Source organism: Pseudophryne corroboree, chromosome 10, assembly GCF_028390025.1.
Source record: "Pseudophryne corroboree isolate aPseCor3 chromosome 10, aPseCor3.hap2, whole genome shotgun sequence".
NCBI lineage: Eukaryota > Metazoa > Chordata > Amphibia > Anura > Myobatrachidae > Pseudophryne > Pseudophryne corroboree.
Window position 1 is genome coordinate 55,194,729 of NC_086453.1, and position 485,905 is coordinate 55,680,633.

The following is a 485,905-nucleotide window of genomic DNA, read 5'->3' on the forward strand; positions in this document are numbered from 1 at the left end:
AAACCTGATTACTATGGGCGCAATATGCATGATAACGGAGATAATTTTAGAAAGGAAATTGGGAGTGATATGTCATTTGAATCTCACCCATTTTGTCCCTCTATTGCAGGGCTGGCCAAACCGGTCCTTGAGATCTACCAACAGTTCATGTTTTCCAGGCCTCCTGGAGATCTGTAGAATTGTCAGTTTGGAATGAATCGAAAAAAGGAGAAAAGAAGACTCTATTTTGGGGGCACTCTTCAAAAAAAAATATATATATGGCCATATACATCCACAAATGTCATTAAAATATAACCTTTATTATTTAATTAATTAAAATGGGGAATAGGGAGGGGAACATTAACATACATTAAAGTATCAAATTGATTTCATAGAGCACTATTATGCTCACAAAATGAGATGCCTCACCATTGGAACAACCATCATCAGCTATTGTATTCCAAAACACTTATATAATTTGTAAATATTCTTATACAATATATGTGTATGTTCACCAAATAACCAATTGGTATTATTAGTGTTGGAAAATGCAGAATTGCCCGTCACGGATACCCAGTACCACTTGTTAATTAATTGCTTTTTCATAGATTCCTTTGTTTCAATTGTCAATTCCCCCTCTTTAACGTTCAATAAATTCAATATTCAATACATATTGTTTGAACCCAGACTGAAAATTAGCAACATCACCTTGGATTGCCTTCGTATGTATGTGAAGGCGAAATGAAAACAATCAGCACATAAATGAGTATATTGATTAAGTTGATTAATTTGTTGTTAAATCATATTGTACTTGGTATTCATAATCAAGAGAAGAGGATAAGAAAGTGGGTCAGTATGTCATAGAGGCTACCTCTGCTGTCTCACCGTCATGTATTCTCACCTAGTCACTGATACAGCGGCCGGCGGATGAGAGGGCAGCGACTAGTTAATTCTGACCAGAAGGAAGATAAGGGCCGTACTGCTTTCCCTGTTAGAGCAGATGAAATATCCTGATATCATAGGACATTGCAGGGTATTTCACCACAATCCGGGGATGAGTGTTAGCCGAAATTCTTACAGATACTGCTAAGTAGTGACCACAGGACGGCAGGGGAGCAACAATGTATCCCAGGTTTTATATTGTCCGCATATTGGTAACTATATAAAAAACTTGTCACACATAATCAGTTATCAAAGAGTCTGGAGAATTTTACAGCCACCCACAAACACGCCGCTGAGTTCGTTCTCCCGTCATGTATTCCGGTTATTGAGACCGGTACAGCGGACGCCAAGTCAGAAGACAGCAGCGCTTGGGGTATAGCTGACGGAAGGAAGAGAGTGGCTGTGCTGCTTTCCAAGTTAGAGCGGTTACAGCGCCTTGGTGTCTACAGACATAGCAAGGACGCTGCATCGCAATCCATGGATGAGAGCTAGTCGAAACAAGAGATTACCGTACTGGGTAGCAAAAGTGTTCCCGGGCGGGATGTTGAATGATGGTTGTAGAAACAGTGATTTCATATTAACAGGGCGACATTGCCGTGCTGATTCCAGCCATGCTGATAACGCGTTTCACCCGTAGGCTTGCTCACATCTGTGCATTCTCTGGCATCAATAGTGAGACTCACTACCACTCATTAAATAGCTAGTACAACCTATCCCTGAGCAGTGCAAATGAGTGACATCGGTATTAGCAAATAGAACAGGGTGGGAATTAAATTCTTCCAATTATACTCTGATTACCAGCTCCTGCAGTTAGCCAAGACATCAATTAACCCTTCGCAGAGCATACATTCTGAATTCTAACGCTGGTACAAGGAATTATATCTTTTATATGCCCCATATTGTGTATCATATATTTCCACAAAGATGAGTCTTACATTATCCTGCACAAATCAATTAACCTTCTACAGAGCATAAATTCCAATACTGACTTAAAAATTATGTTATTACTATGCCCCATACTGTGTATCATATATTCACACACAGGTGGGTAAATTTTGTATTATCCAACACAAATTGATTGCATAGATTCAAGGGAATTGATATTCCCATTTTAAACATCTCAATCCTGTGCTGCATAAACAAAAACAGAAACAAATGCACCAGCCATAATAAACTTTTTACTAACAGCTTAGGTAAATTTATAGTTTACTGTGAATTAATTTTTATAAATTGACAAAGTGGCGTTCTTTTGTTAAAATTATAAAAAAAAAAATTATCAAGAAAAGGGGGGGGGGGGGGGGGAAATAGGCATGGAGTAAAAATATTTTTCCAAAATGTAACCAGTTCATATACAAAGAGAGTACAAAAATTGTTAATCCTCTCATTTCACAGAGACCACATAGACAAAATTGCATCTTATTTTGAACACAAAATAAAAGAAAAAGAAAAGGAGAAAGAAGGAAAAACCGCAACGCAAACTACCTAACAAAATTATATTAGGATATTCCCTTCTACATATAGAGGACCATATTAATTCTTCAGTTATTCCGGATGAGGACGTTGAAGTGCAGAGAGATTTTTTTATTATCTTGTTAGAGAAGAGAAGGGAGTTATATACATGTTGTCAGTATTAAATGAAAAAAGAGAATACGAGATAGTAGAGATTAAATAAATAAATAAAAGCACTATAGTTAATATATTCATTTAAGCCATCTGGTGTCAGTGCACCCAGTCTAAAGGTCCTAAAACTTTCTTGTTTCAATAGTTCATTTGTCAAATCACCCCCCCTAATACCGAGATGTATTTTTTCCAAACCAAAAGCTCTGAAATTCCTAAGGTCACCTTTGTGTGCAAAATGGAAGTGCCTTGCCACCGTGGTTATTTGTTTCCCTCTACTAAGATCAAGGGCAGCATTTCTAATTGTACCCACGTGTTCTAGGATGCGCTGTTTCAGGGAAAAAAATCCCCAGGTTTCCTTTCTGTTAAATTTTATAATCTCTTTTCGATTGCGAGATGGGTTTAAAGTTGTTGTTTTTTTTTTTCTGTTATCAATGTTGCTATTCCAAGGCTTTTGGGTACACATTTTTGTCTTCCCACCTCCATTTCTGTCAGATGTTTTAGTTCATTGATTTATAGTTATTTCAGTCAGTTATTTCAGGACATTGAATTATGGTAATTTCTGTCAAATATTACTGTTCATTAAAGTTTTCATCAAAATCCATTCAGTGGAAGGCCCAGAACAGGCTTCCTGTGTCAAAGTTCTGCCCAGCGTACACCAACGGGATGTAGGCCCGGGACCCCAATAGCCTAGTATGTTATCTGGCATCCAATATTACCACTCTGCGTAGTCTTCCTCAAAATACATCCAGTGAAAAGCCCAGAAAAGGCTCCCCAGGTCAAAGTTCTGCCCAGCATACATTAATGGGAAGTCTGACTGGGACCTCAACCCCCTAGTATGTCTTCTGGGATACACTGTTTCCACTCTTTGACATTTTCTTTCAAATCCATCCAGTGGAAGGCCCAGAACAGGCTCTCTGGGTCAAAGTTCTGCCCAGCGTATTCCGCCGTGAGGGCCAACTGGGACCCAACCCCCCTAAAACCTGGCCAGGATCCAACTGGACCTCTTCGCATTGGTTTCATACCAATCAGTGCAGGGGTGTCCTGATGCATAACTAGACAGACAAACAAACAGACCAATGAATGTTATATATAATATATATGGCTCCGAAAGGGGTGGATTTTTTTTAGTTTAAACCCTGCCAGTATTTTAAGTTGGATAAGTAAGTGTAAGCATACCAAGTTTGGTTCAGATCCATCAAGCCTATGAAGAACAAATATACATATTTTCACTTTTATATGTACAGTATAGATCTAGCTAACTGAATCATTGCACCTGTGTAGAACAAATTTCCTGCTCTTGAACATGGCAGTGGCAGGTGGTGAGTTTCCCTGGGGCGGTACACCCCAGTGTATTCATAAACAGGGCACCTTACATGACATATTACTAAAAACTTAAATATCAGCCAACCATATAAATTGTAAAATAAATATTTATTATTCTTATTTCTTTAGTGAAGTGGACGCCATTTTCTTGTAGTTACTAGGGCACCACCATTTTGGAAGGGTTTATAAAATGAAAAATCCCTATATGCAAATAGTGGTTACATTTTCTGTCTGTAATTCATTAAAAAAATATTTAAAAAATTGAAACCGAGTTCTATATTAAATATATAAATAGATAATTACAAAATATGAAGTAGATCACGGTCCATGTTGCAAAGCAAAGCTCATTATAGGAAGCACCCACCTACACTCTCCCCACTCACAATTGCAGACAATGTAGTAACTGTGGTAGAATCCTTCAGATTACTGGGCTACACGATCTCCAAGGATCTGAGGTGGAAGTCTAATATCAAGGACATTGTGGGGAAAGCCAGGTGGCAGACGGTACAGCTCGCGGCTCGTGAGAACAGCTAGACACAGGAACAGTTTTTTCCTCAGGCAACCAAACTGGTCAACTCAACAATCGCTCAGGTAAGATTCTCATATTCCTTCAGTACTCAACTCATGTACTCAAGCTATCCGTCATGTGCTCTTCCGTCCTTAGTGCTTCTTGAGGTATGTCAGATACTGTCTGGGAGCTGTGGTTATCGGAAACAAGTTCCTTGTGTATTATGTACTGATATACTTGGCAATAAACGGATTCTGATCATAACAAGATCACATAACACATAGTTACAGAAAATGAGATGGGGTCAGCAATGCATCCCGACAGTGTAGATGCCGGCAGTCAGGTGACCGACACCAGCACCCCCGACAGCCAGCACCCCCCGAAGGTAAGTATTGGGGTGTGGGTTAGGCACTACGGGGGGGGGGGGGGGTGTTAGCCGTAGTCACCACCCCAACCCCCGAGTCTTAGCCTCAGCCACCACCCCTGTGATTAGCAATTTATACCCATAAGTGCATTCCATTAAATATTATCACATAAGCAGGTGGGCAGTTTAAAAATTCCTTGATTTTGATATGTTACAATTGTTACTATCAGAGAAACTTTTTGAGTCTTTGCGGACATATTTAAAAATATAGAAAAAAGAAAGAAAATGCAGATGCACACTCTATAGCACTAAGCACTCAAATCAGAACAATTACAGTACACTCCGTAATCTAACATAGAGCAAGACAGAGGTACTTGGCTTAATTTTTGGCCAAAAATACATGGGTCCACCAACTGCGACCTGGTCACCTCATAAGGTGGGTCATAATTTAATATTTTTCTCCAAATTTATCTAGAAAAAAAACTTTATTCTAGGGGTGCCGTGATAAAAATGCTGATACTGCAGGGCGTGGTGATTCAAGAAAGAGTGGGAAACACTGGATTAGGATTTAGTGGGCAGTAAATATACCTGGTATAAGGGACTGAAATAGTCCCGTGACTGCCTGTAAGATTCAGCACCTGAGACCTCTTACATCCTTAATATAAAGGCCAGTACTCACTGGCCGATGCGGGAGAGATGTGTGCTGAGCGAACCGCTCAAGCACACATCTCTCCTGCCGCTCAGCACAGCGCGATGTGTGCTGCACGACCTGCTAGATAGGCCTGCATGCAGGCCAATCTAGCACCAGCGATAGCGATGCGCGGGGCTGCGCATCGCTATCGCTGTGGAGGGTACACACGGAGAGATCATGCTTAAAATCTAAGCAATCTAGTCAGATTGCTTAGATTTTAAGAAGCGATTGCTCCGTGAGTACCCCCCTTAAGCCACAACATGCAAATCAGGTGAAGATAAGGGTGACAGACTGCAGCCTGTAATCAGGGCTGGTTCTAGACCCATTGGCGCCCCGGGCGGGAAATGGGGGCGTGGCTTCATACAGGGGGCGTGGTCAGTTACGCCCCCTGTACAGTGGAGTAGTGCCGCTGAAAGAAAAAAAAATACTTACTATCCCCGCTCCCGACCGCTGCAGATCTCCGTCGGCGCTGCTCCTTTCCTCGGATGACAGACACTAGAGGTCAATTATGACCCCTAGCGTCTGTCAGTCCCACAATGCTGTGCGGTGCGCGATGATGTCATCGCGCACCGCACAGCAAAAGTCCTCTACACGAAGGGAAACTAGACGCGTAGCGTCTAGTTTCCCTTCACAGCGGGGGACACAGCGGCCAGCGGGGGGCACAGAGTAGTGGATCTTGCCATGGTGCGGCGCCCTCCGGAAGGCGGCGCCCCGGGCAAAAATCCTGCTTGCCCGTGGCAAGATCCGCTACTGCCTGTAATGTGTTACTTCTTGGGGTATTTATGTATTAATATTTATTTATATAGCACTAGTATGCTCTGCAATACTGTACAGCGGAATACATATATCCTACACTTATGCTACTTATAGGATACAGTATGGCTGATGCAATATGCCCTTGAAAGATAATAGTGTTATGCTGTTGCTATGTGAATGTAATTGAATGTCCAATTGCAATTAGCACAGGCTGTTTGTTGCAAGCTTAGAACATTTGGTCACTGGTATTACAAAATACAAGTATTCTGCAACACATGTAAGACACATCCCTTCTAAAACAGCAGATAACATCTGCAAGGAAACAGATTAACTTTATCAGACACTTCATACGGAAGGAATGGCTCCACCCTCTCCAGGCCAAAGCTCTGTTGGTGGTACATGTAATGAAATCTAAATACCTTCTAAACAGTATATATATATTATATATAATATATATATATATATGTATATATATATAATAATTTGCTAGCACCCCTACAAAACAGACTGACGAAAATTATATAGCTGTATTGCTGTTTGGAAGGGAGACAAGCAATTTGCTGGCAGCTGGGTTCCCGGCCGTTAGGATACCGACGCCGGAATCCCGACAGCCGCCAATGCCTACAGATGGAATATCGGCTCACAGGGACTATTCCCACTCGCGGGAGTCCACGACATCCATAGAGTGGAAATAGATCCTGTGGTGAGCCCGCAAGGGGACTCGTAGCGCTGGCGGCACTGCCGGCATTCTGGCGGGCAGGATGCCGCTGTTGGGATACTGACAGCCGGCATCCCGTGTGATGGGAATACATATGTATTCCGTTTAGAACAATCAGCTGCATTAGTTATTTTTACCTTATTTTATATTTCAGCGACAACTCTTACCCCGTACCTGGAATCATGAAGACGTGAAGAAAAGGGACATGTGCCACTAGGCAAGAAAAATTAATTATTGGTTGCGAAATCCTGACCGTGGGGCAGATTTAACAACAAGTGATATTCTTGTTATCACTCATCATGAATGTTAACAGGTGCTCCATCCAATCAGCTCCTGTCATGTGTTTGAAAAAATGACAGGAGCGGATTGGCTGGATCACCATTTAACATTCATAACGAGTGATAACAAGAATATCACTAATTGGTAAATCTGCCCCTAAATCAGTAGAATAAAATCCAGCTCATTACCTGACACATGGGAAGATGTACTAAGCCATGGAGAGAGCTAAAGTGGATAGAGGCAAAGTACCAACCAATCAGCTCATAACTGTCATATTACAGGCTGTGCTTGAAAAATATAACTTATAATTTATAAGGGGCATTTTGTGTGTGGTATAATATGTAAGGCATTACGGTGTGTGGCATAATGTGTAATGGGTGTTAGTGTTGGCATAATGTGTAATAGGTGTTAAGGTGTGTGGCATAATGTGTATTAAGCATTACATTGTGTGCAGGGCCGGTTCCGGGGCTTCTGGCGCCCGGGCGGCATTAGGGGGCGTGGCTTCATACAAGGGGCGTGGTCAGTTACGCCCCCTGTACTGTTGTAGGATGTGCGGTGCGCGATGACGTCATCGCGCACCGCGCAGCAAAGGTCCTCTCCACGCTAAGCGTCTAGTTCCCTTCGTGGAGAGGACCTTTGCTGTGCGGTGCGCGATGATGTCAACGCGCACCGCACATCATTACAGTGAAGGTCCTCTCCAGGAAGGGAAATTAGACGCGTAGCATCTAGTTTCCCTTCACAGCGGGCAGCCCACGAAGGGAAACTAGACGCGTAGCGTCTAGTTTCCCTTCACAACGGACAACGGACAGCGGGCCGCGGCAGCGGGGGGCACCACAGCAGTAGCGGATCTTGCCATGGTGTGGCGCCCTCCGGAAGGCGGCGCCCCGGGCAAAAGTCCTGCTTGCCCGTGGCAAGATCCGCTACTGGTTGTGTGGCATAATGTGTAAGGGGCATTACGGTGTATGGCATAATGTGGCCATGCCCCTATTGGCATGTAGCCACTCCCCTAGTTTTGTGTGACCACACCCCCTCATGACATGTGACCCTGCCCTTTCTCCGGCTGGGTCCACAGGTTATCCACAGGATAACATTGGGATATGCTTGAGCGTCAGCGGATTGGCACCAAATCGATCATGAGCTTTGTGGCCTCCCAGGATGCACCGGGCTCGTCCATATAATCCCGCCCACCGACTCAGTCAAATCAGTTTTTTGTTTGGTGCGGCAGGAGTCGGACCATGGTCACAGGGCTGCTGTGTTGGGCAACCCTAAGAGTTTTTTTATTATTTATTTTCATAGTCTTACCTTTTTTTGAGTGAACTTTCCTAACAGCGTCTTACACGCATATTGGAAAGAGTCGCTCCAACAACTCTCCGCCAGGTCGCAACAATGCTTACCCACGGTACAAGTGCTGTCTCGACGGGCGTCTGTGTCGGATGTTGCTAGCAGGTCCAGCAGACATTACCAGGCTGTGGCCGGAGCACGGGGAGAAGGTAAGGCATCGGTTCCGCTTAGAAGGGGAATACGGGCACAGCCGCACTGATTTGGGAGGAGACTACCAAACAGTAGCTGGTGCGCCACCACCACAGGTGCTCTAGCGCTAGGCTTTAGGGATCAGAAGGCACCAGGAATAGTTTGAGGCTGCGATCCCTAGGGTTGATGCCAGCAGTGGGGAGTCAGACGCTTTCCTGGTCACCCCTCCCCCCAGTTCATGACCAGTTTCCGAGCGTCTCCTGCCATGAACTGATTACCTCACTTCCATCTCAGACGCTACCACGAGGGTACTCAGTCGCAGCGTGGCGCTGCGTCTGTATACACTAAAGTTGACCGCTAAGAGACTGGGTCGCAGACAGTGTGTCTGCATGCACCAACGTTCACTGAGCGTCTGTGTCCAATAAAAATACTGGAGCGGCAGTGTACACTAATAGCGTCTGGATCCACTCAGCGGTTTGCTAACGTATTGATCGATCCTGGAAGTAGGGTGAGTCTCCCTGTATCCCACTCTACAGAGTAAGGGTTATACAGCACTAAACTTCTATCTACTATGTTAGTATGAATAGTTAAGTTTAGTGCCTATCGCATATGAGTTTTTGTACACTGCTGTAGTTTTCTCCGCAATTGCGTCTGAATACATTAAAATAACTGTATAATGCAGAAAACAGTAAATGTACGCCTACATACTTGAAATGTGTTTGTAGTTGATAATATGCTCATATGACTAATAATATCATGTGGCTGACTGCTAGTGTGATTGCTGACTTTATATATGTTTGTCAGTGTTTTCTTTTTCTGAACCTCAATGCTGGTGCTTGGGTTGGGGATCAGATTGATATCACTTTTTATGCAATATAAAGTGTGTTCAGTCACAGATTGTGTAGTACTGTGGATGAGTTGATTATTTATCATGTCTAAGAGCGGCAAAGGTTACGAGGTTACTACAGTAGCACCCGCACTTAAAACATGTTTATCCTGCAAGGTTGGGTTAATAACTCAATCCTTGGGAAATAATGGGTTATGTGCAAATTGCTTTTCATTTCAGACTACTAGGCAGATCCCTGTTCAACAACACATAGATCCACCTTGGGCCATATTTGCACAGACTCTATCCAGTATAGCTGACAGGTTGGCCCCTGCAGCTCCTATCGCAGGACTAGGTTACACGATTAACCCTTACATGCAGCTCCCATCTTATGGTATAGACCCTACAGCTTCTACAAGTCAACAAGCTGATAAACCAAAGGTAAATATATCATCCAATTCGCAAGCTACACAGGAGGATACAACAGATGATGACTCCATATACTCTACTTCACCTTATGAAGAACAAATAGAGGGCTTCAGCTCAGAAGATATAGCTGAGTTAATTGGAGCAATGAAGGCTATTCTGTCTCTTGAAGATTCAGTTGAGCCAGTAGTAAAAACTAAAGCACCTGTGTTTAAACGTCCCAGAACAGTGGGTAGAATTTCCAGGGTAGGAGAACTGACGGAAATTATGGAGGAACCTTGGGCTACGCCCAATAAGAAATATAAAGTCCCAAGGAAATGGGATTCGTACTACCCTTTTTCAACTGGGGACTGTTTAAAAAGAGAAGTGCCTCCTAAAGTAGATACGCACGTAATTCGACTGGTGCGACAATCCATTTTACCCTTGCCTTCAACATCATTAAATGATGTCACAGACAGGAGAGTGGATGGTTTTTTTAAAAAAATAGGATTTTAATACCTACCGGTAAATCCTTTTCTCTTAGTCCGTAGAGGATGCTGGGGTCACCATTAGAACCATCGGGTATAGACGGGATCAGCAAGAGACATGGGCACTTTAAGACTTTCAAAGGGTGTGAACTGGCTCCTCCCTCTATGCCCCTCCTCCAGATTCCAGTTAATGGAACTGTGCCCAGGGAGACGGACATTTCGAGGAAAGGATTTATTGTTAAACTAAGGTGAGATACATACCAGCTCACACCTTAAACATGCCACACAATGTGGCATTCCATAGAACACAAGTCAATGGCATGAACAATGTCAGCAACAGACCGACTATAACCGTAACACAACATGTTTGTAGCCACAACTAATAACTGCAGATACAGTACGCACTGGGACGGGCACCCAGCATCCTCTACGGACTAAGAGAAAAGGATTTACCAGTAGGTATTAAAATCCTATTTTCTCATACGTCCTAGAGGATGCTGGGGTCACCATTAGAACCATGGGGTTATACCAAAGCTCTAGAACGGGCGGGAGAGTGCGGATGACTCTGCAGCACCGATTGACCAAACTTGAGGTCATCATCGGCCAAGGTATGAAACTTGTAAAACTTAGCAAAAGTGTTTGATCCCCACCAAGTAGCTGCTCGGCAAAGTTGCAACGCCGAGACCCCCTGGGCAGCCACCCAGGACGAGCCCACCTTTCTAGTAGAATGGACCTTCACCGATTTCGGTAACGGCAATCCAGCCGTGGAATGAGCCTGCTGAATCGTATGACAGATCCAGCGTGCAATGGTCTGCTTGGAAGCAGGACACCCAATCTTGTTGGGACCATAGAGGACAAACAGAGCCTCCGTTTTCCTAATCTGAGCCGTTCTGGCGACATAAATTTTCAAAGCTCTGACCACATCCAGAGACTTTGACTCAAATAAGGCGTTAGTAGCCACTAGCACCACAATAGGTTGGTTCATGTGGAAAGATGAAACCACTTTCGGCAGAAATTGTTGACGAGTTCTCAACTTTGCTCTATCTTCATGGAAGATCAAATAAGGGCTCTTGTGAGACAAGGCCGCTAGCTGAGACCCCCGCCTCGCGGGTGCCAAGGCCAACAGGATGACCACTTTCCAAGTGAGGAATTTTAATTCCACCTTTCGTAAAGGTTCAAACCAATGTGATTGAAGGAACTGCAACACCACATTAAGATCCCATGGTGCCACTGGGGGCACAAATGGAGGTTGGATGTGCAACACACCCTTCACGAAAGTCTGAACTTCTGGAAGGGAGGCCAATTGGTTTTGAAAGAAAACCGATAAGGCTGAAATCTGTACCTTAATTGAGCCCAGTTTTAGGCCCGCATCCACACCTGCTTGTAGAAAATGGAGAAAACGTCCTAGCTGAAATTCCTCCGTAGGAGCCTTCTTGGATTCACACCAAGAAACATATTTTCTCCAAAGACGGTGGTAATGTTTAGACGTTATTCCTTTCCTGGCCTGAATAAGTGTGGGAATGACTTCACTGGGAATACCCTTTCGGGCTCGGATTTGGCGTTCAACTGTCATGCCGTCAAACGTAGCCGTGGTAAGTCTTGATACACGCACGGCCCTTGCTGTAACAGGTCCTCGCGGAGAGGAAGAGGCCAGGAATCTCCTACGAGTAATTCCTGAAGATCTGGATACCAAGCCCTCCTTCGCCAGTCTGGGACAATGAGGATTGCTTGAATCTTTGTTTTTCTCATGATCTTTAGAACTTTTGGAATGAGAGGAAGTGGAGGGAATACATACACTGACTGACACACCCACGGTGTCACCAGTGCATCCACTGCCATTGCTTGAGGGTCCCTCGACCTGGAACAATATCTCTGAAGCTTCTTGTTAAGACGAGATGCCATCATGTCTATTTGAGGAACTCCCCAATGACTTGTCACTTCTGTGAAGACCTCTTGATGGAGACCCCACTCTCCTGGATGGAGATCGTATTTTAATTGGGGGAAAAGGGGAGTGGGAAAACTACTGCACTAGTATAAAGGTTTATATAGAATACCCCTTCATATATGGTACTGCCTTATGACTGGTCAGACTTGGGGGTTGCTGCCACACATTATATTGTTGCCAATATAAGAAACTAGTTTGGAAAGGAAAGGGAAGAATTGGACTTGGAGTGGCGCACTCAAAATAAATATACACAATTAAAATATAACTTTTATTTTCATCTTTATAAAAGAGCCAATAACTGTGAAATTATAAAATCAATAAAGACAAGTGAGACATGGTGTATTTCAGGTTCTATGACCTTTGTGAGAGTTAATTGGTGCTGTCAGAATGTGATATTAATATTTGATTAGGTGCAGGCTTGCCTAAAATATACACAGATATTGTGTGGGGTTCACTACGATATGCCGGCGTTCGGGCTCCCGGCGACCAGCATACCGGCGCCGGGAGCCCGACCGCCGGTTTACCGACAGTGTGGCGAGCGCAAATGAGCCCCTTGCGGGCTCGCCACGCTACGCGCGCCACACTATTTTATTCTCCCTCCAGGGGGGTCGTGGACCCCCACGAGGGAGAATAAGTGTCGGTATACCGGCTGTCGGGCTCCCGGCGCCGGTATGCTGGTCGCCGGGAGCCCGACCGCCGGCATACTGAAGACCACCCATTGTGTTAGCTATTAGTTTGTATTGAATAATTCCCTGTAACTGTTCAGCTGGTGTCTTCAATTTCTGCTATCAACACCACAAAATTGACATATACATTTGGTATGCACTTCTAAGGGATATGTACTGTATAACAGTATGTATGTCAAAGCATATCCTTTGATAAACCTTCATACAATAGTTCATGTGAAATAAAGTTCCGCGCTCTCAGTCTCAGCTGTCAGCGCACTCACGATCTGCCTCTATGAGCAGTGATTGTATTTGTATATCAGGGGCTAACTGACATCCTCAATACCACAATCAGCACCTTTGACTATTCATTGGCAAGGAATTAGCTTCTAATCATAGAGTACATGTGGGGGCAGATGTATTAACCTGGAGAAGGCATAAGGAAGTGATAAACCAGTGATATGTGCAAGGTGATAAAGACACCAGCCAATCAGCTCCAATATGTAAATTAACAGTTAGGATCTGATTGGCTGGTGCCTTTATCACCTTACACATGTCACTGGTTTATCACTTCCTTATGCCTTCTCCAGGTTAATACATCTGCCCCATGATTCGGTGCTGGATAAGATACCTATCTTTATTTATGATGTCAATCGGCGCTCTCAGACTCTGCTGTCAGCGCTTTTTAGAGGTATTCTACACATGTAAAGTTAATAAGCATAGCTTCCAAATGTCGGGTTTGATAAACTTTCCAATTAATAAGAGCCTGTTTAGCACAATATGAACTTCACGATAGTGCACAGAGACTTCCTTAATTAATATGTCTAATATCTCTGTCAATTGGTGCTCTCAGTCTATGCTGTCAGCACTCCTAATTATTCAATAGATGGAAGATTGTATACTGAAGGTGGCTTATACACTTTTAGAGAGACTTATTTATACCAAACGGATCCGTTCTAGGCATATTATTGTCTGTCTATGCTATTACACCTTTAATTTCTTATCACAATATTGTTACCATAGATATAATGTGTAATAGCGGTAAGTACTTATTGCCTATGTGAGCGGTATTAAGTGTGAGTGTTCATAATATAGCCTGCAAATAGGCATGATTGTTTGAACCATGAAATACGGTCACTGTTAGTATCTTGAACAGTTACAGATCTCTGGGACAGATGTATTAACCTGGAGAAGGCATAAGGAAGTGATAAACCAGTGATATGTGTAAGGTGATAAAGGCACCAGCCAATCAGCTCCTAACTGTTAATTTACATATTGGAGCTGATTGGCTGGTGCCTTTATCACCTTACACATATCACTGGTTTATCACTTCCTTATGCCTTCTCCAGGTTAATACATCTGCCCCAATATCTCTAATGATCAATGCTCTCAGTCTCTGCTGTCAGCGTGGGGGATTGATCTCTGAGTGAGGAATTACTATAATAACGGCAGTTATATGTATACCGTATCACATGCTTACTATTGGCAACAGCTTATATATTATTCACAGTGATCCACAGAGGCCTTCCAATGTATAATTAAAATATCAGCGTCACTGCATTCAGTTAGTGTTAATTACTGCCCGCTCTATTACACTTTTGGCTTTCTATTATTGCATGTTAATTCCGGGCACTGTGTGTAACATTCAGTAATACTTTCTCACTGTATGGGCCATATCAAACATAAATGAGCCCTGTGTTGCCTTCAAGTGGATACAATTACTGGACACTGTAACACATAGACACTGTTGCTCTTAAACTGCTACATTAAAGTTCTTTATCTGAACTTGGTAATTGCAATAGTATTTCATTGGCATGTGGAGATTAAATAGAATTCCTCTATGCACTATGCTGAGAGTAGATCAAACAATACTTTGTTGCTAAACTGTATCTGTCTGAATGTAAATAATAAGATTTTACTCACCGGTAAATCTATTTCTCGTAGTCCGTAGTGGATGCTGGGACTCCGTAAGGACCATGGGGATTAGCGGCTCCGCAGGAGACTGGGCACAACTAAAGAAAGCTTTAGGACTACCTGGTGTGCACTGGCTCCTCCCACTAAGACCCTCCTCCAGACCTCAGTAAGGATACTGTGCCCGGAAGAGCTGACACAATAAGGAAGGATTTTGAATCCCGGGTAAGACTCATACCAGCCACACCAATCACACCGTATAACTCGTGATACTATACCCAGTTAACAGTATGAAATATAACTGAGCCTCTCAACAGATAGCTCAACAATAACCCTTTAGTTAGGCAATAACTATAAACAAGTATTGCAGACAATCCGCACTTGGGATGGGCGCCCAGCATCCACTACGGACTACGAGAAATAGATTTACTGGTGAGTAAAATCTTATTTTCTCTGACGTCCTAAGTGGATGCTGGGACTCCGTAAGGACCATGGGGATTATACCAAAGCTCCCAAACGGGCGGGAGAGTGCGGATGACTCTGCAGCACCGAATGAGCAAACTCTAGGTCCTCCTCAGCCAGGGTATCAAACTTGTAGACTCTTACAAAAATGTTTTAACCCGACCAAGTAACAGCTCGGCAAAGTTGTAAAGCCGAGACCCCTCGGGCAGCCGCCCAAGAAGAGCCCACTTTCCTCGTGGAATGGGCTTTTACAGATTTAGGGTGCGGCAGTCCAGCCGCAGAATGTGCAAGTTGAATCGTGCTACAGATCCAGCGAGCAATCGCCTGCTTAGAAGCAGGAGCACCCAGCTTGTTGGGTGCATACAGGAGAAATAGCGAGTCAGTTTTCCTGACTCCAGCTGTCCTGGAAACATATACTTTTCAGGGCCCTGACTACATCCAGTAACTTGGAATCCTCCAAGTCCCAAGTAGCCGCAGGCAGCACAATAGGTTGGTTCACATGAAAAACTGATACCACCTTAGGAAGGAATTGGGAACGAGTCCTCAATTCCGCCTTATCCATATAAAATACAGATAAGGGCTTTTGTATGACAAAGCCGCCAATTCTGATACACGCCTGGCCGACGCCAAGGCCAACAGCATGACCACTTTCCACGTGAGGTATTGTAGCTCCACGGATTTAAGTGGCTCAACCCAATGCGACTTCAGGAAATCCAACACCACGTTGAGATCCCACGGTGCCACTGGAGGCACAAACGGGGGCTGACTATGCAGCACTCGCTTAACAAAAGTCTGAACTTCAGGCAGTGAAGCCAGTTCAATTTTGGAAGAAAATCGATAGAGCCGAAATCTGGACCTTAATGGAACCCAATTTTAGGCCCATAGTCACCTCTGACTGTAGGAAGTGCAGAAATCGACCTAGCTGAAATTTCTCCTTTGGGGCCTTCCTGGCCTCACAGTACGCAACATATTTCCGCCATATGCGGTGATAATGGTTTGCGTTCACTTCTTTCCTAGCTTTAAATAGCGTAGGGATAACTTCCTCCGGAATTCCCTTTTCCTTCAGGATCCGGCGTTCAACCGCCATGCCGTCAACGCAGCCGCGGTACGTCTTGGAACAGACAGGCCCCCTGCTGCAGCAGGTCCTGTCTGAGCGGCAGAGGCCATGGGTCCTCTGAGATAAATTCTTGGAGTTCTGGTTACCAAGATCTTCTTGGCCAACCCGGAACAATGAGTATAGTTCTTACTCCTCTCCTTCTTATTATTCTCATTACCCTGGGTAAGAGAGGCAGAGAAGGGAACACATACACCGACTGGTACACCCACGGTGTTACCAGAGCGTCCACAGTTATCGCCTGAGGGTCCTTGACCTGGCGCAATATCTTTGTAACTTTTAGTTGAGGTGTGATGCCATCATGTCCACCTGTGGCCTTTCCCAACGGTGTACAATCATTTGGAAGACTTCTGGATGAAGTCCCCACTCTCCCGGGTGGAGGTCGTGTCTTCTGAGAAAGTCTGCTTCTAAGTTGTCCACTCCGGGAATGAACACTGCTGACAGTGCTAACACATGATTTTCCGCCCATCGGAGAATCCTTGTGGCTTCTGCCATCGCCATCCTGCTTCTTGTGCCGCCCTGTCGATTTACATGAGCGACCGCCGTGATGTTGTCTGACTGGATCAGCACCGGCCGGTGTTGAAGCAGGGGTCTAGCCTGACTTAGGGCATTGTAAATGGCCCTCAGTTCCAGAATATTTATGTGTAGGCAGGCCCGGCGCTACCCGCTCAGCGAAGGGATGCAGTGCAGGGAGGCGCTGGGAGTAAGAGGCGCTCCCCCTGCTCTGCATTCCTTCCCTGCGCTGCGCCGTCCTGACACCCGTGCTGCTGCTGCTGCCAGCTGCTGTGCGGCGCTGGCAGCATGAAAAGCCCACTCCCCCCTCCCCTCACCTGTGTGTCAGTGGCTCGGTAAGTATCAAAGGAGGGGGCGGAGCTACACGGGTCGGAATGGGCGGAGCTAAACGGGACAGAAGGGGCGGAGCTACACGGACCAGGCTGCTGCAGTGCTGTACTGAGGGAGACAGTGGCTTAGGTAAGTGGAGGGTGACAGAGAAATGTGTGTGTGTGTGTGTGTGAATTGTGTGTGTGCGCACACGTTTTATGAACGCTACTACTGGGGGGTGCATTACGTGTAAGGACGCAACTACAGGGGGGGCATTACATATAATGACGCTACTACTACTACTGGGGGGCATTACGTATAACGACTCTACTACTACTGGGGGGCATCACATGTAAGGACGCTACTACTACTGGGGGGGCCATTACGTGTAAGGACGCTACTACTACTGGGGGGGCATTACGTATAAGGACGCTACTACAGGGGGGGCATTACGTATAACGCTACTACTACTGGCGGGCGTTACATGTAAGGACGCTACTACTACTAGTGGGGGGGCCATTACGTGTAAGGACGCTACTACTACTGGGGGGGCATTACGTATAAGGACGCTACTACAGGGGGGGCATTACGTATAACGCTACTACTACTGGCGGGCGTTACATGTAAGGTCGCTACTACTACTGGGGGGCATTATGTATGAGGATGTTACTACTACTGGGGGGGCATTACATATAAGGATGCTACTACTACTGGGGGTGCCATTACGTGTAAGGACGCTACTACTACTACTGGGGGGGGGCATTACATATAAGGACGCTACTACTACTGGGGGTGCACTATGTATAAGGACGCTACTACTACTTGGAGTGCACTACGTATAAGGACGCTACAACAACTGGGGGGGGGGCATTACGTATAAGGATGCTGCTACTACTGGGGGGGCCATTACGTGTAAGGACGCTACTACTACTACTGGGGGGGGGGGCATTACATATAAGGACGCTACTACTACTGGGGGTGCACTATGTATAAGGACGCTACTACTACTTGGAGTGCACTACGTATAAGGACGCTACAACAACTTGGGGGGGGGGGGCATTACGTATAAGGATGCTACTACTACTTGGGGGGCCATTACGTGTAAGGACGCTACTACTACTACTGGGGGGGGGGCATTACATATAAGGACGATACTACTACTGGGGGTGCACTACGTATAAGGATGCTACTACTACTTGGAGTGCACTACGTATAAGGACGCTACTACTACTGGGGGGGCATTACGTATAAGGACGCTACTACTACTGGGGGGGCCATTACGTGTAAGGACGCTACTACTACTGGAAGGGGCATTATGTATAAGGACGCTACTACTACTTGGAGTGCACTACGTATAAGGACGCTGCTACTACTACTGGGGGAGGCATTACGTATAAGGACGCTACTACTACTGGGGAGGCATTATGTATAAGGACGCTAATACTACTGGGGGGGGCATTATGCATAAGGACGCTACTACTACTGGGGAGGCATTATGTATAAGGACGCTAATACTACTGGGGGGGGCATTATGCATAAGGACGCTACTACTACGGGTGGGGCATTACGTATAAGATAAATAAGATTGTGCTACATTTTGGCGTAATTTTAAATGGGGGTACTATTGTGTTGCCATGCCCCTTACTTGTGAGACCACACCCCTTTTCCCGGCGCGCGCCAAAGGATTATGGGAGGGCGCAAATTTATAGTTTGCAGGGGGGCGCCGAACACCCTAGCACCGGCCCTGTGTGTAGGGAAGTCTCCTGACTTTTCCATAGCCTTGGAAGTTCCTCCCCTGTGTGACTGCCCCCCAGCCTCGAAGGCTGGCATCCGTGGTCACCAGGACCCAGTCCTGTATGCCGAATCTGCGGCCCCCTAGAAGATGAGCACTCTGCAGCCACCACAACAGCGACACCCTGACCCTTGGAGACAGGGTTATCCGCCGATGCATCTGAAGATGCGACCCGGACCACTTGTCCAACAGATCCCACTGGAAAATCCTTGCATGGGACCTGGCGAATGGAATTTCTTCGTAAGAAGCTACCATCTTTCCCAGGGCTCGCGTGCATTGATGCACCGACACCTGTATACGTATTAGGAGGTCTCTGTCTAGAGACAACAACTCCTTGGACTTCTCCTCCGGGAGAAAACCTTTTTTATCCTGTTCTGTGTCCAGAACCATACCTAGGAACAGTAGACGCGTCGTAGGAACCAGCTGCGACTTTGGAATATTCAGAATCCAGCCGTGTTGTTGTAGCACTTCCAGAGATAGTGCTACTCCGACGAACAACTGCTCCCTGGACCTCGCCTTTATAAGGAGATCGTCCAAGTACGGGATAATTAATTCGGCCATTACCTTGGTAAATACCTCGGTGCCGGGGACAGACCAACGGCAACGTCTGGAATTGGTAATGACAATCCTGTACCACAATATTGAGGTACTCCTGGTGAAGAGGGTAAATAGGGACATGCAGGTAATCATCCTTGATGTCCAGTGATACCATGAAATTCTCCAGGCTTGCAATAATCGCCCTGAGCGATTTCATTTTGAACTTGAACCTTCGTATATAAGTGTTCAAGAGGGTCTCACCGAACCGTCTGGTTTCGGTACCACAACATTTTGGAATAGTAACCCCGGCCTTGTTGAAGGAGGGGTACCTTGATTTCACCTGCTGGAAGTACAGCTTGTGAATTGCCGCCAGTACTACCTTTCTCCGAGGGCAGCAGGCAAGGCTGATGTGAGGTAACGGCGAGGGGGAGTCACCTCGAACTCCAGCCTGTATCCCTGTGATACTATTTGCAGAACCTAGAGATCCACCTGTGGGCAAGCCCACTGGTCCCTGAAGTTCCCGAGACGTGCCCCTCCCGCCCCTTTCTCCACCTGTGGAGCCCCAGCGTCATGCGGTGGACTAAGAGAAAGCGGGGGAAGATTTTTGATACTGGGAACTGGCTGCTGGTGCAGCTTTTTTCCTTCTTCCCTTGTCTCTGTGCAGAAAGGAAGCGCCTTTGACCCGCTTGCTTTTCTGAAGCCGAAAGGACTGTACCTGAAAATACGGTGCTTTCTTAGGCTGTGAGGAAACCTGAGGTAAAAAAAATTTCTTCCCAGCTGTTGCTGTGGATACGAGGTCCCAGAGACCATCCCCAAACAATTCCTCACCCTTATAAGGCAGAATCTCCATGTGCCTTTTACAGGCAGCATCACCTGTCCACTGCCGGGTTTCTAATACCCTCCTGGCAGAATGGACATTGCATTAATTCTGGATGCCAGCCGGCAAATATCCCTCTGTGCATCCTTTATATATAAGACAACGTCTTAAATATGCTCAATGTTAGCAAAATATTATCCCTGTCTTAGCGTATTAATATTATCTGACAGGGTATCAGACCACGCTGCAGCAGCACTATTTATGCTGAGGCAATTGCAGGTTTCAGTATATAACCTGAGTGTGTAAATACAGACTTCAGGATCGCCTCCTGCTTTTTATCAGCAGGTTCCTTCAAGGTGGCCGTATCCTAAGACGGCAGTGCCACCTTTTGACAAACGTGTGAGCGCCTTATCCACCCTAAGGGACATCTCCCCACGTGACCTATCCTCTGGCGGGAAAGGGTACGCCATCAGTAACTTTTTAGAAATTACCAGTTTCTTATCAGGGGAAACCACGCTTCTTTACACACTTCATTCATTCATCTGATGGGGGAACAAAACACTGTCTGCTTTTTCTCCCCAAAAATAAAACCCCTTTTATGTGGTACTTGGGTTCATGTCAGAAAATGCGTAACACATTTTTCATTGCCGAGATCATGTAACGGATGTTCCTAGTGGATTGTGTATATGTCTCAACCTCGTCGACACTGGAGTCAGACTCCGTGTCGACATCTGTGTCTGCCATCTGAGGTAACGGGCGTTTTTTGAGCCCCTGATGGCCTTTGAGACGCCTGGGCAGGCGCGGGCTGAGAAGCCGGCTGTCCCACAGCTGTTACGTCATCCAGCCTTTTATGTAAGGAGTTGACACTGTCGGTTAATACCTTCCACCTATCCATCCACTCTGGTGTCGGCCCCACAGGGGGCGACATCCCATTTATCGGCCTCTGCTCCGCCTCCACATAACCTTCCTCATCCAACATGTCGACACAGCCGTACCGACACACCGCACACACACAGGGAATGCTCTGACTGAGGACAGGACCCCACAAAGTCCTTTGGGGAGACCGAGAGAGAGTATGCCAGCACACACCAGAGCGCTATATAATGCAGGGATTAACACTATAACTAAGTGATTTTTCCCCAAATAGCTGCTTGTATACATATATTGCGCCTAAATTTAGTGCCCCCCCTCTCTTTTTAACCCTTTGAGCCTGAAAACTACAGGGGAGAGCCTGGGGAGCTGTCATCCAGCTGCACTGTGAAGAGAAAATGGCGCCAGTGTGCTGAGGGAGAAGCCCCGCCCCTTTTTCGGCAGACTTTCTCCCGCTTTTTCTGGAATACTGGCAGGGGTAATTTTACATCTATATAGCCTCTAGGACTATATATGATGTAGATTTGCCAGTCAAGGTGTCATATATTGCCCTCAGGGCGCCCCCCCCAGCGCCCTGCACCCATCAGTGACCGGAGTGTGAGGTGTACATGAGGAGCAATGGCGCACAGCTGCAGTGCTGTGCGCTACCTTGGTGAAGACCGAAGTCTTCTGCCGCCGATTTTCCAGACTCTTCATGCTTCTGGCTCTGTAAGGGGGACGGCGGCGCGGCTCCGGGAACGAACACCAAGGTCGGGTCCTGCGGTCGATCCCTCTGGAGCTAATGGTGTCCAGTAGCCTAAGAAGCCCAAACTACCACCTGTTAGGTAGGTTCGCTTCTTCTCCCCTTAGTCCCTCGCTGCAGTGAGTCTGTTGCCAGCAGATCTCACTGTAAAATAAAAAACCTAAATATACTTTCTTTCTAGGAGCTCAGGAGAGCCCCTAGTGTGCATCCAGCTCAGCCGGGCACAAGAATCTAACTGAGGTCTGGAGGAGGGTCTTAGTGGGAGGAGCCAGTGCGCACAAGGTAGTCCTAAAGCTTTCTTTAGTTGTGCCCAGTCTCCTGCAGAGCCGCTAATCCCCATGGTCCTTACGGAGTCCCAGCATCCACTTAGGACGTCAGAGAAAAAACTGTGAGAATAATTAGGAAGCCTGTACAACACATAGGATTCCAATACTGTCCCACATGATATTGACTAATCGATACACATTTTCCGACTAACACACCAACTATGACATGCACATTTGGTCAAACACATGGAAGGAGTGTGAATCGCCGACGCGCGTTTCACAGTTTAGTTTCGTCAGGGCTAACCAGAATGTCTCCCCTGTTTAGAATATCACTGTTAGGCCGCACCAATTGCGGAGCGGTATCTCGTTCACGTGACAAATCCGGCCTATCATGGTACGGCTCTCGTTACTCGGGATCTAGCGGTGCGGCTAGTCCGATCATGTGATTCAGACGGACCATTCGTGAACCTGCTATTGCAATCACTAGGGAGAAAGATAGATACTGACTACATGTATGCTATGACAGGCTACATTCTTCTGTCATAGAATCTAAGCATTATGATTATCCTGGTCACATATATGTGTGTAAATCCCGGAGTTCCATATTGATTAATCTCATACGAACAGATATATCATGATCGTGTCTATATATTAAGGGACCACGTATTAAACCATGAATCATTATGTGTAAATAAAAATAGTAATAAATAAAACCGTGAGCCAGAAACGAAAAAGTGAAAATAGTGCCAAACCAATGCAAATAAAAATAGTATAATTACACATAATACTATGTGATTCTATATGACAGTGTGTGAAAATATAGCAGAATGATAAGAATTTTAGAGACCGTGATCTGGTGTATATTTCATGGTCAAGATCAATTAGTTAGTGATTATATTAATAAAGAAATGTATATTGAGAATTAGACATTGTAAACATATAATACCACGACTAAGGTGAGATAAGTGCGCAGTGATAAGATAAATAACATTATCTGTGTGTGTGGTGTTGAATTGTGTGAAGTGCTTATAACTGTGTTATCATCACATAACTGTGATTTTGATTATGTTCATGTATGAACTCATAATTGTACCCAATAACCTATGATATGAATTATAAATGTGATGTGACGTGCTTATATAATATTCTGAACCTAATATTGATAATTCTTCCCATATGGATGTGTTGTGTAGCATTTCAGATTAATATCTTGACAAATGTCCTTGGTCCCTAAATAGACAGACTATATTGCCTGCTTTTATTCCAACGGGGTAAATTATAATTCCCATTGGTGATTGATGTGAAGACTATGTTTTATGTCAAACTGCACGTATAAAGAAAAAAATGACATATGTCATATGGATCCCCTAAGGGTCCATCAGTCTACAATTAAGGTTCTATTAATTCCTCCATGGAATATCAACTTATTACAGGTTGAGTATCCCATATCCAAATATTCCGAAATACGGACTTTTTTGAGTGAGAGCGTGAAACCTTTGTTTTTTGATGGCTCAATGTACACAAACTTTGTTTAATACACCAAGTTATTAAAAATATTGTATTAAATGACCTTCAGGCTGCGTGTATAAGGTGTATATGAAACATAAATGAATTGTGTGAATGTAGACACACTTTGTTTAATGCACAAAGTTATAAAAAAATAATGGCTAAAATTACCTTCAAGATGTGTGTATAAGGTGTATATGTAACATAAATGCATTCTGTGCTTAAATTAAGTCCCATCACCATGATATCTCATTATGGTATACAATTATTCCAAAATACGGAAAAATACGATATCCAAAATGCCTCCGGTCCCAAGCATTTTGGATAAGGGATACTCAACCTGTACTACCATTATAATAGCTTCCAAATATGTATAGTTATGTCCCTTACCCACAGGGTCATTTATAGGGACACAATTGACTTGCTTATTGATTCCTATATTTTATTATAAAATGTATTTTTAGTAACTTAATACTGTACTGCTGATCTATTTCTCTCTATTATTTCTATACAGGTTCATCCCGTCTAATCATCATGGTAAGTATCTAGCCATAAAGTAGGTTTCATGATCTAAATTAGATCTTGAAAGTTCAAAAAATTAATTGTCCACTCAGTTGGGGACTATCCCGGATTCCATGTGTTGTGTTCCCTTTTAATAAAGGTTGTTTTCTTAAACTATGATTTTCTTGAGTGGAAGAAGAAAATTGTGTACATGTTATTAGGTACATTGTACCTAATTTCAAGAGAGAGGAGAGGAATATCCCATTTTCTCTTTACTTAAAGGGATTTCTTCCTACAAGACTGGAAGATAATAATTGTATTCGTTTAATGGAAAGAAATACAACATTTTCTCTTTACATGGGGAGATTTCTTCCTACAGGAATGGGAGATAGCTGTTGTATTCATTCAGCCCCACTGGTTGCAAACTGCCCATCAGAAAGATGAGTTTAGTCTCCAGTTTCAACAGTTCATTATCAACGTTGCCGCCTCTGATACCTAACTGAATACGTTGCATGCCATATGCTTTCAGGCCTCCAGTCTCGCCTCCATGATATTGCAGGAAATGTTTGGCCACTGATGTAAACCTCTCTACATCTTTTCTCGCATTTTTTTATGTTGTTGGCATGTTCCAAGATACGGACCTTCAGTGGGCGGATGGTCTTACCGATGTAACTTTTGCCACATGGGCATTCAAGATGGTACACTACGCCCAATGTGGTACAGTTAATAAAATTCTGAATCTGCCATATTTTACCGAATTTATCTATAGATGACTGTTTTGGTGTCATATATTGGCAGGCTTTGCATTGACCACATTGATATGATCCTTTCTTGTTATATAATTGTCTGGAGGACACAGTGAAGTGGCTCTGTACAATTAGAGCTCTCAAATTTTTAGATCTCCAAACTAATAGCTAACACAATATCTGTGTATATTTTAGGCAAGCCTGCACCTAATCAAATATTAAGATCACATTCTGACAGTACCAATTAACTCTCAAAAAGGTCATAGAACCTGAAATACATTTATTATACATCTAAGACATTGTACAGCACAGTGGATTCAAAGAGTGTGGTTTTTTTAACACTATATGTTGCACCATGTCTCACTTGTCTTTATTGATTTTATAATTTCACAGTTATTGGCTCTTTTATAAAGATGAAAATAAAAGTTATATTTTAATTGTGTATATTTATTTTGAGTGCTCCACTCCAATTCTTCCCTTTCAAAACTGGATGGAGATCGTGTCTGCTGATGAAGTCTGCTTCCCAGTTGTCCACTCCTGGTATGAAGATCGCTGACAGAGCGCTTGTATGTTTTTCCGCCCAGCGGAGAATCTTTGTGGCTTCTGCCATTGCCGCTCTGCTTTTTGTTCCGCCCTGGCGGTTTATGTACGCTATTGCTGTTACATTGTCTGACTGGATCAGTACGGGCAGATTGCGAAGAAGATATTCCGCTTGTAGAAGGCCGTTGTAAATGGTAGTGATGAGCAGATTCGGTTTTACTCGGTTCTCAAAACGGTATCTTATTGGCTATCCAAAACACGTGACATCCGTGAGCCAATAAGATGCCGTTTTGAGAACCGAGTAAAACCGAATCCGCTCATCACTACCATTTACAATAAATAAATAAATTTACAGTAAATGGCCCTTAACTCCAGAACGTTTATGTGGAGACAAGTTTCTTGACTTGACCATCTTCCTTGGAAGTTTTCCCCCTGTGTGACTGCTCCCCAGCCTCGGAGACTTGCATCCGTGGTTACCAGGATCCAGTCCTGGATCCCGAACCTGCGCCCCTCTAGGAGGTGAGAGCTGTGCAGCCACCACAGGAGTGAGATTCTGGTCTTGGAAGACAGGATTATCCTTTGGTGCATGTGCAGGTGGGATCCGGACCACTTGTCCAACAGGTTCCACTGAAACACTCTGGCATGGAATTTGCCAAACTGAATGGCCTCGTAGGCCGCAACCATCTTCCCCAGCAAGCAAGTGTATTGATGGATTGACACTTGCTGGTTTCAGAATTTGTTTGACCAGACTCTGAAGTTCCAGAGCCTTTTCCACTGGAAGAAAAACTCTCTGTAGTTCTGTGTCCAGTATCACTCCCAAAAACGACAACCGTGTCGTCGGGATCAACTGAGATTTTGGCAAGTTTAGGAGCCAACCATGTTGTTGAAGAACTGTCAGGGAGAGTGCAATGTTTTGCACCAACTGGTCCCTGGATCCCGCTTTTATCAGGAGATCGTCCAAGTATGGGATAATCGTGACTCCTTGCTTGTGAAGGAGAACCATCATTTCCGCCATCACTTTGGTGAAAATCCTCGGAGCCGTGGCCAGACCAAACGGCAACGTCTGAATTGGTAATGACAATCCTGAATTGCAAACCTCAGGTAAGCCTGATGCGGAGAATAAATGGCAACATGTAGGTAGGTATCCTTTATGTCCAACGACACCATAAAATGCCCTTCCTCCAGACTGGAGATCACCACTCGGAGACTCCATCTCGAATTTGAATTTTTTTAGGTAGAAATTGAGAGATTTTAGGTTTAGGATTGGTCTGACCGAGCCGTCTGGCTTCGGGACCACGAACAGGCTTGAATAAAAGCCTTCTCCCTGTTGTGACGTGGAAACCGTTATAATGACCTGGTTTTGACACAACTTTTGTATTGCGTCGCATACTACCTCCCTGTCAGGAAGAGAAGCTGGTAAGGCCTTGGTCGTGGACCACCAACCCAGGGCACCCCTGCAAGTGTCCCGAGGCAACCCAGGGAGCCACGGCACACAGTTTGGGAACCATTGGGTTAGTGAGTATAAAGATTCTCAAATCAGGTGTGTCAGGGTGGGATCCCTGTGGACATAGGATAAATACCGTTATCAACGGTAAGTTCTTACCATAACGTATATTTCTCCGACAGGGTCCACAGGTTATCCACAGGATAACATTGGGACTTCCCAAAGCAATTTTTAGTGGTGGGGACGCTCCTGATTAGACAGGAGAACCTTTCGCCCGAATTCAGCATCATGAGCGGCAAAGGTATCCAAGGCATAATGTCTAATGAAAGTGTTAATGGAAGACCATGTGGCTGCCTTACATATCTGTTCTGCTGAAGCACCATGTTGTGCTGCCCATGAAGAACCTACCTTACGTGTAGAGTGAGCAGACATTGGGGGTAATTCCAAGTTGATCGCAGCAGGATTTTTGATAGCAATTGGGCAAAACCATGTGCACTGCAAGGGAGGCAGATGTAACATGTGCAGAGGGAGTTAGATTTGGGTGGGTTATTTTGTTTTTGTGCAGGGTAAATACTGGCTGCTTTATTTTTACACTGCAAATTAGATTGCAGATTGAACACACCCCACCCAAATCTATCTTTGCACATGTTATATCTGCCTCCCCTGCAGTGCATATGGTTTTGCCCAATTGCTAACAAAAGTCCTGCTGCGATCAACTTGGAATTTACCCCATTAGCCGGAACAGGGAGATCAGCTCGAAAGTATGCTTCTGAAATCATCATTCGAAGCCATCTTGCTAGCGTCTGTTTAGTAGCAGGCCATCCCCTCTTGTGAAATCTATAGAGAAAGAAGAGAGAATCTGTCTTTCGGATGGCACTGGCACGATCTACGTAGATTCTTAATGCCCGGACTACATCCAGTGACACTTCTCCCGCAGAAAGTCCCGATACCTGAAAAGCCGGGACTACAATTTCTTTATTAAGGTGAAACTTAGAGATCACCTTAGGAAGATAACCAGACCTAGTTCTGAGAACTGCTTTATCTGGATAAAAAAAATCAGAAAAGGAGACTTACATGACAGCGCTCCTAAATCGGATACTCTTCTAGCTGATGTCATAGTCAGTAGAAAGATCACTTTAGCGGTCAACCATTTAAGATCCACTTTCTTAAGTGGTTCAAACGAAGCCCCTTGAAGGGCTTTGAGGACCAGACTTAAATCCCAAGGTACTGCAGGAGGAACAAAAGGTGATCGAATGCGCAGCATTCCCTGGAAAAAAGTACACACATCCTGTAAAGTGGCAATTTTCTTTTGGAACCATACAGTCAATGCTGAAACTTGAACTCTCAAGGAAGCCACCTTCAAACCTTTATCCATTCCTGCCTGAAGGAAATCTAAGATTCTGGATACTCTGAAATATCTTGGATCCATATTTCTTTCACTGCACCAATGAATATAGGCTTGCCATATTCGGTGATAAATACGAGCTGAGGAGGGTTTCCTTGCTCTGAGCATTGTTTGAATTACCTATTGTGAAAAACCTCTTGACTTTAGGATAGAGGTTTCAACAGCCACACCGTCAAAGACAGCCGATCCAGATGCCTGTGATAACAAGGACCCTGCATTAGTATATCTGGACGTTGAGGGATCAGAATTGGAGCATCCATCAACATCCTCTGCAGATCTATGTACCAATGCCTTCTGGGCCATCACGGCACCCTTTGCGGGTGTAGAGCCCATTCGGTTGCGCGAATGGTGTGTCGACTGAGAAAGTCCGCTTCCCAGTTTTGGACTCCTGGAACGAACACTGCGGACAATGCTGGAAGATGGTGTTTTGCCCACTTTAGTATGCGTCTTACCTCCTTCATTGCTCTTTGGCTCTGATGGTTGAGGTACGCTACTGCTGTTGCATTGTCCGAGCGGATCTGGACTGGTTTTCCTTGCAAAATGTCCATTGCCTGAATCAGTGCCATGTATATCGCCCGGAGTTTTAACAGATTTATTGGCAGGCAACTTTCTTCTGTGGTCGATTTGTCCCTGGAACCACAATTTTCCGGACACTGCTCCCCAGCCCTGAAGACTGGCATCCGTTGATATCCAAAAGGGTCTTCCCTTGTCTAGATGGGATGTCTGTAGCCACCAGGCTAATGACCTTTTTACCTCTACTGGAAGTACCATCATTTGTTTCTTTATTGTCTGATGTACTCCATTCCATCTGGTCAGAATCAGATGTTGCAAAGGTCTTGAGTGGAACTGTGCATATTCCACCATGTCGAATGTTGACACCATCAACCCCATCACTCGCATTGCCGTGTGAACTGATACTGTTTTACTGTGCAACAATTCCCGAATCATTAACTGCACCTTGGAGAAAATATGTTTTAAAAAACCCCCACCAACTCTTCTGTCTGTGACATCATTTAATGACGCAGATGGCAAAGGCAAAATAGATTTTCGCACTAACCAAATGCCGTGCGTATCTACCTTAGGAGGCACTTCTCTTTTTAAACAGTCCCAGTTGGAAAAGGGTAGTAAGAATCCCATTTTTTTGGAATTCTATATTTCTTATTGGGCGTAGCCTAAGGTTCCTCCATAATATCTGTCAGTTGCTCTGACCCTGGAAACTCAACCCCAACTGTTTTGGGACGTTTAAACACAGGTGCCTTAGTTTTAATTATTGGCTCAGCTGAATCCTCTAGAGACAGAATAGCCTTCATTGCTCCAATTAACTCAGCTATGTCCTCTGAGCTGAAGCCCTCCATTTGTTCTTCATATGGTGAAGTAGAGTATATGGAGTCATCTGTTGTATCATCCTTTGTAGCCTGCGAATTTGATGATATATTTACCCTTGGTTTATCAGCTTGTTGATTAGTAGAAGCTGTAGGGACTATACCATAAGATGGGAGCTGCATGTATGGGTTAATAGTGTACCCTATTCCTGAGGTTGAAGCTGCAGGGCCCAACCTGTCAGCTATACTAGATAGTTTGTGCAAACACGGCCCAAGGTGGATCTACTTGTCGTTGAACAGGGATCTGCCTTGCAATCTGCTGAAATGCCAAACATTTGCACATAACCCATCGTGTGCCAGAGTTTGAGTTGATAACCCCACCTTGCAGGATAAACATGTTATGAGTGTTGGTGTTACTGTTAATGTAACCTCGTCACCTTTGCCGCTCTTAGACACGATAAACAATCAGCTTTTTCACAGTATTCTACACAATTTGTGACTGAAAACACTTTACATGTATAAAAGTGATATCAATCTGACCCCAACCCAAGCACTAGCATTGAGGTTCAGAAAAAGAAAACACTGACAAACATATATAAAGTCAGCAATCACACTAGCAGTCAGTCACATGTTATATATTAGCCATATATTTGTCATATGAGCATATTATCAACTACGAACACATTTAAAGTATGTAGGAGTACATCTACTGTATTCTGTTCTATAGTTATTTTAATGTATTCAGACGCAATGCTGCGAAAACCACAGTATTGTACATCAACTCATATGCAATAGGCACTAAACTATTCGTACTGACAAAAAGCAGATAGAAATTTAGTGCTGTATACCCCTTACTCTGTAGAGTGGGATACAGGGAGACTCACCCCACTTCCAGGATCAAGCAATACGTTAGCAAATGCTGAGGGGATCCAGACGCTACTAGTGTACACTGCCGCTCCGGTACTTTTAGTGGACACAGACGCTTAGTGAACGTCAGTGCATGCAGACGCTCATGTCTGCGACCTGGTCTCCTAGCGGTAAACTTTAGTGTATACAGACGCAGCGGCCTATGCTGCAACGAGTCCCCTCGTGGTAGGGTCTGAGACGGAAGTGAGGCAATCAGTTCATGGCGGGAGACACACGGAAACTGGTCATGAACTGGGGTGAGGGGGACCAGGAGAGCGTCCGACTCCCCACCGCTGACATCAACCCTAGGGATCGCAGCCTCAAACTAATCCTGGCACCTACTGATCCCCAAGGCCTAGCGCTGGAGCACCCGTAGTGGCGGCGCGTCAACTACTGTTTGGTAGTCTCCTCCCAAACAGTGCGGCTGCGTCCGTATTCCCCTTCTAAGCGGAACCGATGCCTTACCTTCTCCCCATGCTCCGGCCACAGCCTGGTAACGTCTGCTGGACCTGCTAGTTACAGCCAACATAGATGCCCATCGAGACAGCACCTGTACCGTGGGTAAGTGTTGTTGCGACCCGGCGGAGAGTTGTTGGAGCGACTCTTTCCAATATGCGTGTAAGACGCTGTTAGGAAAGATCACTCAGAAAACATAGTAAGACTATAAAAACAAATCAAATAACGTTTAGGGCTGCCAAAAACCAGCAGCCCTGTGACCATGGCCCGGCTCCTGCCGCACCAAACAAAAAACTGATTTGACTGAGTCGGTGGGCGGGATTATATAGACGAGCCCGTTGAATCCTGGGAGGCAAGAAAGCTTGTGATTGTTTGGTGCCAATCCGCTGTCGCTCCATCATATCCCAATGTTATCCTGTGGATAACATGTGGACCCTGCCGGAGAAAAGGTGGACGACAGGACAATGCGCCTAGGTCCGACACCCCTGTTGCAGAGGCAATAGCCAGCAAGAACAGGACCTTTGCTGTGAGACATTTAAGGTCCAACGACTCAAGAGGTTCAAATGGAGACTCTTGCAGGGCATTCAGTACAACAGACCGATCCCATGGAGCCACAAGAGAGATGTAGGGAGGCTGAATCCGAAGGTCACCCTGAGTGAAAGTATGAACGTCAGGTATAGACGCAATTTTTCTCTGAAACCATACTGACAAGGCAGATATGTGAACCTTGAGGGAGGACAGACGAAGACCTGTCAAGGCCTCACTGCAGAAAAGCCAGGATTCTGGACATTCTGAATCGATATGCATCATAATTCTTATCAGCACACCAGGTGAAGTAGGAACTCCAGACCCTGTAATAAATCCAGGCAGATGCAGATTTGCAGGTCTTCAACATACTGTAGTTTGGATAACGGCCTCAGAGAATCATTTGACCCTCAGGAGTGATGCTTCAAGAGCCACGCAGTCAGAGCCAGTTTGGCCAGGTCTGGGTAGACAAGGGCCCTGTACGAGGAGGTCCGGGTGCTGAGGAAGTAGAAGGGGATGCTCCGTCGATAGACCCTGCAGGTCTGAACCAATGCGGTCAAATAGCATAAAAGCCACTAACTTGTGAAACCTCTAGAGTCACGAAACATCATCCTTCAGCACTCAGGAGAGGAAAATCCTCCTGTGGAGGAAACCTCTGGAGAACCATAGCTACAGGATTGCCCTTCCCTCTGGGTATTAACCACTTGCCTGGCATGGTCACATCAAATGCAACCACAGCAGGCTGGGCTTTTCCTGACATGGTCGCATCTGATGCCACCTGTCAGAAAGTTTCCTGCATTTGGCGCTCTCAGAGGGACCTAATGAACATTAATATTAGTGAAAGTGAGTAAGGCCTTCAGTTGCTTAGAGGTTACCTTGGGTTCCTTTGTGACCTTGCGATCTATTGGACGCCTCGCTCTTTGCGTGATCTTTGTTGATCAACAAATAATGGCCCTCATTCCGAGTTGTTCGCTCGCAAGCTGCTTTTAGCAGCTTTGCACACGCTAAGCCGCCGCCTACTGGGAGTGAATCTTAGCTTATCAAAATTGCCAACGAAAGATTAGCAAAATTGCGAATAGACACTTCTTAGCAGTTTCTGAGTAGCTCCACACTTACTCGGCAGTCAGTTTCGTTCCTGGTTTGACGTCACAAACACACCCAGCGTTCGGCCAGACACTCCTCCGTTTCTCCAGCCACTCCCGCGTTTTTCCCAGAAACGGTAGGGTTTTTTCGCACACACCCATAAAACGGCCAGTTTCCGCCCAGAAACACCCACTTCCTGTCAATCACATTACGATCACCAGAACGAAGAAAAAACCTCGTAATGCCGTGAGTAAAATACCTAACTGCATAGCAAATTTACTTGGCGCAGTCGCACTGCGGACTTTGCGCATGCGCATTAGCGACTAATCGCTCCGTTGCGACAAATAAATAACGAGCAAACAACTCGGAATGATCACCAATGGTCTGGAATTTCCTACATTTGTACACGGTCTGACTGTTGATTGTTGAAGTCCAAACTCTCTAGATATGGTTTTTTAACCTTTTCCAGCCTGATGACCATCAACAACTCTTCTTCTGAGGTCCTCTGAAATCTCCTTTGATCGTGGCATGATACACTTCCACAAACATGTGTTGTGAACATCAGACTTTGATAGATCCCTGTTCTTTTAAAAAGACCACTCGCACCTGATTTTCATCCCATAGATTGAAAATACCTGACTAATCCTGTACACATCAGAATGATATAGCTAAGATGCGATATCGTCTGCGATGACAACAGACATCAGCAAGTGTATACACACTTGCCAATGTCAGGAGCGGTGGCAGCATGGCCCTCGCAGGTGATGTTGCTCTTCGGACCTGCATGCAGGTCCAAAGGACAATGTCGCAGACGTAGCGCGGGAGCACGCATCGTCAGCGACATTGTGCATATACACTGGACAATATCATGAACGATGTGTCCGAATCGGGCACATTGTGCAGATTTCGTTCTGGTGTGTACGCACCTTAATTTCACCTTCATAATATCTGCCAATCCTAAAGGTTCACATACTTTTGCCACTCACAGATATGTGATATTGGATTATTTTCCTCAATAAAAAAAAAAATGAGCAGGTCTCATTTGTTTGATTTGGTTCTCTTTATCTACTTTTAGGACTTGTGTGCAAATCTGAGGTGATTTTAGGCCAAATTTCAGCAGAAATGCAGAAAATTCTAAGGGTTCACAAACTTTCAAGCACCACTGTATTACTAAATTTAAAGACTCCACCTTGACTAAAACAGATTGGGATACAATTCCAACCCATTGTTTTTCAAAAACTGGCATCACCACTCCCAAGAATATGAAGAAGAGAATGGCACCCTTGACTGTCAATCTTTTCTCCTTGCCTCTTGGAAGACGAGTAGTGAAAAAAAAAATCTTGAGCGGAAATTTCAGGAGTTCTATGATGTACTGTATCCTTGCGCCATTATCCCTATCACCCAGGTGTCCGAAGTGCAGTAGGACCATTGATCTTATAAAACAAGGAGATATGCTCCCAACGCAGTAACTCCAGGTTGGGCCAAGAGCAAGTCATACGAACGGTTTATCAGATGGTCTGAGTGCTGACCAATCCTGTTTCCATCTATCTTGCACTCCAAAAGAGAAGGAAGAATGTCCTCTTGTATGGAAGCCCCTATAACTACTGAGGAGAAGAAATAGGATCTCTAGGTTTAAGAACATTAACAGAGACTAAGGCAGGCCTGGCCAACCTGTGGCTCTCCAGCTGTTGTGAAACTACAAGTCCCAGCATGCCCTGCCACAGTTTCAACAATCCCTAATAACAAAACTGTGACAGGGCATGCTGGGATTTGTAGTTTCACAACAGCTGGAGAGCCACAGGTTGGCCAGGCCTGGACTAAGGTTTCTTTTTCCCTACTGTGGCGTGACTGATTAAATTGTTTATCTACAGCTCCATTATGAAGTTATTTTCATTCACACTCTGCGGTATCATTACTTGGCAAAGAATAAAGAAAACCTGCAGACTTTGCAAAATCTGACATTCCCTGTCCGGTCTGAGAGAGGCTTTGTGATGTAACTCTCCCAATTGAGGAAAAGAAAGTAAATGTGCTGTGTATTTTTCCTATTTAACAAACAAACATATGGACACTCCGTTTCATCCTGTATGAAATGTCTCTTGCACAGCAAATACTAAATCACCATTCTGCCATCTTGAATGACCCCCTTTAAAAATAGAAGACTACTCAAAGTCAAGTGTCCCCCATCAGTTTGCGGGATGTACTTAAAATACCGCCATTATCCTGAACGACGGCATAAGGACCAGCGTCAAAATCCCGACGGAGCTTGGGATCCCGGCGTCAAAATACAGACGGCCGGAATACCGCTCATTTTTCCAAGGTGACGCATTTGCGTCCTGCTGCTGGGGAGGTGTTAGGTTTAGACATTAGAAGGGGGGGGGGGGGGGGGGGGGAGAGGGTGCAGAGATGGGAAGATTATGGCTAGGTACGGGGGAGGGGGGGGTTAGGCACAAGCAGGTAGGGCTAGGTTTAGGCAGCGGGGAAAAGAAGGTTAGCCACCACCGGGGAGGGTTAGGGTAGGGGACGGTAAAGGTGCATACACATGTTGAGATTTGTGCTTATCTTTTGTTATAGGCGATTTAGACCAGGCGATTTCCCTTGAACTTCCCGGTGTCTAGGTCGCCCATACATAGGTAGCGATGTGTGCTGAGCGTTGTTCTTTATGCAAATGCCAGGCGATCTAACTAGAGCTTGCCTGCATGTGCTAAAGATCTGAGCAGGCGATGGAGACGAGCGAGACTGCGCATTGCCAAGGGGTGTACACACGGAGCGACCTGTGATTAACTTCTAAGACAGATCGCTTAGAAAATAGGCAAAAATCGCCCGTGTGTATGCCCCATTAGGGTACTTTTGGAGGGGCTGTCGGGATTCAGATGGCCGGGATACTGCTGTCTGACTGCCGGCATCCCATCCATCAGGATATCATGCTGAATCCCAGTTTGCCTTCCTTCTGAAATACTCATGGTCAATATATTATATCACAGAACTGAACCTAGATGGAATTTAGGGCCTAACTAATATTTTTACACAACGGCAGATTATCGGCAGTCTCTGCATGTGCTGCCATCGCAACGCGCATGTGTTACGGTGCTGCTGCGATCCCGCTCGCCATGAGGATTTCATGGAGAAGTGATTGACAGAAGTGACCGTTTGGAGGCGTTTACGGGGAGTGGTTGGGAAAACACAGGCGTGTCATGGATGGTTTCTGGGGGTGTATCTGCTGATGGCTGCGAGCTCGGTACAGGTAAAAACATGGCTAGTGTCGCTATTGCCGTATCCAGCCTGCGTAGCCATAGATCAACCATTAGACCCAATGTTCCTAGTTTTTGCGCATAGGTTGCGAATGTGTATGCAATGGTGAATTAATTTACAATGGCTCTTTTCATTCCTGTGCGGCAGCTTCACTTACTAACATTAGCAGGTCCATAACCTGAAATTATTTCTGTCATTATATGAAAAGTTATTACAGTCATTTCCACCCACATATTGATTTAAAGGAGCGCCACATTTTGATTTCACTCACTTTGTCTTAAATTGTTATGTTTTTTGGGGGTGAGGGAGACGCCCCCATTGTGTGATTTTGATTGAGGCTGCACCTTTCCATTGCGCATCAGGTAGAAACCACTTCCTTTTTGCATCAGGTAGCCCACAAATGTTACACAGCTTTATTTTCAGATATTAGTTTGGACACACCCCAGCCAGGTCTAACTCTCTCCGCACATGTTACATCGGCCCCACCTGTAGTGCTGCATGGATTGGCCCAGTTGCTTGCTTTTTTGGTTTGCTTCACATCACATCTGAATAACCCTTTATATACCCTCCGGGCGTGTTCATTCCACACAATTTAGAAAGGATGTTACCCACTTGTGAAGGAATCCTTGGACCATTGAAGGGACAAATTACATTATGTTCACTTCTATGGCTGCCAATGACGTAACCATTATGATTCACACAAATACAATAACAGCAATGCAATTACCTTATCAAACGCATTAAAGATTAGCAAAAGCCTTTCTGGATACATTGCACGGCCTTAATCTACCCCGGGCATCGCTTGAGCCCAGCCCAGGGGGATGGCATACTGTACCAAGGGGTATTTGTTATCTGACACTCTGGACATGCCGCAGTAATTTGCACAGGGGACTCACCAGGTACCACATATAAACTAAACATTAATTTTCTTTATTTAATATTGGTACAAAAACATAAAAAAGTCTTCACATATTATATTCAGTGTCATAGTAACAGTCAGCACTGGCAGTTCATTGGCTGGCAAGGATGGGGTGCGACTTACTCCGATGTAGGTAAAACACCCCAAACTGAATTCAAAATCAATAGGTTCTGGCTGAAACCCGTAGGAGCATCCAGCAGTGTAATAGCCTTCTGACGCCATTTCCTTCACCTGAAATAAATTGGATTTCTCCTCATTTGGTAGAAAAGGTGGCGACTTTTGACCCAGCCAGCTATAGGTGTGCGTCCACTTTCTTGTTCCCCAGGGATGTGGTGACCATTACCAGGCAGGGGGTCCAAAGCGTAGGACCAGCTTCTCCTGGTCATCAAGGTCTTTCTGCACCTTCTTTCTCATGTAGAATATGGGGCAATCGCGGCTGGGAAACGAAGCAAACAGGTCTTAAAGTCAAACAACGTATTAGATATCAGTTTGCCCTCAAGTTTAAAACACATTATATATAACTGCAAGATGAACCAGAGAAAATGGCCGACTGGTTTGAGTTTGTTTTGGAACTCTCTCATATACATTCAGATGTGTCCTCATACACCCTATATACCCTATAACCCTATATCTGCAGATATACGCAACTAAGATCTCCGTATTATCTGACTATTATGTAGGAATATTTTTCACTCGGTGTGCATTAGGGAACACACAGTTTTTTCCTACACAGAATTACCCCTCCCTTTTAGCACCTGAGTGACATTACAATCTGATTGAACAGCTTTCCATTTTGTGTATTGTATTTAGAGAGGCATAGATGGGTCAGCATTAGGAGGGATTGCTGACTCCAGAGTGCCATAGGGGAAGCCAGGGGTATCCCCAGGTAAGCTGGCTCTCAGATGCTGTAGGAGCCATTACCATGTGGCCTTACACTGGGAATTTAACCCATACATATTTGTAATTATTTATGGGGTGCGGTGGCCCCTGTGTCGGTATGACTGGGCTGCTTCAGGTCGGCACACCCTACCACTTTATTAACACTTATGATTTTCCCTATCACTTTGTATATATTATTTTAATCACACCACTTACATAGCACTTCTGTGCTTCTTATTAACCCCTATTAATTCTCACCTGTGTGCTGACCTGGGGTGGCCGACCTGTGCCGACATCGTGGGGTCCTGCACCCCGGACCCATACCTAGAATTAGGGACCCCCAGTGACGGAGAAGCCTTGTCGATCGGCCTGGGGGCTTAACCCTATATCTGCAGATATACGCAACTAAGATCTCCGTATTATCTGACTATTATGTAGTAATATTTTTCACTCGGTGTGCATTAGGGAACACACAGTTTTTTCCTACACAGAATTACGCCTCCCTTTTAGCACCTGAGTAACATTACAATTTGATTGAGCAGCTTTCCATTTTGTGTATTGTGTCCTCATACATCCAGTCTCAATACTCCACGTAATGTGAGACACCTGGTGCGAGGGAGCAGCCAGGTCCTGTGCAACACTGCTAACATCAGGAGTCTTATTGCCGAAATGCACAATGCAACGTAACTAGGAGGCTCCAGGAAACTATACTTATTCTGATATGCGACACTTGTATATCTGTGTGCCTGTATATGAAGCACAACGGAACTTGTACTGGAAATAAACTGCGGCCGTTGCACTGTAGCACTCTGTATACAGATTGCGAGACTCATTCGCACACAGATATACAAGTGTCACATATGAAATTAATCAGCACTGGGGCGTTCCAGTGTCAGGGGACCTGGCGTGATGAGAGGGTCTGCTTGGCGCGACTGCAGAAACAATGTATGAGGACATATCTGTATGTTTCTACAGGTTTGGCTGAAAGTCTTATGTGTGCATTATATATGATACAATTCTGTAGGGAATCAATATGATATCCCGGCGGTCAGCAGACCGACGCCGGAATCCCGACAACCGGAATACGGGCGGCGAGTGCAGCGTGTCCCCTCGCAGGCACAGGGCGGGATGTACTAAAGGGAAAATGCGGTAAAACCCCCGTTTTACCGCATTTTCATATGTACTAACCCCCGACCACCGCTTTTTCGCCCCATAGGGTATCGCCATCTTTTTATGGCGATACCCTGTAGAAGCCTATGGGATTCTTACCGCCGCATCGCTCACGACGACCCTTCTCCCCCGGTCATACCTGTGTGTCACTGAGCTGCTGCGGCCCCCCTCCTCCTTCTCCCCCGCAGCACAGCCTTATCTCCTTCGGGCTGCAGGGGGGAGGAGGACGACCCCGGGGACTCCCTGCACACGTCACCTACCAGGTCTGGGAGGTGACGGCGACCCGTGCTGACCTCCGCCGACCCCTGCACACATCATCGCGGGGGCCTCCTATACCGCATTGCGATACTAATCGCATATGTTAGTACATATGCGATTAGTATCACTGCGGTAGGCGGCGAGGGGCGGTGATGACATATAGTACATCATATAGTACATCCCGCCCTCACTGATCTTGCCACACTTCAGGCCCCGTGGCAAACGACACTAATCTATTCCCCCTCAGGTAGTGGTGTGGACCACCACCCAATAACGCCGGCATTTTGCCGGGTTTCAGGATCCCGACAGCAGGCAATGTGATGGCCTTTCTTCTATAGCACTTGCAATGTTACATAAAGATAAAGTGCATGCATAGCTACAAAAACGCCAGATCAGAACACATGACATAACAGACAAAAACAATATTGTGCACTACATTAGGGACCTTAGTGGATTGCATCTTTAGAAATGTTCCGACAGCAAGCAATAGCCACAATACACAGTCTGCATTGTGAACACACAATAAACATTAAAAAATTAAAATGGTAATTTACAAAATTCTCTAACCATATATTACTAGCTATGGTGCACAGGCAAAAGTTTTCTGGGCGGAAAGTTTTACCCCTTTTCACCACCTTAGGAGTGGAATTTGGAAAAATCCCTGCTTAGTGGGTGGTTGCAAATAACGGTCACAGTTTCCAGACCACCCAGCAGTTCACATGTTCCAGGTCACCCAGCAGATGTGCAGGGAGAGTTTACAAACCGTCACATTTTCCAGAGTACAATGGTGATGCATTGTAAATGGCAGACGGACGTTTTGCCACATAAATAAATGATGCAACCAATTACGCCGCCATACGCTCTCGCCACCTGGGTATATAGGGTACTTTTCATGTGCCCACTTCGGTCTGTCACTGGGTTCGGACCGACAATAGCCGCTAGAATTGGCAACCTATATAGTGCCAACAAAACAGGCAGCGTTCATTACATCGCTGGACTAGGTATGCGGTTAATATACTGCCTGTCGGGAACCCGTCGTTTAGGATCCCGACGCCAGAATATTGACAGGGAGCAGCAAAATGCCGGCAGTCGGAATCCTGACCACAGCGCCGTATTCCCACTTGGGTGGTGAGTCCACCGCCACCACCCGAGTAGTAATATAACCTGTGGCAAGCAAAGCTCACCACCGGGCCTGATGCGTGGCTAGTGCAGCGAGGCCGCGAGGGGGCTTGTTGCTGGTATGCCGCTGTTGGGATACTGGCAGTCGGCATCCCGAAGGCCGTTATATTCCCTGGACTATTTTGGGGGAAGGCTAATTGTTAGTTAAATAATAGGGAGTTATCCATAATCTCTCTCTAAGGAAAGTCACGCTAAGAACTTATTGCATGGACTAGCAAGTGTGGACTAGAGTCCCTCCTATCTGTTGACGCAAATTAGGTCCAACTACAGCGTCCAGCATGGCCAGTAGTGTCCGTCATCAAACAGAAGATGGTGGGAACTGCAGTTTAATAACTACTGAAGAGTCACGTGCTGGACGCCTGTACTCTGATACAGCTGGCAGGCAACAATGTGGAGTCACTGACTGCAATTATCTTAAACTAATAAATCAGTACCAGCAGTGTGCAATATCCACATTATACTATGACATTTTTATTTATTTTTCTCTCAATCAAAAAGGAGTACAGTGTGTGTGTGTACACAGTGCGGCACTATCTAACGTACACCTGCACACACAAACCTAGTGGAATGCAATACATACTATATCCAAGGTATATATATCGCTCAGGAACATAAAAATCAGTGGACGTATATGACAATGTGTAAAGATGAGCACTGGATGCCAACTACAGCACCAACCGAAATTCCTGCGCTATCCACAGTAAACAGAATTAAAACCCAATACCCCCTCCTGCCCTCCCGATTTTATGAATGCTGTAAATTTAAAGACGTGCAGAAAGAAAACAAAAGCTGCTATAAAAGCATTATGGTCGTCAGTCTCTCTGCCATTTCTCATAGACCTTTGTACCCGAGCTGAACATGGGGTATCTCTCTACAACGGCTGTCTGCGTCCAGCACCTGCCTGCAGTGCCCAGGCACCGTGAGACAGAACTTTCTCTCCGTCTACCGCTCTCATCGTGCAATCAACTCAGCTGCAGTGATAAGAGATCTTTGGGAGCCATATTCTAAGCACACATGTGCAGAGGGACACATTTTACCCCACCCCTGGCAGCTGGTGAGCGGCTGAAGGAATCTGTAGCTGCATAAACTCCAGTTTGTTTTTCCCTTGGGAATTTGGAGTAGTCTCATGAGAGCAGACATTATGGGGGCAATGCTATATAAAAATGAGTATGCTCTCGTGCAGATTTTTATTTTTTTATTTTTTTTAGGTCAAATCAAAGTTGCACAAACCTGCCCTGGCTCTTCCGTTATCAACATGCAACAGGTGCGATATAGGCGAATGTGCAGTTACAAGGCCGACAGTTTATCAGTGTGATTTGTGGAGTTGTAATCATCGCGTCACAGTATGCTAGACTAAAACACATCTGCACGCAGGTGAATGGGTTGAGTTATTATACACCCTTTGTCACGCACCAAGGGTAGACCTCGTAATGCGAGGACAGTTTTTGCTTCTAATTACTAACCTAGAGGGTACTGTAAAAGCACTATACTAATGCATGTGGTTTCATCACAAAAGCTGGAAGCATTATATGGAATAGACCAGTTTAGTATGGAGCCTGTGTTATCAACCATTGTACTGTTACAGGTTTACATTTTATTTTACCAAAAAATAAGATTTTACTTACCGATAAATCTATTTCTCGTAGTCCGTAGTGGATGCTGGGGATTACGTCAGGACCATGGGGATTAGCGGCTCCGCAAGAGACAGGGCACAAAAATAAAGCTTTAGGATCAGGTGGTGTGCACTGGCTCCTCCCCCTATGACCCTCCTCCAAGCCTCAGTTAGGATACTGTGCCCGGACGAGCGTACACAATAAGGAAGGATATTGAATCCCGGGTAAGACTCATACCAGCCACACCAATCACACCGTACAACTTGTGATCTGAACCCAGTTAACAGTATGACAACGTAGGAGCCTCTGAACAGACGGCTCACAACAAGAACAACCCGATTTTTTTGTAACAATAACTATGTACAAGTATTGCAGACAATCCGCACTTGGGATGGGCGCCCAGCATCCACTACGGACTACGAGAAATAGATTTATCGGTAAGTAAAATCTTATTTTCTCTAACGTCCTAGTGGATGCTGGGGACTCCGTCAGGACCATGGGGATTATACCAAAGCTCCCAAACGGGCGGGAGAGTGCGGATGACTCTGCAGCACCGAATGAGAGAACTCCAGGTCCTCTTTAGCCAGGGTATCAAATTTGTAGAATTTTACAAACGTGTTCTCCCCCGACCACGTAGCTGCTCGGCAGAGTTGTAATGCCGAGACCCCTCGGGCAGCCGCCCAGGATGAGCCCACCTTCCTTGTGGAATGGGCCTTAACAGATTTAGGCTGTGGCAGGCCTGCCACAGAATGTGCAAGTTGAATTGTGCTACAAATCCAACGAGCAATCGTCTGCTTAAAAGCAGGAGCACCCAGCTTGTTGGGTGCATACAGTATAAACAGCGAGTCAGATTTTCTGACTCCAGCCGTCCTTGAAATATATATTTTCAATGCCCTGACCACGTCCAGCAACTTGGAATCCTCCAAATCGCTAGTAGCCGCAGGCACTACAATAGGCTGGTTCAGGTGAAACGCTGACACCACCTTAGGCAGAAATTGAGGACGCGTCCGCAGTTCTGCCCTGTCCGAATGGAAAATCAGATATGGGCTTTTATACGATAAAGCCGCCAATTCTGACACTCTCCTGGCTGAAGCCAGGGCCAGTAGCATGGTTACCTTCCATGTAAGATATTTCAAATCCGCCGATTTGAGTGGCTCAAACCAATGGGATTTGAGAAAATCCAAAACTACATTAAGGTCCCACGGAGCCACTGGGGGCACAACCGGGGGCTGTATATGTAGTACTCCTTTTACAAAAGTCTGGACTTCAGGAACTGAAGCCAATTCTTTTTGGAAGAAAATCGACAGGGCCGAAATTTGAACCTTAATGGACCCCAACTTGAGGCCCATAGACAATCCTGTTTGCAGGAAATGTAGGAATCGACCCAATTGAAATTCCTCCGTGGGGGCCTTCCTGGCCTCACACCACGCAACATATTTTCTCCAAATGCGGTGATAATGTTGTGCAGTCACCTCCTTCCTGGCTTTTACCAGTGTAGGAATGACCTCTTCCGGAATGCCTTTTTCCATTAGAATTTGGCGTTCAACCGCCATGCCGTCAAACGCAGCCGCGGTAAGTCTTGGAATAGACACGGTCCCTGCTGAAGCAGGTCCTGTCTTAGAGGTAGAGGCCACGGATCTTCCGTGAGCATCTCCTGAAGTTCCGGGTACCAAGTTCTTCTTGGCCAATCCGGAGCCACGAGTATCGTTCTTACTCCCCTTTGCCGTATGATTCTCAGTACTTTTGGTATGAGAGGCAGAGGAGGAAACACATACACTGACTGGAACACCCACGGCGTTACCAGAGCGTCCACAGCTATTGCCTGAGGGTCTCTTGACCTGGCGCAATACCTGTCCAGTTTTTTGTTGAGGCGAGACGCCATCATGTCCACCTTTGGTTTTTCCCAACGGTTCACAATCATGTGGAAGACTTCTGGATGAAGTCCCCACTCTCCCGGGTGTAGATCGTGTCTGCTGAGGAAGTCTGCTTCCCAGTTGTCCACTCCCGGAATGAACACTGCTGACAGTGCTATCACATGATCTTCCGCCCAGCGAAGAATCCTTGCAGCTTCTGCCATTGCTCTCCTGCTTCTTGTGCCGCCCTGTCTGTTTACGTGGGCGACTGCCGTGATGTTGTCCGACTGGATCAACACCGGCTGACCCTGAAGCAGGGGTTTTGCCAGGCTTAGAGCATTGTAAATCGCTCTTAGCTCCAGTATATTTATGTGAAGAGATATCTCCAGGTTTGACCATACTCCCTGGAAGTTTCTTCCCTGTGTGACCGCTCCCCAGCCTCTCAGACTGGCATCCGTGGTCACCAGGACCCAGTCCTGTATGCCGAATCTGCGGCCCTCTAACAGATGAGCACTCTGCAACCACCACAGAAGAGACACCCTTGTCCGTGGCGATAAGGTTATCCGCTGATGCATCTGCAGATGCGATCCGGACCATTTGTCCAGCAGATCCCACTGAAAAGTTCGTGCGTGGAATCTGCCGAATGGAATCGCTTCGTAAGAAGCCACCATCTTTCCCAGGACTCTTGTGCATTGATGCACAGACACTTTTCCTGGTTTTAGGAGGTTCCTGACAAGTTCGGATAACTCCTTGGCTTTCTCCTCCGGAAGAAACACCTTTTTCTGAACCGTGTCCAGAATCATTCCCAGGAACAGCAGACGTGTTGTCGGGGTCAACTGAGATTTTGGAAAATTCAGAATCCACCCGTGTTGTTGCAGCACTACTTGGGTTAGTGCTACTCCGTCCTCCAGCTGTTCTCTGGACCTTGCCCTTATCAGGAGATCGTCCAAGTAAGGGATAATTAATACGCCTCTTCTTCGCAGAAGAATCATCATTTCGGCCATTACCTTGGTAAAGACCCGAGGTGCCGTGGACAATCCAAACGGCAGCGTCTGAAACTGATAATGACAGTTTTGCACCACGAACCTGAGGTACCCTTGATGTGAAGGGCAAATTGGGACATGCAGATAAGCATCTTTTATGTCCAGGGACACCATAAAGTCCCCTTCTTCCAGATTCGCTGTCACTGCTCTGAGTGACTCCATCTTGAACTTGAATTTTTGTATGTACAGGTCCAAAGATTTCAGATTTAGAATAGGTCTTACCGAGCCGTCCGGCTTCGGTACCACAAATAGTGTGGAGTAATACCCCTTTTCCTGTTGTAGGAGGGGTACCTTGACTATCACCTGCTGAGAAAACAGCTTGTGAATGGCTTCCAATACCGTCGCCCTGTCTGAGGGAGACGTTGGCAAAGCAGACTTTAGGAACCGGCGAGGGGGAGACTTCTCGAATTCCAACCTGTAACCCTGAGATACTACCTGCAGGATCCAGGGGTCCACCTGTGAGCAAGCCCACTGCGCGCTGAAATTCTTGAGTCGACCCCCCACCGCTCCTGAGTCCGCTTGTAAAGCCCCAGCGTCATGCTGAGGGCTTTGCAGAACCCGGGGCGGGCTTCTGTTCCTGGGAAGGAGCTGCTTGCTGCCCTCTCTTACCCTTTCCTCTGCCTCGGGGCAGATATGACTGTCCTTTTGCCCGCTTGTTCTTATAGGACCGAAAGGACTGCGGCTGAAAAGACGGTGTCTTTTTCTGTTGGGAGGGGGTCTGAGGTAAAAAGGTGGATTTTCCGGCAGTTGCCGTGGCCACCAGATCCGATAGACCGACGCCAAATAATTCCTCCCCTTTATACGGCAATACTTCCATATGCCGTTTGGAATCCGCATCACCTGACCACTGTCGCGTCCATAAACTTCTTCTGGCAGATATGGACATCGCACTTACTCTCGATGCCAGAGTGCAAATATCCCTCTGAGCATCTCGCATATAAAGAAAAGCATCCTTTAATTGCTCTAAAGTCAATAAAATACTGTCCCTATCCAGGGTATCAATATTTTCAGTCAGGGAATCCGACCAGACCACCCCAGCACTGCACATCCAGGCTGAGGCGATGGCTGGTCGCAGTATAACACCAGTATGTGTGTATATACTTTTTAAGGTAGTTTCCAGCCTCCTATCAGCTGGATCCTTGAGGGCGGCCGTATCAGGAGACGGTAACGCCACTTGTTTTGATAAGCGTGTGAGCGCCTTATCCACCCTAGGGGGTGTTTCCCAGCGCGCCCTAACCTCTGGCGGGAAAGGGTATAATGCCAATAACTTTTTTGAAATTAGCACTTTTCTATCTGGGTTAACCCACGCTTCATCACATACATCATTCAATTCCTCTGATTCAGGAAAAACTACAGGTAGTTTTTTCACACCCCACATAATACCCCTTTTTGTGGTACTTGCAGTATCAGAGATATGTAAAGTCTCCTTCATTGCCGTGATCATAGAACGTGTGGCCCTACTGGAAAATACGTTTGTTTCTTCACCGTCGACACTAGATTCAGTGTCCGTGTCTGGGTCTGTGTCGACCGACTGAGGTAAAGGGCGTTTTACAGCCCCTGACGGTGTCTGAGACGCCTGGGCAGGTACTAACTGGTTTTCCGGCCGTCTCATGTCGTCAACTGATTTTTGTAATGTGCTGACATTATCACGTAATTCCATAAACAAAGCCATCCATTCCGGTGTCGACTCCCTGGGGGGTGACATCACCATTACCGGCAATTGCTCTGCCTCCACACCAACATCGTCCTCGTACATGTCGACACACACGTACCGACACACAGCAGACACACAGGGAATGCTCTATTGAAGACAGGACCCCACTAGCCCTTTGGGGAGACAGAGGGAGAGTTTGCCAGCACACACCCAAGCGCTATAATATATATGGGAACAACCCTATATAAGTGTTGTATCCTTATAGCAGCTTAAATATAGTAATATCGCCAAAAAAGTGCCCCCCCTCTCTGTTTTACCCTGTTTCTGTAGTGCAGTGCAGGGGAGAGTCCTGGGAGCCTTCCTCACAGCGGAGCTGAGCAGGAAAATGGCGCTGTGTGCTGAGGAGAATAAGCCCCGCCCCCTATTTCGGCGGGCTCTTCTCCCGGAGTTTGTGAGATCTGGCAGGGGTTAAATACATCCATATAGCCTCAAGGGCTATATGTGATGTATTTTTAGCCATAAAAAAGGTATTATACATTGCTGCCCAGGGCGCCCCCACCCCAGCGCCCTGCACCCTCAGTGACCGCTGTGTGAAGTGTGCTGACAACAATGGCGCACAGCTGCAGTGCTGTGCGCTACCTCATGAAGACTGAAACGTCTTCTGCCGCCTGTTTCTGGACCTCTTCAATCTTCGGCATCTGCAAGGGGGGTCGGCGGCGCAGCTCCGGGACCGGACTCCATGGCTGGGCCTGTGTTCGATCCCTCTGGAGCTAATGGTGTCCAGTAGCCTAAGAAGCCAATCCATCCTGCACGCAGGTGAGTTCACTTCTCTCCCCTAAGTCCCTCGAAGCAGTGAGCCTGTTGCCAGCAGGACTCACTGAAAATAAAAAACCTAATAACTTTTTCTAAGCAGCTCTTTAGGAGAGCCACCTAGATTGCACCCTGCTCGGACGGGCACAAAAACCTAACTGGGGCTTGGAGGAGGGTCATAGGGGGAGGAGCCAGTGCACACCACCTGATCCTAAAGCTTTATTTTTGTGCCCTGTCTCCTGCGGAGCCGCTAATCCCCATGGTCCTGACGGAGTCCCCAGCATCCACTAGGACGTTAGAGAAAAACTAAATACAAGCACAGTTCTCAGTATGTTATCAATCATCGCACCTTGGCCAGGTTGTTCTAGCCCGATCCGGGGAGGCCCCCTGCCTTGGGCCCTGACTTTAAGATCTGGCTATCCCTCGTTAATTCCAGTTTTCCATGAAAGAGACCTGTACTTTCCCCCGTAATACCGAAACGAAGTTTGATAACATTTGGAATAGATGGATTTAGTCAAGATACTACAAAACACCAATGTAACAGGATCGCTTTGATATATTTTGTTTGTCCTACAATACTTCGGGAATAGATATTTCATAGTTTTGTACGCTACCTATACTATAACTTCACATATTTCTTATCTGACTGTTAGGGGCTCTATCTATGGGGGTCAATCTGACCTGATCGCTCGCTGCAGTTTATCACATCGCAGTGATCAGGACAGAACTGTGCATGCGCCGGCGAATGGCTGACAGCCGACGGCTGTCGTTCCCTAGCGATCGCCTCTGCTTGATTGACAGACAGAGGCGGTCGCTGGGCGGGAGGGCGTGGCACGGCGGCGTTTGGCCGCCGTTTTGTGGGTGCAGTCCGGCAGGCGTGGCCGGACCGCGCGGGAGGCGGGCCGCTGCGGACGCATCACGTCACACACGCAGCCGCTGCGACCCAGGGCAGCGACGAGTAACTGCCGGCCAGGCGCAGGAGCTGCGCTGACATGCGGGGCGGAGTAGCCCTGTGCTGGGCGTCTCCCTGCATGTCAGTGTAAGTGATTGTATCTACAGTCGGAATGACCCCCTATGTACGATCTTGGTTCTATATTCTACACATTGACTGTTTTATTTGCTTTGTGGCTACTTTCAATGATGTCGCAGATACGGATTCCCCAGTGTACATTGTCATGATAGGTTATATAGGTATATGTTCATTTATCTCTTTTCCATGTTCTTATTATTTTAATATCTCTTATTGTAGGATTGTACGCTGGATTACACATGAGCTGACCTATTGTTACTTATACCCAGGTTTAAGGTTTGGTGGGAAAGGATCACAGAATTTTACCTTGGTCGTATTACCCGGCACGGACCTGGGTAATAGTTTGGTGTGAAGGGAACAAACTAAATCATCCGCCTCTGGTCATGCTAAAAGTATACAGAGAGCCGGATCATTGGCGCCTGGAGATGATGTCATCTGCAAGAGCTAGCAGGACAGACAGCACACGGGTGCCCTCTCAAAGTTGTCTACCCTCCAAAATGCCAGGCCCAGCCTGTGGTGTAAATGGGGTCTGGCAGTGTTCGACAACACGGGCGGACCGAACCTTTTGGTGGAAGAGGTATAACAGTACTGTGCTCACTCATGTGAAATGACGTGTTCTTTTTAAGTACATTTATCTTATGTATTGTTAGTTTCCTTATTTGTTTGTTTTGAAAATCAATAAACATAAATATTAAACACTTAAGGAGTAGTAAAAAAAAAAAGTAAAAAAAAAAAAAAAAAAAAAGAAGCCTAACAAAAATAAAAGCATCATAAAACAAATGTAATAAAAATGACCTATGCTTCATCAACAAGTTCTTCTAATTTAAAGACTCAACATAAGGCGACGACAGCTGGACTGTAACATGACATAATGGCCCTCAATAGTATAGGTCATACAGCTTCCGTATTGTATCCTGGTTACGGCCTGAGAACCCTATCTGGCAATCCTCACCTAGTACACAGGACATCCTCATGCAGACTTCCCTGACAGCGCTGGCACTGAGTCCACAGACGAGAGAACTTCTCCTCCAGGGAACCCAGATGAGAGATCTGCAAGAGAACATAAGGGGAAGGGTTGACGCTTTGCAGGCACCGAGTAGGTATAACCATTCTCTCTGGATGTGTCACTTTCAACTTACAACGCAAATACAGTGCTACTATAGTTATATAACTAATACTACGGAATTCAAGCTGACCTGACAATGTTCTGTACTCTGACACGTCAAACATCTGAGACAATATGGCCTCATACCAAGTAAAATGATGCTAAGGCGGCATTCCAATCACAGGCGATGGGAGGTCCCAATATTATATATATTATAATAATTACAGTAGCCCAGTGCTGCCGATTTCCCTGCACACCTCAATGATGCTGGTGCTTGCGAGGTCTGTATGCAGGAACCTCGCAGTCATCGCCGTTAATGAAATAATCCCGGCCCCCAATGGATCAACTGGGCAGGGATATTCAGAATACTGATCATGTGCTGCTCTGGTGCGTTTCGGTCTGTTCTGCATTCTACTGTGGAAAGTTTTTCAAATCACCACCGTGTAACCGGATGGTACCTAGAAAGCTCAATAGCGCAACAGGCAGTGATGGAGACACATATGGTGTGTGGGTGGTAGCTAAAGGCCCGGAGTTGATTCATGTATATCGAATAGTGCGAGCGTGTACAGAATGCTTTACGTCTGAAAGAAAAACCCTGCAAAGGGCAGGAAAGGGAATCAGTCGCACCTACTTTCTTTGTTTCACATCATGGGCGGGATTTCAGTGGCCACGCGGAATGCCGGCCAAACCGGGATCTTTTTTTTATTTATTTTTTAAACAAGGCATAGTTTAGTCTTGTACATGATTGCACCTTTATAAAAACGCCTGTGTTTGGCCGGCATTCCACACAGCCGCTGAATTCGGAGATCATTACATCCCTCCCCGTGTGCGTTGTAAAGTGATATCTTCCGCACTGCATGTCTCTATAGAGACACCGCCATCTATACTAATGCCCACTCAAGGATGCACCAAGCCAGGTGATCTCACCTCTTTCTGGTGCAGCTCCGACTCCCTCTTCTTGCAGTAGTTACAAACAGCACCTGTCGCAACAAACATAACAGAGTAACATATATTACAAATTAATATAAATGCTAATACGTCTGCAGAACATTATTCTGACTTCATACAATGAAAATGTATAGCGGGCATACAATTCCAGTACTAGGTATTACAGTATGTCACGGATATTCTAGAAGCATGCCGCGTAGAGTGGTTTATGTCTTTATGTAGACACATTTACCCATCACGGTACAGTAAGTCAGGATTAAGCAGCTTCCATGACACTGCAGCGCAGTCTGGGTCTATGTGACGCACAGGATCGTATTATGAATCCGTGATCTAAGTTTTCTGCCATACGAAGATCAAACATTTTCTAAGTGTGAATAAGGAACAAATTCAATGGACACGGTCATGGCTACTAAGCCCGTGCATTCAACCCCTGTGTTACACCTTATTCCCTATACATAAAATACGTAGGTGCTGAAAGACATATGGTTTTGATGGCTATAGCTTGTCACTTAAACGCAATACAGGAGGAACACACATTAACAGGCTTTAAAAACATTAAAACCATCCAATAAAAGTGCACACAAAGTGGAGTAATACTGCTGACCACATTGCTGCAATATAGATCATAATATATATGCAAAACTGTGTGTAAAGGCATGGGCCTGCCCACATTCGGTTGTGACCATGGTGGTCATTCCGAGTTGATCGCTCGCTAGCAGTTTTTAGCAGCCGTGCAAACGTTATGCCGCCTCCCACCGGGAGTGTATTTTAGCTTAGCAGAAGTGCAAACGAAAGGATCGCAGAGCGGCAACAAAGAATTTTTGTGCAGTTTTAGAGTAGCTCAATACCTACTCAGGCTTGCGATGACTTCAGACTGTTCAGTTCCAGTTTTGACGTCACAAACACGCCCTGCGTTCTCCCAGCCACGCCTGTGTTTTTCCTGGCACGCCTGTGTTTTTCCTGGCACGCCTGCGTTTTTCCGAACACTCCCTGAAAACGGTCAGTTGACACCCAGAAACGCCCACTTCATGTCAATCACTCTGCAGTGCGACTGAAAAATTAGCTAGACCTTGTGTGAAACTATATCGTTCGTTGTAATAGTACGAAGCGCATGCGCATTGCGCAGAAGTCCTGTTTTTTTGCCTCATCGCCGCACAGTGAACAAATGCAGCTAGCGATCAACTCGAAATGACACCCCATGTAGGATGGTAACAGGTGATGAAATGGCACCAAAGTTTGATAAGTGGGTAAGGCTAAACATTTAAAACCCACAATTGTAGATGTTTAAAAGTTTACCACAGAGCAGACACGGTGCTGTAGATTCTCTGCTCTTCTTACAAGCAGCTACCACACAGTTCTGCTTTGCTGCACGTCAGAAAACTACGGGTTAAATCACCCAAGATGAGACTCCGCAATTTTGCTGGATGCACAAGTTGCGTTCAGGATTCTCCGCTTCCTGCCAGCTCGCCAACGGCTTACTTTCAGCAGAACGCACGCCAAAGTTTTAATACTCAGAAATTATATTTAGTATTACTTACTTATTTAGAAGCCACAATAATCAGACCACCGGCTAATTTGCAACTTTTTCTTCCTAAATGACCCTAATATAGACTAAACAATTGTAACCTGTATCTCTTACATTTTTTTTTACCTTGTTACCCTCATGCAAAACAGACATTCATTTTCATATTGTCCTTTGGATTGGAAAACAAAGGAATCCCATATAAAACAATAAAGGCCTATTTATACCTGCACAGGACACGGTAAAATATTATAATATTATATTTGTTTAGGCCTCTTGAACCTGTCACCACCGGTAAGTCAGGACAGCTGACGGGGGCAGGTGTGTAACGATCAGGGACTGCACTGTACACATGGTAAACGGGGTCTAGGCCAATAGTGAATGTTCAAATATATTTAAATAATTAAAAAAATTATTATACTAAAAAGTAATTATGTGATACACACATGTATAATGTTTCGGAAAGTTTCAGTGCCCAGTCTGTGTCGGTGTGTACTGTGGGTGCTATTGGGGCAGGTGAATGATTCCATATTATAAGAAAGCTCGGCAAAGTAAGTAATAAAAGCGTACTGTACGCCGGGATATAATCCCTTATATCGTGGACACCAAAATGTCGACAGTTATGATGCAGACATTGTTGAAATGTCAACAATTTGAACACGTTGACATTTTGCAGGGACCGGAGGGTCAGAGTTAGGCTATGGTCAGGGGAGTGTTAGGCTACAGAAAGGAGGTTAGGCACTAGGGGGACGGGAGGATTAGGACTAGACTACAGGAGGAGAGGATTAGGGTTAGGCTAGTGAGCAGGCATGTCCAAACTGCGGCCCTCCAGCTGTTGTGAAACTACATATCACAGCATGCAGACACAGTTTTGCTGTCAGAGAATGCTGGGATGTGTAGTTTCTCAACAGCTGGAGGGCGCAGTTTGGACATGCCTGCACTAGAGGAAAGGTTCGGCTGCAGGAGGGTTGGGTTAGGGATAGGCTGCGGGAAGGGAGGGTTCGGCAATAGGGAGAGCCGTTCGGCAACCATTCCTTTGCTAGAAAGATCAGGTATATTGTAGAAGAAAGAGAGGGAAGAGACCATTTTAGAAGAATGAGAGGGAAGAGACGAGATATTCCGCAGATGCTCTGGAGGTTAAAAATAGTGACTTACAATTCTCTAGCACGCTGCATCTCATTATACAAATGTAGCATTAAGATTTTCTTTCACTGGAAATAAGGGTAGAAGGCAATACTATGCAAAAAAAGCTGCGGCCCATTATTTCTTCACAGTTGGCAGTGCACACTCGGGCAGGAAGTGTTTTCCTGGCATCCGCCAACCTCAAATTCGTCCATCAGATTGCCAGGAGATGATTCGTCACTTCACAGAACGGGTCTACACAGCTCCAATTTCCATTGGTGGTGTGCTTTTCACCAATCCATCTTGGCAAGTGCTTTTCACCAATCTCCATTCGCTTGGCAATGCAAATGGAGATCAGAGGCTTGTGTGCAGCTGCTTGGCCATGAAGCTCCTGACAAATTTTTTATTGCATTTGGCAGCCCTGTTCTGCGTCCGTGAGTGGCCTTACCTCAGCAGAACAGAGCGGTTTACGCTTCTAGGTGTTTTCACTTCACAACAGTGATTACAGTGACCGATACAGAATCGCCGTCAGAAATGTGACAAACTGACTTGGTGAACTGATGCTGTCCTATAACAGGGCAACATGGATGGCCACAAAGCTCTTCAGCGAGACCCATTCTACAGTTAATGTTCGGCTATAGAGATTGCTTGCCAGTATGCTTGAGTTCACATACCTGTTAGCGCAAAGGGCCTGTCTGAAAAGGTCAAACACTACCTAAAAGGGAGGCCAACGTACAGATGGGTCCACGGTTATCTTGACTAGTTTTCTGCGCCTAGGCACAACATGACTTATTAGCATAAACCCTTCATCTAGTGTTCTCAGCTGCAATACAAGACAAAGAACAATACAGCAGGGGATTAAGTCTGATTGGCCAGTCTCAGTTAATCCTATTAAAGGTCAAGATAAACGTGGACACATCTGTACTTTTGTCCATGTAGCGTTTATGGTAAATGGAGCCTGGGCTGAGACATAAACCGGACCTTCAATAAGCCCCAACATGCTGAAGTCTTATGTAAAACAATTTTAACGTTGTCAGTATGGATCTTTGTAGGTGACGGCAGCCAAGGCGATCAAACAAGAGACATCTACAGTATGCTGGGCCTTGCCTACTTGAAGAGCAAACTAACACCAGGGTCCTTATTCAGAGCCGCACAAATTGAGCAACTTTTTTTGCTACTGCACGTTTGTGAAAATCCCTAAGACCTGGTACGGTGCAGGCGTTACACTGTGTACACATAAACGCACAGTTGTGACTAAGATACATGGTATCAGAAAGGCCTTGGATGTTAGCGGGCGGTGACTAGGAGGTGGCTATTACAGTGTGCAAAACTGTCCCGGCTTATGTGCGTGTTATGGGAGGGTTTGCAGGCGTGTCTCCAGGCCCGGATTTCCCACAGGGCAACCTAGGCGCCCACAAAGAAATCTGACCTGTCCAAAACATTCGCAGAGTAGCACTGTGCGACTAATGCATGACGTCATGACATCACGCCTATCCCCAGAGTCCCTTTGTCTGTACGTTAGGTACTTGTAATATAAGGCAGTCTGTCCACTCCCTATCTGCCTTTATGCTTATACCAACATTGTGAATTGCAGGGTATTTTATTGGGTAGTCAGTTTCTAGCTTGTGAAATAACCCTGGCACCCCAGTAATGTCACTTGTATTAGGCAGTCAACCAGCGCTTGCCCTGTGCCACACAACCCGGGAGAAATAAGCCACCATAGTCTGCTGTGATAACTCATTACAATCGTTATATGTCATAGGCACTAAGCAGGGCACAGACACACACATTGCTGTGCATGTATCCTAACCCACCACACCACCAGCTCTCTGTGTCCACAGACCACACTGCAGATGGCACCTCGCAGTGACATTCTAATCCCTAGAACTCCGTCAGATCAGAAATGTGTGTTGTATGTAAGGAGCAATGGGGAGAGTGACGTCCACCTTTGTAGTACCAAGAGGGAAAAACTTAGGGTTAGGAGTAATTTAGGGGCTTGGGTTAGACCATTATGGATAGGGCATTAGAGTTGGTGTAGCAGTTTGGGTTAGGGTATTAGGGTTAGTTTAGGGGTTTAGGTTAGGAGTAGGGTATTAGGGCTTTGCAAGCTTTAGCGGATTGGGTTGGGGGGTCAGGGTATTAGGGGTTATGGTTAGGATGAGGTTTAGGGTTAGGGATTAGTTAGGGTCAGGATTAGGGTAGACATGATATGCGTACTGATTTTACAGATCTATATATCTTTCTGAAGATTCAGGCCCAGAATATATAGTTTTGAACTGCTGTGTATTGTGGCATTGCTATAGTTTCCTATACACCAAGATCCTGTCCAGTCCAAGAAATACAAGGTCCTGAACCAATAAACCTGAGAATGCAGCCTATTGACTCATAAGGACTTGTGACCTAGAGCCCCATTCAGATTTTTATGCAATGCTGATGTTCATGCAACTGGCAAATTATTGGTAAACTGCGCACGCGTGCCACACGCATTAATCAAGGTACTTTTGTGATGCTACTCGCAGGAATGAAAATATGGTGCTATGGATTGTTTGAAGGAAGGGTGGGCTCAAACTAGTATCTTGCCTAGGGCCCCACGAGGTCTAAATCCGGCTCTGCGTGTCTCTTACCTGTCTGCATACACAGACACTTTACTGTTCATACAGGAAGCAATACTCAGACACAGAATCTGCACCTGCCATAGGGCCAATGCAAGTTTTGATGATGCGACCAATGGTGGCGTCTAGAGACGCAGCAATAAGGTATAAGCAACTGCAGATGCTGACAGGGGGAGTCGGAGGCCTTGCAAACTCATACGCTCGGATGTACACCAGGGAACGGCCTATGTAGTGGCACCTGCATAAAGTCCTAGTCAGAATCAGGAACCAGCGTGCACTTGGAGGTAAGGCGATGAAGGAAATAACAGCAGAGGTGGCCACCAGACGGTTGCTACGTACAAGAACGTGGACAAAGATACTGAACAAATATATTTAAAGCAATGACTAAATGGCAGCCAGCCACCTACAGAACATGCTAAAACAGTTGTGCAGAGGCAGCCAGCCCTAAATGCAGCTGCTGCAAATTGTAGGGCCAGCTGCATATACTGTATACAATGGTAACCAGGGTGGAATATTCCTACTGCACCTTGTCTTTAGGCTGCCGCAATTGTTTTGAACAGTTATTTGTGTAGGTAAATAGAAGTGCATTGAAACTAATGTTAGGTGCATGTCAGCTACAAATTTAGATTGCTTCTGTAGCTCTTTGAGGTAGAGCCCTAGGTGTGCATTCTGCATAGATACCCGTGAGGATTTTTATGGCAAGTCTTATGGAGAAATTTTTCAATTACGACACACAATGGATTTTAGATTATATTTACTGATCCCTCCATGCTCTCTTCTTTCCCACTCTCCCTAAATGCTCTTAGCGTGTTGATAATAGCGCATACAAGCATAAGTGTCCCCGTCACTGAGAGAAAGGCAGATGAGGTAACAGCCTTGCAGCCTCAGCGACACAAGATGACCCAAATGTTTACCAAGATGCGTGTGAGGATCCGCTTGCTAGACTGAAGCTATTAAGGATGCCGCTTTATATTGAAAAAAGGCTTCCCAAGTGTATTTGTGAGAGGGGAACTAGACTGCTTTAACAACCTATATCTGGATTTCTTGGAAGGACTGAGAAAATATAAAAAGCCTTCTACACAAATTTTCATTGTATGCTAGAAATAGGAGACATACTGTATGATATACAAGCCATAGCATTTTGCATTACCCCTACTGGGCAGATCTGTCCTCAGATTAATACTCTGTACGGCTTACAAAAGAATACTCCTCCTCACAACCACCTCATGGATACTCATTTCCCTTCTCTTCCCTTAAAACCTATTCTGTTCCCCTGTATATATTTAAAATGTCATCTAGACAGTGTGGGCAGTCCTGAGGTAGGATGGCGGCAGCCATTTTGTGATCTGTAAATCCCACGTTTCCAGCCTGTGTAGACTACAGGCACAGTTTAAAATTAGAAATAGGAGAGAATAGAATAAAATTCAGGAAAAGCAAATTAAAACACCTACCAACCACCATATTATAAACCAATGGTTCTCAAACTGAGTCCTCAGGACCCCACACAGTTTTCCTTTTCCAGGACACCCAGCAGGAAAACATGAAACGTGTGGGGTCCTGAAGACAGGGTTTGAGAACCTGCGTTCTAAATCACGGGGATGCTGGACTCCATACATACGTAAACCCCACACTGCACCCATCATACAAGACGGGCCGCTAGTTTGTGCTTCCCACTGCTCACTGGTGCTAGCATGCTAGAAACAGAAGCCTGGGATTTCCTATTATTACCCCATTGCTGTTGCTTATTTTTTTCCTCTGGTCAGGGGAGAGGTTGAGTAAAAGCAGAAAAATATAAAAAACAAAAATGAGGAACTTTCTTTAGCACGCAGTAAGAATTGGAGGGCTGTTCTGGGAAGAGACACCCACGTTGCTAGATTATTATTTTTTTGTGTGTCAATGATGTTTAATTTTGCTTTCTGCAAAGTACTGCATTTTCTATATACATACATAAATAATAAAAGCAGCATGGCTCCACCAGCTCTTGTGGATTTAAATCTAAATACAGGGCCGGATTAATGGTCACGTGGGCCTTAGGCTATTGTGAGATGCACAGGATGTATGACAAGTGCTGTGTGGGTGTGTCCAGTGCTGGGTGGGTGTGGTCAGTACCGTGTAGATGTGACCAGCGCCATGTAGGCGTGGCCAGTGTGGTGTGGGTGTGGCCAGTGCCATGTAGGAGTGACCCGTGCTGCGTGGGAGTGGTCAGTGCCATGTACACCCTCTTACACTGCCAGTACCAAATCCCTCTAAATATGTAAAAGTAGAAAAACAGCATCATTCTGGGAGGAAAATGGAAAAACTAATTTTAAGATTTATGGCTGACCTTGGAATGCTGGGTGGCTGTAGTACCTATGCGCCACAATGTTACTCTGGTCCTGTCTAAATAGTAATCTCACAATCTGGGTTGGGCAAATATGGCCTAAAGTCAAGTTAGTTTCCCAGTGTCTCTCAGCAAACAAGTTTGAACTGAATTGCTCAAAAACTAAAGGAGACATTGAAAAGTCTGTGAGGCCCTCATAACGCACGTTAAGGAATAACTTATAAAAGAGAAGTAATAAAACAAATTAAAGCCGAAATGTGCTTGACGGCCAAGTGCTCTAATAACGCTTCATTAATTAACCAGAGAGTGCACCTTAGGTATTCCTCACTCCTGTGCCTCGATGCAGCCCACTGAGCAGAGGACGGTGGGGAAACGTACCGTCTGCGTCCCAGAACAGTTTGTCTGTGAAAGTCAGGTACGGTACAAGTCTGGATAATATGCACAACTTTAACAATAGGTCATTTAGTCCACATATTTCGGAAAGAGGAAACCATAGAGACTGTTGTGCAAGCAAAATCCTGAAATAATTTGCTAAATAAAAATGCCACAAAAATATAATGCATGCATGAGGATTGCACAATACCAAGCAGCAGAAGACACAAACCAAAAACTAATAACACGCGTTTCGTCTTGCAACGCCCTGGGGCCACTTACCGTCATGATTTAGTGCGGCTTTGCATCCAATGCAGGTGCTGCGCTTCTTGGCAAAAGCCATTAGACCCCCAACCTTGGAGGTCAGGACAGTCTTGCAGCGGGTGTGTTCTCCTTCTGCAAAGCAGAACAAACAGTCATGAGACCATCCTCTGTTACTGGGAATGTATTTATCATATAGCATCTTTCTCAGGTCTTTACCGCTAACACTATCCTTGGTTGGACAGCTACAGTATGTTATTCAGTATCACTAATGACCCCAGCAGTGTATGACCACTGGGAAACTACACTTAACAGTAACAAAAGACACAATTCAGGCACAAAAAAAAAATATTCTAGGAATGTTATCATATAACGGCTATATAATAAAGGTATGTTTTGTTTTTTTAGTTACATTTGTATGGGATGCAGCTAAATTCCCGAAGGACGGTATCCCGGCAGTCGATATACCGACGCCGGGATCCCGAAGGACACCGCAAGCCCGATGTCTAGATACGTCGCTTGGGATACAGGCGCCTAAATATACTGACAGCCGGAATCCCGAACTTCCTTCCAGCGGGACATGCTGGCGTCCTGTCGCGCGCAGAGAGGGGGGAGGTTGGGTTTAGGCATGAGACGGGGGGTTATGATGCAGGGTCGGGAAGGTTAGGTTTAGGCATGAGACAGGGGGGAGATGTTATGATGCCGGGTCGGGAAGGTTAGGTACTGGGGAGAGAGGGTTAAACACTTAGAAGGGAAGGTTAGCACCAAGCGGGGAGGCTTAGGTTTAGGCAGCGGGGAAGGTAGGCTTAAGTTTAGGCAGCGGGGAAGGGAGGGTTAGGTTTAGGCAGCGGGGAAGGGAGGTTTAGGTTTAGGCAGCGGGGAAGGGAGGGTTAGGTTTAGGCAGCGGGGGAAGGGAGGTTTAGGTTTAGGCAGCAGGGAAGGGAGGGTTAGGTTTTGGCAGCGGGGAAGGGAGGGTTAGGTTTAGGCAGCAGGGAAGGGAGGGTTAGGTTTAGGCAGCAGGGAGGGGAGGGTTAGGTTTAGGCAGCGGGGAAGGGAGGTTTAGGTTTAGGCAGCGGGGAAGGGAGGTTTAGGTTTAGGCAGCGGGGAAGGGAGGTTTAGGCTACTTTACAGGGGGCTGTCAGGATTCTGATGGCCGGGATGTCGCTGTCTGTATTCTGACCGTCGGCATCCCGTCCATCGGTAATTCATAATGAACCCATTAGTATTATGTTTATGTGATTAAATACACTACTTAACCCGAGGAAGTGACTCATTCATACATAAAAACCCTTTCTTTCTGTCCATACAAAAATAAGATCTCCTTTCAGAGGAACTGACAAAACAATAGAAACGTTTAAATTGAGAAATATTGGTATGTAATTGCATCGCTATAAAAAATATATTTTCTTTCCACCTAAAACTAAAATAAGTCAGATAAATGACTCAATCACACAATCTGTAGCCACACTCGTGTCTCACTCAGCTGGCCAGAGCAATATCAGTATTTGGCTAACACAGGGCTTGAGAAAATTTCCTAAAATACAGGAGCCAGGATGAAGGCGAAGGAGCCAGATCCCCTGCCCACCCCTCCCCCAAATAAATAACTGAAACCACTCCCCCCACAGCCATATTACTGAGCAGCTTTCCCACCCCCTCAAGCAAGCCAGCCCTTCACAGCCACACTGCTGTGCAGCTCCCCCCCCCTCCCCCCCCCCAAACCCCAAATAAATAACTGAAACCACTCCCTCCACAGCCATATTACTGAGCAGCTTTACCACCCCCTCAAGCAAGCCAGCCCTTCACAGCCACACTGCTGTGCAGCTACCCCCCCCCCCCCCCCCCCCCCCAGGGCAAACACTCCCCACCCCACAAGGTCATATTAATTTGCAGCTAAACCTTCCCCCACAGGCAACCAACCCCATGGCCACACAACTAAGGGGGTTCCCCCTAGGCAAACCATCGCTCCGCAGCCACCCCCAGGGCAAACAATCCCTCCTGGCCTGTGGCCTAATCACTACCCACTCTGAAGAAACAATCCATATGCCGCGCCTAGACTTATTGGAGAGCTCAGGCTAGGATGGACAGGCAAAGCAGTCAGCGCAGGCCAGGATGGACACTCAAGCATATGCATTCCTGTGCGTGACATGGGCACCGCAGTACAGACACGCCCACAAATCTTTGCTGAGGCTGCTGGAGCTGAAGAAGATCCGCTTCCTCCCGCCCTGCATAATCAGATTGCCAGTGGGCAAAATCTAGGGGCCATGGCGACCTGGCCCCCCTGGGACTGTCGTGATCCTGGTCGTTAGGAGCTATGGATAGATTTTAACTGACGAGCACCAGATCAGGTCCCACGATTCAGATTAATCTAATTTACTGCATATCTGAGGAGGTTGATAAAGGATCTGAAGAACAGTTTCCAGATCAGCAGATAGTTGCAATAAACCATCATTTTTGTGACGCTTACACCAAGGTCAACTTTCTCAAAAAACTACCTATGGCCTAACTAGCAAAACTGCAGCCATGTCTGGACCCCTGTGGTTCTGGGGAAACCTTCACAGCGTTTAAATAGATTGGTCAGGGGCAGGATAATAAGATTTTACTTATCGATAAATCTATTTCTCGTAGTCCGTAGTGGATGCTGGGACTCCGTCAGGACCATGGGGATTAGCGGCTCCGCAGGAGACAGGGCACAAAAATAAAAGCTTTAGGACTAGGTGGTGTGCACTGGCTCCTCCCCCTATGACCCTCCTCCAAGCCTCAGTTAGGATACTGTGCCCGGACGAGCGTACACAATAAGGAAGGATTATGAATCCCGGGTAAGACTCATACCAGCCACACCAATCACACCGTACAACTTGTGATCTGAACCCAGTTAACAGTATGACAAACGTAGGAGCCTCTGAACAGACGGCTCATAACAATAACAACCCGATTTTTATGTAACAATAACTATGTACAAGTATCGCAGACAATCCGCACTTGGGATGGGCGCCCAGCATCCACTACGGACTACGAGAAATAGATTTATCGGTAAGTAAAATCTTATTTTCTCTGACGTCCTAGTGGATGCTGGGACTCCGTCAGGACCATGGGGATTATACCAAAGCTCCCAAACGGGCGGGAGAGTGCGGATGACTCTGCAGCACCGAATGAGAGAACTCCAGGTCCTCTTTAGCCAGGGTATCAAATTTGTAGAATTTTACAAACGTGTTCTCCCCCGACCACGTAGCTGCTCGGCAGAGTTGTAATGCCGAGACCCCTCGGGCAGCCGCCCAAGATGAGCCCACCTTCCTTGTGGAATGGGCCTTGATAGATTTAGGCTGTGGCAGGCCTGCCACAGAATGTGCAAGTTGAATTGTGCTACAAATCCAACGAGCAATCGTCTGCTTAGAAGCAGGAGCACCCAGCTTGTTGGGTGCATACAGTATAAACAGCGAGTCAGATTTTCTGACTCCAGCTGTCCTTGAAATATATATTTTCAATGCCCTGACAACGTCCAGCAACTTGGAATCCTCCAAATCGCTAGTAGCCGCAGGCACCACAATAGGCTGGTTCAGGTGAAACGCTGAAACCACCTTAGGCAGAAACTGAGGACGCGTCCGCAGTTCTGCCCTGTCCGAATGGAAAATCAGATATGGGCTTTTATACGATAAAGCCGCGCCAATTCTGACACTCTCCTGGCTGAAGCCAGGGCCAGTAGCATGGTTACTTTCCATGTAAGATATTTCAAATCCACCGATTTGAGTGGCTCAAACCAATGGGATTTGAGAAAATCCAAAACTACATTAAGATCCCACGGAGCCACTGGGGGCACAACCGGGGGCTGTATATGTAGTACTCCTTTTACAAAAGTCTGGACTTCAGGAACTGAAGCCAATTCTTTCTGGAAGAAAATCGACAGGGCCGAAATTTGAACCTTAATGGACCCTAATTTGAGGCCCATAGACAATCCTGTTTGCAGGAAATGTAGGAATCGACCCAGTTGAAATTCCTCCGTCGGGGCCTTCCTGGCCTCACACCACACAACATATTTTTTCCAAATGCGGTGATAATGTTGTGCAGTCACCTCCTTCCTGGCTTTTACCAGGGTAGGGATGACATCTTCCGGAATGCCTTTTTCCCTTAGAATTCGGTGTTCAACCGCCATGCCGTCAAACGCAGCCGCGGTAAGTCTTGGAATAGACACGGTCCCTGCTGAAGCAGGTCCCGTCTTAGAGGTAGAGGCCACGGATCTTCCGTGAGCATCTCCTGAAGTTCCGGGTACCAAGTTCTTCTTGGCCAATCCGGAGCCACGAGTATCGTTCTTACTCCCCTGTGCCGTATAATTCTCAGTACTTTTGGTATGAGAGGCAGAGGAGGAAACACATACACTGACTGGAACACCCACGGTGTTACCAGAGCGTCCACAGCTATTGCCTGAGGGTCTCTTGACCTGGCGCAATACCTGTCCAGTTTTTTGTTGAGGCGGGACGCCATCATGTCCACCTTTGGTTTTTCCCAACGGTTCACAATCATGTGGAAGACTTCTGGATGAAGTCCCCACTCTCCCGGGTGTAGATCGTGTCTGCTGAGGAAGTCCGCTTCCCAGTTGTCCACTCCCGGAATGAACACTGCTGACAGTGCTATCACATGATCTTCCATCCAGCGAAGAATGCTTGCAGCTTCTGCCATTGCCCTCCTGCTTCTTGTGCCGCCCTGTCTGTTTACGTGGGCGACTGCCGTGATGTTGTCCGACTGGATCAACACCGGCTGACCCTGAAGCAGGGGTTTTGCCAGGCTTAGAGCATTGTAAATCGCTCTTAGCTCCAGTATATTTATGTGAAGAGACATCTCCAGGCTTGACCACACTCCCTGGAAGTTTCTTCCCTGTGTGACCGCTCCCCAGCCTCTCAGACTGGCATCCGTGGTCACCAGGACCCAGTCCTGTATGCCGAATCTGCGGCCCTCTAACAGATGAGCACTCTGCAACCACCACAGAAGAGACACCCTTGTCCGTGGAGACAAAGTTATCCGCTGATGCATCTGCAGATGCGATCCGGACCATTTGTCCAGCAGATCCCACTGAAAAGTTCGTGCGTGGAATCTGCCGAATGGAATCGCTTCGTAAGAAGCCACCATTTTTCCCAGGACTCTTGTGCATTGATGCACAGACACTTTTCCTGGTTTTAGGAGGTTCCTGACAAGTTCGGATAACTCCCTGGCTTTCTCCTCCGGAAGAAACACCTTTTTCTGAACCGTGTCCAGAATCATTCCCAGGAACAGCAGACGTGTCGTCGGGGTCAATTGAGATTTTGGAAAATTCAGAATCCACCCGTGCTGTTGCAGCACTACTTGGGTTAGTGCTACTACGTCCCCCAGCTGTTCTCTGGACCTTGCCCTTATCAGGAGATCGTCCAAGTAAGGGATAATTAATACGCCTTTTCTTCGCAGAAGAAACATCATTTCGGCCATTACCTTGGTAAAGACCCGAGGTGCCGTGGACAATCCAAACGGCAGCGTCTGAAACTGATAATGACAGTTTTGCACCACGAACCTGAGGTACCCTTGATGTGAAGGGCAAATTGGGACATGCAGGTCAGCATCCTTGATGTCCAGGGACACCATAAAGTCCCCTTCTTCCAGATTCGCTATCACTGCTCTGAGTGACTCCATCTTGAACTTGAATTTTTGTATGTACAGGTTCAAAGATTTCAGATTTAGAATAGGTCTTACCGAGCCGTCCGGCTTCGGTACCACAAATAGTGTGGAATAATACCCCTTTCCCTGTTGAAGCAGGGGTACCTTGACTATTACCTGCTGAGAATACAGCTTGTGAATGGCTTCCAATACCGTCGCCCTGTCTGAGGGAGACGTTGGCAGAGCAGACTTTAGGAACCGGCGAGGGGGAGACTTCTCGAATTCCAACCTGTAACCCTGAGATACTACCTGCAGGATCCAGGGGTCCACCTGTGAGTGAGCCCACTGTGCGCTGAAATTCTTGAGTCGACCCCCCACCGCCCCTGAGTCCGCTTGTAAAGCCCCAACATCATGCTGAGGGCTTTGCAGAAGCCGGGGAGGGCTTCTGCTCGTGGGAGGGAGCTGCTTGGTGCACTCTCTTACCCCTTCCTTTGCCTCGGGGCAGATATGACTGTCCTTTTGCCCGCTTGTTCTTATAGGAACGAAAGGACTGCGGCTGAAAAGACGGTGTCTTTTTCTGTTGGGAGGGGACCTGAGGTAAAAAGGTGGATTTCCCGGCTGTTGCCGTGGCCACCAAATCCGATAGACCGACCCCAAATAATTCCTCCCCTTTATACGGCAATACTTCCATATGCCGTTTGGAATCCGCATCACCTGACCACTGTCGCGTCCATAAACTTCTTCTGGCAGATATGGACATCGTACTTACTCTCGATGCCAGAGTGCAAATATCCCTCTGAGCATCTCGCATATAAAGAAAAGCATCCTTTAATTGCTCTATAGTCAATAAAATACTGTCCCTATCCAGGGTATCAATATTTTCAGTCAGGGAATCCGACCAAACCACCCCAGCACTGCACATCCATGCAGAGGCGATGGCTGGTCGCAGTATAACACCAGTATGAGTGTATATACTTTTCAGGGTAGTTTCCAGCCTCCTATCAGCTGGATCCTTGAGGGCGGCCGTTTCAGGAGACGGTAACGCCACTTGTTTTGATAAGCGTGTGAGTGCCTTATCCACCCTAGGGGGTGTTTCCCAGCGCGCCCTAACCTCTGGCGGGAAAGGATATAATGCCAATAATTTCTTTGAAATTAGCAGTTTTCTATCATTCAATTCCTCTGATTCAGGAAAAACTACAGGTAGTTTTTTCTGACCCCACATAATACCCCTTTTTGTGGTACTTGCAGTATCAGAGATATGCAAAGCCTCCTTCATTGCCGTGATCATATAACGTGTGGCCCTACTGGAAAATACGTTTGTTTCTTCACCGTCGACACTAGATTCGGTGTCCGTGTCTGGGTCTGTGTCGACCGACTGAGGTAAAGGGCGTTTTACAGCCCCTGACGGTGTCTGAGACGCCTGGACAGGTACTAACTGGTTTGCCGGCCGTCTCATGTCGTCAACTGATTTTTGTAACGTGCTGACATTATCACGTAATTCCATAAACAAAGCCATCCATTCCGGTGTCGACTCCCTAGGGGGTGACATCACCATTACCGGCAATTGCTCCGCCTCCACACCAACATCGTCCTCATACATGTCGACACACACGTACCGACACACAGCAGACACACAGGGAATGCTCTTATCGAAGACAGGACCCCACTAGCCCTTTGGGGAGACAGAGGGAGAGTTTGCCAGCACACACCCAAGCGCTATAAATATATAGGAACAACCCTACAGAAGTGTTGTTTCCTTTATAGCAGCTTAATATATCAATATCGCCCAAAAAGTGCCCCCCCCTCTCTGTTTTTTTACCCTGTTTCTGTAGTGCAGTGCAGGGGAGAGTCCTGGGAGCCTTCCTCGCAGCGGAGCTGTGCAGGAAAATGGCGCCGTGTGCTGAGGAGATAGGCCCCGCCCCCTATTTCGGCGGGTTCTTCTCCCGGTGTTTGTGAGACCTGGCAGGGGTTAAATACATCCATATAGCCCCAGGGGCTATATGTGATGTATTTTTAGCCAGAACAAGGTATTATCATTGCTGCCCAGGGCGCCCCCCCCCAGCGCCCTGCACCCTCAGTGACCGCTGGTGTGAAGTGTGCTGACAACAATGGCGCACAGCTGCAGTGCTGTGCGCTACCTCATGAAGACTGAAAAGTCTTCTGCCGCCGGTTTCTGGACCTCTTCACTTTTCGGCATCTGCAAGGGGGTCGGCGGCGCGGCTCCGGGACCGGACTCCATGGCTGGGCCTGTGTTCGATCCCTCTGGAGCTAATGGTGTCCAGTAGCCTAAGAAGCCAATCCATCCTGCACGCAGGTGAGTTCACTTCTTCTCCCCTAAGTCCCTCGTTGCAGTGAGCCTGTTGCCAGCAGGACTCACTGAAAATAAAAAACCTAATAACTTTTTCTAAGCAGCTCTTTAGGAGAGCCACCTAGATTGCACCCTGCTCGGACGGGCACAAAAACCTAACTAAGGCTTGGAGGAGGGTCATAGGGGGAGGAGCCAGTGCACACCACCTAGTCCTAAAGCTTTTATTTTTGTGCCCCGTCTCCTGCGGAGCCGCTAATCCCCATGGTCCTGACGGAGTCCCAGCATCCACTAGGACGTCAGAGAAATAGGGGCTGCCGGAAAAAGAAACTTAACTATTTGGTGACCAGACTCCAGCTCAGCCAACTATACCCAGTGAAGAAGCCTGTGTCCCCTATAGATGATCAAGAAAGTTTGTTGGACACACTACATTAAACACTGTACTGCCAGTCCTGATCCATATTTGCATACTAAAAATGGCGGCTCCTCTGCTACATCAACAACTTCCATTGCTCTAATTTTCTGCGCTAACACATCTCTCCTCCAATGTCACATACAAACTCTACCTAGGTACTATTATAATGTATACCATGGTGTGTGTGTGTGTGTGTGTGTGTGTGTGTGTGTGTGATAACTTTGTTAGAGGCTCCAATAAAATAACCAATAATTAAACATAGAATAGGAGCGCTTGTTGTAAAGTAAGATGTGAACGGTCATACCTGTAAAAATAAAAATAAAAATTATGATTAGTGTTTTTTAGAGAACTTTCTTTCCCTGCTATCCCTACCTTACATCTGCCTAAGCGGCTTCACTATGTTGTCCAGCTCTGGTTCCCAGTTGCGGCTGCGATGCCCGTCAGCGCCTGCCGATGACATCACACCCGCGTCTCTGCACTCCGTTCTGATCGCGTGCTTCGTTCAGCAGCTCTCTTCGCTGGGCGGATGTAAGGTAGGGATAGCAGGGAAAGAAAGCTCTTGCAACTACCACAAAAGGAATCTAATTGTCCGGATCATTCATTGGAACCCTATGCATTCTCTAAAAAAATACTCCATCCAAAAGTTCACTCAAAAGAGCTGTAAACATTAACACTAATTATAATTTCTTTGTACAGGTATGAGCATTCACATCTTATTTTACAATCATTGCTCCTATTCTATGTATAAACTCTACCTAGGGTCACTTTCATGTTACTCTGCACAAAGTGGTGTCTAATGACAGCTCTGCAAAGCAACAACAGTTATGTACGGAAAGAGTGACTGCAACGCTAGGGATGCGTTATCCAATCGGAAGCTGTACTGAAAGGGAAAGGCGGTACTGATGTTCCTTAAATGTGACAGCCGCAGCTTTGTCCTTTCAGAAAAGTTATTGGCCGCGATTAGCTGTGGGTGGAATTCAGACCTTTGTGCGTTAGACGCACTAGAGCTGAAAAGATAAAATGATTGTCTAATGTGGATGGAAGTTTACAGGTTCATGTAAAATGATGGCGAGCATTCTAACACACTTTACTATAGTGCAGAGCTCAAATAGCGTCCATGATACATACGCCCAACTCTCGGGTGCTACTATATTAGAGACCACCCAAATATCTGCTAGCTTTTAAGAATAGATCACAGAGCTATAGTTGGAGCAGAAAACCAACCCCCGTCTCGCTTGTAGCAACAGAGTACAGACACCAATACGTCCCCGTATCTCAGAGCGCAGGAGTGCTACAAGTGCCACATCAAACCAACATTCTGAAGTCTCCAATTCAGTGCAGTGGGCATCCTACACAAAGCTTGGCGCACAGTGCTGGGGGCACAGGGTTGCTTCCTACCACAAATGAAGCGGCTGTGGATGGAATAATACAACTCATTTGTACGCAGTTAGATGTCTGAGCTACATTTGGTATCAATTACAGAAGCTCATTCCCTATATGTGGTGTTAACAAATACGCAGTGCCAAATTGAAGAACAACAAAACAAATAAGTATACAGGCTCTATGAGGGCTCATCAGATGCGCTGATCGTCCCGAACCGGCTCTGTACATCAATCACTGCACATTGCAGGCAGAGACCGAACGCTATGGACCAATTATAATCATTCAGTGTCTTCCACGCTCTAAGCACACTTCTCACATCAGGAAACATCGCTATTGGCCAGGAGGGGGTTAGAGGGGTCAATAGATTAATGAACCTGCTTTGAGCCAACCATCTTCATAAGGAGGAACAGTGGGATAGGCTTACAGGTAGAATGGTGCCTCATTTCCACAACTTTGAGGGCTGATTGGGCACCTCTGGGTCATTAACTCCTTTGCTGCAGAAGCTTTTCTCACCCCGGTGCTGAAGCTATTTTGTCAGAGGTTTATTTTTTTCCAATCACATTCCAACATCAATATCAGTAATTTGTTTGCACAGTAACCACAATTACACCTTTTTTCAGAAGCCTTGGAATAGTTAGATTATTATTATCCTTTATTTATATGGTGCCACAAGGGTTCCGCAGCGCCCAATTACAGAGTACATAAACAAATAATCAAAACGGGAAAACAGCAACTTACAGTTGACGACAATATAGGACAAGTACAGGGAAAATAAACATAGTTACATCAGCAGATGAAACTGGAATAAGTATCAGGTGGCAGAAGACTGCTGGAGTTGATGCAGTTGAAGATTATTAAAGTAAGAAAAAGGATAAGCACATCAGGGAAGAGGACCCTGCTCGTGAAAGCTTACATTCTAAAGGGGAGGGGTAGACAGACAGTGGTGACACAGATGGGGTACATAGCAAGCGTGGAACAGAGGGTTAGGATGAGATTTGGCTGGGTTTGGTGAAGTGGGTTTTGAGAGCCCGTTTGAAGTTTTGTAGAGAGGTGGAGAGTCTGAGGGGGAGAGGTAGGGAATTCCAGAGAAGTGGTGCAGCACGTGAAAAATCTTGGAGGTAGGAGTGAGAGGAAGTAATCCGTAGGCAGGAGAGTCAGCGTGCATTAGCCGAGCGAAAAGGACGAGTGGGAATGTAAAGGGATATAAGGTCAAAGATGTAGATGGGAGAGGAGTGGGTGAGGGCTTTGTAAGTGAGTGTGAGAAGCTTGAAATGGATTCTGAAAGGGAAGGGGAGCCAGTGAAGGTCTTGTAAGAGAGGAGAGGTGGATGTAGTGCGTTTGATGAGGAAAATGAGCCGGGCAGCAGCATTGAGGATAGATTGGGGTGGAGAGAGGTATTTGTCAGGAATGCCAGTCAGGAGGAGATTACAGTAGTCCAGTCTTGAGATGACCAGTGAGTGGATAAGAGTCTTAGTAGCATCCCGGGTCAGAAAGGGTCTGATCCTGGAAATATTTTTTAGATGAAAACGGCAGGTTTGTGAGAGGTGCTGAATGTGTGGTTTGAAGGAGAGGGAGGAGTCAAGGATTACTCCAAGACAGCGCACTTGGGGGCTAGAGTAGATAGTAGTGCCATCAATAGATAATGAGATTGTAGGAGGTGAGGTTATGCGGGAGGGAGGTAAGATGATCAGCTCGGTCTTACACATGTTAAGTTTAAGAAAGTGCTGGGACATCCAAACAGAGATAGCAGAGAGACAGTTGGAGATACGAGTGAGGAGAGCAGGGGAGAGGTCTGGAGACGAAAGATAGATTTGAGTGTCATCAGCACAGAGATGATATTGGAAACCAAAAGAACTAATGAGCTTACCTAGTGAGGACGTATAGAGAGAGAAAAGAAGAGGACCAAGGACAGAACCTTGGGGTACACCTACAGTTAGTGGAAGTGAGGGGGAGGTGGAGTCATGAGAGGAGACAGAGAATGAACGATCAGAGAGGTAGGAAGACAGCCAAGAGAGGGCAGTATCACGCAGACCAATGGAGTGAAGGATTTGCAGTAGGAGAGGATGGTCCACAATGTCAAAAGCAGCAGAGAGATCAAGAAGAATAAGTAGAGAGTAGTGTCCCTTAGATTTAGCAGCATGGAGGTCATTGCACACTTTTGTAAGGGCAGTTTCAGTGGAGTGGAGAGGACGGAAGCCAGACTGGAATAGGCAGCGAGTGTGAGGAAAGAAAGAAAGTAAGGTGGTTGTCGACAATAAGCTCAAGGAGTTCGGAGGCAAAAGGGAGGAGATAGATGGGTCGGTAGTTGGAGAGTGTGTTTGGATCAAGGGTAGGTTTTTTAAGAATAGGAGAGATGAGTGCATGCTTGAAGGCAGAGGGGACAGTGCCTGATGAGAGGGAGAGATTGAGAAGGTGGAAAAGATGGGAACAGGCAGAAGGAGAGAGGTAGCAGAGGAGGCGGGAGGGGATAGGGTCAAGTGGGGAGGTGGTGAGGGGACAGGAACGAATGAGGGTCATGACTTCCTCTCCAGAAGCATGGGAGAAAGATGTCAGAGTTGGTGGGAGGGATGGGGAGGTGTGGTATGGGTTGGGAGGAGGCTGGTTACTGATGGTCTGGTGTGATGTGATATCCTGACGTATGGAGTCAATTTTGGATGTGAAGTAAGTGGCAAAGTCGAAGCGGAGACGAGGTGGAGGTGGGCAGAGGAGTGAGTTGAGAGTGGCAAAGAGGCGCTGGGGGTTGGAAGACTGGGAGGAGATGAGGTTCTTGAAGTATAACTGTTTAGCAAGAGAAAGGGCAGCACTGAAGGATGAGAGCATAAGTTTGAAATGGAGGAATCTGCCTGATTTCCTCAAGTGTCGCTCAGCAGTACGTGAGCATTTTTGCAGATATCTGGTGCATTTGGTGTGCCAGGGTTGAGGTGTTAATTTGCGAGGGTCAATAGTGGTTGGTGGAGCAACAGAGTCAAGAGCAGAAGTAAGGGATGTGGCTTGTACAGGGCATATGAGAGAGAGAAGTGAGTCAAACAGGGAGGAAAGGAATGTGGTGTCAATAGCCTCAATGTTACGCTTAGTGATAGTAGCCTTAGGAGGTAGATATGGGGAAGAAGAGAGAGATAGGTTAAAGGAGAGCAGGTGGTGGTCAGAGAGGGGAAATGGGGAGTTGGAACAATCAGAAATATCACAACGGTGAGTGAAGACCAGATCCAGTGAGCTCCCATTCACATGGGAGGATGAGGAGGTCCACTGGGAGAAACCAAGTGAAGAGGTGAGGTTAAGGAGTTTAGAGGCAGGGGATTGAGAGAGTTAGTTTGTTTATAACTCCCCACATGACAAAGAAATTCTACTCTAAATAACCAAAAGGTATTTTTTTTATGTAAATTGTGAGTGAACTAAAAGCAAATGTATATTTTTTTGAGATTTTTGCATTAATCCACTTTTCCAACACATCAATAATAAGAATTTACTTACCGATAATTCTATTTCTCGTAGTCCGTAGTGGATGCTGGGGACTCCGTCAGGACCATGGGGGGGGGGGGGGGGGGGTAGCGGCTCCGCAGGAGACAGGGCACAAAAATAAAGCTTTAGGATTAGGTGGTGTGTACCGGCTCCTCCCCCTATGACCCTCCTCCAAGCCTCAGTTAGGATACTGTGCCCGGACGAGCGTACACAATAAGGAAGGATATTGAATCCCGGGTAAGACTCATACCAGCCACACCAATCACACCGTATAACTTGTGATCTGAACCCAGTTAACAGTATGACAAACGTAGGAGCCTCTAAACAGACGGCTCACAACAATAACAACCCGAATTTGTTTGTAACAATAACTATGTACAAGTATTGCAGACAATCCGCACTTGGGATGGGCGCCCAGCATCCACTACGGACTACGAGAAATAGAATTATCGGTAAGTAAATTCTTATTTTCTCTAACGTCCTAAGTGGATGCTGGGGACTCCGTCAGGACCATGGGGATTATACCAAAGCTCCCAAACGGGCGGGAGAGTGCGGATGACTCTGCAGCACCGAATGAGAGAACTCAAGGTCCTCCTCAGCCAGGGTATCAAATTTGTAGAATTTTGCAAACGTGTTTGCCCCTGACCAAGTAGCAGCTCGGCAGAGTTGTAATGCCGAGACCCCCCGGGCAGCCGCCCAGGATGAGCCCACTTTCCTTGTGGAATGGGCCTTGACAGATTTAGGTTGTGGCAAGCCTGCCACAGAATGTGCAAGTTGAATTGTGCTACAAATCCAACGAGCAATCGTCTGCTTAGAAGCAGGAGCACCCATCTTGTTGGGTGCATACAATATAAACAGTGAGTCAGACTTTCTGACTCCCGCCGTTCTTGAAATATATATTTTCAATGCCCGGACCACGTCCAACAACTTGGAATCCTCCAAATCGTTAGTAGCCGCAGGCACCACAATAGGCTGGTTCAGGTGAAACGCTGACACCACCTTAGGCAGAAAATGAGGACGCGTCCGCAGTTCTGCCCTGTCCGTATGGAAAATCAGATATGGGCTCTTATATGATAAAGCCGCCAATTCTGATACTCTCCTGGCTGAAGCCAGGGCCAGTAGCATGGTTACTTTCCATGTAAGATACTTCAACTCCACCGATTTGAGCGGCTCAAACCAATGGGATTTGAGAAAATCCAAGACTACATTAAGATCCCACGGTGCCACTGGGGGCACAACCGGGGGCTGTATATGTAGTACTCCTTTTACAAAAGTCTGGACTTCAGGAACTGAAGCCAATTCTTTCTGGAAGAAAATCGACAGGGCCGAAATTTGAACCTTAATGGACCCCAATTTGAGGCCCATAGACAATCCTGTTTGCAGGAAATGTAGGAATCGACCCAGTTGAAATTCCTCTGTGGGGGCCTTCCTGGCCTCACACCACGCAACATATTTCCTCCAAATGCGGTGATAATGTTGTGCAGTCACCTCCTTCCTGGCTTTTACCAGTGTAGGAATGACCTCTTCCGGAATGCCTTTTTCCCTTAGAATTCGGCGTTCAACCGCCATGCCGTCAAACGCAGCCGCGGTAAGTCTTGGAATAGACACGGTCCCTGCTGAAGCAGGTCCCGTCTTAGAGGTAGAGGCCACGGATCCTCCGTGAGCATCTCTTGAAGTTCCGGGTACCAAGTTCTTCTTGGCCAATCCGGAGCCACTAGTATCGTTCTTACTCCCTTTTGCCGTATAATTCTCAGTACTTTTGGTATGAGAGGCAGAGGAGGGAACACATACACTGACTGGAACACCCACGGTGTTACCAGAGCGTCCACAGCTATTGCCTGAGGGTCTCTTGACCTGGCGCAATACCTGTCCAGTTTTTTGTTGAGGCGGGACGCCATCATATCCACCATTGGTTTTTCCCAACGGTTCACAATCATGTGGAAGACTTCTGGATGAAGTCCCCACTCTCCCGGGTGTAGATCGTGTCTGCTGAGGAAGTCTGCTTCCCAGTTGTCCACTCCCGGAATGAATACTGCTGACAGTGCTATCACATGATCTTCCGCCCAGCGAAGAATCCTTGCAGCTTCTGCCATTGCTGTCCTGCTTCTTGTGCCGCCCTGTCTGTTTACGTGGGCGACTGCCGTGATGTTGTCCGACTGGATCAACACCGGCTGACCCTGAAGCAGGGGTTTTGCCAGACTTAGAGCATTGTAAATCGCTCTTAGCTCCAGTATATTTATGTGAAGAGACATCTCCAGGCTTGACCATACTCCCTGGAAGTTTCTTCCCTGTGTGACCGCTCCCCAGCCTCTCAGACTGGCATCCGTGGTCACCAGGACCCAGTCCTGTATGCCGAATCTGCGGCCCTCTAACAGATGAGCACTCTGCAACCACCACAGAAGAGACACCCTTGTCCGTGGCGATAAGGTTATCCGCTGATGCATCTGCAGATGCGATCCGGACCATTTGTCCAGCAGATCCCACTGAAAAGTTCGTGCGTGGAATCTGCCGAATGGAATCGCTTCGTAAGAAGCCACCATCTCTCCCAGGACTCTTGTGCATTGATGCACAGACACTGTCCCTGGTTTTAGGAGGTTCCTGACAAGTTCGGATAACTCCCTGGCTTTCTCCTCCGGAAGAAACACCTTTTTCTGAACCGTGTCCAGAATCATTCCCAGGAACAGCAGACGTGTCGTCGGGGTCAACTGAGATTTTGGAAAATTCAGAATCCACCCGTGTTGTTGCAGCACTAGTTGGGTTAGTGCTACTCCGTCTTCCAGCTGTTCTCTGGACCTTGCCCTTATCAGGAGATCGTCCAAGTAAGGGATAATTAATACGCCTCTTCTTCGTAGAAGGATCATCATTTCGGCCATTACCTTGGTAAAGACCCGAGGTGCCGTGGACAATCCAAACGGCAGCGTCTGAAACTGATAATGACAGTTTTGCACCACGAACCTGAGGTACCCTTGATGTGAAGGGCAAATTGGGACATGCAGGTAAGCATCCTTTATGTCCAGGGACACCATAAAGTCCCCTTCTTCCAGATTCGCTATCACTGCTCTGAGTGACTCCATCTTGAACTTGAATTTTTGTATGTACAGGTTCAAAGATTTCAGATTTAGAATAGGTCTTACCGAACCGTCCGGCTTCGGTACCACAAATAGCGTGGAGTAATACCCCTTTCCCTGTTGTAGGAGGGGTACCTTGACTATCACCTGCTGAGAAAACAGCTTGTGAATGGCTTCCAATACCGTCGCCCTGTCTGAGGGAGACGTTGGCAAAGCAGACTTTAGGAACCGGCGAGGGGGAGACTTCTCGAATTCCAACCTGTAACCCTGAGATACTACCTGCAGAATCCAGGGGTCCACCTGTGAGCAAGCCCACTGTGCGCTGAAATTCTTGAGTCGACCCCCCACCGCTCCTGAGTCCGCTTGTAAGGCCCCAGCGTCATGCTGAGGGCTTTGCAGAACCCTGGGAGGGCTTCTGTTCCTGGGCAGGGGCTGCTTGCTGCCCTCTCTTACCCCTTCCTCTGCCCCGAGGCAGATATGACTGTCCTTTTGTCCGCTTGTTCTTATAGGACCGAAAGGACTGCGGCTGAAAAGACGGTGTCTTTTTCTGGGAGGGGGTCTGAGGTAAAAAAGTGGATTTTCCGGCAGTTGCCGTGGCCACCAGATCCGATAGACCGACGCCAAATAATTCCTCCCCTTTATACGGCAATACTTCCATATGTCGTTTGGAATCCGCATCACCTGACCACTGTCGCGTCCATAAACTCCTTCTGGCAGATATGGACATCGCATTTACTCTCGATGCCAGAGTGCAAATATCTCTCTGCGCATCTCGCATATAAAGGAAAGCATCCTTTAATTGCTCTATAGTCAATAAAATACTGTCCCTATCCAGGGTATCAATATTTTCAGTCAGGGAATCCAACCAGACGACCCCAGCACTGCACATCCAGGCTGAGGCGATGGCTGGTCGCAGTATAACACCAGTATGTGTGTATATACTTTTTAGGGTAGTTTCCAGTCTCCTATCCGCTGGATCCCTGAGGGCGGCCGTATCAGGAGACGGTAACGCCACTTGTTTTGATAAGCGTGTGAGCGCCTTATCCACCCTAGGGGGTGTTTCCCAGCGCGCCCTAACCTCTGGCGGGAAAGGGTATAATGCTAATAACTTTTTTGAAATTAGCATTTTTCTATCTGGGTTAACCCACGCTTCATCACATACATCATTTAATTCCTCTGATTCAGGAAAAACTACAGGTAGTTTTTTCACCCCCCACATAATACCCCTTTTTGTGGTACTTGCAGTATCAGAGATATGCAAAGCCTCCTTCATTGCCGTGATCATATAACGTGTGGCCCTACTTGAAAATACGTTTGTTTCATCACCGTCGACACTAGATTCAGTGTCTGTGTCGACCGACTGAGGTAAAGGGCGCTTTACAGCCCCTGACGGTGTCTGAGACGCCTGGGCAGGTACTAACTGGTTTGCCGGCCGTCTCATGTCGTCAACTGATTTTTGTAATGTGCTGACATTATCACGTAATTCCATAAACAAAGCCATCCATTCCGGTGTCGACTCCCTGGGGGGTGACATCACCATTATCGGCAATTGCTCTGCCTCCACGCCAACATCGTCCTCATACATGTCGACACACACGTACCGACACACAGCAGACACACAGGGAATGCTCTTATCGAAGACAGGACCCCACTAGCCCTTTGGGGAGACAGAGGGAGAGTTTGCCAGCACACACCCAAGCGCTATAATATATATGGGAACAACCTTATATAAGTGTTGTTCCTTATAGCAGCTTAAATATATCCAATATATCGCCAAAAAATGCCCCCCCCCTCTCTGTTTTACCCTGTTTCTGTAGTGCAGTGCAGGGGAGAGTCCTGGGAGCCTTCCTCACAGCGGAGCTGAGCAGGAAAATGGCGCTGTGTGCTGAGGAGAATAAGCCCCGCCCCCTATTTCGGCGGGCTTTCCTCCCGTAGTTTTAGATAACTGGCATGGGTTAAATACATACATATAGCCTCAATGGCTATATGTGATGTATTCTTTTGCCATAAGGTATTAAAATATTGCTGCCCAGGGCGCCCCCAGCAGCGCCCTGCACCCTCCGTGACCGCTTGGTGTGAAGTGTGTGACAACAATGGCGCACAGCTGCAGTGCTGTGCGCTACCTTCATGAAGACTGAAGAGCCTTCTGCCGCCTGTTTCCGGACCTTCAATCTTCAGCATCTGTAAGGGGGGTCGGCGGCGCGGCTCCGGGACGAACCCCAGGGTGAGACCTGTGTTCCGACTCCCTCTGGAGCTAATGGTGTCCAGTAGCCTAAGAATCCAATCCATCCTGCACGCAGGTGAGTTGAAATTCTCTCCCCTAAGTCCCTCGATGCAGTGAGCCTGTTGCCAGCAGGACTCACTGAAAATAAAAAACCTAAAAAACTTTTTCTAAGCAGCTCTTTAGGAGAGCCACCTAGATTGCACCCTGCTCGGACGGGCACAAAAACCTAACTGAGGCTTGGAGGAGGGTCATAGGGGGAGGAGCCAGTACACACCACCTAATCCTAAAGCTTTATTTTTGTGCCCTGTCTCCTGCGGAGCAGCTACCCCCCCCATGGTCCTGACGGAGTCCCCAGCATCCACTTAGGACGTTAGAGAAAATACTACATCTTTCAAACGAGGTTCCCTCTAAATTTACGGAAGCCACTATGGAGAGATCCTAACCTATCCCGGAGTACTGCAATGTTGGGGTTTGGTCTCTGGTGATCCTACATGATCAACAAAGAATAACATCTCAGATCATTTAATTGAGGGGATTACAGACTTCCGGGGGCAGAGCATCGTGTATGGCCGCTTCTTATCCCAGCTCCTGCAGGTCAAGGAGAATCTACCTCCATCCAGCCTCTAAATCTGCTTTAAAGTGACGCTATCTTGTCTCTATATATTCTTAGAGGCTTGGGATAGCAGACAAACTTTGAACGGAGCTTTCTTACTCCCCGGAATCCAGCCGTTACAGTGGCGTTGATGACCGCCGAACAATTTGGCGCGACTACCAGGCTTACCTTCTCTTGCAAGCCCAAGCAACTTTAGACTTATTTAATGCCTCTCCTGACCCACCCTTACCCTCCCTAACACCCTTTTCTGTGACCCGCTGTCTATCGGAGCGGCTGGCCTCCGGCGTTTGCAGTCGGGTGGAGTTTGGCACTACACGTGGAGACCTTGCTGGGGAACTACAGAGGAGCCGCGGGAGACCGCCGAACGCCTCAGCTTACCTTTCTGTAGCCTGCTGGGACATAGTCTTCGACCCGGTTGTCACCATCTGTTGAGCCAGTACTGTTTACCCTGAGCCAGTGCTGTTTACCCTCCGTCTGGATTGTAATCTTCTGCAGCTGCATCCTTGCAGACGGAGGTTAGAGGAGCGAAGCGGACCCTGGAGGACGGTGGCGGGAAGGCGGCTGGACACGTAGCCTAGCCTGCTAACGGAGTGCATCTCCGAGACCTATTTGCCCCTTCTGACTTTTCTGCACATCAGCGGAGCCTCTCGGCCGGACCTTGACTGGTGCCTCCCCGTTAGTTCCAATGCCGGGGCTTGGGGATACATACGCTACTTCTTTGCTGGATTTCCTGACGGTGGTTCCCGGAGGTGCTCTTTGTGCTTGAAATGGCTGCAAATCGTTGGTAGAGCTGAATGAAGTGTCTACTCCTTGGCTGCACCTGTTGAATCTGCGGCTGTCCCCTGTGTGCAATTTGGCAACTCATTTCAGCGGAGCGTTCACGTCACCCTATAACCCGGTATCTAAAGCTGTCTGAACCGAACGGCTATCTGCTTATACAGATTTATATTACAGTCAAAAACTGAGATAACGGAGTCCGAATATACAGTACTGACTGAATTCATCACTTGTCTTTCTATTAGCAATAGTAGATAACTTTACACACTGTTAGATATTCTGAAGAAGATAATTTACCAGTTTATTGTATTACCAGAAGTTACCTCTTGTGCTTATTCAGTCACTCTTGGAACGTTTCATATCTGCTACCTACTTACTATTCGTGCTTATTACAGAAAATAATTTACTGTTGCAAAGTTATTCATGTCTATATTGAGACACTGATTGAATTTGCTACCTTGATTATATTAGCAGTAGTTGATAATTTCACATGCGGTTGAACATTGTAGAAAATAAGATTTTAAACCTACCGGTAAATCTTTTTCTCGTAGTCCGTAGAGGATGCTGGGGACTCCGTAAGGACCATGGGGAGAGACGGGCTCCGCAGGAGACATAGGCACTTTAAGAAAGACTTTAGGTCTGGGTGTGCACTGGCTCCTCCCTCTATGCCCCTCCTCTAGACCTCAGTTAGAGAAACTGTGCCCAGAGGAGATGGACAGTACGAGGAAAGGATTTTTGTTTATCCAAGGGCAAGATTCATACCAGCCACACCAATCACATCGTATAACTTGTGTATCAATTAAACAGTTAACAGTATGAAAAATAACGTAGCATCAGTCCAACCTGATGTAACTATAACATAACCCTTATGTAATCAAAACTATATACAAGTCTCGCAGAAGTAGTGCGCACTTGGGACGTGCGCCCAGCATCCTCTACGGACTACGAGAAAAAGATTTACCGGTAGGTTTAAAATCTTTTTTTCTTTAACGTCCTAGAGGATGCTGGGGACTCCGTAAGGACCATGGGGATTGTACCAAAGCTCCCAAACGGGCGGGAGAGTGCGGATGACTCTGCAGCACCGAATGAGCAAACCTTAGGTCCTCGTCAGCCAGGGTATCAAACTTATAGAACTTTGCAAAGGTGTTTGAACCCGACCAAGTAGCAGCTCGGCACAGTTGTAGTGCCGAGACCCCTCGGGCAGCTGCCCAAGACGAGCCCACCTTCCTAGTGGAATGGGCCTTGACCGATTTTGGTAACGGCAATCCAGCCGTAGAATGCGCCTGCTGGATCGTATTACAGATCCAGCGAGCAATAGTCTGCTTCGAAGCAGGGGCGCCAACCTTGTTGGCTGCATATAGGACAAACAGTGCTTCCGTTTTCCTAACTCTAGCCGTTCTGGCCACATAAATTTTCAAAGCCCTGACTACATCAAGGGACTCAGAATCCTCCATATCTCGTGTAGCCACAGGCACCACAATAGGTTGGTTCATATGAAAAGATGACACCACCTTAGGCAAGAATTGAGGGCGAGTCCGCAATTCCGCCCTATCCATATGGAAAACCAGATAGGTGCTTTTATGAGACAACGCCGCCAATTCCGACACTCGCCTAGCCGAAGCCAAGGCTAATAACATGACCACCTTCCAAGTGAGATATTTTAACTCCACAGTTTGAAGTGGTTCAAACCAGTGCGACTTAAGGAAACTCAACACCACGTTAAGGTCCCAAGGCGCCACCGAAGGTATAAAAGGAGGCTGAATATGCAACACTCCCTTTACAAAAGTCTGTACTTCTGGGAGAGAAGCCAATTCTTTTTGAAAGAAAATGGATAAGGCCGAAATCTGAACCTTAATGGATCCTAACTTTAGGCCCAAATTCATTCCAGTCTGTAGGAAGTGAAGGAAACGGCCCAGATGGAATTCTTCCGTAGGAGCATTCCTGGCCTCACACCAAGAAACATTTTCGCCATATACGGTGATAATGTTAACTGTCACGTCCTTCCTAGCCTTTATCAGAGTAGGAATGACCTCATTCGGAATTCCCTTTTCCGCTAGGATCCGGCGTTAAACCGCCATGCCGTCAAACGCAGCCGCGGTAAGTCTTGGAACAGACATGGCCCCTGTTGTAACAGGTCCGGTCGTAGAGGAAGAAGCCACGGATCTTCTGTGAGCATTTCCAGCAGATACGGATGCCAGGTCCTTCGTGGCCAATCTGGAACAATGAGAATTGTTCTCACTCCTCTTTGTCTTATTATTCTCAATACCTTGGGTATGAGAGGAAGAGGAGGAAACACATAGACCGACTGGAACACCCACGGTGTCACTAGGGCGTCTACTGCTACCGCCTGAGGATCTTTTGATCTGGCGCAATACCTCTGTAGCTTTTTGTTGAGGCGGGATGCCATCATGTCTATATGGGGCAGTCCCCACTGACTTGCAATCTGTGCGAAGACTTCCCGATGAAGTCCCCACTCCCCTGGATGCAGGTCGTGTCTGCTGAGGAAGTCTGCTTCCCAGTTGTCCACTCCCGGAATGAACACTGCTGATAGTGCGCTTACATGATTTTCCGCCCAGCGAAGAATCTTGGTGGCTTCCGCCATTGCCACCCTGCTCCTTGTGCCGCCTTGGTGGTTTAAATGAGCCACTGCGGTGATGTTGTCTGACTGGATCAGAACTGGTTGGTCGCGAAGCAAGTTCTCCGCTTGACGTAGGGCGTTGTATATGGCCCTCAGTTCCAGGATGTTGATGTGAAGACAAGTCTCTTGACTTGTCCAAAGTCCTTGGAAGTTTCTTCCCAGTGTGACTGCTCCCCACCCTCTGAGGCTCGCGTCCGTGGTCACCAGGATCCAATCCTGAATGCCGAACCTGCGTCCTTCCAAAAGGTGAGCACTCTGCAGCCACCACAGGAGAGATACCCTGGCCCTGGGGTACAGGGTGATCCGCTGATGCTTCAATAGGTTCTTGACTAGAGTCATGAGTTCCTAAGCTTTTTCTATCCGGAGAAATACCTTTTTCTGGTCTGTGTCCAGAATCATGCCCAAGAAGGTCAGACGAGTCGTAGGAACCAGCTGTGACTTCGGGATATTGAGAATCCAGCCGTGTTGCTGTAACACCTTCAATGAAAGTGACACGCTGTTCAGTAACTTCTCTCGTGATCTCGCTTTTATGAGGAGATCGTCCAAGTACGGGATAATTGTGACACCCTGCTTGCGCAGGAGCACCATCATTTCCGCCATTAACTTGGTGAAAATCCTCGGGGCCGTGGAAAGCCCAAACGGCAACGTCTGAAATTGGTAATGACAATCCTGTACCGCAAATCTCAGGTACGCCTGATGAGGTGGATATATGGGAACATGAAGGTATGCATCCTTTATGTCCAGGGATACCATAAAATCCCCCCCTTCCAGGCTGGCGATGACCGCTCTGAGCGATTCCATCTTGAACTTGAACAGTTTTAAGTATAGGTTCAGGGATTTTAAATTCAATATGGGTCTGACCGAACCGTCCGGTTTTGGAACTACAAACAGGGTGGAGTAGTATCCCTTCCCTCTCTGAAGTAGGGGAACTTCGACTACCACTTGTTGAAGACACAATTTGTGAATAGCATTTAACACTATCTCCCTTTCTAGGGGAGAAGTCGGTAGAGCCGATTTGAAAAACCGGCGAGGAGGCACCTCTTCGAATTCCAGCTTGTATCCCTGAGAAACAATTTCTATTGCCCGGGGATCCACCTGTGAGTGAACCCAGATGTGGCTGAAAAGTCAAAGACGTGCTCCCACTGGGGCGGACTCCCTCAGCGGTGCCCCAGCGTCATGAGGTGGATTTTGCAGAGGCCGGGGAGGATTTTTGTTCCTGGGAACTAGCTGTGCAGCTTTTTACCTCTGCCCTTACCTCTGGCAAGAAAGGACGATCCACGCACTCTTTTGCTTTTATTTGAACGAAAGGACTGCATTTGAGAATGTGGCGCTTTCTTAGGTTGTGAGGGAACATAAGGCAAAAAATGTGATTTACCTGCCGTAGCTGTGGAGACCAGGTCCGAGAGACCTTCCCCAAACAATTCCTCACCCTTGTAAGGTAAAACCTCCATATGTCTTTTTGAGTCGGCATCACCTGTCCACTGCCGGGTCCAGAGGACTCGTCTAGCAGAGATTGACATAGCGTTTATTCTGGAACCCAGTAAACTAATGTCTCTTTGAGCATCTCTCATATATAAGACAGCATCCTTTATATGGCCTAGGGTCAATAAAATGGTATCCTTATCTAGGGTCTCAATCTCCGCCGATAAGGAATCTGTCCATGCTGCTACCGCGCTACAAACCCAGGCCGACGCAATAGCCGGTCTGAGTAAGGTACCAGAATGTGTGTAAATGGATTTCAAGGTAATCTCCTGCTCGCGGTCAGCAGGATCCTTGAGGGTAGCCGTATCTTGTGATGGCAGCGCTATCTTTTTTGACAAGCGTGTCAACGCTTTGTCCACCTTAGGGGAGGATTCCCACCGTATCCTGTCCGTTGGCGGGAAAGGATACGCCATAAGAATTCTTTTGGGAATCTGCAGTTTTTTGTCTGGAGATTCCCACGCTTTTTCACATAATTCGTTCAACTCATGTGAGGAGGGAAAAGTTACCTCAGCCTTCTTTCCCTTATACATGTGTACCCTCGTGTCAGGGACAGGGGGTTCCTCCACTTCTTTTATTGCAATAATCATATATCGAATACATTTAGCCACTTGAGCCTTGAAACTCACAGAAGTAGGTCTGCTTCTTTCCCCTCAGTCCCTCCATGCAGGGACTCTGTTGCCAGCTGGCTCCCTGAAAATAAAAAACCTAACAATTATACTTTCTGTCAAGAAGCTCAGGAGAGCTCCCTGAAGCGCACCCATCTCCTCTGGGCACAGTATCAAACTGAGGTCTAGAGGAGGGGCATAAAGGGAGGAGCCAGTGCACACCCAGACCTAAAGTCTTTCTTAAAGTGCCCAAGTCTCCTGCGGAGCCCGTCTCTCCTCATGGTCCTTACGGAGTCCCCAGCATCCTCTAGGACGTTAGAGAAAATACAGCTTGCTATATTCACCTTTACCTCACAATAAACAACTGCCGTGTCTTTGTTAGATAGAAAGCTACATAGCATCTGGATGTCTTTACAAATCGCATTGTCACGCCTTGATTCGTTTACTTCTCCAGTTGCTAGTTCCCAATACAGCCTCATTGATTGCACTAGCGTACCATTTACAATGTTGACTACAACTCAAACTTCTCAGGTCATTGCTTCTCCGCCCACCGTTTTGGCTAACTCGACTACTACTGATATTGGTCTCAAAGTTTCCTCTTTTGATCTACCTGAGAGCTATGAGGAATTTCATTTGTCCAAACCATCTTATTTTGGCCGTATGCCTGTGCTTAAAGAAGTACCTTTGACTACCTTGATTACACCTGGTCTTTGTCGTAAAGTTACACTTATTGACATAACCAAGACAATTGGGGAATCTCATTTGCCAGCATTGACCAATGAAAACCATTTTTTTTTACTCTCTCATTCTGGTCATTTGCCCATACTTATTGATACACAGAACCCATTAGGACTAGTTATGTGTCAGACAAGACCTGTGCTTACTGATGTAAAGAACCTCATGGTAGTCGTCATGTGGAACACAAGCCCCCCCTATTTACTCAAATTGTTATGCTCTCCCTAGACAGGGAGAAGGCCGATGCATAAATCGGCTTGCTTACTTATCGATATCCGGCCGGAAAATTTCTCTTTGGAAATCTTATTGATTTTCCTTAGACTGTTCCCATACACACAACTGAAGCCTCTCTCTTTAATGATTCAATGTATAAATATTTCTCCAGTTTCATACATATTTATTACATACCATGTGACACTTACTATCCAGTTCAGATACAGATGAGTCCACATTTATCATGACCTTTAATAGGATTAACTGAGACTGGCCATTCGGACTTAATCCCCTGCTGTATTTTTCTCTCTGTATTGTATTGCAGCTCAGAACAATAGATGAAGGGTTTATGCTAATAAGTCATGTTGTGCCTAGGTGCAGAAAACTAGTCAAGATAACCGTAGACCCATCTGTATGTGTAGCTTTGTGTTACCTGGTTACCTATATGGTGTACTGTTCCTTATATACTCAATAATTCCTTATTATTACTGAAATCATAGTGTTATCCTTTCATACTGGTTGGAAAGAGAGAAAATGTATGTCAAAATCTTTGCTTTGATATCGTAAGATAGACATTTGTGCTTGTGTATTTGATGATACCTAAAGACCGTGAAGATGGACATCATTACAGTTTGTTTTTTCTCACCTCTCAGCACTGTATGTCACAAAATAATTGTGTAACCCGACTTATATGTTGATGTTCTCTGTTTATTGTACTGTCACTTGCACTCGATTATGGCATGTCTATAATACCTTGTACTATCTTTTGCTTGACTTTAATAAAAACATTATTGAAAAAAAAAAAAGAAAAAAAAAAAGGAGGGGATTACTGGTCTTCCAAACGTCGGTATACCGGAGTCTGTTGGCGCCAGTATTGGGAGCTCAAGTATTTCAAGTACCCCATTGCTTTAATTTGTTAGTTGACTGTGAGCTGCGGGGCTTAATGAGCTCATTGCACTGAGGTGATGAAGTATTCGTTCGTACACCCCCCCTCCCCCACAAGAAGGCGGCGGTAAGTCATGGTAAATTTTAACTCCTGAAGATAAAAGTTGACTACCAAATCTGGTCATCAAGTATTAATTAAAAAAAAAAAAAAATCTAATTTTTTTTCAAAAACAGCAATTCAAAAACAGTGGCCAAAAAACCAGGACCAAATATGCACCATGGTCCACTACAGGGGGCAGAAATGTAAAACGTGCAGATATTTATAGTTGGGAATGAGGTGGTACCCTAGCTTATTTCCAAAAACCAAAGCTGCCCAGGATTTGTTAACTACATGAAAAAGAAGCTGGTATTTACCATGCATGCAAGAAAATAAATGTATTTACACCCCTTGTAGTGCAACATGGTTTGTTACAGCAATTTGCTCCTTTTTTTTTTTTGCTCTGAACTCTGACACAGACCTTGCATTTTCACACACAGCAGATGAAAATATCATCATAAAAAAATATAGTAACTTTAATTGAAGAATAATTTAAATGTCACATTCCAGACATCACATTGCAATCTTTTTCTATGTCCAAATATAATATTTATGTTACGTACAGTACTACTACATTCAGAAATAACACCAGATTCTTGAAATAGGATTTCAGCTTAAACTGTACAGGTCATTACATTGCACTCTTACTCCCCCCCCCCATTAAAATACTCATGAACTTCGAGTTTATGAAATAATGCTTGCTTGCCGATATATGAATTCTGCCTGAAATCATATATTGATAACTCAAAGATGCACCATTACTGAAATAAAATCGAACATGGTCTATGAATAGCTAACTTCCAACATCACTAGCAACATCTATAATCATCCATGATTATATATGTTGCTAAAAAAGGTTAGCTATCTCAACATGTGTTACATGGCAGTGAGAGTGTATGTTCGAGTTATCAACTTGAGATTTCAGGCAGAAGTCCTACTTGAAGAACTGACAGTCATTCCACTAATACAGATGTGTCCTCTTACAGCTCACATCCGAGTGCTACAAGTAGCTATACACAACTAGTGAGTGCCATGTGCATGGGTAGCGGCAAGCACCTTTCTTTGCATTCACCCCCCCCCCCAATATATGTGTCTTAGTCGCAAAGTAATGTAATAGGATGCACGAGCAGCTTCTGCTGATTAAAATTGTGTGTATATTATTGCAACTAAAACATTTTCGCAGGGAAACTCAAAAAAGACGATCGGCGCTACCAAGTCCAGCCACGGTGTGACTTGAAGGGCTTTATAGCGTGACTGCAGCAAGGATACGAGTACTGTAATCACTACCGGACTTCATAATGATTCATTTTGATTAGAGGTCCCCATTAAGCATTAATTGTTTTGTGACAAAACTACAGATGAGAGAAGTTTTCAAGACTGTTCTGTTAATGTCAACTTGTTACGCTGCTGGCCACAAAGTTTTGCATTTTCTTTTACTGGTGGAAATTGTCCTTAAATGAGCGTTCAAGTCAGACACGCATGTAGAATAAAAACCTACTTAATAACATGTTCCAATAGAACATACGTAATCTTCTGAAAGCAGTCCTTGATTTGCTATCATTGGTCTAAATTGCATTTGAACATTCGCGGTTCTTGCCTGATTGCTACGTATTTCAGCAGAAGCTGCACAACCAAAAGGCCTGTAAAACAATACTCACTCAGTAGCACACTCTCAGCCTTGGTCTCCCCTAGGATGGGTTCAAAGATTCTCAGCAGTGGTTTTGCCAGCTGCTGCTCCAAATAATACTGTGTGTCAATGGGAATGTTATTCTCTAGTACATAGATCGGGTCCTAAAGAAAAAGGAAGAAGAAAAAAAAAACCGAATGCACAAAAAGATTTTTGGGTTGTTTTTTTAAGGCACAAGTTCACCTTTAGTACTGTAAACATGCCCTAACTTTTCAAAAGGAAATTGCAGAATTACCAAATTATCATGGAATTGCACAGAAACGTGTTTGTTTGTATTAAAACAATAGGGGGGGGGGGGGGGGGGATAAAACACAACAAAAAATCTGCGCTTAAAGTGTACATGAAGGCTGTCCCAATATTTTTGCTTATGTAGCCTGCCCGCTGACTAGTGTCCAGTGACATAACGGAGGCCGTCCATAGCCAAAATATTCACAAGGTACGGGCTCCTAGTGAACGCCGATGGACTTCATTCTCACGCAGACCGGTTCGGCACCAGCCACTGAATCATTGCCACTGCTGTGCTCGTATGGGACAGGTGCACTTTAAGGGCCATATTTAAATTTCAAGGGGAATTTCATGACCCTTCTCTGGCCCTGTATCAAAAGCCTTATTGTTCACTACCTACTTATCTTTAAAACAACAGGAAGAGGGAGAGTCTTTCTAAAGATTGAAAACGTGCTGCTGTATTCCCTTTGTCCTTGCGTTCACCAAAAAATAAATACAAAATCTAATAATCAGTCATCTGATTCATAGAACGCATAATGCATTCTCAATTCACATTGTAATAGTTCCCCTATAAGAGCACAATAGGGGAACAGCACACACAATAGGGCTTGTAGCCGTCACTGACTAAGCTTAGTAAATAGATTACAGAAGTTGTCACAGCCTCTGGTCCCTGGTGAGAGGGAACCACTTTCTCTGCCAAACCAAGCTCTGCAGAGAAAAGACTGAAAAGAAAATATTAAAGCAGAAGTGCCACTCTCTCCTCAGCACACCTGAGGCCTCTTTCCCTACAATCCTTTCACTTCTAATCCAAACACACGTTTGCGCCACATCTACACAAGGAAATAGAACAAGTGCACTCCTGGATTGTCACGTTTTTTCCATTAAGTAGTGTAATACCCCATTTACTGATCACTTACAGCAGCTCGACTTGCTGCAAAATTGCTACTACAGACCACCCTAGGGACACGCATGCAAATAGCATCTAGCATCTGGAGAGTGGTTGATGTTGTGGTAAAGGTGAAAGTGTGTGTGTGTGTGTGTGTGTGTGTGTGTGTGTGTGTGTGTGTGGGGGGGGGGGGGGGTACACACGGCGTTTATATGTGATCATCGCTCTGTAATATTTGGGTGATTCCTGTTGTACATTCGGTTTGGATGGACACGTGGGGGTATATTTTTACTAAAATGGGAGTTCTATTTAAGATGGGATGTTGCCCATAGCAACCAATCAGATTCCAGGTAATCAGATTCCAGGTATTATTTTCTAGAAGGTGCTAAATAAATGAGAAGTAAAATCTGATTGGTTGCTATGGGCAACATCCCATCTTAAATAGAACTCCCATCTTAGTAAATTTACCCCGTGGATTCCCATAGGGTTACCATTAGGTTTGGTTATTAAACAAAACTAAAAAAAAAAAAAAAACCCACACAAAACTATTCAGGCAAATGCTAAATACGATGTCTGCTTATATTTTTAAAAAATGGAGTAGAATAAAACTAAAAACAAATGTAAACTTTTACAGTGTACTGACTGGGCAATAAGTATTGTACAGTAGTAAAAAGAAGAGGTAGGGCGGGATTGTAAGGAAGTCAGCGGCCATGCTGGATTGCCGGCTGAACTTGGATGTTTTTTTTAAAGGGGCAATCGTTTACAAGGCTAATCCACGACTTGTAAAGGACTGCCACTTTAGAAAACCGTCCGGCCGCTGAACTCGGACTATTACATCCCGGCCGTAGTGAGGAGAGCAGCAGCAGGACAGACAGGAATTATGCACACTGACACAGTGGCTGCGTACAGAGGGACGAGTTCTTGAACGCCAAGTAAAGGCAACTGGTGTGGGAATTACCCATGGACAGTACGGGTGTGGTTCATGGGGTCGACCACACTTAGGTCGACTGTGTCTAGGTCGACCACTATTGGTCGACAGTGACTAAGTCGACACACAAAACAGGTCTTTACAAGCATTATGTCGACATGAGCAAGATTAACATGACAAAAAGTCGACATGAGGGTTTTTTTAAAAATAAATTTTGGTGTCGTTTTCGTCGTAGAGTGACTGGGAACCCCAATTAGTGCACCGTGTCCCCTCGCAGCTTCGGGCAAGGTTACCATTCCCAATTGTAGTCCATGTGGATCGTAAAGTATGAAAGAGTTTAAAAAAAAAAAAAGTGAAAAACTCATGTTGACCTAGAAATCCTGTCGACCTAATGCATGTCAACCAATAATGGTCGACCTAGAGACCGGATACCAGACAGTACAAAGGACATTTATACCTTTGAAGAAACCGTTAAGAATTATTCTCCAAGATCTGCCATATTGTGGCCCCCCAGTTGGTCAGTTAATCAGCTCTTTAAGGGCCTCAACGATAAAAAAGATTTTATACTGTACTAAAGCAGGCCTGGCCAACCTGCGACTCTCCAGCTGTCGTGAAACTACAAGCCCCAGCATGCTCTGCCACAGTTTTAGCATTCTCCAATAGCAAAACTGTGGCAAGTCATGTTGGCCCTGTTAGTTTTACAACAGCTGGAGGACCACAGGCCAGGCCTGCACTCAAGACATAGAAGACTCACCTCAGACTTCATGTATGCAGCCACGCCTTTGGCAGCCCCAATGATCACATATGGCACTCTGTCTCCTAAATTGGGGGCACTACCTGCGTCTCTCTTTCGCATTCTGTAAAAGAAAAAAGAAAAGAAAAAAGAAAAGAAAAAAGAAAAAAGAAAAGAAAAAAGAAAACATGGTCAAACATAATAGCAGCCTCTTTCAACAAATCAGGCGGTCACAATGGGTTCTTATTCTGACATAGGTTCTCCATGTTCCTCTGCCACTCACTGATCACACATTAGTAATCAATAGCTGGACGCTTAAACTGGATACAAATGTTTTATTAGGGAACCATCTGTCCACAATTATAGATCTCTCTAGAACAGGACAACGGGCAGATGTTTACAGCCAGCACTACTCCACAAAAAACCTCCATCGTGTAAGTTTTTTTTGTTTTGTAATTAAAAGATATAGGGGCAGATGTATTAAGCCTGGAGAAGTGATAAAGTAGTGATAAGTGCAAGGTAATAATGCACCAGCCAATCTGCTCCAATATGTAAATCGACAGTTAGGAGCCGATTGGCTGGTGCGTTATCACCTTGGACTTATCACTGCTCTATCACTTCTCCAGGCTTAATACATCTGCCCCATAAGGAGCAAAATGAACTTAAGGGAACATTTACTAAGCAGTGATAAGAGCGGAGAAGTGAGCCAGTGGAGAAGTGCCCATGGCAACCAATCAGCACTGAAGCAACATCTATAATTTGCATACTATAAAATTATACAGAGCTGCTGATTGGTTGATGGGGCAACTTCTCCACTGGCTCACTTCTCCGCTCTTATCACTGCTTAGTAAATATCCCCTTTCGTTTTTAATATACTGTACAAAGCCATGGGGCAGATGTATTAAGCCTGGAGACGTGATAAAGCAGTGATAAGTGGAAAGTGATAACGCAGCAGCCAATCATTACGGGTTCGAAAAATGACAGTTAGGAGCCGATTGGCTACTGCGTTATCACCTTCCATTATCACTTCTCCAGGCTTAATAGTTACATATGCCCCCATGTACTTTATCATTGCTATCCAGTGATTAATCTAGAAAATCCTCTGTAAATTGCTGAGGAGGCAACTGATAAGTTGCTCGGTTGAAAGAGTAAATAAATAGGAGTAACGCTGTTTAACGCACTCATCTGCTTGAATGTAGATCCAAGCACTTCCTATGCACGCACAGTGCGACAGGATTTTGCGCAAACACAGTTTGCGATGGGCTGTGTCTGTGCGACTGCAAGTCACCGACGGTATTACTTGCGCTAGTGGGAGAGTGGAACAGATGCAAGAAGTGGAAACACTCAGCCCCTTATTACTTGCTTACGCTTATATAACTGTAGAGCTGCAGCCGGATGCCCAAGGGAACCCACCAATGTTACCAGTCAGCGAAGCACAAAGCATGATGGTTTAAATGGTCGCCACCCACACAGAAACAAGCAAGGTGGGTGTGGGAGGAAAGGTGCTCAAGGTACTTGCCATACCACAAAAGAGAGTGTGGAGGGAAGGGGGGGCGATAATAGGGGAGGGTGGGGGTAGAGACACCTGGTCAGTCTGAGCTTGTGCTCACCAATGTGTAAAGAGTGTCATGTACAGGAAGACAGAGGGGAGGCACCGTGTAACCGTAGGAGCTAAGCATTAGTAAAATGTGTCTCATATATTAGTGTGCTGAACATCAAGACCACATAATCTATAGCACAGGTTCTCAAACTCGGTCCTCAGGACCCCACACGGTCCATGTTTTGCAGGTCACCTGTAGATTTTTAAAATGTGACAGTTGGTGATACACAGTGCAGCTGCTGGGTGACATGGAAAACGTGAACCGTGTTGGGGTCCTGAGGACAGAGTTTGAGAACCACTGATCTATAGTATACTGTATTACAGGCAGTCATAGGATGGAACAAGAACTTGTACACAAAGTAGAGGTGACACCTTGTAATAGTGTTACCTGTTAATGTGTGCAGCAGGCAGACAGCACAGGGACACCCGGCAGTACGTTGCACTGACTGGATCGCCCCCTTTCAGTAACCATCACTAACTACACAACTGTGATCTTACCTTGCTGTCCAGTTTCAGGGCCTTAGCTCCTGCATTCTGGATTATGCTACGGGCCCCTTAGGCTGGCCATACTCAGCACAATAATGGCGCAAACCAGAAGCCCCAACGATGATGTATGGTGCTAGACGATGAACATTCACAGGAAGAAAGCAGCTGAAATACAGTCTGTCTGGTTTCCAAACCTGCCCAGTGCACCTGACAGCTGTTCAGCAAACTTCAGGCTGTGAATGGAAAACTCCTCAAAACATGGTATTGGAAGGCACTCTTATTATCAGGGGTAGCTCCGGCACTCTTTATTGATGCATGCAGCTTTACACTTCATATTGCGGAACCTCTGTAAAACTTATTCTTCAATTTACTTTACCCTTATTTCATCATTAATAAAATGTATTTTCTCTGTTTTCCAGCTATATTACAAAGCAATGGAATTGTAAAACGGTATGCAGCTTCAGTTAAAAGGAGTAATAATAATAATAATAAAATGTTCTCGCTTATTATCCATTTTCTTCAAAAACTGGCTTAAAGAGAAGGTTGCAGCACATTTTAGTGGTAGGAAATACTGCATCACCCCACTCCCAAGTATCTTCCATCATAAGGGGCTGGATTCCGCTTTGTACGGTATTCCACAGCTGCAAGGAAGCGGCTGCACAATACTGTACAAGTGAAACTCAAATGTAGCAGGAGCGTCTGTAGGAAACAGGCGCCCTCTGCCAGTATCTGCGATCCGAGTGATGCGAAGATGCAGCATCGTCTTACCATCGTAACCATCGAAGCTTCTGGGTCCAAGAACTCTGCAACAGAGTATGCAGACCCTTTGTTTTGCACGCCTACAAAATGGGGGGTCAGCACGCCCCGTGTTGTAGAACAGTCCCCGTCTCCACCCCCCAAATGCTGCAGCAGGTCAATCCATGCAGCGGCTAAGGGGTATGGGACTCATGGTCGACAGTGTCTAGGTAGACACCCATTAGGTCGACACGTATTGGTCAACATGAGTTTTTTTTTTTTGTGTCATTTTCTTCGTAAAGTGACTGGGAACCCCAATTAGTGCACCGTGTCACCTCGCATGGGCCGCCATGCTTCGGGCAAGATGCCTCGCTCCGCTACAGCTGCGCTCTGCACAAGTTACCGGTTCCCAATCATAGTCCATGTGGATCGTAAAGTATGAAAAAGAAAAAAAATGTGAAAAACTCATGTCTAACTAATGGTCATGTCGACCTATTCATCCCAATGGGTGTCGACCTAAGTGGTGTCAACCCAGAGTCCGGACACCGCGGCTAAGGGGGGATGGGGTAGTACTGCAAACGATCAAGCAGGACCTGTTTCGAGCATGTGCAGTTCCTCCACCATCGCTTAGTGCATAAAACATTGGGGCTTAGTGCAAAAAACATCGGGTTTTTGTGCAAATCTGAATCAGGCCCAAGGCCCTGCTATGTCTGATATATTTGGGAATGCTATTAGTAGCATTTATAAATAACAGAACTTGTATTAGATGCTCGGTGGTCCTAGATATCATATGACCGGTGGTCCTAGATATCATATGGGCAATTGCATGAAAATATGGACATAGAACCTAAAGCATAAAAGTCAACACAAACAAAAGATGTCGGCATTACTAATCCGATGAAGTGTCTATTTTGCCAACAGAGGAAACACGTCTTGATTTGTGACCTAGTACTTCATATTAGGGATCTTTGAACTATCAGTATTCAGTGAATAAAAACAATATTGTGGACAGGCTTTCATTAATTTGCATATAAAGCAATGACAATATATGACTGATACATTTTTACATAGAATTTCAATATCAGGGTTAATGTAATGGAAATAAGGCAATTTAACAGCCATACATTATTCTCTCTCCGTGATACGGTTAAATTAAAACGTATAACAAAGGTGATTCAGTTAGTGAAAAAGGTAAAAAGGTTTGATTTCTTTATACGGATTTTGAGATATAACATAAAAATTCAGTTTTACGTACGTTTCCCGTGCTCATTACACTTTTTATTATTATCCTTTATTTTTATGGCGCCACAAGGGTTCCGCAGCGCCCAATTACAGAGTACATAAGCACATAATCAAAACAAGAAAACAGTGACTTACAGTTGAAGACAATTTAGGACAAGTACAGGGTAACTAAGCATAACTACACCAGTAAATGACAGAGATAAGTTCCAGGTGGCCAAAAAACTGCGCGATTTGGGCAGTTGAGGATTATTAAAGTAAGAAAAGGATAAGCACATGAGGGAAGAGGGCCCTGCTCGTGAGAGCTTACATTCTAAGGATTCTCTTGGCATTTGTTACTTTATTAAAAAATGTGCCCAGGTTACACAAACTGTCATACTTTTACCAAATGTATGAAGATGCATCTCCAGGACGTCCCCGTCTTGCAATACAATTGTGAAAACCTGGAGTAAATTCTGGAAGCTGAATTTATCAACGTTGTGTTAAAACCTACAATTTAAAAATGTAAAACTTATGTACCATTTACAGCGATTTCAATTACTTGAAGGGGCCTGGCACTTGCTCCTTCTGTGCTTTCAGTCTACATAAATATACAGCAGATGTGTAGTTAGGTTATAGATTTCAGCAAATATATGTAACGCAGCATCGAAGGAGAGAGGAGCTCACTGAATAAATGCCTAGCGTGATGTAATCTCTATAACCACAATGGCATGCCTTTAAAAAGCAAACAGTTTGAATTGTAAATCACCATTTGTTGGATCAGAGGCGGTCATTCAGAGTTGTTCGCTAGCAGATTTCGGACGCAGCGATCTGGCAAAAAAAATCGGCACTTATTCGTATGCGGCGCAATGCGCACGTGCGTCGTACTATTACAACGAATGATGTAGTTTCACACAAGGTCTAGCGAAGCTTTTCAGTCGCACTGCTGACCGCAGAGTGATTGACAGGAAGTGGGTGTTTCTGGGTGTCAACAGACCGTTTTCAGGGAATGTGCGGAAAAACGCAGGCGTGCCAGATAAAAACGCAGGCGTGGCTGGTGAAACGTAGGCGTGGCTGGTCGAACGCAGGGCGTGCTCGTGATGTCAAAACAGGAACTAAACAGTCTGCAGTGATCGCAAGCTAGGAGTAGGTCTGGAGCTACTCTGAAGCTGCACAAAATTATTTTGTAGCCGCTGTGCGATCCTTTTGTTCGCACTTCTGCTAAGCTAGGATACACTCCAAGAGGGCGGCGGCTTAGCGTTTGCACGGCTGCTAAAAGCAGCTAGCGAGCGAACAACTCGGAATGAGGGCCAGAGTTCTGTCATTTGGAAAGTAGAATATGGGTGCGGAGTTCTCTATTGCCAGGTCCCCATATCTGTGTCCTGATGGGAGGCAGAGGGCAATCGTTATAAACTATGATGTATGAGAATAATAGATTGCAGCATTGCAGGAATGTCTGCAAGATCTTGCTCAATGCAGTCTATTTTGGTATAGTCCAATTGTGCCCCATCATACTGAAGTATTTCAGATACAGGTCAGAGGTCGTGGTCATTTTACTTATATCATTCACCAAATACCACTGTGTCTGGGCCTAATTCAGACCCGATCGCTGCAAAGGGCCTGAGATTCGGGACGGACTAGCCCTGTGCTGGGCGTCCCCCCGCATGTCGGAGAAACTGATCGTAGATGTCTAAATTTAGCACATCTACGATCAGCTCTGAATTACCCCCTCTGTATACTGAGGAGAGGCCTTGTAGTAGTCACTGAGTGTTAGCGGTGGCTGATTGATCCCTGTGGGAAGATAAGGGCTGAACTATCAGATCTAGCATATGCAGAGACAATGGAATTTAACAGCATCCACAATAGGGGCCTAGTGAGAGATGTATTTGGCACGCTGATTAAGAACTCACATCAACATCTGGAATAACACAGACTACATAACCCAGCGGCACCAATGTAGGTGGGCAGACGCTGGTTTCTGCAGCAGACCAGAAGCTTGAGTCACTATAGTCCTGGTATGGCCTCATTTAGTTGCAAGCAAGTAATAGTGATCTAGAATCCCCCCACTTTAGCTGGACTCACGCCAAACAACCCATAATGATACAATGGTGTTACTGCTGCCCTATGAGGACTGTACTGAAGGAGTGTCCATGGAAGCCTTGCTGGATACTGGAGCCTTGATACTAATCAAACCCTATCCTATGCCGCGGACAATTTTTGAACCTTTACACTCCGGTCAGGGAAAAATGAGCCTTACTGGGCTGTGATCTTACTGGGCATCGGATTGTAGTGGGTATAGGTCCTCATAATGGTGCCGGTTCCATGTTTTAGCCTACAGTACAAGCATAGAAGGGAATTACGCATTTTTGCCAATATCAGTCTGATTTGAATTGGCTGTATTAAGATTACTACATTTTATTTATAAGGAGCCACCAAGTGTTTCGCAGCGCCGTACAAAGTCCAGTACAGGGAGACAAAACTTAACATTACAGTAAATAAACAACAATAAGAGTGTACAGGTAACAAAGAGCACCACAATTCTCAAAACATAACACAGCTAAGATGTAAGTATCTTGGGGCTGGTGGCCATAGATAGAGATGAGCCTTTACCAGCAGGAGAAAAAGTGGGTAAAGATGGTCGCTGAGTAGGACAGAGCTGTGAGTGAAATGTGTCGAGGGCTTAGACAACAAGAGGAAAGAGGGCCCTGCTCTGAAGAGCTAACAATCTAGTGGGAAGGGGCGACAGTCAGATGACAGAGGTGCAAGCAAGCGGGAGGTAGCCTGATGGCAGTATGCAAGCAAAGCTGAGATGTTCAAGGCAAGGGGAAGGAGGAGCAGCCTCAGGCCTAGGTTATGCATCGGAAGGGTACGCTTTGATGAATAGGTGGGTTTTTAGTGATTGTTTGAAGCTTTGCAAGGTTGGGGAGAGTCTAAAGGAGTGGGGGAGAGTGTTTCACTGAAAGGGTGCAGCACGGGCAAAATCTTGAACTCGAGCATGGGAAGCAGTGACCAGGGCAGTGGAGAGGCAATAGTCATTGGTCGAACGTAGGGGGCGGGATGGAGTATGAAGGGAGAGGGGGTTGGAGATGTAGGGAGCAGTGGAATTAGAGATGGCCTTGTATGTGAGGGTGAGGAGTTTGAAGAGGATTCTGTAGGGGAATGGGAGCCAGTGTAGATTTTGTAAAAGGGGAGTGGCAGATGTGGAACGGCGGGATCTGTCTTTGCATGAAACGGGCAGCAGCATTAAGGGTGCACGGCACTGTACGGTTTGTGTGAGCGTGGCGGGCATGTAGCTGTAGTTTCAGGCTACTCAGAGTCATGAGTATGGAGAAGGGAAGCCAGCTGCATCTAGCCTGGTACTAGTCAGCTACAGATAGAACGGCTTAATGCTTGGAGTCACACAGTGATTCCCATTAGCTAAATGGAAACTCATATTAGCCCAGATAGTAAGTCTGGCTACAGTGCCATCATGCAAACACAGCTACTTTCCATCTGAATAAGCCCCAATGTCCACCTAACCTAATGAAGTGTTTTATTAAAAACATAAAAACACCTGTCTTTGGGTACATTAACAACTGGAAAGAGGAATAAAAAGATTGATTTTACCATTATTATGTACTCAATGTCCTTATATTACAAAAAACAAGATTTTAAACCTACCGGTAAATCTTTTTCTCCTAGTCCGTAGAGGATGCTGGGGACTCTGTAAGGACCATGGGGTATAGACGGCTCCGCAGTAGACATGAGCACTATAAAGAACTTTAGAATGGGTATGCACTGGCTCCTCCCTCTATGCCCCTCCTCCAGACCTCAGTTAGAGAAACTGTGCCCAGAGGAGATGGACAATACGAGGAAAGGATTTTGTTAATCTAAGGGCAAGATTCATACCAGCCCACACCATCCACACCGTATAACCTGGAATATACGCAACTAGTTAACAGTATGAACAAAAAACAGCATCAGCCAGAGACTGATCTCAACTGTCACATAACCCTTATGTAAGCAACAACTATATACAAGTCATTCAGAAATATGTCCGCACTGGGACAGGCGCCCAGCATCCTCTACGGACTAGGAGAAAAAGATTTACCGGTAGGTTTAAAATCTAATTTTCTCTTACGTCCTAGAGGATGCTGGGGACTCCGTAAGGACCATGGGGTTTATACCAAAGCTCCAGACCGGGCGGGAGAGTGCGGACGACTCTGCAGCACCGACTGAGCAAACGCAAGGTCCTCATCAGCCAGGGTATCAAACTTATAGAACTTTGCAAAAGCTGCTCGGCAAAGCTGTAAAGCCGAGACGCCTCGGGCAGCCGCCCAAGAAGAGGCCACCTTCCTAGTGGAATGGGCCTTTACTGAATTTGTTAACGGCAATCCTGCCGTAGAATGAGCCTGCTGAATCGTGTTACAGATCCAGCGAGCAATAGTCTGCTTCGAAGCAGGAGCGCCAACTTTGTTGGCTGCATACAGGACAAACAGTGCTTCTTTCTTCCTAACTCGAGCCGTCCTGGCTACATAGATTTTTAAGGCCCTGACTACATCCAGGGACTTGGAATCCTCCAAGTCACTCGTAGCCACAGGCACCACAATAGGTTGGTTCATATGAAATGAAGAAACCACCTTAGGCAAAAATTGAGGACGAGTCCTCAACTCTGCTCTATCCACATGGAAAGTCAAATAGGGGCTCTTGTGAGACAAGGCCGCCAATTCGGACACCCGCCTTGCAGATGCCAAGGCCAACAACATGACCACCTTCCAAGTGAGAAATTTAAATTCAACCGTTTGAAGAGGTTCAAACCAGTGAGACGTCAGGAACCGTAACACCACGTTAAGGTCCCAAGGTGCCACTGGGGGCACAAAAGGAGGCTGGATGTGCAGCACTCCCTTTACAAAAGTCTGGACTTCTGGGAAAGAAGCCAATTCCTTCTGAAAGAAAATAGATAGGGCCGAAATCTGTACCTTAATGGAGCCTAATTTTAGGCCCATATCCACTCCTGTCTGTAGAAAGTGGAGAAAACGGCCCAGATGGAAATCTTCCGTAGGAGCATTCTTGGCTTCACACCAAGAAACATACTTCCTCCAGATACGGTGATAATGTTTTGCAGTCACCTCCTTCCTAGCCTTTATCAGAGCAGGGATGACTTCCTCCGGAATACCTTTCCCAGCTAGGATTCGGCGTTCAACCGCCATGCCGTCAAACCTAACCGCGGTAAGTCTAGGAACATGCAGGGCCCCTGTTGTAACAGGTCCTCCCTGAGAGGAAGAGGCCATGGATCTTCTGTGAGCATCTCCTGAAGATCTGAATACCAGGCCCTTCGAGGCCAATCTGGAACAATGAGTATTGTTTTCACCCTTTTTTGTCTTATGATTCTCAATATTTTTGAGATGAGAGGACGAGGGGGGAACACATAGACCGACTGAAACACCCAGGGTGTCCACCGCTACTGCCTGAGGGTCCCTTGACCTGGCACAATACCTCTGAAGCTTCTTGTTGAGGCGTGACGCCATCATGTCTATGTGAGGAATTCCCAAAAGACTTGTTATCTCTGTAAAAACTTCTTGATGAATTCCCCACTCTCCTGGATGGAGATCGTGTCTGCTGAGGAAGTCTGCTTCCCAGTTGTCCACTCCCGGAATGAAGACCGCTGACAGAGCGCTTACGTGATTTTCCGCCCAGCGAAGAATCCTGGTGGCTTCCGCCATTGCCACTCTGCTCCTTGTCCCGCCTTGGCGGTTTACATGAGCCACGGCTGTGATGTTGTCTGATTGAATCAGAACCGGTAGGTAGCGAAGAAGATCCTCCGCTTGTCGTAGGCCGTTGTATATGGCCCTCAATTCCAGTACGTTGATGTGTAGATAAGCCTCCTGGCTTGAACATAGCCCCTGAAAATGTCTTCCTTGTGTGACTGCTCCCCATCCTCGGAGGCTCGCGTCCGTGGTCACCAGAACCCAATCCAGAATGCCGAACCTGCGACCCTCTAGAAGGTGAGCACTTTGCAGCCACCACAGGAGAGACACCCTGGCCCGGAGGGACAGGCTTATCTTCTGATGTATTAGTAGATGGGACCTGGACCACTTGTCCAGGAGGTCCCACTGAAACGTCCTTGCATGAAACCTGCCGAAGGGGATGGCCTCGTAGGCTGCCACCATTTTTCCCAGAACTCGAGTGCATTGATGAACAGACACTCTTTTTGGTTTTAGCAAGTCTCTGACCATGTTCTGGAGGTCCTGGGCTTTTTCCATCGGGAGAAAAACCCTCTTCTGTTCCGTGTCCAGAATCATGCCTAGGAATGATAGTCGAGTCGTTGGAATCAATTGTGACTTTGGCAGATTGAGAATCCAACCGTGTTGTTGTAGCACTCTCAGGGAGAGCGACACGCTCTTCTGCAATTGATCTCTCGATCTTGCTTTTATCAGGAGATCGTCCAAGTATGGGATAATTGTGACTCCCTGCCTGCGCAGGAGCACCATAATCTCCGCCATCACCTTGGTGAAAATCCTCGGGGCCGTGGAAAGCCCAAACGGCAACGTCTGAAACTGGCAATGACAGTCCTGTACAGCGAATCTCAGGTACGCCTGATGAGGAGGATATATGGGGACATGAAGGTATGCATCCTTTATGTCGAGTGACACCATAAAATTCCCCCCTTCCAGACTGGAGATCACAGTCCGCAGCGATTCCATCTTGAATTTGAACTTTCTCAAGTACAGGTTTAGGGATTTTAGATTTAAAATGGGTCTGACCGAACCATCCGGCTTCGGGACCACGAACAGGGTCGAATATTACCCTTTCCCCTGTTGAACTAGGGGAACCTTGACAATCACTTGCTATTGATACAGCTTTTGAATTGCAGCGAACACTACTTCCCTTTCTGGGGGAGAAGCTGGCAAGGCCGACTTGAAAAATCGGCGAGGGGGCACCCCTTCGAATTCCAGTTTGTAGCCTTGGGATACAATATCCATCGCCCAAGGATCCACGTCTGACAGAACCCAGACCTGGCTGAAGAGTCGAAGACGTGCCACCACCGGTGCGGACTCCCTCAGTGGAGCCCCAGCGTCATGCGGTGGATTTAGTAGAAGCCGGGGAGGACTTCTGCTCCTGGGAACTAGCCGTAGCAGGCATTCTTTTCCCTCTACCCTTACCTCTGGCGAGGAAAGATGAGCCCCGACCTCCTCTGGACTTACGCGACCGAAAGGACTGCATCTGATACTGTGGAGTTTTCTTTTGCTGTGGGGGAACAAAAGGCAAAAAGGTAGATTTACCCGCGGTAGCTGTGGCAACCAGGTCCGCGAGACCTTCCCCAAATAAAACTTCACCTTTGTATGGCAAAACCTCCATATGTTTCTTTGAGTCGGCATCACCCGTCCATTGGCGAGTCCACAGGGCTCGCCTAGCAGAAATCGCCATTGCGTTGGCTCTCGAACCCAGTAGCCCAACGTCTCTTTGAGCATCCCTCATATATAAGACTGCGTCTTTAATGTGGCCTAAGGTTAATAAAATGGTATCCCTATCTAGGGTATCAAGGTCAGCTGACAAGGTATTTGTCCAAGCTGCAACAGCACTACACACCCATGCCGATGCTATTGCCGGTCTGAGCAAAGCACCTGTATGCGCATAAATAGACTTTAAAGTAGTTTCCTGCCTGCGATCAGCAGGATCCTTGAGGGCGTGTTAAAGCCTTGTCCACCCTGGGTGAGGATTCCCAACGTACCCTGTCCCGTGCACGGAAAGGATATGCCATAAGAATCCTCTTGGGAATCTGCAGTTTTTTTTATCAGGAGTTTCCCAAGCTTTTTCAAATAACTCGTTAAGCTCATGGGATGGGGGAAAGGTTACCTCAGGTTTCTTTTCCTTATACATGCGCACCCTCGTGTCAGGGACCGAGGGGTCATCTGTGATATGCAAAACCTCTTTTATTCCAATAATCATATAATGAATACTTTTTGCCACCCTCGCTTCATCGTAGTCGACACTGGAGTCAGAGTCCGTGTCGGTATCAGTGTCTGCTATCTGGGATAGGGGACGTTTTTGAGACCCAGCCGAAGCCGTGGATTGACTCCCTGCTCTTTCCCTGGACTCTGCTTTGTCAAATCTCTTATGTAATAAGGTCACATTTGCATTTAAAACATTCCACATGTCCATCCAATCACGAGTCTGCGTCGCCGACGGTGACACCACAATCTGCTCCACCTCCTCCTCAGCTGAGCCTTCCGCATCAGACATGCCGACACACTCGTACCGACACCCCCACACACACAGGGATATAGTATAAGGAGACAGTTCCCCAATAAGGCCCTTTGGAGAGACAGAGAGAGAGAGTATGCCAGCACACACCCAGCGCCAACTGACACTGGAAAATAATGTCCCAGATAATAGCGCTTTTATATTAAATTACTGTGCAATACACTCACTGCGCCTTACAAGTGCCCCCCTCCTCTTTTCAGCCCTGTGTCACCGTGTTGAGCAAGGGAAATACCGGGGAGCCAGCTTCTCAGCAGATCTCTGTGGAGAAAATGGCACTGGTTAGTGCTGAGAGACCAAGCTCCGCCCCCTCCAGCGGCGGGCTTCGGTCCCACTCAAAATATCACAAACTGGCGGGGGATTGAAAGAAATACTGTCTCCGCAGTATCTATGCCAGATATAGAGGCTTTATTGCTGCCCAGGGCGCCCCTGCGCCCTGCACCCATCTGTGCCCGCTAGAGAGTGTGTGTGTGTGGGAGCAATGGCATACCTCATTGAAGATCTGAAGTCTTCTGCCGCCTTGAAGTCTTCTTTTCTTCTTATACTCACCCGGCTTCTATCTTACGGCTCTGCGAGGAGGACGGCGGCGCGGCTCCGGGACGAACAGCAAGGGGAGACCTGCGTTCCGACTCCCTCTGGAGCTAATGGTGTCCAATAGCCTAAGAAGCAGAGCCTATCACTTAAGTAGGTCTGCTTCTCTCTCCTCAGTCCCACGATGCAGGGAGCCTGTTGCCAGCAGGCTCCCTGAAAATAAAAAACCTAACAAAATTATTTTTCAGAGAAACTCAGGAGAGCTCCCCTGTAGTGCACCCAATCTCCTCTGGGCACAGGATCTAACTGAGGTCTGGAGGAGGGGTATAGAGGGAGGAGCCAGTGCACACCCATTCTAAAGTTCTTTATAGTGCCCATGTCTCCTGCGGAGCCCGTCTATACCCCATGGTCCTTACGGAGTCCCCAGCATCCTCTAGGACGTAAGAGAAATAAAAAACTATGCATATATACTTAGGGGTGTATTTAATTCAAGTCTGATTTCCCAATTTGTCGGATTAACAGTAGTTTAAGGTTGAATCCAGATTCGACCTATTCAATCATACTCCCGTTTATCTAACAAGTCAGAAAATCCGACTTGTCAGAAAGCACGTGGCTCAGCGGCCAAATCAGACAGGTTTTAGCCCCGTTTCCAACAATGTCAATCTGACTTTAAAAAAAGTCGGATTAGCATTGTAGGAAACGGCGAAATCCTGTCAGATTTGCCCGCTAATTGAATACTGCATTGTTGGATCCTTTCCGTCGCAGTGGGTAGATTTGGAGAGACGGTCCTCGGGTCTACAATTAGAGGCAGTACCCTGGCTTAGGACCATTGGCCGCTCCTCTCATCTGACGGTTGGAACCACCTTAGCTCTATGGAGAATGCTACGCTATAAATTGGGCCTTTCTTCGCCTGATTCCCTGCTTCTCCCATTTCTTGACAATCCCTTGTTTGTGCCGGGTACTGGAGGGGGTCTGGCCGTGGGCTTGACTAGGGTATCACATTTGCTCTCAGGGGGAAAAGGAAAATCTTTTGATGAACTCAGGGAGGGCACTGATATTCCTGCGATTGTCTTTTGGTTCTCCAGAACCGTCACTTTATTTTGTCACATAGGACAGCTGCTGCATTGACGGGAGGTGTCACACCTTTTGAAGCAATGTGTTCCCAACCCTCTGAACCCACCCATGTTATATCAGGTATATATAAGATATTGCTCCATGGTCTTTTCAAGGGTAATCCCGCTTTTTGTACGAAATGGGATGCTGACCTTATGCCTCGAGGTATACATATTAATTGGAAACAACACTGTGAAGTTATGTCTCGTTGCTCTACAAGTCTGGAGGTGATAGAAACACAGTATAAACTGCTTACTAGGTGGTATAGATGTCCTTCCCTTCTGCATCAGTTCTTTCCAGTGGTATCCCCCCTGTGTTGGAGGTGTGGAAGGGAACGAGGTACCCTCATCCATATATGGTGGGACTGCCCTCTGATTGCTACTTTTTGGGACGAGGTTATTCAAAATTTCCTCCGAAGTCCTGGGGTTTCGGGCTCCTACTGGACCTGGCTTCTTACTGCTCTCCCATACTGCCAGTGATCGCAAAATACGCGCTATGGCGCGTTTTTATGCGCTACGGGCAGTGAGGGACTCGGATTTTAAAAGTGAGTGGTTCCCGCAGGACGCGCTGTTTTTTGCTGATCGCCGCCTCACAGCCAATAGAAATCCCCAAGCCCTGCCACACCAGCCAATAGCCGCCGGCAGCTTCCCAACATCCAATCGCTGCTGGCAGCATCTCCCAATCCAAGCGCCACCTGAGACGTCGGTCCCTCCTCTCTACGCTGCCTCCAACCCACTGAATGTGCTGGTGGCAACCGTGCGGGGACATCACGATGACAGGGGTATGGAAGATGCAGGAGGGAGCCGAGAAGGAGAGGAGGGCCTTCACCACGGGCAGCCCGGTGGGTCTGCTGCAGAGAAGATGAGCTGGGGCCGAGCGGGACATGTCAGTGCGGTCGGGCACCACGACCGCAAAGTATCAAGAGGTCAGTGCGCTGCGACCTGGGGGAATGGCACGGATAAATCTTTAGTTTCACGAACGTGCGGGCAGGCCTTTCCTATATGCATTTAATAACATGCCAATACCTGCACATTATACCTGTGAGGGCGCAGGCGGCAAAATGAGATTTTACTTACCGGTAAATCTATTTCTCGTAGTCCGTAGTGGATGCTGGGGACTCCGTAAGGACCATGGGGAATAGACGGGCTCCGCAGGAGACATGGGCACTCTAAGAAAGAATTTGGATTCTGGTGTGCTCTGACTCCTCCCTCTATGCCCCTCCTCCAGACCTCAGTTAAAGAAACTGTGCCCGGAAGAGCTGACATTACAAGGAAAGGATTTTGGGAATCCAGGGCAAGACTCATACCAGCCACACCAATCACACCGTATAACTTATGATAACTTTACCCAGTTAACAGTATGAACAATAACAGAGCATCAGATAAACCCTGATGCAACTATAACATAACCCTTATGTAAGCAATAACTATATACAAGCATTGCAGAAGAAGTCTGCACTTGGGACGGGCGCCCAGCATCCACTACGGACTACGAGAAAAAGATTTACCGGTGAGTAAAATCTTATTTTCTCTAACGTCCTAGTGGATGCTGGGGACTCCGTAAGGACCATGGGGATTATACCAAAGCTCCCAAACTGGCGGGAGAGTGCGGATGACTCTGCAGCACCGATTGAGCAACCGATAGGTCCTCCCCTCAGCCAGGGTATCAAACTTGCAGAACTTTGCAAACGTGTTTGAACCTGACCAAGTAGCAGCTCGGCATAGTTGTAATGCCGAGACCCCTCGGGCAGCCGCCCAAGAAGAGCCCACCTTCCTAGTGGAATGGGCTTTCACTGATTTTGGTTGCGGCAATCCAGCCACAGAATGAGCTTGCTGAATCGTGTTACAGATCCAGCGAGCAATAGTCTGCTTTGAAGCAGGAGCACCAAGCTTGTTGGATGCATACAGGATAAACAGTGACTCCGTTTTCCTGACTCTAGCCGTTCTGGCTACATAAACTTTCAAAGCCCTGACTACATCTAGTAACTCGGAATCCTCCAAGTCACGAGTAGCTACAGGCACCACAATAGGTTGGTTCATATGAAAGGATGAGACCACTTTAGGCAGAAATTGTGGACGTGTCCTCAATTCCGCTCTATCCATATGGAAAACCAGATATGGGCTTTTATGAGACAAAGCCGCTAATTCTGACACGCGCTTAGCCGAAGCCAAGGCTAATAGCATGACCACCTTCCACGTGAGATATTTCAACTCCACTGTTTTAAGTGGTTCAAACCAGTGTGATTTCAGGAAAGCCAAGACCACGTTAAGATCCCAAGGTGCCACTGGAGGCACAAAAGGAGGCTGAATATGCAGCACTCCTTTCACAAACGTCTGAACTTCTGGCAGAGAAGCCAACTCCTTTTGAAAGAAAATGGAAAGGGCCGAAATCTGGACCTTAATTGAGCCTAACTTCAGGCCCAAATCCACTCCTGACTGAAGGAAGTGAAGGAAACGGCCCAGCTGAAACTCCTCTGTAGGAGCATTGCTGGCCTCACACCAAGAAACATTTTCGCCATATCCGGTGATAATGTTTAGCTGTTACGTCCTTCCTAGCCTTTATCAGCGTAGGAATGACCTCCTCCGGAATACCCTTTTCTGCTAGGATCCGGCGTTCAACCGCCATGCCGTCAAACGCAGCCGCGGTAAGTCTTGGAAGAGACAGGGTCCCTGTTGCAACAGGTCCTGTCTTAGAGGAAGAGGCCACGGATCCTCTGTGAGCAATTCTTGCAGATCTGGATACCAAGTCCTTCGTGGCCAATCTGGAACAATGAGAATTGTTCTTACTCCTCTTTCTTATTATCCTCAGTACCTTGGGTATGAGAGGAAGAGGAGGAAATACATAGACCGACTGGAACGAACACCCACAATGTCACCAGGGCGTCTACAGCTACCGCCTGAGGGTCCCTTGACCTGGCGCAGTAGCTCTGTAGCTTTTTGTTGAGGCGTGACGCCATCATGTCTATCTGTGGCAGTTCCCACCGACTTGTAATCTGTGTGAAGACTTCTTGATGAAGTCCCCACTCTCCCGGGTGTAGGTCGTGTCTGCTGAGGAAGTCTGCTTCCCAGTTGTCCACTCCCTGGATGAACACTGCTGACAGTGCACTTACGTGATTCTCCGTCCAGCGAAGAATCCTGGTGGCTTCCGCCATTGCCACTCTGCTCCTTGTGCCACCTTGGCGGTTTACATGAGTCACCGTGGTTATGTTGTCTGACTGAATCAGAACCGGTTGGTCGCGAAGTAGGGACTCCGCTTGACGTAGGGCGTTGTATATGGCCCTTAGTTCCAGGATGTTGATGTGAAGGCAAGTCTCCTAACTTGACCACACGCCTTGGAAATTTCTTCCCTGTGTGACTGCCCCCCACCCCCGGTGGCTTGCATCCGTGGTCACCAGGACCCAGTCCTGAATGCCGAATCTGCGGCCCTCTAGAAGGTGAGCACTCTGCAGCCACCACAGGAGAGACACCCTGGCCCTGGGGGATAGGGTGATTAACCGATGCATCTGAAGATGTGATCCGGACCATTTGTCCAGGAGATCCCATTGAAAGGTCCTCGCATGGAACCTGCTGAAGGGTATGGCCTCGTATGATGCCACCATCTTTCCCAGGACTCGTGTGCAGTGATGCACCGACACCTTTTTTGGTTTTAATAGGTCTCTGACCAGTGTCATGAGTTCCTGAGCCTTCTCCATCGGGAGATAAACCCTCTTCTGGTCTGTGTCCAGAATCATGCCCAGGAAAGGCAGACGAGTCGTAGGAATCAACTGCGACTTTGGAATATTTAGAATCCAGCCGTGCTGTCCTAACACTTCCAGAGAGCGTGCTACGCTGATCAGTAACTGCTCTCTTGACCTCGCTTTTATGAGGAGATCGTCCCAGTATGGGATAATTGTGACCCCTTGCTTCCGCAGGCGTACCATCATTTCCGCCATCACCTTGGTAAATATTCTCGGTGCCGTGGAGAGACCAAACGGCAACGTCTGAAATTGGTAATGACAATCCTGTACCACAAATCTGAGGTACGCCTGATGAGGTGGATAAATGGGGACATGAAGGTATGCATCCTTTATGTCCAGAGACACCATAAAATCCCCCTCTTCCAGGCTTGCAATGATCGCTCTGAGCGATTCCATCTTGAACTTGAACCTTTTCAGGTATATGTTCAGGGATTTTAAATTCAATATGGGTCTGACCGAACCGTCCGGTTTCGGTACTACAAACATGGTCGAATAATAACCCCTTCCTTGTTGAAGGAGGGGAACCTTGACCACCACCTGTTGAAGATACAATTTGTGAATTGCAGTTAACACTATCTCCCTCTCTAAGGGGGAAGCTGGTAGGGCCGATTTAAGGTATCGGTGAGGGGGCATCTCTTCGAATTCCAGCTTGTATCCCTGAGACACAATTTCTATTGCCCAGGGATCCAACTGGGAGTGAACCCACTTGTGGCTGAAATTTCGGAGACGCGCCCCCACCGGGCCTAGCTCCGCCTGTGGAGCCCCAGCGTCATGCGGTGGATTTAGTGGAAGCCGGGGAGGACTTCTGTTCTTGGGAACTAGCTGCGTTGTGCAGTTTTCTTCCTCTGCCCCTGGCAAGAAAGGACGCACCTCGGACTTTCTTGCCTCTTTGTGATCGAAAGGACTGCATTTGGTAATATGGTGCTTTCTTAGGTTGTGAGGAAACATATGGCAAAAAATTTGACTTTCCAGCAGTAGCTGTGGAGACCAGGTCCGAGAGACCCTCCCCAAACAATTCCTCACCCGTGTAAGGTAAAACCTCCATGTGCCTTTTTGAGTCGGCATCACCTGTCCATTGCCGAGTCCACAGGACCCTTCTGGCAGAAATCGACATAGCATTTATTCTAGAACCCAAGAGACTAATGTCCCTTTGAGCATCTCTCATATATAGGACAGTGTCTTTTATATGCCCCAGGGTCATTAATATAGCATCCTTGTCTAAGGTATCAATTTCCTCAGACAAGGTGTCAGTCCATGCTGCTACAGCACTACATACCCAGGCCGACGCTATCGCTGGCCTCAGTAAGGTACCTGAATGTGTATAAATGGACTTCAGGGTACCCTCCTGCTTTCTATCCGCAGCATCTTTGAGGGTGGCCGTATCCTGTGACGGCAGGGCTACCCTCTTGGATAAGCGTGTTAAAGCTTTGTCCACCCTAGGGACGGATTCCCAGCGTAACCTGTCCATTGGCGGGAAAGGATACGCCATAAGCATCCGTTTGGAAATCTGCAGTTTTTTATCTGGAGATTCCCAAGCCTTTTCACATAACTCATTTAGCTCATGTGAAGGGGGAAAGGTCACCACTTGCCTTTTTTCCCCGTACATATGAACCCTCTTGTCAGGGACTGGGGTTTCCATAATCATATAACGGATGGCTTTAGCCAATTTAGGCTGTAACTTTGCATCATCGTAATCGACACTGGAGTCAGAATCCATGTCGGTATCTGTGTCAACAATTTGGGATAGTGGGCGCTTTTGAGACCCTGACGGCCTCTGCGACATAGGATCAGGCACGGGTTGAGACCCTGACTGTCCTGAGGCTTCTGCTTTGTCTAACCTTTTATGCAAGGAATTAACATTATCATTTAAAACCTTCCACATATCCATCCAATCAGGTGTCGGCGCCGTCGGCGGAGACACCACATTCATTTGCTCCCGCTGTTTCCACATAGCCTTCCTCGTCAAACATGTCGACACAAGCGTACCGACACACCACACACACAGGGGATCCTCTTTTTGAAGACCGTTCCCCCACAAGGCCCTTCGGAGAGACAGAGAGAGAGTATGCCAGCACACACCCAAGCGCTATATAACCCAGGAATCACACAGTAACTTTGTGTTAACCCAATAGCCGCTGTAATAATGATTTTTGCGCCTAATTATGTGCCCCCCCTCTCTTTTTCACCCTCTTCTACCGTGTATCTGCAGGGGAGAGCCTGGGGAGCTTCCTCTCAGCGGAGCTGTGGAGAAAAAATGGCGCTGGTGAGTGCTGAGGAAGAAGCCCTGCCCCCTCAGCAGCGGGCGTCTGTCCCGCGTTTCTGTACAATATTATGGCGGGGGCACATACATATATACAGTGCCCAACTGTATATATGTCCAACTTTTGCCAAGAGGTCCTAATTGCTGCCCAGGGCGCCCCCCCCCCCTGCACCCTTACAGTGACCGGAGTATGTGGGTGTAGTGTAGGAGCAATGGCGCACAGCTGCAGTGCTGTGCGCTACCTCAGTGAAGACTGGAGTCTTCTGCCGCCGATTTCGAAGTCTTCTTGCTTCTTTCACCCGGCTTCTGTCTTCCAGCTCGGCGAGGGGGGGGGCGGCGCGGCTCCGGGATCGACGACAAAGGGTGAGATCCTGTGTACGAGCCCTCTGGAGCTAATGGTGTCCAGTAGCCTAAGAAGCAGGACCTATCTGCAGAGAGTAGGGCTGCTTCTCTCCCCTCTGTCCCACGATTCAGGGAGTCTGTTGCCAGCAGAGCTCCCTGAAAATAAAAAACCTAACAAAATACTTTCTTATAGCAAGCTCAGGAGAGCTCACTGAACAGCACCCAGCTCGTCCGGGCACAGATTCAAACTGAGGTCTGGAGGAGGGACATAGAGGGAGGAGCCGGAGCACAACAGAATCCAAATTCTTTCTTAAAGTGCCCATGTCTCCTGCGGAGCCCGTCTATTCCCCATGGTCCTTACGGAGTCCCCAGCATCCACTAGGACGTTAGAGAAAGTAGGTGCGCTTCCTGTTACGCTGCATCTTATTCCCCTAGCGTCCGTTCAACTCTCAACTACTAGTGCACACATCCTGCCCTCTGCTACCACTACTGCACCTATCCTACCACTACTGCACCCATCCTGCCCCCTGCTACCACCACTACTGCACCCATCCTGCCCTCTACAACTGCTGCACCTATCTTACCCCCTGCTACCACTACTGCACCTTTCCTACCCCCTACTGCACCCTGCAACCACCACTACTGCACCCATCCTGCCCCCTACCACTACTGCACCTATCTTACCCCCTTCCATTGCTGCAAGTCTTACCCCCTGCTACCACTACTGCACCCATCCTACCCCCTGCTAGCACTACTGCACCTATCTTACCCCCTACTACTACTGCACCCATCCTGCCCCCTGCTACCACCACTATTGCTCCCATCCTGCACCTATCCTATCCCCTACCACTGCTGCACCTATCTTACCCCCTGCTACCACTACTGCACCTATCATACCCCCCTACCACTACTGCACCCATCCTGCCCCCTACCACTGCTGCACCTATCTTACCCCCTGCTACCACTACTGCACCCATCCTGCCCCCTACCACTGCTGCACCTATCTTACCCCCTGCTACCACTACTGCACCCATCCTGCCCCCTGCTACCACTACTGCACCTATCCTGCCCCCTACTACTACTGCACCCATCCTGCCCCCTGCTACCTCTACTGCTCCCATCCTGTTACCAGTACTGCACCTATCCTACCCCCTTCCACCTCTACTGCACCCATTCTATCCCACATACCCACACAGTGCCCATTATAAACACCCCCATACCCACAGTGCTCAGTATATACAATGCCCAGTATACACACACCCATAGTGACCATCATACGCACACCCATACCACACAGCGCCCATCATACGCACACCCATACCACACAGCGCCCATCATACGCACACCCATACCACACAGCGCCCATCATACACACACCCATCATACGCACACCCATACCACACAGCGCCCATCATACGCACACCCACACCACACAGCGCCCATCATACGCACACCCATACCACACAGCGCCCATCATACGCACACCAATACCACACAGCGCCCATCATACGCACATCAATACCACACAGCGCCCATCATACGCACACCCATACCACACAGTGCCCATCATACGCACACCCATACCACACAGCGCCCATCATACATCCCCCCATACACAGTGAATAGCAAGCATAAACTCCCATATCCACACACAGTGCTCGGCATAGACAACTGCCACACCCACACAGTGCTCAGCATACACACAAACAGTCCCCAAACCAAAGCAGTGCCCAGCATACGCACACACACCGTGTTATAGCGGTAGGGCTTCAACAAGGACACAGAGAAGCTGATCTTAAAAGTTGACGGGGAGCAGGAAGCGCCGAATCCTGGGTACTGATGCCTCCGTACCCCTAACACTGCCTACAGCACTACCTGCACCTAACCCCCTATTTGCCCCGCAATACTGCCATAACTGCTATCTGCCATGTGGGGTGGTCTAATGCTATGTGGGGAGGCATAAGGGGAGCTCAAAAGCATACATTGCTATGGGACCCAGAAACTGTGAAGTAGGACCCCAATTTTTTAAAGTGAGGGGTCCCTGGGACCCACAACTTTTTCTGCTCAGCGCGATCACTGACTGCAATACCACTAGCGAAATACAAACATTCACTTCTCAAGCATCTTAATAACGCAGCGAGAGCTGTAGTTCCGGTTCATTGGAAGTCTTGATGAATCCGATTGCAGGAACTGCAGCACCACATTAAGATCCCAAGGTGCCATAGGAGGCACAAAGGGAGGTTGGATATGCAGAACCCCTTTCAAGAAAGTCTGAACCTCAGGGAGGGCAGCCAATTGTTTCTGGAAAAAAACAACAAGGCCGAAATCTGGACTTTAATGGAGCCCAAGCGTAGGCCCACATCCACACCAGCCTGCTGAAAGAGGAGAAACCATCCTAGTTGAACTCCACCGTTGGATACTTCTTGGATTCACATCAAGATACATACTTTTTCCAAATCCGATGGTAATGTTTAGACGTTACTCCCTTCCTAGCCTGTATCAGGGTAGGAATGACCTTTTCCGGCATGCCCTTCCGACCTAAGATCTGGCGTTCAACTTCCATGCCGTCAAATGTAGCCGCGGTAAGTCTTGATTGGCGAACGGCCCCTGATGAAGAAGGTCCTCGGATCCTCCAGGAGTAACTCCAGAAGATCCGCGTACCAAGCCCTCCTTGGCCAGTCTGGAGCAATGAGGATCGCCTGAACTCTTGTTCTTTTTATTAGTTTGAGAATTCTTGGTATGAGTGGAAGTGGAGGGAACACATACACTGAGTGGAACATCCACGGAGTTACCAGTGCGTCCACCGCCACTGCCTGTGGGTCTCTCGACCTGGAGCAGTACCTGCGAAGCTTCTTGTTGAGGCGAGAGGCCATCATGTCTACCTGAGGTACACCCCAACAGCTTGTCACCTCTGCGAACACCTCCAGGTGGAGGCCCCATTCTCCTGGATGGAGATCGTGTCTGCTTAGGAAGTCCGCTTCCGAGTTGTCCACTCCCAGAATGAAGATTGCTGATAGCGCCACCGCGTGCTTTTCTGCCCCGAGGAGGATTCTTGTTACCTCCGTAAATTGCCGCTCTGCTCTTCGTTCCGCTCTGTCGGTTTATGTAGGACACTGCCGTCACATTGTCCGACTGAACCTGAATGGCCTGATCTTGCAGAAGATGTGCTGCTTGTATACAGCCCTTAGTTCCAGAATGTTTATCGGAAGGATGGATTCCAGACGACCACTTTCCTTGGAAAGTTTTCCCTTGGGTGACTGCTCCCCAACCTGAGACTTGCATCCGTGGTTAGAAGGATCCAATTCTGAATCCCGAACCAGAGTTCCTCGAGTAGGTGAGAAGTTTGCAGCCAACAGAGGGGTGAAATTCTGGCTTTCGGCAACAGGCGTACCCGCTGGTGCATGTGAAGATGTGAGCCTGACCACTTGTCCAGGAGATCCAGTTGGAATGACCTCGCATGGACTCTTCCGTACTGAAGAGCCTCGTAGGAGGCTACCATCTGCCCCAGAAGGCGAATGATGAACAGATACCCGGTAGAAATACTCTCTGCACTTCCGTGTCAAGTATCATCCCCAGGAAGGGCAGTCTCCTTGTCGGTTCCAAATGTGACTTTGGGAGGTTCAGGATCCACCCATGATCCTGGAGTAGTTTAGCTGAGAGAGCAATACTCTGGAACAACCTCTCCCTGGAAGACGCTTTTATCAGGAGATCAGCCAGATATGGAATTATGTTCACTCCCTGCTTGCGGAGGAGTAGCATCATCTTTGCCATGACCTCTGAGATAAGCCTGGTGAGGTGGCCAGATCGGAATGTGAAGGTACGCATCCTTGATATCCAGGGATACTAGGAATACCCCTTCCTCCAGACCTGATATCACCGGTCTCAGAAATTCCATCTTGAATTTGAATTCCCTTAAGTAGGGGTTCAATGATTTTAGGTTTAAAATCAGCCTTACTGAACCATGCGGTTTTGGCACCACAAACAGGTTGAAATAATAACCCCTGTGGTGTAGAGTATGTGGAATTGGGACAACAACATCTGTTTTGACCAATTTTTGAATGGCTTCCTGTAGGATAGCACTTTCTGTCAGCAAAACTGGTAAGCCTGATTTGAAGAATCTGTGAGGTGGGAGTTCATGAAACTCCAGTCTGTAGCCCTGGGTAACAATTTCAGTCACCCAGGGGTCTAAGCCTGATGACGCCCAGATGTGACTGAAATTTTTTTAGTCTTGATTCCACCTGCCCGATCCCCAGGCTGAGAAGTCCACCGTCATGCTGACGATTTGGAGGAGACAGAACCTGGTTTCTGTTCCTGAGAACCTGTTGGTGCAAGTTTTCTGGATTTTCCTCGACCATCCCTAAAGAAGGTGGAGGGGGATTTGGATTTTTTACATTTTGCGGTCCGAAAGGACTGCAGTGTGGACGTAGGAAGAGATTTCTAGTCGGTGGAGCTGCTGAGGGTAAAAAGGTTGACTTACCCACAGTTGCCGTGGAAATCCACGCATCCAATGTATCCCTTAACAGAGCCTGACCTGTGAAGGGTAGGTTCTCCACACTTTTCTTGTATTCTCCATCCGCAGTCCATTGGCGTAGCCAGAGTCCTCCGCATGCTGATACCGCCATGGAAGTAGTACTTGCATTCAGCATTCCAAGGTCTTTCATGGCCTCCACCATGAACCCAGCAAAATCCTGTATGTGACGCAAAAATAAATCAATGTCACACCTATCCATAGTATCTAAGTCCTCTAGTAATGTGCCTGACCACTTTACTATGGCTTTAGAAATCCACGCACAAGCAATAGTGCGTCTTAAAGCCACGCCTGCAGCAGTGTATATAGATTTGAGCGTAGTTTCAATCTTGCGGTCAGCCGGCTCCTTGAGGGCGGTTGAACCAGGGACAGGTAAAACCACCTTTTTAGACAACCTAGATACAGAAGCATCTACTATAGGTGGTTTTTCCAATTTCTTCCTATCTTCCTCAGGGAAAGGAAAAGCAATGAGAATTCTTTTAGGGATCTGGAATTTTCTCTCTGGGTTTTCCCAGGATTTTTCAAATAAAAAGAAATCAGCTCTTCAGAAGCAGGGAAGGTGAGAGAGGATTTCTTATTTTCTGTAAAATAAGATTCCTCCTCCAGCTCAGATACCTTCTCAGTAATATGCAAAACATCCCTAATGGCTTTAATCATCAACTGCACCCCCTGCATATCCCAATCACCGTCCCCTGTATCAGAGTCGGTCAACTTGCATTATCTGGGCAAGTGTACGTTTCTTAGGGTATGTAGGTGGGGTATGGGAGGTAGTAGCAGCTGAATGCTGTAACCCCACTGCAGACTTCCTCAAAACTGAGTTTCTTTCTCATTATGTGACATCCTAGATGAAATCTGTGATAGCATTCCCCTTAAAGAATCCACCCATGGGGGCTCGGATTCGACAGGTTGGGAAAGCACATTGCAGTCCTGAGTACATGGGATAGACTCTACAGGAGAAGAAACACTCTGCAGCACAGGATACAGAGCCCTTAGACATGGTAATGTGGATAAATACACACACACACACACACACACACACACACACACACAGGAAAATGTCAGACACAGTTTCCCCAGAGTACCTTCAGAGAGTGACAGAGTAAAAGGAGCCAGTCACACAGCGCCCCAGTAGGCAGTTAATAGAATAAACGGCCGACGCTGACTGAATAACCTTAATAGGATAAACAGTGGTTATAACACTCTCCCACCCAGTCTATAACACCCTGGTACCGCAGAGGTATGCTGGAGTTTTGAGGAGGGCAGCTCTCCCTGTCAGCCTCTCATCTGTGTGATCTGCAGGGAGAAAATGGCGCTGGTGAGTGCTGGATCCGCTCTGAGAAGCCCCGCCCCCTGTAATGGCACGTCTTCCCGCACTTAATGGATTATACTGGCCTGAGGTTTTGTGCTGCTAACAGCGGGATTAGCCCCTGTTAGCATAGTTAACCAGTGTAGGGTATGTGCGCTGGCCCAGGACGCCCCTCACAGCGCCGTACACCAAGTGCCGCTGAGCCTTCCGGAGCGCAGCCTGTCAGAGCTGCGCTCCCACCCTTGTGCTGCCGTTCCTGCCGGCGACCCGCTTCCTGCGCCGCCGGCGTCATACTCACCACTCTTCTTTCTTATGGCTCTGTTAAGGGGTGGCGGCCATGCTGCGGGATTGAGTGGTCGCCTTGTGGGCTTGCGATCAGCACCCTCAGGAGCTCAGTGTCCTGTCAGCAAAGATAGAGAACCATTAACTTCTAGAGTTGGTTCCTACTCCCCACCCCTAAATCCCACGAAGCAGGAAGGCTGTTGCCAGCAGTCTCCCTGTACCTAACAACTCTTAGAAAAATAATAAAACTAGAAAAACTCCTAGGAGCTCCCCTAGCTGTGACCGGCTCCTCCGGGCACATTTTCTAAACTAAGTCTGGTAGGCGGGGCATAGAGGGAGGAGACAGCCCACACTATTAACCTCTTAAAGTGCCCATGGCTCCCAAAGGACCCGTCTATACCCCATGGTACTAAATGGAACCCCAGCATCCTCTAGGACGTAAGAGAAAAGACCCTATAGAGAGACTGGGGTCTAGTGCCAATGCCACATATATAATATTTGCTTATAATGTCTTACGGAACTATTGCCTTCGCTGCCCAATGGCGACACTTGCACTTTCTAGTGGCACACGAGCCGGAGATTAGCAGGACATAGAAAGTCTACACCACCTCTGAGGTGGCAGCAGGACACACACCAGCCTCCGGAACTTTCACATGCTGCGGTCTCCAGCACACACTCATCTTGAAATCAATTTTTTACTCAAGGGAAATTCTATTTATAAGCAGCATTTGTTGTGCTTACATGGACGAGAACGTATACCGACGTGACTATATTGCGTGCCCAGGACGTGGTCTGCTGCATGTTTAATGCAATCTACCAGTGGCAGCCATGTTGTCCCCACCTCAGAGCGGGGCCTGTCCTTCCAGATAGCATTTGTCCACAGTTGGCTTGAATTGCACTGTGGAATTTCACTATTTCCTGCTAAAGCTCTCCTGCAGAACGTTACCTCACCGGATGAGAACTACTGGTTGCTACTCACCGAGACCTAACAAAACATGGGACATTTCGTTTATACGGACATGCAAGGAAGGCCATCATTACTCATTTTGGGGTTCGTTATATTATATCGCCGCTCAAAATGTCAACATTCATAATGTCACCATGACAATGCCGACAATGACCATGTGGATATATTCATGTCGACACTGTTGTAATGCTGACTGCCATTTTACCATCCTTCTCCCTAACACCCGTCAATATTTTAACCATGTCGGTAGTATGGCGTCGACACGGTCACTGTCAATATGGTGCCTGCATCCCTCATTTCAGTGGAGGAAGCAAAACAAAACAAGAGCACGATGTGCCGACAGACACAAGCTCCCATTCCTCTGACCTCCGCTTGCTGGCAGGCTTACTCTCCCATTACTCCTAGCAGATATAGAGAGAAACCATAGAGGCCCAAGTGTCGGTCTGTCAGCAGGCTTGCTGCAGTACGAGCACCTAATCCAGCTGACATACTAAGACGTCCCTGACAGTCAGGGTTCTATATGTCTGCAATATGGATACAGTATTTTTCCTTTGTGGCACCATTACAAAGAGGCAGACTGTTCTCTCCAGCTGTAAAGGGACAAAGCTCAGTATTAAGAGAGACAATGCCGACACAAAACTGCTGGAAAAGCCCAAAAGTTCTACTCTAATCAATCTCTAAATAGCATCAAAAGAAACGAATATATAACTGTTTATAGTTGCTACTGGATTTGTCATCAGTTGCATAAAAAGCACACCTCTTGTGATATGAGCCAATATTCTAAGTAAATTAGTACATTGGTGAACTAGATACAATAGATGGGTGAATATCCGTCATACGGCAGCAGCGATTTCACAGCATCCTAGGGAGTTTAATAAGCTACAACAGCGTTTTCCAAACAGGGGGGCAGATGTATTAACCTGGAGAAGCCATAAGGAAGTGATAAACCAGTGATATGTGCAAGGTGATAAACACACCAGCCAATCAGCTCACATATGTAAATTAACAGTTAGAAGCTGATTGGCTGGTGCCATTATCAACTTGCACTTAACACTGGTTTATCACTTCCTTATGCCTTCTCCAGGTTAATACATCTACCCCTCTGTCCTCAGGGACCTCTCTCAGTGCATGTTTTCCAGAACTCCTGTATTCCTTTCACACTGCACAAATAACCCGGTATTGGGACGGTATATTGCCGAGTTGACGTGCGGCGTGAAAGGGTCAGTCCCAAATTCCCGGGTCGCCTGACCCAGTAATTCAACCTGGGAATAAAGAATGGTTATTCCCAGGCTATCATCGGGTCAGGTGCAGTGCGAGAGGGTTTCCTGGGTCGCTGTGACCTGGGTACCTGTTCACAGCATAGGGAAAGGTGGCACAGAGATGATCTCATCTCCTAGCGTCGCCTCTGAACCAGCCCCCAATGATGCTGCGGTCCACGCCCTCGATGACATCGCAGTATGCCGGGTCGGGCGGCCAGTTCTCAGGGTCCAAAGCCGGGTTGCTCCCGAGAAGGACCCGTTTCCAATTCCTGGGTGCGACCTAGCTTTAGCGATCTGAAAGCGGTACTAGTTGGTGCCCTGGTGTACTCATTACTAGCCGGCACATTTTAAAAGACCCACAGGGGTTGCTGCTTATTTTAACCGGGATCATGAGGAACTCTGCAAAACATGCACTGCTAGGGGGGTCCCTGTAGAACAGGTTTGGGAAACACTGGGCTACAGTCTCAGAAATATCTATTTATTTTTATATATATATATATATATATATATATATATATATATATATATATATATATATATATATATATATATATACATATACCGCTCTGTTGGGTCTGGCACTCCTCGTACCCGCTGGGAATATGCTCCGGTGCCCTCCTTGAGCAGGATGGCTCTATGTATGGTGCATGGAAGGCGGCACTCAGGAGACTTTCAAGAATGTAGAGAAACGTGCTTTAATATCAACGTTTCGGGAGAGGCACTCCCTTCCTCAAGACACAGCAAGACTTGTCTTGCTGTGTCTTGAGGAAGGGAGTGCGTCCCCCGAAACGTTGATATTAAAGCACATTTTTCTACATTCTTGAAAGTCTCCTGAGTGCCGCCTTCCATGCACCATATATATATATATATATATACTGTAAAAAACACCGCTAAACAGAAAACAGAAAGTCAGGTGTCAGCATCAGGAGTGATGACCAGTGGGCACAGAAGCAAAGGACGGATTGCAGTAAGCGGAGCGGTGCTCGGATTTCCTAATGAAGCAAGCGGTTGATATTCTAAGAAAAGCAGGTCCCTTAGTGGAAAACTGCTGAGTACAGGAGCCTGGAATTGGGCAATGACCGGCCAGCAACTAACGGGTTACAGGAAGTCCATGTAATTTTTATCTCATGCTCTGTAATGTTTCTTTCCACACACTTCGCCCCCCACCTCCTCCTTCCACAACAACAGACGGTTGCAGACACAGCTGCTGCCCTGGGTGGGACAAGCTATTTCTGCGTTTCCCCTCAGTCACGGATCAGTGCGCGCAGGCAGAGTTGCAGGCGGCCCTGCACTTCTGCGGGGTAACAGCGAGCAGATGCTGAGGGCTTTAGTTCGTACAGAGACGGCTGTTACACAGCACCAATCACAGGCGCACAGGCTGTGCAGAGAGCCACCCTCTGCTGGCCGGCTGCCTCCATTGTAAAGAGTCTGCTTTGCATGCAGCAGGTGGGCATTTACATAGGCACACAGAGGAATCTCTCGACACCAATTAACAAGTAACAGTGCAAACGCTAGATCCAGCAGACTTCATCCTACCTCTCTGCCAGCTCCACGTGCGCCTGTTTCCCTGCATACTCTTCCGCAGTGCGGGTCAGCTCCTTTGTAATCACCAGCTGGGAGATATCTATCCGATTACAGAGCAAATCCGATATCACGTCTTTGGCGTGTTCTACAGCTCCCAATGGATCTCTGAAAACAAATGCATGCAGTGAGAAATATATATTACACTTACACATCAACACTCAGTGCTTTCACCTGTGCTGCCAGTAAGTGCCATGGTTAGTGTAGCAGTAATGGAAAGCCCCAACATGTGAGAACAGACAGTTAAGAGCAACGTCTGTCTTGTTCTGAATGAGCCACGTAACTGTATGGCGTGTCCGTTCATACAGGTCTTTTTATGCAGTCACTGAAAATTACCAAGTAATGTGCTCGCCAATCTTTTTAATAGGTGAACATTTAAGGGCAACCATTTGGCTTTGGGTGGAACTGTGAGCTAAATTAATACTTTATCACTTGCAGGTTTGTTAACACCACTCCCCCCCAAAAAGCTTTTGCATTCATCTGATTGGAAAGAGGGTCCTTGACGTGACCACTAGGCGTTTGTAAAAATCCCCAGCCCTGAGCAGGAGGGGGCATCACATGCCCGATCAGATTAGAATATTGCATGCAATTAAAATGATGTTCTTTTTGGGCCTCCCACTTTTCTTCGTGTTTTGGGTAGCATTATCCTTAACTAAAAAGACAAAAACAAACAAAAAATATCCATGTGGGTTCATATCACAAATTGCCATGAAGAAACAAAAAACGTAGAGGAAAACATTCGTCCAAGCCATTATTTTCTTTCATCATTATAAACATACCTGTCAATCAGGATTTTCTGCAAGCAAGTGTTGATGAGATTGGCCACTAGAGGGCAGTTATCCCTCCTCACAGTTTCTATTCCCTTACAATCCATTTTATCATGGGTGTCTGCACTGGATGAGAAGTACAGGCCAGCATATCTCTTCTTATTGATCAGAAGGTAAGGAAAATATACCTGCAAGTTAGGAGCAACAATGAATCACTTTGAAGACTCAGATACAGTTATATAAAAGCATATTTAAAAAACAAAACAAATGAAGAAACAAATAAACCACGAATAACAGAAAAACATCTAAGGTCATTTAAAGACTCCACTGGGTTACGTTGTTCTGTATATCTGCAAAACACCAATTTCTATTCTGCCTAGAACTACTAAAGTAATGTAAGGACACACTGGGCGACACACTAGACAATATAATCGTTACAGTAGACATACCCTTGATAACTCTATTTCTCCTAAGTCCACAGGATCCACAGGATAACATTGGGATATGAGTTAGTGACAGCGGATTGACACCAAACGATCAAAGCTTTCGGCCTCCCAGAATGCAACGGACCCATCCCTATATCCCTGCCTCCTGGCTCAGGCAATTCAGTTGTTTTCCAAAGCTCAAGGCAGGAGCATCATAGAGAGCCCTAATCAGGCGAGAAGAACACACATGCACACACTTCCGAGAAGGAAGAGGTTAGTAAGGGAAAGGATCCTCAAATCAGGTGTGTAGGGGGGGATCCATGTGGATCCTGTGGACTTAGGAGAAATAGAGTTATCAACGGTAAGTCTACCATAACGATTATTTCTTCTGCAGAGTCCACAGGTTCGCTAGAATTCAGCATTCTATGACGCAAAGGTATCAAAGGCATAGTGTCTAATGAATGCGTTGATGGAAGACCATGTGGCTGCCTTACATATCTGTTCTGCTGAAGCACCACGTTGTGCTGCCCATGACAGACCTACCTTACGAGCAGAGCGAGCAGAGACATTAGCCGGAACGGGGAGATCAGCTTGAGAATATGCTACTGAAATTGTCATTCGAAGCCACCTCGCCAGTGTCTGCTTGTTAGCAGGCCATGCACTCTTGTGAAATCCGTAGAGAACGTAGAGTGTCTATTTTTCTGATGGCACTGGTAAGATCCACGTAGATCCTTAAAGCACGGACTACGTCCAACGATGCATGTCCCGTAGGAAGGTCCGGCCCTTGGAAGGCCAGGACTACAATTTCTTTGTTATGGTGGAATTCAGACACCACCTTAGGAAGATACCCAGATTTGGTTCTGAGAACCGCTCTATCTCAATAAAAAAAAAAAAAATCAGAAAAGGAGGGCAACATAACAATGCCCCTAAATCTGAAACTCTTCTAGCTGAAGCAATAGCCAGTAGAAAGAGAACTTTAGCTGTCAACAATTTAAAATCCACACGTTTTAGTGGTTCAAATGGGTCAACTTGAAGGGCCTTTAGAACTAAACTTAAGTCCCAAGGCACTGTAGGAGGAACAAAAGGAGGTTGAATGTGCAGCATTCCCTAAAAAAAAGTGCGCACATCCTGTAGGTTAGCAATTTTCTTTTGGAACCATACAGTCAATGCTGGCACTTGCACTCTCAAGGAAGCAACCATTATACCTTTGTCCTTTCCTAACTGAAGGAATGCTAGGACTCTGGAAACTCAAAGACCTAGGATCAAATTTCCGGTCACTGCACCACTGAATATAGGCCTGTCATATTCGGTTATAAATGCGAGCTGAGGAGGGTTTCCTTGCTCTGAGCATTGTTTGAATTACATGTTGTGAGAATCCTCTTGCTTTCAGGATGGAAGTCTCAAGAGCAACACCGTCAAAGTCAGTCGATCCAGGTGCTTGTGATAGCAAGGACCCCGAGACAGTAGATCTGGAAGTTGAGGGAGTAGGAATGGAGCATCCATCGACAACCTCTGCAGATCTGTGTACCAATATCTTCTGTGCCAAGCCAGAGCTATTAGTATAACAGCGACCCTTCCTTGTTTTGCCTTTCGCATCACCCTGGGTAACAGGGCGATGGGAAGAAACACATAGGCCAGAGGAAAGTCCCATCTCACTGACAGGACATCCACAAAGATCGCTTTGGGATCCTTTGTTCTTGACCCGTATGCGGGAAATTTGTTGTTCTGACAGGACGCCATGAGATCTATCTCCGGTAACCCCCACTTCTCTACCAGAATTTGGAAGACCTCGGGGTGTAAAGCACATTCTTTTGCTTGAGTGGCATGTCGACTGAGAAAATTCGCTGCCCAGTTTATGACCGCTGGAATGAACACTGCGGACAAGGCTAGATGATGAAGTTCTGCCCACTTTAAAGTGTGACTTACCTCCTTCATTGCGTTTTGGCTACAAATTCCTCCCTGATGGTTGAGGTACACTACTGCCGTTGCATTGTCTGAGCAGATTTGTACTGGTTTTCCCTGAAGGAAGTCCTGTTCCTGAATAAGTGCCATATATATGGCCCGAAGTTCCAATATATTTATTGGCAGGCAACTCTCTTCCTTGATTCACTGCCCCTGGAAGCAACTCCTTCCCGACACCGCTCCCCAGCCCTGAAGGCTGGCATCCGTTGTCAGAATTTCCCAATCTGATATCCAAAAGGGTCTCCTTTTGTCCAGATGGGATGGCTGCAGCCACCAGGTTAAGGACCTCCTTACTTCCAGAGGAAGGACCATAGTCTGCATTTTTATTGTCTGATGAAAACCATTCTATTTGGAAAGGATCAGACGTTGCAGAGGCCTCAAGTGGAACTGAGCATACGCCACCATGTCAAATGTCGACACCATCAACCCCATCACACGCAATGCTGCGTGAATGGATACCCTTTTGACTGTGTAGCAGCTCATGAATCCTTGACTGAATTTTGGATATTTTGTTCAGAGGTTAATTTACTCTCTGGAGACTCTAATCCAACACAGCCCCCAAGTGAGTCATCCGTTGTGACGGAACCAGGGACGATTTTGCCCAATTTATGAGCCAACCGTGTCTCTGCAAACAAGCTATTGTCTGCCGCAGATGACACTGAAGCAATTCCTGAGATTGTGCCAGGATTAATAAGTAGTCGAGGTATGGAAAAATCCTTATCCCCTGCTGACGGAGATAAGATGCCATTACCACCATAATTCTGGCGAACACTCTGGGAGCTGTGGCCAGTCCAAATGGTATGGCCTGAAACTGAAAATGTTTCTGGAGGATAGCAAACCTGAGACAACGCTGATGGGACAGTGCTATAGGAACATGAAGGTAAGCATCCTGGATATCCAGGGATACCATAAAATCCTCCGGCTTCATGGACAAAATAATGGAACGTGAAGTCTCCATATGAAACAGAGGCACCCGAGTGTACTTGTTCAGCACTTTGAGATTGAGTATGGGCCGGAACGACCCATTTGGCTTCTGGACTAGAAACAGGTTGGAACATAAACCTCGTTTGTGCAGGAGGAACTGGAATTATCACTCCTGACTATAGCAACTTCTGAACTGTCTCTTGCAAAGCCCTGGCCTTCGTTTCCACTGAAGACGGGCTGGTACAAAAAAACCTTTGAGGAGGGTGGTACCTGAAATCAAACACATAACCGTGAGATACCGCTTCTTGCACCCAGGCATCTGTGGTAGACCTCTGCCAGATCTGTGCAAACTGAAGAAGTCTGCCTTCCACCCTGAGATCCCCCTTCCCCCCGTGGATGGTTTATCTTTTGATTTGGAAGCCAGCACTCTGGTAGCCCAATGCTTTTTAGTCTTACCCGACTTGTCAGATTGAGACCGTTCGCCATAAACCTTTCCTTTTGCTTTTCCTTGAGTCCGAAAGGGCCGAAAAGCTGGAAATCTAGGCTTGGATTTATGTGTGGAAGGAAACTTCACTTTCTTGGAGTCTGCTTCGGACTCCAAAATACTGTTTAATTCTTTACCAAAAAGAATATCTCCAGTAAAAGGCTAAGACTCCAGAACCTTCTTAGATTCTGAGTCGGCATTCCATGTACGTAGCCAAACCGCTCTGCGAGCTGCTACTGCTGATGCCTCAGAGGCAATTGTACCCATATCCAAGGCTGCTTCTTTCATAAAGACAGCTGCTTGTTTAATATGTGCAATATGGGATATTTCAAGGGGGCGTCTTACTCCCCACTGCTGACATCAACCCTAGGGATAGCGACCTCATACTACCCCTGGAGCCTATGATCCCTCAGGCCTAACGCTGGTGCACCCGGGTGGCAGCCACCTCAGCAACTGTTTGGTAGTCTCCATCCCGAAACAGTGCGGCTGTGTCTCACGTTTCCCCTACTAAGCGGAACAGATGACTTACCTTCTCCCTGTGCTCCAGCCACAGCCTGGTAACGTCTGCTGGACTTGCTAGTACATCCTACACAGACGCCCACGGAAACAGCACTGTACACGTGGGTAAGCGTTGTCGCGGCGGGGAGTTGTTAGAGCAACTCTTTCTAAGGTACGTATAAGACGCTTTTTAGAAAGATCGCTCAAATAATATAGTAAGACTATAAAAAATAAGATTTTAAACCTGCCGGTAAATCTTTTTCTCCTTGTCCGTAGAGGATGCTGGGGACTCCGTAAGGACCATGGGGTATAGACGGGCTCTGCAGGAGACATGGGCACTATAAAGAACTTTAGAATGGGTGTGCACTGGCTCCTCCCTCTATGCCCCTCCTCCAGACCTCAGTTAGAGAAACTGTGCCCAGAGGAGACGGACAGTACGAGGAAAGGATTTTTGTTAATCTAAGGGCAAGATTCATACCAGCCCACACCATCCACACTGTATAACATGGAATATACGAACCAGTTAACAGTATGAAACAAAACAGCATCAGCCCGAGACTGATCAAAACTGTAACATAACCCTTAAGTAAGCAAAAACTATATACAAGTCTTGCAGAAGATAGTCCGCACTGGGACGGGCACCCAGCATCCTCTACGGACTAGGAGAAAAAGATTTACCGGTAGGTTTAAAATCTTATTTTCTCTTACGTCCTAGAGGATGCTGGGGACTCCGTAAGGACCATGGGGATTATACCAAAGCTCCAAACCGGGCGGGAGAGTGCGGATGACTCTGCAGCACCGATTGAGCAAACATGAGGTACTCATCAGCCAGGGTATCAAACTTGTAGAATTTTGCAAAAGTGTTTGAACCCGACCAAGTAGCTGCTCGGCAAAGCTGTAACGCCGAGACGCCTCGGGCAGCCGCCCAAGAAGAGCCCACCTTCCTAGTGGAATGGACCTTTACCGAATTTGGTAACGGTAATCCAGCCGTAGAATGAGCATGCTGAATCGTGTTACAGATCCAGCGAGCAATAGTCTGCTTAGAAGCAGGAGCGCCAACCTTGTTGGATGCATACAGGATAAACAGCAAGTCAGTTTTCCTGACTCTAGCCGTTCTGGCAACGTAAATCTTCAAAGCCCTGACTACATCTAGTAACCTGGAATCCTCCAAGTCACGAGTAGCCGCAGGCACCACAATAGGTTGGTTCAAATGAAAAGATGACACCACCTTCGGCAGAAATTGCGGACGAATCCGTAATCCTGCCCTGTCCATATGGAAAACCAGATAGGGGCTTTTACATAACAAAGCCGCCAATTCTGACACACGCCTAGCCGAAGCTAAGGCCAATAGCATGACCACTTTCCACGTGAGATATTTTAACTCCACGGTCTTAAGTGGCTCAAACCAGTGAGATTTCAGGAAACTCAACACCACGTTAAGATCCCAAGGTGCCACTGGTGGCACAAAAGGGGGTTGAATATGCAGCACTCCCTATACAACGTCTGGACTTCAGGAAGAGAAGTCAGTTCTTTTTGAAAGAAAATGGATAGGGCCGAAACCTGGACCCTAATGGAACCCAATTTCAGGCCCAATGTCACTCCCGACTGTAGGAAGTGAAGAAAACGGCCCAGCTGGAATTTTCGCCATATACGGTGATAATGTTTAGCCGTCACCTCCTTCCTAGCCTTTATCAGTGTAGGAATAACCTCATCTGGAATGCCTTTTTCTGCCAGGATCCGGCGTTCAACCGCCATGCCAACAAACGCAGCCGCGGTAAGTCTTGGAACAGACAGGGCCCCTGCTGCAACAAGTCCTGTCCTAGAGGCAGAGGCTATGGGTCCTCTGTGAGCATTTCTTGCAGATCTGGATACCAAGTCCTTCTTGGCCAATTCGGAACAATGAGTATTGTTCTCACTCCTCCTTTTCCTATGATTCTCATCACCTTGGGTATGAGAGGAAGAGGAGGAAACACATAAACCGACTGGAACATCCACCTTGTCACCAGTGCGTCTACAGCTATCGCCTGAGGGTCTCTTGACCTGGCGCAATACCTCTGTAGCTTTTTGTTGAGGCGGGATGCCATCATGTCCACCTGTGGCAGTTCCCACCGACCTACAATCTGCGCGAAGACTTCTTGATGAAGTCCCCACTCTCCCGGGTGGAGGTCGTGCCTGCTGAGGAAGTCTGCTTCCCAGTTGTCCACTCCCGGAATGAACACTGCTGACAGTGCTCGTACGTGATTCTCCGCCCATCGAAGAATTCTGGTGGCTTCCGCCATCGCCACCCTGCTCCTTGCGCCGCCTTGGCGGTTTACATGAGCCACTGCGGTGATGTTGTCTGATTGAATCAGCACCGATTGGTTGCGAAGCAGGGTCTCCGCTTGACTTAGGGCGTTGTATATGGCCCTTAATTTCAGGATATTGATGTCTCCTGACTTGACCACAGCCCTTGAAAATTTCTTCCCTATGTGACTGCCCCCCACCCTCGGAGGCTTGCATCCGTGGTCACCAGGACCCAGTCCTGAATGCCGAATCTGCGACCTTCGAGAAGGTGAGCACTCTGCAGCCACCACAGGAGAGACACCCTGGCCCAGGGGGATACGGTGATTAACCGATGCATCTGAAGATGTGATCCGGACCACTTGTCCAGTAAGTCCCATTGGAAGGTCCTCTCATGGAACCTGCCGAAGGGAATGGCCTCGTATGATGCCACCATCCTTCCCAGGACTCGAGTGCAGTGATGCACTGACACCTGTTTTGGTTTTAATAGGTTCCTGACCAGTGTCACGAGCTCCTGAGCTCTCTCTACCGGGAGATAAACCCTTTTCTGGTCTGTGTCTAGGATCATGCCTAGGAGAGGCAGATGAGCTGTAGGAACCAACTGCGACTTTGGAATATATAGAATCCAGCCGTGTTGCCGTTAAACTTCCAGAGAAAGTGATACGCTGTTCAGCCACTGCTCTCTTGATCTCGCTTTTATGAGGAGATCGTCCAAGTACGTGATAATAGTGACACCTTGCTTCCGCAGGAGCACCATCATTTCCGCCATTACCTTGGTGAATATTCTCGGGGCCGTGGAGAGACCAAACGGCAACGTCTGAAATTGGTAATGACAATCCCGTACCGCAATTCTGAGGTACGCCTGATGAGGTGGATGAATGGGGACATGAAGGTATGCCTCCTTTATGTCCCGAGTCACGATAAAATCTCCCCCTTTCAGGCTTGTAACGACCGCTCTTAGCGATTCCATCTTGAACTTGAACCTTTTCAGGTATATGTTAAGGGATTTTAAATTCAATATGGGTCTGACCGAACCATCTGGTTTCGGGACTACCACATGGTCGAATAATAACCCCCCTCCTTGTCGAAGGAGGGGAACCTTGACCACCACCTGTTGAAGATACAATTTGTGAATTGCAGTTAACCCTGTTTCCCTCTCGTGGGGGGAAGCCGGCAGGGCCGTCAGTGAGGAGGCATCTTCTCAAAGTCCAGCTTGTATCCCGGAGACACAATATCTATTGCCCAGGGATCTAACAGGGAGTGAACCCACTTGTTGCTGAACTTACGAAAGCGTGCCCCCACCGGGCCTAGCTCCGTCTGTGGAGCACCAGCGACATGCGGTGGATTTTCATTGAGGCCAGGGAGGACTTCTGTTCCTGGGAACTAGCTGTGTTGTGCAGCTTCTTTCCTCTGGCCCCGCCTCTGGCAAGAAAGGACGCACCTCGGACTTTCTTGTTTCTTTGTTCGAAAAGCTGCATTTGATAATGACGTGCTTTCCTAGGCTGTGCAGGAATATAAGGCAAAATATCAGAATTACCAGCTATAGCCGTGGAGACCAGGTCCGAGAACCCTTCTCCACACAATCCTCCGCCTTCCATATGCCACTTAAGTTGGCATCATCTGTCTATCGCATATTCTACAGGACACGTCAAGCAGAAATCGACATAGCTTTGACTCTAGGACCCAGTATACTCATGACTCTTTGGGCATGTTTGATTATATATATATCTTAAGACAGCATATTTAATATATATACATATCTCTCTCTCTATATATATATATATATATATATATATATATATACACACTAGGGTCTCAATTTCTGCTGATAAGGTACCTGTCCACGCCGCCACAGCGCTATAAACCCATGCCGACACAATCGCCGGTCTGAGTAGTGTACCAGAATGTGCACGCTATCTGCAGGATCCCTGAGAATAGCTAGGGCTACCTTCTGGGCAAACGTGACACCCTAGGGGAAGATTCCCATCACATCCTGGCCCTAGTGGGGAAAGGATACTGCCTGAGAATTCTTTGTGGGAAGCTGCAGTCTCTTGTCTGGAGATTCCCGCTCTTTTTCCTCATGAGAGGAGGGAAATTTACCTCAGCTTTCTTCCCCTTAAACATGTGTTCCCTTGTGTCAGGGACAAATGAGTCATCAGTGATATGCAAATCACCTTTTATTACAATAATCATATATTGAATACTTTTCTGCCATTTTGGCTGTAACTTTGCATTATCGTAGTCGACACTGGAGTCAAACTCAGTCTCGATATCAGTGTTTATTATTTTGGATAGTGAGCATTGTGAGACTCTGAAGGTCTCTGCGCCATAGGGAAAGACATGGGTAGATTTCCTGTCTGTTCTCTAATCTTTTGTGCAATAAATTCACCTTAGCACTTACACATATCCAAACAGGTGTCGGCGTTGTCGACGGAGACACCCTCTCACACACATTAGCTACATCTCCTCCTTAGGGGAGCCTTTTACCTCAGACATGTCGACACACACGTAACGACACACCACACACACAGGGGATGCTCTATTTGAAGACAGTTCCCCCACAAGGCCCTTTGGAGAGACAGAGAGAGAGCATGCCAGCACACACCCCAGCGCTATATGACCCAGGAATCACACAGTAACTTAGTGTTAACCAAGTAGCTGCTGTATATATTGGTTTTACACCAAATTTATGTGCCCCCCCTCTCTTTTTCACCCTCTTCTATCGTGCTTCTGCAGGGGAGAGCATGGGGAGCTTCCTCTCAGCGGAGCTGTGGAGAGAAAATGGCGCTGGTGAGTGCTGAGGAAGAAGCCCCGCCCCCACAGTGGCGGGCTTCTGTCCCGCGATTTTGTGTAAAAATAATGGCGGGGGCTCATGCATATATACAGTGCCCAGCTGTATATATGCCCTATTTTGCCAGGAGGTACTCAATTGCTGCCCAGGGCGCGCCCCCCCCCCTGCGCCCTACAGTGACCAGACTGTGTGGGTTAGTGTGGGAGCAATGGCGCACAGCTGCAGTGCTGTGCGCTACCTCATATGAAGACAGGAGTCTTCTGCCGCCGATTTTGACGTCTTCTTGCTTCACCCGCCGGCTTCTGTCTTCTGGCTCTGCGAGGGGGACGGCGGCGCGGCTCCGGGAACGGAGGACCAAGGTTAAGTTCCTGTGTTCGATCCCTCTGGAGCTAATGGTGTCCAGTAGCCTAAGAAGCGCAACCTAGCCGCAGTTAGTAGGTTTGCTTCTCTCCCCTCAGTCCCACGTAGCAGAGAGTCTGTTGCCAGCAGAAGCTCTCTGAAAATAAAAAACCTAATTAAAATACTTTCTTATTAGCAAGCTCAGGAGAGCTCAGTAAAATGCACCCAGCTCCGTCTGGGCACAGATTCTGGAGGAGAGGCATAGAGGGAGGAGCCAGTGCACACCAGTAGTCCTAATTCTTTCTTAGAGTGCCCAGTCTCCTGCGGAGCCAGTCTATTCCCCATGGTCCTTACGGAGTCCCCAGCATCCACTAGGACGTTAGAGAAAAATAAATTGCCTGAGCCATATATGGATGGGACGGTTGCATTCTGAGAGACCAAAAGCTTTGATCGTTTGGTGCCAAATCCGCTGTCGCTACCTCATAGTGATGATTGCTAACTAGGGAAAGTCACCAAGTGTGCACCTTACTTTAATATATCATGCATGATGGCCTTAGTTTTACAATTTAACTCTTTTGGCAGCATAAAGAATGAAGTAGTGAAAAAACAGTGAAGCAGTGAGCCAGTAGAGAAGTTGTCCATGGCAACCAAATCAGCCGCTACGTATATTTTTATAGAATGCACTTGATAAATGTTACTTCAATGCTGATTGGTTGCCATGGGCAACTTCTCCACTCTTTTCACTGCATCATGAATAGACCCCTAAATCTCAAATAAAGAATTAAAAGCAAACACACACACAACTATGACAGTTTCATTTCCTGCCACCGTGGATATTGCGCCACTGTGCCATACAACAGTGATGAAGATACAATTGCAAAGTAAAAATATGAAGAGAAAAAAAATGTAAAAATCAGTAAGACTGTAGTAGACCTATTGGAAAGTGTTTTGTCTCTTAACTTCAGAACCATATGTATCGTATACTCACTGTGAACAGGTCACATTACTTTTATATCTTTCACAGGTTAGTAAGCAGCAAACGGCAGCTGCCCGATTGAGTTTGCGTTTGTTGTGGATCTAAAGCGTAAGACTCCTGCACACAAGACAATAACGTGCTTGGAACGTAGTCTACGGGAGGAATTCAATTAGGTGCTTTTAAAAAAAACCCATATCAAGCGTACAGTTTTCGTGCCTATCACATGACAACTACAGGTTCCACTTTAATTTTTTATGTGCGGTTCAATTGCAAGGGAATTTCCAGGTTCTTCAACGAAGAGCAGCCAAATCCACGTAACGTGGGTGTTACATTTTCGCACTCCCGCCATTTTATTGCACTATTTAAGGTGCTTTAATGCAACCATTTTGATTCTGCCCAGTGTGGAGAGAGTGCTGGTGCAGTGCTTGGATCAATATGGATTCTGTTGTGGTGACACAGCACAGCCTTTACTACTTCACTGAGGAGAGACAGCGTGGGAGACATCACTCGAAAACATTTCTTATCCTTTTAAGTAATGTACTCCCCCCCCCCTTTTTTTTTTTTATGTTCCACATCTGCACCCCACCACCACTGCTTTCACTTGCACTCAGCCACATTTTGCAGCCAGGTTGCTCCTGTTCCAATTTTAAATGCCCATGCACCCACCCTTTGCATCCACATGCACTTTCCCACCCCTGCAGCCATGTAGGCACCCTTCCCCTACCCTTTTCATCCATATAGGCACCCCTGCACCCATACAGGGACCCCTTCCCCTACCCTTTTCATCCATATAGGCAACCCTGCTCACCGCTGCATCCATGTAGGCACCCCTCTCCCCACCCTTTGCATCCACATAGGCACCCCTGCACCCATGTAGGCACCCTTCCCTCTGCCCTTTACGTCCATATAGGCACTCCTCCTCCCATTCTTAGCGTCTACATAGGTGCCCCTCACCACATCGTTTGCATCCACATAGGCACTCCTACTAGCAGGTAGTAATGGAGTTATATTTGTAATTGCTTCCGCATCTCCGGTTGGGGATTGGCCTCCCTGTCCCTATCGGTTCCTCTGTCCCTATCGTTTCACCTGTCCCTATCGGTTCCCCTCTTTTTCAACATACAGGGGATCCTCATTTACAAATACAACTCCATTCCTACCTGTTACATTTAGTATATAAAGATCCACCTCCCTAAACCGGTACATTAGTTTGAGTTGTACATTTAATTATCAATAGGTGGATCAATACGATGGTGTACACCTGTTATGTGAACCTCATGATTATTCCGGAAGTTATATGTTCATTTTGACGGGTCAACTTATTTTAATACATTTATTTTTGTAACAAATGTTTTAGTATGGTGTGTGATTTCTGCCGCATTCACTCTCTCACATTATTAGCGCAGATTGAGTAGGTTTATATGTGTAACCACAAGCACATTTTATTCCCCTGCTGCTGAGTGGATAAATGTATGTACAGGAGATATTTAAGAAATCATTTTGCTATTAGCAGCGCCAGACTACCCTGTTTTTTTTACTACATTGTGTACCCCTGACATTGTGACAGATGCATACCTTCTCAAACTCCAGCTTAATGGGAGGGGTGAAGTGACTGGAGACCCATTCGGCAGCCTCTCGTCCTACCTCCATGCTTTCTGCCACGGTCTGTACCCCCAGTTTGCACATCACAGAGTCTGTATCACCATAGATGACCTTTGGGGGAATGACAGGAGCCTGTTAGAGGGGGAAATCCTACTTCTTCACCAGCATGGCGCGGGCACAGCTCTTACCTTGGCATCTGCCTTGTATCCATTGGCAAGCGTGTATTTAGATTCCACCAGCTGTTTTGTTTTCTCTATCATCTGCCTCCCGAAACCAGTCACACTCTACGGAACGGGCAGAGAGATAGGTTACCACACGTTATCAGCGGGTTCATTATAAGATCACAAGTTGTAATGGCCTATAATGAGCAGAATTCACCAGAACTACATAAAACCATATAGGATAGCAGCTTTAGGTGCCTGTCCAAATGCATGGAACAATACAAAGTTATGGTATACTTATTCCACAAACCAGTTATCCAGAAGGTTCTGATAACCAGAGAGAACAAAGAACATACATACTATAAGATTATCTGTCCAATCTATCTTATTGGAACGAAAATCTGGTAATGTCTGGGAGCAAATGACAATCAACCATTTGCTTCCAAAATCTGGAAAATGAGCTAAAACGTTTCTTTGGATAAATTAATTAAATCAAATGTATTTAACCAATTTGTCTGAATTACCATTTTTTTTCTGTTTTACAGTGTTTGGGAGCAAATGGTAACTTGTCATTTGCTCAGATGTGTTACCAGATTTTTGTTCCAACCAGAAAGATTGAACAGATAATCTTATAGTGTGTATCCAGTTTAAAGGGGGGTACACGTAGAAATTCGGGCTCAGTGCGAGGTGTGCTAGCCAGATCCTAACTAGACCGCAAGGCTCAATGAGAGCCTTGCGATCTTGCCAGATCTTGACTGCATGCAGTCAAGATCTGAGCCAGCCATAGCGACACGCTATCGCTATGGGGTATACACACGGAGCGATCTGTGCTTCACTTCTAAGCGATCTAGACAGATCACTTAGAAAATAGGGTAATATTGCTCCATGTGTACCCCCGTTAAGGGAGAGAAGTATTAAACCTTGGAGAGAGAAAGCACCAATCAACTATTGTCATTTTTCAAACACAGTCTGTAATATGACAGAAGTGGTACTTTATCTCTTTCTACACTTTCTCTCTCTCCAAGGTTTAATACACCTCTGCCCAAATCTGGTAATTGCTGATGTTTGGTATAATAGCAAACACTAATATCACCTCCCACTTACCACTGTGGGGAGCACTGACACACAAGGTAATGGCAGGTGGGAATGACATACACTACCACCACCAGGGCCGGTTCTAGACCTTCTGGCGCCCAGGGCGAAAGCTTCCTTTGGCGCTTGGTGCCCCCCCCCCCCCCCCCCGCAAAACAGGGTTAGTGCGTGCCGTAGGCGCGCGTAAAAAAAATAGGGGCGTAGCCTCACGGGGAAGGGGTGTGGTCACAGTTATGCCCACTGTAGCTGTGCCCCAGTGCTGTGCCCCTAGTAGCTGCCTGTGCCGCTTACCAAAAATAAATAAATACAATCCCCGCTCCTGCTTCCCGAACGCTGCTGCCCTCCGTCTCCGTCCGCCGGCGCTCCTCGGATCTATGGGAGAGACGTCATGACGTCTCTCTCATAGCACCGCACAGACACTAGAGGTCAATTATGACCTTTAGGTCTATGGCCGCTCACACAATGCCGTGCGCGATGACGTCATCACGCACCGCACAGCACCAGTAGCGGATCTTGCCACGGCGGCGGCGCCCTTGGGACAGCGGCGCCCCGGGCAAAAGTCCTGCTTGCCCGTGGCAAGATCCACTACTGAACACCACCACCAAGTAGTCACTGTGGGGAGCACTGACACACAAGGTAAAAGCAGGTGGGAATGTCATGCACTAACACCACCACCAAGTACTAACTTCTACAGTCAATTATTACTGCAATACCATTATGTAAAGCACAGGATGTGGCATTACAAGCCGGTGTAATGGTTAGCATTACCGTCTCACATCACTGAGGTCATGGGTTCGATTCCCACCATGACTGTGTGGAGTTTGTATATTCTCACCGTACTTGTGTGATTTTCCTCCGGGTACTCCGGTTTCCCACACAATCCAAAAATATACTGGTAGGTTAATTGGCTCCCAATAAAATTAACTCTAGCGTGAATGTGTGTGCGTACATGTGGTAGGGAATATAGGTTGTAAGCTCCACTGGGGGCAGGGACTGATGTGAATGGACAAATATTCTCTGTAAAGCGCTGCAGAATATGTGTGCGCTATATAAATAACTGGTAATAAATAATGTCCATAGGACAAAGTCTCCCCATTAGCAAATCCTCACATAGGAATTGCTGTAAGCCACAAAACTGAACCATACTGGTTTGTGAACGTTATTGGCTATATGATATAAAGCGATCAGTATATTGGGTTGTTCAGCATTAATGAGAATTGTGCACCATGAGGCAATTAGTCTAACACAGCTAGATGCAGCTTTATGCTGACAATACACCATGTTATAAGGGGTGACTATGCCTAAGTGACAAGCATTATGTCTTGTAAAGGTAACTCGCTGCCCCCAGTGACACATTCATATCCCAGCCTCCTTTGCACGCCCTGCCTAATGACCTCTGTTGGTGTTCCCCACCACAAATTTTGCAGAACTGGACAAATTCTTCAGACAACAGGAAGCCGCCATTTGAACAGGAAAACCTCTCTGGTATTCCACAGCTAGCCGGTTACATTTAAGTAAGGTGAAAACATGACGTACAGAATACACATGAAAAATATGTAAAAAGAAAATACAGTTAAACTAATGAGCGCAGTTCTCAAGAACTGTTGGATAAGCCAGTGGATAACTGTGGAAAAGAAAGGTAAGGAGACTGTTGAAGGGCTATATCTACAAACTGGAAAGTAATCTGTATAGTAACCAGTTTGCATGCAAGATCTACTGTACACCATTTAGCAAGACTTGGCTGGCCGGCGAGTTCCTGTTTTATTGGCCCACACTACTGTAACACAAATGCTTGCGGCAGATAAGCAGACTTCAACACAACCCCCGGTAGAGGCTGAAATGTGGAAAGACAGCTCAATCTCCTCTGTTGCAACCTCCCCCCGGAAGCATGTGTGTTCAATGTCTGGTTTTCCTCTCCACATTTTGAAACCGTGGTTTTACCTCTCCGCAAAACACAGCCATCTGCTGTGAGCAATGTGTCTGCGGACCACAATGTCAGAGGCTTCATTACATCTATCCCATGGCTTTCAAGTAGGAGATTTAAAATCTGTTCAGGTGTTCCAGAAATTGTGGGTTTAAAGGTTTGAGGCAGTAAAAAAAAAAAAAATCTTCATTTTACCATCTCCAAAGACAGTGGAACTGGAGCGTAAAAGCGTCCACAACGGTCCGGAGGCAGAAGCCATGTACAGTTGCAATGACTTAATGACATGGACTCAGGAGCCAGTGACAGAATTTGGGGGCAGCTACGTAAGATCTTACACATATCACAAGCAGACTAAAGGGGGGGGGGGGTACAAACGGAGCGAATTTTGCTTAATTACTAAGCAATCTGACTAGATTGATTAGAAAAGAAGCATACATCGCTCCATGTGTATGCCCCATAGCGAAGCGCGTCGCTATCGCTGACACTAGATTGACATGCATGCAGGCACAAACTAGTCAGGTCACTCACTTCACCGTTGTGTGCTGAGCGGGGGGAGAGATGTGTGCTGAGCGGTCTGTGATAGATCGCTCAGCACACGTCTTCCCGTGTGTACCCCCCTTAAGGGAGGATGGGCCTTAGCCAATCAAAAACAAAAAAACAACTTTAGCCAGCCACAAGTGAGAAAAGGTTGGAAAAGCACTGCCTCGCTCATGCCTGGTGTGGCACACTCGCTGCTCTGGTGCTTCTGGATTCCACAGGGAATACATTGGGGTGTACAGTTGATCTGAGGCACCGACAGGCTAAAGCTTTGACTGTTCCCAGGATGCATTGCACCGCCTCCGCTATAACCCCGCCTCCAGGCACTGGAGCTCAGTTTCGTTAACCAGTCCAATGCAGGAGCAGGTAAAAGAGACGGTAGATGTTAGTCACATAGAACCACGTTCTCACGACAGGAGAAGGGACCAGCGACTAATGCCATACAAATCCAAAGAAGATAAGTGCGTCAGGGTGGGCGCCCTGTGGAACCCAGTGTACCTTGCAGAAAGAGATTTAACCATGGTAAGTCTACCATAAATCTCCTTTTCTGCAGCGGGGTACACTGGGATTCTGCAGGGAATACATCGGGGATGTATGTCCTAAAGCAGTTCCTCATGGGAGGGGACACACTGCAGTGGGCACAAGAATCCGGCGTCCAAAGGAAGCATCCTGGAAGGCGGAAATATCAAAGGCACAGAACCTGATAAACGTGTTCACTGAGAACCACGTAGCCGCCTTGCACCATTGTTCAGCGGACACGCCTCGGCGGGCCGCCCAAGAAGGTCCAATAGACAGAGTAGAATAGGCCTTGATAGCAGCAGGAGCTGGAAGACCAGCCTGTGCATAGGCTTGTGCAAACACCATTCTAATCCATCTGGCCAAGGTTTGCTTATTCGCAGGCCAGCCACGTTTGTGAAAACCAAAAAGTACAAAAAGGGTATCTGAACTCCTGAGGAAGGAAGTCCTTTCTACGTAAATATGGAAAGCCCGAACCACATCCAAAGACCGCTCTTTGGAGGACAAACCAGAAGAGATAAAAGCAGGAACCACAATCTCCTGATTAAGGTGAAAAGATGACACTACCTTGGGTAGATAACAAGGGCGAGTTCGAATAACTGCCCGTTCCCGGTGAAAAATCAGAAAGGGTGAACGACAGGACAAAGCGCCCAAGTCCGACACCCTCCTAGCAGTGGCAATAGCCAGTAAAAATAAGATTTTACTCACCGGTAAATCTATTTCTCGCAGTCCGTAGTGGATGCTGGGGACTCCGTAAGGACCATGGGGAATAGACGGCTCCGCAGGAGACTGGGCACATCTAAGAAAGATTTAGGACTATCTGGTGTGCACTGGCTCCTCCCCCTATGACCCTCCTCCAAGCCTCAGTTAGGAACTGTGCCCGGAAGAGCTGACACAATAAGGAAGGATTTTTGAATCCCGGGTAAGACTCATACCAGCCACACCAATCACACCATATAACACGTGATAGGAACCCCGGTTAACAGTATGATAACAAAATGGAGCCTCTAAAGAGATGGCTCACAACAAAACCCGATTTTTGTAACAATAACTATGTACAGGTATTGCAGACAATCCGCACTTGGGATGGGCGCCCAGCATCCACTACGGACTACGAGAAATAGATTTACCGGTGAGTAAAATCTTATTTTCTCTGACGTCCTAGTGGATGCTGGGGACTCCGTAAGGACCATGGGGATTATACCAAAGCTCCCAAACGGGCGGGAGAGTGCGGATGACTCTGCAGCACCGAATGAGAGAATTCCAGGTCCTCCTCAGCCAGGGTATCAAATTTGTAGAATTTTGCAAACGTGTTTGCCCCCGACCAAGTAGCTGCTCGGCAAAGTTGTAAAGCCGAGACCCCTCGGGCAGCCGCCCAAGATGAGCCCACCTTCCGTGTGGAATGGGCTTTTACAGATTTAGGCTGCGGTAAGCCTACCGCAGAATGCGCCAGCTGAATAGTGCTACAAATCCAGCGCGCAATAGACTGCTTAGAAGCAGGAGCACCCAGCTTGGTGGGTGCATACAGGATAAACAGCGAGTCAGTCTTTCTGACTCCAGCCGTCCTGGAAATATAAATTTTTAGGGCCCTGACTACGTCCAGCAACTTGGAATCCTCCAAGTCCCTAGTAGCCGCAGGCACCACAATAGGTTGGTTAAAGTGAAAAGCTGAGACCACCTTTGGGAGAAACTGAGGACGAGTCCTCAATTCTGCCCTATCCATATGGAAAATCAGATAAGGGCTTTTACAAGACAAAGCCGCCAATTCTGAAACCCGCCTGGCCGACGCCAAGGCCAACAGCATGACCACTTTCCACGTGAGATATTTTAAATCCACAGTCTTAAGTGGTTCGAACCAATGTGATTTCAGGAATGCCAAAACCACATTGAGATCCCAAGGTGCCACTGGAGGCACAAAAGGAGGCTGAATATGCAGTACTCCTTTGACAAAAGTCTGAACTTCGTGCAGTGAAGCCAGTTCTTTTTGGAAGAAAATCGACAGAGCCGAAATCTGGACCTTTATGGACCCCAATTTGAGGCCCAACGTCACCCCTGCTTGCAGGAAGTGCAGGAATCGACCCAGTTGAAATTCCTCCGTCGGGGCCTTCATGGCCTCACACCAAGCAACATATTTTCGCCAAATGCGGTGATAATGTCTTGCGGTGACATCCTTCCTGGCTTTGATCAGGGTAGGGATGACTTCCTCCGGAATACCCTTTTCCTTCAGGATCCGGTGTTCAACCGCCATGCCGTCAAACGCAGCAGCGGTAAGTCTTGGAACAGACAGGGTCCCTGCTGCAGCAGGTCTAGTCTGAGCGGCAGAGGCCAAGGGTCCTCTGTAAGCATCTCTTGAAGTTCCGGGTACCAAGCTCTTCTTGGCCAATCCGGAACCACGAGTATGGTTTTCACTCCTCGCCTTCTTATTATTCTCAGTACCTTGGGTATGAGAGGTAGAGGAGGAAACACATAAACCGACTGGTACACCCATGGTGTCACTAGAGCGTCCACCGCTATCGCCTGAGGGTCTCTTGACCGGGCGCAATATCTTTTCAACTTCTTGTTGAGGCGGGACGCCATCATGTCTACCTGTGGTTTTTCCCACCGGTTGACCAGCATTTGGAAGACTTCTGGATGAAGTCCCCATTCTCCCGGGTGGAGGTCGTGCTTGCTGAGGAAGTCTGCTTCCCAGTTGTCCACTCCCGGAATGAACACTGCCGTCAGTGCTAACACATGATTCTCTGCCCATCTGAGAATCCTTGTGGCTTCTGCCATCGCCATCCTGCTTCTCGTGCCGCCCTGTCTGTTTACATGGGCGACCGCCGTGATGTTGTCTGACTGGATCAGTACCGGCTGGTTTTGAAGCAGGGGTCTTGCCTGGCTTAGGGCATTGTAAATGGCCCTTAGCTCCAGGATATTTATGTGAAGAGAAATCTCCTGATTTGACCACAGTCCTTGGAAATTTCTTCCCTTTGTGACTGCCCCCCCAGCCCCGAAGGCTGGCATCCGTGGTCACCAGGACCCAGTCCTGTATTCCGAATCTGCGGCCCTCTGCAGCCACCACAGCAGCGACACCCTAGTTCTGGCCGATAGGGTTATCCGCTGTTGCATCTGGAGATGGGACCCGGACCATTTGTCCAACAGGTCCCACTGGAACGTCCTTGCGTGGAACCTTCCGAATGGAATTGCTTCGTACGAAGCTACCATTTTTCCCAGGACTCGTGTGCATTGATGTACCGACACTTTTCCTGGTTTTAGAATGTCTCTGACCAGAGATGACAATTCCTCGGCTTTTTCCAGTGGAAGAAATACTCTTTTCTGGTCTGTGTCCAGAATCATTCCCAGGAACAGAAGACGTGTCGTCAGGACCAGCTGTGACTTTGGAATGTTTAGAATCCAGCCGTGCTGTTGTAGCACTTCCTGAGAAAGTGCCACCCCCACTATCAACTGTTCTTTGGACCTCGCCTTTATCAGGAGATCGTCCAAGTACGGGATAATTAAAACTCCCTTCTTGCGAAGGAGTATCATCATTTCGGCCATTACCTTGGTAAAGACCCTCGGTGCCGTGGATAACCCGAACGGCAGCGTCTGGAACTGATAGTGACAGTCCTGTACCACAAATCTGAGGTACTCCTGGTGCGGAGGGTAAATGGGGACATGCAGGTACGCATCCTTGATGTCCAGGGATACCATGTAATCCCCCTCCTCCAGGCTCGCAATAACCGCCCTGAGCGATTCCATCTTGAACTTGAACCTTTTGATATAAGTGTTCAAGGTTTTTAAATTTAAGATGGGTCTCACCGAACCGTCCGGTTTCGGTACCACAAACATTGTGGAGTAGTAACCCTTTACTTGCTGAAGGAGGGGTACCTTGACGATCACTTTCTGTGAATACAGTTTTTGAATAGCCACCAACACTGCCTCCCTGGCAGAGGGAGTTGCCGGCAAGGCAGATTTTAGGAAACGGCGGGGGGGGAGACGTCTCGAATTCCAGCCTGTACCCCTGAGATACTACTTGAAGGACCCAGGGATCCACTTGTGAGAGAGCCCACTGTGTGCTGAAAAACCTGAGACGTGCCCCCACCGTTCCCGATTCCGCCTGAGCAGCCCCAGCGTCATGCTGTGGACTTACCGGACGCAGGGGAGGACTTCTGCTCCTGGGAACTAGCTGTGTGCTGCAGCTTTTTCCCCCTTCCTCTGCCCCTCGGCAGAAAGGATGAGCCTCTAGCCCGCTTATTTTTCTGGGGCCGAAAGGACTGTACCTGATAATACGGTGCTTTCTTTTGCTGTGGGGTAGCCTGTGGCAAAAAAGTCGATTTCCCAGCAGTAGCTGTGGAAACGAGGTCTGAAAGACCTTCCCCAAAAAGTTCCGCCCCTTTATAGGGTAAAACTTCCATGTGCCGCTTGGAGTCGGCATCACCTGACCATTGCCTAGTCCATAACCCCCGTCTGGCGGCAATGGACATAGCGCTTATTTTTTATGCCAGCCGGCAAATATCCCTCTGTGCATCACGCATGTATAAGACCGCGTCTTTTATATGGTCAATCGTTAGCAAAATATTGTCCCTATCCATGGTATCAATGTTTTCCGACAGGGAGTCTGACCACGCAGCAGCAGCACTGCACATCCAAGCTGATGCAATAGCGGGTCTCAATATAATGCCAGTGTGTGTGTATATAGCTTTTAGGGTACTTTCCAGCTTTCTATCAGCCGGTTCTTTTAGGGCGGCCGTATCCGGAGACGGTAGTGCCACCTTCTTTGATAAGTGTGTCAATGCTTTATCTACCCTAGGGGGTGTTTCCCAGCGTGACCTATCCTCTGGCGGGAAAGGGTACGCAGCCATTAACCGTTTAGAAATGATCAATTTCTTATCTGGGGAAGTCCACGCTTCCTCACACACCTCATTTAATTCGCCAGATGCAGGAAAAACTACTGGTAGTTTTTTCTCACCAAACATAATACAGGTTGAGTCTCCCTTATCCAAAATGCTTGGGACCAGAGGTATTTTGGAATAATTGCATACCATAATGAGATATCATGGTGATGGGACCTAAATCTAAGCACAGAATGCATTTATGTTACATATACACCTTATACACACAGCCTGAAGGTAATTTTAGATAATATTTTTTATAACTTTGTGCATTAAACAAAGTGTGTCTACATTCACACAATTCATTTATGTTTCATATACACCTTATACACACAGCCTGAAGGTCATTTAATACAATATTTTTACTAACTTTGTGTATTAAACAAAGTTTGTGTACATTGAGCCATCAAAAACATAGGTTTTACTATCTCACTCTCACTCAAAAAAAGTCCGTATTTCGGAATATTCCGTATTTCGGAATATTTGGATATGGGATACTCAACCTGTACCCTTTTTTGTGGTACCTGGGGTATCATCAGAAATGTGTAAAACATTTTTCATAGCCTCAATCATATAACCGGTGGATCTATTGGAGGATACACTCGTTTCATCATCGTCGACACTGGAGTCGGTATCCGTGTCGACATCTGTATCTGTCATCTGAGGTAGCGGGCGTTTTATAGCCCCTGATGACATTTGAGACGCTTGGACAGGCACAAGCTGAGTAGCCGGCTGTCCTATGTCGTCAAACCTTTTATGTAAGGAGCTGACACTGTCACGTAATTCCTTCCATAAATCCATCCACACTGGTGTCGACCCTGCAGGGGGTGACATCACATTCACAGGCATTTGCTTCGCCTCCACATCATTATCCTCATCATACATGTCGACACAGCAGTACCGACACACAGCAGACACACAGGGAATGCTCTTACAGAGGACAGGACCCCACAAAGCCCTTTGGGGAGACAGAGGGAGAGTATGCCAGCACACACCAGGGCGCTATATAACACAGGGATATCACTATACAGAGTGTTTTCCCCTATAGCTGCCTATAATATATATATACTGCGCCTAAATTGTGCCCCCCCTCTCTTTTTTACCCTTTCTGTAGTGCAGGACTGCAGGGGAGAGCCAGGGAGCTTCCTTCCAGCGAAGCTGTGAGGAAATAATGGCGCTAGTGTGCTGAGGGAGTTGGCCCCGCCCCTTTTTTGGCGGGCTTTCTCCCGCTATTTTATCGTTTCTGGCAGGGGTTAATATACACCTATATAGCCTCTGGGGCTATATATGGTGTTAGTTTTGCCAGCCAAGGTGTTATTATTGCTGCTCAGGGCGCCCCCCCCCCCCAGCGCCCTGCACCCATCAGTGACCGCAGTGTGTGGTGTGCATGAGGAGCAATGGCGCACAGCTGCAGTGCTGTGCGCTACCTTGGAGAAGACAGAAGTCTTCAGCCGCCGATTTTCCGGACCACCTTCTTGTTTCTGGCTCTGTAAGGGGGACGGCGGCGCGGCTCCGGGAACGGACGACGAGGTCGGGTCCTGTGTTCGATCCCTCTGGAGCTAATGGTGTCCAGTAGCCTAAGAAGCCCAAGCTACCACCACTTAGGTAGGTTCGCTTCTTCTCCCCTTAGTCCCTCGTTGCAGTGAGCCTGTTGCCAGCAGGTCTCACTGAAAATAAAAAACCTAAACTATACTTTCTTCTAGGAGCTCAGGAGAGCCCCTAGTGTGCATCCAGCTCAGCCGGGCACAGAAATCTAACTGGGGCTTGGAGGAGGGTCATAGGGGGAGGAGCCAGTGCACACCAGATAGTCCTAAATCTTTCTTAGATGTGCCCAGTCTCCTGCGGAGCCGTCTATTCCCCATGGTCCTTACGGAGTCCCCAGCATCCACTAGGACGTCAGAGAAAACATGAAATTAAGTGTAAGACAATTAAGGTCCACAGACTTAAGATGTTCAAATGGAGACTCTTGTACTGCATTTAAGACAACAGACAGATCCCATGGAGCCACAGAAGGGACATAGGGAGGCTGAATCTGTAAAACACCCTGAGTGAAAGTATGAACGTCAGGAATAGACACAATTTTCCTCTGAAACCATACCGACAAGGCAGATATATGAACCTTGAGGGAGGCCAGACAATGGCCTAAATCTAGGCCTTGTTGCAGAAAAGCCAAAAGCCTAGAAGTTCTGAACGAATAGGCATCATAATGCTTAGCCGCACACCATGTGAAGTAAGAATTCCAGATCCTGTAAAAAAATCCGTGCAGAAGCCGGTTTCCGGGCATTCAACATAGTCTGAATAACTGCCTCAGAGAATCCCTTGGCCCTCAGGAGTGAAGCTTCAAGAGCCACGCCATCAAAGCCAGTCTGGCCAGGTCCGGATAGACACAAGGGCCCTGAACGAGGAGATCTGGGCGTGGAGGAAGTAGAAGAGGACGCTCTTTTGAGAGACCCTGCAGGTTTGAGAACCAATGCCGTCTAGGGCACGCTGGAGCGACTAGAAGTAGTATTCCTCTTTCTTGCTTGAACTTCCGTAGTACCCTGGGCAGGAGTGACACTGGAGGGAACACGTATGGCAGCTGAAAGTTCCATGGAATTGCCAATGCGTCCACGAACGCTGCTGGAGGATCCCTTGTCCTTGATCCGAAGACCGGAACCTTGCGATTGTGCAGAGACACCATCAGGTCTACATCTGGAAGGCCCCACTTGTCCACTAAGAGTTGAAAGACTTCCGGATGAAGACTCCACTCTCCGGCGTGAACGTCCTGACGACTGAGGAAATCCGCTTCCCAGTTGAGGACTCCGGGGATGAATACTGCCAATATTGCTGGCAGATGGCTTTCCGCCCAACGGAGGATTTTTGATACTTCCAGCATTGCCATGCGGCTTCGAGTGCTGCCTTGATGATTTATGTATGCCACTGTGGTGGCGTTGTCTGATTGTACTTGAACAGGCCTGTTCTGAACCAGACGCAGGGCCAGTGTCAATGCACTGAACACCGGCGCAATTCCAGAATGTTTATCGGGAGGAGAGACTCCTCCCTGGTCCACCGACCCTGGAGAGTGTTGCTCCAACACCGCGCTCCAACCCCGCAGACTGGCATCCGTTGTCAGGAGGACCCAGTTAGAGATCCAGAAGGGACGACCCCTGCTCAACTGTTGGTCCTGTAGCCAGTAGCTCAGTGACAGACGAACCTCCTGAGTCAAGGAGATCATTTGAGACCAGATCCGATGAGGCAGGCCATCCCACTTTGAAAAGATTAACCTCTGCAGAGGGCGGGAATGAAATTGAGCGTGCACTACCATGTCGAAAGCAGACACCATGAGGCCTAGTACTTGCATCGCCGAGTCTATCGACACTCTTGGGCGAGAGAGGAAATATCTGATCCTGTCCTGAAGTTTCAGGACTTTCTCTGGAGACAAAACAATCCTTGGCTGTGTGTGTCCAGCCCTGCCCCCAGGTGCACCATGCCCTGAGCAGGGACCAGCAAGGACTTTTTCCAGTTGATGAGCCACCCGTGGGCTTGTAGGAATTGGACAGTCAGTTCCAGATGACTGAGGAGAACTTCTTGGGAGTTTGCCAGGATCAGCAAGCCGTCCAGATACGTCAGGATCCTGCTTCCCTGACGGCGGATTAGAGCCGTCATCACGGCCATGACCTTGGTGAAGATCCGAGGGGCCGTGGCCAATCCAAAAGGCAGTGCCTGGAATTGATAATGTAGGTTGCCAATAGCAAACCGCAGATATTGCTGATGCGACATGGCAATAGGTATGTGCAGGTAAGCATCCTGTATGTCCAGGGATACCATACAGTCTTCGGGTTCCATGGCCAGCACTATAGAGCGCAGAGTTTCCATATACGGAATTTGGATACTTTCACAAACTTGTTCAATAATTTTAAGTTGAGTATAGGCCGGAAGGACCCATTTGGCTTCGGAACTAGAAACAGGGTAGAATAGTATCCCGCCTCTCTGAGACAGAGGTACCGGCACTACCACTCCCGTATCCAGGAGGGATCGCACAACCAAGTGTAGAGCTAGTGCTTTTAAACGGATCCGCAGGGATAACCATTGTGCAAAACTGGCAAGGTGGATGTCTCTTGAAAGAGATTGCGTACCCGTGAGAGACAACTTCCCACACCAGGCATCCGAAGTGGTCTTTAACCAGGCCTGGGCGAACTGCAGAAGTCGGCCTCCCACTCTGGGGTCACCCAGGGGGAAGTCTTCCCCGTCATGCAGCAGGCTTGTCTAGTTTGGAAGCAGGCTGACTGGCGGCCAAGGACTGTTTAGATTTAAGTTTAGTGGTTTAGGAAGCACGAGCCTGTCCCGGATACGCCTGACCCTTTGCTTTCCCTGGAGGTCGAAACGAATGAAAGGTGGCACTCTTAGCCTTCGGAGCAGAAGGATTAGTATTTGGGAGACACGCAGTCTTGGCAGTAGCCAAGTCAGTTACAATCTTGTGCAGATCCTCCCCAAATAGGATGTCTCCCTTAAAAGGGAGCACCTCCAAGGTCTTTTTGGAGTCCATGTCCACCTTCCAGGACCTCAACCACATAATTCGACGAGCCAGGATAGACGTAGTAGATGCCTTGGCTGCCATTACACCTGCAGCAGAGGCTGCCTCCTGAATATAGTGGGAGGCTGTGGCAATAGAAGACAGATATTGTCTGGCATTGTCACAAAAATCCTGAGGCAGCTCATCCTCAATTGCCTGAACCCATGCTTCAATTCCTTTTGCAGCCCAGGAGGCTGCCATAGTGGGTCTATGTACAGCACCGGTAAGAGAGTAAATAGACTTCAGGCATCCCTCCACACGCGTATCTGTCGGTTCCTTCAGTGAGGTGACAGTGGTGACAGGCAGAGTAGATGACACCACAAGACGGGCGACATGAAAGTCCACCGGCAGTGGAGTTTCCCACTTGTTACTCAACTCCGCAGGGATAGGATAACGAGCTAGCATCTTTTTAGACAGGGAAAATTTCTTTCCTGGCGACGACCAGGATTCCTGTCGTATGTCAATTAAATGGTCAGAATGTGGTAAGACTACTTTAGCAACCTTCTGACGTTTGAACTTATCAGGTTTCTTAGACACAGTAGTAGGCTCAATGTCATCATCTATTTGAAGAATTAGCTTAATAGCCTCCACTAGGTCAGGAACATCAACCTGGGTTGTAGATTCCTTATCAGAAGCAACTGTATTCAGTGTCTGATGGATCAGTATATTCCCCATCCTCATCTGAAGAATTATCCAACATATTAGTGGATTGTGAGGAAGAAATCGCCCGTTTAGATGACACCTTAGCCCCAGAGGGGCATGGGGTAGACTTTTGTCTAACCAAGGATTGATTTAATTGTTGTAATTGGGTAGACAGAGTATCCGCCCAGGGCGGATTAACTACAGGGACAATATGTGGCTGCAATGGCACTGGAGGTCCAACCTCCTCCCTGATGTGCAGCCACGCGATCCTGGAGAGCGTCAGCGGTGGTGTGCCTGATGACCGGTGCGCCTCCGCTGCAAGTACCCGGGAACCAGGCCGCGGGAGTATGCAGCGCTGCTGAGGGAGGTGATGGAGCCGCAGCACAGCATGTCATAAAGACACAGAAAGTGCTGTGGCCCTTGGGAGTCTTCTTAAAAGCTCTTTTCAAGGCTATCTAGCGCAGCCCCACCTGTTAGTGACCTGCACTGCAGGCACCAACTTACAAACTGAGGTCCAGTGCCTGGAGGTGGGGTTAAAGAGGAGGCAGTGCAATGCATCCTGGGAACAGTCAAAGCCTTAACCTCTTGGTGTCTCGGATCGAGATCCAACTCTACACTCCGATGTATTCCCTGTTGAATCCCAGTGTACCCCGCTGCAGAAATTTATATATATATATATATATATATATATATATATACACATATAAATAAAACTATGAATATATACACACACACACACACACAAGTTTAATCGTTCACATCAGTCCTTGCTGGATAAAACTCACGCAAGCAACAAAGGGAGAACATAAAACCAGTACAGATAGTTCCCGGTTCAGGATCAATCCAATGGCCTCTGTGCTGCCAGACAGCAATGCTGACCGCTGAATGCAGAAAATATTTAACATTTTATCTTTCTAATGGTTTTCCTTTAACTACCAGTACATATATACATATGTAAAATCTCACTTTCCATCAGGTTTAACATTACCATGGAATTTGCATACTTATTAGTATTTGTACTATCATAGTGTGGAGGGGGTGGTGGGTGTAATTTTGTATATGAATAAGGCCATTGACTTGGGTGCACTGGGGAAGAGAGGGAGTTCCCAGGGGACAAACAGTAACTGTATTTGCCAGCATTGTCTAGAACACAGCTATAAACGCACAGATGCAAGGTACCAGCATCAATAGAGCAGCTGATGCCAAAAGAATTCATTTGGTAACCGTCTACTTTTGGATCAAAGATACCCTGGCAAGCAAATAAACTATTAAAAGGGGGGTTTCCACCTTCCGAAGAGTACGTACTGTTTTACATAAAACTTACAGAAACTTTTACAAAACTTTTTTCCTGCTTCTTTCAGTAAAGCCTTTATATTCACCAGGACCAACGCTCTTCATCAGATCAATAAATGATACTCACATACAGTCTAATTAATAGGACAGCGCAGAAATAGGTTTATAATGCACAAGCAATGTAGTATAGCTGGATTTAAACAAGGTATTTCCCCACACCACTTCTAATTGCCTTACTGGGGAAATTTTCCGCCAGAGATGGATAATTAATTATCCTTAAGGCTACTAAAAACACAAGAAAGCAACTGCAGAAATCAAGAAGCTGGCTTTAGACCTGGTAGAGGATGCGGTGACCATATTTTCACTATCAGGCAAATACCTGAATCATGGCTACAATCAAAGAAAGAACTTTATTTCTCGTCTTTGATGACTTTGAATGTGCTTCTGACAGTGTGGAACGAGTATCTGTTTGGTGCCCCCTCAAGGCAGAGAACATCCCACATAACACCCTCAAGATGCGTCAAGCCCTCTACAACAATGGATCAAAGAAAGTTAAACATGCAGGCCAAATGTCCCAACCATTCACAATCTCAACTGGCACCAAGCATGGTTGTATAAACTCACCCATGCTCGACATATGCCCAAAACATCTTAAATAAGCTTGGCACAAATGCAGCAAAGCTTGGCTTACAAATAAATACGGGGGGAAAAAACAAGTACATTTTTACTGGAACTATGCCTGTGCAGCTAAACCTAGATGGAAATTTCATGGAACAAGTGGATACCTTTAAATACCTCTGTTCAACCATCAATGTTAAAAAAAAAAAAAAAGCCGCTAGAAGCGACAGCACGAGTCGTATAGGTTGAGCTACAGTTGCCTCTGCAGCTCTGAAAAAAGGCCTCAGGAACCAAGATTGGCACAAAAAAGGAGAGTTATGGTAGACTTACCTTTGTTAACAGTCTTTCTTCGAAGTTCATAGGGTACACAGGGAACATCGGTGTTGTAGGTGGTGGATGAGAGTCTGGGCATCAAATAGTTAAAAGCTTTCAGCATATCCCAGAACGCTCGGCTCCTTTCTCCTATAACCACGCCTCCATGCTCAAGCAATTAGAAATCAGAAAAGGGGGACGATAGGAGAGGGCTCCTAAGTCCGACCCCCTCCTGGCCGAAGCAAAGGCAGGCAAAAACAGCACTTTCGCCATTAGCCATTTCAGTTTGGCTGACTCAAAGTTCAAGGGGGGCCTCTTGAAGAGTGTGCAACACAACAGACAGATCCTATGAAGCCAATGGAGGACTTAAGGATATACGCGAATGACAGCCTGAAGGAAAGTGCGTACAGCATCAACTGAGGAAATTCTGTGTTGGAACCAAAAAGAGACAACGCAGAAATATGCGCCTTGAGAGAGGCAAGTTGTATGCCAAAATTCAAACCTCTTTGAAGAAATGCAAGTATTCTTGAGATTTTAAAGATAATTGCATCATAATTCTTGGCAGCGCACCATGTGAAGTAAGCATGCCAGACAATATAATATAGTCAATCGTGCTGAGGCAGGTTCACGTGCCTGAAGCACAGTTTGAATTACAGCATCCGGAAATCCTTTTGTTCTTAGGATTGAAGATTCAAAGGCCAAGCCGTCAAAGACAGACGGGCCAGGTTCGGATGGAGATAAGGGGCCTGAGACAGAAGGTTCAGTCGATGAGAAAGTTGAAGGTGTTGCCCTACAGAGAGGCCCTGGATATCAAAGAACCAGTGCCGTCTGGGATACGCTGGTGCTACCAGAATTAGGATTCCTTCTTGTTTGAACCCGAGGTATAAGGGACACCGGAGGATGTACGGTAGACAAAATGTCCACTGGACTGACGAGGTATCTACGAAGGCTGCCTGAGAAACCGTGGACCGGGATTCGAACACCTGAACTTGGTGGTTGCGGCATGAGGCCATGAGATCCACTTCTGATAGGTCCTATCTGTCCACCAGGAGTTGGAAGACCTCTGGGTGAAGAGCCCATTCTCCGGCTTGAACATCCTGACGACTGAGGAAGTCCGCTTCCCAGTTGAGCACGCCTCGAATGAATACCGCTGATATGGCCAGTAGATGACGTTTGGCCCATCGGAGGATCTTGGCCACTCCCAGCATCGACATCTTGCTGCAAGTTCCTCCCTGATTATTTATATATGCCTCTGTTGTGGTGTTGTCGGAATGAAACTGAACCGGTCTGCCATGAAGAACAGTGCAGGCTAGAGTCAACTCATTGTACACTGGCATTTGAGTGTCGGCCATGCTCCATCATCCCTTAAACGAGTGTTGACCGGTCACCGCTCCCCAGCCATGAAGGCATTAGGGATCCTGAACGGTTGTCCCCTGGTCAGTTACTGTGCTTGGAGCCACCAAGTTAGTGAAAGTCAAACCTCCAGAATCAGAGTTATCATTTGTGACTTTATGCAATGAGGTTGACCGTTCCACCTAGAAAAAAAATTAGTCGCTGCAGAGAGCGAGAATGGAACTGAAAAATTTGACCACACCAGCAGACCGAGAACCTGTATTGCTGAATGCACTGAGACTCGAGGACAGTGAAGGAACTGGCGTATTTTGTGTGCTATTTCAAATTTTGTCCAGTGATAGGAAAAGTCCAGAAGTGGTCCCAGGTGTAACATCTGCTGTGACAGAGCAAGGCAGGATTTCTTCCAATATATCAGCCATCCGTGACGTTGCAGGAAGGCTACTGTAAGTTGGAGATGACTGAGGAGTACGTCGTGCAAGTTCGCCAGGATTAGTAGATCGTCCAGGTATGGGAGAATCATGATACCCTGACAACGGAGGTGTGCTGCCATGACTTTGGTAAAGATTCTGGATGCCGTAGCGAGGCTATACGGCAGTTCCTGGAACCGATAATGTTGGTTGCAAACCGCAGAAATCACTGGTGCGAGTGCGCAACAGGTATATGCAGATATGCATCCTATATATCCAGTGAGACCCTGAAGTCCCCATGTTCCATGGCCAGAACTATGGATCGCAGGGATTCTATGCAAAACTTGGAGACTTTCACAAGTCTGTTTAAAAATTTTAGGTTGAGAACTGGCCAGTGTGACCCGTTTGGCTATGGTACCAGAAACAGGGTTGAATAGTAGCCTCTGCCCCGTTGGGACTGAGGAACCGGCACTATCACTCCTGAGTGTAAAAGCGCATGGGGTCCGTCTCCGCAGACACGCGGCGGATCGTGATTTTAGATGTCGGCCATGCAGCCCTGGGGTCCCCACAGCAAATGGTGCTAGTCATAGTGTGCGTCCCCTGACGCAAGTACCCGTCTGAGGCTTCAGCCAAGTGGGAGTTTTGGCAACAGCGGGGCGAGGTGGGATATGATGAAGCTGCAGTGCTGAAGTCAGCTAGACTTGCAGCGCCGACAGCCCAGAGAAGAAAAAAAATCACTTCATAAAAGCTGTGGGTCTGCATCAGCTTTCTGCAGGCACCAATTTAAAACTGAATGCCTGTGCATCAAGGCTGGCCTATAGGGGAGAGGAGCCGAGCATTCTGGGATACGCTGAAAGCTTTAACTGTTTGGTGCCTGGACTCTCATCTACCATCTACAACACCGATGTTACCTGTAGAACCCTATGAACCCTGATGAAGAAATTAAGGTTTTCAAAGCATCGGTTAGAACAATATTACTTCATGGTTCAGAATCATGGACAATCCTTAAAAATGACCTAAACAAGGATGGAACGTTTCCAAATGAGGTGCTTACCAAACATACTACAAGTAAAACTAACAGACCGCTGGAGAAATGAAAACATCCCCAAGCTCTGTCAAGACCAATCCACAATGGAATCCTATAAATTACAGCATTTAAAGTATTTTGAACATGCAGAATGGAGCTTAAAACAATACCATACCAGTGCCTAAATAACACATGTCTGGATGGATGGAAAATAGCACGTGATGTGCCAAAGAAAACAACGCTAAGGCAGATTGCCCAAGACTTTCAACCAGTGCACTTTCCCAATGATGATGCCAAGCAGGTTGCTCTACACCGATCCCAGTGGCGTGTGATTATTAGAGATTCCCTGCCTTTGGCTGTCACAGTCCAGCAAGTAAACCCTACTGACACCAACGACACTGAAGTTTATTTTATTTCACCATGTTATGTAGCTAGGTCACATTAAGAGTGGTTCCTGGGACTAGAACGATAATGTTTGCTCAATACTGATTGGGCCTCTTCTGCTAAAAGTCCCAATATATCGATGTTTGATACATTGTGCATGTGCAGGACCCGACTGCGTATGTGCCGTTTTGGTTCTGCGACATAGCTCACAAAGCGGCTGCAGACGTCAGGTGATTGACATTCTGCAGTCCTTACGGGGCGGCGATGGTCTCTGTCACAAAACGGAGTAGTGTTGCCTCCGTTTTGTGGGAGTGCCAAGGCTGAAATCTCTATCTTCCAATGAAGACTTCCTAGCGTCAACAGTAAAACTGCGGCGTAGGGTCCTCGTAACCTCAGGGTTATTCAGCCGTCTGTCGGTGTCGCAGGTGATCCCATACTAGTCCTAGGATGCAGCACTGGATCACACATGCATGTAGGAGGCATCTACTTTCTTTATCATCCACTAGGGGTCACTGGAGTACTCTTGGGATATGGACGGGCTTCCGTAGGAACAGCACTGAATATTTAAATTTAGAACACTCCACCCCTCCATATCCCCGAGTACCTCTCAGTGTTTTTTCTGTGCTCGAAGTAGTAACAGCTATGTGGCTGAGTCCACAATTACTTTGAATTTTTTCTTTGAATTTTTATTTTTACTATTTTATACATCCCTTTCCCCCTTCCAAAAGGCAGGGTCAGGGATAGTGCAGCTGCTGATAGCAGCAGGGGCGTGTCGGGCCTCTCTGAAAGAGCTCCCTCACAGCCACACACACTTCCTGCAGGCTGGCCGGCGCTTACTAAGAAGCCCCGTCGGAGCCTCTTCACAGACACAACTATTGCAGGTATATGAGGGGGGAGAACGGGGCGGTCAGCTTCCGCTGCCATCCCGACGTGTGGGGAAGGCGCTGGTGTCTTTCGGCTGTCTGCCGCCCGCCGCAGTTGCTCCGGCCGCCGGGTAACATAGCGCCCGCTGTCCTACACTGCTCCCGCGTCTCTGAAGTCGGGTCCGGCCGCCGCTTCTCCGGCGCTTCTTACAGGGTACCCGTGTCTCTCAACGGGTCCGGCCGCCGCTTCTCCCACACTTCCGGCCGCCGCTTGAACGCTGCTGCCCGTGTCTCATAGCGCTGACACGCGCTCCCAGGTCCCGGGGTGCCCGCTGCCCGCACTGCACGCTAGGGAGCAGATGCGGGGGGGGGGGGGGGGGGGGGGGGGAGGACAGCAGCAACAGGCTGTGGATAGTATAGCACATATATAAATGTATAATGATGTTTATACTGGCAGGGAGGCTGTTTTATAATGATTACACAGGCTGTTAATAATATCAATATGAAACTGCACTGTGATTATATGGATAAGCATGGCAGCCATTTTAACCATGTTTCCTGTGTCTTCCTGCTGTGATTCCAGAACGTTCCAGTACTACATCTCTACTCCACCGGAGGCGCAGGGGTGTTAGTGGGAATTTGGGATCACATTTCATAGTACTGGCCACGTGTGCAGCACTTGGCCAGATATATATACAGAGACACCTTACTGCTATTTTACTGAGTCGTGCAAGTGTCTGTGTTTGTGTATTGTATTGTCTGTCGCCATAATGAGTAAGGCACCAGCAAAAACTAAAAAGCATAATTGCAAAGTCTGTAACAGTGTATTACCGGATGGATCTACCACATGTACAGTATGTTTTGTGAATTCGGTTCAGAATACCATTTCTGCTCCAGTTTTACAACCAATGTCCTCACCGGACCCTCCGTGGGGTATGTTAGTAAATGTACTAGATAGGTTACAATCAGAATTGACCGCCGCTCGTCAGGAGCGGGAAACGGTAAGATCTGAGTCTAGGGTGAGACCGCCAGAACTACTGGAGGCGTCTCAGCCTTGCGTAAGGTCCAAATCCATTTTGGGTAAACGGGATAAATTTCATATGTCTTATGATTTTCCAGTGTCTGCTATGTTGCATTCTGACGATTCCATGCCAGACCTCACGGAACAAGATGAGGGTGAGGATGGCGAAGTGGACTCAGATGGCGAGGATTTTAACAGTTCCGGCATTGATGATCTCATCAGAGCGGTACGTCAGTCTCTGAAGTTTACTGAAACTGAGGAGCCCCTCACAAATGATCAGGTCGTATTTACTAAACGACAAAAAACTCCAATAAGTTTTCCTGTGTCGGAATCTCTTAATCAGATGTTCGTAGAAACACGACAGAATCCAGATAAACGGTTTTCTATACCTCGCAGATTTAAGTCTAGTTACCCGTTTCCAGACTCGGTAACATGTACATGGGAGAATCCACCAATAGTTGATTCTTCAGTGTCAAAGCTTACCAAGAAATTAACCATACCAGTGCCAGCAGCTACTACGCTTAAAGACCCTTCAGATCGCAAGATAGAAACTATGCTAAAATCCATGTATGTAGCAGCAGGTGTGATGCTAAGACCTGGATTGGTTGGCATTTGGGTCACTAAGGCACTCATAATATGGCTTACAGAACTCAAATCTGCTTTACATGACGAAAATCTGATAATTCTTGTAAATCAAATGATTGAGGCGGTGGAGTATCTCTGTACAGCGTATACTGACGTCTGTCAGCTCACTTCTCGTATTTCATCGTCGCTAGTTACGGCACGAAGAGCACTCTGGCTGCGTGCTTATCATGCGGAGGCAGAGGTTAAACGAGGTATAGAGGCGTTGCCTTACGATGGCAAGAAGTTGTTTGGTCCCGAATTGGACGCATGAATTGCTGAGGCTACGGGAGGTAAGTCTGTTTTCTTACCATTGCCTCCACCGGTATCAAGAAGAAGGTACGCTGGACCTTCGTTCAAATCCTTTAGACCTCAGCCCTTTCGAGGACGTGGCAGAGGATCAGCCACGCCTGCTAGACGTGGTCGCGGACGTGGTTTCCAACAAACCAACACAACTCGCCAGGACGCTAAGGTTACCGACAAGCCAGTGGCATGACGGGCTACCAGCCCATCTCGGTTCTCCGATTGTGGGAGCACGCCTTCAGACGTTCCATTTGGCGTGGTTCCACACATCCGCGGATGGGTGGATCCGCAATTTAGTGTTAAAAGGTTACAAAATAGAGTTCGACTGTCTTCCGCCTCTGCGGTTTTTCAAGACAGGATTGCCTCTGTCGGACGACAAGAGGAGGGTTCTGCAAATTGCCATTCAGTCCCTACTGGATTCGGCAGTTTTGATTCCGGTCCCTGTACACCAACAGGGTCAGGGTTATTATTCAAGTCTTTTTGTGGTACCGAAGCCGGATGGCTCAGTCAGACCAATATTGAACTTAAAGGGTCTCAATCAGTACGTAACTTACTACAGATTCAAGATGGAGTCTCTGCGTTCGGTGATTGCGGGTTTAGAGCCAAAGGAATTTATGATTGCGCTCGACCTCAAGGATGCGTACTCACACATTCCAATTTGGCAGCCTCATCAGAAATTCTTACGGTTTGCAATACGCCAGAACCATTACCAGTTTCAGGCTCTACCGTTTGGCCTGTCATCAGCGCCTCGGGTATTCACCAAAGTGATGTCTGTCATGATAGCTCATCTCAGATCCCTGGGAGTGACAATAGTTCCATATTTAGACGATCTGCTCATCAAAGCTCCGTCTCAACAGATACTTCTCCAACATGCGCTGCTAACATACGAGGTACTGGTTCACCACGGTTGGATTGTCAACTTCAAAAAAATCACATCTAATTCCGTCTCAACGCCTTCAGTTCCTAGGTATGATTCTCGATACGGTCAATCAAAGAATTTACCTACCACAGCAGAAAGTACAAATTCTACGCCATCTCGTACAATTAGTGCTCAAGCCACGCACAGTGTCGGTACACTTGTGCATTCGCCTCTTAGGCACAATGGTGGCAGCTTTCGAGGCGCTTCAGTTCGGAAGATTTCACTCTCGTCCATTTCAGCTGAATGTGCTCGCCCAGTGGTCGGGCTCGCATCTGCAGATTCACCACAGGGTGAGGTTGTCGCCAAGGGCAAGAGTATCTCTGCTCTGGTGTCTCAAGGAACACAATTTAACCGCAGGAAGACGGTTCGGAGGCTGGAATTGGATAATTCTAACTACGGACGCCAGTCTCAGAGGTTGGGAAGCGGTAATTCAAAATGGTCAGCTCCAGGGTCTCTGGGCGGATCACGAAAAATTGCTGTCTATAAATGTCCTGGAACTCCGCGCAATTTACAATGCGCTACGACAAGCAGTGCACATGCTTCGCTCTCAGCCTGTCCAAGTGCAGTCAGACAATGCGACGGCGGTCGCATACAACAAACAAGGAGGAACGAGAAGCCGCATGGCAATGCGGGAAGTAGCTCGAATCCTCAATTGGGCGGAATGCCACCAGGTGATATTGTCGGCCGTGTTCATTCCGGGAGTGGACAACTGGGAAGCGGATTATCTCAGTCGTCGGGATTTTCATCCAGGTGAATGGGCATTAAATCCAGAAGTGTTTCACATGTTGGTTCAGCGATGGGGTTATCCTCAGGTGGACCTGATGGCGTCTCGACACAATCACCAAACGTTCCAGTATGTGTCCAGAACAAGAGATCCAAAGGCAGTGGCGGTGGATGCTCTCACTGTCGCGTGGCCGTACAGTCTTGTGTATCTGTTTCCACCGTTTCCGTTGCTCCCTCTGGTGCTAAAACGGATCAAAAGAGAGTCGGTCACAGTCATACTAGTGGCGCCTCATTGGCCTCGGAGAGCTTGGTTCTCGGATCTCCGAGGATTACTCGCAGACGATCCTTGGCCGCTCCCGCTACGTCCAGACCTGTTACAACAGGGTCCGTTCCTTTACCCCGATTTAGCGCGGCTGCGTTTGACGGGGTGGCTGTTGAGACCGCCCTCTTAAGAAGAGAGGGCATTCCAGATTCAGTTATACCAACCATGTTACGAGCTAGGAAGCCGGTTACGGCAGCTCATTATTACAGAATATGGCGTGCCTATATAGGTTGGTGTGAAGCTCGGAAATTTCCGACATCATCTTTCAAGTTATGCCGCCTTTTGTTGTTTCTACAAACAGGGTTAGATAGAGGACTGCGTTTATCTACACTAAAGGTGCAGGTATCTGCTTTGTCAATTTACTTTCAAAGACGATTGGCTCTATTGCCGTCTATACGCACTTTTCTCCAAGGTGTCCTCAGAGTACAGCCTCCATTCATTCCACCTACAGCGCCATGGGATTTGAATCTGGTTTTAGAGTTCTTACAGTCTTCATATTTTGAACCCTTACAGCAAGTGGATATAAAGTTTCTCACTTGGAAAACAATTTTTCTCCTAGCCTTAGCTTCGGCAAGGCGTGTTTCGGATTTGGGTGCCTTGTCATGCAAGGCACCGTATTTGGTGTTTCATGATGACAGAGCGGAACTTCGGATGAATCCCGCCTTCTTACCAAAGGTAGTGTCATCTTTTCACATCAATCAACCAATAGTAGTTCCGGTGTTGACAGCACATTCTGGAACTCTGGATGTGGTATGCGCATTATGCGTTTATGTATCCCGAACGTCTTCAGTTCGTAAGACGGATACGTTGTTTGTTCTCTATGATGCTACCAAGATAGGTTGGCCAGCGTCTAAACAAACCTTATCCAGATGGATAAAACTGACCATACGTCAGGCTTACCTTCATGCTAGGTTACAACCGCCTACGTCAGTAACCGCTCATTCCACACGTTCTGTGGGAACTTCATGGGCAGCTGGTCGTGGGGCTTCTACGACGCAGCTTTGCCGTGCGGCTACATGGTCTTCAGTGCACACGTTTGTGCGCTTTTACAAGATTGATACGTTTGCGGCATCAGCATCTAGCTTTGGCCGCCTAGTGTTACAAGTGCCAAACAGCTCTCCCGCCCACGGGGGAAGCTTTGGTACGTCCCAAGAGTACTCCAGTGACCCCTAGTGGATGATAAAGAAAATAGGATTTTGGTACTTACCAGGTAAATCCTTTTCTTTGAATCCATAGGGGGCACTGGACGCCCACCCAGAGCAGTTTTACATAGTTGTGGTGAGTTCTGAGGATCTTATGGTAACACACTTTCACCGACTGGTTCAAATTACAAGTGCTGGTTAGGGTGTCAACTGTTTAGTTGTCAGTAACGTTATGTGTCAACTTCGTTATTGTCCGTTATGTTATATGTAATACTCCATTGTCAACCTCTCTATAGTTCCTGTTCGGCTCAGTAAAAAACACTGAGAGGTACTCGGGGATATGGAGGGGTGGAGTGTTCTAAATTTAAATATTCAGTGCTGTTCCTACGGAAGCCCGTCCATATCCCAAGAGTACTCCAGTGCCCCTATGGATTCAAAGAAAAGGATTTACCTGGTAAGTACCAAAATCCTATTTTTACCAGGTGCCTCCTGCTGCATTGTCATATATAAGCACCTTCAGAAGAACCTGAATCAGGCTTATTGTGTAGTGCACTTCTGTGCTAGAAATAGCAGCCCTGCATCATGTCACCATGCAGCTTGTGGTAAACGGGCAAAAAAAAACGTGACTAGCCTTTTTACCCATTATTCCCTATGTAATGCCCATACAAGATCATTAATCCAATTAGCTGCAAATTAGTACAGTACAGTGCACTCTCGCAAAGAAAAGTGCTAGATTTAGAAACTAAAACATTATTCCCAGAAAATAAAACTTAATAGACATATTTAACATATGTGAACTTAGAAAGTAGATCCCAGGCTAAGTGTATTCAATTACTTCCAACAACGGACCCTTTTTCCCGCGATAATACCTATGACTATTTGTGCCGGTCTAACACACTGGCCAAGATGGCAAAATGGGATTATGGTACTTACACATAAATCCATTTCCCTGAATCCACTCGGGGACACTGGAACAGCTTATACAGTAGGGTATGAAGCTTGCAACCGGAGGTGTGGCACAATATAAAATTAAACATTTTATACACCGCCGGCTCCTCCCCCTTCACCACGTTGCCGCTCTGCAAAGTTGAGTAGTAGAGGCACCTCTGGCTGCCGCCAATGAGGCCCCCAACGATTTGGTAGTATGGGCACCAACCTGAAACAGAACCCGTTTACCACAGGATACATAACTTGCCTAATGGCAAGTCTAATCCATCTGGCCAGAGTTTGCTTAGATGCTGGCCAACCTTTCTTTGGACCAACATAAAGAACAAACAAATGGTCCGACTTTCTGATGGATGACGTAACCAGTACGTATATCCGTAGAGCTCTTACAACATTCAAAGACCAGCCCCCATCTGCAACACCTTAAAAAGATGGGACCACAATTGGCTGATTTACATGAAACCCTGAAAGTACCTTAGGGAGGAAGTCTGCTCTTGTACGGAGTTCTGCCCTATCTTCGTGGAAAATTAGAAAGGGGCTCTTACACGATAAGGCTCCCAGCTCAGAGACAAGTCTGGTCGAAGCTAAGGCAAGTAACAGCGTGACCTTCCAGGAGAGATATTTCAATTCTACGCCTTCCAAAGGCTCAAAGGTTGTTGATTTTAAATTTTCCAACACTAAGTTCAGGTCCCACGGAGCTGTGGGAGGACGGAAGGGAGGTTGTATCCTTAGAACTCCCTGCAAGAAAGTCTGAACTTCCTGTAAAGATGCTAAACGCTGTTGAAATAGGATGGAGAGAGACGAAATCTGAACCTTCAAGGAACCTAAGCATAGGCCTCCATCTAAGCCGGCTTGGAGGAAACGTAGAAGTCTAGACAGGTGGAATTCTTTCTAATTCCACCACCGTTCCTGACACCAGTCCATGTATCTTTTCCATATTCTGTAGTAGTGCATGGCCGTGACTGGCTTCCGAGCAGCTATCATCGTAGGAATGGCCACTTTCGGTATCCCTCTATTTCTCAAGATCCGGGTCTCAATAGCCACGCCGTTAAACGCAACCTTTTCAGGACTGGGTGTAGGAACGGCCCCTGTGACAGCAGATCTTCTCTCTGAGGTAACCGCTAGAAGTCCCCGCAAGTCCGAGTACCAACTCATGCGGGGCCAGTTTGGTGCAATTAGAATTGCCCGTACTCTTTCCCGTTTCGCCTTCTTCAGTACTCTGGGTATGAGAGGGAATGGTGGAAATATGTAAACTCTACTGTAAGACCAAGGAAGTGTCAACGCGCCCACTCCTTCCACTGCTGGATCTCTCGTTCTGGTCACATACCTGGACAACTGATGTTTGTTTCGAGACTCCATTAGGTCTACCTGAGGTAGGCCCCATCTCCTCACCACCATCTCGAAGATTTATGGGTGTAGACACCACTCTCCTGGACGCATGTCTTGGCGACTGAGATAAGCTGCTTCCCAGTTTTCCACTACTGGAATGAACACTGCCGAGAGGACGATGTTGTGCCTTTCTGCTCACAAGATCTTTGTGGCCTCCTTTAATGCCATCTGGCGGTTTATGTATGCCGTCGATGTTGCATTGTCCGACTGTATCTTCAAGTGTTGACCCTTCACCAGGTCCTCGGCTAAGAGATGAGCATTGTAAACTGCTCTCAGTTCGAGAATGTTTATTGGTAGACTGCTCTCTTGTGACGTCCATCTGCCCTGAAAAACTGATGTTCCTCTAGGATGGCAACCCAACCTCCGAGACTGGCATCAGTTGTAAAGATCCTCCAATCCCAAATACCGAATCTCTTGTCTGCTGCGAGATTGCTGTGTAACGACCACCAAATCAGCAAGGTTCGGACAGTCGGATTCTGCGATGTAGAAGCCAGTGCGAGCCTGCTCCCTAGGCAATGAGGTTCATCTGGAAAGGCCTGGAGGGAAGTCTGCCATACTGTAGAGCCTCGAAAGACGCCACCATCTTCCTGAGAAGCTGTACACAGATGTAAGAAAACCATTTGGTTTCTCAATATCTGATCCACCAGCCTCTGTATATCCTGGATCTTGCTCTCTGGTAGAAACACCCTCAATTGTACCGTGTCCAATATTAGACCTAGTAATTTAATCCTTTGCATTGGTATTAGGTTGGATTTCTGGAAGTTCACAATCCAACCGTGTTGAATGAGAAATTGATGAGTCGTCTGAGAATCTCTGATCAGCTGTTCTTGAGAGGGGGCCTTGATCAGCAGATCGTCTAGATAAGGTATGATCGTGACCCCTAACGTTCTCAATCTTGCGACCATTATCGCCATGATCTTTGTAAAAACTCTCGGGACTGATGACAGACCGAATGGCAAAGCCCTGAACTGGTAGTGATCTTTCTCCAGTGCGAATCGTGGTGAGGGGTCCAAATTAGTATATGAAGGTATGCATCCTTTATGTCCATGGACACCATGAACTCTTATTGTTCTAAGCCTGCAATAACCGACTGGATGGACTCCATCTTGAATCTGTAGAACGTTAGAAACTGGCTTAAAACTTTTAAATTGAGTATCGGTCTGACCGTCCCGTCCGGTTTTGGCACTACAAAAATATTTGAACAGAATCCCATTCCTCTTTGAGAGTCCGGTATTGGAATAATTACCTCTGTGCGTAGCAATTTCTGAATTGCCATCAGTAATGCCCTCGCTTTCTGAGGACACAGAGGTAATCCGGTTGTAAAAAACGAACTGTGAGGTCGCTGTTAAAAATCTATCTGGTAACCCTGGAAGATACTGTTGTTTACCCAAACTTCTGGTTAGGTTTTGGCCCAGGTGTCCCGAAAACCTTCCAGCCGTGCGCCCACCATGGGGGACCCCAGGTGAGCTGGGAGACTGTCACAAACTTGTCAGCAGGCTCATCCTGCTTTCTGGCTGTTGTCTGGGAATGACCTCTACCTCTGCCTCCACGAGTTTGTGCGCCAAAACCTCTTCCTCTGGCCCGAAAGGAATGTGATCTAAATGAATTAAACACTGGACCTGAATAACCTCTCTTAACTTGTGGAGCGGTTCTCGCATAAGGGGTAGGAAGAAAGGTGGATTTCCCTGCCATTGCCTGCGAAATCCACTTGTCTAACTCAGGACCGAATAGCATCTCAACCCCAAAGGGAATGGCTTCTACAGCCTGCTTGGAGTCAGTCTCCCTGACATTCTCTGAGCCATAAGATCCGTCTAGCCTATACGGCTGATGCTGAGATGCGTGACGCAATCTTGCTAGCATCTTTTGAGGCCTGGCACATATATGTAGCTGATTCTCGAAAATGCTCTGCCAGTTGAGTAATTTCCTCTAGGCTATTTTCTTCTTCAATAGCCTGTACAATGCGGCCAGCCCATGGTACTATGGCTTTGTTCACCCAAGCACTGATAATTACAGGCCTGTGTGATGCACCTGCCTCTACAAAGATCGATTTTAAAGCTGTGTCAACCTTGCGATCTGACGCATCTATTAAAGTCGTCACATTTGGTATTGGTAAGATTGTCTTTTTTGACAACCTACCTAAGGAAGCATCCACAACTGGTGGAACCTCCCACTTCGCCATGACACTCTTTGGTAAAGGGTCATTTACTTGAAACCTCTTTGGAAATTGAAAACATTTATCAGGCTGCTTCCATCATCTGAGTCTGCAGAGTTTTAGGAATTCGAAACACTGCTGGCAGCGGTTTTTGAGATTCGAATAACTCAAAATCCTCTGGTTCCTTAACTTCTTCCTTTTTAAAGTTTAGGACCTCCTTTACCGCTTCAATAGGGGAATCTAAACCCATGATTGCAGAGTCCTCTTCCTGAGAACCAGCATCCAAGGCAGTTTCAATCAAATCGCCTTCCTCTCCATCAATAACAAGACCATCCTCCTCCTCCGACCCTTCTGGTAAGATAGGGAGGGGTTTCTTAACAGCCTTGCGCACATTGTTACTGCTTGTGCGGGCGGGGTTAATCTGATCATAAATTCTTCCATGGTCTTTGAAGATCCCGCAGCCCATTCTGAATGCTGCTTGCTGGACTCCGCCATATCCTTGGAAATATCCGCTAGGGCATGTTCCCATGACCTAGATGGAGCACTGCTCCCGGGTGAAGCGTCCTTTTCTAAACAGGAATCGCACAACCAGACCAGTCCGCAGTACTTTCACCCTTTAAACTAGGAAGATAAAGACCGTGATGGATGATGGAAGCAAAGGTAAACTGGAGTCACCTGGCTGGATTATTTTGTAACAAAACAATTTAAAAATACTGAAAGCAAAAAAAATAAAAAATTGTTTTAAAACACCAGCCGTCCTGCAACCCTCGCACACCCAACTGTGATTCTGCTTTGATGTTGGGGCTGATGTTCAGTCGCTTCCTTTTATTTTCGTCAGGATCTTTGTAATAGAAGTCCTTTGAAAATAAGGCATAAAAATGTATGATTAAGTACAGGAGATCCTTTTTGCAGCAGAGACCATTATAAGCTTTCCCAGTAGAGGGAACATCTGTCTATTGTAAGGATCCCTCCCCCTGAGCTAACTGGCTGTCCTCACTGAGACGGGGGGTATCCCCCCTCTACCTTAGTCTGGCGTCTGTAAACATTTTAAAGATGGCCGCAACTGAAATTTTACAGTTACATCTATACCCAATATGCCTCCTTTGTTACCATGGAGTCACATAACCGCCCAGAGAACCGGGAGCCGCTGAGTACCTAGTGTCAAAGTCGAAAAATATCATGCTTCACGTTGCCATATGTTAACCCCATGCGCTTGCCCGCTGCACGTGCACATTCTCTCCCGTGCGTGCGCATATTCGCAGTTGCGTAATGGAGCTTCTACGGCCGTGCGCATTGGCGCGTGGTATGCGCACTTACGGTAGAGTTTGTGTGCGTCTGGTGGGCGACTCGATCGTTACATAGTTAATCCGAATAGTATGTTTTATAGGTAATGGTCCCCTTAATAATATCAGTAAGTTTGGTTAGTGTAACTGGTTCATGGACAGAGAAATCCCTCTTTACATGATACGAAGGGTCAGACAGGTTTTGAGCAGTGGTGTTTAGTATGCAACCGAAGAGTATTTTATTAGAAACAATCCGGTGCTGGTTAGGTAGAGATTAATTGCTCCTGCATATAGTTATGTCTATAAATAGTTTCTGGACATTTACTATATTTGCGGTTCATTGTCCATGTGGTGGGAATCCTGAGATTCCCTCCCACCTGAGCAGTCTGGAATAGTCACAGCCCACCTGTTCAAACAAACCTATGACCTTTTGTTGTAATGTGAAGACAGATTCCTGTGTCCAATAAACAATGAGATATAGGTCCCTTTGTAGTGTACTGTATACAGTGTATATAAGGAACAGCCAGACTGGACCAGCTCAGTCTACTCTCCACAAAAGGTTTTCATCATTGACTAACTAGGGAGCTGGTGACCAGGACTGCGCAGCGATCATTCCCCAGTGTGTAAGTTCTCTCTGTGACCACCTTATTCTCTGACTGTATTTTGCCACGTTCTCTCTCTCTCTCTGTTAGTGTTAGGATTGTGACGCTATTGTATATTTGTGTGTAGTTATTCTGTTAGATATTGATGTTAGCCTGTAGTGTGTAAGAGGTTAACTGTATTTTCCCTTTTTGCATAACTAAATCTCGTTAGTAAAGGTTTTGGAACCTTAGCAAGGTATTGTGTGTTTATTACATTGCTGAGGGTATTTGGAGCGTCTCAATCGCTCAAGCAGCTTTTATTTTAACAAGGTTAAGAAGGTCTATAAGCAGTGCATTATTACAGTGTTACAGTACCAAGGTATACAGTGTGAACATATTCTGTGTTTAAAGTTTATAAAGGTTGCTGTCTGTGTGTACGCTCACTGTCTGTATTCCGTACACCCAGCGTAGCGTGTGTACGTAATTTGCGTACCACGTGCGAGGCCTTCATACGCAAATAGCGTACGGAGAGCGTATCACGTGCACGTGGTTTAGCGGCCATTACGGCTACACGGTATTAGTATATAGCTTATGTTAAAAGGTAGATAACTGACTATCACTAGGCGTCCCCTTAACAGTCTCAGCATTGGAAGTGCAGGACTTCTTTTGCATCTCTGCCCCTTCTAACTTTCACGCTAAGAACGCTGACTGCGGCTCAGCACGTCCCAGTGAAGGCGCCCAGCTCCCGCCGCCACGCGGCTGTATACTCTGATACTCTTCGACCGGCACCCGCTGGGACTCTTCTATCCTAAGTCTCGTAGCAGCGCTCTCCGGCCGGTGCACGCGCTGGTACTCCCTGCAGTGCCGCGATCCCCCTCTGATCTCCAGTCAGAGTTCTCATAACAGAGGAGATACTTAGCATCGAGTCTTTTAACTGTAAAGCCTCGCCAACTAAAAACTATCTAATCCTCTGGCTGCTATGCTGAGCTGGTGGACGGGAGTCCTAACCATTAGGGCATCGGAGCTTCTTGGACTGCTGCGCTGTACATGGGGCCCTTGTACAACCAGTACTTATAGTCAGGCTGCCGAGGATCTCATGTAGAGAGATGCAGGTCCCTTCAGAAGGGATCTTGGTCTCTCAGATCACTTTTGGTTTTATCCCCCTTTTATTAGGTTGATGCAGCACTAGCAAATGTTGTCTCTCAGGACTTTTTGTCAAGGATCAGGAGCTCCCACGTGCTGTACCTCCAGCACAATTTTTCAAACTGAGGGATGGGGGGGCATGAAGGGGGAGGAGCTGGCTGTGCATAAAAATAGGATTTTAATTACGTACAGGTAAATCCTTTTCTCGTAGTCAGTAGAGGATGCTGGGGTCCACATTAGTACCATAGGGCATAGACGGGTCCACTAGGAGCCACTGGCACTTTAAGAGTTTGCGAGTGTGGGCTGGCTCCTCCCTCTATGCCCCTCCTACCAGACTAGAAACTGTGCCCGAGGAGACGGACAACTTCGAGAGAAGGATTTTACACAGATAGTGGCGAGATTCACACCAGCTCACACACACACAAGGCAAACCAAGCTAACCAGCTTGAAGACTCAGCAGTGGCTGAACAAGATTACTTAACCAAGTAACAAAACAGTACTTAACCAAGAACTGAGCAGTAATGAACTAAGTAACCACTGCAGGAAAACGAAGCGCTGGGCGGGCGCCCAGCATCCTCTACGGACTACGAGAAAAGGATTTATTGGTAGGTAATTAAAATCCTATTTTCTCTTACGTCCTAGAGGATGCTGGGGTCCACATTAGTACCATGGGGATGTACCAAAGCTTCAGAACGGGAGGGAGAGTACGGAGGCTCCTGCAGAACTGATTGACCAAACTTTAGGTCCTCAGAGGCCAAAGTATCGAACCTGTAGAACTTAGCAAACGTGTTCAACCCAGACCAAGTAGCTGCTCTGCAAAGCTGTAAAGCCGAGACACCCTGGGAGCCGCCCAGGAAGAACCCACCTTACGAGTAGAGTGGGCCTTAACAGATTTTGGACACGGCAGTCCTGCCGTAGAATATGCATGCTGGATAGTGAACCTGATCCAGCGAGAGATCGTCTGCTTAGAAGCAGGACACCCAAGTTTCTTGGGATCATACAGTACAAACAGAGTCCGATTTTTGTGACGAGCAGTTCTCTTCACATAGATTTTTAGAGCCCTTACCACATCCAAGGACCTTGATGGAATTAAGGAGTCAGTAGCAACTGGCACCACAATAGGTTGGTTGATATGAAAAGCTGACACAACCTTCGGAAGGAACTGCTGACGCGTCCGAAGCTCAGCTCTATCTCCATGGAAAATCAAATAGGGGCTCTTACAAGACAAAGCCCCCAACTCCGACACACGTCTAGCAGAAGCTAAGGCTAACAAAGTGACAGCCTTCCACGTGACAAATTTGACTTCAACCTCCTAAAGAGGCTCGAACCAATCCGATTGGAGGAACTGTAACACCACGTTAAGATCCCAGGGTGCCGTAGGCGGCACAAAGGGAGGCTGGATGTGCAGAACCCCTTTCAAAAAAGTCTGAACTTCAGGGAGGGTAGCCAGCTGTTTCTGGAAGAAAATGGATAAGGCCGAAATCTGGACCTTTAAGGATCCCAACCTCAGGCCCATATCCACACCTGCTTGCAGGAAGAGGAGAAACCGTCCTAGTTGAAACTCCACCGTAGGAAACTTCTTGGATTCACACCAAGACACATACGTTTTCCAAATGATATGGTAATATTTAGACATTACTCCTTTCCTAGCCTGTATCAGGGTAGGAAAAACCTTGTTCGGAATGCCCTTCCGAGCTAATATCTGGCGTTCAACTTCCATGCCGTCAAACGTAGCCGCGGTAAGTATTGATAAGCGAACAGCCCCTGTTGCAGTAGGTCCTCCTGAAGAGGAAGAGGCCTCGGATCTTCCAACAGAAGACCCAGAAGATCCGCGTACCAAGCCCTTCTTGGCCAGTCCGGAGCAGTGACAATTGCCTGAACTCTTGTTCTCCTTATGAGTTTTAGAACTCTTGGAATGAGTGGAAGTGGAGGAAACACGTACACCAACTGGAACAACCACAGAGTCACTAGGGCGTCCACCACCACGGCTTGCGGGTCCCTTGACCTGGAACAATACCTCCAAAGCTTCTTGTTGAGACAGGAGGCCATCATGTCTATTTGAGGTACACCTCAAAGACCTGTCACCTCCGTGAACACCTCCGGATGGAGGCCCCATTCTCCTGGATGGAGATGGTGTTTGCTGAGGAAGTCCGCTTCCCAGTTGTCTACTCCCGGAATGAAGATTGCTGATAGCGCCAACGCGTGCTTTTCTGCCCAGAGAATGATTCTTGTTACCTCTGACATTGTAGCTCTGCTCTTCGTTCCGCCCTGTCGGTTTATGTAGGCCACCGTCGTTACATTGTCCGACTGCACTTGAATGGCTCGATCTCGCAGAAGCTGAGTCGCTTGGAGAAGACCGTTGTAGACGGCTCTTAGTTCCAGAATGTTTATTGTTAGACTGGATTCCAGGTTTGACCAACTTCCTTGGAAGGTTTCCCCTTGCGTGACTGCGCCCCAGCCCCGGAGACTTGAATCTGTGGTTAGAAGATCCAGACCTGAATCCCAAACCTGCGGCCCTCCAGAAGGTGAGGCATTTGCAGCCACCAGAGAAGTGAAATCCTGGCTTTTGGCGACAGACGTATCCTCTGGTGCATGTGTAGGTGAGATCCCGACCACATGTCTAGGAGATCCAGTTGGAAGGACCGAGCATAAAACCTTCCGTACTGTAGAGCTTCGCATGAGGCAACCATCTTCCCCAGAAGGCGAATGCACTGATGAACCGATACCCGGGTTGGCTTCAGGACATCCCGGACCATTGCTTGAATCACCAACGCTTTCTCCTGCAGCAGAAACACCCTCTGCACTGCCGTGTCAAGGACCATCCCCAGAAAAGACAATCTCCTTGTCGGCTCCAAATGTGACTTTGGAAGGTGTCAGGATCAAACCATGTTCCCTGAGCAGATGAGTCGTAAGAACAATGGACTGTAACAGCGTCTCCCTGGACGACGCCTTTATCAGCAGATCGTCTAGATATGGGATTATGTTCACCCCCTGCCTGCGGAGAACCATCACTTCTGCCATCACATTGGTGAACACCCTCGGTGCCGTCGAGAGGCCAAATGGTAGCGCCTGAAATTGATAGTGACTGTCTAACAGTGCAAATCTGAGATAAGCCTGGTGCGGCGGCCAAATCGGAATGTGGAGGTACGCATCCTTGATATCCAGGGATACCAGAAACTATCCCTCCTCCAGACCTGAGATCACCGCTCTCAGAGACTCCATTTTGAATTTGAACTTCCTTAGATAATAGGATTTTAGTACCTACCAGTAAATCCTTTTCTCCTAGTCCGTAGAGGACGCTGGGGACTCCAGAAGGACCATGGGGTATAGACGGGATCCGCAGGAGCTTGGGCACACTGAAAAGACTTTGACTGGGTGTGAACTGGCTCCTCCCTCTATGCCCCTCCTCCAGACCTCAGTATTATGAACTGTGCCCAGGAGAGACGGACATTTAGAGGAAAGGATTTTTGTTTAAACTAAGGCGAGAAACAACCAGCCCACACCACAAACATACCGTACAACCGGAGTATCAGGAAACCAGATAACAGTATGAATTAACAGCAGCAACAAGCTGAATATAACTAATACACAACCCATGTGTAAACAAATTTAACCAGTAATAATACACTGCAAGTAACAGTCCGCACTGGGAAGGGCGCCCAGCATCCTCTACGGACTAGGAGAAAAGGATTTACCGGTAGGTACTAAAATCCTATTTTCTCTTACGTCCTAGAGGATGCTGGGGACTCCAAAAGGACCATGGGGTCTATACCAAAGCTCCAGAACGGGCGGGAGAGTGCGGACGACTCTGCAGCACCGATTGAGCAAACATGAGGTCCTCCTCAGCCAGGGTATCAAACTTGTAAAACTTAGCAAAGGTGTTTGAACCCGACCACGTAGCTGCTCGGCAAAGCTGAAGTGCCGAGGCCCCTCGGGCAGCCGCCCAAGACGAGCCCACTTTTCTGGTAGAATGGGCTTTTACGGATTTCGGCAACGGTAGCCCAGCCGAAGAATGAGCTTGCTGAATCGTACTACAAATCCAGCGTGCAATAGTTTGCTTAGAAGCAGGATTCCCAATCTTATTGGAAGCATACAGGACAAACAAGGGCTCTGTTTTCCTGGTAAAAGCCGTTCTGGCGATGTAAATTTTCAAAGCTCTTACAACATCAAGAGACCTTGGAACTGCTACAGCATCCGTAGCCACAGGCACCACAATAGGTTGGTTAATGTGAAACGAAGAAACCACATTAGTCAGAAATTGTTTACGAGTCCTCAATTCTGCTCTATCCAGATGGAAGATCAAATATGGACTCTTGTGAGATAAGGCCGCCAACTCTGACACTCGCCTGGCAGACACCAGAGCCAAAGACATGACTACCTTCCAAGTGAGAAACTTTAACTCCACCTTACGTAAAGGTTCAAACCAGGGAGACATAAGAAACTGCAACACCACTTCAAGATCCCACGGTGCCACAGGCAGCACAAATGGAGGATGGATATGCAGCACTGCCTTCACAAAAGTCTGAATCTCTGGAAGGACTGCCAATTCCTTTTGAAAGAAAATAGATAAAGCCGAAATCTGCACTTTGATGGAACCCAATTTCAGGCCTGCATCGACGCCTGCCTGCAAAAAATTGAGAAATCGACCCAAGTGAAATTCCTCCGCAGGAGCAGTTTTGGTTTCACACCACGAAACATATTTTCTCAAAATACGGTGATAGTGTTTCGCCGTAACCTCCTTCCTAGCCTTAAGGAGAGTGGGGATGACCTCCCCAGGAATACCTTTTCGAGCTAAGATCTGGCGCTCAACTTCCATGCCGTCAAACGCAGCCGCGGTAAGTCTGGAAACACGCATGGCCCCTGCAGTAACAGGTCCTCTCTTAGACGAAGCGGCCAAGGATATTCCACCAATAATTCCTGAAGATCCGGATACCAGGCCCTGCGTGGCCCATCTGGACCTACGAGAATCGCCTGAACCTTTGCTCGTCATATAATTCCCAGCACCTTTGGAATGAGAGGAAGTGGAGGGAACACATATACCGACTGAAACACCCACGGAGTCACCAGGGCGTCCACTGCACTGGCTTGAGGGTCCCTTGACCTGGAACAATACCTCGGAAGCTTCTTGTTGAGGCGAGACGCCATCATGTCCATCAGAGGAATTCCCCAACGCTTCGTTACTTCTGCAAATACCTCTTGGTGAAGAGCCCACTCTCCCGGATGGAGATAGTGTCTGCTGAGGAAGTCTGCTTCCCAATTGTCCACTCCCGGGAGGAAAACTGCTGACAGAGCGCTCACATGCTGTTCCGCCTAGCAAAGGATTCCTGTGGCCTCCACCATAGCCGCCCTGCTTCTTGTTCCGCCTTGACGGTTTACATGCGCCACCACTGTTATGTTGTCCGACTGGATCAGGACAGGTCGGTCCTGAAGAAGGCTCTTTGCTTGGAGCAGGCCGTTGTAAATGGCTCTTAACTCGAGGACATTTATGTGGAGACAAGATTCCTGGTCTGACCATTTCCCTTGGAAATATCTTCCTTGGGTGACTGCGCCCCAGCCTCGGAGACTTGCATCTGTTGTCAGTAGGACCTAGTCCTGGATTCCGAATCGGCGCCCTTCTAGAAGGTGAGAACTTTGCAGCCACCACAGGAGAGAAATCCTGGCCCTGGAAGATAGGCTTATTTTCCGGTGCATGTGCAGGTGAGACCTGGACCATTTGCTCAGCAGATCCCACTGAAACACCCGGGCATGAAACCTGCCAAACGGAATGGCTTCGTACGCCGCAACCATTTTCCTCAGAACTGGAGTACACTGATGAATCGACACACTTGTCGGCCTTAGAAGCTCCCTGACCATTGTCTGTAGTTCCAGAGCCTGGTCTTCCGGAAGAAACACTCTCTGTAACTCCGTATCCAAAATCATGCCCAGAAAGGGCAGCCGAGTGGTCGGAATCAACAGACTTTGGTAAATTTAGAACCCAACCATGTTGTCGCAGAACCGACAGAGACAATTACACATTTCTTAACAATTCTTCCTTGGACCTCGCCTTTATCAGGAGATCGTCCAAGTACGGGATAATTGTAACCCCTTGTTTGCGAAGGAGAACAATCATTTCCGCCATGACTTTGGTGAAAATCCTCGGGGCCGTGGAAAGCCCAAACGGCAACGTCTGAAATTGTTAATGACGATCCTGTATCGCAACCCTGAGGAAAGCATGATGCGGAGGATAAATCGGGACGTGTAAGTAGACATCCTTTATATCTACTGACGCCATAAAATCCCCCCCTTCTAGGCTGGAAATCACAGCCCGAAGAGATTCCATCTTGAACTTGAAAACTTTCAAGTAAGGATTGAGGGACTTTAGGTTCAGAATAGGTCTGACCGAACCGTCCGGCTTCGGAACAACAAAGAGGCTCGAGTAGAACCCCTTCCTAGTTGGGACGGGGGAACGGGAACAATGACCCTCTGTTGACACAACTTTTGTATTGCTGCCTTCACGACTGCCCTGTCCGGAAGGGACATTGGCAAGGCCGAAATGAAAAAGCGGTGAGGGGGCATCTCCTGAAACTCCAGCCTGTATCCCTGAGACACTATTTCTAGAACCCAAGGATCCAGGCCCGATTGAACCCAGACCTGACTGAAGAGCTGCAGACGGCCCCCCACCTGTCCGGACTCCCCCAGGGGAGCCCCAGCGTCATGAGGTGGACTTGGTAGAGGCGGCGGAGGACTTTTGGTCCTGTGCGCCTGATACTGCAGGCGACTTTCTTCCCCGTCCTCTACCCTTTGAAGCGAGGAAGGACGAACCTTTACCCCGCTTGTATTTATTTGGACGAAAGGACTGCATTTGTTGATGGGGTGCCTTTTTCTGCTGTGTAGGAACATAAGGAAGAAAAGATGACTTACCCGCAGTCGCGGTAGACACCAGGTCAGCCAAGCCGTCACCAAACAAGACACTACCTTTGAAAGGGAGAGCTTCCATAGCTTTCTTGGAGTCGGCATCAGCATTCCATTGATGGATCCACAGCGCCCTCCTGGCCGAGATCTCCATGGCATTGGCTCTTGATCCCAAGAGACCAACATCCCTCGCCGCATCCTTCAGGTAATCTGCAGCGTCCTTGACATAACCAAAAGTCAAAAGAACATTATCTTTATCAAGGGTATCCATATCAGAAGCTAAATTCTCAGCCCATTTAGCAATAGCACTACTCACCCATACTGATGCCACAGCAGGTCTGAGCAATGCACCCATATTAGCGAAAATGGCCTTCAGAGACGTCTCCAGCTTGCGATCCGCCGGATCCTTGAGAGCTGCCGTGTCAGGAGACGGAAGCGCCACCTTCTTAGACAACCGGGAAAGAGCCTTGTCGACATTCGGAGACGACTCCCATTTGTCCATGTCATCAGAGGGGAAAGGATACGCCATGAAAATTCTTTTGGGAATCTGCCACCTCTTGTCCGGCGACTCCCAAGCTTTTTCACAAAGAGTATTCATTTCATGAGAGGGGGGAAACTTCACCTCAGGTTTTTTCCCTTTAAATAAACAAATTCTTGTTTCCTGCACCGCAGGTTCCTCAGAGATACGTAAAACATCTTTAATAGCCACAATCATGTACTGAATACTCTTAACTAGCCTTGGGTGTAAGGTAGCCTCAGTGAAGTCGACATCGGAATCAGAATCCGTGTCGGTATCCGTATCTACCATCTGGGTAAACAAACGCTTTTGTGACCCTGACGGGGCCTGCACCTGAGACAAAGCATCCTCCATGGATTTTCTCCAAACTTGTGTCTGAGATTCCGATTTATCCAATCTCTTAGACAATGAGGCCACATTTGTATTAAGTGCACTTAACATCGTAAGCAAATCAGGTGTCGGCTGTGCCGACAGAGCCATCTCCAGATCCGTATCTGCGCCCCCAGCCACCTCCTCAGCTTCAGTAACACTCAGCTTCAGACATGCCGACACGGAGTACCGACGCACCAACACACTGTCTCAGCTAGGGGACAGACCCACAAGGAAGCCCGGATAGAGAAAACACAGAGGGAGTATGCCAGCTCACACCCCAGCGCTGCTGTTAAATACATGTACATGCACCAAATATCTGCAGCGTTACCGAGGTCCCCGACAGCCATGCGACCAGTGTAGGGTATAGGCGCTGGCTCAGGGTGCCCCTCACAGTGCCACACTATGTACCACTGAGCCCCGGAGCGCAGTTAGTACTGCACTCCCACTCTGTTGCCGCCATCTTCACACCGGCTCCCCGCTTGCCAGGGGGGGCAGTGACTCACTCGCCACCGGAATCTTCTGGCTCTGTAAGGGGGTGGCGGCACGCTACTGGAGTGAGCGGTCGCCTGGGGCGGCTAACGATCAGCACCCTCAGGAGCTAATGTCCTGTCAGCAGAGATAGTGGCTCAAAACCCCTCAGAGCAGACACTACTCCCCCTCCCCCCCCCTTTAGTCCCACGAAGCAGGGAGGGTGTTGCCAGCAGCCTCCCTGTGCCTATACTAACTCTTAGAAAAAAATAAAACCAAAGAAGCTCTAGGAGCTCCCCTAGCTGTGACTGGCTCCTCCGGGCACATTTTCTAAATTGAGTCTTGTAGGAGGGGCATAAAGGGAGGAGCCAGCCCACACTCTCAAACTCTTAAAGTGCCAGTGGCTCCTAGTGGACCCATCTATGCCACATGGTACTAATGTGGACCCCAGAATCCTCTAGGACGTAAGAGAAATTGAATTTTAGATTGTGCCACACCCTACTGTATAAGCTGTTACAGTGTCCCCTAGAGGATGAAAGAGAAACTAAGGTACGAAGAAGTACAATAGTCGAGGACTACTTCGGTCAGATTATGGAGTTGATGCCGTACGATATTAGGAGACCTCTCCAAGTGGTGTGCAAAGGGGAAGGAGGGCTGGATTACAGAAGCTTGACAAAAGACTGCTGTTTCACGTTTTCCCAGGAACTTCTGAATCCCAACCACGGCTTCTGGGAATATGCTGATGAAAACAACACTCTCCATATGAACCCAGCCTCAGCAATACACCCTGGCCACCTACCTGTCTTCACATTCATGGGCCGCATTATTACGATGGCATTGTTCCACGTTATACTGAACATCGGTGCTTTGTGGCATGGGGAGCAATTTCTTCAGGATCTGGATGAGGACCAATGTGGCCATCTTCACTTTACATAGAATTCACTACAATCCGCAGACATTGGGCTGTAATGCGTGTAGCATGCTAGGCTTAGATAATACCTCCATAAGAGTCAACGACAGGCAACGTGCCGCCGAGCCCCGCGCACATACCAGTCAGTTACGGTGCTTCCAACATCCCAAGTTTTCCTACGCTCCTCTATGGCATGTGATGTAAAACTTGCAATTTAGATGGACAGAATGTCACATCATCTGTGACTTAATTGCCAAACTAATGTCTAGAGATGGAGCAATGTCAGCTGAACAACAACAACACATAAATGAAACAAGTTTTGTTTTCATCCAATAGACACTATTCAATAGAAGGACCAACATCACTTGCGTTAAAAAAAGAATTGGGCTTGTGAGTAAAAAAAAAAAAAAACCTAATAAGAATTTTGAGAAATGTTAGAACTTGGGATATAGCCTCAGTGTCTCACCTGTGAGATTTCCAGACAGGGCAACTTGCCAACTTGTGCCCCCGTAAACCCATACACGGAGTTGGCGCTGACTTTCAGCGCCAGCTGACGACCATCCAACACCTTCTGCTTAAAGGGATCAGTCTCCTTCTTCAGTTCTGCTTTTGCCCTGTATGGAGACCAAGAAACAAAATAAGACGACTTATCAACCGTATCACTATATTAGCAATTAACAATAAATATTCAGTTGATGGGGAAACCTATAAAGCTCGCCGTTTTGAACAATAATTTATAATGTTAACCACTTAACTGTCGATTTATTGCAAAAAAAAATGTTCAGAAATTGTTTTATTTATTTTTTTATGAGTGAATTAGGTGAAGAACATGAATTTTAAATCGTATCCAAAATGATTTTAGTTTAAAAAAAATATATATATTTTTCTCAAACATCGGAACATTGGTCGGGAACTTAGCAACATTACTTAATACACCAGACAGCTGCCAGGTACACATGGGGGATGGGGGGGTGTTTGGGGGGGCTTGTTTTACACTTTCCAGGTATCCGCCATTGTCTACAGCCGCTACCAATGATCGCCAGCACAGCAACACTGAGGGGAGGGTACAGTTAGGCAGAGGGACCTTCCCTGCAGCTGCTATAACTCTTTAAATGACTGGTCGCATCCTGCGCGACCAGGTCAGATAAAACACTTGCTGGTATGGTTGCATCTGATGCGACCATGCCAGCCAAGTGGTTAAATAAAACCTGTCCTTTTAGAACTGTTCATCAGTTACCAACAAATAACAGATAAACCCATTTTAAAAGTAGCCCATCCACTTAAGAGTCTACTAAACAGACAATCTGCAATCCGAAGACTATAGAGTACGTAGAACAGTATACGTCACTTCATGGTTCCAAGACTGAACTCTAATAAAGAATCCTTCAAGCTCACCGCGAGTAGGAGACGTAAGGAAACTTAATAAAAAGATCCCATTGCCACAAAATTTCCTGTTACATAGACTGAGCGACACTCCATATCATGATAAGAGCGTCCAGCTCTTAGCTAATCCCAATCCTATTTATTACATGCGTTGGATATTATAATGACAAATGGTTCTCCAAATGTGGGCAAACCATATAAAACCACTCCACTAATATAACAGAAATGTTGTGTGCAGTAGTGAGCATCTCTGGCCCTAGCTGTGCGGAGTTTGTAGGGGCCAATACCTCCCCCCATCGCCATACCCTGGTAAGTTAATTGGCTTCTGACACAGAAACGTAAACTGCTAAAAATCATAACGGGAGAAAGGCGATATATAAAGAATATGTTATAATTAAACAAAAAAACTTTACTACTGAAATATATTGCAAATTGGCTGCTGAAAGGAAAGGACACGATTGTCCTGAGCTCTGACTGCCACAAAAGATAACAGCATATATTTATCCTCCCTTAGCCCACTGACCGCTCCAGCCTACTCCCTTACCTCTGTGGAACACACTGGGGGAGTTAAATAACTGCTGCGGAGTCGGGGAGCAACTCCTGGAGCTCCCGCGGACTGCGGCCTTTCTGGATCTCTCAGACCGGGGCCTCAAGTTGGAGCCTGGGCCGGCACGCGCCTCCGACACCCTGCATGCCACGGGACACAGACTTAAATCAACCCTGAGAGACCCGTTCACCACCAGGCCTCCCAGCCCTGCCGCTACAGCCACCGTCGCCACCTCGGATCATCTGCTTTGCCGGAGCGCCCTCCCGCTTCCCCCTGCAGCCGAACATCCAACTGAGAGAGGCTGCAGCCTGAAGACGGGACCTCAGTTTTGGTGACTGCCGGGGGGACCTCCGCACACCTCGCCCCAGAGACGGACGGACTTGCCCTGCTTCCTCCCTGGAGAGCTGGCCCTGCCAACACCCACGGGGGACCCCGGAAGACCTGCAGACGGCTCTCTGGCGCACCACCGCCTGACAGCCCGAGTAGGAGACGGCACTGCCAGCAGCTCACTCGGGCCGGCGGCCATCTTGACTCCTCTCCCTGGTGACGGGACCCGCACTGCCTCTCCGCCTGCCCGGTAAGGCACTCTCCCCTGCTTCCATACGGATTGTTCACTGCCTCCCCCTCCCACCCGCTTAGGGCCTCGTTCTCCCAGCCGTCCTTGCTGCAGGCACCACACTGGCGTGGAGGTCCAGACGGGCTTACTTCTTTGAATATAGAGGGGCATTCTGAGGCTATATCCAAGGACATACTCCAGCCTCACTACACTGCTGCTCACTTGTCTCTCAGTGCAGGAGACACACCACAGCTGGCAGGGATCAATCTGTTACTGCAAAAGTGACAGGGTAGGCAGACTCCTGTCACTTTTATGGCCTCACTGCAACTGTAGGGGATCCGGAGGTAGCAGGGCCACATAAGATTACATATTTACGGGGGCGTGGCTTGGCAGCCATTGGAGTGAGACAGGATTTGTGAGTGCTCCTGTTGTACAGCCCTAAAACTACATTATTATTGGGGCTTCATCCTGTTACACTGCCTCCCTGTGTGTCTTCTTAGCACCTGGACACTTTCTTTGCTGTGGGACTCGGGTTCGCGGAGTCGGGAGGGGTCTCCTACCCCTCTGCGGGTTGCGGCCTGTCCCCTCTACTAAATCCGGGGACTCCTATTTCCCCCACCGCCCCGCCGGTCCGGCTCCTGGGGACATTCACGGATAACCAGGTACGATAGTGAGGCCACCTAGCATTGTCACTCCTCCCGACACTGCCTGGTCCTTGCTCTCCCCGCCCCTGGAGTCACGCTACAGTCATTTGCTTCAAATGCCGCTCGTTACCTGTTAACAGCCCTAGGAAGATAGCGATAGGGTCACTGGCCCTATTCACCCCCTCTGCACTATCTAGGATGCGGACATAACAATACCATTGGTCCTACCTGGACCGTGATAGTTTTTTTATGTATATCTTTCCCTTTTCTACTTAACATACGTCCAACAAATAGCGTCTGTGTCTTTTTTTTACATTTGTGATACCCAGCCTACCCTCTTCCATAATGGCGCAAAGAAACAAGAAAAATACGCAGGCCCCTACTAATTTTTTTGGACAGAAATCTAAGGGCCCCCCGACTCCTGCATTGCTCATGGACTCTCCTTCCTCCCCCTGTTCATCGGAGACGGGTATTGACCCACAGATCCAAGTAGTCATGACCAGTTTACTTGAAGGGGTACAATCCACCTTTAAGCAAGAACTCTCCACGGCTATTGCCGAGTTCAAGTCTGATCTCACAGCCCTTGGTAATCGTGCAGACGCTCTTGAATCTAAGACGGATGACCTTTGCCGCTCTCAACAACGTCTTGATTCGGAACTTTCCAGATTCCATGATGAGCTGGAGGACCTCAAAGAACGTCAAGAAGATCAAGAGAATCGCTCCCGTCGTAACAATCTACGTATCCGCAATGTGGCGGAATCAGTCCTTAGCTCTGCTTTACCGTCCTTTCTGAAAGACTTTTTCCAACACGTCTTGCCTGACCTTTCGGATGCAGACTGTCTTTGTGATAGAGCCCACAGAGCGCTCCGAGCGAAACCTGCTCCGACACAACCGCCCAGGGACGTTATAGTTAGTCTGCATTATTTTCGCTCAAAGGAACGTATTCTGATGTCACTACGAGATTCTTCAGTGATCGATTTTCGGGATATGCAGTTGCAGGTTTTTCAGCATCTGGCCCCCTCCACTATTCAAAAGAGACGGGACCTCAAGCCCGTTACTAGGATACTACGCCAACATCAAATACGATATAGATGGGGGATTTCCTTTCATGCTACAGGTTACAATGAACAATTCCACTCACTACGTCAAAACCTTATCTCAAGGTCAAGATCTGTTGGCTAAATTTGGTCTCCTCCCTATACCGTCCTCTAATGGTGGGACTGCTTCTTCTTCTGGGCCACGACACTCCAAGATCCCACCGCCTGAATGGACGAGGGTAACTCGTCATCGCAATGACACCAACGACCCTCCTTGATCCTTGATTTTGGCAGACTTTTTTTTTTTTTTTGCTATACTTGAATAGTCTGATAATAAGAATTTACTTACCGATAATTCTATTTCTCGGAGTCCGTAGTGGATGCTGGGGTTCCTGAAAGGACCATGGGGAATAGCGGCTCCGCAGGAGACAGGGCACAAAAAAGTAAAGCTTTACTAGGTCAGGTGGTGTGCACTGGCTCCTCCCCCTATGACCCTCCTCCAGACTCCAGTTAGGTACTGTGCCCGGACGAGCATACACAATAAGGGAGGCATTTTGAATCCCGGGTAAGACTCATACCAGCCACACCAATCACACCGTACAACTTGTGATCTAAACCCAGTTAACAGTATGACAACAGAAAGGGCCTCTTAAAGATGGCTCCTTAACAATAACCCGAATTAGTTAACAATAACTATGTACAAGTATTGCAGATAATCCGCACTTGGGATGGGCGCCCAGCATCCACTACGGACTCCGAGAAATAGAATTATCGGTAAGTAAATTCTTATTTTCTCTATCGTCCTAAGTGGATGCTGGGGTTCCTGAAAGGACCATGGGGATTATACCAAAGCTCCCAAACGGGCGGGAGAGTGCGGATGACTCTGCAGCACCGAATGAGAGAACTCCAGGTCCTCCTTTGCCAGGGTATCAAATTTGTAAAATTTTACAAACGTGTTCTCCCCCGACCACGTAGCTGCTCGGCAGAGTTGTAATGCCGAGACCCCTCGGGCAGCCGCCCAAGATGAGCCCACCTTCCTTGTGGAGTGGGCTTTTACAGTTTTAGGCTGTGGCAGGCCTGCCACAGAATGTGCAAGTTGAATTGTGTTACAAATCCAACGAGCAATCGACTGCTTAGAAGCAGGTGCGCCCAACTTGTTGGGTGCATACAATATAAACAGCGAGTCAGATTTTCTGACTCCAGCCGTCCTTGCAATGTATATTTTTAAGGCTCTGACAACGTCCAACAACTTGGAGTCCTCCAAGTCGCTAGTGGCCGCAGGCACCACAATAGGTTGGTTCAGATGAAATGCTGATACCACTTTAGGGAGAAAATGCGGACGAGTCCGCAGTTCTGCCCTATCCGAATGGAAGATTAGATAAGGACTTTTATAAGATAAAGCCGCCAATTCAGATACTCTCCTGGCAGAGGCCAGGGCTAGTAACATAGTCACTTTCAATGTGAGATATTTCAAATCCACCTTTTTCAATGGTTCAAACCAATGGAATTTGAGGAAATCTAAAACTACATTTAGATCCCACGGTGCCACCGGAGGCACCACAGGAGGCTGTATATGCAGTACTCCCTTGACAAAAGTCTGGACCTCAGGGACAGAGGCCAATTCTTTTTGGAAGAATATTGACAGGGCCGAAATTTGAACCTTAATGGATCCCAATTTGAGACCCATAGATAATCCTGATTGCAGGAAATGTAGGAAACGACCCAGTTGGAATTCCTCCGTCGGAACCCTCCGATCCTCGCACCACGCTACATATTTTCGCCAAATGCGGTGATAATGTTTCACGGTGACTTCCTTCCGTGCCTTAATCAAGGTAGGAATGACTTCTTCTGGAATGCCTTTCCCTTTTAGGATCTGGCGTTCAACCGCCATGCCGTCAAACGCAGCCGCGGTAAGTCTTGAAAAAGACAGGGACCCTGCTGTAGCAGGTCCCTTCTCAGAGGTAGAGGCCACGGTTCGTCCGTGAGCATCTCTTGAAGTTCCGGATACCAAGTCCTTCTCGGCCAATCCGGAACCACTAGTATTGTTCTTACTCTTCTTTGCCGTATGATCTTCAATACCTTTGGTATGAGCGGCAGAGGAGGAAACACATACACTGACTGGTACACCCAAGGAGTTACCAGTGCGTCCACAGCTATTGCCTGTGGATCTCTTGACCTGGCGCAATATTTGTCCAGTTTCTTGTTGAGGCGAGACGCCATCATGTCTACAATTGGTCTTTCCCAACGGTCTATTAACATGTTGAAGACTTCTGGATGTAGACCCCACTCTCCAGGATGAAGATCGTGTCTGCTGAGGAAGTCTGCTTCCCAGTTGTCCACGCCCGGGATGAACACTGCTGACAGTGCTATCACGTGATTCTCCGCCCAGCGAAGAATCTTGGCAGCTTCTGCCATTGCACTCCTGCTTCTTGTGCCGCCCTGCCTGTTTACATGGGCGACCGCCGTGATGTTGTCCGACTGAATCAACACCGGCTTTCCTTGCAGGAGAAGTTCCGCCTGGCTTAGAGCATTGTAGATTGCTCTTAGTTCCAGAATGTTTATGTGAAGAGACTTTTCCAGACTCGTCCATACTCCCTGGAAGTTTCTTCCTTGTGTGACTGCTCCCCAGCCTCTCAGGCTGGCGTCCGTGGTCACCAGGATCCAATCCTGAATGCCGAATCTGCGGCCTTCTAATAGGTGAGCCTTCTGCAACCACCACAGAAGTGACACCCTTGTCTTTGGTGACAGGGTTATTCGCAGGTGCATCTGCAGATGCGACCCTGACCATTTGTCCAACAGATCCCTTTGGAATATTCTTGCATGGAATCTGCCGAATGGAATTGCTTCGTAAGAAGCCACCATTTTTCCCAGGACTCTTGTGCATTGATGTACTGACACTTTTCCTGGTTTTAGGAGGTTCCTGACCAGATCGGATAACTCCTTGGCTTTTTCCTCTGGAAGGAAAACCTTTTTCTGAACCGTGTCCAGAATCATTCCTAGGAACAGCAGACGAGTTGTCGGGATTAAATGGGATTTTGGAATATTCAGAATCCACCCGTGTTGTCTTAGCACCTCTTGAGATAGTGCTAAAGCTGTCTCCAGCTGTTCTCTGGACCTTGCCCTTATTAGGAGATCGTCCAAGTATGGGATAACTAATACGCCTTTTCTTCGAAGAAGAATCATCATCTCGGCCATTACCTTGGTAAAGACCCGAGGCGCCGTGGACAATCCGAACGGCAGCGTCTGAAACTGATAGTGACAGTTTTGAACAATGAACCTGAGGTACCCCTGGTGTGCGGGGTAAATCGGAACGTGTAGATACGCATCCTTGATGTCCAAGGATACCATAAAGTCCCCTTCTTCCAGGTTCGCTATCACTGCTCTGAGTGACTCCATCTTGAACTTGAACTTTTTTATGTAGAGGTTCAAGGACTTCAGATTTAGAATAGGCCTTACCGAGCCATCCGGCTTCGGTACCACAAATAGAGTGGAATAATACCCCTTTCCTTGTTGTAATAGGGGTACTTTGACTATCACCTGCTGAGCGTACAGCTTGTGAATGGCTTCCAACACCCTCTCCCTTTCGGAAGAGACGGTTGGTAAGGCAGACTTCAGGAAACGATGAGGAGGATCCGTCTCTAATTCCAACCTGTACCCCTGAGATATTATCTGCAGGATCCAGGGGTCTACCTGCGAGTGAGCCCACTGCGCGCTGTAATTTTTGAGACGGCCCCCCACTGTCCCCGAGTCCGCTTGAGAGGCCCCAGCGTCATGCTGAGGTTTTTGCAGGAGCCGGGGAGGGCTTCTGTTCCTGGGAAGGAGCTGCCTGTTGGTGTCTCTTCCCTCTTCCTCTGCCTCGTGGCAGGTACGACAAGCCCTTTGCTCTCTTATTTTTGTAGGAGCGAAAAGGCTGCGGTTGAAAGGTCGGTGCCTTTCTCTGTTGGGGAGTGACTTGAGGTAAAAAAGTGGATTTCCCGGCAGTAGCCGTGGCCACCAAGTCTGATAGACCAACTCCAAATAACTCCTCCCCTTTATACGGCAAAACCTCCATGTGACGTTTTGAATCCGCATCGCCTGTCCACTGTCGTGTCCATAAGGCTCTTCTGGCTGAAATGGACATAGCACTCACCCGAGATGCCAGTGTGCAAATATCCCTCTGTGCATCACGCATATAGATAAATGCATCCTTTATTTGTTCTAACGACAGTAAAACATTGTCCCTATCTAGGGTATCAATATTTTCAATCAGGGATTCTGACCAAACTACTCCAGCACTGCACATCCAGGCAGTTGCTATAGCTGGTCGTAGTATAACACCTGCATGTGTGTATATATTCTTTTGAATAACTTCCATCTTTCTATCTGATGGATCCTTAAGTGCGGCCGTCTCAGGAGAGGGTAACGCCACTTGTTTGGATAAGCGTGTGAGCGCCTTGTCCACCTTAGGGGGTGTTTCCCAGCGCGCCCTAACCTCTGGCGGGAAAGGGTATAATGCCAATAACTTTTTTGAAATTATCAACTTTTTATCAGGAGCAACCCACGCTTCATCACACACGTCATTTAATTCTTCTGATTCAGGAAAAACTGTTTGTAGTTTTTTCACACCATACATAATACCCTGTTTTACGGTATCTGTAGTATCAGCTAAATGTAACGTCTCCTTCATTGCCAAAATCATATAACGTGTGGCCCTACTGGAAAATACGTTTGAATTTCTACCGTCGTCACTGGAATCAGTGCCCGTGTCTGGGTCTGTGTCGACCGACTGAGGCAAAGGGCGTTTTACAGCCCCTGACGGTGTTTGAGGCGCCTGGACAGGCATTAATTGATTGTCCGGCCGCCTCATGTCCTCAACTGACTGTTTAAGGGAAGATAAACCATCACGTAATTCCACAAATAAAGGCATCCATTCTGGTGTCGACCCCCTGGGGGGTGACATCTGCATATTTGGCAATTGCTCCGCCTCCACACCAATATCGTCCTCATACATGTCGACACCACGTACCGACACACACCGCAAACTCACAGGGAATGCTCTAATGAAGACAGGACCCACTAGCCCTTTTGGGGAGACAGAGGGAGAGTCTGCCAGCACACACCACAAAGCGCTATATATACAAGGGATATCCTTATATTAAGTGCTCCCTTATAGCTGCTTTAATATATATATATATAGCCATTAATGTGCCCCCCCTCTCTGTTTTACCCTGTTTCTGTAGTGCAGTGCAGGGGAGAGACCTGGGAGCCGTTCTGACCAGCGGAGCTGTGACAGAAAATGGCGCCGTGTGCTGAGGAGATAGGCCCCGCCCCTTTTTCGGCGGGTTCTTCTCCCGCTATTTTTCCAGTCAGGCAGGGGTTAAATATCTCCATATAGCCCCTATGGGCTATATGTGAGGTATTTTTAGCCTTGTATAAGGTTTATATTTGCCTCTCAGAGCGCCCCCCCCCAGCGCTCTGCACCCTCAGTGACTGCCCAGTGAAGTGTGCTGAGAGGAAAATGGCGCACAGCTGCAGTGCTGTGCGCTACCTTATGAAGACTGAGGAGTCTTCAGCCGCCGGTTTCCGGACCTCTTCACGCTTCAGCATCTGCAAGGGGGTCGGCGGCGCGGCTCCGGGACCGGACTCCACGGCTGGGCCTGTGTTCGATCCCTCTGGAGCTAATGGTGTCCAGTAGCCAAGCAGCAAATCCACTCTGCATGCAGGTGAGTTTACTACTTTCCCCCTAAGTCCCACGTTGCAGTGATCCTGTTGCCAGCAGGACTCACTGTAAAGAAAAAAAAAAAAAAAAACCTAAACTAAACTTTCTCTAAGCAGCTCTTTAGGAGAGCCACCTAGATTGCACCCTTCTCGTTCGGGCACAAAATCTAACTGGAGTCTGGAGGAGGGTCATAGGGGGAGGAGCCAGTGCACACCACCTGACCTAGTAAAGCTTTACTTTTTTGTGCCCTGTCTCCTGCGGAGCCGCTATTCCCCATGGTCCTTTCAGGAACCCCAGCATCCACTTAGGACGATAGAGAAAATGTCAATTATTATCTTTAAACATAAAGCTATAACTTTAAATACACCTTTATCCTGGGGCCGCTGCGGCCGCTGGATTGAATACACACGCTACATACTGTGTACGCTATTTGCGTACAGAGTCCTATAGCTTACGGACTTAGCGTACAGGACGCCGCGCCGGGAGTACAAAGTACACACCGCGCGCACACAATAGGATGATAGATTTTAAACCTTGTTAGTGATACAATGTAATGAGCTTTAACCTTCTGCAGCACGGCACTGTAATGATGATACACTTTAAACCTTGTGCAGCGCTGTCGGTACAAAGTACTCACAGTGCGTACCCTTTACCAAATACACGTTAAAACCTTAAGCAGTTTGTGAATATAATAACCCTATAACCCCTAGCAGAGAAATGAGGACACAACACCGATATGGGGTAAAACCACAGGGTTCTAAGGCCACTGCGGATTAATTAGACAAAAGGAAATAACAATACAATTTATACACTACAAGCTAACATGATATCTAAACAGAATAATGGCTACAGAGAATGTACATACGTGAGAATTCGTTCGCAAGCGCGTCCTGGACCAGTCCTCCGCTATCAGGTAGAAAGCGTTCAGAGTCTTGTGTGACCAAGCCTGCTGCAAGCTCTATTTATTCACTTCATCCAAAACAATACAATGGTCACTGTAATCCCTTTGTCTATTGGACACAGAGATGTTCATTTACATTACAGGAGAGGTCATAGGTTGATTTGAAAAGGTGGGCGATGTCATTCTCAACTGCTCTTGGGGGTGGTATCCTCTGGATTCCCGCCGCATACATAATACATAGTAAATACAGTTTTATATCTATATTCTACTTCTGCACATAACTATACGCTGCAACATGCGATCTTCCTCTAACCAATACCGGAATGTTTCCCTTAAAATACCCTACAGCTGAATACCAAACACCACCTTGTAACCTTGTTCTGTCCCCTCCTATCCTGTAAAGGTGAATCCCTTTGTTCAGTAACTATTTTAAACAGCTATTTCTTTCTAATGTGGTGCAGGGGGCTATGTGTACAATGTGCACTATTTGGGTTAAATATGAAATGTTTTGATAACCCTCTATGCGCTCACAAACACTACCGTAAATGCGCACACCACCCGCAGGAACGCGGGAGCGATCATACGCAAATTGCGAGTATGTGCACGCGCACAGCGGGCATGCGCCTGGTGTTAGTACAAGGCATATGCATTATGATATTTTTCGACTTTGACAAGTCCCCTACACTTTAAGGATGTGTCTCCAGATAGGAGGAGATTATTATCTTACTTCTCTTAATGTGCATGTCATAGGTTCTTATATTGCTCGCCAAGCTTTAACGTTTGTTAAATGTTCCACCTAGTTTTGTACTATTGCGCTGAGCTTATCTTGTTTACCCTGTCCCCCCCCCCTTTTTTTATTTTTATTTTATTTTTTTATTTTTCTGCTGGATATGACACAGTACACTTTTGTTTTTTGTTTTTCATATACTGGGTTAAGTAATTGAATTTTCGGCTCCAGCCGACTCAACTGTTGCGGTCCAGAGGGACCGGTTTCTTCTGCATTGGGGGCTGTTCCTGCCACCCCTGTGCTCCCTTTATTTGTTACTTCGAAATATAATGTTTCACATTTGTGTAGCGGTCCTTGATTGGGACCCTATAATTCAGGGTTTTCTCCCGTATGGGTTCTCTATCACTTTCTCTTTTCCTACATCTCTGATTCTTGTTTCTTACTGTTACTCTTCTTCTTTCCTTTTCCTTCTTCCCCGGGAGGGGTTTCCATTGCTACTCTTTTGTCCCTTGGTATCACATGGCACTTAAATTGTTTTCTATAAATGTTAATGGGCTTAATTCTCCCAAGAAACGTACAGTGATGTTATCCGCCTGTCGGAGAGAGAAGGCTGATATCGTTTTCCTTCAGGAGACCCAACTTCAGGGTAAGCAATTTTCCCAAACCTTTTTTGGCTCTGCTGACTGTAAGAAAAGGGGGGTGGCTATACTGATCCACCGTAACATTCCATTTGTACATACTACGACCATAACTGATTCTGACGGCCGATACCTCATAGTGATTGGTACGCTCCGCACTGAAATTGTAACACTTGTGTCTGTATATGCCCCTAATCAAGATCAATCCCGTTTTTTCCGCACATTCTTTTTGAGTCTTACTAGAGTAGCGCAGGGCCACATTATTTTTTGGGGGGACTTTAATACTGTGATTGATCCTTCCTTAGATAAATCTACTCCTCCCAAAAATAAGGAAGCATCTCCGACTGAAGCCGCCCTCACATTAACATCCTCCCTCACACAGCTTGATTTACGAGACACCTGGCGTCTTAAACACTCCACTGCTAGAGATTATACCCACTTTTCTGCGCCTCATCAGCATTATTCTCGAATAGATATGATACATGTGTCTCACTCACTCTCATCATTGATATCTGATTCAGGCATCACTCCCTGTTCATGGACGGACCATGCGGGGGTTTATATCCTGGTAGATTACTATAGCACCCCTAATAAGACCCGTGCATGGCGTCTTGATGATACCCTTCTTTCACACCCCTCCACTCTCTCAGACACTAAACTGAACCTGAATTTTTTGTTGTTGTTGAGGAAAACGCCTCCCCAGAAGTCTCTCCTAGTTTAGTTTGGGAGGCACATAAAGCCACTATTCGCGGTCAATTTATGTCCAAGGCCTCAGCCATACGTAAGAAAGCAGCACAGGAAGTTTCCTCATTGGAATCTCAAATTTCTGCGCTCTTAACCCAACATAAAACTGCTCCATGCGACTCCCTACTCTCCCAGATAAATACCCTCAGGGGTCAGTTAAATACCCTTTTATCGCGAAGGGCGGCAGCTATACTACAGAAGCTCCGTCAAAAATTTTACGATAAAGCGGATAAAATAGATAGCCTCTTAGCCAATAAGTTACGAGGTAAGCGAGCTATGGGAATGATAGAAAAACTACACTCTACTATGTTAAACGCACTCACTTATGATCCTAAATTGATGGTGGAGGAATTTCGGAACTATTATAGCTCCTTATATAATCTCCCTGCCCCCCCTCTTCCCTCCGATGGTCTGGAGGGAGCATGTTCATATTTATCCGATACCCCCTTGCCATGTCTGACAGAGCAGCAGATTTCTCTTCTTAATGCGGATATCTCACTGGAAGAGACAGTTGCCGCTATCAAATCTATGCGGTCATCGGCTGCACCTGGCCCAGATGGCTTTACCGCTCAGTATTACAAAACATTCCATACGGAATTGGCTCCTTACCTTACCTCGCTCTTTAATAGTGTTCTGGGGGGGAGCTTTATTTGCGCCAGCGACTGTACAAGCCGACATTATTGTGATTCCAAAGCCGGAAAGGGATCCAACGCAATGTTCTAACTATCGCCCGATCTCGTTGCTGAACGTGGATCTTAAGATTTATGCTAAAATCTTAGCCAACCGCTTGGCTCCCCTACTCACGCAATTGATACATCCAGACCAAGTAGGCTTCATCTCTGGCCGCCAGGCCTCCGATAATACCAGGAGAGCCATAGATTTGATTTACTCTATCCATAAACAAAAGCTACCCTCGCTGTTGCTAGCACTGGATGCCGAGAAGGCTTTTGACAGAATTTCCTAGCCCTTCGCTTTTTCAGTGTTCCGGAGGATGGGCTTTTCTGGCAAATTCCTAGACGGTGTTTCGGCGCTTTACAGATCCCCTACTGCCACGGTTTCTGTCAATCGCCTCACCTCTTCCACATTCGGTATCACTAACTGCACCAGACAGGGATGCCCGCTCTCCCCATTGCTATTTGCCCTGGTCATGGAGCCGCTGGCAGCAAGGATCCGAGCTAGTACAGATATAGCTGGAGTGCGGGTAGACCCTTCTGAACACAAAATTGCGTTATACGCTGACGATGTTCTAATATCTTTGGGATCCCCATCTCAGTCGATACAGCCGCTCCTTTCTGAGATAGACCTCTACTCTAAACACTCAGGTTATAAACTTAATACAGGTAAGACTGAAGTATTGAATTTTTATATCCCCGGACCGGTTAAGCTCTCTTTAGAAAATTCCTTTCCATTTCAATGGCACAGGCAAAAGATTAAATACTTAGGTATTTTTCTAACGCATAGCCATCATCAACTTTACCAAGCTAATTTCCCTAGGCTTTTAGATCGAATTAAGTCAGACTTGTCTTCTTGGTCTAGCCTCTTTATCTCCTGGATAGGTAGGGTAAACTCGGGGAAGATGAACGTGCTCCCTCGGATACTTTACCTATTCCAGACCCTCTCGATATTTATTCCTCCATCTGTTTTTAAATTCTTACAATTTCACACGTCACAATTCATATGGGCTAATAAGCGCCCCCGAGTACAACTGAAACTTCTACAGCGCCCCACATTTAGTGGCGGCCTAGGCATCCCAGACTTTAGAAGATATTATTTAGCCACACAGCTCTCACACTGCGTACAATGGTGCAACCCCGAATCTCGCAGAGTCTGGGTATCTATAGAAGCCGCCGACCTAGGTCTCTCTAGCCTCTCTTCTTTGGCTTTCGAAATCCTCCCGCCCTAGAAATGTAGCATCCCACCCCATAGTTTACCGTTCACTAACGGTTTGGGACTTTGCTAATAGGAAATTCGGCTTGGCCCCAGCCCCATCCCCTATCATCCCAATATTACACAACCCTGCATTCCCTCCTGGTACAAATAGATCATTGTTTGCTCCTTGGCAAGATAGAGGTATTTTATATCTGAATGATATCACCAGGGAAACCAGTTTTCCTCAATTTACTCAGATTCAAGAAAAAATTGATATTCCCTCTAGATACTTTTATCCGTTTTTACAACTCAGACACTTTCATTCCTCAATGGGCCGCGTCCTCTCTAGAAGACCCCTGACCACATTTGAGACTATACGTTTCAGACGCCACTCAACCAAAGGCCTTATTTCCCGCTTATACACTACTCTCACTGGGGACCCTCCCTCTCAGCGTGATCCTCATGAGAGAGCATGGGAAATGGACCTAGGCTCGGCTTTAGATGACGAGGAATGGTCTGAAGCCTGGGGTAACGCGGCGTCTAGCTCCATCTGCGTAAGAATCAAAGAGAATATCTATAAATTATTATATAGATGGTATTATGTACCGTCTCGCTTGAGCAAAATGTACCCGGATACATCGGATAGGTGTTGGAGAGGATATGGCGCAGAGGGCTCTTTCCTACACATATGGTGGTCATGTCCTAAAATAGTGCATATGTGGAGGGAAGTGATACATTTTATTTCTAGCTTATTGCAGATTCCTATCCCTTCTGACCCTAAATACATTCTCCTCCCCTTAAACCTGCCAACGCTAACAAAATTTCAAAATAAACTGATGCGTCATATAGTCTCTGCAACGACATGTCAACTAGCTGCAGATTGGAAAAACCCTATCCCGCCTTCCATGCAATCTATAATTGCCCGTATCTGGTACATTTACAGCATGGACTACATGACTACCATCATAAACTGCTCCTCTAAGTTATTCGATAAAATATGGAGTCCATGGCTGGCCTCCCAGCACGCCCCTTCACCTTTCAATTTGCGACACCCCGTACTATATTTGATGGGACCCTCCCGGGGACTCTACCCTATCCTATTTTGTTTATTTCTCTCTTTTTCTTTCTTCTTCTCTGTCTTTCTTTCTTCTCGACCTCTTTCTATTTTTACTTATGTCAGTCGGTCAGCTGCGCTGCTGACTGCCACCTTTTCTGTTTTATATTACCCGCTCTCTGGGTCAAAAATGGATCACTGTTCCTCTTTTTTGGTTATCTTTATAATTACCAACTATTATACTGTATTTGCAATGTAATATGCTGTAACCACTGTCTGTTGGTATCTGTTTTTGTGATCCCATGAATAAAAATTATTCAAAAAGAAAAAGAAAAAAAAAAAAGAAATATATTGCAAATTTTGTATTTATAATTATTGGAAAAAATAAAATATATTAACACAAAAAGTTTCTTGCCGATTATACATTTTGTTTCCTCACCGCTTTCGGGCAGATAAGAGGTTCTCCAAGATCTCAGGGAGCAGCCCCTTCCGTACGCTTGTCTTTACAAAGTGATCACCTGTTGGGGTCTTGATGAAATCTTCAGGATTGAGGCTGGGTATTTAAACAGGATATAAGAAGTCACATGATGTTGTAAAGACTAAAAGAGATTGGTCAGGGAAAAATAAGATTTTACTCACCGGTAAATCTATTTCTCATAGTCCGTAGTGGATGCTGGGAACTCCGTAAGGACCATGGGGAATAGCGGGCTCCGCAGGAGACTGGGCACTCTAAAGAAAGATTTAGTACTATCTGGTGTGCACTGGCTCCTCCCTCTATGCCCCTCCTCCAGACATCAGTTAAGGAAACTGTGCCCGGAAGAGCAGACATTATAAGGAAAGGATTTTGGAATCCCGGTTAAGACTCATACCAGCCACACCAATCACACCGTATAACTTGTGATACACTTATCCAGTCAACAGTATGAATAACAACCGGGCATCAACAATGGATGCCAACATAACATAACCCATTATTAAGCAATAACTATGTACACGTATTGCAGAAAAGTCCGCACTAGGGACGGGCGCCCAGCATCCACTACGGACTATGAGAAATAGATTTACCGGTGAGTAAAATCTTATTTTCTCTAACTTCCTAGTGGATGCTGGGAACTCCGTAAGGACCATGGGGATTATACCAAAGCTCCCAAACGGGCGGGAGAGTGCGGATGACTGCAGCACCGAATGGGCAAACTCAAGGTCCTCCTCAGCCAGGGTATCAAACTTGTAGAATTTTGCAAATGTGTTTGAACCCGACCAAGTAGCAGCTCGGCAAAGCTGTAAAGCCGAGACCCCTCGGGCAGCCGCCCAAGAAGAGCCCACCTTCCTTGTGGAATGGGCTTTCACTGATTTTGGATGCGGCAATCCAGCCGCAGAATGAGCCTGCTGAATCGTGTTACAGATCCAGCGGGCAACGGTTTGCTTTGAAGCAGGAGCCCCCAACTTGTTGGGGACATATAGGATAAACAGCGAGTCAGTTTTCCTGACTCCAGCCGTTCTGGCTACATAAATCTTCAAAGCCCTGACTACATCTAGTAACCTGGAATCCTCCAAGTCACGAGTAGCCGCAGGCACCACAATAGGTTGGTTCAAATGAAAAGATGACACCACCTTTGGCAGAAATTGGGGACGAGTCCGCAATTCTGCCCTGTCCATATGAAAAACCAGATAGGGGCTTTTACATGACAAAGCCGCCAATTCTGACACACGCCTAGCCAAGGCCAATAGCATGACCACCTTCCACGTGAGATACTTTAGCGCCACGGTCTTAAGTGGTTCAAACCAGTGGGATTTTAGGAAACCCAACACCACGTTGAGATCCCAAGGTGCCACTGGTGGCACAAAAGGCGGCTGAATATGCAGCACTCCCTTAACAAACATCTGAACTTCAGGAAGAGACGCCAGTTCCTTTTGAAAGAAAATGGATAGGGCCGAAATCTGGACCTTTATGGATCCCAACTTCAAGCCCATAGTCACTCCAGACTGTAGAAAGTGCAGAAATCTGCCCAGTCGGTTGCGAAGCAGGGGCTCCGCTTGACTCAGGGCGTTGAATATGGCCCTTAGTTCCAGGATATTTATGTGCAGACAAGCCTCCTGACTTGACCACAACCCTTGGAAGTTTCTTCCCTGAGTGACTGTCCCCCACCCTCGGAGGCTCGCATCCGTGGTCACCAGGACCCAGTCCTGTATGCCGAACCTGCGGCCCTCGAGAAGGTGAGCACTCTGTAGCCACCACAGAAGAGACATCCTGGCCCTGGGGGACAGGGTGATCAGCCGCTGCATCTGAAGATGCGATCCGGACCATTTGTCCAACAGATCCCATTGAAAGATCCTCGCATGGAACCTGCCGAAGGGAATGGCTTCGTACGATGCCACCATCTTTCCCAGTACTCGCGTGCAGTGATGCACAGACACCTGTTTCGGTTTTAAGAGGTCTCTGACTAGAGTCACAAGCTCTTGAGCCTTCTCCGTCGGGAGAAACACCTTCTTCTGGTCTGTGTCCAGAATCATGCCCAGAAAGGGCAGACGCGTCGTAGGAATCAGCTGCGACTTTGGGATATTCAGAATCCAGCCATGCTGTTGCAACACTTCCTGAGAGTGCGCTACGCTGATCTGCAACTGCTCCCTTGACCTCGCCTTTATGAGGAGATCGTCCAAGTATGGGATAACTGTGACTCCTTGCTTTCTCAGGATCACCATCATTTCTGCCATTACCTTGGTAAATATTCTCGGTGCCGTGGAGAGCTCAAACGGCAACGTCTGGAATTGGTAATGACAGTCCTGTACCACAAATCTGAGGTACTCCTGATGAGGCGGATAAATGGGGACATGCAAGTAAGCATCCTTGATGTCCAGAGACACCATAAAATCCCCCTCTTCCAGGCTTGCAATGACCGCTCTGAGCGATTCCATTTTGAACTTGAATCTTTTCAGATAAATGTTCAGGGACTTTAAATTTAATATAGGTCTGACCGAACCGTCCGGTTTCGGTACCACAAACATTGTGGAATAGTATCCCTTTCCCTGTTGAAGAAGGGGAACCTTTACCACCACCTGCTGGAGAAATAGCTTGTGAATTGCCGCTACCACTACTTCCCTTTCTATGGGGGAAGCTGGCAGGGCCGATTTTAGGTAACGTTGAGGGGGCATCACCTCGAATTCCAGTTTGTATCCCTGAGACACAATCTGTATAGCCCAGGGATCCACCTGTGAGCGAACCCACTGGTGGCTGAAATATCGGAGACGCGCCCCCACCGCTCCTGGCTCCAGCCGTGGAGCCCCAGCGTCATGCGGTGGATTTAGTGGAAGCCGGGGAGGACTTCTGTTCCTGGGAACTAGCTGTAAGGTGCAGCTTTTTCCTCTACCCCTGCCTCTAGCAAGAAAGGAAGCACCTCTGACCTTCTTGCTTCTTTGTGCGCGAAAGGACTGCATTTGGTAATACGGTGCTTTCTTAGGTTGTGAGGGAATATATGGCAAAAAGTTTGACTTCCCAGCAGTAGCTGTGGAAACCAGGTCCGAGAGACCGTCCCCAAACAATTCCTCACCCTTGTAAGGTAACACCTCCATGTGTTTTTTGGAGTCGGCATCACCTGTCCACTGCAGAGTCCACAGGACCCTCCTGGCAGAAATTGACATTGCATTAATTCTAGAGCCCAGTAGGCAAATGTCCCTCTGGGCATCCCTCATATATAGGACAGTGTCTTTTATATGCCCCAGGGTCAGCATAATGGTATCCCTGTCCAAGGTATACATTTCCTCAGACAGATTATCTGTCCACGCTGCTACAGCACTACACATCCACGCCGACGCAATTGCCGGCCTCAGTAGAGTCCCTGAATGTGTATAAACAGATTTCAGGATACTTTCCTGCTTTCTATCTGCAGGATCCTTTAGGGTGGCCGTATCCTGCGACGGCAGGGCCACCTTCTTAGATAAGCATGTCAGAGCTTTATCTACTCTAGGGGAGGATTCCCAGCGCACCCTGTCCTCTGGAGGGAAAGGGTACGCCATAAGTAACCTTTTGGAAATCAGGACCTTCTTATCAGGGGAATCCCACGCTCTTTCACATAACTCATTTAACTCATGTGAAGGGGGAAAAGTCACCTCTTTTTCTCCCCATACATATAAACCCTCTTGTCAGGGACAGGGTTTACCTCTGATATGTGTAAAACATCCTTCATCGCTATAATCATGTAGCGTATAGCTTTTGTCATTTTCGGTTGCAATTTTGCATCATCGTCGTCGACACTGGAGTCAGAATCCGTGTCGACATCTGTGTCAACCATTTTGGATAGTGGACGCTTTTGAGACCCTGAGGGCCTCTGCGCTGTAGGATCAGGCATGGGTTGAGACCCTGACTGGCCCGAGGTATCAGCTTTATCCAACCTTTTATGTAAGGAGTTTACATTATCATTTAACACCTTCCACATATCTATCCAATCAGGTCTCGGCACCGTCGGCAGCGACACGTCAGTCAACTGCACTTGCTCTGCCTCCACATAGCCCTCTTCGTCAAACATGTCGACACACGCGTACCGACACACCACACACACAGGGGAAGCTCTAAATGAGGACAGGACCCCCACAAGGCCTTTTGGAGAGACAGAGAGAGAGTATGCCAGCACACACCCCAGCGCTATATAACCCAGGGATTACACAGTACTTTAGTGTTTACCCAGTAGCTGCTGTATTATGATTAATGCGCCTAAATTTATGTGCCCCCCCCTCTCTTTTTCACCCTTCTACCATGATTCTGCAGGGGAGAGCCTGGGGAGCTTCCTCTCAGCGGAGCTGTGGCAGGAAAATGGCGCTGGTGAGTGCTGAGGATGAAGGCCCCGCGCCCTCAGCGGCGGGCTTCTGTCCCGCGATTTTCTGTAAAATAAATGGCGGGGGCTCATACATATAACAGTGTCCCACTGTCTATATGCAGTTTTCGCCAGGAGGTATCAATTGCTGCCCAGGGCGCCCCCCCCTGCGCCTTGCACCCTACAGTGACCGGAGTGTGTGGGTTAGTGTGGGCACAATGGCGCACAGCTGCAGTGCTGTGCGCTACCTCATGTGAAGACAGGAGTCTTCTGCCGCCGATTTCGATGTCTTCGCCGCTTCTGCCGGCTTCTGTCTTCTGGCTCTGCGAGGGGAACGGCGGCGCGGCTCCGGGAACGGACGACAAGGTCAGGTCCTGTGTTCGATCCCTCTGGAGCTAATGGTGTCCAGTAGCCTAAGAAGCGCAAGCTAGCCGCAGTTAGTAGGTTTGCTTCTCTCCCCTCAGTCCCACGTAGCAGAGAGTCTGTTGCCAGCAGAAGCTCTCTGAAAATAAAAAAAACCTAACTAAAATACTTTCTTATTAGCAAGCTCAGGAGAGCTCAATAGAATGCACCCAGCTCCGTCCGGGCACAGATTCTAACTGAGGTCTGGAGGAGGGGCATAGAGGGAGGAGCCAGTGCACACCAGTAGTACTAAATCTTTCTTTAGAGTGCCCAGTCTCCTGCGGAGCCCGCTATTCCCCATGGTCCTTACTGGAGTTCCCAGCATCCACTAGGACGTTAGAGAAATAATGACCAAGCATGCGCACTGGCACCTTCACTAAAACAGCTCTCATTGGTGCACTGTGCAAATCAAAAAGCAAATCACCACTGCGTGCACACACTTTGTACTACGGGGTCACAGGTCAGTACCTTGGAGCAGAGCTAGACACCATGAGCCTGATGCAGAGCTGGACTGCAATTGCCTGTATATGCTTCCATATCTCGCCCGCTGAAATATACACCTGTATGCAGAGTTCTACGTGTTACAGTGCACCCACCCACTATATGTGTTTGGTTTGCTACTAGTCATGACCAGCGTACACACTTGCACCGTCCTACGCCTAGGTGGAAGAGATCCCGCTGGAAACAGACACACCCTCATTTTGAGGCAGATTCAAATAGCCATGAGCCTTTTAGCAAGGCGGTAGCAGCTCTGCCCTGCCTGAGCTATTCAATTAAGTGTCACTACCCCACACGGTAATCCCCAGTAGGTTCACTCAACTCCGATTTCCCTTGCAGCCTCGGGAACCTCTGAAAGGAAAAATCAGCATTAAGTGCGCCTTTGGGGCTTACCTCATGGGGTAATTCCATAGCTACGGGCACTTAACCTGGGAGCTATGAATTAACACGCATTAGCCACGGGCACACCAAGCACCGAAATTGGCAGTAAACCTAGCACCAGAAGCTGCACTGTAAGCTTTGCGACTAATTGAATCGGCCTCTTAGCCTATATGTGACGGTGCTGTTACAGGCAGCAATGTCCCTTTAGTCGTAAAGTGTAGATACAATGGAAGGTTTTAGTTATGGAGCAAAAACGTGCAAGATTTATTGGTTATGATGCAGAATCCAGAATAGAGGGCATGGCTGGATTTAAAAGGGCAATAATATTACACGCAACACTGGATTATTTTGCATCTAATCTTACTGCCCCTTTAACTCCCAAGGCCAGAACCAAAATGTAGTAATATGCCCCAAGGTATTCCCGGTGCCCTCTCAGGACGACTGCATATAAATCCCACAATGTGACTCGACCAGCCACTACGATCTAACATATTACATAGCTTGGCTTAAGAGTGAAATGTAAATCTGCTACTACTGTTTTCTAGGAGGCTAATGACGTAGATTTACTGAACAAAGGAATTCTCACCCGTATTTTTCAATGGATCCAGATTGCAGCAGGGTTGTATAGCAGAGATTGTGCGCCATCATGATCGAAGGATACAGCGAGGAAAAATCTAGAGTCGCAATAGGGACATCATAATACCTGAACGAACAGGACGGAAATACAACAGTAAATGGTGCGACCACCACTTAGAACAGAACTTGCATTGTAATCACCTACAAGCTCAATAAGTGACACACGTAACAACTAAATGCAGTAAATGCATCATCAACTACAGTTATTCAGAGCTTCCTCACCCTTTCACAGGCTCGATAACTGTGGCTCCAGTGTAATCCTCACCACCTTCTAATTTTACCACCGGCATCACCAGATCTTGCTTCATGGCCTAATGTTTCATGGGATAAGAGAAATGAAGCAAAATGCAGACTTGAAAATATCTACAGATGTATCCTCATACATCTAGCCTCAATACGCCATGCAGTGCGAGATGCCTGGTGTGGGTGAGCTGTCCGGTCAGGACCCATGCAACTCTGCTAAATTCAGGCATCTTTTTGTGCCGAAAAGTGCACCTTATTCGCAGTGCAATGCGACTAGGACGCACAAGGACACTGGGCTGATTACTGTGATACATGACACTTGTATGATTGTGTGTGACGGCGTCTGCATATAGAGCAGAACAGAACTTGTATTGGAAAAAAGCTGCGGCTGCTACATTGTAGCACTTTGTATACAGATTCAGACTCAGTCACACATATAAACAAATGTCACGTATCACATTAATCAGCAGTCTTCCCGTGGATCATAGTTGCATTGCATTGCAAGAATCACCGTTTTGTTCTTTGTTACATTACAGTTTATTACAATTTATGTGAATGTTAGTCCTTAGTTTTTAGAGTGTGCACCAACATTTTCTTTCTTCTATCTAAACTGTGTGACTGCGTGGTCTTCGTCCACGCGGAGCGCAAAAGCTTTTCTTCTTAAAGCAAGTACCATATATACTCAAGTATAAGTCGACCCGAATATAAGCCGAGGCACCTAATTTTAACACAAAAACCTGGGAAAACTTATTGGGCACAAAAGTAAAGCTTTAGGACTACCTGGTGTGCACTGGCTCCTCCTCCTATGACCCTCCTCCAAGCCTCAGTTAGGATACTGTGCCCGGACGAGCGTACACAATAAGGAAGGATTTATGAATCCCGGGTAAGACTCATACCAGCCACACCAATCACACCGTACAACCTGTGATCTGAACCCAGTTAACAGCATGATAACAGAGGAGCCTCTGGATAGATGGCTCACAACAACAATAACCCGATTTAGTTAACAATAACTATGTACAAGTATTGCAGACAATCCGCACTTGGGATGGGCGCCCAGCATCCACTACGGACTACGAGAAATAGAATTATCGGTAAGTAAATTCTTATTTTCTCTGACGTCCTAGTGGATGCTGGGAACTCCGTAAGGACCATGGGGATTATACCAAAGCTCCCAAACGGGCGGGAGAGTGCGGATGACTCTGCAGCACCGAATGAGAGAACTCCAGGTCCTCCTCAGCCAGGGTATCAAATTTGTAGAATTTAGCAAACGTATTTGCCCCTGACCAAATAGCTGCTCGGCAAAGTTGTAAAGCCGAGACCCCTCGGGCAGCCGCCCAAGATGAGCCCACCTTCCTTGTGGAATGGGCTTTTACAGATTTTGGCTGTGGCAGGCCTGCCACAGAATGTGCAAGCTGAATTGTATTACAAATCCAACGAGCAATAGTCTGCTTAGAAGCAGGAGCACCCAGCTTGTTGGGTGCATACAGGATAAACAGCGAGTCAGATTTTCTGACTCCAGCCGTCCTGGAAACATATATTTTCAGGGCCCTGACTATGTCCAACAACTTGGAGTCCTCCAAGTCACTAGTAGCCGCAGGTACCACAATAGGTTGGTCCAGATGAAACGCTGAAACCACCTTAGGGAGAAAATGAGGACGAGTCCTCAATTCCGCCTTGTCTGAATGGAAGATCAGATAAGGGCTCCGTTGCTAGGAGACGAAACGCGTTGACGCCCCTTTCTACGAGTGCAGTGCAGTGGATATTAGTTACTCCACAGACGGGCTCCTACCATCTCGGTCCTGCTATTCCGGTTCCGTCCACATCTAAGCCAAGTGACCTACAGTAATTATACCTCCGCAGTGAGGTTAAAGGGAGTCCAGCTGCTAACGGCACTTCTACATCAGAATCCCGCTGCGACAAGCTGGATATAGACGGATCTCCGCTGTGAGACCAGTGCGGCGCCAGCCATCAGCGGTTTTGCCGTTCCATGCTGTTACCGATAGCCATACGGATCAGGTCCCTTGCTGGGAAACTCCCTACATGTCATCATCTGACGGTCAACTGACGGCTATTATTACGGAGAATAAATATTCCAACAAGTCTGTCTTTTAATTACCATTGTGGCAGCAACTACAAATCTTTACATTCTCCCCGTGCAAATGCATACAGGACTCTGCATTACATCTCAGGAATCAGCACGAGGGTAACTATTATTACTTGCTTTGCGTCTAATAATTTTATTGTGGAGCCATCTGTGGACATTTTATTTGATTCCACACTGGGACGCCAGTGTTCGAATCGATTGTTGCTCTTTGTATAGAGCCTCTTTCACTTAAGATATCCGATCTGCATTTTAGATACAGTGTATGCTGTTTAAACAGCACGTTTATAAAAGTTAGATACAGTGTTTCTATTTACACTTGCAAGAGGTGAAATACCTCCGGTTTTTATACTGCTATATATATATATATGTATTGTTTGTCTTATTTACTTTGTTTTGTGTCATTAACTGTTTTATAAAATATTTTTCACTATAAAAAAGGTCAAGTTTCATTGAGTCAATCATTCTCCTTGCTAGACTGCACTTAATTAATCAATCAATCAATTCAAAGTGATTTTTGGTGCGCAGAGCATTTCTTTCTCCTTTGTATTTCAATTAGTTGTTCAGCCTAACCAGCTGTTTTTGCTCAGCAGCCCTAGAGATCACAATTTTCACTGATTACCATCTGGTAAATTACTACCATACATTATTTTAGCGCCAGATATATATACAGTTTGAGATTTATCTCTAGCTGTAGGTATATATAAGTTTTCACGCTTTTACAGGATAAAGCCGCCAATTCTGACACGCGCCTGGCCTAGGCCAGGGCCCACAGCATGACCACTTTCCATGTGAGATATTTTAACTCCACAGATTCAAGTGGTTCAAACCATTGTGACTTTAGGAACCCCAAAACTACCTTGAGATCCCAAGGTGCCACTGGAGGCACAAAAGGAGGCTGTATATGCAGTACCCCTTTTACAAACGTCTGAACTTCAGGAACTGAAGCTAGTTCTTTCTGGAAGAAAATTGACAGGGCCGAAATTTGAACCTTAATGGACCCCAATTTTAGGCCCATAGACACTCCTGTTTGCAGGAAATGCAGGAATCGACCTAGTTGAAATTCCCCCATCGGGGCCTTACTGGCCTCGCACCACGCAACATATTTTCGCCTAATGCGGTGATAATGCTTTGCAGTTACATCCTTCCTGGCTTTGATCAGGGTAAGGATGACTTCATCCGGAATGCCTTTTTCCTTCAGGATCCGGCGTTCAACCGCCCTGCCGTCAAACGCAGCCGCGGTAAGTCTTGGAATAGATAGGGTCCTTGATGGAGCAGGTCCCTTCTTAGAGGTAAAGGCCACGGGTCCTCCGTGAGCATCTCTTGAAGTTCCGGGTACCAAGTTCTTCTTGGCCAATCCGGAGCCACGAGTATAGTTCTTACTCCCCTCCGTCTTATAATTCTCAATACTTTTGGTAAGAGAGGAAGAGGAGGGAACCCATACACTGACTGGTACACCCACGGTGTTACCAGAGCGTCCACAGCTATTGCCTGAGGGTCCCTTGACCTGGCGCAATACCTGTCCAATTTTTTGTTTAGGCGGGACGCCATCATGTCCACCTTTGGTTTTTCCCAACGGTTTACAATCATGTGGAAGACTTCTGCTGAGGAAGTCTGTTTCCCAGTTGTCCACTCCCGGAATGAACACTGCTGACAATGCTATCACATGATTTTCCGCCCAGCGAAAAATCCTTGCAGCTTCTCTACGTGGGCGACTGCCGTGATGTTGTCCGACTGGATCAGCACCGGCTGACCTTGAAGCAGAGGTCTTGCTTGGCTTAGGGCATTGTAAATGGCCCTTAGCTCCAAGATATTTATGTGAAGTGATGTCTCCAGGCTTGACCACAAGCCCTGGAAATTTCTTCCCTGTGTGACTGCTCCCCAGCCTCGCAGGCTGGCATCCGTGGTCACCAGGACCCAGTCCTGAATGCCGAATCTGCGCCCTCTAGAAGATGAGCACTCTGCAACCACACAGGAGAGACACCCTTGTCTTTGGTGACAGGGTTATCCGCTGATGCATCTGAAGATGCGATCCGGACCACTTTTCCAGCAGGTCCCACTGGAAAGTTCTTGCGTGGAATCTGCCGAATGGAATTGCTTCGTAGGAAGCCACCATTTTTCCCAGGACCCTTGTGCACTGATGCACTGACACTTGGCCTGGTTTTAGGAGGTTTCTGACTAGTTCGGATAACTCCCTGGCTTTCTCCTCCTGGAGAAACACCTTTTTCTGGACTGTGTCCAGGATCATCCTTAGGAATAGAAGACGTGTCGTCGGGATCAGCTGCGATTTTGGAATATTAAGAATCCAACCGTGCTGCCGCAACACTACTTGAGAAAGTGCTACCCCGACAACCAACCGTTCCCTGGATCTTGCCCTTATCCGGAGATCGTCCAAGTAAGGGATAATTAAAACTCCCTTCCTTCGAAGGAGTATCATCATTTCGGCCATTACTTTGGTAAAGACCCGGGGTGCCGTGGACAAACCAAACGGCAGCGTCTGAAACTGATAGTGACAGTTCTGTACCACAAACCTGAGGTACCCTTGGTGAGAAGGGTAAATTGGGACATGGAGATAAGCATCCTTGATGTCCAGAGACACCATATAATCCCCTTCTTCCAGGTTTGCCATCACCGCTCTGAGTGACTCCATCTTGAATTTGAACCTTTGTATGTAAGTGTTCAAGGATTTCAGATTTAAATTAGGTCTCACCGACCCGTCCGGCTTCGGTACCACAAACAGCGTGGAATAATACCCCTTTCCCTGTTGTAGGAGGGGTACCTTGATTATCACCTGCTGGGAATACAGCTTGTGAATGGCTTCCCATACCGCCTCCCTGTCGGAGGGAGACGTCGGTAAAGCAGACTTTAGGAAAACGGCGAAGGGGAGACGTCTCGAATTCCAATTTGTACCCCTGAGATACCACCTGAAGGATCCAGGGGTCCCCTGTGAGTGAGCCCACTGCACGCTGAAATTTTTGAGACGGGCCCCCACCGTGCCTGAGTCCGCTTGTAAAGCCCCAGCGTCATGCTGAGGACTTGGCAGAAAACGGGAGAGGGCTTCTGCTTATGGGGCCCAAAGGACTGCGCCTGATAATACGGCGTCTTCTTATGTTGAGAGGCTACCTGGGGTAAAAATGTGGATTTTCCAGCCGTTGCCGTGGCCACCAGGTCTGTTAGACCTACCCCAAATAACTCCTCCCTTTTATAAGGCGATACTTCCATATGCCTTTTGGAACCAGCATCACCTGACCACTGTCTTGTCCATAACCCTTGTCAAAGTCAGAAAAATGTCTCAATGCACGTTGCCATATTTGCACCGCACACTGGTCCGCGCTGCGCGTGCGTACGCTCTCCCGTGGAGGCGCATACCCGCAATAGCGTGCACTCGCAGGCGCGGTATGCGTATTTACGGTAGAGTTTATGTAGTCGTAGCGTGCGACTCATTCGTTACAAATTTTCACAATTAATGTAGTTTATAGATCATGGTCCCTTTGATAGATTCTGAAAGTTTGGTTAAAATAGAAGGTCCCTGGTTAAAGGAATCCCTCTTTGTATTGTACGAAGGGTCTAACAGGAATCATACAGCAGTGTTTGGTACCCATCGGAAGAGTATTTAATTAGCAATATTCCGGTGTTGGTTTGGAGCGTATTAATCGCTCGTGCGAATAGTTATGGACATAAGAAGTTTATGTCCATTTCTATTATTTACACATACTCAGGTATGCGGCGGGAAACCCAGTTTCCCACCCACCTGAGCTGTTGGAAATCGTCACAGCCCACCTGTATGAATCACCCTATGACCTTTTGTTATGATACAGGGCCGAATTCCTTCGGCCAATGGACAATGGGATTGTAGGACCAGGAGATTGCATTGTGTGTGGGGCATAAATAGGCAGGCCGACCACATCCAGCACTCTCTCATCAACGGTTATCTGCTGATAGCCGGGAGCTGGATATCGAGGCGCAGGCGATCATACCCTTTGTGCGTAAGTTTCTCTCCGTAATCATTGTCTTTCTGTGAGCCAATTTCTCTCATCTCATCTCTCTCTCTCTGTTCTGTTCTCTCATATCTCCCCTAGACTAGGCTAGTATTGTATTGTATTAGATAGTATTGTATTGTATTGCATTTAGGTCAGTGTAGTATTGTCTTTTTGTATTTATTGTTTAGTTCTGTGGTTAGGAAGTCTCTGTTATATTGTAGTGTATCATTTGTACTGTTATCCCCTTTTACAAGTATATTAGATATAATACAGTTAATAGGCTTTGGAACCTAAACCAGTATCTGTGTATTTTCTATAGTGTTAAGTGTTCACTTGAGCGTCGGTGACGCTCAAGCAGCTTTGTAGTTAGTCAGGTTACACAAGGTTGCACTTACACCCTGTACTCACATTAAGGTATTCTTTGTATTTCATTGGTATAAGGTTTTATCATAAAGGTATAGTGTTGTGAGCGTCTGCATCGCTGGTGACCTCCTCGTGATCTCGAGCGCACGCTACGCTACAGCGAATCATTCCCCTAGTCATAGCCAATAACGTGTCCTGTGATCACTGGGCCGTGAGCGAACGTGACGCTTGAGCGTCTCGCTTACTGCTGAGCGATCGTTACGCAAATAGCGTACCATTACGGTACTTCTTAAGTAAACAGCGTACAGTGTTCTTAGACTTCATAAAGGGTTGTTATACGACAAAGGAATTTAGCATTGTCAATTGGGAACTCGTCCTATACTTCTCACATCTGCACTAGGTAGATCAGCAGACATTATCCCCCAGCAAAGGGTGGGAGATTGTCTCATAGTGCTGACGGGATAAGCGTCTGCTTCGCTTAGATAAAGAGTGCTGAAGGAATCCGGGAACCGGAAGTAAGAACAAAACGCTTGTGTCTTTTAAAAACTGTTTATTTCTCTTCTGTCTTGCGTATACACGCACGCATACATATATCTGCATTTTCTGTTTCATTTTCGTATATCACTATTCCTGTTTGCCAAATTTTATAGTTGATAGAAAGTGCTAAAAAGAGATTTGCTGTTATTTCATAGTAGAGGTGATAGTTAAAGTATAGAACAAACACACGGTTTGTCTGAGATACAAGGCAGTCAGTGTGGATTGCGGTAGATGATCAGGGATCATTTACATTGATAAAAATAGAAATTGTGTTACGGTGGATCTTTATATTGCGTACACGTGTCGCTAACAAAGACTAGCGTACGCAATCCAAAGGCAGACGCACGCAGCGTACATTACGCAACGTAGCGTCCGGTTACGCCCACGTAGCTCAAGCTGTGATAAAGTGAAGTAACGCAAAGGCGATAATTAACGCACAGCGGTAGATAACGCGACGCGGTAAATAACGCAAATCTATTTTTGGAAAAATCTGAAATTTAGTTTAACAGATCCTGCTCCTAATTGGTAACACTTTTGGCCTAAAGACAATTTCTGCGCAGAAATAGATATAGAAACAAAAGTGTACATGTGTTGAGTGAGTGTGTTTTGTATACAAAAGTTTATATAACTTTAAGGTGGAACCAAAAGGAAAGCCGGGTACTCGTCAAGGGACATACGTGTAAGTGACATATACGGTGGCTAGGGAGGCATCCCTGGTTAAATAATATTTGAGCATTAGAGTATAGCGGACCATAAGGTAACAAGACCAGGAGGTCATAAGGTAACAAGACCAGGAGGTCATAAGGTAACAAGACCAGGAGGTCGTAAGGTAAAAGGTCCGCTATAAAAGTCCAGTGGCACAACGCCTGGGGTGTTGGTGCAGAACCCATATAGGCCATACAAGCTCTTGCTGAAGGAATCGCGGCCGGAAACATCGATTCCATTGATCTTTCAGTACATGACAAGTAGTGCTCGTGTACTGAACGATTGGACCGCACGTAATTGTGTGCAGTAGTTAGTAATCTGACCTAATACCATTAGAGTAAAGTGGTCACAAACGCTATTTGTACATTCTGACGTGATTTGTGTAATTTTTTATTTTTGGAAGGGAAGTTCGCTGGTCACTCAGGAACTATCCAACAACCGATACTTGCGGGGGAACGCGCCCCAGTAAATAAAGGTTCACAGGGGCCCTAGGTTGGGTACAGCAGCTCTGGTTACAGTGATTGCAGTACTGGCCAACGTGGGCGAGAAGTAAGTGGGGTACTTGATAAACCACCACCGCCGGCCTGCCCAAGGACATCTTGGTTTGTTTGTAAGGGTTCGCTGAAAACCTTGAGATAAAGATCCAAGGAGGAATAAGCAACGCCTGCAGATTATGGGGGCCATTTGTTCAGGTAGGGGGCGATCAACCTCGGTTCGGGTTGATTCAGAGAACCGACCAGTTGGGTCGGCACGATATGTAATGTGTGAAAAATACGGTAGTCACACAGAGGTTTTATGTGATGAATGGGAGAGAATGACTGTACAAGACAGGGACAAATTCCCAAGAATAGGTAGCTTCAGTCCAGAAGTGTTACAAAATTTAAGGAGGAGGATATGTCTCGTAAAATCAACAAAGAGACGAATTCAACATCATGATTGTTTACAGTTATGGCACCAGGAAGGTGAGATACAGAGAGGTTTGGCTCTGGCGGCGGGATCTGGGGCAGTCAGGAAGTTGATTGCCACAGCTCCTCCTCCACCATACATTGCAGGAGAGAAGTTGATTGCGGAGAGAAACGCACTGGGTTGTAAAACACAAACTCTTAGTAACCTTGTAAATGTTAATGATGTTAACCAAATAACTCATGCAAGTATTAACCCGTGCAAGATGTACCCTGTTTTGAACCTTCCTCAGGAGTGTGATCAAGAAGACGATTCAGCAACAATTTCAGCTCTCTCTCTTGCAGCCACCATAGCAGAGACCACAGTAGGCACAGCGACGCCCACGAGATTAGTGAAAGCCCCTAGCGGAGGGATAGGTGAGGTCGTGTCAACGGGTAAGTACGGCACCATGCACTACACTGAAACAATTGTACCACAACAAGCAGTAGAATCTACACAGGAAGAGGCTGTTAGAATTGCTCCTGTAAGGGTAATAGCAGTTCCCAATGGAAAAACAGATGTGTCTGGAGCCACTCCCATAAGGAACATTGCCATGTACACTCCATTTTCCCGAATGGAATTAAGAACAATAGTGTCCGAATTTCCTGACCCCAGGAAGGATTTAGTTGCTAGCCAAAAATACATCAGGGATCTAGGTAACACTGTAGAACCCAACAACAAGGATTGGCAGATACTGCTAAGAGCTTGTTTACCTTCCAATGTTGACGCAACTCAATTTTTAGCTGATTGTGCATTGGATAAAGATGTACCGCTTACAGACGTGTACAACAAGGATAATGTAAAAAGGATAAATTTACAGCTAAAAGAGTATTTCCCAGCCGTTGTTAAATGGAATAAAATATTTTCCATTAAGCAAAAGGAGTCCGAAACGGCAACAGAATATTTTCACCGGGCACTATTAGAAATGGCAAAGTACACTGGTATAGAAGACATTAAGACCAACCCAAACCATCGAGAAGTAGCAGTATCTGTACTGATGGATGGTTTAAAGGAAACATTAAAGACTAGGGTTCAGACCACGCAACCATGCTGGCGAGGTCTGTCAGTGTCCGGCTTGAGAGAGGCTGCTATTGATCACGACAGAAACATCACTAGGCACAGGGAGTCGCAAAGTGATAAGTTGATGTCCGTAAGTATACAGGCGCTGACCACAAGGCAGCCTGCGTATGTACCACCGAATCCTGTGGGTAAGGCAAGTGTAATAACATGTTTTTCTTGTAACAGACCGGGACACTATGCACGAGAATGTAGAACAAAGAATGTACAAAGATCTTTTCAACCCCCTAGACAACAACACAACACACGACATTGGGAGCAGAGTCCACAGAGGCGGAGTTTTGAGCCACATACAGGGGAAACAAAAAGATATCCCCCGAACAGAGATTGGCATGCCTCTGGTAGTTCCCAGCTAACTCCCCCACAAGTAGTTGCTGCCAATGGGATTCGGGGAGGTCAGCATACCCAATAGGGGTATGGCCATACCTGTAATCTGCAGCCAGTTAAGTTGATTGCCAGTCTTGGAAGCGAACCAGAGATTGCAATCAATGTGGCTGGTAAAACTTTAAACTTTCTTGTAGACACAGGGGCGGCCAAGTCAGTGATAAATTCGACAGTGGGCATGAGAACCACTGGTAGGACAATTCCAGCCATGGGAGTAACAGGAGTAGTCCAGCACTACCCTGTTAGCAAACCAGCCGAGATTACAATAGGGCCTTTGCATACCAAGCATTCCTTTTTGCTGGCTGCATCTGCACCAACTAATCTCCTGGGAAGAGACTTACTATGTAAAATGGGTTGCGTCATTTATTGTACTCCTGAAGGTGTATTCTTGGACATTCCTGAGAATCACGCTCAGGAAGTACGAGACATGCTAGACTCCCCATCAAAATTAATGTCACATTCCATTATGACAAATAGGAATCCATCCCAAGTAGAAGAGATGACATCTCAGATACCAGAGTCGCTTTGGACAAAAGATGGACAGGACACTGGATTAATGGCAAACGTAGCTCCAGTAGTTGTGCAAGTAAAAGATGGTAGGATAGCTCCAAAAATCCCACAGTATCCTCTGAAGCCAGAGGTGGAGCTAGGAGTTTTTCCCGTAATAGAGCGCTTGCTACAACAGGGCATTCTAGTAAGAACGTCCAGCACCGCAAATAGTCCCATCTTCCCTGTTAAAAAGAGTGGGGGGAGGGGTTACAGGCTAGTGCAGGATCTAAGGGGGATTAACAAAATAGTTGAGAGTCAGTTCCCCGTAGTGCCTAATCCAGCTGTCATCCTAATGCAAATTCCTCCCACTGCCAAATTTTTCACTGTTATTGACCTCTGCTCCGCTTTCTTTTCGGTACCTCTGCACCCTGACAGCCAATATTTGTTTGCATTCACATACAGAGGAGTCCAATACACGTGGACTCGGTTACCCCAAGGTTTCATAGACAGTCCAAGTATATTTTCTCAGGCTTTGCATGATTGTTTACAGTCTTTCCAACCGGAGAGTGGATCAGTGTTGATACAGTACGTGGATGATCTACTACTGTGTTCTGATTCATTGGAAGCTTCTCTGAAGGATACGAAACAGCTCCTGTTTCATCTTTCAGACACAGGTCACAAGGTTTCCAAAGACAAGTTGCAATTATGCCAAGCTAAGGTAAAATATTTGGGACACTGTCTAACACAAGGACTGAGACACCTGACCGCTGATAGAATCCAAGCCATTAGAGACATGACACTGCCACAAACCCAGCAACAGATCAGGACGTTTTTAGGAATGTGTGGGTATTGCCGTAATTGGATCCCAGGGTTTTCCATATTGGCGCTACCTCTGCAGGAAATGGTCTCTTCAAACAAACCTGATCGGATTTCGCATACAGACGAATCCGAAACAGCATTTGAGAGACTCAAACAGTGTCTAACGCAGGCACCAGCACTAGGTATGCCAGACTATGGGAAACCCTTTGAACTATACGGAACAGAAAGTGCTGGGTGCGCAGCAGGTGTACTAACACAAAAACACGGTGATGCCAGCAGGCCAATTGCATACTACAGCGCACAGCTAGACACGGTAGCACGATCCCTCCCCACATGCTTGCGTAGCGTTGCGGCGATAGCATTGCTAGTGACAAAAAGCGAAGATGTCGTGCTAGGCCACAACCTCACAATCCATACACCGCATGCGGTATCTGCCTTATTGAATTCTGCCCAAACCAGACACGTCTCATCAGCAAGGTTTACAAGATGGGAATTGGCATTAATGGCCCCAGTAAACATCACCATAAGGAGATGCAGTGCATTAAACCCTGCAACATTTCTCCCAGGTGTGCCTGGTCAGACACAAAGGGTGGAAGGTGAGAGTGATGGGGAAGGAGGATTTAATGCAAAGGAAGATACACATGATTGTATGGAATATTTGACCCAAAATTTTACCGCAAGGCCTGACATCAGTGACAATCCACTGGAAGATGCAGAACTCACGTTCTACACGGACGGTAGTTGTCACAGACAGTCAGACTCGGGAGACTTGTGTACTGGATACGCAGTCGTAGATGACCAAGACACCATAGAAGCGGAACCGCTAGGCCCACCTCACTCAGCCCAGGTTGCTGAACTGGTCGCCCTAACCAGAGCATGTGAATTGGCTAAGGGTAAGTCTGCCAATATCTACACCGATTCTAGATACGCGTTCGGGGTAGTACATGATTTCGGAGCGCTATGGCGTCTCAGAAATTTCATGACGGCAGCTGGTACACCGATAGCGCATGCAGCTCACATAAAAAGGCTTCTAACAGCGATACAGGAACCCGATAGAGTGGCTGTTATCAAATGTAAAGCACATACATATAGCCAAGACCCAGTATCCCTTGGTAACAGCCGAGCAGACGAAGCCGCAAAGCTTGCAGCTGCTACCCCCACACGGACAAACACCACACAGTTGATGGTATTTAATACCATCAACACACAGAAGTTGTGTAAGATGCAGAATTTGTGTTCCACACAGGAAAGAGCAGTCTGGAAGGCAAAGGGATATGGCCAGGAGTCCTCAGGGCTCTGGACGGATGGACATGGTAAACCGGTGGCCCCCAGGGCATACCTTCCATGTCTGGCTGAAGCAGCTCACGGGCTGACTCATCTAGGCAAGGAGGGGATGTGCAAATTGGTAAGAGCATACTGGTGCGCCCCAGGATTCTCCTCTCATGCGAGTAAAAGAGCAATGTCATGCCTTACCTGTCTGAGAAAGAATATTGGAAAAGCAATACCTACAGAACCATCCCATATCCCACCTGCCGGCGGCCCTTTCCAGGTAATACAAATAGACTTCATTCAATTACCCCCATGTCGAAATTTGAAATATGTACTTGTTTGTATAGATGTTTTCTCGAATTGGGTCGAAGCTTTTCCCGCAGCTACAAATACCGCTATGTTTACAGCTAAGAAAATTGTGCAGGAATTTGTATGTAGATATGGTATCCCTAGAATCATTGAAAGTGATAGGGGTACCCATTTTACAGGTGATGTCTTTCAAGGAATGTGTAAGTTGATGGGAATTGATAGTAAGCTGCACACTCCGTACCGTCCACAGGCGAGTGCGAAGGTCGAAAGAGTGAACAGCACTATTAAAAATAAATTGAGTAAAGTAATGGCAGAGACAGGATTGACGTGGCCAGAAGCTTTACCCATTGTTTTGTATAGCATCAGAACCACTCCCAGGTCCCCTCTTAACCTGTCCCCTTTTGAAATTCTGTTTGGTCGACAACCGCATGTCATGATTAACCCTCAGGATGATTTGAAATGTAACAATGAAGTAACTGTAAAATACTTGATTAACATGAGTAAACAGTTGAGGAATCAAAATGATAATCTGAAGTTGGTGATTCCTGATTTACCAGATAGTAATTGTCATGACATTGAACCTGGGGATTATGTAATGATACGAAATTTTCTACGCTCAGGTTGTCTTATTGATAGATGGGAAGGACCATACCAGGTCTTATTGACCAGCACCACAGCATTGAAGGTTGCTGAGAGAGAGACTTGGGTCCATTCATCCCACTGCAAGAAGGTTGCTGATCCCGAGAAGTCCCGTGATAAGGAACAGACGGTAGAGGTTGTATCACTGGAGTGTCTGTTCCAGGAGGACTGAGGCGGCACCTGAGCCTTGAAGATCGAAAGCAGCTGTCGACTCCCCTCTCCCTTTTATTGTTTTTCTCCACTTCCCATCCCCTCTCCTTTAAAATTTCTTTTTCCCCCTTCTCATTCTTTTCTATTTCCTCCTCAAAGATGGACTTGCCCCAAGAGACTGTGATCCGGATTTTGATGTTAACCATGATGTTGACCAGAGCAGTCTGTTCCGGCGAGAGTACCATAGAGGTCGAGAGAGGTTCTGGAATGGGTTCCGATTATGATGATGGAGGCGTAGTTTTCCAAGATCAACCAAACCAACAAGCAAAGGCGAGTATCAGAAAACGATCCGATAGAAGAAATTGTGATGGATTGTTAGCTGAAGAAAATTGTATCTGTAGGCTCTGTGATAATCTGGTTGAAGATGGATGCATAAAGAAATGCCAATCTAGTTTTAATATCCATATGGACCGGCATCCATTGAGTGACTATCACTCTCTAGTGGGTAACGTGTTAAACCAAACAGATTGTTGGGTATGCTCTCAAGTACCTCAGGGTCACAGTAAATCAGGGCTAGTACCATTTCCTTTAACGTTAGGGGAGGTACTTGAGCTAAGTGGTGGGAGACCGGTGGACCGGAGGTTTAACATCTCCAGCCCTCCTAGTTTGAAGCTCCACCAATACCATGTGGATAGGTCCCTCTTATGTTTTAACATCTCCAATCCCAGAAAACCGGGAAATTGGGAAGTGTCATGGAGCAACCTTACCATGACCTTTTCACACAGAGCAGATAGAATGCCTACAGATACAGAGCTCGTACGCCATATAGCCAGTAGAGGAAAATCTTTTCGGTATCGATATACCTTAGGAAATAGGATTACTAGAGTTGGAGAGGTATCACCAGGATACTGTGCACATATCGTACAAACCGATACGTGCATTAGGCAGATGGAAGAATTAGGGTCAGGAGATTTCACCTGGAAGGTTTGTAACATGGTCATGTCCTTCTCCGTCCCTTATGTTCTCCCCGATGATGCATATTTCATATGCGGGAGAAAGGCGTACAAGTGGCTTGCCCCAAACTCTGAAGGATTGTGTTATATTGGAAAGGTATTGCCTGAAGTGATGACTGTAACACATGACAAAATGAAGGACATACACCGTGGTGCCCAAGCTCCTTATACTCACACTCATTACGAGCACCGAGTTAAAAGACAACTGTCAGAAAGGTTAGAGCATCCGGCCTCTGATCTTATCCATGAATCCACCGGGATTCAGGTTCTGGTAGCGTTAGATTTCACTCGCACCGCTCGAGGTGTGATGAATTATAGATACATTTCCGCACTCGCCAATTTGTTAGATAATATCACTGAAATGTATGATGACACGTTTAGATACACTGGAAGAGAACTTCAAGCTTACAAAACAGAACTAGTTCAGCATAGGATGGTTCTTAATTATCTTACAGCAGTAACAGGCGGATATTGTGTTACATTGGCAACACAGTACGGCATAAAGTGTTGCACGTATATCACAAATAGCACCGAGGACCCGGTAGAGGTCATAGACCAAAAGATGGACGATATTCTCCAATTGAAGTGGGAATTTCGTCGAAAACACAATCTCACCCTTGCTGCTGTAGGTAATGAGCTGACTGGTTGGGTGTCATGGTTGAACCCGCGAAATTGGTTCTCCGGTTTGGGAGACTGGGCTCAAGGAGTCATAATGGATGTTGGAAAGTTTCTCCTATGTATCTTGGGTGTCGTTATATCGATTGGATTGATATTTAGATGCGGGCAGGCTTTAATGAGGTGCAAACAAAGTACAAGAGTGATGAGCTTGAGGAGTGAGGAAACCGTAATTAACCTGGATTTGATTTATGACCCAATGATAGAAACCAGGATGTGATGAAAATGCGATTATACGGTCCGTTTCTTTCACCTGTTTTTCTGCTTTTTCTCCAAGATACAAAGACCCCCTTGGACGAGGAAGCTGACGAGACGAGATGTATACAGACAACGGATTGACCAAAGAAGAAGATTTGACAACTTTAAATATGGACACTTGATGAACTTTGCCATGGATCCCCAGTTTCCCTAGTACTTTTAAACTCACGCTAGCCCAACATTTTTGTAAATCTGATGGCACTGACAAAGCTTGTTGCTCATGCCCAAGGAGCAATACAGCGCAAAGAAGACGACTCTCAACAGATACCGAACACAACTTCGACGACAGATGTACATTTCCCTGACATAGAATATCATTGCATTTTCCATAAGTGTTCTTTATCTTCATCTCTACAACCCTCAGGTAATGACACACATAGACGATAGGGAATACAGGCACAGATATCAGCAACCACATACCTCCCCCATTCATGTATCATCAACTAAAATGTGCTCCCCATTTTGTTCAAAATCCGAAAAGAGCTCGGTAAAGTTTGACAGCCCATCCACAGACCTGTACCACAGGATAAGAAGGAATTCAAATGTATACTTCGCAATACCTCGAAGCTTGATTTACAACACGTACGGCACGATGATACATGACCCCCCAAACATGGATTCATACACACATGCTTCTGCTATCTCACTAGGTCATACCCTCTTCACACCTTCTCCTCTCTCCTCCCTTACCCAACCATGGAAATCAATTAACCCCTGACTTGCATTTTTCTCCTTAAATGTTTTGTGGCAGTTATTATTGACTGCCAAAGGGTGGACTGTCAAAGTCAGAAAAATGTCTCAATGCACGTTGCCATATTTGCACCGCACACTGGTCCGCGCTGCGCGTGCGTACGCTCTCCCGTGGAGGCGCATACCCGCAATAGCGTGCACTCGCAGGCGCGGTATGCGTATTTACGGTAGAGTTTATGTAGTCGTAGCGTGCGACTCATTCGTTACAAATTTTCACAATTAATGTAGTTTATAGATCATGGTCCCTTTGATAGATTCTGAAAGTTTGGTTAAAATAGAAGGTCCCTGGTTAAAGGAATCCCTCTTTGTATTGTACGAAGGGTCTAACAGGAATCATACAGCAGTGTTTGGTACCCATCGGAAGAGTATTTAATTAGCAATATTCCGGTGTTGGTTTGGAGCGTATTAATCGCTCGTGCGAATAGTTATGGACATAAGAAGTTTATGTCCATTTCTATTATTTACACATACTCAGGTATGCGGCGGGAAACCCAGTTTCCCACCCACCTGAGCTGTTGGAAATCGTCACAGCCCACCTGTATGAATCACCCTATGACCTTTTGTTATGATACAGGGCCGAATTCCTTCGGCCAATGGACAATGGGATTGTAGGACCAGGAGATTGCATTGTGTGTGGGGCATAAATAGGCAGGCCGACCACATCCAGCTCTCACTCTTCAACGGTTCTCATTGCTGAGAATCGGGTGCTGGATGTCCAGGCGCATGCGATCGTTTCCCCTTGTGCGTAAGTTTCTCTCCGTAATCATTGTCTTTCTGTGAGCCAATTTCTCTCATCTCATCTCTCTCTCTCTCTCTGTTCTGTTCTCTCATATCTCCCCTAGACTAGGCTAGTATTGTATTGTATTAGATAGTATTGTATTGTATTGCATTTAGGTCAGTGTAGTATTGTCTTTTTGTATTTATTGTTTAGTTCTGTGGTTAGGAAGTCTCTGTTATATTGTAGTGTATCATTTGTACTGTTATCCCCTTTTACAAGTATATTAGATATAATACAGTTAATAGGCTTTGGAACCTAAACCAGTATCTGTGTATTTTCTATAGTGTTAAGTGTTCACTTGAGCGTCGGTGACGCTCAAGCAGCTTTGTAGTTAGTCAGGTTACACAAGGTTGCACTTACACCCTGTACTCACATTAAGGTATTCTTTGTATTTCATTGGTATAAGGTTTTATCATAAAGGTATAGTGTTGTGAGCGTCTGCATCGCTGGTAACCTCCTCGTGATCTCGAGCGCACGCTACGCTACAGCGAATCATTCCCCTAGTCATAGCCAATAACGTGTCCTGTGATCACTGGGCCGTGAGCGAACGTGACGCTTGAGCGTCTCGCTTACTGCTGAGCGATCGTTACGCAAATAGCGTACCATTACGGTACTTCTTAAGTAAACAGCGTACAGTGTTCTTAGACTTCATAAAGGGTTGTTATACGACAAAGGAATTTAGCATTGTCACCCTCTTCTGGCAGAAATGGACAGCGCACTTACTCTTGATGCCAGTCGGCAAATATCCCTCTGTGCATCACGCATATATAGAAATGCATCTTTTAAATGCTCTATAGTCAGTAATATACTGTCCCTATCTAGGGTATCAATATTGTCAGTCAGGGAATCCGACCAAGCCACCCCAGCACTGTACATCCAGGCTGAGGCGATTGCTGGTCGCAGTATCACACCCGTGTGAGTGTATATACATTGTAGGATATTTTTTGCTTTCTGTCAGCAGGTTCCTTAAGGGCGGCCGTATCCGGGGACGGTAGTGCCACCTGTTTAGACAAGCGTGTGAGCGCTTTATTCACCCTAGGGGGTGTTTCCCAACGTGCCCTATCCTCTGGCGGGAAGGGGTATGATGCTAATAACTTTTTAGGAATTAACAGTTTTTATCGGGGGAAACCCACGCATCATCACACACTTCATTTAATTCCTCAGATGCAGGAAAAACTACAGGCAGTTTTTTCTCACCCAACATAATACCCTTTTTAGTGGTACTGGTATTATCAGAAATGTGTAAAAACATTTTCCATAGCCTCAATCATGTAACGTGTGGCCCTACTGGAAGTCACATTCGTCTCTTAATCGTCGACACTGGAGTCAGTATCCGTGTCGGCGTCTGTATCTGCCATCTGCGGTAACGGGCGTTTTAGAGCCCCTGATGGCTTTTGAGACACCTGGACAGGCACAGGCTGAGTCGCCGGCTGTCTCATGTCATCAATCTTTTGTAAAGAGCTGACTCACATAATTCCTTCCATAAGCTCATCCACTCAGATGTCGACTCCCTAGGGGGTGACATCTCTGTTACAGGCAATTGCTCCGCCTCCACCTTATTTTCCTCCTCATACATGTCGACACAACGTACCGACACACAGCACACACACAGGGAATGCTCTGATAGAGGACAGGACCCCACTAGCCCTTTGGGGAGACAGAGGGAGAGTATGCCAGCACACACCAGAGCGCTATATATATATACAGGGATAACCTTATATAAGTGTTTTTCCCCTTATAGCTGCTGTATTGTTATACTGCGCCTAATTAGTGCCCCCCTCTCTTTTTTAACCCCTTTCTGTAGTGTAGTAACTGCAGGGGAGAGCCAGGGAGCTTCCCTCCAACGGAGCTGTGAGAGAAAATGGCGCCAGTGTGCTGAGGAGATAGGCTCCGCCCCCTTCTCGGCGGCCTTTTCTCCCGTTTTTCTGTGGAATCTGGCAGGGGTTAAAATTCATCCATATAGCCCTGGGGGCTATATGTGATGTATTTTCGCCAGCCAAGGTGTTTTTATTGCTGCTCAGGGCGCCCCCCCCTAGCGCCCTGCACCCTCAGTGACCGAAGTGTGCTGAGGAGCAATGGCGCACAGCTGCAGTGCTGTGCGCTACCTTGGTGAAGACAGGATGTCTTCTGCCACCGATTTTCCGGACCTCTTCTTGCTTCTGGCTCTGTAAGGGGGCCGGCGGCGCAGCTCTGGGACCGAGCTCCGAGGCTGGGCCTGTGTTCGGTCCCTCTGGAGCTAATGGTGTCCAGTAGCCTAAGAAGCCCAATCCACTCTGCACGCAGGTGAGTTCGCTTCTTCTCCCCTTAGTCCCTCGATGCAGTGAGCCTGTTGCCAGCAGGTCTCACTGAAAATAAAAAACCTAAAACTAAACTTTCACTAAGAAGCTCAGGAGAGCCCCTAGTGTGCACCCTTCTCGGCCGGGCACAAAATTCTAACTGAGGCTTGGAGGAGGGTCATAGGGGGAGGAGCCAGTGCACACCAGGTAGTCCTAAAGCTTTACTTTTGTGCCCAGTCTCCTGCGGAGCCGCTATTCCCCATGGTCCTTACGGAGTTCCCAGCATCCACTAGGACGTCAGAGAAAATTACATTAATTGAGGCATCAGTAGGTTAAACACTGTATGTAATGGAGCTGCTGCAGCTGAGGGTTATTTACATCTAGTATTTTATGCACTTTATTATGTTCATCATCTTTTTTTTTTTTACTTTACTTTTATACATTCAGCTGAGACCCCAGGCTTCCACTACAGTGGAAGCACATTCATTAGCAGCAGCGGCACCCAGCAGTTATGCTGCTCTGGATAACAGTGACCCCACTGTCAGGATGTGCGCATTGCAACTAGTGAGGGCATCTCGGCTTCTCATCAGCACCCCTCGCCGCTAACTGCTCTGGCGCACGGTCCAGGGGGGGGGGGAAGAGGGTTGCGGGCGCCGCTCACCTAGATCACCCGGAAGCAGGCAGAGCAAATGGCTCCACAGGGGAGGGCGGGGGGTTGCGGATGCCGCTCACCCGGAAGCATACAGAGCGGAGCAGGTCACAAGCGCAGTGGAATCAGACAGGGCAGCATACCCCAGGGATATCTCACACTGCTGCCACCGGCCACCTCAAGCAGGTACTTTTCATTGTGGTCCTGGAGCATCCCTCGAGTATAAGCAGAGGGGGGGCTTTTTCAGCACAAAAAATGTGCTGAAAAACTCGGCTTATACTCTAGTATATACGGTACATAAGCAACCTCCACGGTGCACATAATTCAACAGAAGCAACATATTCCCATAATAGTTATGTACATAGACTACCAAACTGTATATGACTACATGTACCTGATAACAAAGAGACAAACTTTTTAAACATGTCCAACTGCCAAATTAACAGAAACACAAAGGAAATGGCCTAATAGAATTTTAAACAAGAAAAGGATAGACAGAACCTTCATTAGAGGAAGTGTAAAGAGGATAGCGCAATATATATATATATATATATATATATATATATATATATATATAGTGTTCACTCTAGGAATTTTTTAGGGCAGGGTGCTGACCTTGGGGAGGGCACATTTTTGAATCGGGAGGGCACATTTTAATTTAGAAGGGCAAAATGATGTACATACTGTAATATGTATGCAGGTGTATTAAAGTGGCAGCACATTGTATCTTATAAACCATCCTGGGACACCTTCGCTTCAATCTGACAGCACATATTAAGTTAAATGTGCTGTCAGATTGAAGCGAAGGTGTCCCAGAATGGTTTATATAACATTCATGTGCTGCCAGTTTATTTATTAAGTGTCTCAATAGGGTTTATATAGTTCATTAAACTATATAAACTCTATTGAGACACTTCAGAATATATCAGGGCCGTTTAGAAACTGGGAGCTCTCCAGGGTAAACAAGCAGGGGATATCCTCTCACATCTGAAGCCTAATAGGTTACATCAGTTATTAGATTGTATAAAGGGTGTATGATTTCCTAATGCTATCATAATGTTTTCTGCAGCTACAGATACATTGCCAAAAACTGTATGGCCATTAGGAAAAAAAAAATAAACAGTCACCATTGTCTCCAGTAGAAGAAAACAGCAGTTTGTTAGGACTTAGATCTCTTACACATTAATTTGTAATTCATAGGTAATGTGTCACAATAAGATTAGTTGAGTGCTGCCAGATTAAAACTAAAGGGGCACCAGGCTACCTATATACAGTAGGATAAATAGCTTAGTGTGGCAGCACTAGTCTTATATGATGTTTGTGTGTCAATACAACTTACTGTGGGCTGATGCTGCAGGAGTGATCGCACTGGTGTCCCCCCTCACACATCGCGGAACTGGATGAAAATGGGCGCCACACTGATCCTACCCGGCGTCCTCTTATATAGGGTCATGTACACAGAGGAGGGCTGGGTTTGCCTCGGCGGGAGAGGCAAACCCAGCCCTCCTCATCTCACCAGCAGCCTACAGTATTGCAGAAAGCTGTGAGCGCATTAGCGCAATAAGCCTGAAGCAGCGGCGGGGAGGAGTGACAGCGCGGCGGGGAGGAGTGACAGCGCGGCGGGGAGGAGTGACAGATGCGGCAGGGAGGAGTGATAGCGCGGCGGAGAGGAGTGACAGATGCGGCGGGGAGGAGTGACAGCGCGGCTCGGCGCGGCAGTCCTTTACTAATTAGCAGGGCGGGCACAAACGGGCAGGGCGCGTTTCTGACACTCAGAAAAGGGGCAGGGCGCAGCGCCCCGCAAAAGGAAGCTAGAGTGAACACTATATATATATATATACACACACACACACATATATAAGGTACTAACACACTCACGTCATACATCCCACGTTCTATTCTGCATCCTTATCCTGTTTATCACCCCGTCATTCCTGCGATCTGAAACGTATGGTTAGTTAGCACATACCTGTCTGAGAAGCTGCGAGACCACCTTGATTTGCTGCCCGCGGGATAACAGGTAATTGAGCGGCACGCCAGTCACACGTGCCATCTCCATGTAATTGATAACACACATGAGCTTCTCCAAAAGACGCAGTGGCAGATAGGCGTCCTTCAGGCAGTACACAGCAAGCCGCCGCCGGGTCTGTTCATTGCCATTCTACCAAACCACAGAGTGATTTAGTGACTAAGTTTGCAGACTGTGCGGAATGACAATTTTAAATGATTGATAATTCTTTAAACAACAGGTTTTGTGGTGTTCTGGACTTATTATTGACTTGTGCACTACATAATAAGCAGAAGAACATAACACTGTGCAGCCTGGAGAAGGTACATTATCAAGTGTGTTATGATGAGAACTGCAAAGACTGCAAAGCATGGAAGACTTAGGGGTCAATCCAATAAGGTGCGAGTTGGCTCTCCAATCCAATTGCCTACCATTCACCTTGCAAAATCACCATTTTTTGTTGTGCGCAACCCCCTTAATAACTGAAAAGTTAAAGAAAATCTTTAAGGAAAGGTAAAACGGTCAGGACTTGCTTCAAATCCCTTGGACGGCTCCTCTAATGACTAATTAGGCCAATGGAAATTTTCAGATAGCTTAACTGAGCCAATTATTACATGTCATTATTGGGGTAAAAAAAATGGCCTCAAATTACCACAAAATCAACTTTTGCAGGATCCTGCTATCTCAGTGGTCACATTTTGGGGGTTCATGACTATTTCCCCACTTTTTCATTCTCTTCTGCCAGTTCGCTGTTTGTACAAAATTTGCGCAACCTTGCCACGAGTATCGCAAATTTTCATTTTTAATTGGACTGCGCATTTCGCCAGTGTGCGCATCAGTACGAAGTGTGCGAGTTTAATGATGAAGGCTTGCTTTTGCAAACTCACACCTAATTGCACTGAGCCCCTAGAAGTAGCTATATATTGCAATCCTGCTGTAAAGTACCAGCAGCTACTAATACCCACTTCTCCAAGTAAGATTTTAAAAAGTATTTCTTAATTACACTTTTTGCACTTTTAGGATTGAAGATGAAATGAGGCGCTAATTCTGTGCAAACCATATCAATTTGGTGACCTGTATTAGAAATAGAAACTAAGGATATCCATTTTACTGGATCCAGGACACTGTGACAACAAGTGACCCTCCAAGCCTTCATCTGCAGCCTTCAGCTTTGTTCTCGGACTTGTAAATCTTGTTTAAAATGTTTGCCGATATGCTATTAAAGATTGTCATCTGTTTCTTTAATTACATGTAATAATCTTCTAAAGGTGCATACACACTGTGCGTTTGTGCCCAGCGTGTATGCACAGCGATGATGGCTGACATCGCTGGGCTGAAAATCGCTCAGTTTCCCCCCTGCCCAGCGATGTCAGAGGGGGTGAATGGCTTTCCATATCAGGACGCTATGGAAAGCCGTTCACCCCGCCGTTCATCTACTGGTAATAACAGCACATGAACGGCGGCCGCCGGCGATGAAGCGGGAACGTGCATCAGCGTTCATCGCTCATCGCCGGGGCATACACACTGGGCGGTTTTGAGCTGAAAGCAGCTCAACACACCAAAAGTGACCTGCTTTCAGCTCAACATCGCCCAGTGTGTATGGGCCTTAACTTGGATTAAGTGTACTGTTTGGCCCTTTTGAAGATTAAGGGTCCACCAAAGTGTCCCAAGAAATGTATATCGAACCCCACCTATTCACTCCAGCCTGCCAGACCAGGCCTGAGCCCTTCACTCACTCCCACCTTCTTAACCTCCCGCTTATCTTTGCCATACACCCCCTCCCCCAACCCCATTTACAGAGCTTCTTCAGGGAACGGTTCATGCTATAGGTCTCTACTCCTGCACACAGTAGATTAAGCTGTACCTGCAGGTCAGTAATGATGGAGTGCTGGACGTCCTCCTTCTGTTCCTGCAGGAAGTGGAAGCTAACAGCATTCAGCGTATAGGAGCGCAGCTTGTAATCTCTCAGGAGAACCTACATAAGAAAAAGGTTAGAGTGAAACACAATAGTAAAAGGAACTAGCATGTAAAAGCTGCAGGTGACATGTTATTAGTCTGACCTCGTTTCCTATTGATATCTAGTCTGGGTGTGTTTGAAACTTTAATTCCCAACTCCTGCAACAGGATGTAGTAAAAAGGTTTATCATCAGGTCCTAAACTTGTAGAAAAGACCGTGATGTAAAGCTTCCTGGCCTTGTCCTTTAGCCATGCTGCTGGTTCTTAGTAATCCTGTGGTCTGACCCAATGTTCAGAAGAAGCCAACCCGTCATGTAACTTCCTCCTGATGGTGTAGGCAACAAGTGCACAATACGGGAACCCACAGAATTAGTGATAGAGGGCTGTGCATTCATACAGTACCACTTATGGTTGAAAAGGTGATCTGATGAAAGTCTTTAGTCTGCCACCTACTGCTGGAAATAAGGTACTGCAATGTATTTAATAAATCACTTCCATCATATGTATTAACTATAGACAGTGCAATGCCCAGCAATATGAGACAAACACCTGCAGCAGATCAAACTGAACGCGGCCCTCAATGTTGATGACTTTGTTTTCCCGTCTCCCCATCTGTTTGGATTGGAAGGAAGAATCCCGGATAACGGACTTCATGCTCCGAATTCTTCCCAGGAAGGGGAACGTGCTGACCTGCAAACCACACAATCATTTTAATTAGACTCATTTAAGAGAGCTTTGCATACGGTACATTGAAGTCTCATTTCAGCAATAATAAAACGGCATGCAATGCACACTTTATCCCCCGCTCCCACTAACTACCCAAAAATGATTTTAAAAAAAATGACATTGATGCTCGACAGTGCCATGCAAGCGTTTATTACATTCACCTGTCAGACATGGCCATAGTCTCACTTTACTAAAAAAAATAGATATACAAGGCCTTGTATATTTAATATAGCCTTGTAATAACATCACAAAACGAGAAATACTGAAGCTCTGCCACAGTCTGGAAGATTTCCATCCGCCTCTTGCCGACACCGCCCTTACCCACCCCACCAGGTCGGTGAAATCAAATTGCACATCCTGTACAATAAAAGGTTAACACTGCTCCTCACCTCTACGGTGGGAATTCAAGTGTTTTGCATGTCGGTGGGCACTAGATGGCACCAGACGGCGCAAGTCAACTGTTGCTTCGTTCAGGAGAACACAGCCGCTGAGACTGACATTAACATTGTTCCATCATTTTGCTGGGCTGGTAACTAGTAGGGCAGTGATGGCTAACCTTGACCCTCCAGCTGTTGAACTACACATCCCAGCATGCCCTGCATCAGTTTTAGCATGGCCAAATAACAAAACTGTAGAAGGGCATGCTGGGATGTGTAGTTCAACAGCAGGAGTGTCAAGGTTAGCCAACACTGTAGTAGGGGATAAAGCATTTTACATTATAAATGGTCAAGCAGGTCTATTTACAGAATTTCCAGGGGCTTCCCATGCACTCCTAGTTCCTGCAAAAAGGTATTTTTAAGATTGATCAAAAAGAATATGTAAATGAACAAAAAAACAAAACAAAAAAAAACACCATTGTATTGATGGAACAATTGGTAAGCTATCAGTAGATTTAGCTGCATCACTGAACGAACCAGAAAGGGGAACTACACAAACTATAATAAACCACTTCATATACTTCTGGCAGAGAAAAAAATAAAAATGTATGCAAAAAACCTTTATTACACATTCCTACAAAGAAAGCAGATCGATAGACAAAGGCATTTAAAATGAAAAAGAAATCAAACAAAGTGAAAATTTTGAAGTGGTTATAAGGAAAATGTCCAGTGAGTGAGTGGAATTTCATTGCATAACAAGTAAAGCGGTAATATGGTAGGGGATGCAGTTAGGTTGCCGGCGGTCAGGATACCGATGCCGGAATCCTGACCGCTGGCAATGCCGCAAGCCGGAATCCCAGCTTACAGGGACTATTCCCACTTGTGGGTGTCCACGACACCCATATAGGGGCATATTCAATTGTAGTCGGAAAGTGCCGTCTTGTAGGAAAGACGTCAATTTCAGACTATTTTAGGTGGGAAGGGGTTTCCTACTTATTCAATGGTCCCGTCATTTTTCCGACAAGTCGGAAAACATGTGGATCGGCGGAATAGCCGCGGATCCACGTGCTTTTGTCGGATACGCGGCCAAATCAGACAGGTTTTGGCCCCGTTTCCGACAATGTGAATCCGACTTTTAAAAAAAGTCGTATTGGCATCGCTGAGAGCGGACAAACATTGAATACCTGCTATAGTGTGAATAGAACCTGTAGAGAGCGCAGCGAACCCGCAAGGGTACTCTGTGTTAGCCACGCTGCTGGCATACTGACGGCCAGGATGCCGTTGTCGGTATATTGATGTCCGTCATCCCGACCGCCGGTATATCACACTAAACCCTATAGTAGTATGGCATGAATGCTGATGTATATGATAGGGAAAGGAGTGTGTGTAGATAATGGTTTCATTTACACATATACACACACACACACACACACACACTGGCCACATTATTAGGTACACCTTTATAGTGCTAGGTAGGGCCACTTTTCCCACAGAATTCTTTGTGGCTTGAATTAATCCAGAGTTTTTCAAACTGCCATTACAGTCCAGGTTTTAAGGATAAACATGCCTGTGCCCAGATAGTTAAATCAAATTGCTCAAGCATGTATATCATAGGTTCTCAAACTCGGTCCTCGGGAGCCCACACAGTGCATGTTTTGCAGGTAACCCAGCAGGGGCACAGGTGTATTAATTACTCACTGACACATTTTAAAAGGCCCACAGGTGCAGCTTATTATTTCACTTGTGATTCTGTGATGAGACCTGCAAAACATGCACTGTGTGGGCTCCTGAGGACCGAGTTTGAGAACCTATGATGTATATCCTTAAAATCTGGGGTGTAATGGCAGAGTTTGGGAAATGCTGGATTTATTAATGTGTTAGAACAATGGGGTCATTCCGTGTCAAATCAACACACTGATTTTACCTCACCAGCTCAGATTTTGATAAAACGTGGTATGTGGAGAGTATATATGTAGACTAAGAAAAATACAAAATATTATTTAAATATCTCATGCCATTTACAAATTATGGCTAGGTAAAGTTTTCCAAAATCTGTCAAAAATGCAAAACCAGCATATTTTCAAAACCTCATAGCAGCTCTCCTATTTAAGCTAAAATACCAACCGTGGTATCAGAGTGATCATAATCCCGACAGGGGAAGGTAAGTATACTTACCTTCCCCCATTGGCCCCCTAAACCTCCCTTCTAGAAGCCTAAACCTAACTCTTCCCTTCCCACAGCCTAAACCTGAACCTCCCAGGTGGTGCCTAAACCTAACCACCCCTTCCCGCAGGAGGGGGCGCTAGGTTTCACTTTGTTTGTAAATATACTTTTTGTGCATCCAGAAACTTACTGCACACCCTTTGTATGTACTAAGTACAGATCGGAAGACACACAATACACCACCCACATTACCTTCAGTGTCTGCGCTCGGTTGATAAGATACGGCAAGTCAAAATTCTGAATGTTGTAGCCGGTTATAATATCTGGATCTATGATGCGCACAAACTCTGACCAGGCCTACGTGGGAAAACAAAACAAAAAAAAACAGGTCATCACACTGCTTGCCATGAAAAATAAGATTTTAATTACCTACCGGTAAATCCTTTTCTCGTAGTCCGTAGAGGATACTAGGGATCCATTTAGTACCATGAAGTATAGACGGGTCCACTAGGAGCCATGGGCACTTTAAGAATTTGATAGTGTGGGCTGGCTCCTCCCTCTATGCCCCTCCTACCAGACTCAGTCTAGGAAACTGTGCCCGAGGAGACAGACATATTTTGAGAAAAGGATATAAAAGGATAGTGGTGAGATTCCGAACCAGCACACACAAACAAGACGAAAGCTATGCTAACCAAACTTGAAACAGGAACAGCTGAACCAAACAACAATACTTAAGTAACAGTGCAGGAAAAACGAAGCACCGGGCGGGCACCCACTATCCTCTACATACTACGAGAAAAGGATTTACCGGTACGTAATTAAAATTCTATTTTCTCTTACGTCCTAGGGGATACTGGGGATCCATTTAGTACCATGGGGAAGTACCAAAGCTCCCACACCGGGTGGGAGAGTGTTGAGGTTCCAGCAGAACTGATTGGCCTCTGTGGACCTTCAGTTTGGTCAAAGTATCGAACTTGTAAAACTTTGCAAACGTGTTTGAACCTGACCAAGTAGCTGCTCAGCAGAGCTGTAAGGCCAAGACACCCCGGGCAGCCACCCAAGAAGAACCCACTGAACTAGTCGAGTGGGCTTGTACAGATTCAGGAACCGGCAATCCTGCAGTGGAATAAAGCAAGCTGTGCTGGATAAGCAATTCTGTGCTTATCCAGCACAGAATTGACTGCTTTGAAGCAGGACACCCAATCTTATTGGGATCGTAAAGAACAAACAGTGAGTATGACTTCCTGTGACGAGCTGTTCTCTTCACATACACCTTCAAAGCCATTACAACATCCAAAAACTTTGTAGTAACAGACATGTCGGTAACAACCGGGTAACAACCGGAACCACAATAGGTTGGTTGATGTGAAACGCAGACACCACCTTAGGAAGAAATTGCTGATGAGTCCTGAGTTCAGCTCTGTCCTCATGGAAAATTAAATAGGGGCTCTTGTGAGACAACACCCCCAACTCCGACACACGTCTTGCTGAAGCCAAGGCCAACAGTGTGACGGTCTTCCACGAAAGATACTTTACGTCTACCTCCTGTAACGGTTCAAACCAGTCTGATTGGAGGAACTGCAGCACCAAATTGAGATCCCAAGGTGCCGTTGGAGGCACAAAGGCAGGTTGGATGTGCAGAACACCTTTCAAAAACGTCTGTACCTCAGGAAGAGAAGCCAATTGTTTCTGAAAGAAAATGGATAAGGCCGAAACCTGGATTTTATGGAGCCCAGACGTAGGCCCATATCCACACTCGACTGCAGAAAAAGCAGGAAACGTCCCAGATGAAATTCCACTGCAGAATATTTTCTGCTCTCACACCAAGAGACTTATTTCTTCGAAATACAGTGGTAATGTTTTGACGCTACATCCTTCCTGGCTTGGCTCATAGTCGGGATGACCTTATCAGGGATGCCTCTCCTGGCTAGAATCAGCCGGTCAACTTCCATGACGTCAAATGTAGCCGTGGTAAGTCTTGATAGACGAACGGGCCCTGCTGCAGAAGATCCTCACGAAGAGGTAGAGGCTACGGATCTTCGAGGAGCAACTCCAGAAGGTCCGCGTACCAGGCCCTTCTTGGCCAGTCCGGAGCAGTGAGAATTGCTTAAACCTTTTCCCTTTTTATTCTTTTCAGAATTCTTGGGATCAGAGGAAGTGGGGGAAACACCATCGGATAGACCCATGGTGTCGTCAGAGCGTCCACCACCACTGTCTGTGGGTCTCTCGACCTGGAACAATACCACTTGAGCTTCTTGTTGAGACGAGAGGCCATCATGTCGATTTGTGGATATCCCCACCGACGTGTCACGCACCTGAACACCTCCGGGTTAAGGCCCCACTCCCCCGGGTGCAGGTCTGGTTCCCAGTTGTCTACTCCCGGAATGAAGACCGCTGACAACGCCACAGCGTGTTTTTCTGCCCAGAGGAGAATTCTTGACACCTCTGACATTGCGATTCTGCTTTTCGTTCCGCCTGTCGATTTATGTATGTCACTGCCGTCACATTGTCCGACTAGACCTGAATGGCCTGATCGTAAAGAAGATATGAGCCTGCAGAAAGCCATTGTATATAGCCCTGAGTTCCAGAAAGTTGATCTACTTCTTTCATGGCTTCCACCATAAAGCTCGCAGAGTCCTGTATATGTTGCAGGAGTAACACAATCTCCCCCCTAGCTAAGGAATTCAACCCTTCAATTAGGTTACCTGACTATTTAGCAATGGCTTTAGTAATCCACGCACATGCTATGGTGGGGCCACCCAGCAGCTGTATACAAGGATTTGAGCGTGGTCTCAATTCTACGATCAGCCGTGTCTTTCAGGGAGGCTGCACCAGGGACAGGCAACACTATTTTCCGTGACAGTCTGGATACTGATGCATCCACTATTGGTGGATTTTCCCATTTTTTCCTATCCTCAGGAGGAAAAGGAAAGGATGAGAGTAACCTTTTAGGGATTTGAAATTTCCTATCAGGATTAACCCACGGTTCTTCAAACAAGGTATTCAGCTCCTTTGACACAGGAAAAGTGACTGAGGACTTCTTTTTTTACATTAAAATAAGATTCCACACACTCCTCTGTCACCTTATCAGGAATTTGCACAACGTCTCTGATAGCTTCTATAAGAGCCTTTATTCCCTGTGACAGAGCAGCAACCCCCCCTTCTGAGTCCACCTCCCCTTCCTCCATGTTTGACCCTTGATCAGAGTCAGAGTACGTTATTGCGGACAAATGGTATGGGACTGAGATGCTAGTTTGGGGACTGAGTCTCTGTTCATAAACTCATCCACAGACTGTCTTAAGTATCGCGTCTCTTTCGGGACAATTTAGTAGAAATATGGGAAATCATTCCTTTAATAGAATCCAGCCATGCTGGTTCAGTCCCGCTAGCCTGGGAAGGTGCACTACACTGAGTACACAATAGTGAGCCCCCTGGGGAAGAGGCACACACTGCCGTACATGAAACACACTCTTTGCCTGACATATTGTAAATGTGACAGCACACACACAGGAAAAGGTTAAGAGCACAATTAACCCACAAAGAGCCCTTCCAGGGAGAGAGAGAGATATGATGGAGCCAGCACACAGCGCCCTTATCGCTAATGCCAAGTTTAGCCGTGTCGCAGACTAAATACCCAGATTGGGAACTTAGTACACTAATAATCACTCCCCCCCCCCCTATGACCCCCTGGTACCGCTGAGGTAATCTGGAGTCACTCCGGTGGAGCTGCGCGTCACTGTCAGTCAGCGTCTGTGTCCACTGCAGAGGAAAAATGGCGCTGGTGAGCTGCTGGATCCGCTCATAGTGAAGCTCCACCCCCTCAATGGGGTGCGGTCTTCCTGCATTTTTTTATACTGGCTGAGGTAATTTAATGCTTAAAATGGAGCCATAACCGGTTTAAGTCTGTGTTTGCCAGTGTGGGTACTGTGTACAGTGTACGGAGACTCAGTTCGCCCCCTCAGAAGCTGTGCGTCTGCACTGTATACTGAGTCTAGAGACGCAGTCCGCTCTGGTTAGAAGCCGTGCGTCTCCATACCCTCATGCCGCCATAATGGCCGGCGAGCCGCTATCTGGGACGCCGGCTAAGTATTCACCACTCTTCATTTTTCTGGCTCTGTTAGGGGTGGCGGAGTGCTGCGGGAATGTACGCTCACCGTGGTGGGGCTTGCAAAGTTTCCTCAGGAGCTAGTGTCCTGTCAGCGGGGAATGGGACCATTAACCCTTCAAGAGGTTGGGCTGTCCCCCTCGCTAAGTACCACGAAGCAGGCAGGCTGGTGCCATCCAGTACTGCCTGAAAATAACAAACAGAAAAATAAATGCAGAAAACTCTTCAGGAGACTCCATACGCGTGACCGGCTCCTCCGCGCACATTTTCTAAACTGAGTCTTGTAGGAGGGGCATAGAGGGGGGAGCCAGCCCACATTATCAAATTCTCAAAGTGCCCATGGCTCCTAGTTGACCCATCTATACCCCATGGTACTAAATGGATCCCCAGTACCCTCTAGGACGTAAGAGAAACAGTGTTCATTCTAGCATTCGGTTCCTCTCTCCTGGCTGGGGTGTCGCGCTCTGCTTTGGTGCTTCTAGCACACTCTGGTCTGTATCTCAGCGCTGAGATACAGACCAGAGTGCGCTGGAAGCACCAAAGCAGAGCACGACACTCCACTCAGGAAAGAGGAACTGCACGGGTTGTGACAAGTGCAGGGTGCTAGACTGAACACTAGAAATGGACAGCGTAAAGGAGGCATTTTGTTACAGGAATCCACTTCCAGGGGCTGTTGGGATCCCGGCGCTCAGTATACTGGTGCCAGAATCCCGACACACCAACACCTACTCTCCCTTTTGGGGGACCGCGACCCCCCTGAAGGGAGAACAAATAGCGTGGCACGCGTAACGCGCCACCGTGCACGCAGCATGGTGAGAGCAGCGAGCCCGCAAGGGGCTCATTTGCGCTCGCCCTCCTGTCTGTATGCCGGCGCTCAGGATCCCGGCACCGGTGTGCTGACCACCGGGAACCTGGCCGCCGGCAAACCATACTACACCCCCCCCCCAGGAGTTAGCTCTAGTAAAGCTTCTTAAAATGAAAAGTGATTTTAGCTAAGATTTTCTTGGATACAATGACTCTTCAATCTGATTTAGAAGTTCAAAATGTTACCCGGTTGCTGACTAATGCATCATAAGTGTCATAATACAAGTAACCATATACATGCAAAATTTTATAGTTTATGCTAGGATTCCAATCCTAGGGCAAGAGTCAAATGTTATCGCCCCCTATCTCCCATCGTCTAAAGTGACGGGAGATCGCAGGGGGCGATATACAAATGTCCCGTTTTAGCGCTGATCGCGCCCATAGCAGTCAGGTTTAGTGCGTAAATTATTGGGCGTGACATGAAAAGTCCCGTTTGGGCCACCAAACAGGTCACTTTTTGCGCATTTTAGCTCACCACCTCTGGGGGTAGCGAGCTGAAATGCTGAATATTTGAATAGCTGCCAGTGGGCGCGCGTCATGCATCATAAGGTAAAATAGAAAATGAATGGTAATATTTGTATCCTACATACAATGCTGTGTAGACTTTGCTCCAGGTGGTCAATAGCCCCCTGCCTCCCCCACCACCAACAGGAGAGCAAATGCAAATGTGATCATCCATTTGAGCGTCAGCTCCTGTGAAAGAGCTCACTGTAATCGGCCGGATTACCTGCCTTTTACAAAGACCAATAACATGACATTATATAAACAATCATTGGCAAGAAAACAAAGTGGTGAAAGGTGATCGCAAGTTGTAACAACATTAAACAAAGACTAAGTGTACACTATACAAACAAACATTAAAATGTATTAAAAGTGATCAATGAAGCATTTACACAAGAGTTGAGACGCAGAAACTTCCCCTTGGGAGATCTACTGTAACAATAAAACATAACAAAACATTTTAACGGTATTATTTTGGATATGAATTAACCAGACCCAGATTACATATTATACAATATAAATCGGGTGATCGGCCTAATTTATTGTATAGTGCATAGGTGTGAGTGTTTCACCGATAAAACCGTTAAACATCCTACAAATGCATTCCTTCAATTATCTGATCGGTTAGTTTAGAGCACAGGTTCTCAAACTCGGTCCTCAGGACCCCACACAGTGCATGTTTTGCAGGTCTCCTCACAGAATCAAAAGTGAAATAATAAGCTGCACCTGTGGGCCTTTTAAAATGTGTCAGTGAGTAATTAATACACCTGTGCACCTGCTGGGTTACCTGCAAAACATGCACTGTGTGGGGTCCTGAGGACCGAGTTTGAGAACCCCTGGTTTAGAGTCTAAACCAAGAGACTCTAGACCATGAATCAATTCAATTATGCCAGATAGTCGGCATTATCAGAGATTTTGTTTCACCTCTCTGGAGGTAGGTGAAACAAAATCCCAGATAAATGCCTTGTTTTTGCATCCACTATTGCAGAACTTATCCTGGATCCTGTGTGTTTTCGCACGATAACAGGTAAATTTTACTGGGATTAAAAAAACAAAACAAAAAAACTAAACAAAAACAGGCTTTAATTGAATTGCCTGAAAAAAAAAACCCAAAAAAGGAGAGAGTTATGGTAGACTTAACTTGGTTAACTCTCATTCTTCGAAGTTCATAGGGTCCACAGGGAACATCTGGGTTGTACTGTAGGTGGTGGATGAGAGTCTGGGCACCAAACAGTTTAAGCTTTAAGAGTATCACAGAATGCTCGGCTCTACTACCCTATAACCCCACCTTCATGCTCAGGCATCCAGTTTTGTTAACCAGCTCAAAGCAGGAAGAGGAAACGAGAGAGAAAACGAGATTTATGGCAAGAACTTACCGTTGTTTAATCTCTTTCTGCGAGGTACACTGGGCCCCACAGGGAATGACATTGGGGTGCAGAGTAGGATATTGATCCGAGGCACCAACAGGCTAAAAGCTTTGACTGTTCCCAGAATGCATAGCGCCGCTTCCTCTATAACCCCGTCTCCCTGCACAGGAGCTCAGTTTTTAGTTAACCAGCCCAATGCAGTAGCAGGAAGAGAGACAACGGTTAGTAGCCACATACACCACACTCTCACGACAGGAGAAGTGTCAGCGGCTAATGCCACACCAACCCAAAGAAGCTAAGTGCGTCAGGGTGGGGGACCTGTGTAGATCAGTGTACCTCACAGAAAGATATAACAGTAAGTTCTTACCATAAATCTAGTTTTCTGCTGCGGGGTACACTGGGCTCTACAGGGAATGACATTGGGGATGTCCTAAAGCAGTTCCTGGGTGGGGAAGCACTGTAGCGGGCACAAGAACCCGGCGTCCAAAGGAAGCATCCTGGGAGGCGGAAATATCAAAGGCATAGAACCTAATGAACGTGTTCACTGAGGACCACGTAGCCGCCTTGCACAATTGTTTAAGGGTCGCATCATGGTGTGCCGCCCAAGAAGGTCCAACCGACCGAGTAGAATGGGCCTTTATGGTAGCAGGAGCTGGAAGGCCAGCCTGTAGATAAGCATGTGCAATCACCATTCTAATCTTGTGAGCAGGCCAGCCACATTTGTGAAAACCAAACAGAACAAAGAGAAAATCCGACTTCCTGATGGAGGCAGTTCTCTTCACGTAGATACAGAGAGCCCGTACCACATCCAAAGACCGCTCTTTGGAAGACAATTCAGGAGATGCAAAGTCCGGAACCACAATCTCCTGATTAAGGTGGAAATCAGACACCACCTTAGGTAGATACCCGGGACGTGTTCTAAGAACTGCCCGATCACGGTGAAAAATCAGATATGGTGAACTACAAGACAAGGCACCCAAATCCGATACAAGTCTAGCAGAGGCAATGGCCAGCAGAAACAATACCTTAAGAGAAAGCCACTTAAGGTCTGCAGATTCAAGAGACTCCAACTGAGACCCTTGCAACTCCTCCAAAAGCACCGACAAGTCCCAAGGGGCCACAGGCGGGACATAGGGTGGTTGAATCCGCAACACACCCTTAGTGAACATATGAACATCAGGTAAAGTCGCAATTTTTCTCTGGAACCAGACAGGGCAGGAATATGAACCTTGATGGAGGCCAGACGAAGTCCAGGCCCTGTTGTAGAAAGGCCAAAAAGTTTGTCCGTACTAAACTTGTAAGCGTCATGATTGTTAGATGCGCACCAAGCAATGTAAGAATTCCAGACCCTATAGTAAATCCGAGCAGAAGCCGGTTTCCGGGCCTTCAACATGGTTTAAATGACCGCCTCAGAAAATCCTTTAGCCCTCAAGACGGAAGCTTCAAGAGCTACGCCGTCAAAGCCAACCGGGCTAAATCCTGATATACACAGGGGCCCTGAACAAGGAGATCTGGACGCTGCGGAAGTAGAAGGGGACGCTCTATTGAGAGACCCTGAAGGTCTGAGAACCAATGCCGTCGGGGCCACGCAGGACCGATCAGAAGTAGGAGTCCTCCTTCTTGCTTGAACTTCCTTATTACTCTGGGCAGGAGTGACACCGGAGGGAACACGTATGGCAGCTGAAAGTTCCATGGAATTGCCAGTGCGTCCACGAACGCTGCTTGAGGATCCCTTGTCCTTGCTCCGAAGACCGGAACCTTGTGATTGTGTCGAGATGCCATCAGGTCCACATCTGGTAGGCCCCACCTGTCCACGAGGAGTTGAAACACTTCTGAATGCAGGCTTCACTCTTCAGCGTGTACGTTCTGACGACTGAGAAAGTCCGCTTCCCAGTTTAGGAACCCTGGAATCAATACTGCCGATATGGCTGCCAGATGGCGTTCCGCCCACTGAAGAATCTGCGATACTTCCCTCATTGCCATGCGGCTTCGAGTGACGCCTTGATAATTGATGTATGCCACCGTGGTGGCGTTGTCCGACTGTACTTGAACAGGTCTGTTCTGTATTAAATGCTGGGCCAAGTTCAGTTGAACACCGCCCACAATTCCAGAATGTTTATCGGGAGCTACTCCCTTGGTACACCGACCCTGAAGGGAGTGTTGCTCCAACACCGCGCCCAAAACTCTCAGATTGGCATCCGTCGTTAGAAGGACCCAGTTGGAGTTCCAGAAGGGACGATCCCTGCTCAATCGTTGGTCCTGAAGCCACCAGCTCAGTGACATACGGACCTCCGGAGACAAGGAGATCATTTGAAACCTGATCCGCTGAAGCAGGCCATCCCACTTGGCAAGAATCAGTTTCTGCAAAGGGCTGGAATGGAATTGAGCTTACTCCATCATGTTGAAAGCAGACACCATGAGACCTAGCACTTGCATTGCCGAATGTATCAACACTTGCGGACGAGATATGAAGTATGGAATCCTTTCCTGAAGCTTCAAGACTTTCTCCTGAGACAAGAACAACCGCTGATTGTGAGTGTCCAACAAGGCCCCCAGGTGCACCATGCTCTGATCAGGGACCAGGGAAGATTTCTTCTAGTTGATGATCCACCTGTGGGCTCGCAGAAACTAGAGATAGTCTGATCCAGATGGTGTAGGATAATTTCTGGGGAATTTGCCAGGATCAACAAGTCGCCAAAGTATGGTAGGATCCTGACCCCTTGACGGTGGAGTACAGCCGTCATTACCGCCATGACCTTGGTGAAGACTCGCGGAGCCGTGGTCAAACCAAAAGGTAACGCCCGAAATTGGTAATGGAGGTTACCAACCGCAAACCTCAGGTAGTGCGGATGCGACATTGCAATGGGAATATGCAGGTAAGCATCCTGTATGTCCAGGGAAACCATACAATCCCCAGGTTCCAAGGCCAGAACAATAGAGTGAAGAGTTTCCATACGAAACTGGGAGGCCTTCCAAATTTGTTCAAGGACTTGAGGTTAAGAATGGGCCGGGAGGACCCATTCGGTTTCGGGACTAGGAACAGTGATGAATAGTACCCCTTGCCTCTTTGAGCCAGAGGCACCTGTACTACCACTCCTGTGTCCAGGAGGGACTGTGCCACCGAAGAGTTTTTGCCTTCACCTGATCCGAAGGGGCGTCTGTCAGGCAAAATCGATGAGGGGGACGATTTTTGAAGGATATGGCGTAACCTCGAGTAACTACTTCCCGTACACAGGCATCGGAAGTGGTCTTCAACCATTCCTGGGTACACCCTAGAAGTCGGCCACCCACTCTGGGATCCCCCAGAGGGAGGGCCGCCCCGCCATGCGGCAGGCTTGTCAGTCTTGGAAGCAGGCTGATGGGCAGCCCAGGCCCGTTGGGTTTGGGCTTATTGGGTTTGGAAGTGCGAGCCTGTTTCGGATACGCCTGACCCTTTGCTTTCCCTGAAGGATGAAAGGAGCGAAAGGAAGTACTCAGCCTTCGGTACCGAAGAAGAAGTACCAGGTAGACAAGCTGTTTTAGCAGAAGCTAAGTCAGCCACAATCTTGTTGAGGTCTTCTCCGAAAAGGAGGTCTCCCTTAAAAGGGAGTACCTCCAGATCCACGGACCACGACAGCAACCATAGAATCCGGCGCGCCAGTATGGACGTAGTAGAAGCCTTGGCCGCCAGAATACCGGCATCAGAAGCCGCCTCTTTAATGTAATGAGAAGCTGTGACAATATACGATAAGCATTGTCTAGCATGATCAGAAGCGTTAGAAGACATCTCAGCTTCCAACTCCTGAGCCCACGCTTCAATAGCTTCCGCCGCCCATGTTGCTGCAATGGTGGGCCGATGTGAGGCACCTGCTGGGGTGTGAATCGCCTTTAAACAACCCTCCACATGCTTATCCGTCAGTTCTTTCAGAGACGTGATGGTAGTTACTGGCAGAGCTGAGGATACCACCAGCCGCGCCACCTGCGAATCCACTGGCAGGGGTGTCTGCCAATTTTTACTTAGCTCCGCAGCGAGGGGATAGTGAGCCAGCATCTTCTTGTGAGGCGTGAATTTCTTACCTGGATTTTACCAGGACTCCAGACGTATGTCAACTAAATGGTCAGAATGAGGTAAAACTTGTTTAACCACTGTCTGACGTTTAAATCTGTCCGGTTTCTTATGGGCAGCATCAGGCTCCGGGTCATCAGTAATTTGAAGAATGAGCCTGATAGCCTCCAACAAGTCAGGAACATCCACCTGTAAAACAGATTCCCCATCAGAAGCGCCAGGATCAGAATCTGTGGGGTCAGTATAAATGCCATCATCATCAGACGAGGTGTCTGGGACGTTGGTGGATTGTGAGGAAGTAATGGCCCGCTTAGAGGACCCTTTGGTCTTAGGCGGGCGAGGGTTAGACTTCTGAGTAGTCAGTGATTGGTTCAATTGCTGTAACTGAGCAGACAGCTGATCTGCCCATGGCTGGTTAACCGCGGGAACCATAAGCGGTTGTACCGGCACAGGAGGTCCCATAGGGGGCGTTAATCTAGTTACCAGCATATTCAATAGCGTGGAGAAGGTAGCCCAAGGCGGGTCATTTTGATCGCCCTTTGCTACGATCCCACTGGGGGGCAAGGAACCCCCAGAACCTGAACCCTCAGCTACTATGTTATCCTCAAATGTATCTGCAGCGTCAACACCACGCAGTGTGGGATCAGCCCCAGCACCGTTGCCCTATGTAGCTGATAAAGTCAAAAGCTCAATGCAAGGCAACACAGTACAATATCAGCAGCACAATACCTGACAAGAACCCCCTGTGCAGTGTAACAGCACAAACAGGGAATTCAAGAGGTATATGGTAACTAAAATTCACAGAGAAAAATACACACCGAGTATATCCTGTGAACTGCCTATATTATGATAAACCGGACACACTTAGCCCCCTCAGGTTATAGAATATAGGGATAGCAATCTGAGTGAGATACACGAAATGGAGGTCACACAGCAGCTATATGCACACACACAGTCACATTGTACAATGCAGAAATTATGACATGCAATAACACTGCACTGGACTAGCAATACAGAGTAGTACTAAGTATAGCTATACACTCAATAGATATAACAATGCGCAGTAAAGACTGGATGTATATCACAGGGTACTTGTACTAAATAACCCTGACTAAATGCACTGTTTCTTAACTAACACTGTCAGCAGACATGTAGAATACTTAAGTGTCCTGTAAAATGCACAGCGCTGACATGCAGGCGGCTTTACAGAGGAGGATTTGGCCAAACAGTCCCAGAATCAGCTCAGCTTGTCCTAATGGCGCCCATACGCTGACAGGGAGTGAGGGAGAGAGAGATATGCAGCTCCAGGGTAGGAACATTTACTCTAAATGGCGCCCTGGGGCTGGGGGAGAGGCTAAAGGTCAAAGCCTTATCCCCCTGCTGGACTTCACCACCAGGTACTGTGGGCTATATAATAAACGTGTTCTTTTTTAATCAAAACCGACATGTGCCCTTGCCCTGGTGGTCTAGTGGGGTCCCTGTACTACCACAGTGTCCACGCCAGCACGCGCAGCCCGTCTCCCACCGGCCGCGCAGGATCGCAATGTCCAGCGGATCTCGTCTGGGGAACCCCTTTACCTCCTCCCTGATTGTGGCCACGCGATCCTGGAGAGCAGCGTGGGGGGGGGGGGGACTAACTTGAGAAACCGGAGCCTCCGCTGTAGGTACCTGGCAACCAGGGCGCGGGAGTGTACAGCGCCACTGGGGGAGGTGATGGAGCTGCAGCAGGAGACGTCTGACCAACATCTAACACTTACAGTGCCTCTGCTGCAACCCTTGAAGTCTTCATTTTTCACTTTAAAAGCTCTTCTCAGGGCTGCTGGAGCAGCCCCCCTGTTGTATGCCTGCACTGCAAGGCACAAACTACAAAACTGAGCTCCTGTGCACAGAGGAGGGGTTATAGAGGAGGCGGTGCTATGCATTCTGGGAACAGCCAAAGCTTTTAGCCTGTTGGTGCCTCAGATCAAGATCCTACTCTACACCCCAATGTCATTCCCTGTGGAGCCCAGTGTACCCTGCGCCAGAAAGAGGTTAGGCATATAAGAACACATTCTTGCAGACAGAAGTAAGGAACCAGAGGCTCATAGGTTCCACAGGGAACATCGGGGATGTCCTAAAGCAGTATGCCAAGGAAGGGGATGCGCGTAAGAGGATAAAAGAATCCGGCGTCCAAAGGAAGCATCCTGGGAGGCAAATGTATCAAAGGCATAAAATCTAAGAAACGTGTGGAAAGAAGACAATGTTGCCACCTTGCACAACTGTTTGGCGGACGCACCATGGAGTGCCGCCCATGAGGGTCCTACAGACAGAGTAGAATGTGAAGCTGTTACCGGGAGGTCAGCATGATTGAAAACATGTGCAATGACCATTCTAATCCATCTGGCTAGCGTCTGCTTATTAGCAGGCAAACCACGCTTGTGAAATCCAAAAAGAATGAACAGGGCATAAGACCGTCTGATGTAACTAGTACGGTCAACGCAGACACCACATACAGTTGTGCTTATAAGTTTACATACCCTAGCAGAATTTGTGATTTTCTGGCTGTTTGTCAGAGAATATGAATGATAATTCACAAACTTTTCTTTCACTCATGGTTAGTGGTTGAGTGAAGCCATTTATTGTCAAACAACTGTGTTTACTCTTTTTAAATCATAATGACAACAGAAACTACCCAAATGACCCTGATCAAAAGTTTACATACCCTGGAGATTTTGGCCTGATAACATGCACACAAGTTGACACAAACGGGTTTGAATGGCTACTAAAAGGTAACCATCCTCACCTGTGATCTGTTGCTTGTAATCAGTGTGTGTGTATAAAAGGTCAGTGAGTTTCTGGACTCCTGAAAGACCCTTGCATCTTTCATCCAGTGCTGCACTAACGTGTCTGGATTCTGAGTCATGGGGATAGCAAAAGAATTGTCAAAGGATCTGCGGGAAAAGGTAATTGAACTGTATAAACTAGGAAAGGGATATAAAAAGATATCCAAGCAATTGAGAATGCCAATCAGCAGTGTTCAAACTCTAATTAAGAAATGGAAAATAAGGGATTCTGTGGAAACCAAATCACGGTCAGGTAGACCAACAGAAATTTCAGCCACAACTGCCAGGAAAATTGTTCGGGATGCAAAGAAAAATCCACAAATAACTTCAGCTGAAATATAGGACTCTCTGAAAAAAAGGGGTGTGGTTGTTTCAAGATGCACAATAAGGAAGCATTTGAAGAAAAATGGTCTGCACGGTCGAGTCACCAGAAGAAAGCCATTACTACGCAAATGCCACAAAGCATCCCGCTTACAATACTCCAAACAACACAGAGACAAGCCACAAAACTTCTGGAACAAAGTCATTTGGAGTGATGAGACCAAAATTTAACTTTTTGGCCACAACCATAAACGTTACATTTGGAGAGGAGTCAACAAGGCCTATGATGAAAGGTACACCAGTCCTGTGAAGCACGGAGGTGGATCGCTTATGTTATGGGGATGTGTGAGCTACAAAGGCACTGGAAACTTGGTCAAAATTGATGGCAAGATGAATGCAGCATGTTATCAGAAAATACTGGAGGAAAATTTGCACTCATCAGCCCGGAAGCTGCGCATGGGACGTACTTGGATGTTCCAACATGACAATGATCCAAAACACAAGGCCAAGTTGACCTGTCATTGGCTACAGCAGAATAAAGTGAAGGTTCTGGAGTGGCCATCTCAGTCTTCTGACCTCAATATCATTGAGCCACTCTGGGGAGATCTCAAACGTGCAGTTCATGCAAGACAGCCCAAGAATTTACAGGAACTGGAGGCTTTTTGCCAAGAAGAATGGGCAGCTTTACCATTTGAGAAAATAAAGAACCTCATCCACAACTACCACAAAAGACTTCAAGCTGTCATTGATGTTAAAGGGGGCAATACACGGTATTAAGAACTGGGGTATGTAAACTTTTGATCGGGGTCATTTGGGTAGTTTGTTGTCATTATGATTTAAAAAGAATAAACACAGTTGTTTGACAATAAATGGCTTCACCCAACCACTAACCATGAGTGAAAGAAAAGTTTGTGAGTTATCATTCATAATCTCTGACAAATGGCCAGAAAATCACAAATTCTGCTAGGGTTTGTGAACTTATGAGCACAACTGTACAAAGTAAGTTCTTTTGCAGAAAAGTCTGGTAAGACAAGGGCTGGAACCACAATCTCTTGATTAAGGTGGAATGAAGAAACCACTTTAGGGAGGTAACCAAGCCTCGTTCGGAGAACCGCCCTGTCTTGATGAAAAATCAGGAAGGGAAGACGACAGGAGAGGGCTCCTAGGTCTGACACCCTTCTGGCAATAGCAAGTAGCAGCACTTTTGCCGTGAGCCATTTGAGATCAGCTGACTCTAAAGGTTCAAAGAATGGCTCTTGAAGAGCATCCAGCACAACAGATAGATCCCATGGAGCTACTGGAGGGATATAAGGAGGTTGAGTGCAGATGACACCCTGAAGGAATATGCGTACATCAGCAAGACAGACAATGGAGACGTGCACTTTGGAGTCAGGTAAGTCATAAGCCTAAATCAAAACTTCATTGAAGAAATGCAAGAATTCTTGATATTTTAAAGACCGTTGCATCATACCGATTGGTAGCGCACCACGTGACGCAAGCATGCCATACTCTATTATAGATTCATGCTGAGGCAGCTTTACGTGCTGAAGCATAATTTGAATCGCAGCTCTCGAGAATCCTTTTGTTCTTAGGACTGATGATTTAAGAGCCACGCCGTCAAAGACAGATGGGGCCAGGTCTGGATGGAGACACGGGCCCTGAGACAGAAGGTCCCGTTTGTTGTGGAAGTAGAAGGGGCTGTCCTATGGAGAGGACCTGGAGATCAGAGAACCAATGCCATATCGGCCACGCTGGGGATACCAGAATGAGGTTTCCTCCTTGTTTGAACTTCTGAAGTACCCGGGGTAGAAGGGATATCGGGGGGAAGATGTATGGTAGACAAAATGTCCACTGGACTGACAAAGTGTCTACGAATGCTGCCTGAAAATCCCTGGACCGGGATCTGAATACCGGAACTTTGTGGTGTGAGGCCTTGAGATCCACGTCTGGTAGGCCCCATCTGCCACCAGGAGATGGAAGACTTCTGGATGAAGAGCCCATTGTCCAGCGTGAACATCCTGATGACAGAGGAAGTCCGCTTCCCAATTGAGTACGTCTGAAATGAATACCGCTGATATGGCCGGTAGATGACGTTCGGCCCATCTGAGAATCTTTGACAGTTCTTGCATAGCCATCTTGCTGCAAGTGCCGCCTTGATGATTGATACATGCCAATGTCGTGGCGTAGTCTGACTGAACCTGAAGTGGTCTGACGTGGAGAAAAACACGGGCTAGAGTCAACGCATCGTACACAACTCTCAATTTCAACACACTGATTGGAAATTGGGACTCTGCAAGCTCCATTGTTCCTGAAACGAGTGCTGTTCGATTACTGCACCCTAGCCTCAAAGGCTGGCATCAGTCGTGAGCAACACCTAGGTGGGGATCCAGAAGTGTCATCTGCTCTTCAGCTGCTGGACTTCCAAGTTAGTGAAAGCCAAACCTCCGGAGTCACAGTTATCATTTGTGACTTGATGCGATGAGGTTGACCGCTCCACCTGGAAAGAATCAGTCGCTGTGGAGAGCGAGAATGAAACGGAGAGAATTCGACCATGTGGAATGTTGACGCCATCAGACCAGGTATTTGCATTGCCAAAAGCACAGATACTCGGGGTCGGTGAAGGAAGTGATGTATTTTGATCTTCAGTTTCAAAATCTTGTCTGGTGATAGGAAAAGCTGTTGACTTTGAGAGTCCAGAAGTGCTCGCCAGTGTAACATCCGTAGTGACAGAGTAAAAAAGGACTTTTTCCAATTTATTAGCCATCCGTGATGTTGCAAAAAAGTTATTACAATTTGGAGATGACTGATGAGAATGTTGTATGAGTTCGCCAGGATTAGCAGATCGCCCAGGTATGGGAGAATCCTGATACCCTGATGATGGAGGTGTGCTGCCATGACTTTGGTCTAGATTCTGGGTGCCGTAGCTAGGCCACACGGCAGTACCTAGAACGGACAATGTTGGTTGTAAATCGCAAACCGCAGGATCGCTGGCGGGAGAGTGCAATAGGAATATGCAGATATGCATCCTGTATAGCCAGGGGAACCATGCAGCCCCCAGGTTCCTTGGCCAGAAATATGGATCGCAAAGTTTCCATGCGAAACTTGGAAACTTTCACAAACTTGTTGAAACATTTAAGGTTGGGAATTGGCCGTTGTGACCAGTTGGGCTTTGATACCAGAAATAGGGTCGAGGAGTAGCCTCTGCCCTGTTGGGACTGAGGGACCGGCACTATCACTCCTGAGTTGACCTTGTTTTGCAGTATCTGAGCCTTCTTCTGATCTGATGGAAGGCCCATTGTGAAGTACTGATGAGGAGAGCGTCCCTTGAATGAGACGGCTTAACCGTGAGAGCCTACCTCGTGCGCCCAAACATCTTAAGTGGTCGTGGTTCAAACCTGCGCAAAGTGCAGAAGTCGGGGTCCCCGTCAGGCTGCAGGCTTGTTGGGCTTCGCTATAGGCAGACATGCAGCCCAGGATTGCTTGGCCTTGGGCTTAAGAGCGCTTTGCAGCGTGTATTTTTCTAGGAAACACCTGTCTTTTCGCTTTTCCTTGTGAAGAAAAGGTACAAAGTGTGGCACTTTTGACCCGCTGAGCAGGAGTCAGGGGCAAAAACTCCGTTTTGGCAGCCTCCAAAGATGCCGCAATCTTATTCAGCTCTTCACCAAAGAGAATGTCGCCCGTAAAGGGTAGATTTTCCAAATTTTTCTTGAAATCCAAATCTACTTTCCAAGAACGTAGCCAAAGAATACGTCGTGACAGCACAAATGCTGCAGACGCCTTTACTGCTAGAACTCCAGCCTCTGATAATGCTGCCCCAATGTAAGCAGTTGCTGTCTTAACATGATCTAGGTACATCCTGCATTCATCACACATATCTGAAGGCAATTCCTCTTCAATTGCCTGTAAAAATGCTTCGATAGCCTTTGCGTCCCAGGAAGCAGCCACTGTAGGCCTATGAATAGCCCCTGTGAGAGAATACACAGATTTTAGATAATTGTCTATTCGTTGGTTCCTTCAGTGAGGAGACTGTTGTGACAGGCAAAGTCGACGTCACCACCAGACGTGTGACATGAGAATCCACCGGAGGCGGAGTCTCCCACATTGTACACACTGCTGCAGGAAGAGGATTGCGAGCTAATGCACGCATAGACAAAGGGAACTTTTTACCAGGAGTGTTCCAAGGTTCCTGTATAATTTCCATTAAATGATCAGAATGTGGGATTTCTTATTTAATTATCATTTGCTTTTTAACCACATCAGTTTTCTTAGCTACAGGTGTGCGTTCTTCTTCAGAGAGTTGAAGGATCTGTTTAATAGCCTCAACTAAAGCAGGTACATCTACCAGAATGAAGGCTTCCTCCTCTGCTGAACAGGAGTCTGTGACAGGAAGAGTTGCAGTATCACCCTCCTCCTCAGAAAACACATCTGATAATACAGTGAACTGAAAAGGATGAAGTAGCCTCCCTAGAGGAACCAGTGGCATGTCTATGCCCTGTCAGGGCCTTTTGACTAGTCAAGAGTTTCGTTAGCTGCTGAACCTGAGTAGACACGGTGGATTCACTATTGGTACAATGTTGGGTAGCAGTAACATAGGGGGGCCCATGAGGGGCGCAAGTCGGTCCACCAGAGTACCTAAAAGTTTAGAGAAAGCCGCCCATGGAGGCCCCTGCATAGGGGCAGGAGGTGTGGACTGGCTAGGAGGTATATAACAGCACAGAGGCCATCTTGTAGAACATCCTCTGCAGATAACCCCGCCAGGCAAACTCTATATGAGAGCAACACAGCAGACTCTGCTTGATTGTGTCCCTTTTTGTTAGACATGTTAGTAAAACAAATATGGGTGCTCTTACACTCTGAAATGTTATGATATAACTAGTCAGAGAGTGGTATGTGACTAACACAGCCAAATATGTGCTGTGAGAAATAGCCCTGGCCCAGGGTAGAGAAATAACAGAGATAGGAATATAGGATAGTTTGAAAGGAAAATCAGATTGCAACACTAGCACATACAATGCAGATAAAAAGATTTTAAACCTACCGGTAAATCTTTTTCTCCTAGTCCGTAGAGGATGCTGGGGACTCCGTAAGGACCATGGGGTTTAGACGGGCTCCGCAGGAGACATGGGCACTATAAAGACTTAAGATGGGTGTGCACTGGCTCCTCCCTCTATGCCCCTCCTCCAGACCTCAGTTAAAGAACTGTGCCCAGAGGAGACGGACAGTACGAGGAAGGGATTTTTGTTAATCTAAGGGCAAGATACATACCAGCCCACACCATCCACATGGAAAATCAGATAGGGGCTTTTGTGAGACAAAGCCGCCAATTCAGACACCCGCCTCGCAGATGCCAAGGTTAACAACATGACCACTTTCCAAGTGAGAAATTTCAAATTTCGACCATGGGGATTATACCAAAGCTCCAGACCGGGCGGGAGAGTTCGGATGACTCTGCAGCACCGATTGAGCAAACATGAGGTCCTCATCAGCCAGGGTATCAAACTTGTAGTATTTTGCAAAAGTGCTTGAACCCGACCAAGTCGCCGCTCGGCAAAGCTGTAATGCCGAGACGCCTCGGGCAGCTGCCCAAGAAGAGCCCACCTTCCTAGTGGAATGGGCCTTTACCGAATTTGGTAACGGCAATCCAGCCGTAGAATGAGCCTGCTGAATCGTGTTACAGATCAAGCGAGCAATAGTTTGCTTTGAAGCAGGAGCACCAAGCTTGTTGGGTGCATACAGGATAAACAGTGACTCAGTTTTCCTGACTCTAGCCGTTCTGGCTACATAAACCTTCAAAGCCCTGACCACATCCAGTAACTCGGAATCCTCCAAGTCACGAGATGACCCCACTTTTGGCAGAAATTGCGGACGGGTCCGCAATTCCGCCCTGTCCATATGGAAAACCAGATAGGGGCTTTTATGAGACAAAGCCGCTAATTCTGACACACGCCTAGCTGAAGCCAAGGCTAATAGCATGACCACCTTCCACGTGAGAAATTTTAACTCCACGGTTTTAAGTGGCTCAAACCAGTGTGACTTCAGGAAACTCAACACCACGTTAAGATCCCAAGGTGCCACTGGAGGCACAAAAGGGGGCTGAATATGCAGCACTCCCTTCACAAACGTCTGGAATTCAGGAAGAGAAGCAAGTTCTTTTTGAAAGAAAATGGATAGGGCCGAAATCTGGACCTTAATGGAACCCAATTTTAGGCCCAAAGTCACTCCCGACTGTAGGAAGTGAAGGAAACGGCCCAGCTGGAAATCCTCCGTAGGGGCATTCCTGACCTCACACCAAGCAACATATTTTCGCCATATACGGTGATAATGTTTAGCCGTCACGTCCTTCCTAGCCTTTATCAGCGTAGGAATGACCTCATCCGGAATGCCTTTTTCTGCTAGGATCCGGCGTTCAACCGCCATGCCGTCAAACGCAGCCGCGGTAAGTCTTGGAACAGACAGGGCCCCTGTTGCAACAAGTCCTGTCTTAGAGGCAGAGGCCATGGGTCCTCTGTGAGCAGTTCTTGCTACTCTGGATACCAAGTCCTTCTTGGCCAATCCGGAACAATGAGTATTGTTCTCACTCCTCTTCTTCTTATGATTCTCAGCACCTTGGGTATGAGAGGAAGAGGAGGAAATACATAGACCGACTGGAACACCCACGGTGTCACTAGAGCGTCTACAGCTATCGCCTGAGGGTCTCTTGACCTGGCGCAATATCTCTGTAGCTTTTTGTTGAGGCGGGATGCCATCATGTCTACTTGTGGCAGTTCCCACCGACTTGCAATCTGCGTGAAGACTTCTTGATGAAGTCCCCACTCTCCCGGGTGGAGGTCGTGCCTGCTGAGGAAGTCTGCTTCTCAGTTGTCCACTCCCGGAATGAACACTGCTGACAGTGCGCTTACGTGATTCTCCGCCCAGCGAAGAATTCTGGTGGCTTCCGCCATCGCCACCCTGCTCCTTGTGCCGCCTTGGCGGTTTACATGAGCCACTGCGGTGATGTTGTCTGACTGAATCAGCACCGGTCGGTCGCGAAGCAGGGTCTCCGCTTGTTGTAGGGCGTTGTAAATGGCCCTTAGTTCCAGGATGTTGATGTGAAGACAAGTCTCCTGACTTGACCACAGACCTTGGAAATTTCTTCCCTGTGTGACTGCTCCCCACCCTCGGAGGCTTGCATCCGTGTTCACTAGGACCCAGTCCTGAAGGCCGAATCTGCGGTCCTCGAGAAGGTGAGCACTCTGCAGCCACCACAGGAGAGACACCCTGGCCCTGGGGGATAGGGTGATTAACCGATGCATCTGAAGATGTGATCCGGACCATTTGTCCAGCAGATCCCATTGAAAGGTCCTCGCATGGAACCTGCCGAAGGGAATGGCCTCGTATGAGGCCACCATCTTTCCCAGGACTCGCGTGCAGTGATGCACCGACACCTGTTTTGGTTTTAATAGGTCTCTGACCAATGTCATGAGCTCCTGAGCCTTCTCCATCGGGAGATAAACCCTCTTCTGGTCTGTGTCCAGAATCATGCCCAGGAAGGGCAGACGAGTCGTAGGAATCAACTGCGACTTTGGAATATTCAGAATCCAGCCGTGCTGTTGTAACACTTCCCGAGAGCGTGCCACGCTGATCAGCAACTGCTCTCTGGACCTCGCCTTTATGAGGAGATCGTCCAAGTATGGGATAATTTTGACTCCTTGCCTCGCAGGAGCACCATCATTTCCGCCATTACCTTGGTAAATATTCTCGGTGCCGTCTGGAATTGGTAATGACAATCCTGTACCACAAATCTGAGGTACTCCTGATGAGGTGGATAAATGGGGACATGAAGGTAAGCATCCTTTATGTCCAGAGACACCATAAAATCCCCCTCCTCCAGGCTTGCGATGACCGCTCTGAGCGATTCCATCTTGAACTTGAACCTTTTCAGGTAAATGTTCAGGGATTTTAAATTCAATATGGGTCTGACCGAACCGTCCGGTTTCGGTACCACAAACATGGCCGAATAGTAACCCCTTCCCTGTTGAAGGAGGGGAACCTTTACCACCACCTGCTGGAGATATAATTTGTGAATTGCCGCTAACACTATTTCCCTCTCTAAGGGGGAAGCTGGCAGGGCCGATTTGAGGTAACTGTGAGGGGGCATCTCTTCGAATTCCAGCTTGTAGCCCTGAGACACAATCTCTATAGCCCAGGGATCCACCCGAGAGTGAACCCACTTGAGGCTGAAATTTCGGAGACGCGTCCCCACCGGGCCTAGCTCCGCCTGTGGAGCCCCAGCGTCATGCGGTGGATTTAGTGGAGGCCGGGGAGGACTTCTGTTCCTGGGAACTAGCTGTATTATGCAGCTTTTTTTCCTCTCCCCTGGCAAGAAAGGACGCACCTCGTACTTTCTTGCCTCTTTGTGATCGAAAGGACTGCATTTGGTAATATGGTGCTTTCTTAGGTTGTGAGGGAATATATGGCAAAAAATTAGACTTTCCAGCCGTAGCTGTGGAGACCAGGTCCGAGAGACCGTCCCCAAACAATTCCTCACCCTTGTAAGGTAAAACCTCCATGTGCCTTTTTGAGTCGGCATCGCCTGTCCATTGCAGAGTCCACAGGACCCTTCTGGCAGAAATCGACATTGCATTTATTCTAGAGCCCAGTAGGCTAAAGTCTCTTTGGGCATCTCTCATATATAGGACAGCGTCTTTTATATGCCCCAGGGTCAGTACTATAGTATCCTTGTCCAAGGTATCAAGTTCCTCAGATAAGGAATCTGTCCATGCTGCTACAGCACTACACATCCAGGCCGACGCAATTGCCGGCCTTAGTAGGGTACCTGAATGTGTATAAATGGACTTCAGGATACCCTCCTGCTTTCTATCCGCAGCATCTTTTAGGGTGGCCGTATCCTGTGACGGCAGGGCTACCCTCTTGGATAAGCGTGTTAAAGCTTTGTCTACCCTAGGGGAGGATTCCCAGCGTAACCTGTCCGTTGGCGGGAAAGGATACGCCATAAGCATCCGTTTGGAAATCTGCAGTTTTCTATCTGGAGAATCCCAAGCCTTTTCACATAACTCATGTGACGGGGGATAGGTCACCTCCTGCCTTTTTCCCCCATACATATGAACCCTCTTGTCAGGGACTGGGGTTTCCTCTGTGATGTGCAACACATCCTTCATTGCTATAATCATGTAACGGATGGCTTTAGCCATTTTAGGCTGTAACTTTGCATCATCGCCATCGACACTGGAGTCAGAATCCGTGTCGAAATCTGTGTCAACAATTTGGGATAGTGGGCGCTTCTGAGACCCTGACGGCCTCTGCGACATAGGATCAGGCATGGGCTGAGACCCCGGCTGTCCTAAGGCTTCAGCTTTATCCAACCTTTTATGCAAGGAAGTAACATTATCATTTAAAACCTTCCACATATCCATCCAATCGGGTGTCGGCGCCGACCCCACATTCATTTGCTCCCACTCTGTTTCCACATAGCCTTCCTCGTCAAACATGCCGACACAAGCGTACCTACAAACCACACACACAGGGGAAGCTCTTTTTGAAGACAGTTCCCCCACAAGGCCCTTTGGAGAGACAGAGAGAGAGTATGCCAGCACACACCCCAGCGCTATATGTCCCAGGAGTCGCACAGTAACTTAGTGTTAACCCAGTAGCTGCTGTATATATTGTTTTTGCGCCAAATTTATGTGCCCTCCCTCTCTTTTAACCCTCTTCTACCGTGATTCTGCAGGGGAGAGCCTGGGGAGCTTCCTCTCAGCGGAGCTGTGGAGAGAAAATGGCGCTGGTGAGTGCTAAGGAAGAAGCCCCGCCCCCTCAGCGGCGGGCTTCTGTCCCGCGTTTCTGTGTAAAAAATATGGCGGGGGCCCATGCATATATACAGTGCCCAACTGTAAATATGCCCACTTTTGCCAAGAGGTCTCTAATTGCTGCCCCCCCCCCCCCCCCCCCCCTACAGTGACCGGAGTGTGTGGGTTTAGTGTGGGAGCAATGGCGCACAGCTGCAGTGCTGTGCGCTACCTCATATGAAGACTGGAGTCTTCTGCCGCCGATTTCGAAGTCTTCTTGCTTCTGACACCGGCTTCTGTCTTCTGGCTCTGCGAGGGGGACGGCGGCGCGGCTCCGGACGACCAAGGGTGCGATCCTGTGTACGATCCCTCTGGAGCTAATGGTGTCCAGTAGCCTAAGAAGCAGGACCTATCTTCAGTGAGTAGGGCTGCTTCTCTCCCCTTAGTCCCACGTATCAGAGAGTCTGTTGCCAGCAGATCTCTCTGAAAATAAAAAAACCTAACAAAATACTTTCTTTTTAGCAAGCTCAGGAGAGCTCACTAAGTAGCACCCAGCTCGTCCGGGCACAGATTCAAACTGAGGTCTGGAGGAGGGACATAGAGGGAGGAGCCAGAGCACACCAGTATCCAATTTCTTTCTTAAAGTGCCCTGTCTCCTGCGGAGCCCGTCTATTACCCATGGTCCTTACGGAGTCCCCAGCATCCACTAGGACGTTAGAGAAATATGGGTTACTGATGTGTGGATTTTCTACAGTGTAACAAATGCCTTATCTGAGGATGAGAGACACAGGTCTCCGTTCCAAGTGGGTTGGTTACAGTAATCAGCCAACACACACAACTTAGGCGAGCTATACATGTGTATAGTAATAATAAGATTATTGTGCATCAAAAAACCCTTGCTTCACAATCAAAGAATTTCCTTCTAAGGTCCAGAAGTAAAGATGAGAATTCCTGCATGTGACTACAGTGTTTGTATCTGTGGGGTGGAAGTCTGCCAAAAATACAGCTTAATTGGAACACTTAACATCTGCTAGCTTATTGCGTCATTCAAATAAGTTGCTACTTAGTCGATAACTTTACTACAACATTGTAGGAGAACTATTTTGGTTTAAGCTACTGTATTAGGATATTTCCTTTTCTATATGATTACATCTTTAAAATGTAAGGTACTTTTAATGTGATTAAAACACACAAAAAAAAACAAGAAAGTTGTTTATATATAGTTGTTGTTTTTTTTTTTGTTAAAGTCCTTTGTCAGTGCAGCCTACACCTATTTATATTCTGGGAACCCATTGCTCATCTTCTCCATTTCACTGTCATGTATCACCTCTCAGGCATATCCAAATACCCGTTGTAAATTACCATGGGTAAAGGTATCGCGCGCGGATCTCAGGTTAGCCCCAATAAATCGAGGCTTATCGGGGCTTTAGTCCCCCGCATCAGTGCATAGCACCGGCCTTCGGCCCCACCGGCTACCTACATTTCCTGGTCCGCCCCCACCCCATGACCCCCGTCGCATGACCCTGTCTCGCCAGGGACCCAAAGAGGGGGAGAAGTGTGTCCACGGGGCTGAGTGCCTGCTTCAGGGCGCCCTCCCTGCAGTCTCAGGCTTCTGCAGCGGGACACTGACTGGATGGGTTGCCAGTCAGCGCTGCAGAATGTGTGCGCTATATAGATCACTGTTAATAATAAATAATAAAGAAATCTGACCAATACTTCCTACCTTTATAGCTCCATTTCCTCATTACAGGTCTCTCTCCACCGGCACATTCCATCCTCATTAAATAATGATCATACCACCAATCCAAAATCATTCCTTCTCTAACCATTCCCCAACTACTGCTCTACTTCTCCACCTCCAAATTACCTTGCGAATGAAAGAGTATATTTGCACCTATGAAAACCATGTTACAATGCAAGGAGAGCAAATACATATTTATTTTTTTGCATGTAAGGTAAATATGGTCTGCTTTTGCATGTGGTGCACAAATGCTGGACAGCTTTTACACGGCAATTTAGATTTGAGTTTTGACTCGCCCCTCTCAAATCTAAATCTCTCTCATCATATTTTAAATCTGCCCTACCTGCAACGCAACACGGTTTTGCTAAGATGTAAAGTAAAGGGACCCATACATCAAGCATCTATTGAACCAATTCTCTGTTCTGCCGATGACTGGGTCGGGTATTTGGCAAAATCCAACATGTTAGCCCATCTCAATTAGCCAATTTCATCCCAAAAACTATCACGATCAGCGAGTCAGAGATTTTTACATGTACTATTTTGCTGAATCTCCACCAAATGGGGATCATCAAAGCCAATTGGCGGATCAGAATCGGGGACCATATTACTGCTTATTTTGCTTTGATCCAACATTGAATCAGCCCACTCATGTTTAACTGCTTATCTCACGTACGCTCACCTCCTACAACCTCTGCAATCAGGCTTCTTTCTCCAATAGTCCACAGAGACTGGTTCATAAAATGAGTCAACAATCTAATAACCTCTGTGGTGTTACCACACAATGCATCTGCTTTAGGCCTCACGTCAGTCTATCTCATGGTCCTACCACTTCCACCTTCAAAAAATTGGTATTCCCTATTCTTGCCCAAGGTGCACCCAAAACTCTGATCTTTCTCACAGACTTCAATACCTTGACAGCGACGGACATCCCATTCTTGTAGATCTATTAATGTGAGGTATTATGGGAAGACACCTTCTAGACTTTGGCTGCAGTCTTATATAAACCCTTGGCACCAGCCACAGAGCCTTGCTATAGCATCATAAGAACGTCAAATAGGCACAGATGTGACTCATTGGATGACTGTACTCTTTAACCGTCCATCTGGTTTTAATCTATTTGTATAAGCTTTTGTATGGTCTGGATGAGATTTAATTTCACATTACAATGACCACCTAAATTGCCTGCCCACATCCCGCAGTAATCAATGGCGGACGTACTGAAATCTTTATAGTAGAAAAGCACAACAGCCTAACCTGCTCTAGACGAAGGTCTATCATTTATTGTAATTCAATATAATAAGTGATTATGAAGAGGCGGTAAAGATCTTGTACCTTTAGAAGGGCATTTTCCTTCTCAAAGCAAAGCACCTGTGAGCCTACAATACTAGAACAGGTGCCCAGAGTGAAAACATTGCGTATAAATGGGTCCTTCTCCCCCTGCCGCAACACCATGTTGGAGATCTGGATTACAGGATCTTTGTCAGGCTCAGGGAACACACCTACAAAATGATTTTGGAAAAAAAAAAAGTTTTTTATTGTTATTTTTTAAACGTTTCAGCATCAATTACTTTTTTCTATATTTGTCTCATGGAATCCAAACAAGAATATACTAGGTGATCTGCATGTACCGCTAGCCTTGCAGGGTGTGGTATTGAAAGTCAACAGTAACTAGGTCGACAATGTCTAGGTCGATTACTATTGGTCGACAGTAACTAGGTCAACAGGGTGTCTAGGTCTACATGTTCTGGGTCGACATTTTCTAGGTCGACATGTCAAAAGGTCGACATGAGTTTTCAATGTTATTTTGGTGTCGTTTTCTTCGTAGTGTGACTGGGAACCCCAATTAGTGCACCGCGTCCCCTCGCATGGCTCGCCATGCTTCGGGCATGGTGCCTTCGCTCCGCTACCATTTCGCTCGGCACAGATTACCGTTCCAATCGTAGTCCACGTGGATCGTTAAGTATGAAAAGGTTCAAAAAAAGAAAAAAAATTGTGAAAAACTCATGTCGACCTTTTGACCTGTCGACCTAGAACATGTCGGCCTAAAGACCCTGTCGACCTAGTTACTGTCGACCAATAGTGGTCGACCTAGACATTGTCGACCTTCAATCCGGATCCCAGCCTTGCACTACCCAGGACTGTTTGCAATGTATAGTATTTACAGCAAGGGGAAGTTGGTTGGTTGTCAAGGGCAGTCGGGGTGCCAAATGCAACATTAACCCCTTATTTTCATTGTGCTTCGTGTATACATAGTCACACAAGAATTGAACATCAAATTAATCAGTGTGCAGTCCCATGACGTGGTTCTGACGCATCCGATTGCTCGGACGCACTTTTGTGCAAAAACTACACGATACCGCCCAGCATGGCTCACTCATGCCAAGTATCTCACGCCACATGGCATATTGAGACTAGGGGGTAAATTTACTAAGCTCCCGATTTTGACCGAGATGCCGTTTTTTCATCAAAGTGTCATCTCGGTAATTTACTAAGCAATAATCACGGCAGTGATGAGGGCATTCGTAATATTTTGAAGTCCTAGGAAAAAAATCACGAATGAATACACCATCGGTCAAAACGCGGCTGTTTAAGTATGAATCTCGGTCATTTACTAAGAAGTGCAAAGCAAAAAAAAAACCAAACACTGCCGTGAAAAATTACAACTCGTAAAAAAGTGCTAAAAAAAAAACAGACCTTTTTTTTTTATTCGTGATTGGATAGGCATGCACGGATCCATGAGATCCGTGCATGTATATCAGTGGGAAGGGGTGGGAAAGTGCTTATTTTTCAATTATTGTTCAATTTTTTATTTTTATTTTTTTTATTAAACACTGTAAAATTTATTAAAAAAATTGCGTGGGGTCCCCCCTCCTAAGCATAACCAGCCTCGGGCTCTTTGAGTCGATCCTGGTTGCAGAAATATGGGGAAAAAATTGACAGGGGCTCCCCCATATTTAAGCAACCAGCATCGGGCTCTGCGCCTGGTCCTGGTTCCAAAAATACGGGGGACAAAAAGAGTAGGGGTCCCCCGTATTTTTAAAACCAGCACCGGGCTCCACTAGCTGGACAGATAATGCCACAGCCGGGGGTCACTTTTATATAGTGCCCTGCGGCCGTGGCATCAAAAATCCAACTAGTCACCCCTGGCCGGGGTACCCTGGGGGAGTGGGGACCCCTTCAATCAAGGGGTCCCCCCCCCCCAGCCACCCAAGGGCCAGGGGTGAAGCCCGAGGCTGTCCCCCCCATCCAATGGGCTGCGGATGGGGGGGCTGATAGCCTTTGTTGTAAAAGAAAAGATATTGTTTTTAGTAGCAGTACTACAAGTCCCAGCAAACCTCCCCCGCATGCTGGTACTTGGAGAACCACAAGTACCAGCATGCGGCGGAAAAACGGGCCCGCTGGTACCTGTAGTACTACTACTAAAAAAATACCCAAAAAAACACAAGACACACACACCGTGAAAGTATAATTTTATTACATACATACACACATACATACATACATACTTACCTTATGTTCCCACGCAGGTCGGTCCTCTTCTCCAGTAGAATCCAAGGGGTACCTGTTGAAGAAATTATACTCACGAGATCCAGGGGTCCAGGGTCCTCGGGGAATCCAGGTGTAATCCACGTACTTGAAAAAAATAACAAAACGGACACCCGAGCCACGCACTAAAAGGGGACCCATGTTTGCACATGGATCCCCTTTTCCCGACTGCCAGAAACCCACTCTGACTGATGTCTAAGTGGGTTTCTTCAGACAATCAGGGAGCGCCACGTTGTAGCACTCTCCTGATCGGCTGTGTGCTCCTGTACTGAGTGACAGGCGGCACACGGCAGTGTTACAATGTAGCGCCTATGCGCTCCATTGTAACCAATGCTGGGAACTTTCTGCCCTGCGGTTGACCTAAAGTGACGTCACCGCTGAGCAGAAAGTTCCCAGCATTGGTTACAATGGAGCGCATAGGCGCTACATTGTAACACTGCCGTGTGCCGCCTGTCACTCAGTACAGGAGCACACAGCCGATCAGGAGAGTGCTACAACGTGGCACTCCCTGATTGGCTGAAGAAACCCACTTAGACATCAGTCAGAGTGGGTTTCTGGCAGTCGGGAAAAGGGGATCCATGTGCAAACATGGGTCCCCTTTTAGTGCGTGGCTCGGGTGTCCGTTTTGTTATTTTTTTCAAGTACGTGGATTACAAAGGGATTCCCCGAGGACCCTGGACCCCTGGATCTCGTGAGTATAATTTCTTCAACAGGTACCCCTTGGATTCTACTGGAGAAGAGGACCGACCTGCGTGGGAACATAAGGTAAGTATGTATGTATGTGTGTATGTATGTAATAAAATTATACTTTCACGGTGTGTGTGTCTTGTGTTTTTTTGGGTATTTTTTTAGTAGTAGTACTACAGGTACCAGCGGGCCCGTTTTTCCGCCGCATGCTGGTACTTGTGGTTCTCCAAGTACCAGCATGCGGGGGAGGCTTGCTGGGACTTGTAGTACTGCTACTAAAAACAATATCTTTTCTTTTACAACAAAGGCTATCAGCCCCCCCATCCGCAGCCCATTGGATGGGGGGGGACAGCCTCGGGCTTCACCCCTGGCCCTTGGGTGGCTGGGGGGGGGGGGACCCCTTGATTGAAGGGGTCCCCACTCCCCCAGGGTACCCCGGCCAGGGGTGACTAGTTGGATTTTTGATGCCACGGCCGCAGGGCACTATATAAAAGTGACCCCCGGCTGTGGCATTATCTGTCCAGCTAGTGGAGCCCGGTGCTGGTTTTAAAAATACGGGGGACCCCTACTCTTTTTGTCCCCCGTATTTTTGGAACCAGGACCAGGCGCAGAGCCCGATGCTGGTTGCTTAAATATGGGGGAACCCCTGTCAATTTTTTCCCCATATTTCTGCAAACAGGATCGGCTCAAAGAGCCCGAGGCTGGTTATGCTTAGGAGGGGGGACCCCACGCAATTTTTTTTTAAATATTTGACAGTGTTTAATTTAAAAAAAAAAAACAAAATGAACCCCAGCACGGATCACACAGATCCGGCCGAGATTCATTGTAAAAAAGTCGGCAATGTTTTGCTAATCACTGCCGTAAAAATAGAAAAAAAAACCACGAATGACATCGACATCGGAACAAAAGAAAAACCCGAATACGACAGCTTAGTAAATTAGTCGTAATCAATTCAAAAAGTTGCAGTTTTACACTTTCGATGTCATTCGTGATTGAACTTTGACCTGAAACGGGAAAATACGAATCTTAGTAAATTTACCCCTAGGTGTATGGGGACACAACTGTTAATTTGCAAATGTGTGTGACAGAGTCCTCCGCATTATATTATGTAGAATGCAGGTTTCTTTTGCTGACCCATTGCAGTGTGCTGGGGAAATTGGGGTTTTGTTTTTGTTCTCATCAGATAAAGCTGTACCTTACAGCAGCTATACAAAATAATTGCAGAAAGTTCCATTACCTTTTCTACCAGCACATTCAATATCAAAACTGAGGACACGAAGAGGCGCTATCTTCTGCCACTCTCCTTCTGCAGGGTGACTGAGGAGATCTGACCAGCTTATATCAACCTCCAGCTGGACAAGGGACACCTGCAAGAAGACCAAACTGTGGTTACATGATCAACAAGCCACGCGAACGGATGGTGTAGTCGTAAACCACTGACCACCCCTCACCTTGCTGGGATCGTCTTTACTGTACTCCCCTCCTTGATATTCATTACGAATATGGTATTTACCGGGCGGGAGCTCAATCCAATTACACCCGACAATATCATTGTCCACCATAAACCTGAAAAAGTCAAAGAAAAAGAAGCCTGGTTGAAACTGAAATCTGTGCTTGTTTCCTTCTTCTACAATGGAATGTTCAAAAAGTTCCATGTGATTGCGGGTCAAAACTGAAGCTTCAGCTCAAAGGGCCCTTGAAACCCAAAAATACAAAACTACCTTATGTAACAGCAGCAACTAATAACATTCACAAATACATACAAGTATGTGAAAGTTTAAACAAAAAAAAAACAAAAAAAGTTTATAAATTGGAATTTTATTCTATAAAAGTCTTGGTCGACACCGTTTATTGGATGGAAACTAAAGCCCTGCACTTGTTATAATGTTACAATGAGATAAATTAATACAACATGAATGTTTTTAAATTGAGTAAACAGAACAGTATCTGACAAACGCAGAATGAGGGGTGACATTCTCACACTTACATATGTTCAAGTACAGCTGAATCATTAACACAGGGCCTAATACAGAGACGTATGCAAACCCGATGGTTTACACACATCTCCGATGTTTATCGATCTGTGCATGTGCGATGAGGGGCGTAAACCCCCCTCAGCTTTGGCGCGGGGAAAGCGCGGGGGGGGGGGGGGGGGGGGGGGGTTGGCACAGCCAGTGTTACAGTAAATGAGGCACGGTGCTCACGTTTTCTGCTTGTGTCGAGGCCAGTGGCTGCGTCCATCATTGGCCCCAGAGGCGTGAAAACACCGGCCATCCTGAGTTACCTAAGGGCTCTATTTCAGCAGCTTAAAGTGCCTTTGCCCCCGTATTTGAGAGAAGCCGCTAAATGTTTCATAAGGGTTAAATAAAAAAAGGGAACTAATAAATTATTTGGGGACACAAAGCAAGCATGCGTAAGTTTATACACGACTGAGGGGCAGATTTATTAATCCTGGTGAAGTGATAAAGTGGAAGGTGATAATGCACCAGCCAATCAGCTCCTGTCATTTTTCAAACCCAGCTTGTAACATGGCAGTTAAGAGCTGATTGGCTGGTGCATTATCACCTTCCACTTTATTACTTCACCAGGCTTAATAAATCTGCCCCTGAATCAGAAATGGTTGGTACTGGTGACAGTTACTGTAAATAAGACATGCTACATACAGCGTAAAATCCTCAAAGCAGCAGTAAGAGAACATTGAAACCATTGAATGTGGAGATTTTAGCCGGCACTCCTGACTAAGAGGAACTAGGTAATCAGACACTCATTTAACGTTATATAAGTATGTACTGTGATTTTTTTTATCCAGTTGAGTAATATATAATTCTAAACTAAAAAAAGAAGAAAAAAAAAAAAATTAGCAAAAAGCACCAAATGTATTAAATACCTGATTTCAAAGTCAATGTTGGCTTCATAGGCCTGATAGCAATGCAATGGAAAGTTCCCACAGCGTATGCCCTGCTCTAGAAGACGCTTGGCAGGTGCAATAAGACGCGGCAGAGCCATCGTGATCTTCAGAAAAGCAATAATTCGCTTCCCATGGTACCCGTACATATCTACGGAAAAAAAACAGAAATGGCTCCAACGCTTAGCATCAGTTTTATTATATATTTCCATGTTACCCATAAACTGAAACGGCAATATTACTATCTATATTCATTATACAGCATTTCAATATTTGTGTGGGAGCAGTTTGGTAATAATACATGTCTTGAACTAAAAGTGGATAGGTCTCCTCTGTACAGCGGGGGGGCGGCCGCTTTGCGGGCTGAACTGATCTCTGAGAGAACAGACTCATTGCAAGGAATCAGTGCTGTATGAATATTTCCCAGACAGTGACTCAGTGATGTTACTAGTTACCTGTGAACGGATAGAAGGCATGGCCATGAAGTGGTTACAAAATGGCTACCTACAATGGGGGTAATTCAGAGTTGACCGCAGCAGCAAATTTGTTAGCAGTTGGGCAAAACCATGTGCACTGCAGGGGGGGCAGGTGTAACATGCGCAGAGAGAGTTAGATTTGGGTGTGGTGTGTGTTCAAACTGAATTCTAAATTGCAGTGTAAAAATAAAGCAGCCAGCATTTACCCTGCACAGAAACAATATAACCCACCCAAATCTAACTCTCTGCACATGTTACATCTGCCCCCCCCTGCTGCGATCAACTCTGAATTACCCCCAATGTGTGTGAGGCTCAGCTTTAAAAAAAAAAAAAAAAAAAAACAGCTACTTTTATTTTTTCCTACCGTTTTCAACCTACTAAGCAGTGATTTTATTGGTGGAGGGTCCTCCATTGTTACCACACAGATGGCTATTGTTCAGCAACGAGTCCTTCTGCCACTGAGAGATCTTTCCATGCCAGATGACTGGATTGGTGTTCCCTCCTGTCCTGGCTCCACATTCACCACAATCCCCTCTGTGCAACCTGCGCAGTACCCACCCGATTCTGCGATTCAGCACCGAGACTCTTCATTGGCAGTAGGGGGTGGGGCTCGTAGGCGAGAGGCCCTGATATAATCAGTACTCATCATGTACCTGCTATCCCAGACTGGATGAGCCCACAGTGAGCGCACCTTGGCCGAGAGTCTGCAGTTCCACCCATCAGGATATCCCATCCCGGCGTACATCACACGGGGCGGTGACGGCCTCACCACCGAGTGAAGAAAGGGACGGATACGTCATCCTAGCAGGGAGAATCAGTGGTAACTATAAATACTGCTTTCAGTTTCACAGCCAGGACGCCGGCATACAAAGTAGCAATTCCGTGTGTGGACCCAGTATCAAAGACTGTTCAATACAGTGTTACACACTGCGTACTCAGGACTTCAGCATTTATTCACATAAAGTGTTACTAAGGCAGCTATTTAATTAATTATACATATTCTATGCTAATTAGGGACTATTCCCTTATTAAAGTTAAAACTGGCTATATGCATGCTTGAAAGGTGATCAATATTTTAGATTTTAGATGTTTGTTTTTATGTATATGTATATGTAATAAATGTTATTTGGGATATTTGCAGACGTCTCCCGATCTCATCATTGATTTATACAGAGCCACTCTTATAAAATATATACTTTTTCCTTATATTTTTTTAATATATATAACTCAATATTGCTTATATCTATTAAAGTAAAAAAAAAACAGTAACACACAGCGCGATGTGTCCCCTAGTGGATGAAAGAGAAATATCTATGTATGTACCTTTATGCCTAAGACTCTAAGTCTTGAAAACATACGCTGCAGTGTGTTGAATTTTTCTTTTATATACATATTTATCTGTGAGATATTATTAGCGCCAGGAGGGTGGAATTGGCATACCACCAAGAGACAAGTTCTCTTTATCCTTTCCATATATCTTTTCGTTTAACTCCCAGGCAGCTGATTATAATTAAGTAATTAATTTGACTTGGAACCACTTGGTCATACTTACAAGTGGGTTTCTGTGGCTTTGTATCTTTCTCTTTCATCCACTAGGGGACACTGGAGTTCCTTTATACATTAGGGGTGTGAAGCTTGCAAACCGGAGGTGTGGCACAATCTAATTAGAATTGTCTGCACAGCCGGTTCCTCCCCCTTCACATCCCTCCTCCCTCAGTTTTGAAAATTATGCTAGGAGGTAGCACACGGAGCTTTGAGCTCCTGACAGAATAAATTCAAAGAACTTGAGCTGCGTCAACCTAACAAAAGGGGGACAAGGCTGTTTGGTTGGAGAGACAAAGATCCCTTTTGAAGGGACCTGCATCTCTCATCAAAGAGGTAGAACTTGAGCTGCGTCAACCTAACAAAAGGGGGGACAAGGCTGTTTGGTTGGAGAGACAAAGATCCCTTTTGAAGGGACCTGCATCTCATCAGGAAGGTCCTTTACATTGGTGGTCGTTAAACAAGGCACAGTGAGTACTGGTTGTGTAATAAGGGCCACTTTAGGTTATTATTATTTATTTCTTATTTATTTTTATTATATTATTTGCTCCCTAGAACAAACGGGCGCCGCTGCGGGTAATAGGATCAGCGCGGGCCGGAAGCCGCGCCGGGGGGGACAGACACTCTCTGCTGACGGGCGCCGCTGCGGGACTTAGAGAGAGAGTGTCCCGTAGCGCGTACACCGCTAGGCAGGAGAGCCTCTGGCGAGCGCTGCGGCAGGTCTCTCCCACAGCCCCGGATTAAAGTAGTAGACGCTCTCGGCCGATAGGCGCCGCTGCAGGACTTAAAGAGAGAGGGTCCCGTAGCGCGTACACCGCTGGGCAAGAGAGCCTCTGGGGAGCGCTGCGGCGGGTCTCTCAGAGAGCCGGACAGAAGTAAGATAATTAACGCGGGGGGATCTAACAGCACTATTAGACAGCGCTGGCTATCATATCTAATGAAGTGCCTGAAAAATTTCAATGTCGGCCATTTTAACTGCCCTATACTGGCGCTTTTTCTGAGGGGAGGATATTAACCCTCCCCCACGCATAGGCTAACATGTACATTGCTATAACTGGGAGACAGGTATAGTGACTATAGCTCCCTCTGCTGGGGAATATACATATATAGATATATATATGTTTTTGAATAAGGACTTCCTGAACAAGTAATTCTACCTTGTTATTATTATTATTATTATTATTATTATTATTATTATTATCATCTTTATATTTTCAAGGGACATCTCTGCAAAGATCCTAAGGAAAATACTGGGAAGCACGAGGACAACCCCACTATCGTAGCTGATTTACAGTTGGGTCTGTGGGCGTTGCAATCCGGCTGGAAAAAAAACAACATTTATTTTATTTTTATTTTTTCTTCCTTTTCTACGTATAGAAGGGAAAGGTCTGTCCAGCCGGATCCAATACCGTCGCTTCCGTCATCCCTCAGTCTTTCCCTTCCTAGTTTAAAGGGTGAAAGCGCTGCGTAATACCCTAATACGGGGTTTAGATAGGATGTCTAAAGCACCAACCAAGACTTCCAAGACCTGCTATGTTTGTAAAGAGCGAAATGGGCTGAGGATTCTCTAAGAAGGAATTTCTCATCAAGTTAACGCCGCGAGCACATGCAGAAACGAATGTGCGCAAGGCAGTTAAGAAACCTCTTCCTATCATAACAGACACAGACGAGGAAGGAGATCCTCTCATGGATACGGAGGAAGGTGAGTTAATTGAATCTACCCTGGACGCCGATTTTCCAGAAGTAGACACGGCAATCTCGGGTACTGAGTCCTTAATTGAGGCGGTAAAAGAGATCCTAGACTTCAAGGCGGAAGTAGTCAAGGAACCAGAAGAATTTGATTTATTCAAATCACAAAAGCCGCGTTCTGCGGTGTTTCCCATTCCTAAATCCCTCCAATCTCAGAGGGAGGAGGCTTAGAAACAGCCGGACAAACGCTTTCAATTTCCAAAGAGGTTTCAAGCGACTTAACCCCTACCCAAGGGTGTAATGGATAAGTGGGAGACTCCACCTGTAGTGGATGCTTCCCTAGGAAGGTTATCGAAGAACAATATTGCCGATACCTAATGTGACGACTTTAAAGGATGCGTCAGATCGGAAAAAGGTGGACACGACTTTAAAGTCTATTTTCATGGCAGCAGGTGCAGCACAGAGACCTGCGATCATATGTGCTTGGGTCAACAAGGCCAGGGGCACATGGTCTGAGCGTATTGTACAAGCTATTGCGGAGGAAAATAGCTTGGAAGAGATTACGCAACTGGCAGACCACATTCGAGAATCTGCTTCATACTTGTGTCAAGCCTCACAGGATCTTAGCGGAATAGCTTTGCGCATCTCCGCTTCGGCCATATCAGCTAGACGGATTTTATGGCTCAGAAAATGGCAAGGCGACTCTGACACCAAGAAGGCGGTTGAATCCATCCCCTTTGGGGGAGAGATGCTTTTTGGTGCTGAGTTGGATAAGTGGATTTCGCAGGCTACAGCAGGGAAATCTACCTTTCTGCCTACTCCATATACGAGAGCCGTTCCACAGGCTAGAAGAGGATATTCGGAACCGGCGTTTAATTCATTTAGATCGCGGTCCTTTCGAGGACGAGGTTTTGGTACACAAGTCCGTGGAGGCAGAGGCCGCGCACAGGCAGCAGCCAGACAACAGGATAAACCTGTTGACAAGACCGTGGCATGACGGTCTTCCAGCCCACCTGGAATCCCCCTTGGTGGGCGCCCGTCTGGAAGGTTTTCAGGACATATGGACAGTCACCTCTCCAGATCCTTGGATCAACGACATAATCTCCCAGGGGTACAGACTGGATTTTCAACAGAGACCTCACAGTCAGTTTTTTTACAACGGGTCTGCCTCAATGCTCTCAGAAGGCAGAAGCACTACTGACAGCCATTCAAAAATTATTACGGTCAGCGGTCATTACTACAGTTCCCGCCTCTCAGAGAGGAACGGGTTTATATTCCAGTCTTTTTGTTGTGCCAAAGCTAGACGGAACGGTCAGGCCGATACTCAATTTAAAAGTTTTAAACCAGTTTCTAGAGATATACAGATTCAAGATGGAATCAATCCAGTCGGTCATTGCAGGTCTGGAACAGGGCGAATTCATGGTGTCCATGGACATAAAAGATGCATACCTGCATATTCCAATTTGGGCTCCCCACCAAGCTTACCTAAGGTTTGCACTAGTGAAGGATCATTACCAATTCAGAGCCCTGCCATTTGGTCTATCAGCGCCGAGGATCTTCACAAAGATAATGGCAATCATGGTTGCGGGGTTGAGAAGGTTGAGAGTCACGATCATACCCTATCTAGACGATCTTCTGATCAAGGCCTCCTCTCAAGAGAAGCCGATCAAAGATGTTCAGACGTCTCACCTATTTCTCATTCAACACGGATGGATTGTGAGTTCCCAGAAATCCAACCTCACTCCAACTCACCAGATTCAATTCCTTGGTCTCATCTAGGACACGGTACAGTTAAAGCTTTTTCTGCCAGAATCCAAGATCAAGGATATACAGAGGTTAGTAGATCAAGTACTAAGGACACCGTCAGTGTCTCTGCGCCTCTGTGTACAACTTCTCGGAAAAATGGTGGCGTCGTTCGAAGCTCTCCAGTACGGCAGGCTTCATTCACGACCGTTCCAGATGAACCTCCTTGCTCAGGGAGCCGGTTCACACTGGCTTCTTCATCGTCTAATCCGACTTCAACCACACGTACGAGTCTCCTTGATTTGGTGGTCGTTATACAAGAATCTCGCAGCAGGGAAGAGATTCGGAATATGTAATTGGAGAATCCTGACAACGGACGCCAGCCTCAGGGGTTGGGGTGCCGTCTTCAAGGACCATCAGTTTCAGGGACGATGGACGTTATAGGAAAGCAAATTGCCCATCAACATTCTCGAACTGAGAGCAGTTTACAATGCACTTCTCCTCGCGAAGACTTAGTCAGAAATCACTACGTGAGGGTACAGTCGGACAATGTCACAACGACAGCTTACATAAACCGTCAGGGAGGAACAAGGAGCAGAATGGCGTTAAGGGAAGCCACAAAGATATTGGTATGGGCGGAAAGACGAAACGTCATACTCTCGGCGGTGTTCATTCCAGGTGTGGAGAACTGGGAAGCAGATTATCTCAGTCGACAGGGCATGCACCCGGGAGAGTGGTACCTGCATCCACGGATTTTCGACATGGTGGTGAGGAGATGGGGTCTTCCTCAAGTGGACCTCATGGCGTCTCGGCAGAACCGTCAGCTGCCCCGTTATGTGTCCAGAACCAGAGATCCGGCAGCAGAAGGAGTAGACGCATTGACACTTCCTTGGGAGTACGAAAAGGTTTACATCTTTCCACCGTTTCCACTCATTCCCAGGGTTCTGAAGAGGCTGAAACGAGAGCGAGTGTGGGCGATTCTAATGGCACCAGATTGGCCACGCAGGAGTTGGTACTCTGATCTACAAGGCTTGTTAGCGGACAAACCGTGGCGGTTACCTCAGAGAGAGGACCTGCTATCTCAAGGCCCGTTTCTACATCCGGACCTGAACAGGCTCCGTTTAACAGCGTGGCTATTGAGAACAGGATCTTAAGGAACAGAGGGATAACTAGAACGGCTATTCCTACGTTGACTGCAGCTCGAAAACCGGTCACGGCCAGGTATTACTACAGAATTTGGAAAGAGTACATCGACTGGTGTAAGGAACATGGATGGAATTCGCCGACCTTCCACTTATCCAGACTTTTACTTTTACTTCAAGCCGGACTAGACTTAGGTCTGTGCCTGGGATCTCTGAAGGTTCAAGTGTCGGCTCTTTCCATCCTTTTTCAACAGCGGTTGGCAGCCTTACCAGAGATTCAGACCTTTTTACAGGGGGTTCTGAGAATACAGCCCCCGTTTCGTCCTCCCACTGCACAGTGGGATCTCAAATTGGTATTAGGTTTTTGTTTGTTTTTTAAATCACCACTCTTTGAACCGTTACCGAGAACAGACCTGAAACATCTCTCTTGGAAGGTAACGTTGTTGCTAGCCTTGGCTTCGGCTAGGGGGTTTCTGAGTTAGGAGCCTTATCGTGTAAGAGTCCTTTTTTGATTTTTCATGAGGACCGGGCGGAACTCCGTACAAAAGCGGATTTCCTTCCGAAAGTTGTTTTGGGGTTTCAAGTAAACCAGCCGATTGTGGCCCCATCTTTCCAGTGTCTGGTAGATGGGGATGTATCCTTGGATGTTGTCCGAGCGTTGCGGGTGTACGTACACATTACGTCGTCCTTTAGGAAGTCCGACCATTTATTTGTCCTGTATGATGGGCCAAAGAAGGGTTGGCCGGCTTTTAAGCAATCTCTGTCCAGATGGATTAGTCTTGCCATTCGGCAAGCTTATGTTTCCTGTGGTAAACAGGTTCCTGTACAGACGGGTGCTCATACTACCCGGTCGGTGGGTGCCTCCTGGGCGGCTGCTAGAGGTGCTTCCACGACTCAACTTTGCAGAGCGGCGACGTGGTCCTCAGCCCACACGTTCGCTAAATTTTACAAGTTTGATACCTTTGCGTCCGAGGATTCTAAGTTCGGACGTTTGGTTTTACGGGCAATAGACAGCACTCTCTCCCTAGGGGATAACTTTGGGACGTCCCCTAATGTCTAAGGAACTCCAGTGTCCCCTAATGGATGAAAGAGAAAAGAGGATTTTGGTACTTCCCGATAAATCCATTTCTCTGAATCCTCTAGGGGACACTGGACGCCGCCTCGGTGCTGTCAGCCTGCTGTGTTTGTGTTATTGTTCAAACAGTTCGTACAAACGGTGTTAGTTTCGGTTAAAGAAGTTCTTGGATGCTGTTTGTTATGTTGTACGGTTCGGTTTCTCGCCAGGTGCGGTAGTCTCATGTCCTATTCTCTCAGTCACATTTTCAAAACTGAGGGAGGAGGGATGTGAAGGGGGAGGAACCGGCTGTGCAGACAATTCTGATTAGATTGTGCCACACCTCCGGTTTGCAAGCTTCACACCCCTAATGTCTAAGGAACTCCAGTGTCCCCTAGAGGATTCAGAGAAATGGATTTATCGGTAAGTACCAAAATCCTCTTATCAGAGATGACTGAATTTAAAAGCTATGATGAAAGAAAAAAAAAAAAAGAGGAGGGATCAGTAGCTATCCTCAATTAATGATTATCCATCAAAGAAGCAGCCACTCAGTGGTTCACCTGATATGAATAAATTATTCTATGAATTAGAGGATTTGCTAAAAGAGGAGATGAGGAACTGGTGGGATGGTATGTCCCTACAGAGATACTTAGATGAAAAAATCATCCCTAGAGGCCTTAGGATATTTAAACATTTATCCATTAATGACAATCCACAATTGCAGAAAGAATGGGAGGGCCTACTGCAGGGCTGGCCAAACCGGTCCTCGAGATCTACCAACAGTTCACATTTTCCAGACCACCTAACTTGTGCACAGGTGTAGTCATTAGTAATTAAGATGTGCTGCATTCATTCCTAACTGACAATTCTACAGATCTCCAGGAGGCCTGGAAAACATGAACTGTTGGTAGATCTCGAGGACTGGTTTGGCCAGCCCTGGCCTACTGGATGACTGCTCTTTTTCACTGATTAAGTTACTGATCAAATATAAAGAAGAAAGAGTAAGGAATACAACGGATAAAATAGACATAGTAAAGGACAAGCTAATGAAATTTAAAGATACATCGGGATTCAAAGAGAGGGATGAACAAATCAACACGAAAGTAGAGAGATGTGAGAGAGAACTGGTCTCAACAAAAAAACGTAAACTTTATAGAGATCAGGATGATTATCAAAATAACAAAATTAGGACCTACAACAAACCCCCCAGAAGAGAATATAGTCAGAAGAATACCCAATTAGAACCCAGAACCCCTGGTTATCCTAAAAGAGAAAGAAGATCGAGTTATCGTAGGCCTTTTCACCCTAGGGACAACACAAGAGACTGGGGATCAGACCAAACTCATACCAGTAAGACAGACATTAGACCACAAGTTCCCTCACCTAGAAAACAAGAAGGGGTAATAAGGAGAGAACCCAGGAGGGATTTCCCCAGCGAGAGAGATATTTCCATCAGAACTCATACGAAACACTTACCAATCACACTCCAAAAAGACCAAGAGAAGGAGAGGGAGAAGAGGGAGAGGCAAAAATACCAAGGTGGACAAGATACAAGTAAATACAGGCATACATAATCTATCCTCACACACTAACAACTGACCAAAAAAAACTCCTTCAAAAAGGGCCTTAATTTTGCCCCTAGTAAAGAACCAAATCTGTTTGAATTATTTTTGGATGTTAACAAAATAACAAGAGACCTTTGCAGAAAGAGATCTTTTGCATGTAAAAATCTAGAAAGACAAAATAAAGATGGCGCCCCTATCATATTAGATGAGACAGATCAGGAAGGACTACAAACGTTGGAACAACTATTAAGAGAAAATACAGATGAGGTTCTCATATATGATCAAAATGTAAATCAGTCCATAGGCAAAACAGCTAGATTTAAAAAGAAATCACAATTTTTTCCAATCAGAAGAGTACCGCAATTACGTTATTTTACAACAAAACGTTAACAGATTTTAAATCATTATGTAAGAAAGGAAAGAATAATCACAATAAGAACAAAAAGAAGTATTATCCCATGTCATTTAACAACAATCTAACTAAACTTGAGAGGAAGGCATTGAAAGAACTTAGGGAATTGAACACATTGGTTATAAAACCTGCAGACAAGGTGAATGGGATCATCATACAAGATCGCTCAGATTACATCTTAGAAGCAGAAAGACAGTTACGTAATGAGGAACATTACAGATGTTTGTCTGGTGACCCCACCCCCCTGTACCAAAAGGAATATGAAAACTTGTTGGCGAGATCCCTAGCAGAGGGCGCAATTGCAAAAGACGAATATAAATTTTTGTTATGTCCCCACCCTATCACTCCAATTTTTTATCATCTACCAAAAATTTACAAGTCACTTAGTGCACCTCCTGGTCGTCCTATTATTTCTGGTATTGGGTCCCTCACTTCTGATTTGTCACAATTTGTCGATGCTCACTTACAGGGTCACATCAGCAAATTGAACTCTCATATTAAGGATACAAAACATTTTTTACAGAAAGTCTCTGAGGTATGCTGGACAGAAGGGTGGGCATTCCTAACACTCGACGTCCAAGCATTATATACTAATATTCCGCATAAGGCAGGATTAGAAACAATAAAACACTATTTGAGTGGGGATGAGAGTATAACACAGGAGCGACGTGACTTTGTAATGGAAGCTATAGAATTTATCCTAACATATAATTATTTTTTATTTGATGACACTTATTATTTACAGACACTGGGGACGGCCATGGGGACCAGATTTGCACCTAGTTTTGCGAATCTCTATATGGGCCGCCTCGAGGAGAAACTTATATGGGGCGGCCCATATGGAGATGATCTGGTCCTCTATGGCCGTTTTATTGATGACTTATTTATTATTTGGAAAGGGGGTTATCAACGAGCACTAGAATTTGTTCAGTATTTAAACACTAATGATTTTAATTTAAACTTCACCCACAATTTTAGTTTTGACACTGTTGTCTTTTTGGATATTGCGCTCTCTGCTAGGGACAATATCATCATTCCATCTAACTATATAAAACCTGTAGGTGCATCTAATTATCTCCATTATATGAGTAACCACCATAGACCATGGGTTAAGAATATCCCCAGGATTCAGATAGTGCGTCTCAGAAGAAACTGTGCGGGGGATGAGGACTTCCAGTCCCAAATGGAAATTATGCTAGGGCATTTTTCCAGAAGGGGATACCCAGATAGACTTCTTAATAATGCAAGAGAATATGCAAAGAAACTATGCAGGAAAGACCTATTAATTAAACATAGTTCATCAATAATAGAAATAGGAGCACCCTCTAAAAGTACACAGGAAAGTTCCATCCCCTTAGGGAACAGGAGCTCCATCAGTCAAAATACTGAGGAGTTTAAGAATAAAAACCTAATTTTTTAATCCAAATTTAACAATAAATCTAGAGAAATAAAGAAAATCATATGTGATAATTTTGCCATATTGGAACAGGATTTAATCCTAAAGAATGCAATAGATACAAAACCATTAGTAGTGTTTAAAAAGAACACAAATCTGGGTAATATGTTAGCCCCAAGTATGTTGAAAACCCAAAAAGAAACTGAAATGGAGGGGACTACGAATTGGTTAAATGTTAAAACTGCCTCACATGTAAACATATACTAAATAAAACCACTAGTATAACATCTAATCATAATGGGGACATTTTTGACATCAAACAATTTATAAATTGTGAATCCAACTACTCTGTATATGTCCTCCAGTGTCCTTGTTCCCTACAGTATGTAGGAAGAACCATAAGAAGTATTAAGAGTAGATTCAGGGAGCATAGGTGCAACATTATTAACAAGAAAACAACACACACAGTGTTTCTAGGCACTTTGCAAAACACCATGGGGGGGGGGGGGGGGGGGGGGTACTCCAGAGGTTTGTCTATTGTAGGAGTAGAGAGATTTGTTAATACAAAAAGAGGTGGGAATAGATTTTAGCAGCTATGCATAGGTGAGTCGTCATGGATATTTAAATTAGAGACACTCATACCAAATGGATTAAATGAGGCACTTGATTATACATGTCTAGACAATTGAAGAATAGAGAATATGAATATGGGAACAATCCTAAACAACATTTAGATTAGCACTGTATTCAGATATCGGGGGGGGGGGGGGGGGGTTCTTTAGATATTAGAAGAAGCATCCCATAAGTAGCAACCTAGTGAGTACATATATATATATACATATATACATATATATACATATATACATACATACATATATACATACATACATATATATATATATATATATACACACACACACACACACACACACACATAAAAAACCATATATAATAATTAAAGGGCGAGTCGACCTGAGGAATAAATATGAATAATAGGCAATGGGAAATAGGACGTTTTTTGCAGCACAGTGCTGTATACGTAGAAAATTAAGTAAGGGTTGTGCCCAAGGGGTTGGGAGTCAGGTGGAGGAATTTTATCCCACCATGGTAAATTAGTGGGATTATGGTTGCTAAAATCTCTATGAGAATACATAGTATAGTAGGGTACATCTTTATATAACGATTGTTTGATGTGATGTACGCTATATCTTCCTTTAAAAAATATCATGTGTCTGTAAGGTTCTGATTGGATTGAGATTACATAATTCCTAAATAGATAAAGACCCAAAACTAAATAAGGGTCATATATAGGGTTAAATTAATCATGTCTTTTATTTTTTATTTATTTATTTTATGTTATGTTATCAGTAATTTGCCTTATTTTTATTTTACCTATTTACTCATTTATTAGCTATCATACGTGTATTGTGTAGTGCATATACATATGCATGTGTATGCATATGGATGTGTATATGTATTTACACTTAAAATATACATATCCTTATGATTATTATGCTGAATATTATATTATTGGATTATATATATAAAAAATATTTGGTATATAATACGTATAAATCTGTGTGATCGTATACTAGGAATAATGTGGAGATTATTATATCTGGGGTATCAAAAACGATAGGTATATATCTGAATGGATCCTCTCCTTTATGTGAGTGAGTGAGTGAGTGAGTGAGTGAGTGAGTGAGTGAGTGAGTGAGTGAGTGATACACCTGAAGGTTAAACTATGTCTATGCTTGTACCTGAATTTTATTGAATTCACACACAGGTGGGAGACATCATAATTAAAATAAGATTTTACTTACCGATAAATCTATTTCTCATAGTCCGTAGTGGATGCTGGGGACTCCGTCAGGACCATGGGGAATAGCGGCTCCGCAGGAGACAGGGCACAAAAGTAAAAGCTTTAGGATCAGGTGGTGTGCACTGGCTCCTCCCCCTAGGACCCTCCTCCAAGCCTCAGTTAGGATACTGTGCCCGGACGAGCGTACACAATATGGAAGGATTTTGAATCCCGGGTAAGACTCATACCAGCCACACCAATCACACTGTACAACCTGTGATCTGAACCCAGTTAACAGCATGATAACAGCGGAGCCTCTGAAAAGATGGCTCACAACAATAATAACCCGATTTTTGTAACAATAACTATGTACAAGTATTGCAGACAATCCGCACTTGGGATGGGCGCCCAGCATCCACTACGGACTATGAGAAATAGATTTATCGGTAAGTAAAATCTTATTTTCTCTGACGTCCTAGTGGATGCTGGGGACTCCGTCAGGACCATGGGGATTATACCAAAGCTCCCAAACGGGCGGGAGAGTGCGGATGACTCTGCAGCACCGAATGAGAGAACTCCAGGTCCTCTTTAGCCAGGGTATCAAATTTGTAGAATTTTACAAACGTGTTCTCCCCCGACCACGTAGCTGCTCGGCAGAGTTGTAATGCCGAGACCCCTCGGGCAGCCGCCCAGGATGAGCCCACCTTCCTTGTGGAATGGGCCTTGACAGATTTAGGCTGTGGCAGGCCTGCCACAGAATGTGCAAGTTGAAATGTGCTACAAATCCAACGAGCAATCGTCTGCTTAGAAGCAAGAGCACCCAGTTTGTTGGGTGCATACAGGATAACAGCGAGTCAGTTTTCCTGACTCCAGCCGTCCTGGAAACCTATATTTTCAGGGCCCTGACAACATCTAGCAACTTGGAGTCCTCCAAGTCCCTAGTAGCCGCAGGTACCACAATAAGCTGGTTCAGGTGAAACGCTGACACCACCTTAGGAAGAACTGGGGACGAGTCCGCAGCTCTGCCCTGTCCGAATGGACAATCAGATATGGCTTTTGTGAGACAAAGCCACCAATTCTGACACTCGCCTGGCCGAGGCCAGGGCCAACAGCATGGTCACTTTTCATGTGAGATATTTCAAATCCACAGATTTGAGCGGTTTAAAATGTGATTTGAGGAATCCAAGAACTACGTTGAGATCCCACAGTGCCACTGGAGGCACAAAAAGGGGGTTGTATATGCAATACTCCCTTGACAAACTTCTGGACTTCAGGAACTGAAGCCAATTCTTTCTGGAAGAAAATTGACAGGGCCGAAATTTGAACCTTAATGGACCCCAATTTGAGGCCCATAGACACTCCTGTTTGCAGGAAATGCAGGAATCGACCGAGTTGAAATTTCTTCGTGGGGCCTTCCTGGCCTCACACCACGCAACATATTTTCGCCACATGTGGTGATAATGTTTTGCGGTCACCTCCTTCCTGGCTTTGACCAGGGTAGGAATGACCTCTTCCGGAATGCCTTTTTCCCTTAGGATCTGGCGTTCCACCGCCATGCCGTCAAACGCAGCCGCGGTAAGTCTTGGAACAGACCTGGTACTTGCTGAAGCAAGTCCCTTCTTAGCGGCAGAGGCCATGAGTCCTCTGTGAGCATTTCTTGAAGTTCCGGGTGCCACGTCCTTCTTGGCCAATCCGGAGCCACGAGTATAGTTCTTACTCCTCTACGTCTTATAATTCTCAGTACCTTGGTTATGAGAAGCAGAGGAGGGAACACATACACCGACTGGTACACCCACGGTGTTACCAGAACGTCCACAGATATTGCTTGAGGGTCTCTTGACCTGGCGCAATACCTGTCCAGTTTTTTGTTCAGGCGGGACGCCATCATGTCCACCTTTGGTCTTTCCCAACGGTTCACAATCATGTGGAATACTTCCCGATGAAGTCCCCACTCTCCCGGGTGGAGGTCGTGCCTGCTGAGGAAGTCTGCTTCCCAGTTGTCCACTCCCGGAATGAACACTGCTGACAGTGCTATCACATGATTTTTCGCCCAGCGAAGAATCCTTGCAGTTTCTGCCATTGCCCTCCTGCTTCTTGTGCCGCCCTGTCTGTTTACGTGGGCGACTGCCGTGATGTTGTCCCACTGGATCAATACCGGCTGACCTTGAAGCAGAGGTCTTGCTAAGCTTAGAACATTGTAAATTGCCCTTAGCTCCAGTATATTTATGTGGAGAGAAGTCTCCAGACTTGATCACACTCCCTGGAAATTTTTTCCCTGTGTGACTGCTCCCCAGCCTCTCAGGCTGGCATCCGTGGTCACCAGGACCCAGTCCTGAATGCCGAATCTGCGGCCCTTTAGTAGATGAGCACTCTGCAGCCACCGCAGAAGAAACACCCTTGTCCTTGGAGACAGGGTTATCCGCTGATGCATCTGAAGATGCGATCCGGACCATTTTTCCAGCAGATCCCACTGAAAAGTTCTTGCGTGAAATCTACCGAATGGAATCGCTTCGTAAGAAGCCACCATTTTTCCCAGGACCCTTGTGCAATGATGCACTGACACTTTTCCTGGTTTTAGGAGGTTCCTGACTAGCTCGGATAACTCCCTGGCTTTCTTCTCCGGGAGAAACACCTTTTTCTGGACTGTGTCCAGAATCATCCCTAGGAACAGCAGACGTGTCGTCGGAAACAGCTGCGGTTTTGGAATATTTAGAATCCACCCGTGCTGTCGTAGAACTACTTGAGATAGTGCTACTCCGACCTCCAACTGTTCTCTGGACCTTGCCCCTATCAGGAGATCGTCCATTTTCTTTGAAGAAGAATCATCATTTCGGCCATTACCTTGGTAAGGACCCGGGGTGCCGTGGACAATCCAACCGGCAGCGTCTGAAACTGATAGTGACAGTTCTGTACCACGAACCTGAGGTACCCTTGGTGAGAAGGGCAAATTGGGACATGGAGGTAAGCATCCCTGATGTCCCGGGACACCATATAGTCCCCTTCTTCCTGGTTCGCTATCACTGCTCTGAGTGACTCCATCTTGATTTGAACCTTTGTATGTAAGTGTTCAACTATTTCAGATTTAGAATAGGTCTCACCGAGCCGTCTGGCTTCAGTACCACAATATAGTGTGGAATAATACCCCTTTCCTTGTTGTAGGAGGGGTACTTTGATTATCACCTGCTGGGAATACAGCTTGTGAATTGTTTCCACTACTGCCTCCCTGTCGGAGGGAGACGTTGGTATAGCAGACTTCAGGAACCTGAAGACGTCTCGAATTTCCAATCTGTACCCCTGGGATACTACTTGTAGGATCCAGGGGTCCACTTGCGAGTGAGCCCACTGCGTGCTGAAACTCTTGAGACGACCCCCCCCACCGCACCTGAGTCCGCTTGTACGGCCCCAGCGTCATGCTGAGGACTTGGCAGAAGCGGTGGAGGGCTTCTGTTTCTGGGAATGGGCTGCCTGCTGCAGTCTTCTTCCCTTTCCTCTATGCCATGGCAGATATGACTGGCCTTTTGCCCGCTTGCCCTTATGGGGACGAAAGGACTGAGGCTGAAAAGACGTTGTCTTTTTCTCCTTTAGACGGCAATACTTCCATGTGCCGTTTGGAATCTGCATCACCTGACCACTGTCGTGTCCATAAACAACTTCTGGCAGATATGGACATCGCACTTACTCTTGATGCCAGAGTGCAAATATCCCTCTGTGCATCTCGCATATATAGAAATGCATCCTTTAAATGCTCTATAGTCAATAAAATACTGTCCCTGTCAAGGGTATCAATATTTTCAGTCAGGGAATCCGACCAAGCCACCCCAGCGCTGCACATCCAGGCTGAGGCGATCGCTGGTCGCAGTATAACACCAGTATGTGTGTATATACTTTTTAGGATATTTTCCAGCCTCCTATCAGCTGGCTCCTTGAGGGCGGCCCTATCTGGAGACGGTACCGCCACTTGTTTTGATAAGCGTGTGAGCGCCTTATCCACCCTAAGGGGTGTTTCCCAACGCGCCCTAACTTCTGGCGGGAAAGGGTATACCGCCAATAATTTTCTATCGGGGGAAACCCACGCATCATCACACACTTCATTTAATTTATCTGATTCAGGAAAAACTACAGGTAGTTTTTTCACACTCCACATAATACCCTTTTTTGTGGTACTTGTAGTATCAGAAATATGTAACACCTCCTTCATTGCCCTTAACAAGTAACGTGTGGCCCTAAAGGAAAATACGTTTGTTTCTTCACCGTCGACACTGGAGTCAGTGTCCGTGTCTGTGTCGACCGACTGAGGTAAAAGGACGTTTTAACGCCCCTGACGGTGTTTGAGACGTCTGGACAGGTACTAATTGGTTTGCCGGCCGTCTCATGTCGTCAACCGACCTTGCAGCGTGTTGACATTATCACGTAATTCCTTAAATAAGCCATCCATTCCGGTGTCGACTCCCTAGAGAGTGACATCACCATTACAGGCAATTGCTCCGCCTCCTCACCAACATCGTCCTCATACATGTCGACACACACGTACCGACACACAGCACACACACAGGGAATGCTCTGATAGAGGACAGGACCCCACTAGCCCTTTGGGGAGACAGAGGGAGAGTTTGCCAGCACACACCAAAAACGCTATAATTATACAGGGACAACCTTTATATAAGTGTTTTTCCCTTATAGCATTTTAATATATATATAGTCATATCGCCAAATAAGTGCCCCCCCTCTCTGTTTTAACCCTGTTTCTGTAGTGCAGTGCAGGGGAGAGCCTGGGAGCCTTCCCACCAGCATTTCTGTGAGGGAAAATGGCGCTGTGTGCTGAGGAGAATAGGCCCCGCCCCCTTTTCGGTGGGCTTCTTCTCCCGTTTTTCTGAGACCTGGCAGGGGTTAAATACATCCATATAGCCCCCAGGGGCTATATGTGATTTATTTTTAGCCAGAATAAGGTACTATCATTGCTGCCCAGGGCGCCCCCCCCAGCGCCCTGCACCCTCAGTGACCGCTGCTATGAAGTGTGCTGACAACAATGGCGCACAGCTGCAGTGCTGTGCGCTACCTTATGAAGACTGAAAAGTCTTCTGCCGCCGGTTTCTGGACCTCTTCACTTTTCGGCATCTGCAAGGGGGTCGGCGGCGCGGCTCCGGGACGAACCCCAGGGTGAGACCTGTGTTCCGACTCCCTCTGGAGCTAATGGTGTCCAGTAGCCTAAGAAGCCAATCCATCCTGCACGCAGGTGAGTTCACTTCTCTCCCCTAAGTCCCTCGATGCAGTGAGCCTGTTGCCAGCAGGACTCACTGAAAATAAAAAACCTAACAAAACTTTTACTCTAAGCAGCTCTTTAGGAGAGCCACCTAGATTGCACCCTTCTCGGCCGGGCACAAAAATCTAACTGAGGCTTGGAGGAGGGTCATAGGGGGAGGAGCCAGTGCACACCACCTGATCCTAAAGCTTTTACTTTTGTGCCCTGTCTCCTGCGGAGCCGCTATTCCCCATGGTCCTGACGGAGTCCCCAGCATCCACTAGGACGTCAGAGAAATTCTAATAAGGTTGGAAGACCTTTCCGCGCATATTTTATACTTTATGTCTTATATTTATGTTTATTTATTTACGAATATATATTTAAAATAATTAGGATGTTCTGATAAAATTATATACACCTATAATAAAAGTGTGAGGACAACTATAAATGAAACACAAGTGCCCACAGCTGAAGCTAACTGATAATTAAGGTCAGCTATAAAAGAGGATTAATCTAAAGGAGTGTCAATCTTGAGGAAGTCCCAAGGCATTGTGGGACGAAACACGTTGATACCGCACTCCTGAAAACATATACTGGTGTACCATCACGGGAAGCCGAAAGCACCGATCACCGTCCACTACCCACCCTGCTATTACATCTATCCGGGAGAGGTGGTGAACTTCTGCAGCCATAGGTAATCCAGCACCGCAGCTATCTGGCCGATCAGTAAATATCGGAGCCCGCAGTGAGCGCACCTTGGCTGAGAGTCTGCAGTTCCACCCATCAGGATATCCAATCTCGGCGTACATCAGACGGGGCGGTGACGGCCTCACCACCGGGTGAAGATAGGGACGGATACGTCATCCTAGCAGGGAGAATCAGTGGTAACTATAAAAGAGGATTTTGGTACTTACCGATAAATCCATTTCTCTGAATCCTCTAGGGGACACTGGAGTCATATACAGTAGGGGTGTGAAGCCTGCAACCGGAGGTGTGGCACAATCTTAAATTAGCATTGTCTACACAGCCGGCTCCTCCCCCTTCACATCCCTCCTGCCTCAGTTTGGAAAATTTGACTGAGAGACTAGGACATGAAACTATAGCACCTGGCGAGGAACCGAACCGTACATCATATCAAACAGCCTTCAAGAAACGGTTAACCGATAAAAAGAACGCTGTTTGTACGAATAGTTGTAACAAGAACTACGAACATAGCAGGTTGACAGCACCGAGGCGGGCGTCCAGTGTCCCCTAGAGGATTCAGAGAAATGGATTTATCGGTAAGTACCAAAATCCTCTTTTCTCTTTCATCCACTAGGGGACACTGGCGTCATATACAGTAGGGGACATCCCAAAGTTATCCCCCAGGGAGGGAGTGCTGTCGGTGGCCTGCAAAACTAAACGTCCGAACTTAGAGTCTCCGGACGCAAAGTTATCAAACCTGTAATATTACGTGAACGTGTGGGCTAAAGACCACGTTGCCACTCTGCAAAGTTGAGTAGTGGAAGCACCTCTAGCATCCGCCCATGAGGCCCCCACTGATCGGGTGGTAGGAGCACCCGCCTGAACCGAAACCTGTGTGTTACAGGAAATATAAGCTTGCCGAATGGCAAGTCAAATCCGTCTAGACAAAGACTGCATAGGTGCAGGCCAAAACTTCCTTGGCCCATCTAAAAACAAAATAAATGGTCAGACCTTCGGAAAAGTCGATGTAACCTACACGTATACCCCTAAAAGTTCGGACACATGCAAAGACACGTCCCCATCTGCAAGACCCTAGGAAGAGGGGACCATGCATGGCTGGTTTACGTGAACCCCCGAAACAACTTAAGAAGTAAAACTGTTCCTGTACGGAATTCCGTCCTATCCGCATAAAAAATTTAAAAGGGACTTATACCCGATAAGGCTCCCAACTTAGAAATCCCACCTGGCCGAAGCCAAGGTAAGCACTAATGTGACCCCACAAGCGAGAGATTTCAGGTATGTTCTTGCTAACGGCTCAAAAATTGGAGGACTCAAAAATTCCAACACCAAATTTAAGTCCCACGGCGTAATGGGAGGACGAAAAAGGGGTTGTATCCTCAGAACCCCCAGTAAAAAGGTTTGACCTCTGGCAAGGGTGCCAACCGCCGTAGAATTAGGATGTAGAGAGACGAAATTTGAACCTTCAGAATGCCCAGTCTGAGCCCTAACTGTAGACCGGCCCGAAGGAAAAGTAGAAGTTTGGATAAGTGGAAGTTCGTCGAATTCCACCCACGTTCTTGACACCAGTCCATGTATCTCTTCCACATTATGTAGTAGTGCATGGCTGTGACCGGCTACCTAGCGACAATCCGTGTAGGAATGGCCATTCTTGGTATCACTGTGTTTCTTAAGATCCAGGTTTCAAGAGCCACGCCATTAAACGCAACCTGTGCATGACTGGGCATTGGAACGGTCCCCGAGATAACAGGTCCTCTCTCTGAGGTAACCGCCAAGGATCATCCGCTAGTAACCCCTGCAGGTCTGAGTAACAATTCCTGCGGGACCAATCTGGTGCGATTAGAATCGCCCACATTCGTTCTCGTTTCAACCCTTTCAGAAACCTGGGAATGAGTGGGAAAAGTGGAAAAATGTGAACCATCCAGTAACACCAAGAAAGTGTTAATGCGTCCCCTCCTTCTGCTGCTGGATCTCCTGTCCTGGACATATATCTGGGCAACTGATGTTTTTGCCGCGACACCATTAGGTCGACTCGAGGTAGACCCCATATCCTTGCCCCCAGGTCGAAAATCCGTGGATGGAGGCACCACTCCCCCGGAGGCATATTCTGACAATTGACACAATCTGCTACCCAGTTCTCCACACCTGGAATTAACACTGCCGAGCGGATGATCTTTTGTCCTTCTGCCCACAACAAGAACTTTGTGGCTTCCCGTAACGCCATCCTGCTATTTGATTGTCCTTGACGGTTTATGTAAACCGACGTCGTGACTTGTCCGACTGTATCTTCAAATGTTGACCCATGCCCAGGCCCTCGGTTAAGAGTAGCGCGTTGCAAACCTCTCTTAGCTCGAGAATGTTCATGGCGTCCACCTGCCTGAAACAGATGTCCCTCCAGGACAGCACCACAGCCTCTGAGACTGGCATACGTTGTTAGGATTCTCCCATCCCAAATGCTGAATCTGTTGCCGGATGCGAGATTCTTGTGCAACAAACACCAAGCTAAGGAGGGTCGTATGCGCGGTGGAAGTCAAAATACTGCGATGTAGAAATCAATGTGAGCCTGCTCCCTGAGGTTTGTGACCTCAGCACCTGAGCCCCTAATCTCTGTAGGTCCTCGACCCTATCTTGTAGGAATACTCTCAATTGTACCGTGTCCACAATGAGACCAACGAATTGAATCCGTTGAGTTGACCTGAGGTTGGATTTCTGGAATTCACAATCCACCCTGGTAAACGACAAATTGATGAGACGTCTTAACATCCTTGAACAACTGTTCCCGAGAGGATACTCTGATTAGTAGATCGTCTACATAAGGCATAATAGTGCCCCTCAACAGTCTCCATTCTGCAACCATGATTGCTATGAACTTCGTAAGGCTTACTGGGGCTGATGACCGACCGAATCCAAAGGCCCTGAAGTGGTAGTGATCCTTCACCTGTGCGAACTTTTAGTAAGCCTGGTGAGGTCCTCAGATTGGGATATGCAGATATGTATTATGTCCATTGACACCATGAATATGCCTTGTTCTAAGCCTGCATTGACCAACTGGATTGATTCCATGTTGAATTTATAAACCCTTAGAGACTGGTTTAAAACCCTTTAAATTGAGTATCAGCCTGACTGTCCCCCATCTGGCTTTGCCATGACAAACAGATTGGAATAGAAACCCGTTCCTCTGAGAGGTGGGAACCGGAATAATGACATCTGACCGTAGCAAAGTTTAAATTGCAGTCAGCAGTGCTTTTGTCCTTTGAGGACACTACCTCTGGTACGTCGATTATCCAAAGTTCTGGTGGGGTTTTTGGCCCAGAAGTCCCGAAAACCTTCCAAACGTGCGCCCACAAAGGGGGACCCCAGGTGAGCTGGGATGCCGTCATGCCACAGTTTTGTCAGCAGGATTATCCTGCTTTCTGATTGCTGCCTGTGAGCGGTCTCTACCTTTTGCCCCCATGTACTTGTGTACCGAAACCTCTCCCTCGGGCTCGAATGGACTGTGATCTAAATGATTTACACGCTGGACCCGAGTAACCTCTCCTGACCTGTGGAGCGGCTCTCGTACAAGGAGTAAGTAGAAGGGTGAACTTCCCTGCGAAATCCACTTGTCCAACTCCGATCTACCGCCTTCTCGGTGTCAGAGTCTTTTCTCTGAGCCATAAAATCCGTCTAGCCGATATGGCCGATGCGCAAAGCTATTCTGCTAGGATCCTCTGAGGCTTGACACAAGTATGAAACAGATTCTTGAATATGTTCCGGCAGTTGGGTAATCTCTTCCAAGCTATTGTCCTCCTCAATAGCCTGTACAAAATGCCCAAACCATGCTCCCATGGCCTTGTTGACCCAAGCACAGACTATCGCAGGTCTCTGTGCTGTACCAGCTGCTACTAAAATTGACTTTAAAGCCGTGTCAACCTTACGACCTGAAGCATCCTTTAAAGAAGTTACATTAGAAATGGGTAAGATTGTCTTCACCGACAACCTTCCTAGGAAAGCATCCACTACTGGTGGAGTTTCCTACGTATCATTACACCCCTAGGTAGGAGATACGTTACTTGAAACCTTTTCGTAAATTGAAAACGTGTCAGGTTGTTTCCCAGCGTCCTCCATCTGAGATTTGAAAGATGTAGGAATGGGAAAGACCGCAGAATGCGGCTTTTGGGATTCGAACAATTCGAATTCTTCTGGCTCCTTTACTTTTTCTACTTTAAAGTATAGGATCCCCTTCAACGCTTCAAAAAAAATAAAAAATCAAGACCTGAGATTGCCGTGTCCTCTTCTGGGCAATCGGCGTTTAGGTAAGATTCCATTTACTCACCTAATAGGAAGAGATCTTTTAACTGCCTTGTGCACCTTTGTTTGTGCATGTGCGGCCGGCGTTAACCTGATAAGGAATTCCTCCTCGTCTTTGAGAATCCCGCAGCCCATTCCGATTGCTGCTGATTCCGCCATCTCCTTGGAGATTCTATTTGTAAGGCTGTCTTTTCATGACCTAGCCATATGTTACCAGGTGGAGCGTCCTTGTCTAAGCAGGAGTTGTCCACCCCGGAGCTGCCAACCTGCGAGCCCTTCCCGTTACCTTTCGTACATACATAACAGGTCTTGGTTGGTGCTTTAGACATGTTGTTTAACCCCCTTACTAGGGCATTACGTAGCACTTTCACCCTTTAAACTAGGAAGAGAAAGACTGAGAGGTGACGGAAGCGACGGTTCCTTTAGGTATCGGATTCGGCTGGGATTACTTTACCCTTCTTATATATACATGTATATAAAAGGAGCAGGACAAAAAATTAAGTTATAATTAAAAAATAATTAAATAAATAGAAAATAATAAGATTTTACTTACCGATAAATCTATTTCTCATAGTCCGTAGTGGATGCTGGGACTCCGTAAGGACCATGGGGAATAGCGGCTCCGCAGGAGACAGGGCACAAAATAAAAGCTTAAGGATCAGGTGGTGTGCACTGGCTCCTCCCCCTATGACCCTCCTCCAAGCCTCAGTTAGGATACTGTGCCCGGACGAGCGTACATAATAAGGAAGGATATTGAATCCCGGGTAAGACTCATACCAGCCACACCAATCACACCGTACAACTTGTGATCTGAACCCAGTTAACAGTATGATAAACGCAAGGGAGCCTCTGAAAAGATGGCTCACAACAATAATAACCCGAATTTTTGTAACAATAACTATATACAAGTATTGCAGACAATCCGCACTAGGGATGGGCGCCCAGCATCCACTGCGGACTATGAGAAATAGATTTATCGGTAAGTAAAATCTTATTTTCTCTGACGTCCTAGTGGATGCTGGGACTCCGTAAGGACCATGGGGATTATACCAAAGCTCCCAAACGGGCGGGAGAGTGCGGATGACTCTGCAGCACCGAATGAGAGAACTCCAGGTCCTCCTCAGCCAGGGTATCAAATTTGTAGAATTTAGCAAACGTGTTTGCCCCTGACCAAGTAGCTGCTCGGCAAAGTTGTAAAGCCGAGACCCCTCGGGCAGCCGCCCAAGATGAGCCCACTTTCCTTGTGGAATGGGCTTTTACTGATTTTGGCTGTGGCAATCCTGCCACAGAATGTGCAAGCTGAATTGTACTACAAATCCAACGAGCAATCGTCTGCTTAGAAGCAGGAGCACCCAGTTTGTTAGGTGCATACAGGATAAACAGCGAGTCAGATTTTCTGACTCCAGCCGTCCTGGAAACATATATTTTCAAGGCCCTGACAACGTCAAGCAACTTAGAGTCCTCTAAGTCCCTGGTAGCCGCAGGTACCACAATAGGTTGGTTCATGTGAAATGCAGAAACCACCTTAGGTAGAAATTGAGGACGAGTCCTCAATTCCGCCCTGTCAGAATGAAAAATTAAGTAAGGGCTTTTATATGATAAAGCCGCCAATTCTGACACACGCCTGGCTGAAGCCAAGGCTAACAGCATCGACACCTTCCATGTGAGATATTTTAAGTCCACAGTGGAAAGTGGTTCAAACCAATGTGACTTTAGAAAACTCAACACCACATTGAGATCCCAAGGTGCCACTGGAGGCACAAAAGGACGCTGTATGTGCAGCACCCCTTTTACAAATGTCTGAACTTCAGGTACTGAAGCCAGTTCTTTTTGGAAGAAAATCGACAGGGCCGAAATTTGAACCTTAATGGACCCTAATTTTAGGCCCATAGACAGTCCTGTTTGCAGGAAATGAAGGAAACGACCCAGTTGAAATTCCTCTGTAGGGGCCCTCTTGGCCTCACACCACGCAACATATTTACGCCAAATGCGGTGATAATGTTTTGCGGTTACGTCCTTCCTGGCTTTGACCAGAGTAGGAATGACTTCTTCTGGAATGCCTTTTTACCTCAGGATCCGGCGTTCAACCGCCATGCCGTCAAACGCAGCCGCGGTAAGTCTTGAAACAGACAAGGCCCCTGCAGTAGCAGGTCCTGTCTTAGAGGTAGAGGCCACGGTTCGTCCGTGAGCATCTCTTGAAGTTCCGGGTACCAAGTCCTTCTTGGCCAATCCGGGATCACGAGTATAGTTCTTACTCCTCTCCTTCTTATGATTCTCAGTACTTTTGGTATGAGAGGCAGAGGAGGGAACACATACACTGACTGGTACACCCACGGCGTTACCAGAGCGTCCACTGCTATTGCCTGAGGGTCCCTTGACCTGGCGCAATATCTGTCCAGTTTTTTGTTTAGACGTGACGCCATCATGTCCACCTTTGGTTTTTCCCAACGGTTTACAATCAGGTGGAAGACTTCTGGGTGAAGTCCCCACTCTCCCGGGTGAAGGTCGTGTCTGCTGAGGAAGTCTGCTTCCCAGTTGTCCACTCCCGGAATGAACACTGCTGACAGTGCTATCACATGATTTTCCGCCCAGCGAAGAATCCTTGCAGCTTCTGCCATTGCCCTCCTGCTTCTCGTGCCGCCCTGTCTGTTTACGTGGGCGACTGACGTGATGTTGTCCGATTGGATCAACACCGCCTGACCCTGAAGCAGAGGTTTTGCTTGACTTAGGGCATTGTAAATGGCCCTTAGTTCCAGAATGTTTATATGAAGAGATGTTTCCATGCTTGACCACAAGCCCTGGAAATTCCTTCCCTGTGTGACTGCTCCCCAGCCTCTCAGGCTGGCATCCGTGGTTACCAGGATCCAATCCTGAATGCCAAATCTGCGGCCCTCTAGTAGATGAGCACTCTGCAGCCACCACAGGAGAGACACCCTTGTCCTTGGCGACAGGGTTATCCGCTGATGCATCTGCAGATGCGATCCGGACCATTTGTCCAGTAGATCCCACTGAAATGTTCTTGCATGGAATCTTCCGAATGGAATCGCTTCGTAAGAAGCCACCATTTTTCCCAGGACCCTCGTGCACTGATGCACTGAGACCTGGCCTGGTTTTAGGAGGTTCCTGACTAGCTCGGATAACTCCCTGGCCTTCTCCTCCGGGAGAAACACCTTCTTCTGGACTGCGTCCAGAATCATTCCTAGGAACAGTAGACGTGTCGTTGGAATCAGCTGCGATTTTGGAATATTTAGAATCCACCCGTGCTGACGTAACACTACCTGAGATAGTGCTACTCCGACTTCTAACTGTTCCCTGGATCTTGCCCTTATCAGGAGATCGTCCAAGTAAGGGATAATTAAAATGTCTTTTCTTCGTAGAAGAATCATCATTTCGCCCATTACCTTGGTAAAGACCCGAGGTGCCGTGGACAATCCAAACGGCAGCGTCTGAAACTGATAATGACAGTTTTGTACTACAAACCTGAGGTACCCTTGGTGAGAAGGGTATATTGGGACGTGGAGATAAGCATCTTTGATGTCCAGAGACACCATATAGTCCCCTTGCCAGCAGGACTCACTGAAAATAAAAAAACCTAAACTAAACTTTTATTCTAAGCAGCTCAGGAGAGCCACCTAGATTGCACCCTTCTCGGCCGGGCACAAAAATCTAACTGAGGCTTGGAGGAGGGTCATAGGGAGAGGAGCCAGTGCACACCACCTGATCCTTAAGCTTTTATTTTGTGCCCTGTCTCCTGCGGAGCCGCTATTCCCCATGGTCCTTACGGAGTCCCAGCATCCACTAGGACGTCAGAGAAAAATAAATTAAAGCACCAGCCGTTTTGCTCCACTCGCACACCCAACTGTAACTCAGCTGTTAAGTTGGGGTTTTTGTTCCATCGCTTCCTCTTATTTTCTGCAGGATCCTTCTCATATATTCCTTTGAGAATATAAATATAAAATTCATGAAAATACAGGAGATCCCTTTTGGCAGCTTCCAATATAATGTTCAACAGCAGAGGAAGCCTGAATTAATGTAGGGGCCCCACCCCCTGAGCTAATTGGCTGACTTCCCTAGGGAGGGAGTAACCCCCCCTGGAACTAACTTTGCGCCAAAAATGTATCCTCTCCCTCGGGCTCGTGTAAAATGGCCGCCATTAAAATTATGAGGTAACATATCCCTTGTAGTCAGTACCTAATAGTCTCCCCCTCTATCAGGGGACCGTTGTTAAATAACCCTTTATCCTGATCCGTGTGTCTGACCGTAGCTGGGACGCTGCGTGAGGTGGAGCGGCCCCCCTCCCCCCCCCCGCAGCGCGTGTAACAGAGAAGCGCCCGACACTTACAGCCCCCGTCTACGCGTGGCGGTGCCTTCCCAGCCGTCCTCCGGAGCGCAGCTCAGTCTGTTAATGAGCTGTGTGCTCCGGCTGGCCCGCTCTCTGCTCACTGAAATGGCTCCGGGCAGCTGCTATGGGGATCTATGTGCGGCGCTTCTGATCTCCCCAGAGCTTAACCGGGGAGATGCATAGAAATGTCAGGGCACTCTTTGTATTACTAAAGGAGGGATCTGCAGGCTAAGGGACCTCATTCCAGTACCAGTACTTACAGTTTGAGGATCTCCTGTAGAGAGACGCAGATCCCTTCAAAAGGGATCTTGTCTCTCAAACTCATCTTGGCTTTGTCCTCTATTTCATTGGTTGACGCAGCATATTCTGGATCCTGAACTTTGTCCCCCTTTTATTAGGGGGACGCAGCCCTTTCTTCTGGTAAAGCCTGCACCCCCTTTCATTTAGGTGGGATCGGGCAAGTACTATCTGTTCCTGTAAAAACCTGCACCCTCCCTTTAGTTAGGAGGGATTGGATCAGTGTAAAATAGAAAAAAAATAAAAAAAAATTAATCTTCAAGGAGCAGGAGCTCCCTTTCTGTGCTTGTACCTCCTGACACTATTTTCCAAACTGAGGCAGGAGGGATGTGAAGGGGGAGGAGCCGGCTGTGCAGACAATGCTAATTTAAGATTGTGCCACACCTCCGGTTGCAGGCTTCACACCTCTACTGTATATGACTCCAGTGTCCCCTAGTGGATGAAAGAGAAATACTGCCTTCAGTTTCACACTAAACTGTTTCTATCACAGCCGGGACGCCGGCATACAAAGTAGCAATTCCGTGTGTGGACCCAGTATCAAAGACTGTTCAATACAGTGTTACACACTGCGTACTCAGGACTTCAGCATTTATTCACATAAAGTGTTACTAAGGCAGCTATTTAATTATACATATTCTATGCTAATTAGGGACTATTCCCTTATTCAAGTTAAAACTGGCTATATGCATGCTTGAAAGGTGATCAATATTTTAGATTTTAGATGTTTGTTTTTATGCATATGTAATAAATGTTATTTGAGATATTTGCGGACATCTCCCGATCTCATCACTGATTTATACAGAGCCACTCTTATAAAATAAAATATATATATATATATATATATATATATATATATATATATAGAGGAAAAAAAATATCAATATTGCTTATATCTATTAAAGTAAAAAAAAAAACGTAACACAGCGCAATGTTTTAAATATCTATGTATGTACCTTTATGCCTAATGGGCCCTACACATTAGGCGATGTGCCGCCGAGGTGCCCGACGGCCGATACGGCCGACCCGGCGGCGGGGGGGGGGGGCAGTGACGGGGGGGGGGGGGTCGTGAAGTTTCTTCACTCCCCCCGTCACCCGGCTCCATAGACGTGCTGGCAAATATGGACGATCTCGTCCATATTGGCCTGCATGCACAGCCGACATGTCACCAGCGATGAACGAGCGCGGGGCCACGCATCGTTCATCGCTGGTGACTCCACACTGCACGATATGAACGTTATCTCGTTCATTAATGAACGAGATCGTTCATATCGTGCAGTGAAGTCGGCCAGTGTGTAGGGCCCTTAAGACTAAGTCTTGAAAACATACGCTGCAGTGTGTTGAATTTTTCTTTTATATACATATTCATCTGCAAGATATTTTTATTAGCGCCAGGAGGGTGGAATTGGCATACCACCAAGAGACAAGTTCTCTTTATCCTTTTCATATTTCTGTAAAGTGGTATAACACATTTACTAGAAAGCAGAGATCCAAATTCACAATAGAGACACCAAACAGCGCTACAGAAACACCAGACGACTTGCGAGGAGTGCGCAGAGATCCGGATACAGAAAGCAATCACTCACTCTCCTTCATGCAGATATCCACAGCCAGGACTGCCTGCGATAGGTTGTCCTTGTTAGAACGCATGTCCTTGATCACAGCATTGTTCAGCTCCTTCTTGAAGTCGCTGAGGTGCTCCTGCTTGAACCCTGAAGAACCAATGACAACACAGTAAATACACTGCAGGGTGAAAGTCATGTGAGCAGTCGCCTTTCATTCAGAACAATACATGGGAACAGTTACAGTAAAAAATTATTTGCTGGAATAGTTTTTTTTAAATGGACTAATCATAAAAAACAATTTGCCCAATTTAGCTCAGCACAGGGGAGTATACAGGTTGAGTATCCCATATCCATATATTCCGAAATACGGAATATTTCAAAATACGGACTTTTTTGAGTGAGATAGTGAAATCTTTGTTTTCTGTGGCTCAATGTACTCAAACTTTGTTTAATACACAAAGTTATTAAAAATATAGTATTAAATGACCTTCAGGCTGTGTGTATAAGGTGTATATGAAACATAAATGCATTCTGTGCTTAGACTTGGGTCCCATCGCCATGATATCTCATTATGGTATGCAATTATTCCAAAATACGGAAAAATCCGATATCCAAAATACCTCTGGTCCCAAGCGTTTTGGATAAGGGATACTCAACCGTATACAGTATTGTACTAGTCAAGTAACTCTAGAGCGGTGTCTGGGTGGGGTCATATTTTAGACCTTTTCTTTATTGCTAAAAATTAGTATACAAAAATATACATTCCCCACATCCCTAACCATCCCCCCTGGGTAAGGATCTATATTACAGCACCCGGTGAGCTAAACAGGTTACCATCATCTCCCCACCATCGCCACCCCAGAGACAACACTCCCCCACTGGTCTAGACGAGGAAGACCGGAATCTGAGAAGCCCCAGTATGCCCACTCAGGCACTAGCATGCTGAAGCCGCATTTTTCTAATGCCAATCTCCCGTTTCTATATCAGTACTCCTAGTGACAAAGTGGGACTTCTCTTCTCTTTACTCCACCCCTTCACCCCCCCCCAAAAAAAAATAAAAAAAAATAAAAAAGAGTTTAATACCTACCGGTAATTCCTTTTCTCGTAGTCCGTAGTAGATACTGGGATGACATTAGTACCATTGGTATAGATCGGGTCCATTGGAGCCTGGCACTTTAAGAAATCATCAGTGTGTGCTGGCTCCTCCCTCTATGCCCCTCCACCAGACTCAGTCCAGGAAAACTGTGCCCGAGGAGACGGACATACCATGAGAGAAGGAAATACAAGGAAAGCGGTGAGGTAGCTAACCAACACACAACCGTAATAAAAGACAGCAGCGCTAACCAGAACAGAGAAATAGCAAAGCTACCCAAACATAGAATAGGGACAGCAACAGCAGACCCAACCAAGAAAAACTTACAACCAGGAACACGAAGCACTGAGGCGGGCGCCCAGTATCCACTACGGACTACGAGAAAAGGAATTACCAGTAGGTATTAAATTCCTATTTTCTCCAACGTCCTAGTGAATACTGGGATGACATTAGTACCATGGGAAAGTCCCAAAGCTCCCAGAATGGGAGGGAAAGAGCCGAGACCCCTGCAAAACTGCCTGACCAAACTGAAGGTCATCTCTAGCCAAGGTGTCGAACCTATAGAACTTTACGAATGTGTTCGAACCAGACCAAGTAGCTGCATGGCACAAGGCAAAGACGCCCCAGGCAGCCGCTCAGGAAGAACCCACCGACCTTGTGGTGTGGGCCTGGATAGTCTTGTTGAATGGTCAACCTGAGCCAACGAGCAATTGACTGCTTAGAAGCAGGACGACCAATTTTGGTAGCGTCATAAAGGACAAAAAGCGAGTCAGATTTCCTGTGACGAGCCGTCGTCTTGACGTAAATTTTTAAAGCCCTCACAACGTCCAGGGACTTTGGAGCAACTGATGTGTCAGCCAACACTGGAACCACTATTGGCTGATTTGCATGAAAGGCCGACACCACTTTCGGCAAAAACTGCGGGCGAGTCCTGAGTTCCACCCTATCCACGTGAAAAATCAAATACGAGGTCTTACAGGATAAGGCCCCCAATTCTGACACACGTCTTGCAGAGGCCAAAGCCAGCAACATGACGGTCTTCCAAGTTAGATATTTCAAGTCCACCCTTTGCAAGGATTCAAACCAGCCCGAATGGAGAAAGATTAAGACCACGCTGAGATCCCACAGAGCCATGGGAGGGACAAAAGGTGGCTGAATGTGAAGAACACCTTTAAGGAATGTCTGTACTTCTGGCAGTACCGCTAGTTGTTTCTGGAAGAAGATAGAGAGAGCCAAAATCTGAACTTTGATGGAGCCCAACCATAGGCCCTTATCCACGCCTGCTTGCAGGAGAATATTTTCTACCCTCACACCACGAAACATATTTCTTCCAGATACCGTGGTAATGTTTTGACCTGACCACCTTACGGGCCCGGACCATAGTGGAAATAACCTTGGATGGGAGACTTGTTCTGACTAAAATCTCCCTCTCAACTTCCAAGCCGTCAAACGTAGCCGCAGCAAGTCTGGATAGATGAACGGACCTTGTTGAAGAAGGTCCTTGAGAAGTGGCAGAGGCCAGAGTTCCTCCAGAGACATGGTTTGGAGGTCTGCATACCAGGTCCTTCGAGGCCAATCCGGGGCAATGAGAATTGCCCGAACGCTTTCCCTTTTGAGTCTATTTAGAACTCTGGGAATGAGAGGGATTGGAGGAAACAGGTATACAAACTGGTGAGTCCACGGCGCCGTCAGAGCGTCCCTCATTCTGGAGCAGTAACGACAGAGCTTCTTGTCGAGATGAGAAGCCAACAGGTCTATCAGCGGACAGCCCCACCGGTGAACCAGCTGTTGAAACATCTGAGGGTGAAGGCCCCATTCTCCAGGATGGAGGTTGTGCCTGCTGAGGAAGCCCGCTTCCTAACTGTCCACACCTGGAATGAATATGACTGAGATGGTCCTTGCGTTTGCCTCTGCGTAGAGGAGTATCCTTGACACCTCTCGCATTGCAGCCCTGCTTCTTGTTACACCCTGTCGGTTAATGTACGCGACCGCTGTGGTGTTGTCCGACTGCATCTGGACGGCTTGATTACGAAGGAGATAGGAGGCTTGCAGAAGAGCATTGTAAATTGCTCTGAGTTCCAGTACATTTATTGGGAGTGCAGATTCCTGACGCAACCACTTCCCCTGGAACTGGACCCCCTGGGTCATACCACCCCAATCCAAGAGGCTGGCATCCGTTGTCAGTAGAGTCCAAGACTGAAACTCTGACCCTCCACAAGGTGAGAGACTTGTAGCGCCCATAACAGGGAGATCCCGTGCTTTTGGCGACAGAGCTACAGTACACTATGGCGCATGTGAGACCCTGACCATTTGTCCAGCAGATCCAGCTGGAACGGACGTGCATGAAATCTGCCATACTGGATTGCCTCGTAGGAGGCAACCATCTTGCCCAGTAAGCAAATGCAAAGATGAACTGAGATCTTGCGGGGTCTGAGCACCGAGCGGACCATAGCCTGGAAGTCAAGGCCTTGTCCATTGGAAGGAATACCTTCTGAGACACCATGTCCAGTATCATTCCCAGGAACTGAATTCTTTGTGACGGTTCCAGGTGAGACTTCTGGAGATTAAGGATCCACCCATGGTTCGAAAGCAGGCGAGTAGCAGACGTTCCCTGGACACCTAAAATTAGAAAATCCTGCACTAGTATTTTGAAAGCTATTTTCTAGAAAATACATTAAAATATTCAGTGACTCCTTCTGCTTCAAGTTTATTGATACAATTTAATCATCCGTCACAGATATGATTTTTAATTAGCAGGTGCTATCAGACCCAGTTACATAAAGACAAATAAAAAGAAGAGAAAAAGCATTTTTGTCGGATGCACTGGAACCACAATATTTGTTAAAATAACAATTCTTTATTAGATATGTATTAAAATTAGTATAGGGACTGGTGAAATATTAAAATATAGTGTGATTAGAAAATAAAGTGTGAAATTAGAACTACAAAATTCCGACCAATGTTTCAATCAAATGCAAATTATTATTCACAATAAAAGTCTTTTTTTGCCTATAGAATCTGTGTGTTTGTGTCTTTATTCAGTTGTCCTGTACATTTTATCTCTAAAATAGGCAACAAATTTCCTGTGTGATCTTGTTGTTACCTTTGCACCGCAAATACGTGTTTAATTGTCATTCTGGATGGATCTCTTTATATTCTGCAACAAAGTGTAATTGGAGCAGACACTAGATACATTCTTTCATCTATCTTCAATAAATTCCTGTTTCTGATTGGAATTAAACAATACTATGTATTTAATTCTTTGTCCTATTACAACAGTGCACTTCTAACATCCGTGACTCACAGATACTTATAATGATGAAAGATTGATTAATTCAGTGTCACCATTTGATATCCATGTCACATTAATACATTTATTGTTTATAACATGTGAGGTTTCTAAATGGATTTATCTCAGCATGGGGTCCCTTCATACAGTTATATATACACCTTGGTGTGGTTTGATTTAATGTTTTATACATATACTGTATGTGTCTCTCTCTCAGCTGAGTAGCAATAAATCCTACCACACTACTGGTATTGGCAGTAACTAACAGCATCTCCCCTCCTATTCCCGTCAAGGTATATATATATAACTGTATGAAGGGACCCCATGCTGAGATAAATCCATTGGTATCACAACTGGTGATTCAGTGGGTTCTGTGGAGGGGCAGCTCCAGCATGCAGCCTGGCAGTCAGCAGCAGCAGGAAATGGCGCCTTTCGGCCTCTGGTCCCGCTCTCCGGGAAGCCCCACCCCCTCAATGGCACGCGGTCCCTTACATATTATACTGGCTGTAAAATACACAATCTGTGCAAAAGAAGGCGCTTAATTACCCCTTTGTGTTAGCGCCAGCCTGGGGACCGCAGCGGGCACCGCAGCGCCCAAATGCCGCCATTTGTCACCGGGGACCTGCTAACCGGGACCCCGGTATAATCACTCACCGCACCTTCTTACTTCAGCATCTGTTAGGGGTGGTGGTATGCTGCCGGCATGTGCGCACACCCTGGGGGTATGTAAAACAGCGCCTCAGAAGCTTAGTGTCCCGTCAGCGGGGATACGAACCATTAACTCTATAGGAAGTTGGTTCGGTCCCCCCTCTAAGTCCCACGACGCAGGCAGACTGGTTGCCAACCAGAGCTGCCTGAAAAAAACAAACTAAATACAATTTTGAAAAAAAAAACTCTCTGGAGCTCCAGGGGAATGCATTCGGTTCCTTGGGCACATTTTTCTAAACTGAGTCTGGGGGAGGGGCATAGAGGGGAGGAGCCAGCACACACTAATGATTTCTTAAAGTGCCAGGCTCCAATGGACCCGATCTATACCCATGGTACTAATGTCATCCCAGTATCCACTAGGACGTTAGAGAAAATACCGCGAGCCTTAAACACCCCATCAACAAGTCCAGTTTCCCTTTCCAAATATCTATGTGCTGACAAGGAGTGAGGGCAGTGGGGAACACTACTATGAATACATTAGCAATATTTGTATCTAAGGACCTGGCATTGTTTCAGGAAACGCATAACAATTTTTCATTGTATTTAAGGCACCTCTTAGTGAAAACATTAGTATATACAACATGTTCACTAAACGGGGCAGACTTAATTAGCCATGGGGTTTAACTCCCGCAGCAGATTGTCAGGCCAGACCTATTCAATTAAAAGCCGCTTCCCCACAAGCGTCAGAGGGCGCATTTAGAGCAGAGGCTGCGAGGAAAAAGATGCGTTCAATGCACCCTCTTGGGCTTATTGTGCGGGAAAACTCAGATTGCAACACTTAATGCAGAATCTATGAGTTAGTACGCATTACCCACAGGTTTACCAGACAAGGAAATGCAGAATAATTGAATAGCTCAGTGCATTAAACCATATGTTGGCAGGGGTAATTAAATCTGCACAGATCTGTTTGGGTAAATGGTTTGTGTAGGGGTAGATCTTCCTGTAACAAAAGCATTAGAACAGTCAGAGTCCAACACAACGCATCCAGAGCGGGCTGAGCAACCTGTGGCTCTCCATACCCTGCCACCAATCAGCTGGTAAAGCAGGTTGACCAGGCCTGACCCAGAGCATCACAAGATCACAAGAACCATCTTCCATTAAATCAACCTAATCAGACTGATGCTGAGTTGAGTGTAAATATATTCACCTATATGCCAAGTGGCATGCATCCCTGCGGCCGTACCATCCCTATACGTCTGCTCGGTGTCATAACCATCACCAATATCAGTGTGGGCAAGCAGCACCCCCATACTAGGTGTAAGAGAACCAGCACAACCACATGTATGCACTACTCTGCATAGTCCGCAGCTGCACTGAAGTTTGACTGGGTGAGACGCCCTATTACAGCCCAGTTACAAGTGGAGATACAGGATCCCGCCACATCGCCCATATTTGCATATACTTAGTTAAGACGCATGCACAGCGTGAGAACACGCAGGGTGTGCTGTGCATCAGCCCCATTGGGTTTGTGCAACAGGTTCCTTCAGGGGCCATTTAACCAGCTATTCCCTCCCCGGTGCACACTTCCCAGGCACTTACCAGTCTGGCATGGTACATAGAAATATGGGGCAAAGCCGTGAATGTGGCAGCATACGCTGTTCCCATGGGCTGTGATCCCAAACATCCGTATGATGGGGACAGGTCCTTGTGTAGCACCGAGCATCCCGGACACATGCGAGCCTGCAAAGACACATTATCAGTACAAGCTGGGCAGCAGAGCTCACAGTCAGAATTACACATCAGTTAGGAGCACTGTGTCAGCAGCTGTTTAGAATGTAGTGTTAATGAATACGCAATGGCACAAAATAGGATTATGGTACTTACCATGAAATCTCACTCTGAATCCATCTGGGGAACACTGCCACCATGGGTAATGTGCTCTCTACACTTTAATATAGCAGTGTCCTCCATCCGGCTTCAAGGTAGAACTGCATATCTACACGCACATGAATTGTAAAGTGCAATGAAATACGCTGGCGCTATACAAGTAAATGTTAATAATCAATGAATGTCTGACACTTTTACAAGTGGTGTCCACCTGTCTTAAAGGAATAATGGTGAGCATCGCAACAAGAGCATCAGAGGGGTCAGGTCCATCATCCCTACTTCTTGGAAGATGCTCACCCACCCGGTACCTCTAACCATTCTCCAAACAAGGAGGAAGCACATTTCAGAATGTCAGTGCTGCAGATTCTGATTGGATGACAGACACAACCAACTGTAAGGGTTTTTTGAGAAATATCTTTCTAGGGACTGTTTACGAACTATAGAGATGGTAAAAAAAAAATGTCTGTTTGTTTGTTCAGGCATCTCGGTTTCAGTACTGTATAGCTTGGTGACCTAGAAAGAAACTGAGGTATGTATGATCTCGAGGTGAGAATAAAAGGATTAAAAATAAAAAAAATAAAAAAGACCCCGACACTCAGCAAACTAAAAGTTGTTCTGATCATGCTTCTGCGGAACTTGACTACGCCCAAGTTATGCAACAGTACCTGGCTTATAGTAACTGTTCTGCAGCGGAACCTCACTGCGATCCTAACAGGATGTAGCGCATGTGAGGCTATGTTTATACCACATATACACCTTATCCCCAACAATTTTAATTTTCAATTCAAGCGCCGGCAGTTTCCTGTAAGCATCTGCTTCGCTATGACGTTCAACAAGTCACAGGGCAAACGCTCAGGGCTGCAGGCGTAGATCTCAGGACCAGCTGCTTCTCCCATGGGCAGCTTTATGTGGCTTGCTCACGAGTTAGTAGCCCCAAGTATCATTGTGTGTTAATCCCTGAAGGAAAACCTGCAAATATTATTTACACAAATCTTGTGATCAATGTGTACAGCATAAAATATACATCACCATATTAGATGGCATGACTGTTTGTAAAATGATTTCCACTGAGCAATAACAGACATCCACACAAGAGAAGCTGTGAAACGCTAGTCTCCTTCCATATCAGCTTTGTTCACAATAGGCCTCTGCCACCCAATTCTACTACAAAACTAAACACACAAGCCGCTAGGTCAGGTTTGGAAAACTCCATGCAGATACAAAAAAAAAAAAAAAAGTTTTTTATTTTTTCTAAATACACTAGATTCAGGCGTGAAAAATGGACAGTGTTTTTATCACACAAAAAGGGGGATATTCAATTGTTTGAAAAGTCAGTTGGGTGCCTTGGGTGCCTGTTTTTTCTAATAGACAGGAAAAAAAACAGACACCCAACCGACTTTTAAAACATTTGAATTCCACTCAAAGGGCGGGATTCAATTCTTTTCACCCCTTTCCACACCCATTCTGTTTCTGCCCTCAGGGACGTTGTATCATTATTTCAGCTCGCTACCCCCAGAGTAGGGAGGCACCCAACCCTTTACACAGCTAAACCTGATTACTATGGTCGCAACATGCGCCATAACGGAGATCATTTTAGAAAGGAAATTGGGCGTGATATATCATTTGAATCTCACCCAGTGTGTCTATTAAATAGATGACCAGCAGAAATGAAGCCTGAAACTTTGGACAATATGAGAAAAAAGAAAAAGAAAATTTATTTTGCTAAAATGTTACAATCAGCACAGATTAAAAAATTGTGGGGAACATGGTCCCCCCCCAACATTCTATGTTTCAAACGTACAACAGGTACGGCTTCAAATTAAGATACGGTTTTAGAAGTTTCGTAAACATAAATCAAGAAATAATTAATAAAATGTAAATTTTATTGATTGCTACATTTTATTACAGCAGAAAAGGAGGATGTGGGAGGTTAGTTCCATATGGGATTTTTAAATGACACAGATATATTTAATAACATATTTGCTGATTAGAAAAAGGCAGGAGGCTACTATGGTGCCCACAATCAGTGCAGATAAAGGTATTTATCTCAGGATGCCGGCCAGTATTAATTACAGCAATCCAACACACCGTGACATCTGATCCACCTACCCAAAACAATACGGATCATCCCCAGGGGAATTCCTCACCCCAGTGACATCACCATCCATTACTTTCCTTGGAACCAAACTTTCAATGGAGGGGGCAGAGGTAGAAGGATAACAAAAAACGTTGGCGGGGATAAAAAAATAAAAGTAAAATTGCTTCCCTATAGCACCAATAATACCTGATCTAATCGTCTCCAATGTGGAACTTCCTTATTTACACTGGACAAAGCAAATATCTGTTGCTCATTTGGTTTGGATTGAGGGATTAACTCCTACATGGGCCATAAACAGAATACTTATACTTGTCACAAAGGTGCAGCCTCCGCGTACAATGTGACCCAGCAGAAAGCACTGTACAGTAGAATTCGCTTTGCATCCTCTTTGCCCATTACGTTGGTAGCGTAAAGGTGTTCTAAAAAGCTGAACTTAAATTCATAATAAACAATGAGAAGATGAAAAGGGAAAAAAAAAAAAGACAAATTACAAAATCTAGTATTAACTGCCTTTAAAAATCACACTCTCTTCCTGCAAGTTAAAAACTTAGATATTCCTATTAGCATACTGCACCTGGCATTTGCTGGGTTGAGGGGTCGGTAATTGCCTACTCCTCCCTACAGTTGCTCCGGTTGCCACACTTTTCGGACTTACCCTACTCCCAAGCCGCACCAAGTCACATTATGCTTGGGCTGTCCCTTCCCTCTGTCTCCCACAGTGGGAGCCTGTGGGAAGGAAGGGAGTAGGTATAGCGCAAGAGGCTTTCACTACACTTGTCTGACTCAGGACAGTACAAGCATTTAATCTGCATACGGATACAGGGGTGAGCCCAAAACCTTGGATCTCTCAACCTCTGACAATTAGGAGCATATTTACTAAAGGTCGAGTTTGGCTTTTTGGTCGTTTTACAGTCTGTTTTGCGAACCAATCATTTAATAAAGGGAAACAGACAACAAATAAACCTAAAACCAGACTTTAGACAGCAAATCAACCAAACATCAATATTTTTACATTAAGCATAAGTTCTCGAACGTGGTCCTCAAGGAACCCCAATAGTCCACATTTTAACTATATCCATGCTTGGCCACAGGTTACTTAATTAGTACCTCAGTCAATTTGATTTAACCATCTGTGCTGAGCCATGGATATACTGAAATCCTGGACTGTTGAGGTGCCTTGAGAACCGCGTTTGAGAACCTCTGACATTAAATACAGGAGCCAAAACCATTTTAAAATGTACAATTTACCAATACTCGGTTTTCAAACAGACTAAAAACAACAGCAAACACACCTAAACATTAGGTTAAAAAGTGTGGAAATGATAAAAAAAAAAAAAAAAAGGATTTTAATTACCTACCGGTAAATCCTTTTCTCGTAGTCCATAGAGGATACTGGGGTCTACATTAGTACCATGGGGTATAGACTGGTCCACTAGGAGCCTTGGGCACTTTAAGAAATTAATAGTGTGCGCTGACTCCTCCCTCTATGCCCCTTCCTACCAGACTCAGTCTTGAAACTGTGCCAGAGGAGACGGACATACCTTAAGAGAAAGATTGAAAGGCCAGTGGTGAGATTTGAACCAGCACACACAATCCAAGAGGAAAGCTACACAGCTGAACCAACAATAATACTTAACCAAGTAACTGTGCAGGAAACACGAAGCACTGTTCGAACCCGACCAAGTAGCTGCTCGGCAGAGCTGTAAAGCCGAGACACCCCGGGCAGCCGGCCAGGAAGAACCCATTGACCTAGTGGAGTGGGCCTGTACAGATCTTGGAACCGGCAAACCTGCCGCAGAGTAAGCATGCTGGATAGTAAGCCTGATCCAGTGAGCAATAGACTGCTTTGAAGCAGGACACCCAATTTTATTGGGATCATAGAGAACAACCAGCGAGTCCGACTTTCTGTGACGAGCTGTCCGCTTCACATAAATCTTCTAAGCCATTTCAACATCCAGGGACTTTGAGGTAGAGGAGGTGTCGGTACCCACCAGAACCACAATAGGTTGGTTGATATGAATCACAGACACCACCTTTGGAAGAAATTGCTGACGAGTTCTGAATTCAGTTCGATCCTAATGAAAAATCACATAGAGACTCTATGCCCCCAGTTCCGACACCCGCCTGGCTGAAGCCAGGGCCAACAGTGTAACTGTCTTCCATGTAAGAAACTTTACGCCCACCTCCTGTAAGGGCTCAAACCATTCCGATTGGAGGAACTGCAACACCACGTTGAGATCCCAAGGTGACGTGGAAGGCACAAAAGGGCGGTTCAATGTGCAGAACACCCTTCAAGAGCGTCTGAACCTCAGGGAGGGAAGCCAATTGTTTTTGGAAGAAAATGGACAAGGCCGAAATCTGAACTTCTATGGAGCCCAGGCATAGGCCCACATCCACACCTGACTGTTGAAAAAGCAGAAAACGTCCCAGTTGAAATTCACCGGTAGGAAATTTTCTGTTCTCACACCGAGACACGTATTTCTTCCAAATACGGTGATAAAGCTTAGACGTTACCCCTTTTCTGGCTTGGACCAAAGTCCGAATAACCTTATCCGGGATTACATTCCGGGCTAGAATTTGTCGCTCAACTTCCATGCCATCAAACGTAGCCGTGGTAAGTCTTGGTAGACGAACGGCCCCTGTTGCAGGAGATCGTCTAGAAGAGGTAGAGGCCACGGATCCTCCAGGAGCATGTCCAGTAAATTTGCGTACCAAGACCGTCTTGGCCAGTCCGGAGCAATGAGAATTGCTTGAACCCTTTCCCTTTTTATTCTTTTGAGAATCCTTGGGATCAATGGCAGTGGCGGAAACGCATACACCATCTGGTAGATCCATGGGGACGCCAGAGCGTCCACCACCACTGCCTGTGGGTCCCTCGACCTGGAACAATATCGCTGGAGCTTCTTGTTTAGACGAGAGGCCATCATGTCGATTTGTGGAATGCTCCACCGACTTGTCAAGCATCGGAACACCTGCGGGTGGAGGCCCCACTCTCATGGGTGGAGGTCGTGTCTGAAGAGAAAGTCTGCTTCCCAGTTGTCTACTTCCGGGATGAAGATTGCCGACAACGATGCCGTGTGCCTTTCTGCCCAGAGGAGAATCCTAATCACCTCTGACATTGCTGCTCTGCTCTTCGTTCCACCTTGTCGGTTTATGTATGTTACTGCCGTCACATTGTCTGACTGAACTTGAATGGCTTGATCTTGAAGAAGATGTGATGCCTGTAGAAGGGCGTTGTATATGACCCTTAGCTCCAGAATGTTGATCGGAAGAAAGGCTTCCTAACCATTTTCCATGGAACTGTTCCCCCTGGGTGACTGCTCCCTAACCTCTGAGGCTTGAGTCTGTGGTTAGCAGAACCCAATTTTGAATCCCAAACCTTCGACCCTCGGTCAGGTGAGAAGTCTGAAGCCATCATTGTAGAGAAATCATGGCTCTTGGCAACAGACATATCCTCTGGTGCTTGTGGAGATGCGATCCGGACCATTTGTCCAACAGATCCAGCTGGAAGGGCCTTGCGTGAAATATACATTATGGTAAGAACTTACCGATGATAATGGTATTTCTCCTAAGTCCACAGGTTCCACAGGATAACAATGGAATATGATGAAGCGACAGCGGATTGGAACCAATCAGTCAAAGCTTTCCGGCCTCCCAGCATGCAACAGGCCTGTCCACATATCCCAGTCTCCTGGCTCAGGCAAATCAGTTGTATTCCAAAGCACAAGGCAGGAACATCATGTAGAGCCCTAATCAGGCGAGAAGAACACACATGCACACCCTTCCATACAAGAAGGAAGAGGTTAGTGAGTAAAAGGATCCTCAAATGAGGATCGTCAGGGTGGGATCCCTGCGGAACATGTGGACTTAGGAGAAATACTGTTATCAACGGTAAGTTCTTATAATAACGTATATTTCTCCGGCAGGGTCCACAGGTTATCCACAGGATAACAATGTGATTTGCCAAAGCAATTTAGTGGTGGGGACGCTCCTGATTGGACAGGAGAACCCTTCGCCCGAATTCAGCGTCATGAGAGGCAAAGTTATCCAAGGCATAATGTCTAATGAATGTGGCTGCCTTTCATATCTGTTCTGCTGAAGCACCACGCTGTTCTGCCCATGAAGGACCTACCTTACGAGTAGAGTGAGCAGAGACATTAGCCGGAACAGGGAAATCAGCCTGAGAATATGCTTCTGAAATAGCATCCGAAGCCATCTTGCCAGCGTTTGTTTACTAGCAAGCCATCCTCTCTTGTGAAATCCGTAGCGAATGAAGAGGGAATCTGTCTTTCTGATGGCATTGGTACGATCCACGTAGATCCTTAATGCACGGACCACGTGCATTAAGGATGCGTCCTGGACGTGGTGCGTCCTGGTACAGATGCCCGTCTGGGGCCGGTGGGTCTGAGAGGTGAACCTGTCTAGGGTAAGGGGGAACTCAGATAGCGCTCTACAGAGCGGTCACCTCTCAGACCGACCGGCCCCAAGGGAGCATCTGTACCAAGACGCACCACATGGAGCTGGGACGAGAGAGAGGACAGACCAGTCCGGAGCCACATTGTTATGCTTACCACACCGTGAAGGCCCCGGAGGACACTTTCTTGACTCTCCCTAACTACATTACTGCCTTAACAAGCAGAAAGACATACAACGTGCAGATGTGCGGGACGCCGCAATCTGTAATATAGACTGTTATGAACGTTAGAGACATTTTCTTTTTTCATCAGTATATCTTTTATCTTATTTTCTTTATTACAGTAATAAACAATAGTGGTACACAGAAGTATCTAAGAGATTTGCATATACTTGGTATTTGCTAAACATAGTTCCACCCTTCATTTACTGGGTCTCAGTGTACTAACACATTCATACCATTCACGCTATTTACCCGTGTCTTAAAGAGGAAACAATTTAGTATCCACCATCTGTTTCAGACAAGAATATACACAGATCAATAGAACTAGTAAAGTCACAGGAGCCAGAATTCAGTGCAGCACTAAATTTTAGAATTATTGCTTTATCCATTCCTGCCTGAAGGAATGCTAAGACCCTGGAAACTATGAAAGATTTAGGGTCCGCCTTTCTTTCACTGCACCAATGAATATAGGCTTACCATATTCGGTGATAAATACGAGCTGAGGAAGCTTTCCTTGCTCTGAGCAGTGTTTGAATTACCTGTTGTAAGAATCCTCTTGACTTCAGGATAGAGGTTTCAAGAGCCACGCCGTCAAAGACAGTCGATCCAGATGTCTCTGATAACAAGGACCCTGCGTCAGTAGGTCTGGATGTTGAGGAAGCAGAAATGGAGCCTCCATTGACATTCTCTGCAGATCCATATACCAATGCCTTCTGGGCCAAGCCGGAGCTATTAGTATCAAGGCACCCTTTCATTGCTTTATCTTTCTCACCACCCTGGGTAATAGAGTGGTTGGAGGGAACACGTAAGCCAGATGAAAGGCCCATTTCACAGACAAGGTGTCCACAAAGATTGCTCTGGGATCCTTTGCTCTTGACCCGTATGCGAGCACTTTGTTGTTCAGACGGGACGCCATGAGATCCATCTCTGGCAACCCCCATTTGTCTACTAGAGTCTGGAAGACCTCCGGGTGTAGAGCCCATTTGCTTGCATGAATGGTGTGTCGACTGAAAAAGTCCGCTTCCTAGTTTAGGACTCCCAAAACGAACACTGCAGACAAGGCTGGATGATGACGTTCTGCCCACTTTAGTATGCGACTTGCCTCCTTCATTGCTTTTTGGCTGCGAGTTCCTCCCTGATGGTTGAGGTACGCTACTGCCGTCACATTGTCCGAGCGGATCTGGACTGGTTTTCCTCGAAGAATGTCCTTTGCCTGAATCAGTGCCATGTATATGGCCAGAACTTCCAACACATTTATTGGCAGGCAACTTTCTTCTTTAGTCCACTGCACCTGGAAACACAACCTTCTGGACACTGCTCCTAAGCCCTGGAGACTGGGAAATTCTGACAACAGATGCCAATCTGATATCCAAAAGGGTCTCCCCTTGTCCAGATGGGACGTCTGTAGCCCCAGGCTAATGACCTTCTTACTTTTATCGAAAAGTACCAGTGTCTGTGTTTTTATCGTCTGATGTAATCCATTCCATTTGGCAAGAATCAGACGCTGCAGAGGCCTCCAGTGGAATTGTGCATACTCCACCATGTTGAATGTTGACACCGTTAAACCCATCAATCGCATTGCTGCATGAATGGATACTGTTTGACTGTGTAGCAAGTCTCGAATCCTTGACTGAACTTTGGATATCTTTTTCCGAGGTAAAAAAAACACTCTGCAGACCTGAATACAGTACAGCCCCCAAGTGAGTCATCGGTTGTGACGGAACTAGAGACGATTTAGAACAATTTATGAGCCTCTGCAGACATGTTATTGTCTGTTGGAGATGACATAGGAGCAATTCCTGTGACTGTGCCATGATTAAAAGATCGTCGAGGTATGGAAAAATTCTTATCCCCTGCTGGCGGAGAGGAGCTGCTATAACCACCATAATCTTGTTAAATACTCTGGGTGCTGTAGCTAACCCAAAGGGTAGAGCCTGGAACTGAAAATTCTGTTGGGTGGATAGCGAACCTGAGATAACACTGATGAGACAGTGCTATAGGAACATGTAGGTAAGCATCCTGTATATCCAGGGATACCATATACCCTGGCTCCACGGCCAAAACTATGGAACGTAACGTCTCCATGTGAAACCAGGTACCCAAATGTATTTGTTTAGCATTTTGAGATTGAGAATGGGCCGAAATGACTCGTTTGGCTTTTGAACCAAAAACAGGTTGGAGTAAAAACCCTGTCCTCGTTGTGTAGGGGTAACTGGAGGGCCTACTCCTGACTGAAGCAATTTCTGAACTGCTTCTTGCAAAGCCCTGGCCTTCGTCTCTACCTGAGACGGGCTGGTACAAAAAAACCTTCGAGGAGGATGCTTCTTGAAGGGGAAAGCATAACCTAGAGATACCGCTTCCTACACCAAGGTATCTGTTGTAGACTGCTGCCAGATCTGTGCAAACTGAAGAAGTCGGCACCCTACGCTGGGGTCCCACAGGAGGAGGCCCGCACCATCAGGCTGATGACTTGTCTTCTGATTTGGAAGCCGGACTTCTGGTAGCCCAATTCTTTTTTTACTTACCAAACTTGTTGTATTGGGGCTGCTTGCGATCCCTTTCTCCCCTAGCTTTTCTTTTAGACCAAAAAGCTGGAACTTTAGGTTTTAAATTGTATGTGGAAGGAAACTTGACCATCTTAGAGTCTGCTTCTGACTACAGAATATCTGTCAATTCTTTACCAAAAAAGAATATTTCCAGAAAAAGACAAAGATACCAAAACCTTCTTAGATTCTGAATCAGCTTTCCACGTACGTAACCAAACTGCTTTGCGAGCAGCTATTGTTGAAGCTGATGCCCTGGAGGCAATAGTACCCATATCTAATGCTGCTTCTTCCAAGAATATTGCAGCCTGTTTTATATGAACTATATGGGATTTTTGCTCTCTAGAAGCTACAGAAAAATCCCCCTCCAATATATCAGCCCATACAGCCATTGCCTTTGCCATCCAAGCTGAAGCCATGGCAGGCCTTATGACTGCCCCAGACAGGGAAAATATGGTTTTTAGAAAACCATCCACTCTCCTATCCGTGACATCATTTAATGAATTTGAAGGCAAAGGTAATAAAGATTTTCGCACTAATCGAATCACATGCGTATCTACTTTAGGAGCCACCTCCCTTTTTAAACAATCCCCAGCTGGAAGAGGATAATTGTAATACCATTTTTTAGGAATTCTAAACTTCTTAATGGGTGTAGCCCAAGCCTCTTCCATGATTTCTTGACCCTGGAAACTCGGTTTTTAATGTTTTGGGACGTTTAAATACAGGTGCCTTGGTTTTTAACACACGCTCTGCTGAATCCTCTAAGGATAGAATGGCTTTCATTGCTTTAATTAACTCAGCTATATCCACTGAGCTGAGACCTTCTTCCTCCTCTTCGTATGCCGAAGTAGAATTAATTGAGCTTTCATCTTCCAATGAATCCTCCTCTGCCTCATGTGTAGCCTGTGAAGGTGAAGATTTACTTACCATCGGTTTATCAGCTTGTTTCTTTTGAGAAGCTGCTGGTGGCAGTGATATACCATAGGTAGGGTGTTGCATGTAAGGGTTAATAGTGTAACCTCCTGGTACAGACGCTGTAGGAATTATCCGTTCAGCTATACTGGATAAGGTCTGTGCAAACATAGCCCAAGGTGGATCCATCTGTACCTGTGCCAGATCCTGAAAGGATAATACAGTTTTGCAAGACACACATGATGTGAGTGTTGGTGTTGCTGTGAGTGTACCTTCCTCACCTTTGCCGCTCTTAGACATGATAAATAATCAGCACTTTCACAGTGTACTACACAATTTGTGACTGTAATCGCTTTAAAGTTTCTAAACTGACATACAATCTGACCCTACCCATGCACCAGCATTTAGAATCAGAAAAACAAACTGACAGACGTATAGTAAAGACAGCAATCACCCTAGCAGCCAGTCACCTGTTATACATTAGTATAATTAGCAATATGAGCACATCATCAACTACAAACACCTTTATAAGTATGTAGGAGAACTTATTACTGATCATGTTTGAATGGATCTAACGTATTCAGACGCAAAGCGAAAGAAACAACAGTACATGTATAGACTCATATGCAATAGGCACTTATTTAACTATTCGTACTCAAAAGGTAGATAGAGATTTAGTGCTGTATAACCCGTACTCAGTAGAGTGGGATAAACGGAGACTCACCTCGCTTCCAGGATCGATCAATACGTTAGGGAACGCTGAGTGGATCCAGACGCTATTAGTATACACTGCCGCACCATGAACCTATCGTGAACACAGACGCACCTGTCACACAGCCGCCTATGCTGCGACCGGGTCCCCTTGTGCACAGCGTCTGGTACGGAAACAAGGAATACGTTCATGGCGGGAGACTCGGAGGAAACTGGTCATGAACCGGGGGGGGGGGGGGGCGCGAACAGGAGAGCGTCCGACTCCCACTGTTGACATCAACCCTAGGGATCGCGGCTTCATGCTATTCCTGGAGCCTATGATCCCTAAGGCCTAGCGCACCCACGGTGGCAGCTACTGTTTGGTAGTCTCCTCCCAAAACAGTGCGGCTATGTTTGTATTCAATCTAGCTAAGCGGAACCGATGCCTAACCTTCTCCCTGTGCTCCGGCCACAGCCTGGTAACGTCTGCTGGACCTGTTAGTATACCCGACACTGACGCCCGCCGAAACAGCACTGTACTCGTGGGTAAGCGTTGTCGCGACTCTTTCTAATATATGTATAGGACACTGTTTAGAAAGATCACTCAAAAAACTAGTAAGACTATAAAAATAAATTAAAAAAGCTTAGGGCTGCTAAAAAGCCATGGTTTTGCCTGAGCAAGGAGGCGGGTATATATGGACGGGCCCGTTGCATGCTGGTAGGCCGAAAAGCTTTGATCGATTGGTGCCAATCCGCTGTCGCTTCATCATATCCCATTGTTATCCTGTGGATAACCTGTGGACCTTGCCGAAGAAACCTTCCGTACTGTAGCGCCTCGTAGGCGGCTACCATCTTCCCCAGAAGGCGAATGCAGAGATGCACAGATATCCGGGTTGGTTTCAAGACATCCCGCACCATCGACTGGATTACCAATGCCTTTTCCAATGGAAGGAATACATTCTGTGCCTCCAAATCCAGTATCATCCCCAGGAACAGAAGCCTCCGTGTTGGTTCGAGGTGAGATTTTGGTAGGTTCAGAATCCACCCGTGATGCCGGAATAGTCGAGTTGAGAGGGCAATGTTGCCTTGATCAGCAGGTCAACAAAAGAAAAAGCCAAAATACTGCTGATCGCGCCTCCAAAAATAAATAGAAACTATATGTGAATAGTATAATAAAGAAATATTAAAAGTCTCCTGAGAAACTGCGCCGCCGTACACAGTATGTGGACGTGATAGGGACAAGAATTTAAAGCAAAAAACGGCAGCGCTGTATATCAGGAGAATATAAAAAGATGAGAGCCGGCATAAACAATATAAATTTATTGACCATATGAAAGTTTAAAAAACAACTAATTGTGAATACACATCCATATATTGTATAAACACACCTTATTTGTCTCTAAAAAAGGTCTCTTTCAACATAGAGAAACAGTAACTGGAATGAATTCCTTTGGTAAATGTCCACAGTCACTGAATGCTGATAATAAGGATAGTGGCTGGTAATGGTGAATGATTGCAGCCGTCCCGGAATTTCAATTAATCAGTCTCACCATGCTCAGTAAAATGATTGAAGTTTACCTCTCTTTGTGGGCCGGTATTGGAACCGAGCGTCCTCGGCCAAAGTCCTGCGATGCCCACAGGCGCTAAGCAGCGGGAGGAGAGTAGAATACGGGAGCCGCCGGTATAGATGTCTGGCCGGGAGTGGCGTAATGCACAGCCGTTGTCAGCAGCAGTGAGCAAGTCGGATACGGATCAGACAGATCAGTGCGTGTGGACGCGTATGGAGACCAGAACAGGTGTGTTGGAGGTGGAATCCTAACGCGTTTCAACACGCTCCACGTGACTTTGTCAAAGGTATATTCCTACCTCTAGGGTGGCCGATATTTAAAGCCACTAGACAGGTGTATACAATCAATATATAATTAAAGGCAATACAATATAACTAATAAAGGTAACGGCTCTCATCAATGAAATAAAAATGAAAGAGATAAAAAATAAAAAATAAAAACAGGAATAGCTGACCATGGCAGAGATGATTTGTCATAAAACAAATTGCATTATAAATCATCAGATAAAGTATATCTTATAGAAACATACTGGGTAAATACAAGGAACGGGTGCATCAGCACTCAAATTAAGGAGAATCAAAAACAAAAAATAAGAATTTACTTACCGATAATTCTATTTCTCGTAGTTCGTAGTGGATGCTGGGAACTCCGTAAGGACCATGGGGAATAGCGGCTCCGCAGGAGACTGGGCACATCTAAAGAAAGCTTTAGGACTATCTGGTGTGCACTGGCTCCTCCCCCTATGACCCTCCTCCAAGCCTCAGTTAGGATACTGTGCCCGGACGAGCGTACACAATAAGGAAGGATTTTGAATCCCGGGTAATACTCATACCAGCCACACCAATCACACCGTACAACTTGTGATATGAAACCCAGTTAACAGCATGATAACAGAGGAGCCTCTGAATAGATGGCTCACAACAAGAACCCGATTAGTTAACCATAACTATGTACAAGTATTGCAGACAATCCGCACTTGGGATGGGCGCCCAGCATCCACTACGGACTACGAGAAATAGAATTATCGGTAAGTAAATTCTTATTTTCTCTGACGTCCTAGTGGATGCTGGGAACTCCGTAAGGACCATGGGGATTATACCAAAGCTCCCAAACGGGCAGGAGAGTGCGGATGACTCTGCAGCACCGAATGAGAGAACTCCAGGTCCTCCTCAGCCAGGGTATCAAATTCATAGAATTTTGCAAACGTGTTTGCCCCTGACCAAGTAGCTGCTCGGCAAAGTTGTAAAGCCGAGACCCCTCGGGCAGCCGCCCAAGATGAGCCCACCGTCCTTGTGGAATGGGCTTTTATTGATTTAGGCTGCGGTAATCCTACCGCAGAATGCGCCAGCTGAATAGTGCTACAAATCCAGCGCGCAATAGACTGCTTAGAAGCAGGAGCACCCAGCTTGTTGGGTGCCATCAGGATAAACAGCGAGTCAGTTTTCCTGACTCCAGCCGTCCTGGAAAAATAAAATTTTCAGGGCCCTGACTACGTCCAGCAACTTGGAATCCTCCAAGTCCCCAGTAGCCGCAGGCACCACAATAGGTTGGTTCAAGTGAAAACCTGAGACCACCTTCGGGAGAAACTGAGGACGAGTCCTCAACTCTGCCCTATCCATATAGAAAATCAGATAAGGCCTTTTACATGACAAAGCCGCCAATTCTGACACACGCCTGGCCAAGGCCAACAGCATGACCACTTTCCACGCGAGATACTTTAGCTCCATGGTTTTAAGTGGCTCAACCAATGCGACTTTAGGAAATCCAACACCACGTTGAGATCCAAAAAGTGCCACAGGAGGCACAAAAGGAGGCTGAATATGTAGTACTCCTTTAACCAAAGTCTGAACTTCAGGCAGTGAAGCCAGTTCTTTCTGGAAGAAAATCGACAGAGCCGAAATCTGGACCTTGATGGACCCCAATTTGAGGCCCAAACGTCACCCCTGCTTGCAGGAAGTGCAGGAATCGACATAGTTGAAATTCCTCCACCAGGGCCTTCATGGCCTCCCACCAAGCAACAAATTTTCGCCAAACGCGGCGATAATGTCTTGCGGTGACATCCTTCCTGGTTATGATCAGGGTAGGGATGACTTCCTTCGGAATACCCTTTTCCTTTAGGATCCGGTGTTCTACCGCCATGCCGTCAAACGCAGCCGCGGTAAGTCTTGGAACAGACAGGGTCCCTGCTGCAGCAGGTCTTGTCTGAGCGGCAGAGGCCAAGGGTCATCTGCCAGCATCTCTTGAAGTTCCGGGTACCAAGCTCTTCATGGCCAATCCGGAACCCCGAGTATGGTTTTCACTCCTCGCCTTCTTATTATTCTCAGTACCTTGGGTATGAGAGGTAGAGGAGGAGACACATAAACCGACTGGTACACCCACGGTGTCACTAGAGCGTCCCCAGCGATCGCCTGAGGGTCCCTTGACCTGGCGCAATATCTTTTCAACTTCGTGTTGAGGCGGGACGCCATAATGTCCACCCGTGGTCATTCCCAACGGTTTACCCGCATTTGGAAAACTTCTGGATGAAGTCCCCATTCTCCTGGGTGTAGGTCGCCCATCGGAGAATCCTTGTGGCTTCTGCCATCGCCATCCTGCTTCTTGTGCCGCCCTGTCTATTTACATGGGCGACCGCCGTGATGTCGTCTGATTGGATCAGTAACGGCTGGTTCTGAAGCAGGGGCCTTGCTTGGCTTAGGGCATTGTAAATGGCCCTTAGCTGCAGAATATTTATGTGAAGCAAAATCTCCTTGGAATTTTCTTCCCTGTGTGACTGCACCCCAGCCCCGAAGGCTGGCATCCGTGGTCACCAGAACCCAGTCCTGTATTCCGAATCTGCGGCCCTCTAGTAGATGAGCCCTCTGCAGCCACCACAGCAGCGACACCCTGTTTCTTGCTGACAGGGTTATCCGCTGTTGTATCTGTAGATGGGACCCGGACCATTAGTCCCACAGGTCCCAATGGAACGTCCTTGCATGGAGTCTTCCGAATGGAATTATGCTTCGTACGAAGCTACCATTTTTCCCAGGACTCGTGTGCATTGATGTACCGACACCTGTCCTGGTTTTAGGATGTCTCTGACTAGAGATGACAACTCCTCGGCTTTTTCCACTGGAAGAAACACTCTTTTCTGGTCTGCGTTCAGAAACATTCCCAGGAACAGAAGACGTGTCGTCGGGACCAGCTGTGACTTTGGAATATTGAGAATCCAGTCGTGCTGTTGTAGCACTTCCCGAGAGAGTGCTACCCCCACTACCAACTGTTCTTTGGACCTCGCCTTTATCAGGAGATCGTCCAAGTACGGGATAATAAAAACTTCCTTCTTGCGAAGGAGTATCATCACTTCGGCCATTACCTAGGTAAAGACCTTCGTTGCCGTGGACAACTCCAACGGCCGCGTCTGGAACTGATAGTGACAGTCCTGTAGCACATATCTGAGGTACTCCTGGTGAGGGGGGTAAATGGGGACATGCAGGTACGCATCCTTGATGTCCAGGGAGACCCTGTAATCCCCCTCGTCCAGGCTCGTAATAACCGCCCTGAGCGATTCCATCTTGAACTTGAATCTTCGGATATAAAAGTTCAAGTATTTTAATTTCACCCAACCATTGCGGTACCACAACCACTGTGGAATAGTAACCCCTTCCTTGCTGAAGGAGGGGCACCTTGACAATCACTTGTTGTGATTATAGTGTTGAATATCCACCAACACCGTCTCCCTGGCAGAGGGAGGTGCCGGTAAGGCAGATTTTAGGAAACGGCGGGGGGAAGAACGTCTCGAACTCCAGCCTGTACCCCTGAGATACTTGAAGGACCCAGGGATCCATGTGAAAGAGCCCACTGTCCGCTGAAATATCTGAGACGGGCCCCCACCGTACCCGGGTCCGGCTGAGCAGCCCCAGCACCATGCTGTGGACCTACCGGACGCAGGGAGGACTTCTGCTCTTGGGAACTAGCTGTGTGTTGCAGCTTTTTCCTCTACCTTTGCCTCTCGGCAGAAAAGATGAGCCTCTAGCCCTCTTGCTTTTCTGGGGCCGAAAGGACTGTACTTGATGATTTTGTTGTGGGGTAGCCTGTGGCAAAAAAATCAATTTCCCAGCAGTAGCTGTGGAAACGAGGTCTGAAAAAACTATCCCCAAACAGTTTTACCTCCTTATAGGGCAACTTCCATGTGCCGATTCGAGTCGGCATCGCCTGACCATTGCCAAGTCCATAACCCCCGTCTGGCGGTAATGGACCTAGCGCTTATTTTTGATGCCAGCCGGCAAATATCCCTCTGTGCATCACGCATGTATAAGACCACGTCTTTTATATGCTCTATTTTCAGCAAAATATTGTCCCTATCCATAGTTATTTTCCGACAGGGAATCTGACCACGCAGCGGGAGCACTGTACCTCCATGCCGAAGCAACGGCTGGTCGCAATATAATGTCCTAGTGTGTGACTATATCTTATAGGGTAACCTCCTGCTTTCTATCAGCAGGTCCCTTCAGGGCGGCCGTATCCGGAGACGGTAGTGCCACCTTTTCTGATAAGCGTGTAAGCGCTGTATCTACCCTATGGGGTGTTTCCCCGCGTGACCTATCCTCTGGCGGGAAAGGGTACGCAGCCATTAACCGTTTAGAAATGATCAATTTCTTATCTGGGGAAGTCCACGCTTCCTCACACACCTCATTTAATTTCTCAGATGCAGGAAAAACTACTAATAGTTCTCTCTCACCAAACACAATACCCTTTTTATGTGGTATCTGGGGTATAATCATAAATGTGTAATACATTTTTCCTTGCCTCAATCTTGTAACGGGTGGACCTATTTGGAGGGTACACTAGTCTCATCGTCGTCGACACTGGAGTCGGCATCCGTGTCGACATCTGTGTCTGCTATCTGAGGTAGCGGGCGTTTTTAGAGCCCCCCATGACATTTGAGACGCTGGAAACAGGCACAAGCTGAGTAGCCGGCTGTTCTGTGTCGTCGACCTTTTATGTAAGGAGTTGACACTTTCACGTAATCCTTCCATAAATTCACCCACACCGGTGTCGACCCCGCAGGGGGTGACAACATATTTACAGGCATTCGCTCCGCCTCCACCTCATTATCCTCCACATACATGTCGACACAGCCGTACCGACACACAGCCCACACACAGGGAATGCTCTGATAGAAGACAGGACCCCACAAAGCCCTTTGGGGAGACAGAGGGAGAGTATGCCAGCACACACCAGGGCGCTATATATCACAGGGACAGCACCTATAAAAAAGTGTTTTCCCTTATAGCTGCATATATTGTACTAGGTGCTTCATCGCGCCCTACGGGCGCTCTTCACACCGTCGCAAGGGGCTACGCCCCCTTAACCCTTGCATGCCTTTCTGGGGTTTAATATTTGTATTATATGGAGTATTACCTGCATTCCTTTGTTAGTGGTTAAATATTGCACAATGAAAGGGCGTGCGATGGTGAAGGAGGCGCAGCCCCTTGCGACGGCGTAAACAGCACCTGCAGGGCACGATGTACAGAATGTAGCGGGTGCGGGGGGGACTGCGGATGGTGTCTGTAGATGCTGCGGGTGGAGGGGAGGCAGAAGTGGGGGTGGGGCCTGGATGGGGAAGGTTCGGGAGGTGCTGCGTGTGGGGGAGGGGCAGAGGAGTGGGGGATGCAGATGGGGGAGGGGTCCGGAGGCACTGCAGGTGGGGGAGGGGCAGGGGTGCCACGGGTGGGAGAGGGGCAGGTGTGGGGATGTTGTGGATGGGTGAAGGGTTCCGGAGGTGCTGTGGGATGGGAAGGGACGGGAGTGCCAGGGGTTGGGTAGGGGACAGCAGGCACCATGGGTAGGGGCAGGTACGGGTGTTGCGGCGGATGGGAAAGGAGGTCCGGAGGTGCTGCAGGTGGTGGAGGGGCAGGTGCGGGGGTGCCATTGGTGGGGGAGGGGTGGGTGTGGGGGGGACCGCTGATGGAGGAGGGTGTCTGCAGATGCTGCGGATGGAGGGGGGCAGGTGTGGGGGGAGACATATAAAGGGGGTGAATGGTGGAAGGGGCCTGGAGGTGCTGTGGGTGGTGAAGGGGTGGAGGAGTGGGAGCCACGGGTGGTGTAGGGGGTCTGGAGGCACAGCATGTGGGGGAGGGGTGAAGTGCCGCTTGTGGTGGAGGGGAAGGTGCGGAGGTGTGGTGCATTGGGGAGAGGTCTGGAGGCGCTGCGGGTACTGTACATGCCATAAAAGGTAGTTGGAGGGTATGCAGTAACAGGGCCAGGACAGGGGTGACAGGGTCAGAACAGGGGTGACGGTGCCAGGACAGGGGTGACAGGGCCAGGACAGGGGTGACAGGGCCAGGACAGGGGTGACAGGGCCAGGACAGAAATGATAGGGACAGGATAGGGGTGACAGGGCCAGGGTAGGGGCGGCAGGACCAGGACAGGGGTGACGGGGCCAGTATAGGGTTGACAGGGCAAGCACAGGGGTGACAGGGCCAGGATAGGGGTGACAGGGCTAGCATAAGGGTGACAGGGCCAGGATAAGGGTGACAGGGCAAGGCCAGGGGTGACAGGGACATGACAGAACACAGGGCACGGGAGAGATTGGTATTAGGGACAAAACAGTGGTGACAGACAGATGTGTCTTACCGGAGTCACTGCTGCTGGCTGCTGCTGTTCCACTCCAACCTGTTGGGATCTGCTGCTGCTGGAGACTTGGCATGGCTGACTCTCTCAGGCTGGAGTCCTGCTTTCTCTGCCTGTCCGCATCCCTCCCCCCCCTCCTCAGTCACACACCGCAGACCTCGCGCAGCTGCCGGGCACTGTGGTAAGGTGAGACTGGAAATGACTGGTTAGCCCCCTGGAGATGCTGCGGCTGGAGGGAGGAGGGGGTCATAGCATGCACGTGGCGCGGACCTCACGGCTGATGGGCACTGTGGTAAGGGGAGACTGGGAGTGACTGGTTAGCTCCCAGGAGACGCTGCGGCTGGAGGGAGGAGTGGGTCAGAGCCTGCAAGCAGCTCGGATTTCTGCAGCGCTACCCGCCAGCTAAAGTGTGTGAATGAGCTGGGCGCACTCCACTGCGGGTGGCAGCGCTGCAGCTAGCGGTGGGGTTGCCGGGGCTGGAGATAACAGAGGCAGTATGGAACCTGCACAGCGGCAGGTGCCCCACAAAACTGCAGCTAAGAAGCGTGGAGTGTGCCAGAAAGTGACGCTCCTCTGCACCAGAGAGACCCTGCTGAGTATGCCGATGTGGGGGGTCAAGCACACAGTGAGCCGGTGCCCGTCTGTCTGTATGACATACCCCTCACACAACCCCATACCTCCCAAATGTCCAGATTTTCGCGGGACAGTCCCATTTTTTGGGGTCTGTCCCGCTGTCCCACCCGCGGGTCGCAGTGTCCGGCGGTGGGGGGGGGGGCATTTGGAAAGCTCCTGTACTCGCTGTTCTGCTTAGCAGAGCAGCGGTGGATAGTGGAGACAGAGGGAGAGGGGGCATCAGGGGGTACGGATTAATGGGGGGGTTCCAGTAGCAGAGCCGGATTAAGGGGGGGGGGGGGGCAGGGGATACGTACCGTTGGCCCCACAGTTTTAGGGGGCCCCCCGGCTGGAGTAGCTCTGTCCCAGCTCAGAAGCCCCCCCCCCCCCCCCCCGTCCTGCCAGCAACAGCGGCAGCATTGAGCTACAGTCAGCACACGCTGCTGCATATTGGCAGGTCTGTGGTGTTGCAGGGAGGCAGCAGTCTCCCTGCTTTCTTCTCCCTGTGCGGGTGTGTAAGGGGGAGCGACCACCCCCTCTGGATTTAGCCCTAGCTGAGGGGCCAAAATCCCATAAAAAAAAAAAAAAAAAAATCGGAATTTGCATAAGGGGGCGTGGCCGCGCGGTCCGCGATTAGGCCACGCCCCCAACCTCCAGCAGGCACAGCAATGAGATAGGGCTCCCCTGTCTCAAGTGCCCTGGGCCCCCCAGACTCATAATCAGCCCCTGGGAGCATGCCAGCAGCTCACAGAGCGCTGGGCATGCTCCCTCACTGACGAAAACGGGGACCCTCCCGTGAAGCCACGCCCCCTTTTCGCCGAGTGTGTTTCCTTCCTTCTGCCTGGAGAAAGCTCCTGCAGAAAGCTGGGAGGTCTGCACCCCTGCCTGTGACATGCCCAATGCCCATGCTATCTGCTTCTGCTCCTAGTCTCCTGTAGATTTGGCCAGATCTCTGTGACTCATTTGACTAACTCCGCCCACTGTTGTGACTCCGCCCAGCGTTAGCAAATGAATCACAAGGTCACAGAATAGGGCTATTATATAGGAGATACTGCGCCTAATTTGTGCCCCCCCCCCCCCCCCTCTCTTTTTTAACCCTTTCTGTAGTGTAGTTACTGCAGGGGAGAGCCAGGGAGCTTCCCTCCAACGGAGCTGTGAGGGAAAAATGGCGCCAGTGTGCTGAGGGAGATAGCTCCGCCCCTTTTTCGGGGACTTTTCTCCCGCATTTTTATGGATTCTGGCAGGGGTTAATGTACATCCATATAGCCCTGGGGGTTATATGTGATGTATTTTTGCCAGCCAAGGTGTTAATATTGCTGCTCAGGGCGCCCCCCCCCCAGCGCCCTGCACCCTCAGTGACCGGAGTGTGAAGTGTGCATGAGGAGCAATGGCGCACAGCTGCAGTGCTGTGCGCTACCTTGATGAAGACTGATGTCTTCTGCCGCCGATTTTCCGGACCTCTTCTTGCTTCTGGCTCTGTAAGGGGGCCGGCGGCGCGGCTCTGGGACCGGACTCCGAGGCTGGGCCTGTGTTCGATCCCTCTGGAGCTAATGGTGTCCAGTAGCCTAAGAAGCCCAAGCTGGCTGCAAGCAGGCAGGTTCGCTTCTTCTCCCCTTAGTCCCTCGATGCAGTGAGCCTGTTGCCAGCAGGTCTCACTGAAAATAAAAAACCTAAAACTAACTTTTTTCTAAGAAGCTCAGGAGAGCCCCCTAGATTGCACCCATCTCGGCCGGGCACAAAAATCTAACTGAGGCTTGGAGGAGGGTCATAGGGGAGGAGCCAGTGCACACCAGATAGTCCTAAAGCTTTCTTTAGATGTGCCCAGTCTCCTGCGGAGCCGCTATTCCCCATGGTCCTTACGGAGTCCCAGCATCCACTAGGACGTCAGAGAAAAGGGGGTAAGAAAGATATACATGATCGGGAGATCACAGGGGTATTGCATGTCGTATAGTTAGTGCCCCAGAGGAGACTTTGGAATTCAGCTCGAGCAGTAATCTATATCATAACATAATCACGATTATTAATATCAGAAAGTAAAAAATAATAATATAAATTATGAAATGAACCACTCATACCCAATTTGGGATTTGAACACTAGTACTCATCTCACTGTCAGTCCGTGACTCAACCGTGTACGCCACTGGACAGGCTGAATAGAAACGTGCAGTCTACAACAGAATGTATTAGAGAGTTGGAAATATTAAATCGGAGAAATTTGGTCGGGGTATATATATGATAACAAAGAAGGTGGTTTAAAGAATATACACTTATTAAGATCCGACAGATGACTATATATCTCTATTTTTGATGCATAACACTTAGGGCATAGGCTGAACAATTAGATATAGTTTACTGATCAATACTGTATTATGTCCACCTGCCATGCTATCTCATATGATATAATTACTATCAAAGTAGAGACTTTTTGAAGCTACAACTAGTACTCTAATTGAAATATAACCATAGATCTCTTATATTAAATCTGTTCGGTGTTATATAATTATAAATAATATAATATAAAATATAAAATGATCCAATGTCCCCATTCGCTTTTGTATACTGTAAGGTGTCTAAATGAGAACAAAAATGGAAAGGAGAAACAAAAGTAACGAAAGATGAAATACTTTGAGTTACATTATAACATGTTTGGATATGTTGCTTACATATGATGGATATAATGTAAGATAGTGACAATGTAATATATATATATATATATATATATATATATATATATAAAAAAAAGGAAATATTGGTAAAAAAAAATGACAAAAATGAACAGACAACTCTAACATAGTTAGCACAGGTCAAATTCTATGGATTCATTTAGCCCTTGTCTGTTCATTTTTGTCATTTTTTTTTACCAATATTTCCTTTTTTTATATATATATATATATATATATATATATATATATATATATATATATATATATATATATATATATATATATATATATTACATTATGTCACTATCTTACATTATATCCATCATATGTAAGCAACATATCCAAACATGTTATAATGTAACTCAAAGTATTTCATCTTTCGTTACTTTTGTTTCTCCTTTCCATTTTTGTTCTCATTTAGACACCTTACAGTATACAAAAGCGAATGGGGACATTGGATCATTTTATATTTTATATTATATTATTTATAATTATATAACACCGAACAGATTTAATATAAGAGATCTATGGTTATATTTCAATTAGAGTACTAGTTGTAGCTTCAAAAAGTCTCTACTTTGATAGTAATTATATCATATGAGATAGCATGGCAGGTGGACATAATACAGTATTGATCAGTAAACTATATCTAATTGTTCAGCCTATGCCCTAAGTGTTATGCATCAAAAATAGAGATATATAGTCATCTGTCGGATCTTAAGTGTATATTCTTTAAACCACCTTCTTTGTTATCATATATATACCCCGACCAAATTTCTCCGATTTAATATTTCCAACTCTCTAATACATTCTGTTGTAGACTGCACGTTTCTATTCAGCCTGTCCAGTGGCGTACACGGTTGAGTAACGGACTGACAGTGAGATGAGTACTAGTGTTCAAATCCCAAATTGGGTATGAGTGGTTCATTTCATAATTTATATTATTGTTTTTTACTTTCTGATATTAATAATCGTGATTATGTTATGATATAGATTACTGCTCGAGCTGAATTCCAAAGTCTCCTCTGGGGCACTAACTATACGACATGCAATACCCCTGTGATCTCCCGATCATGTATATCTTTCTTACCCCCTTTTTGTTTTTAATTCTCCTTAATTTGAGTGCTGATGCACCCATTCCTTATATTTACCCAGTATGTTTCTATAAGATATACTTTATCTGATGATTTATAATGCAATTTGTTTTATGACAAATCATCTCTGCCATGGTCAGCTATTCCTGTTTTTATTTATTTTTTTATTTTTTTTATCCTTTATTTTTATTTCATTGATGAGAGCCGTTACCTTTATTAGTTATATTGTATTGCCTTTAATTATATATTGATTGTATACACCTGTCTAGTGGCTTTAAATATCGGCCACCCTAGAGGTTGGAATATACCTTTGACAAAGTCACGTGGAGCGTGACGAAACGCGTTAGGATTCCACCTCCAACACACCTGTTCAGGTCTCCATACGAGTCCACACGCACTGATTTTTCTGATCCATATGCGACTTGCTCACTGCTGCTCACAACGGCTGTGCATTACGCCACTCCCGGCCAGACATCTATACCGGCGGCTCCCGTATTCTACTCTCCTCCCGCTGCTTAGCGCCTGTGGGCATCGCAGGACTTTGGCCGAGGACGCTCGGTTCCAATACCAGCCCACAAAGAGAGGTAAACTTCAATCATTTTACTGAGCATGGTGAGACTGATTAATTGAAATTCCGGGACGGCTGCAATCATTCACCATTACCAGCCACTATCCTTATTATCAGCATTCAGTGACTGTGGACATTTACCAAAGGAATTCATTCCAGTTACTGTTTCTCTATGATGAAAGAGAGACCTTTTTTAGAGACAAATAAGGTGTGTTTATACAATATATGGATGTGTATTCACAATTAGCTGTTTTTTAAACTTTCATATGGTCAATAAATTTATATTGTTTATGCCGGCTCTCATCTTTTTATATTCTCCTGATATACAGCGCTGCCGTTTTTTGCTTTAAATTCTTGATCAGCAGGTCGTCCAAGTACGGAATTATGTTTACTCCCTGTTTGCGGAGGAGAAACACCATCTCTGCCATTACCGTGGTGAACACCCTCGGTGCTGTGAAGAGGCCAAATGGCAATGCCTGGAACTGGTAGTGACTGTAATGCAAACCTTAGATAAGCCTGATGAGGCGGCCAGATTGGAATATTAAGGTACGCATCCTTGATATCCAGAGAAACCAAGACTTCCCCTTCCTCCAGTCCTGGGATCACCGCTCTCAGAGACTCCATCTTGAACACCAGTAAATATGGGTTCAATGACTTGAGGTTTAAAATGGGCCTCACTACACCGTCCGGCTTCGGTACCACAAAGAGGTTGGAATAATAACCTTTGTTCTGCTGAGATGGAACTGGAACAATGACCCGAGTCTGTACCAGTTTTTGGATTGCATCCTGTAAAATTCATACCTGCCTCTGGAGAAGCTGTTAAGCCTGATTTAAAGAATCTGTGAGGTGTGAGTTCCTGAAACGCTAGTCTGTAACCCTGGGTGATAAGCTCTATGACCCAGGGATCTTCCAGGCAGTGCGGTCCACCGTAATGCTGAAGGCTTAGAGGAAGAAGAACCTGAGTGCTGTTCCTGTGAACCTGCAGTTGCTGGTTTCTTGTGTTTACTTCTATAACCTTTGAAGATTGTAGAGGAACCTTTGGTCTTATTAAATTTTGCTGTCCGAAAGGACTGCAGAGTAGGAGCCGAGTAGGTCTTCCTAGGTGGATTTCATGCCGGATGATTAGATGATAAAGAATATCTAAAGATACCTTTATATGTATGGATCCATCGCTTTAATGTAAGCGTTAAAGTGAGCATCATTTATTATTGAGACACACTTTGTGGGTGACCCTTACCTACTAGCATCACGGTTTAAAGGCTACTGCATTCTCCATTTTTTAAAAGTTCATTACTGTATTACACATTGGAGCATTTTTCTGTTCCCGTTTTCCATATATATCCTGTGGAGGGGCGTGCATAACATCCATTAGAGGACGCCAACCCAGGACCCATTTAAAGATACCTTTATATGCATGGACCAGACTTTTTGAAAGTAAGCTTTGAAGTGAGCATCATTTTCCCTGACCATTGCACCTACTGGGTGATCCCATTACGCCTTTTATCACCACTGAGTGGAGGATCTGAATATTTCCTATATTCTTTTACCCTTTTGACTGTTACCATCAAGACAGTACTAAACATTGGGACATTTTGTTTTGTGTTCTTTTTCCATATGAACATCCCTATTTGATGAGTCAATACACTTGAGAAGACGGATGAACTATTCATAGTAAGTACTTGATAACAGAAATTTCCTATCTACCATTAAAAATTGGCGCAAATTAATATCACCATTTGTATTGTATATTTGTTTTTTCTGGTTCTGATAACACCAGAAGGTATTGATTGCTGCCTTTTGTTGTCAAGCGCAGAGTTGTATTCCCTTTTTTTTTTGCTTCATCTCCCTGCTATAGTGTTATCCCCTCAGCTGGTTTAGCCTAGTGCTGGGGTTTTTTAAAATAAGGGGAACCCCACAACATTGTTTTCTCCCTATATACCACTACCAGCCCAGGCTGAGAGGGCCGGGCTGGTCATGAATTTGTTTTGTTGCAAAACAAACAAATTCAATGGGGGGGGATTCAAATGTTTGAAATGTCTGTTGGGTGTCTGTTTTTTCCTATCTGACAGGAAAATACAGACACCCAACTGACTTTTCAAACAATTGAATATCCCCCCAATGAATCCATTAATGAGCAAATCATGGTGAACAGATTTTTTATTTCTTTTTTTTATTCTGGGAAAGAGCATCTAAGCAATTTTCTCTACAGAACTCACCCACATAATGGTCCAACTCAATCTGATGAATGCACAAAGAATCCTTCTGGGGATCAGTCTGGGGAAGCAGAGGCCTGAGCCATTTCGGGGAAATGTTGTCCGAGAGTTTATCTGTAGGATTAAAAAATAAATAAATAAATATATTTTTTAGATTTTCCTACCAATGCAGTCACTGTTCTTCAGTTATAGTAGGGTATTCATCAAAGATTGGAGAGAGAAAGTACCAAACAATCAGCTCCTGCCGTGTTACAGGCGGGAGCTGACTGGTTGGTAGTTTGGGGTCTATTAACTAAGCCTTGGAGAAAGACAGAGCAGAGAGAGATAAAGTAGAAGCCAATCATCTCCTAACTGCCATGTTACAGGCTGTGTTTGTAAAATGACAGGAGACGGTCGATTGGTACTTTATCTCTCCAAAAGACTTAAGGGCCCTACTCACTGGCCGACCCGCCGCCGAGCTGCCCGACGGCGGATACGGCCGACGAGCGACCCGGCGGCGGGGGGGCAGTGACGTGGGGAGTGAAGTTTCTTCACTCCCCCCGTCACGCGGCTGCATTGAAGTGCAGGCAAATATGGACGAGATCGTCCATATTGGCCTGCATGCACAGCCGACGGGAGACCAGCGATGAACGAGCGCGGGGCCGCGCATCGTTCATCGCAGGAGTCTCCACACTGAAAGATATGAACGAGTTCTCGTTCATTTATGAACGAGATCGTTCATATCTTTCAAAAAATCTTTAGTAAATAGACCCCATAATCTCTCTCAAAGCTTCGATACAGCTGCCCATAGAGAGTTCGCAGAGGTTTTTCTTTTCTATTTTAAACCAAATGAATAATGTAATGTTACCTACCAACCGGCAACACCTCTGCATTGGAATAGCCTTCACTCATCTCCATGGCCATGTCCGCTTCAACCTCATCGAGGAATGCCAGTTCCTCCTCAAAATTAGAGGGGCCGTCATCATCCCAGTCTGATTTTTTCTTCTTGGCCTGGGAAGATGCAGACACTGCCTGCTTGCGCTTGAACTCCATTATCAAGGATTCTAGGTGGAATAAATTTCACAAGTAAATCCAACAGTAACAAAAACAGTGCATTGTAGACAGCATGTCTGGATGCCAAAACAGGCAATGTTTCTTTTGTGCACAAATGGGTTAAATCCAGCTACTTCTGCACCTGCATGCTTGTTACAAAGGTGGATTCTTACCAGCACCTGGTTAATACACTATATATCTGCATTATGATCATGTTAAAATTAAGGTTGGATTTAGTATGATTTGCAGATATTCATGATGCCAACAATCATACTGTAAAATTCATTATGTTGACAGGCACTCAGAGCCAGATTAAGGGAGGGGCAACAGGGGCGTGGTCCCATGGCCCCCACACACAGCCGTTTCAACAGGAATAGTACCCCTTAGGCGGCTGAACGGTCCATTAACAGCGGCCCTGGAGGAGGTTGTCCATCTCTAATGAGTCTCTGGGGATGGTGAGGTTAAAGTCTGCAAGACAGTAGGCGTGAACCGGCAGCACGTGCGGGTCCTACCTAGGTTGCTGCTCCATGATGGACCAGGTGTGTCATGGTGGGTGGGTGGGTGGTTTGGTGGGGCTGTCAGCAATTTTAGTAGTGGGTCTCCCCCCCCCCCCCAAACTTAATCCAGCCCTACATGTACAATGCTGATTTTGGCTAAAAGCTGATGTGTTGACAATGTCAACACATATTTATAACAATGTCCCCCTAATTTGTATTGTAGGTTGAGCACATAGACATGTAGACGGTAGGTAGACATTTTCACCATGGTGACATGGTAAAATTTGACAGTCTATGTAGTCATTGTAAACACACTTTTGTTATGTAGTCATTTGTCAACACACATTTCCACCTCACTGCATCAATTGCTTTCACCTATTTCTGCATTCACTTCTGCCGAGATGGCTGTATCACACCTGAACCAGACTCTAGAGATAGCCCTTGACCCTCTGGCATTCTCTCTTCATTTGATCCCACAAATGAAGATGAAGTATCAACACTCTTCTCATCCTGCTACTCTACTACATCTCCTCTTGATCCTATACCCTCACAAATAAGTAAAAGCTCTGTCTCCTGTGCTCATCCCCACCTTAACTAACATCTGTAATCTCTCTCTCTACTGGTATCTTTCCTTCACTGTTCAAGCATGCAGTGATTACTCCCATTGTGAAAAAATAGGATTTTGGTACTTACCAGGTAAATCCTTTTCTTTGAATCCATAGGGAGCACTGGAGTACTCTTGGGATATGGACGGCTTCCGCAGGAAACAGAGCACTGAATATTTAAATTTAGAACACTCCACCCCTCCATATCCCAGAGTACCTCAGTGTTTTTTACTGAGCCGAACAGGAGCTATAGAGAGGTTGACAATGGAGTATTACATATAACATAACAGACAACAATGAAGTTGACACATAACGTTACTGACAACTAGACAGTTGACACCATAACCAGCACTTGATAATTTGAACCAGTCGGTGAGAGTGTGTTACCATAAGATCCCCTGAACTCACCACAAACCAGGTAAAACTGCTCTGGGTGGGCGTCCAGTGCCCCCTACGGATTCAAGGAAAAGGATTTACCTGGTAAGAACCAAAATCTTATTTTCTTTTTCATCCATTAGGGGTCACTGGAGTACTCTTGGGACGTACCAAAGCTTCCCCCGTGGGCGGGAGAGCTGTTTGGCACCTGTAACACTAGGCGGCCAAAGCTAGATGCTGATGCCGCAAACGTATCAAACTTGTAAAAGCGCACAAACGTGTGCACGGAAGACCATGTAGCCGCACGGCAAAGCTGCATCGTAGAAGCTCCACGACCAGCTGCCCATGAAGTTCCCACAGAACGTGTGGAATGATCTGTTACTGATGTAGGCGGCTGTAACCTAGCACTAAGGTAAGCCTGACGTATGGTCAGTTTTATCCATCTGGATAAGGTCTGCTTAAACGCTGGCCAACCGATCTTGGCAGCATCATAGAGAACAAACAACGTATCCGTCTAACGAACTGTAGACGTTCGGGATACATACACGCGTAAAAGCGCGTACCACATCCCGAGTTCCAGAATGTGATGTTAACACCGGAACTACTATTGGTTGATTGATGTGAAAAGATGACACTACCTTTGGTAAGAAAGCGGGATTCGTCCGAAGTTCCGCTCTGTCATCATGAAACACCAAATACGGTGGCTTGCATGACAAGGCACCCAAATCTGAAACACGCCTTGCCGAAGCTAAGGCTAGAAGAAAAATTGTTTTCCAAGTGAGAAACTTTATATCCACTTGCTGTAAGGGTTCAAAATGTGAAGACTGTAAGAAATCTAAAACCAGATTCAAGTCCAATGGCGCTGTAGGTGGAATGAATGGAGGCTGTACTCTGAGGACACCTTGCAGAAAGGTGTGTATAGACGGCAATAGAGCCAATCTTCTTTGAAAATAAATTGACAAAGCAGATACCTGCACCTTTAGTGCAGATAAACGCAGCCCTCCATCTAACCCTGTTTGTAGAAATAACAAAAGACGGGATAACTTGAAAGATGATGTCGGAAACTTCCGAGTTTCACACCAACCTATATAGGCACGCCAAATTCTGTAATAATGAGCTGCCGTAACTGGCTTCCTAGCTCGTAACATGATTGGTATAACCGATTCTGGAATGCCCTCTCTTCTTAAGAGGGCGGTCTCAACAGCCACCCCGTCAAACGCAGCCGCGCTAAATTGGGGTAAAGGAACGGACCCTGTTGTAACAAGTCCGGACGTAGTGGGAGCGGCCAAGGATGGTCTGCGAGTAGACCGTGGAGATCCGAGAACCAAGCTCTCCGAGGCCAATGAGGTGCCACTAGTATGACTGTGACACTCTCTTTTGATCCGTTTTAGCACCAGAGGGAGCAGCGGAAACGGTGGAAACAGATACACTAGGCTGTACGGCCAAGCGATTGTGAGAGCGTCCACCGCCACTGCCTTTGGATCTCTCGTTCTGGACACATAGTGAAGCGTTTGGTGATTGTGGCGAGACGCCATTAGGTCCACCTGAGGGTAACCCCACCGCTGAACCAACATGTGAAACACTTCTGGATTTAATGCCCATTCTCCTGGATGAAAATCCCGACGGCTGAGATAATCTGCCTCCCAGTTGTCCACTCCCGGAATGAACACTGCCGACAATATCACCTAGTGGTATTCTGCCCAATTGAGGATTCGAGCTACTTCCCGCATTGCCATGCGGCTTCTCGTTCCTCCTTGTTTGTTGATGTATGCGACTGCCGTTGCGTTGCCTGACTGCACTTGGACAGTCTGAGAGCGAAGCATGTGTACTGCTTGTCGTAGTGCATTGTAAATTGCGCGGAGTTCCAGGACATTTATAGACAGCAATCTTTCGTGATCCGCCCAGAGACCCTGGAGCTGACAATTTTGAACTACAGCTCCCCAACCTCTGAGACTTGCGTCCGTCGTTAGAATTATCCAATTCCAGCCGCCGAACAGTTTCCCTGCGGTTAAATTGTGTACATTGAGCCACCAGAGTAGAGACACCCTCGCCCTTGGCGACAACCTCACCCTGTGGTGAATCTGCAGATGCAAGCCCGACCACTGTGCGAGCACATCCAGTTGAAAAGGACGTGAGTGAAATCTTCTGAACTGAAGCGCTTCGAAAGCCGCCACCATTGTTCCTAAGAGGCGAATGCACAAATGTACCGAGACTGTGCGTGGCTTGAGCACTAATTGTACTAGATGGCGAATAATCTGTACTTTCTGTTGTGGTAGGTAAATTCTTTGATTTACCGTATCGAAAATCATACCTAGGAATTGAAGGCGTTGAGACAGAATGAGATGTGATTTCTTGAAGTTGACAATCCAACCGTGGTGAACTAGTACATTGTACGTTAATAGCGCATGTTGGAGAAGCATCTGTTGAGACGGGGCTTTGATGAGCAGATCGTCTAAATACGGAACTATTGTCACTCCCAGGGATCTGAGATGAGCTATCATCACAGACATCACTTTGGTGAATACCCGAGGCGCTGACGATAGGCCAAACGTAGAGCCTGAAACTGGTAATGGTTTTGGCGTATTGCAAATCGCAAGAACCTCTGATGAGGCTGCCAAATCGGAATGTGTAAGTACGCATCCTTGAGATCTAGCGCAATCATGAATTCCTTTGGCTCTAAACTTGCAATCACTGAGCGCAGAGATTCCATCTTGAATCTGTAGTAAGTTACGTACCGATTGAGACCTTTTAAATTCAATATTGGCCTGACTGAGCCATCCGGCTTCGGTACCACAAACAGACTGGAATAATAACCCTGACCCTGTTGGTGTACAGGGACCGGAATCAAAACTGCTGAATCCAGTAGGGACTGAATGGCAATTTGCAGAACCGCCCTCTTGTCGTCCGACAGAGGCAGTCCTGTCTTGAAAAACCGCAGTGGCGGAAGACAGTCGAACTCTATTTTGTAACCTCTTAACACTAAATTGCGGATCCACCCATCCGCGGATGTCTGGAACCACGCCAAATGGAACGTCTGAAGGCGTGCTCCCACAATTGGAGAACCGAGATGGGCTGGTAGCCAGTCATGCCACTGGCTTGTCGGTGACCTTAGCGTCCTGACGACTTGTGTTGGTTTGTTGGAAACCACGTCCACGTCTACCAGGCGTGGCTGTTCCTCTGCCACGTCCGCGAAAGGACTGAGGTCTAAAGGATTTGAACGCAGGTCCAGAGTACCTCCGTCTTGGTACCGGTGGAGGCAATGGTAAGAAAACCGACTTTCCTCCCGTAGCCTCAGAAATCCATGTGTCCAATTCAGGACCAAACAACTTCTTGCCACCGTAAGGCATCGCCTCTATACCTCGTTTGACCTCTGCCTCCGCTTGCCAAGAACGCAGCCAGAGTGCTCATCGTGCCGTAACTAGCGACGATGAAATACGAGAAGTGAGCTGACAGACGTCAGTAGAAGCTGTACAGAGATACTCCGCAGCCTCACACATTTGATCAGCAAGAAGTATAAGGTGTTCGTCATGTAGGGCTGACTTGAGTTCTGTTATCCATACTATGAGCGCCTTAGTGACCCAGATACCAACCAAGCCAGGTCTCAGCAGCACTCCTGCTGCTACATACATGGACTTTAGCATAGTTTCTATTTTGCGATCTGAAGGGTCTTTAAGCGTAGTAGCAGCTGGCACTGGTATGGTTAATTTCTTTGTAAGTTTCGACACTGACGAATCAACTATTGGTGGATTCTCCCATGTACATGTCACAGAGTCTGGAAACGGGTAACTAGACTTAAATCTGCGAGGTATAGAAAACCGTTTATCTGGAGTCTGTCGTGTTTCTACTAACATCTTATTAAGAGACTCCGAAACAGGAAAACACATTGGAGTTCTCGGTCGTTTAGTAAATACGACCTGATCATTTGTCAGAGGCTCCTCAGTTTCTGTAAACTTCAGAGACTGACGCACCGCTCTGATGAGATTATCAATACCTGAGCTGTTAAAATCCTCACTATCTGACTCCACTTCGCCCTCCTCACCCTCATCTTGTGCCGTAAGGTCTGGCATGGAATCGTCAGAATGCAACATAGCAGAAACTGGTAAATCATAAGACATATGAAATTTATCCCGTCTACCCAAAATGGATTTGGAACTTTCGCAAGGCTGAGACGCCTCCGGTAATTCTGGCGGTCTCACCCTAGACTCAGATCTTGCCGCTTCCCGCTCTTGTCGAGCGGCGGTCAATTCGGATTGCAACCCAGCCAGTACATTGGCTAGCATTTCCCATGGAGGGTCCGGGGATGAAACTGGCTTTAAAACCGGAGCAGAAATTGTATTCGTAACTGAATCCACAAAACATACTGGACATGTGGTAGATCCATCCGGTAACACACTGCTACAGACTTTGCAGTGATGCTTTTTAATTTTTGCTGGTGCCTTACTCATTATGGAGACAGACAATACAATACACAAAAAACAGACACTTGCACGACTCAGTAAAATAGTCTGAAGGTGTCTCTATATATATATATATATCTGGCCATATATATCTGGCCAAGTGCAGTACACGTGGCCAGTACTATAAAATGTGATCCCAAATTCCCACTAACACCCCTGCGCCTCCGGTGGAGTAGAGATGTAGTACTGGAACGTTCTGGAATCACAGCAGGAAGACACAGGAAGCATGGTTAAAATGGCTGCCATGCTTAAAATCATAGTCACAGTACAGGTTACAAGCATATAAACTGATATATAACTCTGTATGTCCTGTGTAATCATGGCTGCAGCCTAGCATACTGCTGTTGCTGCAGTTTATCCCCCCTCGTGCCGCTGATTGTACCCCTTGCAGTCTGTAATGCTGCCCCCCCCCCCCGTATGCTCCGTTGTGGATGCAGTATGCGGGGCGGGCAGCGTGTGGGGCTGCCAGCGGGAGCCAGGTAGCGGGACGCGCTGGAACAGACAGCGGGGAGCGCGTCCTGAAGCGCTCTGAGCAGCGGCCGGAGCAGAGGTGGCGGCCGGAGCAGCGGCTGCGGCCGGGCGGACTGTAGAGGGATCCCAGCGCCATCAGCTTTAAAGAAAACTTTGTCCCCACACAGCGGGGCGGCAGCGGGAGCTGACCGCCCCGACCACATACCTTGACTCCTGCTGCTGTGGTGAGGCTCCGACGGGGCTTCTCTGCAAGCGCCGGCCAGCCTGTCTGCAGGAGGTTTGTCTGGCTGTGAGGGTGCTCATTTATTTTGGACCGACACGCCACAGCTGCTAGTAGCAGCTTGCACTATCCCTGACCCTGCCTTTTGGAAGGGGGAAAGGGATGTGTATGAAAAAGAAAAATATTAACTAAACAAAATACAAATATTCAAAAGAATTGTGGACCAAGCCACAGAACCTGTTGCTACGTCGAGCACAGAAAAAACACAGTGGTACTCTGGGATATGGAGGGGTGGAGTGTTCTAAATTTAAATATTCAGTGCCCTGTTTCCTGCGGAAGCCGTCCATATCCCAAGAGTACTCCAGTGACCCCTAGTGGATGAAAAAGAAAAAACTAAATTCTGACCATAACTCTCTCTCAGACTACCGTCCCAGCTTTCAGCTCCCATATCTCTCCAAGCTACTTGAGAAACTTGCCTACCCTCGCCTAACACACTTTCTTTACTCATACAACTTATTGGACCCACATCAATCAGGCTTTTGCTAATAACACTCCACAGAGACAGCACTGACTAAAGTAGTGAATGATCTAGTCACTGCGAAGTCTAAAGGCCTTTACTCACTACTCATTCTTCTAGATCTGTCTGCTGCTTTTGACACTGTTGACCACTCTCTTCTCATACAAACATTGCAGTCCCTGGGTCTTCAGGACACGCCCCTCTCTTGGTTCCTATCCTACCTATCTAATTGCTCTTTCAGTGTCCGCTTCTCTGAATCCACCTCCTCTTCGCTACCTCTTTCAGTTGGAGTACCATAGGGCTCAGTCCTAGGTCCTGTGCTTTTCTCAATCTATACCTCATCTCTTGGGAAACTAATCAACTCTTTTGGATTTCAGTATCACCTGTACGCAGATGATACTCAAATCTACCTATCCTTTCCTGATTTGTCTTTATCTGTATTGGGCCGGGTCGCTGAATGCCTCTCTGCCGTTTCATCTTGGATGTCATCTCACCACCTCAAACTTAGTATTTCCAAAACAGAGTTAACTATATTTCCACCGGCCAATGGCAGTTACCAACCTGATATTTCTATCACTGTTGAGAACTCTACAAACAATCCTACACCACAAGCTCACTACCTAGGTGTCATACTTGACTCAGAACTGTCCTTTGCTCCACACATTCAATCTGTCTCAAAATCATGTTACATGCATCTAAGAAACATATCCAAAATACGATCATACCTTACACAAGACACTGCTGAAACCCTAATACATGCTCTCATTATCTCCCACATTGATTAATGCAATAGTCTTCTTAATGGTCTTACTAAGAAGAGACTCTCACCTTTACAATCCATTCTGAATGCAGCTGCAAGGCTAATATTCCTCGCTAGACGTTCATCGTCTGCAGACCCACTACGTCAGTCCCTCCATTGACTACCTGTATTCTACCGTATTCAATATAAAATACTGTTGCTTACACACAAGGCTATTAACCATACTGCACCAACGTACATCACTTTGCTTATCTCAAAATATCTCCCAACCCCTTCGCTCTTCACAAGATCTACATCTCTCATCCACAATCATTACTTGCTCCCATGCACGATTGCAGAACTTTCTCCAGGCTGCACCCACTCTGTGGAATGTACAATAAGACTCTCCTCTAGTCTCCAAACCTTCAAGAGTTCCCTGAAAACCCACCTATTCAGACAAGCTTATAAAATTCCTGAACCACTCAAATTACCTTCATAGATTTCCTATCCAATTATATCCCCACAGTACAGTCCACATATCCCCCACATATTTTCTTTCTTCACTCTCCCTCCCTCCTGACCCTGGTTCATCACTGCTGTGATGTGATATCACGCAGCCCACCAAGAACCTTTACAATCTGGTGGACAACTATGCAATAAATAGCACCTATCCTTGTGTATCAATGCCTATTTTCCCATAGATTGTAAGCTTGCGAGCAGGGCCCTCCTACCTCTATGACTGTTTGTTTTTACCCAGTTTTGTCATCTAACTGTGTCCAGTTGTAAATGGCAATGGAATTTGCTGCGCTATATAAGAAACTGTTAATAAATAAACACACTGACTGTATATCACTTACAAGAGGTCTTCAAAAATTTCTATGGTCATAGCGATCACTCATAGGAAGAATTTAATGCAAATATAGTGGCCATTCAGAGGTGCACGCAAGTTAGGCACAACTGCGCCTGCACTGCATGCATGGTACTAAGGGGAATTCAATACTGGTCAAAGAGTGCAAATTGCCGTGGCATTTAAAAACCGGCAACGGCACCCCATCTTGCACCCTTCACCCACCCGAATTCTGAATTTTCCCAAAGTACTTGTTACTCTATAGTACAGTGAAAACACTTTTGTGCAAGATCAGGCTACCACACTGATTTGGCAGCAATTGAATTCCTCTAACGTGCTAAGTATCTAAGCGACCGTTCTGCCCCCCCCCCCCCCCATCTCATACCCATTCATTCATATCAGTCATCATTATCAGTGCGCACTTGCACCAGCAGTATCCTTGGTGTGAGCAAACGGTCTGATTTTGGGTGGGTCTCCGCAGACAGCTTGGTGAAGTGGAGGGACAGCGTGGTGCAACGTCACAGGCCCAAACCACCACGCGCAAAGTCACGACTTGCCGCATTGTGCAGAGGGGACGGGACACCATGCATCTCATCATAAGGCACCTGGACCATGCACTCCCCAGAGATCCGGGGAGGATGGTCTACTCCAGTGTTTCCCAACCTCGGTCCTCAAGGCACACCAACCGTCCAGGTTTTTGTGATAACCATGTTTGAGCACAAATGATTCAATCAAAATAACTGAGGTACTAATTAAATCACCTGTGCTCAGGTATGGTTATCCTGAAAACCAGGACTGTTAGCGTGCCTTGAGGACCGTGGTTGGGAAACACTGGTCTACTCTCTTGGGAGTGTGGGAGATCTCCATAAGAAGCGGGATCACAATTATTCCAGGAGAGCAGACATGCATGCAAGATATCTTTTACTATGCATGGCGCCTATGGTGTTGGGATCATCAGTGACAGTATCAGGACAAGCAGGAGGACTATATATTGCAGGGGAGATATATATATATATATATATATATATATATATATATACACACTACCAGCAATCGCTTCAATGCAATGGTGGGAGGAAGGGCCCCACAGGGCTGGGAGTACCGAGCCAGGCTAGCCGGGTCACCCCTGCCCCTCCCATACACCGCTCGCCGTAGAGCACTGAACTTACATCCCGTCCGTGTGACGGCAGCAGCGTTCCAGTCTCCCGCCAAGGACGCAGCTTCCTGCACGTTGCTCCCCGCGCCCGCACTGTTGGCATGGAGACACGACGCTAATCACAGGCTGCTTCCGGTGCAGCAGTGGAGTCTGCGTGACATTACCGGGTCATGTGACCGCTGCTGTCACATGATGCAGACTCTATAATAGACTGACAGCGTCCTGTGTTCCTTCCGTGTACTCAGTACTAGGGGAGATATACAGAGAACTAGTGCAGTGATATGACGCTGGTGAGGAGGCAGAGGGGCATGTGAGGATGAAGCTGGTGAGGGGGCAGAGGGGCATGAGAGGGTGAAAGCTGGTGAGGGGGCAGGGGGGCATGAGAGGGTGAAAGCCGGTGAGGAGGTTCAGGGCAATGTGAGGGTGGAAGCCGGTGAGGAGGCGGTAGATGCTAGAATCAAGTGGGCTAAGGGACCTTTTTCGTAAGGGGGAGGAGTTACGACACAAGGGGGAGGAGCTAGGCCAGCGGGAAAGTTCCTCTACTGTCCATGCCACCAACTATTACCTTTAGTAATCAGGTGGCGAGCGAAGTGAGCCACCGAGCCCGAAGCGTGGCGAGCGAAGCGTGGCGAGCGAAGCGTGGCGAGCGAACTTTTTGGGTACCCTGTTCGCACGTAGCTCCTCCCCCTGGTGACGTGTCTCCTCCCCTAGATACGTCAGAAGGTCCCTTCTCCCACTCCGAAATAGAATCAACCATGAGGAGGCAGAGGGGCATGTGAGGGTGGAAGCCGGTGAGGAGGTTCAGGGCAATATGAGGGTGGAAGCCGGTGAGGAGGCAGAGGGGCATGTGAGGGTGTAATCCGGTGAGGAGGCTGAGGGTGGAAGCCGGTCAGGAGGCAGAGGGGCATGAGAGGGTGGAAGCTGGTGAGGAGGCAGAGGGCCATGTGAGGGTAGAAACTGGTGAGGAGGCAAAGGGCCATGTGAGGGTTGAAGCTGGTGAGGAGGCAGAGAGGTATGTGAGGGTAGAAGCTGGTGAGAAGACAGAGGGCCATGTTAGGGTAGAAGCTGGTGAGGAGGCAGAGGGGCATGTGAGGGTAGAAGCTTGTGAGGAGGCAGAGGGGCATGTGAGGGTGGAAGCTGGAGAGGAGACAGAGGGGCATGAGAGGATGAAAGCTGGTGAGGAGGCAGAGGGCCATGTGAGGGTAGAAACTGGTGAGGAGGCAGAGGGACATGTGAGGGTAGAAGCTTGTGAGGAGGCAGAGGGGCATGTGAGGGTGGAAGCTGGAGAGGAGACAGAGGGGCATGAGAGGGTGGAAGCTGGTGAGGAGGCAGAGGGCCATGTGAGGGTAGAAGCTGGTGAGGATGCAGAGGGGCATGTGAAGGTAGAAGCTTGTGAGGAGGCAGAGGGGTATGTGAGGGTAGAAGCTGGTGAGAAGACAGAGGGCCATGTGAGGGTAGAAGCTGGTGAGGAGGCAGAGGGGCATGTGAGAGCAGAAGCTTGTGAGGAGGCAGAGGGGTATGTGAGGGAAGAAGTTGGTGAGGGGGCAGAGGGCCATGTGAGGAAAGAAGCTGGTGAGGGGGCAGAGGGTCATGTGAGGGTAGGAGCAGGTGAGGAGGCAGAGGGCATGTGAGGGTAGAAGTCGGTGAGGAGGCAGAAGGGCATGTGAGGATGGAAGCTGGTGAGGAGGCAGAGGGGCATGTGAGGGTGGAAGCCAGTGAGGAGGCTGAGGGGCATGTGAGGGTGGAAGCCGGTGAACTGAGGGGCATGTGAGAGTAGAAGCCAGTGAGGAGATATGGGAAAAATATATTAGAAATAAAGTGTGTTTCAGTGGCTGCTGCCTCCTCTACCATCCCCAAACCACCACCTGACAAGACTTTTGTGTCTCCGAACCTTGGGGGTCATTCCGAGTTGTTCGCTCGGTAATTTTTTTCGCATCGCATCGATTTTCCGCTTAGTGCGCATGCGCAATGTCTGCAGTGCGACTGCGCCAAGTAAATTTGCTATGCAGTTAGGAATTTTACTCACGGCTTTTTCATCGTTCTGGTGATCGTAGTGTGATTGACAGGAAGTGGGTGTTACTGGGCGGAAACTGGCCATTTTATGGGTGTGTGCGGAAAAACGCTACTGTTTCTGGGAAAAACGCGGGAGTGGCTGGAGAAACGGAGGAGTGTCTGGGCGAACGCTGGGTGTGTTTGTGACATCAAACCAGGAACGACAAGCACTGAACTGATCGCAGATGCCGAGTAAGTCTGGAGCTACTCAGAAACTGCTAAGAGAGGTGTAATCGCAATATTGCGAATACGTCGTTCGCAATTTTAAGAAGCTAAGATTCACTCCCAGTAGGCGGCGGCTTAGCGTGAATAAATCTGCTAAAAGCAGCTTGCGAGCGAACAACTCGGAATGAGGGCCCTTCAGCGTAGACTACTGTTTTCGGCACAAAACTTCTGGTTTGCTGAGAATGCAAGTGTGAGAAAAACCTTGAAATTCTTGTCTAGGAGGTACTGTCTCAGGTGACAACAGATACTTTGTATCTGCATGCTCAAACTGTGCACAACATACAGTACAGTAAGTTCTTGCCTAAAATCATCTAGGTCAGGGGCGGCCAACCAGTCAGTGACAAAGAGCCCAAAAACCTTGTTACTGTAGGTACGTCAAAGAGCTGACATCGAGCCGAAGGCGGGCATGCAAAAATGGAATGTGGCCTTGTGCCTGCTAGACCACATCCTTGGTATAAAATACATTGAAAAAGCCAGAACGACATAAAATAAAAAAATTTAAAGTCAGATCCATTGAAAAAGCCACTTTCACATAAAATAATTTTAAACGCCAGATTCACATAATAAACTTAAGTTCCCCCATGTGTCACTCCAGCTAGCTCCCCATGTGACACTCCCGCTAGCACCATCCTATGTCACTCCAGCCAGCTCCCCATGTGACCCTCCTGCTAGCACCCTCCTATGTCACTCCTGCCAGCACCCCCCATGTCACTCCAGCCAGCTCTCCCATGTGTCACTCCTGCTACCACCCTCCTATGTCACTCCAGCCAGCTTTCCCATGTGTCACTACTTCCAACACCCTCCTTCATCACTCCAGTCAGCTCCTTCATGTGTCACTCCTGCCAGGACCCTTCTGTGTCACTCCAGCCAGCTCCGCCTTGTGTCACTGTAGCCCACCCTCATGTGTCACTAAAGTGTGTCCCCCCCCCCCCCCCCCCCCCCAAGTCGTGCCATTGCTGCAGCCCCTAATGTGTTCTCTGTTTGCCAGTGGGTGTCTCGCTTCTAGTCTCTGGCTCCTTCAATTTTCAGTCCCTGTAGTGCTGCTACATGTCTGGCTGGAGTGTAGCAGTTTCTGTATCTGTTGTGGTCACATGATTTAGAGTGTTGGGAGCCAAATTTAAATAAAGAAAGAGCCTCATGAGGTTCAAGAGCCACTGGTTGGCCACCGCTGATCTAGGCCTACTGTTACTCCTTTTAATTCCAAATAAAACTGTACACATTTGTCACTGATCTCTCTTCATCGAAGCATTATAAAACAATGTGGGTGATTGTTGGGTGTTATGTAAAATGTCTTGCGTTACTGTAATGAAAGAGTCACCATCATCTTCAAACTTTTCTTCACTTTTCATCTTCCTCCTTCTTTGATGCCCTCAAGAAATCATCTCCAACCATAACATTCATTTCGTATATAAGTTTTGGAGTGTCAGTAGAAAACACAAAGCTAAAGGTGTCCCCTTGTGTATCACCCTTAACCTAATGGGAAACTGGGCAGATAAACCAAGATTTAGAAAATTTCCTAAGGCTGCTCATATCTGTAAATAAAGATGATTGGGCGGATCTCTTGTCCTGGGCAGAATCTACCCATAACAGTCATGAATCTACCGCTTCTCCGAAAATGAAGAACTCTAATTTCCATGGTAAACAGCTCAGAACAGGAGGATGAAGGAAAGTTTGCTGTTCCACACAGATCACTGTAGCTTCACCTTCATATCAGTCCACCAAAAACCATAATCAACTAGCCAGTCATGGCTTCCATTTTCGATGACCTTCACTGAGTCTATCCTCCTATGGTCACCAGGGGACCACCTTTTATTCCCCCCCCCCCCGGCTCACAAGCTCCTGATCCCTGGGTGGCACTCCCTCTTCTGGCCCCAGATTGGTGACTTCTACATCCTGGAGGCTTCAGTATTGCCACTCTCATTCTAGAACCCAGTGCTGGGTGCAGCACCTCCCTGTTTGCTGGTAAAGTGTTCCCTCAATGCAGGGACATGCAGTCAGGGGAGGCAGTAATGAGTACAATAATACAAAGAAGATACTTATGACACATGTTCTGTGTCATAAGTATCTGGTTTACTCTTCATATTATTTTAATCATTGTTACCCTCTATGAAACAGTATTAAATGTATCTTGGAGGCACCGCTGTAGGTGCCTCCCACAGTCTATGTGAAAGGGCCGGAAGAGGGGGGCGGGGCCAAGCGTTGGGCAGTGAAAGCCCATTCAGAAAAGCAGCAGAAGCGGCACCTAATAGCAGTGCCGCTTTGACAGGGGCGTGCTTTCAGCTCATATGAAAGCACACCCCTGTCAATGTGATTGGGCAGTGGGCAGGGCTTCGGAAACGGTCTCTGACAGTGACTCCAGAAACTGTGTTTCCTCTTCGGTAGCGTCTAGTTTCCTTCCCCCCTTTACCCGTGTGTCTCCTACTGATCCCGCAGCCAGTGGAGTCAGGTCACTTTAAACCCCCCCCCCCACTCACGCTTGCCGCCGATCAGTGTCGTGTCGTGCCGTTTCCCCCCCCCTTCCCGCAGGCACCAGGTCGGAATGAGGATGACAGCTGCTGCATTGATGGGACTGGGGAGCGGGACACAGCGGGAGCTCTGCTCACACTTGCTCCGGCTATCTGTCTTTGCGCTGCGGCTCCTGTGTGACAGCCTCACACAGGAGCCGCAGCACTAAGACAGATAGCCGGAGCAAGTGTGAGCAGAGCTCCCGCCGTGTCCCGCTCCTCAGTCCCATCAATGCAGCAGCTGTCATCCTCATTCCGACCTGGTGCCTGCAGGGGGGGGACGACACTGATCGGCGGCAAGCGTGAGCGGGGAGCAGTCCATGGAGGAAGCCAAGGCGGCTGGGCGCTATGGAGAGCAGTCGGGCTGTATTAGGGCATGTGGGGGCCCAGGGGCATGTGGAGGCCCTCACTAATCACACACAGCAGGGGCACACAGCCTCCCCACCATACACACACATCCACACCCACAGCAGGGGCACACAGACCCCCCATCCACACCCACAGCAGGGACACACATCACCCTCCCCCCCCCCCCCCCCCACACACACACACACACACACACACACACTTACACAGCAGGAGCATCTGTGCACATACTGTACAACAGAGACACAGCACTCCTCTCCCCCCCCCCCCCCCACCACCAAACTCACCTGTGTACATACACACAGCAGGGGCACACAGCTCCAACACTGCCAGGATGGGGTCCGTCACCTCACAGTGAGAAGAGAGACAGGGCGGCCACTGCGGATTGAGAGGGGGGCGGTGACTCACATCAATGGGCAAGAGCATAGAGGGTTGGGGCAGCCAGGTGCTTCCAGCATGTGGACAGACAGTGATAAGCCGCGGGCAGCGGGGCACATCCTCCTGGAGGGAGGGAGTCACGTCTTCAGAGGTGAGCCACGATGGTGGCGGGAGTAGTGTGTCCGCCAGGATATGCCGCTCTTCTAGTGACGGTCACTCCCCCATTGTGACTGTAAGGCTGTGTAACTGTGCTCAGCGCCAGGAGCAGGAGTCCCGCCCTCCATGTGTAGGGTAGCGCAGAGCACCACTCCCCTCTCTGCTATGCAGCTGTGGAGTACTCCAGTTTAAATAGCAGAGTGTGGGGGCCCTTAATGTGTGGGGGCCCCTGTCGCCCCTCCTATAATCCGGCCCTGGGAGCACTATCCATGGAGGGAACGACAGCAGCCGGGACCCGGGAGCTACAGGGAGCAGGTGAGATTGTTGTTTAACTAAGCGAGCGAGTACCTTTCATTACCAACCTGCCCCCCTGCTGCTCCCATCCGCCCCCCATGCGCCGTACCACTGCTCCCATCCTGCCCCCTGTGATCCGCACCGCTGCTTCCATCCTACCCCCTGTGATCCACACCATTGCTCCTAACCTGCCCCGCACCACTGCTCCCTTCCTGGTCCGCACCACTGCTCCCATCCTACCCCCTCCTGCTCCACACCGCTGCTCCCATCCGGCCCCCTCCTGCTCCGCACCACTGCTCCCAACCCCCCCCCCACTCCGCATCATTGATCCCAACCTGCCCCGCACCACTGCTCCCTACCTGCGCCCTCCTGCTTCGCACCACTGCCCCCATCCTACCCCCTCCTGCTCCGCACCACTGCTCCCATCCTGCCCCCTCCTGCTCCGCACCACTGCTCCCATCCTGCCCCCTCCTGCTCTGCACCACTGCTCCCATCCTGCCCCCACCTGCTCTGTGCCACTGATCCCAACCTGCCCTCCCTACTTCACACCACTGCTCCCATCCTGCCCCCTCCTACTCTGCACCACTGCTCCCATTCTGCCCCCTCCTACTCTGCACCACTGCTCCCATCCTGCCCCCTGTGATCCGCACCACTTCTCCCATCCTGCCCCCTGTGCTCCACACCACTGCTCCCATCCTGCCCCCCCTGCTCCACACCACTGCTCCCATCCTGCCCTGCACCACTGCTCCCATCCTGCCCCCCCCAACTCCGCACCACTGCTCCCAACCTGCCCCGCACCACTGCTCCCTTCCTGCGCCCTCCTGCTTTGCACCACTGCCCCCATCCTACCCCCTCCTGCTCCGCACCACTGCTCCCATCCTGCCCCCTCCTGCTCCCATCCTGCCCCCTCCTGCTCTGCACCACTGCTCCCATCCTGCCCCCTCCTGCTCTGCACCACTGCTCCCATCCTACTCCCTCCTGCTCCGCACCACTGCTCCCATCCTGCCCCCTCCTGCTTCGCACCACTACTCCCATCCTACCCCCTCCTGCTCCGCATCACTGCTCCCAACCTGCCCTCCCTACTCCACACCACTGCTCCCATCCTGCCCCCTCCTATTCTGCACCACTGCTCCCATTCTGCCCCCTCCTACTCTGCACCACTGCTCCCATCCTGCCCCCTGTGATCCGCACCACTTCTCCCATCCTGCCCCCTGTGCTCCACACCACTGCTCCCATCCTGCCCCCCCCTGCTCCACACCACTGCTCCCATCCTGCCCCCTCCTGCCCTGCACCACTGCTCCCATCCTGTCCCCCCCCCACTCCGCACCACTGCTCCCAACCTGCTCCGCACCACTGCTCCCTTCTTGTCCCCTCCTGCTCCGCACCACTGCTCCCATCCTGCCCCCTCCTGCTCCGCACCACTGCTCCCATCCTGCCCTACCTGCTCTGCATCATCGGCAGGACTCAGCGAACATTATGGCTGCAGTGCCTCACCAGACACTGACCTCACCGCACGCCACTGCAATGCAGTGGTTCTCAAACTGCATTGAGAACCACTGGGGGTGCAAGCACCCTGGGGTACTTGCAAGGATGCCCTGGGTTGGTGGTCCAGGACAAATTCTAATTATTTGTGGTCAATATAATAGACAATACCAGTGCTTGTGGTTTCCAAAAATGTGGACAAACAGAAGTGAATCCTGTCCCTAACCACATAACTGACCCCACGGATGAGATATACACACAATTTACTTAATTTCATATATTTTTTTAATTTCTCAGTAAGAATCTTTTGGCCTAGGGTTGCCACGAAAACAATTCTGATACTCTAGGGCGCTGTGACTCAAAAGAGTTTCGGAACAACTGCCTTAATGTATCTCAACAAAGAATATGTGGAAGTCTAAAACTTTTAAGTATTATTTTCGGTACAATGGCCCTCATTCCGAGTTGTTCGCTCGCAAGCTGCTTTTAGCAGCTTTGCACACGCTAAGCCGCCGCCTACTGGGAGTGAATCTTAGCTTCTCAAAATTGCGAACGAAAGGTTCTCAAAATTGCGAAAAGACTTCTCTGTGCAGTTTCTGAGTAGCTCGAGACTTACTCTGCCAGTGCGATCAGTTCAGTGCTTGTCGTTCCTGGTTTGAAGTCACAAACACACCCAGCGTTCGCCCAGGCACTCCCCTGTTTCTCCAGCCACTCCTGCGTTTTTCCCAGAAACGGCAGCGTTTTTTCACACACTCCCATAAAACGGCCAGTTTCTGCCCAGAAACACCCACTTCCTGTCAATCACATTACGATCTCTAGAACGAAGAAAAAACCTCGTAATGCTGTGAGTAAAATAGCAATCTTCATAGCAAATTTACTTGGCGCAGTCGCACTGCGGACATAGCGCATGCGCATTAGCGACTAATCGCTCCGTTGCGAAAAAAAAATAACGAGCGAACAACTCGGAATGACCCCCAATGTGCATGCGGTCTCCGATGTAGGATGCAGTACGGCATCAGACTCAGTGATTGACAGTCTGATGCTGTCTGGGGGTGGCAATGGGGTAGCGTAATGGCCTCAGTTTCCCTAAACGGTGGTGTATCTCTGCCATTGGGGCAGAGTGACCAGGTCAGTATCTCCATGAAATGATGGACATTTCCTGTCCTCTTTGCCGAGTCTGTGGTGGCCAGCTTGTGTGACCCAAGGGTCACACAGTCAGCCGATGGTGTTACAGATGATCCAATGTGTTCTAGGATGCAGTTCGGATCACTAATGCATGTCAGAGGTGTGACGCCCCCTGCTGCATTACTGTATTAGTGCTATCACAGCTGCTTCTATGTAAGCAGAAGCGATAGCAACTCTGTCCACATCTGATTGAGGCCCATGGAACAATCTTACCTAATAGCCCATATAATCGTATCCATGCTTAGTCCCGATAGCTGTACTTTGGCCCTCATTCCGAGTTGTTCGCTCGCAAGGCGATTTCAGCAGAGTTACACACGCTAAGCCGCCGCCTACTGGGAGTGAATCTAAACTTCTTAAATGTGCGACCGATGTATGCGCAATATTGCGATCAAAAACGAGTTAGCAGTTTTAGAGTAACTCCAGACTTACTCTGCCTGTGCGATCAATTCAGTGCTTTTCGGTCCCGGCTGACGTCATAAACACACCCAGCGTTCGCCCAAGCACTCCCACCGTTTCTCCGGACACGCCTGCGTTTTTTCCGGAAACGGTAGCGTTTCCAGCCACACGCCCCTAAAACGCCGTACATCCGCCCAGTAACACCCATTTCCTGTCAATCACAATGCGATCGCCGGAGCGATGAAAAAGCCGTGAGTAAAAATACTTTCTTCTTAGTAAAGTTACTTGGTGCATGCGCAGTGCGAACATTACGCATGCGCACTAAGATAATTCTCACTGCGATGCGATGAAAAATACCGAGCGAACAACTCGGAATGAGGGCCTTTGTATTATTCTGATGTGGTGTTGCAGCAAAAGGGAGACTATACAAGAGAAAAATACTGTGTTTCATTATAATTGATACCTGGGGTTAAATTGTTAGTCAATTTTGTTTTTCTAGCGATTTTCAGTAGATTTAGTAAATTGGTTATTTACTAAAGGCAAAATCTACTGAAAATCGACTTCAAATTGGCTGAAATTACTTTAGACTACAATAAACCTTCAAATAGACCATCAATCCTTTTTCATAGACTTTTATACAAAGCTCTCATTTACTAACACTCAAAATCGACCCAAAATCACTACAGTGAATAGACACATTTGAAATTGAAACAGGTCTATTTAACCTCTAAAACGTGCAATTGGATGAAACCTCATTATGATGCCTATAAAAGTAGAGATGACGGATGTTATGCTTACATTTTTGCGATTATAGCTGCGCATGCGCCAAAGTCTAATATCGTTGCAGCTCGCAGCACTTACTTTCACGCAGAGTGACTGGCAGTCAGGCATCATTTGTGGTTGCCATCACGGGAGAGTGGTGGCAAAAAAGTGAACGTGTTTCAGCCGTGTCACTGGCTGCACCTTCAAATCTGTACTCAAACAGCGTGGATCCGGCGTTTCTGTTCAGGCTGCCATGCTGTGTGGCTGTTAATTTATTCGAGCTGACAATTACTGAAGGATCTGCGTGTGTGCTACAAATGTGTATGCAGTTGCTGTGCCTTTGCAATGTCTCTTGTGGGCATCTCTCTACTTTTCAGGGCTGCTGGGGGTTTTTTGCATAATTTTGCACTTTTGCAGCTGAGATGGCAATAGCGTTTTGCAATAAATCAAACGGCTCAAGGGGCACTGGGTGCGATGACGCATGACCATACTTACCTACATTTCTTTTCTCCTCTCCGGGAGATACTCGGAGATAAGCAGGTGGGTGGCGTCGGAGGCGGGACCGAGTCAATTATGGCATTAGGCCCCGCCCACTACACAAGCAAATACCGCGATTGGGTGGTATTTGCATATGGGTGGAGTTTTGATTATGTGATTAGCATATAATCGCATCATTAAGCCCCGCCCCCTCTGCCAGGTCCGCGATTTCGCACTATTTTGCTCCCCATTCTGCCCACTTACCTAGGAAGTGGGCAGAATGCGGGAGAGGTGCCCACTCTTCCAGGGCTGTGGGGGACTATCCGAGAAGCCGGGTGTCTCCCGCAGAATCCGGGAGAGTAGGCAAGTATGTGCATGACCCGTTATACACGGGTCATGCATGAATGGGTCCTACGTTTATGCTCCAACATCGGAGATGTATGCAAATCATCGCAGATTCCCACCATTGGAGATGTACACAAAACAGAATTAGAGGAACCACAGCAGCTACTTGCATGCAAATGCATATGATTTGTACAATAGAAAATCAGCAGGAAGTAGTAAAAGTTTTTTGGTCAAGTTTTATGTCTATTTGCAGTGGATTTTGAATGGAATTGACAAATACTGACTGTAGGCTTTAAAGCTTAACCAACATAGACATCGGATTTAAACAAATAAAAAAATACATTAGAAATCTACTTTTTACTAGCTATGGAATTTTGTCCCTGAAACACCCTGTCGATTTTGATCAATTTTATATTGATTTTCAATTAATTAAAAATAGATCTGTAGTAAATTTACTCCCTGGAGCACTGTTGCATACCTTGTTTGTATAATACTGTGGGGCTGGACTCCACTTAATATTGGAGCAGCTAGGGTATATTCAGATTAGTACTTGTCAAGTGCTGTTATGAGTTTATACACTGCTCAAAAAAATAAAGGGAACACTAAAATAACACATCCTAGATCTGAATGAATGAAATATTCTTATTAAATACTTTGTTCTTTACATAGTCGAATGTGCTGACAACAAAATCACACAAAAATTATCAATGGAAATCAAATTTATTAACCCATGGAGGTCTGGATTTGGAGTCACCCTCAAAATTAAAGTGGAAAAACACACTACAGGCTGATCCAACTTTGATGTAATGTCCTTAAAACAAGTCAAAATGAGGCTCAGTAATGTGTGTGGCCTCCACGTGCCTGTATGACCTCCCTACAAAGCCTGGGCATGCTCCTGATGAGGTGGCGGATGGTCTCCTGAGGGATCTCCTCCCAGACCTGGACTAAAGCATCCGCCAACTCCTGGACAGTCTGTGGTGGATGGAGCGAGACGTTGGTGGATGGAGCGAGACATGATGTCCCAGATGTGCTCAATTGGATTCAGGCCTGGGGAACGGGCGGGCCAGTCCATAGCATCAATGCCTTCGTCTTGCAGGAACTGCTGACACACTCCAGCCACATGAGGTCTAGCATTGTCTTGCATTAGGAGGAACCCAGGGCCAACCGCACCAGCATATGGTCTCACAAGGGGTCTGAGGATCTCATCTCGGCACCTAATGGCAGTCAGGCTCCTCTGGCGAGCACATGGAGGGCTGTGTGGCCCCCCAGAGAAATGCCACCCCACACCATTACTGACCCACTGCCAAACCGGTCATGCTGGAGGATGTTGCAGTGAGCAGAACGTTCTCCTCGGCGTCTCCAGACTCTGTCACGTCTGTCACATGTGCTCAGTGAGAACCTGCTTTCATCTGTGAAGAGCACAGGGCGCCAGTGGCGAATTTGCCAATCTTGGTGTTCTCTGGCAAATGCCAAACGTCCGGCATGGTGTTGGGCTGTAAGCACAACCCCCACCTGTGGACGTTGGGCCCTCATACCACCCTCATGGAGTCTGTTTCTGATCGTTTGAGTAGACACATGCACATTTGTGGCTTGCTGGAGGTCATTTTGCAGGGCTCTGGCAGTGCTCCTCCTGTTCCTCCTTGCACAAAGGCGGAGGTAGCGGTCCTGCTGCTGGGTTGTTGCCCTCCTACGGCCTCCTCCACGTCTCCTGATGTACTGGCCTGTCTCCTGGTAGCGCCTACATGCTCTGGACACTACGCTGACAGACACAGCAAACCTTCTTGTCACAACTCACATTGATGTGCCATCCTGGATGAGCTGCACTACCTGAGCCACTTGTGTGGGTTGTAGACTCCGTCTCATGCTACCACTAGAGTGAAAGCACCGCCAGCTTCCAAGAGTGACAAAAACATCAGCCAGAAAGCATAGGAGCTGAGAAGTGGTCTGTGGTCACCACCTGCAGAACAACTCCTTTATTGGGGGTGTCTTGCTAATTGCCTATAATTCCCACCTGTTGTCTATTCCATTTGCACAACAGCATGTGAAATTGATTGTCAATCAGTGTTGCTACCTAAGTGGACAGTTTGATTTCACAGAAGTGTGATGGACTTGGAGTTACATTGTGTTGTTTAAGTGTTCCCTTTATTTTTTTGAGCAGTATATATATATATATATATATATATATATATATATATATATATTCTGTTTGTTTTGTGTTGTATATAAAGTGTATATGAAACATCAATGCATTCTATGTTTAGACTAGGGTCCTACCCCATAATTATGCAAATATTCCAAAATATGGAAAAATACGAAATCCAATACTTCAGGCTGCCAAGCATTTTGGATATGGAAGACTCAACCTGTATGAGCACATGTGCACCCGTGCATGCACTTTGCAAGTTCTCAGGCTATTACATAAGGCCCAATGTCTTACCAGGTACCTGGGATACAATTTAGGTCACAAACCATCAACAAATCCCTATACAAGTGGTTTCCAAACTTTTTGGAATCACGGCGCCCTAGAATATCAGATTTTTTTTCACGGCACCCCTAGGCCAAACATTTCTTATTGAGAAATTTAGAAAGAATTATTACATTAAGTAGATCGCATTTATAATGTCATCCTTAGGGTCAGTTGTGTGGTGAGGGACAAGATTTGCTTTTGTTTGGCCACATATTTTATGACTGGCAGCCACCAGCACTGGTTTTGCCTATTATATTGACCATGAATAATTTGAATTGGTCCTGGACCACCAACCCAGGGCACCCCTGCAAGTGTCACGAGGCACCCCAGGGAGCCACGACACACAGTTTGGGTACCTCTGCCCTATACTGATCTAAGCAGGATCTCGGGGACAGGGCAGATATAGTTAAACCCGTTTTTATTAAAGAGCAGGAAAGAAATTTGTAACATGCGGAAAGTTCCTCTTTTTGTTACTATGACAATAAGTGGGGTGTACAAATATGTGCTATTCAGGGTTATATATCTAAGCAGTGTCAGCAGTATAACTGATTGAAAAAATAAATCTGTGATTAGGCTTTACAAATAAGGCTCCGTTATCTATGCAAATTAAGGGGGTAATTCCAAGTTGATCGCAGCAGGAATTTTCTTAGCAGTTGGGCAAAACCATGTGCACTGCAGGGGGGGCAGATATAACATGTGCAGAGAGAGTTAGATTTGGGTGGTGTGTTCAATCTGCAATCTAATTTGCAGTGTAAAAATAAAGCAGCCAGTATTATTTACCCTGCACAGAAACAAAATAACCCACCCAAATCTAACTCTTTCTGCACATGTTATATCTGCCTCCCCTGCAGTGCACATGGCTTTGCCCAACTGCTAACAAAATTCCTGCTGCGATCAACTTGGAATTACCCCCTAAGTTCTAATGTGGGGACCGTTACAGAGGAAAAAGCCATACTCTGATGAATGACACAGATCAATAGGTTCAACTTCACGCAGGTAGGAAAAATAAATATTAATTTATGTGAAGTCTCCATACAGTTGAAATGGAAGCTCTCAGGGGATTATGCAGCTGCGGCACAAATCACAGACGTACACTGCATTCACTAAAGAAACAAGCCACAAATCCGTGCAAGGGGCGTGTGCCAGTAGTATATGGTTTATGCAAGGCGTATCCTGTAAGATACCCCACGCAAACAGGCCTAGTACTCACTCTGCACCTCTACCCACGCAAACAGGCCTAGTACTCACTCTGCACCTCTATAGTTAACTATGATAATGGGCGTCAGAGCGTTTTTGGGTTGGCAAGATTTAATTTTGGCGCTCCCAAAATCGCCAAAGGTCGCCCCCTCAGGGGCAGCTGGAGTAGCCCGTCACACCATCTACCTGATGCTCTGTACTATGTGATGGAGGCAGTGCCAACATCATTGACACACAACGGCATTGTGAGGCACACCCTTGCCCCGACACCTATGACTATAATCAGAAGGATTGGTACTAGTGGTATAATATAGTAGATTTTTTTCTCCAAGGTGGTCCACTAGAGTAACACATCTCAGATATGAAGAGGGCAATCACACAGCCAACAAGACAAATCCTTGTGTGATATACAGCAAAGACACTACCTGCTTAAGGAGATGTTTATTCATAAGCTATTGCAGAACTCCCCCAACTCCCGAAACAGGCTCACTGCCCCATCATCTTGTGCTCTTATAAGGCTGCAACTTTCAGGATTTCCAGGGACACACTGTACAGGGTACACACAATCCATTATATCGGTCACTGTTGCGATCTGTGATGGACTGCAATGACCATCGTGTAATGTGTACACTCAGTTTATCACTTACACAGGTCATTCATCATATCGCCCCACTGATGTGCTGCACAATGCTATGTACGATGTGGGGCACATCGTGTAGTGTTTGAAGAGGACCACATGATCAAGGCTGGATTAAGGCCTGTGGGGGTTCCCGGGGGCACTAAATTGATCGGCATCCTGCCAATACAGTTGCCGCCATATTGCCACCACCACCACTATACCCCTTAACTTGTCTCTAGGGAGGTAGGGGGAAGGTGCTCAGATTGGATGTCCCATCTAAACACACAGCTGGCCCAGCAGAATGTATGTCCAGTTGCTGACTGTAGACGGCTATGTTTCTCCTTTTCCTGTGCGACCGGCAGCCTAACAGTAGAGCAGGAAAGTGTCTGACAGCGTTGTACAGTGACCTCCTGTGTGTAACTGCTTCAGTGTTGGTGTACTGGGGTGGTGACCGTTGGTTTTGCAGTAACGCTGCTGGCTTTGGTGGGCAGACTGAGCCGTGTTTGCCCGCCAGTGCCACATGGTTGGTCCAATGCTTTGGGGAGCCATCCAGGGAGGATCCAGAGTGGACCAGATCGGGTTTATGTTTGCGGCAGTGTGGGGGCCACCAATGTGTGGTGGCACATGGACGACCACCACACATTGCCTATAATCATACCCTGCACACAATCACATGATATGTTGAACTCTGAAGTTTGGCACAGTTCTACATGATGATTGCAGAGTATGTTGAAGAGCAACAATTAATACACGATTGTTTGGAAGATTGCATAGCGTGTGCACTCCAGGGGCATGATTCATAGTTGTACACAAACCCAGTGGTCTGTGTACAACTACAGTTGTGGGTGCATTGCGTATACACAGGACCCTGTTATACATATGTGCACAATGGGTCCTGCGTTGACGGGAACCATTACCTCTACTGGCCCCAACACCCTAAAGGAACTTGAAACTACCGCTATTGTACCGCATTCCTTGCACATTATGCACATCTTTAATCCACAATATGCTGTCTTTTGAGACTGTGTATTGTTATCATACGCTTTATAAATGTCCTCTTCTCAATTCCCCAAGTGTTTGCTTACAGTATGCCACCTGTGTATATTAATAAACTCTTGCAATAGGCTAAAAAAGTTTCTACTTTCTGTATTCAGTATAATAATACAGTATAGTGTCGCAGTCATTTATTACAATTTCATAGCTATGAGTTGTAAGATGTTATTTGCTAATTATATTTATTGAGTTTTTCACATAGCACAGAAAAAAAAAGTCAAAAGAATACAGGTTCTGCACAGCAAGGAAGACAAATACCACACAGCATGATATACAATATACTGTATAATAGAGAATACAAAGTATGCGTTAAATGTACATGTGAAAAGTAATATAGGAATTTGATCCTGCATATACATTTTCTCAAGTAGGAAATCTAACACTAGGGATTGGAACACACATCGGGGAAGATAGACTATTCAAGTGGTAGACTCAAATAGAGGGAAATTAAAGAGGAATCCAGGAACCAGTCAGCCAATGTATCAGTACAGTCCCAATTTACGCTAAAACCTACTTACACCTTCTCCTACAGTATATCAGGGTGTTCGTATTATCTATCAAAGTATAGTAACTTAAGTAACATCTGGGTGACCGTTGTGAGAAGGAGAGGACCGACACATCCAGGACTTTAGGATAATCTTTTTCGCCACTGTCACAAACACAGTAAGAAAGGGACATAGTAACATAGGGCCTAATTCTGTGTTGATCGCACCAGCAATTTTGTTAGCAGTTGGGCAAAACCATGTGCACTGCAGGGCAGGCAGATATAACATGTGCGGAGAGAGTTAGATTTTGGTGTGATGTGGTGTGGTCAATCTGCAATCTAAATTGCAGTGTTAAAATAAAGAAGCCAGTATTTACCCGTCACCCGAAATACCGACAGCTATTCTCCCTCGTGGGGGTCCACGACCCCCCTGGAGGGAGAATAAATAGCGTCGCGCGCCACCGTGCCCGCAGCGTGGCGAGCGCAGTGAGCCCGCAAGGGGCTCCTTTGCGCTCGCCACACTGTTGGTATGCCGGCGGTCGGGCTCCCGGCGCCGGTATGCTGGTCGCCGGGAGCCCGGCCGCCGGCATACCATACTACACCCCTTTCAGCTCTGGGCCTCATAGCAGCTGCACTCCCTGTACCTATGATAGCTACGCCCTTGTATATAACACATGTAATTGTGACAGGAAAGGTGGCCCCTCTAAGCTCTGGGCCCTATAGCAGGTGCACTCCCTGCACCTATGGTAGCTATGCCCTTGTATGCAACACATGTAACTGTGACAGGGAAAGTGGCCCCCAGGGGTGTATCCACCTATTGGCCAGGATGGCACTCACCAGGGAAGCCAGGCAAGGAGGGGGTGCCGTACGGCTGTGCCATCCATGGCCAGGGGGTAGAACCAAGTGGTACCGTTAGACTTGGTGACTGACTGTCTGTTAGTGCCGGCGCCAGTGTCTGGCAGCAGCGCACTGCACATCGCTTGTAATCAGACTCAACATAAACTGCAGCTCCCAGCAGCCCTTGTTGCTGGGAGCTCCCGGCAGCAAGGGCTGCTAGGAGCTGTAGTTTACTTTGAGTCTGATTGATCACTAGTGCTGAGCTGTGCCACTGGACACTGGCGCCGGCAGTGTCAGACAGTCACCAGGTACAGTCAGAGCCGGATTATGTGGAGGGTCAAGGCACAGGACTGCACTGCCCTGCATTGGGCTAGGGCCGTGGACGGAGTGGAAGCACGGGGGTGGGACTACACAACACTCACTGCCAGGCAGACCAGCAGCATGGAGGAGAGAGTACAATGAGCTACTAAAGTACATGCAGTCAGCATACCCTGTCTGTAATGTGGGGGGTGGGGGGGATACTATATAGTCTGTCTGTATGTGTGTCTGTGACTGTATTTATGTATGTGTGTGACTATGTATGAATGTATGTATGTATGTGTGTGTATAAGTATCTAGTGTATTTATGTGTGTTTTAGTGTGTGACTGTATGTGAATAAGGGGCCTAATTATCACCATCCGCATCCAGGATGTGGATGACAGGTGATAAAATCGCCCAAACTCGCACTGCGATAATTGATTACATCGCAGGGATGTATCAATTATCGCATGCAGGAACAGAGCTTGCGGTCAAGCTCTGTCCCTGCGATGCCTCTTCTCAGCATCATCGGGGTATTTTTCGCAAAAAATACCCCTGTCGCGACTACCCCCGCGCGCTGTGGACACCCCCCCAGCAGGATAATATACTCACCTGTCCAGGGAGCCGGTCCGCGCTGCTTCAGGAGGCTGACGGGCGCCGGGTCCTTCTCCTGCGCTGACCCCTGGTGCTGTAAAGTGTGCTGCCATTTTGCAGCATCACTTTACTGCACCGGGGTCACAGCGCAGCACATGGGGGACCTGGTGCCCGGCAGCGCTCACCGGAGCAGCGGACACCGGCTCCCTGGACAGGTGAGTATGGTTTTGTTATTTTTTGTACTTTTTTTTTTCCTTTCACACTGTGATCAGCTTGTGTGTTCATCAGACACACATAGCTGATCACTCTGCCGGGTCCCCGCTCAGATTTCTTCACTTTTTTCACTTTTTTTTTTTAGTAAATTTGGCCACATCACATTTCCCATTATAAGTATGGGGAATGCGATGTGGGTTAATAAAAAAAAAGCGAATTAAAGGGTTTGGAGCAGTTTTTCATGAAAACTGCTCCAAGTGCCCTTTAATACAGTCAGGTGATACTAAAGTAATGTGAAAAGGGTGTGAAAACACCTTTTTTTCACATTATTTTAGTAAAAATAATGTTAATAAATAGGCCCCTAACTGTGTAACTATGTACAGTATGTACAGTATGGGACTGTATTTGTATATACTGCATGTGTGACTGTACTCTATATCATATGTATGTGTTTTGTGTGTGACTATGTATGTAAGTGTATATGTGTGTGCCTATGGGAAGGATCAGATATACTACCTGTAATGCCAAATGTAGTTTGACCACATTCCCCATATAAAATTAGGAATATATTTATTAGCACTGGTCCACATTTCCATTTTCTATTTGCATTCCCCATATGCCCTTTATAGACTGTGTTTTCTATAGGGGTATGGCGTGTGGCGTAACGTGAATAAGAGACACTACTGTGCGGTGTAATGTGATACTGTGTGGCATAATTTGAAGTGGAAGTACTATTGTGTGGCCATGCCCCTTCCCCTCAAGGCCACGTTCCTTTTTTGACATGCCTCCCTTATTTCAAATATGTGTATGTGTGGGTGGGTGGGAGGCCTGCCCCTGACTTTGCCAGGGGCGCTCGGACGCCTAGATACACCCCTGGTTTCCCCTCTCAGTTCTTGGTCCCATAGCAGCTGCACTCCCTGCACCTATGGTAGCTATAAAAAAACACTCTTAGTGCAGCGCCTAACGATAGTATAGATAAAATAATAAACTGCTGAGACACTGCGCTTGCCTTGACCACTATGTGAAGAATGGAGAGAGTAGACTGAAACAACAAGAGAGGCTGCGCTGTGTGTCAGTAGTTAAGTACAAAAAGAGCAAACGTGTACTATAAAGGTATTAAATTTATTAAAAATGACATGTGGTTAATAAAACAAACTTAAAATAAAAGCACACCTGTATCTGTCTCAAAGGTATATGGAGTAGTGATAACTGGTATATGGTATATGGCAATAAAGGTCCAATATAAAGTTCAGAAAAAAGAAACTCAATGCGGTGCAGTCCCAGTAATGCTCACCAGTTGCAGTGGTGAGATGGACGGCAGCCTGTACGGTGACGAGCCGGTAATAGGCTGAAATTGGAAACCAAGGAGGGTTTGCACGGCAGTGTAACACCTTGGACCAGGTGTGCTAGTTTGGAGGCGGAGTCCTTTGCTTCCATCCAGCCGCAAGCTTATACCATCTCCTCACCGCGACGAGTGACTACTGACAGGCTGTCTACTAGATATCGTCCCTCCGCTGTGCAACAATTTGGGCAAAGCAGGATTGTTTTGGCCGGGGACGCTCGGCCGAAATTTATACCAGCCCAATCGGAGAGGTACTATACACACACATCACCATCTGCCGGGTGACATATACGAGGTAACCATTTCTCTGGGACTGCACCGCATTGAGTTTCTTTTTTCTGAACTTTATATTGGACCTTTATTGCCATATACCATATACCAGTTATCACTACTCCATATACCTTTGAGACAGATACAGGTGTGCTTTTATTTTAAGTTTGTTTTATTAACCACATGTCATTTTTAATAAATTTAATACCTTTATAGTACACGTTTGCTCTTTTTGTACTTAACTACTGACACACAGCGCAGCCTCTCTTGTTGTTTCAACCTATGGTAGCTATGCCTATGCATAGCAATACTGTTGTGTTAAACCATAGCGCTCTTGCAGGGTTTGTAAAGAACATAAGTTCCACAAAGGTCAAAAACATCAGCTGTTTTTCTGATTCCTTTTGCTTTCAAGCAGGCAAAAGTATAATTCGCCAAGCCCAGGGTCGGACTGGCCCACAGGGGTACCAGGGAAACCACCGGTAGGCCCCGTTGCCTGAGTGCCCACTCCTTCCTCTAGGGATCAGGTTCCAGACTGTGCACTTGTATTATACATGGTAGATATGTTGCATTACACTGCACTAGACTATTGTGTATTTCAAGCCTCTGTGGAAGCTGGCCACACCCCCTTTGTAGGCACTCCACACCCCTAAGTATGGGCCCCTGTTACTGCATACCACCGGTGGGCCCTTCATGTCACAGTCCGACACTGGCCAAGCCAGGCAGGAAGAGAGGGTCACCCAAAAAGATATTAGACTGTCTTGGATTCCTTTGAAATTTTTTATTTATGGCCTACCAAGCATAGTAGGTATGCTAAAGAAAATATTGGAAAAGAGGTGTGGAGGAATCTGTGCCCTAGGGGCAGGAAGCAAAGCACTGGGAGAATAAGGGGCCGTGAGTGCACAGTCTGAGTCATGTATTGTATAAATGTCTCTCTCTAACAACCAGTCTGTTGTATACAGGGCCAGTGCAAGGTCTCTCTGCACCCTAGGCAAAGCTTCAACTTGTTGCCCCCTAACTTGCAACCCTCCTGCAAGAGGTGCATTAGGGCTATGAAGAGCCACCATGGGGCGCCCCTCGGGAGCCATAGTTACATCCGCCACCTATGTGCCATCACATGACTTGATGTTACATGTGTCGGCATGGAGGAAGCGCTGAGACACTATGTTTACAGCCTGATAGTGGTGGTTGCACCTGATTAGACCCGCAGCAGCAACCAGCGCAGTGTAAAAGGAGGTGACCGCATACAGAGACATCCTTCCGTTTTTTGCTAGATGAATTCAGTGACGCCCTCCAGGGGCTGGCGCCCCTAGGCTGCCGCCTAAAGCTACCTAATGGTAGAGCCTGCCCTGGCTGTATACCTAATAAGTATCGAATGGGAAAGGTTTAATAAAACTGTAAATCCTAATCCACCATCCTTGCGCCTTCCATCCCGCCTGTAACAACGAGACCTCCCGTTTTTCCAAATACATTTTTGAAAAAGCTTAGCCAGCAATTTAATATTTGAGTTAGTCAAACGGATCTTAATCATTTGCATAGCATAAGAACATTTAGGAAATGCTATAGTTTTTATAACTGTCACTCTACCCATTAATGATAAGAGAAGTTGTCAGCTATGTAGCAATTTAGCAAAGGCCAATGGGGGTAAATCAGAGTTGATCGCAGCAGCAAATTTGTTAGCAGTTGGGCAAAACCATGTGCACTGCAGGTGTGGCAGATGTAACATGTGCAGAGAGAGTTAGATTTGGGTGGGTTATATTGTTTCTGTGCTGGGTAAATACTGGCTGCTTTATTTTTACACTGCAATTTAGATTTCAGTTTGAACACACCCCACCCAAATCTAACTCTCTCTGCACATGTTATATCTGCCTCACCTGCAGTGCACATGGGCCCTCATTCCGAGTTGTTCGCTCGGTATTTTTCATCGCATCGCAGTGAAAATCCGCTTAGTACGCATGCGCAATGTTCGCACTGCGACTGCGCCAAGTAACTTTACTATGATGAAAGTAATTTTACTCACGGCTTTTTCTTCGCTCCGGCGATCGTAATGTGATTGACAGGAAATGGGTGTTACTGGGCGGAAACACGGCGTTTCAGGGGCGTGTGGCTGAAAACGCTACCGTTTCCGGAAAAAACGCAGGAGTGGCCGGGGAAACGGTGGGAGTGCCTGGGCGAACGCTGGGTGTGTTTGTGACGTCAACCAGGAACGACAAGCACTGAAATGATCGCACAGGCAGAGTAAGTCTGGAGCTACTCTGAAACTGCTAAGTAGTTAGTAATCGCAATATTGCGAATACATCGGTCGCAATTTTAAGAAGCTAAGATTCACTCCCAGTAGGCGGCGGCTTAGCGTGTGTAACTCTGCTAAAATCGCCTTGCGACCGATCAACTCGGAATGAGGGCCATGGGCCCTCATTCCGAGTTGTTCGCTCGCAAGCTGCTTTTAGCAGCATTGCACACGCTAAGCCGCCGCCTACTGGGAGTGAATCTTAGCTTATCAAAATTGCGAACGAAAGATTAGCAAAATTGCGAATAAACACTTCTTAGCAGTTTCTGAGTAGCGTAAAAAATAAAGTTAAACCAGAAGATGTGCGCTAATCGGATAAATGAAAATATGAAGTGGTACTTCCCTTACACAACCTCTGTCATGGGATTTATCGTATAATTCCAACAACATGGATCCATATGTGGAGAAGAAAATTCAAATATAGTGTAGTATGTTCAAAATAATGCAATTTTAATACAATAAACTAACAATTGACAATAAAACCATTGTACATAAGTTGCTGCAAGCAAAAGGTGGTAGATGGGAAATTACCAGAGGATGGTAAAAATTGAGGCTTTAAATAGTGCCTTTAAGTTCTGGTTGGCTGGTGTATATTTCTAAAAACATCAGATATCTTGAAATCAAATGAAGGTGGAGGTTTACCAGATTTATATGAAGTGATTGCGTTTAAGATGTTGCCCAGGGGAGATATCGGCTCCGGAACCTATTCTCCAAAGTCCACAATACTCCGTCCGTCCGTCTGGTAAATCTTCCTTCAGTAGTGGTTAGTTTGTCATACAGTGCCGACGCGTTTCGGGATCTCTCCCTTCATCAAGGCTGCATGACAGACTGTGAACAGAATGAGCTATTAAGTTTCTGAGTAGCTCCAGACTTACTCGGCAACTGCGATCAGTTCAGTCAGTTTCGTTCCTGGTTTGACGTCACAAACACACCCAGCGTTCGGCCAGACACTCCTCCGTTTCTCCAGCCACTCCCGCGTTTTTCCCAGAAACGGTAGCGTTTTTTCGCACACACCCATAAAACGTCCAGTTTCCGCCCAGAAACACCCACTTCCTGTCAATCACATTACGATCACCAGAACGAAGAAAAAACCTCATAATGCCGTGAGTAAAATACCTAACTGCATAGCAAATTTACTTGGCGCAGTCGCACTGCGGACATTGCGCATGTGCATTAGCGACTAATCGCTCCGTTGCGACAAAAAAATAACGAGCGAACAACTCGGAATGACCCCCATGGTTTTGCCCAACTGCTAACAAATTTGCTGCTGCAATCAACTCTGAATTAGGCCCCATATTAACTGTGTAAAATTAACAGTGTAATGTTTTGAAATCTGGAAATATATAGTTAAACTGAGTAATAACTTCTTGAATGGTACTATGGTACAAATCTTAAACTAGTGGCATCATTTCAGATATATTTATGTTTTGTTTTATAACAAAACATAATAGAAAGTGCCGAAATGTGAAATAATTCCCATCAGCACCAAGACGCAGTGTGCAGGATTGGAGAGGAATAATAACATATGGGGGCATATGTAATAGGGTCTAGGTTTGCCGGTGGTGCGGGATGCCGGCAAACTCGGACGTTTTTGTAAAGGGATAACAATTTATAAGGCATGGTTTTGCCTTGTAAATGATTGCCCCTTTATAAAAACGTCCTGAATAGTGACTAGATAAAGGTCTATCGGGCCAACCATTATACCTTAATATAGAGATTGCCTCAGAGCTATCGCGAATGGTTCTAGCATCACAGCAAATAAGTGGATGTGGTATGGAAGGTGGATAGTAACTAGGTCGACAGTGTCTAGGTTGACCACCATTGGTCGACAGTAACTAGGTCAACAGGGTATATAGGTCGACATGATCTAGGTCGACAGGTCAAAAGTCGACATTAGTTTTTTTGTGTCGTTATCTTCATACAGTGACAGGGAAAACCAATTAGTGCACCGTGTCCCCGCGCATGGTTCGCTTCTCTCGCCATGCTTCAAGCAAGGTGCCTCGCTGCGCTCCGCACAGATTACAGTTCCAATTGTAGTCCACTTGGATCGTTAAGTATGAAAAGGTTTGAAAAAAGAAAAAAATTGTGAAAAACTCATGTCGACCTTTTGACTTGTCAAACTAGAACATGTCGACCTAGAGAACCTGTCGACCTAGTTACTGTCGACCAATAGTGGTCGACCTAGATAGTGTTGACCTAGAGACCGGATCCCCAAATAAGTGTGGGGACAATAGGCATCCCTGTCTCGGTCTTGTCTGAATTAATATAGGATCAGACAGATATGGTCACTTCACTTCGAGCGCATCGCAGGGACAGGCTGCTTTCAGAGTCCCTGTCCTTGCATGTGATATTTAACCCCTTGAGTGGTATGCCCGGAAATCTTCTGGGATGGTCAGCGCCGTCAGCACTGGCAACCCCGGAAGATTTTCGGGCAAACTACAAAGTGATTCCCTGGAGACAGCCGTGCAGCATGACGGCGCCCGGGAATCTGCATAAGCTATTACAGAGTTAAGCCTGCCCCCCGTACTGCTATTGGCCAGGGGGCGGGCTTAGCTGTATAATAGCTTATGCTGATTCCCGGGCGGCGCTGGTGGCCAGGAATCAGCACTGGCGTTTGCTCATCCCGCCTGCTCCCCCCCCCCCCCCCCTTCCTGCACACACTCACCCCCGGGTCACCCCCCTTGCACTTAACCCCTGCATTCCAGTAATAAAATACACACTATGCTAGGTGTGTATTTTTATTTATTTTTTGTCAAAAAAACCCTTTGTTTTAGGTTTTTTTTTGCATCAGCACCGACGCTGGAGATGCCCGAGGGTGTTTCCCTGCAGGCAGTCGCCCCTCTGCTGCACCCCCCTTCCTCCTGTACTTTAATCCCTGCACTCCCAAAATTAAAAAACTCATCATGGGAGGTGCGTCTTTAAAAAAAAAAAACACGCCACTGAAGGGGTTAATACATCCGGGTATTATTATCAAATAATGCAATGCGATTCTGGGTGCTAATATCGCTCTCAGATCGCACTGCAGCTGTGATTAACGGGCCCCTCAAAGGACAACTAGACCCCCAAAATCCAGATATGAGCCATGAAAAAAAAGGGGATTTTTGTTTACTTACCGTAAAATATCTTTCTCTGATTCCATCTGGGGGACGCTGCACACTTACTGATGGGTTAGAGTGTGTGGGAAGGGAGTTTGGCACAGAACCCATAGAAACTAACTCCTCCCCCCTCTAACCCCTCCCATTCCCAGTCTGTCACAGAATCACCTCAGTTAACGTTTAGCAAAGCTGAAAGAGACAGAACATAACCAATAAAGCAGACAAAAAATAAGAATTTACTTACCGATAATTCTATTTCTCGTAGTCCGTAGTGGATGCTGGGGACTCCGTAAGGACCATGGGGATAGCGGCTCCGCAGGAGACTGGGCACAAAAGTAAAGCTTTAGAACTACCTGGTGTGCACTGGCTCCTCCCCCTATGACCCTCCTCCAAGCCTCAGTTAGGATACTGTGCCCGGACGAGCGTACACAATAAGGAAGGATTTTGAATCCCGGGTAAGACTCATAACAGCCACACCAATCACACCATATAACTTGTGATCTAAACCCAGTTAACAGCATGATAACAGAGGAGCCTCTAGAAAAGATGGCTCACTACAGCAATAACCCGATTTTTTTGGTAACAATAACTATGTACCAGTATTGCAGACAATCCGCACTTGGGATGGGCGCCCAGCATCCACTACGGACTACGAGAAATAGAATTATCGGTAAGTAAATTCTTATTTTCTCTAACGTCCTAAGTGGATGCTGGGGACTCCGTAAGGACCATGGGGATTATACCAAAGCTCCCAAACGGGCGGGAGAGTGCGGATGACTCTGCAGCACCAAATGAGAGAATTCCAGGTCCTCCTCAGCCAGGGTATCAAATTTGTAGAATTTTACAAACGTATTTGCTCCTGACCAAGTAGCTGCTCGGCAAAGTTGTAAAGCCGAGACCCCTCGGGCAGCCGCCCAAGATGAGCCCACCTTCCTTGTGGAATGGGCTTTTACAGATTTTGGCTGTGGCAGGCCTGCCACAGAATGTGCAAGCTGAATTGTACTACAAATCCAACGAGCAATAGTCTGCTTAGAAGCAGGAGCACCCAGCTTGTTGGGTGCATGCAGAATAAACAACGAGTCAGATTTTCTGACTCCAGCCGTCCTGGAAACCTATATTTCCAGGGCTCTGACAACGTCTAGCAACTTGGAGTCCTCCAAGTCCCTAGTAGCCGCAGGCACCACAATAGGTTTATTCAGGTGAAACGCTGAAAACCACCTTAGGGAGAAACTGAGGACAAGTCCTCAATTCCGCCCTGTCCGAATGGAAAATCAGATGAGGGCTTTTACAGGATAAAGCCGCCAATTCTGACACGCACCTGGCCCAGGCCAGGGCCAACAGCATGACCACTTTCCATGTGAGATATTTTAACTCCACATATTTAAGTGGTTCAAACCAATGTGACTTTTGGAACCCCAAAACTACATTTAGATCCCAAGGTGCCACTGGAGGCACAAAAGGAGGCTGTATATACAGTACCCCTTTCACAAACGTCTGAACTTCAGGGACTGAAGCTAGTTCTTTTTGGAAGAAAATTGACAGGGCCGAAATTTGAACCTTAATGGACCCCCATTTCAGGCCCATAGACACTCCTGTTTGCAGGAAATGTAGGAATCGACCTAGTTGAAAAATTCCTCCGTCGGGGCCTTACTGGCCTCGCACCATGCAACATATTTTCGCCAAATGCGGTGATAATGTTTTGCGGTTATATCTTTCCTGGCTTTGATCAAAATAGGAATGACTTCATCCGGAATGCCTTTCTCCTTCAGGATCCGGCGTTCAACCGCCATGCCGTCAAACGCAGCCGCGGTAAGTCTTGGAACAGACAGGGTCCTTGCTGGAGCAGGTCCCTTCTTAGAGGTAGAGGCCACGGATCCTCCGTGAGCATCTCTTGAAGTTCCGGTTACCAAGTCCTTCTTGGCCAATCCGGAGCCACGAATATAGTGCTTACTCCTCTCCATCTTATAATTCTCAGTACCTTGGGTATGAGAGGCAGAGGAGGGAACACATACACTGACTGGTACACCCACTGTGTTACCAGAGCGTCCACAGCTATTGCCTGAGGGTCCCTTGACCTGGCGCAATACTTGTCGAGTTTTATAAACATGTGGAAGACTTCTGGGTGAAGTCCCCACTCTCCCGGGTGGAGGTCGTGTCTGCTGAGGAAGTCTGCTTCCCAGTTGTCCACTCCCGGAATGAATACTGCTGACAGTGCTATCACATGATTTTCCGCCCAGTGAAGAATCCTTGCAGCTTCTGCCATTGCCCCCCTACTTCTTGTGTCACCCTGTCTGTTTACGTGGGTGACTGCCGTGATGTTGTCCGAATGGATCAACTCCGGGTGACCTTGAAGCAGAGGTCTTGCTGAGCTTAGAGCATTGTAAATGGCCCTTAGCTTCAGGATATTTATGTGAAGTGATGTCTCCAGGCTTGACCATAAGCTCTGGAAATTACTTCCCTGTGTGACTGCTCCCCAGCCTCGCAGGCTGGCATCCGTGGTCACCAGGACCCAGTCCTGAATGTGCGGCCCTCTAGAAGATGAGCACTCTGCAACCACCACAGGAGAGACACCCTTGTGCTTGGTGACAGGGTTATCCGCTGATGCATCTGAAGATGCGACCCGGACCATTTGTCCAGCAGGTCCCACTGGAAAGTTCTCACGTGGAATCTGCCGCATGGGATTGCTTCGTAGGAAGCCACCATTTTTCCCAGAACCATTTCATTGATGTACTGAGACTTGGCTCGGTTATAGGAGGTTCCCGACTAGCTCGGATAACTCCCTGACTTTCTCCTCCGGGAGAAACACCTTTTTCTGGACTGTGTCCAGGATCATCCCTAGGAACAGAAGACGAGTCGTCGGAATCAGCTGCGATTTTGGAATATTGAGAATCCAATCGTGCTGCCGCAACACTACCTGAGATAGTGCTACACCGACCTCCAACTATTCCCTGGATCTTACCCTTATCAGGGAATCGTCCAAGTAAGGGATAACTAAAATTCCCTTCCTTCGAAGGAGTATCATAATTTCGGCCATTACCTTGGTAAAGACCCGGGGTGCCGTGGACCATCCATACGGCAGCGTCTGAAACTGATAGTGACAGTTCTGTACCATAAACCTGAGGTACCCTTGGTGAGAAGGGTAAATTGGGACATGAAGGTAAGCATCCTTGATGTCCCGAGACATCATGTAGTCCCCTTCTTCCAGGTTCGCAATCACTGCTCTGAGTGACTCAATCTTGAATTTGAACCTCCGTATGTAAGTGTTCAAGATTTTAGATTTAGAATCGGTCTCACCGAGCCGTCCGGCTTCGGTACCACAACAGTGTGGAATAATACCCCGTTCCCTGTTGCAGGAGGGGTACCTTGATTATCACCTGCTGGGAATACAGCTTGTGAATGGCTTCCAAAACTGCCTCCCTGTCAGAAGGAGACATCGGTAAAGCCGACTTTAGGAAACGGCAAGGGGGAGACGTCTCGAATTCCAATTTGTACCCCTGAGATATCACCTGAAGGATCCAGGGGTCTACTTGCGAGTGAGCCCACTGCGCGCTGAAATTCATTGAGACGGGCCCCCACCGTGCCTGATTCTGCTTGTAAAGCCCCAGCGTCATACTGAGGGCTTGGCAGAGGCGGGAGAGGGCTTCTGTTCCTAGGAACTGGCTGATTTCTGCAGCCTTTTTCCTCTCCCTCTGTCACGGGGCAGAAATGAGGAAACTTTTGCCCGCTTGCCCACGAAAAGACTGCGCCTGATAATACGGCGTCTTCTTATGTTGAGAGGCGACCTGGGGTACAAACGTGGATTTCCCAGCTGTTGCCGTGGCCACCAGGTCTGAAAGACCGACCCCAAATAACTCCTCCCCTTAATAAGGCAATACTTCCAAATGCCGTTTGGAATCCGCATCACCTGACCACTGTCGTGTCCATAACCCTCTACTGGCAGAAATGGACAACGCACTTAGACTTGATGCCAGTCGGCAAATATTCCGCTGTGCATCACGCATATATAGAAATGCATCTTTTAAATGCTCTATAGGCAATAATATACTGTCCCTATCTAGGGTATCAATATTTTCAGTCAGGGAATCTGACCACGCCAACCCAGCACTGCACATCCAGGCTGAGGCGATTGCTGGTCGCAGTATAACACCAGTATGTGTGTAAATACATTTAGGATACCCTCCTGCTTTCTATCAGCAGGATCCTTAAGGGCGGCCATCTCAGGAGAGGGTAGAGCCCTTGTTCTTACAAGCGTGTGAGCGCTTTATACACCCTAGGGGGTGTTTCCCAACGCACCCTACCCTCTGGCGGGAAAGGATATAATGCCAATAACATTCTAGAAATTATCAGTTGTTATCGGGGGAAACCCACGCATCATCACACACCTCATTTAATTTCTCAGATTCAGGAAAACTACAGGTAGTTTTTCCTCACCGAACATAATACCCCTTTTTGGTGGTACTCGTATTCTCAGAAATGTGTAAAACATTTTTCATTGCCTCAATCATGTAACGTGTGGCCCTACTGGAAGTCACATTTGTCTCTTCACCGTCGACACTGGAGTCAGTATCCGTGTCGGCGTCTATATCTGCCATCTGAGGTAACGGGCGCTTTAGAGCCCCTGACGGCCTATGAGACGTCTGGACAGGCACAAGCTGAGTAGCCGGCTGTCTCATGTCAACCACTGTCTTTTATACAGAGCTGACACTGTCACGTAATTCCTTCCAACAGTTCATCCACTCAGGTGTCGACCCCCTAGGGGGTGACATCACTATTACCGGCAATCTGCTCCGTCTCCACATAATTTTTCTCCTCATACATGTCGACACAAACGTACCGACACACAGCACACACACAGGGAATGCTCTGATAGAGGACAGGACCCCACTAGCCCTTTGGGGAGACAGAAAGAGAGTTTGCCAGCACACACCAGAGCGCTATATATATATACAGGGATAACCTTATATAAGTGTTTTTCCCCTTATAGCTGCTGTATTTTTAATACTGCGCGTGATTAGTGCCCCCCTCTCTTTTTTAACCCTTTCTGTAGTGTAGTGACTGCAGGGGAGAGCCAGGGAGCTTCCCTCCAACGGAGCTGTGAGGGAAAATGGCGCCAGTGTGCTGAGGAGATAGGCTCCGCCCCCTTTTCGGCGGCCTTATCTCTCGTTTTTCTGTGTATTTTGGCAGGGGTTAAATTCATCCATATAGCCCAGGAGCTATATGTGATGCATTTTTTTGCCATCCAAGGTGTTTTTATTGCGTCTCAGGGCGCCCCCCCCCCAGCGCCCTGCACCCTCAGTGACCGGAGTGTGAAGTGTGCTGAGAGCAATGGCGCACAGCTGCAGTGCTGTGCGCTACCTTGTTGAAGACAGGATGTCTTCTGCCGCTGATTTTCCGGACCTCTTCTGTCTTCTGGCTCTGTAAGGGGGCCGGCGGCGCGGCTCTGGGACCTATCCATGGCTGGGCCTGTGATCGGTCCCTCTGGAGCTAATGTCCAGTAGCCTAAGAAGCCCAATCCACTCTGCACGCAGGTGAGTTCGCTTCTTCTCCCCTTAGTCCCTCAATGCAGTGAGCCTGTTGCCAGCAGGTCTCACTGAACATAAAAAACCTAAAACTAAACTTTTCACTAAGCAGCTCAGGAGAGCCACCTAGTGTGCACCCTTCTCGTTCGGGCACAAAAATCTAACTGGGGCTTGGAGGAGGGTCATAGGGGGAGGAGCCAGTGCACACCAGGTAGTTCTAAAGCTTTACTTTTGTGCCCAGTCTCCTGCGGAGCCGCTATCCCCATGGTCCTTACGGAGTCCCCAGCATCCACTTAGGACGTTAGAGAAATACGGGAGGGATCGCAGCGTCCCCCAGATGGAATTAGAGAAAGAGACTTTACGGTAAGTAAACAAAAATCCCCTTTTCTCTGTCATCCATCTGGGGGACGCTGCACACTTACTGATGAGATTTGCCAAAGCAAGCTAATTAGAGGAGGGTTAACCAGACGGCAGAGCCGTCTGTAAAATCTGACGCCCATCAGAGGCATCCCCAAACCAAAAGTATGAAAACGGTAGAACTTCGTGAAGGTATGCACGGATGACCAGGTCGCCGCTCTAAACAGCTGCTCAACAGACACCCCCCCACAATTAGCCCAAGAGGCCCCAATGGCCCTAGTCGAATATGTCCTTAGGGGGTCAGGAACGGGAACCATAGAGGATACATAGACCTGCCGAATAGCAGAAGTCACCCAACGAGCCACCGTGTTTTTAGAAGCTGGCCAACCCCATTTGGTGCATCAATAAGAATCAACAACTTAGCTGTACGGCGAATAGATTCCATACGGGACAAGTAAATGCGTAAGGCCCTAACAATGTCCAATAATGTTAAATGACTATCCTCTCTGGATGAATTTGGAACAAATGCTGGAAGCACAACGTCCTGATTCGGCAAGAAGGAAGGCTTCGTATGCAAGACCACTCAATCATCATGAAAACCAACAAAGGTGGCCTGCAGGGAAGGGCCAGCAACTCTGAAACACATCTGGCCGAAGCAATGGCCAAAAGAAAAACCACCTTAAGAGTAAGAATGCCAAATTGATTTCTCACAAATATTTAAAATGCCCGCTCTAATATATATTGTAAATGCCTGCATCTCTTATTACCATATCCCATGAATGTGCGCTGTACATCGCACAACACTGCATCCCATAAGAGAAAACAATACACCCACACATTATCTGAGTTCCAAAGCTCATTGATGTATATATTTGTTGTTAAAAGGATATGGATTCAATATATATTACTGTGAGGATATTGGGTTCAAAATCACTCAGTCACGGTGGTAGATGAAAATCCAACAGTGGTTTATTGAAAGAATAGGTTATAACACAGTTCAGCACACTTCTGTGATCCAATTCTACACGACAATTCCCTCCTGGAGCTCCTGACAGAACATTACTTCTTAGCCAGTCTCCTGCCACTCTCTCTCTGTCTCAGATCTCTTTCACCTCCCCTCTTTTCATCACACAAGCTGGTCAGTCAGGAGTGGAGACGAGGTGTCTGGCCTCTTGTACACAATGGAGTGCACAGGATCAGATTACCTGAATCTCCATACAGATTCTGTTTACTACATAACCTACTCATCCTAATCACATCTGAGTGTACAGCTAGGGGACTTACATTACAATGAACTGATTTATCTATGTTACTAACACTCTGGCCTAGACTTATTCAGTTAACAATTACATTGAATATATAATAACCAAATAAACTACATATACCAAATATAACAGATAAAATATAACTGTACAATATAATAACCACACAATACAATACAATATTGCCTAACATATAACTAATAACATATTGGCAATTGGTGAAGTCCATGTGTAGGACCAGGGCTAGGAAAGTAACCACGTGTCTTTTACCACTGAGCGGCATGACGCGCCAGCTGTGTCATCACATGTCGTCACATTACCTTCCCCTACTTTCTCGCCCTGTGTCCTAAGTAGCTTAAGCTTGCTGAGCGCAGTGATGCTCTTCTACATCAGACAGTCTGTGCCCCATCATAACAATGACTGGCTGGTTTCTCTTGTGGGTCTGGTGGTTTTTGTGAATAGCATTTTACAGTTTGTACAGAGCCCACCAGCGTCCCAGGTCCAAAGTCTGTGGTAATTGTCATGAGGCTTGTGTGGGAATTTCTTTCCCCGGTCTGGTGGGTGCGTGGCCCACAGTACATAAATCAATACAGTCTTACCAGGGTCCGGTGGAAACGTGATCAGCAGTCCATAGTTCTTGTATTTCCCCCCGGTGTCCCATCCAAATACATTAATCAAAGTCCCCTTTGTAGACAGCCGCTGGATTGGGGTAACAGCATGTGCAACAGTGTAATTCAATAAGTCTAATAACTGCACCTGGGGACCTAATAATTCCCCTACACCCAACTGGGTAACCTCACATTTCAGATAGTCACAATTTTCCTCCATAAACAAAATCTGATCTCTGGAGCCCTCACTCTCCCTCCCCAACCATGTATTCCCTGGGAACCCAACTTCCATCACCTCTGGTGCATCAGGACAGTGGCTTCCCTCCCCCAAACATGAACCACGGGTATGGTAATTGTCAGGGCACAATGGGGATTCCTTCATGCCAGAAGTTTCTTCTGTGCTATCCTGGGTAAATGCTTCCTCCAGCCTGGCTAGCTGGGTAACTTGTGGGATCCTACTCCGAGTCTTGTATGCTTTGGCCTGGAGTACAATCTGCTCAGCTTCCTTGTGTGTATCCACCAACTCGACTATCGTTGTACTGGAACATGGATGTAGGTTCACCGGGACAGTGGCATTACCTTCTCCATTCACTGCTACATGTACTGGCTGACCACCATTGTCCTGGTTAGAGTCAGTCATTTCACCTTGCACACAATGCCAGTCCAAAACACATTCAGGTGCCCTAGAGTAGAGCAACATGTTCCCTTCCAGTTCCTGAGCTGATGCTATTTTCACCAGGTCTGATCCCTGGATTTTCTCTGAGTCACAGGGAAGATTCTGGCATTCAGACTGCAGCTCCTTACCATCAAGTTCACTGAATGAGAACAGACCTCCAGAATCTTCTGGGAGAGATGCAATTGCTGGAGATACACTGGGCCCTTCCTGAACATCCTTTTCTGATAAAATAACTGGGGCAGCCATGAACATAGCTTCACAATAGGCCTCCCTCAGCCGACTATGCTGATCAGCCTGAAGTGAGACCCTGTCTGCACTAGCCATGCTTATAGTTGGGACATTGCCACCTACTGCTGCCCTCGCAGAGGTCTCCTCTTCCACCTCTGCCAATAGGAAGGCATAGTGCATCTTCTCCTGGGGTGTTTGGATGACAGACCCCACTTCCTTCTCATTTTCAGTAGCCTCCCCCAAACACAACACTGTAAATGGCTCAATAGCCAGGACTGGTTGGTGCTCACCTGAAGGATTCCCTTGGAGGCTCTGTTGCTGAAGTGGTGGTCGGGTGATAGTGGCAACTTCTTCCTCAATGTCTCGCTGGCACTCTGGGATGGTTTCTATATCCTCCAAGCCTGCAAATGGCCAGTTGTAACACAGCTCAGGCCGGTCACTGAGTGTTTCACTGTGACATTCCCCCAGGGACAAGAGAACGGGTTGCAGACAGTGCTTCCTTGCATCTACCTGGTCAAGGTCGTTCTTTTCCAGTGTAACATACTGGGCAGACAGTTCTTGACACTCTCTCACTAAGTCCTCATCCTCCATCTCAGCAAAAGGGAAGTTGTAGTGCAGTTCCTCCTGGGGTGCCTGGATTGCGCTCACTGCTGTCTTCACTTCGTGTGCTTCCTTCCGTATAAACCACTGGGCAACTTCTTCCCTTGGGTATGGGAGAAGCTGTTGCAGGTGGTGCCTTTCCGCATCCACCCTGTAACACTGGCCTCGCCATGCTGGGGTATCCAGGGGCCCCCGATCCAATGCCAGTTCCTCTGGCTCTGTCCGGGAAGGCAATTTACTCTGCACTTGCCCCTCCGTCTCTGTATATTGTATACTTTGTGTCATTTGGGCCACTGTGGCGATCACTTCCTCCCTGAATTCCTCAAACTCTGGCTCCCCCAGCAGATTCCATGTGGCTGCTTCACTTCTGCAGTGCATGAACGCATTCCCCAGATGACACAACTTGTCCTGTATGCTGGATACTCTCCACCTGCTGATTTCCCACTGAGCTTCATTCCAGTGCTCCCAAATGTACTGCATCTTGGTAAATATAAATATCATATCCGGCTTCCCAGCCTGCCGATATGCTGACAAACTTCCAACCACAAGCTCCACTGCCCTGGTTCCACTACTGGTCTCCTCCGCTGAGGCCTGGACCATATCCTCTTCTTCCTCCTTATCACAAGGGTGCTCAACGTCCCATTGAGCCAGTTTTCCAATTAGGGATTCCTTGGTATCCACTGTATTAAACTCAATCCGTCTTGCTCGACAGATGTCCTGTAGTTGATCCTTCTTGCTGTAACGGTAGCATAGCGGGGCGGAATCCATTGCCTGCTGTGGTTTATACCTTTCTGCTGGTGTCTTGAGTGATCCCACCGCTGCCGCCAAATGTGAAGATATTGGGTTCAAAATCACTCAGTCACGGTGGTAGATGAAAATCCAACAGTGGTTTATTGAAAGAATAGGTTATAACACAGTTCAGCACACTTCTGTGATCCAATTCTACACGACAATTCCCTCCTGGAGCTCCTGACAGAACATTACTTCTTAGCCAGTCTCCTGCCACTCTCTCTCTGTCTCAGATCTCTTTCACCTCCCCTCTTTTCATCACACAAGCTGGTCAGTCAGGAGTGGAGACGAGGTGTCTGGCCTCTTGTACACAATGGAGTGCACAGGATCAGATTACCTGAATCTCCATACAGATTCTGTTTACTACATAACCTACTCATCCTAATCACATCTGAGTGTACAGCTAGGGGACTTACATTACAATGAACTGATTTATCTATGTTACTAACACTCTGGCCTAGACTTATTCAGTTAACAATTACATTGAATATATAATAACCAAATAAACTACATATACCAAATATAACAGATAAAATATAACTGTACAATATAATAACCACACAATACAATACAATATTGCCTAACATATAACTAATAACATATTGGCAATTGGTGAAGTCCATGTGTAGGACCAGGGCTAGGAAAGTAACCACGTGTCTTTTACCACTGAGCGGCACGACGCGCCAGCTGTGTCATCACATGTCGTCACAATTACAAAGTACAGTATACCTATAGTTACATGAATACAACTAACACAGTAAACAGTTAGAACATACAATTACATACAGTTATATGCAGTTTCAGTTACATGCCAGCGATACAATACCATATCTTTATCATATAAGTTTGTCCCTCCATGTGACTCTCTCACTCTTTCCTCTGTAAAATCATGCTGAGACTATATCTTCCTCTGAGACCAAAAAGCAACTAACTTCCTGTGTGGTCAGCAGAGTATTATCTAGTTTCTGGGGGAGGGGACTCTCTCTCATTCATGATTGAGTCACTAGTTTCTTTGTATGTGCTGAACATGCTCAGCCCTTGGGGACGTCCAAAGGGGCTGGCCTGAGTTTCCTGTTTGGAACTTCTATTGTTCTAATAAAAGTGATTTTAGCTTTTATACATGTAATCATAATTCCGTGTTGCAATGTACTACAACTTAATAACAAGTATCAAATTAATCTACACATTAAGCTGGTTGCTTCAATAGTAAACATGACAGGTCTATCTGGTTCCGTTCAAATAATACACATACATGACTCCACTTCATTACATATACAATTCTAAATCATCATGATGTCTGGCGCTTGATATTATTATAATTATGTACTGTATGAAATAAGTGTCGAATCCATCTCTGTGGCATGTCCATGTAAATGCGTGTGTTACCATATTTTGCTGTGCTCGCTGCGCGTATTTGCAAGTATAGCGACTTAAATGTGTGTAGTTTGTATGTTCTCTTTATGTAATACTTTTTTTGACTTCAACAAGAGTAAGGAACCACAATTCTACAGAATCCAGAGGTTCAAACGGAGATTTCTGAAGAGCTTTTAGAACTAAATTTAAATCCCAATGAGGGACTGGGGAGAACAAACGAAGGCTGAATCCTGAGTACCCCCTGAAGAAACGTCTGGACTTCTGGAATGAGAGCCAGTCTCTTCTGAAAAAGTACCGACAAAGTGGAAACCTGTCCTTTAAGGGAGGAAAGACGAAGTCCTTTCATCAGACCATCCTCAAGGAAGGACAACAGTCGAGTTAAATGAAAGAGACCCGGCGACAACCCGCGCTTTTCACACCAAGCAATGTAAATATGCCACAGCCTGTGATAAATCCGAGAGGTGACTGGTTTCCTAGTTTGGAGCATAGTTCTCACCACTGGCCGAGATAAACCCTTAGCCCTTAGAATGCTGGATTCAAGAACCATGCCGTCAAAGTCAGATGAGGTAAATCGTGGTGGCGACAAGGCCCTTGAAGAAGGTCTGGTCGTAGAGGTAGACAGAAAGGTTCCCTGGTTACCATGCTGCGTAGAAGGGTGTACCATTGGCGACAAGGCCAATCCGGAGCTACGAGAATGACTGGTAGTCCTCCTTGTCGGATGCGCTGAAGCAGACGTGGAATCAGTGGAAACACATAGGCCAGATAAAACTGCCATGGAGCTGTTAAGGTGTTAATCAGCACTGCCTGAGGATCCTGAGCTCGTGACCTGTAATGAGGACGCTTTTTGTTTAGATTAGATGCCATGAGGTCTATTTCGGGGGTTCTCCACCGAGATGCCACATAAAGAAAGACTTCTGATGAAGCTCCCACTCCCCTGCATGAACCGTGTGACGGCTTAAGCAGTCTGCTTCCCAGTTCTCCACTCCTCGAATGTGAACTGTGGAGATGGCCGGAACCCAACGTTCTTCCCACTGGAGAATATGAGAAACTTCTTTCATGGTTCTCCAGCTTCGAGTTCCTCTTTGCATGTTGATGCAAGCCACCGCTGCGGCATTGTCTGATTGAATACGTACTGGTTGAACTCGGATGGAGGATTGTATCTGAAGCAGGGCATAACGGAATGCTCTCAATTCCAGAATGTTTATCTGTAGCTTTGCTTCCTGGTTGGTCCAGAGACCCTGGAAGTGTTGAGATTCAAACACCGCCCCCTAACCTGTGAGGCTAGCGTCTGTGGTAACCATCATCCAGGTTCAAATAGTGAACTGTGTCCCCTCGGTCAAATTGTGACTGTGAAGCCACCAAATTAGAGACTGACATGTCAGAACCGACAAGTGAAACAACTGTGAGTTCAAATGTGGGCCCGTTCGAGTCCAACAGTAGAGAATTTGAGCATGAAGAGGTCGAGCATGGAATCTGGTATATGGTACTGCCTCGAATGTTGCTACCATATTTCCCAATACATGCACACACCGGAGAACTGAGTCCAACAGTAATTGTAGTTGAGACCGGATCATGGATTGTAAATCCTGAACTTTGTCCTGAGGCAGAAAAACTTTCTGGCTCCTGGTGTCGAACAGGAGGCCTAGGAACACCATCCTTTGAGAGGGAGTCAGAGATGATTTTGGGAAGTTCACTATCCACCCAAATGATTGCAGGGTGTCTTTTGTGAGTTGCAAGTGTTGGTGAAGAAGCGTCTGTGATGGAGACTTCAGCAATAGGTTGTCCAAATATGGAGTAATGTTGACTCCCTGACACCTCAGTACTGCAACTATGTGGGCCATGATCTTTGTAAACACCCGAAGGGCCGTGGAGAGACCGAACGGGAAACCTTGAAACTGAAAATGCCAGTCGCCAATTGCAAATCTTAGAAGATGTTGGTGACCCTTCCAAATGGGCACGTCCAGGTAGGCGTCTTTTAGGTATATGGATGCCAAATATTCCTCTGGTTCCATGGAGCCGATGATTGAACGAATGGATTCCATTTTGAATTTCTGAATTGCGAGATACAGATTTAGACACTTTAGATTTAAAATGGGCCGAAACAAACAGTCCGGTTTGCTTACAAGAAAAAGACTCAAGTAAAAGCCCTGACCCTGTTGTCGGTTGAGAACTGGAAGAATTACTCTGTTGTGTAAAAGCATTGAAGTTGCATGAATGAGGGCCAAAATATATCCTTGGGATACGACCCCTGTAACCCAACGATCTGGTTTCAACAGGAGCCATACCTCCTTGAACTGAAGTAACCGAGCCCCCACCATGAAAGATCCCTCTGGAGGTCCTGAACCGTCATGCAGTAGGTTTGTCGATAGGTTTTTACCTCAGAACGCACCTCTTGAAAAGGCTCGAAAGGACTGGAAACCTCCCCTGCCCTGAGTACAAAAGGACCGAAACCTGGCTGGTTTAGGTTTCTGAGGAGCAAGAGGAAGAAAAGGGTTATTGCCCCCAGTGGTATTGGAAATAATGTTTGTAAGTTCCGAGTCAAAGAGAAACTTCCCTTCAAATGGAATGGCTGTTAAAGTCTGTTTGGAATCTGAATCCGCGTTCCAAACTCGAAGCCATAGAGATCATCTTGCCTTTACGACTAAGGCAGAAACACGTGACTGTAGTGAGGCAGAGTCCAACAAGGCTTCTCCTACATAAATAAGTGCTTCAGAAATCTGTTCTTCTAATTGAATGACCTCTGATGGATCATCAGATTGCATTCCAGAGACCACTCTTGCTAGCCAGTCATCTACAGCCTTAAGGACCCAAGCACCAGCAAGGATTGGAGGTAGAGAAATATCTGATAAGGCGAACATGGATTTAAGAATCGCCTCCATCTTTCTATCTGTAGAATCCTTCAAGGTCACGGATTGTACTGAAAGAACAACAGTAGCCTTTGCCAGATGTGAAATAGGAGCATCATCCTTCAGGGCTGTTTCCCAGAATTTCATGTCCTTTTCTGCAAATGGATACAGAAACCTCAACTTCTTTGGAGCCTGGAATCGAGAGTCCGGTTTAAGCCAAGGCTCTTTTAAAACCTCCACAAAATGCGTATAGGAAGGGAAAACAGTAACCTGTCTTTTTTTTTTTCATTTGAAAAAGGCTGTTGAAGTCTCCGCCACTGCCGTATCCTGGATATTAAGAGTCTGACTTGTGGCTTCTATCAATAATCTGACTCCTGAGCTTGTAGATAACTCGTCTTCTTCCCAAGCGGAGGCATCTTCCCACTCAGGGTCTACTTCACCCTCCTCCAGGGGGGAGGTTTCAGACTCCAACTCCTCTCCTAGAAAAGTGATAGCGGGTAGTGGCTGTGGTCGTTTAGTAGCCGTGGAACCTAAAGCAGTCACAATCTTATTCAAAGACTGTGCTGAATCAGAGAGACACTTGCCCATACTTCTTGCCCACGGTGGTTCCTCAGAATGGAATGGATACAGAAACCTCAACTTCTTTGGAGCCTGGAATCGAGAGTCCGGTTTAAGCCAAGGCTCTTTTAAAACCTCCACAAAATGCGTATAGGAAGGGACAACAGTAACCTGTCTTTTTTTTTCATTTGAAAAAGGCTGTTGAAGTCTCCGCCACTGCCGTATCCTGGATATTAAGAGTCTGACTTGTGGCTTCTATCAATAATCTGACTCCTGAGCTTGTAGATAACTCGTCTTCTTCCCAAGCGGAGGCATCTTCCCACTCAGGGTCTACTTCACCCTCCTCCAGGGGGGAGGTTTCAGACTCCAACTCCTCTCCTAGAAAAGTGATAGCGGGTAGTGGCTGTGGTCGTTTAGTAGCCGTGGAACCTAAAGCAGTCACAATCTTATTCAAAGACTGTGCTGAATCAGAGAGACACTTGCCCATACTTCTTGCCCACGGTGGTTCCTCAGAAGTCTGACCTGAATCAGAACATGGCTGAGACTGCCGCAAGTCAGCTATAGCATCGGCCATGTTTCTGGCCCACAAAGGCATTAACTGAACCTCCCTGCTGCTCCGCAACGGGTGACCCAGAACATGCAGCTCAGAGAGAACCTGGTTCCGTTCTACTCTTTGAAAGTTTGGAGCCACACTGTGAACAGGCAAAATAAACATCTGAGCCTTCCCTGGAATCCCTTCCTTTGAACAGGTATTCCTGTTTATTTTTTTGATACTGAGTTATCTATCCTCTGGAGGGAAGGTAAGGCTGTATATGAATTTCTTAGTCACATGAATTATCATATTAGGCAGACTCCATGGTCCCCTGAATGAGTTACCAGTTAACTCCTTAATGGAGACTTTTCTGGGTACATAAATATCTGGTATGTTTACACAGATCTTATAGCATATTAATTGCTCTACTCCTAAGGTAAAGAATTACTATAACCTCTTAAGAAGCAATATCTTAAGTTTTCGTAGCAGCTAGCAAGTTTACCCTTCAGACATAGGTCGTAATTCTGACCCGTTTGCACACTTCTGGTTGTCGCAATGGGCACGCACATTGTTGCCCAGTGGCAGCCGTCGCCAGGCAACGACCAGAAGAAAGAAGAAAGTGATCGCTAGCACAATCGCAAGAAGATTGACAGTGGGGAGGCGTTCCAGGGTGGATACTCACCGTTTTCTGGGAGTGATGAGTCCAACGCAGGCGTGTCCAGGCGTTTGGAGGGCGGATGTCTGACGTCAATTCTGGGACCTGCATCGTTGGATCGATCGCACAGGGTAAGTAACTCTTACCCTGGTCTTGTTTTACAGGAATCTTTTTTTGGCATAGCAGGGCTGCACAAGCGATCGCAGCCCTGCTATGCATAAATACACTCCCCCATAGGCGGCGTCTAGTTGATCGCACGGGCAGCAAAAAGTTGCGACGTGCGATCAACTCGGAATGACCCCCATAGTACAAAGACAGGTACACTGTGGTCTATGTAATCATCCCTCTCCTCTGCCTATAGGCAACATTGTATCCACATTAGGGTGTGGATGATGGCTGCTGAGAATCACACCATACATAGAGGAAAACCAGTCTGAACTAGTTTTTACTCAAAATAGTATATGTAGGGGGACATATACATACTACATACATATATATATACATATACATATACATACTGTACATGGGGAAACAAGCATGCTTTTTACAGTTTATACAGAGAGAAAGAACTAGCATACCAGCCTCCAGCTAAGTGCAGGGCTACATACTATATATATATATATATATATATATATATATATATATATATATATACAGGGGTTAAAGTGAGCTGGAACGGGCCGGAACTGCGTTCCTTCAGTTCCACTTGGAGACAGAACGCAGTTCCGCCTCCTCCCTCTCACCTAACCCTATGTGTGGCCGGTGCTGAAGGGAGATGCCGAGCGCCCGCTGAGATTGCGTTAACAGTGGGCGCCCGGCGGCAGCCGGAGGCAGGAGCTCAGTACTGAGCTCCGGCTTTCGGCGCTGTCACTGTGCGCTATGGGAGAGACGTCATGAGGACTGCAGCGGCTGGACACGGAGCAGGGCTTGGTGAGTATGGTGTATTTTTTTTTTCTTTTGTATAGCGGCATCTACTGGGGGCAAACTACTGGGGGCAATTACTACAGAGGGGAAACTACTGGGGGCCATTACTACAGAGGGGCACCTACTGGGGGGTATTACTACAGAGGGGCACCTACTGGGGGCAAACTACTGGGGGGCATTACTACAGGGGGGCACCTACTGGGGGCAAACTACTGGGGGGGATTACTACAGAGGATTATCTACTGGGGGCAAACTACTGAGAGGCATCTACTGGGGCACACTACTGGGGGGCATTACTACAGAGGGGCACCTACTGGGGGCAAACTACTGGGGGACATTACTACTGGGGAGCATCTACTGGGGGGAAACTACTGGAAGACATTGCTACTGGGGGGCATCTACTGGGGGCAAACTACTGTGGGGCATCTACTGGGGGCAAACTACTGGGTGCATTATTACTGGGGGCAAGCTACAAGGGGCAAACTGCAAGGGGGCAAGCTACTGGGGGCAAACTACAAGGGGCATTACTACTGGGGGCATAACTACAGGGGCGTTACTACTGGGGGCGTAACTACAGGGGCAATACTACTTGGGGGCATTACTACTTGGAGGCATTACTACTGGGGGCATTACTACTGGGGGCTAAACTACAAGGGGGCATAACTACAGGGGCTAAACTACTGGGGGCATAACTACAGGGGCTAAACTGCTGGGGGCATAACTACAGGGGCTAAACTACAAGGGGGCAAACTACAAGGGGCAAACTACAGGGGGCATCACTACTGGGGGCATTACTACTGGTGGCTAAACTACAAGGGACAAACTACTGGGGCTAAACTACTGGGGGCATTACCACTGGGAGGCTAAACTAAAGGGGGGGTAAACTACTGGGGTCCTAACTGCAGGGGCATTACCACTGGGGGCATAAATACTGGGGCTAAACGACAGGGGGCATTACCACAGGCAACATTAATACTGGGGGCAATACTACACAGGGGTATTACTAATGGGGGCACTACTAATGAGGGCATTGTAAAGGAGGCACTTCATAAGGGGCATCACTCCTGGAGACATAAGGGGCACTACTACTGGGGGCATTGCATAAGGGGCACCGCTACTATGGGCTCTATATAAGGGGCACTACCAGTACAATGGACATTGCATAAGGAGCACTACTGTGGGCACTGTATAAGGGGCGCTACTGCTGTGGGCATTATGTGTATTATGGGGTGCTACTACTGTGGGCATTATTACTATTGTGTGACCATGCCCCTTTCTTTTTAAGACCATGCCCCTTTCTTTTTGAGACCACGTCCCCAGTGTATACTCACCACTCTCACCTTCAGGCATATGTTAGGAGTGTGCGGTGATTGTGCTCGCTAAGGTGCTGTGTCCGCATTAACAGAACCTCTCAGGACAGTGGTCCTGCAGCGGGGAAGCGGCTCTGACGCCTTACAGAGGCCGGTGACCGCCCCCTCCCACGGTGCAGGTAAGCTGTTGCCCAAACAGCTTCCCTGAAGATAACAAACATAAACTAAACTCAATAAAAACTCTCTGGAGCTCCAGAGTGTGCATCCTATCCTGAGGGCACATATTTCTAAACTGGCTGTGGGAGGGGGCATAGAGGGGAGGAGCCAGCACACCCATTTGAAGAAATTTAAAGTGCACCAGCTCCTTTGGACCCCATCTATACCCCATCGTACTAAGTGACCCTAGTATCCCTTATGGATGTTAGAGAAAGTTTTCATTTTTCTTATACAGATTTTGCCTCTATAGCCCGCAGTGCAGGTGATGTGTGCTCGCCATAAAAATATCTGCTTTTAGTCACTTGTCTGAGAAGCATAACGCCATGTCTGGATGATGTTATACACTCTTTCCTGTTGCCTGTACAGGACAATAGCGAGGAAGGTATCTTTCTCTCCATCTGCTGGAGGCTGCTGGTCTCGTACATCTACTGTTTTTTCTGCCTTTAGGCCTCACACGGGTGCATTATGCACAAGATGGCCATGCAGAAATAGGAAAATCACATCGCTGGGGGGATGAGTTAGCGCAAAACATCTCCAGCAGAAGAAATGTCAACCATGCCAAAACTAGCGAAACTGAGGCACACATATCGCCTTAACTCTTTCATTTACAGGAAGTAACCATTGCCACGAGTGTCTTTCATGTGCAATTCTAGTTCCACAGCAGGTGGAGTGTAATAGGTTGCCTAATCTGGTCTATACCACCATATCTGATACATCAGATCAACTTTCCTCCAACCATCCAACTGACCAACCATCCAACTTGTCTGTCCAACTACAACGGTGCCCTACGCACCTAAGCAACTTTTTCAGCAGACCAGCCAACTTCTCCCTAACTTGTGATATCACAGAAGTAGACGGACAGTGGCTGCCTACTTCTACTTGTTTAAATAAATATTTATTTGTTAAAAATTGGAACATACGTATCTGTAGTTATGTATTACTTTTAATTTAAAGCAAGGGCATTGTGGAAATATCACTATATATAGCTTCTGTCAGCACTCTCTCAAATAAAGCAACTTGCTCAGGGGCTCATAAAACATACACAAATATCCAATAGATATACGCCACTCAGAGGCAGCATACCGCAAAACAAATTGTATTCCAGTACATCAACGTTTCAGAGCTGACGCCCGTCGCCATGACCATACAAATATAAATACCACTCTAGAATATGGCACACCAGTCCCACGCCATTGCTGCAGCGTACAGCTCCCGGAAAGGCTCCCGTCCCGGCACTTCAGGTTTCCACTGTGTCTGTAACCAAGGGTATTCACCGCTTCTATTCCACCTGGCCAGCACCATGGGTTCCAGTCCTCCTGGTGGCGCCACATCGACCAGCAGAGACAGCAGGGGCATACCACACCTAGTACATGTTAGGCGCCGCGGTCCGTGGCGTCGCTCGGTCCATCTCCAAGCGGCGGCCGCTGCACCCTCCTCCTTGCCCGCCCGGCGCCTAGCAACTAGGGACGCCGTGCGTGCTGAGCCGCCGGGTCCCTAGCAACGCTAGGACGCCGGGCGCGCTGAGCCGCCGGGTCCCTAGCAACGCTAGTACGCCGGGCGCGCCGAGCCGCTGGGACCTTAGCAACGGGGACGCCACAGGCAGACCGCGTTCCCCGTTGCAGGGATTGATTAATTAAGTGTTCACACATGTTCTCTGGTCGTGCAGCAAGGCAGCTGCACGACATTTATTGTAATTAGGCTCTGTGCTCTTATTGGAGGGTTCCCTGTTAAATGCCTCCTCAGTGCCTCACACAGACGCCGGTGATAGCTTCCTGCATGCTGCTCATGTTTGGTGAACGTCTGTTCCTGGTCTGCTGTGTCCGGTCTCTCCAGTTCTCTGAGTCCCTGAAATCTTGGAGTTTGTCATCTGGTCCCAAGGAGTTCTCCTGGTCCTCATTTTCCTGTGGCAGTCGATTTAGGTTCCCACTTGGTTTTGTGAGTGGCGGCCCTGCCGCGTGTTACGGCCTAGGCCGCGTTAGTATTATTTTCTTGCATTGGAGCATTTGCGGAGGTTTCCGCTTCCATAGTCCTCTCCGGTACTCGGCGGTGCCGTGTAGGAGAGTGGACAAGTGGATTATTTTGGTTGTTCTTTTCCCTGGCGGTAAGCCGCGCATACTTTTAGTTTCAGGTTAGCCAGTAGCCCCTGGCCTTGTTGTTTAGTTAGAGGGCCCCTTGTTATTACCCTGCCTCGGTTCACTCTTTGTCTCTCCTTAAGACCTGAGGGGGCATCGGAGTTGGGCAGACATAATCCGCCCTTCAAACGCGGCTGCCATGGGCCCAAGAAACCATAGTCTTGCAAGAGTGAACTGACAGCACGGGTAAGACAACGGAGGTAGGGCGCCAGGGGCTATTCCCATTCCGTTTTCCCCTTTCCAGCATTACATCCTGGTACTCAGGTCTCACAATATAAGATCTCCCCTGACCTGAGTGTCTGGATCATAACATTATCACCGGCCCAAAACATAAAAAAAAAAAAAAAGGGGGGTTTATTTTTTCCATTTTTTGTTTTGGTGAGAGTAAAATTCGGCCTCATGAATCCGGCAGGGTTTAGGCCTAATCCTTGTGTTTATACCTTTCCTGAGGACGTCGAGGAGCCCATGCAGATGGGTCTCTCCCGGCTGTCTCCAGAGGAAAGAACCAGAAGATTAAGTTCTGGTCTTTGTTTGTATTGTGGTGGTAAGGGACATATTGCTCGCAACTGCCCGAACAAGTCGGGAAACGCTCTGACCAAGTGAATTGTGAGGGGGTTCACTTGGGTCTGCAGCTAATCTCCTCAAATGATTCTCTATTAGTTCCTGTTAAGATTTCCTTTGGCAGCCTCAGTTCATTGGTGTCGGCCTTCGTCGACAGTGGAGCTGCAGGAAATTTTATGGACTTGGCTTGGGCTAAGGCTTTAGTCATTCCACAGATACCACTGGACAAACGTATCACCATGCACGGCTTGGATGGGGGTCCGCTTTCCAATGGGATAATTACTCACCGCACACCTCCAGTATTACTGACAGTGGGGGCCTTACATTCTGAAGACATAGAATTTTACCTTACACATTGTCCGGCAGTTCCTGTAGTTTTGGGTCACCCCTGGCTTGCCTTTCATAATCCCACCATAGATTGGCGGTCTGGGGAGATTTCCCAATGGGGTCCTTTTTGTGTTAAGGAATGTATTTCCCATCCAGTCCGGGTTGCGGCAGTCGTCCCAGAACTTATTCCTGTAGAATATCAAGATTTTGCCGATGTGTTCTCCAAAGGCAATGCGGACATTCTGCCTCCCCATCGGTCCTATGACTGTGCGATAGAGTTAGTACCAGGTGCCACTTTGCCTAAGGGGAGATTATATGCCCTGTCTGGGCCAGAAACCACAGCCATGAATAATTACATTCAGGAAAGCCTGAAAAAAGGCTTTATTAGGCCTTCGAAATCTCCGTTGAGTGCAGGTTTTTTCTTTGTCGAGAAAAAAGATGGGTCACTCAGACCATGTATTGATTTTCGGGCTTTGAATAAGATTTCGGTTAAAAACACCTATCCTGGGGGCGTGGCCTGGCTAGCATAGAGGAAGGTCGGGTCTCTGCTGAGCTCTGGCTGGCACTGTATTAAAACCCACTTTTTGACCAGATTTGGAGGCCCACCGACAAGGGACTAGTCCCCTAAGCCCCACCACTACACCCAGCACCTGGAGGAAGAAGCTGCGGAATCGGGGGGGCCCTGCGTTGCCCCCTGCGGATTGCGGCCTACCTCCGCCCCAGAAGCCGGGGCCTCGATTTTGGAGCTGTGCCGGCGTTTCCTGGGACCCGGTTCGGCGACCCTGCAGACTCTCCCACCCACCTGAAAGGCTCTCCCTGGCACTGGGGGACTCACCCACCGGGCGCTGATCCTCGCAGGAGACCAGGGACCGGACGATCGGCTGGAGGTAAGGGCCGAGAAGTGTCTGGCTGGCAGCCGGCGGCCATCTTGCGGTTGGCGCCGCCCGGCCTCTAGACTTTACCTGGCCGATTCCCGACCTCTCCAGGCGCCTGCCCTTCCTCCCCCGTCTCACACAACACTGCTAGCAAGATCTAGCAAGATCTCTTCCCCCGCTGGCGGGGATCGACGACCGGGAGTCCTCCGGTGGGCCTAACTCTCACTGATAAGCGGCGGCCATCTTGGGACTGGCAAAGCACACATCTCACTCCCTGACTGGTGCTGGCTGTAACTAAGGCTCCCTCTTGTGGCGAATACTGGTATAGTCAACTCAGCCACTATACTTTATCTCTATAACCCTGCCTGTTCTCTTATCTCCTGAAGCCAGCACCTACTCCAGAGAAAGGCAGACGGAATAGCTCTAGCGGCTGCGTGCGGCGATTATTATACCCCGCACCCAACACTCAGACCACCCCAAACACCACGAGATCGGAGACCAGAAGCACTCCCACTACTCTTGCCGCACCACCCTCGGGACAAAACCAGATCCCTTACCCCTCTGGATTAACAGGCCTGATTGTCATCCCGCCCAGCTCAGATCTGTTCCTGCAATCACACCCTCCGGCTTTATGACCTCAGTGACCTCCACAATGTGAGCGCTCTCTAACCTGTCTGTCGCCACTCATGCTTGTCTAAATAACACGAAGTATCCATCAATGTGACTGAGCACCCCTGTTTCACTATTACCAGCCGATTGGACCCTCCCCTGAAGCACGTCTCTCCGAGTACTCTAAGTGCGCTGCTACTGACGAGAAATGGCTCCTACAAAAAAAAAGGAGACAATTCCCCCGAAAGTCGCCTACCCTTCGCGAAAATCTCTCCAAATCTCCCCGCTACAAAATGCTCCTTCCCCCTCCGCCACACTGGACCCCTTGGGATCTAGTGTCCTGTCCACAGCTCTCTCAGTTTCGGGAGTAGACTGCGAGTCGGATGCCCCCCTAACCGTGAGATCCCTCTGCCAGATACTTTCCGCCTTCAAGTCTGAACTCTCTAAAGATCTGACCTCTGCCATCCGTGAGGTCAAAACTGAGCTGATATCTCTGGGAGATAGGACGGATCATTTGGAACGCAAGATGGAGGAATTGGTTACCTCCCACAACGACCTACTCTCATCTCACGATCGCCAACAACAAGATCTAGACCAATTCAAATCTAAATTGGCAGATATGGAGGACAGATCAAGGCGGAACAACATCAAAATTCGAGGCATCCCAGACTCAGTCACCAACTCTGAACTGGAAGCCTACGCCACTGTCCTATTCAAGAAACTCCTCCCAAAGGCGGATCCTTCGGAACTCCTGATTGACCGCATTCACCGCCTCCCCAGACCCCGAACTGTCTCATCCGACCTCCCTAAAGACACCCTCCTTCGAGTCCATTTCTTCCCAGTTAAGGAACGCATTATGAGGGCCGCTAGAGAATCCAAAAATTCAGACACTCTGGGGGGACTTCAGTTGTTCCAAGATTTCTCTGCCGCTACCATAGCAAAGAGACGTGCTTTCACCCCTATCACCCTTGCTTTGAGATCCCACGACATCCACTACCGCTGGGGATTCCCAGTTAAACTGATAGTCTCGTATGAAGACTCGACCTACATAATTTCCTCCCTAGATGCAGGTGTGAAATTATTGATGGACTGGGACATTTCCATCTCGAAGCCGTCTTCATCGTCTCGTGCTGCTAACGTCAGCCATGATTGGACGAACACCTGAATCACTGGACTGTCGAGCTGGGTCTTTTCGGAATCCATGCACCAAAACCTCCGAGTCACGGAGGCTGTAGACCTCCTCCCCCCCTAGTGTGGGGAGTTGAAAATATCCTCATTATGCTCTTTTCTACAAATGCAATGTTGTGCCTTATTATAAGTTTGTTTTCCAGGTCTATAAGTTACGGGGTTACTCCCTCACATGTTGTTCAACTGTTGTTATATCTTAAGGGGCGACACTTTGCCCAGTTATTTACTGACACATACTAATTACCTGCCTATGCCCTAGGGTGCATATGTTTCCTAATTAGAGAAGCCTTCAATAGATGCCTATGCCCTAAGGTTACTTTCTCAGAAGTTGTTTTGGAGTGGCGGCGCAGGTTAATCCAGCCCGCCTTCACCTTTTTCTGCACTACTGCATTCCCCAGAATTTTTTTTTCCCTTCCCCTGCAGTAGTCATGCAGGTCCAATATACCGGACCTTTTCTTTTCGTTGTTTACCTCTTCCTCTCCTGTTTTAAACCCGACCCATCCACTTCCCGCATGCTCCCCTCCTCCTCAAGCTCCAGACTTGAATCATATCCCTGGCTACCAGTGCCTATTAGCACTCGGAGCAGATACGCTCCAATAGATCTCCATAGACCCCTCTTTCTCATGTCTAATATAGACTTTCAATGTTGAACCTTATATCTCTCAATGTCAAGGGACTGAACTCTCCCAACAAACGTAGGCTGGCCCTCTCCTTCTTCCACCAGCAAAAAGCTGATGTCGTAGCTTTACAAGAAACCCACTTCTCTTCTGTTAATCCCCCCCTCTTTAAAGACAGCCATTTCCCAGTGGGGTACTATGCTAATGGCCCATCCAAAAGAAACGGAGTAGCCATCCTTTTTAACAAAAATGTCTCCTTTTCCCTACACTCTCAACTTTCAGACAAAAATGGCCGATATATTATCATAACTGGCCTCCTCAATGACAAACCGGTTACCCTGGTATCCCTATACGCTCCTAACTCTAACCAGGTCCCCTTTTTGCGAAAATTATTCCTCAATATACGGAATGCTCTAAGGGGATCTTTGGTAGTTTTGGGGGACTTTAACCTTGTTCTAGACCCTAAATTGGACAAGTCCCGCCAATTCCCCCAGCCTGTTCCAACCACTATCTCTGGCCCCTCCCTAGCCTTCCGCAACCTGCTTGCAGAATTCGATTTATACGATGTCTGGAGGACACAATTCCCCTCAGGTCGAGAATACACATTTCACTCCCTTGTCCATAACTCCTACTCCAGAATAGACCTGATTCTTTGTGATAAATGGTCTCTCCAGAGAACTAATAACGTAGATATCTTACCAATCACATGGTCGGACCACGCCCCAGTTCTCTGGAAATGGAACCTTCAGGGCAACTACAACCCTCCCCGACAATGGCGCCTTTATCCCTACCTACTAAATAACCCTTTGTCTAAAAAAATAATCTCTGACTCTATTGACTCCTATTTAACCACTAATTCTCCCCAAGATACCTCTCCTATCAATCACTGGTGTGCTTTTAAAGCCGTCACCCGTGGAGCCGCCATTCAGGCCGGAGCCACTCTCAAAAAACAAGCCCTTCAAAAGCAGAAGACTCTGGAGGCTGACCTGTTAGACCTTGAGACTAAGAATAGGGCCCATCCCTCCAAAACACTTAAAACTGAGATCTCTAATGTCCGAGGACAACTACAAAAGCTACTCCTCGCACGCACCCAAGCGGCCTTGAATAGAATGCGCCACAAGTTTTACCTGCTAGGAAATAAAACTGGCAAAATGCTTGCGCGCAAACTCCGCGTTCAGCAAGCCAGAAATAGAATTAAATGTATTTATTCTCCCACCAAACAAAAGATCTTGAACCCAAAAGATATAACGAACCAATTTGCAAGCTATTACGCCAAATTATACAACTTAGCAACTGACCCGTCCACCCCACAACCCTCCCCTCCGTCTATCTCGTCCTTCCTAGATGACCTTTCCCTCCCTACTCTTACGCAGGACCAGCTCTCTTCTCTGATTGCCCCTTGGTCGGCGGATGAAATCTCTACAACTATTAGATCCACACCCAGGAATAAAGCCCCCGGCCCAGACGGCTTTGTCTCTGACTTCTATACTACTTTCCATGACGTCCTTTCTCCCCTCCTGACCTCGCTATACAATACATTCTCAGATCGAGGCTCCCTTCCCCCAGAACTCTTAGAAGCGCGTATTGTTACTATTCCTAAGCCCGGCAAAGACCCCGCCCACGTACACAACTACCGACCAATAGCGCTACTAAACTGCGACATCAAACTATACGCCAAAATGATTGCAACACGCATTAACAAATTCCTACCCTCACTGATACACCCGGATCAGACTGGCTTCGTCCCTGGGAGACAAGCGTCTGACAACACACGTCGGGTCTTCAACCTGATAGACTCCCTATCTGAAGACCAGGGCCTTCTCTTGCTTTCGTTAGACGCAGAGAAGGCTTTTGACAGATTAAACTGGACATACATGCGCCAAACCCTCCTTAGATTCGGATTTAGGGATCGTATTCTTTCCTCTATTTTAGCGTTATACAGCTTCCCCACGGCCCGGGTGTTCAATGGAGGCTTCCTATCCGACCCTTTCCCTATTACAAATGGCACCAGGCAAGGCTGTCCCCTATCCCCCCTGATCTTCGTCCTATCAATTGAACCCCTAGCAGCTAAAATAAGAGACAATCCCAACATTCCGGCGATTCAGTTCGGTTCATCCCTCCATAAACTGAGCCTCTTTGCAGACGATGTCCTCCTATTTATCTCCAACCCCACTACAACTCTTCCAGTCTTACACTCTGTCCTAGAAGCCTTCAGCCTCGCTTCTTACTATAAACTAAACACTACTAAAACGGACGCCCTCCCCTTCAATTTATCTCACTCCACCCCAGCACTCCAAACTACCTTTCCATATAACTGGCGAACTCATACAATTAAATACCTGGGTATCAACATCCCTATCTCCACTACAGACGCCTTCTCTGCCAACTTAACCCCCTTGATGAAGTCATTAGAAGCACTTACGAAAGCCTGGTCATCCTATGAGGTCTCTTGGCTGGGACGAATGGCGGCATTTAAAATGTCCCTACTCCCTAAACTAATGTATCTCTTCCGAACTATACCATACCCCTTCCCAAAGAAAGCCATCCAAACTTGTTCCTCTATCATGACTAAGTATATCTGGTCTGCAAAACCACCCTTAATGGCTCTTTCAAGAATGACCTTGCCAAGAGCGTTTGGGGGTCTTAATATACCTAATATTCTTCTATACCAAGAAGCCTCCCTCCTAGCCCCCATTAAATACTATTTCTCAACCCAATTGCACAGTGGTTGGATGGAGCTGGAGCAAATTCGATCAAACCCAATCCCCCTAGCTGACCTTTTCCGTATCCCAAAATCGCTCCGACCTACGCAACCGTCCCTCCTTCCCTCCACGCAAGCTGCTTTACAAACCTGGGACTCCCTATCGACCTCCCTAACATCGCCCATTTCCCATATTTCCCAGATATCCATCACCACATTAGCATCGATGATTCCACATCTCAACCTATCCAAATGGAGACGCGCAGGAGTATTATCCCTAGGAGACCTCCTCGATGGACTTTCTCTAAAATCTTTTTCTACTCTCCAGTCACATTACTCTCTTCCAGCTACAGAACTCTTCCACTATGTACAAGTAGCACACTGGTGGAAGACGATTCCTCCTACCTACGCAACGCTCCACACATCCTCACATACTCTCTTTTCTCGTCTCTCCTTACCAGATTCCAAAGGCGACATCACATACTGGTATAAGCTTCGGATTACCCCTACCTCTCCTTCCATGTCAAACGCCCAAAAGAAATGGGAACAGGACCTAGGAAAAACCCTATCTCCAAACGACTGGCGTCAAATCTTTTTAACCTCGCACTCCATGTCCCAGTGCCTAAACCACACTGAAATGCATATTAAACTAGTGAACAGACTATACCAAACCCCGGACCGAATACATAAATTCTGGCCCTCTCACAGTAATAAATGCTGGAGACTATGCGGCTCGGTAGGACATGTCTTCCACATATTCTGGTCGTGCCCAAAGATCACTAAATACTGGTTAGATGTATTTGAGCTAATAAACAAAGTTCTGTCCACCCACCTAGCTCCAGACCCAACTCTAGCATTATTACAAGTCGTCCCCGCTTCAATAACGCCACCTGCCAGATATGTCCTGGGCCACATCCTGATAGCCGCTCGAGCAAACCTAGCCCAAATGTGGAAACAATCCACTCCCCCTACCCTGCTAAGAGTTATACATAAGATAAACCACCATTTCCATATGGAGACAGATTCAGCTTCCTCCTCCCCCAACTTCGCTTCCCTCAAAACGCGCTGGCTCGCGTGGCAAACCTTTATTTCCTCGATTGAAGGGTCTCAGTATCTTCATAAATCCACCTCACCCCCACTTAGCCCATTCGGGATCTAAAATACAACACCTATCATCACACCCCCCCATTACCTAGGCAGTTACACCTTCCCCTCCCTGTTAAGAGTCGACCCCTACTAGGTCTCCCCCCAATACCATCTTCTAAAGCGTACCTATAACTTCTGCTCAACAGGATTAGGCCACTACTACCTTACTGCAATGTATAGTTTTTCTATATGTCCCAACTTCTCTGTTCTCTGATGTATTATGTATACAAGGCTCCGATGTAACACTCTCCAATTCTAGTCTGGACCCCTATTCTCCCCCCCCCCCCCTCCCTCTTTCTTCTGCATCCCTACCATACCGACCCTTACACTGTGTTGATGTATCACCCCCCCTTTTTTCTTCGTTCTGTACCCCATAAAAATGTTTATCTTTTCAATAAAAACTATTGATTCAAAAAAAAAAAAACACCTATCCTTTGCCATTGATTTCAGTGCTTTTTGATCAATTACGCTCCGCCATGATCTTTTCAAAAATCGATCTTAGGGGAGCTTACAACCTCATCCGAATAAGATCTGGGGATGAGTGGAAGATGGCTTTCAGCACTCAGTCGGGTCACTATGAATACCTGGTGATGCCGTTTGGCCTGTCAAATGCTCCTGCGGTGTTTCAGGACCTAATCAACGATGTTCTCCGTGACTTCCTTGGGAAGTTCGTGGTCGTTTATTTAGACGACATTTTGATTTACTCTGAGTCTATGGAACAACATGTTACCCAGGTGCGTCTGGTTCTTCAAAAACTACGAGAGAATAATTTATACGCTAAGCTTGAGAAGTGTGATTTTCACATAACAGAAGTGTCCTTCTTGGGGTACATTATTTCTCCGCAGGGATTTTTTATGGAACCGAAAAAACTTCAGGCCATCCTTAATTGGGCGCAACCCACTAATTTAAAAGCAATTCAGCGCTTTTTAGGGTTTGCAAATTATTACAGGCGGTTCATTCATACCTTTTCTGACCTGGTCGCTCCTATAGTAGCTTTGACTAAAAAAGGAGCGGATCCTTCCAATTGGTCGCCTGAAGCTGAGTCTGCCTTTCGGGCCTTGAAGCAGGCCTTTGTCTCGGCTCCTGTCCTGAGACACCCTAATCCGGAGCTCCCCTTTATTGTTGAGGTTGATGCCTCAGAGGTTGGAGTGGGGGCTATCCTTTCTCAGGAAGATCCGGAGTCTCAGGAATTACATCCTTGTGCCTTCATGTCCAAGAAATTCTCCTCCGCAGAATCCAACTATGACGTTGGTAATCGGGAATTACTGGCAGTAAAATGGGCTTTCGAGGAGTGGAGGCACTGGCTGGAGGGAGCTAGGCATACTATTACAGTATTTACTGACCATAAGAACCTGCAATATATTGAGTCAGCTAAACGGCTTAATGCTCGGCAGGCACGTTGGGCATTGTTTTTTACTCGTTTCAGGTTTATTATCACCTTCAGGCCTGGTTCCAAGAATACGAAAGCTGATGCCCTGTCACGTTGCTTTCTTCCGGTTCACAATAGCAATCCTGTTACTACCCCCATAGTTCCATCTTCAGTCATCCGGGCAGGTCTCACACAGGATTTATTTACTCAGTTAAACCAGCTTCAACACCAGGCTCCTAGACTTACTCCTGCTGGTCGTCTTTTTGTCCCTGAATTTTTGAGAGGCACTGTTTTAGCGGAGTTTCATGACAACAAGGTATCTAGTCATCCAGGTATCACTAAGACCTTGGAGCTGGTCTCTCGCTTGGTGTGGTGGCCTAGTCTTTCTAAAGACGTAAAAGAATTTGTCCACTCCTGTCAGGTTTGTGCACAGCATAAGGTCCCTCGTTCGTTGCCGATCGGGCAACTCATACCTTTAGCCATTCCTCTCAGGCCATGGTCTCATATATCCATGGATTTCGTGGTGGACCTTCCCCTTTCAGCCGGATGTCGAGTCATTTGGGTGGTAGTGGACCGTTTTAGTAAAATGGCTCATTTCATTGCTCTTCCCCGATTACCCTCTGCTCAAGGGTTGGCAGTTTTGTTCCTCCGCCATGTGTTCAGGCTCCATGGTTTGCCCACTGATATTGTCTCTGATCGGGGTCCGCAATTTATCGCACGATTCTGGAAACGTTTTTGTGTCTTATTGAATATGAAACTGTCTTTAACATCTGGTTACCATCCACAGTCTAACGGGCAAACCGAACGAGTCAACCAGTCATTAAAACAATATTTACGCTTGTATTCAGCCAAACTCCAGAATGATTGGTCTGAATTTCTTCCTTTAGCCGAATTTGCTTATAATAACTCCTGTCATTCCTCCACCAAGGAGTCCCCATTCTTTTCGGTCTTTGGTTTTCATCCTAGAGCCAACTCTTTTTTCCATCATTCTCCAGTCTCCTCGTTGACCTTAACCTCCCATCTCAGAGCAATTTGGAGAAAAGTGCACCTTGCCCTGAGAAAAGCTGCCTTCCGAGGAAATAAATTTTCTGATAGGCTCCGACGTCCTTGCACTTTTAAGGTGGGAGATAAGGTGTGGTTGTCAACTCGCAACATCAAGCTCCGACAACCTTCGGCTAGATTGGGACCCAAATTTATTGGACCATTCCTTATCATTAAAAAGGTCAACCCAGTTGCTTTTCGGCTACGCTTGCCAAGATCTCTCAGAATTGGAAATACTTTCCACTGTTCCCTTTTTAAACAGTATTTTTCTTCCAGGAGATTTCCTTGGAGGACTTCCCAGGGTAGATCTCCGGTGGATGTTCAGGGGCAACAGGAGTTCTTGGTAGAGAGGGTTTTAGATTCAAAAATTTCTCGGGGCCGGCTTTATTTTTTGGTTCACTGGAAAGGCTATGGTCCGGAGGAAAGATCTTGGGTCTTGGATAGAGATCTTCATGCCCCTAAACTCAAGAGATTATTTTTTCAGGAGTTTCCTCAGAAGCCGGGCTTTAGGGGTTCTTTGACCCCTCCTCAAGGGGGGGGTACTGTTAGGCACCGCGGTCCGTGGTGTCGCTCGGTCCATCTCCAAGCGACGACCGCGGCCGCTGCACCCTCCTCCTTGCCAGCCGGGCGCCTAGCAACTAGGGACGCCGTGCGTGCTGAGCCGCCGGGTCCCTAGCAACGCTAGGACGCCAGGCGCGCTGAGCCGCTGGGACCTTAGCAACGGGGACGCCACAGGCGGACCGCGTTCCCCGTTGCAGGGATTGATTAATTAAGTGTTCACACATGTTCTCTGGTCGTGCAGCAAGGCAGCTGCACGACATTTATTGTAATTAGGCTCTGTGCTCTTATTGGAGGGTTCCCTGTTAAATGCCTCCTCAGTGCCTCACACAGACGCCGGTGATAGCTTCCTGCATGCTGCTCATGTTTGGTGAACGTCTGTTCCTGGTCTGCTGTGTCCGGTCTCTCCAGTTCTCTGAGTCCCTGAAATCTTGGAGTTTGTCATCTGGTCCCAAGGAGTTCTCCTGGTCCTCATTTTCCTGTGGCAGTCGATTTAGGTTCCCACTTGGTTTCGTGAGTGGCGGCCCTGCCGCGTGTTACGGCCTAGGCCGCGTTAGTATTATTTTCTTGCATTGGAGCATTTGCGGAGGTTTCCGCTTCCATAGTCCTCTCCGGTACTCGGCGGTGCCGTGTAGGAGAGTGGACAAGTGGATTATTTTGGTTGTTCTTTTCCCTGGCGGCAAGCCGCGCATACTTTTAGTTTCAGGTTAGCCAGTAGCCCCTGGCCTTGTTGTTTAGTTAGAGGGCCCCTTGTTATTACCCTGCCTCGGTTCACTCTTTGTCTCTCCTTAAGACCTGAGGGGGCATCGGAGTTGGGCAGACGTAATCCGCCCTTCAAACGCGGCTGCCATGGGCCCAAGAAACCATAGTCTCGCAAGAGTGAACTGACAGCACGGGTAAGACAACGGAGGTAGGGCGCCAGGGGCTATTCCCATTCCGTTTTCCTCTTTCCAGCATTACATCCTGGTACTCAGGTCTCACAATATAAGATCTCCCCTGACCTGAGTGTCTGGATCATAACATTATCACCGGCCCAAAACATAAAAAAAAAAAAAAGGGGGGTTTATTTTTTCCATTTTTTGTTTTGGTGAGAGTAAAATTCGGCCTCATGAATCCGGCAGGGTTTAGGCCTAATCCTTGTGTTTATACCTTTCCTGAGGACGTCGAGGAGCCCATGCAGATGGGTCTCTCCCGGCTGTCTCCAGAGGAAAGAACCAGAAGATTAAGTTCTGGTCTTTGTTTGTATTGTGGTGGTAAGGGACATATTGCTCGCAACTGCCCGAACAAGTCGGGAAACGCTCTGACCAAGTGAATTGTGAGGGGGTTCACTTGGGTCTGCAGCTAATCTCCTCAAATGATTCTCTATTAGTTCCTGTTAAGATTTCCTTTGGCAGCCTCAGTTCATTGGTGTCGGCCTTCGTCGACAGTGGAGCTGCAGGAAATTTTATGGACTTGGCTTGGGCTAAGGCTTTAGGCATTCCACAGATACCACTGGACAAACGTATCACCATGCACGGCTTGGATGGGGGTCCGCTTTCCAATGGGATAATTACTCACCGCACACCTCCAGTATTACTGACAGTGGGGGCCTTACATTCTGAAGACATAGAATTTTACCTTACACATTGTCCGGCAGTTCCTGTAGTTTTGGGTCACCCCTGGCTTGCCTTTCATAATCCCACCATAGATTGGCGGTCTGGGGAGATTTCCCAATGGGGTCCTTTTTGTGTTAAGGAATGTATTTCCCATCCAGTCCGGGTTGCGGCAGTCGTCCCAGAACTTATTCCTGTAGAATATCAAGATTTTGCCGATGTGTTCTCCAAAGGCAATGCGGACATTCTGCCTCCCCATCGATCCTATGACTGTGTGATAGAGTTAGTACCAGGTGCCACTTTGCCTAAGGGGAGATTATATGCCCTGTCTGGGCCAGAAACCACAGCCATGAATAATTACATTCAGGAAAGCCTGAAAAAAGGCTTTATTAGGCCTTCGAAATCTCCGTTGAGTGCAGGTTTTTTCTTTGTCGAGAAAAAAGATGGGTCACTCAGACCATGTATTGATTTTCGGGCTTTGAATAAGATTTCGGTTAAAAACACCTATCCTTTGCCATTGATTTCAGTGCTTTTTGATCAGTTACGCTCCGCCATGATCTTTTCAAAAATCGATCTTAGGGGAGCTTACAACCTCATCCGAATAAGATCTGGGGATGAGTGGAAGACGGCTTTCAGCACTCAGTCGGGTCACTATGAATACCTGGTGATGCCGTTTGGCCTGTCAAATGCTCCTGCGGTGTTTCAGGACCTAATCAACGATGTTCTCCGTGACTTCCTTGGGAAGTTCGTGGTCGTTTATTTAGACGACATTTTGATTTACTCTGAGTCTATGGAACAACATGTTACCCAGGTGCGTCTGGTTCTTCAAAAACTACGAGAGAATAATTTATACGCTAAGCTTGAGAAGTGTGATTTTCACATAACAGAAGTGTCCTTCTTGGGGTACATTATTTCTCCGCAGGGATTTTTTATGGAACCGAAAAAATTTCAGGCCATCCTTAATTGGGCGCAACCCACTCATTTAAAAGCAATTCAGCGCTTTTTAGGGTTTGCAAATTATTACAGGCGGTTCATTCATACCTTTTCTGACCTGGTCGCTCCTATAGTAGCTTTGACTAAAAAAGGAGCGGATCCTTCCAATTGGTCGCCTGAAGCTGAGTCTGCCTTTCGGGCCTTGAAGCAGGCCTTTGTCTCGGCTCCTGTCCTCAGACACCCTAATCCGGAGCTCCCCTTTATTGTTGAGGTTGATGCCTCAGAGGTTGGAGTGGGGGCTATCCTTTCTCAGGAAGATCCGGAGTCTCAGGAATTACATCCTTGTGCCTTCATGTCCAAGAAATTCTCCTCCGCAGAATCCAACTATGACGTTGGTAATCGGGAATTACTGGCAGTAAAATGGGCTTTCGAGGAGTGGAGGCATTGGCTGGAGGGAGCTAGGCATACTATTACAGTATTTACTGACCATAAGAACCTGCAATATATTGAGTCAGCTAAACGGCTTAATGCTCGGCAGGCACGTTGGGCATTGTTTTTACTCGTTTCAGGTTTATTATCACCTTCAGGCCTGGTTCCAAGAATACGAAAGCTGATGCCCTGTCACGTTGCTTTCTTCCGGTTCACAATAGCAATCCTGTTACTACCCCCATAGTTCCATCTTCAGTCATCCGGGCAGGTCTCACACAGGATTTATTTACTCAGTTAAACCAGCTTCAACACCAGGCTCCTAGACTTACTCCTGCTGGTCGTCTTTTTGTCCCTGAATTTTTGAGAGGCACTGTTTTAGCGGAGTTTCATGACAACAAGGTATCTAGTCATCCAGGTATCACTAAGACCTTGGAGCTGGTCTCTCGCTCGGTGTGGTGGCCTAGTCTTTCTAAAGACGTAAAAGAATTTGTCCACTCCTGTCAGGTTTGTGCACAGCATAAGGTCCCTCGTTCGTTGCCGATCGGGCAACTCATACCTTTAGCCATTCCTCTCAGGCCATGGTCTCATATATCCATGGATTTCGTGGTGGACCTTCCCCTTTCAGCCGGATGTCGAGTCATTTGGGTGGTAGTGGACCGTTTTAGTAAAATGGCTCATTTCATTGCTCTTCCCCGATTACCCTCTGCTCAAGGGTTGGCAGTTTTGTTCCTCCGCCATGTGTTCAGGCTCCATGGTTTGCCCACTGATATTGTCTCTGATCGGGGTCCGCAATTTATCGCACGATTCTGGAAACGTTTTTGTGTCTTATTGAATATGAAACTGTCTTTAACATCTGGTTACCATCCACAGTCTAACGGGCAAACCGAACGAGTCAACCAGTCATTAAAACAATATTTACGCTTGTATTCAGCCAAACTCCAGAATGATTGGTCTGAATTTCTTCCTTTAGCCGAATTTGCTTATAATAACTCCTGTCATTCCTCCACCAAGGAGTCCCCATTCTTTTCGGTCTTTGGTTTTCATCCTAGAGCCAACTCTTTTTTCCATCATTCTCCAGTCTCCTCATTGACCTTAACCTCCCATCTCAGAGCAATTTGGAGAAAAGTGCACCTTGCCCTGAGAAAAGCTGCCTTCCAAGAAAATAAATTTTCTGATAGGCTCCGACGTCCTTGCACTTTTAAGGTGGGAGATAAGGTGTGGTTGTCAACTCGCAACATCAAGCTCCGACAACCTTCGGCTAGATTGGGACCCAAATTTATTGGACCATTCCTTATCATTAAAAAGGTCAACCCAGTTGCTTTTCGGCTACGCTTGCCAAGATCTCTCAGAATTGGAAATACTTTCCACTGTTCCCTTTTTAAACAGTATTTTTCTTCCAGGAGATTTCCTTGGAGGACTTCCCAGGGTAGATCTCCGGTGGATGTTCAGGGGCAACAGGAGTTCTTGGTAGAGAGGGTTTTAGATTCAAAAATTTCTCGGGGCCGGCTTTATTTTTTGGTTCACTGGAAAGGCTATGGTCCGGAGGAAAGATCTTGGGTCTTGGATAGAGATCTTCATGCCCCTAAACTCAAGAGATTATTTTTTCAGGAGTTTCCTCAGAAGCCGGGCTTTAGGGGTTCTTTGACCCCTCCTCAAGGGGGGGTACTGTTAGGCGCCGCGGTCCGTGGCGTCGCTCGGTCCATCTCCAAGCGACGACCGCGGCCGCTGCACCCTCCTCCTTGCCAGCCGGGCGCCTAGCAACTAGGGACGCCGTGCGTGCTGAGCCGCCGGGTCCCTAGCAACGCTAGGACGCCAGGCGCGCTGAGCCGCTGGGACCTTAGCAACGGGGACGCCACAGGCGGACCGCGTTCCCCGTTGCAGGGATTGATTAATTAAGTGTTCACACATGTTCTCTGGTCGTGCAGCAAGGCAGCTGCACGACATTTATTGTAATTAGGCTCTGTGCTCTTATTGGAGGGTTCCCTGTTAAATGCCTCCTCAGTGCCTCACACAGACGCCGGTGATAGCTTCCTGCATGCTGCTCATGTTTGGTGAACGTCTGTTCCTGGTCTGCTGTGTCCGGCCTCTCCAGTTCTCTGAGTCCCTGAAATCTTGGAGTTTGTCATCTGGTCCCAAGGAGTTCTCCTGGTCCTCATTTTCCTGTGGCAGTCGATTTAGGTTCCCACTTGGTTTCGTGAGTGGCGGCCCTGCCGCGTGTTACGGCCTAGGCCGCGTTAGTATTATTTTCTTGCATTGGAGCATTTGCGGAGGTTTCCGCTTCCATAGTCCTCTCCGGTACTCGGCGGTGCTGTGTAGGAGAGTGGACAAGTGGATTATTTTGGTTGTTCTTTTCCCTGGCGGTAAGCCGCGCATACATTTAGTTTCAGGTTAGCCAGTAGCCCCTGGCCTTGTTGTTTAGTTAGAGGGCCCCTTGTTATTACCCTGCCTCGGTTCACTCTTTGTCTCTCCTTAAGACCTGAGGGGGCATCGGAGTTGGGCAGACGTAATCCGCCCTTCAAACGCGGCTGCCATGGGCCCAAGAAACCATAGTCTCACAAGAGTGAACTGACAGCACGGGTAAGACAACGGAGGTAGGGCGCCAGGGGCTATTCCCATTCCGTTTTCCCCTTTCCAGCATTACATCCTGGTACTCAGGTCTCACAATATAAGATCTCCCCTGACCTGAGTGTCTGGATCATAACAGTACACTAATTCACAAAAATATACTTTCACCAACAATTATAGGTATATAAAAGTTAAATGCACAAATATACAAACTTTGTGTAGGACAAATAGTGTGAAAAAATATTTTTAAATACCGTTATTGTAGTATACACCCCATTCACATATACATATTATACTGTATATTACCAGCTATTATATAGCGCACACATATTCCGCAACGCTTTACAAAGACTATTTAACCATTCATATCAGTCCCTGCCCGAGTGGAGCTTACAATTATATTCCCTATCACATGTACACGCACATACATTCACGCTACGGTTAATTTGGTTGGGAGCCAATTAACCTACCAGTATATTTTTGGATTATGGGAGGAAACCCACGCAAGTACGGGGAGAATATACAAACTCCACACAGTTAGGCCATGGTGGGAATAGAACCCATGACCTCAGTGCTGTGAGGCAGTAGTGCTAATCATTACACCGTCTGTGTAATATATATATGTGATTGGGGTGTATACTACAATAACTGTATTTAACAATATTTTTTTCATTTTGCTAGCAAGTAGGGGACATCACTGAAATGGCAAATTTTAGTGCAACTCAGAAATGGTCACATCCATTTTGATGCATATCAGGAGGAGGGCACGTACTTGTAAGATACACCCCAAGGACAGGGTCTTGGGGTGAAGGTGGAAAGGGCACCACTCATACTGTACAGAGGCAGGAAAAGGTGATGGGGCCTGTTACTTACAAGGCGGCAATAAACAGAGAGCAGCCCAGTAAGTACAGGTCAGCGCCAGGGTCAGTCTCTGCAAAGGCGGCTGTGTGGGAGAATGAGGAGCTGGGGAGACAGGACATGACTGCGGCGTCTATCCACACTCCCAGGAGTCTGTGCACGCCGAGCACAGGATGGTCACAAGCAGGAACCTCATTACACATTCCTCCATTCAGCCTGCAGCCCTTATTAGCCGATAGGTTGACATGCCCCACCCCCACGCAGTCGCCACCTAGGCATGCGTCATATACACCCTCTGCGGCAGGACCTGTCCTAGTAACACTCGCCGGTAGCCGCTTCCTGCTTCTCAGCGGTAGCGTGCCACGTATGAGCGGCTGTTACTAAGCGGAAAGTGCCTTGTTAGTAAATAGCGCACTTGCACTTTGCTCAGGTAAGAAAAGTGGGCGTTGCAGGGCTTGCTCAGTTCACCGCGTGGATATACACAAGGGAAATGCTTACACCGGCATTCGCATATTTTCACACTTTAGAAACTGTGAGTAATTGCAGCCGGGTGTAATCTGCCTGCAGCTCTGTATCAAGCCTATAAAACAGGGTGTAGATGTCTGGCTACAGAATGTTACTTACAATCACTGGAGCTGAGTCACACGGATCTCTGTACACGGACTCCTTGCCTATGGGGGTCATTCCGAGTTGTTCGCTCGCAAGCTGCTTTTAGCAGCTTTGTACACGCTAAGCCGCCACCTACTGGGAGTGAATCTTAGCTTATCAAAATTGCGAACGAAAGATTCGCAATATTGCGAAAAGACTTCTCTGTGCAGTTTCTGAGTAGCTAGAGACTTCAGTGCTTGTCGTTTCTGGTTTGACGTCACAAACACACCCAGCGTTCGCCCAGACACTCCTCCGTTTCTCCAGCCACTCCCGCGTTTTTCTCAGAAACGGTAGCGTTTTTTCACACACACCCATAAAACGGCCAGTTTCCGCCCAGAAACACCCACTTCCTGTCAATCACATTACGATCACCAGAACGAAGAAAAAAACCTTGTAATGCCGTGAGTAAAATTCCTAACTGCATAGCAAATTTACTTGGCGCAGTCGCACTGCGGACATTGCGCATGCGCATTAGCGACTAATCGCTCCGTTGCGAGAAAAAAATAACGAGCGAACAACTCGGAATGACCCCTATGTCCGTCCTATTCTGATTCGGACACAACTCGGCCAGATCTGTCTTTCCGTGAAATAGAGCATTTCGGGCTGTGAACTGGGCAGTGATAATGTGATCCCGCATTGACTGATGAGCGTGTCATGTGTGCTCTGCGTACAGGAAGGGGAAGCTTCATTCTGATGGAACTCTTGTACCAGCACAGGGCTGGGGGAAGTGCCAGTACTAAAGATGACAGCTGTGGCGGGCCAATGAATAATCAGTGGGCGGCGTGTGGATCCGCTTGCATGCGTACAATCCCCCGCATTAGTTGAGCGGATCCTTGCAGCAGCATAAGGTGGTAAATCTGATTTCCGAAGCTGCTCTGCTCTACCTCTCATTATGTGGACTGAGCCAATATTCATGAGTATGCAGCCTATCGCTTAGTGATAGCAGTAGCACTGATATAGGAGGCTGAATATTGGTTTCAGAAAGTTTCATTGTGGGAGAGGTGATCTTACAGCAATGTACATAGCAGAGGGATGGTCAGTGTGTGCTTTCACTTATAGTGCAGTTACTACCGGGGGAGATGTACTAAACCTTGGTGAGTGATAAAGTGCGCGGGGATAAAGTACCAGCCAATCAGCTCCAACTGCCGTGTTACAGACGGAGTATGAAAAATTTACAGGAGATGATTGGCTGGTACTTTATCACTCTCCAAGTGCCCGAATCTGACGGATCAGAACGACAAATTGTTAAAATTGTCCAGTGTGTATCCACTATGCTCCTGTGGGTCGTCGTCCGTCACATTGCCACATCGCCGGCAAAGGCCACTCTGCCAAATCCAGCATGGCCCTGGCTCCCCGTCAGCGCCGATGTTGTGCTGGGACCATATTGCCTAATATGTACCCAGCTTTAGTATTTGCACCTAAATGTTTTGTTTGGGGGGAAGGAGGGGGGGGGGGGCAGCAGTTTCCAAGTAACCCCACCCAAGCAGGAGACATGACCTGGTTTACACCCACCTCCCATACTCCTTGCTTACATGAAGTCAATGATCCCTCACTCAAGTCAAAATCACTTATTTGCTCAAAAGGTAGGTTCTACTTTCCCATCAATGGAAGTGTTTTGGGGGCAGCCTGTTGATAAGTCTATGGATCCAGGGTGAAGGGTGGGAGATTGCCTCAATTGCCCCTCCTGGATCTGACACTGGTAAACAGATGCACATTTTCAGGTGTTCTCACTCCTTCTTTTATATCAAGAAACAAACAAAATGACCCATAGCGGCGCACAGCGGAATGATGTTATGTTACATTTACAGAGTAGGTGGCACTTTGGGCGTCAGAAGAGTTTTTCCATAGTGATCTGCATCAGACTTATAGGACAGCTGAGAACAAAACAGGAAAAACTGTCCCACAAAAATATGGATAGTTGCCAGCAGGGACAGAACACGACATTGCTGGGTCCATCACGAAATTGGTTACTTCGAGCCAGTGTTGGACCAGGGCACAAAGGACCCACTGGGGGAATGCAGTAGTAGGGGTCCATGCTTAACTGGTTTGCCCAGTTACCATGGGAAGAGACCAGCTCCTACAGAGGGTTTGACAGCCATTAAAGACCATGTAACTGACCATGTAACAGAGTAACAATGTATAATTTAAGTGCACTCTCTGGAAACTGACATTAGAGGAAGGGGTGGGGACCTTGGGCAATCAGGTCCACCAGGGATTTCACCTGTACTACTGTGGACCAGTCCGACCCTGCTTTAAGCCCAGCTCCTCAGTCTGCTCTTCTGAGAACTGAGCAGAGGCCTCAGAATGGTGATCCAGTATTGCCGGGACCCTCATCTCCAGTCCCTACATGTTCAGAAGGGGCTCCTCAATTTTTCTCTCCTGAGAAATGAGCAGGAGCCTCAGAACAGAGATCCAGTATTGCTGAGGGACCTTCTCACCTCCCTACCTGCACATGTTCAAAAGAGGCTCCTCACTCTTCTTCTGAGGGGCGCCGCCTGAAATTGTTGGGCCCCCTTACTTCTGGGCCCCATAGTGGCCACACCCACTTAATTGACATGTATATGCAATTGGTTGTAAAGTAATATCTTGTATGAAAATAAAGCGTTGATAGCTTCTAATATTTCTCCACACCTGTGAGTTATGTGCGTGATATTACTAGAAACACTGTGACGTGTGAAGAAGTTATAAATGAATAGTTATGGCCCACGTATGTGTGTAACATAGCAACAAGATAGGAGGGCTTGTGCAGTTATGCACTAGATCAGCTGTGTTTGTAAACGTGCACTGAATGGTGTCAAATATTTATTAGGTTTGCACAGGTGTCGCAGCAGATAAGTCTCCCCCTCAATTTATTATTGCAATAAATTCTAAAAGTGGATAGAAGGATTATATGATGACAGACTCGCTTCACAGCCATTATATACAGAAATGTATTCTGTGGATAGGAGCCTTACTGTAGACTCATCTTCCAACATCCCTTTTTGGGACCAATTAAAACCTTTGGTCCCCAGAAGTGGTAATTTGCTTCCTAAATCTATCACATCATCTACAGTAAGATCACCATGAACGATTACAGCACCTGATACTTAGGGGGAACGTGGCACACAATGCTGGGGATATTGGGCCCTCTCTGTAGATTCTTTGCTATGGCCTCTCCAAAAAAGGCACAAATAAGGTTGAGAGCCAGGAACTTTGTACCACACCACTTCCCACTCTGTGCCCTTGATCGGATCCCTTAAGTGAATAATTGTTTAGAGATTTGCGGTGTTTGTAGCTGTGTATAGTATGCATGCTGTGTTTTCTGAAAATTCGTTTTAACTTATCTTGCACTTCAATTTGCATAATTGCCCCTAGACTTCCATTTATGCGCATGGCTTCATGGTACAAACTGGTAGCATTGCTGAGTCACACGTGCACACTCTTCCAGTAGACTCTAGACATTGGATAGTCTCCCAGCTCCTGGAAAAGTAGGCAACTCTACTGCAACACGCCAGCCGCCACCACTCCTTGGGTAAAGTGGGTGGGGAAAGAGGCATGTTGAGGCGATTCGCTATGAATTGCGTCCTTGCAGCTCAGCCATCAACAGCACAAAGCTGGGAATTGCAGTAAAACATCACGGGAGGGGCTGCTATAGAACAATTTTGCAGGCACCCCATCCCGCCCACCTAGATTTCCCTGTCCACGGTCCTCCCAGAGAGGGACTTGCCAAAGTCAGCACGGGTAGGATGCAGGGACATTTGGTGAAGTAAATGGCTGAGGAGGCACTGTCTAGTACCAGAGCCAGATTTACACACAATTAGAGATGAGCGGGTTCGGTTCGTCGAGATCTGAACCCCCCCGAACTTCACCTATTTTACACTGTTCCGAGGCAGCCTTGGATCTTCCTGCCTTGCTCGGTTAACCCAAACGCGGCCGAACGTCATCATCCCGCTGTCGGATTCTCGCGAGATTCGTATTCTATATAAAGAGCCACTCGTCGCCGCCATTTTCACTCGTGCATTGGAAATTGAATGGAGAGGACGTGGCTGCCTGAAAAGCTCCATATCTGTGCTCAGTGTGCTGCATTTTGGTGACCAACAGTATAGTTGTACAGTACAGTAGGCTCTGTGTCACTGCAAGTATCCATTCCATATCTGTGCTGCATTTTTGTAAGCAGTATATATAGTAGTACAGTGCAGCTTTTTGGGGACCAGCAGTATATAGTTGTACAGTACAGTAGGCCATTGCTGTATTTTGCAGCTCTGTGTCACTGCAAGTATCCATTCCATATCTGTGCTGCATTTTTGTAAGCAGTATATATAGTAGTACAGTGCAGCATTTTGGGGACCAGCAGTATATAGTTGTACAGTACAGTAGGCCATTGCTGTATTTTGCAGCTCTGTGTCACTGCAAGTATCCATTCCATATCTGTGCTGCATTTTTGTGAGCAGTATATATAGTAGTACAGTGCAGCATTTTGGTGACCAACAGTATATAGTTGTACAGTACAATAGGCCATTGCTGTATCTTGCAGCTCCGCGGTGTCACTTCAAGTATCCATATCTGTGCTGCATTGTTGTGAGCAGTATATAGTAGTACAGTGCAGCATTGTGGTGACCAGTATACTACAGTACAATAGTCCAGTGCTGTTCTCGCTGCTCAGTGTCAGTTCTCCGTAGTATCATCAGTGCTCAGTATAATCAGTGATTGATCAGTATAATCAGTTCTCAGTATAATCAGTGCGCTGTTAGACGTGCGCCCGTTTTCCACCATTAGTGCATTGGGATTTAGACAATTGATGAAGTTATTGTATCCCTGGTACAAAATCCCATCTAGATTCCACTTCACTAGGCAGGCGATAGCGAGATTTTACCAATTAATATCAGTGATTTATAATTAATTATTAATTACAGTGATCTTGCCAAATGATTCCAGTGATTTTGTTATTTTCTTCCAGTGATTTGGACCAATATTACCATTGATTAGAACGAATAATTCCTGTGATTTTGTCATTTTCTTCCAGTGATTTAGACCAATAATACCATTAATTAGAACGAATAATTACTGTGATTTTGTCATTTTCTTCCAGTGATTTGGACCAATAATACCATTAATTAGAACGAATAATTACTGTGATTTTGTCATTTTCTTCCAGTGATTTGGACCAATAATACCATTGATTAGAACGAATAATTCCTGTGATATTGAGGTGTTTGTGTCGCTTAGCTTAGCCATCCAGCGACCACAGTGCACCTCTTTTTCTCTTTTCTTTGCATCATGTGCTATTTGGGGACTATTTTTTTAAGTGCCATCCTGTCTGACACTTCCGTATATGTCCAGTGGTACTGCCATTTGATATAATTCCCGACATTACTGCCATTTAATTCTAGTGATTTTGTCATTTTCTTCTAGTGATTTGGATCAATAATACCATTGATTAGAATGAATAATTCCTGTGATTTTGTCATTTTCTTCCAGTGATTTGGACCAATAATACCATTGATTAGACCGAATAATTCCTGTGATTTTGTCATTTTCTTCCAGTGACTTGGACCAATAATACCATTGATTAGAACAAATAATTCCTGTGATATTGAGGTGTTTGTGTCACTTAGCTTAGCCATCCAGCAACTTCTCTTTTCTTTGCATCATGTGCTGTTTGGGGACTATTATTTTAAGTGCCATCCTGCCTGACACTGCAGTGCCACTCCTAGATGGGCCAGGTGTTTGTGCCGCCCTCTTGGGTCGCTTAGCTTAGTCATCCAGCGACCTCGGTGCAAATTTTAGGACTAAAAATAGTATTGTGAGATGTGAGGAGTTCAGAATAGACTGGAAATGAGTGGAAATTATGGTTATTGAGGTTAATAATACTATAGGATCAAAATTACCCCCAAATTCTATGATTTAAGCTGTTTTTGAGGGTTTTTTTGAAAAAAAAAAACAAAAACAAAAAAAACACCCAAATCCAAAACACACCTGAATCCGACAAAAAATGTTAAGGGAGGTTTTGCCAAAACGTGTCCGAATCCAAAACACGGCCACGGAACCGAATCCAAATCCAAAACACAAAGCCTGAAACATTTCCGGTGCACATCTCTACCCACAATATATGAGCCCAAGGGTCCATGTGGGCATTATACACATGTGCAGCAGTATATACTGCTGGAAATTTGGTGAGTTTGATCAGAGATGTGAGGAAAAGATAGGCCACGGAAGCCTCTCCTGCCATACACCTTTTACTCCAGAGCTTTGACTATAAAAATGATTAGAATAATGCAAAGAAGATATGTATAATGGCCCTCATTCCGAGTCGTTCGCTCGTTCTTTTTTTTCGCATCGCAGTGAAAATCAGCTTAGAGCGCATGCGCAATGTTCGCACTGCGACTGCGCTAAGTAATTCTGCTATGAAGAAAGGATTTTTACTCACGGCTTTTTGTTCGCACCGGCGAACGTAGTGTGATTGACAGGAAATGGGTGTTACTGGGCGGAAACACGGCGTTTTATGGGCGTGTGGCTGAAAACGCTACCGTTTCCGGAAAAAACGCAGGAGTGGCCGGAGAAACGGGGGAGTGTCTGGGCGAACGCTGGGAGTGTTTGTGACGTCAAACCAGGAACGACAAGCACTGAACTGATCGCACAGGCAGAGTAAGTCTGGAGCTACTCTAAAACTGCTAAGTTTTTTTTGTTCGCAATATTGCGTAAACTTCGTTCGCACTTTTAAGATGCTAAGATACACTCCCAGTAGGCGTAGACTAAGCGTGTGTAACTCTGCTAAATTCGCCTTGCGACCGATCAACTCGGAATGAGGGCCAATATATTCTTTGTATTTTGCATATACTTCATATAGCCAAAACACTGGCGTATACTGGAGTATTACCGGAAAGGCTCAGCCTTACCCGACTGCAAGTCACTGGTGGGATGTATCAAGCCCTGAATAGCGATAAAATGGAGTTGTTACCCCAAGCAACGAACAAGCTTCTGTCATTTCAAAGACTTTGCTAGATAAGTGACAGCATGAAGAAGGTTGGTTGTATTGGGCAACTTCTCTCACTTTATTTCTCTCCAAGGCTTGATACATTTCCCCCTATGTAAAGTGTGTGCAGAGGAGATTTTGCCCGGCAGAACTGGAGTTGAGTGAAGTAACATAAGGCCTTATTCAGATCTGATCGTAGAAGTGCTAAATTTAGCACATCTACTATCAGTTTATTAGACATACGAGGGGACGCCCTGCACAGGGCTAGCCTGCCCCACATTTCTGGCCCTGCCCACCCCACGTGCAAAAGCATTGCATGGCGACAATGCTTTTGCACCCACCAAGTAGCTCCCTGCCTGTGCAGCTCCTGCCCGCTGGCAGGGAGCAACCCGCCTTGTCCCAGCGGCTGCATGTGATGTCACGCAGCCGCCGCGGCCCGACCCCCGCAACGGTCCGGACATGCCTGTGTTGTCCGGACCGCGTCCCACCACCGGCGCTCTAACGCCGTTGGCGCATCCCCTCCCGCCCAGCGACCGCCTCTGCCTGTCCATCAGGCAAAGGCGCTCACAGCCATGAGATGCTTTTGCATCTCAAAATGCTTTTTTTCTTGCTTAGAAATACCCCTCCCTTACAAGCACCTGAGTGATATCACTAAGCTAATTGAGCATCTGCCACTATATATGTCTGTGAGAGGCAGAGAGGTTCCTGCATTAGGAGGAGGTGCAGGCCCTGACATGCCACATGGAGCATTATGGGGTTGCTCCAAGGTAGGTAGCTCTTAGCTTAGACATATTTTAGTAAGGAGCCATTATCATGTGGCTCCTTGCTGGTTAATATTAGACCCAGATTGGGGTAATGGAGGTGTGAGGTGTGGTGCCTCTGGACTGGCTGAGCTGGATGGCTTTAGTGTGGCATACCTTTACATTCTATTAACACTTTTCACTTATTAATTTTCTAACACTATTTCTCTATTTTAATTACATTTCATGTTTGTATCACCCTCTCTATAGCTTCGGCTTCCTAAATACTAATTTATTAACACTATAGTTTTTTACACTGGTATGCCACGCTGGGCTTTCTGGCTCATTCTGGTGTTTTGGGGTGCCACACCCTGCACCTAGATATAGCGCTAGGGACCCCAAATATACAGAGAGGCCTTGATGCGGCTTTGGGGCTTAACCACACATTTGCGCAAATATGTGTAACGAAGATCTCTGAATTCTATTATCATGTGGGATTTATATCTGGTTACTGTTATCATTCAGGGTGCTGGGGAAACCAATTGCTTTTTTTCTTGCTGGTTAATCATAGACGCAGATTGGGGTAATGGAGGTATGGGGTGTGGTGCCTCTGGACTGGCTGAGTTGGATGGCTCTAGTGTGGCATACCTTTACATTCTATTAACACTTATCACTTACTAATTTTTTTACTATTACTAACACTATTTCTTTATTTTAATTTTATCTTATTATTTTTGTATCACTTTCTGTTTATAGCTTCAGCTTCCTAACACTAATTTATTAACTCTATAGTTTTTTCACTGGTATGCTACGCTGGGCTTTCTGGCTTATGCTGATTTTTGGGGTGCCGCACCCTGCACCTAGATATAGCGCTAGGGACCCCCAATATACAGAGAGGCCTTGACACGGCTTGGGGGCTCAGTCATACATTTGCGCAAATGCATGTTTATCAAGATCTCTGAATTCTAATATTGTGTAGGATTTAAATCTGGTTACTGTTATCATTCAGGGTGCTGGGAGAAATGAAATGCTTTTTTTCTTGGTTCAAATAATACACCTTACGTTATGATGCAATTGCACTAATAATAACCTACACAATCTTACCCACGTACCCACTGAATGATTTGATTTGCTGCTTTCAATCAGCTAGGAATTGACCATGTGTGAAATAGTATAGAACATGGGGATCTTCCAACATTTGGTTGCGTGGCGCAGACTTATCTAATTATACTAGACCCATGTAGATCACTGGGGTTCCTAACACCCGGTGCGCGGACCAGGGAGTCCACACACCTCTCCCCGTGGGCCGACCACATTCTTTTCATTCTGGGGGTGTGCCCTGCGTTCCCGGAGAGGTGGAGCGCAGTCTTATCTAATCATACTAGACTCATGTAGGGATGTCACTGGGGTTCCTAACACCCAATGCGGTGACCTGGTGAGTCCCCCCACCCCATCGCAGGCTGACCGCATTCTCATCGCTCCGGAGGCGTGCACAGTATTAGCGGAGATACTGGGCTTCCCCCGGAAACTAGTCTGCCTGCACAGTGCACACTGTCGGCTCTTACTCTGTGATATGAGCCGAGTGCTGCATGTAATGTTACAGTGCAACGCCCGGTTCCGTCACTGGGGCCGGAATTTTGGTATCACCCCCTGAGAGGGTGACACCCGGGTGTGACCCGCATCCCCTCCCCCACCTTGATGTCACTGAACCCGTGTTTGGGTAAACCTATTAGTTAACCGTAAACTTAGCTGTGGTCATTTTGTTACAAATAGGTTATTTGGGGCCCGATTCAGACCTGATCACTGTTGTGCGAAATCGCACAGCGGACGATTATAGAACGACTGCGTATTGACCACAACGCACAGGTACGACACTAAACAGCGACAGAATGGTACAAAAATGTAGATCGCTAGGAGTACGCAAGGTGATTAACAGGAAGCAGCTATTTGTGGGTGGTAACTGGCCGTTTTATGGGAGTGTCAGGAAAAACGCAGGCGTTCCCAAGCATTTTTAGGGAGGGTGTGGGATATCCGTTCCGGCCCCGATCAGCCTGATTCCATCGCACTGTATTGAGTAAGTCCTGGGCTACGCACAGACTGCACACACTGGAAAAATCATGAGATGGTGAGTGAGTTGCAAACGGATTTGCAGATGTCCGCTGTCTGGCAAAGTTTTTGCACGGCGTACGCATGCATTCGTGCACTTGCACGGGGTGGATTTCAACTCTCTATGGGCGGCGACTATCTGATCGCAGTACTCTGCAAATTTGCAGAGGAGCGATCAGGTCTGAATTAGGCCCTTGGTTTTATCCTTAACAGTATGGTTCCAATTGTCCTGGAATTAGTAACATTCCGAAATGTTACTTATGTCAGAATTCTGCACATATTGGTGGTAATTCAGAGTTGATCGCAGCAGCAATTTTGTTAGCAGTTGGGCAAAACCATGTGCACTGCAGGGGGGGGGCAGATATAACATTTGTAGAGAGAGTTAGATTTGGGTGGGTTATATTGTTTCTGTGCAGGGTAAATACTGGCTGCTTTATGTTTACACTGCAATTTAGATTTCAGTTTGAACACACCCCACCCAAATCTAACTCTCTCTGCACATGTTATATCTGCCTCCCCTGCAGTGCACATGGTTTTGCCCAACTGCTAACAAATTTGCTGCTGCGATCAACTCTGAATTAGGCCCCATTGTCCCATCCTGCCAGTGACTGTTAGGGAGCTCAGTCTTTAGGTTGCTCTATGCAGGGAGCAGCGATGGGATCTGGTGCTGGGGGTATTCTCTCTGCCCATGTGCTACTGATTCAGGCCCCTGCCCAGCACCACTGACTCTATATAGGAGGTGTACTGTGATACCCACATTTGGGGGTTCCATTGATGCATGCTAACCCCCCAAGTACAGCTAATGTTGCCTAACAAGTTACCGTTGAAAGGTATGGGCAGTATTCAAACCTTTGCTTCCGGTTGCCTAGCAACGATTCACAGAGGGGGGAGCTGAGACGAGCACCAGGACCCAGCAGTTTCCAGCCGTTCTGGGGAGAGCGGGAACCCCTGGAACGCCATGGATTGGAGGAGGAGAGGCGGGAAATCAAGAAGAGGAGCAACGGGTCTGGCGCGCAAGAGAGGAGACACGCTGTGAGTGGAAGGAGAGAGATGCAGCTGCGGAGAGCGGTAGGAAGGCAACGCGAGTGAGGTGACTCCAGCGTGAGCCGGCACAGACGGAGATCCACCCAAGAGCCCGCGCTGCCGCCCGCTGCAGGGATCGGAGACGGGGACCAAGTACAGCCGCATCGGGCTGAAGAGGAGCCGCTGGAGAGAGCCACGGACCGCCGCACTGAAGGGGAGCCCTGCACAGCCGGCCACTGCAGTGCCGCAAGTCTGGAGCCAGGTACAGCCACAAGCCTGCCCTAGACCCAGGGTAAGCCTAGCAGAATACCCCACACCACAGACGCCAGGACAGTTAAGCCCTCACTTTCTGCCCATCAGTTCAATTAGGCACAGACTTTGCCCTGTCAGCACTACTAGTGCAATAGTAAGGCACTGAAGAGGGACATTGTGACCAGGTCACAGCCGACCTATAGAACTACCTCACCGCCCATAAGGCCTAAGAATCCTGTCTGAGGTATGCCCAGGGACTACCGCCAAAGTTAATGAGCCAGGCAACCACATACCTCTGATGCTCTAAAGACACCAGATCACTTGTATCTGCCGGCGCTGTATTTTCACACTCCTCTAATTACAAGGTCTGGTTGATGTTTCAGCTCTCCACCGAACCCTACTGGGTGCATGTCACGTTAGGTCAGACAGACTCATTGCAAAGTTCGTCCTGTCCGCTACAGGGACACTTGCCTGTTCATGCCTTGCCTCAAAGGAGAGGATATTCACTGTGCCCTTGTACCATTCTTCTAAGCTGTCGCTACGTTGGCCTATGCCAATAACCCCTTTTAGTTATCTGCAACCGGTTCCTGTATGCAAAGTGACTTTTGTGATCTGTCTAAACTCCTGCAGGGATAGCCAGAGACTTCCTTATTTGAGTTCATATTGCCACCTAGTGGCATATTAGTGTACTGTTTGAACATTCCTGAACCAGCCTTGCTCAATTATATTTTGGGTTTTAAATCCCACGTCCCTGTTTTAAATGTTCTGAAAGCACTTATGTTGACGTTGTGATCACACTTATGCCTATTATGCAAATGATATGTGATGTTCCGAAATGTGCATTCTGAGATAAAGTTGATTTACTAGCCAACACTTGAATACTTGAAACGGTTACTTTTCTTTTCCCTGATTTAATAAACGTGCTGCCACCACCATTTGCATTTCCTTTATCTGTGGGGTCCTCCTTGGGGTGACTATTCTTCTGCCACAGGCTCCTGAGGAAGAAGTCGTGAGGGGTCTGAAAGCAGCAAGCGTCGTCTGGAGAAAACAGGTACGACTCCACTCCCACACAGGGGTACTATTACAGTACAATATAAGTATCTGTAATTCAAACATTCATACCAAACTTTGGAGCATTTTTTAAAACAAATTTGCAGGATAATGGGTGTCTTTGGTGGGGTACCCTGAAACGTAATGATACCCAGGATGTGCCATGGAGGGACACAGCAGCGATCTCCAAAGTCTGTCACGGCCCTCCAATTAAAAACATCAAAGCAGCCGCCATAGGTTTCTATGGCGGCTGCTTTACTGTCGGATATACCTAACTCCAGCATGCTGGTTACACACATTTAATATATGCAAATCATCTGTAGGACTGAAAATGTTGCAATCATTTTTGGTGTCCTTGCTTTATGTTAACATGAAAATAAAATGTAAATGTATGTGTTATGCTCTATACTGATCTGTCTGATGCTCCATTACTGTACAGCATTTAGCACTAGGGACAGTCTCAAGCAATGCTTTCTGGGAAAATATTCAAATTAGCCTCTTGCAAATGAGGAATTCTGATAACTGTCATTTACATGTCTGACCAGAACACCCTGCCCGGCACTGACCACAACACCCTGCCCGGCACTGGCCACAACACCCTGCCCGGCACTGACCACAACACTGTCAAAGTCGAAAAATATTGCAGTACACACATCACATACAAACTACACACAGATGGCCTCTGTGCATGTACTTGTTCTGCCGTGTGTGCGCATATTCGCAGTTTGCGTATGGTCGCTCCCGCGGTCCTGCGCATTAGCGCGTGGTATGCGTATTTACGGTAGAGTTTGTGGACGCATGGAAAAGCTATCAAAACACATTACATAATTAATCCAAATAGTGCACAATGTACACATAGTCTCCCTGCATCACACCAGCAAGTTACATCAGTTTAAATGGTATCAGAACAAAGGGATTCACCTTTACAGGATAGGAGGGGACAGAACAAGGTTGTAAGGTGGTGTTTGGTATCCAGCTGTAGGGTATTTTAAGGGTAATATTCCAGTGTTGGTTGGCAGAAGATCGCACGTTCCTGTGAATAGTTATGTGCAGGAGCAGAATATAGATATAAACTGTATTTACTGTACATTAGGTATGCGGCGGGAATCCAGAGGAGACCACCCACAAGTGCATCTGGAACAGACATCGCCCACCTATTCAAACCAACCTATGACCTCTCCTGTACTATAAATGACCATCCCTGTGTCCAATGGACAAAGAGATTACAGTATCCATTGTGTTAAGTTTTGGAAGATTGTTTAAAAGGAGCCAGCTGCAGGCCTGGTCACACAAGACTCTAAAAGTTATCTATCTAGATGACCGAGGACCAGACTGGGTAGCGCGGCGAAAACCAAACAAGTATGTACCATTGACTGTAGCCATTATTCTTTGTATTGTATTGCTTTGTTATTGTAACCCCCTTTCAGTAATAATGGCCCTCATTCCGAGTTGATCGCTCGCAAGGCGATTTTAGCAGAGTTGCTCACGCTAAGCCGCCGCCTACTGGGAGTGAATCTTAGCTTCTTAAAATTGCGAACGAAGTATTCGCAATATTGCGATTACACACCTCGTAGCAGTTTCTGAGTAGCTTCAGACTTACTCGACATCTGCGATCAGTTCAGTGCTTGTCGTTCCTGGTTTGACGTCACAAACACTCCCAGCGTTCGCCCAGACACTCCCCCGTTTCTCCGGCCACTCCTGCGTTTTTTCCGGAAACGGTAGCGTTTTTTCCCACACGCCCATAAAACGGCCTGTTTCCGCCCAGTAACACCCATTTCCTGTCAATCGCATTACGATCGCCAGAACGATGAAAAAGCCGTGAGTAAAATTACTAAGTGCCTAGCAGATTTACTTGGCGCAGTGCGAACATTGCGCATGCGCACTAAGCGGAAAATCGCTGCGATGCGATGAAATTTACCGAGCGAACAACTCGGAATGAGGGCCAATATGTTGTGGTGTCGGAACCCGGCATTTTAAATATAATCTGGTGTTATGTTTTCTTTTCCCTGCTAAGGTTTAAAGTGTATTACTATCGCATGCATAGCTGCTAAGGGTTCACGGTGTATCTTTGGGTGTGTACGCACTGAGTGTACTTTGTACAGCCAGCACAGCATTTGTACGCAAAGTCCATACACGGTACGGGACTCTGTACGCTAATGGTGTAATAAGTACGTAGGTTGAGGATTAAGTATAGCGGCCGCAGCGGATCCATTTAAAGTGTATGAAATGTCTTTTTAAAGTGTTGCTTTTAGTCCTGTATGTAAATCAGCATTTACAATTGGGGGCATCGACTGATTTCTACATACTCACAGCCTAACAGGTCACAGCAGACTTAATCTATCAGCAAAGGGCGGAAAGAAGGTATCCTACGTAACTTTTTCTTGGTCGATGGATACACTGAAAACCCTACTTGTGTGCTGATTAGATGACGTCTGCTCTGTATGGTCTGCAGAGGTGCTGGTAGAACCCGTAAAACACAGGAAAAAAACTATTAAAAAATCTGTGATTTGTTTTGGCGAACAAAAGCGTACACAAAAGTGCACCAATACTTTGCATACCCTCTCACATTGTTGCAAAACAAAGTTCAAAAAAGTCATATTGTGTTTGATTCAGATTGGATTGTTTATCTGTTAAGTAGATTTAAAAGTACATTTAAAAGTTGCTGCATAGCTTTGATAAAGTTTTTTTTTTTAAACTCAGGCCTAAAATAACTTCTGGTGCTTGTATAATGTGTGATTTCTTTGTGACAAAGGAAGCCGCATGGTCTGTCCTCCATTTTGGACTAACCACACGGCCTGTCCACCATCTTGTGTAAACCTCATGGATGTGGAAGGGGGAGGAGCAGTGGCCATTTTAGGAAGGTCATTTTCTAAATAGCTGATTTTCAGTCTGCTCAGAACAATCAGTTTCCCTTGTCACATCAAGCACCATTTATGAGTTACCAATGCATTTATTTAACCCATGCCATAGTCAATTACAAATAGTTTCAATTGGACCTAGTGAGAGTAAATGGTGAGATAAGTTTTTTTTTCCTTCTCTTTCCTTCTTATCTGTGCGTAATTACTTTACATCAAGTGGGGAGTTGCACACAGAAAGAAAAAGGAAAGAAAGAGTTGTTGTTTTTTTTTTTTTTTTTCCCTTCCAAGACTTGTAGAATCTGCTTACTAGGGAGGATAGCCATTGAAATGCAAATTAACCTGTGTAACTGTAACTCAGTGAAAAGCAAATAGCTTTGATATGCAAATAAGAAGTAAGGTGTCTCATAGGAGACCAGTGAATGGTACATATATATATATATATATATATAATATTATTATAATTATGTGTATATTTATATCAGTGTATGTTCTGCAAGATAGCTATCCAATCTGAATCATATAATTTAAATTATTGATTATTGCTAGATTCATTTAGATCTGTGTGAAACCGGATACATTTGTTGCTATATAGTTAAAACTAAAATACATTTTTTTTAAGGAAGTGTAAAAGACACAAACGCAGGTCTGCATAAAAGTTTATACAGAACAAGTTGTGCCTAGTGGGCAATAGTAATTAGTATTGTTTACATTTATAGAGCTGTGTGATTTGTTTTATTACGGACGCAGGGTTTTGTACACGTGTTTCGGACAAAGTACAGGACTGCGCACTCAGCGTAAAAGACACGCACGGTCGAGTGTTTATGCAAAGTGCGTAAGAGTGCGGGCACTAAGTACAAATTACACAATAGTGTCGTTTAGTTCAAAGGTGGGACAGTAGCCATGCTACAATAGCACAAAACGACCCGGTTTCTAAAGCAGATTAGTATAAAACTTTTGTTTAAACTGTATTGCCTCTGGGGGTAAAGCTGCCAATCTGAATGAATTTAAATTTTCTGTACAGAAAAAAAACAAAGTGTATTTGAGTGAGCGAACGTTGGAGTGAGTGGATTCGAACCCCGGAATTCGGGATACCATCGTTCGGTACACTAAGTGAGTGGAGGCTTGGTGGCGTGAGGCGGCTGACTCATGTTAGTATAGATTGGAATACGTAAGTCGTGAGGAGACTTACACAGGAGCATGGTAGGGAATTGTGAATTGTAACCCATATAGTTTTTTGATACGCTCCGGCTGAGGTTTCGCAGCTTGTGATTCGATTCCAGTGGTCGTACGGCAGATAAGTAACAAGTACCTATACGCTGTGCGATTGGACCACGCGTTTGTGGGTGCGATATATAGTGTAACTTGATATTCCTTTTACAAGCTTTTTGCATAAAATCGCGGTATCATTAGCGCTGTATACAGCATACGCAAGTGTGATTTGTGTATAAAAAAGTACATAGGGAGTTTTCGCTGGTCTCTCTCAGGAAAATCGACAGATACTTTACTGGAAAGGGTAAGTTATTCCTAAAAACTTCCAGTAAATATAGGTCAATTAGGGGCCCTAAGTTGGGTACATCGCCTTCGCTATCGACAGTGTATGGTAGTACTGGCCAACATGGGCGAGAGTGGGTGAAAGCGCTCGGAGAACTTTCAGTGTCACCTTATATTGAGTATTTTGGTATTTGTGGGAAAAGGCCCACAATTATGGGAGCCAGTTGCTCAACTAAGGGACATTTAGCCAGGGTTCAGGTTGAAGAGCCGCGGCCCAAGGGGTCAGTGAGGTTTATTATGTGTGGGAAATATGGTCCATACGCTGAAGTTTATTGTGACGAATGGGTACGTATGACTGACAAAGATAGGGTACGATTCCCTAAGGTGGGCAGCTTTGAACAGGATATGTCTGATAAAATCCAGAAAACAAAGGATTAGACATACAGATTGTTTAAATTTATGGCAGCAAGAGGGGGAGATGCAAAGGGAATTAGCTCGCGCAGCAGGTTCCAAACCTAGCGGGAAAACAATGGCGACCGCACCACCACCACCATATATTGTTGGGGAGAAAGGAGCTACAAGCAATGGTGCATTAGTACAAGATAGGAATGTGATTGATAAATGTACTAACGCTAACCCTTGCCAGCTGTATCCCATTTTAAATTTTCCCCAGGATTGTGAGCAGGAAGATGAGCCCAGCACGATATCGGCACTCTCTCTAGCAGCCACCATACAAGATACTCAAGTGGGCACGGCCCAACCATCAAGAGTTGTAGCAAGGCCAAAATTACAAAAAAGAATTTATAGGAGCGCTGAAAAAATTTCATTCAATTACTTAATAGTAGTTTTATTTAAACACATTCATAAGACAAAATAAAAATACTTTAAAATGGTGAAATTTGATTCAAGCCCATGTCCATATCTCCTTAAAAAGCCATCTCAAAAGGCTATATATGTACCAGTCCAACTGACTGTTTGTAACAGACTTGTGTCCCAGTGCTCCAATGGACACCAAATCCCTTTATGTAACAGTTTTTTACAGTATCTGTGGTACCACTTAAATTTGTATCCAAGCACGATGGGGAGCACCGTGGCTGCCTGAATAACCACAGCGGTATGCTACGACCCCTGTTTTTGCAGCCGTAATATGGAGAGCTTGTTACTCACGGCTGTCACGGTTGTTCACGGCTGTCACGGCTTTAGCTTCTCTTGCAAGGGGAGCGGACCTCCTTATCCAGGCACCGCTTCAGCTGTGTCCCCAATCAGAACGGCTCGTCGACCCGCCGTGCAGTCACAAGGAAGATGGTTGGACTATGGGCAGTAGAATCCCAGCAAAAATGCCCTCCTTACGCGTTTCTCCGCCGTTAGGGCAAGAGGTTTCATCAGAGGAATAGTGTGATTGAATTGTCAGCTTCTTTTAAAGCAGATCCAGCCAATCATTCTACTGATTACATTAATTGCACTCAGATGTTTAGCAATGTTCACATAGCTAATATAATACATGATCTGGAATGTTTAAACAAACGAACAAAAAACAATCATTCATAATAATTTCTGATGGTTAGTGTTAGATTCTTTGGTGGTAACATGTTTTAAACCTATAATAATAGTGTTTAATGTTTAAAATATATCAAAAGTAAAGTTTAAAATTTATTACAGACTGACCAGGAGACTATAACATACATAAAACCCTCTACACTCACGTGCAGCATCAATAGCTTAGAGGGTTTGTAAAGTGCATACAATGCATAGAGTCCCGGGTTCAAATCCCTCCAGGAACTTTTATTAATATGCAATTTAGTACTTAGACTCTACTTCATATATTTTAATTATTAAGCACAAACTTTAAAGGTATATATACACTTTAAAAATATATATACACACAAAAGTAAAGTTTAAAATTTATTACAGACTGACCAGGAGACTATAACATACATACAACCCTCTACACTCATGTGCAGCATCAATAGCTTAGAGGGTCTGTAAAGTGCATACAATGCATAGAGTCCCAGGTTCAAATCCCTCCAGGAGTTACCATCCATGTACAATTCAGCACCCAGACTCTACTTCATATATTTTAATTATTAAACACAAACTTTAAAGGTATATATACACTTTAAAAATATATATATACACATGCATTTCTTCAGAGCATTCTCTAACATATAGAACTAATCACAGCAATTATAATGTATTAAGTATTTCACTAGAGACCTAATATCTATACACACGACTATGTGAGACAATTAGCTTTTAAGGTGCCGTATCTAGACTGATCACAGATCCCTTTTACCAATTAAACTGTACAATAAACAATCTCATATGTAATCTTAGGTATCCGCTTTTATATTGAAACAATTATAGGATTAAATATATCAAAATTCTAATGACCATAAATTACAGAGATATATTGGACAGATTTCTTCATCAATGTTTCATTAGTGTTTAAACGTCCAAATGTCAATAGATCATCCATTACTCTTATTCTTAACTAAACCAATAAGAAGAACAAGGGCAAAAGGATAGATGGTGGGAAAATCGATAAGGATATATACTAATAATAGTGATAATAATAATATAACTATAGAGAGGGTGGGGTAAAGGAGAGGTAAGGAGATGGGGTTGATACGAACCTAACAACCTCCAATGTTGTTCAATTCAATATTCTCGTTGAGACCCTCTGGAAAGAGAGTACCCAATGAGAATATCCAGAAGGCCTCTCTAGTGCATAATCGATTAAATCTGTCCCCACCTCTTGGGGTGGGAGCTATCGATTCAATCCCCTGAACAGTTAACACTTCAACGTTCCCAGCATGATGGTATACTACATATCTCGAGAGGCTGTGTTTAAGATTCCTCTTTATTACATTCCTCCTATGCTCAAGGAACCTCGTGTTCAGACTCCTAGCGGTCCTACCCACGTATTGTTTACCACACTTACAGCTCACTAAATATATAACATAGGATTGTTGACAATTAATAACAGTGTCTATATCGAATGTGTGTCCCAAATTAGAAGATTTAAAACTCATACTCCTATTCAGTATAAACAGGCAGGTCAGGCAGTTTTTTCTTCCACATTTAAAACAACCCCTCAGGGTTGTTAACCAATTATTAGTTGTTAAGGTGCCGCTATTTTGTCCCTGAAAAAAACTTGGAGAGATAACGTTCTTTATATTTTTAGCCTTACGAAAAAAACACTCTCCCCCGTGCTTGGATACAAATTTAAGTGGTACCACAGATACTGTAAAAAACTGTTACATAAAGGGATTTGGTGTCCATTGGAGCACTGAGACACAAGTCTGTTACAAACAGTCAGTTGGACTGGTACATATATAGCCTTTTGAGATGGCTTTTTAAGGAGATATAGACATGGGCTTGAATCAAATTGCACAATTTTAAAGTATTTTTATTTTGTCGTATGAATGTATTTAAATAAAACTACTATTAAGTAATTGAATGACATTTTTTCAGCGCTCCTATAAATTCTTTTTTGTAATTTTGTTTTGTAGTGGGTGGAACAGCACCGCCAGTAGGAGCTGCAGAGATTTGTTATTTATTGAAGTGGTATATGTGATTAGATTTTTTGGTGGATTAATAAGCGCTGTGTTTTTATTTTTATTAATTCTTTCTATTGTAACTGTTTTTTCATAGCAGCTTATTTGTTACTAGTTTAGATTATCTTAGAAATAAGAGTAGTATCAATTATTATGGCTTCATTTAGAAGCACCTCTGACAGACTGACCAGGAGAAAAATGTTGATGAGTGATACTAATGCTGAGGCTGTCGATGTTTCAGTAGAAACCCCAGAAATGGGGAAATTATTTTATGAGCTAGAATCACTCTTAAAAACAGAAACACGACACTGGTGGGACCAGGAAACCCTTAGTAAATACCTTGATACTAAAATTATTCCCAGGGGGTTACGGGTTTTTAAGTCCTGTTCATTTAAAGATGACCCAGTTCTAATCAATCAATGGAATGAAATTTTAGATGGTTGCTCTTTTCCTTTGATTAAATTACTTATTGCATATAGGAAAGATAAAGTATTGAAAGCCTCAGAAGAGATTGAAAAGATACAAGAACTATTGAGACCATATGAGAAAAGTAGTGAATTTAAGGAGCGTGATGAATTGCTTAATAAAAAGATTAATGAATTTGAGCATTCACTCATTCAGTATAAAAAAAAAAACTAGAAAGGGACAATAATGACTATAGAGCAGATAGTTAGGACTTACAACAGAAGAGAAGTAAGGAATGATGGGGTTTATTCCCACAATAGGAATAGGTCTAAGAGTGCTCATAACAGATATTCTAAAGACCAAATTGGAAAAAGAGATAAGATGCAAATTGATAGAGATATATACAGTGACGGAAGAACCAATCATTATGGGCTAGAAGAGGGTTCTGGTAGTTTTGCCCGTAATAAAAATAGGAGAAGTCGTAATGAGGTGATCGATGGTAAATATGAGAGGAAACCTAGTATGACCAATTCTCATGTCATTGGAGGAAATGAAGGTCCCCCTAGTCAAGAGAAGAAAAGCCATGACGGTAAAGGAGCTAGGCCCAAAGAGGGCTATAGAAATGGTAGAGATTTTACATACATTAGTAAAGATAAAGCATCCAAAGTTTTTTTAGGTCAAAGAGAGAGGCAAAAATGGGAGACACAAAACAGATTCGAACAGTTCAGAATGACCAACATTACCCCAAAAAGATCAAGAGAAGAATTAGAGGATGTAGAGGAGGACATAAGATACAATGCCAAAAACAAAAGGCTAGGATAAGGAACAGGGGCATCTTCAATCTTTCAACTAGAATTTTGAATGAACACGAGAAATTTGCGCCATCAGTACAACCTGTCAATTTTTAATTATTTGTAGCACTTAACAAATTCACTAGAGATCTTTGTCGTAAAAGATACTTTGCTAATAAATCTCTGAAAAATAAAGAAATTGAAGGTACACCAATAGTATTAAATGAAGAGGATGATAGAGGTTTATTAGTATTAAATTCCCTGTTGGCAGAAAATGGTAGGGCAGAACCTCCTGAGGGAAGTCAATCAATAAAGATATTTGATGTGATAGAGAACCTAGATACGAATAAGAAATTCAGGAAAAAATCTGAGTTTTACCCAATGCAACATAGGAGTGCTTATATCGAGACCTTCTACACATCAACATTAAATGATCTTCGTCTCCTGTGTGATAAGAAGGGTAAAGGATTAATGAAGAGAGACAATCTAAGTAAGAATGAAAGCCGTGCATTAATTTCCCTAAAAAAGGATAGTAACATCATAATTAAAAATGGCGACAAAGGAGGGGGTCGTAATACGAGATAGGCCTTCCTATTTAGGAGAAGCAGAAAGACAACTTTTTAATAAAGATTATTATCAGAAACTTGGTACGAATCCCACCGAGAAATTCCTACAGGAGTTGAGGGTCATTTTGGATAAAGCCCTGGCAGAGAGGGCAATAACCAAGGATGAGTTCATGTTTCTGTTTAATCCCCACCCTATTATCCCCACCTATTATCACCTTCCCAAAATCCACAAATCCTTGGTAGCACCGCCTGGGCGTCCTATAATTTCAGGTGTTGGGTCCCTACCACTAATCTTTCAGCCTTTGTTGACTCGTTTTTACAAACTCACGTCGTGGGTCTTCGGTCCTACATTAGAGATACCACCCATTTTTTTAATTTAATAGGAGAAATTGAGTGGTGACAAGACTACGTCTTTTTGACTTGTGACGTAGAATCCCTCTATACCAATATTCCGCATAGTGGAGGGATAGAGGCGTGTCATCACTATCTCACCACTGATGTGGGATTGATGCCTGAACGACCTGAGTTTGTATTAGAGTCAATAGAGTATATTTTGTCACATAACTATTTTTTGTTTAATTCACAGTTTTTCCTTTAAGTGCACGGTACCGCCATGGGCATCAAGTTCGCCCCTAGCTTTGCTAATTTATTTATGGCCCGCTTTGAAGAAGAATACATCTGGGGGGCCACATAGGGCGAACCTGGTGCTGTATGGTTGGTACATAGATGATCTTTTTATTATTTGGGATGGGGCCTCTACTATTTCTTCCTTTTATTTCCTTTATTAATTCTAACACGTTTGGTCTTAAGTTTACACACTCTTGTCACTCTACACACATGAACTATCTTGATGTTGCTCTCTCTGTCAGGGAAGGTAATATTACAACTGGTACATTTAGGAAAGAAGTAGATTCTAACAGCTATCTGAATTACAATAGCTGTCACCACCAAAAGTGGAAAGACAACATTCCAGTTGGACAATATTTACGGATGAAGAGAAACTGTACAGAGGCAAGTGAGTTTAATAAACATGCTGGTATTCTTACTGAAGCATTTTTGGACCAGGGGTATCCCTTAAGATTATTAGAGGAGTCATTTGAGAAAGCTGCATCAAGAGATAGATTGTCACTCTTACATAAATCCAAGAGTGAGGAGACACAGAAGGTTAGTATTATAGATGATAAAATAATATGTCCCTTCATAACCAAATACAATGTATGCTCGAATGAAATCAAGAACATACTAAATAAAAACTTTGAAATCCTTAAATTAGATACAACTTTAAAACCATCTCTGGGGGACTCGGTAAAAGTGGTTTTTCGTAAGGCTAAAAATATAAAGAACGTTATCTCTCCAAGTTTTTTTCAGGGACAAAATAGCGGCACCTTAACTAATAATTGGTTAACAACCCTGATGGGTTGTTTTAAATGTGGAAGAAAAAACTGCCTGACCTGCCCGTTTATACTGAATAGGAGTATGAGTTTTAAATCTTCTAATTTGGGACACACATTCAATATAGAGACTGTTATTAATTGTCAACAATCCTATGTTATATATTTAGTGAGCTGTAAGTGTGGTAAATAATACGTGGGTAGGACCACTAGGAGTCTGAACACGAGGTTCCTTGAGCATAGGAGGAATGTAATAAAGAGGAATCTTAAACACAGCCTCTCGAGACATGTAGTATACCATCATGCTGGGAACGTTGAAGTGTTAACTATTCAGGGGATTGTATCGATAGCTCCCACCCCAAGAGGTGGGGACAGATTTAATCGATTATGCACTAGAGAGGCCTTCTGGATATTCTCATTGGGTACTCTCATTCCAGAGGGTCTCAACGAGAATATTGAATTGAACAACATTGGAGGTTGTTAGGTTCGTATCGACCCCATCTCCTTACCTCTCCTTTACCCCACCGTCTCTATTGTTAAATTATTATTATCACTATTATTAGTATATATCCTTATCGATTTTCCCACCATCTATCCTTTTGCCCTTGTTCTTCTTATTGGTTTAGTTAAGAATGAGAGTAATGGATAATCTATTGACATTTGGACGTTTAAACACTAATGAAAAATTGATGAAGAAATCTGTCCAATATATCTCTGTAATTTATGGTCATTAGAATTTTGATATATTTAATCCTATAATTGTTTCAATATAAAAGCGGATACCTAAGATTACATATGAGATTGTTTATTGTACAGTTTAATTGGTAAAAGGGATCTGTGATCAGTCTAGATACGGCACCTTAAAATAAGATTTTACTCACCGGTAAATCTATTTCTCGTAGTCCGTAGTGGATGCTGGGAACTCCGTAAGGACCATGGGGAATAGACGGGCTCCGCAGGAGACTGGGCACTCTAAAAGAAAGATTAGGTACTATCTGGTGTGCACTGGCTCCTCCCTCTATGCCCCTCCTCCAGACCTCAGTTAGGATACTGTGCCCGGAAGAGCTGACACAATAAGGAAGGATTTTGAATCCCGGGTAAGACTCATACCAGCCACACCAATCACACCGTATAACTCGTGATACTATACCCAGTTAACAGTATGAAATATAACTGAGCCTCTCAACAGATGGCTCAACAATAACCCTTTAGTTAGGCAATAACTATATACAAGTATTGCAGACAATCCGCACTTGGGATGGGCGCCCAGCATCCACTACGGACTACGAGAAATAGATTTACCTGAGAGTAAAATCTTATTTTCTCTGACGTCCTAGTGGATGCTGGGAACTCTGTAAGGACCATGGGGGTTATACCAAAGCTCCCAAACGGGCGGGAGAGTGCGGATGACTCTGCAGCACCGAATGAGAGAACGCAATGTCCTCCTCAGCCAGGGTATCAAATTTGTAGAATTTTGCAAACGTGTTTGCCCCTGACCAAGTTGCAGCTCGGCAAAGTTGTAAAGCCGAGACCCCTCGGGCAGCCGCCCAAGATGAGCCTACCTTCCTTGTGGAATGGGCTTTTACTGATTTAGGATGCGGCAATCCAGCCGCAGAATGCGCCAGCTGAATTGTGCTACAAATCCAGCGAGCAATAGTCTGCTTAGAAGCAGGGGCACCTATTTTGTTGGGTGCATACAGGATAAAAAACAAGTCAGTTTTCCTGACTCCAGCCGTCCTGGAAATATAAATTTTTAAGGCCCGGACTACGTCCAGAAACTTGGAATCTTCAAGTCCCTAGTAGCCGCAGGCACTACAATAGGTTGGTTCAAGTGAAAAGCTGATACCACCTTAGGGAGAAACTGGGGACGAGTCCTCAATTCTGCCCTATCCATATGGAAAATCAGATAAGGGCTTTTACATGACAAAGCCGCCAATTCTGACACACGCCTGGCCGAAGCCAAGGCCAATAACATGACCACTTTCCACGTGAGATATTTCAGATCCACAGTTTTAAGTGGCTCAAACCAATGTGATTTCAGGAAACTCAACACCACGTTGAGATCCCACGGTGCCACAGGAGGCACAAAAGGGGGCTGAATATATAGCACTCCCTTTACAAAAGTCTGAAATTCAGGCAGTTCTTTCTGGAAGAAAATCGACAGTTCCGAAATCTGGACCTTAATGGAACCCAATTTTAGGCCCATAGTCACTCCCGACTGTAGGAAGTGCAGAAAACGACCCAGCTGAAATTCCTCTGTTGGGGCCTTCCTGGCCTCACACCACGCAACATATTTTCGCCAAATACGGTGATAATGGTTTGCGGTTACTTCTTTCCTGGCTTTTATCAGCGTAGGAATGACTTCCTCCGGAATGCCCTTTTGCTTTAGGATCCGAAATTCAACCGCCATGCCGTCCAACGCAGCCGCGGTAAGTCTTGGAACAGACAGGGCCCCTGCTGTAGCAGATCCTGTCTGAGCGGTAGAGGCCATGGGTCCTCTGATATTATTTCTGTAAGTTCTGGGTACCAAGCTCTTCTTGGCCCATCCGGAACCACGAGTATCGTTCTTACTCCTCGTTTTCTTATTATTCTCAGTACCTTTGGTATGAGAGGCAGAGGAGGGAATACATAAACCGATTGGTACACCCACGGTGTCACTAGAGCGTCCACAGCTATTGCCTGAGGGTCCCTTGACCTGGTGCAATATCTAGTTTTTTGTTTAGGCGGGACGCCATCATGTCCACCTGTGGCCTTTCCCAACGGTTTACCAACAGTTGGAAGACTTCTGGATGAAGTCCCCACTCTCCCGGGTGTCGGTCGTAGTCTGCTTCCCAGTTGTCCACTCCCGGAATGAACACTGCTGACAGTGCTAACACGTGATTTTCCGCCCATCGGAGAATCCTTGTGGCTTCTGCCATCGCCATCCTGCTTCTTGTGCCGCCCTGTCGGTTTACATGGGCGACTGCCGTGATGTTGTCTGATTGGATCAGTACCGGCTGGTTTTGAAGCAGAGGCCTTGTCAGACTTAGGGCATTGTAAATGGCCCTCAGTTCCAGAATATTTATGTGTAGGGACGACTCCTGACTTGACCAAAGTCCTTGGAAATTTCTTCCCTGTGTGACTGCCCCCCAGCCTCGAAGGCTGGCATCCGTGGTTACCAGGACCCAGTCCTGTATGCCGAATCTGCGGCCCTCTTGAAGATGAGCACTCTGCAGCCACCACAGTAGAGATACCCTGGTCCTTGGAGACAGGGTTATCAGCCGATGCATCTGAAGATGCGATCCCGACCACTTGTCCAAGAGGTCCCACTAAAAAGGTTCTTGTATGGAACCTGCCGAATGGAATTTTGCTTCGTAAGAAGCTACCATTTTTCCCAGGACTCGTGTGCAGTGATGCACCGATACCTGTTTTGGTTTCAGGAAGTCTCTGACTAGAGATGACAGCTCCTTGGCTTTCTCCTGCGGGAGAAACACTTTTTTCTGTTCTGTGTCCAGAACCATCCCCAGGAACAGTAGGCGTGTGGTAGGAACCAGCTGTGACTTTGGAATGTATAGAATCCATCCGTGCTGTTGTAGCACTTCCCGAGATAGTGCTACTCCGACCAACAACTGCTCCTTGGACCTCGCCTTTATAAGGAGATCGTGCAAGTACGGGATAATTAAAACTCCCTTTTTTCGAAGGAGTATCATCATTTCTGCCATTACCTTGGTAAAGACCCTCGGTGCCGTGGACAGTCCAAACGGCAGTGTTTGGAATTGGTAATGGCAATCCTGTACCACAAATCTGAGGTACTCCTGGTGAGGATGGTAAATGGGGACATGTAGGTAAACATCCTTGATGTCCAGGGATACCATGTAATCCCCCTCCTCCAGGCTTGCAATAACCGCCCTGAGCGATTCCATCTTGAACTTGAATTTTTTTATGTATGTGTTCAAGGATTTCAAATTTAAAACAGGTCTCACCGAACCGTCCGGTTTCGGTACCACAAACAGTGTGGAATAGTAACCCCGTTCTTGTTGAAGTAGGGGCACCTTGACTATCACCTGCTGGAAATACAGCTTGTGAATTGCCTCTAGCACAGCCTCCCTGCCTGAGGGAGTTGTCGGCAAGGCAGATTTGAGGAAACGGCGGGGGGGAGACGCCTCGAATTCCAGCTTGTACCCCTGAGATACTACTTGAAGGATCCAGGGATCCACCTGTGAGCGAGCCCACTGATCGCTGAAATTTTTGAGGCGGCCCCCCACCGTACCTGGCTACGCCTGTGGAGCCCCCGCGTCATGCGGTGGACTCAGAGGAAGCGGGGGAAGAATTTTGATTCTGGGAACTGGCTGACTGGTGCAGCTTTTTCCCTCTTCCCTCGTCTCTGTGCAGAAAGGAAGCGCCTTTGACCCGCTTGCTTTTCTGAAGCCGAAAGGACTGTACCTGATAATACAGTGCTTTTCTTAGGCTGTGAGGAAACCTGACGTAAAAAAATTTCTTCCCAGCTGTTGCTGTGGATACGAGGTCCCAGAGACCATCCCCAAACAATTCCTCACCCTTATAAGGCTCTATGTGCCTTTTAAAGTCAGCATCACCTGTCCAGTGTCGGGTCTCTAATACCCTCCTGACAGAATGGACATTGCATTAATTCTGGATGCCAGCCGGCAAAATATCCCTCTGTGCATCCCTCATATATAAGACGACGTCTTATGTTCGCAAAATAGTATCCCTGTTTGACAGGGTTACAGACCACGCTGCAGCAGCACTATCTGCAGGTCTCAGTCTAGTACCTGAGTGTGTAAATACAGACTTCAGGCTAGCCTCCTGCTATTTATCAGCAGGTACCTTCAAAGTGGCCGTATCCTAAGACGGCAGTGCCACCTTTTTTGACAAACATGTGAGCGCCTTATCCACCCTAGGGGATATCTCCCAGCGTAACTTATCCTCTGGCGGGAAAGGGTACGCCATCAGTAACTTTTTAGAAATTACCAGTTTCTTATCGGGGGAACCCACGCTTTTTCACACTTCATTCACTCATTTGATGGGGGAACAAAACACTGCCTGCTTTTTCTCCCCACACCTAAAACCCTTTTTTAATGGTACTTGGGTTAATGTCAGAAATGTGTAACACCTTTTTTATTGCCGGGATCATGTAACGGATGTTCCTAGTGGATTGTGTATATGTCTCAACCTCGTCGACACTGGAGTCAGACTCCGTGTCGACATCTGTGTCTGCCATCTGAGGGAGCGGGCGTTTTTGAGCCCCTGATGGCCTTTGAGACGCCTGGGCAGGTGCGGGCTGAGAAGCCGGCTGTCCCATAGCTGTTACGTCATCCAGCCTTTTATGTAAGGAGTTGACACTGTCGGTTAATACCTTCCACCTATCCATCCACTCTGGTGTCGGCCCACAGGGGGCGACATCCCATTTATCGGCATCTGCTCCGCCTCCACATAAGCCTCCTCATCAAACATGTCGACACAGCCGTACCGACATAACGCACACACACAGGGAATGCTCTGACTGAGGACAGGACCCCACACAGCCCTTTGGGGAGACAGAGAGAGAGTATGCCAGCACACACCAGAGCGCTATATAATGTAGGGATAAACACTCTCACTGAGTGAATTTTCCCCAATAGCTGCTTGTATAAACAATATTGCGCCTAAATTTAGTGCCCCCCCCCTCTCTTTTTAACCCTTTGAGCCTGAAAACTACAGGGGAGAGCCTGGGGAGCTGTCTTCCAGCTACACTGTGAAGAGAAAATGGCGCCAGTGTGCCGAGGGAGATAGCTCCGCCCCTTTTTTGCGGACTTTTCTCCCGCTTTTTTATGGATTCTGGCAGGGGTGATTATCACATATATAGCCTCTGGGGCTATATATTGTGATTATTTTGCCAGCCAAGGTGTTTTTATTGCTGCTCAGGGCGCCCCCCCCCCCAGCGCCCTGCACCCTCAGTGACCGGAGTGTGAAGTGTGTATGAGGAGCAATGGCGCACAGCTGCAGTGCTGTGCGCTACCTTGGTGAAGACTGAAGTCTTCTGCCGCCGATTTTTCGGACCATCTTCATGCTTCTGGCTCTGTAAGGGGGACGGCGGCGCGGCTCCGGGAACGAACACCAAGGACGGGTCCTGCGGTCGATCCCTCTGGAGCTAATGGTGTCCAGTAGCCTAAGAAGCCCAAGCTAGCTGCAAGCAGGTAGGTTCGCTTCTTCTCCCCTTAGTCCCTCGTTGCAGTGAGCCTGTTGCCAGCAGGTCTCACTGTAAAATAAAAAACCTAACATATACTTTCTTTCTAGGAGCTCAGGAGAGCCCCTAGTGTGCATCCAGCTCGGCCGGGCACAGAAATCTAACTGAGGTCTGGAGGAGGGGCATAGAGGGAGGAGCCAGTGCACACCAGATAGTACCTAATCTTTCTTTTAGAGTGCCCAGTCTCCTGCGGAGCCCGTCTATTCCCCATGGTCCTTACGGAGTTCCCAGCATCCACTAGGACGTCAGAGAAAAGCTAATTGTCTCACATAGTCGTGTGTATAGATATTAGGTCTCTAGTGAAATACTTAATACATTATAATTGCTGTGATTAGTTCTATATGTTAGAGAATGCTCTGAAGAAATGCATGTGTATATATATATATATATATATATATATATATATATATATATATATATTTAAAGTGTATATATACCTTTAAAGTTTGTGTTTAATAATTAAAATATATGAAGTAGAGTCTGGGTGCTGAATTGCACATGGATGGTAGTTCCTGGAGGGATTTGAATTAGGGACTCTATGCATTGTATGCACTTTACAGACCCTCTAAGCTATTGATGCTGCACGTGAGTGTAGAGGGTTGTATGTATGTTATAGTCTCCTGGTCAGTCTGTAATAAATTTTAAACTTTACTTTTGTGTGTATATATATATTTTTAAAGTGTATATATACCTTTAAAGTTTGTGCTTAATAATTAAAACATACGAAGTAGAGTCTAAGTACTAAATTGCACATGAATAATAGTTCCTGGAGGGATTTGAACCCGGTACTCTATGCATTGTATGCACTTTACAAACCCTCTAAGCTATTAATGCTGAACGTGAGTGTAGAGGGTTTTATGTATGTTATAGTCTCCTGGTCAGAAAGAGTTTTTATTTCTTAACCAAGGTTAAGAAAGGATCAGGCGCAAGGTGGGCTGGTGTTCTAATTATAGCAGCTGCTAAAAAACAGGTCTAGTCAGTCCTGAAAACACTATGCACAATAAACAACAAACAAAGTAGCAGCGCTGTGAGATGTAAATATAAACATAAATTCAAATCATTCAAAATGGTGGGAGAGATAAACACACGTGGAGCTGTATGAACTGAAGGTGAAAAAAAGGGGTTAATTTATTAAAATATCTCATACAATATGTCAATAAAATTGATATAGGATAATAAAATAAAAAAGTAAAATACAATGAGCAGGATCACTGTAGGGCTGCCTTAGTAAGACTATCCGTTTTCTTAATTAGTGTGGACTAAATGACGGTATTTTGAGTTAGGTGACAACTGGACTTTATAACACAGTTCTGATGGCATCAGTGCCACATGATTTACCGCTGGAGGAGGGGGTTCTCTGGATAGCGTCCCTTATGACGGGTGGAACCAATAACAGTCTTGTATCCTCACCAGTATGCGGAGTCCTCAGTGCTGAGTGGCAAAGGGTGTGTTGCCAGTTGACAGGTTATTCACCTTTTTCTCTGTGCGTGGTTCGTCAAAGTCCACTAAAGATCCGGATGTCGTGCATGCAGCCCTCAATTGAAGATGGTGATCCTGAAGCATAAACACCTGACGCGTTTCGCTGCAGTGCCTGCAGCTTTCTCAAAGGTGATCTCATCAGTGTCAGGGCTTCTATATTTATACCCTAAGATGGCCACTGATTGGCCTCACCTGTTCAGTTCACACAGCTCCAAACGGTCAATCTCCTCCACAAAACATATACAAACAATACATAAAAATGAAGTGCATAACAGACTCAATCTTAATTCATAATTTATTTCAATATATATCTAACAAATCAATAAATTTAAAAATAAAATTTCTCCATCGATACTTATTGCTTCCAGGTTACTATTGATCTTATACTCCCCCTTGTTTTGGTATCTCAGACTACTTCCGGGTCAGACAGTACTGTTGCTTAGCAACCTCTCCTTTTGTTTTGAGGTAGATACTGTGTCCAAATCATCTGAAGTTTATTTAACTAATGTTGGTCTAGTTGTATGTTCCCCACCTATTGGATGCTCTCATATAAATTCTAGAGCTGATCGCCACTCTGCTGTCGCGGCGCGTCCGTGCCTGTGTCTGGTAAACAGACCTTCGGCACGGATCGCGTCACTTCCGTTCACGGACTAAATCCCCGGTCTGTTGCTTAGTGACCATATCAACAGTTGGTCACCTGACCTCTAAGTTATGTTGTCAGTTTGGTTATTAGATATGTAAGTGCCGTGTTAAGGGACATTGTGTATAATGGTTTAACTGGGAATTATTAGTAAACATAAACCCGAAGTTCATTTTTATATATATATGATTTTTATATGTGATTTCATTTTATTAATCCGGTTCTGGCAATATTTACATTGTTACCGTCGCCTAGTAACCAGATGCATAGTTGGTCACCTGACTTCTAAATTACGATGTCAGTGTGCCCAAAACAAAATAAGAGACATTGTGGATTACAGTTTATATGGACAGTTGATTACAAACATGATGTCTCAGTTTTATCCTCAGATATAAATGATTTTTAAAGTGGCTCTATTTAGACATTATTTGACAATGAGTGATCACATTAATACACATAAAAAAATAGGTTTCAAAAAACTTGATTTTTTCTTTTTTATATAGGTTCAAAAAAATTTCTAACATATCATATATTTATCTATTTCTTTTATGTTATATATAGTTTTCGTTGGAATCTGTGAGTGTATTTCTAAATGATCTAACATTTTAGTGGCACATATCATAGTGCTGATATTCTCACAGTATCTATAAGGATATATATATATATATATGCTGGTCCATATGAGGGTCAAGGGTTTGTATTGACCTGTATTAATTAGTGTCATGAATTTTTTCATTGTTTAAGAAACTAACATATTTTTCATATTTTTTATTTTTAATATTTTATATATATATCTGTTTATTTATTACGAACATTGCAGAATCGTATATCCACATTAAGAGAGATTCGTTTAAAAAGGGGAAAAAAAAAAAAAAAAAAAAATAGTGTTTTCAGGACTGACTAGACCTGTTTTTTAGCAGCTGCTATAATTAGAACACCAGCCCACCTTGCGCCTGATCCTTTCTTAACCTTGGTTAAGAAATAAAAACTCTTTCTGCTTCTACACATAGTTCCTAATCGGGCAGCATGGGCTGTTTTTCTAATTACAGTGACAGACTCAATAGGAGACAGTCATATTTTTCAAAATGGGAGATCCCTTTGGAAAATAAATCATATAATCATGATAGTCAATTAAGAGAGGATTTTCTGAAACTAGAGGATCTTTTGAAATCTGAAGTTAAACATTGGTTAGATACTGTAAACATGCAAAAGTACATTGACAAAAAAATTATTCCCAGGGGCTTGAGGCTCTCAAAACCATCCATTTTTTCTGACAGCAGAGAATACCAAGATAGGTGGAATTCTCTGTTAGATAAGTGTTCCCTAAAGCTCATGGAATTGGTAATAGAGTTCAGAACGAACAAACTGAGGTCTATTGAAACAGAGATTGAAACTCTGAAACAAAAATTAGAACCCCATAACCAAAGTAACGAATTTAAAGAGAGAGATCTAGCTACCACTGAGAGAGTAAACAAACTCGAACAGACCATCCTGGAGACAAAATGTAAAAAGTTTCAAAGAGACATTGAGGATTACAGGTCCGACAGTGTAAGGAGTTACAGACAAGGGAGGGATCGAAAACTCCCCAATTCTGATATAGAAAACTTCTACCCCAGGGTCATTAATAGGTCCCGACAATATGACAGTCCTAGAGAACAGTCCCGACACAGAAACAGACAAATTCCCAGGTACAGGAATACATACACTAAGTCTCCTATAAGAAGAAGGTCTCCTGAGAAGGAGGAATCAAGATCCTCCATCAGAGACACAGGGGCACGACCCAAAACTCATTTAGAAAATATACAACAAGATCAACCCCTTTTTTTAGAACAACGCAAAAGGAGGTTACAGGACAAAGGCAGAGACTGGCAATTGGAACCATCAAAAAGAAGGAGAAATGTCAGTATAGAGGAAGAAGAGGAGGAAGGAAGGAGGTACTAAAGAGGATAAAAGCAGCTAAAAAAACTGAACCCCAAAATGCAGTGTTCAATTTATCTTCCAAAAAATTAAATGATAATGAATTAAGAGTACTTAATAAAGGCCTGAAATTTTCCCCCTCCGCACCACCAAACATATTTACTTTATTCGTAGAACTAAATCGTTTTGTAAGGACATTATGCAGGAAAAAATATTTTGCAAAAATAGCACTGCAGAAAAGAAAGGATGAATCTCATCCCATAGTCCTCGATACAGAAGACAGAGTAGCTTTGGAGGCTCTGACAGATCTCTTGGAAGAGGGTAATAATGATTCACCCACCCAAGAGATTTTAATATATGATATCAAACAAGAAAGAAACAAATTTAAGAAAAGATCGGAGTTTTACCCCATTAAATCAAAGGGGTCAAGCATAGATTCTTTTTACAAAACAACTTTAGGGGACCTAAAAAATCTATGCACCAATTCCTGTAAATTAGCAAAAAAATCAAAAAATCTAAATAAGTGGGAAATTCAGGCCATCAAGAAATTAACCAAAGACAATTCAATAATCATAAAACAGGCGGATAAAGGGGGGAGCTTGGTAATACAAGATAGAACTGAATACATTAAGGAAGCCTTAAGGCAACTAAACAATAAGGAATGCTACAAGATATTGCCAGGTGACCCCTCCCAAACCTTTATGATAGAACTTGGGAGTCTTCTGACCAGGGCTATGTGCGATGAAATTATCTCCAAGGAAGAATATCAGTTTCTTATGTGCACACACCCCACAGTCCCCATATATTATCACCTCCCCAAAATACACAAATCCCTCACTTCACCTCCAGGACGCCCTATAATTTCGGGTTTGGATTCCCTCACGACCAATCTTTCTTTTTATGTAGATTCTTTTTTACAACCACGGGTGTCATCACTTAAGTCACACATAAAGGACACAACACATTTTCTCAATTTAATAAAGGACATCCAGTGGAGAGATTCCTATGCATTCCTCACACTGGATGTCCAAAGTCTTTACTCAAACATCCCACACGATCTAGGTGTTAGGACTATAACAAATAGACTTTTTAATGATGGAGACCTTATGGAAAAACATCAAACCTTTATAACAGACTCCATCCTATTCATTTTACAGCACAATTATTTTTTATTCTTGGACACTTTTTACTTACAGGTGATGGGGACGGCCATGGGAACCAGGTTTGCGCCTAGCTACGCTAATCTCTACATGGGCGAAGTCGAGGACCAACTCGTGTGGAGAAGTGGCTTTGGCGCGAACCTGGTTCTCTATGGCCGTTACATAGATGACCTTTTTATCATTTGGGATGGGGATATCACTCAGGCACAGACATTTGTAGATCATTTGAATTCTAACACTTACAATTTGGTTTTCAGTCACACTTTTCACAAAAAAACCATTTCATTTCTTGATATCTCCCTGGAGATAAGTGATTCAAAAATCTGTACCACAAACTTCACTAAGGAGGTGGGTACTGATGCGTACTTACATTTCCAAAGTGCACATTTTATGCCCTGGAAAAGGAGTATCCCAAAAAGTCAGTTCCTACGGATTCGAAGGAACTGTTCGGAACAAAGCCTGTTTGAGACTCAAGCTAAAATAATGTTTGACTCCTTTATCACAAGAGGATACCCTGAATCATTACTAAAAAATGCACTATCTGAAGTCAGGAAATTAGACCGAAACCAGATTTTAGGTTCTGGTAAAAACCCCAAAAAATCAAAACCTGATCAAGAGGAGGTAGCATTTATCTCCACATTCAATAATTGCCATTCTGAAATTAGAGATATTGTTTCTAAAAATTTTAATATCCTCAAACAAGACACCTTCCTTTCTCCTCTTCTCCCACAGACCCCACGGTTTATTTTCAAAAAGAATCTTTCGCTTAAAAATATACTGGCACCGAGTCATCTTAGACCCATTACAGATTCTAATTGCAGGGCCACAGAGGGTTCCACTTGGCTACAAAAACCAAAGGGTTGTTACAAGTGTGGCAAAAGTAGGTGCATTACCTGCAACTTCATTCAAAATAAAACTCAAAAAATCAAATTAGAAGATTCTGAGAAAACACATGAGATTGGACAGTTTATCAACTGTGGAACCACACATGTGATTTACTTATTAATCTGTAGCTGCAACAAAAAATATATAGGCCGGACTACTCGACCTTTGAAAATCCGGTTTTTGGAGCATCGCAGAAATATTCTAAAGAGAATTCAGACCCATAGTGTATCCAAACATTATAGTGATTGCCACCAAGGAAATCCAGACTGTTTAAAACTCATAGGGGTAGAACATATTCCAAAAACAACACGAGGAGGAGATAGATACAAAAAATTGTGTAAACAAGAGACCCTATGGATGTTCAGAATGAACAGTATATTCCCAGACGGACTCAATGAATCAGTAGAACTTAACATGTTACTGTAGATGTTATTTTATTTATTTTTTCAAATTTTTTTTTTTTTTTTTTTTTTTTTTTTTCCCCTTTTTAAACGAATCTCTCTTAATGTGGATATACGATTCTGCAATGTTCGTAATAAATAAACAGATATATATATAAAATATTAAAAATAAAAAATATGAAAAATATGTTAGTTTCTTAAACAATGAAAAAATTCATGACACTAATTAATACAGGTCAATACAAACCCTTGACCCTCATATGGACCAGCATATATATATATATATATCCTTATAGATACTGTGAGAATATCAGCACTATGATATGTGCCACTAAAATGTTAGATCATTTAGAAATACACTCACAGATTCCAACGAAAACTATATATAACATAAAAGAAATAGATAAATATATGATATGTTAGAAATTTTTTTGAACCTATATAAAAAAGAAAAAATCAAGTTTTTTGAAACCTATTTTTTTATGTGTATTAATGTGATCACTCATTGTCAAATAATGTCTAAATAGAGCCACTTTAAAAATCATTTATATCTGAGGATAAAACTGAGACATCATGTTTGTAATCAACTGTCCATATAAACTGTAATCCACAATGTCTCTTATTTTGTTTTGGGCACACTGACATCGTAATTTAGAAGTCAGGTGACCAACTATGCATCTGGTTACTAGGCGACGGTAACAATGTAAATATTGCCAGAACCGGATTAATAAAATGAAATCACATATAAAAATCATATATATATAAAAATGAACTTCGGGTTTATGTTTACTAATAATTCCCAGTTAAACCATTATACACAATGTCCCTTAACACGGCACTTACATATCTAATAACCAAACTGACAACATAACTTAGAGGTCAGGTGACCAACTGTTGATATGGTCACTAAGCAACAGACCGGGGATTTAGTCCGTGAACGGAAGTGACGCGATCCGTGCCGAAGGTCTGTTTACCAGACACAGGCACGGACGCGCCGCGACAGCAGAGTGGCGATCAGCTCTAGAATTTATATGAGAGCATCCAATAGGTGGGGAACATACAACTAGACCAACATTAGTTAAATAAACTTCAGATGATTTGGACACAGTATCTACCTCAAAACAAAAGGAGAGGTTGCTAAGCAACAGTACTGTCTGACCCGGAAGTAGTCTGAGATACCAAAACAAGGGGGAGTATAAGATCAATAGTAACCTGGAAGCAATAAGTATCGATGGAGAAATTTTATTTTTAAATTTATTGATTTGTTAGATATATATTGAAATAAATTATGAATTAAGATTGAGTCTGTTATGCACTTCATTTTTATGTATTGTTTGTATATGTTTTGTGGAGGAGATTGACCGTTTGGAGCTGTGTGAACTGAACAGGTGAGGCCAATCAGTGGCCATCTTAGGGTATAAATATAGAAGCCCTGACACTGATGAGATCACCTTTGAGAAAGCTGCAGGCACTGCAGCGAAACGCGTCAGGTGTTTATGCTTCAGGATCACCATCTTCAATTGAGGGCTGCATGCACGACATCCGGATCTTTAGTGGACTTTGACGAACCACGCACAGAGAAAAAGGTGAATAACCTGTCAACTGGCAACACACCCTTTGCCACTCAGCACTGAGGACTCCGCATACTGGTGAGGATACAAGACTGTTATTGGTTCCACCCGTCATAAGGGACGCTATCCAGAGAACCCCCTCCTCCAGCGGTAAATCATGTGGCACTGATGCCATCAGAACTGTGTTATAAAGTCCAGTTGTCACCTAACTCAAAATACCGTCATTTAGTCCACACTAATTAAGAAAACGGATAGTCTTACTAAGGCAGCCCTACAGTGATCCTGCTCATTGTATTTTACTTTTTTATTTTATTATCCTATATCAATTTTATTGACATATTGTATGAGATATTTTAATAAATTAACCCCTTTTTTTCACCTTCAGTTCATACAGCTCCACGTGTGTTTATCTCTCCCACCATTTTGAATGATTTGAATTTATGTTTATATTTACATCTCACAGCGCTGCTACTTTGTTTGTTGTTTATTGTGCATAGTCTCCTGGTCAGTCTGTAATTGTTAGGGTCTCCTGCCCTGTGCTGCCACGTCGTCATGGCAACCGGGAGACAAGTGCTAGCGGAGTAACCTGAGCGCAGCTGATACTCCGGTTCGGGTCTTTTGCTGTGCAGTGGTTATAGGCTCTGTGCATGGCAGGGGATCCGGTGCTGGTTTTTGTGCTCACAGTCTGTGAGGTCTGAGTGGGGCGTGGACAGCACCTGCTTTATAAGGCCTCTTTTCAGGGTAAGCAGATGCTGCTGAATCTTTGTTGGTTAGTCAGTTTCTGAAAGTTAGCCAGTACTGTGTAGCTTTGTATTTGTTTGTTGCTTACTGCAAATAGGCCTGGGGATTTGGTATTACACTCTGCCAATCCAGACCTAGCAGTAAGACTGGAGTCAGTCGTTTAGCTTGCTGGGGTTCTGTTACTACTCTGTGAACTTAGCAAGTTTGCGGCTGTATTCTAAGACTTGCCTGTCTAATCCTGTCTCACTGTGCTAGGTGTCAGGGGTCAGTTTAGTGGCAGTAAACCGAACCTGTGCACTGCAAGTGAGAATTAGGATTGTGGAGAATCTCCTTGTGTCTATCATTCCATCTCTGACCAAGGAGTTTACTGCCACACCCGTTAGTAACCCTTTAGGGTTTTGCTGTTGCCCTTAGCAACAGCATTTCGGGTTTTCTATGTATTAAAACACAACATCTTGCTTTTCACATCTGAGCAGTTCTAATACAAGGGAGATACCCAGTTCCTTAGCCTCTGGGCTTCTCTGTTCACGTTGTGTGTATTTTGTTACCCTACCACCTTCTGTGTACGTTATGTCATATTCCCTAGTCTGTCTGTGAGTCCATTTGTTTTGCATAACAGTTCAAACACCAGTACATTCCTGCAGGCACTGGAGTGCATAACAGTCCTGACACCAGTACTTTCCTGCAGGCACTGGTGTGCATAACATATTCAGCAGCCCAATACTCCTGTTGAAATTTTGTGGGAATATGGAGCATACCCCTCAAAATACGTTGCAACAGGTGGTTGATCAGGTGCAGGTCCTGACTCAAAAATGTAATGATTTGTCCATTAAAATGCACACCTCCCAGGCTGCTGGCGGAGCTCCCGCAGCAGCAGCACCTGCAGGGGTTAAGGAGCCGAAAGTAAATCTCCCGGTTCGTTTTTCTGGAGATCGCTCGCAGTTCTTTTGTTTCAAGGAGAGCTGCAAGCTATACTTCCGGCTTAGGCCTCAGTCTTCTGGGTCGGAGATTCAGCGGGTGGGCATAGTGATTTCCTTGCTACAAGGAGACCCACAGGTCTGGGCATATGGGTTGCAGCCTGACTGTCCGTCGCTTAAAAGTGTTGATGCTTTTTTTACGGCACTGGGCATGTTGTATGATGACCCTGACAAGACGGCCTCAGCCGAGGCTCAGATTTCGATCCTTAAGCAAGGGCGAAGGCCAGTTGAGGTTTACTGTACGGAGTTTCGGAGGTTGGCCCATGATACCCAGTGGAATGACCCAGCCCTGAGACACCAGTACCGAAGAGGTCTTTCTAACCAGATAAAGGACCAACTGGTACAACATCCCTTGCCTGATAGCTTGGATCAGCTCATGCAGTTATCCATCCGGGTGGATAGACGGCTGAGAGAGCGTAGGCTTGAAAGGGAGACTGAGATTTCCTTCCTTCCCAAGGGAACCTCAGACTCTGAGGAATTTTCCGAGGAGCCTATGCAGATTGGGGCTACCCGCCTCTCCTCGCGTGAGAAGATGCGGAGGAGACAGCAGGGGTTGTGTTTGTACTGTGGGAATAAAGGTCATGTGGTAGTATCATGCCCAGAAAAGCCGGAAAACTTCAGGGCCTGAGGGTGATGGGAAATATCCTGTCAGGCCAGAAGTCAGAATTTCCCAAGAAGACTTTTATCATTCCGGTGACTTTGAAGATCCTCGGTCAAACTGTCAAGACTGAGGCCTTTGTGGACAGTGGGGCCGACGGGGTTTTTATGGACCGCCAATTCGCCCTGAAACACTCTGTTCCCTTAGTACCCTTGGCATCGGAAATTGAGATTTGTGGGTTAAACGGGGAACCATTATCCCAAGGTAAAATTACCTCTTGCACTAGCCAGATTTCTTTGTTTATTGGAGCCACACACTCTGAAAAATTGTCCTTTTATGTGACTGTCTGTACTTTTGCCCCATTGGTGTTAGGGTTACCCTGGTTAAGGGCCCACAATCCTCAATTTGACTGGGTCTCTGGGGAGATTCTTAGTTGGAGTACTGATTGTTTCAGGAGTTGCTTGAGCCTTCCAGTCAGGTTCTCGCAGCTAAGTTTGCCAGGATTGCCAGGGTGTTATGCAGATTTTGCGGACGTGTTCTCCAAAAAAGTTGCAGAGGTACTACCTCCCCATCGCTCCTATGACTGTGCCATTGATTTGTTGCCAAATGCTAAGCTTCCCAAGAGCAGGTTGTACTCCCTGTCACGTCCTGAGACTCAGGCTATGGCAGAGTACATTCAGGAGAACTTGGCTAAGGGATTTATCAGACCTTCACAGTCTCCAGTTGGGTCGGGGTTCTTCTTCGTGGGTAAAAAGGACGGTTCGTTGCGACCCTGCATCGACTTCAGGGAATTGAACCGTATCACGATTAAAAACTCATACCCACTGCCTCTCATTTCGGTCTTGTTTGACCAGCTTCGTACTGCCACCATTTTTTCTAAGATTGACCTACGCGGTGCGTACAATCTAATCCGAATAAGAGAGGGGGATGAATGGAAGACTGCCTTTAATACCCACTCGGGGCATTATGAATATTTGGTGATGCCTTTTGGGCTCTGTAATGCCCCGGCAGTCTTCCAGGATTTCATGAATGATGTGCTCAGGGAATATTTGGATAGATTCTTAGTTGTATACTTAGATGACATCCTAATCTTCTCCCATTCCCTGGAGGAACATCGGAAGCATGTACGCTTAGTCCTCCAGAAACTCAGAGACCACCGGCTTGGGGCGAAGCTGGAGAAGTGCGAATTTGAAGTTCAGCAAATCGCATTTCTAGGATATATTATCTCCCCAGAAGGTTTCCAAATGGAGGGTTCCAAGGTACAGGCAGTCCTGGATTGGGTGCAGCCCACTAGTTTGAAGGCGCTTCAGCGTTTCCTGGGCTTTGCGAATTTTTATAGACGATTTATCGCTGGATTTTCGTCTATAGTGGCGCCCTTGGTGGCACTCACTAAGAAAGGGGCGGATGTTGCTCACTGGTCTTGTGAGGCTAAAGCGGCTTTTGCCCGTCTCAAAAGGGCATTTGTTTCGGCCAAGGTGCTGCGACACCCAGATCCAGAGCGTCCTTTTGTGGTGGAGGTGGATGCCTCTGAGATGGGTATTGGGGCAGTGCTTTCTCAGATGGGAGTGTCAGATAATCGCCTTCATCCCTGTGCTTACTTTTCCCGTAAATTTTCGCCTGCCGAGATGAATTATGACGTGGGTAACCGGGAATTGTTGGCTATTAAGGATGCACTCGAGGAGTGGAGACACTGGCTTGAGGGGGCTAAGTTTGTGGTCTCAATTCTCACTGACCATAAGAATCTGGCATATTTAGAGTCAGCGAAGCGTCTCAATGCCAGGCAGGCACGATGGGCTTTGTTTTTTGCTCGCTTTAATTTTTTGATAACATATCGCCCTGGGTCAAAAAACATCAAGGCTGATGCGCTCTCGCGGAGTTTTGCTCCAATCCAGGAGACCACCGAGGAGCCGTTGCCCATTGTTTCCCCATCATGTATTAAAGTGGGCATTACCCAGGACCTCTTATCATTAGTCCTTAGAGCACAGGAGCAGGCTCCTCCAGACCTTCCGGTAGGTCTTTTGTTTGTGCCTCCTAGGTTAAGACAGCGAGTGTTCCTGGAATTCCATGCCAAGAAGTCTGCAGGTCACCCGGGTATTGCCAGAACTCGGGAGTTGCTATCTAGGGCGGTGTGGTGGCCCTCGGTGGCTAAGGATGTGGATCAGTGGGTTCGGGCATGTGACATCTGTGCCCGAAATAAGACTCCTAGAGGGGTTCCTGTTGCCCCACTACATCCACTCTCTATCCCATCTAAGCCATGGACCCACATTTCAATGGATTTTGTGGTGGACTTGCCCAAATCCTCGGGGATGACAGCCATCTGGGTTGTCGTTGACAGGTTTTCGAAGATGGCGCACTTCGTTCCACTGGTTGGGCTGCCATCGGCCAGACGCCTGTCTGAATTATTTATGCTGCATGTTGTGCGTCTCCACGGGTTGCCACTTGATGTGGTCTCTGACCGTGGATCCCAGTTTGTGGCCAAATTCTGGAGGGCATTTTGTTCCGATCTCCAGATTTCTGTCAGCTTGTCGTCGGGCTACCATCCGCAGTCTAATGGGCAGACTGAAAGGGTGAACCAGTCCTTGGAGCAGTTCCTCAGGTGTTATGTCTCCAAGTGTCAGACTGACTGGGTTGCTCATCTGTCCATGGCGGAGTTTGCCTATAACAACGCGGCTCACTCTGCTACAGGGATCTCTCCCTTCCTTTGTGTGTATGGGCATCATCCTAAGGCCAATTCTTTTGACCCCCTGGACTCCACGCCTGGTGGTTCCTCTGTGGTTTCGGTCCTTAGAGGTATTTGGCGGAAAGTGAAGAAAGCCCTTGTGTCTGTGTCATTAGTGACCAAAAGGGTTTTTGATAAGCGGAAAAGACCCTGCAGCTTCAAATTAGGAGACTTCGTCTGGTTGTCTACCAAGAATTTGAAGTTGAGACAGCCATCTCATAAGTTAGGCCCCCGGTTCATCGGCCCTTATAAGATCACCAGGGTTATCAATCCGGTGGCATTTCAGTTAGATCTGCCCCGTTCTTTGGGTATCAATAAAACATTTCATTGTTCCCTTTTAAAACGGGCGATTAGTAATCCTTCTTCCAGTGGAAGACCTTCCCCTCTTCTGATACGTGGCCAGAGGGAGTTTGTTGTTGAAAGGATTCTTGACTCCAAGGTGGTTCGGGGTCGGCTGTCATTTTTGGTGCACTGGAAAGGGTATGGCCCGGAGGAGCGGTCGTGGGTGCGCAGTTGTGATCTTCATGCCCCCAGACTGATACGCTCTTTCTTCTCGCAGTTCCCCGATAAACCCGGTGGTAGGGGTTCTTTGACCCCTCGTCAGAGGGGGGGTACTGTTAGGGTCTCCTGCCCTGTGCTGCCACGTCGTCATGGCAACCGGGAGACAAGTGCTAGCGGAGTAACCTGAGCGCAGCTGATACTCCGGTTCGGGTCTTTTGCTGTGCAGTGGTTATAGGCTCTGTGCATGGCAGGGGATCCGGTGCTGGTTTTTGTGCTCACAGTCTGTGAGGTCTGAGTGGGGCGTGGACAGCACCTGCTTTATAAGGCCTCTTTTCAGGGTAAGCAGATGCTGCTGAATCTTTGTTGGTTAGTCAGTTTCTGAAAGTTAGCCAGTACTGTGTAGCTTTGTATTTGTTTGTTGCTTACTGCAAATAGGCCTGGGGATTTGGTATTACACTCTGCCAATCCAGACCTAGCAGTAAGACTGGAGTCAGTCGTTTAGCTTGCTGGGGTTCTGTTACTACTCTGTGAACTTAGCAAGTTTGCGGCTGTATTCTAAGACTTGCCTGTCTAATCCTGTCTCACTGTGCTAGGTGTCAGGGGTCAGTTTAGTGGCAGTAAACCGAACCTGTGCACTGCAAGTGAGAATTAGGATTGTGGAGAATCTCCTTGTGTCTATCATTCCATCTCTGACCAAGGAGTTTACTGCCACACCCGTTGGTAACCCTTTAGGGTTTTGCTGTTGCCCTTAGCAACAGCATTTCGGGTTTTCTATGTATTAAAACACAACATCTTGCTTTTCACATCTGAGCAGTTCTAATACAAGGGAGATACCCAGTTCCTTAGCCTCTGGGCTTCTCTGTTCACGTTGTGTGTATTTTGTTACCCTACCACCTTCTGTGTACGTTATGTCATATTCCCTAGTCTGTCTGTGAGTCCATTTGTTTTGCATAACAGTTCAAACACCAGTACATTCCTGCAGGCACTGGAGTGCATAACAGTCCTGACACCAGTACTTTCCTGCAGGCACTGGTGTGCATAACAGTAATATATTTTAAACTTTACTTTTGATATATTTTAAACATTAAACACTATTATTATAGGTTTAAAACATGTTACCACCAAAGAATCTAACACTAACCATCAGAAATTATTATGAATGATTGTTTTTTGTTCGTTTGTTTAAACATTCAAGCTCATGTATTATATTAGCTATGTGAACATTGCTAAACATCTGAGTGCAATTAATTTAATTAGTAGAATGATTGGCTGGATCTGCTTTAAAAGGAGCTGACAATTCAATCACACTATTCCTCTGACGAAACCGCTTGCCCTAACGGCGGAGAAACGCGTAAGAAGGGCAATTTTGCTGGGATTCTACTGCCCATAGTCCAACCATCTTCCTTGTGACTGCACGGCGGGCCGAAGAGCCGTTCTGATTGGGGACGCAGCTGAAGCGGTGCCTGGCTAAGGAGGTCCGCTCCCCTTGCAAGAGAAGCTAAAGCCGTGACAGCCGTGAACAACCGTGACAGCCGTGAGTAACAAGCTCTCCATATTACAGCTGCAAAAATAGGGGTCGTAGCATACCGCTGTGGTTATTCAGGCAGCCACAGCGCTCTCCCCCGTGCTTGGATACAAATTTAAGTGGTACCACAGAAACTGTAAAAAACTGTTACATAAAGGGATTTGGTGTCCATTGGAGCACTGAGACACAAGTCTGTTACAAACAGTCAGTTGGACTGGTACATATATAGCCTTTTGAGATGGCTTTTTAAGGAGATATGGACATGGGCTTGAATCAAATTACACAATTTTAAAGTATTTTTATTTTGTCGTATGAATGTATTTAAATAAAACTACTATTAAGTAATTGAATTACATTTTTTCAGCGCTCCTATAAATTCTTTTTTGTAATTTTGTTTTGTAGTGGGTGGAACAGCACCGCCAGTAGGAGCTGCAGAGATTTGTTATTTATTGAAGTGGTATATGTGTATAGATTTTTTGGTGGATTAATAAGCGCTGTGTTTTTATTTTTATTAATTCTTTCTATTGTAGCAAGGCCCCCTAGCGGAGGGATAAGTGAGGTTGTGTCCACAGGTAAGCAAGGTACCATACATTATGCAGAAACTATAGCTCCCCACATTGTAGAATCAAACCAGAAGGATGTAATTGAATTAAATCCTGTCAGGGTAATTGCAGTTCCCAATGGGAAAACTGACAATCAGGCAGTAACTCCCATAAGGAACATTGCTATGCATTGTCCCTGGTCCCGGGCAGAGTTAAGGTCAATTATGTCTGAATTTACCGATCCCAGGAAAGATCTAGTCGGATGCCAGAGATTCATTAAGGAGTTAGGTAACGCCCATGAGCCTACAAATAAAGATTGGTGAACAGTGCTACGAGTGTGTTTACCCTCAAATATTGACATCACGAAATTTATAGCAGACAGTAAGTTAGATGCAGAAGTACCTCTCACTGATGAATACAATCAGGAGAACGTAAAACAAAGCAATCTGCAACTAGGAGTGTATTTCCCTACTGTTGTCAAATGGAATAAAATTTTCTCCATAAGACAAAAGGAAGGTGAAACGGCATCCGAATATTTCCATCGGGCACTGCAGGAAATGTCTAGATACACTGGGATCGAGGACATAAAAGATAATGCACATCACAGGGAGGTAGCTGTTACTGTATTAATGGATGGGTTAAAGGAGGCATTAAGAACAAGGGTACAAACCTCTCTACCTAACTGGAGAGGTATCTCGGTGGCTGCATTGAGAGAGTCCGCTATCGAGCACAACCGGAACATCAGTAAGCACAGGGAGTCTCAGGGGGATAAGCTGATGACAGTGAGTATAAATGCTCTTACAACAAAACCACATCAGCCAAAACCCCAGACCCCTGATGGTAAGCCACGTGTAGTAATATGTTATAATTGTCAGAAGGTAGGACATTAGTCGAGGGAATGTAGGAGTAAAGGTACACATAACGTATACCGACCCCCTAGACCAGAATACGAACCACACTACAATTCCCATAATTGGGATCAGGGACCAGCTAGGAGAAATTACGAGCCACATGCAGGGGAAACAAGGAGGTACCCACCAAGGAGAGATTGGCAGACCTCCGAAAATTCTCAGCTACCCCCTCACATTTTGTAGCTGCCAATGCGCTGCGGGAGGGTACCAATACACAATAGGGGTTGGGCCACACCTGTAGTCTGCAGCCAGTGAAATTGATTGCTAGCCTTGGTAGTGAACCTGAGGTCACGGTTGATGTAGCTGGTGTACCATTACCATTTCTTGTAGATACATGGGCGGCCAGGTCAGTGTTGAATTCCACATCAGGTATAAAGACCATGGGAAAGATGATTCGGGCAATGGGAGTAACAGGAATGGTGCAACAATACCCTTTGAGTAGACCTGCAGAGATTATGATAGGGCCCTTGCAAACCAAACATTCTTTTTTTGCTGGCTGCATCGGCTCCGACTAATCTACTCGGCAGAGACTTATTGTGTAAAATGCGGTGTGTCATATATTGTACTCCTGAGGGTGTCTTTTTGGATATACCTGAGAACCATGCACAAGAAGTACAAGATATACTAGACACCCCTCAAAGGCTAATGTCGCATTCTACTGTTACAGACAAGTGTCCATCAAAAGTAGAGGAAATGATCTCACAAATACCGGGTTCCCTTTGGACCAAAGATGGATAAGATACTGGATTGATGGCGAATGTAGCTTCAGTAGTAGTACAAGTAAAAGATGGTAGGATAGCTCCAAAAATCCCTCAGTATCCTCTGAAGCCAGAGGTAGAGTTAGGAGTATACCCTGTCATAGAGCGGCTGCTACAGCAGGGCATCCTAGTCAGGACGTCCAGCACCGCCAATAGTCCCATCTTCCCTGTGAAAAAGAGTGGGGGGAGGGGTTACAGACTAGTGCAGGATCTAAGGGGGATAAACAAGATAGTTGAGAGCCAATTCCCCGTAGTGCCCAATCCAGCTGTCATCCTCATGCAAATTCCCTCTACTGCAAAATTCTTCACTGTCATTGACCTCTGTTCTGCTTTCTTTTCTGTCCCTCTTCACCCTGACAGCCAGTACCTTTTTGCCTTTACATACAGGGGAGTACAGTACACCTGGACTCGTCTCCCCCAAGGTTTCATTGACAGCCCAAGTATTTTCTCCCAGGCTTTGCATGACTGTTTACAATCCTTTCAACCTGAGAGTGGATCAGTACTAATACAGTATGTTGATGACTTATTGTTGTGTTCTGACTCACTCGAATCGTCCTTGAAAGACACGAAACAGCTTCTGTTTCATCTTTCCCAAACGGGACACAAGGTTTCAAAGGATAAGTTGCAGTTGTGCCGGACCAGGGTCAAATATTTGGGACATTGTTTGACTCAAGGACTTAGACACCTCACTGCTGATAGAATACAGGCGATTCGCGACATGATTCTGCCACAAACTCAGCAACAGATCCGCACTTTCCTTGGAATGTGTGGGTACTGTCGAAACTAGATTCCAGGGTTCTCTATACTGGCTTTACCTTTGCAAGAAATGGTCTCTTCGAACAAACCAGAACGGATCTCGCACACAGATGAGTCCGAACTGGCATTTGAGAGTCTCAAACAGTGCCTATCACAGGCACCTGCATTAGGTATGCCAGATTATGAGAAGCCCTTTGAATTGTATGGTACAGAAAGTGCAGGGTGCGCGGCAGGGGTTTTAACTCAGAGACATGGTGATGCCAGCAGACCGGTAGCTTACTACAGTGCACAGTTGGACACTGTAGCGCGGTCTCTCCCTATTTGCTTGCAAAGTGTTGCAGCAATAGCTTTGCTGGTAAGTAAAAGCGAGGACGTAGTGTTAGGACATGACCTGACCATTCATACACCTCATGCAGTATCACCCTTACTAAACTCAGCCCAAACCAGACATGTCTCATCTGCTCGTTTTACAAAGTGGGAATTGTCACTGATGGCCCCGGTAAACATCACCATTAAGAGATGCAGCTCACTAAATCCTGCAACTTACTTGCCAAGTGTGCCTGGACAGGCACAAAGGGTGGAGGATGAGAATGTTGGTGAAGGAGGATTTAGTGCAGATACTGATACGCATGATTGTATGGAATACCTGAATCAGACTTTCACAGCGAGACCTGACATCAGTGACAACCCACTGGAAGGAGTAGACTTTACCTTCTACACTGACGGTAGTTGCCACAGACAGACAGAATCGGGAGACTTGTGCACTGGATATGCAGTTGTAGATGACGAAGGTATCATAGAAGCTGAACCCCTGGGCCCACCGCACTCAGCACAAGTTGCTGAGTTGGTCGCCCTAACCAGAGCGTGTGAATTGGCCAAGGGTAAGTCAGCTAATATATACACAGATTCTAGGTACGCCTTTGGAGTAGTGCATGATTTCGGGGCCCTATGGCGCCTCAGAAATTTCATGACGGCAGCTGGCACACCTGTAGCACATGCATCCCACATCAGAAGGCTTTTGACAGCAATACAGGAACCAGACAGAGTGGCTGTTATCAAGTGCAAAGCACACACTTACAACCAAGAACCAATTTCGCTTGGTAAAAGCCGGGCAGATGAAGCGGCTAAATCAGCAGCGAGCACCCCATACATACATACAAACAAACATCACATCACTGATGACATTTAACACGATCAACACACAACAATTAATTGAAATGCAAAATTTGTGTTCCCTACAGGAAAAGGCAGTCTGGAGGGCAAAGGGGTATGGCCAGGAGTCCTCAGGACTGTGGACAGGTGGACATGGTAAGCCGGTGGCCCCCAGAGCATATCTTCCAAGCCTAGCTAAGGCGGCACACGGTCTGACTCATATGGGCAAAGAGGGTATGTGCAAATTGGTAAGAGCCTACTGGTGTGCGCCAGGATTCTCTTCTCATGCAGGTAAGAGAGCAATGACATGCTTTACTTGCTTGAGGAAGAATATTGGAAAGATAATACCAACAGAGCCATCCCATATCCCTCCTACAGACGGACCTTTTCAGGTAATACAAATCGACTTCATACAGTTACCACCCTCAAGGAATTTGAAATATGTGTTCGTTTGTATTGATGTATTTTCCAACTGGGTAGAAGCGTTCCCTGCTGCCACAAATACTGCTACGTTCACTGCAAAGAAAATTGTGCAGGAATTTGTGTGTAGATATGGTATCCCTAGAATAATTGAAAGTGACAGGGGTACCCATTTTACAGGTGAAGTCTTTCAGGTCATGTGCAAACTGATGGGAATTAATAGCAAGCTGCATACTCCGTACCGTCCACAGGCAAGTGCAAAGGTAGAGAGATTGAACAGCACTATTAAGAACAAGCTGAGCAAATTAATGGCTGAAACTGGATTGTCGTGGCCAGAAGCTTTGCCACTAATGTTGTACAGCATCAGAACCACTACCAGGTCTCCACTTAATTTATCACCCTTTGAAATTCTTTTTGGTCGACAACCTCATGTAATGATAAACCCCCAGGATGATTTGAAATGTAATAATGAAGTGACTGTGAAATATTTGGTTGGGATGAGCCAGCAGCTGAGAAATCAACAAAGAAATTTAAAGCTGGTGATTCCTGACCTACCGAACAGTAATTGTCATGACATTGAGCCTGGGGATTATGTGATGATTCGAAATTTCTTACGGTCAGGTTGCCTAATAGACAGGTGGGAAGGACAATACCAAGTCTTGTTAACCAGCACGACAGCATTGAAGGTCGCCGAAAGAGAGACTTGGGTCCACTCGTCCCACTGCAAGAAGGTCGCTGACCCGGAGAGAACTCGTGACAAAGAGCAGAGTGTAGAGAACCTCGTATCACTGGAGTGTTGTTCCGGGAAAGTTGAGAGGCAGGACTGTTGAAGGGCATCTGAGCACAGAGAGTAACAAGATCTAGAACGGTTGTCGCACCATTTTTTTTCACCTCCCCCTGCATTTTCCTTTCTTTTCTCCTTCTTATTTTCCTCCTTTCCCCTAATGAAATGGATCGATCACAAGAGACTGCGTTTCGGGTTCTGTTAGTAATTCTGGTTTTGATCAGGACAGTTTGTTTTGGTGAGGGTCCCAGAGAGGTCGAGCAGGGATCTGGAATGGGTTCTGATGGCGAGTATGAATTTGTAGGATCTCAGGAGCAGCACATCACTCTACTAAAGGCTGGCATCAGTAAGCCCTCCGGTAGTCAGGGAGATCGGAGGCACTGTGAAGGGTTATTGTCTGATGAATATTGTATTTGTAGGAATTGTGAGAATATAGTAGAGGATGGGTGCATCCAGAGATGCCAGTCCAACCTTAATATCAACATGGACCGCCATCCGTTGAGTGATTACCACTCACTAGTGGGTAAGGTCTTAAACCAGACAGAATGCTGGGTGTGCTCACAAGTACCTCAAGGCCAGAGTAAGTCAGGATTAGTACCATACCCTTTAGCAATAGATGAGGTACTCGAATCGCGGGGTGGGAGACCGGTGGACAAGAAATTCAATATCTCTAGGCCCCCTAGTTTGAAGCTCCACCAGTATCATGTAGATAGGTCCTTATTGTGTTTTAATATTTCCAATTACCGAAAACCGGGAAATTGGGAAGTGACGTGGAATAACCAGACAATGACCTTTTCACACAGAGCTGATAGGATACCCATAGACTCTGAACTTGTACGCCAAATAGCCAACAGTGGGAGGTATTTTCGGTATAGGTATACTCGTGGAAGCAAGACCATGTGGGCTGGAAAAGTATTGTCAGGGTATTGTGCTAATATCATCCAGCCCAATACTTGTACTGAGCAGATGGGAGAACTAGGGATTGGTTTCTTTACTTGGAAAATTTGTAAAATGGTGATGTTATATTTTGTCCCCTATGTTCTCCCAGATGATGCCTATTTCATATGTGGGAGGTAGGCGTACAAGTGGCTTGCCCCGAGCTCAGAGGGATTGTGTTATATTGGGAGAGTACTACCGGAGGTTATGACCATAACCCATGATAAAATGAAAGACGTTCACCGTAGTGCTCAGGCTCCTTATACTCATACTCACTATGAACACATCATCAAGAGACACCTCATAGATAGGGCAGAGCACGCAGCCTCTGATTTGATCCACGAATCCACCGGGATTCAGTTCCTTCTCGCATTAGACATTACCCGTACTGCCAGAGGAACTATAAATTATAGGTACATCCATGCGCTAGCAAACTTGATAGATAATATCACTGAGATGTATGATGACACCTTCAGGTATACGGGAAGGGAGTTACAAGCTTACAAGAAGGAACTGATTCAGCACAGGAGGGTCCTTAATTATGTCACAGCCGTGACAGGTGGGTACTGGGTTACTCTGGCAACTCAATATGGTGTGAAGTGCTGTACTTATATTACAAACAGCACTGACGACCCAACGGAGATCATCGATCAAAAGATGGACGATATCTTGCAGTTGAAGTGGGAGTTCAGGAGGAAGCACAACCTTACCTTAGCGACTGTGAGTAATGAACTGACCGGCTGGGTCTCATGGTTGAACCCACGCAAATGGTTCTCAGGTTTAGGAGAGTGGGCTCAGAATGTCATTATGAGTGTGGGGAAGTTTCTCCTTTGTGTCCTGCGAGTCGTCATAATTATCGGTTTGAAATTTAGGTGTGTTCAAATTCTAATGCGGCGCAAGCACGGCACAAATTTGATGAGTCTAAGGAGCGAGGGCGCTGTTATAGCAGCAGATTTAATTTACGACCTATCCATAGAGACAATGTTATGATAAGGATCGCAAATTAATTTCATGGCCTGTTTCTTTCACCCGTTTTTCTTTTGTCTCCCCCTCTGCCCAGATACATCCATCCGGAAAAGATGTCAGCCCTACCCAAAATGTTTATGTGAATGTATTTTTATATATGTGTCTTATCTTCATCTCTGCAACCTCCAGCTAATGGTACACATAGTCGACAGGTGATATCCACATATACTAGCACTCACATATGTTTCCCCCTCCATGTATCATCAACTAAATGTGCACCCCATTTGTTGGAACAAGAAGCCGAAAAAGAGCTTGGTAGTGTTTGTTGGCCCATTTACAGACCCTTAATACGGGATGAAAAGGATTTAATGTATACTTCGCAATACCTCGAAGCTTATGTATAACATATACGGCACGATGATACATGCCCCCCCAGACATGGATTCATACATACATGCTTTTTACTATCCCACTAGGTCATATATTTCCCGCCTACAACTCTCCCCCGACCATCCAAGCTTCTGTAGATATTGTATAGATATTTTTCTGTTTATTGATTAGTTAGTGGCAGTTATTGGTGACTGCCAAAGGGTGGACTGTCAAAGTCGAAAAATATTGCAGTACACACATCACGTACAAACTACACACAGATGGCCTCCATGCGTGTACTTGTTCTGCCGTGCGTGCACATATTCGCAGTTTGCGTATGGTCGCTCCTGCGGTCCTGCGCATTAGCGTGTGGTATGAGTATTTACGGTAGAGTTTGTGGACGCATGGAAAAGCTATCAAAACACATTACATAATTAATCCAAATAGTGCACAATGTACACATAGTCTCCCTGCACCACACCAGCAAGTTACAACAGTTTAAATGGTATCAGAACAAAGGGATTCACCTTTACAGGATAGGAGGGGACAGAACAAGGTTATAAGGTGGTGTTTGGTATCCAGCTGTAGGGTATTTTAAGGGTAATATTCCGGTTTTGGTTGGCAGAACATCCCACGTTCCTGCGAATAGTTATGTGCAGGAGCAGAATATAGATATAAACTGTATTTACTGTACATTAGGTATGCGGCGGGAACCCAGAGGAGACCACCCATCTGGAACAGACATCGCCCACCTATTCAAACCAACCTATGACCTCTCCTGTACTGTAAATGACCATCCCTGTGTCCAATGGACAAAGAGATTATAGTATCCATTGTGTTAAGTTTTGGAAGATTGTATAAAGGAGCCAGCTGCAGGCCTGGTCACACAAGACTCTAAAAGTTATCTATCTAGATGACCAAGGACCAGACTGGGTAGCGCGGCGAAAACCAAACAAGTATGTACCATTGACTGTAGCCATTATTCTTTGTATTGTATTGCTTTGTTATTGTAACCCACTTTCAGTAATAAAATGTTGTGGTGTCGGAACCCGGCATTTTAAATACAATCTGGTGTCGTGTTTTCCTTTCCCTGCTAAGGTTTAAAGTGTATTACTATCGCATGCATAGCTGCTAAGGGTTCACGGTGTATCTTTGGGTGTGTACGCACTGAGTGTACTTTGTACAGCCAGCACGGCGTTTGTACGCAAAGTCCGTACACGGTACAGGACTCTGTATGCTAATGGTGTAATAAGTACGTAGGTTGAGGATTAAGTATAGCGGCCGCAGCGGCTCCATTTAAAGTGTATGAAATGTCTTTTTAAAGTGTTGCTTTTAGTCCTGTATGTAAATCAGCATTTACAACACCCTGCCCGGAACTGACCACAACACCCACAGGCACTGACCACAACACCCTGCCCGGCACTGACCACAACACCCTGCCCAGCACTGACCACAACACCCTGCCCTACACTGACGAGGCCACGGCACACTAAAGTTTATTTGCAGCACCCCGGGCAAAAGTCCTGCTTGCCCGTAGCAAGAGCCGCTACTGCAGACCACAACACCCTGCGCAGCACCGACCAGAACACCCTGCCCAGCACTGACCACAACACCCTGCCACGGCACACTAAACTTGATTTGCGGCTGAGCTCTGAGTGTAAATGGCATTTCCCACAAGTTCCTGCTCATTTCTAACAGACAGCAGCTAATGAAAAAATTCTAACCGTAATAGTGAAATAGTGCCCACTTCAGGCTACATGCACTCATTACACCTTTAGAAGCACACTGATCATTGACCGTAAATAGGGACTATACTAGAGTGGAACCAATAAGAAAAAGAAGTATACATAACAAGGAGGATTGGTGTTACGTTTAAATAAGTATATTACTTAACATATAGAAGATTTCTTAATCAACTCAATTTGGGGAGATGTATCAAACCTTTGAGAGAGATAAAGTGGAGAAGTTGCCCAATCTGTTATTGAACACAGATGTACTAAGCCTGGAAAAGTGAAAGTGGAGAGTGCTAAACTACCAACCAATCAGCTCTGGAAATTTTTCAAAAACAGCCTCTAACATGGCAGCTAGAGCTAATTGTCTGGTACTTTATCACTCTCTGCTTTATCTCTCGCCAAGGCTTAGTACATTTGCCCCAGGAGGAGATGTATTTAACCCACGCATATTGTACCGATATTATGCTTCCTGTTTCGCCTTTTAACTGAGGCGAAGCAGGAATGTAGTGCCAAGATGTATAAACGTCTTGGATGCTAAAGTGGGGCAGTGAGAACTCCTTTCTCCAGCGATCAATAGAGCCTAGCACTGTGCCTCTCGCCTCAGCCAGCTCTACTGAGCATGCGCGAGATCTCGTGTCCTGCTGTGGTGAATAGGCAACGACACCCGCAGCTGTTGGAATGGTCAGTGCCACTGCCGGTCATACTTTGCCCGCCATATCGGCGTGCTATTTTGTAGATAGCAGCGCCAATATAGACAGAGGTGCATAGCGCACTGCCACTGCGCACACATCCCCGTAGCCATACATGGGGGAGCTGTATCAGCACACATAACGTGCGCTGATACCACTTCTCCCCAATAACGGCATTTAATAAAGATCGCACAGTCAATAAAATTAGAGTTCATTGTTTTCTATGGGCAACTTCACTTTATCTGTCGAAGGTTTGATACATCTCCCCCTTTCTGGGTAAGAAAGACAGTAGTTCAGTGATTCCATTTTAAAATCTGGCATATGCCCAAATAAATGATGGCTCTACATTAAGGTTGCGCTCATTGGCTGCCATGTTGTCTATTAGCTTTAATTGTATCTTAACAGTTTCAGAACTTTGTAGAAAACATAAAAAGGGGCGGGAAGGATTGAATGTGTACTAATTAATATTTGTATATATTAAATGTGAGTAGGGACCAACGGATGTGGTAAGATGACTGATGACATATAAAGCCAGGTACACACTGTGCAATATTTTGACCGATATCGCTAATTTTCCCACTTCTGAGCGATATCGCTTATAGTATCGCAGAGTGTGTACGCACTATGGCCCTCATTCCGAGTTGTTCGCTCGCTAGCTGCTTTTAGCAGCATTGCACGCGCTAAGCCGCCGCCTACTGGGAGTGAATCTTAGCTTTGCAGAATTGCGAACGAAAGATTCGCATAATTGCGAATAGAAATTTCTTTGCAGTTTCTGAGTAGCTCCAGACTTACTCCTACACTGCGATCAGTTCAGTCAGTTTCGTTCCTGGTTTGACGTCACAAACACAGCCAGCGTTCGCCCAGACACTCCCCCGTTTCTCCAGCCACTCCCGCGTTTTTCCCAGAAACTGCAGCGTTTTTCCGCACACACCCATAAAACGGCCAGTTTCCGCCCAGAAACACCCACTTCCTGTCAATCACACTCCGATCACCAGAACGATGAAAAATCCTTGTTATGCCGTGAGTAAAATACCTAACTTTTGAGTAAAATAACTAACCGCATGCGCTCTGCGAACCTTGCGCATGCGCAGTAAGTCACTAAACGCAATATAGCGAAACTCGGCAACGAGCGAACAACTCGGAATGAGGGCCTATGTAGTGAACTATGCGTGCTTCCGTGGGTTACTAACGAGGTGTCTGTCGTCTGTACATGTAGATACATTTTGGCTATGCCGTTGACGATGATGTACATATGGTTCAGCGTGTACGCTATGAAAGAGAAACAACCCCCATGAAATTCTTACCCACTAGCTGAAAAACTAGTACCAGATGACTCCTGTATATCGTTAGTCGTTTGTAAAAATCGCTCAGTGTGTGCGCTCAGTCGTTTGTCGAGGACTCCGGGAAATTCAAGGGAAATTGTTCACTGATATCACTCATAGGGCAGGATTCAAATGTTCTGTCCCCCCTCCCGGCTGCGATCGGACATACTCAGATGGAGACACTGCACCTGCCATAGGGCTCAGCCCTATGGCAGGTGCAGTGTCTCCATCTGAGTATGGCCTCCTATGTGTGCCCTATGGCAGGTGCAGTGTCTCCATCTGAGTATGGCCTCCTATGTGTGTCCTATGGCAGGTGCAGTGTCTCCATTTGAGTATGGCCTCCTGTGTGAGCCCTATGGCAGATGCAGTGTCTCTGTCTGAGTATGGCCTCCTGTGTGAGCCCTATGGCAGATGCAGTGTCTGTGTCGGAGTACGACCTCCTGTGTGAGCCCTATGGCAGATGCAGTGTCTCCGTCTGAGTACGGCCTCTTGTGTGAGCCCTATGGCAGATGCAGTGTCTGTGTACAGGAGGCCTGTGTGAGCCCTACGGCAGATGCAGTGTCTCCGTCTGAGTACGGCCTCCTATGTGTGCCCTATGGCAGGTGCAGTGTCTCCATCTGAGTATGGCCTCCTGTGTGAGCCCTATAGTAGGTGCAGTGTCTGTGTCTGAGTACGGCCTCCTGTGTGTGCCCTACGGCAGGCGCAGTGTCTGTGTCGGAGTACGGCCTCCTGTGTGAGCCCTACGGCAGATGCAGTGTCTCTGTCTGAGTACGGCCTCCTGTGTGAGCCCTATGGCAGATGCAGTGTCTCCATCTGAGTATGGCCTCCTATGTGTCTTATGGCAGGTGCAGTGTCTCCATTTGAGTATGGCCTCCTGTGTGAGCCCTATGGCAGATGCAGTGTCTGTGTCTGAGTACGGCCTCCTGTGTATGCCCTACGGCAGATGCAGTGTCTGTGTCTGAGTACGGCCTCCTGTGTATGCCCTACGGCAGATGCAGTGTCTGTGTCTGAGTACGGCCTCCTGTGTGAGCCCTACGGCAGATGCAGTGTCTCCGTTTGAGTACGGCCTCCTATGTGTGCCCTATGGCAGGTGCAGTGTCTCCATTTGAGTATGGCCTCCTGTGTGAGCCCTATAGTAGGTGCAGTGTCTGTGTCTGAGTACGGCCTCCTGTGTGAGCCCTACGGCAGATGCAGTGTCTCCGTCTGAGTACGGCCTCCTGTGTGAGCCCTACGGCAGATGCAGTGTCTGTCTGAGTACGGCCTCCTGTGTGAGCCCTATGGCAGATGCAGTGTCTCCATCTGAGTACGGCCTCCTGTGTATGCCCTACGGCAGATGCAGTGTCTGTGTCTGAGTACGGCCTCCTGTGTGAGCCCTATGGCAGATGCAGTGTCTCTGTCTGAGTACGGCCTCCTGTGTGAGCCCTATGGCAGATGCAGTGTCTGTCTGAGTACGGCTTCCTATGTGTGCCCTATGGCAGGTGCAGTGTCTCCATCTGAGTATGGCCTCCTGTGTGAGCCCTATAGCAGGTGCAGTGTCTGTGTCTGAGTACGGCCTCCTGTGTGTGCCCTATGGCAGGTGCAGTGTCTGTGTACAGTCTCCTGTGTGAGCCCTATAGCAGATGCAGTGTCTCCATCTGAGTACGGCCTCCTATGTGTGCCCTATGCCAGGTGCAGTGTCTCCATCTGAGTATGGCCTCCTGTGTGAGCCCTATAGTAGGTGCAGTGTCTGTGTCTGAGTACGGCCTCCTGTGTGAGCCCTACGGCAGATGCAGTGTCTCCGTCTGAGTACGGCCTCCTGTGTGAGCCCTATGGCAGGTGCAGCGTCTGTGTCTGATTACGGCCTCCTGTGTGAGCCCTATGGCAGGTGCAGTGTCTCCATCTGAGTATGGCCTCCTGTGTGAGCCCTATGGCAGGTGCAGTGTCTGTGTACGGCCTCCCGTGTGAGCCCTATGGCACATGCAGTGTCTCCGTCTGAGTACGGCCTCCTGTGTGAGCCCTATGGCAGGTGCAGTGTCTGTGTACGGCCTCCTGTGTGAGCCCTATGGCAGGTGCAGTGTCTGTGTCTGAGTACGGCCTCCCGTGTGAGCCCTATGGCACATGCAGTGTCTGTGTCTGAGTACGGCCTCCTGTGTGAGCCCTATGGCAGGTGCAGTGTCTCCATCTGAGTACGGCCTCCTGTGTGAGCCCTATGGCAGGTGCAGTTTCTCCATCTGAGTATGGCCTCCTGTGTGAGCCCTATAGCAGGTGCAGTGTCTGCGTACGGCCTCCTGTGTGAGCCCTATGGCAGGTGCAGAGTCTCCGTCTGAGTACGACCCCCTCCTGCGTGCAGTCCAGCGTCTGTTTACACAACAGCTGTCACCGATACTCCCTTCTCATGGTCACAAGATTGACCATCTCTGTATGTGCGCTAAGACACCTTTTGTCAGTGCACGGCAATGCCCGATACATTTGCCGTACACTTCATTCTGCAAACGGCTCAAATTATAACTGCAACTCTGTACACACATAATTATTTCTTCATAGATGCTTCACCATAGTGTAGTGACAGTATAATAATGCAATGAAACATCATATATGACACAAGTAATTAAATGGGAACCTTCTTTTCTACCACTGTACTAATTAAATATCAAGCAGCTGGAATAGAAGGCTGCTATAGCAGGCATGTTAATGCTGATTTTTGCCACAAGATTGAAAGCAGTGATTTATATCCTGCAGCAAACATTGGGGAGGATCTGTGTTTTAATTAATGCCGCTCATTACCTTTCCCTTTCATGTAGAGGGGAAAGGGTTTGCAATGCCAGCTGCGTAACCGAGCGCCCTCTACCAGCCCTACCCCTGAGCAATGATGTCACACAGAGGTGGGCGGTGCCATGTCTGGAATCAAGCTCATGTCTGCAACGTGCAGGCTATTACATTTGGTCCTATGTTATAAAACTATAATGCAGTAGATACCGCAGTATCTTCAGTTGGTATAAGCTTGCGCTATCCTAAGCGCAGACACTCCAGATAGAATTCGGCAGTGTAAATTCTCCCTGCTACTAATAGCATGCTAAGGTACAGGTTTTGGCTAGTCTGGGACACCTGCTTATTGGAGTACCTGTCCTGGTAAAAAGCCCTGACAAAGGTGGTCATTCTGAGTTGATCGCTCGCTAGCAGTTTTTAGCAGCAGTGCAAACGCTATGCCGCCTCCCACTGGGAGTGTATTGTAGCTTAGCAGAAGTGCGAACGAAAGGATCGCACAGCGGCTACAAAATAATTTTTGTGCAGTTTCAGAGTAGCTTCAGACCTACTCAGCGCTTGCGATCACTTCAGACTGTTCAGTTCCAGTTTTGACGTCACAAACACGCCCTGCGTTCGCCCAGCCACGCCTGCATTTTTCCGGGCACGCCTGCATTTTTCCGAACACTCCCTGAAAACGGTTAGTAGCCACCCAGAAACGCCCTCTTCCTGTCAATCACTCTGCGGCCAGCAGTGCGACTGAAAAGCTTCGCTAGACCCTGTGGGAAACGACATCGTTCGTTGTAATAGTACGACGCGCGTCCGCATTGCGCCGCATACGCATGTGCAGAAGTGCCATTTTTTTACCTCATCGCTGCGCAGCGACTGAAAGCAGCTAGCGATCAACTCGGAATGACCACCAAAGAACGATAAGTTTCTGGGCCTTTATCACTGTATTGATCCATAGACCCTTAAGTCTCTTTTAGGTGAGATTGGTCACAGCTGTGCAGCTGATAATGGGCCTAATTCAAGGTTGATCTTCCTCTGATGGGCAAAACCATGTGCACTGCAGGGGGGGGGGCAGATATAACATGTGCAGAGAGAATTAGATTTGGAAACAAAATAACCCACCCAAATCTAACTCTCTCTGCACATGTTATGTCTGCTCCACCTGCAGTGCAGCATGGATTTGCCCATTAGAGAAAGATTTTGCTTGTGCAATCAACCCTGAATTAGGCCAAATGTACAATGGCTTTAAGGCTGTAAATATGAATTATTAGATCCTGGTAAATTGCACATATTTAATTGAGCTTTCTTATAATGTTGTTCACTTTAGACGTTGGTGAAAATAAAGCAATAGGTATGTGATTCTCCCATTCTCCCAGTGTGATTTTACTGTGGACTGAATTATTTATATTGTTAGAAAAATACAGTATAGCCATACTTACCTACTTTCCCGGAAGCTGCGGGAGGCTCCCGTTTTTTGGGGTAGCCCCCTGCACCCCCGGAAGAGTGGGCAGATCTCCCGCATCCTGCTCGCACCCTAGTGATGCGAGCAGGATGGAGAGATAACCTCCCACATTCGCGGGTCCGTCGGGTGGAGAAGGGGTTAAAATGACGCAAATTGCGTCATTTTAGCCCCGCCCATTTCCCGTGGACCCGCGAAATTTCCTGATGCGGGGGGGGGGGGGGGGGCTTAGTGATGTCACAGTCCGGCCCCGCCCCCCAAAGACACGTGCAGCGTCTCCTCTCTGGGCTTCTCCCGGAGAGGAGAATTACAATGTAGGTGAGTATGAGTATAGCAATGCGCTCGCATGTTAGCGGGGAAGGGGGGGGGACCTGGCATGTGGGGAGGCTTTGCCCTGCGCTGGGCGGCCCCCCGCTTGTTAGTGAAATTAGTAGTCGTTTTGCTACTTTCAGCAAAACTACAACTCATGCTGAATTAGGCCCTATGGGGGTCATTCCGAGTTGATCGCAGACAGCAACTTTTAGCTGCTGCTGCGATCAACAGCCCACGCCTATGGGGGAGAGTATTTTAGCTTAGCAGGGCTGCGATCGCTTGTGCAGCCCTGCTAAGCTAAAAACAAATCAAGCAGAAGAAGAGTAGCCCTGGACATACTTGCCCTGTGCGATGGATCCAGCGATGAGGGGCCCGGCTTTGACGTCACTCCTCCGCCCTCCGTTGTCCTGAACACGCCTGCGTTATACTCACCACTCCCCGAAAATGCGAATGGGTCGGAATGGCCCCCTATGTGTCACACTGGGCCTTAATTAGTCACAATAACCAACTATGTCTCCCTGAAAAACCCTATACCTGAAAGGTTGAAAATATGGTGAGATAATACACATGTTTGCAAGTGGAGATGACCGTAGTTAATCTCTAGGAGTTAACACTGGGTCCAGTCCTGGTTTGGGTCAGGTACCAATGAAGTAGTCAGGAGTGGAGACCATTTAGCGGGAGAGGCGAAGTGAGGTCCGCCGTGGAGAACACACCCGGCAGCACAGAGACAAGCATGGAAGATGCGTTTTGCCCACTGTACGAACTTGATCATTTCCGGGTGAAGAAGAACATTACAGACTTTTTCGGCACAACCCAGAAGAGAAGCCACCGGGATGAAGAACGCAAAGCTGAGCCCAGCAGTAAGAAGTTAAAGTGCCAGGATTCAGGTTTGAAGGCTGCAGGAAACAGTGACGATTCAGAGGAGGAGGAAACTGCTCGCAAACTGAAAGAGTTGCAGGAGACAGCGGCCAAAGCCCACCCCTCCGGCACCAAAACATCCCACATCTCCCCGGACGCTCAGAGGGGCGGAACCTGCAGCAAAGACTCCTGGGAAGAACATGGCAAGCTTTTGATCTTTTTAGAAAAAAAGGCGTTCAGTCTTCTTCTATGGTACAAAAATATCCACATATGCATATAAGAAAAAATCCATTCCTGCCTTTATATTTAGTACTGTAAATGTAGCAGTAGCGCTGCCCTCATCCAGAGATGAAGGAACAGAGGTGGCATGCTAGCACAGCCTGTTAGCACAGTGCAGGCAGCGGTTGTACTTGCAAGCTACCTCCCTGCCAGGCTTCCCAGTCACACAACGCCCAGATTAGATTTGAGATATAGGGGAGGGTAGGGCCATCAAGGTTGATTTGGTCAGTCTAAATCCTAAATTACGTCCCCACTCTCTTCTTGTCATGAGATCTTAAAATGTGATTCAAACTTTGAATGATGCTATGTACATTTTGGGTTATAGCAACTCAATTGCTGACAAAGCTGGCAGAGAACACTGGCGATAGAGGTGCATGCTGTCATAAATCAGGCTGTAGAGGTCAACTACTTATGACAAACCACTGCTCTATATGGGTTGCGTACAGAGTTGGGATTCTGATTGATCACTGTAATACCCCTTTCAGACGGCCAGTAATAACCCAGGTTGCTGTGCGGTCTGAATGGGTGCAGCTGAAATAATCCAGGTTGAGAGACCCGGTTCAACCCCAGTAGTGACCAGGGTTGAATAAGGCTTCAATCCAGCTCACTGCGAAGTGAACGGGTAAGCTGGGTCGATGCAACCAGGTACCTGTTCACTGTATAGGAGCAGGTGGCACTTGGTGATCATATGATATCCAAATGCCGTCACCGCTGACGTCACCAACCCAGCAATATGCCAGGCAGGGGACACCATCTGAATAGGGTCTCAAGCAGGTCACACCAGGGAGGTTGCCATGTACAAGTCCCAGGTGCAATCCACAACTGCGGTCTGAAAGGGGTATTAGTATTTCTACCCTAACCCACCCCTCCCACAGCCTAACCCTAACACCAAGGCCAGTACTTACCTTCGGAATCCCGCTGTCGGTATTCTAATTGTCGGGATCATGACCGCATCCCACTCTGTAGCCAGTCTGCATTGATGAAATACTAATTGTTTGGCTTCAAAGGACAATGGGCCTAATTCAGACCTGAAAATTTTGCACGGCCACGATCAGTCACTCAGACATGCGGGCGACGCCTAGCACAAGGCTAGTCCATCCCGCATGTCAGGCCCGACCCCCCCCCCCGCACATGGCTAGTCCATCCCGCATGTCAGAAAGCACAAGTACAAAAGCATGCTCAGTGGCGATGCTTTTGTACTTGTTGAGCAGCTCCCTGCCAGCGCAGCTCCTCGTCGTTGTCCGGGTCGCAGCGGCTGCATGTGACGTCGTGCAGCCTCCGCGGCCCACCACCCGCACGGTCCGGACACGCCTGCGTTGCCCGGACTGCACCCCTAAAACGGCGGCCAAACGCCACAGGCCGGCCCCTCCCGCCCAGCAAACGCCTCTGCCTGTCAATCAGGGCTGAGATGGCCATCGGCTGTCTGGCCTGCGCAAGCGCACTGCGGCGCCGGCACAGTTCAGACCCGATCGGCTGCTGTTTGAAAACGCACAGCAGCGATCAGGTCTGAATTAGGCCCAATATTAGTAGGTAATGTTTTCTATTAGCAGTGGCGCATGGTCCAGCCCTCTACAGTCTATACACATAGGCAAAGGGACAAATCTGGCAGGTTCAGCACTTGGGTGAAATGAACAAATGACAGCAAAAATGGGAAGATAGTTGCAACCAACAAACCAGATTTTGTGCTGTTGAACAGCCTATGCTAGACGGTATCCGGCTTCTAGGTCGACAGTGTCTAGTTCAACCACTATTGGTCGACAGTAACTAGGTCGACATGGTTTCTAGGTCAACAGGGTCTCTAAGTCGACATGTTATAGGTCGACAGGTCAAAAGGTCGACATGAGTTTTTGGGGACTCTATTTAAGTCTGATGAGTTTGATCCCGACACCCCCCTCTGGCATTCCCACAGGTTTTCTGAATTAGATACGCTGTCTGGCCGTCAGGTGTATGGGACTAGGGGAATGTTGCGATTGGTCAATTATACTGTAACGATGCCCTTAAATCTTTTCAACAGCTGAAAGATGAATATCATCTACCACAATCCTTTTTCTATCGATATTTACAACTAAGGCATGCTCTCCATGTCCGGTTCGGGGATACGGTGCCAACCCTTGCTCCCTCTCCTCTGAAAACCGTTATTGTTAATTTAGGAAGGGCTAAGTCTATTTCTCTGGTCTACTCTTTTTTAATCAATAGTCATCATAAAGACGATCTCTCTGGGTTGCGGGGACATTGGGAGGATAGCCTTGGTCCGCTTAGTGATGAAGAGTGGGATGCAGCCAGATTGTTTCCGAGCAGGGCCACTGCCTCTATTAGATACCAACAGATACAGCTGTTTATTCTACATAGAACCTATCTGACTCCTGTTAGAATAGTTAAGTTTGGTGGGTGGTCCTCTGACTCCTGCCCTAAATGCAATTCGGTCAGTGGCTCCTTTTGGCACCTGCTCTGGCAGTGCCCGACGGTCTCCAGTTTTTGGACCCAGGTTAAGGGCGCTATTACAGCTACAGGCATCCCTGCTGATGTACTCACACCCAAGGCATGTGCGTTGGGGGCTGGAGTTGGAGGGACACTTCACAGCCTTGATATACAGTACTTTCAAAACTTGTGTGCCTTAGCCAAGGTTTGTATAGCCCGCTCGTGGCTTGCGCAGACAGGCCCTACTTTTGGGGCGTGGATAGTCCTGGTAAACAATTCCATAGAGCATGAAAAATTTACCTATATGTCCCGGGCAGCTATTACCAAGTTCCACAATATTTGGGCTAGGTGGATGGACTCCCCATACATAGCCAGGGTCTAACTTGTTTGACTCCTTATTCCTCTGTCTTCAACCCTGTCTGCTGCGTGCTGGCATTGTATATGTCACGATCCGGGTATCTGGACGCCATTACTTACCCTTCAGATGCCTCCTAAGGCTGGCTCAGCGTTCCAGGACCGGATCCCGCTGTTCCTGAGTTTCCACATGCAGAATGTCAGAGTGGTGATTTCATCAGCCGCGGCCTCCGCTGTGCCCGCGTGGTTAAATGTGCGCTTGTCAGTCTGGCGTCTCCTGTCTCCTGTGGCCGGCGTCGCCATTACTGTTTCAATTCTCACATGGATTACAAACCAAACTTCCCTCCAAGTGTCTGCATGGGCGCAGCCATCTTGGATTTTGTCATCTGATCATTTCCACCAATCTGCTGTCTGTATTGTTGATTTGCATAATTGCCTAGCCAACCCCTTCCTTGCTGCAGGTATAAGTAAGCTGTGCCTGAGCAAGGAAGGCGTCAGTGCTTTGGTTGTCTAACCTAGTTCCAGTTTGTCTCTCTCCTGTGGTTGTCTTCCAGGTTCCAGCTCCTGTCTCCAGACTTCTGCTATAGAGACCCGCACCAGCATTCCATCTGCGGTGTAGCCTGACTCTCCGATCCATTCTGGACTCACCTGTTTCCAGTTACAACAATCACCTGCTTCCAGCCCAGCTTCCAGCAGTGTACAGCTTCTCTTAAAGGGCCGGTGTCCTTTCTGCAGTTTACCACTCTCCACCGGTATTATTATTTCACCGCTCTCAAACTCCAAACTTCATCAATCACCTGCTTCCAGCCCAGCTTCCAGCAGTGTACAGCTTCTCTTAAAGGGCCGGTGTCCTTTCTGCAGTTTACCACTCTCCACCGGTATTATTATTTCACCGCTCTCAAACTCCAAACTTCATTATTATTTCATCGCTCTCAAGTTCGTTTATTATTTAACTGGTTCCAGCCAGTATCCACTCCGTACCAACAACAGTCTGGTTCCAGCCAGTATCCACAGCAGCCGTTTTATCTTCAGCAACCCAGCCTTTCCTGGAACACCAGCTGGTACGATCCTGGGTTCTCTCCATTGCTACAGTCAGGTCTGGTAAGGACTTTCCAACTAGAAGATTATAAGAACTGTCTCACTCTACCAGTGCCTGTGGCCCTTGCCACCCTGTAGTACCCAGGAATTGTATTTATCCTCTGTTGACTTTTATGTTTCCTTTACTGCTGCTGTGTTACGGAGTTTGTCATAATAAACATCATTGACTTTTATCCTGGTTGTCGTGGTCACGCCTTCGGGCAGTTATTCTACATGTTACTTACATGTCTAGGGGTCTGATACAACCTCCCAGGTTCCGTTACATCTCAGCCCCTACAACTGAGGCTGCCTCCAGTCAGCTCAGGCCCTCAGTTGTGACAGTAAGCACTGACCTAATGAATCCAGCCGGAGACCAGGATCAAGCGGCCAGGCCAATGCAAGAACTGGCAGCCCGACTTGAACATCAGGAGGCTGCACAGGGCCACATCATCCGCTGTCTCCAGGATCTCTCTACACGGCTGGATGGGATTCAAACGACCCTCCGTGGACCTGGCACGTCCGGTGCGTCCACTACAGTGACACCAGCTGTAACCCCACCCACCTTACCCATTTCCAGTCCACATCTTCATCTTCCAACGCCAGCAAAATTTGATGGATCTCCAAGGTTCTGCAGGGGATTTCTCAATCAATGTGAAATCCACTTTGAGCTTCTACCTGGCAATTTCTTCAGTGACCGTACCAAAATTGCCTATATCATCTCCCTTCTCAGTGGCTCAGCCCTTGACTGGGCATCACCTTTATGGGAGAAGTCTGATCCCCTGCTATCCTCCTATACTGACTTTGTAGCTACATTCAGGCGCATCTTCGACGAGCCAGGCCGGATAACATCTGCTTCATCTGAGATTCTCCGTTTACGCCAGGGAACACGTACTGTGGGACAGTATCTTATACAGTTTAAAATCCTGGCATCCGAACTGGCATGGAACGACGAGGCCCTGTATGCTGCATTCTGGCATGGCTTATCAGAACGCATCAAGGATGAGTTAGCTACCAGAGACTTGCCCTCTAAGTTGGATGAGCTAATTTCTCTTTGCACGAAGGTTGATCTACGTTTCAGAGAGAGAGCAACTGAGCGAGGAAGATCATCTACTCCTAAATCTTCTGCTCCTCCTCCTCGTCAACCATCTCCATCCAAGGATGAGCCTATGCAAATTAGTCGTTCTCGTCTATCTCCCGCTGAGCGCCGAAGACGTCTCTCTGAGTCTCTCTGTCTCTACTGTGCAGCTCCGTCGCACACTATCAATGCCTGTCCCAAACGTCCGGGAAACTCCAGATCCTAGCTCGCCAAGGAGAGGGCCGGCTAGGAGTAATGATCTCCTCTCCATCTCCTCATGACTGTAACCTCCCAGTGTCGCTCCAAATTGCTCAACGTTACAGGAACGTCATTGCCCTCCTTGATTCCGGAGCAGCTGGGAATTTCATAACCGAAGCTTATGTTAAACGGTGGTCCCTACCCACCGAGAGACTGTCCTCGTCCATCTCTTTAACTGCCGTGGATGGCAGCAAGATTTTTGACGCAGTCATTTCCTTAAGGACTCATTCAGTTCGTCTGAGAGTGGGAGTTCTTCATTCTGAGTATATTTCTTTTTTAGTGATTCCAAGAGCCACACATCCAGTGGTTTTAGGCCTTCCATGGCTCCGTCTCCAACCCATCAATTGACTGGACGACTACGCAAATACTGGCATGGGGTCCCTCCTGTGCTGAGACTTGTTTAGCCAAAGTTCTTCCTGTTTGTTCTTCCTTCCCCAGGTCATCTGATGTTCCGCCTCCTCCATATCAAGACTTCACGGACGTGTTCAGTAAAGCCTCTGCTGATATCCTTCCTCCTCATAGAGAATGGGACTGCCCAATCGACCTCATTCCAGGGAAGGTTCCACCGCGAGGCCGAACTTATCCGTTGTCTCTGCCTGAGACACACTCCATGGAAGAGTACATCAAAGAGAACCTGGCGAAGGGTTTCATCCGACCATCTTCTTCTCCAGCCGGCGCAGGCTTCTTCTTCGTTAAGAAGAGAGACGGTGGTCTGCGTCCGTGCATCGACTACAGAGGTCTGAACGACATTACCGTCAAGAACCGATACCCTTTACCCCTGATTACCGAGCTCTTTGATAGAGTTAGTGGTGCAACTATTTTCACAAAGCTGGACTTGAGGGGTGCCTACAATCTCATCCGAATCCGTGAGGGTGACGAGTGGAAGACCGCCTTTAACACCTGTGACGGACATTATGAGTACCTCGTCATGCCCTTCGGATTGAGCAATGCTCCAGCAGTCTTCCAGCACTTCGTGAATGAGATTTTCAGGGACATCTTGTACCGCCATGTCGTGGTTTATCTAGACGACATCCTCATCTTTGCTAATAATCTCGAAGATCATCGTTTCTGGGTAAAAGAGGTTCTTTCCCGTCTCCGTGTCAATCACCTCTATTGTAAATTGGAGAAGTGTGTGTTTGAAGTTAAAACCATTCCGTTTCTAGGTTACATTGTGTCCGGTTCCGGACTAGAGATGGATCCTGAGAAACTCCAAGCAATCCAGAATTGGCCTATACCCTTAAGCCTCAAAGGGGTCCAGAGGTTCTTAGGGTTCGCCAATTATTATAGAAAATTTATACGAGACTTTTCCACCATTGTGGCGCCTATCACTGCATTAACCAAGAAAGGTGCTAATCCGTCCAAGTGGTCCGAGGAAGCTACACAGGCCTTTCACCTTCTGAAGCAACGGTTCATCTCTGCACCAGTTCTGAAACAGCCCGACACCGACTCTCCTTTTATCTTAGAGGTAGATGCCTCCTCCGTTGGAGTAGGAGCAGTGTTATCCCAGAGGGCCAAAGATGGACATCTACATCCTTGCAGTTTCTTCTCCCGGAAGTTCTCCCCAGCTGAGCGCAACTATGCCATTGGTGATCAGGAGTTGCTAGCCATCAAGCTCGCTCTGGAGGAGTGGAGATACCTGTTGGAGGGAGCTTCCCACTCAATCACCATTCTTACCGACCACAAAAATCTTTTATATCTCAAAGGCGCACAATGTCTGAATCCTTGTCAGGCCAGATGGGCACTTTTCTTCTCTAGGTTTGACTTTAAACTCCAGTTCTGTCCGGGTTCTCAGAATCGTAAGGCCGATGCCCTTTCCCGCTCATGGGAGCAAGAAAATGAGTCCGAGTCTGCAGACAAGCATCCTATTATTAATCCATTGGCATTCTCCACGGTAGGGATGGACTCTACGCCTCCACCAGGGAAAAGTTTTGTTAAGCCAGTTCTAAGGAAGAAGCTCATGCATTGGGCCCATGCTTCCCGTTTTGCTGGACATACAGGCATTCAGAAAACCCTTGAATTTATTTCTAGGTCCTACTGGTGGCCAACTCTGAAGAAGGACGTTATGGAATTTATTGCCTCCTGCCCAAAGTGTGCCCAACACAAAGTCTCCCGCCAGTCGCCTGCGGGGCAACTGGTTCCATTATCTGTTCCCCGTCGACCTTGGACCCATTTGTCGATGGACTTTGTTTCCGATCTACCTATCTGCAACAAGTTTAATACCATCTGGGTGGTAGTTGACCGGTTCACCAAGATGGCACATTTCATCCCTCTCACCGGTCTTCCGTCAGCTTCCAAGTTGGCTCAAGTGTTTATACAAGAGATCTTCCGACTTCACGGTCTTCCTGAAGAGATCATCTCGGATCGTGGAGTACAATTTGTAGCCAAATTTTGGCGAAGTTTGTGTCAAGCCCTCCAAGTCAAGTTAAAGTTTTCCACGGCTTACCATCCTCAGACCAATGGTCAAACCGAGAGGGTGAATCAGGACTTGGAGGCCTTCCTCCGTATATATGTGTCTTCCTCTCAAGATGACTGGGTTCAACTCCTTCCTTGGGCCGAGTTCAGCCACAACAATCAATACCATTCCTCATCTTCTTCTACACCATTCTTCATTAATTATGGATTCCACCCTAAAGTCCCAGAATTCCAACCGCTTCCCGCAACTTCTGTTCCAGCAGTGGATGTCACCTTGCGTCAGTTTTCAAATAACTGGAGGAACGTCCGCGCAGCCCTGCTTAAAGCCTCATTCAGGTATAAGAAGTTTGCCGATAGAAAGCGTAGAGCGGTTCCTGCTCTCAAGGTGGGTGATCGTGTGTGGCTGTCCACGAAGAATTTGAGGTTGAGAGTTCCCAGCATGAAATTTGCACCTCGCTACATCGGACCCTTCAAGATTAAACAAGTCATCAATCCTGTTGCCTACAGGTTACAGTTACCATCCTTCTTGAAAATACCCAGGACATTTCATGTTTCTTTGTTGAAACCGCTGATCCTGAATCGGTTTCATTCCGCACTTCCTCCAGCTCCCAAAGTTCAGACTCAACGGGGAGTCGAGTACGAGGTGGCCAAGATTTTGGACTCACGTTTCCGTTACGGTCAGTTACAATACCTCATTGACTGGAAGGGCTATGGTCCTGAAGAACGCTCTTGGACCAATGCCTCAGACGTCCATGCTCCTGCCTTGGTCCGAAATTTCCACGCAAAGTTTCCTTTAAAGCCTAAGAAGTGTCCTGGGGCCACTCCTAAAGGGGGGGGTGCTGTCACGATCCGGGTATCTGGACGCCATTACTTACCCTTCAGATGCCTCCTAAGGCTGGCTCAGCGTTCCAGGACCGGATCCCGCTGTTCCTGAGTTTCCACATGCAGAATGTCAGAGTGGTGATTTCATCAGCCGCGGCCTCCGCTGTGCCCGCGTGGTTAAATGTGCGCTTGTCAGTCTGGTGTCTCCTGTCTCCTGTGGCCGGCGTCGCCATTACTGTTTCAATTCTCACATGGATTACAAACCAAACTTCCCTCCAAGTGTCTGCATGGGCGCAGCCATCTTGGATTTTGTCATCTGATCATTTCCACCAATCTGCTGTCTGTATTGTTGATTTGCATAATTGCCTAGCCAACCCCTTCCTTGCTGCAGGTATAAGTAAGCTGTGCCTAAGCAAGGAAGGCGTCAGTGCTTTGGTTGTCTAACCTAGTTCCAGTTTGTCTCTCTCCTGTGGTTGTCTTCCAGGTTCCAGCTCCTGTCTCCAGACTTCTGCTATAGAGACCTGCACCAGCATTCCATCTGCGGTGTAGCCTGACTCTCTGATCCATTCTGGACTCACCTGTTTCCAGTTACAACAATCACCTGCTTCCAGCCCAGCTTCCAGCAGTGTACAGCTTCTCTTAAAGGGCCGGTGTCCTTTCTGCAGTTTACCACTCTCCACCGGTATTATTATTTCACCGCTCTCAAACTCCAAACTTCATTATTATTTCATCGCTCTCAAGTTCGTTTATTATTTAACTGGTTCCAGCCAGTATCCACTCCGTACCAACAACAGTCTGGTTCCAGCCAGTATCCACAGCAGCCGTTTTATCTTCAGCAACCCAGCCTTTCCTGGAACACCAGCTGGTACGATCCTGGGTTCTCTCCATTGCTACAGTCAGGTCTGGTAAGGACTTTCCAACTAGAAGATTATAAGAACTGTCTCACTCTACCAGTGCCTGTGGCCCTTGCCACCCTGTAGTACCCAGGAATTGTATTTATCCTCTGTTGACTTTTATGTTTCCTTTACTGCTGCTGTGTTACGGAGTTTGTCATAATAAACATCATTGACTTTTATCCTGGTTGTCGTGGTCACGCCTTCGGGCAGTTATTCTACATGTTACTTACATGTCTAGGGGTCTGATACAACCTCCCAGGTTCCGTTACATCTCAGCCCCTACAACTGAGGCTGCCTCCCGTCAGCTCAGGCCCTCAGTTGTGACAGTATACTTGGATTGCAATTGAGATTTCTTGGGTCACGTAAGGCAGGAGTGAAACTGTATGTTTCTATAAGATCTGTAATTGAGACCGATTGGCTAGATCTGATGATTTACACTCTTGTGTTCACCATACATTCTTAATCTATACATATACTTTTATTTTGTTTTAGATAGTGTGGGATAGGGGAATAGTTTTGTTATTTAGTTATTTTTAGTTTTGTATAAATCAAAATTTAAGAAATACTTACATATACAGTGTACAGGGTCTACGGAAATTAACTCTATTTTGGTACGGGCAAGTTATACTTGCTCCTTCTTACTTTGTCATGACAATGGGGGTCATTCCGAGTTGTTCGCTCGCTGGCTGCTTTTAGCAGCATTGCACACGCTAGGCTGCCGCCCTCTGGGAGTGTATCTTAGTTTAGCAGAATTGCGAACGAAAGAGTAGCAGAATTGCTAATAAATAATTCTTAGCAGTTTCTGAGTAGCTCCAGACCTACTCCTAGATTGCGATCAGCTCAGTCCGTTTAGTTCCTGGTTTGACGTCACAAACACGCCCTGTGTTCGGCCAGCCACTCCCCCGTTTCTCCAGACACTCCCGCGTTTTTCCCTGACACGCCTGCATTTTTTTGCAAACGCCAGCAAAACGCTGAGTTGCCACCCAGAAACGCCCCTTTCCTGTCAATCATTTACCGAACAGCAGTGCGACTGTAAAGCGCCGCAGAAGCCACAGCAAAACAGATAAGTTTTGTGTTAAATAACTAAGTGCATGCACCCTGCGTGCCTTGCGCATGCGCAATTTGCAACTAATCGCAGCATAGCGAAAATCGGCAACAAGCGGACCACTCGGAATGACCACCAATGTATGTAATTCCTCTTTCTTTCTGTAATACGGCTTGCTGTATTGGCTACTACTTTTATGCTTACTATGTCATACTGTGTCATCATGTCGTGGACTACACTTACATACCGGCCCTACCATTGTTTGACTCTGTATAATCATATGATATTTTAAATAAAGTAATTTTTTATTAACACAAGATTTTACTCACCGGTAAATCTATTTCTCGTAGTCCGTAGTGCTTTCTTAGGCTGTGAGGAAACCTGAGGTAAAAAATTTTCTTCCCAGCTGTTGCTGTGGATACGAGGTCCCAGAGACCATCCCCAAACAATTCCTCACGCTTATAAGGCAGATCTATGTGCCTTTTAAAGTCAGCATCACCTGTCCAGTGTCGGGTCTCTAATACCCTCCTGACAGAATAGACATTACATTAATTCTGGATGCCAGCCGGTAAAATATCCCTCTGTGCATCCTTCATATATAAGACGACGTCTTTAATATGCTCTTATATTAGCAAACTAGTATCCCTGTTTGACAGGGTCACAGACCACGCTGCAGCAGCAATATCTGCAGGTCTCAGTCTAGTACCTGAGTGTGTAAATACAGACTTCAGGATAGCCTCCTGCTTTTTATCAACAGGTACCTTCAAAGTGGCCGTATCCTAAGACGGCAGTGCCACCTTTTTTGACAAACGTGTGAGCGCCTTATCCACCCTAGGGGATATCTCCCAGCGTAACTTATCCTCTGGCGGGAAAGGGTACGCCAACAGTAACTTTTTAGAAATTACCAGTTTCTTATCGGGGGAACCCACGCTTTTTCACACACTTCATTCACTCATCTGATGGGGGAACAAAACACTGGCTGCTTTTTCTCCCCAAACATAAAACCCTTTTTTAGTGGTACTTGGGTTAATGTCAGAAATGTGTAACACATTTTTTATTGCCGGGATCAAGTCACGGATGTTCCTAGTGGATTGTGTATGTCTCAACCTCGTCGACACTGGAGTCAGACTCCGTGTCGACATCTGTCTGCCATCTGAGGGAGCGGGCGTTTTTGAGCCCCTGATGGCCTTTGAGACGCCTGGGCAGGCGCGGGCTGAAAAGCCGGCTGTCCCATAGCTGTTACGTCATCCAGCCTTTTATGTAAGGAGTTGACACTGTTGGTTAATACCTTCCACCTATCCATCCACTCTGGTGTCGGCCCCACAGGGGGCGACATCACATTTATCGGCATCTGCTCCGTCACCACATAAGCCTCCTCATCAAAACATGTCGACACAGCCGTACCGACACCGCACACACACAGGGAATGCTCTGACTGAGGACAGGACCCCACAAAGCCCTTTGGGGAGACAGAGAGAGAGAGTATGCCAGCACACACCAGAGCGCTATATAATGTGGGGATTAACACTATAACTGAGTGAATTTTCCCCAATAGCTGCTTGTATATACAATATTGCGCCTAAATTTAGTGCCCCCCCCCTCTCTTTTTAACCCTTTGAGCCTGAAAACTACAGGGGAGAGCCTGGGGAGCTGTCTTCCAGCTGCACTGTGAAGAGAAAATGGCGCCAGTGTGCTGAGGGAGATAGCTCCGCCCCTTTTTCGCTGCCTTTTCTCCCGCTTTTTTATGGATTCTGGCAGGGGTATTTATCACATATATAGCCTCTGGGGCTATATATTGTGATTATTTTGCCAGCCAAGGTGTTTATATTGCCCTCCCCCCAGCGCCCTGCACCCATCAGTGACCGGAGTGTGAGGTGTACATGAGGAGCAATGGCGCACAGCTGCAGTGCTGTGCGCTACCTTGGTGAAGACTGAAGTCTTCTGCCGCCGATTTTCCGGACCATCTTCATGCTTCTGGCTCTGTAAGGGGGACGGCGGCGCGGCTCCGGGAACGAACACCAAGGACGGGTCCTGCGGTCGATCCCTCTGGAGCTAATGGTGTCCAGTAGCCTAAGAAGCCCAAGCTAGCTGCAAACAGGTAGGCTCGCTTCTTCTCCCCTTAGTCCCTCGTTGCAGTGAGCCTGTTGCCAGCAGGTCTCACTGTAAAATAAAAAACCTAAAATATACTTTCTTTCTAGGAGCTCAGGAGAGCCCCTAGTGTGCATCCAGCTCGGCTGGGCACAGAAATCTAACTGAGGTCTGGAGGAGGGGCATAGAGGGAGGAGCCAGTGCACACCAGATAGTACCTAATCTTTCTTTTAGAGTGCCCAGTCTCCTGCGGAGCCCGTCTATTCCCCATGGTCCTTACGGAGTTCCCAGCATCCACTAGGACGTCAGAGAAAAATGAATAAATAAAATGTCTGTACAAAACGGCAAATGGTCCTGACATTGCTCCGGTGTGTACCTGGCTTGAAGAGATATCGCCATCTTTGCACCCTTTAAGTAGCCCTCTGTCCTCTGACGCAGCAGCTATCAACTCCAATATTCAACTAATCGCAGCAGGCCATGTTTTCTTTTATCATGAGCAGGTATATTAATCTATATTGCTGGGCAAGTAATATCACACCTGTTTCCACAAACAGATACCCTGAAAACCTGACTTATTGGGAACTTGAGTGGGGTTGAGAACCTCTGCTCTAATGGTATGGTAGATGGAAACAAGCTACTTCTGAATACATTTGTTACAGAGTGGGAGATGTAGGAGTTAGTGAAAAGAGTGAAGCTGTCCATGGCAACCAATAGCTTCATCTTATAATTGCATAGAATGAACTTGATAAATGTTACCTTAAAGCGGACTAGTTGCCACCGGCAACTTCTCCATTCTTTTCAACGCTTCATACATTTCCCTGAGTCTATGTTCTTAGGGGTAGATTTAGGTGGTGTTGGTGTTGCCCATAGCAACCAATCATACTGTCTATCATTTTCTAGAATGCAATGGAGAAATGATAGGTAGATTCTGATTGGTTGTTATAGGCAACAAAACAACTTGTCTCTTAGACGAGACGCTTTAGTAAATCTTGCGGGTTTATAGAAGTGGAGATGCTGCCCCTAGTAACCATTAAGATTCCAGCTACTATCTTCTAAACTGGAAGGTGCTAGATATAAAAGTAGAATCTCATTGGTTGCTATTGTCAACATCTTCACTTTTATAAACCCGCACTTAGTAAATATACCCCTTAGACCAGGGCTGGCCAAACCAGTCCTTGAGATCTACCAACAGTTCACATTTTCCAAACCACCTAGCTGGTGCACAGGTGTAGTCATTAGTAATTAAGATGTGCTGCATTCATTCCTAACTGACAATTCTACAGATCTCCAGGAGGCCTGGAAAACATGAACTGTTGGTAGATCTCGAGGACTGGTTTGGCCAGCCCTGCCTTAAGACTCTTGAAAAGGAAACGCATTCCTCTTCTAGCGGAGTCCATTCCTTATCCAGTAGATCTTTAATCATAAGATGTCCTATAAATAGTTAAATACCCAAAAACAACACGTGAGTGAGGTGAGTAAGGTGTATCCTGTATTCCCATTATTTTGTTAATATATTTAGTCTACCTACCGTTTCAGAGTTCAACATTTTGAATTCTTCTTTAATTTCGGCTTCACTATCAGATCAGTCATCACATGACATGAATCAATTGATCCCTCTGATAAAACCTCCTGGACAATAATCCAGATCTATGATTATCGGTGATCTTGTCTTTTTTACCCCCTTGAGTTGGGTGCAGTTTTCCTCGATCGCAAAGTTTTTCATCACACAATTAATTCTTTGTATTGTTCTGGAGGATTTATTTGGTCAAAGGCGATATTTATCAATCCTTCAAAAGAGGGGTGGAGATGTTGCCCACAGCCACCAATCACATTCCAGCTATCATTTATTTAGTACATGCAATATAATGATAGCTAGAATCTGATTGGGTTCTAGACAACTTCAGCACTATAGTTGTTTTGATAAATCCCCCCCCCCCCCCCCCCCTTCTTAGTATTACAGTCCATACATAAAGCTTTATTACAAACATTAGGTAAATCCTTAGTACAAGCTCCATAGACATGGTAAGGATTCTTGCTTGTTTTCATCCTTTCTGCAGGCTCAGAGAACTAATACAGAGAGAAAAAGAAAGCAAAATAAAAAATCTACTACCAGTCAGCAAATACCACCAGAATGAGCCACCTACTTACTAGGCTACTTCGGGGAAGGTTCTGGTGCCATATTGCAGACACCAGGGTATATTTAGCAATGCAGCAGGCCTAACACGTGTCCTGCTTCCTGCAAGTGAGCACACACTCATCCTTCTGACATCAGACCCACAAGGATACTGGCATACTGCATGTAGCAAAGAACATTCCCATGAGACACCCCTTGTTCCGGTTAGCCACCCACCAGTGGCGGCACCAGGTCCATCCAGATTTTTTTTTTTTTTTGTCGTAGGTAAGTTTCCCTTCTACTTAACAGACCTCTCCCTGCACTGCCACAGACGCGCGCGTGCGTGCGTGTGTGTGTGTGTGTGTGTGTGTGTTAGGTAGGGGTGGCAATGGTCAGCATGTTCCTGTCTCTACTCAGCTGGCCAAGTCTTATCCCAAACGCCAGGTCTGCCATGAGTTCTGAAGAAATATTTTATTTAATATATATATTTTATGCATACATTGATCTTTCCTATAGATTTAAGAAATGTGCCAGATAAACCACATAGAGATCCAGTAAAGCTATAAATATACACAAGTAAAATATTTTAATCTAGCCCAAAAAAACTGCTATGGGTGCTATATTTACATATTCATATATAGTGGCTTCAGTCAGCACTCAGTATGTACAGTGTGGTCAGGTACATTGTAGAGAACACATGGAGACGGTCCTGACAGAAAGAAGTCTTTACATGTACAGAGTCCATACAGCCAATCTGAGCTCTTTCACAGTGACAACGCGAAACCAACAGACCCAGAACACTGGGGAGGGGGCCAGAGATTTACTAAGCAAGGTACATCAATTTAGTGTATATTCACAAGGTTTCATTGGACAATGTAATATGCTCCTCACAATGGTGGGTGGGTGGGGGGGGGGGGGGGGGGGGGCGGGGCACGCCAATTAACCCTCCTCTTTGTCCCCCAAATAACATCTGAAAAACTCTGTAGAAGTTTTCTGTCCCACCCTCACCAAAGTCACGGGATGTTGTCAGGATCACGACAGGCAGAATACCAACAGCGGGATCCCAACGGATCCCGGAGGTTAAGTACTGACCTTGGGGTTAGGCACTAGGGGAAGGGTAAGTTAGGCTGCGGGAAGGGGGTGGTTAGGGTTAGGTTAAAAGAGGATTTTGGTACTTACCGATAAATCCATTTCTCTGAATCCTCTAGGGGACACTGGAGTCCTATACAGTAGGGGTGTGAAGCTTGCAACCGGAGGTGTGGCACAATCTAAAAATTAGCATTGTCTGCACCGCCGGCTCCTCCCCCTTCACATCCCTCCTCCCTCAGTTTGAAAAATTTGACTGAGAGAATAGGACATGATACTATAGCACATGGCAAGGAACCGAACCGTACAACATATCAAACAGCATCCAAGAACTCTTAATCGAATAACTAACGCTGTTTGCATGAACTGTTTGAACAAGAACTTTGAACACAGCAGGTTGACAGCACCGAGGCGGGCATCCAGTTACCCCTAGAGGATTCAGAGAAATGGATTTATCGGTAAGTACAAAAATCCTCTTTTCTCTTTCATCCACTAGGGGACACTGGAGTCCTATACAGTAAGGGACGTCCCAAAGTTATCCCCCAGGGAGGGAGTGCTGTCCGTGGCCTGCAAAACTAAACGTCCGAACTTAGAGTCTCCGGAAGCAAGAGTATCAAACTTGTAAAATTTAGCGAAACGTGTGGGCTGAGGACTACGTCGCCGCTCTGTAAAGTAGAATAGTGGAAGCCCCTCTGGCAGCCGCCCATGAGGCACCCACTGATCTGGTGGTATGAGCACCAGTCGGAAACGGAACCTGGTTACCACAGGAAATATAAGCTTGTCGAATGGCAAGTCTAATCCATCTAGACAAAGACTGCTTAGATGCTGGCCAAACCTTCTTTGGACCATCATAGAGAACAAACAAATGGTCTGACCTTCTGAAGGACAACGTAACTTGTACGCATATTCATAAATCTCGGACAGCATCCCAAGACACGCTCCCATCTGCGAATCCCTGAAAAGATGGGACTACAATCAGCTGGTTTACGTGAAACCCGAAACGACCTTAGGAAGGAAATCTGCTCTTGTACGGTGTTCTGCCCTATACTCATGGAAAATTAAAAACGGAGTCTAACATGATAAGGCTACAAACTCAGAAACTCTCCTGGCCGAAGCCCAGGCAAGTAATAACGTGACCTTCCAAGAGAGATATTTCAGGTCTGTTCTTTCCAACGGCTCAAAAGTTGGTCATCAGAAAAAATTCCAACGGAGGTTGTATCCTCAGAACCCCCTGTAAAAAGGTTTGAACCTCCTGTAAGGATGCTAACCGCTGTTGAAAAAGTATCTGAAACCTGAACCTTCAAAGGAACCTAGTCCTAGTCCTCCATCTGGACCAGCTTGAAGAAAAAGTAGAATTTTTTGGTAAGTGGAAGTTCGTCAAATTCCACCCACCTTCCTGACACCAGTCCATGTACTTCTTCCAAATTCTGTAGTAGTGCATGGCTGTAACAGGCTTCCTAACAGCAAACCTCGTAGGAATAGCCGTTCTCGGTATCCCTCTGTTAATTTCCGGGTTTCAATAGCCACGCCATTAAGCGTAGCTTGTTCAGTATAGTAACGGTCCCTAAGATAGCAGGTCCTCTCTCTCAGAGGTAACCGCCAAGGATCTTCCGCTAGGAACACCCGCAGGTCTGAGTACCAACTCCTGTGGAGCCAATCTGGTGCTATTAGAATCGCCCACACTCATTCTTGTTTCACTTCTTTTTAAAACTCTCGGCATGAGTGGGAAAGGTGGAAATATGTAAACCCTTCTGTAACACCAAGGAAGTGTTAATGCGTCCACTCCTTCTGCTGCTGGATCTCTTGTCGTGGATACATATCTGGGCAGCTGATGGTTGTGCCAAGACGCCATTAGGTCCACTTGAGGTAGACCCCATCTCCTCACCACCATGTCGAAAATCTGTGGTAGTAGGCACCACTCTCCCGTCTGTATATCCTGGCGACTGAGATAATCTGCTTCCCAGTTCTCCACACCTGGAATGAACACTGCCGAGAGGATGATGTTTCGCCTTTCTGCCCACAACAAGATCTTTGTGGCTACCCTTAACGCCATTCTGCTGTTTGTTCCTCCTTGACGGTTTATGTAAGCCGTCGTCGTGGCATTGTCCGGCTGTATCTTTTAGTGTTGACCCATGACTAGGTCATCGGCTATGAAAAGTGCATTGTAAACTGCTCTCAGTTCGAGAATGTTTATGGGTAGGCTGCTCTCCTGTAACCTCCAACCTTTATGTCCATGGATACCATGAACTCTCCTTGTTCCAAACCTGCAATAGCTGACTGGATTTAGTCCATCCTGAATCTACAAACCGTGAGGAATTTGTGCCTCCAGGACGGCACCCCAACCTCTGAGACTGGCGTCTATTGTCCAGATCCTCCAATCCCAAATCTCTTTGCCTTCAGCGAGATTCTTGTGCAACAACCACCAAATCAAGGAGGTTCGTATGCGTAGTGGAAGTCGGATTCTTCGATGTAGAAGCCAGTACGAACCTGCTCTTCTGTGCAATGCGGTTCATCTGGAATGGTCGGGAATGAAGTCTGCCATATTGGATAGCTTCAAACGACGCCACTATCTTTCCTAGAAGTTGCCTACAGAGGTGTAGAGAAACCGTCTGTGTCTTTAGTACCTGAGCCACTAACCTCTGTGGGTCCTGGATCTTGTTCTCTGGTAGGAATACTCTCAATTGTACCGTGTCCAGTTGGCATGAGGCTGGATTGTTTGGAAGTTCACAATCCACCCATGTTGAATGAAAAATTGATGAGATGTTTGAGCATCCTTTATCAGCTGTTCCTGAGATGAGGCCTTGATCAGTAGATCGTCTAGATAAGGTATGATCGTGACCCCTAACTGTCTCAATCCTGTCACCATTATTGGTATGATCTTTGTAAAGATTCAGGGCCCTGAATTGGTAGTGATCCTTCACCCGTGCAACCTTAAGTAAGCATGGCGGGGGGTCCAAATCGGGATATGAAGGTATTTTGCACTACCAAAAGATTTGAATAAAATCCCGTTCCTATTTAAGGATCCGGGACTGGTGACATAACCCCTTGTATGCAGGAGTCTTTGAATTTGCCGTCTGTAATGCTCCTGCTCGCAACGGGCACCTAGGACCTCAAGCTGTAAAGAAACGGACTGTGTGGACGTTTTTGAAACTGTATCCTTGACCCAAACGTCTGGTGAGGTTTTGGCCCAGGCGTCCCGAAAACCTTCCAACTCTGCGCCCACCAAGGGGGACCCCAGGTGAGCAGGGAGACTGTCATGCCACGGGATTGTGAGCAGGTTTGTCCTGCCTTCTGTGTTGACTGTGAACGACCTCTACCTCTCGAGTAAGAAGTAGGTAGAAAGGTAGATCTCACTGCAGTTGTCTGCGAAATCCACTTGTCTAACTGAGGACCAATAACATCTAACCCCCAAATGTAATAGTCTCTATTCTTGGGATCGGAGACCACTCGCCCTTCTCTGAGCCATAAAATTCCTCTAGCCGAAAATAAGAATTTACTTACTGATAATTCTATTTCTCATAGTCCGTAGTGGATGCTGGGGACTCCGAAAGGACCATGGGGAATAGCGGCTCCGCAGGAGACTGGGCACAAAAGTAAAAGCTTTAGGACTACCTGGTGTGAACTGGCTCCTCCCCCTATGACCCTCCTTAAAGCCTCAGTTAGGATACTGTGCCCGGACGAGCGTACACAATAAGGAAGGATTTTGAATCCCGGGTAAGACTCATACCAGCCACACCAATCACACCGTACAACTTGTGATCTGAATCCAGTTAACAGCATGATAACAGAGGAGCCTCTGAAAAGATGGCTCACAACAATAATAACCCGATTTTTGTAACAATAACTATGTACAAGTATTGCAGACAATCCGCACTTGGGATGGGCGCCCAGCATCCACTACGGACTATGAGAAATAGAATTATCGGTAAGTAAATTCTTATTTTCTCTGACGTCCTAGTGGATGCTGGGGACTCCGAAAGGACCATGGGGATTATACCAAAGCTCCCAAACGGGCGGGAGAGTGCGGATGACTCTGCAGCACCGAATGAGAGAACTCAAGGTCCTCCTCAGCCAGGGTATCAAATTTGTAGAATTTAGCAAAAGTGTTTGCCCCTGACCAAGTAGCTGCTCGGCAAAGTTGTAAAGCCGAGACCCCTCGGGCAGCCGCCCAAGATGAGCCCACTTTCCGTGTGGAATGGGCTTTTACAGATTTTGGCTGTGGCAGGCCTGCCACAGAATGTGCAAGCTGAATTGTACTACAAATCCAACGAGCAATAGTCTGCTTAGAAGCAGGAGCACCCAGCTTGTTGGGTGCATACAGGATAAACAGCGAGTCAGATTTTCTGACTCCAGCCGTCCTGGAAACATATATTTTCAGGGCCCTGACTACGTCCAGCAACTTGGAATCCTCCAAGTCCCTAGTAGCCGCAGGTACCACAATAGGCTGGTTTAAGTGAAACGCTGAAACCACCTTAGGGAGAAATTGAGGACGAGTCCTCAATTCTGCCCTGTCCGTATGAAAAATTAGGTAAGGGCTTTTATAGGATAAAGCCGCCAATTCTGAGACACGCCTGGCTGAAGCCAGGGCTAACAGCATTACCACTTTCCATGTGAGATATTTTAAGTCCACAGTGGTGAGTGGTTCAAACCAATGTGATTTTAGGAACCCCAAAACTACATTGAGATCCCAAGGTGCCACTGGAGGCACAAAAGGAGGCTGTATATGCAGTACCCCCTTGACAAACGTCTGAACTGCAGGAACTGAAGCTAGTTCTTTTTGGAAGAATATCAACAGGGCCGAAATTTGAACCTTAATGGACCCTAATTTTAGGCCCATAGACAGTCCTGTTTGCAGGAAATGCAGGAAACGACCCAGTTGAAATTCCTCTGTAGGGGCCTTCCTGGCCTCACACCACGCAACATATTTACGCCAAATACGGTGATAATGTTGCACAGTTACATCCTTCCTGGCTTTGATCAGGGTAGGGATGACTTCATCCGGAATGCCTTTTTCCTTCAGGATCCGGCGTTCAACCGCCATGCCGTCAAACGCAGCCGCGGTAAGTCTTGGAACAGACATGGTCCCTGCTGGAGCAGGTCCTTTCTTAGAGGTAGAGGCCACGGGTCTTCCGTGAGCATCTCTTGAAGTTCCGGGTACCAAGTCCTTCTTGGCCAATCCGGAGCCACGAGTATAGTCCTTACTCCTCTCCTTCTTATGATTCTCAGTACCTTGGGTATGAGAGGCAGAGGAGGGAACACATACACTGACTGGTACACCCACGGTGTTACCAGAGCGTCCACAGCTATTGCCTGAGGGTCCCTTGACCTGGCGCAATATCTGTCCAGTTTTTTGTTGAGGCGGGACGCCATCATGTCCACCTTTGGTTTTTCCCAACGGTTCACAATCATGTGGAAGACTTCTGGGTGAAGTCCCCACTCCCCCGGGTGGAGGTCGTGTCTGCTGAGGAAGTCTGCTTCCCAGTTGTCCACTCCCGGTCTTTTGGTATCGTTTCATCGACGACATTATCTTTTTGTGGAAGGGAAATCAGGACTCTCTAGATTCTTTTTGTGAGAAGTTAAACACCAATAATTTAGATATTAAGCTGGGTTTTTCTATTAGCCAGGAGGAAATAAATTTTCTAGATTTATGTATATATAAACAAAATGGTATTTTAGAAACTAAAACTTACCGAAAGAATACTGATTCCAACTCATATATAGATATCCAAAGTGAACATCACATAAATTGGCTAAATAATGTGCCTTTGGGCCAATTTAAACGATTAAAACGAAATTGTTCCCAACCAGAAACTTTAGATACCCAACTGTGCGAAATGAAAAGGAGATTTAAAAGGAAGGGATATAAGGAAATTCCCATAAATACAGCTATAGATAAAGTAAAGAACATAGAGAGGGAGGATCTTCTAAAAGAGAAGGAGAAGAAAACAGACTCGGATGTTAGACACAAATGGGCCTTTATAACTAGGTATGGGCAGTTTCATGGCAAAATAGAGAAGGCCTTTAAGAAAAATTGGCATCTCCTAAAGGAAGATAAAGTTCTGGGGAAACATCTCCCCACTCATCCATCCTTTATCTACAGAAAAGCACCTTCTATAAGGGACAAAGTAGTTAAAAGTGCCATATATGAGGAAAAAAGGGGGAGTTCCAGAAATATTGGGTTTCACCGCTGTGGGAACTGCATGCCTTGTAGGGCAACCTACAATAATAACAAAAATAGTAGAAAATTGACTGAGTTTGAACAAAATGAGAAAAGCTACAAAATAAAACAATTTGTGACCTGTGACTCAAAAAATGTCATTTATGCGATAAAATGTGCATGCGGTCTCCTATATATAGGGAAGACTTCAAGACCCCTTAAAAAACGTATTTCTGAGCATATTTATAACATAAAAAAGGGCCTTCTAACCCATCCATTGTCAAGCCATTTTAAAGAGAAACACGGATGTAATGAACAAAAGATTTTATCTTTTTGGGCATTAGAACAAATTACCCCAAATTGGAGATCTAGGGATTTAGAGAATCGTTTATCCAAAGCAGAAATGAAGTGGGTATTCAATCTTGAAACTCTATTCCCAAAAGGATTGAATGCCGACTTCGAATTAAAATGTTTTTTGGAAGAGTAATCAAAACATAGGTTAAACTGCAATTAAAGTACTCTAAATATTCCTGTTATATATATATGTGACTAACAGTTCTTTTTTGTAAGTTTAGAAACATGTATACTGCTGAAATCTAAAGAAAATACGGGGACCGACGCTGGCGGACGCGTGGAACGCACGATGCGTTCCACGGACGAATACGGAAGTGACGAAATGAAGATCTCTTCCGGAAAGCCGCGTCATGCGGCGTGCGTTCCACGGCCGCCTGTGTGCGATCCAACAGCAATCAGTGAGCCCTATAAAATAGGGTTCCTCACAAGGGACAGACACCGGAAGCCTGAGGAAGGGAAACCGAAACGCGTTAAAAAAGCTAACGGCGGGGACTATCTGTTTGGGACTCAGACGGACCTACCTTTTTGGAGAAAAGAACTGGACTTCCAAACGGAGTAACCGGGACTCGTAGAGGACTTCCAGTGTTTTTCTATCTCCTGCACTGTGTATTATAACATCTGGTAGGCGTTCTGACTCATCAGTGATTCCCCTTTTTAAATGTAATTTTTATTGTCTGTCTTTTAAATGGATTAAAAAAACAGTATTATGCTATGTGAGTTATCCTCTCTTTTACAAGTCCACTGGGAGGATTTTAATAAAAGAATTTGATTATTAAGAAACATCTGTGTCCTGACCTCGCTTGGTGAAATATCCTTACGCATATACCTCATTGATTGGAGGGGTATATAGAGGTAATTAGACTACAATTAAGGCGATCCACATGGGCATAACGGATTTATCTTTATCTATTCACTATCACTCTTCAAATTCATCCTCGCTGGGTGAATAAACTACACGCATATACCTCATTAATTTGAGGGGTGCAAAAAGGTAATTGTAACTCCATAAGGGGATTTCCTCCACCCCCCACTTACTCTTTGGGAAAACTGAATGGTCTTTCTTCTGCTGGGTGATTTCTAATCCACTCACATATACCTCATTATTTTGAGGGATCCTTGGAGGTAATTATATTTCCATAGGGTGACCAACCTGGGTGTTTTGGATCTATCACCATTTGGGAAATTGCCTCGTCTTATCCTTGTTTTGAGAAGTGGAAGTGTTTTAATATACTACACCATGATGTATTTATTTTTTTCTTTTTGAGGAACAATTTGAACAGAAAGGAGCGCCATTTCGCATTTGACACATTTGTATCTTTGGAAATTTGTATTTGAAAGAACGGTGGTATCTTTTTTTGTCATTTGTAGGCTGTCACCATATTTCTGTTTCTTTAGAGCGCTAGGAATTGTCACCCCATTTTTTTCACTCCCGGAATGAACACTGCTGACAGTGCTATCGCATGATTTTCCGCCCAGCGAAGAATCCTTGCAACTTCCGTCATTGCCCTCCTGCTTCTTGTGCCGCCCTGTCTGTTTACGTGGGCGACTGCCGTGATGTTGTCCGACTGGATCAACACCGGCTGACCCTGAAGCAGAGGCCTTGCCTGACTTAGGGCATTGTAAATGGCCCTTAGTTCCAGGATATTTATGTGAAGTGACGTTTCCATGCTTGACCACAAGCCCTGGAAATTTCTTCCCTGTGTGACTGCTCCCCAGCCTCTCAGGCTGGCATCCGTGGTCACCAGGACCCAGTCCTGAATGCCGAATCTGCGGCCCTCTAGAAGATGAGCACTCTGTAACCACCACAGGAGAGACACCCTTGTCCTTGGAGACAGGGTTATCCGCTGATGCATTTGAAGATGCGATCCAGACCATTTGTCCAGCAGATCCCACTGAAAAGTTCTTACGTGGAATCTGCCGAATGGAATCGCTTCGTAAGAAGCCACCATTTTTCCTAGGACCCTTGTGCATTGATGCACTGACACTTGGCCTGGTTTTAGGAGGTTCCTGACTAGGTCGGATAACTCCCTGGCTTTCTCCTCCGGGAGAAACACCTTTTTCTGGACTGTGTCCAGAATCATCCCTAGGAACAGCAGACGTGTCGTCGGAATCAGCTGCGATTTTGGAATATTTAGAATCCACCCGTGCTGTCGTAGTACTACTTGAGATAGTGCTACTCCGACCTCTAACTGTTCTCTGGACCTTGCCCTTATCAGGAGATCGTCCAAGTAAGGGATAATTAAGACGCCTTTTCTTCGAAGAAGAATCATCATTTCGGCCATTACCTTGGTAAAGACCCGGGGTGCCGTGGACAATCCAAACGGCAGCGTCTGAAACTGATAGTGACAGTTCTGTACCACAAACCTGAGGTACCCTTGGTGAGAAGGGCAAATTGGGACATGGAGGTAAGCATCCTTGATGTCCAGAGACACCATATAGTCCCCTTCTTCCAGGTTCGCTATCACTGCTCTGAGTGACTCCATCTTGAATTTGAACCTTTGTATGTAAGTGTTCAAGGAATTCAGATTTAAAATAGGTCTCACCGAGCCGTCCGGCTTCGGTACCACAAACAGCGTGGAATAATACCCCTTTCCCTGTTGTAGGAGGGGTACCTTGATTATCACCTGCTGGGAATACAGCTTGTGAATGGCTTCCAATACCGCCTCCCTGTCGGAGGGAGACGTTGGTAAAGCAGACTTCAGGAACCGGCGAGGGGGAGACGTCTCGAATTCCAATTTGTACCCCTGAGATACTACCTGCAGGATCCAGGGGTCCACTTGCGAGTGAGCCCACTGCGCGCTGAAATTCTTGAGACGGGCCCCCACCGTGCCCGAGTCCGCTTGTAAGGCCCCAGCGTCATGCTGAGGACTTGGCAGAAGCGGGGGAGGGCTTCTGTTCCTGGGAAGAGGCTGCCTGCTGCAGTCTTTTTCCCCTTCCTCTGCCCCGGGGCAGATATGAGTGGCCTTTTGCCCGCTTGCCCTTATGGGGATGAAAGGACTGAGCCTGAAAAGACGGTGTCTTTTTCTGCTGAGAGGTGACCTGGGGTAAAAAGGTGGATTTCCCAGCCGTTGCCGTGGCCACCAGGTCCGATAGACCGACCCCAAATAACTCCTCCCCTTTATACGGCAATACTTCCATATGCCGTTTGGAATCCGCATCACCTGACCACTGTCGCGTCCATAACCCTCTTCTGGCAGAAATGGACAGCGCACTTACTCTTGATGCCAGAGTGCAAATATCCCTCTGTGCATCTCGCATATATAGAAATGCATCCTTTAAATGCTCTATAGTCAATAATATACTGTCCCTGTCCAGTGTATCAATATTTTCAGTCAGGGAATCCGACCAAGCCACCCCAGCACTGCACATCCAGGCTGAGGCGATTGCTGGTCGCAGTATAATACCAGTATGTGTGTATATACTTTTTAGGATATTTTCCAGCTTCCTATCAGCTGGTTCCTTGAGGGCGGCCGTATCAGGAGACGTTAACGCCACTTGTTTTGATAAGCGTGTGAGCGCCTTATCTACCCTAGGGGGTGTTTCCCAACGCGCCCTAACCTCTGGCAGGAAAGGGTATAATGCCAATAATTTTTTAGAAATTAGCAGTTTATCAGGGGAAACCCACGCTTCATCACACACCTCATTTAATTCATCTGATTCAGGAAAAACTACGGGTAGTTTTTTCACACCCCACATAATACCCTTTTTTGTGGTACTTGTAGTATCAGAAATGTTCAAAACCTCCTTCATTGCCGTGATCATGTAACGTGTGGCCCTACTGGAAAATACGTTTGTTTCCTCACCGTCGACACTGGAGTCAGTGTCCGTGTCGACCATCTGAGGTAACGGGCGCTTTAGAGCCCCTGACGGTGTTTGAGACGCCTGTACAGGTAATAACTGATTTGCCGGCTGTCTCAGGTCGTCAACAGTCTTTTGTAAAGTGCTGACACTATCACGTAATTCCTTCCATAAGACCATCCAGTCAGGTGTCGACTCCCTAGGGGGTGACATCACTATTACAGGCAATTGCTCCGCCTGCATACCATTTTCCTCCTCATACATGTCGACACAAGGTACCGACACACAGCACACACACAGGGAATGCTCTGATAGAGGACAGGACCCCACTAGCCCTTTGGGGAGACAGAGGGAGAGTTTGCCAGCACACACCAGAGCGCTATATATATACAGGGATAACCTTATATAAGTGTTTTTCCCTTATATAGCTGCTGTATAGATTTATCTGCCAAATTAGTGCCCCCCCTCTCTTGTTTTACCCTGTTTCTGTAGTGCAGGACTGCAGGGGAGAGTCAGGGAGCTTCCCTCCAACGGAGCTGTGAGGAAAAATGGCGCCAGTGTGCTGAGAAGATAGGCTCCGCCCCCTTCTCGGCAGCCTTTCTCCCGCTTTTTTAAGGAAAAATTGGCAGGGGTTAAATGCATCCATATAGCCCAGGAGCTATATGTGATGTATTTTTTTTTTTTTTTTGCCATATAAGGTGTTTTTATTGCGTCTCAGGGCTCCCCCCCCCCCAGCGCCCTGCACCCTCAGTGACCGGAGTGTGAAGTGTGCTGAGAGCAATGGCGCACAGCTGCGGTGCTGTGCGCTACCTTATTGAAGACAGGACGTCTTCTGCCGCCGATTTTCCGGACCTCTTCAGTCTTCTGGCTCTGTAAGGGGGCCGGCGGCGCGGCTCTGGGACCCATCCATGGCTGGGCCTGTGATCGTCCCTCTGGAGCTAATGTCCAGTAGCCTAAGAAGCCCAATCCACTCTGCACGCAGGTGAGTTCGCTTCTTCTCCCCTTAGTCCCTCGGTGCAGTGAACCTGTTGCCAGCAGGATTCACTGAAAATAAAAAACCTATACTTAAACTTTTACTAAGCAGCTCAGGAGAGCCACCTAGTGAGCACCCTTCTCGTTCGGGCACAAAAATCTAACTGAGGCTTGGAGGAGGGTCATAGGGGGAGGAGCCAGTGCACACCAGGTAGTCCTAAAGCTTTTACTTTTGTGCCCAGTCTCCTGCGGAGCCGCTATTCCCCATGGTCCTTTCGGAGTCCCCAGCATCCACTAGGACGTCAGAGAAATGGGCGAAACCAAGATGCAGGACGCTATTTTACTAGCGTCCTTTGAAGCCTGGCACATATAAGTCGCTGATTCTCGAATATGCTCCGCTGAGAATTTTCCTCCAGGCTACTTTCTTACGCCCAGCCCATGCGACAATGTGCTGCTACAAAAATTGATTTTAATGCAGTTTCTACCTTCGCGACAGGACATATCCTTTAAGGTGGTCACGCTAGGCATAGGGGACATTGTCTTCTCCCCGCTTCCTAAGCGCCCCGCTGTGTGTTTAAACGTTTATCAGTCTGGAGAGTTTGAGGCATAGACATTGTCTTCTCCTGATACGAATAAATGGAAAACGCTCTGGTTCCTTAACTCCTTACTTCTTGAAGCATAGGATCACCGTAAAACTCCTGATCTAAGGCAGACTTAATTATCTCGCCTTTTCATCTATAATAAGACCCTCTTCCTCCATCGTGTAAGATGGGAAGGATTCTATTAACCGCCTTGCTCACCTTGCTTAATGCTTGCACAGGAGGGATTAATTTAAATTAGAAATTCCTCCATGGTCTTGGAGAATCCCTCAGCCCTTACTGACTGCTGCGGGATTCTGACATTTCCTTTGAAATATTTGTCAGGGCTTGCTCCCCTGATCTTGGCGGAGCCTTGCTCCCGAGTTGAGCGTCCTTAACTAAACAGGGAATGCCTAACCGGGGGTCGCCCAAACTAACGCTCATCTTATTACAGTTTGTATACATAATAAATTCTAGTGTTCTTGGTAAGTGCTTTTGACTTTTGAAGCTGCACCCCATAGAGCGCTCCACAGTGCTTTTCCCCTTTATAACGGGAACAGAAAGACTGTAACGGGTGATGGGATTAAAGGTACACTGGATTCACCTAGCTGGATCTTTTTGTATATAATACACACAATTTTTTTTTATAATAATAATAATAATAATAATAATAATAATATCACCAGCCTCGTTGTAACCCTCGCACACCCAACTGTATTTCAGTTCCGAGGTCGGGGTTGTGAACCAGTCGTTCCCTTTATTTCGTCGGGATCTTTTGTTTAGAAGTCCCTTGAAAATATATATCATAAATGCATTGAAAATCCATTGCAGCAGAGTCCTAATATACAAATCTCCAGTAGAGGGAGTAGTGCTCTATTATAAAAACCCCTCCCTCTGCTCTGACTGGCCTGGAAGCCTGTCTAATCGAAAGGGGGGCGAAATACCTCCTATGGCGCCTCCAAATAGTTTTAAAAAGGCCGCCAATTACATTTAATATATATATATATATTAAAGGCGTTCCCTGATCACTTTGCCTCCTTTACGGCTGCTTCAGGCCGATTTACCAACAAGAGGTCTTCCGCCTCTAAGTTGTTTCAGACATATCCCCCTTGCCGTCTCCCCAGTCCTCCGCTGGCGGCGGGAGGGAACGGGATACCATTTGAGCGGGCGGCGGGTGGGGACGCGCTTCCTAAGCGCCCCGCTGTGATTAAGCGGCGGCCGCTGGCAGACGCGCTGTGTCTCCCTCAGCGCTGTAAAGGAAGGGGGGCGGGCGGGGGAGCTGATATGCAGCGGGAGTTGAGAGACCGCGCTGTGTCTACGGTGGGGGAGCTGCGCTGCTAGCCTGCCAGGGATTATTATAGAAAAGCCTCTTTCTGCGTGTAAGGGCAGCGTAGGAGAACTGCCGCAGCTGTCAGCCGCGGTGGACACTATCCCTAGGTACAGAGGCGGTGGAGGTAGGGAGCGCGCTCACAGGATCATTGTGTGAGAGCTGCTGCGGCCGGGAGACACTAACATGTAGGGAGGGAGGGAGGGTTGTAGCTGGTGATGCTGCGCTAGTAGTTAAGTTTACCAGCAGGCAGCAGCGTGCAGAGGGACTAACATTATAAAGATCTCCTGCAGGAAGATCATAATTTTATGAACTAGGGCCCCTCTTACCACCAGTACTCACA

General features: G+C 46.7%; 1 protein-coding gene across 1 annotated transcript; it reads right to left on the reverse strand.

The window, feature by feature from the left end:
* Positions 1 to 36,904: 36,904 nt before the first annotated feature.
* On the reverse strand, positions 36,905 to 331,461 carry POLD1 (DNA polymerase delta 1, catalytic subunit). Its single transcript, XM_063942417.1, has 27 exons — positions 331,276 to 331,461; positions 321,198 to 321,389; positions 320,350 to 320,460; positions 293,850 to 293,990; positions 287,242 to 287,367; positions 257,951 to 258,119; positions 256,515 to 256,629; positions 256,301 to 256,430; positions 252,163 to 252,329; positions 225,535 to 225,639; positions 222,566 to 222,706; positions 221,925 to 222,035; positions 220,022 to 220,213; positions 197,866 to 197,954; positions 197,594 to 197,710; positions 191,361 to 191,474; positions 175,590 to 175,737; positions 133,058 to 133,153; positions 132,843 to 132,980; positions 120,604 to 120,779; positions 119,780 to 119,932; positions 89,661 to 89,763; positions 86,839 to 86,971; positions 58,687 to 58,800; positions 50,436 to 50,488; positions 49,356 to 49,453; positions 36,905 to 37,350 (listed from the first exon to the last, which is right to left on the reverse strand). The coding sequence occupies exons 2-27, from the start codon at positions 321,376 to 321,378 to the stop codon at positions 37,254 to 37,256; spliced, it is 3,318 nt and encodes a 1,105-aa protein (XP_063798487.1). The 5' UTR covers positions 321,379 to 321,389; positions 331,276 to 331,461; the 3' UTR covers positions 36,905 to 37,253.
* Between the last annotated feature and the right edge of the window lie 154,444 nt (positions 331,462 to 485,905).

What these genes read in the sequence shown, in the direction of transcription:
- POLD1 (XM_063942417.1), bottom strand. Translation starts at nt 321,378, where the DNA reads ATGGAGTTCAAGCGCAAGCAGGCAGTGTCTGCATCTTCCCAGGCCAAG. An exon ending in TCTCGCAGCTTCTCAGACAG is followed by an intron (nt 197,955 to 220,021) that starts GTATGTGCTAAC and finishes ATGAAACATTAG; the next exon opens with GCCATGAAGCAAGATCTGGT. An exon ending in CGGAGCTGCACCAGAAAGAG is followed by an intron (nt 49,454 to 50,435) that starts GTGAGATCACCT and finishes GTTCTCTTGCAG; the next exon opens with ATCTCTCATCTGGGTTCCCT.